Source organism: Lithobates pipiens, unplaced genomic scaffold (genome assembly GCF_037356315.1).
Source record: "Lithobates pipiens isolate NorthernLeopardFrog02 unplaced genomic scaffold, aLitPip1_a1.2 Scaffold_28, whole genome shotgun sequence".
In the NCBI taxonomy this organism is placed as follows: domain Eukaryota; kingdom Metazoa; phylum Chordata; class Amphibia; order Anura; family Ranidae; genus Lithobates; species Lithobates pipiens.
Genome location: NW_027507789.1, coordinates 197,536,745 through 198,113,460, shown reverse-complemented (window position 1 = coordinate 198,113,460; position 576,716 = coordinate 197,536,745). Strand labels below are relative to the sequence as shown.

The 576,716-nt window shown below is 43.2% G+C and overlaps 2 protein-coding genes and 1 long non-coding RNA gene across 4 annotated transcripts; 1 reads left to right on the top strand and 2 right to left on the bottom strand.

Annotated features, from left to right (window-relative positions):
* The first annotated feature begins 105,115 nt into the window (after nt 1-105,115).
* On the top strand, nt 105,116-461,795 carry LOC143936005 (uncharacterized). The gene is made up of 4 exons (XR_013263600.1): nt 105,116-105,168; nt 235,322-235,449; nt 354,134-354,197; nt 461,660-461,795. It is a non-coding gene; the product is annotated as an uncharacterized LOC143936005 (long non-coding RNA).
* LOC143936003 (cadherin-like protein 26) lies at nt 159,571-317,125 on the bottom strand. Its single transcript, XM_077460265.1, has 20 exons — nt 316,976-317,125; nt 293,244-293,324; nt 246,468-246,575; nt 232,491-232,640; nt 227,905-228,049; nt 221,520-221,686; nt 219,205-219,336; nt 217,917-218,102; nt 212,171-212,484; nt 200,022-200,164; nt 197,168-197,398; nt 189,410-189,631; nt 187,138-187,253; nt 185,280-185,330; nt 177,368-177,415; nt 173,777-173,839; nt 173,606-173,689; nt 169,860-169,919; nt 168,439-168,525; nt 159,571-160,743 (listed from the first exon to the last, which is right to left on the bottom strand). The coding sequence occupies exons 1-20, from the start codon at nt 317,009-317,011 to the stop codon at nt 160,498-160,500; spliced, it is 2,670 nt and encodes an 889-aa protein (XP_077316391.1). The 5' UTR covers nt 317,012-317,125; the 3' UTR covers nt 159,571-160,497.
* Nucleotides 427,099-566,925, bottom strand: LOC143936004 (cadherin-like protein 26). Of its 2 annotated transcripts, none has more exons than XM_077460266.1 (20): nt 566,667-566,924; nt 502,704-502,760; nt 487,006-487,122; nt 483,301-483,459; nt 482,203-482,350; nt 481,035-481,201; nt 476,817-476,948; nt 474,016-474,201; nt 470,984-471,255; nt 469,966-470,108; nt 466,333-466,566; nt 461,783-462,004; nt 461,571-461,695; nt 460,107-460,163; nt 456,413-456,478; nt 456,253-456,309; nt 450,473-450,568; nt 447,857-447,901; nt 438,347-438,430; nt 427,099-428,113 (listed from the first exon to the last, which is right to left on the bottom strand). In XM_077460266.1, exons 1-20 carry the CDS (start codon nt 566,703-566,705, stop codon nt 427,925-427,927), a joined length of 2,595 nt encoding a protein of 864 aa, XP_077316392.1. In that variant the 5' UTR covers nt 566,706-566,924; the 3' UTR covers nt 427,099-427,924. The 2 variants fall into 2 exon arrangements, with proteins under 2 accessions (XP_077316392.1, XP_077316393.1); XM_077460267.1 differs by having other exon boundaries at nt 427,972-428,113; nt 447,857-447,896; nt 566,667-566,925.
* Nucleotides 566,926-576,716: the final 9,791 nt, after the last annotated feature.

Genomic DNA, 576,716 nt, shown 5'->3' with positions numbered 1-576,716 from the left:
GCACAGGATCTGGAAGCAAGTGAAAATCACTTAACCACTACAATACAGGGCACTTTCGCCCCCTTTCTTCCCAGCCCAATTTTCAGCTTTCAGCGCTCTCGCACCTTCAATGAGGATTGCGCGGTCATGCTACGCTGTACCCAAATGAAATTTTTGTCATTTTGTTCGCACAAATAGAGCTTTATTTTGGTGGTATTTATTCACGACTCCGTTTTTTATTTTTTGCGATATAAGCAAAGAAATAGCGTAAATTTGGAAAAAAAACTATATTTTCTTCTTTTTATTTTAAAAGAAATCCAATAAAATAGAATTTTGTCATAAATTTAAGCCAAAATGTATTCTGCTACATGTCTTTGGTAAAAAAAAATTCAGTTAAGTGTATAATAATTGGTTTGTGTGATCACGGACATATGTACGCAAATGATCATGTACAGATGTGTGCAGGTGATCACGGACATATGTGTGCAGATAATCACTGGGACATGTGATTTTAGTGGGACATATGTGGGGGACATGTATTTTTATTATTGGGGACAGATGTGTTTATTATTTGGGGACGTGTGTTTTGGGGACATGTGTGTTTTTGGGACATGTGTGTGTTTACACTAGGTTGGTGATCAGTGAGTAAAAGCTGTAAAAAACAGCTCATACTCACTGATCATCAGCTGGCTGCAGCGATCCGCTCTCCTCTCCTCAGCGACGACTTCTGTGTGAAGAGAGGAGAGCTGATTGTCTAGCAACCGGCTGTTTTGTTTACATCACATGACGGCCGTGATTGGACACGGCCGTCATGTGTTCAGGAGGGCCAATCACAAAGCCCTCCTGACGATCCAAGATGCGCTGTGTCCAGGTGACACGAGTGCATCGGGATCGTGCCGCTGCGCGGGCACGCGCGCGTGCGATCTCCCTACTTCTGAAGGACGTTCAGGAATGTCCAGTCAGAAGTAGAAGGCCAATGTACATATACGGCCGGGTGGGAAGTAGTTAAGTAACAGCACCTATTCCAGTGTTTTCCAGAGTTTTTCAGGAATATTGGCCAGGTATGGTGGTATATATATGCCTGGAACTAGCAGTCCAGAGGAGACTGCAGGAGTGGAGGATTTGGTACTGCTTTTCCAAGTGCCCTAGAACCATATGATCATTTAACCCTGCCAGTACGGGCACAGCTCCATTGCAAGATAGAATTTTTTATCTTTCTTAGAGTTCAGCTTTAACCTTATTATTAAGACACCAACTACTGCAGAGACATCTCACCATTGTAGTCTCCAAAAAATAAGAGGTTGACAGGTAATTAGATTTACAAGGAGGACAGGGGAAATAACGATTCTTTCAGCTTTTAGTCTTTTAAACATAAGAGCACATCATGGTTTGTGTTATACACATTACTCAATTCATTGACTGCCAAATAGCGATTGAGAGGGCCAGAGAGGCATTCATGTGCTTCTATACTATTGGCATAACCAGAGGACAAAACGGCTTCCTCAATTCTTCTTGCTAGGAACACACACTGGTTACTTTTATGGAACAGTGGTAGATATCATGTAAATTACAATACTTGCCTCTATGACACATCAGAAATGAACCATAGAGCAGAGACAAGGTCGAGAACACAACAATGTTTTCAGAAATACCTGCCTGCTGCTAGATTTATGCCATAAAGGAATCCTTTTCTTTGTCAGTTTCTTTTCCTGTTTACAGGATCCGCTGCCAAATATGAACTGTTTAGAAGATAAAGAAATTATCATTGCATAATCACTGAACAAAAACTCAAGCTCAAGTTTTACACTAGAGACTTAGTCCGCTGTTGAGCACCGCCATCTTGCTTCTTGCATAGCATAGAGAAGACAAAGCCAGACTGTCAACTATAGCCCACATATCTAAGCCCTTGTACACACGGTCGGACATTCCGACAACAAAATCCGTCAGATTTTTTCCGTCTGATTTTTTCCGAAACTGGTGTTGCATATACACGGTAGGACAAAGTTGTCGGAAAATCCGATCGCTCAGAACATGATGACGTTCATTCGTTAGGACGGGACTACGTTCAGGCTAGTAGCCAATAGCTTTCGTCTCGTAATTTGATCTGAGCATGCGTGGCACTTTGTCCGATCGATATTCTCTACAAACGATCGGACAAGGTTCGATCGGATCATGTCGGAAAATTTTATAGCCAAGCTCTCAAACTTTGTCCGTCGGATATTCTGACTGAAACAGTCCGATGGAGCCCACACACTGTCGGATTATCGGACAACACGGTCCGATCTGACATTTTCCGTCGGAATGTCCGACCATGTGTACAAGGGCTAAGACACTTTTGCAATTTCTGTGACACTTGAGTGTCACTGCTGCCTGCATACATCACCATACATCAGCGGTCAAGATGAGTGGTTGGATACCCCCAAGAGTGGTTGGATACCCCATTAGAAGAATATAGAAATTCATTGATGATACATTTGATTAACGCCACAAAGAGCCTGATCCGGAAAAATGGAAGGAAGTGGATAGTCCCAAAATAGGCGAATGGTTCGGTAAAATAGACGAAACATATGGTATGGAAGGCCTTAGATATTGTGAAGAAGGGGGAAGAGAGAGATTTAACAAGAGGTGGGAAAAGTGGAAAATGTGTAAACTAACCAAGGAGTATAGCGAGGTGTTTAGGTTGTAGGGAATGGGGGGGAGGTATAGGGGGTGGGAGGTGAGGAAGGGAAGACTATGGGAGGATTTTGGAAGGAAGAGGGAATGTAACTAATTTGTATATTTTTACCCCCGCTTTGATGTTAGGGGTAAAATATGTTTTCCTTTCTTTTCTCCCATTGTATACGATAAAAGTTTTGCATAAATAAAGAATAAAAAAATAAAAAAATGATGAGTGGTTGGAGATGGGGGCTTAGCAGTTGACTTTTGACAAAAATTCGAATTTGCATATTATTAAAAGTACTATTTCATTTGATCCAGCTGCATGTTTTCGGGAATGAAAGATTATATTTTAAACAGCTGATGGAGCAGAAAGTACCACTATGTTTACATGAATGGTAGAGTTCACTTTTATTAGGCCTTTTTTAGATTGTTACTGTGTGTTTGGGAGATTTGGGAATATTTACTGTTTGATTGTAGGTTCAATTTAAAAAGAAATCCTTTTTTTTTTAAAGATGAAATTGAATCAGTTAATTCATTATGGCAGTTGTCCCAAGGTGCTTCTCGACAGTCACAAAGGCCCTAATAACAAGAAGAAAATGTTTCCCTTGTAAAATGGTTATAAAATCAGTGGGTATTTCATTCACATCTGTGTGATAGCAGCAGTCACAGAGACAATGGTTACTGGCGGAGATGTGCACAGATGAAAAATCATGCATAGTATGCTATCATTTTCAGCATTTCTCTGATCATAACCCTCTGATATTTCTAAGCTGCCTTGATAAAATAAAGCAGTGTTCTAGCAAAAGCTACCTAAAAAAACTTTTTTTTTTTTTTTGTTTTTGTATCAAGTGAAATTAATCATATTGGGGTGCTGCTGCTTTATTTTAAGCCAAAATAAATGTTAAAAAATTATTTACACATTCAAAATATATGATGCCAGAATACAGCATCGTTGCTGCTGTTTGTGAAAATCATACTGTTCCGTAAAACACTACATACAGTTTAAAAGCATCTCCCAAGCAGATGATTGCAAGCATTGGTGGTTTTACTATGTCATCCTCAAAAAGAGAGAACCGTCTTTCCACTGAAAGATATTTAAAAATGTTTTTCTTTATTTAATGTCCCTTATGGCAGTGCCTAGCACCTGACCCTTTTTGACAATAGCCTGCATATTATTCCTGAAAATGGGTAGAATGTGGTATCAAAATGCACCCCCTATAGAATTCATGGGGGTTTTGCTAGTTTTAAGCAAGATTTGACCAACCTCCGATGGATCAAACCTGTGGCGATCCACTAATCTCTAGTCCCTAGCTGACATAGGAACAAAATTGGGGGCTAAGGCAGAAATTGGTAGTAAATGTGAAACTATATAGGATTTTTTTCTACAGCTAACCTGTAAAGTCCTTTTCTTGGAGTACATCACAGCACACAGAGCCAGTTATTATAATAATAACTACTTGGGTTATATGCCACCTATAGGTGAATGGACGCTGGTAGATCAATCTGAACAATCAAACAGGAATTCCTCCCCTATATACAGGTAACTCCTACACAGGAAGCAGATCAGTTTTGTAGCAAGCAATAAATTCCCGAAATAGGGGAGGGACCTCTGTCTCCTGTAATGTACTCCAAGAAAAGGATTTTAGAGGTAAGCTGTAGAAAAAAAATGCTATTTTCTTGATTGTACATCACAGGACACAGAGCCGTTATTATAACTACTTGGAACGTCCCAAAGCAATATCCTTTAGGGGAGCAAGACACCATCATAGAAACTGCCACCAGAGAAGGACCTACTCTTATATTTGTAATACACCGAGGCCCAAGGTTGTATCTTCTACATGATTGACATCCACCTGGTAAAAATCTTGTACAGTAGCTGTATAAACCAATGACCAAACAGTGATCTTGCACACCTGGGCCACTGACACCCGATGACAGATGTCCCAAGATACTCCCCCAAACCTTGTAGAGAACCTCTTCCCAGAAAAAATGTTTTTTTTGCCATTTAGACCATAGGCATCATTAATAAACTGGCAGATCCACTGCTAATTATTCGATCTGGATGCCGCCTGCCCTTCCTGGGCTCTTCTGGCAGCACAACCCAGAATTCCTGACCTGTGCCAACAACTCAAGTAGATCCTCAGCGCCTGAACAACCTCTAGAGTATGTAGCGATCTTTCTCCTGCCGACTTTGGATTAGGAAAAAAATAAAAGGGAAGACACTGTCCTGATTCAAGTGAAAACTAGAAACCACTTTAGGCAATAAAAGTGGATGAGGACGCAACATCACCTTCTGATATGAGACCAAGAATGTCTCCTTACATGAAAGAGCCGCCAACTCAGTGAAGTGATAGCAACCAAAGAAACCACCTTCTGAGATAAAAGGACCAACAGAATCCCCCGATTGGTTCAAAAAGTGGCCTCTGCAAGAACAATCAAGATCAAATTCAAGTCCCAAGGACACAAGAATTGCCTGACAGGTGGGACTGTCAAAATTACATGCTGTATGAGGTATAAAACAAGTAGGGGGAAACAACAGCCTCTGGAAAAGAATGGATAAGGACAAACTTTGACTCTTAATGGTACTTAAAGTGGTTGTATACCCAAATTTTTAACTTTTACCTACAGGAAAGCCTATAATAAGGCTTACCTGTAGGTAAAAAAAATATCTCCTAAACCTGTACGGTTTAGGAGATATTCCCCTCGGTATGCGCCGCTGACTGCAGCGGCGCATGCGCACAAGGGGATTCTCGGCCTGAAAATCTGGCAGTGGCCGGCCGGCCGGGAATGAAATCTCCCGTGCGCATGCGCGGGAGTGACAATATCGCGTCTCCAGCCACTCACAGCGCCGGAGCCGCGATACCCGGAAGAAACGCCGAGGGAGCATGTCAGCTCCCTTGGCGTGGATCGGGCCAGATGTCTGGGCCTCGTTCTAAGGTAAGTATTTCATAATGAGCTAGTATGCGGTGCATACTAGCTCATTATGCATTTTGCTTTGCAGGTTTAAAAAAATAAAAATAAAAATTGCGGGTTTACTACCGCTTTAAGACCAATCTCCTTTCCCCTACTGATTGGAGATAGAAAAAGAAAATCTCCCACTCACTTTTTTCTGCGGGTGCCACTTCCTGGCTTCACCCCAGGCAAAAAATGTTAGTCAAATCCTGTAATTGAAGTTCCCCAAAGCTGGCTTCCAGGGGCTCAACAGTGCTGACATACAGTATTCAAGGCCATTAGGTCCCACTGGACTGGGAGTGTCCAAGGAGCAACCTCCGCAAGACTCGCTATGTCAGTGTACCAAGCCCTCTTGGGCTAATTCGGCCAACACTAATATCAGTGTTACCACCTCACGGATTCTTCGCAAAAGATGTGGCAAAAGCTGAAACAGGCGAAAAAATGTCAAATAAGGGAGAACCGATCCTTAAGGTGTTAGCAGTACATCTAGCCCTATTGGTAGTGGGTCTCTCGTCCTGGACATACCTGCCCCAACCTGTCGTAGAACTCGGAATCTAGTTGATTCCCCTGCAGAGTTCCCCCTGCCACTATTCTATCCCTGGAATATGTATTGGCGCTAGAGACAACACTTGTACGGTTTCAGACAGAATGTGGTACCCCTCCCTGAGTTGCATGGCCTCTGGTGCCGCCCTGGTTGTTTATATATATGCCTACAGAGGCATTTCTGGACTGAACCTACAACTGGTTTGTCCTATATTCCAGAGCAAGGCGTACTGGCCAAAAATTCCAAGATATTGATGGACAGTATTCTCTCATGTGGAGACCAAGCCCCCTGAACTGTAGCCAGCCTTAAAATCAACTTAGAGAGACTGGCATCAGGGGTTATTATTCCTTCAATTCCTGAAAAGGAAGAATATCAACCGCCAATTTTTGCTCTGCAACACCCTGGAAACAGAGCCTTCCGGCAATTCACTGCCTGGATCTTAATGTTCCAGACACAGAATGATCCTCTACCAAGACCTGGAGTAGGACAGTATGTAGGGAACGTGCTTTAACCTAAACACAGCTTCCTCCTGTAGAAATATATCGAAGGAACCCCTGGAATCGACTGCTTTCTGAGCAAATATTATTTAGGTGTCTTCAGCAAGCCCAGCACAGGGGCTAGACGCTTTGTGAACTCTATGGAGCTGTGGCCAACCCAAAGGGAAGATTCGCAAAAAAAAAAAAAAAAAACAGCTTTCCACTGCAAATACAGAAATCCTTGATGAGCCTGGAAACAAACTGCCACATGAAGACATGCGTTTACAGAGGATTATGGACCCCGAAATCTACCTCTTGCAGAGACGTTATCACTGAACAGATCTAGCCAATCTGAAAACAGAAGGATGTTCAGCGGCTTGAGATCTTAAGATAGACCTCATGTCCCTAATTGGTTTTGCAACTGCTACCATTTAATTGTCTCACAATAATGAGTCCATCACTTCTGCTCCAAGAGCAAATGCAAGGCAAAAGACTGACAACTCTGTGGCAGACCCAAACAGTCCCAAGGGGTGCACTTAACCTACCAGGTTTCTGCTGGCTAAAGATGGAACAAACCACCTCAGAGACAGCCCTAAGATACTCCCAAAATACAGCCGCCTCAGATGCCTCCCTCATGCAGGTGCAGAAAAGCTTACAGCATCTGGTATTCCCGGGCAGTCTCCCATCCATATACTAACCAGGCTTGATCCTGCTTAGGCTTCGATCAACCAAGATCAAACATGATCAAGGTGATGCGGCCACTGTCTATCTGACGAAAAATTAATGCGTCAAGAAACATTGCAATGCCAAACAACACAGTGGTTTAGATGCATCTGACACCACTGTCCATCGGGAGATGTGGACACCGCCAGATACCTGAATCCGAGAGCGGTGCACCTGCCTCCCCCAGCTGCCTCTCTTTTCTGGAACCAGTTAACTGGTATAACAGGTAAATAATGCAACGACTATATTAACCAGCCTAATATACAGTTCTCCACGAATGCAGGCCTAAAACAATGTTGGTTTACTGCTATGCAAGCCCTAAGGTTTTAAGTATGCAGGTACCCAGGTATGCCATTATGTCAGTACCTAGGTATGCAAACATGCAGGTATACAAGTATTCTTGCTATTCCTGCATTTATGTATGCAGTTTAAGTCCAATAAGCATATATGTATGTATCTCAAGGTAAATAAGCACATATATATGTACTCCTAGGCAAATAAGCACATACATATGTACCCTCAGGCAAACGAGCACACATGTATGTAGTCCCAGGCAAATAAGCACATATGCATGTAGTCCTAGGAAAATAAGCACATATGCAATAAGCAAGCATGCATTTATGAAATGTGTGTATGTAACATTATACAACATGCATCTATGCAGACATGTATAAACATTTATCTATATGCAGACATGTATAATTATGCGACCATATATCTTTATGCGACCATGTATCTTTATGTAATCATGTATCTTTATGCGGCCATGTATCTTTATGCAAACATGTATAACCATGTATATTTATGTGAACATGTATAAACATGCATCTTTGTGCAACCATGTATATTTATGCAGTCATGTATAACCATGTATTTGCATGCAAACATGTATAAACATGCATCTTTGTGCAGACATGTATCTTTATGCAGACATGTATCTAAATTCGACCATGTATCTTTATGCAAACATGTATAGCATGTATCTTTAACAACTGTGCATTTCAGCAACTGTGCGTTCCATCAATCATGCATTTCAGCAACTGTGCATTTCAGATAGCTTGCAAGCATGCACCTATTAAACTGCAGTTGGCCCCATACAAGTCTTGCAGGATTTAGCCAAGCACATATGCATCCAATGCAGCCTCTATCCTGTTTCAGAACCACAAAAAAACACCAAATACACACTATACTGGAGACAGTATAAAGTGCTCCCATGGCCAAGTTTTTCCAAACAAGTTTGCAAGCATGTATACTACGCTGCACCTGCCTTCCGAACAGTAAAAAAAAAACACTTTAAAGTGAACTGCTATCTGTGCAGGGGTGATTCGACTTACAGTTCAACAGTCCCCCCGGATTAAGCAGTCAATATGCAGCATATAATCATGACTTGTCCACACAGTTCTCCCATAGTAAGTACTCACACTTTGTTTTTATCCATGGGCTGCTGTCATGTCTTCAGAGGCCCTACTGACCTGTTGACCACATGGCAACATGGCCACCCTTCCACTTCCTGCTTATAAAAATAGGCCATACAGAGCAAGCATGCACCCTCTAGTGGCTGGAGGAGAAACCACAGCCCACACGACTAAGAAGGACACAGCATGATTAAACAGCACACTGCCCCCAGTGGCCACCGGGAGAACAGACAGTCAGATATCTCTTTTATATTCTTTATTTTTTTTTAAAGAGAAACTGCAAACAAATGCAGACTTACCATTCCTGCTGCAAGACTCTGAACATAACATGAATCCACCCATCACGGCAAGCTTTGTCATTAAAGACCTTCAGAGACTGGGTCCCCCTTAATGTTGGGTCCTCTCCCCTAGACCTGTATAGCACCCTGTAGGAATGTACCTTGGTCAGAACAAACACTGCACAGGGCTCCATTAAGCAGGGTCCAGCGCCATAAGGCTGCATTACAGGCAAACCTCGAGGAATCTTTTCTCCTTCCAGTGAGGCTCGGATATATCCATTTTGGCTGATAGCTTTTTCGAATGGATCCGATTGAAGTCCATGATTCTTAATAGAACTGTCCAGACCTCCAAGTATGCTCCAAGATCACATGTATCAGTGACCACCATCTTATAGACACTGGCGAAAAAACTGATGTGCTTCCTGTGTGGGAGGGGTTATATAGGGGAGGACTTCCTGTTTGATTGTTCTGATTGACCTACCAGTGTCCATTCAACTATAGGTGGCATATAACCCAAGTATTTATTATTATAGTAAGCGGCTTTGTGTCCTGTGATGCAAGATAAAGAAAAACCTGTGGAGAGCCACTAATCTCTAGTCCCTAGCTGACATAGGAACAAAATTGGGGGCTAAAGCAGCCACCTAGTTTGCTGAAATCGGTAGTAAATGTGAAACTATAAAAAAAAAGGAAAAATAAAAATACCTTTTCCCATAAAAAGCAATGTTTTAATGTTCTAGTAGGCATCGCAAACTAGAACAATATGTGAACCTACCTTAAAACAAGGCCCTCCAGCTGGCCGCTGTCACTGTTGACAGGGCTTCCGTTTTCATTCGGTCTTCCTTCCGGGTTCCCTGGCCTTGGAATGGACGAGCCACAATGAAGTCACTCCCACAAATGTGAGCAAATGCGTCACTGTTTATGGCACAGGGCTCTGAAGGAACAGCATGGGTATTCCAAGCCTTTAGAGTGCAAGTGTCGGCTACACAAGTAAATATCTCCTAAACGAAGCACGTGTAGCACTGACCCCCAAAGGAGCTGCTGATTTTATTTGGGCTTACCGTTGCCTTACTTGTTTGCTTCTCCGTCTTGGGGTTCCCGTTTTAGATGGTACAAAGAATGTGGAAACTGACACTGAATCCTCTTTTGGGTTATTTATTTAGAACAAAACAGAGTCTCTCAATAAAGGATAGAGGGTTAGGAGTGAGTTCAGGTACTTGGATTGCAAAAATGGAAGCCTTTAAAGAAAATCCAGAGAATATAAACCATTTCACAACTGGATTTAACAACCCTCGGATAGACCTCTCTCAATAGGCCTAGCAGCCGGTGGGGTGCTCGACAAAGTCTCTGCCACAGACTTGTGAGATACACTTGAGCGTTACTGAGGGATGTGGATAAATTTAAAGAACTGACATATGGTACCAGGTTCTCAGCCGATTCGGCAATACAGTATGAATGTTGCTCCAGGTTGCGTCCTTCAACTAAGCCTCCAGGCTCCTTCAGAGAACCAGCCTCGCGCACGGTCTTCTCCCAAAAGTGTCCTCCCCTGGGGTTCTTCAGTTGCTGGGCCTCTCCCTTCAGATAAGATGGCACCGGACCACCTTTGGATCAGTAGGCCCCGAAATCCACTCGGGCCTGTCCCTGCAGTTGCGTTGCCTCGGGCCAGTCAGCCCCGAGACTCAGGATGCATGGTTCCGTACCCTAGGCCAGGAGGGCCATGGGGCTGGGTCAGGAGGACCACCAGAACCGAATAGGCAGAAAATAAAAAGACCCCGCCAATGTGGCGTCGGTACCTTAAATACCACCCCCCAGAATGCACAGCAGGAAAACACTCCCTGCGGTCAAGGAGAACCCAGTGCAACCCAGCTGGACTGGTACTGAAACCAGAAATTGAGAAATTGTCCGGAAACCCAACTGTGACTTCAGGTAAATTAACTTTTCAAAAACCACAGCGCCTGCTCGCCAGGAGCCAGCGCTACACACGTTTGGGAGTTATTTACAGTACCAACAGGTAAACCTTACTATAGGCTTACCTGTAGGTAAAATATCAATATACGGCCTTTTTTACCACTTTAAAGACACCCCCATCACATATGTTAGACAATGGCTTCTACACATATATGTAGCTGTAAAATTGTTCCTGATTTTATAACTTATCCTAGCTACACTATCAAAATAGAGAATAAAAATTGAATAACATATATCCCAAATCCCATCAAACATATAAAAAAAAGTAAACTATTTCAAAATACTTCAGACCAGGAATGTCATCTCAAAATTATTTTTCAGAGGCAGCTTTATTTTCTAATGCTCAGATGAGGTATGGAATGGGAGTCCATGAGTACTTACCCGATCCATACAGGGATCAACACTCTTAACTCAAGCTTGTTGTCATTAATGTACGGAACAAACTCAATGAAAGCTCACCCTGTCTTTGTTCATAAATCAACTTGTAACTCAGAAGAAACCCATTAGCCGAGCATCAGCTTATAAACAGACTGCACACTTTGAAAAGCACCAGGAAGATTTGGAATCACTGTCTGAAGCCTTTCTTTTCACAAAGAAGCCATTATACAGCACAGTGAAACCTTAACTCATGCTTAAATGGTTTAAGTCGCATAAACATACCTGTACCAAGGCAGAGTGGATAGTAATGACCAATGAGGTATGCCCTACTGTGTCTTTGTCTGAATTACAAGGACACAAAGCAGATACTGAAGGCTTTTAATGGCCTCTTAATATGGCCCAGTGGCATCACACTTCTTTCAAATTAGCACTTAACCTTGACAATTCATATGTGATACGTAAAATAGTAGAACTGTCTGCACTGTTAATTAAACTCATAGCTGGGTACATTCTTGCACACCTGCTCCTGACAAGGGGATTGAGCTATAACTGAATTATCTTTTGCAAATTCATCTTCATTCAGAACAGATTTACTATAATATAAGCCTGTGATAAGTATTTTGACAGTATTTATCAGATAAATGACAGTTACATTATATTGGTACAGAATTACTGTTAACAAAATACTATGGATAGAGAAAAAAAGAAGGAATAATTTAAGTATATTACGTTAAGCTGTATTGTTCTCTGTATATCTATTTCATTTGGGAATATATAAAATATTACTTCACATTAAAATGCTTGGTGGAGCTATGAATTCATTGAATTTGTTTTAATAAAATAACCATCAAGTGTTTGACCTGTTTATTAAAGGCCAACTCCACCAACATCTAAGAATTCGGGGATTTTTGGGCATTGATCATTTGCACTGTTGAATACAGAGTGTATATATATATATATATATATATATATATATATATATATATATATATATATATATAGTATATACTGTATATGTATTTATTTGGTGCATAAACTAAATGTTACTATCTTTTCAATCATGTAAGTATTTGGTTTCCATATATATATATATATATAGTGTAATGGAAATTTGTAGGTTCTGTATATAATTGTATTCTATTTTATATGTATTGCACGATGCCCTCACTGTGCATACGGCACTAACAATGTTTTCAGTACATGTTTTGCATTCTTTCAAGTCCTGATTAGAATTAGCCTGCCTATGTAACGCCCCTTGTTACCATAAACGTACAATTATAATATTAATGTGATACCTACGTAATCATGTGTATAAAAACCTTCAAATGCGTCATAATAAAGTAGAACGGTTATTTGGAAAGATGCTGAGCGTATCTTTTGTGTCTGTTCCCTACTGCAGTGGTTATTCATTTGGAACCACTAATCAATATGAGGATAGGAGTTGCCTATCATCAAAATATAAATTTCAATAGATATATATATCTATATATATTTATATATCTATATAGATCTATCTATCTATCTAAATATATATATATATATATATATCTATATCTATCTATCTATCTATCTATCTATCTATCTATCTATCTATCTATCTATCTATCTATCTATCTATATATATATATATATATATATATATATATATATATATATATATATATAGATATATATATATATATATATAAAGATAAGATAGATATAGATATTTATTCAGTACTTACAGCAAGCAAAGGCTTTTCCATAGGTTCCTTTGGCAACTACGGTCAAAAAAACTCAGCTGAATGATTCGTAGGAGAGACACACCCTCTCCCCTAGAAAAAATTTAATAATTGTTCCACGGAGGTGTCTGATCAAACATCGAAACCAGTGGGTCAGTTTTTCAGCCAGGCAACTAGTATTTACAGAAAAGGGTCACCAGCTTGTGTCTTTACCATATGTCAGGTTACCTTACAGAAATGCTGTTACCTTACCGATTCAGGGCACAATGCCTTTGTAATATTAGTTCTTCCCTGACGCTTCTGTCTCCGCAGCAAACAGAAACAATAATTGGCACTTTCAGGGTACGGTGAAGTATGTAAACTCCTCCCATGTGAGGGTGTTTGGGTCTAGCAACCATTTGATTGGCCTGACCACTGTTACAAGAAGGCAGCCTTATGTGTCGGAGAAAACAAAGATTAATACCTTAATCTCCAACTTTCAGACTTGTACCCGATAGATATCTATTAGGAAAACATTTTGGGGAAATGATTGTATGATAACTAAGGCCGCGTACACACGGGCGGACTGTTCGCCCAACTTTGTTCGTCAAACAATCCGACAAACAGTCCGCTCACAATTTGCATGAACGGACTTGACCACACACGATGAATGAACAGTCCGCTGAAAGCGTGCGCGATGACGTGAACGGCACGTACGACGGGACGAGAAATTCGACGTCCAATACACTGCAATGCAACCTTCGCCGTGTAAATCCTTTCTGAGCATGCGCGAAACTTAGTTTGTCGAACAAGCCTACACACGAGCGGACTGTCCGCTGAAACCAAGTTTCAGCGGACTGTCTTACGGAAATTCCGAAAAACTTTGTTCGTCAGACTGTCCGCTGAAACTGTCCGCTGAAGCCCACACACGAGCGGACTGTCCGCTGAAACACTGTCCAGCGGACAAAGTTGGGCGAACAGTCCGCCCGTGTGTACGCGGCCTAAGTATATTGCAATTGAATTATTTAAAGCAGATCCTCAAAAATATAGGAAATGTGTATTAATAAGATATTCAAATGTAAGTGATGTAGAGGGTATAGTTTTAGTTTGAAAGAAGATTTACAGTTTCAGGAGAGAACCTTTAGTTTTGCTTTCATGTTTGTACTCAAATAAAAAATTGTTTTTAAAACTCAATTGATAATAGGATACGGTATATCTTAAAATACTACAAAAGTCCCCCTTTTTGTATAAATGAGAGATAATATACTGTAATGCCTTCAGGGTTCTAAGTAGTAGTAGAAAGCCCAACATTCTTTGCAGAATAGTTATGGGTACACACTGCAGTAAACGTCCCCCCTTGAAATATAAAATAGCTATGTTCTCTGTAGAACTTGAAGGTTTGATGGGAAAGATACTATGCCAAGGTAATAAATGTCAACAAGGGTGAGTTGTGTGTTGTAAATGTGTAAGCTTACGTTTGCACCTCAAGCTGACTAAGCGCTTTCAAAATATGCTTAATTTCCAAAATATTTTACAACTTTCTTCGATCCAGTTGTCAGGGTAGGTTTAACGTAGGATAATATTATCTTCTCTGCATGCATCACTTCTTTCCTGAGGTTGCTGTCGCTTAAGCTGTGGTGTGAAAAGCATGATACAACTTATTTCAGTTTAAGGAGAATATAGCAGCCCTTTTTTTGCCAACCTTTACAGGGTAGACCTCTGTGTAAGGGCCTATCTTGGCAACCAGCAAAGTGAGAAAACATGATGCAGAACTTATTTGAGTGACACGGACCTGCTGACCACAGCCGGACAGAGCCTACCCTGACCATGGCTGGAGTGGAGTCTAAGGAACGGGCAGCCTTTTTCAGAGCTCCTGATGGTGGAGATGGGTTGACTGCTTTTAGCTCCCAGGTCGCTAACCCAGTTATTACTACCTGCCAAGGCAAGGTAAGTGAGAGGCTCTGGTGGGGTGCCGGCCACTGGAATGATGAGCTGTAGATCAATACCGTACACAGGCAATGAGGGACTGAGTAAATTGCAGAGTACAGGGGTCTAAGGGGACTGGAGGTTGTTCAGCACACATGATTTTCAAGAATGGATAATTACTCATCGTCTAGGGACAGGTAGACAGAATGCACAGTGGAATTCCAGGGGCAGGATACTTCTCAGTGTGCAGGATTTCTAGGGAAAAATTAGCAGATTGCAGAGAGGAATTACCAAGGCCAGGAATTTCTTGGAACAGATGAGTAGAAGCCTAGTGGAACTTCCACTGAAAGGGTACTGCTCAGCGTGCAGGATTTCTAGAGATAGGTGAGCAGAGTTCTCAGTGAATCTTCCAGGGAAAAGCGTTTACATAGAACAGGACCCACGTTGCTTGGGGATGTATGACTGATCTGCTGAGCTTAAACAGAGCCACTGATTGCCAGACTGGGTGGAGATTGGTCCTATTTCAGATAGCAGGTGGAAGGCTGCAGTGACCAAGGCTGCCAGACCAGTGTAAGAGTCAGGTGCGAATAACCATCAGTCAATAGGACAACAGGTAATATCAGAGTAACATCAGAAAGTCAAAATAACTCTTTTTCAGTGTTTGGGGGACATACAATTCAGAAATCGGATTATACTGTTGCCTACAGGATGATTTGGACTCAGACAAGTAAAACATCAGTGCAAAGCCTGGCAAAAATCCTCCCACTCTCAACAGTCTTGTTTTTTGCTAGTGTCCTAGGAGAAATCAAGGTCTTTTTTTCTATCTCGAAAAATTCTACCATGCGCGCTGCTTGAGCTAGTCTCTGTGCAGCTAACTGAATAATCACCCGGATCTCCCTGGGCTGGACAGCTGTGGGGCCTGTCTGGAATTGCAGCAAGCATACATGCATTTTCACAAATGTCAAAACACACAGTTGAAAAACGTAATGCCAGTTGAAACTTAAACTAATTAAGGATTCCATAGATAAACTCTCCACAACCTTGTATTCTCTAGCAGTCACTGCATTGCAGCCTGCTATGAACGTGGTTGTTGACCGTGGTCAAACATTAGGGGAATGGACAAAACTCATGGCAGGGGATCCAGCTTTTCTCCACACTAAATTTATATTTGTGTAGCCCAGTTTCACTGCAAACCCTGGTCCCCTAATTTCCCCAAATCTGCAGACAATGCCTCTTTGATATAAAGAGCATTCGCATTTACCAAAGTGGGAGGATGTCTCTTTAGTCGGGTACACACTGATTGAAGTTGGCCGGTTCAGAAAAAAACTGTATGAATTTTTAGATTTTTGTGTGGTCCTCCCTGTTTGATAGAAGCCAATTGTTAGATTTCGAATGGCCCTGCTCAAAAACTTTATTTGATCAGTGGTCTGCAGCCAATGGTCAGTTGCACAGCTAATGACATCTCACATGTGTGGATGCAGGAATCTATAATATAGTGTACCCAGCTTTAGCCTTTACAGACACTTGGATAGACAGCATCTTGGATGCCTGGGCACAGGGGTTGGTTTCAGTGGGCTACAATCTAAAAGTTCTACTCTTAACTTCCTCACTGCATTATGTCTTTCAACCTTCTAGTATCACAGCATAGAGTAGCAGACCTCCATGTAGACCCTGTGGGTCTTCTGGAGATAGGATTATCACTCCTGTTCCTGTGATGGAAAAGGTTTCAGAGATTTTATTTCAATCTACTCAGAGTTCCAAAACCAAATGGGAATATCTGCCTGACTGCCCCATCTTCAATCTCAAGGACCAGAATGGTTTTTATTCAGTCCCAAAGATTCCACATAAAATCCATCAGGTCTGTCATAGCCTTCCTCCATCAGGGAGACTTTCCAATCTTTGCAGATATTAAGGACTTGCATGTTTCAAGTTTTCCAGTACATCAGAGATTTCTTCTCAATGCAGCAGTTCCCTGGCACTTCCAGTATGGCCTTGCCATTCAACCAGTCTTCCACACCCCATGAATTTACCAAGGTTCTAACCCTGATGCTTGCCTTATTACACTCACAGATAATCATCGTTTTGGAATATATAGACAACCTCCTGTTGAGGGAGCAGTTAGCACAAATTCTAACCGACAATGTGGCGCAGACAATTAGACCCTAAAAAGGGTTTGGTTGGATTTTTACATTCAGAAGCCTGCATTGGCACTGGCACATTGATTGGAGTATCTGGGACTTATCCTAGGAACAGTTCAAACCAGAGTGTTAAGGGTCCGGGTCTGAACCTGAGAGCTCTGTGGTGTCTGGCTGTGACTCTTCTCACTGTGCCAGCTATCTTTGCTCCTTCCATGAACCTCCTGATTCCATTCATGTCTCTGCACTTCCTGTTTGCCATAATCTGTCCTTATCGCCACTACTATTCATTATTGACCTTTAGCTGCTACTGGACCCTGGCTTGCTTACCTCATGATTGGGCAATCCTGAGAACAGCCACCTGGTATTAACAGGCAGGAAAACCCATCTCCACCATTGGGAGCTCTGGTGAATACCGGTTAGTGCTTATACCCCACACCTTCGGTAAGCCCACTTAATTTGCCTGGGTGACCTGCTGTCAGGACCTGGACTTGAACCCAGGACCTCAGCTGTGTCTGGCAATGAATCTTCTCTCTGAGCTATCTGAGATGCTGAACAGTGCTTTGTCAGATCCTTTAGACAACCCTGCCTTGTACCTTGATTTCAGCTGAACCTTGAACTCTTTGCTCCTCCCATGAACTTCCTGATATAAGCCACGTCTCTGCACTTCCTCCTTGCCAGAATATTGTGCTATCTCCAGCCTGTATCTCGTGCCTGTCTTCCCTGCTGCCGTTTATTTTTGCTACTGCTCGTTATCCCTTGGCTTGTTCCACGACTACACTTCTGCCTGATCCCAACCTGCAACAACTCGTTACTGACCTTTTGGCTTGCTTACTGACCACGCTTTTGTTTGATCCTTACCTGCTCATCCGCTACTGAAACCCGGCTTGCTCACCTCCTGGTGGGGCGATCCTGAGGACCGCGACCTGGTATTAACATGCAGCTAAATCCATCTCCACCATCTGGAGCTCTGGTGAAAAACGGTTAGTACTTAGACTCCGCACCTCAGGTGAGCCTGTCTCATCTGCCAGGGTGACTTCCTGTGTTCCTATCCTGCTGGTTAGTGGTAGTCCTGCAACTGATATAGCAATTGGTCTTCGAGCCTGACCCCTGATCGTGACACCTGCTTATGTACTCATCCTGCTAGTTGGTGGGAGCCTGCTATACTACTGCTAGTTCCTGGTCTCCGAGCCTGAACCCTGACCGTGATATTGTTTTTCTTCCACAAGAAAAACTTCTAACTCTCTACTCAGACTCTGACTCTTCCACCTAGGAAACGGCAAACTCTTTTTCTAAATGCAAGTCCCGGGGCTTGATGGTAGCGTCTTTCATTCCATTTGACCAGTTTCACTTCAGCCCCGTACAACTAAACATCCTTTTGTCACCGGACAAACTGAGTTGGCAGACATCAAAACAGTTTCTCTTGCCTGGCAGCTTAGGAATTCTGCTCTAGAGTTAGAGAAAACTCTTTATCTCCAATCTCTTAGTTGATCATTACAATGACAAACTGTCTCCAGGTGCAGATATCCTCTGGTGGAAGCAAGAGATGTTCTGATGGCTTTGTGGATTCAGTATACCTGGATCTAGGCCTTTCCTCCCCTGCTCCTCCTTGCTCGTTTGCTTCGCAGGATCGAGATAAAAGGGCATTCCAATGATACTCATAGCTCCAGACTGGCCCATACTGTGGGTTCTTCCACATCGATTGGATCTTCTACTATCACAAGAACCAGTTTACCTCCCTGCTTCAAGGTCACTGGCCTTAATGACATGGTTGTTGGAAGTCCAGGGGCTTCTCTGACTCTAAGATCGCCACAATGTTAAAAGCAATATATATATAAAACTGTAAAAATGGTATAGTTCCCTTTTCAATGCAAAATATTCACATTTGATAGAGTATACCCTTGAAGCCTACTGATTTTTATCATACATTGAGACCACTTGCTGTAACAATGACAATTACTTCAGAATTAATGTCAGCTGCTTTTGGCCTTGAACAATTTCTTCCGCTGTTGCTTGTATGTTAAACCGGTCAAGAAAACAAAGTTTTGTAGCCTGCTGTGTTTTGTGATTGCCAACTGGCAAGCCCTCTTTATATCTCCGTATGACACACATTTTCATGTTTTACATCTTCAAATCAGGGCGTGCAAGGGAGTCTGTGATACTGCTGATATTTAAATATTTACCAACATTAAAAACACTAAGGGGTGTACTGAATTTCCACAGGGATCGCACATTTCCGAGCTAATATTCTTTGTATAATATTATGCAAATAGCAAGAAGTATGTGTTTTTTTTTTTCCTCTCTCTTTGCTTCAAGCTGTGTATCCCAAGGCATTCACTCACTAAGTTGAGACAGATCAAGTTTTAATAATAAATAGTACAGACAAACAAGTTGGAATGTTTATGCTATGTTAATAACGCTACTAGATAGACCACTGGCAGTTTATTAGATAAACAAATATACTGCTGCTAAAAAAAGTGGCCTTGTTTTCTCCACTTTGAATTATTGCGTTTCATTTAGAGTCCTGCTAATTAGCGAGGAGCAAATTGGTTTTCAAATGAGGCAAATCTGCGAACGCCTTTTTTTTTTTTCATTGCCTGAATGCATGCATGTATATCATGTATTTCTTGAATTGCAATTACCTGGATTGTGTAATCTTTACCAGATTTATATGTAAATATTCAGGTTAATCATAAATTAGCAACTTTGTGATTCTAATCATTAGATAATCACTAATAGTAATTAAAAGAACATTACTGACCCCTTTAATGTGAAATACAATTACACTTTTTAATTAATTACGCTTTTGTTACTTTTTATGAGAAATGGCAGACTTGCATGTGCAGCTGGTTAATTAAAAATGTATATGTAGTCAAAACCTTTCATTTTGAATACTGTTGTTGATACTTAATACCCTTGACAGTTTTTTTTTCTTTGTCTCTTTGAGGAGATTTCACTTCGTTTCCTGTCCTATAGACACAACAGGAAGTAAGTGGTAATCCCCATCTTATATAGTCGTTACTGGAACCCTTCTTTTCCTGCAGCGTGTTTCGGATAAGGGTCTAGTATGGATTTTGGGGGAGCCCCTATGCCATTTTTTTAAAATTTTGGTGCAGGGTTCCCCTTAATTTCCATATCAGACCCAAAGCACCTGGTATGGATTTTAGGGGGACCCCCTTTCAATTTTGGGAGGAGTAAAAAGAATAAACTACTGGCGCACAAACAAAAAGTAGAGTTAGCGCAACCCATACTTCACATATATCCCATTTAATTTTTGTTTACATTTTGATTCGGGGTTCCCTTTAATATTCATACCAGACCCAAAGGTCCTGGTAATGGAGGGGGGGGTCCCATGCTCTTTTTTCAATTATATGTATCTATATTGCCGAGACCTAACAATTCATTACAACCGCGATCAGTTTTAAATGAAATTTTTTCCTAGAAATTTAATTTTGCTGTGGTACTGTTCTAAACATGGGGAAAATGCACCACTTTACAGGCATACTATAGACAGGCATGATATTTAAAGGAATATTTCATTTTTATTGTTTCACTTTAAGCATTAAAAAAAACACTGCTCCCGAAAAAACTGGTGTTTTTAAAACTTCTTATGCATTGACATATGTCCCCTGGGGCAGGACCCGGGTCCCCTAACACTTGCATATAAGCTTTTGAAATTAGCATTTTTGATTTTTCATGTTATGCCGCATACACACGATCGGACTTTCCAGCAGAATTTAGTCAAGCAGACAATCCGCTGGACTTTGCAGCGGAGATCCTCCGGACTTTCCAAACTAGCGGTCTTACACACACAAACGGACTTTCTGGTGGACTAAGTCCGACAGACTTCCCGACGGACTTTTGGCGGAGGTCTGACGGACTTTTGAAATGAACGGACTTGCCCACACAAGGACTAAAGTGCGTTCATTTTGGACGTGACTCCAGGTACGACGGGACCAGAGAAGGAAGTCAATCTCGGCGCTTTCATTGGCAAGATTGACACCTTGCGAGCCCCATCGCCTGGTATGGATTTTTAAGGGTAAACCCCTACTCCGAAAAAACGGTGTGGGGTCCCCCCAAAGTCCATACCAGACCCTTGTCTGAGCATGCAGCCCAGCCGGTCAGGAAAGGGGGTGGGGACGAGCGAGTGCCCCCCTCCTGAACCGTACCAGGCCGCATGCCCTCAACATGGGGGGTGGGTGCTTCGGGGAAGGGGGCTGCCCTGTGGCCTCCCCACCCCAAAGCACCTTGTCCCCATGTTGATGAGGACAAGGGCCTCTTCCCGACAACCCTGGCCATTGGTTGCGGGGTCTGTGGATGGGGGGGCTTATCGGAATCTGGGAGCCCCCTTTAATAAGGGGGCCCCCAGATCCTGGCCCCCCACCCTATGTGAATGAGTATGGGGTACTGAAACTCGGGTGATCAAAGATCCGAGTCCCAGCCCCTTACCACGTGATCAGCTGTCAGCCAAAAGCTCGGTAATAATTTTTTTTCTTCTCTATGTTCTGGCTTATCTGCAAGGAACATCGGTCCCAGTACCCCCTGCCAGTGACACCTGCCATTGCCACCTGCCAATGCCCACAGTACCCACCAGTGCCACGTATCAGTGCCCATGAGTGCCACCTATCAATGCCCACAAGTGCCACCTATCAATGCCCACCAGTGGTGCCAATCAGTGCCACTTAGCAGTGCTGCCTATCAGTGTAACTGATCAGTGCCCATCACTGCCACCTATCGATGCCTATCACTGCCACCTATCAGTGCCCATTAGTGCGCTTCATCAGCGTACATCAATGAAGGAGAAAAATTACCCGTTTGCAAAATTTTATAACAAAATATTTTTTAAAAAATGATATTTTTAAAAAATTCTGTCTTTAATTTTTTTTAACAAAAAATTAAAAACCGCAGAGGTGAACAAATACCACCAAAAGAAAGCTTTATTTGTGGGGAAAAAAAATGATGAAAATGTCATTAGAGTACCATGGCCTGACCATGCAATTGTCATTTAAAGTGCATCAGCGCTAAATGCTGAAAATTGGTCTGGACAGGAGAGGGGTTTAAGTGCCCTGTAAGCAAGTGGTTAAATAGATGTTAAAGTGTGTGTACTTATGTACCGGACGTGTCTGTTATTTACAGGACAGAGGTCATGCACAGCGTGTGTCTATGTGAATTTGTGTTCTATAGAATCATTTTTAAAGTTAAGCATGTTCTTTATCTCCTTCATCCACACGCACGTTACCATCCTCGCCAGGGGCACCTCAGCAACTGCCGCACAGATGTGCGCTTCCTGAGCGTACCTGGGTCTCCTCATGGGGAAGTAAGTCAGAGGAGCACTCTTGGCAAAAATTAGCCAATCTGTCGGTGACTGGTCGAATGCTGACTAATCGTTTTGTCAGGATTTACAGGCAAGCCCAGAGCAAGAACAGCAGGACATTCGGAAAACATGAACTGAGTGGAGTCATTTAGAGGAAATTTCTCCCTTTCAAATACCAAAAAGAAATGTTGTGTGTAAAGGAAACAGGGAGAATTAGTATTTCCCTTGTGTTTTCTCCGAGCAATGAATGCTATAAGTCCTGCTGAAAGGGCAGCTCTTCAAGTGTCCTAATGCCCATTAGGGAGCTAGCTGCAGAAACCTTCATCTTATGCCCGTGAGAGGTCATGTAGGCAATTTAGTGTCAAATCATGATAGTCAAGCCTCCTAAAAGCATCTGCCAGACCTCATTGTCCAAAGCTAGTGCAAGACAGCACATAGAACATGAATTAACACAGTTTCCCAATTGTGGTTCGTAATGTGGTGCAGGAAAACAGCAAAACTCAAAAAAAAAATGAAAAGAAATGGTGATTTATTTTTGTGCTGTTTATGTAGGGGTGTCTATACCAGCTGAATCTGTAAGACATAGGGGTTCATTTACTAAAGGTGAATAATCGGTTCACTTTGCAAGTGGAATTTGTCCCTGAGATTAGTAAATGTGGAAAGGTTTCACTTTGCAAAGAATACCTAGTGACATGCAAAAAAAACAGCATTTCTGCTGGCACTTGATTGGATGATGGAGGTCAGCAGAGCTTCATTTCATTAAAGTGGTTCTAAAGGCAGAAGGTTATTTACCTTAGTGAATTCTATGCATTAAACCTCCCTGGCGGTATTTCCGAGTCTGGCTCGAGGTAAGATTTCATTACCATAAGCGGTATTCCTGAGCCAGACTCGGGATTGCATCGCTGGATCCATGGAGGGGGTTACTTACCTTGTCCCCTGGATCCAGCGATGTCTCCCCGCTGTGATCAGCAAACCGCCGTGTCTCGCTCAATCTGTCACAGTGTCAAGCTCCGTTCCCTGCGAGCGTAGCGACATATGGGGATGGAGTTTGGCGCCAAATTCAAAAAGTAAAAAAACACAGTATAGATACATCATACATATATTATATTTATATATATATATATATATATATATATATATATATATATATATATATATATATATATATATATATATATATATATATACACACATACACATATATACACACAGTGCCTTGCGAAAGTATTCGGCCCCCTTGAACTTTTCAACCTTTTGCCACATTTCAGGCTTCAAAAATAAAGATATAACATTTTAATTTTTTGTGAAGAATCACCAACAAGTGGGACACAATTGTTAAGTGGAACGAAATCTATTGGATAATTTAAATTTATTTTTTAAATAAAAAACGGAAAAGTGGTGCGTGCAAAATTATTCGACCCCTTTACTTTCAGTGCAGCAAACTCACTCCAGAAGTTCAGCGAGGATCTCTGAATGATCCAATGTTGTCCTAAATGACTGGTGGTGATAAATAGAATCCACCTGTGTGTAATCAAGTCTCTGTATAAATACACCTGCTCTGTGATAGTCTCAGGGTTCTGTTGAAAGCGCAGAGAGCATCATGAAGACCAAGGAACACACCAGGCAGGTCCGTAATACTGTTGTGGAGAAGTTTAAAGCCGGATTTGGATACAAAAAGATTTCCCAAGCTTTAAACATCCCAAGGAGCACTGTGCAAGCAATCATTTTGAAATGGGAGTATCAGACCACTGCAAATCTACCAAGACCTGGCCGTCCCTCTAAACTTTCAGCTCAGACAAGGAGAAGACTGATCAGAGATGCAGCCAAGAGGCCCATGATCACTCTGGATGAACTGCAGAGAACTACAGCTGAGGTGGGAGAGTCTGTCCATAGGACAACAATCAGTCGTACACTGCACAAATCTGGCCTTTATGGAAGAGTGGCAAGAAGAAAGCCATTTCTCAAAGATATCCATAAAAAGCCTCGTCTAAAGTTTGCCACAAGCCACCTGGGAGACACACCAAACATGTGGAAGAAGGTGCTCTGGTCAGATGAAACCAAAATCCAACTTTTTGCCCACAAAGCAATACTATATGTTTGACGTAAAAGCAACACAGCTCATCACCCTCAACACACCATCCCCACTGTCAAACATGGTGGTGGCAGCATCATGGTTTGGGCCTGCTTTTCTTCAGCAGGGACAGGGAAGATGGTTAAAATTGAGGGGAAGATGGATGCAGCCAAATACAGGACCATTCTGGATGAAAACCTGTTGGAGTCTGCAAAAGACCTGAAACTGGGACGGAGATTTATCTTCCAACAAGACAATGATCCCAAACATACAGCAAAATCTACAAAGGAATGGTTCACAAATAAACATATCCAGGTGTTAGAATGGCCAAGTCAAAGTCCAGACCTGAATCCAATCGAGAATCTGTGGAAAGAGCTGAAAACTGCTGTTCACAAACGCTCTCCATCCAACCTCACTGAGCTCGAGCTGTTTTGCAAGGAAGAATGGGCAAGAATTTCAGTCTCTCGATGTGCAAAACTGATAGAGACATACCCCAAGCGACTTGCAGCTGTAATCGCAGCAAAGGTGGCTCTACAAAGTATTAACGCAAGGGGGCCGAATAATTTTGCACGCCCCACTTTTCATTTTTTTTTATTAGTTAAAAAAGTTTCAATAGATTTCATTCCACTTCACAATTGTGTCCCACTTGTTGGTGATTCTTCACAAAAAATAAAAATGTTATATCTTTATGTTTGAAGCCTGAAATGTGGCAAAAGGTTGAAAAGTTCAAGGGGGCCGAATACTTTCGCAAGGCACTATATATATATATATATATATATATATATATATATATAATATATATATATATATATTTTACTACACTAAAAGTAATGACAGCAACAATTCTGCAACTAAAACTTTGATTTGATTACATTATTGAATAATTTTTATTATTAAATTATTATGTGTTATAATTATTTATAGTTATTTATTTTAATATATATATATATATATATATATATATATATATATATATATATATATATATATATATATATATATTTATTAATAATAATAATAATAATAATTTATGATTTAATATTTCAAATTGTATCATACCCGTGATGTCTATTAGACTCTTGTTTGGATGGATTATTTCTAAGAATTACAGGCCTACAATATAAAACGCCAAATTTCCATGCAAAATAATGGTAACGCTTTCAGCACCTAAAATCTGAAATAATCATACCGCCAGGGAGGTTAAGATGAAAAAAAAAAGTCTGTGTGCAGCAGCCCCTCCTAATACTCACCCATCTCGATCCAGCGATGTGCACAAGAGCCTCAGCTCTCCAGAGAGTCTCCCTCCTCATTGGCTGAGACAGTAGCAGGGGACTTTAGCTCCTGCTGCTGTCAGTTACAGCCAGTGAGAGAAGGAGGAGAGAGGAGGGACAGGTTTGAGCTGCAGCTCTGTGTGTGAATGGACACACAGAGCAGCAGCTCGGGAGCGAGCCTACTCTGGTGCCCCCAGAGCAAGCTGCTTGCTTTGGGGACACTCAGCAGAAGGGGAAAGACCAGGAGAGCCAGGGGGGACCCGAGAAAAGGAGGATCAATGCTGCTCTGCGCAAAACCACTGCACAAAGCAGGCAAGTGTAACATGTTTATTATTACAAAAAAAAGCCACGCCTTTAATATCACTTCAAAAAACTCTGGAGCAATATTCCTGGCAAAGTGCAGCTTTCCTTGCAAAGTAAACAGCTTATTTGCTTACTTATTTAGTTATCAACTCCATAGGGATTGCTTTACTAAAGGAAAACAGACTTTTCACTTTGCAATGGAATCGTCGTCACATTGCAAGAGAAATTTCCCTTAGTTTAGTGAATGTGGTGAAAATGACCTTTGCAAAGAACAACCAATCGTATACAAGGAAAAAAAAAACGTGTATTTTTGCTTGCATGTGATTGGATGATGGAAGTCCACCTCTCCTCATTCACTACCCTAATGCCGCATACAGATGGCCGGACTTTCCGGCAGAAAAGGTCAGGCAGAATCATTTCATCTGATATTCCGATCGTGCGTGGGGTTCATCTGACTTTTTTTTTTCAAATGTTCTGACGGAACTAGAAATAGAACATGTTTTAAATCTTTCTGACGGAATCAATTCCTATCGGAAAAAACGTTTGTCTGTATGCTATTCCGACGGACCAAAAACAACGCAAGGGCAGCTATTGGCTACTGGCTATTGAACTTCCTTTTCTAGTCCCGTCGTACATCATCGCGTTCTAATCTAAACTAACAGACTTTGGTGTGATCGTGTGTAGGCAAGTGTGTTTCAGCGGAACTCCGTCGGAAAGACCGTCGGAGTTTATTCAGACAAAAAGTCCAGTCGTGTGTACGCGGCATAAGAGAAAATTCCCTTGCAAAGTGAACAGCCTATTTGCCTGTACTAAATTAACCCATTCATGTTTAGGTCAGTTTGAGGAAAATGTTAGCTGATTGTAACTACTTTTAGTTCTGCATATCTTAGTGGCACATTAGCACGCTTAGCACTGCTGTTTATTCCATTCCTTGGCTTTGTAATGCCCATGGTGCCAAAGCCAGACAGTCAAAATAAAGGAAATCTATTTTCCATTTACAGTATGCTTCATGTACTGTGTGGTTTTGACAAAGCACTTTGATAGTGTGAAACGCGCCAACCTTACCTTTTCTTCCCCTGCCTGTACCCATCCATTGATTTTATGAATTTTCAATAAAGGAATCTCATGTTCATTTTTGTGTGGGTACGCAGCCGATCTGAATTCTTCCGCTGCATACTTTGACCGTAGGCCATGGGAAAATGCAAAACGTGGCAAAATCGAATTTGCAGCGGTTCGCGTTTTCCAGCAGCCAGCGTGACGTGATTCTTCTGCGTTCAGGAGAAGGGAGGTTGAAGCTCCCCTAACTGCAGCAGATCCTTAACTTAACTTAACTTGGCAAAAAAATGCCAAATGCTCCTAAACTCAAGTTTAAGAGCTGTAGTGTAGATGAAGCCTTAGGCCCCTTTCACATGGGATGGATCCGTAATGATCTGCCCCGTGATGATCGGCTTGCTTAGCGGGGATCGCTCCGTTTATCCCCGCTGAGCCGGTGGATGACAGGGTGGTCCCTGCACACTGTGCAGAGGCCGCCCTGTCAGCTCTCCGCTCTCCTCTATGGGAGATCGGATGAACACGGGCCGTCTGTCCGTGTTCATCTGATCTGCTCTGCAGTCGGATAGAAAAATAGGATTTTCCTCCGTCTGCAGAATCGGACCTTCATCCGCAGACACACGCTATCCCATAGGAATGCATGTATGTCCGTATTTCATCCACAAACGGATGGATGAAATATGGACATAGCCTTAGGAGTGGGACTGCTTTGTAATCTTTTTTTTAACTGTTAACCTGTGTTTGCTATAAACAGGGGTGGACTGACCATTCGGGCACTCGGGCAGTGCCTGAGGACCACATGCCACTAAGGTGCCCCATCAGGGTTGCCAGCCTCAATAAAACCAGGGACAGTATGTAAAAATCTGTGTTTTTAAAAAAATCTCAAGATTCTAGCTGCCCCGCCTCTCCAGTACCTTTTCAGTGTGTGTATGTGTATTCTGTCCCCATAATCTCCTATTGCCCGGGGGTCCCATAATCTCCTATTGCCGGAGGGGCCCCATGAGTTGTCAGTCTGCCCCTGGCTATAAAGGTCTTTGTTATAGTATTCTAGTCCGTAATGAGATTTGATCTGGCTTTTCCTTTGCCTGACCCACACGCCATTTACCTGCCGCCAAAATCAGTTTGTGGCATTGGGTTGGAATTAAATATTGTATTAAAGATGGATTAAATGAGATGTAAACTTAAAATAGTTGCACAAAATACATTGTGACTGCACAATTTTCATTTGGATCTACAAAAAACGACATTATGTAGTGGGAAGGTTTATTTTGATTGTACTCTCCACATATACAGATTGTACAATTACTTTGTATTTCACGTTGCCAGCCTGATAATGACCTTGTCTCAGTCTGTGGAACCCAAATTTCCCCTTCATCTATTTCTGTATTTTAGTTACCTAAGCACGCTTTGGATGTTTGTTTGTTTTCTGAAATAATGGTCCCTATACTTTGTTACGTGATTTTTATCTTCAAACACTGTAGAAGGCTATGTATGTTTTCTTACTTTGGCAGTTTTAGGGAAAATTGTACTTGAGAAATATTGTCGTTTTTTATTATAATTTTGCAACCTTCAGAAATGCCCAAGTCCCCCCTTCACTAGGTTTACTTACACTCTGTCTTAGTCTTAGCCCTTGTACACACGGTCGGAGATTCCGTCGGAATGTGTCCTATCGGACCGTGTTGTAGGATAATCCGACTGTGTGTGGTATGCATCGGACTGTTTCCGTCGGAATATCCGTCGGACCAAATTTTCCAACTTGCTGGAAATATTTTCCGACAAACTGCTCCGATCGGACATACTCCGATGATGTGTAGAGAATTCCGATCGGACAAAGTGCCACGCATGCTCAGATCAAATTCCTACATCAAAGCTATTGGCTACTAGCCTGAACGTAGTCCCATCGTAACAAAATTACGTCATCACGTTCTGAAAGATCGGATTTTCCAACAACTTTGTCCGACCGTGTGTATGCAACTGTTTCAGACAAGATCCGTCGGACAAAACCGTCGGACAAAATACAACGGATTTGGTTGTCAGAATGTCCGACCGTGTGTACAAGGGCTAATACTTCGGCTTGAGTGTCAAGAGACACAGGTTATGTGAAGTCTGACAGGAGCTGCCTTTTGAAATACTATAACTTCTGAGTGCATAAAATGATAATTCTCCTGCTCTACAAGACTCTGGTCCGGTCGCACCTGGAGTATGCTGTCCAGTTCAGGGCACCAGTCCTCAGAAAGGATGTGCTGGAAATGGAGAGAGTACAAAGAAGGGCAATAAAGCTAATGAAGGGTCTGGAGGATATTAGTTATGAGCAAAGGTTGCGAGCACTGAACTTATTCTCTCTGGAGAAGAGACTCTTGAGAGGGGATAGGATTTCAATATACAAATACCGTACTGGTGACCCCACAATAGAGATAAAACTTTTTTGTGAAAGGGAGTTTAACAAGACTCGTGGACACTCATTAAAATTAGAAGAAAAGAGGTTTTACCTTAAACTACATAGAGGGTTCTTTACTGTCAGTGCGGCAAGGATGTGGAATTCTCTATCCACAGGCGGTGGTCTCAGCGGAGAACATCGATAGTTTAAAAAAACGATTAGATAAGCACCTGAACGACCACAACATACAGGGATATACAATATAATACTGACACATAATCACACACATAGGTTGGACTTGATGGACTTGTGTCTTTTTTTCAACCTCACTTACTATGTAACTATATGTATATGCATCAAATACAGACCCTTGTAGTTGTGTACATCACTCTTATCTATGGAGCATTCTTAGTTGGTGATTCATGCCCTTAGTCATTGGAAAAACGTATGTATTGAGCATTTGACAAGCAGACTTCAGGTGACCTCTGACCCCTGACACCGATATGGAAGTGTCAGGGGTAGACAAATTAAGTAAAGATAAATAAGGGGACCCCTTATAATATGTTAAAAATAAGGCCACCACCACCTGTGTCCAACCCCCTTATGGATGTGATTAAGGGTGATCCTGCCTTGGCATATTGGATTAAGCCACGTTGGGAGGCTGAGGTTGTGGATATGGATGATGAGAGCTGGAGTGAAGTTCTAAATACTTGAAAACTAGTATTGTCTAAGTTAACAGACAACCTTATACAACTTCTGTATATATTCTCCATTGAGCCTATATCACCCCAGTTCAACTTGGCTGTTATCGATAGGATCAGAATTGCTTTCTGTCCTATGTGCACTCTTAGTCCGGGCACTTTTTTATCATCTGCTATGGGCATGTCCTTTTATTTAGGGGTTCTGGACAAAACTGGTGACCTTTTTGCATGACACCATTGGGCTCCCCACCACTGACCCTGCACCCCAAGTTGTGTCTTCTAGGACTTTATCCTAATCCGGACATGGAGAAGTTCACTAAACTCTTTATACATGAAACTCTATTCATAGCTATAAAAGCTATAAAACTAATTGCGAGAAGTTGGATGCAGGCTGAAGCCCCTACATTAAACTCCTGAATTTGTGAAATCAATAATACGTTACCCTATAACAGTCGTGGCCAACCTTGGCACCCCAGATGTTTTGGAACTATCATGGGAAATGTAGTTCCAAAACATCTGGGGTGCCAAGGTACACCATCACTGGTCTATAAGAAATGTATTTACAGTATGTCCATAGAGGCTGTCCGTCCAAATATATCAAAATTTGGGATAGATGGTGGCAGTCCTCTGCGACATGTGGGGGACGGTGTGGAAACCGTGCTTATATGCCACTTAGAGAACAGTGGACCAATTTGTATACCACTTTGTCAAACATTGTGTTATGCTGACGTTGTTCAAAAATAGGGTTCTTTATTAATGGGCTATACACCGTCTATTAGTAAACTTCCACTGAACACTTATTAGACCCCATCATAGCTATGGTTCCTTTCCACTCACTGTCATGGGTACTCGGTTGACTTGGATAAATTATTTAGGAGTAAACAGTAGACATGTTCGTTTCGTTTCGTACGAATCTCAAATTCGTATGAATTTCCCTAAATTTGTAAGTTCGGGAGGATCCGAAATACGAATTGCCATGCATCCGAATTTTGTACGAAATACGAACATTTGTTTACGAATCCCCAGGAGGAAGTCAGCACAGCACAGGGATGGTGGGAGCCCCTCATCTAATGAAAATTCATATTTCGGATAGGAAATTCTTCAACGGAATTTCGTATTTCGGATAAAAACCAAACTTCCATCAGCATCGACTGTCATATTGAGGTATATTTTTGCCTTTAAATTCGTTGTAACGAACGTTCGTACAAGTTAACGAACCTAACGACAATTTGTATTTCGTACGAATTGAAATTGAATTTGGGACACGAAATACGAAGTATGAATTAATTTTAATACCAACAGTAACGGAACAGAACAAAACTAATTTATTGACGGCGCCCATGTCTAGTAAACAGCTTTGTCAGTATTTGTAATATTATATTACACTGTCCATTGTACTATAACACGTATTATTTCTGGATTCCTCCCTTTTATGTGCTTGTATTCCCCCTCCTATAATCAGCGTGTTCTATGTAATTTCCCTATGTGTCATGTTTTAATCAAGATCACATTTTTCAAAAAAAAAAAAGAAAGTAAGGCCATAATTTTTAAATAATTTCGGGCTAAATATTCACATTCTTGCATAAGCCTAGGCATTTACAGTACAACCTTGCATTGCAAGCATAATTCATTCCAGAAACATGCTTGTAATCCAAAACACTCTTATATCAAAGCATATTTTCCCATAAGAAATAATGGAAACTCAAATGATTCGTTCCACAACCATTTATTCATAAGTCCTTCAGTTTATAGTCCATATAAAAAGATTATAGCAATCTGAGGTTGTGTAACCATAAAAAGGCCATCCACAAATGGAAGCCTCCACAAGGGGATTAGAAGCACAATCCAGCAAGAGCTACAGAGTATAAAAGAGAAGAGAGGCGCCTCTAAGTGTAGCATTATGGTTACATTTAATGAAGGTACAACATTTAGCAACTCACATGGTTGATGACTAAAAGAGGCACATCTAAGTATGCACGCATCTGGGGTAAAGCTGTCCACATAGACCGTCCTCCTCACCACCAGGTCTCACCGCTGTCAGTCTACAATTGTGACTGGAAAGACTACCCTGCAGTAGAGTGATCTTAAACCGAGGTTTGAACTGCTCTTGGAGTGCAGAGTGGAAGAGATGATGCTGATGGTGGTGCGGAGGATGGTCTATGTGGACAGCTTTACCCCGGATGCCTGCATACTTAGAGGTGCCTCTTTTAATCATCAACCATGTTGGTTGCTAAATGTTGTACCTTCATTAAATGTAACCATATTGCTACACTTAGAGGCGCCTCTCTTCTTTTTTATACTCGGTTGTGACATGATGCTACTTATATATCAAGACATCGCTTATTATATTATTTAAAACTTTTACTTGTCTTGCAAAACGTTCTCAAACCAAGTTACTCTCAAACCAAGGTTTTACTGTACTGTTCTTTTTACAGTTAACAAAGTAGTTATTTGCAGACAACAGTGACATATTATTAAAGAATATGCCTCTTGATTGCGCATCCACTGAGACAGTACTGGGAAGAAATATTGTGATGCGCACTTCCTGACATCGTGTTTTTACAATAGTATTTTAAAGATGCAGAGAACACAGCGCATATATCATATGAAGAAAAATATCCCACGGTAAGCTTCTCCTATCCCAGCACTATAAATATTTCACGTTAATGAGGCTTCCCTCAATGTTCGCGGCTGTTCATTCTGCAAATCCATGCACAATTGACTATCTTTACAGCCAATAAGAAAGCACGTTAAAAAGAGAGGATTTTACTTAGCAACATGACCTGCAGCCGTGCAGCATGCGCAAAGCCTAGTGGCAAAATGCTTTATTGACCAATATATCTTTATTGCTGCTTAACAGTGAAAGAATATGGAGAGATAAAAGCCAGTGAAGTACTAAAACAAGCTACATGTGGGTTTTACTGCTCATGTGAAATTTACCTTCACAATTTTCTTTCCCAGTTAAACTGCAATAAAGAACAAAATAGTTGGTAAAATATTTCTTTTTTGCCATTGTTCAGTGGATATATTTGTTCTCCCTCCACCTGCTCTGTGCAGGAAGATGCCTAAATTATTATGAGTTCTACAAGCCAAAGATAATTTAGGAGCATTTTCATGGTAGTGTTGTACTGGGTGTTTGAGTAGCAATAAAACATTTTATATTTTGTATGTATTATTATTGTTATTATTATGTATATCTGCAGTTTTAAAAAAAACAAAAAAACACCCCAGGCCTTCATACTCTTCCCCATAGTTTATGTATATATTTTTTCCATACTTTCTGGATGGTCTGGTGGTGTCACAAGTCCTTCCTGTTCACCTCTGGTCCGTCCTTACTCTGGCACTGAGTGATGCTCACATAATGATGTATATACAGCAGGGGCGGATTGACCATTTGGCAACTCGGGCACTGCCCGAGGGCCCCGAGCCACTAGGGGGCCCCATCAGGGTTGCCAGCCTCACTAAAACCAGGGACAATATGTAAAAATTTGTGTTTTTTTTTACATCTGTCTCTGAAATGTCCCTTACCGACATCCTTTTGGTCTAAAAATCCAGTACCGTCTCAACCAATAGAAACATGTCTGTGTATACTGTGTGCTTGTATACTGTGTGTGTGTGTGTTTGTGTATACTGTGGGGCCCCATAACCTCCTATTGCCCGGGGGCCTCATAATCTCCTATTGCCCGGGGGCCCAATGAGTTGACAGTCCGCCCCTGATATACAGTGTTCACTGATTTAGTACTCTGAACCCAGGCTAGCATAATGACCTACCACCCAGAGTATTTGTTCATGTCAGCCTGGGCTCAGAGGATGCGAATTAAAAAACACTGGCCATCATGCTAACCAGAAGAGGTCTGGGCTATGGTTCATCTGACTTCTGCTTTAAGGTTAAAGAGCAGGACAGGATGTTAGGGCCCTTTGACACTGATGAACTTTTGATGTGTTCCCGTTGACTTACAATGGAAGTTGCCTTTTTTGGTGTGCTTTTGAACAACTGTTCACTAGTGTGAAAGGGGCCTTAAGATAACTGGCTGATAACAGCAGCAGTTGACCCCCCACCACCCAATGTAGGCTACTTGGTTTGAATAAGTGCACGTGGAGTCCTTATCATACCTTACTTTTATACTAAAGACTTCCCTTAGGTATAGCTGTCTATCCATCGCACTAGGAAGTTGGAAGGCTTTTGGACCTTGAACAGAGGGATGCTACACTTCACTTTTCCTACAATATACATAGCGGAATATAATCAAATATTTTGACGAGGACTTTTTTTGGCTTCTTCCATTTATCTGCTCCAAACCTGCTTTTTAATAAAATACTAAATATACTAATACTATACTGAATACTAAGTAATACTAAATACTGTTTTTCCTCATGTACACTGCACCCGCTAAACTGATGTTTAGGAGCAGCTGGGAATTTTTTTCTGAAGACCCTGAACTCAACTCTATGTTTTTCTATGTGTCCATGTACATTAGTAGAGTTTACAGGGAGCTGGGTTTGCTGGCATTTCTCTGAAAGCACAAAAATCCCATTCAGGGCAATTGTTTCAGATCCGTCATGACAGTGCCTGTTACCGGGCATCCACTCACCTGCTGGCGCCATGTCCCTCACCTTGTTTTGTCACTGCCACATCACCAGCTGTCCCATTAACCACGTACCCACTGGGCACTTAAACCCCCTTCCTATCCAGATCGATTTTCAGCTTTTGGTGCTCTCACACTTTGAATGACAATTACTCAGTCATGCAACACTGTACCCATCTGAAATGTTTGTCCTTTTTTTTCACACAAATAGAGATTTCTTTTGGTGGTATTTAATCTCTGTTGGGTTTTTTATTTTTTGCGTTATGAATCAAAAAAGACTAAAAATTTGGTGAAAAAAAATAAAAAAATAATTTGTTTCTGTTAAAATTTATTGGCAGAGTATTGGCGAGTATTGGCATAGTACTGGCAGAGTATTGCATAGTGTTGGCAGCAGGGCAGGACTTAGGGTGGTGGGGGCCCCTGGGCTTGGGTCACTTCCGGGTCCTACCTTCTATACATTACTGTATTTATTGGCGTATAACACACCCCAAGTTTAGGAGGGAATTTTAAGGAAAAAAACTTTTAGGAGGGAAGTTTAAGGAAAAAACTTACATTTAAATGCCCCTCAATGCAGCCTTATCAGTGGCAATCTTCAGCCTTGCCCATCCATCTGCAGCCTTGTCCAGTGTCATTGCAGCCTTGTCAGTGTAGCCTTGTCATTTGCAGCCTTGTCATTGCAGTCTTGAAGTTGATGGAGCTGCCGAGATACATACTCTTCTTTATCTTGGCGGCTCTCGGGTCCTCTCAGCGGCTCTTGGCGGTTAAGGGTCCTCTCGCAGTCCCGAGCGGAGCCGAGAGTAGCCGAGTGTACTTGGCTCGGCTCAGTCATGCCCAGTCCCCGTGTTATGTCCATCATAGGGCGGGACTGGGCGTGACTGTGAGAGGAGCGGAGCCGAGTACACTCGGCTATGTATCTCAGTGGGGCCCCCTATTGGATACAACCGCTCAATTGTCAGTTAAAGCGTTGCAGTGCCATAACACAAAAAATAGCCTGGTCATAAAAGAGGAAGTAAACCCTGATGAGTTTACTTCCTCTTTCATTCCCTGCAAAGGCAAAGCATAATGGACTACTATGCATCGCATAGTAGTCCATTATGTGTCACTTACCTGACACAGGAGCCAGCGAAGTCACCGCTGTCCCCTGTAGTCCGGGGCATCCATCTACTCGGTGGGGTCTCGCAGCTCCGCCGCTGTCATTCGGCGAAGCCGCGATGACATCACTCGCGCACGGGACCCGACACGCGCGGCATCTTCGTCGTTGACGATGCCGCTCTCAGTGCGCCTGCGCGCCGCTGTCTACGGCGCATGCAACGTAGACAGCGGTGCCTGTCTTCGGGCAAATATCTCCTAAACCGTGTAGGTTTAGGAGATATTTCTTGGACCTACAGGTAAGCCTTAATATCGGCTTACCTGTAGGTCAAAGTGTGTTGTAAGGGTTTACAACCACTTTAAGGGGGAAAATCTTCCAGGGCTGAAGTGGTTAAAAAAAATATTTGTACGTTGTATGATAAACTACTTTAATTTACAGTATATTTTTGTTTCAACAAACAAACATGTACAGTACAGTTAATTAAAACTGTATCCAATAATTCTGTTCAAGGAACAGAAACATTTTTAATAGTTTTAGTATAAATCCCTTCATGACCTTTCTGATCTGCACTTATCACATATTAGCGAATGCGGCACTGCTTACATTACTTAAACTGCCATGTAAAAAATTCTTATAAGAGTTTAAAGTAGCTGTACATAATTAGATAGTGGGTGAAACAGATTCAGCGTATAATGAAGGCTTCTGCTAAAGTACAGTTACCTTTTTTTGTATGCTAGCCCCCCCCCCTCCGATTCATAGTGAGCAGAAGATTTTTTTAAATATCCTTATTAAAAAAACATAAACAAGTGCTTTAAATTTTTGTTCCAGCACCATTTTGAAACAGTACTCTGGACTTTGTTGGTTCTCTTGGCAGCTTTTAGGTCTTGTGTGCCCACACGGGGATGTACATCTGCACAGACACAGTCCCTGCTCCCAATTTAACAGCCGTGCAAGTGCGGGTATGTGGCCCCGAATTCAGACAGTTTATTCCCAAGAATAAGCAAGGAAAAAAATGAGACATGCGCAATTTGTTTAGTTCCGAATTTGTTTCCTAATGAATTTTGACAAATTAGTTCATTCCGAAATTTCCGAATTTCAGAATTTTTCAATTCAGAAATTTGAAATTCAAAATTTCAGAAATTGGGAAGTTCAGAAATTCGAAAATAAGAATGAAAATCTGAAAATTAAAAAGAACGAAAATCCGAAAATCTGAAAAATTCGAAAACTTGAAAATCTGAAATAACTAACTAATAATAACTATTAAATTATAGGTATTGGAATTTCCTTGCAAATTTAGTGAACGTAACGAGTACCAATTTATCTGAAGTTACGAATTATCTGAAATAACGAATGGTGTATCTAAAAGAAATGAACGTAACAATCTAATAATAATAATAATAATAATAAATAGTTATTTTCGAATTTTCATTTCATTCATTTCATTCATTTCATTCATTTCATTCATTCATTCGGATTTTCATTCTTTTTAATTGTATAATAGTTATTATTAGCTAGTTATAACTCAAGTGGTTAAAATCCTAATTAAAATGTCACTTTGCTTAAATAACACTGCTTCACACCAGATGAGATTGCTTGAGACGGGTAGGCTGTTCTGTTCTTTTGCCAACCATCAAGGTTTCTGTTTCTACCTGTTCTGTCTGTCCATTGTTGGCAAAATTTCCCTTCATTTCCTTCTCAATCAACACTAGGTTGAAAAAAGACACTAGTCCATCAAGTCCAACATATGTGTGTGATTATATGCCAGTATTACATTGTATATCCCTGTATGTTGCGGTCGTTCAAGTGCTTTTCTGATCGTTTTTTGAAACTATCAATGCCCCCCGCTGAGACAACCGCCTGTGTAAGGGAATTCCACATCCTTGCCGCTCTTACAGTAAAGAACCCTCTACGTAGTTTAACCACTTAAGCCCCAGATGAATTTGCAGCCAAAGGACAAGGCCCCTTTCTGCGATTCGGCACTGCGTCGCTTTAACTGACAATTGCACGGTCGTGCGACGTGGCTCCCACACAAAATTTGCGTCCTTTTTTCCCACAAATAGAGCTTTCTTTTGGTGGTATTTGATCATCTCTGCAGTTTTTATTTTTTGCGCTATAAACCAAAAAAGAGCGACAATTTTGAAAAAAATGCATTATTTTTACTTTTTGCTATAATAAATATCTCCCAAAAATATATAAAAAAGTATTTTTTTCCCTCAGTTTAGGCCGATATTTATTCTTCTACATATTTTTGGTAAAAAAAATTGCAATAAGCGCTTATTGATTGGTTTGCGCAAAAGTTACAGCGACTACAATATAGGGGATAGTTTTATGGCATTTTTATAAATTTTTTTTTTTTTTTTTTTTACTAGTAATGGCGGCGATCAGTGATTTTTATCGTGACTGCGACATTTTGGCAGCCCAGTCTCCAGCCCTTAATTTTATAGAAAATGTATGGAGGGAGCTGAAACTTCCAGGTGGCAGGCGAAAGACAATAAACCTTAAGGCCCCTTTCACACTGAGGCGCTTTGCAGGCGCTAGAGTGCTAAAAATAGCGCCTGCAAAGCGCCTTCAAACAGCCGCTGCTGTATCTCCAGTGTAAAACCCAGAGGGCTTTCACACTGGAGCAGTGCACCTGCAGGACGCTGAAAAATGTCCTGCAAGCCGCATCTTTGGAGCGCTGTAGGAGCGGTATATTTACCGCTCCTAAAACACCCCTTCCCATTGAAAGCAATGGGGTAGCGCTCCAAACCCGCCTGCAAAGCGCCGCTGCAGTGCCGCTTTGCGGGTGGTTTTAACCCTTTTTCGGCCCCGCTAGCGGCCGAAAAGCGCCGCTAAAATTACGGTAAAGCGCCGCTAAATATAGCGCCGCTTTACCGCCAGCGCGCCCAGCGCCTCAGTGTGAAAGTAGCCTAAAGCATAACTCCACTTTTGCTGAGAAAAAAACATTAACCCCGGGCGATCTATGTACTTTGCAAGGATTATAACAACCTTTTTTGCAGATTCCTCCCTTTTGTAATTGTGAGGAAATCCCTGTGTGTTTGTCTGTGCCTCTAGTGCAGGGATATGCAATTAGTGGACCTCCAGCTGTTGCAGAACTACAATTCCCATGAGGCATAGCAAGACCCTGACAGCCACAAGCATGACACCCAGAGGCAGAGGCATGATGGGACTTGTAGTTTTGCAACAGCTGGAGGTCCTCTAATTGCATATCCCTGCTCTAGAGGGTTCAATAGGAGTGGTTTCATAATTATCAGTCAGCTGTGGCAGCTGCAGAGCACTAATGAGGAAAGCTCCCTTTAGATGTGTTCCTATTGGAAATATCTCACCAAAAATGACATTATTGTTGCAGGGGATGCCTGAAATCTAATCTAATTTGTATCCTAGACAGACTTCTGGGAAAATTGGTGAGCCAATCACACAAGCAGGAAATGATGTTTCTGGGGAGTGGTCAGTACAGAACTCCTCCATGTAGCCATATCGCATTGCATTTATAGAAAATTACAGTGGCTGCAGATTGAAAAGAAAAGGTCATTTTTAATAACATTCAATTACAATATAAATCAAAAAAATATTACAGCGCTATAAAATGTAATCCAATGTGTGACTGATATCAAAAATTAATGTGACCGTGTAAGCTGCAATTTTCATGTAAGATATACATACCATGAACAATGAATCAAAAATAAACTGTGCTAAATAAAATTGTAAAATTGTAAGTAAATGATGAAGAAAGTCTATATGCATAAAAGACAAGTAAGTCTATATAGTGACATGATATCTGGAGGGTCCCTTAAGGCTGGATTTACACCTATGCAGTTTTAGTGCTTTTTGCATTTTGCAGATTTGCACTACAGTCCGTTTAACATGTTTTCCTATGCAACTCATTCAGTAGTGCAAATCTGCAAAATGCAAAAAGCACTAAAACTGCATAGGTGTGAATCCAGCCTAATCGTCCAATGAACTCGATCACGGAGGGGTTCCAAAAAAAAAAAATATATATATATATATATATATATATATATAGCCTCCATAGTGTAAAATCTTTGAGGTTTAATTAAGTAAAAAAAATGTTGCACTTACATCAATAGAAGATAAAACTGGTGCAAACGCAGTGACATCAGCAAAAAATCAAATCTCATTAAAATGAATCACGGTTAGAATTACGGGCACCTGGCTATTGAAAAAAAATGGCGTGGGGTCCCCCCTCATTCCAAAACAAACCCTTTGGGACTGGTATGGATTTGGAGGAGAACCCCACACCAAAATATAAAACAGAACGGTGTGGGGTCCCCCCCAAAATTCCATACCAGACCCTTATCCGGGCATGTAGCCTATAGGTTAGGAAAGGGGGGTGAGCGAGCATCCCCCCTCCTGAACCATACCAGGCCACATGCCCTCAACATGGGGGGTGTGTGCTTTGGGTGGGCGGGCTCTGCCCCCCCACTCTAAAGCTCCTTTTCCCCATGTTGATGGGGACAAGGGCCTCTTCCTGACAACCCTGGGCTGTGGTTGTCGTGGTCTGCAGGTGGGAGCCACCTAGCTACGTCACCTGGTGGCACTGCCCATTCTGGCGTTACATACTGGTGCGTGCTGGGTACAAAGGGGGCTGGACTACCGGGTGATGTAGCTAGGTGGCCCCACCCCTTATCTATATAAGAAATGTCAAGGCGGAGAGGAGGCAGTCGGCGGGAGGCCCCCCAGGAGGCAGGAGCATTTTTATTTATTTTTATTTTTCAGGTCCAGCGGGCGATGATTGACGATGGATTTACATAGAGGGACGCTATAGATATATTTTTTTTAATAAAAGATTTGTCAAAAACTGTCTCGTGTTTATTACTTTTTGCCACTTTTTTGGTGAATGGGTATGTATCAGATACTCATTCACATGGGGGGGGGCTTCCAGATTACGATAAGCCCCCTGCCCGCAGACTCTGACATCCACAGTCCAGGGTTGTCCGGTAGAGGCCCGCCCCCATGTAGAGGGCATGTGGCCTGGTATGGTTACTGAGCAGATCACCAGGTGGAAACTGACGGAAAAAAAGCTAAAGAAAAGAAAACTGATGCAGCCACCATATCTACAATAATTATTGGTAATCTGCAATATACAGTATTACTGTACATGTTTGATTTTGGGTTTAATAGTGCTTTAAAGACTGACTATCTTGATTCTCAAATAAGCCTTATTGTGACTTGTGTTTAACCACTTGCCGACCAACTGCCGTCATTATACTGGGGCAGGTCAGCATGTTCCCACGAATCGCCGTAGGTGTATGTCGGCACCTTTAAGATAGATAGCAGGCTCACGTACACCTGCTGAAGGGCAGGGGACCCGATGTGCGTGGTCGGCAGCCACGATGTCCGCCGGCCACCCACGATCATGGACACGAGAGCCAGGACGGGAATTTGTGAGTGTAAATAAACACACAAATCTCTGTTCTGACAGGAGAGAAGAGACAGATTGTCTGTTCCGAGTAATTGGAAACAGCGATCTGTCTCCTCCTCTAGTCAGTCCCATCCCCCCACAGATAGAAACACACATTTAGCCCTTTTATCGCCCCCTGGTTTTAACCCCTTGCCTTCTAGTGACATTTACACAGTAATCATTGCATTTTACGATTTTTTATATCTATTATAGCAAAAAGCATATAATATTATTTTAAAAATTGAAGCTCTTTTTTTTTTATTTATAGCGCACAAAATAAAAAGCACAGAGGTGATCAAATACCTCCAAAAGAAAGCTCTATTTGTGGAGAAAAAGGAACATGAATTTTGTTTGGGTACAACATCGCACAACCGCGCAATTGTCAGTTAAAACGATGCAGTGCCATATCGCAAAAAATAGCCTGGTCATTAAGGGGGAAAATCTTCCGGGGCTGAAGTGGTTAAAAAATAAAATAAGTACGTTGTATGATTAACTACTTTAATTTACAGTATATTTTTGTTTCAACAAATAAACATGTACAGTACAGTTAATTAAAACTGTATCCAATAATTCTGTTCAAGGAACAGAAACATTTTTAATAGTTTTAGTATAAATCCATTCATGACCTTTCTGATCTGCACTTATCACATATTAGCGAATGCGGCACTGCTTACATTACTTAAACTGCTATATAAAAAATTCTTATAAGAGTTTAAAGTAGCTGTACATAATTAGATAGTGGGTGAAACAGATTCAGCATATAATGAAGGCTTCTGCTAAAAGTACAGTTACCTTTTTTTGTATGCTAGCCCCCCCCCTCCGATTAATAGTGAGCAGAAGATTTTTTTAAATATCCTTATTAAAAAACATAAACAAGTGCTTTAAATTTTTGTTCCAGCACCGTTTTGAAACAGTACTCTGGACTTTGTTGGTTCTCTTGGGTCCTGGCAGCTTTTAGGTCTTGTGTGCCCACACGGGGATGTACATCTGCACAGACACAGTCCCTGCTCCCAATTTAACAGCCGTGCAAGTGCGGATATGTGGCCCCGAATTCAGACAGTTTATTCCCAAGGATAACCAAGGAAAAAATTAGACATGCGCAATTTGTTTAGTTCCGAATTCGTTTTCTAATGAATTTTGACAAATTAGTTCATTCTGAAATTTCCGAATTTCTGAATTTTTTCTAATGAATTTTGACAAATTAGTTCATTCCGAAATTTCCGAATTTCAGAATTTCAGAATTTTTCAATTCAGAAATTCAAAATTCAAAATTTCGGAAATTGGGAAGTTCAGAAATTCAAAATTTCGGAAATTGGGAAGTTCAGAAATTCAAAATTTCGGAAATTGGGAAAATAAGAATGAAAATCTGAAAATTAAAAAGAACGAAAATATGAAAATATGAAAATTCGAAAACTTGAAAATCTGAAATAACTAACTAATAATAACTATTAAATTATAGGTATTGCGAACTGGACGAAGTCCCAGTTACTGGCTATTGACCCTGAGGCAAAACGACTAGCCCCGCCAGACCTCCAACTGCAATGGGTAGATGACATGGTGTACCTGGGAGTGAGGGTCTCGAGAGATGTGTCCAGCTTTATCCCCCTCAACCTAGATCCGGTGGTCCAAAATGTCAAGGCCAGGTTGAAAGCCTGGGAAAACCTTCCCCTATCCCTATTAGGCCGCATTAACCTAATTAAGATGAAGATAATCCCTAAATTTACCTACCTATTCCGTAACTCCCCACAATGCTGATGCGTCCGGTGCTGCGGGGGGGGTTGGCGTTTCCTGACTGCCAGAAATATTTTCTGGCAGCGCAGCTAGTTACGGTAGTCTGGTGGATGGCACCGGACATGTCCAACCCTGCGGCGGTTCTGGAGGCTGCGGTGGTCCGCTCCGTGGAGGCCCTGACACACTTACCCCTGCGGGGTCCCAAAGCCCCCTATGACCTGACACCCTCCATGCACACAACTCTAAGGGCCTGGAGGGCGGGACTGGGACTGGAGGGGTTTCCAGGGACTGCGATCTCCCCACACACCCCCCTATGGAACAATCTTACCTTACCTCACCTCTACTCACTACCAGACCCCAAAATTTGTGCCAGATGTGGCATAAAACTCATATCTGACCTCACATCCGGTACAACTATACACCCCTTTAATCACCTGGTATCTCGCAATAATGTACCCCCCTCGCATGTATTCCGCTATATGCAGCTATCCCATGCTTTCAAGGCCCAAGTGGTACCCAATACCACGCAAATTGTGCAGTCCGCCCTGGAAAAGGTTACAAGATCTGAATGTACTAGGAAGCCGACTTCGGTCCTCTATGTGCACCTTCTTAGGGTCTCTTTTCCAGATCTGTCAAAGCTCCGACAGAGATGGACTCAAGACATACCGGACCTGGATTCCGAGGACTGGGAGGACATATGGGACTTTCCCTTCACCATCCTGGTCTCCCTTCGAGACCGTCTCATACAATACAAAATACTACACCGGGCATATATTACCCCGTATAGATTACATAAAATGAGAACCTCCCTGTCCTCGGAATGCTGGAGATCCACTGGGGATCCGGGTGACTTCATACACATCTTCTGGTCCTGCCCGGTAATTCAGCGTTACTGGTCGCAGGTACTATTCATAATTCATGAAGTGGTGGGAATAGATGTAGCCCAGACCCCACGGATATGCCTTCTGGGATTGGTGGAGGGGGTGGCCCCCAGGATAGCGGACAGAACTCTGATAGGACTCCTACTCTTTTATGCCAGGAAAATGATCACTTTATGCTGGAAAAAGCAGGCCCCGCCGTCAATACTGTTGTGGAAATCCCATGTCAATAAAGTCTTACTACATTATAAGGAAACATACCATAATAGGAGTTGCCCCAAAAAATACACGAGAGTGTGGTCTAAGTGGCTGGCTGACGCCTCCACAGTGACTACAGATTAACATGTTCGGGTTGCCATTCTGAGGGAAGATGGGAGTGTGGTTGTTGTGGGTCCCTAGTATTGCTTTACTTCATTGTTTAATATTATTCAGTGTAGCCACTATTATGAGTCTAGTTCACTTCTTCTATTGTCCCTTGCGGCCCGACTGAAGAATTTGGTCCCAAGTTGTTTATATGGAGTGGGAGCCAACCTAGCACTAAGTTAGTTGTTGTTGTTTGTGGATGTGCTACAGTTGTTGATTTATACTGTTGAAATAACTTGAAGGCCCCTGCATGGGTCTAACCATAATACTGTGGCATGTCACTGTTACGTGTTGAATGTTTGTTTGTCTGTCTAAAACTCAATAAAAATATTTTCAAAAAAAAAATAAAAAATTATAGGTATTGGAATTTCCTTTCAAATTTGGCTGTTAGTGAACGTAACGAGTACCAATTTATCTGAAGTTACGAATGATCTGAAATAACGAATGGTGTATCTAAAAGAAATGAACGTAACAATCTAATAATAATAATAATAATAATATTAAATAGTAATAAAAGTTTTCAAATTTTCATTCTTTCAAATTTTCGAATTTTCATTCTTTTTAATTGTATAATAGTTATTATTAGCTAGTTATAACTCAAGTATTTAAAATCCTAATTAAAATGTCACTTTGCTTAAATAACACTGCTTCACACCAGATGAGATTGCTTGAGACGGGTAGGCTGTTCTGTTCTTTTGCCAACCATCAAGGTTTCTGTTTCTACCTGTTCTGTCTGTCCATTGTTGGCAAAATTTCCCTTAATTTCCTTCTCAATCAACACTACAGGACATAAGAGAAAATCTCTCAAAAGTGAGGGGGACTGTTGTCACTGGAAAAAAATGTCCCTATTGGAAGATTTCAACAGGATAATGAGATTGGCGTCAAGAATCCTTACTTCACTCCTTAACAACCAAGGTACATTTATAAATGTAAATGTTCTGGGATTCTGGGGTAAAAACAAACACATGACAGCTGTATCGATTTTTAAAGCTGTTGAAGGGCTTTCTAGTAAAAGTGATCTTACATAGTTACATAATTGCATAGTAGGTGAGGTTGAAAAAAGACACAAGTCCATCAAGTCCAACCTATGTGTGTGATTATATGTCAGTATTACATTGTATATCCCTGTATGTTGTGGTCGTTCAAGTGCTTTTCTAATAGTTTTTTGAAACTATCAATGCCCCCTCGCTGAAACCACCGCCTGTGTAAGGGAATTCACATCCTTGCCGCTCTTACAGTAAAGATCCCTCTACGTAGTTTAACCACTTAAGCCCCGGACGAATTTGCAGCCAAAGGACCAGGCCCCTTTTTGCGATTTGGCACTGCGTCGCTTTAACTGACAATTGCACGGTCAGTGCCATTCTGCTGACGTATATCGGTGTGAGGCGGTCCTTAAGTGGTTAAAGCAAAGTTCCCACTGATTTTTTTTTTTTTTTTTTAGGGACCGTATCATCTTTATTTAATAAGGCTTATTTAGAGCACTCACATTTCTGTGCTCAAGCAGCCCTCGATTGCCGATTTTGTAGAGGAATATAATTTATGTTCCTTTTTCCTGGCAGTTTCCTTGGTGCTTGTGGGCTTGTGAAGCGACGCAGTGCTGAATCGCAAAAAGTGCTGTGGTCTTCGGCCAGCCAAATGGTCTGGGCTTAAGTGGGTAATCCCTTTGCCCCCCGTAGAAGAATGCATGTTCAATATTTCAATCTGTTCCTTAGGGAGACCGAGGACAGGTTCACCACCTCGAGACCTAGTGCATTTGTGGATGAAGTAGTGAGGGTGGGTGTGATTTGGGTTCCGGGGTCTGAACTAAAAAAATAGGTGCGATAGGAGGATCTGTGGATTGTGAATGGGGTGGAAACATGGAGGGGAGTGTCGGTTCACTCACTCTCCTAACTGAGGATCCAAGGTGAGTGTTAGAAGGGTGTGAAATCGGTGCTGGAGTGTTAAGTGCAGGGTAAGTAGAAGGGTCTAAGGAAGTGCTGGGGCGTGACTGAATTATAGGCATGGGAGTAGAAACCTGTGTGCGGTGTGTTTTGGATGGAGCCGCGGTGAGTTGGTGTACCGTTCCCGTGGATCTGGGTGAGGAGGTTGCGGACGTATCCAAACGGTCTCCCTTTCTTTTCTTAGGAATCCTGTCTTGGGTTAAATCTCTGTAAGATGTAGAAGTACTAGAAGAAAAAGAAACAACATTAGGAATAATAGTATCTGTTTGAGGAGCATTCGGAGTGTATGATCTTCTTTTAGAGGTAGTGTGATTGGGGTTTTGCCATTTATAGGCAAAATGATTTTCATAAGCTAATTTGTCCCGAAGGAATTTACCTTCCTTGACATTAATAATGTCCCGTGTATATTGTTCAAGATAAGAGCGTAAGTTATTCTCGCGCTGTGTGAAACGAATGGGGTTTTCTACTAAGCTGTTATCCTCAAGCTGTTCCAACTCTGATTCATATTGATCAATTAAGAGTGAAATCATTTGAAAGGAGCAAGATTGAAGATTGCTCTCCCAAGAATTTTTGAGTGAATCACTAGTTTTATTCATATTGGGGAAAATTTGGATTCTCAGACCCCAAGGAACAACTTGATGTTCTACATATTTTTCAAAATAGATTTTATGCCAATAAATCCTGGCTTTACATTCTAAAAGGCGTTGTAATCTCAAGAAAGATCGATCCAGTTCCGCATCTGTGATATTTGCGTCTTTTCTAGAGGCCTGAACCTTTGTCATAAGACCATCCCATGCATTTCCACAAAAAGCTGCCATACCTTGACAAGACAAACAACACCTACAGAGACGCAACAACACAATAGAAAGGAAGAAAAAAAAAAGGGAGGGAAGGGAAAGGGACGTATGGTGCACCAACAATCTTATTCGTATAATTTATAATGTTTTCCCATATATTCTAAAAGGTCATATATATAGCCTTAAGTAGCAAAGAAGGGGGGAAAAAAAGTGAAGAGAAACAAAAATGTCTTCTTGTTCCTCCTCTCCCCGTCCCACCCCTCCCTCAGTGTTTTTAGAGTAAGAAATATATTCCAGATCTAGCAAATATGAAGATTCGAAAAAATTTGTTTTAAGCCTCGTCTGTTTAGGAGGTGTGTTTTAGACACCAAAGATTTATGGAAAAGGAGAGAGAGCCAGGTCGGGCAAAAATTTATCAGCGCACCTCATCCCAATTATGTCAAATGAAGAGAAAGAGAGGGGCTAGGTGGGATTATTGCGGTGCTATAGAAGTAGAAAAACTGTATAGTATAAAAAATAGAAAAAAACGTTATTAAATATAATAGTAAAAAACAATAATAAAAGGTAAATTCAAAATTTTGAAATCACAAATATCAATACCAGTACAGTAATAGAGACTACAATGACCACAATCCGTCAATTAATTCAAATAAAAAATTCTTGGCTATTCTGATGGAGTCCCGACATGTTTCGCCTACACAAAGGCTTCTTCAGGGGAGCCAATAATTGACATGAGGTAGTTATAAAACAAGAAAAGAGATTCACTGTAAACAAAATACAACAAATTTAGTGAATTAGGTCTTAAGAATGAAATGCAGCCCAGACTCTGAATACGCTCACAAATTTCAAGAAATATTGTTAGGCTGAAAGAGCCAGTTATACATTAAAATGAGTAACTGTGCCTACCTATCTCAAAACAAGAGCCCCGCCCACACGATGCAATAGGGACACCTATATATATATATATATATATATATATATATATATATATATATATATATATATATATATATATATGTTTGGGGGCTCTAAGTAATTTTCTGCCCAAAAAAAGTTGATTTTTACATGTAGGAGCGAAGTGTCAGAATTGGCCCCCAAGGGGAAGTGGTTAAAGCGGTATTTCCACAAAAATAAATAAAGTCAGCAGCTACATACACTGCAGCTGCTCACTTTTAATAATCGGAGGTTCCAGCAATGTGGAAGATCGAAGCCCCACTCATCTCCCCCTCCGCTCGGCCGCACCAGCATTTTAACCGTGGGCGCCTGGCTGTGGCTTCACAGCCGGGCACCCACTGCGCATGCATGAGCCGCGTAATCATCTGGGACCTGTCACGTGTCCCAGATGATCGCCTAGAGGGAGGAGGAAGAGGTGATCGCCCTTCCTGCGCTGAGGGAAGTGACGTCAGGAGCCCAGGCGCTGAAAGGAGGCTAAGGGACCCCCTAGCAACAGGTATTTAGAAGTGAGTAAAAAAATAATATATTTCTCCAAATGTTTTTATTTTTGTTTTTGTAAGCATTTTTTTGGGGGGTGGAACTCCACTTTAAATGAGGTGTGACAAGACGACACTGTGCCTGAGGACCTTTGAGTTCTCCTATGTTGTTCAGGTAGACCTCCTCCTCTAGAAGGTTGCCTACCCCTGATGTAGAGTTTACTCGTGTTCCTTTTTACAGTACAGTACAGTATGTAAAGTAGCATTGTGTGGACTCTCACTCACCTCCATCGCCTAATTTTGTTAAGCAGTCAAGTTACATTTCTACATTGTGCACATCTTGGAACTTTTTTGGCCTACAGCTCTTTATTAGGGCTTTGGAGATTTCCATTAAACACCTTTTAGGATGACAAGTTAGACAACAGAATTCAACAATTTGTAAATGCAAAGCTACAGAGCAGTCTTTTTGCATTGCGCTAGTGATTTGTTTTTCTGTCTGAACAGTTTAGCTATTTCAGGACCAAGGATAGCTCCCAGTACTGCAACTTACAGAGTTTGTTTTCTATCCTATGTCCAGCATGTTGATTCAGTATAATTTATGATTTGTGGCTTGGCTGTCATATTCATTTATTTGCGATTGCCAATGTTCTAGACCATGGGTCTCCAAACCACGACCCTCCAGTTGTTCAAGAACTACAATTCCCGTCATGTCTGTGAATGTCAGAGTTTTACAATGCCTCATGGGACGTGTCGTTTCACAACAGCTGGAGGACCGTAGTTTGGAGATCCCTGTTCTAGAGAATCTATATCAGGTTGGATACAGTAAATTGGTACCTTTACGTAAATGCAGTAGGATTGCCCTGCTAAAGACAGATAGGCTGCCCCAGAGCTTAGTGAATGTGGTGACACCAAAAAAAAAGCTGCATTCTTGCTTGCAAATGGTTGTTAAGCCCCGTACACACGAGCGGATTTTCCGTCGGAAAAATCTTGGATGTTTTTTCTGATGGAATTCCGCTCAAGCTCGGCTTGCATACACATGGTCACACAAAAGTTCTCTGAACTTTCAACCGCCAAGAACCCAGTGATGTACAACACTACGTCGAGCTGAGAAAATTAAGTTCAATGCTTCTGAGCATGCGTTGAATTGTTTCCGCGCATGCGTGATTTTTTGCACATCCGAATTGCATACAGACTAACGCATTTTCGGATAGGAACTTTTTCCGACGAAAAAATAGAGAACCTGCTCTCAATCATTTGCAGGCTGGAATTCTGCCAGCAAAAGTCCGATGGAGCATACACACGGTCGGAATATCCGACCAAAAGCTCTCATCCGCGGAATTTCTGATTGTGTGTATGGGGCTTTAGAAGTCAGCAAAGCTTCACCTTTTTCACTAAGCTTTGCAGAAAATTCCCTTGGAAAGTGAACAGCTTATTTACCTTCAGTAACTCAACCCTATTGTGTTAGGTTTGTGTTATTGCTCGCCATGTATTCTCCAGTGCTTTTTTTTTCCCTTCACTTTAGCAGCAGCTCTATGGATAAAATGTTTTTAGTACAGAAAGCATTACAGTGATTTGTTGTATGGCAACCAAGACAAATAGCTCTGCATATCTACATAATACACATCAAAAAGATACAAAAGCTAAATTTTAAGTAAAAAACAGTTTTAGACCTATATATTTCTTTAAGGCTGTATGTGGGTTTCTCCGCATCCTATTCGTAAGACAGGAGATTGTGACCGACTCTCTGTGGAGCCGGGTTACATATCTCCCTGGCGGCTGCAGAGCGGCTTGCATAGGTGTGCTGTGCATCTTTGGCTCAGTTTGAGGGCCAAATTCAGGCAAAAATCTGGCCCTGATTCGTCCCTGAAACGGAGAACAGGGACGCACCGGACCCCTGCTGTGAGCCGCATCCATCTTAGATGTGAACCCAGCCTGAGTGGAGTCTTTATTAGTTTAAGCCCCTAATTTCGGACTTTCCGCCAACAAATGTTTGATAGCAGGTTCTCAAATTTTCCACCCGCAAATGTTCGTTGTCAAACTTTCCGATGGTGTGTACACAAGTCCATGGATAGCAAGAGTGGATTACCACCGCTGGAATCTTTTTTTAATTTTTTTAATTTTTAATAAAGGAATTTTTCAAAGGTGTGTTTGTCTTATCTAACCATTTTTACACTTTCTTTGTGAAATGGTAGGGGTACTTTTGTATCCCCTTACCATTTCAAACGGGGGGGGCGGGATCTGGGGGTCCCCTTGTTAAAGGGGGCTTCTAGATTCTGATAAGCCCCCTGCCCGCAGACCCCCGCAACCACCGGCCAGGGTTGTGGGGATGAGGCCCTTGTCCCCACCAACATGGGAACATGGTGCTTTGAGGGGTCACAGACCCCCAAAGAATCCTCCCAATGTGGAGGGCATGTGGCCTGGTACAGGTCAGGAGGGGGGGGGGCGCTCTCTCACCCCCCCTCTTTTCCTTCGGCCTGCCAGGTTGCGTGCTCGGATAAAGGGTCTGGTATGGATATTTAGGGGGGCCCCCACGTCGATTTTATTTTTTTGACGCGGGGTTCCCTTTAATATCCATACCAGACCTGAAGAGCCTGGTAATTGAATTTAGGGGAACCTAGAAAAGGTTTGCTGTGGTTAGTCTGGTTGAAAAAAGACACAAGTCCATCCAGTTCAGCAAACAGAGCAAAAAAAAAGAAAAAAAAAGCCACAACACACACACAAATAAACCTCCATTTACACTATACAATACTCACAGTTGATCCAGAGGATCTTCAATCCAATTGAGCATCTGTGGGATGTGTTGGAAAAACAAGTCTGATCCATAGATCCATCACAACTTACAGGACTTACAGTAACTATAATAGAATATATAGAGAATGAGGAACAAAGATTACAGGGTACATTGGAGATGAAAGGAAGGAGGGAACCAGGACTGGAATCAGCAACAAAAGGATAAGGTAGAAGGCAGCTTCGTGCCGTCTTTTTATTGGAGCTTGGTAGTTAGGTGGAGCAGGTGTGAATTCTTGATTTAAGTTGGAGCAGTGACGTTTTTTGCGGATTCTTCACTGGAACATTTAGGCTCCATTTCCACTAGTGTAGCTCGTCATGCAGCTTTGGACACAAAGTCCCACGACAAGTCACGGCCCATTTGATTTCAATCTATGCAACTTAAAGTTGCAGCGACTTTGAAAAGGTTCCTGCACTACTTTGATGCGACTTTTGATGCAACTTTGATCCAGGGACTGTAAAGTTGGATCAAAGTTGCACTCTAAATCGCGAGACATTGGGGTCGCAATAGTAGAAACATAGCCCTAATTGGAGACTGGTCTAAGTGGTTTAATTGATTTTTCCAAATATAAATTTCATATGAGAGAATTTTTATTTACTCTTGGACTATATCTAAATATGTGTACACGGTATAAAGGAATGTATTGATTTTGACACGCAGTTTGATGTGTACTCATAAGCCCGCAACCAAAACCTCCTGGTCTCCACCAACTGTCTTTGGGCAGACTATCTCCCCAAAGACCAAAGCGAAGAGTCTCGGGGTTATTTTAGACGCACAAATGTCAATGGATGCGCAAATAGGATCTGTAGTCAGTCGATCTCACCATCTGCTGCGCATGCTTCGCAGACTCATCCCTTTTATCCCAAAGAATGACAAAGCAGTGGTAGTTGGAACAATCATTAATTCACGACTGGACTACGCAAACTCGCTTTACATAGGATTACCACAATATCAACTTGCGCGATTACAACTGATCCAAAACACGGCGGCACGGCTGATAACAGGAAAAAAACCCTGGGAATCCATCTCTCCTTCACTGAGGAGCTTACATTGGCTAACCGTGAAAAATCAGATCACGTTCAAAACCCTGTGCCTCACCCACAAATGCGTGCATAGAGAAGCTCCGCAATACCTAATGGAGAAAATAAATCATTACACACCAAACCGCAGTCTTTGATCAGCCAACAAAAACCTCCTCCTCGTGCCCAAAGCCCGGTATAAATCCAAGGGTGATCGGAGATTCGCTGTCCAAGGGCCTCGGCTATGGAATGCTCTACCAATCAACATCCGCCTGGAAGAAAATCACCTGGCTTTTAGGAAAAAACTCAAGACCTTCCTCTTTTAGCAAAGCTCGCCACAGCGCCTAGAGGCGATTCTGTTCGCATTGTGCGCTATACAAGTATTTCATTAATTCATTCATTCATTCACTGTTTGCGTAATTGTTTTTGCACATTGATTTAGAGGGAAAGCAGCGCGGGCACTTATTAATACTTTAAAGCCTCGTACACCAAATCGGATTTTCCAACAGGAAATGTTCGATGACAGGCTGTTGGCGGAAAATTTGACCGTTTGAATGCTCCATCGGAAAATTGTTGGAAGGTAGATGAAGTTACCCATTCGTTACCTCATATAAAGTCCCACTAACACCGCCCCTTCTTTTCTTGGAAAATTTTTGTCGTTTTTTTCCGCAGACTGTGTTGGATGGCAGGTTTTACACTGGAGCGGTGCGCTTGCAGGACAGTCAAAAAAGTCCTGCAAGCCACATTTTTGGAGCGCTGTATGAGTGGTGTATTTACCGCTCCTAAAGCGCCCTTTCCCATAGAAAACAATGGGGCAGAGCTGCAAAAAACTGTGCTTTGTGGGTGGTTTTAACCCTTTTTCAGCCACTGGTGGGGGTTAAAACTGCCCCGCTAGCGGCCGCATAGCTCTGCTAAAATTATGGTAAAGCGCCGCTAAATATAGCGCTGCTTTACCGCCAGCGCCCGCAACACCCCAGTGTGAAAGTAGCATAAGGCTTGGTTTACGTATGATCCGCATGCAGCTCGCAGCAGGGATCTGGTACATCCTGGTTCACTGTCTGAGGCCCGATTTGAGCCCGAATTTTGGGCTGAATGTATTTTTTCCACCACAGGAGTATATAGTTTATTATTGGAAAAATTGTGAAAATGGGGCTCTAATGATGTGTTCAAACATATTGCTTAGTAAAAAGAAAAACGTAAACAGAAAATCTTGTACTTGCAGTCATGACAAGCTTAGTGCTTGTTAGGAGCGCGATAAAGAAGCATTTATATTAATATGTTAGCATTCCCGTGAGGAGTGTGTGTTGCACATGGACAGAAGGTGTCCTGATAAATACTGCAAATTAACAAACCTGAAGATAATTTGTGGAGACCTGCAGCTTACTAACAAACACGAGAGACTGTATTTTTACGGGACGGAGCAGTATGCCTTCATCTTGGCTGCCTCTATTTACTTAAACGCATTTGCCAGTCTCCCAAGGCAACTCTTAAAAGTATATATATATATTTTTTTTTTGATGGCTGCTTTCGTTTGAAGCCAATTTCTCAGCTGGAAACATATTTTTTTTATTTTTTTTATTTTTTCAGAACTGTCTGATTTTCTTCTCTGGTGTTTTGGCCAGTCTCCGCAGGCTGGTAGACTGAGGAGGGAGTATTTTGTACCGTAACCAAGAGATTATTCAATCAAGATCACAGTGAGGACTGTCATTTGTGGTGGGAAAAAGCTTTTCCAGAAGACCCTAAAACATAGTCCACCTCCCCAGGACTTATAACATCAAACAGGCCATTTTGAACAAAATATATTTACTTGTAAAGCCATTTTAGTTTCTCCTTGTAGTCTTAACCCTTTAAGTGACATCAACTTTCCAAAAGCTCTAGTGGTTTTGGTGGAATACCCATCCTTGATGTAGCAGGTGAGTTAATCAAAGACACGGAAAAGCAATTATTTCTTATTTGAACCAGCAGCCGTTCTTAGTAAAGCTTACACAATGGAGGGAGGCAGCACAGGATGCAGTATGATGGACAGAAAAGGTTGAAGAGAATTTTTGGCAGCTTTTTAAAATACCTTCAAACAATATTGCTGGAGGATACTGAGAGGCTTCTTTGTAAGGGCTGTTTCAATTTTATTTTCACAGACTGATTTTTATGTCGTCTGACCCATGCAACAGGCAGGGGTATATTTGTAAAGCCGCATGATCCTTCCACTTCACATTCGCTCCTTCTTTTGCCTGTTGGAAGATTTGAAGCATTTATAAAACATATTCCCTTTTTTTTGTGAAGAAGCCACAGAGGCCTTTGTTTTTTCCATTATTCATTGAGAATCAAAATTTTGGTAATATTTCACGTATGCCTATGAAAGTCCTCATTTATCTTAGTCATAGTTTAGTCCTATACTGTGCTTATAGGCTCCATTCAAACTTGTGCGACTTCAAAATCGTGCAATTTCCAGTGTGAATATGATGAGACTTCTGGCCGCTTTGATGCAACTTCAGATGGGTGTGACTTGGATGTGACATATGGTTCAGGAGTGGGCGGCCATGACATTCTTAACACCAGTTTATGTTATCTATCTCAACCCCCCCCCCCCACGATCCATACCAGATCCTTAGGTCCAGTATGGATTTTGAGGGGAACCCAGCACCAGAATTCAAAAAAAATATGGCTTTGGGTTACCCTCCAAAATCCATACCAGATCCTTATCTAAGCCTGCATCCCAGCAAGGGGGGTGTTTGGTGGTAGGGGGGCTCCCCCTCAAAGCACCTTGCCCCCAAGTTGATAAGGACAAGAGCCTCTTCCCCATAACCCTAACCTAGTGGTTGTGGGGGTGCAGAGAGTGACTTATCGGAATATGGAACCCACAAATCCTGGCCCTCCCCTATGTGAATGAGTATGGCGTGCACAGTATCCCTACTCATTCACAAAAAAAAAAGAAGAGTAGTGTAAAGACAAAAAAAATTGCCCCCCCCCGGTGTAGATCCATTGTCAATCACGATGAACGCCTCTCCGCCGTCCCACCCGTTTATTTAGTGGCAGCTTCGAAGCGGAACTGTCAGTCAACCGGAGCGGCGTTGGGTACAGGCCTTTATTTTTAATTTTTTTTTGGAGGTGGCAGCCAGTGTTCATCATGATTGACACTGGATCGACTTTGGAAGACATTTAATTTATTTTTGGGGTTTTTTGAATAAAGGATTTGTCAAAAATATGGCTGTGTGTTTTTATTTGCTTTGAACTTTTTTTTGTGAATGAGCACCATGTACCCCATACTCATTCACATGATGGGGGATCTGGGGGCCCCTTTTTAAAGAGGCCTTCCAGATTCTGATAAGTCACCCCACACCCCCACAAACGAAGGGAGTGCTGTTGTCTTGTATGGTCTTTGGGGGAGACCCCACACCATTCTTTTTAATTTTGGCATAGGGTTTCCCTTAAAATCCGGGGGGGGAGTCATGCAGTTTTTGTTTTTCGTTTTTTTGTGCCGGCATTCTTTATTCTTTTGTTTACATTCAGCTGTCAGAGGGGAATCCTGCTGACAGCTGATAAATTATCGGTTGTTAAGGGCAAAGCAGCTGCCCGCTCCGTTTCAACCCAGTATTGACTGGTTGTTAAGGATGCCAAATGCCAGCTCCATAACAACCAGGGTGTGCCTTCAAAGTCGGAGAAAACGGTCTTGATGAAAACCATTCCTGTGCAACTTTTAAGTGTTAACATTGTCTATGGCCCTCAAGTCGCATGAAAGTCAGACCAAAGTAGTGAATAAACTACTTTAAAGTGATTGTAAAGTCAAATAAAGATTACTGCCAGCCCCTCTGTTTTACTAAACCATCCTACACTGTGTACATGTTTGTATAAAAGTGTCTGTAACTATCGTATTATAGATAGTTTCTGGCCGGTCATGTGACCTCCAGCCGGCTTTCCTTCCCCAAGGGCTTCAGGATGACGGAGGCAGGTAACCTGACCACAGTAATCATGGATCAGCATTCATCATTACTGTGGCCAGCACACTAAGGGGGGCACAAGAACAGGCAAGATAAAACAGGTTATTTACATCATAGAGTGGAACAGATTAAATAGCACAAGCACCGTGCAATTTAACCTGCTATAAAGGGAACATGATCTTCCCCTAGGTGTATGACACAATGTCCTCGGGGATGCCTCCTGGGATGCATGATGTGCAGTCCCATTCGGCATGGAGGCGGGAGGAGGGCCTGGCGGCACCTGCACCCGGAAGAGCCGGCAGCTGTCACAGACAACATGATGGCGCCGGATCAGTTCAGCAGCAGCAGAGATGAGGATCCCAGCAGCTCAATGCTGGACCTGATGCTAGGTGAGTATTCTTAGCCCTTGTACACACGATCGGAGATTCCGACGGACTGTGTCCGATCAGAGCATTTTGTCGGATATTTTCCGACTGTGTGTGGTCTCCATCGGACTGTTTCCGTCGGAATATCCGTCGGACCAAATTTTCCAACTTGCCGGAAATATTTTCCGACAAAATGCTCCGATCAGACATACTCCGATCATGTGTAGAGAATTCCGATCGGACAAAGTGCCACGCATGCTCAGATCAAATTCCTACATCAAAGCTATTGGCTACTAGTCTGAACATAGTCCCATCGTAACGAAATAACATCATCACGTTCTGAACCATCGGATTTTCCGACAACTTTGTCCGACCGTGTGTATACAACAGTTTCGGACAAAATCCGTCGGACAAAATCCAACGGATTTGGTTGTCGGAATCTCCGATCGTGTGTACAAGGGCTTACTGTGCTGAGGAATGTATAAGATAAGCAGAGAAATAAATGGAGAGGGGGAGGGAAAAGGCTGTATTTACTTTTTAAGGACATTGAGGAGCCAATTTTTGACAAAGAGGTCAACTGGCTTGTAAGTAGGGATGAGCTTCGTGTTCGACTCGAACATCGGCTGTTCGTCCGTTCGGCGAAGTCCGAACATTTTGGTCCGTTCGCACCAAATTCGTGTGGTGCTCACGGCCCACAATGCACTGCGATGGCGCAGTGCATTGCTGGCTCATGATTGGCCAAGCATACACTGTGACCCCGCATGCTTGGCCAATCCCAGCGCCAGCAGCGAGGAGAGCCATGATTGGCCACAGGCAGGATGCCTGTGGCCAATCATAGCTCAGGCTGTGTAGTGCACGCCCCACACTATATAAGGCCGCCATCGCGGCGGCCTCGTGTAGTGTGTTGGCGTCTGAAGCAGTGGGTGTTCTGTGTACCTTCAACACAGTACACACCAATCGTTTTCGTCCGATTTTCTATCTTGCTGTTGTGTAGTGGTAGTTGTCTGCGTGCCCTGACCGCAGTATACACAGCTATATTCACCTCACCTATATAGCTAGTGATCTATCATTTATAATAGAGCTTGCAGTCAGTAGTGTTAGGAGCTTGTGCGTGCTGTCTGCGTGCTCTGTACCCAGTATATACCGCTATATCCACCTACATTGCTGTTCTCTATTTGAACCCACTTGCCATCTGAGTTATTGGAAGTTGTGTGTGCCTCCAGCACAGCACAGTATACATCTGTATATGCCCCTTTATCTCTGGTGTTCTATAATAAAGGCATCTGCAGGAGTTAGTGGGTGTTCTGTGTACCTTCAACACAGTACACACCAATCGTTTTCGGACGATTTTCGATCTTGCTGTTGTGTAGTGGTTGTTGTCTGTGTGCCCTGACCGCAGTATACACCGCTATATTCAACTCACCTATATAGCTAGTGTATTGCTCTGTCGAAATTTAGCTGTCCGAATTTCCACCAGCCAAAAATTGATAGCAGGTTCTCAATTTTCCCAATGTAATAACTTTCTATCGGTTATTCCGATCGTGTGTATGCAATTCCGACATGCCAAAAATCACGCTTGCTCAGATTCAACTACGAGACAGAAGCTGTTGGCTACTGGCTATTGAACTTCCTTTTTCTAGTCACGTTGTACGTGTTGTACGTTGCAGGTTGCAGTGTCGTGGCACCAGCACCAGTGCCTAAAGCCCAATTTTTCTGCCCATGTTTAACAGGGGCGTTTAATAAAATTTTTTGATGCAATGCTTTGCAGCAGGGCTAATTCCTGCAATAAAACAAGAGTATACGGCAGAGGTTGCAGTGTGGTGGCACCAGCACCAGTGCCTAAGGCCAAATTTTTCTGCCCCTGTTTAACAGGGACATGCAATTACAATTCTTGATATAATATTTCACAGGAGGGCCCCTTCCTGTGCCCACCCAGAGTAACGGTGAGGACTTATAGTGTTGTGGCACCAGCACCACAACCACCAAAGGTCAATTTTTCTACCACTGTTCAACAATGGCATGTAATTACAATTCTTGATATAATCGTTCACAGCAGGACGCTCCAGCGCCCACCAAGAGTCACTTTGAGGGCTTACAATGTTGTGGCAAAACCAACACCTTGTTCCGCCATTTCTGCAGAGCATATAGGGCAGGCCCCTACTTTCAAAAATCCAACTTACAAACATCTCCTACTTGCAAACGGAAGGAGACAACAGCAAGTGAGATGAAAAAAGATGGACGACAAAACAAATTATATAGGGGTGATAACCCTTCCCTATGTTTTCCAAAAAGCTTAAAAAATTTTTTTTTGACTTTTTAGCTACACTTTAAAAATGTACCGCCTGTATACTGCTGTTCTGAGTATATAGGGCCTGGGGGCCACACGCATTTCCTTTTTTTAAATATGGGTACAGGGTTCCCCTTAATATGCGTACAAGACCCAAATAGGCTGGTAATGGGCAGGGAGGGCTACCCATGCCATTTTTCTCAATGATTTTCAATCATATTGCAGGAACCAGATATAACATTAAAACCGCAAGCAGTTTTAAATGGTGATATTTCCGTTTAATGTCATTTTGTGCAGGGACTGTTCTAAACACGGGAAACACGTGGCACTTCACAGGCATCCTACAGACACCCCCAGGCACCATATTTAAAGGAATATTGCACTTTTTTTTTCACTTTAATCGTCATTGAAATCAGTGCTCCCGCCAAAACGGCCATTTTTAAAAACATTTTAGGCATTTTAGGCATTGACCCATGTCCCCTGGGGCAGGAGCCAGGTCCCCAAACCCTTTTTAGGACAGTATCTTGCATATTAGCCGTTAAAATTAGCACTTTTCATTTCGAACTTCGAGTCCCATAGACTTCAATGGGGTTCTAACGTTTGTATGAATTTGGGGTCCGTTCGAAAGTTCTGGTGCGAACCGAACCGGGGGGTGTTCGGCTCATCCCTACTTGTAAGGGATGTGGAAGAGGCCATCTATGTCAGATTGGAACAGCCATCGCTTAACACTATATGTCGCCCACATATGTTGACATTTTGTATCTCTTCCACAGCAATTTGGAAGCAATTCATACCTGAAAAAGCCCTAGTGTGCATGGACACATTGGCTAACATGGAGGGGAGTTTCTAAGCAGGAAAAAATAAGAGCTCAAAAGCCTGTAGGAGCCGCTTCTTTGAGCTCCTTTATTCTGCACTGTGCATGAGCAACTAGGGCTGGCCATACATTATACAATTTTCATGTACAACTTTCCTTTAGATTTACCAAAACCATAGAATATGAGGTCAAACCCAAACATTTTAAATGTGTATGCAATCAGGCAGGCCCTTGCACTACATAGCTGAAGGTAAATCTAAATAAAATTGAATAAGAAAATTGAATGGTGTATGGCCAGCTTAAATCTTGGTTTGTGCATGTTTACAAGTTCACCTGTTCTAAATTCACCTGCGACCATTATGGAAATTATATTGGGATTGGGGTTGCCACCTTATCCCTTTAGGCCGGGTTCACACCGCTGCGATGCGGGAACGCCGCGAATCCGTGGCGTTTTCCCGCATCGCATTACTCCCGCCGGCAGTTCACACTGCCCTATGCGGACGGCTGGGAGTGTCAATGATATGTTAATGACACCCCCAGATCCGTCCGCATATCGCAGTGCGATCTGCCGACTCGCACAGGAATCGGATAGCATGGTGTGAACCCCCATGCGATCCGATTCTGTTGCGGACCAAAAAAAGGGTCCCGTGCGAGTTTGCTGCGGGAGCGATGCGAATTCAGCCATACTATCTGTATGGCTGAACTCGCATCGCTACGGAGATCGGATGTGATTTGCGGTGCGAATCACATCCGGATCTCCCCCCGCAGCAGTGTGAACCCAGCCTTAAGCCCAAACACATATTAATTACACGGGTTCTGTGGCTAAGTAAAGTGGTAGTTAAACTCACTTGGTGCCTTATCTGCATTCAATTAGCCTCAGAACCTGTGTAATTTATATGTGTTTGGGTTTAAAGGGATAAGGTGGTACCCCTAACTGGGACTGAACTCTGAAGTGGTTGCTTCAGTTGTTCCCTCCCACTTAACAAAATTTTATTAAAATGATTAACCACTCGTTATACGTCGCTACGTTGAAGAAGAATAGCGTTGTTATGGCAGCAGCTAGCTCCTCTTCTTCAGCGGGTGGTCCGCTTTCAGATAAAAGTGGTCTCTGGGGCAGATTCGCCATAAGATCACTTTTATCGGCAGTGAGAGAGGGCCACCCCCTTCCGCCACACTCCGGTGCCATCAGTAGCAGTGGAGGCGACCGGGTTCTTCTTCCTGTTATGTATGGAGACGAGTGAGGAGAAGATGGTCTCCAACCGTCTGCATACCACTGCAGGACGGAAGCGACGTCAAAACGTAACTTCCTCCCATAGCTCTTAAAGGGAATTTTTTTTTTTAAATGGCATTTAATTTTCTTTTTGTTTTTATTGCATTTTAGTGTAAATATGAGATTTGAGGTCTTTTTGAACCCAGATCTCATATTTAACCACTTTCAGACCGGACCAATTTGCTGGTCAAAGACCAGACCACTTTTTGCGATTCGGCACTGCGTCGCTTTAACTGACAATTGCGCGGTCGTGCAACGTGGCTCCCAAACAAAATTAACGTCCTTTTTTTCTCACAAATAGAGCTTTCTTTTGGTGGTATTTGATCACCCCTGCGGTTTTTATTTTTGCGCTATAAACAAAAATAGAGCGATAATTTTGAAAAAAACACATTATTTTTTACTTTTTGTAATAATAAATATCCCCCAAAAATATATAAAAAAACATTTTTTTCCCTCAGTTTAGGCCGATACGTATTCTTCTACATATTTTTGGTAAAAAAAAAAATCGCAATAAGCGATTATTGATTGGTTTGCGCAAAAGTTATAGCGTTTACAAAATAGGGATAGTTTTATAGCATTTTTATTAATAATTTTTTATTATTTTTTTTTTACTAGTAATGGCGGCGATCTGCGATTTTTATTGTGACTGCAACATTGTGGGGGACCCATCGGACATTTTTGACACATTTTTGGGACCATTGTCATTTATACAGTAATCACTGCTATATAAATGCAGTGATTCCTGTGTAAATGACACTGGCAGTGAAAGGGTTAACCAGTGGGTGGCAGTGTAGGGGTTAAGTGTTCCTAGGGGTGTGTTACTAACTGTGGGGGGGTTGGGCTTTCATTTAGTGTACACTGATCTCTGCTCCAATCACATGGAGCAGAGATCAGCGTCACTAGTTGCTAGGCAGAATGGAAAAATGTTGTTTATACAGCATTTCCTCCATTTGGCCGCTCCGTGAGACGGTCGCGGAGATGCCCGCGGCGATCGAGTCCGCGGGTCCCGCGACCGGACTCACGGGGGTCCCGACCAGCGCGGGAGCGCGCCGCCGGCGGCGCGCTCCCGATGGCACGGCGGCAACGAATATTGGACGTACATGTACGCCAATATGCCTGCCCGTGCCATTCTGTCGACGTACATCGTCGTGCGCTGGTCGGGAAGTGGTTAAGAGGTCCTGTCATGTTTTTTTTATTACAAGGGATGTTTATATGCCTTGTAATAGGAATAAAAGTGAAAACATTTATTTTTCTTAAACAGTGTAAAAATAGAAAATAAAAAGGTAAAAGTTCCCACCGAGCTCACATGCAGAAGCGAACGCATACATGAGTAGCGCCTGCATATGAAAACCGTGTTTAAACCACAAATGTAAGCTTTGCCGCGATTATTAGAGCAAGAGCAATAATTCTAGCCCTAGACCTCCTCTGCAACTCAAAACATGCAACCTATAGAATTTAAAAGTTTGTCGCCATTCCACGAGTGGGCGCAATTTTGAAGCGTGACATGTTGGGTATCAATTTACTATGCATAACATTATCTTTCACAATATAAAAAAAAAAAATTGGGCTAACTTTACTGTTTTTTTTTTTTTTTAAATAAAAAATAAGACAAGTATATTTTTTACAAAAAAAGTGCGCTTGTAAGACCACTGCGCAAATACGGTGTGACAGAAAGTATGGCAACGACCGCCATTTTGTTCTCAAGGGTGTTAGGAAAAAAAATGTATAATGTTTGGGGGTTCTAAGTAATTTTCTAGGAAAAAAAAACAGTTTTCAACTTGTGAACAACAATTTTAAAAAGAGGCTCGGTCCTTAAGTGGTTAAAACTGTTGTGGATGACAGATGGAGACATGTAATTGGATGCACTGTTCTTGTTATGGGGGCCTCTGTACACAGTGATCACAGATATTGTTCTGAATGAGCTGTCAACAGCAGAAACTTCGGGTGATTTGAAATACAGAGCCATGGAACACACTGTTTTTAACTTGTAAACACCAAAGAAGCTCAGTCCTTAAGTGGCTAAATTAAGCCTGTTTTCATTATATACCCTATTTTACCCAATGGCATCAACGGTAAGTCGTTGTGCTTCTTTATGCATTGCAGGGAGATCATAGCTGGTGAGAGGGTTTGGCAAGGCCCATAGGCGTGTGCACAGGGTGTGCCAGGTGTGCCCAGACACACCCTAATCCCCCTATTCAGCACAAATTCGCCCTACTGCCCTGCCCCCCCCCCCCCATGCGAGTGGGGAAAGGGGCCGGTAAAAATGTAACTTACTGGCCCCTTCCCTTTTATCATGAGTGCTTAAAAAAAAAAAAAAGGGAAAGTTGTGGTAATGCCCATATGAGATGCTGAACTTCCATGATTGAAAACTAATAAATGAAATGGCAGGGCCTGGGACAGTAAAGCTGGAGAAGAAAGAGCTAGATAATGCTGGAAGTTCTTCACCCTGGCAATGAGGCATGTCCTATCTGACTTACAGCTTCTAATGGCCACTGTAAGAAGCTTCTAGTGTGCAGTGATATCAAAGGAAGCCATTTCAGTCCTGGAGAGAGGTGCCAGTATAACTGTGCAAGAAGGTTACGCTGGAGTTCAGCTTGAAGAAAAGCAACCTTGAAATGAAATAGTTGCCAGTGCATTTGACACAAACTGATGAAAATAAACAGAGAGATAATTGTTTTCTATGTCTTGTTCAATTTATCATTTTGACTTGATCTTAGGCTGGTGCATGCACAGGGACCCAGAAGGAAATTAAATTAAAAAGACAGACTGCAAAATGAAAAGACATACAGTATGTTGGGGAATCCCTGTGTAGCAATTGGAAGAACAAAAGGTTTTCTGAGCAAAATCCCATGGTGGCAATCAGTGACGTTGGCGGGGGGGGGGGGGGGGCTGACAGTGCTGAAGCCCCTGACTGGGACCCAAAAAAGCCTTCGGGTCTTGGGTGGGCACTGTTCTATTAATAGCCCTGAGCGCCGCTCCCTGCTGCTGAGTGGGGACCAATCTGATCCCGACCACCGCAGAGTGCAGCCGAGTCACATAACAGGTTCTGGAGCCTGCAGCGCCTATGATGGATGTTCTACTGGTCCAATGGCAGGACCACGGGACGCGTGACATCCATCATAGGCGCTGCAGGCTCCAGAAGGCGTAAATTACAATGCGGCGGCCGCACAACATCGCTCCCCGTTCCGCGGGCGGCTCTCCTCCTCTTCTCCGGCTGCCTCACACACCATGGCTGAGCTGAGCTGCTGCTGCAGGGCATTTGAAGTCTGTCTTCTGGTCAGGTAGGTCAGTGCATTTCAGGTAGTTAGGTTAGTGGATGTCAGTTAGGTAGGTCAGTGTATGTAAGGTAGGTAGGTCAGTATATGTCAGGTAGGTAAGCCAGTGCATGTCAGGTAGGTAAGCCAGTGCATGTCAGGTAGGTAAGCCAGTGCATGTCAGGTAGGTAAGCCAGTGCATGTCAGGTAGGTAGGTCAGTGCATGGTAGGTAGGTAGATCAGTGTATGTGTCGGGTAGGTAGGTATGTCTGTGTATGGTAGGTAGGTCAGTGTGTGTAAGGGCACTGGTAAGCCAGGCAGCAAGTGAGCTTACCCCAGCAACACAACCATGCAACCCCACCACCCAGCCAAAAAACCCTGCACCATTACCCCCCCCCCCCCCCCTCACGCGAGCGCATGCTGGCCTTGGAGTTCGGGCTAAAGCCCTGGTCTTTTGGCTAGCTAGCAACTCCCCTGGTGGCCATCTTGAGAACCTTGTAGCCTTAGGCAGGCCATACACCGTGCAAATTTCTTGCAAGAAAGATTTCACGGTTCCCCCATCAACACAGACAGTGCTGACATGGGGAATCCCTCCTGCCAAGCAATTATCTGCTTCCCCCACCAGGAGAAGACAGTGATTATTGCTAGTGGTTACAACAGCCGCTAGCAATAATCGTGGGTGATCTGGTAGGCTTGTTATACTGATCAACTTGTATGGAAAAAACAAGGTATCCCCCATTGGGAATGGGACTTTGAGGGCGACAAGATTACCAAATTGGATTGTGTAAAATAGCATAATTTGAATTGATACAAAATGAACATATGAAGATACACATGTAAAATAGTTTCTGTGTAAAGAAACATAAAAAGTATACCTTTCACTGTATAACTGTGTTGGAAATACATATACGTTGTTGTCTCCAATGTACTTTTTACGTGTCTTTGCACAGACACTATTTTACACGTGTATTTTCATATGTTCCTTTTGTATCAATAAAAATTATGCTTTTTTAAAACAATCCTATATGGTAATCTTGTCGCCCTCAAAGTCCCATTCCCAATGGGGGATACCTTGTTTTATTCCTTACAGTATTGGGATGTTGGCGACAGGATACTAGGTCCTGTTCAAGGTGGAACCCCCTTTTTACTAATCAGCTGGGTACATTCAGCCTGCCCACACACGGTTCGAATCTTGGACGGTTCCTGCTGACTATGGCTGGCCTTAAAATTCCTCCCCCTATTGCCATACTGCCATACTTAATATAAGAAACCGACTAGTACTTACTCAAAAATGACAGTTAACTATCTAATGTAAAACATCAGTTATTGGTGAACATTAGATAGCTGGATTTTACATTTCTATGGAAATTAAGTTGTGAGATCGATCTGCACAGTGAAGCTTCTAGCTCTGCTGCCTCAGCCATCAAAAATGAGGCTCAGTGATGGTACAGTATGCACAAATTTCCCCCCTGTCCTGGTCATCAAGTTGAATGTAGTCCATGTTTACCCCACCCCTCTCGCCCACTCCCTCATTTGTGGGCTTCTCCTTTGAATCTAATCTGGAAAAAAAATATGCGCCATGGGGCATTGTTGGTGTCTGACCAAGTTATTGAGAACTTTATTATTGCCACTTTCAAAGTGGAGGTATAGGATGTCCTTATGTTGGGGTTTCATAAAATTTTAGAGTGTGCCGGAGCAGGATTAATGGGCATATTGGGCAGGCCTGGACATATTCAAGTTGAACGTAGGAGCCAGTCTATTCAATCTTGGAATTACCAGAACATTTTATTGAAAACTGTTCCACTGACAACAGAAGTCTTCACAAAGAAAAGATGTTAGGTGACAGACATGTTGGCTGCTATACTCAACTTCTATAATTAGCAGAATTTGTTATTTGGGCACCTGCCTTTTATAGATATGTGCACTTACTAGAATTGCATGAATTTTGGCAGGTTACCTTTGTAGCATGCGACATGCACAACATGCGACATGCTGTGCTTTAAACCTTGTCCTAAACATGTGGGATTTAAAAACATCTACATTATATAGTCCTGCTAAAGACTGTCTCACTAAAAGCTTGGTTAGTTAACAGCAAGAACCAGGGACCATGCTTTTTAGGCTGATTTTAATTTCCTTTTTTTTCTTACAAGTTGGCAACAGACGCTTTTTGATCTTTACAAAACACACAGTCGTTAGGCTGGGTCTTACATCTCCACTTTGTCTAATTATCCCTGACATCTCGCAAATGTTTGTAAAGTTCTTCAGGGTAGGAAATACACAAAGCTTTGTCTCTCTGACAACAAAGAAGAAAGGAACGAGATGTGGTATTTGCATGGTGGGAGACATCTGTTTACTTCTTCGGGGAAAAAAAATTGTGTTTTTCCTTTCTCATAATAGATTATTTGAAAACCTGATAGCTGTTAGTTTTCCTAGTTATTTGTCATTCCTGGTAAATGTTAGATATATGGTAACCAAATGACAGACAGCTCATAGGTCTCTCTGATGTGTTGCTCTGAGGATCTTTACAATCAAATATTCAGACAAGGGAAAGAGAGAAGATGTACTCCCCTGTTTGGTTCATAGAAGACTTTCTTTTCATTACATCTGCTTTGTTCTACATCACAGAACAAAATACCCCTTTCTGGATGTGCCATTTGATGACTGGGTGTTCCTTTTTCTTTGGCAGGGCCGATGAAAGTTCTGTAAAGCAATTCCTCAAAGCCATGTCATAAACCATAGTTGTCATAGTGATATTGTTTCCATACATATGTCATTTTCAAAAGTGAGTCATCTGAGTATTGATTCCAACGGTTTACCTCTTGGAAAACAAAATGTATTTTGTCTTTATCATGAGGGGTATAATAAAATCAGGTAAGTGCTAGCTTTCCAGGGCCTTGGAATAAGTGGTTTTGCAGGCGGCATCACCAAATGGATTTGCAACATCCCATTATCATTAACCACTTTTTAATGGCTTTGTTCTCATTATCACCAGAACATTACGATTTTGGAGATGTAGAGATGATACGTTGATGATGTATTATTTTTTTTTTCTAGTTGCCTTACTAAATTTGAGAGTATTTTAAGTAGGACAAAGCATTATGACAAAAATGATTTTTCTTGGACCTGTTATTATGTGCTAGAACTTACTTATTCTTGCTAACAAGAATATATTTTTAGAAAGCTTTTCTCTAGCATTGTATAGTTCTATTTTGTGTTTGTATGCGTCACGAGCGCAACCTTTTTCAAACCAATTAGAGCTTCATCATGTCCTTGAAAAAAGAAAAAGACAGACCTCATAGAAAGGCATTAGTCCGTCACCCTGCGTGCAAACTAGGGGGGCGGTGCGCCCCTTATGAACCGGCCACTACCTGTGTGCCTAATCAAACTTTTACTATCTACAGGTATCATGCCCTTGTTTCTTTTATATTTCTTTGTTTACAAACTTTTATTGTAAAAATTCAAAATGACAGTACATGAGGTTATGAGAACAGACAAATGCCAAATGATGACGGATAGATAGATATAAAACAATACCGTAGAATTGTAATAAGGTGACGTAAATATACTAGATGCTCATTATTCCTGTCGCTAAGTCTGGATCCCCAGGTGAGGGTTGTCCAATAGCAAAACAATCTGAAATCAGAGGGGTATACCCAAGTTTACGAAGTAACGAGGAATGTGCATCATATAGAAACTGTATATCATCTTAAAAGAAAACAAAAAAAAAACAAATAATTGTCTGCAAGAGGACAAAAACGAATAGATCTAAACATAAATCCATTAAATGAAAACCCACTGTTATGACGCCCATAATTGTTAGAATTAACTTGGCGGTAAATGAACCATGGACCCCATTTTGCATCAAAAAAAGGTTTTGGAATCATGTTGTGTATGGAAAATCTTTTCATTAACATAATTTGGTCAATACGTGAGATTTCTTGAGAAAAAGGTACCATACAGTGTTGCCAACCTACCAGATTGAAATTTACTGACATCACACCCAACATTTACTGCCACAACCAAGTTATTATTACTGGCATTTCCAAAGATTGCAAAATTACAGTTTTAAGTGCAAATTTCAGTATTTTGGTTACATACAAGTACAATATGCAATTAGCAATGTGATTTAGGGTACAAATGAGGGCAAAAAAATGTATTTCTTATTTCATTTTCAATATGATAAATAAGTTGCTCAGGAACAGGGCAGTCTTTCTCCATGCCAGGTGGTCCCTTCAAGCGGGAGTCCGCCGGGACTCCGCGTTTTTTTTTTTTTTTTTTTTTTTTTTTTAAGTCAGCAGCTACAAATACTGCAGCTGCTGACTTTTAAAATAGTGACACTTACCTGTCCAGCGCGCCCGCGATGTCGGCACCCGAAGCCGATCTCTAGATCGACACTCGAGTGCTGCCGCCGCCATCTTGGGTATGGGAATCAGGAAATGGAGCCTTTCGGCTTCATTTCCCGGTTCCCTACTGCGCATGCGCGAGCCACGCTGCGCAATGAGGACGGTCCCCGCTGCCTCTGGGATCTGTGTGTTTCCCAGCAGGCAGCGGGGCACTTGCAGAAGGGGGCGGGCACTTGCGGAAAGGGGCGTAATATACGCCCCTTTCCGCAGAGAGCTAGCCCGGAAGTGGGTGCAGTTACCTGGATTATCCAGGTAACTGCACCCCCCTCCCCCCTGAAAGGTGCCAATCGTGGCGCCGGAGGGGGGGAGGAAACCGATGAGCGGAAGGTCCATTTTAGGGTGCACCTCTGCTTTCAGTTCAGTCCCCTCCAGTCCAAACAGCACTCACAGTCCCGCTCCCGGCCTGCCTTGCTCCCGTCCCACACAAGAGGCTGAAGGCAGATGAGCAGCTCGGCTCATCTCCCTTGCACTATGACATCACCCCCTGCCGCCCCACCCTAACTCACTGTAGCAGGCACTCGGATTGTTTGGTTGGCTCCATGCCAGAACTGCAGAGCCGAGCATACCAGCCATATTTTTTACTTGCAACCTTTTGTTGTCACAGCCATTTACTGCCAGGAGAAAAGTGCCCGTATTTACTGGCTGCCAGTAAAATACTGACAGTTGTCAACACTAGTACCATAGTAGATTTCCAGTTTAAGACAATTGCCCATTGCATAGCTATGCAGGTAGTGTGTATGAGTCTCAACAAATATTTGGGGACATTTATTTTATATTTCTAAAGAGCTGCACAGGACAGTCACTGCCATGAATGACAGGCTAGATCAATAATAATGTTGTTCTCATTTTTTCACAATAAATAAAAAGAGAAACAAGAAACAGACTGCAAAAGACAGGCAAAAGCAGCTTTTTCTTTAGATACAGCCATGCATTTTTTTTCTGAACTGGTTAAAGCTGTCTGTTGGCAGCCCAACTGACGGTATATCTGGCGCCCAGCTATGCTGGAAAATGTATTAAATACTCGTGTGTTCCATGGCTCCATATTTCAAATCACCCAAAGTTTCTGCTGATTTTGGAGATCCAAGACTTGACATTTAAAGTGGCTGTAACCTCTTATGCCGCGTACACACGGTCAGATTTTCCAAAGAGAAATGTTGGATGTGAGCTCCTTGGTGGTAAGTCCGACCATTTGTATGCTCCATCGGACATTTGTTGTCAAACTTTCCACCAACAAATGTTGGCTTGCAGGTTCTCAAATTTTCTGCCAACAAATATGTGCTGTCTTCTTTTTCTGATCGTGTGTTTTTTGCTATTTTTAGCGGCGTTTTACCGCCGGATTTGCGGCGGATTTGCGGCGCATTTCGGCCCCTAGCAGGGCGCTTTTACCCCCGCTAGCAGCCGCGAAAGGGTTAAAACCACCGGCAATACGCTGCAATAGCTGCGTTTTGCCAGCGGCATTACAGCGCTGCCCCATTGATTTCAATGGGGAGCAGCGGTGGAGGAGCGGTAAACACACCGCCCCTTCACTGCTCCAAAGAAGCTGCTGGCAGGACTTTTTTCTGACGCCCTGCCAGCGCACTGCTGTAGTGTGAAAGCCCTCGTTTGATTGACAGCAGCGGGAGCCAATGGCTGCGCTGCTATAAATCATCCAATGAAGAGCCCACGAGAGCTGGGGGAAAGCAATGCGGCATCGTGCCCATGGAGATTCAGGACTCAGGTAAGTAAAACGGGGGCTCAGGGGGGGCGGAGAGTGCAAGGTGTTTTTTGCATCCTATGCAGTAAGGTGAAAAGACACGAAGCTTTACAACCCCTTTAAGCTCACCAAAGCATGCCTAACATAACATTATAAAGCATTCGCAGGTGGACTGTATTTCCCACATCCCATAGATCTTTGGGCTCCTTCATTCTTTTTCTGCATCCTTCAGTGTTGGGAATCTCTGCACCAAAGTTCGCAGAGTAGTGTATGTATACTAACACACTAGTCTCAACATTTCATGACCACAAAGCGGAAATAAGTCAGTTCTAACTTTTCGGCTCCATGCACACTGGACGTTAAAATATAAATATAAATGTAAAAACGGCAGTAGCTTTGCAGCGAGTCTTCCAACGTTTTTTAAAGTTTTTGCAATAGTGTTTATTAGCGTTTTTCCACATTTTTTTTTTTCCAATAGATCAAAAACAATAAAGAACACTGGTGAGACACCTTTTTGAGCATTTATCAACGTTTATAAGCGTTTATGAGTGTTTGCCGTTTTTTGTGGTCAGAAAAACGACGTCTGAACGTGATTTTATGGCGTTCAGAAAACAGCCCATAAACTCCACTGCTGATAAACATCCAAAAATGTCCATGTGTGCATGGACACATAGGATAACTGAGGGGAGTTTATGGGCTGTTAAAAAAAAACGTCCAAACTCCCAAAACCTTCCGTTTATGATCTTCAGTGTGCATGGAGCCTTCTGATTCCAAATTCAATGCAACAATAATAACACTGTGAGGTTGTGCCTACTTGTCCATGTTCATCCTAGGTATTCCATTGCAGTTCCTAGAGTTTGGGTAGGAATGTATCATTAACCACTTCAATACCGGGCACGTTTCTCTTTGTTTCTGTTAATTTTTGTAAATAAGTAAGTTTTCTTCTTCAATGACGGGCACTGATATGGCTGCATTGATGGGCACTGATGGGCACCAATGAGGTGATACTAATGAGGGGGCACTGGTATCCGGTACTGATAGGCACTCATAGGTGGCACTGATGGGCACTCATAGGCGGCACTGATGGGTATTTATGGGTGGCACAGGTAGGCACTGATGGGCATGGATGGGCACTGATAGGTGGCACTGTTGGACACTGATGGGTGGCATTGCTTGGCATCACTGAGTTCATTTGTTATATGATTGTGCCAGTCAGTGCCAATTTGTGGGCACTGATTGGCACAGATTGGGCTGTCATTTGCACATGTGGATGGCCATGGTGTACATAACTGGCCATCCACATGTTGTCCCCCTTCCTGGTGGTCTTGGGGGCTTCCCTGGTGGTCTAGTGTGGGCATCCGAGGGGAGGCTGCGCTGATAAGCAATCAGCGCAGACCCCCCCCGTCAGGAGAGCCGCCGATCGGCTCTCCTCTACTCGCGTCTATCAGACGTGAGTGAGGAAAAGCCGATCAATGGCTTTTCCTGTTTACATCATGATCAGCCGTGATTAGACACAGCTGATCACGTGATGCAAGATCGCATGTGATTCGCACCGCACTGCAAATCACATGCGATGTCCGTTGCGATAGTATGGCTGAATTTGCATCACATTCTGACCAAACTCACACAGGACCCTTTTTTGGTCTGCAGCAGAATCGGATCGTATGGATTTTCACACCCGTGCGATCCAATTCCTGTCCAAATTTGAAAATCGCACTGTGATATATGAACTGCTTTGGGGGTGTCATTATCTTTTAATTGACACTCCCAGCAGTTCACATAGAACAGTGCGAACTGCCACCGGAAGACATGCAATGCGGAACCCTGCAGTAGATTCGCAGTGTTCCCACATTGCACCAGTCTGAACCAGCTTTAAGACAAAAAAAAAAAAAACGTTATATATATCTGTAAAAAGGATGTTGCTTAGGAAACTAAAGGGATTTGGGAAAAAAAATTATTGTAAAGAACAGGTTTACTAAAGGTGGGTGATGAACGCTTTCACATCAATCATGGAGACTGTAATTACACATTCTGCCAGTAAATTTAGTATGTAGGGAAGATCCCTTCCCTGCTAGTTAGATCAACTGTAGCATGCAGAAAAGCATTACATAAATGTACAGGGTGTACATAAATTGCAGGAAAGTTAGCTTTTTCTCAACTTTAACTACAGTGAATTAAAAAAAAAAAATGGCCCAAATGTATTCCTTGTTCTTATGGTTTATCTAAGGCAGAGTTTCTCACCCAGGGTTCCATGGAGCCCAAGGGTTCCTCCACAGGTTACTAGGGGTTCCTTGAGTAATGAGCAATTTCTGCCTCTCAGATAAGTTCCCACTGACACCATTGATCTTTTTAGCTATCTGTAAGGAGCTAAATTTGTCTCATTGTCCACAAGTGTAAGGAACATTCTTCCCACTGACCATCACACTAATGTCTGCTTATCTATGACTTGTAGCTATAGTCATTTTTAGCAGGGGTTCCCTGAGACCAGAAAAATATTTCAAGGGTTCCTCTGTGCAGAAAAGGTTGAGAAAGGTTGATCTAAGGCAAAGGTTTTACAAAGTCCACTGGACTCAGATGAATGTTTTTTTGGGTCATGGCTGAGCCAAATCATAATAGACATACACCTCTGCCCCCCCCCCCCCCCCCCATATCAAAAAAAATAAAAAAATCTTATGCAGTTTGTTAGATCAACCGTTGTTTACGTTAGATTTCACACAGAAGAAGCAATATTAACAGTTATTTGCTGGGGGGGCTAACATGTCATCAGCCTCCCTTATCAAAAAATTGACCAAACAGTTAGCTATTTTGGAAGCTATTGGTTAGATCCGGTAAGATCACGTGGTTTTAACGTTAGATCTCACATAATTTCAGAGATATTCCACATCAAAATAGAGATATTAGGCGGTACATAAGGACGGGTTAGCCCCCCACATGCAATTTTCTGACCAAAAATAATTCAGGCCAAGAGATATTCGTTAGATCCGGTAAGATCACGTGGTTTTAACGTTAGATCTCACATCATTTCAGAGATATTCCACATAAAAATAGAGCTATTAGGTGGTACATAAGGATGGGTTAGCCCCCCACATGCAATTTTCTGGTCAAAAAATCATTCAGGCCAAGAGATATTCGTTAGATCCGGTAAGATCACGTGGTTTTAACATTAGATCTCACATAATTTCTGAGATATTCCACATCAAATTAGAGATATTAGGTTGTACATATCTCTGAAATTATGTGAGATCTAACGTTTAAAACCACTTTATCTTCCCTATGTACTCTCTATAAGATCCTCTACTTTTGGTACCAGATCCCAGCAGTACTCCGTAACATATACCCCTCCACCTCTGAACGGTGCTGGCGATGCCAGTGAGACAGAGGCTCTCTCTTTCACATCTATTGGTCATGCCCCCTTATAGCCCCCTTCCGGAATTCCACCCAACAATTACTGACCCACCTCTTTGAGGCCCCTATACCCTTTACACCTACATTTTTCCCATTTGGCCTCTCTCAACCAAAGATAGCCAAACTGTGCAAGAAATTGCTTAGATATATACTCACAGCAGCCCGATGCCTGATAGCCCTTAATTGGAAAAAAAACAAACCCCCATCCCAAGAGGCCCTGTACACCACAATTAAGGATGTAGAACTCATGGAAAAAAAATGACAGCTAGAATTCGGGATAGGTTGGACGAACAACGCAGTCTGGAAGCGGTGGGATCTACAGGAGGACACGCGGTGAGCGGGTATGGGAGCCGAGGCAGCAATCTACTACCCTATCTAACCCTCATTCCTCCACTCCTCCCTTGCCCCCCCCCTTCTCTCTTTCTTTTTCACTTTCCTCAACCCACAGCCTATCTCTGCAAGGTTATATGTGATATCATTTTCAGATACTGTACATCAAGAAATTGCTATAAGAAACAGAATATAAGTGATAAAGATTACATGCACAGTTTACCACCATATTCATACGGCCTTGTTTTCAAACCTGATATTGTTGATTTCTGCACATATGTGTATTGTTATTCTTTTGAGATTACCAATAAAAATTGTTAATTGAAAAAAAAAAAACACTTGATCTTACCGGAACTAACGAATATCTATTAGCCTGAATAATTTTTTGGCAGAAAATTTGATAGGGGGAGGGGGGCAGCCCCGCCTCATTAATCACTTAATAAGTCTCTAATTATGTGAGATCTAACGTTAAAAACACTTGATCTTACCGGATCTAACAAATTGCTTCCAAAATAGCTAACTGTTTGGTCAATTTTTTGATGGGGGGGCGGCTGATGACGTGGCCCCCCCCATCAAATAACTGTTAATATTGCTTCTTCTGTGTGAGATCTAACGTAAACAATAGTTGATCTAACCAAGATCTAACAAACTGCATAAGATTTTCTCAAAGAATTTGGTATGGGGGGACTGACCCGGCAGAGGATAGACATACAGGTATTGTTGAGCTTACCACTTTATTTTCTACAGTATACAGGAAATCGTTCATCACATTTGACTTGTGAAACAAGGCAGAGGACCTCTTGACCAAAAGAAAGCTTGCTGGGTAGGGCCTGGAGAAGTTTGAATCTACCAAACACAAAGATTATTCTTTAGAATACATCTGTCATGATTATGCAATAGTTTGTCTGCTTATCTGTTCCCATGTGTTCACCTAGAGACCAGCCGAACCTCACCTGTCTGCTTTTGTAATCAATCCTCTGGCATGGCTCCACCCTAGCTCCTATTAGGGAGCTCTATATTAACCTGTGCACTGCAGGCCATCCCTGCTGATCAACCTTTGTGTGTTTAGCTTCCTGTTACCTACCGTGTGCTCTTCTGTTGTTCCGTTACCGACTTTGGCGTGTCCTTGACTATCCCTGTTTGCCTGTGATCCTGACCTTTTGGCGTGTCCCTGACTATTCCTGTCTGCTTGTGGCTTGACCTTGGCTTTGTCCCTCACTATCCCTATCCTCCTGTTGCCTACTGCGGGTGTGAGCTGGGGGACCCTGGGGGTCGCGACCTGGAGCCAGTTGCAGCCAAGTCCATCCTCACCACTCGAGGCTCTGGTGAACACCTGCTGGCTTTTAAACTCCGCGCCCCAGGGAATCTTACGCTCTAACCCCAGTAGGATCTGTCTCCCGTCCGCAGCAGTCAGCCGTAGGGTCCACAACCTTGCGGTGCACTCCTGATCCCTACGGTGTGCATCTGTCACCTCACCTCAAGGTGACCTGACAACATCAGTGCTACAGAGATACGTTTAAAAAAAAAAAAAAATAAATAAATAAAGGTTTGTGTTTTGCATCTATTCTGTAATGTATTAAAATATCTCATTACTAATGTATTTAGGTTTTGGAAATATTTAAGGTAATTGTTTGCCCTGGGCACCTGCCCTTCTTCTAGAGTTGAATTCTATAAAATCCAAGCATTAGTTCACAGGCCTGCTGCAGGCTCCGCATGACTGTCGGATCTCCTTTCATATTTAGAAGACACAGCATGATTAGAACGCTTGCAACAAAATAATGAGGCTGAAAAATTCTTTTAGACAGTATCAGAATATTATACCTGCATTTCTTATGGCGTGAGTAGTCTGGCCTGGGTATTCACTCTTGGCATACACAGCAGGGTGAGCCAGCAGCAAAATAGATGAATTAAACAAATTAAATAAATGTAGAGAGCGCTAACTGTGCCAAAACTACAGAAATTCTAAAACTTTTTGTTCCCATACAGTTCTCCATGTTGTTTCTTCTAAAGCCAATGATACTGTATTTCACGCGTTTCAAGTACTGCATTTCCATTACAAAGTCCAAGTCCAGCCAGAACTTTTATTTTAGTATAGACCAGTGAAGGGTTACAGCTTCTGTTGCCTGTGTTCCTATCGTGCTGACTAGCTGAAAAATGTGCTGGGGAAATTTGTCTCTTTATCCACTAGTCGACCAGCGCACGACCATGTACACAGTGGGCATACAGGCACGCCTGGGCAAATGGGCGTACAGGCACGTCCCCTTTAAATCGTGCCATTGTGGGCCCGCCACATGCTAGACATGTGCAATCCCTTTTGTAACTAATCGAAATTCGGCCGCATTTTGCAATTTTTTGAATTTTGCATTTTTTGGACATTCGATGCATCTGAATGTCCGAATAAAAAAAATAACTAATTTCAACTAACACGAAAGAAATTATAGCGGATATAACGAATGAATTTGACTTGATTCGGTAATTTGTTAAAGATCTAATGAAACAAAAAGTCAACTCAAAATAAATCTTACAGTCCAATCAGCTGATTAATTTTGTGCTGGAGGTTGGATTACTGACAAAGTGCATTCCTGAGAACTGTGCGAGAAGGGTGTTGTGTTGTATTTAAACCGAGGAGAAGAGATATTGTCATTGTGTGTGTTAAAAGATTCAATAAACAAACGACTTTCCAAACTACGAATCATTATCACGAATATATATATATATATATATATATATACACATACCGTATATACTCGAGTATAAGCCGAGATTTTCAGCCTCTTTTTTGAGGCTGAAAGTGCCCCCCTCGGCTTATACTCGAGTCATCGCTGTCTGCCTGCTCGATCAGCGTGTCGAGCAGACAGACAGCGGCCATTCTATAATTCAAAAGCCGCGCCTCCGGCTCCGCCTTCGCCTGTGATAGGCGGAACACTGAATTTCCCAGCAGCCTGTGTTCCGCCTATCACGGACATCGTCTCATCCTCGTACTACGGACGAGGATGAGACGATGTCCGTGATAGGCGGAACACAGGCTGCTGGGAAATTCAGTGTTCCGCCTATCACAGGCGAAGGCGGAGGCGCGGCTTTTGAATTTTACAATGGCCGCCGAGGCGCCGACGAAGAGCGGCGATCCTGGCAAGGCACGGGACGGAGGCAAGGCAAGGCACGGCACGGCACAGCATGGGACGGGACGGAGGCAAGGCACGACACGGGATGGAGGCAAGGCACGGCACGGGACGGAGGCAAGGAGGCAAGGCACGGGACGGAGGCTCGGGACACAGGCTCGGGACACAGGTAGGCTGGACACACACACACACACACACACATGGACACACACACACAGGGATGGATGGATGGAGACACACACACACAGGGATGGATGGATACACACACACACAGGGATGGATGGATGGATGGAGACACACACACACAGGGATGGATGGATGGATGGAGACACACACACACAGGGATGGATGGATGGATGGAGACACACACACACAGGGATGGATGGATGGATGGACACACACACACACAGGGATGGATGGATGGATGGACACACACACACACAGGGATGGATGGATGGATGGACACACACACACACACACAGGGATGGATGGACGGACACACAGGGATGGACGGACACACAGGGATGGACGGACACACACACAGGGATGGACAGGCATGTCTCACCCTCGGCTTATACACGAGTCAATAAGTTTGCCAGTTTTTTTGGGGGTAAATTGGGGGCCTCGGCTTATATTCGGGTCGGCCTATACTCGAGTATATACGGTACATTAATATAAAATTTCAACTAATACGAAAGAAATTATAGCGGATATAACAAATGAATTTCGATATTATTTCATAGTTTCATAGTTGCTAAGGTTGAATAAAGACACCAGTCCATCCAGTTCAACCTGAGTGTGTGTCTACAATTGTCCCCATCCCTGTACATTGCACACTCACATCAGTCCCTACCCCCAAGGAGCCCACAATCCAAGGTCCCCATTCATATACTAGGGCCAATTTTGGTCAGAAGCCAATTAACCTACCAGCATGTCTTTGGATTGAATTTGAGATTCAGTATAATGAATATCAACACTCTACAGAAATAATGAATTATCCGAAAACAAATTAACGTAACATAAAGGATATAACAGAACGAAATGATGTATTTTCCGTGACCGTGCCCGTGGGTCCCGATGTCCGCCTGGGGCCCGCGATCGTGTCACAGAGCGGAAGAACTGGGAGATGCCTTTGTAAACAAGGCATTTCCCCGTTCTGCCTAGTGACATGACAGTGATCTACTGCTCCCTGTCATTGGGAGCAGTGATCACTGTCATGTCAGTGGAAGCCCATCCCCCCCCACAGTTAGAACACCTGCCTAGGACACACTTAACCCCTTGATCGTCCCCTAGTGTTTAACCCCTTCCCTGCCAGTGTAATTTACACAGTAATTAGTGCATTTTTATAGCACTGCTCGCTGTATAAATGTCAGTGGTCCTAAAAAATGTGTCAAAAGTGTCCGATCTGTCTGCTGCAATGTCGCAGATCGCCACCATTACTAGTAAATAAAAAAAATAATAAAAATAACATAAATCTATTCCCTATTTTGTAGATGCTATAACTTTTATGTAAACCAATCAATATACGCTTATGGCGATTTATTTTTATATTGGCCTAAACTGATGTAGAAATTTCTTTTTTTTTACGATTTTTTTATATCTATTTTTTCAAAATTGGAGCTCTTTTTTTGAGGTGATCAAATACCACCAAAAGAAAGCTCTATTTGTGGAAAAAAAAGGAACATGAATTTTGTTTGGGTACAACCACGCAATTGTCAGTTAAAGCGATGCTGTATAAATGACAATGGTCCCAAAATTGTGTCAAAAGTTTCTGAGGTATCTGCCATAATGTCACAGTCATGATAAAAATCTCAGATCGCCGCCATTACTAATAAAAAAAAAACGATTAATAAAAATACTATAAATCTATCCCCTATTTTGTAGATGCTATAACTTTTGCACAAATCAATCAATATACGCTTATTGCAATTTTTTTTTTTTTACCAAAAATATGTAGAAGAATACATATCAGCCTAAACTGAGAAAAAAAATGTGTTTTTTATATATTGTTTATCGATGTTTATTATAGCAAAAAGTAAAAAATATTGCTTTTTTTTTCAAAATGTACGCTCTTTTTTTTGTTTATAGCGCAAAAAATAAAAACCGCAGAGGTGATCAAATACTACCAAAAGAAAGCTCTATTTGTGGAAAAAAAAAAGAAGAAGGACATCAATTTTGTTTGGGTGCAAATGATCCTTTCACAGCCGATCACTAAATGTAAACATAGAGCGGTAAAAAGATGTTACCGGGTTCGCCTTCTCACACACACCGATCGTGTGTGAGAAGGAGATTGCGGTAACATCTCGTTACCACTTACAGTGTACACCAACACACACTGATTGCCCCCCCCCCCAATAAAGAGGACCTGTCATCACCCATCAAAGTACCTGTCACAGTTCATCTGAGCTCCCAAGTTATTGTCACAGTCCATCTGTGTACTCGAGTACCTGTCACAGTTCATCTGAGTACCCGAGTACCTGAGTACCTGTCACAGTCCATATGAGTACCTGAGTGCTTATCACAGTCCATATGAATATCTGTCACAGTTCATATGAGTACCAGAATACCTGAGTACCTGTCACAGTTTGAGTACCTGTCACCAGCCCATCCAGTTACCCGAGTACCTATCTGCAGCCCATGCCTCATAGAATATATACGTTGGGGTGTTTGCTTTCCAATTTTGTGGATAATTCCACTGTCCTGGTGCTCAAGGACCTTCAAAAGTGTGATAGGTAGGAATCAAATGAGATGTGTAATGTATGCTCCTAGAACGCCTGAAGGTAGTACTTCAAAGTTGGGCCTCTGTATGTGGTCAGGCTGTGTAAAAGCCTCACACATGTGGTATTGCCATACTCAGGAAGAGTTGCAGAATGTATTTTGGGGTGTAATTTTTGATATATAAATGCTATAGGTTAGAAATATCTTATAAATTGACAAATTTGTGTAAAAAAAAAAAAAGTTTATTTATTTTTTTCACAATTTCCAAAAACTTCTGGAAAAAAATGAACCATTCAAAAGACTCATTATGCCTCATAGATTATACGTTGGGGTGTTTTCTTTTCAAAATGGGGTCATTTTGTGGGCAATTCCATTGTCCTGGTGCTCCAGTGCCTTCAAAAGTGTAATAGGTGGTTGAGAAATGAGATGTGTAATTTATGTTCGTAGAACGCCTGAAGGTGCTACTTCAATGTTGGGCCTTTGTATGTTGCCAGGCTGTGTAAAAGTCTCACACATGTGGTATCTCCATACTCGGGAGGAGTAGCAGAATGTATTTTGGGGTGTAATTTGTTGTATGCATATGCTGTGTGTGAGAAATAACCTGATAATATTACAATATTGTAAAAAATTAAATAAAATAATCTTCATTTTGAAAAGAATTGTAGGAAAAAATTATAACTTAAAAAAACTCACCATGCTACTTACTTAATACCTTGGAATGTCTACTTTCTAAAAAGGGGTCATTTGGGGGATATTTGTACTTTCCTGACTTGTTAGTGTCTCAAGAATTGAGATACACCTGAAGGCCTGATCAGAAGTGACCAATTTTCAGTGATTGGCACATTGTTTATAGACTTTCACAAAGACCAAATAATATACAAATAATATACACTAATTGGATTATATTTACCAAAACTATGTAGCAGTATAAATTTTGGCCAAAATTTATGAAGAAAGATTAGTAATTTGTAAAATTTTATGACAGAAACCAAGAAAAGAACATTTTTTTCCACAAAATTTACAGTCTTTTTTTATTTATAGCACAAAAAAAAAAAAAAAAAAAAAAAAAACACTAGCGATTAAATACCAAAAGAAAGATCTATTTGTGGGGGAAAAAAGGACGAAAATTTCATTTGGGTACAGTGTTGCATGACTGAATAATTGTCATTCAAAGTGTGAGAGCGCTGAAAGCTGAAAATTGGTCTGGGCGGGAAGGTGCCCTGTATCAAGGTGGTTAAAGACTGTGCAGGGAAGATCAGCAACTGAACCCAGAGAAGGTTGTGGCCGATAGATGGGAGGTAATAGAAGGCATTACAATTACATTTTAAGTAAACTTTTACCAGTATTGTGCATTCAATTTAAAATGATCCTATCCATGAAAAAAAGCCTCAGCTTTTTTTAGTACTACATTTAATGTAAAAGATTTATATCTTCCTTATACCCTTCCTATAGCTTCATGTCTGATTCCTAGTTAAAATTCCAATATATCCTACTTCTGGGTTTATTATTGTATATGATTCCTACTGTATTAAAGTGGTTGTAAACCCTTACAGACCACTTTTACCTACAGGTATGCCTAGATGCATTGTAGACAGCGGCACACAGGCGCACGGAGCATGCCGCTGCTATCGGCAATTATGCCATTAGAGGCGGCTCCTGCACGCGTGCGCGGGAGTGATGTCATCGCAGCTCCGGCCAGTCACAGCACTGGAGCTGCGATACCCGGAAGTCACTGGCGGCATCGGAGGAGGAGAACAAGGGTCGCTTCGGGGGCTTCCGTCTCAGGTAAGTTATTCATAATGAGCTAGTATGCTATGCATATAGTAGCTCATTTTACCTTTTCCTTGCAGGGGGAACTTTTTTTTTTATGGCTTTACTTCCTCTTTAAAGTATATTGTATTTGTACTGTCTACCTTCAAATAGTAAAGAGCTACGTAAACTGTTGGCACTATATAATTCCTGTATAATAATAATAATAATGATATAATATATATTATTACTTTCACAGTCTGATGATATTTACCAGATTTAACCTCTAATAGTATATACAGTGTATATCTCTTCTGTCTGTTATTCTCAGGGTGGATTTGAGATTTTGCTTCCTAACCATATAGTTGGTTATTTATATTTACCACTGCTTAGAGATATTAAAGGAAAAATTGTCTTTTTCCAGCTTTACATATTATTGTTTTTAAGGTTATTATCCGATTATTCTATTAATAGGCCCACTAATCGATTATGAAAATAAACGTTAGTTGCAGCCCTACTAACAACTGTGGGCAACAGAAACATCTTTTTGGAAAAGGGCATTGTTAGAAGTGGGTTTCAACTTTGCTCACAGAGGCTGATGCACAATGCAATAAGGCCTCGCGTTCCGTAATTGCCTTAGGTCCTACATTTTGTTCATATGATTTACCCTAAACTAGAATTATAGGAATCCTCAGATTAGATTATCCTCAGTATGATATACGGTAAACCAAGAACAGACAGAACCCCTGTATGATTTGTGTGGATCTTCGCCTCATACTTTCCTGCCAGTCCCAGCATGGCTCAGCAACACACTCTTGAGCTTGCCTAGTCAGATCTCTAAGGCACTTGAAGCTGAGTGGCAGGCCAAATGTGCACAAAAGCAGCACAGAGGCTGATACATTTTTTAAATGTGTCTTTTGATAAATTTAGGTCATGGTGCTGAAGAGAAGCTTTCATACCATGTCCTCTGTCTCAAAATGTGTACTTCTACTTCTTCAGTTTTAGTCTATAAAAGGACATGCTCTTTAATATTCTGAAAATAAATATATATTCACAATAAAATGATTGTTTAGCTAGTGAACTTTGACAGTGTTTATCTTTAAATTCTCCAAAAGCTGCACAGCAGCGGTTATTTAATAAAAAAAAAAAATAGATTTAGTATTATACGGTTTCCAGTTTGAGCCACTATATTAAGCTCTAGTGATGGTGTGGTTTAATGCAGCTATTGATTGCAATATTTGTTGGTTGGTAGGGCCCGAGGGGCCAGAAGAAAATTTGGATTGCTATAAAAGTGAGCCTTAAAAAACCTTCATTATTCTAAATATGATGTGTTCTTCAATAAAAAGCTTGCAACTATTTTACAAAATAACAGGACGTTCAACTTAATGTATAATTTACTTAAAATTCAATAACAAGTGAATTTAACTAAAAAGCTAACAAATATCATCATTTATCTTTTTGATGCATTCTTTTGGTTCACATTCTCCCTTAAAGTAAAACTGGAGCCATATGTTTTCTTTCAGTTTTGAAAAATGTAGGTACGGTAATGGCGCGTACGCAAGATCGGACTTTCCGACAACAAAACCGTGGATTTTTGTTCGAAGGTTGTTGGCTCCAAATTGTCTTGTATACACACGGTCACACAAATGTTGGCCAACAATTACGAACGTGGGAACTTGGTGACGTACAACGAGCTGAGAAAAAGGAAGTTCAATAGCCAGTGTGGCTCCTTCTGTTTGATTCCGAGCATGCGTGAACTTGTGTGCATTGGACTTGTGTACACACGATCTGAAATTCTGACAACAAAGTTTTGTTGGTGGAAAATTTGAGAACCTGCTAGCCAAAATTTGTTGGCAGAAAGTCCGACAACAAATGTTCAATGGAGCATACACATGGTCGGACTTTCAGCCAACAAGCTCACATCCAACATTTGGAGTCAGAAAATTTGATTGTGTGTATGGGGTATAAGTGTTAGAACCTATCCTATCAGATTTTTATTGCTGTCTGTTGTCCTATTTGGGAGGTTTCCTTGATGCCTAGTTCACTATTTTTAAAGCTATATGAGCCTTGTTTAAAACTCACTGTACTTTCCCACCACTACTCTGATGAATGGATACAGGCCCTGAAACATGTAAGCTTAGTGAAGGTACTGTATCATCACAAAGATGTGGTTCCCCCTATAGTTCCATCTCTGGAAGCTTCTGCAGTTTCTCCTCCATTACTTCTGCAGCATCCATCACAGAATGTTTATTTCAATGGTCACCTCTCTTATTGCTGGCTTCCAGTGAGAGCACTTTGTACATCTGTTGGCAGGTCCTGGAATTCTTCAGGATGAGGTGATATGCACTGATCAGACAATTATTACAGAGCTGCATTAATTTGTGTACTTTACTGTATAGTACTATATTCATGTGTTCAGCGTTAAAGTACAACTCCAGCTAACATACATTTTTGTTTCCAAAGATCCACAGTCCAACGCTGTCCCTGGCTTCCTCCCCGGCCCAGGCACACCCTAATTACCCTTTGCAGCACAGATTCTCTCTACTGTCCTGCCCCATCCCTTCCCCTGCTGTGGGCACACACAGGGGGATGTTGTACAATAAGTGGTGGAAGGGGACGGTAAATATGTCATTTGACGGCCCCTTCCCTTTCTGAATGAGTACAGTGAGTGATCGGTAGCATGTGTCTGAGCTTTGGGGTTCACACCCTAATGCAGTAGTGGCTGGCAGTCCCCTTTGGGCAGGTTATTCTCTGGGCATTGCTATTCTGCCCATTTCCTGTAAGCACAGCCTGTTATTCACAAGCCCCCCACCAAATGGCACATCATTGTGCAAACTCACAGTACTCCAGGACTGAGCGGTGGGTGGATGAGCGTATGGGCAGTTGGGGTGGTAAATCCTAGATTTCCACTTTAAAGTACAGTAAAACCTTGGTTTGAGAGTAACTTGGTTTGAGAGCATTTTGCAAGAAAAGCTAAATTTCATGTCACAACCGAGTATAAAAGAGAAGAGAGGCACCTCCAAGTGTAGCAATACGATTACATTTAGGCCGAGTTCACACTATAACCCGCTGCGGATCGAACAGGAGCGCTGTGCGTCCCTGTTCCACATTTCAGGGACAAATCAGGGCCGATTATTTGCCTGAATTCGGCCCTGAAATGAGCCAGAGACACACAGCGGTTTGTGCAGTGTGCTCGCAGCCGCAATGGAGATATGAGAATCGGCTCCATAGGGAGCCAGTCACATTCTACTGCTATACGAACTGGATGCGGGGAAACCCGCATAGGTGGGAACTCAGCCTTAATGGAGGTACAACATTTAGCAACATCTTGCTACACATATGCCACGTACACACGACCGTTTTTTCCATCAGAATAAACTTTTTCCGACGGAGTTCTGCTGAAATGGGCTTGCCTACACATAATCACACCAAAGTCCGATCGTTTAGAATGCAGTGACGTACAACACGTACGACGGGACTAGAAAAAGGAAGTTCAATAGCCAGTAATGAATAAGGCACCTGTTAGTGTGTGAAACGCGTCTACCATTTGAACTGCCTGTAAACACTTGGGATGTTCGTTATTAAATAAGAATTTTGATGGATCTTGGAGTGCAGCCATTTCTTCAATAGCCAGTAGCCAATAGCTGCCCTTTTGTGTCATTTTTGGTCCGTCGGAACAGCATACAGACGAACGGTTTTCCCAATAGAAATTGATTCCATCGGAAAGATTTAAAACATGTTCTATTTCTAGGTCCATCAGAATAAAAAAAAAAAAAAAAAAAAAAAAAAAGAGTCTGCTGAAGCCCACACACGATCAGAATATACGATTAAATGATTCCGTCTGACCGTGTGTACGCGGCATTAGAGGCTCCTCTCTTCTCTTTTATACTCTGTAGCTCCTGCTGGATTTTGCTTCTAATCCCCTTGTGGAGGCGTCCATTTGTGGATGGACATTTTATGCTTACACAATCACATTGCTATAATCTTTTTATATGGACTATAAACTGAAGGACTTATGAATAAATGGTTGTGGAACGAATCATTTGAGTTTCCATTATTTCTTATGGGGAAATTCGCTTTGATATACATGTGTTTTGGATTACAAGCATGTTTCTGGAACGAATTATGCTCACAATCCAAGTTTTTACAGTACATCCCTTGTCTTAGAAAAAAGTGGACAATTAACAGGCAACTCGATGTAACAAATGATTTCAGTAAATTGTTGCAGCCGTACTGCATCCTAGGTCCACCGATTACCTTCTAGACTGAGGAAATAACACTAAAGAAATGTTTGTGTAAGGTTCTCTGTCATTATATTTTTAGATTTCCATTTAAAAAAAAACATTTACAAGGTTCAGAAGGTTACTATAACCTAATTCTGGCAGAATTTATGTCACAAAGAAGCGATTATGGAGCTTATCTCATTATCTGTTATTATTCTGACACATTCAGGTACAATAAATGGCAGGACTGAACTGCATTGGATAACGTCTGCATATACATATTAGAGTTTTGATGTAAATCTCTTTCTGTTTTATCCTCCGGCTGTCAAAATATCCCTGATTGGCAATCTGTAGATATCTTTTTTTTTTTTTTTTTTTGGTTTTTATATGCTGTAGCTTTGAGCAAATCTAACAATATATATTCCTGCCTCTGTTTCATTATATTGTATACATCACTTCCATTTATTTTCATACTTGTCAGCTTATGAATATGTTGTTTTTCTTAGTACTAACTAGTTTTAGTTGTGTTTTGTTTTTTCTTTTTTTTTTTTATTGTTGTATACGATCTTACTTGTGTTCTCACCTCTCATTTGTTCATTATCCTGGGAGCTCAGTAGTGGTAATGAGCCTCTGACAATTCCGATATTCTTCACTGCCTCACTGGTTACTTCTTTTAATTGGTCATTTAGAGGACATTTCTTTTGTACTGGTGTGTTTGAAATGTATTTATGTCTTTGTCACTGTCCCGTCCCCTCATGTTTTGTAAATTTGGCTGCAGTCCTAGTCCATGGTGATTACACGTCTTTAAAAAGATAGAACAATATCCAATAAACAAACAATTTAAAGTATATGCAAACCTGATGTCATTTAGCTTGCTAAAACATCCTGTAGCTTAAAGGATTGTTATTTTTCTTTCAGAGATTACCATTAACTTTTGTAAGCATTTTTTTATCTCAGTGTAATAAGGGAAAAGCACAAAGGAAGCGCCACCTAAGTGCAGTATTAAAGCTGGTTTTTAATGGCACAATATACATGAACACTCACAAGAAGTAGACAGGGTACAGGCTCATCTGTGTGTATTATCCTGGAGTCTCCTCAGATTCCGGAAATGGTTCCTGGTGCGTGATGTTGCCGTAGCAGGTTCTCAGCACGTCCTGTGGCCATGGGAAAAGAGCCGGAACCAGCGTGGAGCACACGTAAGTGACGTCACAGGTCACGGGGACACATCCAGAGGAGCTTATCACAGGAAGGAAGTGATTTTAACAGGCTACGTGCGCGGAGCTTCAGCTCTTTCTGTTGATCTGTTCATGTATGTAGCACTTACCCCCGAAGGAGCTGCTGGTTATTTTTGGGCTTACCGTTACCTTTTGTTCTCCTTGTGACACGTCTAGGGGATGTCCCATGGTAAATAGCCCAGTAACTTGAGACTGACAATAGATCCAGTTGAATGGCTTTTATTTGCAAACGTCAACCATTGAACAGTCTTAACTTAGTATCAGAGGGTTGGAAAGGAAAGTTCAGGTACTCTCAATGTCAAAGTCTATAAACGTTAAGGAATTTGCTTACTTTGACTGCATCCAGAGAATAGCTATTCGCAGCTGGATGAGCACTCAGGTTGGACAGTCCCTCTCTCACAAGGCCTAGCAGCCAACAAGGTGCTTACTCAGGAACAAAGTCTTTATCAGCGACGTTGTAGCAGAACACGTAGGGAAACGAAGCTGTAGAACACTTGTAGGATACCTGGGTCTTTCAGCCCACTTGGCGATATCCCCAAGACCGGATTCTCTCGGTTACTTCAGCCCTTCCAGGCTCTTGTTAAGAAACCAACCTCAGGCGTGGTATTCTTCTAAAGAAACCTCCCCTGGAATGCTCGAAGTATACTGGGTCTCTCCCGGACCGGAGACAGCACCCATCCACCTCAGAATCCTTCTTCAGTTCCATTGCCTTGGGCTAGCCAGTCAGGTGGAACCACACCCCAGGCCATAGCCTTCCTGGGGGCTGGTCAGGAGGACCAGGACCATATACTGAGCACAGCATACTGGACCGGAACCCAGTACCACGTGACATTCGTGTCTTAAATACCCTCTCCCAGAGGGCACAGCGGGAGGGCCACTCCCACTGACTTGACTCCGAGAGGGAATAATTCAAGCGCCTAACCAGACCATAGTTCCACGCCTGCCACCAGAGATAGCGCCCCCCTGTGGCCAGGCTGAACATCCCACAGTCCAGTCAGACTGACGCAGAGCCAAATTTAGTCAAATAGGCCCAAACCAAACTGTAGTTTGGGTAAAGTTTTTAACTTTGAAAAACAGAGCGTGCTCTTCAGGAGCCCGCCGCTACATGTATATTCAGGGCCGGATTTCCCACTAGGCCACCGAGGCCAGGCCTCAGGGCGGCAGTGGTGCAGGGGCGGCTCCGCTCTCGCGGCGACTTCTCGGCTTTCGTGGCCGCCCCCACCCTAAACCTTTTTCGGGCTGCCCGTTAAAGTCCGTTACAGGCATTGGTGCCCATAAAAAAGACAGCCGTGAGCCGACTGTGCATGCACCATTCTGAAGCTGATCGGGAAAGCTCATACGCGTTCGGCTGGCGCATGCGCAGTAACGCCATTACGTCGCCCGGCGGCAGCGCCATTTTTTGAATAGATGGAGAGAGGCGGAAGGACGGCTGCTGGCTGGACCATAGGCAAATCAACTTAGCAAGGCAGAGCTACGCATCTCTCCAGGGATGGAGCCCAGTCACCGGGGCAACCAGGGACACAGAGGAAACAGAGGGGCCACCAGTCCTGCATCTGGGTCACCTTACAGAAGATCTCCTGGGCAGAGTTGGATCCCCTGATCTCTCATCTGGACCAGCTGAAGCCTACAGCATTCCTGTGATCTGCACCCAGCCTTCTCAGCAGAACCCTCAGCCTGCTTTGTTGCATGGTAAGTCCTCCCATTTGAATTTATTGTGTACTTTAATTCATTGACTAGGTTAGTAAAGTGTCTAGTAAATAGTCTGATGTTTGTACTACTACTACTTAATTGTTAATGTCAGTGAAAAGTCTCAGGATGCTTGATCTTTTGTAGCAGTCTTCGATAAAGGACAAGAATGGTGGTGTGTGTGTGTGGGGGGGGGCGGCGTTAAAGGATCCGGCCTTGGGGAGGCAAAGGGAATAAATCTGGGCCTGTGTATATTGTGCCATGTATATTGTGCCACCTGTACTTTTGGACTACCACTGTCGTGCTTTTGAACCCTTGACTCCCCATCCAATACATATCAAGTACTGGTGATCTTAGCACTACTGCTTTAATTTATTTTATACTACACTGTATCCTGTGCTGACAGTTATTGTTACTATTGTCTTTTTATCTCAGTGTTGCTATTCTTCTGCAGTCACTTTCTGTTCACCCCAGTGCCATCTGCACATCCTTTCTTAGGGCAGGCTTCTTGATGATGACAATGGAAGCTTATTCTCCACTGGAAGCATATGTGACAGGGTGACAACACAGGAAAATAATTGGAAGACCGAGACAGAGAATGGTCACCCTGTGACAGGAAGTTCCTCAATAAGGACCTTCATGGCAGGGTCATTGGTGTAATTTTAACGAAAGCTGCAGCTTTTAAAATATGAAATTGGTTATTAAAATTACATCAACTTGTGATAATTTAGTGATTGGATTTACCAGGGTATTGTATTCCGAGATGCATTTTTTTTTTTAAAGTTCTTTTGGTGCGACCTACGTACATCAAATTACATGGGCACTGTAAAACATAGACCACATGTGCAGTGCCACAAGTGATAAACTCTAAGCCCTTGTACACACGGTCGGAGATTCTGACGGAATGTGTCCGATCGGACCGTTTTGTCGGATATTCCGACTGTGTGTGGTCTCCATCGGACTGTTTCCGACGGACCAAGTTTTCCAACTTGTTGGTAAAATTTTCAGACAAAATGCTTAGATCATGTGTAGAGAATTACGATCGGACAAAGTGCCACGCATGCTCAGATCAAATTCCTACATTAAAGCTATTGGCTACTAGCCTGAACGTAGTCCTGTCCTAACGAAATAACGTCATCACGTTCTGAACAATCGGATTTTCTGACAACTTTGTCCGACCGTGGGTATGCAACAGTTTCGGACAAAATCCGACGGATTTGGTTGTCGGAATGTCCGACCGTGTGTACAAGGGCTAAGATGTTAAAAATGTTGTTATTACCAGTGGAAGTGAATTCAGTTAGGCCCCGAATTGGGTTATTAACCTTGGAGCAAGTTTGACATCTCCTACATGCAAAAAAAAAAAAAAAAAAAACACAGGAGATCCCAAAACATAACTGGTCTAGAACTTTTTTTAACCACTTGCCAACCAGCCACCGTCATTATACAGTGGCAGGTCGGCACGATCCCTCAAGCCGTCATAGCTATACGTCGGCTACATTAAACAGGATAGCAGGCGTGCGCGCCACCAGAGGCACACTCACTGCACTCGGGCGATGCTGATGCTCATGACCACGAGCGATTGCGGGCACAAGAGGCAGAACAGGGACGTGTCTGTGTGTGTGTGTGTGTGTGTGTGTGTATGTGTGTGTGTGTGTGTATAAACACACAAATCCCTATTCTCTTCTGAGAGGTCATCTCCTATAGTCAGTCCCCTCCCCCTACAGTTAGAACACACAGTCAGGGAACATAGTTAACCCCTTGATCATCCCCTAGTTTTAACCCCTTCCCTGCCAGTGACACATACAGTAATCAGTGCATTTTTATAGCACTGATCGCTGTATGAATGTCAATCGTCAAAAATGTGTCAAAAGTGTCCAATGTGTCCGCCATAATGTTGCAGTCATGATAAAAATAATCGCAGATCGCCGTCATTACTAGTAAAGAAAAAATAATAATAAAAATGCCATAAATCTATTTTGTAGACGCTATAACTTTTGCGCAAACCAATCAATATACGCTTATTATGATTTTTATTGCCAAAAATATGTAGAATACAGATCGGTCTAAACTGAGAAAAAAAAATATCTTTTTAAAAAAAATTGGGGATATTTATTATAGCAAAAAGTACAAAATATTGTGGTTTTTTTGCAAAATTGTCGCTCTTTTTTTGTTTATAGCCCATGTAGTGCCAGCTCCTGAAGAGCATGTGCTATGTTTTTTTAAATATAATGTTACACCTGAACTGCAGTTTGGTTTGGGTATAATTCCAAATTTGGACCTCAGCATCAGTCTGACTGGACTATAGGGTGTTCAGCCTGGCCATAGGGGGTGCTGTCTCTTCTGGAAGGCATGGAACCACAGTCTGGTTTGGTGCTTTAAGGTTATTTTCTCTCTGAGCCAGCCCAGTGGAAGTGTCACTCTTGCTGTGCTTTCTGGGAGAGGGTATTTAGGATGCAGATGTCACGTGGTTCGGGGTTCCGGTCCTGAAGTATGTTCTGACTCCATGGTCCTGGTCCTCCTGACCAGCCCACAGGAAGGCTATGGCCTGGGATGCGGATCCACCCGACTATGTCTCTGGGCTGGCTAGCCCGAGGCAAGGAAACTAAAGAAAGGATTCCGAGGTGGTTGGGTGCCATCTCCAGTTATGGAGAGGCCCAGCAACTTCGTAGCTATCCAGGGGAGGACTCTTCAGAAGAAGGCCACGTACAGGTTGGCTTCTTAGCAAGAGCCTGGTGTGGCTGGGAACCTAAATGAATCCAATCTCGTGGGTATCGCCGAACCGGCTGAAAGATACTGGTACCACACGAATGTTCTACAAGTTGTAGAACATGTAGGAAACTAAAACAACGTCTGTGGCAGAGACTTATTCGTACATGTTCTACAACAATGTCTGTGGCAGAGACTTATTCGTACATGTTCTACAACAATGTCTGTGGCAGAGACTTGTTCCTGATTTAAGCACCTTGTTGGCTGCTAGTGAGAGAGGGACTATCCAACTAGAGTGAACATCCAGCTGTGATTGGCTATTCTCTGGATTTAGTCAAAGTAAGAGTTCTTTATTATTGACTTTGACACTAAGAGTACCTGAACTTTGCTCCTAACCCTCTGATCCTATACTAAGAGACTGTTTGTTAACTACGTTTTTTGCAAATAAAAATCCCTTTAAGCGGATCTGTCGTCAGTCTCTAAAGTTTCTGGGCCATCTACCACGGGAAATCCTAGGCACAAATCGAGGTGAAGAAGGTAACGATAAGCCCAATCAAACCAGCAGCTCCTTCAGGGATTAGTGCTACACACAAAAATTAAAACTGCAGAGATGATCAAATACCCCCAAAAGAAAGCTCTATTTGTGGGGAAAAAAAAGGACATCAATTTTGTTTGGGTACGGCATCGCACGACCCCGCAACTGTCAGTTAAAGCGTCACAGTGCCGTATCGCAAAAAGTGCTCTGGTCATTGAGCAGCCCAATGATCTATACATTACCTAAGGTGCATAAAGACCCTGAGAATCCACCAGCACGCCCGATTGTGAACAGTATAGGATCTGTCATAACAAGACTGGGAGAGTATCTTGATATGTTTTTACAGACAAGTGTCTTACTGATGAAAGGATACAAAAAATCTCTTACAGTTCATTAATGAAATTAATTTATCTGGTAAACAGGATGTTTTTCTAGTCACAGCTGATGTGTCTTCATTGAACACCATCATCCAGCATGATGATGCTCTTTTGGCATTGAATTGGGCTTTAAGCCAAAAGGATGATATTCCATTTGAACAGAAGGTATTTTTGAGACAGGCATTAGATTTTTGCCTGTCTCATACTACTTTTGGTATAACCACCACTTTTACTTACAGAAAAGGGGAGTGGCAATGGGGGCAAAGTTTGGCCCCAGCTTAGCAAACATCTTTATGAGGGAGTGGGAAGATAAATCTGTGTTTGCCAAAAAGAGAGATTGTTTGCGCTTCTACAAAAGGTATATTGACGACATATTCTTCATTTCGAAAGGAAATGAGAGTTCACTGCAATAATTTATGCTAGAACTCAACTCCAATAATAACAATATCAAATTGGATTATGAATGCAATAAGGAAAAAAAATCTATTTTTTGGATGTTGATATTTTGACTCAAGGGGATACACGGATCACTACTGTGTATTTTAAACCTACTGACAGGAACAGTTAACTACCGATAAGTAGTGGCCATCACCCACATTGGCTGAGAAATATCCTGATGGCACAGATAATGCAGGTGAGGAGAAACTGTACCACAGATAATGATTTCTAAATACAATCCAAAGGTTTTAAAGAGCAGGATCTAAACCAAATTATACATACGTTAGGTTGTACCCCATGAGAATCCTGCCTAAGAGATAAAGAACGCTTGGGAGTTTCTAGGCAGGAATTGGGATTTATTTCCAATTTCCATGTACAGTATAGAGAGATTTAGAATATATTCAAACGTATATTCTGTGCATGGATAAAGTCCTCAATCAAGCTCTCCTGCCAAACCCTTCCTTCGTTTACAGAAAGGCACCCAATTTTGGGGAGAGGGTGGTTAAAAGAGTTCTAGAGCCACCGGTGAGACCAGTTATGTTTTGTGATTACAGTTTTTGAAAATATAGTAAATTACCTTAAAAACAATATATAATAATTTGTATATTACTTACTTATGGTAATTAACCCTTTGCCATCCAGGCCAAATCTGACAGTTCTCTTTTACATGTAAAAATCATTTTTTTTGCTAGAAAATTACTCAGGACCTCCAAAAACATATATATTGTTTTAGCAGACCTAGGGAATACAATGGTGGTCATTGCAACTTTTTATATCACACAGTATTTTCCCAGCAATTTCTTTAAACACATTTTTTTGTTGGGGGGGGGGGGGGGGGGGGACTGTTTCATGGATAAAAAAATAAAAACAAAACACTAACATTAGCCCTATTTTTTTGTATAATGTGAAATAGGTTCCTAATTGCGCACACTTGTGGAATGGCACCAAACTTCAGTACTGATAAACCTCCATAGGTGACGCTTTTTTATAGGTTACATGTTTTGAGTTAGAGAGGAGTTCTAGTGCTAGAATTATTGCTCTCACTCTAACGACCGTGGCGTATGTAAACTGTGTGTATCTGGATCTGTTACTAGCCAGTGCCTCACCAGCCACTGACCTCACCGCACATACCCGTGTACAACATATTTCCCCAATATTAAACGTATGCATCCATGAAATATGTGGTACACGAATGTGCAGGTAAGCGCTGATGCACAAGAGCATATGTATACAAATGTAGTGCTGTGTACAGCCAATCACTTGTATGGCAGGCTGCATGTTGTTCCTACAGCTCCTCAGGCAAAAGAAAATGCAAAGAATGTTTACCCTGGGCATATTTTCAGCCTCTCGCTGTTCTTGTACATGAGGCGGCCTAAAGAGTCAGCTTTTTTGTTAAAATGAATGGGAACTGGCTGAATGAGGCTGACAATGCTCTCATCCCTGCCAGCTTCTGTCACTTGGGAAAATGCTAGACAACAAAACCTTTTTTACAAATCCGCTTGATGTTCTTTTGTACCCGGGTCCTGTGTGGACAAAGGCAATTGACGCTTCCAAAAGTAACCACTTTGGAGTATATTGTGCAAATTTTATTATTCTGGTCATATTGTATAAAATGATCAGCAACAAAAACAAGTGTAGCAAGCTTGTGTCAGGGTATTTAAAGCAGAACTACACTGCATCTGAGCACCACAAATCTAAAACTGCTATTTATTCAATTTTTTAACATTCAAAGCAAACTCACCCACCCATCCATCCATGTCTCCGTGCTTTATTTTGCTGAGAAAAATCACTTTAACCACTTCCACTACCACTGGCCGTCAAATGAGGGCGCTGCTCTTATTCTGGGTGGATGTCATATGACGGCCCTCCAGAGCGACCACTCCCTGCCCACACTCCAATCCCCGGCGTTGTGCCTCAGAAAAGGAAAGTTGGGTCTGGAAATTTGAAGTTCAGCAGCCTCCGATACATCTGGATGAGAGGTGCTGACTTCCAAGGGGTGAGTAAGTAAATAAATCTGGGTGAACAAATATCTGCGCTAACTCAAACAAAAAGCAACAGCAGCTGGAACAGTTTGCTGATTCAGCAAACATAAACAATAGAAGGTCCAAAGTGCAGCGCTCTAATAAATCAATTGTTATCACTAAATGTGATTGTCTATATAAAAATCAAAATAAAGATGACGTAGATCCTCCACCAAGTTTCAATGTGCATATGAAAAGCACACCACACCCACGTGCTCTCGATCTGCTTACCAGAACGATATGAAAACAAGCATGTAATCATATGATGCAAGAGGTCAATAATGGACTTGAATGACACTCCAAACTTGATAGACAGGTCATAAAGATATCCAGATTCATCAATATCGGAAAGAACATCAGGACTCACGCCAGAGAATGGATATATTGTGCAATCATCGCCAGAATGTAAACCCCAATGAGGAAAAAAGCGACAATAGTCAAGCCTATAAAAGTAAAACACATATACAGTTCCTTGCGAAAGTATTGGGCCCCCTTGAACTTTTCAACCTTTTGCCACATTTCAGGCTTCAAACATAAAGATATAACATTTTTATTTTTTGTGAAGAATCACCAACAAGTGGGACACAATTGTGAAGTGGAACGAAATCTATTGGATAATTTAAACTTTTTTAGCAAATAAAAAACTGAAAAGTGGTGCGTGCAAAATTATTCGGCCCCTTTACTTTCAGTGCAGCAAACTCACTCCAGAAGTTCAGCGAGGATCTCTGAATGATCCAATGTTGTCCTAAATGACTGATGGTGATAAATAGAATCCACCTGTGTGTAATCAAGTCTCTGTATAAATGCACCTGCTCTGTGATAGTCTCAGGGTTCTGTTGAAAGCGCAGAGAGCATCATGAAGACCAAGGAACACACCAGGCAGGTCCGTAATACTGTTGTGGAGAAGTTTAAAGCTGGATTTGGATACAAAAAGATTTCCCAAGCTTTAAACATCCCAAGGAGCACTGTGCAAGCGATCATTTTGAAATGGGAGTATCAGACCACTGCAAATCTACCAAGACCTGGCCGTCCCTCTAAACTTTCAGCTCAGACAAGAAGAAGACTGATCAGAGATGCAGCCAAGAGGCCCATGATCACTCTGGATGAACTGCAGAGAACTACAGCTGAGGTGGGAGAGTCTGTCCATAGGACAACAATCAGTCGTACACTGCACAAATCTGGCCTTTATGGAAGAATGGCAAGAAGAAAGCCATTTCTCAAAGATATCCATAAAAAGTCTCGTCTAAAGTTTGCCACAAGCCACCTGGGAGACACACCAAACATGTGGAAGAAGGTGCTCTGGTCAGATGAAACCAAAATCAAACTTTTTGCCCACAATGCAAAACGATATGTTTGGCGTAAAAGCAACACAGCTCATCACCCTCAACACACCATCCCCACTGTCAAACATGGTGGTGGCAGCATCATGGTTTGGGCCTGCTTTTCTTCAGCAGGGACAGGGAAGATGGTTAAAATTGAGGGGAAGATGGATGCAGCCAAATACAGGACCATTCTGGATGAAAACCTGTTGGAGTCTGCAAAAGACCTGAAACTGGGACGGAGATTTATCTTCCAACAAGACAATGATCCCAAACATACAGCAAAATCTACACAGGAATGGTTCACAAATAAACGTATCCAGGGGTTAGAATGGCCAAGTCAAAGTCCAGACCTGAATCCAATCGAGAATCTGTGGAAAGAGCTGAAAACTGCTGTCCACAAACGCTCTCCATCCAACCTCACTGAGCTCAAGCTGTTTTGCAAGGAAGAATGGGCAAGAATTTCAGTCTCTCGATGTGCAAAACTGATAGACATACCCCAAGCAACTTGCAGCTGTAATCGCAGCAAAAGGTGGCTCTACAAAGTATTAACGCAAGGGGGCTGAATAATTTTGCACACCCCACTTTTCATTTTTTTATTAGTTAAAAAAGTTTAAAAAATCCAATAGATTTCGTTCCACTTCACAATTGTGTCCCACTTGTTGGTGATTCTTCACAAAAAATTAAAAATGTTATATCTTTATGTTTGAAGCCTGAAATGTGGCAAAAGGTTGAAAAGTTCAAGGGGGCCGAATACTTTCGCAAGGCACTGTATATTTATTGTAGCCTACTTACAGGACAGAAGAAACATCATGACATCTAAAAACTCTGCGGTTCACAGCGTGCTTGCATCAGGCAGCTTGACATGTTTCATCCTATGTGGATATCATCAGAGGCGCCACTGATGATATCCACATAGGATGAAACATGTCAGGCTGGCTGATGCAAGCATGCTGTGAACCGCAGAGTTTTTAGATGTCATGATGTTTCTTCTGTCCTGTAAGTAGGCTACAATAAATATATATGTGTTTTACTTTTACGGGCTTCACTATCGTTGCTTTTTTCCTCATTGAAGTTTACATTCTGGTGACGATTGCACAATATATCCATTCTCTGCTCTGAGTAAGTACACTAAGTAAGTACGCTCCTTACATCAGAGTTCCCCTTTACACCAGAGGCTACAGTGTTTCCCCTTACATCAGAGACTTCTCTATATATCAGAGTTCTCAGTGTACACCCTTAAATCAGGGTTCCCAGAGCACATGGGCTTCCGCAGGTAGGGGCAAGGGGGGTCAAGTGCCCCCCCATCCCTGGAATCAGGGATCGGATCTTAAATTCAGCACAGTTGCGTCGCTATCAGGGTACGTGCTCCGTTCCTTCCCTATTGGCCATAACCGAGGGCCAATCAAAGGAGATTAGGAGAGGAAAGCATCATGGGACATGAGACATTACTTATCCTAGGGACTGTACTACGTCTGTATTCTCTGACCATGATAATGTGATAATGACATTGTCAAAAAGGGGTCGTGCATGGGTGACCCTAAAATTATGTCCCCCCGAAAAAAGTTCTGTCCCCCCATGCCAGAGCATCCCTTATGTTAGAGTCCCCAGAGTTCTCCCTTACATCAGAGTCTGCAGCGTTCCTTTTTACAGTGAAAGAGTTCAGATGTAAAAGGAGAACTCTTGTTATTAACTTCATATGATTAGAAATGTTATTTAACCACTTGCCGCCCGCCCTATAACAAAATGACGGTGGAAAAGTGGTTTCATAATCCTGATCGGATGTCATATGACGTGATCAGGATTATGAGCCGCTGCGCGCCCCCGGGGGCGGCATTGCGGCGATCGTTGTTGCGGGGTGTCAGTCTGACACCCGGCAACTACGATCTTGGTAAAGAGTCTCCAACGGAGACTCTTTACCACGTGATCAGCCATGTCCAATCATGGCTGATCATAGTGTAAATAGGAACAGCCGGTGATCGGGTTTTCCTCACTCGCGTCTGTTAGACGCGAGTAGAGGAAAGCTGATCGGCTGCTCCTCTGACAGGGGGGTCTGTGCTGATCGATTATCAGCGCAGCCCCCCCCCCCCAGGATGCCCACACCAGACATGCCCAGGACAAGGTATGCCACCCTAGACCACCAGGGATTCCAGTCAGTGCCACAATGGATGCCAATCAGTGCCCACAATGGGCATCACTGATTGGCATGCATTATTGTTTGGCACTGATTGGCATCCATTAGTACAGTATATTATAATACAATGCTGCCTATCAGATCCCATCTGTGCCGCCTATCAGTGCCCATCCATGCCACCTATCAGTGCCCATCCATGCCCATCTGTGCCGCCTAACCATGCCCATCTGTGCCGCTTAACCATGCCCACCTGTGCCGCCTAACCATGTCCATCCGTGCCGCCCATCCATGACAATCCGTGCCAGCTATCAGTGCCAATTTGTGCCACCTATCAGTGCCACCTATCAGTGCCCATCAGGGCCGCCTATCAGTGCCATATATCAGTGTCCATCAATGCCACCTCATCGGTGCCCATCAGTGCCACCTTATCATTGCCCATCAGTGTAACCCCATCAGTGCCCATCAATGAAAGAGAAAACTTACTTATTTACAAAGTTTTGAAACTGAAACAAAAAAAAACTTTTTTTCTTCAAAATTTGGGGTATTTTTTTTATTTGTTTAGCAAAAAAAAAAACGCAGAGGTGATCAAATACCACCAAAAGAAAGCTCTATTTGTGGGAAAAAAAATGATAAAAATGTCATTTGGGTATGGTGCAGCATGACCGCGCAATTGTCATTCAAAGTGCGACAGCGCTGAAAGCTCAAAATTGGTCTGGGCAGGAAGGTGTTTAAATGCCCGGTATTGAAGTGGTTAATAACAAAATATATGTATAGTTGATACAATAAAAAAAATAGTCACAAAAAAAAAAAAAAAAAATTGCTGTGCACCGCTAAAGTGTTCGGGTTTGACTTTAAGAAAAGGTGACAACCGTAAGTGGGGCGCATTGTATAAAACATGAGTGCTCAACTTGTGGCTAGGGTTGCCACCTCATCCCTTTAAACCCAAACACATATGAATAACACAGTATCTGAGGCTAGTTTAAGGCTAGGTTCACATTGCTGCGATGCGGGAACGCCGCGAATCCGCGGCGTTTTCCCGCATCGCATACCTCCCGCCGGCAGTTCACACTGCCCTATGCGGACGGCTGGGGGTGTCAATGTTATGTTAATGACACCCCCAGATCCGTCGGCATATCGCAGTGCGATCTGCCGACTCGCACAGGAATCGGATCGCATGGTGTGAACCCCCATGCGATCCGATTCCGTTGCGGACCCAAAAAAGGGTCCCGTGCGAGTTTGCTGCGGGACCGCTGCGAGTTCAGCCATACTATCTGTATGGCTGAACTCGCAGCGCTACGGAGATCGGATGTGATTTGCTGTGCGAATCACATCCGGTTCTCCCCCCGCAGCGGTGTGAACCCAGCCTAATACAGATAAGGCACCAAGTGAGTTTAATTACCACCTTAATCAGCCACAGAACCTGTGTAATCAACCACTTCAGCCCCAGCAGATTTGGCTGCTAAATGACCAGGCCATTTTTTTTTGCGATTTGGCACCGCCTCGCTTTAACTGACAATTGCACGGTCGTGTGACGCTGCACCCAAACAAAATTGACATCCCTTTTTCCCACAAATAGAGCTTTCTTTTGGGGGTATTTGCGCTATAAACAAAAAAACAGTGACAATTTAAAAAAAAAACACAATGGGGGTTATTTACTAAAGGAAAATCACTTTGCACTGTAAGTGCACTTGGAAGTGCAGGTGCTGTAGATCCGAGGGGGACATACAAGGAAAATAAAAACAGCATTTTAGCTTGCACATGATTGGATGATAAAATCAGCAGCGCTTCCCCTCATTTCAGATCTACCCCTTAGATTTACAGTGACTGCACTTCCAAGTGCACCTGCAGTGCAAAGTGGACTTGCCTTTCATAAATAACCCCCAATATTTTGTACTTTTTGCTATAATATATATCCCCATTTTTTATTTATTTATTTTTACAAAAAGCTAATTTTTTCTCAGTTTAGGCCAGGCCGATATGTATTCTTCTTCATATTTTTGGTAAAAAAAAAAAAAAAAAAAAATCACAGTTGATTGGTTTGTGCAAAAGTTATAGCGTCTACAAAATAGGGGATAGATTTTTTTTTTTTTTTTTTACTAGTAATGCGGCTAGCTGCGATTTTTATCGGGACTGCGACATTATGGCGGACATATCTGACACTTTTTTGACACATTTTGGGACCATTGGCATTTATACAGCGATCAGTGCTATAAAAATGCACTGATTACTGTAAAAATGTCCCTGGCAGGGACAGGGTTAACACTAGGAGGCGATCAAGGAGTTAACTGTGTTCCCTAGTATGTGTTTCTAACTGTAGGAGGAGGGGACTGACTCAAGGGGATGACAGATCGTGGTTCCTAGCTATTGGGAACTCACGATCGGTCATTCCTCACAGAACAGAACAGGGATTTGTGTGTTTACACACACTCCTCCCTGTTCTGCTTCTCGTGCCCGCGATCGCTCGTGGCCCGGCGGTCATCGTGACCAAGCGCCACGAGCATCGGCACTCCCGCAGTGCAACGGACGCGCGCCTGCTATTCTGATCCCGCGAGTAGACGTACAGTCACGGTGATTCATGGGATCGTGCCGACATGCCATAGTATAATGATGGCGGCTGGTCGGCAAGCGGTTAATATGTGTTCAGGTTTAACCCCTTGACATCTGCGCTATAGCCGAACAACGGCCACAGCGTGGATCTGAACTCCCGGGAGGCCGCCATACGACAACCTCCCCTGCGCACGCTCCCTGCTGATCACATGATCAAAACAAAAGCTCGTGATCGTTTTTTTTTCTCCTCATGCTGACAGCGGGGGAGAAAAAAAAAAGTAGATCACCGGCTCATCTTAAAAGGGACATCGGCCCTGAAGAGGCAATTATGCCTCATTTAGGCCATCTGACAGTGCCCACAAGTGCCACCTATCAATGCTCACCAGTGGTGCCAATCAGTGCCACCTAGAAGTGCTGCCCATCAGTGTAACCGATCAGTGCCCATCACTGCCACCCATCAGTGCCCATCACTGCCTCCCATCAGTGCCTATCAGTGCCGCCTCATCAGCGTACATCAATGACGGACAAAAATTAACCGTTTTAACATTTTATAACAAAATAAACAAAAAATTAAAATCACAGAGGTGATCAAATACCACTAAAAGAAAGATCCATTTGTGGGAAAAAAGGATAAAAATGTATTTTGGGTGCAGTGTAGATGACCGCGCAATTGTCATTCAACGTGCATCAGCGCTGAAAGCTGAAAATTGGTCTGGATAGGAGGGGGGTTTAAGTGCCCAGTAAGCAAGTGGTTAAAGGGATGAGGTGCCAACCCTACTTTTAACACCAACCCCTACACTAATGAAATCCCACACAACCATACAAGCCAAACCCCATCCCATACCCACAGCTGCATTCCACGAGGCTAATTAACTTTATGGGAATTTTCACACAATAAATGTGTGAAGTCACTTATTATCCATTCACATGAAAAGAAAATTCTTGTTTACTTATTTTGCACTCTCTTGTATAACTGAAGTTATTCAAAAAATAAATTGTGAACATCTCAGACTGTTCAGTAAACCAGCCTCATTTTGTGCACGGTCTCTCTTAGGAGATTAGGTTGAATGTCGCTGTCAAATTTTGAAATGCTGAATAAAGTTTTAAGGCCAATCCACAATATATGCATTGACAGACTCTTTACTACTCTGTCACTGCAGGGACAACACGGGAAACAATTGTTTCCCATGTGCCGGGCCAAATCGCAATGCAATGTCGGGCAGTGCAGAGCATCGCGCTGCCTGACATTGCCGTGAATGAAGTGTACATTTTGTACACTTCAAATAAAGCTGATACACAAAAAAATTAAAAGGGAGCCATGTGATGTGCTGAATCGCACTGCAGTGTATTTCTAAAAGTGGAGTATGGCCACTTTTGGTGTGGTGTGATTTCAGCCCATTCAAAATGAATGGGGCTCAAATTGCACCGCACAGAACCCCATGTGAATGGCACAGGAACGCACAGCGTATTCCTGACCAGAAATAGTGTGAACCGGCCCTAAGACAAGAGTTGTTGTTTACTTAAACCTTCATTACTTGGAGAATCATGAAAATATGTGCGTCCCCAACTTTCCTCATTAAGAAAATTGGTCGCTTTAGTGAGGAGCTTTGCTTTAGACTAGATTCACATCTATGCAGCTGCGTTTGATGCCGTTTTTCAGGCACGTTTTGCAATTTGCGCTTTTTAAAGCAGCGTTTTTTATGCATTTTTTGCATGTAGTTTTCATGCATTTTACGTTTAACTTTCTTTTTTCTCTTTAACTGCACTGTAAACACACTGTATATAGCTGGTTGCTAAGAAGGAGTCCAGGATGGCGCATCCTTAACAACCGATGAGTCATCAGCTGTCAGTGGGCTTCCACGCTGAATGTAAAAACAACAAAATTTGTGGAAAAAAAACAACGTGGGGTCCCCTCCCCCAGGTCCATCCCAGGCCAATTTTTTTTTTTTTAAATTGCATGGGGTCCCCCCCAAATTCCATACCAGACCCTCAACTGAGCATGCTGCCGGTAAGTCAGGAAAAGGAGGGGACGAGCGAGAGCCCACCCGCTCCTGAACCATACCAGGTTGCATGCCCTCAACATGGGGGGGTGGGCGCTTTTTTGCAGGGGGCTCTGCGCCCCCCACCCCAAAGCACCTTGCCCCATGTTGATGAAGACAAGGGCCTTTTCCCAACAACCTTGGCATGTGGTTGTCGGGGTCTGCAGGCGGGGGGCACCCACCCCATGTTGAGGGCACTGGTATGGTTCAGGAGAGGGGCCGCTCGCTCGTCCTCTCCCTTTCCTGATCTACCTGGTGGCATGCTCGGATAAGGGTCTGGTATGGATTTTGGGGGGACCCCAGGCCATTTTTTTTACCTTTTGCCGTGGGCCCTCCGAAACCATACTAGACCCAAAGGGCCTGGTATGGACCTGGGGGGGGCATGCTGGGTTTTTTTGCAATTTTTTTTGCCGGAAATTTTTCTTTTTTTTTTTTACATTCAGCTTTCCCTGCTGACAGCTCATGACTCATCAGTTGTCAAGGACGCGGCAGACGGCTTCCCGGACCCCTCAGCAACCAGCTATATATAGTGCTTTAAACGGAAAAACAAAAACCGCAAAACACATCAAAAATCACACCACAAACACAACACTTGCATTTCTGGTGCAACTCCATTGAAGTCTATTACCCGCAAATCGCGGGAAAAAAGTCCCCCACCTTTTCCAAAAATGCACCAGCTGCAAACCGCATAGATGTTAAATGCATACCTCCCAATTTTCTGAAATGGGAATGAGGGACACCTATTAGCAAAAGTATATAGGCATAGGATACACCCCCATGACACGCCCCCCTTAAAGGAGAATTGTACAACAAAAAAAAGAATTGGTTAAACCCATAAGTGCTTTTTACCACTACTATTCCTTTATATTGGCTTTTAGTATTTACAAATGCAGCAATTTCGAGATTGGATGAAAGGTTTAGCACCGGGAAACACTTTTTGATAGCTAAATAGTACTTTTTATATACAACTATATAGATCAGACCAAAATGAGGCACACATGAGGAAGAAAGAGGGACAGAGGGACATTGCTCCAAATTAGGGACTGCCCCTCGAAATCAGGGACAGTTGGGAGCTATGCTAAATGGACTGTAGTGCGTTTTTGCAAACTGCACAAAAAATGCATACGTGTAAACCTAGGGTTACTGCTGTGAGAAAGGGTGATATCCTTGATCCTGAGACACTGTGCAGCATGTATACAATTCAGTGTTGGGCACCAGTTCTCAAAAAGGATATTGGGGAACTGGAGAAAGTGCAGAGAAGAGCAACTAAACTGATAAGAGGCCTGGATGAGCTCAGCTATGAGGAAAGATTAGAGGAACTGAATTTATTCTCTCTTGAGAGGAGGAGATTAAGGGGGGATATGACCACCGTGTATAAATATATAAGGGGGGATATGATCAACATGTTCAGATATATAAGGGGTCCATATAATGAACTTGGTGTTATTCACTTTACGATCAAAACAGAGGACAAGGGGGCACTCTACATCTGGAGGAAAAGAGATTTCATCTCCAAATACGGAAAGGTTTCTTCACAGTAAGAGCTGTGAAAATGTGGAATAGACTCCCTCCAGAGGTGGTTCTGGCCAGCTCAGTAGATTGCTTTAAGAAAGGCCTGGATTATTTCCTAAATCTACATAATGTAACTGGGTACTGACATTTATAGGTAATGTTCATCCAGGGAAAATCCTCTTGGGGGATCAGGAAGGAATTTTTTCCCCCTGCTGTAGCACATTGGAGCATGCTCTGCTGGTTTTTTTTTCCTTCCATATTGGATTGTATAATATTTTTTATTATATATATATTTTTTTTATGGTTGAACTGGATTGGACTTGTCTTTTTTTCAACCTGACTATGTAACTATATGTCTGCATGCCCCTAAAATGCCATGCTGCTGGTTGGAGACCTGGCCTGCTTGAGACCAGGGATGAGCATATTCGGCGCAACACTGCGCTGATCACAGGCAGTGAGACATTGCCCCGATGCGCGGCTGCAGAGATCGGGAAATGTCCCACTGCCTGTGATTAGTGCAGAGTTGCGCCGACTTCCTGGCGTGCTCTGCACGTGGAGTATGCGAACACGTCGGAGCTTATCCCTACTTGAAACGTTGCGCCGCTGGATGGGGAGCTGGTCGTAAGCCTGCAGAGCCATTGAACAGGTAGGTTGTGAGCAATGGCTGTATTTTTATGCTATGCTGTATATGAGGCAGGGCACTTTAAATATTCTAAAAGGCTTTCTGATGAACACCTGAGGCTGGACACTACACAGGAAGGCTGTTCCTCACACTACAGACATGAGGTCTCAAGGTACTTGGACATACACCAGTAATGCTTGCTAGCAAACTCCATGTGTTCTTGTTTTATTGCACTGTCCTCCCAATCATTGCTTGTTGCACTGCCTTATTATATTGGCCATAAGTGGATGTTCTTGTTAGTAACAATCCTCCTTTTCTAGGCTGGCAGAATGTGCTGATTCTTGTGCTGACTAGCCCTCTGCATTATCAGTGTGGGGATGTAATAGGGATTACTGCACCTATTTATTCCATTTCTTGGCAATGCTCTGTATATTTTAATCCTGTAAAGTTATTTCGAATGCAAAGTAACTCTTTGAGCCGGGAGGCGCTGTGCGTTGTCTAGGGTTAACCATGTATAAATCGCCTTGTAGGAAGGCATGCTGTGCTACATGATATAAAAGAACTACATCCATCCACTCTATGCTATTGAATGTATGCAGCATTAACCACGTAAGGACCGAGCCTCCTTTATGAGATTTGTTGTTTTACAAGTAGGGATGAGCTCCGGTGTGTCGCATACTCCACGTGCAGAGCCCGCCAGGAAGTCGGTACTGCGCTGCGCTAATCACAGGCAGTGAGACTTTTTTTCCTGATGCGCGGCTGCAGAGATCGGGACAGCATCTCACTACCTGTGATTAGCGCAGCGCAGCGCAGTGCTGACTTCCTAGCAGCCTCTGCACGTGGGCTGTGCGAACACACCGGAGCTCATCCTTATTTACAAGTTAAAAACAGGTTTTTGTTTACTTAGAACCCCCAAACATTATACTTTATTTTTCTAATACCCTAGATAATAAAATGGCGGTCATTGCAATATTTTCTGTCACACCGTATTTGCGCAGCAGTCTAATGCCGCCTACACACGACCCAACTTTTTTTTTTTTTCAAGAATATTAATGGAATTTTTTATTTTAGGGTGGCCCTCTGCTTTAACTACCTGTGCGTTTTTTGTGCAGTTTGCAGAAACACACTACAGTCCATAAAACGTGGTTTCCTAAGATACAAGTTCACAACTATGCATTTTGTGGTCGGTGCATTTTTCGAAAAGATCATGGACTTTTTTCCCGCGATTTGTGGGTAATAGAGTTTAATGGAATCGCACTAGAAATGCAAGTATTGTGTTTGTGGTATCATTTTTTTCTTTTTTATGTGTTTTGCATTTTTTTAATTTTCCATTTTAAAATGCTGTATAGCTGGTTGCTAAGGAGGGGGTGGGAAGCCATCTGCCGCGTCCTTAACCACATCAATACTGGGCACTTTCACCCCCAACATTTTGAAAAAACACTTTTTTTTTTATTTCTTTTTTTTCGTTTCTATGATAACATTTTTCAAATAAGTCATTTTTGTTCATAAATTTGGGCCAAAATTCATACTGCTACATATCTTCGGTAAAAATAACCCAAATCAGTGTAAATTATTTGGTCTTTGTGACAGTTATAGAGTCTACAAGCTATGGTGCCAGTCATTGAAAATTGATCACACCTGATCATACTTGATATAGTGACGGCCTATCTCATTTCTTGAGACACTAATGCCCCGTACACACGATACGAAAATCGTACGGAAAATACCGCTTTCGATGCGATCGTACGATAATCGGATCGTTAGTACAGAGCTTTCGAGAGCCGATTCGAACAGTACATCCGATATTATTCTATCGGACGTGCACGGAAATTTTTTTCGTACGATGCTAGATCGTACGATTTTCGTGTAATCAGTACAGCTATCGTTCGAAAATGCAATACAAATGCATTACAACACATGACATCACGTACGAATTTTTTTTATGTCGTGCGGGAATTTTCGTGACTTTAGTAAACTCATCAGATTCGATCTGAGATTAGCATGCAATAAAAAACGGACGTTCATTCGTCCGATAATCTCATCGTGTGTATGGGGCATTAGGCTGGGTTCACACTGCTGCGGTGATGAGATCGGATGTGATTCGCACTGCACTGCAGTGCAAATCACATCCGATCTCTGTGCGATGTGAGTTCAGCCATACAGATAGTATGGCTGAATTCGCATCGCATCCGGGCCAAACTCGCACAGGACCCTTTTTTTGGTCCGCAGCAGAATCGGATCGCATGGGTGTTCACACCATGCGATACGATTCCTGTCCGAGTTTGCAGATCGCACTGCGATATGCGAACTGATCTGGGGGTGTCATTAACGTTTCACTGACACTCCCAGCAGTTCGTATAGGGCAGTGTGAACTGCCGCCGGGAGGCATGCGATGCGGGAACCCGCAGCAGATTCGCAGCGTTCCCGCATCGCTGCAGTGTGAACCCAGCCTAAGGCTGGATTCACACCTATGCATTTTTAGTACTTTTTGCATTTTGCAGATTTGTACTATAGTCCATGCACCGTGGTTTCCTATGGCACACGTTCTGCAATATGCAAAAGGCACTAAAAATGCATAGGTGTGAATCCAGCCTTATGCCGGGTTTACACTGATGCAACACGACACTCATCCTACTTTGGATCAGATTTTGCCATGCGACTTGAAGTCAGAGACTTGTCTGACTTCAATGAAGGGGGATCCAACTTGGATCCCCGCCAATACCAGACACTGTGCTTGGTATGAATCTTGAGGGGGAACTCCAAATAAATTTATTTATTTTTTTTAAAACGGCATAGGTTCCCCATCCAAGAGCAAACCAGGCCCTTTGGTCTAATATGGATTTTAAGGGGAACCTCTACGTGAAAAAACGGCGTGGGGGTCCGCCCAAAATCCATACCAGACCCTTATCCGAGCACACAGCCCAGCCGGCCAGGAAAGGGGGTGGGGATGAGGGAGCGCACACCTCCTGAACCGTACCAGGTCGCATGCCCTCAACATGGGGGGGTGGGTGCTTTGGGGGGCCCACCCACCCCAAAGCACCTTGTCCACATGTTGATGAGGGCAAGGGCCTCTCCCCGACAAACAGCGGCCAGGGGGCTTATCAGAATCCAGGGGCTCCCAGATCCCAGCCCCCTGCAATATGTGAATGAGTATGGGGTACATCGATAAGCCCGCAGACCCCAACAACCAATGGCCAGGGTTGTCGGGAAGAGGCCCTTGTCCTCATCAATATGGGGACAAATGCTTTGGGGTGGGGGGGCCGCAGGTCATGCGGCCATGTTGAGGGCATGTGGCCTGGTACAGTTCAGGAGGGGCGCTTGCCCATACCCACCCCCTTTCCTGACCGGCCGGGCTGCGTGCTTGGATAAGGGTCTGGTATCGATTTTGGGGGGAACACCCATGCTGTTTTTTGACGTAGGGGGTTTCCCCTTAACATTCATGTCAGACCGAAGAGCCTGGTATGCTCTTGGAGGGGGAACCCATGGCATTTTTTTATTTACAATTTGGCATGGAGTTCCCCCTCAAGATCATCAGAGCACAAGTCACATGCCAAAGTTGGATCAGGCAAGACGGCGATCTGACTTTGATCTGACTTCAATGCTATTCAATGGGCTGAAGCATGAATGTACCATGGATGGGGACGGATGAACCATGAATGAGCCATGGGTGGGGATGGATGAACCATTAATGAGGGTGGAGGAGCCATGGGTGGGGATGGATGAAACATTAATGAGGGTGGAGGAGCCATGGATGGGGATGGATGAACCATTAATGAGGGGGGGTGAGCATGAATGAGCCATGGATGGGGGTGGATGAGCCATTAATGAGGGTGAATGAGCCATGGATGGGGATGGATGTAGCATGAATGAGCCATGGATGGAACATGGATGAGTCCGAATGAGGGTGGATGAGCACTGTAGGCACTTCAGATACAGCCCACAGCGCTGCTGCACCCGACTCCCTACCTCTCCTCACACGCTGTACCGATTGACGTGAGCAGAGGGGAGTCGCTGAACTGGACATGCTCCGGTTGGTTTACAAGTGATCGCGTCATCAATGTGGTAAAGAGCCACTGTCATTGGCTCTTTACCCTGATCTATGTCACGATGTTCACAGACATAGTTGGGTGGGCGCTCTGGAGCGCAATTCTGGGAGGCCGCCATATGATGGCCTCCCAGAGTTATCTGACCTCGCTGTAGTCATCATTCGGCTATGGCTAAGAGATTCATCGACATCTGTTTTCTTTGTAAACCTTCACCATAGAGGTTACAATGCTAGTATCACATTGTTATACAAGTGAAAACTTACTAAAATTGTCTTTCTGGACTAGGGATGAGCTTCGAGTTCGAGTCAAACTCATGTTCGACTCGAACATTGCCTGCTCACCTGTTCGCTGAACAGCGTACAATTTGGGGTGTTCGCGGCAAATTCGAAAAGCCACGGAACACCCTTTGAAAGTCTATGGGAGAAATCTAAAGTGCTAATTTTAAAGGCTTATATGCAAGTTATTGTCATAAAAAGTGTTTGGGGACCTTTTTTCGGGAGTAGTGATTGCAATAATGCTTGAAGTGATAAAACAATAAAACTGTTATATTCCTTTAAATTTTGTACCTGGGGGTGTCTGTAGTATACCTGTGAAGGGGCGCATGTTTCCCGAGCTAAGAACTGTTCCTGCACAAAGTGTCATTTCGGCAGGAAAAAAAGTCATTTAAAAGCACTTGCGGCTATAATGAGTTGTCAGCTCCCGGTAATACAGAGAACAGTCATTGATTAAAAAAAGCGTGGGGTTCCCCCCCAAATTCAATTACCAGGCCCTTCAGGTCTGGTATGGATATTAAGGGGAACCCCGTGTCAAATTTAAAAAAAAATGATGTGGGGTTCCCCCCAAAAATCCATACCAGACCCTTTATCCGAGCACGCAACCTGGCAGGCCGCAGGAAATGAGGGGGGGGGCGAGAGAGCACCCCCCCAAACCGTACCAGGCCACATGCCCTCAACATTGGGAGGATGCTTTTGGGTGTCTGTGACCCCTCAAAGCACTATGTCCCCATGTTGATGGGGACAAGGGTCTCATCCCCACAACCCTGGCCGGCGGTTGTGTGGGTCTGCAGGACTTTTCCCAACGGTGTGTGTGCTTTTTAACAATTTTTTACACTTTCTTTGTGAAATGGTAGGGGTACTCTTGTACCACCTTACCATTTAAAACGGGGGGGCGGGATCTGGGGATCCCCTTGTTAAAGGGGGCTTTCAGATTCTGAGAAGCCCCCCTCCCGCAGACCCTCGCAACCACCGGCCAGGGTTGTGGGGATGAGGCCTTGTCCCCATCAACATATTTTTATCAATGACTTTCAATGACTGTTCTCTGTATTACGGGGAGCCAACAATTCATTATACTGTAGCTGTGAGTGCTTTTTAAACTTGACTTTTTTTTTTCCTGCAGAAATTACACTTTGTGCAGGGACAGTTCTAAGCATGGGAAACATGCACCCCCCAGGTACGAAATTTAAAGGAATATTACACTTTTATTGTTTCACTTTAAGCATTATTAAAATCACTGCTCCCGAAAAAACTGCAGTTTTTAAAAATTTTTTTTTTTTTTTTTGCATTGATAAATGTCCCCTGGGGCAGGACCCAGGTCCCCAAACACTTTTTTTATGACAATAACTTGCATATAAGCCTTTAAAATTAGCACTTTTGATTTTGAACGTTCGAGTCCTATAGACTTTTTAATAGGGTTCTAAAGTTCACACGAAGTTTAGGTCTGTTCGCGGGGGGTGTTTGGCTCATCCTTATTCTGGACATCAGATGTCTTATAAACTCCTTTTTGGGCGTGGAAGTAACATCACTAACTGACGTTCTTTTTGTGCTGTAGCGGTGCTTGCAGCCAATATTCTGACAGCGGAGGTGGAGAGTTTATTTTATTTTTAATTTTTTTTTATATGGCTTTGCTAGGCTATACTTCTCAAAGCATTACCCAAACAAACATATCATTTTTTTTGTTTGTTTTTTCTTTTCTAACCCATATTTCTATTGTATACAGTGTGCAAGGTTGGTGGATTTTTATTGCTGCTTGTGAATCGGTGAGTTTTTTTTTTTGCCTTACTTCCTGGGTGGTCACCAATGTTGGAAATGTCTCCATTATGGACATGGTAGCAAACCACACACAGTAAGTGGAGTTAGAACCTCTGTCTTGTTGTTTATTGCTATCTCTATCTGTTGGAGGTTTGCATTTACTTTTTATACTATCACTAGGACAGGAAGTAAAAGAAACAAATGGCATAAAAAAAAAAAAAAAAAAACAATTTCTATACCTTCCCAACACTCTCAAAACTAGAAACAAACAAACAATACTATGGCCATTGGTGTGCACAGCCTATTGCATTAGAGTGTGCGCTCCAGAGCACAAACGTGTGTGTGTGTGTGTGTGTGTGTGTGTATAGCAACAGAGCAGTGGATGGTGTCAGTAGGGCAGTGGACAGTATTAGCAGTATTTTTTTTTTTTTTTTTTTTTTTACAGTATTTTTTTAAATTACTTTTTATTTCTATTTTTAAGGGGCTTTGGTGAAATATCAAGGGTCTAAACAGACCCCGGATGTCTCACATTTGAGACAGAGAAAGAAACTAAGGACAGAGATTCCCCAGTCCCTTTCTCTGCAGCTTGCAGTAAACATAGTTCACTATGTTTCAGTTAAGAATGAAAACAGAAGCGATCGGTACAGATCACTCACTGTGTTCATTCAGAAAAGGAAGGGGCCAGGTAATTAAATATTTACCAGCCCCTTCCCTGCTCGTGAGAGGAGGGAAGCTGGCAGCACTGCACGGGGGTGGGAGACAGGAAGTAGGGGGAATTGGCACCGCACAGGGTTATTAGGGTGTGCCCAGACACACCCAGCAAACCCTGTGTGCACGCCTATGACTATGGCTGATTCTTGGCTTGGGCTTTAAGTTAAAATTTTCAGAGGAGTGTATCTCTAAGCTAACATTATGCATGATCTGATCACTATACTTTGTGGTCCAGCATTTGGCTTCTCCATAGTCTCTTAATTTGTCCTCTTGCTCTTTAAGACCCCAGGCTACACACAAATAATCAGTTTTTGCATTTCCAAACAAGGCTCTGTGCAGGATTGGCTGTGCCAACATGTTTTAGAGAATGTGTAGAGAAAATTAACTGAAAAAATATACCTTGCTTGAAAGTTCTTTTGTTCTTTAAACTTCACAAAGCAGACAAAAAGATATTTGAAATGCTATCCTGGAGTTTTCCAATTTGAAAATTTCTCACGCGTAACATGGATTACTTTCTACTGGTGGTATAATTCCAGTCTGACCCACTTACTAGTCAAACTCTTCATGTAGTCAGGAACATATATATATATTTCAACATTTTCTCCTACTTGGAAATGAAAAATTTACTTTCTGCTTGGAATTAAAAGGGTTCAGATTCTAACAGATGCTGAAAGTTTCCATTTACTTAATTGTTCATTGATCCGGAGAAGTTCCTGCCAATCAGAGAGTAACGTTTTCGGCCCTTTTGGGTTATTGCCTCATTTATTTAGGTTTAGATTCCCTGCATCGCATTCTGTCACATGATTTATTTTTTTATCTATGCCCAATGCAGAAAAGGAACATTCTGTTAAAGCAGTATTGCATTTAATTGTAAATGTTCAGATGTGTGTGGCAGGCTAAAGTCTGCTGTCAACTGACGTCACTCAGCTGGTCCAGGATCTGGGTGCATCCCAACTTTAATGTTGGGATGCACCCAGATGCCTGAGAAGACAGCTAACTCAGCCTGAGCCAACTGTGCCGACCTCCTTCACAGCCCAGCGCTATAGTGAGCACTGGAGGGGCAGAACAGGGTCGGTTGATGACTGGCATTCACCGGCTCACTGAGAAATGAGCAATTGGCGGTCTTTGATCGCTCCACTTTTGGTCTAGAGGTGGAGGGATCATCCACTTAGGCGAGTATAAATTTTGTTGTAAAATCCCATACTTCGCTTTTAAAGGCCACAAGTTTTTTTTTAATAGGGCCCCTAGGACGTTTATGCTATAATGTGCTAGTATGCTTCTATCTTCACCAGTGCCATCGGCGGATGGGGTGGATGGGGTGGATGGGGGCTGATGGTGGCTGTAGCCCTGAGTGGGTCCCCAAAATCCCCCGGGTCTCAAGCATGCACAGTTTTGTTATTAGCCCTGGGCCAGAGCTCCGCTGCCGAGTGGAGACTGATCTGACCCGAGCGCGGCCGAGTGACAAAACAGGTCCCGCCTTCTGGAGCCTGCAGCGCCTATGATAATTGGTCCAATACGGGGACCACGGGACATGTGACTTCCATCATAGGTGCTGCAGGCTCCAGAAGGCTGGAATCACAATGCGGCTGCCGTGCCACTGTGAGAAGATCCCCACTCAGCGCTCGGGTGGACGGCTCTCCTCTCCCATTGTGTGTCATGGCTCTGGCTGCCTGGAGTTCCTGGCCCTGCTGTTTACTCTACGGGCGCGCCACACACACTACAGCTGAGCTGCAGGAAGAGGTCACGTCACCTGAAGTCTGGTGGTCGGGTAGGTGAGTGTAATGGTCAGTGTATGCTCCAGAACTGTAAAGTTGCCATGTTGCAATTTTTCTGCAGCTGGACATCAGCTATCCAATGTCAAATGTTTGCTGTAGGGTAAATCCTGCATAGCACCTCAAAGCTTGCAGTTACAGTGCTCTGACACTGTAAAATTGCTTCACAAGTGTTCCATACCTGCCAGTCTTTTGTCTGCTGCTGGGAAAATCCTGCTTTGCATCCTCAGTTGCAGTCTATTCCAGTCCTCTGGCACTGTAAAGGTGCAACATAAATTTTCTGCAGCTGGACTTCACCTGCCATATTATCGCCCAAATCGTCCCCTCCGTTCTTCTCAAGACCTCCTACTCTCAAGCTCTCTCGTCTCCTCCTCCCACACTCGTCTCCAGGAATTCTCCAGAGCCTCTCCCATCCTCTGGAACTCACTACCTCCACTGGTCCGGCTATCCCCTACTCTTGCTACCTTCAGGCAATCCCTAAAAACTCACTATTCAGGGAAGCCTATCACGTCTCAAACTAATCTCCTACCACTTCCATCAGCTCATTCCCCACAATTATAACTTTTTGTACCACCTGCCCCACCCTATTAGATTGTAAGCTCTTCTGAGCAGGGCCCTCTTAATCCTCTTGTATTTTATTGTACTGTAACTGTATTGTCTCCTTTTTATATTGTAAAGCGCTGCGTAAATTGCTGGCACCATATAAATCCTGAATAATAATAATAATTTCTGCTGTTTGCTGTAGGGAAAACCCCTTGCCCTTGAGTGCTTCGACACTCCCATTTTACGAACAAATGAAAATGCATATGCAAGTCCTGCATGCATATGTGAACGAATGGTGATCGCACTACACACGTGGGCTTTCACCGCAAAAGAGTGAGAGCAACAATTTTAGCACCAGGCCTCCTGTTGAAACTGATAACCTGCATAATTTTTTAAAGCACAACCTAAATTCACAAAAAAAACAAACATGGCTGTCAACATCACTGGATTCTATGCGGAGTCAATCTCTGTAATAATATTGGACTATTTTCAAGACCAATACGCAGGCCGTTGTCAAAAAGGAACTGAAAACATACAAAGTGAGAGGGCACACCAGCCTAGTACATTATTTCTAAAACCATTTATTTAGAAAAAAGCGTAAATTAATCTATTCAAATGTCCGGACTAGCAAAGCATATAGAATATTAGCAAACGGTTTGTCCTTGTCCACGCCACTTGCTACAGAGGCTAATGGTCGACGCTTTTTAAGGACCATACGCTTTTCAAGGACCATACCCTCTTCCTCAGAGCCAACCCTCCTTTTAGTAGTACTACAGATGAAAATACTATTTCCAAATACTTCTTCCCACCCCCAATATATACTAGTCACAAGATGACTCTTCACTTCCTCCCAGTCTGCACCATTTGATTGGTGGGTGGTGCAAGTCTTTTGCGTTTTCCCATCAGGCAGTGATCAAAACATTCCTATCCTGAATACGATTCATCTGCGTTCAGGAGAGGGAGATTTAAGCTCGCATAAAAGTGGGCAGCTCCTAAACCCTGCTAAAAAGCCTATATGTACGTGGGCACAGGCTTTTCTGGAGTTGAGTTTAGGAATGCCGAAAGCTCCAACTCAAGTTTAGGAGCTGCACATGAAGCCCAAGAGTCAATGGAGGAAAAAATAGTAGGCTTGTGTAATTAGTTTCTTACGAATCGAAATTTGGCGGAATTTTGCATGTTTCAGTCATTTAGACACAACCGAATAAAAATAAAAATAAAACGAATATGAAAGAGAAATTATAGCGGATATAACTAATGAATTCGTCATGATTCGGTAATTCGTTAAAAATCTAATGAAACAAAAGGTCAACTCAAAGTAAATCTTTACAGTCCAATCAGCTGATTAATTTTGTGCTGGAGGTTGGATTACTGGCAAAGTGCATTCCTGAGAACTGAGTGAGAAGGGTGTTGTATTGTATTTGAGGAGAAGAGATATTGTCATTGTGTGTGTTAAGATTCAATAAACAAACGACTTTCCATACTACAAATCATTGTCACGAATATATATACATACATGAATATCAAATTTTAACGAATACGAACAAAATTATAGCGCATATAACAAATGAATTTGACATGATTCGAGATTCAGTATAACGAATATCGATACTCTACAGAAATAACGAATTATCTGAAAACGTATTAACTAGGGCTGGGAAAATTGAAGATTAATTCCTCGATTAATTGTTAATTTTTTTTGATTGATCAAAATTCTTCTGTGTCTTCAGGGAGTTCAATCGGAGATCCGGTGACGTCACGGACATTGACATCACCGGACTCCTCCCCCCCCCTTTCCCAAGTGCCTGCTAACGAAGGGAAGGGGGGAGGAGTCCGGTGACGTCGATTTCCGTGACGTCACCGGGCAGCCTGGACAGTGATGGTAAATATGGATGTGGTTAACTGGCATCATTCAGTGAGCTAAGTGTAGGCAAATTTGATAACCTCCGTTTTTAGCATTGTTGTAAAAAAAAAAAAAAACAACAAAATGTAAACACTCTGGTATGTCTGCGTGACTGGCTAAAGTGATGCCTACTATAAAGTGACTGACAGTCAAAATATACTAGATCATTTTTATAATTAAAGTTAAACTAACTTTCTACGTTTTTCTTAAAGTTTAATTAAAAAAATTACTTCAGTGCTACAGTTTGAATTTAAAACATATTTGTGTGAACTGTGAAGTTAAGTCATGGATTGTGGAAACTAACTAGTGTCGGGTGATTGTATATAGTGTATACCACATTTGCCACTGACTAATGCAGAGCTGCAATGCAAGGAGATCAGCTAAAAGTAGTTGGATCTTTATGTTATAATTAATCGAAATGAATCGATTAAAAAAATCGATTAATCGATCACGAAAATTTTAATCAGTAACAGTCCTAGTATTAACGTAAAATAACGAATATAACAGAACAAAATTATGTATTTTACAAATGACAACAAACTGAAAATTTTCTGTTGTGCACAAATCTAAAAAATAGGCAAAACAAAGTTCCATCTTTTTGTTAATTGAGACAAGTTTCTAAATAGTCATATGCTAGAGATGCTATGTTGGAAAAAACGTAAAAATCGGAACTGATCGCATAAAAATCTGAATCTTTATTAAACTGGACAGCTATTCCCTTTGCTATAGAGTAGTTTAAAAAGGGATCTGAGCAATCTCATATACAAACTAAAAAAAAGTTTCGCCTAGTTTTTCAGCTTTTCTTTTTTTTCTCCTAGCACATTCAAACAGGCATAATTCCAATTACATTCACAATTACACCTGCTTTACACATTACAGGCAATTTACATCTGGTAAAAGAATCCCTTGCTCAGAAGGACTTTTATCTCTTTAACCCTGTGCGCCCCTGCCAATGAATGTGTGCCGCGAGGAATAAATAGCTGGCAGAGAGGTGCAAATATGTGATAAGCGGAGATAGGGAAATATTTACAGACAAGCTTTCCATTTAATCAGAGGGAAGATTTCATATCATCTGTGTTCTCAAATAACTCCACAGAAAGAAGAATCACTGCACACTTGCCGCAGACAAATAAAGCAAAATGACAGGCTGCCAGGTTCTGCAGAGAAGATATTTAAGGCCCCATGCACACAGTTTGCCCAGCTCGCCTAGACACCTTTCTTCCTGGCAGCAGCGTTTGGCAGAAAAAAGATTGACGAGTGTAAACTCATTTAGGCGCGTCAAGCACTTGGGCGTCAATAAACTTAATTTAATCTGGACATTAAAAACACTGCTGCTTCTGGACCTGCTGGTAGTGGGGTTTTTTTTCTGCCCCTAACTGTCTGTGTAGATTCACTAAGAATAATGAGAAAAAGTATTCACTCTACATCTATTTACTCCCAATTAAGCCAAGTAAGACCTCAACTAGGTGAACATGCGAACGGAAAAGTGAGTAAGTGAGCATTAGTAAATTCCAATTAAGCATAGTCACGGTTCCATAACTGACATATGCCAATGAGTTTCCTACTGTATATGGAACTGCACTGCAGTATTTAGCTATGATCATGTGTGTACATGTATGTCAATAAACCATTCTAATATGGGATATGCTCCTACCTCGTGTGTGGCTATTTATTTATATTACAATTATTGTCCATAGTTTTGTTTTCTTCTTTTGCTAATGAATGCTGTTCTGAATGATCATTACAGAGTAATGTCTGTTATAGTGTAAGGTTACATGTATTTATCATTACAGTTACATATGTTATGTTTTTTTTTTTTTTTTTTGTTTTTTTTTTTCATGTTCCATTTCTTTTTTAGGAGACTGGAGTTCTAATTATCTATGTTCATTCTTTAATCATACTATGCAAGTCTAATCGCACCCAGCACATTGGCCTAGTGGTCTGCAAAAAGCACTTAGGTCATGAGTTCAAATCCCAACCATGCTAACACCCTGTGTCTTCACTAGTGTTTGATTATTTTATTGCCACACAACAATATTTTTGCAAATTAACATACCATTGCATACAATTGAGCATGCAAATTATGGAAACAACCTTGCTGATGTGGCAGTGGCAATTGGGCATTCGCCTATTTTCAGTTTACACTGCTGTTTAAAATTGAATTTGATACCATGTACAATTATCCATAAAGTATACAGTAGTACAATGAATAAGGAATGAACATAGCTCAAAAGAATCTATACTCTCCTATAATACAAATGCAAGATCATTGCTAAATTGTCTAAAATTAGTAGATGTGACTTGTTTCGCTTCTTTTGTCGATTATTTATATTGTTATCATTGATGTAAGATGTAGATCTCTATTCTATACATGTAAAAAAAAAAAAATTATGTCTGATTCGTATTTTATGAAAATGTTGAGTTCTAGTGATATATATGTTCATTCTCTAATAATGGTAATTCATTATATTCTAGGTATAATTTGTACTCAGCGAAGTGGCTTAATTTTTAGCACTCTTAGCTAGCAGCATTTAGGTCAAGAGTTCAAATTCCACTCAGGTTACCACCTCCCTAGAATTGCAATGGTAAATGCATAAGTGCCATCAGCGAGAGATAAATTGCATCACAGTGATGGCAAATATGCTTTTGCCTACACACATATCCATTCACCATTGAAACTTTAGGGATTTGTATATATTGTATCAGAAAACCGTGTACCTAGCTGGTGGTGGTTGGGATCTGCTGGAAGGAGGGAACGCAGCCACAGGTGTGTGCTAAGGAGGTCAGCTGATGAATTGCTGTGTCTTACTGGCTTCTGTCTAATATCTACATACCAGCAAGAGATGAAATGTTCTAAGGAAATATAGCAAAAGTCAGCCTTGCGAGGAATGGGGAGGAAAATCAGCATCGGAGCTGTTTAAAAGCTTGCGCTTTTTAGTTTTGGATTTACACTTTTTTTCTCTACAGTATTTAATGACTTGCATGTGTGCAGAATAAAATGATTTGTAGCAGGAGCATGGAGAGAGGGGGGTGGAGCACCATGACGTAGGCGCGCGGTGAGGACGATCCCCTTCACCCGCCTCCCTCCTCCTACCGACCCACAGGATCCCCGCGTGAAGACGCAGCCCATGACGAGTGCTGATGTATGAGGCGAGCGCCGACGCCGGGCCCGAGAGCGAGGCTGAGACGCGCGGAAGAACCGAAGGGCTGCACGGCAAACACTACGGAGAGAGCCGTGACCCAGCAATCCTGTCCCCCGACCGACCAGGGTGGAGGGGAGGAGCAATCCGGCAACTTGGTGGATGGGAAAAGGAGTAAAAAGGTCTAGGGATCAGCCGGTCGGACCCCAAACGGTAACCCTCTACAGACGGGAGTGCCAAACAAGGACCCGGCGGCCGGAAGCAACACGGGACGGAGCCTCAGAGGAAAGGTACCGGACGGGGAGGGGGGGAATGACCAGGAACTTGATATGAAGTGAGTAGATTGTTTTACAAAGAGCTCACTAAATAAGGACTGTTACAGAGACGATTGCTAGTGATTTGAAGAGATATGACTCAAATTGGCTGATCATGGTTGACTAACAAGAAGGGAAAAGGTCTTAGCCTCCCCACAAACTGTTTTATACTCAGTATATGACGGCCCTCTAGATGTCAAGGTGCACCAGGTATATCATGCACGAAGCAAGTAAGACAAGGAATGTGACTAGCCCTGAAATTTTATAGGCCATCCCGGAAACATATGGGTGGATGGTGAACACTTCTAGAAGGTTTACATACGATTTCCTGACCAGACCCCCTCCCAAGAATGAAGGTACCCCCCCCTGCCTGAATGGTGAGAGAAAGGACAGAGGAAACTGCAAGGAAGTGACTTCCCAGGAATTGTGATAGTGTGGAGTTAGAGTGTCTGTATCCTTCCTAGTAATCGGTGGATTAGAGGGCCTCTCTCCAAGTGTATGGACAAGCTTTGACTGGGATACTCATACCCCCTTGCCCCCTCCCTGGAAGTAGCAGGACGTCAGCCGTGACCATCTTGTCTATCAACCCCCAAGTTCCAACCTATCCTAGTATAGACTATCTACATGTGCCCTTTGACCCCTCCAGGAGATAATTTCGTCAGCACAGTTTGATTGTCTGGAAAGAACATTACCCCCATATTTCCGTACTCTCCCTTTGGGTACACTGAAGGTTTATACTGACATTTCCATATATTTTTGTGTAAGCAAAGGGAGCATAGGTGGACCCCAAAAAGGGCCAACCTGGGGCTGGACGAGTCCACTTGAAAGGATTGCAGGAAATAGAGGATTAGATTGTCTGTCTGTATCCTTCCTAGTAATCGGTGGATTAGAGTGCCCCTCTCCAAGTGTATGGACAAGCTTTGACGGGGATACTCATACCCCCTTGCCCCCTTTTGTGTTTCCCTCCCCAAAACCTCGCTTCAGAAGAGTAAGAAGGTATTAACCCTCCCCCTGGAAGTAGTGGGACGTCAGTCGCGACCATCTTGTCTATCAACCTGTAGGGAGAGGCACAGAGATAGTGATATGAAATACCTACCTGTCTAAGAAGAGGAAACCGTGCAAGAGATAGGAGAGTATACGTTGGATTGGAGAAACTTTAGAAGACCCCCAAGTTCCAACATATGCTAGTATAGACTATCTATCTGTGCCCTTTGACCCCTCCAGGAGATAATTTCGTCAGTCCAGTTTGATTGACTGGAAAGAACACTACCCCCATATTTCCGTATTCTCCCTTTGGGTACACTGAAGGTTTATATTGACATTTCTGTATATTTTTGTGTAAGCAAAGGGGGCATAGGTGGACCCCAAAAAGGGCCAACCTTGGGCTGGACGAGTCCACTTGAAAGGATCTCAGGAAATAGAGGGGCGGGAGAATTGAAGGAACAGATTAGGAAAGGAAGTAGGGAGGAGGTTAGAAAAGAAAAAAAAATAATAATAAGGGAAAATGAGGGGGAAAACAAAATCAGGTAAAAGCGCCCCCCCCCCATATCCAGTCCCGGAGGGATACAGAGATATATGGCATGTAACAATGTGAATACCAGTACGCTGGAGGAGGGGCAGGAAAGTCCAAAACAAGGAGGGGGAAGGAAGTCAGGGCCGAGTAGACAGAAGTTAGGAGAGGAAGGTAAAGGTGCAAAAGCAGACGGGGCTAGAAGTGGGGGGACGAAAGAGATAAGTACAAGCACTACAAGTACCATAACTCAAAGTTCGAACAGAGGCCAAGGAGAGAAAGGGGGGGAGAGAGCAATGGGAGAACCTATCCCCGAGGAAGAGACCCTGCGACCCAGCCCCCAAGTGGATCCCACCCCGATAAAAGATGCTGGGAGAAATGTTCGCAAAAATGGAGGCAGCCCTAAGGACAGAAATAGCGGGAGTGCGTGCAGATATAGGTAGAGTTCTGGGGAGGGTAGAGGAGATTGAAGAGAGAATGGACAACCAGGAGTCGAGGATAGAGGAGATAGCAGAACAGGTTCAGAACCTACGGAGAACAAATAGGTCCCTCCTCTATAAATTAGAAGATCAGGAGAACAGGAGTAGGAGGAAGAATGTACGCATTAAAGGCATCCCTGAAAAATATGGTGCCGCAGAGCTGGGTAAAATAGTGCAGCAGGTTTTCAATCCATTATTACAAAGGGAGCCAACTGAAAACATAGATAGGGTTCATAGGATCGCAGCCAGGGGAGGAGTAAGTAGGGAAGCAATATGGGATGTGATAGTTAGGTTTCACTACGTAGAGGAGAAGGGGCAAATAATGGAGAAACTAAAGGCAGTGTCAGAGATCCCCTTCGAGGGTACAGAACTGCGAGTATTTTCAGATTTAGCCCCAGAAACGTTGAGGAGAAGAAGACTCCTAAAACCCCTAACGGAAGTTATGAACGCGGCGGGCATCTCATATCAGTGGGGTTTCCCAGCGTGTTTGTGGGGGCGAAAGAGATGGCCGCTCGGCGGTGCTCCGTTTTCCGGAGGACTTAAGAGGGTTTTGTGAGAGCCTAGAGATCACCCCCCCTCCGTTACCTGGTTGGCAGGAAGAAATAGATACGCACTCTCCCCAAAGAAAGCTAAGATGGCAGAGAAGGAGAATTAAAGAGAGGAGTGATGGAGAGGGAGACAACAGATACAGGGGGCAGCAATGTTGAGGGTTAGAGGGGTCCGGTGGGAAGGGGGGGGGAGGTGGGAGGGGGGGGGAGTTGTCGTCGCTGGGTAGGTACTACCAGGTATGAACCCCCGGGTAGACATGAAGTATAGACGCTGTCAGAGAGACAGGGTCGGGTTCATGTACACACAAAAGGGGGGAGAGACCCCCTACCAACGGCTGCAGTTGCAGAGTTGGGGGAGAGGGAGGGAGGTGGGAGGGGGGCATGGGGTTTTATGTAGCGGGGGGGTTTGTCTTTCTTTTTTTTTTTTTTTTTTGTCCTTCGCGTCCTCCTGGTCCGCTGGAATGGGGAAGCCCACTCTGGGTCAGCGCTCGGGAAGCGATAGAATAACACAATAGAGGCCAATGGTTTTTATTAACGTGATAACATACAATGTGAGGGGATTAAACACAAGGGAAAAAAGGTTCAAAATCAATAAAGAACTCCAATTTATGGGGGGAAAAGTTATGTCTCCAAGAAACATATATTACTAGCAGCTCAGGGATAAATTTATCATCGCACCAATTCCCAATGTGGTTCTATGGAGACTCCACATCAACGCACTCCAGAGGAGTAGCTATTGGCTTTGAAAAATCAGTAAGATTTGAAATCGAGGACCGACTGACTGACCCAGAGGGGAGATACCTATTTTTAAAGGGCAAATTGGGAATTATGCAATGTACGATTGTCAATGTGTATGCACCAAATAGTAACCAAGAGAAATTTCTGTTGAGAGTATTAAGTAAATTAGAAGAATTTAGAATGGGTATGGTAATTTTAGCTGGTGATTTAAACTGGTGCTTGGATCCTAAGCTGGACTCCTCAGGGGGTGGTTTACGGGGGGCAGAACACCGGTATAGAAAAATAAATAAAGCATTTACCAACGCTCAGCTACATGACGGTTGGAGGATTACTCATCAGAAAGATCGGGACTATACCCACTTCTCCTCAGTACATAAAACCTTTACAAGACTAGACTATATTTTTGTAGGACAACAATTGGTAGCCAATTTAAAAAAAGCAGAAATTAAGTCAATCACTCTGTCCGACCATGCCCCGGTAAAAATCCAACTAGAAATACAGGGTCAGATGGGGACAGGAAGTGCATGGAAATTAAATGACTCACTTATCCTAGAACAAGACGTAAGTATAAAAATCCTGCAGGAATTAAGTGATTTCTATGAGACAAATGACACAGGAGAATGTTCGAAGGCTACTATTTGGGAGACTCATAAGGCGGTTATTAGGGGGATTTTGATTGGAATTGGTGCAGGGAAAAAGAAAGACAGGGAGAAGGCGAAGGGACAGCTATACAAGAAGATTGAGGAATTAGAACAAACGACCAGACCCAGAGGGCCCCAGGAATCCCAGGAACTACAAAAAAAAAAAAAGAGAGCTAGAAGAATTTCTAGAACAAGAGAGGAGGACAGCTTTCCATAAAATAAATAGGGAGAGACATCTGTGGGGCAATAAGTCAAGTAAGTGGCTAGCCAGAAGAGTAAAAGAACAGAAAAATAGGACCTATATACCGAAGATTAGAGATAAGGAGGGGGAGATGAAGTTCGCAACACCGGATATTGCAGAGAACTTCCAGTCATACTATAGCGCCATATATAACATAGGCAGGAGAAGGGAGGCAAAGGAGAAAAGGAAAGAAACGATCAGGGATTACCTAGAGAAGCTTAAATGCTTAAAAGTGACATGTGATGATCTACAGGAATTAGAGACCCCTATCTCAGTTACGGAAGTGGAAAGGGCAATTAAGGAAACAGCTATGGGGGGAAGCCCCGGACCGGATGGCTACTCTTATATTATAAAAAATTTCAAAATTTTCTAGCACCCAAGCTCTGTGATTATTTCAATGAGGTGGGGGGATGGGGGGACTTTCCGTGAAGAGGCCCTGCTCGCCCACATCACATTGATTTTGAAAGAAGGAAAGGACCCAGCAGCGATGGAGAGTTACAGGCCGATTTCATTATTGAATACAGATGTAAAGCTCTATGCGAAAATTTTGGCTGAGCGATTGAAAACACTCCTCCCCGAGTGGATCCATACCGACCAGGTGGGATTTGTCAGGGGACGAGAGGGGAGGGATAACTCTCTGAAGTCAATAATGCTGATACAGGAAGCAATTAGAAGAGAGACTCCCACGCTGCTCTTGTCGGTGGATGCCGAGAAGGCATTTGACAGAGCAGATTGGGAGTTTATAAATGAGACCCTAGAACATTTGGGGCTGGGTGAGAGAATGATGCAGAGGGTAAAAGCATTGTATAATAAACCGACAGCCAGGATCAAGGTGAATGGCTCCCTGTCTCGCCCCCTTGAATTATTCAACGGGACGAGACAGGGATGCCCCCTGTCCCCGATCCTCTTCGTGATTGCCTTGGAGCCGTTATTGGCAGCAATCCGGGGCAGTCAGGACATACGGGGAATAGCAGTGGGAGGTAGAGAGTATAAGGTCTCTGCATTCGCGGACGACCTGCTTTTGTATGTGACACACCCCAGAATATCAATACCAGCGATAGTGAAGGAAATGGAACAATATGGTCGAATATCGTGGATAGGCAGAGTGAACGTAATAAAAATGTTCATACTGCCGACGATATTATATACATTTCAAATGCTCCCCATCGCCCTCCCGAGTAGTTTTTTCAGAAAATTAAAATCTATTGTCCTTGTATTCATATGGCACCCCAAAAAACCGCGCATTGCACACAAGGTCCTTGTAAAGGAGAAGGAAAAAGGAGGAGTGGGTCTCCCAGATTTTAAAAAATATTATGAAGCCATAATATTATCTAGGATAGTAGATTGGATACACAACTTAGAGGGGAAGAGCTGGGCAGAGCTGGAAACAAGATTAAGTGGGACAGACTTAGCAAAAATGATTTGGATACCAGCCCAAGTAAGGAACCTAGGAACAGGTACTAGTACAGTCACAAGGCACATATTGAGAACATGGGACAAAATAAATAAGTCACATAACTGGACATGTAACTCTCCCTTAATGTCACTACTAGACACAAAATATTTTTTGCCAGGAATGGAAGAGCGGATGTATTATAGTAGATGGGCACAGAAAGTAGAAGTAACACTGGGAGAGGTGATGAAAGGGGATAAGATCCTAACATATAGGGAAATCACTCAACAATGGGGACACAGACCTTTAGACAAATGGAGATACAATCAACTAGCACACTTCACACAAGGGCTTCCACATCCCCTACAAGGAATGAATGAGTTAAGGCCACTAGAAAAATTATTTAAGGATCCACATAGCATAGTGAAAAGGATATCTAAATTATACAAAATACTAAGAGGTGAGGGAGAAGGGGAATTACCTGTATATTTAGGGAAATGGGAAGGGGAACTGGGGACACTTAGAAATGATGAACACAGAAGAAAAATCTTAAAAATGACATATGCACTAGCGAAAGATTCACGAACATATGAAATGGCATATAAATTGATAGCGAGGTGGTATATGACACCCATAAGAATGCAGAAATTAAGAAGGGGTGAGGATTTGATGTGTTGGAGGGAATGTAAAGAACAAGGCACGTTTAAACACATATGGTGGGATTGCCCAAAAATAAGACCCTTTTGGGATAAGATAATTGAAAATATATATTTGATAACTGGAAAGAGGATTAGGAAATGTCCATGGACTTGCCTGTTCCACGATACAGACATGGGAGTAAGGCAGTACAAAGCCACCCTCATCCCTCATCTCTTGAATGCAGCCAAAGCCGTAATACCAAACCATTGGGGAGATCCCCAGGGGCCGACAATCCTAGAGTGGGTGAAGAGGGTGGAGCAGAGCAGAGTAGATTGATTGAAGATTCGATCAATAAAACCCAGGAGCCAGAAAGTGAAATCCAAGGGAAATGGCAACAATGGCTGACATTCATAGAGAGTGGGAACTGTCATGTCTGATTAATAGGAGCAGGGAACAGGGGAGGAGGGCGAAGGACACGGGCGGAGAATGGGGGGCACAGCTCCGTCCGTTTTTTTTTTTTTTTGCCCGCGGGGGGAGGGAGGAGGGTTTTTTTTTTTGTTTTGTTTTTTTAGTGTACTATGTAAGATGAGAGGTGTAAGGAGTTTGTAGCTCTGTAATACACTGTACGACTCCACTCCCAAGATTTGTAAAATGATGTGTGAATAATGTACGAAAAATAAAAATAAAGAATATATAAAAAAAAAATGATTTGTAGCAAGTAGATTTAATTGAGTTTGGAAGTTAATGTGTGTTAATACATTCCACTTAAAATATTGTATTAATCCTCCAAAAAAAAAATTCAAAACCGACTTTACATTTTATTTGGACAATAGGAACACTATTTTGTACATTTTAGTTACTTTGCCCAAAAAATTTACTGCCATTGGCATGCAACATTTTTCACAGCAATTTACAATATGGTTAGAAGGACCCTGCTCTAAAGAGCTTACAATCTAAAAGAGAAACACTTAAATTGGACACACCTTAAATTTCATAGTGTACAGCAGGGACAAAAATAAGGTGGGTACTAACAATGTCAAACATTTTAGGTTATAACAACTCTCACCACCCCACCCCCATCAAAAATTTAAGTGCAGGATTAAACAAACAAAACAAGATAAAACATTTTACAAAACAAAAGGCAGCGCTATAACTACACCCAGATACATTTCTGGTTAGAGTTAGCCCTACACCCACCCAGCAAAGGACACGCCAACCAGTGTAATTAATTCTGTCTCTTCATGTATGCCTCAAGTACTCACACCTGTTGATCAGGAACACACACTCTTGGCAAATGAAAGAATGCATCAGCTGTATAAGCATATGTATCTGTGCAGTGTATAATGGAAAAGATCAAATGTCCAAGTCTCTGGCCATGATCAGTGATACCAAAAACCAAAACAATTCAAGTTGTAAGTTGTTGGGCATGTGAAGGGTACAAAACAGAAAATTAAAATTTTGCGAGAGCTGCTTCACACAAATTGTTGACAAGCACATTTGTCATCGGCATCCAACATTTAAATATGGATGCAGGATCACTTACTTATAAATCCATATCTGACCAAAAAAAAATGTTGTTATAGGTGTAAAACCTACACTCGCTTTATTTATAATATAATTTCTTTTGTTTCCATTATATGAAACCCATCAGAAATATAATACCATGTGAAAAAGTAGCTATACACCACAACAGAGGTAAATCAAACTTCTAACCACATAGTGGCATGTTTGAGATTCAAACCAACAACCCCAGTGCAGCAAGGCAGAAGTGCTAACCAGTTAGCCACTGTGCTGCCACATGCATGGTGCCTCCCATCTTGGTGGTATTACCCAGCCCTAAGTCCCTGGTGTGCAAAAAGTTAATCAATGCAGATGTACCCTGGAAGTCCTGAGTGCCATTGACCAACCTGTTTCTGTGATATTCCATCTGGTTCTGAGGCTGGTTATGGCCCATTACTGTCAGCATAGGACCATTTCTAATTTGGGGGCTTTTTGCTTGGTAAGAGGCTGCAATTGGTGCTGGTATGGAATTCACAAGGCTGCTTCTTGTCCTTCCCCGTGGAACACATATGGCAAGATTTGCAATGGTGATGGAACCCTCCTACACCTAAATACAACATTTCTTTAGGCATTTACCTATAGGTGGTGGAATTACATCAGGCAGAAGTTCTGTTTCTTGATTTATTCTGTGATATTTGCTGTTTATTGGTGTGTGAGCATAGAATAGTGGTGTTACTCTCTGGATTTTGGCAATGACATTTTGATTTGGATTAATGATGATGGTACACTTATTACATTTTAGTGGTGAACATTATGATCATTTGGAAATACTAAACACACAAAAGTGTTACTCATTTTAAATTTGCATCAGCAATGGTATTGTGTGTGGTTTGTGAAGACGGCTGTATGGAGTTTTGTATTAGATGTGTAGCACTAACCCCTGAAGGAGCTGCTGGTTATTTTTGGGCTTACCGTTACTTTCCGTTCTCCTTGTTGCACGTCTAGGGGATGTCCCGTGGTAGATGGCCCAGTAACTTGAGACTGACAATAGATCCACTTGAATGGATTTTATTTGCAAAACTCAAACCATTGAACAGTCTCTCAACTTGGGATCAGAGGGTTGGAAAAGGTAGTTCAGGTACTCTCAATGTCAAAGTCCAAAAACTTTAAAGAACTTGCTTACTTTGACTGCATCCAGAGAATAGCCATTTGCAGCTGGATGATCACTCAGGTTGACAGTCCCTCTCTCACAAGGCCCAGCAGCCAACAAAGTGCTTACTCAGGAACAAAGTCTTTGTAACAGACGTTGTAGAACATGTAGAGGAAACTAAGCTGTAGAACACTTGTAGGATACCTGGATCTTTCAGCCTGCTTTGCGATATCCACAAGACCGGATTCTCTTGGTTACTTCAGCCCTTCCAGGCTCTTGTTAAGAAAACCAACCCGTACATGGTGCTCTTCTAAAGAGCCCTCCCCTGAAATGCTTGAAGTACAATGGGTCTCTCCCGAACCGGAGACAGCACCCAACCACCTCAGAATCCTCCTTTTAGTTTCCTTGACCAGGGCTAGCCAGCCCCGAGGCGTTAAAGTCGGGTGGATCCACACCCCAGGCCATAGCCTTCCTGGGGGCTGGTCAGGAGGACCAGGACCATGTAATCAGCATCTCATACTGGACCGGAACCCCGAACCACGTGACGTCCCCATTTTAAATACCCTCTTACAGAGGGCACAGCGAGAGGACCACTCCCACTGATCTGGCTCCGAAAAAGAGTAACTTGAGCACCTGACCAAACTAACGTTCCACGCCTGCCACCAGAGGCAGTGCCCCCTGTAGCCAGGCTGAACATCTCAGGCCGCGTACACACGCGCGGACTGTTTGCCCAACCTTGTTCGTCAAACAGTTTCGGCAAACAGTCCGCTCAAAATTTGCATGAGCGGACTTGCCCACACACGAGCGGACTGTTTCAGCGAACTGTTTGCCAAACAGTTCGCTCAACTTTTGAAATGAACGGACTCACCCACGTAAGGCGGAGCCAAGTCCGCCCATTTCGAGCGCGTGTACAGGTAGGCGGGGCCCGCGAAGGAGACGTCGCGGGCTCCGCCGCCTGGAATGGGCTTAAAGGGGAACCCCAACGCCGAAAAAAATCGGCGTGGGGGTTCCCCCAAAGTCCACACCAGACCCTTGTCCAAGCACGCTACCCGGCCGGCCAGGAAAGGGGGGCGAGCGAGCGCGCCCCCCCTCCTGAGCTGTACCAGGCCGCGTGCCCTCAACATGGGGGGTGCCTTGGGGAAGGGGGGGCCGCGCGGCCCCCCCACCCCAAAGCACCTTGTCCCCATGTTGATGAGGACAAGGGCCTCTTCCCGACAACCCTGGCCGTTGGTTGTCAGGGTCTGCGGGCGGGGGGCTTATCGGAATCCGGGAGCCCCCTTTAATAAGGGGGCCCCCGGATACCGGCCCCCCACCCTATGTGAATGAGTATGGGGTACAATGTACCCCTACCCATTCACCTGTGAAATAAAGTACAAAAAAAAACACAACACAGGGAAAAAATATTTTATTGCACAGCTCCGGGGGTCTTCCGTCTTCGGGGGTCTTCTCGCCGGACTCCTCCGCTATCTTCGTGTAGCTCTTTTACTAGCGGAGGAGCCCAGCTTTCTTCCTCCCCGCCGCCGGCCTCTTCTCCCGACTTCGGGGGTCTTGTCCCCCTCTTCGGTTCTTCTGCCGGGCCACCGCGCCTTCTTATAGCTCTTTTACAGGCGGTGGCCCGGTCTTCTGTCGCCGCTGCCTTCCGTTCTTCTGTCGCCGCCTTCGGTTCTTCTGTCGCCGCCTTCGGTTCTTCTGCCGGGCCACCGCGCCTTCTTGTAGCTCTTTTACAGGCGGTGGCCCGGTCTTCTGTCGCCGCTGCCTTCCGTTCTTCTGTCGCCGCCTTCGGTTCTTCTGTCGCCGCCTTCGGTTCTTCTGCCGGGCCACCGCGCCTTCTTGTAGCTCTTTTACAGGCGGTGGCCCGGTCTTCTGTCGCCGCCGCCGCCGCCGCCTTCCGTTCTTGTTCTTCTTCTTCTTCTTCTTCTTCTCCTGGAGATGTTGACTCGACGAGCTCTCCGGCCGGAATGCCAGGGACACGCTCCGCTGCCACTTATATAGTGACAATGGGGCGGTGTCACATGGTATATGTCACATGGGTTGGTCACATGGGTTGATGTCACATGGGGACTATGACATCGTAAGGGGGCGGGGTCACCATGTGACCAACCCATGTGACATATACCATGTGACACCGCCCCATTGTCACTATATAAGTGGCAGCGGAGCGTGTCCCTGGCATTCCGGCCGGAGAGCTCGTCGAGTCAACATCTCCAGGAGAAGAAGAAGAAGAAGAAGAAGAAGAAGAACAAGAACGGAAGGCGGCGGCGGCGGCGGCGGCGGCGACAGAAGACCGGGCCACCGCTCGCTCGCCCCCCTTTCCTGGCCGGCCGGGTAGCGTGCTCGGACAAGGGTCTGGTGTGGACTTTGGGGGAACCCCCACGCCGATTTTTTTCGGCGTTGGGGTTCCCCTTTAAGCCCATTCCAGGCGGCGGAGCCCGCGACGTCTCCTTCGCGGGCCCCGCCTACCTGTACACGCGCTCGAAATGGGCGGACTTTCCGAGCGGGAACAGTTTGCTCATTTCGAAAGTGGCCTACACACGGGCGGACTGTTCGCTCAAACACAGTTTCAGCGGACAGTTTTTCGGAATTTCCGAAAGACTTTGTCCGTCCAACTGTCCGCTGAAACTGTCCGCTGAAAGCCCACACACGGGCGGACTGTCCGCCCAAACACTGTTCAGCGGACAAGGTTGGGCGAACAGTCCGCCCGTGTGTACGCGGCCTCACAGTCAGACTGATGCAGAGGTCCAATTTCAGACAAATAAACCCAAACCAAACTGCAGTTTAGGTAAAGTTTAATTTTTGAAAAACACATAGCACGTGCTCTTCAGGAGCCTTCCGCTACAGATGTATGTGAGATGGAGAGCAAAAAGTGCATTATCTACCATTTACATATCAGATGTCAAACAGCTAAGTCTGAGCATACTCCGTGTATCCAGAGATATGGAAAAGTGGCTGAGCATGCTCAGTGTAACAAGATATTTCACAAGTCCCTGGGCATACACAATGCACATGGCTAATAAATAAATATATATAATAAATTGTCCTTGCTGGGTTTTTATGCTGCTTCTTATCCCTTTTTTTTTTTTTTTTTTTTTTTTTTTTTTACAATACTAGTAATCTCTCTCGCTCTGCTCGCAATTGAAGGTTTTTGCTGTACATGAAAGGTCCCTGCTTTAATTTCTCCCTACCTGCATTCTTCTAGGGTTATTACGTTTTTGTTATGATTTAAAAATGAGTCCCTTCCCACAGCCTGTCCTCTAGCTTTATCAAAATGCCCTAAAGAGTGAGTAGAATGGTGTTGCACATCACCCCCTCCTTGCAGCTTGGCATTTTGAAAGCATGCCAGCTTTCAGACATACTTGAAAATTTCATGTGAAAACAGTAATGAATCCTTTCAGCAGTTGAGCTAAAACAATCTCTGAGCTCAGTAAAGTAATCTGACAAACTGTGCTATTTAAAATGTATAAAACCCACTAAAAGCGGTGTGCTATCGCTACCCACAATCCCTTGCAACACTAAGAACTGTGTGAGATAAAAGTGCCTGCTGTATACAATGCATGTTGATGTTTCGAGCTATCACATATAGTATGTAGGGGGTAGACAAAGACCGTCTCACTGTAGAGTTAGCTGTGTCTTTATGTCGGCTTCCAAAGACAATAGTAGTAGTTATGCCATAAATGGAGATTTATGTTTGTTTTATCGCAAATTAGCTTTTTCTGTGACCATGTTTTCAAAGTACCTAAATGTAAATGCCAAGACTGTATATGTTTCATTGTTGCCAACGTTCTATAAATAAAAAATCCAGGGGCACCTCCCTCCGTATAAAATGGACGTTATTCCCTCTACTTGCCTCCAATAAGCTATGGGCAAGTATCAAGTTACTTGTGCCTAGCAAATTTGCCACTCGGGCACTACACACATGGGGGGGATAAGGGAACAATTCACATGACCCTCTATCCATAAGTACTTGGCTCAAGCGGGGGATCTGTATTAACACACAGTGGGCTATCAGGTGAAGCTGTAATTTTATTCCTAAATGGGCGAAATGTAGGATTTACTTTAAAGTGGATGTAAACCCAATGTCATACTTTCTAAACTACTGCCATAGGGGTTATCTATAAGGATATGCATGACTCCTGCATGTATCTTTACCTGTCAAATGATTCCCCTCGGTTATGAGACCTGAAAGACTGCAGATTCTGTGGGTGGGTCGAGTTGTGATGTCAGTAGACTCCCCGCCCACCTCTACACTCCCCTTGTCAATATGCATTTTCTCCTGTGTATTTCTTACACTGAACTTCTGCTTTGATCTCTAGCATCCAGTGAAAGCAAAGTAACCACATGACTTCAGCATGCCCAATTATGCTGAGGTGGGGAACATCCAATCCTGGCAGAGCAGCAGAAGAAAGGAGTGGGAAGGAATTAAAAACGAATGCATGTCTCTTTTATGCCTTGTACACACGGTCATAAATTCAGACGGAAAAGGTCCGATCGGATTATTTTGTCGGAAAATCCGATCGTGTGTGGGCTGACTTTTTCCATCGGAAATTCAGACGAAAAAAATTTGAGAGCAGGATCTCAAATTTTCAGACAAAAAAAATCCGATTGGACTTTTTCTGATCGTTTGTAGAGAATTCTGATCTGACAAAGTGCCAGGCATGCTCAGATCAAATTACGAGACCAAAGCTGTTGGGTAATAGCCCCAACGTAGTCCCGTCATAACGAACGTCATCACGTTGCCAATGATTGGATTTTCCGACAACTTTGTCCGACTGTGTGTATGCAACGCCAGTTTAGGACAAAATCCGTCAGAAAAAATACGACCGATTTTGGTCGGAATGTCCCACTGTGTGTACAGGGCATTAAGCTAGTGCACGAGATATGTAAATCACCTGTCACTCACAGCAACAGGGAGGATTTGACAAAGTTTTTCTCTGTTTGTCAAGATTTATCTCACTGAACAATAAGAGGATTGCTCAGAGCTGGATTAACTCTGTGGCCAGACTGGGCTCAAATGATAGGAAATCATTATTCTCTACATTATGACATCAAAAAAAAATAATAATAATTTCAGGTTTACATCCACTTTAATTTCCATTTTTAGAATTGCATATATACTAAATATTTTCAGATCTAGGAAGCCTAATACGGTTCAATAAGATCTGGGGATTCTGTCTAGCTACCCTTGGCTTGGCTTCATTAGACCTAATTCTCGATAGGCTATTGACTTAATGTGGGAACTCAACCGCTCAATGGGGTTGATTTACTAAAGCCAACTGGACTGTGCACTTTGCAAAGTGCAATTGCACTCTGCAAGAGCAGTTGCTCCACAGCTTAGTAAATGAGCAGTAGCTCTGCAGACTTCTATCATCCAATTATGTTCAAGCAAAAATGCAGGTTTTTTTTTTTTTTTTTTTTTTCTTGCACGTGATTGGGTACTCTTTGCAAAATTAATCTTTACCTCATTTACTCAGCTCTGGAGCAACTGCACTTTGCAAAGTGCACACTCTGTTTAGCTTTAGTAAATCAACTGTTGTGTCCTTGCCCTTGGATTGAGTTTAATTGAAAGTACTGGGGAAGAGATATGAAGAGAATGTCTTCCTAACCCCTATCTAGGGATGCATAATACTCCTGAGATATAACAACTAATGACATCTCAGGTTCAATTTCTTTTATAAACCTGCTTTGGATATGTACAAGAACATTATTCCACTTTGTATGCTGTGTAGGTATTGTATAAATGTAATACTTCAGAATGTGCATTGTTTATTGCGCTGTTCAAAGTTATTAATAAATGTTATTCTGATTTAAAAAAAGAAAAAAATATTTTCATAGCTGACCACTCAAATGTCATACATACTTTTTTTTTTTTTTCCTTCAAATAAAAACAGTAAATTTATGTAAACCCTTACTTCCTGCCTGCCCAATGTACATAAACCTCTGGGTGCTCTCTAGTTACAGGAGGACATAAGTCCTCCCGGAATTGTGCACCCCCAGGGGAGCACAGCGGCACGATCTGTAACTGGGACTGTGTCCACTGGTAAACAGTTGATATCGATCGCAGTATCGGACTGCTATGACCAATCACAGTAATCATAGTTACAGTAGTAAGGTTGTCATTCGTAATGCCTTGCTTACTACTGTGTTATCTGTGATTGGTCACAGCAATCACATGGTACCAGGGCCAATCACAGTAGCTCTGTACAATGTGATAGCTGTGACCAATCACAGTAGAAAGCAAGGTTTCATGCTGTGAGTTGGTGTCCCTAATCACCGCCACACCAGTCATATAATCCCTGATCACCTGTCAGAAACCATGAATCAGACCGAGACAGAAGTACAATTAAAACACACTTGTTTATTAAATAAAAAGGTAAATAGAAAAAGCATAGTCAAAGCATAGCCAGAGTCCAGTAACCGGATAGAGTAGTCAGCCAGGCCAGAGTTCAATAACTAGATCGGGTAATCAGCCAGGCCAGAAGTCAGGGATCCAAGTAAGCAAGCCAAGTCAGCAAGCCAGTCTTTAACAGAACCGCAGGAGATGGTTTCTTGTGATGTGACCAAGGCAGAGGTGAAGTGAGCTGGACAGCTTTAAGTAGGCAGGTCAGACAAGCATGATCAGGGACAGCTGGGTAACTGTGGAGAGAGATGAGATCTGGCAATTTGCAGACAGCTGAGCAGCCAGCCCAGAGAAGGAAGAGCTAAGCCAGCCCTGACATCACCACTACACCAATGCAGTGTTGCCTCATCCTGCCACCTGTACTAATCCTGGCTTGTTTATTGACCACGTTTCTAACTTTGCCTATTTTGCTGACCTGTTTCTGCCTGTGGTTTGAACTGACCCATTTGCACATCCCTGCACATTCATATTTGGGAGGAGTAGCAGATTCAGAATGTGTTTTGGATTGTAATTCCAAGTATGCCCATGCTGCATGTGTGAAATATCTTATTAAATTGACATCTTTGTGTAAAATAGTTTTTTAATTTTCTTTCTGCATTTTCCAAAAACGTGTGGCAATATGAAGTCTTCAAAAGACTCTTACAAAAATACTCTCAAAAATGGGGGCATTTTGTGGATGTTTCTACTGTCCTGGTGCTCCAGGGCCTCCAAACATGTCATGGGTAGTCAGAAAATGAAATGTGTAATTTACCCTAGCACCCCTGAAGGTGCTTCCTTGGATTTTGGCCAGGCTGTGATAGTCTCACACGTGTGGGTAGGTGCAGCATGATTTGCCAGGCAGAAAACAGAGTCCAAGTGCAGTAGTAAGTCCAGCAATACGCAACAGACCTGGCGGGAATGCAACTTTACAAGTTATGACAGCAATGCGACAGCAGGTTGGTGACTCGGTTGTCAACAGCATCTGTCTCAAGGTGCGGAATACGGCCTGGCCAGTCTAAACTCAGTTGGGGAGGCTTTCAGAAAGGATGACGCGGCCTTGTACTCTAAGTACTCCTCTGCAGCTATTCCCTAAGCACTGTTTCTGACAGATGGGTAACCTTTCATACTCTAGAGCTTGCAAAAGAAAAAGAAAAATGCCTAGGAGCCAGGGTCTTAAATGGACTCTGCCTGACCCAAGATGGCCACCAAAGTCGCATGGGATGGCAGCATCCAATTGGATAGCTGGCTCCCTATGACTGAGGACACCATAGAGCAACTAGGTTTCTCTCCCATCTGCATTACCACTGCGGATGAGTGCAACCTGCAATGGAGAAAATAGACTACACCTGCCTACACATGATATTGCCATAGGAGTAGCAAAATGTGTTTTGGAGTGTAATTCTAAGTGTGCCCATGATGTGCATTAAAAACATCTTTTCATATATACATTTTCATTTCCTTGCCTTCATTTGACATTTTCGAAAGACTCGCTATGCCTTTCAGAAAATACCTTTAAAGTGCTTGATTTCCAAAATGGGATAATTTTGTGGGTGTTTCCACTGTCCTGGTGCACCAGGACCTCCAGCAATGTGATGAGTAGGCAGCAAATTGGATGCATAACGTGTGTTTTGTTTGTTTTTTTTTGTTTTTTTTTTATCATTTTTTTTTTTTTTTTTTTATTTAAAGAGGAAGTAAACCCCGATGGGTTTAACTTCCTCTTTTGCTCCCCGCAAGGCCTGCAAATGAAAAGCATAATATATTATATGACACTTACCTGCAAACAAAGCCCGTGCTGTCCCCTGAGCAGGCCACATCCATCTTCGGCCCTCTTCCTTCCGGGGCCACGGACTCTGGCTCTGTGACTGGCCAGAGTCGCGTGACGTCACTCCCATGCATGCGCACGGGAGCCATTCAGTCAAGGCACACGCTGGAGGAAAAAATGGCACAGTGATCCGTTTCTTCACAGTGCATGCGCTGATGACAACATCGGTGCACAAGTGAAATATTTCCTAAATGGCGCACGTTTAGGAGATATGTTCACTACTCATAGGTAAGCCTTATTCTAGGCTAACCTAAAGGTAAAAGTCAACAAAAAGGGTTTACAACCACTCTAAGCTTCTTTGAAAGCTCAAAGGTGCTCCTTGGATTTTGGACCCCTCACACATGTAGAATCCCCATACTTGGAAGCCATAGCAGAATGTGTTTTGGTGTGTAATTCTAAGTATGCCTATGCTGTGTGTGAGAAATAACTTGTTAAATTGGCAACTTTGTGAAAACCTTTTTATTTTTATAAAAAAATAACTTTAAAAAAAACTTGACATTCCTCTAAATACCGTGTACTGCCTACTCTCCATTTTTGGGTATTTGCACTGTCCAGAATACATTTAGGCCTAAATTTTATGAAGAAAGATTTGCAAAAATGTTTTTTGTTTTTTTTCAAAATTTTCAGTATTTTAATTGAATATAGCAAAAAAAATAACTCCAGTTTTTTGATTCAATACCACTTGTTTCAAAAAATTATAAAGAAAATCTCATTTCGGCACAGTGTTGCATGACTGAATAATTGTCATTCAGAATGTGACAGTACTGAAATCTGAAAATTGGCAGGAAAAGGAGTGAATTGCCTGGTATTGAGGTGGTTAATGAAGCCAGAGTTATGCCCTGTACACACAGTTGGACTTTCCGACGGAAAATGTGCGATTAGGATTAGTGATGGACGAACTTCCGACGGGACGTTTCGCGAACGCGGACCGCGAACGAGGCCGATAGTTTGCGAACCGGAACGTTCGCGGCGGGCCCCATTGACTTCAATGGGAGGCGAACTTCGCAAACCTACAGGTCAAATTTGCAGCCACAAAATAATTAATAGCTGTGCAAACATAGTCCCACCACATGGCCAATGACATAACGCATGTATGAGGTGAATCTGGGATCAACAACTACAAGCATTCTTTTTTTATATGGGAAATTGTTGTGACAATTCAGGACTGTGGAGCGCATGAAGGCAATGGAGGAGAGGGAAGGTCAGGGACCAGGGTAGGCAAAGAAGAGGGTGCAGGAGATGATCACCAGCAGCGTGACCTACAACGACACCTGCACCGTGATAGAGTCATCTGACACCAGCACCTTGATAGAGAGCACTGACATTAGCAGCGTGACATAAAGCACTAACACCAGCACCGTGATATACAGCACTGACAGCAGCACCGTGATAGAGAGCACTGACATCAGCAGCGTGACATACAGCAATGACACCTGCACCTTGATAGTCATCTGACACCTGCACCTTGATAGTCATCTGACACCAGCACCGTGATAGAGAGCACTGACATCAGCAGCGTGATATACAGCACTGACATCAGCACCGTGATATACAGCACTGACAGCAGCACCATAAGCAGCCCCAGGAGGAAGTCAGCATAGCACAGGGATGGTGGGAGTCCCTCATAATGAGCATAGCACAGGGATGGTGGGAGCCCCTCATAATGAGCATAGCACAGGGATGGTGGGAGCCCCTCATAATATGCACAGCAGAGGTACAGCCCCAGGAGGAAGTCAGCACGGCACAGGGATGGTGGGAGCCCCTCATAATAAGCAGCCCCAGGAGGATGTCAGCATAGCACATGGATGGTGGGAGCCCCTCATAATAAGCAGCCCCAGGAGGAAGTCAGCACAGCACAGGGATGGTGGGAGCCCCTCATAATATGCACAGCAGAGGTACAGCCCCAGGAGGATGTCAGCACAGCACAGGGACCTATGTACTGTAGTACCCTATACCTTACCAGTCCTTATAAGGACCTTTGTGGAACAAGTAGGTTGTGTGTGACTGATTAGCAGACTGTATGTCAGTCCCTATACTGATGAAGGACTGCTGCAGTATAGGGCAGTGGTAAGCAGTAGTGCACCTCAACCCTATGTATTGTGGACCTATACCAGTCCTTATAGAATAGCAGACTGTACCTCACTCAACCCTATGTACTATAGCACCCTACACCAGGTTATTACCTTACCAGTCCTTATAAGGACCATTGTGGAACAAGTAGGTTGTGAATGATTAGCAGACTGCAGCAGAAGGGCAGCAGTCAAGTATAATATTATTTCTATATTTGGAAGAAAGAATATTATACGTGTACAAGCCTATTACCATACCACTGATACCAGTCCTGAAAAGAACCTTTGTGGACCTAATATAGTAACAGCTACTGATTAAACTGACCCTCACTGCCTCACACACTGCTTCCTGCCTGTCCCTATATAAACTGACAAAAAAGAGGCTACTGGAACAATAACTGGAATAGCACTTTTGTGGACCTGATAGTAACAGCTAATGACTAAACTGACTGTCCCTACAGCAGACACACCGTCCTGTCCCTTTCTCTAAACTGACAAAAGACGCTCAGGCTGCTGCAACAATCACTAGCACAGCAAACCTATATACACCTAACACCTATACCAGTCCTGAAAAGAACTTTTGTGTACCAAATAGCTAGCGATTTGGGTCACTGCAATCTCTCCCTGTGCCACACAGCAACCTCTCCCTATAGTGACAGAAGAAAGAATGTAAAATGGCCGCCGGATCGGGTGTATTTATAAGTTAGGGGGAATGTCCAAGTGTCCATGTGCTGTAATGTCTCAATTGGCTGTCCTGTACCCCATGATGGATGTGTCATCATAGGTCAAAGTTCTTTTACACAGAAAACACAGAAGTCCGCCGGGAGAACGGCGGCAATAGTCTGCCGATTGGGCGAATCGTGAACAGCCGAAATTCGCCGCGAAACGACCGCCGGGCGAGCCGTTCGGCCATCACTAATTAGGATCTTATTGTCGGAAAATCCGATCATCTGTAGGCTCCATTGGACTTTTTCCGTCGGAATTTCCAACACACAAAGTTTGAGAGCTGGATATAAAATTTTCCAACAACAAAATCGGATCGTTTAAATTCCAATTTGTGTGTAGACAATTCTGACGGACAAAGTGGCATCAGAATAAATTACGAGACGAAAGCTATTGGCTACTGCCCTCTTTATAGTCCCGTTGTACGTGCTCTATGCAGGGGCGGACTGACGACTCATGGGGCCCCCGGGCAATCAGAGATTATGGGGCCACACAGTATACACAAACACACACACACAGTATACAATCACACAGTATACACAGACATGTTTCTATTGGCTGAGAAGATACTGGAGCGGTGGGGCAGCTATAATCTCTGGATTTTTAGACCAAAAGGATGTCGGTAAGTGACATTTCAGAGACACATATAAAAAAACAGATTTTTACATACTGTCCCTGGTTTTACTGAGGCTGGCAACCCTGATGGGGGCCCCTTAGTGGCCCGGGGCCCTTGGGCAGTGGCCGAGTAGCCAAATGGTCAGTCCGCCACTGGCTCTACGTCACCTCGTTCTGAACAATCAAATTTTCCGACCTGATATATAGATCCCGTGTATCTAAATAATCAATTCCAAAGTACTCCACAGTAGAAAGAGGCAAACGTTTTAACATTAGAATCCTGTTTTTGCTGTTTGCCAAAAAAAAAAAAAACTGAAACTGCTCTCAACATTTAAACAATATCACAAACTTTAATTAGGATAATCTGTATGATTTGATTTAATGTTTTAACATACTGTAAGTAACAATCCGATACAATGGAATATACTTCTCTTTTTATATACTCCCATTTACCATGAATATATATTCCGCAGTCTCTTCAGGGATGTCGCAGTGATAGACAGAACTGTATGTAATGACATAGGGGACTTAATGGAGTGCTTATGATCTAGATTCTTGCATTCTTCAGCTCAGTTGTCATGTTGATGCATTCATTCTCTAGAATAATCTATTGGACTTGCATTACATATTGCTTCTTTCTAAGTTGACCCAACATATACTGATAATTGGTCTATTTATTTATTTATTTATTTTGAAAGGACCCACTAGCTAAAAAAAAGCTCATGCCTGCCATCTGCTGGCTTCATAGAGATTTGCAAGGATTAGTCCCTTCATAAATGCAAGTTAAAGGCACTAAAATTAAAGTTTTTAAACCTTGAAATGCATGAAGGGAACACGAATCTGCTCAGCATTTGAAACCCAGCTTAGGTTTTACACAAAAAAATAAAAATAAAAATAAAGCAGCTGTGACTCAGCTGTCCCACTTGACTGGTGCCCTAGTGTCACTCAACTTGAAAAGCTGAAGAGACTCTAAGGGCAGGTCACCATGGCCTAACTTCATGAGCATTACACCCTGCACCTGCTCTGTATTGATACTTCAAGTGGCACTAAAGTAATTATGCTGGCACTTTTCTGCATCATCGAGGGGGAAAAATGTCAACTACTGTTTAGGAGAGAAGAGGATCTAGCATGGTACGTGACTGGTCAAAAAGCATTAGCTTAAGCCAAGTAAAAAAAACTAAAGGGGCTTAGAATGGAGCCCTTAGGTTGACCTTAAACTTTTCCTCCATGCATATCTATAGTGTACCAGTCAATTATTTTTCTTGGTAATATGGAACCTCCTTGTTATGTAGGAAAGATATTTCCAAAGACGTCTAATGCAGGCTTCTAGCTGTCTCCCCTACAGAAAGTATCTTGCCAAAAACATTGGTGCTAGGAAGTAGCTCCCAGCTAACAATCGGACTAATGCCCCGTACACACGATCGGACTTTCCGACAACAAAACCGTAAAATTTTGTTCGAAGGTTGTTGGCTCCAACTTGTCTTGCATACATACGATCACACAAATGTTGGCCAACAATTACGAACCTGGTGACGTACGACAAGCCGAGAAAAAAGTTCAATAGCCAGTGTGGCTCCTTCTGCTTGATTCTGAACATGCGTGGACTTTTATGCGTCGGACTTGTGTACACATACGATTGGAAATTCCGACAACAATGTTTTGTTGGCGGAAAATTTTGAGAGCCTGCTAGCCAACATTTGTCAGTGGAAATTTCGACAACAAATGTTGGATGGAGCGTACACACTGTCAGACTTTCAGCCAACAAGCTCACATCCAACATTTGTTGTCGGAGACTCAGATCGTGTGTACGGGGCATTAGGCTCACTATACACACTACAATCTTTTAACTCTACCAGAAAATATGTAGCACAAGGGTCTCCCTTGTTGGATGCAGATTGCTTGTATAAATGAGGTTGGTCCTCATACTGCATAGTTTTGGTAAGTCTAAAGTTGATTGTATGGTCATTGTAATAATGCCTAGTACACATGGGCTGAAAGTCAGGAGACATCAGCCAGATCAATAAAAAAACAGCCAACATTTAGGACATTGTATGTCAGCTGGTCCAACAGAAGCCAGATGGTTGGCTGGCTTCTGTCAGACGAGCATGCTGGAAAACCAGCAGCCAACAGGCAACCGATCAGCGCTCTCAGCCAATGGAACACAAGAGCTCAACAGGGGTGGAGATTGCTGTACTAATGTCGGATTGTTAGTACAGTGGCTCCCATCAGAGCTGTCAGTTTTTTTTCTTTCAACCCAGTGTGCTCCAGGCTTAAAGCGGTTGTAAAGGTAATTTTTTTTTATTTTTTTTTTATTATTTGCTAACCATCTTCCTTTTAAGCTAATGCAGTACTAGTTCACTTACCTGTTCCTTCGATTTCTCTTCTAAATGTCACTAACCCTTGTTTGAAATCCTCACTTCTTGTTTGTTTTCATGGAGCTTGTCACCGTCAGTCAAGCCGTTTTGCCCGGTGGTGAGTGATCGTGCTCGCCCCCTCCCTAGGACTACAGCCCTGCGTGGAGACGCTCTCTACGTATCACAGAGAAACAGGGGCTGGTGGTTAGTGGGCGTGTCTAGCGCCACCTCCTGTGCCTTATTTGTAATTTGCACTAATCTTCACTGCCCCGCCTTGACTCCGCCCCTAATGTGGGCGGCGTGTGAATGAGAACGTTGCTCGTTCTCATTGGATGAAATATAGAAAAAATGGCACTGCACATGCGCGATGCCGCTAAGCATAATGGGAAATGTAGTTCTGTGGTTGCTGTGACATCGCTTTAATGCACGCGCACGTCAAACCCGGAAGTAGAGGAAAGAATCGCTGGAGGATAGCAGGAGGACGATTATTACATACAAATTTAACAGGTAATACAATATTTTTAGAGGAAATCATATAATTATTAGAAATCAGTATATAACAGAGAGTGGTAATGGCTTAAAATTTTTTTACCTTTTACAGCTCCTTTAAGGGGCTGTGTCAGTGGGTTTATGTTCGAATTGGGTAGCTTTTGCATTCTTTACAAGTCTATGGCAATGCAAAACTGGCTTGAAGCAGATTAAAGGTCAGTCAAACTAACGTAAACTGATGCCACCCACACAAACCCAAAGCCTGTCAACAATGGCCCTTAAAGCCTTTCCTGGAATCTTGAATGTAATTTGTGATATAAGGAGCAGATAAAGTTACCCAGCACAGGCTTCAGAAGGTAATGTCCCAATGGCCCTTCGAGCAGCTTTTTTTTTTCCTATGTATTAAGGTTTAAAGAGCACTGTGATCCAGTTACACTGAGTGAACTTTTAGATTATAGTATTGCTGCAGTGCTTGCTGCATAGCATTTAGTGGCTCAGTGTATGCTTTCACTGATCGCCTGAAATGCACTTTTGGGTACTCAAGTCCTGCCTGCTCACTCAGCCTTTCTATAGGGGTTGGACTGGAGTTACTAAGCCCCCTTAGGCTGTAACCCACACACACACTTGCAATGTCTGGGCAGCACCCCAGCATGAATGGCACTGGCATTAGTAATGGAAACAAATGAGGACTGAAGTATCAGTGGCAACAAATGGCGCAGGCAACTAGGTGTGAAGAAAAGCAAATACTTGGCCTATTGCGCTTCTGAGCCATCTGGCTCAATTGCAAGCTTCTGGAACGCATACCCCAATAGAGCTGCTGTATACAAAGTCTAAGCCCTTGTACACATGGTCGGAAAATGTCCGATCAGACCTTGTCGGATAATCCGACCGCGTGTAGAAACCTGCGTTACATCAGAGGGGGGCGGGGTCACCCATACGTCACTGGGGAACCCCATGGCTTCCCTCACCAGTGTCAGAGGGGGCGGGGGTCAGGTGATGGGTGGCCCCGCCCTCCTAATATAAGAAACGTCGGCGCTGGGATCCCCACAGTGTATCCGCGGTGGAGACAGAAGATGGATGCATGTATGGACAGCGCTGGACTGAAAATCGCCCTTCGCTGGATCAGATCAGCCATCGCTGGACCCCGGAGAGATGATCATCCGTTGCTGGATAGCAAGAGTGGATTACCGCTGAAATCTATTTTTTTTTATTTTATTTTTTTAATAAAGGATTTTTTCTAAAGTGTGTTTGTCTTATTTAACCATTTTTACACATTCTTTGTGAAATGGTAGGGGTACTTTTGTACCCCCTTACCATTTCAAACGGGGGGGGCGGGATCTGGGGGTCCCCTTGTTAAAGGGGGCTTCCAGATTCTGATCAGCCCTCCGCCCGCAGACCCCCACAACCACCGACCAGGGTTGTGGGGATGAGGCCCTTGTCCCCATCAACATTGGGACATGGTGCTTTGAGGGGTCACAGACCCCCAAAGCATCCTCCCAATGTTGAGGGCATGTGGCCTGGTACGGTTCGGGGGGGGCACTTTCTCATCCCCCCCTCTTTTCCTGCGGCCTGCCAGGTTGCGTGCTCGGATAAAGAGTCTGGTATGGATTTTTAGGTGGACCCCCACATCAAACTTTTGTTTAAATTTGATGCGGGGTTCCCCTTAATATCCATACCAGATCTGAAGGGCCTGGTAATTGAATTTAGGGGAACCCCCACGCTTTATTTTTTTTTATTTTTTTTTTATATCAATGAATGAATTGTGCTCCGTAATACAGAGATCACTCATTGAGTATTCTCTGGGAGTCGACAATTGAAAGTGATTTTAAAAGACTTTTTTTTTCCTTGCGAAATGACACTTTGTGCAGGGACAGTTCTAAGCACGGGAAACATGCGCCCCTTCACAGGCATACTATAGACACCCCCCAGGTACAAAATTTAAAGGAATATTACACTTTTATTGTTTCACTTTAATCATTATTAAAATCACTGCTCCTGAAAAAACGGCCGTTTTTTAAAACTTTTTTTTTGCATTGATCCATGTCCCCTGGGGCAGGACCCAGGTCCCCAAACACTTTTTAGGACAGTAACTTGCATATTAGCCTTTAAAATTAGCACGTTTGTGAATGTTCAAGTCCCATAGACTTTAATAGGGTTCTAAAGTTCACACAAAGTTTAGGTCTGTTCGCAGGTTCTGGTGCGAACCGAACAGGGGGGTGTTCGGCTCATCCTTAATGGTGAATATGAGTCACAGATTTCAAGGAAGTACATGTGTAGGGACAGTGGTGTATTTAGGTTTTGTGCTGCCCTAGGCCTGACTAAACTTAAACCCCCTAATTTAAATATCACCCACCCCCTCCTGTCAAGGCCACACCCCTTTCTGTTTAAGACCCACCCGGTCATCTCTCAACCACACCTCTTCCTCTTTTATGCTCCACCTCTTCCTCCTAGAGCTCCACCTATTCCTCTCTGTACATTAAAAGTGGGTATCAAGTGCCTACTTGTAAGGTCCTTGAGGGCGGGGGCCGATGTGAATGTACAATGCAAGCCTTTAAAATTTCAAGTTATGAGTTACTCACCACCAGTTTCCCCACCCAACCCCTACCCTGCCCCTAAACACGTTCTCATATATTATCTCATGAGATGACGCTGTAAGGCCCCTTTCACATGGGGTCGATACGACTGACACCGCTAGCTCAGCAGGGGTCGCTCCGTTGATCCCCTCTGAGCAGGCAGGTGACAGGTCCGTCTCCGCTTACTGTGCTGAGACGGACCTGTCAGAGCCCCACTGTTCTCTTTGGGGAGATCGACTGTCACCTGGTGCGGTAAAACATGGTGTTACCCCTCCCCACCTCAGTCCCTGGGATCAGTAATGCATAATGGCCGACAGGCCCTCTTCCCAGACCCAGCAAAACAGCAGCAGTAATCCCTCTCCGGCTGGATGTTTACTCACCCTATGTTGTGTAGTGCTCTCTTTGGTGGTGATGGTCAGTGTAGCACTCTCTTCGGTGGTGATGGGGAGGGTGGCACGCTCTCTGGTGGCGATGGGCAGTGTTGTGCTCTCTGGTGGTGATGGTCAGCATGGCTCTGTCTCTGCTGCAGCGTGGCGTTCTCTCTGGCTTCACCCAGCACAGTCCCTTTTCGTTTTCCTGTCTTTTGTAACTGGCTGCTACAGTGTAGCAATCATTCCCTCAACTTGTTCCCGGGATCTCTCTCTCTCTCTTCACCCAGCAGAGTGCATGCTGGGGGGGTGTAGCCGGATCCCTTTGAAGAACAATGGGACCGCCAATCTTCTGGGACTACATGTCCCATGATGCTCCCCTAGTCTCTTTTTATTGGAGAGTGGCCAATGGTGAGGGGGAAAAAACCAAGCAGGAAGCTGGGTGGGGAATATGAAAAGAGCCCTCCCTCTTATCCTGTCCGGCAATACAACTGCTTCCTGGAGGGTGTCACTGGGTGCATTCCGCCCCCCCACCCCCATAGTGTGCCACTGCCTGGGGTTCCCCATGTCTTCCTCGCTCTCCTCCTCTGGACACAGACTGACTCTGCCCCAGGGAGGAGTTTTTAAATGTGTAAGGATGCCAGTGGAGTGTAGGCAGACAATTAGGCTCTGCCTATGCCAGTTGCATAGCCAGTCACCGGCTGCTCTTTGGGAGCACTAACCCCCCACCTGGTCAACTACAGCAAAGCCAGGGACTGTATATGTGCGGGAGGCAGCCGTGAGAGGACGGGTCGGGTGGGTAACATAACATAGTATATAGTACGTGGGTGTGTGTATATGTGTATACATTTATTTTTTTTCTTTCGGGTGTCAGTTACCACTGCTGTTGCAGTGATTCTGGTGATGATTGGTTATATTTGGGAAGTTTAATGCCTTCTTCATTAACAGAAAATTTAAATGACAAATAATTATTCGCTTACACAATCAAGCACGTTTTACATTTGTATCGATTTTCATAAGGTGAACCTGTCAGGAAGGTTTTGTACATTAAAAATGACTAAAAGCATTTTCTCTTGGTTTCACATTTTGCTTAGACCTTGTCTTTTCCAACTTTGAGGCTAGGCTTGACCTCTGAGGCTTATGATGGGGAAGCGTACCTAAAATAGAGGGCTGAAGAGTGGGTAGAACAAGTGTTCCCCCAATCCTTGCCCGAGTTTAATTTGATCCGGGGATGTTCACGATGGCCTCGGCTGTCCCTGGACCTGGGGAGGGGATCCGATCAGAGCCACGGCTTTGTGTCTTATGGATGCATAGAGCAGAAGTTTAGAAGCATAAATGCAACGGTGGCTCCAGGACAAGCTGCTTTCTCTGGGGCACTGCTAGAGGGGGAGTAGCCAGGAGCACGGGCGGGGGACCTGAAAAGAGGATCAGAGTTGCTCTGTGCAAAACCACTGCATAGAGCAGGTAAGTATAACAGGTTTGTTAAAAAAAATAAGCTTTTAATACCACTTTAACCATAACAGAATTTTATCAAAAGCTTTTATAACCGATAAGTCCAATTAGCCCTGTAAACAGCATCAGAAGACATTGCACAACTGAAGTTCCTATTCTAGATTGATCCTATGGAATCTCCTCTGGTATTTCTGGAAGGAGGGCTTGCTATATCTGTGACGGCCATGGGCGTCCGCAGCAGGGGGCAAGGGGGGTCAAGTGCCCCCCCCTGGAATCCCCAAGGTGTTGCAGCCGCCGCCATGCTGCATTTTTTTTGCTGAGTCCGCCGGCGGCTGCATCCTCCGCTCTCTCCTCTGGATCACAGAGCAGGCTGCCTCTGTGTTCGGCGGCTGCTCTGTAACATGGCCCCGCCCCCCCCCCCCCAGACCTGCTTGTGTGATAGTAGAGAGAATCAACATTCTACCTATCACACGAGCCGATCTGGGGGGCGGGGCCATGTTACAGAGCGACCGCCGCCGTACACAGCCAGCCAGCAGTTTTATCCATAGGAGGAGATGCTACAGGTACAGCCCGCCCTGTGTGCCACAGTGCCTGGATAGGAGGATGGGGGGGGGCTGCAGGGGGTCTCCTATCCAACTTATTTTACTGTCCCCAGTTCACCTTGTGCTCCCTGCCCCCCCCCCCCCCAGTGCTCTCCTCCACCATACTCTCCTGCCCCCCCAGTGCTCTCCTCCACCACACTCTCCTGCCCCCCCAGTGCTCTCCTCCACCACACTCTCCTGCCCCCCCAGTGCTCTCCTCCACCACACTCTCCTCCACCACACTCTCCTGCCCCCCACCCAGTGCTCTCCTCCACCACACTCTCCTGCCCCCCACCCAGTGCTCTCCTCCACCAAACTCTCCTGCCCCCCCCCAGTGCTCTCCTCCACACTCTCCTGCCCCCCCCCAGTGCTCTCCTCCACCACCACATTCTCCTGTCCCCCCCCCCCCCCCAGTGCTCTCCTCCACCACCGCACTCTCCTGCCCCCCCAGTGCTCTTCTCCACCACCACACTCTCCTGCCCCCCCCCCAGTTCTCTCCTCCCCTGTTCTTGCTGCCCCCCCTGCTCTCCCCCTCCTTCTCTAGCCACCATCCCAGTGCTCTCCACTCCCCCCGTTTACCCCCCAGTGCCCCCTCCCACAGTGCTGTGCTCTCCCCCTTGTCCCCCCCCCAGTACTCTCCTCCACCACACTCTCCTGCCCCCTCCAGTTTTCTCCTCCCCTGTTCTTGCTGCACCCCCCTGCTCTCCCCATCCTTCTCTAGCCACCATCCCAGTGCTCTCCCCCCCCTGTTCTTCCTCTGTCCCCCCCAGTTCTCTCCCCCCCTGTTCCCCCCAGTGCTCTCCACTCCGCCCAGTACTCCCCCCGTTCCCCCCCCACAGTACTCTCCACTCCCCCCAGTCCTCTCCACTCCGTGCTCTCCCCCTGCTCTCCTCCCCAGTGCTCTCCCCCCTGCTCTCCCCCAGTGCTCTTCCCCCCCCCCAGTGCTCTTCCCCCCCCCCAGTGCTCTTCCCCCCCCCCCAGTGCTCTCTTCCAGTGCTCTCTTCCCCCCCCCCCCCAGTGCTCTCTTCCCCCCCAGTGCTCTCCTCTTCCCCCCCCCCCCCCAGTGCTCTCCCCCTGTTCTTTTCCACCCAGTGCTCTCCACCCAGTGCTCTCCACTCCCCCAGTGATCTGCCCCCCATTCTCCCCACCCCTGTTCTTTCTGCCCCCCTGGTGTTCTCCAGCCCCCCCCAGTGCTCTCTACCCTCCGTGCTCTCCACCCCTGTTCTTTTTGGCTCCCCCCAGCACTCTCCACTCCCCACCCCTGTACTCACCACTCCCCCTGCATTTTGCCCCCACCCATGTGCTCTCCAACCCTACCAGTGCTCTCCACCCCCCATAGTGCTTTCCACCCCTGTTCTTTCTGGCCCCCACTGGTGCTCTCAAGCTCTCCCCCCTGCTCTTTGTACCCCCCCAGTACTCTCCAGCCCCCGTGCTCTCCACCCCTGTTTTTCTCCCCCCCCCCCCAGTGCTCTTCACCACCCCACACTCTTAGCCCCCCCAGTGCTCTCAGCCTACCGTGCTCTCTACCCCTGTTCTTATTGCCCCCCCCCCCCAGTGCTCTCAAGTTCCCCCCAGCACTCTCTGCTCCCAACCCCTGTGATCTCCACTCCCCCTCGCTCTTTGCCCCCACCCATGTGTTCTCCAACCAAGCCAGTACTCTTTGCTCCCCCTTCTCTCCAACTCCCACCCAGTGCTCTCCACTTCCCCAGGACCAGAGGACAGGCTGACTGGGGCTGGAAAATGAGGACAGCTGAAGGTCCAGGTGGCCAGGGACCACTCCATCTCACAGCAGACAGATCCTCTGGAAGGAGCACAGTCCCCATCCAAAACGAGAACAGACCCTGCCTGCTGCTGGCCATCATGGATATCCTGCTGGCATGCAAGGTACCATACCAAGCATCAACAACACACCTTCCCACAGACAGGGACTGCAGACTGGGACAAGGGGCACAGGAGGGGCTTCAATGATGGACACAGTGAGGCTGCATTCACGGCACAGTAAAGCTGCATTTGATGGACACAGTGAGGCTGCATTTGATGGACACAGTGAGGCTGCATTTGGTGGGCACAGTGAGGCTGCATTTGATGGGCACTGGTGAGGCTGCATTGAGCTCTTGCATCAAGTCTGCAGTCTCTGACCATCTCCTGTAACATGTCTGCAGTCTCTGAGGGAGTCTGGAGAGGAGTCAAGAGTGGGAGCACCGCCGGGATGGGGGTCATGGGAGAAGTCAGAATTTTGTGGACTGTGGACAGGAGACTATAGGATAAAACCAGAGCCACCAAGCTGGAGCCGACTGACTGAGCCCTGCACAGTGCACCTGAGAGGAGGTCAGTGAAAGCACTGCCAGGCCAGTCGGGGGGGGGGGGGGGGGGGGTCACTGATGTAAGGGGGGAGTGATTACGATAATGTAAGGGGCACTGATATAAAGGGTTTCCTCCTTATATTAGTAACCCACCCCCCTTACCTTCGAGTATTCTTTCTGCAGAAGGTGCCCCCCCCCCCACGTTCTGAGTTCCTGGGGTCCCCCTTGATGATTGATCATTTACCACTATTAACTGGTAAAATGTATGGTTTTCCCTTTCATGAACAAGAAAATAATGACGTTATGCTGTTTGGCTGGTATAAATTTTTTTCCAGGGCTGGTTTTTGAAAGCATGGGCGTCCGCAAGGTTACTCAGGTGGCTGCGTACCATGCCCATATAGCCTAGAGAATGTACATCTTTTTACATTGCAATACATCTGTTATTGCCATATTTTTCTTTATGAAAACAGCCTATACAGTGACAGTATGAGATCAAAATATGGCCACAACAGATGTATTGCAATGTAAAAAGATGTACATTCTTTAGGCTATATGGGCATGGTACGCAGCCACCAGAGTAACTTCCAATACAAAGTGAAGATGAATTGTTTGTTATATAACACATATGTATTACCAGTGGAAAGATTTTCATGATATTGTCGAAAAGGGGCGGAGCATGAGTGGCCTTAAAATGATGCCCCCCCTTGGAAAAAGTTCTGCGGACGCCCATGGTGACGGCTATTGCCATAGGTAAGCGCAGGATTTACAGCACCTTGCAAAATATTCACCCCCTTGGTTTTTTACCCATTTTGTTTGCTTTTTACCCATTTTGTTATGTACAAAACTATTTTTCAGAAATAAAAAACTGATAATTGGCATGTGCGTATGTATTCGTCCTCTTTGTTATGAAGCCCATAAAAAGCTCTGGTGCAACCAATTACCTTCAGAAGTCACATAATTAGTGAAATGATGTCCACAAGTGTGCAATCTAAGTGTCACATGATCTGTCATTACATATACACACCTTTTTGAAAGGCCCCAGAGGCTGCAACATCTAAGCAAAAGGCACCACTATCCAAACACTGCCATGAAGACCAAGTAAGGGACAATGTTGTTAAGTACAAGTCAGGGTTAGGTTATAAAAAAATTATCCAAATCTTTGATACCTAGGAGCACCATCAAATCTATCATAACCAAATGGAAAGAACATGGCACAACCGCAAAGCTGCCAAGAGACGGCCGCACACCAAAACTCACGGACCAGGCAAGGAGGGCATTAATCAGAGAGGCAGCACAGAGACCTAAGGTAACCCTGCAAGAGCTGCAGAATTCCACAGCAGAGACTGAAGTATCTGTACATAGGACGACTATAAGCTCCATAGAGTTGGGCTTTATGGCAGAGTGGCCAGAAGAAAGCCATTACTTTCAGCAAAAAACAAAATGGTATTTTTTGAGTTTGCGAAAAGGCATGTGGGAGACTCCCAAAATGTATGGAGGAAGGTGCTCTGGTCTGATGAGACTAAAATTGAACTTTTTGGCCATCAAAGAAATCGGTATGTCTGGTGCAAACCCAACACATCACATCACCCAAAGCAGGCCCGGACTGGGACAAAAAAATAGGCCCAGGCATTTGAGCAGCCCATGACATGTTAACCGGCCCCTTCCCCACTCTCCACTCTGACAGATCCCCTGTGAGAGGTGAAGGAGAACCCAGCAGAGGTGTGGGGGGGGGGGGGCGAGGTGAGACCAGTAAAGAGCATGGGGGGATGGAGAACACAGGAAAGAACCTTGAGAGCATAGGGAGGAAGAGAAGAGCACAAGAGGCAGAAGAGAGCACAGGGGGCAGCAGAGAGCATGGGGGGAGATGGAGCACAGGGAGGGTGGTGGAGAGCATAGGGGGAGGTGTAGAGCACAGGAAGAGCATAGGGGAGATGGAGAGCAGTGGAGAGCATGGGGCTGGTGGAGAGCATGAGGGGGAAGTGGAGAGCACAGGGAGGGGGGCGGAGAGCATGGGGGAAGTGGAGAGCGGGGGGGGCTGGTGGAGAGCATGGGGGATGTGAAGAACGCATGGAGGGTGGTGAACACAGGGAGGACAGAGAGCACGGAGAGGGTGGTAGAGCGCACGGGGGGGTGGCAGGGGGAGGTGGAAAGTGCTGGGGGTGGGTGAGAGCAGGGGGGAGGTGGAAAGCACTGGGGGTGGCAGAGAGCATGGGGGAGGTGGAAAGCACTGGGGGTTGGCGGAGAGCATGGGGGTTGGCAGAGAGCACGGGGAGGGTGGCAGAGAGCAGGGGGGAGGTGGAAAGTGCGGGGGGTGGCGGAGAGCATGGGGGTGGCGGCAGAGAACATGGGGGAGATGGAGCCGGGGGGGCAGCAGAAATAAGCAGGATAGGAGGAGCGGTGGGGGCGGCTGCATATAGAACAATCATTCTCTCCATCTTCCTCCTGCAGTCTCCTCTACCTCTCGAAGGCATTCCGATACTGCAGGAGGAAGATGGAGAGAATGATTGTTCTATATGCAGCCACCCCTACCGCTCCTCATATCCAGGTTACAGGGGGTGAGCACAGAGCACGGGGCTGCACTCACATTTTCTGGCTTCAAGTTTTCAGGAACTAGCAGCAGGTGTCTGATCTGGCTCCTCCCCCTTTGCAGTCACGCCCCCTGGTACCGATGGCTGACCTATATGGGCAGCCGCGGAGAGGCCGAAGGCTTGTCATCTAGCTCCACCCCCCTTATGTGTACGTCCCCCCGGCGCCGATGGGCTGAGCCGAGCTGCCGCGGAGAGGCTGCATGAGCGGCGCGGGCTCAAAGAGCCTTGTGCCCTGCATGGACTTGCATCCCGACGGCCGCGGCCCTCCGGGCAATTGCCCGGTGTGTCCTATGGCCAATCCGGGCTTGACCCAAAGAACACCATCCCCACAGTGAAAAGTGATGGTGGCAGCATCATGCTGTGGGGATGTTTTTCAGCAGTCGGGACTGGGAAACTGATCAGAGTTGAGGGAAAGATGGATGGTGCTACATACAGTGATATTCTTGAGCAAAACCTGTACCACTCTGTGTGATTTGAGGGTAGGACGGAGGTTCACCTTCCAGCAGGACAATGACCAAAAAAACACTGCTAAAGCAACACTTGAGTGGTTTAAGAGGAAACGTGTAAATGTTTTGGAATGGCCTAGTCCAGGGATGGCGAACCTTGGCACTCCAGATGTTTTGTAACTACATTTCCCATGATGCTCCACTACACTGCAGAGTGCATGAGCATCATGGGAAATGTAGTTCCAAATCATCTGGGGTGCCAAGGTTCGCCATCACTGGCCTAGTCAAAGCCTAGACCTCAACCCAATAGAAAACCTGTGATCAGACTTAAAGATTGCAAACCATCCAACTTGAAGGAGCTGGAGCAGTTTTGCAAGGAGGAATGGGCAAAAATCCCAATGGTAAGATGTGGCAAGCTCATAGAGACTTATCCAAAGTGACTTGGAGCTGTAATAGCTGCAAAAGGTGGCTCTAAAAAGTATTGACTTTAGGGGGGTGAATAGTTATGCACATTGATTTATTTATTTTTTTCTGTTATTTTGTCCTATTTGTTGTTTGCTTCACAATAAAAAAAAAAAATTGTCAAAGTTGTGGGCATGTTCAGTAAATTAAATGATTCAAATCCTCAATCGATTTTAATTCCAGGTTGTGAGGCAACAAAACATGAAAAATGCCAAGGGGGTGAATACTTTTGCAAGGCACTGTATACAAAAAAACGCCTACAATACAAAATTCCCACTGAATGTAAAAGATGAAATTCATGGAGCGATAAGCACTTGCATCTCTCACGTTTGCAAAGTGAGAAACATTTTGCAAAATGCCGTTAAAAGTTGAAAGTAAACCTGTGTTAGGATTGAAAATGAACACGGCTCAAAGTGAATGGTGCCTTGGCTTGTCTGACATAAACTTCCCACCTACACCTCTGAACCCTAAAAAATCTACAATTTCCTAAATCATGACTTTCCAAAGAAAAAGCATCTCCATAGCCTTAGGGACGTCATTTTCTAACTTTCCACGTTGGAAATTTCACTTAACCTTTAGGTGCTCTCATTTCTTGAAACATTCATCCCATCCAGAAGCATTAATCAACATTTAATAGGATGCAGATTTTAAAATGATTTTATGCTGCTATATGTATAACAGTCTCTCCATATTTATTAACCTCTTGCTTACTGGGCACTTAAACACCCTTCCTGCCCAGACCAATTTTCAGCTTTCGGTGCTCTCACACTTTGAATGACAGTTACTCAGTCATGCAACACTGTACCCAAATTAAATTTTGTCCTTTTTTCCCACAAATAGAGCTTTCTTTTGGTGGTATTTGATCACCTCTGGGGTTTTTATTTTTTGCGCTATAAATGAAAAAAAGACCAAAAATGTTGAAAAAAAACGCATATTTCTTTGTTTCTGTGACAAAATTATGCAAATTATTAATTTTTCGGCATAAATTTTGGCCACTATTTATACTGCTACATATCTTTGGTAAAAATAACCCAAATTAGTGGATATTATTTGGTCTTTGAGAAAGTTAGAGAGTCTACAAGTTGTGGTGCGAATCGCACAAAATTGATCACATCTGATGTACTGGTGGCCTATCTCACTTCTTGCGACCTGAACAAGTCAAGAAAGTATAAATACCCCCCCAAATGACCCCTTTTTGGAAAGTAGACATTCCAAGGTATTTAGTAAGAGGCATGGTGAGCTTTTTGATGTTGTCATATTTTTTCCCACAATTCTTTGCAAAATTTAAGATTTTTTCATTTTTTTTTTTTTTCTCCACAAAATTGTCATTGTAATAGGTTATTTCTCTCACATGGCATGTGTATACCACAAATGACACCCCCCAAAAAATTCTGCTACTCCTCCTGAGTATTACAATACCACATGTGTGGGACTTTTTCACAGCCTGGCCACATAGAGAGGCCCAACATGCAGGGAGCGCCATCACGTGTTCTAGGAGCATAAATTACACATCTAACTTGTTGACTACCTATTACACTTTTGAAGGCCCTGGAGCACCAGGACAATGACACGTGGCACTTATACATGGCACTGATGACAGATGGTACTTATACGTGGCACTGATGACAGATGGCACTAATACGTGACACAGATGACAGATGGCACTAATACATGGCACCGATGACGCGTGACACTGACAGATGGCACTGATAAGTGGCATTGATGACACGTGACACTGACAACAGATGGCACGTGACACTGACAGGTGGCACTGATGACAAATGGCACTGATGAGAGATGGTACTAATATGTGGCACTGATGACAGATGGCATTTATACGTGGCACTGATGACAGATGGCACTGTGGACAAATGGCACTGACAACAGGTGGCACTGAGGACAGATAGCACTAACAGGTGGCACTGGGGGCAGGTGGCACTGGGGGAGGATGGCACTGGGGGAGGATGGCACTGGAGCGGATGACACTTTTTTTTTTTTCTTACGGCCGCTGCAGCCGTTGATCTCTCCCTTCTCACACGCTGTCTGTGTGAGGAGGGAGAGCGACGCTGAGAGATGATCTCATATGAGATCATCTCACATTGGACACGCCGATCGCTCTGTAAACGGCCGCTGTGATTGGCCGTTTACAGCGATCTGTGACTGACTGTGTCCAGGGGACACGGCCAGCACAGAATGAATGAATGAAATACTTGTATAGCGCACAATGCGAACTGAATCGCCTCTAGGCGACAGAACTTCCCTGATGCGCGCACGCGGGAGCGCGCATTGTGGAAGTAAACAGAAGGCCGTTCAGGAACGGCCTTCCGGCAGTTAGCGTCCGCTCTGCAGCGGTATTTTGGCTATAGGGCGGGCGCGAAGCGGTTAAGCTAAGATGCAGGATTGACATTGAAGCTCTGAAATGATGATAAACAAACCATTTCAATTATTCCCCAAAAATATCTGTACCATTTCTTTGACTAAGCCCTACACTGGTGCGATTTGACATGTCAAATCGGCGGCATTTGCCGGCACTGGCATCCTTCCTAATCGGTGCGACGCCGCACTGATTTCAAAAAGTAGTTTTTGTACTACTTTTTGCAATTTCAGGTTACAATTTCCATTGCTGTGTGCAGAAACATGCACAGATGTCTGTGAAATCGGGACTGGCATGCGGAAGCGAGATTATACAAGTTCAGCTGAACTCTCAAGGCTTCAGTGTGAACCTGGGCTTGGTCTACCTTTTGACTCACTTCTGGCGAAGAATTACATGATTTCTCGGCTAACATTAGCTGATGATCTTTATAAGATTAGCATATGCTGTTAGTTTATGCTTATTACTGTCTTTATTGGAATAATTTACATGAGCCCCCGAGGAGCTTTAAAGTGGTGTTGCCACCAAAATATTAAAAAATAGTTTAAAATTCTTAAAAAAAAATAAAAAAATAGATAAATAATTGGGCAAAAATTTTTTTTTTTCACTCACCTCTAAATGCCTGTTGCTAGGGGGTCCCTCGGAGTCTGCCTTCTTCATTGCCCGGTCTGGTGACATCACTTCCCCTCACGCCGCACAGTCATCTGGGACCTGTCACGTGTCCCAAATGACTGCGCAGTGTAACACGACACCATGCGCAGTGGGTGCCCGGCTGTGAAGCCACAGCCGGGTGCCCACAGTAAGAGAGGAGCGGGGAACGAGGGGGGGCTTCGTTCCCCTGCATCGCTAGACCCTGGGACAGTTAAGTGTCCGATTATTAAAAGTCAGAAGCTGCAGTATTTGTAGCTGCTGACTTTTTTAGTTTTTTTTTTTTTTTTTTTTTTTTTAGGGGCACCCCACTTTAAGTGGACTTTTCCCCTCTTTTTTTTTTATTTTATTTTATTATTTTTTTTATTTTATTTTTACCAAGGATGACATCAGCATGCAGCTCCACATGCTGATCTGGAATCGGCTTACATTCGTTTAACGTTTTTTGGTTTTATTTGAAATGACTGTTTCACTTCTGGTTTAGTGAGGCACTGGTAACCACTTCAGCCCCGGAAGGCTTTACCCACTTCCTGACCAGGCCATTTTTTTGCAATATGGCACTGCGTTGTGTTAACTGATAATTGCGTGATCATGCGACACTGTACCCAAATAAAATTTATTTTTTTCACAAAAATAGAGCTTTCGTTTGGTATTTGATCCCCTCTGCGGTTTTTATTATTTTTGCTAGAAACAAAAAAAGACAGACAATTTTGAAAAAAAAGTAATATTTTTTACTTTCTGCTATAAAACATACCCAATAATATTTTTTTTTTAAATCGAATTTCTTCATAAATTTAGGCCAATATGTATTCTGCTACATATTTTTGGTAAAAAAAAAATCCCAATAAGCGTATATCGATTGGTTTGTACAAAAGTTACAGCGCATACAAAATAGGGGGAAGATTTATGGCATTTTATGACTTATTTTTTACTAGTAATGGCGGTGATCAGCAATTTTTAGCGGGGCTGCGACATTGCGGCAGACAGATTGGACACCTAGCTGACATTTTTGACATTTTTTTTTTTTTTTTTTTGTCGAACCAGTGACATTATTACAGTGATCAGTGCTAAAAATATGCATATATAAGAATATCGTCAAAAATTTAATTTATTTCAGTAATTCAATTCAAAAAGTGAAACTCCTATGGTGATTATGGCTTACAGCTAGTGAAGACCAAAAATTCAGTATCTCAGAAAGTTAGAATATTACAAAAGACCAATAAAAAAATATTTTTAATACGGAACTGTTGGCTTACAGAAAAGTCTGTCCATGTACAATATAGTATGCACTCAATACTTGGTCTGGGCCCGTTTTGCATGAATTGCTGCATTAATGTGGCGTGGCAGGGAGGCATTTAGCTTGTGGCACTGCTGGGGTGTTACGGAAGCCCAGGTTGCTTTGATAGCAGCCTTCAGCTCGTCTGCATTGCGACGATGATATGGTTCCCCAAATCATCACTGACTGTGGAAAATTCACACGGGACCTCGTACAACTTGGATTCTGTGCCTCCCCACTCTTCCTCCAGACTTTGGAACCTTGATTTCCAAATGAAATGCAAAATTGTACAGTCATTGATGATTTGAGGAGCCATGTCCTCTGCTGGTGTTGGTCCACTGTGTTTTATCAAGTCCAAAGTCAACGCAGCCCTCTACCAGGAAATTCTAGAGCACTTCATGCTTCCCTCTGTTGACCAGCTTTATGGAGATGCTGATTTTCCCAGCAGGGCTTGGCACCTGCCCACACTACCAAAAGTACCAATACTTGATTTAATGATCATGGTATCACTGTGCTTGATTGGCCAGCAAACTCGCCTGACCTTAAACCCATAGAGAATTTGTGGGGTATTGTCAAGAGAAAGATGAGACACCAGACCCAACAATGCAGATAAGCTGAAGGCTGCTATCAAAGAAACCCGTGATTCCATAACACCTTAGCAGTGCCACAGGCTGATCTCCTCCATACCATGCTGCATCCATGCAGTACTGAATGCAAAAAGAGCCCCGACCAAATATTGAGCGCATACTATACTGTACATGGACATACTTTTCAGTAAGCCAACATCTCTGTATTAAAAATCGTTTTTTTTATTGGTCTTAGATATAGAATTTGGGGTTTTCACTAGCTGCAAGTCAAAATCCTCAACATTTAAAAGAAAGAAATGCTTGAAATATATCACTCTGTGGGTAATGCATCTATTTAAAATAGGAGTTCCACTTTTTTTAATTGAATTACTGAAATAAATTAACTTTTTGATGATATTCGAATTTTATGACCTGCATCTGTAGTGTAGTTTTGAGGAAATGTACATAGATGCTGAACTGACTGAAAACCAACACTTACTTTTAAAGTGGTTGTAAACCCTTACAAACCACTTTGACCTACATGTAAGCCTAGATTAAGGCTTATCTGTAGGCCCAAGAAATATCTCCTAAGCCTACATGGTTTAGGAGATATTTACAAAAAGACAGGCACCACTGTCTACGGAGATTGCGCCGTAGACAGGGGTGCGAGGGCGTACTGAGTATGCCGCTGTTAACAGTGATATGCCATCAGTGGCGGCTCCCATGCGCATGCGCAGGAGTGATGTCGTCGCTGCTCCGGCACTGTGAGTGGCCAGAGCAGCGATACCCGGAAGAAGATGGACGCTCCGTACTACAGGGGACAGTGGTGACATCGCTGACTCCTGTGTCAGTTAAGTAACACATAATGGGCTACTATGCAATACATAGTAGCCCATTATGCTTTACCTTTGCAGGCAAAGCAGAAGTAAAACCCATTAGAGTCTTTAATGGCCCTTGTATGCCAGTGATCGCGGTTTCAGTACTGGGGGGGGGGGGTTTAAATATGTGTAAGGGTCTAAATTGTGTAGGGGTGTAAATTGCAAAAAGCAGTTGCCAATGGCGGCTGATCATAATGGAGGGATGGGACTTTGGTTACCTGTAAAAAGTGATCAGTTGTTGGGTTATTGTACTTTTTGCACCGGTCCGCTAATTGCATATCTCTGCTTTATAGGATTTGTAAATTTAGCCTAAAAAAAGTAACCATTGCACATCTTAAATATTTGCTTTTTATAGGCTTTTCAATGACATACTGATTGTTTGAAATGCATATACAGTATTTGTAGAGCATGTACATACAAAGTAAACATGTAAATTACAAATTTGGAAACCCCCTTTTTAAAATCTTGCTTTAACCCCATTGCCAAGTTCAATATAAGCCAATCACCTTTTCATTGTTCCCTGAGAATACATAATGCATGCTATTTATAGAAGTATACACTAATGTTTGTGCAAACTGAGATTCCATCTGTGTAAATCCATGAAACGCTCCATTTTCCTTACATGTGGAGGATGTTGCTTGTCAAAGTTTTCAAAGTATATCTTGAAGATAGTTTTGAGTCCATTAGTTAGGCTACTCCACCCACGTTAGAGTACAGAAGTTTCAATATGCAGCCACTTACACCAGAGAGTTTGAAAAGAACTGAGCACTTGTTCATTCATCTTTCCAGAAGAAATTTGGGTAACTGTACAATCCTGAAGATTTGTTTAAATGTAATTACCTGTTCCAGTTATATTGTTCCCATGGCTGACATTTCAAAGGCTGTCAGTGGATGGGATGATGAAACGGATTGAATATTCAGAATAGGTTTTAAAGTCAATACATTTCTAAAGTCCTTTTTGTATGTGTACATATGGTAGTGTCTCATTCCATGTGCTGGATTTTGAACGAGACAGGTTCTTAGAAGGGCAGCCAGAATTCAGAACTGTATTAGGAGACTCTTGATATTGCATGAAGGGCATTAATAGAACCGAGAACTGGCTGCATAGAAAAAGCAAACATTTTATAGGCCCGGATAGGTCATTTCAACTGCCTAGAGAGCGTTTCCTTTCTTGGATTAACTCTTTTTTTTTTTGTTTTGTTTTTTCAGAGTTTATATACATGCTGCCTTATAATATCTTCTGGCACACAAACTATACTTGCTGACTCTGAAGACTAAAATCTTCTGTTTTAGGGTCAGTTTTTGGGAGGTTCATATGGTCTTCACAAATGCTCTGCAGAACGTTGAACTTGGATCCAAAATTTTGAAGGCTTGACAGGTGGACACTACTTCCCGAGATGCTAATGGAGTCCAAAGAGCATACCCTAGAAAGTTGCCCTTCCTCTGCATACACCCGAGGCTTGTACAGTTCTGTATCATTCATATTAGTGTTGAGCTTCTGTAAATGACAATACAACATGTCAGTTTTGTAATGGGACAATTCACTACAATTACAGTTCCAATGATCTTTCAAGAAGCAAAAACATTGTTCTGTTTTGTTCATTTAAGGTTCATTTTTGTTCATTAAGGATCTTTCAAGAAGCAAAAAATTGTTCTTGGACTATTTTACCATCAGAGTGATTGCTGTTCATGTAGACTGATTAATTACAGAGCTGTAAGCAATTCAGTGGGAAGTACTGTGGCTTTATCGGACATACGGGTCTTTTTGAATTTTTTTTTTTAAAGTTTTCTTTGTTTAAATAATGCCATGCATGAAACCAAAGACTCAAACTCTTTCATCTGATTCAATTCAAAGCTATGTTATTTTTAACTGACAATTGAAAAAAATGCCTCTTAGTGCTTTAGCAGCTTTTGAAGAATTCATGTAGCATGTGTCTAGTTGAATAATACCTGGGCTTGACCACACAAAGATGAACGGAATCACCACTTAATATAGTTGGACTGATTTGCTGCTCCCTTTCAAAGTGCCCAGGAACAAATACAAATGACCAGGGACTCTGCATGAAGTTTCCTACACAGAGTCAGAGTAGGGCACAGTGCACCCCTAGGGAATGTAGCAGATTTTGACCACAGCTGCACGCCCACATAAGGATTGCAATAGTCACAGGGACACTGACCCCTTTTCTTTACCTTGTACTGGCACTGACTTCAGAAACCAGCTGCTTACAGGTACGTTTTCTCTTGTGATGTGTTAGGAAGGTGCATGGTTGGGCCCCTGCACATTCACTAAACCATAGAGTTCAGGGTAGTTCGCCTTGTGGATGATCTGGCCCTGCCCTGAACACCATTGGCAACATGAGTTTAACAAGGCACATATTTTTAGGTAGTGCTTTTTCATGCTCACTTTTTGAACAGAGAGGATTCCTCTATTCACCTTGCTTTTAGTGTGTATTTTTTATTGTTTGTGTTTTTAAACTATCGTATATGCCGACCCGAATATAAGCCGAAGCACCTAATTTTACCCCAAAATACTTATTGACTCGAGTATAAGCCTAGGGTGGGAAATGCAGCAGCTACCAGTAAATATTATGCTTCATAAAGCTTATGGGAAATTAAAAGCTTTATTCTATTTTTTTTTTTTTTTCCGTTGTACACAGTAAATGGCAAAAGAGGTATAGTAAATATAGTGAAGCCATGCTCATTTAGAATGCCCAGTTATGTGCAAATGAAAATAAATAGAAAGATCACACGTTCATGTTATTCGCTAGGTGAGTATTCACATTGCTGAGTGAACAGTCTCTACATCTTTAGTAAGTCAAGCTCCCTGTTTTGTGGCTCTAAACGTTCCCCGTGGAAGCATCTACACAGAATCACTTCATCCCGTACTCCCAATTTGGTACACATTTGACAAGTTACCCCAAATATCCAGTGGTTGCTGCAATGGTGGACAGTTCTCTGTGCATTGCATGTTTTAGGGATTGAAAAAAGTGATCCTCTGTTTTTTACATCCTATATTGGCCACTGGCTGTGCCCTTTATGCAGTAGGGAAGAGATCTGCTGGCATAAGTTAGGTGGTGGGGAGCATTCAGAAGCATGGTGCAAAAGCTTTATTCTAGTTTCATACCAAGAACTGTGTATGTGAGATCGCACCTCCTATGACACACGGCACAGTGATTCCTAGCATTGGCTCACTGTGCCATCTGTCACAAGAGGAGACGGGACATCGTTATGCGGCTGGCTGCATGGAGATCTGACACAGCATGGGATGGAGGGGAAACTCAAAGGGACACCGGGCCAATTCACGAGCGTCACCCAGCAGCAAGGCCCCGCCCCTTTTTCTCCTCCATTTCGGAAATTTTTTTACTCATTGGAGTATAAGCCGAGGTGGGTTTTTTCAGCCAAAAAAATGGGCTGGAAAACTCTGCTTATACTCGAGTATATACGGTACATATGATTATTAAGTTATTCACAGAGTGAAGTAGGCATTCTTCCTCCTACCACCAACCTACCTACCTAGCACTTGACCGCCAAGTTAAGGGGGATTTTTCTGCTCTCTGACCACTGCTGTAAGCCCTTGTACACACGATCGGAGATTCCGACGGAATGTGTCCGATCGGAGTGTTTTGTCGGATATTCCGACTGTGTGTGGTATGCATTGGACTGTTTCCATCGGACCAAATTTTCCAACTTGCCGGAAATATTTTCCGACAAGATTCCCCCGATCGGACATACTCCGATCATGTGTAGAGAATTCCGATCGTACAAAGTGCCGCACATGCTCAGATCAAATTCCTACATCAAAGCTATTGGCTACTAGCCTGAACGTAGTCCCGTCGTAACAAAATAACGTCATCACATTCTGAATGATCAGATTTTCCGACAACTTTGTCCGACCGTGTGTATGCAACAGTTTCGGACAAAATCCGTCGGACAAAATCCGACGGATTTGGTTGTTGGAATCTCCGACCGTGTGTACAAGGGTTTAGAGGGATTTATCCCTCTACTAAACACCAACATAAGAGAGCATGTTGTTTTCTATTGACCACCAATGTAAAGGGGATTAGAGGGCATTTTTTTCTGCCATACATATAAGGGAGAAGTCTTCCTTTTACTGACCACCTACATTAAGGGAGAATTCTTCTCACTGACCAGCAGTATAAGAGATTTAGGAGTCCACCCTTTTTTGAAGCATAATGGAGCCTTTGGCTCTAATCACGTGCTTAACAAAAACAACTTTGGAATCCATGTGTCCGGCGCCCAACATGTAGATTAGGAGGCCGGATGCATGGGTAGGGTGGTGGTGCCTTTGCGCCCTGCATTTAGGGCCACCACTGGCAGTGACCCAGGCCACTGACTTTCAATAGGATGACCACTTTATAGAACCCTGTGCCCATCGAATGCATAAGCACTTATCCTCTTGCTGATGACCAACATAAGGGGGCATTCTTCCTCCTACTGACCACCAATGTAAGGGGACACCCTTCCTTCTACTGAATACCAACCTAAAGGTGCTTTATTTCTTCCCACTGGCCACATAAGGGTGGTTTTTTTTTTTTTTTTGTGTTTTTGTTTATTTTTTCTAAATCCTTGCTTCAAGTTTTTGGTTCAAAATGTATTAAAGCAGAGAAACATAGATAACCAACATATTTATAGAAGGAAATGGCAGCATTTTTTCTTTCTCTGTGCAGGTTATGTATAAAAACAGCCATGAACTGCCACCCTCTATAACAAAAGTCTTGATTTAAAAAGTAAGAAGTGTTAGCATGCAATCAACAACGTCAAATTTGTAAACCTAAAGGGCCGTTTCATTGGCAGACTTGATGAAGTGTTACTTTACTGTCCCTTTTTTTTTTTTTTTTTTTATTCAGGACACATTTTGTATGTATTATATTTTTAGACTCTGTAATGCAGTATAATGGAATGGAGCATAACACTTGAGGACTGGAGTGTTTTTGAGTAAAGACTGTAATTTCTTAGTACAGAATCATTATTTTTTCCTGTGTGCTGATTTGTGTTAGATCTGGAAGCAATCATTAAGTGTCTAAAATAGAATATAGTCTCTCCTTTACAGAGAAACCTATAGTATTAAATCTCATATCTTGGAGCATTATTACAGTGTAAAGATTCTATAATAATTATGTCATGGAAGATACCCCAGGAAAATAGACTGTGAATTGGATATTTTGAAATGTTTCGCTATATATGAGAAGTTGTGAGGAATCGATGAATATTAACATTACAAAATTGCAGGAAATGTAGCTAGAATGTGGTAGAACTCCGAAAGAAAAATACAGTCCCTTATGGAATTGGTAGACGTGAAGGTCACTGTACATTGGGACTGCTTCACCTGTGATATATACATTTTCTCCCCATCCAGTTTTGTGATACAGATGTCACTTCAGATTGCACAACCAGGTAGGTGGCACCATTTCCTGGTTTAGCTTTCAGCTTCACATGTCGACTCTCACTTGACTCCTGCCTGCTTATAGGACAAGAAGTTCATACCTCCAGAACACTTGTTCACTGGCAGAAAGGAAAGTGAGATGGGCAGGGAAAAGGATGGTAGTTGCAGGGAGACTAATCCTCCATTCCTCCTGCATGTTTGTACCTGGATGCTGGACCAGGCACCTGTGTGCCACCAAAAAGCAAGAAGGAAGGGGATAAAAGCTATAATTTCTAAGAGGCTTCTTCTCTCCCTGTTTTATGTTCCAATTCTTTCTGCATGTGTGTGAGCCCTTGTACACACGGTCGGACATTCCGACAACCAAATCCTTCGGATTTTGTCAGACGGATTTTTTCCGAAACTGTTGCATACACACGGTCGGACAAAGTTGTCGGAATGTTCGATCGTTTAGAACGTGATGGCGTTATTTCGTTACGACGGGCCTACGTTCAGGCTAGTAGCCAATAGCTTTGGTGTAGGAATTTTATCGGAGTATGCGTGGCACTTTGTCCGATCGGAATTCTCTACACATGATCGGACAAGGTCCGATCGGATCATGTTGTCGGAAAAGCTTACCGACAAGTTGGAAAACTTGGTCCGTCGGATACTCCAACGGAAACAGTCCGATGAAGACCACACACAGTCGGATTATCCGACAAAACAGTCCGATCGGACACATTCCGTCGGAATCTCCGACCCTGTGTACAAGGGCTAAGTCTACCACTCACTGTGCACTTTTTATCAAAGCTATGCACTTTCTTGGGAATTCTTCCCCCTGACTGCGGACACTGGGGCAATTCTGCCTCCTGATCCCCAGGGCTTTTTTTTTTTTCTTCGACTGCCTTCCACTGACCCTAATTCAAAATTTAATTCTGAAGTAATTTGTGAATGTAATGCTGCGTACACACAAGCAGACTTTTCAACGGACTCGGTCCGACGGTCTTTCCGACGGACTTTCGACAGAGTTCTGACAGACTTTGCGAATGAATGAACTTGGCCACACACAATCACACTAAAGTCCAACGGATTTGAACGTGATGACGTGTGACCGGACTAGAATAAGGAAGTTTGAAGCCAGTAGCCAATAGTTTCCCTAGCGTCGCTGTTTGTCTGCCGGACTAGCATACAGACAAGCGGATTTTTCGATAGGAACTGGATCCGGCGAATGAAACATGTTCCATTTCTAAAGTCTGTCGGATTTTTGCAAATCAAAAGTCCGCTGCAGCCCACACACGATCGAATAGTCCGCCGGAATCGTTCCGTCAGACCTTTGATGCCGAAAAGTCCGCTCGTGTGTACGGGGCATTAGGGGTATAACAAATGTGTGTACTGTGTACTGTGAATAGGTTTAGGCTCTATTTAACCATGCCTCTTAAAGTCATGCCCGGTGTTCAGCATCATTTGGCCAAGCCCACATTTGTCAGTTTGCATAGTCCCTCCAGGTGTCCCCTTTTTCTCAAGTTGGTTAAAAAAATTGCAAAGCGAAACCAGGAAAGATCATGCAATCTATAAATTGTGTGGATCACAAGACTGGCTAAACTATATTACAAATTCTCTGAAAAGTAAATCCGTACATATTCAGTGTTCTAATGGAGTTTTTTGTACTTTGCATCTCTAGACAGTCTGCTAGTACCGTATTTCAGATGTAAAAGGTCAGCAAAATTAGCTTGTGTGTTTCATGACCGGTTTCTTTGAACCTGTGTCTTTTTAATACGTCAATACTACGCATCAAGTCAACTAAACTCCTGGGATATTGATCTGGTCAGTGAAGTAGCAGAGGAGGTTGCTAATCAATTTCATGAACACCAAAGCAGCTAAAACTAAGGCCGCGTACACACGCGGGGACTGTTCGCTCAACTTTGTCCGCTGAACAGTGTTTCGGCGGACAGTCCGCTCGTGTGTGGGCTTTCAGCGGACAGTTTCAGCGGACAGTCTGCTGAACAAAGTTTTTCGGAAATTCCGAAAAACTGTCCGCTGAAACTTTGTTTCAGCGAACAGTCCCCTCGTGTGTAGGCTTGTTCGTCAAACTAAGTTCCGCGCATGCTCAGAAAGGATTTACATGCCGAAGTTTGCATTGCAGTGTATAGGACGTCGTTTTCTAGTCCCGTCGTACGTGCCGTTCACGTCATTGCGCACGGTTTCAGCGGACTGTTCGTTCGTCGTGTGTGGGCAAGTCCGTCCATGCTAATTTTGAGCGGACTGTCCGCTGAAACTGTTTGACGGACAAAGTTGGGCGAACAGTCCCCGCGTGTGTACGCGGCCTAACAGGTGCACTAGATGGGCAACAATGAGATGACCTCATTGACCTCATTGAATTGTTTTACGGGTGGAGGCCACTGACATTCTTTTTTCCCTACTCCTTTTTTCTGACTGTTTTTTTACTAGCTTTGCATTTGGCTAGGGTCAGTGTCACTGTTGGTAGTATGAGGCAATACCTGACCCCTATAAAGGTTGCACAGGCAGTCCAACTCCTCCTTGATCGCAGATCAATACATGCCATTGCCAGAAGGTTTGCTGTGTCTCCCAGCACAGTCTTAAGAGCATGGAGGAGAATTTAGGAGACATGCAGTCACTCTAGGAGCGCTGGACTGGCCATAAAAGGCCCTTAACCCATCAACAGGACCAGTATCTGCTCCTTTGTGCAAGGAAGAACAGGATGAGCACTGCCAGAGCCCAACAAAATGACCTCCAGCAGGCCACTGGTGTGTCTGTCTCTGACCAAACAATCAGAAACAGACTTCATGAGGGTGGCCTGAGGGCCCGACATCCTCTAGTGGGCGCTGTGCTCACTGCCCAGCACTGTGGAGTTTGGAGTTTGTATGGCATTTGCCATTGAACACCAGAATTGCCAGGTCCGCCACTGGCACCTTGTGCTTTTCACAGATAAAGAAGAGAAGCCAAGGAGAACGTTATGCTGTCTGTAACATTGTTCAGCATGACCAGTTTGGTGGTGGGTTAGTTATGGTCTGAGGTGGCATATCCATGGAGGGACGCACAGGCTAGACAATGACACCATGACTGCCATTTATGTATCGGGATGAAATTCTTGGTCCCATTGTCAGACTCTATGCTGGTGCAGTGGGTCCTGGGTTCCTGCTGGTGCACAACAAAGCCCAGCCTCTCATGGCGAGCATATTCAGCTAGTTTGTGGAGGATCAAGGAATTGATACCACGCTTGCCTGACCTAAATCCAATAGAACCTCTGGGACATTATTTTGTTCCATGCAATGCCGCCAGGTTGCACCTAAGTCTGTTTAGGAGCTCAGTGATGCCCTGATCCAGATCTGGGAGGAAATGCCCCAGGGCACCATGCGTGGTCTCGTTAGGAGTATGCCCTGACATTTTCAGGTATGCATACAAGCACGTGGGGGCCATACGAAGGACCATTTTGAGTTGTTGCAATGAAATTTCAGCTAAAATGGACTAGCCTTCTGCAAAAAAATGTCACTTTGCTTTTTGGGCTTCTTTGAATTTAGCCCTCTTTAGGTTGAGCATTTTCATCAAATGATGTGGCATCCTTTCATTCCTAACACAGTACCCAGTTCATATCAGCATACATATCCAGCATGATATTTTCCCCCATTGAGATCTGATGTGTTTTCAAAGTGTTCCTTTAATTTTTTTTGAGCAGTGTTTTTTGCACACAGACCTGTTCAGTTGCCCCATAGTGTTTGACTGGATTTTTCAACAGTGTGTGCAGCTGTTTGTCTGCTTTAAGGTCTATGGAGGTTTTTTGGGGTTTTTATTTACCTGTAGTAAAGCGGACTCCAGGGTTTTTAGCGGTTTTCTTTGCAGGGAAAGGCTACTGGCAGTCACAGAAGAATATTGTCTAATTGCCTGCAGAAAGAGGTTCAAACAAGAATATAAATATTCATATAATGGCTAAAAGGTGCAAGTTAATCCAGAACTCCAATGGTTTTTGTAAGTGACCCAAAAATAAACATAAAAATACCATCAATTTGTGTAGGTGATTCAAAGAAAATAAAATATACAATAGAAGTCCTCTCCGTGTCGTCACAGTAAGCAGCATAGAGGCTTACCAGAAAGCAATGATCCCCTGCATTAGGGTGGTCAAAATATACCTGCATAAAAACTCTACGGCTTGCATCCTCCTTAATCTGTAATCAACCTCATGTAGTCCAGTGTAAATACTGTATATAAAAGGAAGAGTCAAATGATGTGACTCCACAAATACTTTAATAAAAAAAAAAAAACATTTTTGGGTTTTGACAGTTACCCACTTTGGCCCCTCCTCCTTCCCCCCGCAGCCGGCCCATTGACAAAGCGCATCACATTTGCGCAGTAGGAAACCAGCTGTGAAGCCTTGCGGCTTCACAGCCAGTTTCCCTTAGCCAAGATGGCGGCGCCAGCACCCGAGAGCCGATTTAAGAATCTGTTCGGGTGAGGACACCGCTTGATGTCTGGATAGGTAAGTGCCCTAATAGTAAATGGCAGCAGCTACAGTATTTGTGGCTCCAGACTTATAATTGTTTTTTCTACTCCAACATAAAATGGTAGTAACAGCTCTGTATGGAAAACCCCATTTCGGGGACATGGTGATGCACTTCTGGTTGCGTATGGTGGTTGGAGATAGCTTTCTGGTAAGCCCCCATGTTCACCGTGGTGAAGTAAAGAGCACTGGCGAAGATTTTGGAGTCAGTGTTTCACACTGTAACTTTGTGGACTTTCTACATACAGACTTGTGTTGTATAATTTCTATCACCTACACTATTTGACGCGTCTCACTTTTTATGATTGCTTATTTTTTTTGGGTCACATACAAAAACCATTGGCGTTCTTGATGAAGGTGGTTGTAAACCCTTGCCTATACCCAGTCAAGTGACTGGCCTTGGGTAATACAGAGGTGAAACAAATCCTCCTACATAAGTTTAACACTACACATACTTTACTCAAAACACTATATAAATATGCTTTTAATAGATTACATATTGGGAGAGACTTACTAAAACTGGAGTTTGCAAATCCTTTGCAGCTCTGCATAGCTTCCAGGTTTTATTATGAAAGATTAATTTAACAAGCTAAAGTTAGAAGCTGATTGGCTACCATACACAGCTGTACCAGATTGAGTGCTCCGGTTTTAGTAAATCTCCCCCATTGTGTGAGGAGCATTTCAATATATGATCACTATATTGTGTGTGTGATTAACTTACAGTATGCCTTAAGGAATGGGTGCGATTGACGTGGCCATATCTTTTCTGCATGTGATAGCTCTGAAAAATAAAACATTTTATTGAATGGACTGCTATAGAATATAGATAACTATAAAGCCGCATAATTGGAAATACATTCATTATTTCATTGCAAAAAATACTATTAAAAGAGTAATGTCACACTTCAATTAAATAATAAGATAAAGGAAGGTGGGACTTTAAATGAGGCTATTGATTTGTGGGGGTGAGATAATTAGAAAATATATGTAATTGGCTTATTGAGTCAGACCAGTATGATCAAACGTTATACCCCTCAACGGGGTGGAGTATCTCCGTTGAGGGGTATAACATTTGATCATACTGGTCTACTTGCGTTTTTGTTGTTGTAGCGGCCACAACTCTTACTGTGCAGCCTTGACTTGTTGGGCTTACCGGTTACCTTCTCTTGGCCTGCTCCTCCACTTCTAGGGGTTCCCAGGGTTGACACCCAACGACTTGCACACTGACACAGATGAGGTCCTTTCAAGAAGGTTTATTTTGCAGTAGAACTTTCACAACACTGTCTCTTAGGGAACAGAGGGCACGGGTGAAGAACTCGGGTACCTTGAACTGCAGGTTTAACAAAGTCTTTAAATCCACCCAGAGAGTAGCCACTCGCAGCTGGGTACTTCAAGGCTGAACAGATCTCTAGCCAGAGATCATGGCAGTCAGCACGTTGACTCAAAACTTGAACAATCAACTGAACAAGAACCTTTTTCCACCGTACCTGGAACGTTTTCCGCTTCCTCAATGGTACTGGAAAAGTGTCCTTCCCAACTCGGTAACCAGGCATTTCTGATGCCACTTGCCGTCCCTCCTCCCAAGAGTCCTCCCCCGGTCACTTCCACGAGCTGCGGTGTCCCTCCAAGCTGAGAGCACACCCGGACACTTTGAATCCTCCCTCAGTTACACTGCCTCAGACCAGCCGGCTCCGAGACTCGGGAACAGACGGATCCCTACCCTAGACCAGGCGGGTCTATCAGGGGCCACTAACAGGAACATGTTGCGGTGTGTCGAAATGCCCCGTGATCGGGACCCTTCACGGGGCTACCCCGGTCCTGGAACCAGAACAGACCACATGGGTCTCGCGAACAACTCCGGAACCCTGAACATGTGACCCACACCTGTTTAAGTACCCCCTCCCAGACTCCTCAGCAGGCCCCGGCACTCCCGCTGATTGGCTCCAAAAGGGCCATACGCAAACATCCAACCAGACTTAGTTCTAGCCTGTCATGTGCACCTCACCATTCACATGACCAGGCAGAACCCCAAAATATAGCCTGGCCAGACTGGTGTTAAGGCCTACCTACACAATTAACCCTCAGAACCTTAGTGTCCTAAAGCAAAAATTTAATTTACAATGCGTGTGACGTTTGATCCCCAATGTCATCCGCTACATTGTCTTTTATAGAGTTGCATGCATCTGCCCCTGAAGAGTGGTATTATCCACGAAACACGTCAGCCTTATAGAATGCATTCTCATGCCTACTGATAGGAACCTACTTGGACTCAATATCCACAACCAAATGATTATACCGTGTTTCTTACCATTGATTACACTGCAGAGTGACATTTAGATGGTGTGTACACCTATGAATTTGCAATAATTCATTTTATCTATATTAAATCTCTTGTCCATTTTATAAGCCGTCCCCTTGATATGTATATGTAATGTATTCATTAGGTCAACACCATGTGTGTGTGTGTATACATATTAAACCTTTCTACTATGTGCATCATTGTTATATATTGTCAGACTCAATGTGCCAATTAAATATATTTTCTAATTATCTCACCCCCACACATCAATAGCCTCATTTAAAGTCCCACCTTCCTTTTTCTTATAACTGAACCAGGGATGGAGGCACACACCATATGCTTAATTTAAAGTTCCAAACTCCCCCCCTATTATTCCACTTCAATTAAATGAGTCAATAAATTATACAGTATATTGCAAAAAAGGTGCTTACATGAGAAATTTCACACAATTTACCCAAAAGCTAAATTCCAGTCAGCCTTTTTTTTTCCCCCAGCCACCCCTCTTTGCTGGTTGTGTGGATATTAAGGGGCCACATTCTAAAAACAGAGCAAGGAATAGGGTGTGTATTCTTATACGACCCCCTAGACCAGGGATCTCCAAACTATGACCAGTATTTGTCTCTCTGCAAGATTTATTCTGGCCCTTTGATGTAACAGGGGTCCTCATGGGTGGGGCTCTGATATACAGCAGGGACAGTGATAGGCTCAAGGGTATTTAGAATTTCAATGCTTTTGTTTTACTAAGGTTTTCCCTGTTCCAAATAGCATTATGCTGATTATTTGTAAAATCTATACGATGTGGCCCCCATACGGAAAAGTTTGGATAGCCCTGCCCTAGACTAAACAAGCTTTTAAACATTAGTGAGGGGAGGGGTGGCAAGATATAATATATTTACAATTGTAGTGCTTTCCCTGTAGGAGCCGCTTAGTAGTTTTGCCCAGATCTTTTTCCCAGTAGTTTCCTCACAGCACAACACACTGTTCAATCACTCTTCAGGCTCATTCACCAGTCCAGGGGTATGCTTTATTGTAGAACTTGGATAGGTAATGGTAGGATACTCCAGTAACCCTTAGCAATGATTTGAGGACACTGAACTTTCTCTTGCAGAACTATGAGCCAAGCTCTTGCATTTGGCTCTCTTACATTTCCCCATTCTGCCGTGTGACACAACAGAGATTGCTGCTCCCTGTCATAAAGGAGCAGTGATCTCTGTCATGTGAGTGGAAGCCCATTCCCCCACCATTTGAATCACTCTCGAACACTTAGCCCCTTGATTGTCCCCTAGTGTTTATAGCACTGATCGCTGTATAAATGCCAATGGCCCCAAAATAGTGTCAAAAGTGTCCGATGTGTCTGCCATAATGTCGCAGTCACAATACAAATCGCAGATCGCCATTACTAATAATATATTTTTTTTTAAATGCTATAAAACTATCCCCTATTTTGTAGACACTATAACTTTTGCACAAACCAATCAATATACACGTATTGCATATATTTTATTTATTTTTTACCAAAAATATCGGCCTAAACTGTGGAAACCTTTTTTTAAATATTCGTGTGGGATATTTATTATAGCAAAAAGTAAAAAATATTGCTTTTTTTTTTTTTTTTTTTGTCGCCTTTTTTTTGTTTATAGTGCAAAAAATAAAGACCACAGAGGTGATCAAATACCACCAAAAGAAAGCTCTATTTGTGGGGAAAAAAGGGATGTCAACTTTTGTTTGGGTATAACGTCGCACAACCTTGCAATTGTCAGCTAAAGCGACGCACTGCTGAATCGCAAAAAAATGCTCTGGTCAGGAAGGGGGTAAAATCTTCCGGGGGTGAAGTGGTTAAAGCAACTTGTGTTAGGGCAGCTAGAATGCTCATTTGTATGGTCCCTTTTTGTTTCAGATCTGATTTTTTTTTTTTTTTGATTTTTTTTTTTCCCTTCCGCACATAGAGCTTTCTGTCAGTGTTAACATTTTATTTCATTATATATTTTATTTTTTTATTTTTTACATAAAAATTTGGATAACATAAAAAGCAAATTGCAATGTTGATCTTCGGGGGGATTAATATAGGTGGCTGCTGGGAATGCCCAGGTAGCCAGAAATGTATTGTTCATGAAAATGACATGCAGAACACAGATGCATGGGATATTCTTATGTTGACTGCGGCTTACCGAATGTCGTCGTCTGTTAGCTCGATCAAAGGACGCCGCCCCTGCTGCTATTCGGTTTCCGGCATGACCATTAAAGCCTTGCACCTAGGAGCACAGAGATTTATTTGAGCTACGTGTTTATACATCAAAACGTAAGACAGCGCTACATACATCGCCACTGGATTTACATACCTGTATACTGTTTGAGCGTGCAACTCTAACTTTATTTTGCCCCGCCCCCGATATAGCAGATGCCTGCAATGCAATATGAACAAATCTGTTTTTAGATATTTCATTCATTAGCTATGGATGCTTACATGTGTTTTGCTAATAACCTAATAGTTCTTAACCAATATCTTTTATCAACGTGAAAATATATAATTTTTTTTTTTTTTGCAAGTTTTTCACAATTTGACGTAAACTTTTCACCATTTTGGTGACTGAATGAATGTTAGATTACAACCCCACGGGTCCTAGGTTTGATTGCCACCAAGGGAAAAATCCAGTATATGGGATTTGAATATTCTGCCTGTGTTTATGCTCCAGCTTGCATACATGATCCAGAAACCTACCTGTTAAGCTACTTGGTGACAGGCGGTTCATTGTTCTGTGTAATGACTGTTGAAATGTCATGTGCAGGGCCGCCATCAGGGGGGTATAGCCGTCACAACTGTAAGGGGCCCCGGAGAAGAAGGCAGGACAGGTGAAGGGGAGCTGTGCTGTGCAGTACAGAAATGATTTCACAGCTTCTGCTGTTCTTGTGTCATTGAGCTCAGACATCAAGCTCTTTAATGCCACCTCTGGCTACTATGTGTATGTGCACCCATCATGTGATTTGTACTGTGCTTCTCAGCAACATGTTGTCAGCTTTGTGAAAATGGGCTGGGACCAGGTAGGAAGACCTTTTTTACAAGTAGGGGCTGTGAGGGAAAGGAAGGGGGGCGGTTTGTGTATAGGGAGGGGCCAGAGCCCTGTGTGTTTACAGGTTTGTGTATGTGAGGGGCTGCCATATACAGGTGTGGGGCTCTGACCTATATACAGGTATGAGGGGGGCTGATGTATATACAGGTGTGTGTGGGGGGCCAACATATATACAGGTTTGAGGGGGCTGACATATATACAGGTGAGGGGGCTGATATATATACATGTAGCCCCGGCTCCCGACGAGCACGTGCTATATGTTTTTTTCAATTTAATATTCCTAAAACCACAGTTGGGTTTTGGGGTTAATTATGCCAAATTATGGTTTCAGTACCAGTCTTGCTGGGTTGCACTGGGTTCTCCTTGGCCACAGGTGTCACTGTCACCACTGGCAAGTGTGAGAACGCGGTTTAGCTAGGCGTATTGAATGCCATTCTTTCACGGAACCAGCCCAGTGGGAGTGTTATCCTGCTATGCATTCTGGGAGAGGGTATTTAAGGTACTGACATCATGTGCTTTGGGTTCTGGTCCAGAAGATTCTTCTGTTTGTTTGGTCCTGGCCCTCCTGACCAGCCACCATGGCCCTCATGGCCTGGGGTGCAGATCCATCCAATTCCAAGTCTCGGGCTGGATAGCCTGAGGCGAAGTAACTGAAAGGAGGATTCAAAGGTGGTCCAGTGCCGTCTCACCTGAGGAGAGGCCAAGCAACTGGAGAAGCACCCAGGGAAGGACTCTTCAGGAGGAGGCTATGCATAAGGCTGGCTCTTCTGAAGGAGCCTGGAGGCTCAGTTGAAGGACACTAAATGGATTTACACTCATACGGTATCGCCGGACCGGCTGCAAGATACTGCTACTGCATGATAGCTCTTTAAATTTACCTATGCTCCTCAGTTACATTCAAGTCTGTGGCAGAGACTTTGTTCTACTTAAACACTCTATCGGCTGCTAGGCCTGGTGAGAGGGGGTCTATCCGGTAGCTGTGAGAATCCAGTTGTGAAGTGGTAATTCTCTGGATTTCTATAGTGAGAAACTTCCTATTTCTGCAGTTCCAAAAAAGTACCTGAACTTCCTTCCTAACCTTCTACCCTTCATTTAAGAGACTGTGTTATCCTTTAAATAAATATCCCAAAAAGAGGATCCAGTGTCAGTCTCTGCAGTTCTTTGGGCCATCTACCACGGAATACCCATAGACACATACGAGGTCAAGACGGTAACGGTAAGTCCAATAAAACCAGCAGCTCCTTCGGGGGTTAGTGCTACATACAGGTGTAAGGGGGCTGACATATATACAGGTGCGGGGGGGGGCTGACATATATACAGGTGTGAGGGGGGCCGACATATATACAGGTGTGAGGGGGGCCATAATATATACAGGTGTGAAGGGGGGCCGACATATATACAGGTGTGAAGGGGGGGCTGACATATATATACAGGTGCGAGGGGGGGGCTGACATATATACAGGAGCGGGGGGGGCTGACATATATACAGGTGTGAGGGGGGCCGACATATATACAGGTGTGAGGGGGGGCCGACATATATACAGGTGTGAGGGGGGGCCGACATATATACAGGTGTGAGGGGGGCCGACATATATACAGGTGTGAGGGGGGGCCGACATATATACAGGTGCGAGGGGGGCCGACATATATACAGGTGTGAGGGGGGCCGACATATATACAGGTGTGAGGGGGGGGCGACATATATACAGGTGCGAGGGGGGGCCGACATATATACAGGTGCGAGGGGGGCTGACATATATACAGGATTGCTGAGGGGGGCTAAGTGTGTACAGGTGAGGTGGCGGGTGTGCGAATTCAGTGTGGGCAAGCCCTGGGGAATGTTGGTATTCAGGCTCGGGGGGGGGGGGGGGGACAAAGCTGTGTAAGGGGCCCAAAAATTTCTGATGGCTGCCCTGGTCATGTGTAACAGAAAGTACAGAAGATTAGCTGCAGGCTCGGAGCAGAAACATTAAGGAAATATTGCCAAGCCATTGCAGTAAAGGCAATCCTGCCCATTTGCGGTGGACTGATTTGTAATTGTTCATATAGGCATTTCTGTAGCTGCTAATTAAAAAAAAAAAAAATAATAATGATAATTTAGAGTTACTGATATTTATTTGGATTAGCGGTATTTAAAAATGTTTATTTTGTGCATCCTTCCTACATACCTTTTGTGCTATATTAGTCCTTTATCGGGACTGATTCTGAGTTAACCAGGCTGCATATTTCTTTTGCATAGAGCTACAGTCGTTTTTTGACAAGGAAAAAATTTGATTCAATTGTGTTTGGATTGATCTAATGTAATATATTTTGAAAGTGACAGATCTTTTTTTTTTTTTTTCTTTTTTTGCTAGACGTTTTAATCTAGCAGCTTTTTGTCATAATTCATGTCATGATCTATTCTAGGTCATTGGCTATGGCCGACACGAGGATTTGCAGAACTGACAATTGTTTATTTTTACCTTGTCACTGCTGTTATCCCATTTTATATTCCCTTCCTTTGCCTTTCAGCACTAAGATGTCTTAACAAAAAACCCTCTTCCTTTTTCTCCTTCCCTGGGGTATCTGGCTAAAAAAGTTTAGCTTGCTGATCTGCTTAGAATAAGAAAAATATGCAAACTGTTATCCTTTCTAATTAGTCAGCTGTTACCGGTGTCTATTTCTACCTTTTACTTATAAGTATGTAAATTTATTCTTACTGCCTTTGCTACAATCTTGCAGATATTTCACAGGTTTGCTGATTTGTGGTTTTCATTGAAAATTGTGAAACTACTCGCATCCGGAGTTCAGATAAGCATCACCCCCCCCCCCACCCCCACCCCTTCCAAAATGCTGAACCTTCCAAACTGGAAACTTCCTTACCGAGACCCTTCTGGTGCTGGATCTGTGAAAATTGCCATCTATTTCCTCCTATAAATAAAAAAAATAAATAAAAAATAGATGCATCTTTAGTGTGAAATAAGCCATAAGTAGAATTCTACTACTACGAAACGTAGTTCACTATCCTCTGCAATAAGAGGAAACGCCTTATTTAAATGGAAAGTGTATTTTCCATAAGCAATCCTGAGATAGCGTTGCACAAAAAAAAGAAAGTTGCCAACTGCAACCTAGCTGGCGGTGGTGCTAAAGGGGTGCATGAGTGTATAATCCCCACAATTTTCCTAAGATCACCAATAGCACTTGTAAAAATGGTTCTTCTCTTGGACCTCTGTCAGTACAGACCCACACATAATTTAGCATCTCGTTGCTTGCTTCTGTGGGTCTTCCACTACTTGCCCTGCAAGAGCCTTAGGGATGACATCTACTGCAAAGCCCAGAAGAGAAAGGGAGTACAGGAAGACCTCCTCTGCCAACAAAGTGCTCAACAGTTGAGAAGTGACATTAGAGTAGCGAGTGGTGAGCTGCCGTATTTGCTGACCCTCACTGCCTGAAGTCTGGGGGGGGGGGGGGGGGCATACAAGGATAGGGGGTTGGGGAAACCTTTAGAGTGTGTGTGTGTGTGTGTGTGTGAAAAAAATAAAATATATAGATACCTGGTATAAGAGGTCCCTTTCCATGGTAGAAGTATGGGGTGGGTAACTAATTCTACTTTCACCACATTCTCCCGGACCGTTAATAGAATGGGGTCCTTCACTTGTTCAGTGGTAAAATTGTCTCTGTACTTCCCAATCAGCAGACATGGGGTTGTTCCTCTTCTGAGGATGCAGGCTCCACCCTCGGCCATGTTTCCCTGGCTAGCACTGACAAAGGAAACTCAGGGGAATCCTCACAACAATCAGAGGATTCCCTAGGAGTACCTTCATGTTGTGAATAACGATGAGATGGGGTCTGGGCAATGTCAAAGTTCACAGAATATTAAATATCCCTTCCTACAATGGAATCATGTGATAGTTGGGAAACCGGACCCACCTGATGACTGCTCCCCCAGGATGACAGGGACAGAGAACTGGTTCCAAGCATCCTCCCTAAGTAGACTCAGAGTTCTATAGAGACCCTCAGCCAGCTCACTACATGGCAAAAAGTCTGTAAGTGCCTGAACTTAGGGAAAATATATCTCCCATCCTGGATACAACCAGCAGTGTGTGTGTGTGTGTGTGTATATGTATGTATGTGATATATATATATATATATATATATATATATATATTAATTTTATATGTATGTAGTACTGTCCCTGTAGGGCTTGCTGAGGGTTGACTTCATAGGCCTGTAGCTGGTTGCCAATAGGTCTCATTTAGTTGCTGAGGGTCCTCACTTGGTTACTGAGGGTTTCCCACTTGGTTGCTAGGGGTTCCTGCTTGTTTGCTAGGAGTTCCCACTTGCCCCATCCTTACTCCTGCTTGCTCGTTACTCAACGACCAGTCCAGGGTATTTGTGTTTTTGTATTTCATGTGGAACTTGAATGGGAGAAGGGATGAGTGAGTCAAATGCAACTATTTACAATGGGTAAGGACAACTCTCACTTGGCGTCACCGAATTATCTGTGGAAGCAGACACTCTGCTTTAACCATACAGCCACATGTATGAAAAAGTTAAATCTTCTTGCTCTCACTAGCAGCAGGCTTGATGCACTAAATTATCTTCAGGATGCTCTCTAGCATCCCCTTTACTGACACCCATCCACTGACTCTTTTAGCTGAAGGAGGTGTCCCTCACTCGACAGGCCCCAAAGACACAGATCTGTACTCGCGGTAGGCAGAATCGGATACTTCTTGGTGTCTCCCTTTCAGTCAGCTCTGCAGCTCTCTAGGTTCAGCTTCTCTCTAGGCCCCTGGGACGACAACCCCCACAGGGGAGAGGGCAGCCACCCTTCTCCCTCCTGGGCTCTTTTTCTATACACGGTAACCCAGCACTTTCTGCCAATTGCCAGGGCTATAGCAAAACCTGCGCACTCACTTGTCAGGTCCCCACCTACTGTCCAATATGCCTCCCTATTGGACCAGTCGGGGATAGTCAGAACAAGCTGAGCTGCACCTGAGTACAATGAGTAGACCTAACCAATAGATCCTGGTCCCTGGTAGGCAGAGCGCACTCTGTTTTGTCACGTTTTACCTGACCATCTCCCTGGTAAGCAGAAAGACCAAAAACTATACTCTTCTAGCACCTAACTAGGAGGGTGCTACATCTATATAGAGAAAGAGATGGATATAATTAATTTATTTATTTTTTGTTGTTTTTTTATTTATTTTTTTATTTAGGGAGGTGTTGAGGCATTAATGCAGATGTTATGCATGCAATCCTGTCAACACAGGTGGCACCAACACTGACTGGATTAGCAAGTTGTCACTGCCAAAAAACAAAACAAAAAAAACACACTATACAATATTGCTTGCAAGGGAATGCCACCTCTTTGAGCCAGCCAAAGTGCACTGTGCGAATGGGGGGGGGGGGGGGGGGGGGAGTTTCTTTATCCTGCATATCAAGCAAGCTAGTGCAATGCCATTTGTTCAATGAATAGGGGAAAAAAACTGGGAGTGGGTGGTCATGTGCAACACCAGTAGTTTTGAAGTGGAGCACTGATGGAAGATGTAAGGGGCACTGCAGAGGGTAGTGCAGCAGCAATAAAACACTTCTCAACAAAACCACACATATTAATTTGGTTTGTTACTTCTTATATAAGTCTGTACTCCCTCTGATCGAAAGGGAATGCACATAAATGTATATAATATTGTTGTTGCTGAACCATTGTCTTGTGTCTTTGGGAGGAATTTGTTTGCTGAGTTGGCACTGTTATCTCAGCTCAGCAGATTTTATACCTCTCTCTTTGAAATAACTTTCCTTATTTGGTTCAAGTAAAATATTTCAGAACCTCATTATACTGAGTTGTTTTGATTATTGCCACACAGTGCTACAAGGATGCCTGAACCCAGAGTGTCAGGTGGGTTGCTGGGTTCACTTGGTCATGGCCTTGGAGAGGAGCAGGTAATGCTCAGCAGTCCCCAAAGGGGGCATGTTACATATATAAATCCTGTATAATAATAATAATAATATAAAATGTTTTACATTGCATTTCTCATTTCTGCTTTTATTATAACATAGTATTCAGGACTGAGGAACTTAACTTTCCTTTTTATACACCCAGCACAGCACCAGCAAAAAAATAAAAGGCTGGGAAAACAGCTGCTGGCTAGAGCAGATGCATTGTTGCAGTACAAAGCCTGTGAAGTTTTTATAATGACCGCTGACCCCATAAGTAATGTTAATTTGTGGCTGCAAGCTAAAAGTGGGTATGGTGTGGCTCAGAACAGGTTTTGCTCTCTGAGCCATGCTTAGACAGACCTTGCCTCACCCACTTTTTTCAGCTTGGACATAGTGATGAGCTTGGAAGCGTTTTTGAACTAGAATCCAAACTCACATGTGTGAGCTCGCCAGGAACATGTCACCTGTACTGGGTTAACAATCTGTGGCCAGGAGATTCCTTGCCCACAGCTTCATAAGCTATATGTAAAAAGTAGGACTGTGGTAATTAGACTAATTCCTCGATTAATCGATTCATTTTTTTCATCAATCATAATTCTTTTGATCGGTACTCACCTCTCCGCTGGCTTCCAGGTCTTCAGGGAGTTCCGTCGTAGATCCGGTGACGTCATGGACATCGACATCACTGGACTCCTCCCCCTTCCCCAAGTGCCTCCGTCTGCTAACAAAGGGAAGGGGGGAGGAGTCCGGTGACGTTGAAGTTCTGATTGAACGCAATGCGTACAGGGGAGGAGCTACACGTGACGTCACCCGCTGCTGCCCTATGGAACTAATACGATTGTCGGCTTTACATGCTGTGTTTTTATCATCTTTATGTGAGTAGTTTGTGTTTGAACACAAAAATTAAATCTTATGCTTAAGTGGTGAGCACTTAGATCTTTTCTTTCTACCCAAGACCTGACGTCCTTGCTGAGATCTAAGGAGACGTGAGAGAAGTTTATGGTCTGTGTTAACCCTTTTGATACCCGCTTGCATGACCACCTGTTTGCACAGGGGTCCATGCCATAAGGTGAGAGTGATTAGTTAGACCGGAGGTGGAGGGATTGTCACGCTACTGTGGAAAAAAAATTACTTACGTCAGTGCTACAGTTTGAATTTAAAACATATTTGTGTGAACTGTGAAGTTAAGTCATGGATTGTGGAAACTAGTGTCGGGTGTATATAGTGTATACCACATTTATCCCTGACTAATGCAGAGTTGCACTGCAAGGAGATGAGCTAAAAGTAGTTGGGTTATAATTAATCAAAATTAGTTTTTAGATTAATCGATTTAAAAAAAATCGATGAATCGAACATTATAATTTTAATCAGTAACAGCCCTAGTAAAAAGGTGTGGTGGGGGTAAATGCCCTGGCTGCAGATGACAGGCCAGTATAGGGGACAGCTTCCTGGCGGGTATGCACATGTGGATTCCGATCCTGGTCCAAACACACCAAAGCTCCTCACGGCTTGTGTATACAACCTGATACTGTCTGTGGAATCAGCAATGCTAGAGGATATGAATACGGATTTGAGGTTTTACCATTACATATTCATACTCTTTCTTGCTTTTGTATATAAAACGGAACTTGGCTTATACTCAGTTATACAGATGACCACTGAAGAACCATTCTGTTTATGAAATATAGTAAAATGGCAAGCAGGTAAAAATATGAAAGTCAAAACGATTTTCAGGGACTTGACAGTATAATAACGAAGAATGTGTACTCACATTGAAAATGCAAGTATAAATAACATTATATTATAAAGGAAGAGGAGTAGACATCCCAATCAAAAATGAGATACAACTTTTCTACCTATGTATTAGGGAGATGAAATATTAGCTTTTTTTACTTCATTAGGCTCCATTACTAAAGTGAATGGGGTTTTTTGCAGTATGGGGCAAATGCTTCTTAGGTTTTAAACGGGCCCTCCAGGCAGCCACTCATATACCTAGACGTAATGCCTGGGCCGTCTTTAATATTGATTGGACCCCATGCAATTTCGCTCTCCACCTTCTCTGAGACATACAATAAATAGCAGCTAGACTTAAAATCAGTTTACTGTATCAGATCAGGCAGCAATTGTGATTGGTTCCCAGAGGTTACAGCTATCATTACTACTTACTGACTGGTTGCTAGAGGTTACAGCACTCCTTAAGGCTCACAGATTAGTTGCTAGAGGTTACAGCACATTTCTGCTTGTTGATTGGCTGATAGAGATTGCTGTACAGTAATACTGCTCAGTGGTTGCTATAGGTTACAACACATCTTCTCTTCACTGCAGGGGGGCATGATATACCTATGAATGCTGCCTTTATTTACATATCAATGTAGTTGACCTCAGCTATTTACATATGCATGTCACTGCTATTTACATATGAATGCCAGTATTTACATGTAAACACAGGTATGCAGGTGAGTCATGTGTACACAACAATAGGGCAGAGCTGGGCAGCATTAGTAGCAGCACAGGACTAAAACTTCAAGGGACAAGGGAATGTAAACTGGGATAGTTGGCAAGTATGAGGCAGCTGCTTTGGGCCCCACAACAATAACAGGGCCCAGGACAGCTGCCCCTTTTACCCTGCCTTAAAGACGGCCCTGCGAAATGCCCTTGCTATAGATCTATTTACATACCTCACGAAGCCTGTCCTGAAAACTCCCAGGACATTGCTAAGCAAGATGTAGTCATTACTGCTCACCTTCACCTTCATAGGCATGAGCTCTCCAACTCTAAGCTCCTGCAGGGGTTTGAAATGGAGAAAGAGCCAACTCCTATGATGATGGAGGTAAGTAGTAATGACTGGGCCTCGCTTATGCAGACCATACATGGGTTGAATTCCCAATGATTTGTTAAAAAATCCTGACATTTTTTGCGTTTTGTAATCAGACGGTGCCACCATTGCACTAGACCAACCAAGCCTTCAATTTCACCTCATGTTGCTACAGAAAATACATTTGATGGCCAGAAACCTTTGTTTCCTTCCAGGTCACAGCTCATGTGCATTTCTTTTCTAATTTATATTTCTTGCACGATCTTTGATTAGAAACGCCTTCATTTTTCATAAAATTTCCAACATGGCCGATCACTCAAATTCAATTACCGCACAAAATTCAACCATTGCTGTGGCCCACTAATGGTGCGAAATTGGAACAAAAATGAATAGCTCTGAATTTTGGAAGGAAATTAGTTTGGAATTGGGCCCATGTTTGCCCGGCTTTAGCAACGTCCTGGGACTTTTTGGGCCAGGCTTTGAGGCTTTATGAGGTATGAAAATGGCCTACACATGTAGCAAGGGCATTATTCAACTTTGATCAAAGCTGCACTGTTTTTATCCGCAGATGCCCCTTATCTGCATAGGCACTTTTTTGGTAAAGGTGGACTAACCCTTTAAACGAAGGCTTTGTTGAAACAAGTGTATTCCACTGCTGGGAGGAGAAATTCTTAAAGGAGGATGAAAGGTTGAAAGATGAAAAAAAAGAGCTGAAGTCTAAGTTGAATAGGATCAAAGTTAAATAAGAAAAAAATTGATATATAAATTACCATCACTCTACCTATCATCTGAAATATCATGACTTCTGACTGTATTCATGTATTTCATGTAATCTTTTGTAGATGAAACCTTATGAGCATTTTATCTCTTTAGTCTAGAAACCGAAAAGAATTCCTACGTTGGCCGACTCTTCTCTTATGATGATGTATACAGAACCTTCTCCTCTCTTACGCCAGCATAAGATTGCTTGTGGTAGTTGAAACCCGAATTAAAGCGGAGTTCCCACAAAATTTTTTTTTTGGGGGATCCTAGCATTATTGCTAATGAAATTCAAAAAGCAGTATACAATTATCATGATCAATTGTTCAAAAATATAAATTTCTTACTGTAATAATGTATTAATCCGTTTGTGGCCATTTCCATCATGAATGTGGACATGTGAAGGCCAATCGAGATCATCGCTTCCTGGAATAGCTTTTGAGGGGTGTGTGCTGGGTAACCAGCATGCACCTCTTGATCTCGCGGATGCGCAAATCAACGGCGGCCATAGTGGCAATTGTTTCTAACGTTGCCATAACAACAGATGGCGACGTATGAAGGTCCCGCCCTGTTGTTATGACAACTTGGATAACAACACTCTGAACAAATATGGAGCTGTGATTATATATATATATATATATATATATATAATATAATATAAATTTTTTTTTTTTTTTTTTTTTAGCAGAGTACTGCCCACAGACTCCTGGCAAATGACGTGTTCTCATTTCCCAGGAGCATAAGCAAGGGAGGAAGTCACGAGGAGCTCCGCGGAACAGGAAGTGGCAGATTACGAGGATTACATAGCAACAGGAACTTTCTGGTAAGTATCAAAAAAAAAATTTTCCTCCAAATTTTTTTTCCTACGTTAACAGTCATTTAATGCAAATTTTTTTTTAGGGTGGAACTCCACTTATTTATGAAATATGCTTCATAAAGTAGGGTAAAAAAATCATGGCAGAATTTGAGGTTAGTTTTAGGTTCTCGTACTTGTGCCGATAAGCTTCCATTCACTTTGAGTGCACTAAGGCAATGCACCTGTATTGTAGCATACTGCAACGCATGGCAATGAACAGGACTGCCCTGTATTTGAAAAAAAATAGGCTAACTTTTTTTTACACCATCTTACAACTGTATTGGGGTTAATTGTCAATACGTTCTGAGTCACTGATCAGAATTGCAGAGCAGTTCACTAGCTGTATACTTAAATCTGTCAGTGACATTTTTGCATAATAAATAAAACCAGATAATCAAAGGAAACAAAACAATTGAAATTGTTACCTTGCTTGCAAAGTCAGCCATGTTTCCTACATCAGGAATGATGGCGGAAGCCTAAAGTAAAAAGAGCAGACATAACACAATTCCGTCAGTTTTAACTGCACAGTAACATTTGCCACATATGTAATGATGACATTGAAAAGTACTGCTGTGTGTAGCTCCAGAATAGAATGTAGTAGGGTTATAATGTAGCCAATAGTGGATCTTTTGGCACATTTTATGTTAAAGTGGTTTTAACCACTTGCATACCGCGCAAATTCCAGCACTCCTCTCCTACATAAATCATATTTTGTTTGCTAGAAAATTACTCTGAACCCCCTAACATATTTTATATATTTTTTTTTTATTATACACACATTTTTTTTATTTTTTTTTAGCAGAGACCCTATGGAATAAATAACGGTCATTGCAACTTTTTATGTCGCACAGTATTTATGCAGCAATTTTTAAAACGCGATTTTTTGGGGGGGGAAAAAAATAACACTTTCATGAATAACAAATAAAACAGTAAAGTTAGCCCAATTTTTGTTTATAATGTGACAGATGATGTTATGCCGAGTAAATAGATACCTCACATGTCATGCTTTGAAATTGCGAACACTGGTGGAATGGTGCCAAACTTCGGTATTTAAAAATCTCCAAAGGCGATGCTTTACTTTTTTTTTTTTTGACAGGTTACCTGTTTAACCACTTCCTGACCACCTCACGCACATATACTGTGGCAGAAGGGCACCTACAGGCAGATTAACGTAACTGTACGTTGCCCTTTGAGGCGGCTTGCAGGCAAACGCCTGCTGGGAGCTCCGTGAGCGTGATCGCGGCGGGGGCTGCGGACTCCATGTCCGCGGGGATACCAGTGATCGTCTCACAGAGAGGAAGAACAGGGAAATGCTAATGTAAACAAAAAAATTTGTTTTTTTTGTTTTTTTTTTATATATTTTTGGGGGATATTTGTTATAGCAAAAAGCGGCAGCGTCCTCTTGCTGCTTCAGTATGGAGCAGCAAGAGGGAGCATCTCCATACAATTGCTGGGCGGAAGTGACGTCTAAATTTATTTTTTTTATTGCATTTTAGTCTAAATCTGAGATCCGAGGTCTCATATATAAGAGGTCTTGTCATGCTTTTTTTCTATTACAAGGGATGTTTACATTCCTTGTAATAGAAATAAAAGTGAATTTTTTTTTTAAACCGTATAAAAATAATAGGTAAAATAAATAAGAAACATTTTTTTTTCTTTTAAAACCTGACGAGTTCGCATGTAGAAGCAAACGCATACGTGACTAGCGCCAGCATATCAAACCGGTATTCAAACCACACATGTGAGGTATTACCGCAATCAGTAGAGCAAGAGCAATAATTCTAGCCCTAGACCTCCTCTGTAACTCAAAACATGCAACCTGTAGAATTTTTTAAACGTCGCCTATGGAGATTTTTAAGGGTAAAAGTTTGACGCCATTCTACAAGCTTTGAATTTTGAAGAGTGACATGTTGGGTATCAATTTACTCGGTGTAACATTATCTTTCATAATATAAAAAAAAAATTGGGCTAACTTTACTGTTGTCTTATTTTTTTAATTTAAAAAAGTGTATTTTTTCCCTCGAAAAAAGTGCGCTTGTAAGACCCCTACACAAATATGGTGTGACAGAAAGTATTCCAACGACCGCCATTTTATTCTATAGGGTGTTCGAAAAAATATATAATGTTTGGGGGTTCTAAGTAATTTTCTAGCAAGAAAAAAAGTTTTTAACTTAAACAACAAATCTCAGATATAAGCTTGGTCCTCAAGTGGTTAATACCATGATTTCAGCTCTGTGAGTAGCTGCACAGTCATTGCAGAATGGTGAAAATGTGGAGTCATACCTCACAGTCCTTGTTTCCTCCTTCTTCATTGTACACCATCATTGAATTCAGAGGCTCGTTTTCAACTGGGATCATGACTTTACCAGATTGTATTTTGCACAGCAGGAAACAAAGCACTATAGTAAAAAAAACAAAAAACTAAAAAAATGACCACATGAATACTTCCTCAAGACACATAACCAGGGGTTCCTGGCACAAGAAAAGAGGGGCAACAGGAGTAGGCAGAAGAGTTACTGCAGAAAATGCCCTGTAGCAGGAAGTCCAGTATACAAGGTGTAAACAATGATGATGCCCACAGTGTGCTGTAAACTTTCAGCTGCTGTTGGTAAGACCACCTGGAGTGGTAGAGAAACCTATACCATAATCCAAACCACTAATCCAAAAGTGCTCTGGAAGCACCTGAGTTCAAATAAATACGAATATCAATGTCTATGCAAGTTAGAAGTGGACCCAAAACTCAATTGGACCCCTAAGGACTTGAAGAAAGGGGGCCACATCCCGAAACACATTGTTATGGAAACGGCGGGTTACTGACATTGTTTATGTTCCAGCCTGTAGATTTTTTGATTGTTCCGGTCAGCAGTTCTTGTCCTCAGCGGCCATGGGATGTCACTTCCAGTGTGTCACTTCCGGTGACATGCATCCTTTATGATCGGTGGTTTATCTCCTCATGCATGCTTGGATGTCTCTATACAGCTTGTTGCTTACCATTGCCACTGACTGCTTTTGACTATATATGTTATCCTACGAAAGCAAGTACACTTGGAATGGCGCATGTGGTTTCTTGCTGCCATTGATTGTTTTGATGGCATTTGAATCCCTTTTTGAATCAATAAATAAACTCTTTGGACTTTTACAAAACTTGTCCAATTCTAACTTGCATAGACATCGATATACAGTATGCCCCAAAAGTGAGTACACCCCTCACCTTTATGTAAATATGTTATATCTTTTTATGTGACAACACTGAAGAAATGACACTTTGTTACAATGTAAAGTAGTGAGTGTACAGCTTGTATAACAATGTAAATTTGCTGTCCCCTCAAAATAACTCAACTCACAGCCATTAATGTCTAAACCACTGGCAACAAAAGTGAATACACCCCTAAGTGAAAATGTCCAAATTGGGCCCAAAGTGTCAATATTTTGTGTGGCCACCATTATTTTCCACCATGGCCTTAAAGAGGAAGTAAACTCTCCTACTCTGATGCTTCTTTTCATTAAGTCTATTATTTTAAGTAATTGATTATTAAACTATAGCCACTGTAATCCAGCCCAAATTGCATTTTACTTTTTAAAGAAACTTTAAAAAAATCTTGTTTCCAGGGTTAAGGCAGTGCCATCTTGGGTATTGTAATCCACAGTAGAGTTAATTTCTGCCCCTTCCTGTACTGTTAACCAAGCCTCCTTCTTGATCCAACGTTTCTATGGCAACCCTGCTTCCCTGCTCATAGCCGACTTGTTTTATTTCATAGTATTCACTTGTGCCGATTATCTAGTGTTTGCCTATGTCAGTCTTATCCGCTTCAGTTGATGCCCAGGTTTACACCCCATGTGATGTCACATGGTCACATGTGGTATAGGAGGAAGCTCTGAATGATTCTGCAGTCTCGTGGGATTTGAGTGTTGTGCCGCAGGGACAACCCATAGGGGTCCTATGGATATCGTATTGATGGATGAGCAGCTCACAATCCCAGACCAATGAAAGTACACGAGGTACCAGGTACGTCACTGCCTAGAAGGAAGACGAAGAAGGTGGCTTCTAGGCAGTGACGTACCTGGCTGGTGTTCCTGCGGTCCTTTGTGTACCTTCATTGGTTGGGGATTGTGAGCTGCTCGTCCGTCCACTCCAGGCGATACCCATAGGAGAATTACAGGCCCAGTTGTCTCACTGCCATTTGGTATGTGTGTCCACCACATCTGGTAAGCCTACCCTACCGTGTGTGTGTATTGCCTTTGGGATCCTATTGATCCACCTACCTCTCTACCAAGGCTTCTAATAAGGGAGACTATCAAGGACTCCTCCACTGGCCTATGTACTGTTATTTTTCATTACAACGCCTACGGGGTCCCTTTTAAGGGACTTCGGATTTTGTACATAATTTTTCATTGTATGTTCCTGCATATGGTAATAACCTTAGCGCTACACATATTTTGTTTCACATGTTTGCTTGACTTTGAGTGTTGGCAGCTTTTGCACTATATTTGGATTTAGCGCAGCATTTTCCCTTTTCTTCTTCATTTAAAACAATACCAAAAAAGCAATACTTACAAAGAAAAAATACAGGAGCCAGTAGTAGCAGTGCGATTGCTCCCCCACTAAGAGTCGGAGGGGCTTTCATTTTTTCAACGCAGGCATCGCCACCCAAGCAGTCACACACGTACACTGTCAGGTTCTGGTGGGAGATTTTTCCTTGCAGGTCATAGATCTCAAGGTGTAAAGTGTGATTTCCTTGGTATGCATCTTTCTCCTTCTTAACTTTGATTATATCATCTAAAACACAAACAAGGAAAGTAAAAAAAAAAAAGAAAATCATTACTGACTAATATATTATTGGATAAATACGAGAATCTGGTAGCAATCAGCCACATTTAAATCTGTGTGTTGTAGTAATGTGTGGTAAAGCACTATTTTTACCTTGCGTTTTAGCATAGTGCACAATAACACATGATACAAAGTGCATTGCTTTGTGGTGTCATTCATTGTGAATGGTTCCCACAACACCCCACAAAATACATGTATTTTGACACTCTGCAGAACGCCAATATAAAACCTCCTTATGTCTGTTTGTAATATTGGCACCCTACTAAAAGGCTTCTTTTATAGCTGCAGTTGCCCTGGGGGGGGGTGGTTTGAAACCATGTGGTTGAGCCAAGTTTTTAATGCCCCCACCCCTTCCCCAACTACTCTCCTTTTAGCCACAAAAGGCAGCAGCCAGGGGATATACATAAGTCACGGATGTAATGCTCTGGTTTGTGGCCACGACAGGAATTATAACGTGTGTCGCACTTTGTGACCACTATCTCCCACTGAACGCGACCCATTCAAGTAAATGCCCCCGGCGGACTATCTTAGGGCAGCTGAGCCCAGAGACTCAGCACTATTAACACCGAAAAATGCCAGAACAAACTTGCAATTGCGTGCAGTCTTTCTGGCTTACCGTTACCATTTTTTTTGGGGGGGGGAGGGGGTTGATTTTGCAGTAAGAGGTGTGACCAATATTCTGGCCCAGCCAATAGTTTCAGTCCTGCCAGGACTGCCCACACCAAGCTTCCTAAGCTGGCATCTGGGAGAAAGAGAGTGTTAGAAGTGCAGGTAGATATGCCCCTTGTACCCATGTATAGTTTTCTTTATAGTTTATATATCCATAGCTCCCAACTGTCCCTGATTTGGAGCAATGTCCCTCTGTCCCTCATTCCTCCTCGTTTTTCCCTCATTTTGGTCTGATCTGTACAGATGTATATAAAATGCACTTTTTATCTATCAAAAAGTGTTTCCCAGTGCTAAACCTTTCATCTAAATTGCTACTTTTTGTAACTCGGAGAAGCCAATATAGAGGAATAGTAGTGGTACAAAAAAAAACACTTGTGGGTTTAACCAAACTTGTTTTTTTTTGTACAATTCTCCTTTAAGGGGGTGTGGCAAGGGGTGTGTCCTATGCCTGTAAACTTTTGTGTCTGCTCCCGTGCGCATGCGCGGGAGTGACATCATCGCGGCTCTGGCGAATGACAGCGCCGGAGCAGCGAGACCCGGAAGTCACTCTGGGATACATGGCAGCGGTGAAGATGAAAAAGGAGGACCGCTTCGGGGGCTTCGTTCTCAGGTAAGTTATTCATAATGAGCTAGTATGCTATGCATACTAGCTCATTATGCCTTTGCCTTGCAGGTTGCTTTAAAAAAAGTGCCTTTACTTCCTCTTTAAGAACCAAGTGTCGAAAGAGCTAATATATGTTCTTTGAAAACTTGTAGTTTCAGCTTAACTGCTTGCCGACCAGCCGCCACAGTTTTACTGCAGCAGAATGGCACAGCTGGGCGAAACACCGTTGCCTTACGTCGCTTCGCCTTTTGACCACTAAGGATGGGCACACGCCCGAAGCGTGTGTTAGTGCCTGTCGGGCGCAATGTCTGCCAGGCTCCCGTGATCGCTCGTGACAGAGTGAGAACTAGGGATGCCACCTGTCCAGGTTTCACCCGGACAGTCCGGCTTTTGAAAATTGTGTCCGGGTTTCAGTCCAGCTGAAACCCAGACACATTATTCAGACAGGAATGTGGCTTGGAACAGGGCCTGATTTAGTAAAGTAAAAGATATAGGGGGTTATTTACGAAGGTCAAATCCACTTTGCACTACAAGTGCACTTGAAATTTCACTGAAATGTGCAGTCGCTGTAAATCTAAAGGGGTAGATCTGCAATGAGGGGAAGCTCTGCTGATTTTATCATCCAATCATGTGCAAGCTAAAATGCTGTTTTTTATTTTCCTTACATGTCCCCCTCGGATCTACAGTGACTGCACTTCCAGGTGCACTTTGCACCTGTAGTTTGCACTTGTAGTGCAAAGTGGATTTGCCTTTAGTAAATAACCCCCATTGTGTTTTTTTTTTTTTTTTTTTTTTCAAAATTATCGCTCTTTTGTTTATAGCGCAAAAAATAAAATGTGCAGAGGCGATCAAATACCACCAAAAGAAAGCTCTATTTGTGAGAAAAGATGTCAATTTTGTTTGGATACAACGTCGCACGACTGCGCAATTTCCAGTTAAAGCGACGCAGTGCCGTATCGCAAAAAATGGCCTGGTCATTGAGCAGCCAAATCTTCCGGGGCTGAAGTGGTTAAAGGCAGGTAAGAAATGAAGAGCTCTGTGGCTTGTTATTGAGAAATGAATATAGCAGTAATAGGGAAAAGTGGTAAACAGACTCCCCTCGTTCATTCCGGTGACTCTTTCCCCAGCGTGGGCCTCACAATGTCGCCTGCCTGCGGGGTATAACGCAGAGTTTGCAGGTGCGTCTCATTCTTCTAACAACCTGATCTTCAGGTTTGTTAGCCGGTATCCTGCTGTTTATTAGCTCCAGTAATGTGACGGGTCACTTATGTGGAGAGTTGAGGACACTCTGCAATGTGTCAAGCATGTCAGGAGAAATTAATTACTGTAATTCTTTCAGCTCACGCTTTTGTTGTATCTTAGAAACACACATGCTGCTGCAAACTGACTTGTAAAGCATTAAATATTCGTATAGCGCTAACAATTTGCCCAGTGTAAATAAAGGGAGACCGTTCATTTCAGTACTATTTGGTAGATGAGGGTCAACAGGGTCCGGTTTGATGAGCCTGCTATCCAAAGGAAAGGGCAAGTAAAAAAGGTGATCAAAAGGATATTAAAAGTAGAATTTTCGAGTAAGAGATTTTATGATGGGATGAGTTTTCAGGGATCGCTTAAACGCAGACAGTAGAAGCCAGGCAGACAGAATGGAGTAGGGAGTTCCAGAGGAAGAGCGGGGCTCTGAAGAAATCCTGTTGTCACAAAAGTAAAAAGGAAGGAGGTAACGAGCAGAGAGAATAATGGTTTGAGTGAAATTTTGAGACAAAATTGGTTATGTAGCTTGGGGCAGAGCGGTGGATGTGTTAGCATTTTGATTTTGTATTTTTTATATATTTTTTATATTTAGGCTGCGTCCACACTGGAGAATTCAGCGGCTTATAGCAGTGCGTCTCCATTCAATGTTTCCAAAAGGGGGGGGGTAGGGGTGGACGGGCCGACCGTGGCGGAAGTCCCGAGTGGGTCCCCAAAAAGCTCTGGGTCTCGGGTGTGCACTGTTCTATTATTAGCCCTGAGCGCCGCCGCCGAGCGGGGACCGATCTGATTCCGAGAGCAGCCAAGTCGCATAACAAGGTCCCGCCTTCTGGAGCCTGCAGCGCCTATGATGGATGTCCCACTGGTCCAATGGCGGGACCGCAGGACGTGTGACATCCATCATAGGTGCTGCAGGCTCCAGAAGGCAGCAATTACAATGCGGCCGCCTCGCCAAATCGGCGCTCGGGCAGCTCTCCTCCTCTCCTCTGGCTACACATTAAGTCTGTCTCCTGGTCAGTGTGTGTGTGTGTCAGGTAGGCAGGTCAGTGTGTGTGTGTGTCGGGTAGGTAGGTCAGTGTGTGTCAGGTAGGTAGGTCAGTGTGTGTCAGGTAGGTAGGTCAGTGTGTGTGTGTGTGTGTGTGTCAGGTAGGTAGGTCAGTGTGTGTGTGTCAGTGTGTGTGTGTCAGGTAGGTAGGTCAGTGTGTGTCAGGTAGGTAGGTCAGTGTGTGTCAGGTAGGTAGGTCAGTGTGTGTGTGTGTGTGTGTGTGTGTGTCAGGTAGGTAGGTCAGTGTGTGTGTGTGTCAGGTAGGTAGGTCAGTGTGTGTGCCAGGTAGGTGAGTTTAGTGGTTAGCATTGATGGGCAGTGGTAAGCCAGGCAGCAACCAGCAAGTGAGCTTACCTCCCTGCCACACAACCCCACCGCCCAGCCAAAAAACCTTGTGCCACTACTGACGACCACCCCCACCATAGTGGCCTTGGACTTCAGGCTGAAGCTCCTGGTCTTTTTGCCACCTAGCAACTCCCCTGGGGAAAACCTTCATCCATTCGTAATAGTGTGAGCCCAGCCTTAATGTTTTGTTTTGCACACCAGCAAAACAATACAAATTCCTGCATCACATTTGTGTATAATATTCAAAACTGAACTAAAAAAATGTTCAAAACTGAACTAAAAAAACAACATAGGTATTAAGTACAAAACATGAAGGTTAATGTCCGATCGGCAACTAAGAAAGTCAAAACTCTGTAAAGCCCCATACACACTATCAGATTTTCTGCTGATTTTTTTCCTTTAGATTTACCAAAATCATATAATATGAGGTCAAACCTTAGGAGTTTCAATTTGTATGCAATCAGACAGACCCTTCCACTACATGGTTTTGGTAAATCTGAAGACAAAAATCAGCAGAAAATCTGATGGTGTGTATGGGTCTTCAGGCACGGTTCACACTGGTGCGATAAAAGAAACCCTCCTAATCCAGGGCAGGTTCTCGCATCGCATCTGACTTGCAGGCAGCTCACACTGCCCTCTGAGGACTGCTGTGGGAGTCAATACAAAGTTAATGACTCCCCCCCCCAGATTGGTGCGAACTGTGAATTCGGAAAGCAATCAGATCACCTGGGTTGATCCAATTCTGGTGCAGACAAAAAAATGGTCCTGCACAAGTCTGATCCGAATGCGAGGCAAATTTAGCCATGTGCTTTGTATGGCTGAATTTGCATCGCACAGACATTACATATGATCTGCACCGCAATGCAGTGCAAATCACATGCAATGTCTGGCATTGCACCAGTGTGAACCAGCCCTTAATAAGTGCAACGCATGTAACAATAGGCAAACCCAAAGGCCAGTGTGCAAGTGCACTTTTTCAGAAAAGGGGTATAGGGAACAGTGTGTAATCATGAAGGATAGATGGCAAGCAAGCCAGAGTGAGCTGAAAGAGAGTAAAAAAACTATAGGAAGCAACAGATAAAGAACAGAAGGCTTTGGAAAAAGGGAAAGAAGGGTAAAAGAAGAAAAAATGATGGAGGGGTTGGGTATGCATGCGCAGTCAGTTGCTTATCCAAGGAGGCCAGAAGGGAGTTGTAGGGTTGCTAGAACCGGAAATTGTGCCAATAAAAATAGGTTTTATTGAACGGTTCCTCTTGTCGTTTTAACATGGCTGTTAACTATTTTGAATTGTATTTGTCAGACGCTAGTAGAGGGACTGGAAGACCACAGAACAGTTGTTAAGCTGGATAAATCTGGCAGCAGCATTCCTGATAGACTGTAAAAGTATGCTAATGATCAGAGATTTTCAGTAGTCTAGGCGAGAGATAACAGGGGAGTGAATAAAAAAAGCCATAGACTATGCAATTTTCTTTCCTTCAGCCAGTGGTTAAAGGAAAGAATATCACTTGATTCTCTCATCAACAGTCAGCGTTGATGAGGGGATCTCTCCCACTGCGCGATTTTATGACAGCGGGAGGTTTCCCTGCCATCAGCATACAATGATCACTGCTAGCGGCGATCACACCCTACAGGCTGCTTGAAGTTGATTGGTAAAGGCAGGGGGGGGAGACACACCCCCCCCCACCTTCTGCCGCCTGTAAAAATAATCCAGCAGCTCTATAGCCGCTAGGATTACTTTACAGCAAAGAGAATCGCGGGCTGAAAATCTCGGTCATCGCTGCAGTTGCCCTTTCACTCTTTCCCATTCAGTGACCCATCCAATGACTTGCTGACAGTGGTAAAAATTCAGTCTTGACTGTTGGAATGTAATGAATGTTCATATTGAGGTTTATATTTTAGTTATTATGGGCTAAGAACAAGTATATTGTTTGGAGTGCTCAATAGCTTGAGGTTTAAATTATACTCACACACAAACAAGTGAGAACCGGCTTCTTGCCATATGGCCCTGTTCCGACAAAGTGTGCCTTAAGGCAGGCAGCTTCTGTTGAACTCTCTATCTAGATAACCTGAATCGCTCTGGGCATCCTTTGTCATCTAATAAATGCTATTTTCAAAGCAAAGATTGTGCATGTGACATCATGGAATATATGACAGCAAGCATGTGAAAGTCAAAAAAGGCAAATGAATGCAATCTAAAGCCAAACATTGATTTTGGTGTATGCTACATTTTTTGGAGTTCTCCCTTTGCTCTTTCCCAAAAGGTAAACGACGGTGGGATTAACTCCACTCTTCTATACACAGAAACGTGTGCCCCAATTCAATGATTTCTCTGTTCTCCTTCTAGTGGCAAATAAAATTAGGCATGCACTTTTAACTTTCAGTGCCGTGACAATGGTCGTCAGACCACTAAGCCCCTGTACACACGGTCGGAGATTTCCACAACCAAATCCGTCGGATTTTGTCCGTCGGATCTTGTCCGAAACTGTTGCATACACACGGTCGGACAAAGTTGGCGAAAAATCCGATCTTTCAGAATGTAATGACGTAATTTAGTTACGATGGGACTACATTCAGGCTAGTAGCCAATAGCTTTGATGTAGGAATTTGATCTGAGCATGCGTGGCACTTTGTCCAATCAAAATTCTCTACACATGATCGGAGTATGTCCGATCGGCCCAGTTGGTCAGGAAATATTTCCAACAAGTTGGAAAATTGGGTCCGACGGATATTCCGACTGAATCAGTCCGATGCAGACCACACACAGTCGGATTATCCAACGACACGGTCCGATAGGACACATTCCGATGGATTCTCCGACCGTGTGTACAAGGGCTTAGAAAGGGTGAATCACCCAAGCAGGGACACAGATGGCAATAAAAGCTTACAAGGGGTTCTAACACTTCCCCACTCTGCTCATAAGCAAAATGAAAGGGTTTTTTTTTGCTTTAGAGTCCATTCACACAGGGGCAACATGACTTCCAGCGAGACTTTTGGAGGCATCTTGGACACGACTTGACTATGAATCATAGCACGACTTGAGGAAACTTGCAAGGCAACTTGAATTGCCTCCAGGACAGGGGACTTTGCCAGTGGCCAATCACATAATAATCAGCTCTGTGGGAGGGAGGGGTTTGCCTAGAAAACAATTTTTACTTCCTGGAAAGTTGCTTCAGTTAAGACAGGGGATCAGACTTGGAGGCAACTTCCATTGAAATCAATGGGTACAAGTTGTCTAGATGTAGGATTGAGGTAGTACAGGAACCTTTTCTGAAGTCGAAGCGACTTCAGTAGTGTACATTAAGATGGCTCTCATTCACTTACATTGATTTTATCATGTTGCGTGAGGCAACTTGGGATGACTTCAATTTGGATCCAAAGTTGCCCCTGTGTGAATGGACTCTTAGGTGTAAACGAAGGACAACATTGCCACGTTAACGCAAAATATGGACTTGCTGAAAATTCTACTAGTTAGTTTTTCGATACCCAGGCTCTTTGACTTCCAGTGGTAGACTATGGTGTGTCATTGGTAAACTGGTGTGATATTAACTTATACAGCTACATATTCTCTTCTTACTATCATAGTTTATAAGTTTGAGTGGCTTCTTGTCATGGTCTTTGTCCAACACGTTCACATAGAATGGGCCGGCATAGGGTTCCAAGTCCTTGTCAATGATGGGTGTTACAAGAAAAGCCTCCTCTTCATTCTCGCATGTTGTTAGATAAGCACTTTCTAGATGCGGGGAATTGTCATTAATGTCCTTCAGGTTTATAAGCAGAGTTGCTGTACCCGTCATTGAGGGGGCCCCTAGACACAGAAAGAAATGCATATTTAAAATATCTTTAAAGATCCTATATTTAGAAAATAAACAAATAAAAGCCCAATATGCATCTAAATTGACCAACTTAAATTAACAGAGCAACTGTGGAAAAATACATTTTATGGCAGTAATAGTCTTATCATATAGCAGATTTAGAAAATGGGGCACTTATCCACAGTAAGTCCGAGCCAGGCAGCTCTATCATTGAGAAGCAGAAAAAAGGATGTGTTAATAGGAGTAAACCAATTATTTGGTATTAATAGTTATCAAAGGTAAGTTGACTACTTGTTCCTCACAAAATGCTTTGGCATTCTGGAAGGCTTTGTGACAATTACTGTTTGTTACAGGAAATGGTCCCAAATCCCAACCCAGAGGCCCTGAGTATCCTTTTTCTCTCAATAATCCCTGATGACCTTCCCAGCATGGGTGGCCCAGATAGCTGTGCTAGCGTTTGGTGTGGCTATCAAGATTCCCAATGTAAAGTAGGGATGCATTCAGCAGGCCCATATTTGTATATAAGTTGTATATATTTCATAGAGCTTTACAGGATACATAAAACCATTTTACATTGGACGCTGGCAGATATCGAACTATAATCTGTGTCAGAGTAAATTGTGCACAGTCACATTATAGAGCCAGCTAAACTACCAGAATGTTTTTGGAATATAAGTGGTAAAAGGATCGCTTGGAGCAGGGGTCTCCAAACTTTCTAAACAAAGGGCCAGTGGGCCCCGGAATGTGGCCAGTGAAGGTAGAAATTGTTCTGATGCCCCATCTTTGACATTAGGGGGAGGAATAGTGCCCCATTTTTGGTTAGCAGTATGGTCAGTGTTTATCTGGCGCTCCAGATGGCGTAATCCTTAGGGTTATAGTCTGTGGCTGTAATAGCTGGATGGTGATGTGTCCTTCTGAGTGCGTCCAGAACTCTGAAAGACATGTAAGGAAAAAACTGGGAGGGGAGGTGCCAACCTGAGTGTAGTATTTAAATTACGACTTTAATAGGATAATATTAAAAACACAAGATGATAGAAGATGCATGCTCGTCAAAGTAAAGTGCAGTCCTGGTATTGCACGTGGCTCTGTGGGTCCCACTGCTGTTCCGGATAGCTGGAAAGGATTGAGCAGCTGGCTGGAATGGATCACAGTGTTTCTCCAGGAGCAAAGGAACCAAGCAGCTCCGCACAGACCAGCATGGACCGTGGAACAGGAAGTGATGTCACTGGCGTCTGATTGGACCTAGGCAGGGCTGGAATCTTGTCAATCAGATGCCGGTGACATCACTTCCCGTTCTACGGTCCATGCTGGTTTGTGTGGAGCTGCTTGGTTCCTTTGCTCCATGAGAAACAATGTGATCCATTCCAGCCAGCTGCTCAATCCTTTCCAGCTATCCGGAACAACGGTGGGACCCACAAAGCCATGTGGAATGCCAGGACTGCACTTTGACGAGCATGCATCTTCTATCATCATGTAAGGGTTTTTAATCTTATCCTATTAAAGTCATCATTTTAATACTACACTCAGGTCGGCGCCTCCCCTCCCTCTTTTTTCCTTCCATTTTTGGTGTCAGTGGTAGGAATAATGGCCATTGTTGGTGCCAGTGGGGGGAATAGTGTTCCAAGAGCCAGATAAAAAGGCAAGCAAAAGGCCGCAACTTGGAGACCACGGACTTAGAGCAGGGGTCTCCAAACTGCGGCCCTTTGCTAGCCTTTATCTGGCCCTTGGGGCACTATTCCTCCCGCTGACACAAACAATGGGCCACTGTTTCTTCCACTGATACCAATGATGGGATACCATTCCTCTTACTAATAGAGGCACTACTACTCCTCCTACCGAGTGACCACCAATCTTGAGGCCATATTTATTCTTACTGATGCTGGGCCCAGGCATTTTCTGCCCCCTCTTCCCACAATCTGGCCCTCTTAAAAGTCTGAAGGACAATAAACTGGCCCTTGGTTTGAAAAGTATGGAGACCCCTGACTTGGAGGATACCCAAACAAACACAGGGAACCCTCAGCTGGCCTTGCTGGGACCTGAATTCCAGATCTTAGTACTGCAATAGAATAGTGCTAACCACTTAGCCAGAATGCTGCCCTCTTTTATGTAAATTTTATGAACCTACTGGTGACACAACACCCATTTTTTTTTTTTTTTTTGATGGGTCACACATTGAGAAGCTTAATAATTAAAGCACTGCAAAATCCAGTGAAAATGCATGGTAAGCAGTCATAATGCAACTTAATCCGCATCAAGATAATAAAAGCTAAATTCTGATTAGTTGCAATAGGTGGCTGCACTTGCCTGTGGGATGTTTGATGCAAGAAACACGACCTAACTCTTTCAATTTCTTCTCTCCTATTTATCCTGATTAGAGAGCCTTTCTTACACAGAAAGTGTTATAGTCTGTATTTTAAGTGTAAAGTGTTCCATCCATATATTAGTTCACAAATCCATTGTTATCCAGAACTGCGCATATTTCAGCACTCGCTAATAAGTGCTGACGAATCCACCGATCGGCTTTAATCATCTGGTTAAAATAGATGCTTTTATAGTTTCAGTAAACGAAATTGCAGTGCCTGTAGATGAAATTTTGACCTTTTTATGCAAACTCACCATCATCCACGGCCAGAACTTTCACAATATATTTGCTCTTGATTACATGGTGTGACTCCCGGTCCAGTTCTTTCTTGGTTGTGATGACGCCAGTGTCTTCGTTAATAGACAGCCAGTCTCCAGTGTCATTTAGTAAACGGTACCTTAGAAATGAGTAGAACATTATGAGTTATTTCAGGCAGGTTGCACAAACCTGCCAGGTCACAGTGCTGCTTTTACTTTATAGAAACAGGGCATACATAACGAGATCAGGTCATTACTGAAGATGAGGTTGCTTTCACAATTATTATTTTTTTCTATGTAGACTGTTAAAATGAATTTCTCCTCTGCTATATCTCGGGGTTGGACAAATCCTATATTGAATACAGAAACCAGGCATTCTATTCTAGAGTGGGCTTTTTACAGATGTACAGATTACATTGGCCATTCAGCTTTCGTATACCACACTCGGACGCCTTTTTTTTTGTTGAATCAACAGTCTTTTTAACAGATTGATGCAGGCTTATCTTATTAAGGATGAGCTCCGGCGTGTTCGTATGCTCCATGTGCAGAGCCCGCCAGGAAGTCGGCGCAGTGCTGCGCTAATCACAAGCAGCGAATGTTTCGCTGCTTGTGATTAGTGCAGCTCTGTGCCGACTTCCTGGCGGGCTCTGCACGTGGAGCATGCGAACACGCCAGAGCTCATCCTTAATTCTTTTTACAAATTAAAGCAGATCTCAGCCTAAGGTTTAAGTTCTACACTAACCAGGTATGCAATAGGGATGGTAAACAGAGGTGTTAGACAGAGTGATAAAAAGTACTTAAAGAGGAAGTAAACCCTGATGAGTTTACTTCCTCTTTCATTCCCTGCAAAGGTAAAGCATAATGGACTACTATGCATTACATAGTAGTCCATTATGTGTCACTTACCTGACACAGGAGCTAGCGAAGTCACTGCTGTCCCTTGTAGTACGGCGCATCCATCTTCTCGGTGGGTCTCGCTGCTCCGCCGCTGTCATTCGGCGAAGCCGCAATGACGTCACTCCCGCGCATGCGCTTGGGAGCCGCCACTCACGGCATCTTTGTCGTTGGCGGTGCCGCGCTCAGTGCGCCTCCCACCGCTGTCTACGGCGCATGCGCCGTAGACAGTGGTGCCTGTCTTTCGGCAAGTATCTCCTAAACCATGTAGGTTTAGGAGATATTTCTTGGACATACGGGTAAATGTTAATCTAGGCTTACCTGTAGGTCAAAGTGTGTTGTAAGGGTTTACAACCACTTTAAAGTGGACCTGAACTCTAAGACTGGATTCACACCTATGCTTTTTTGGTGCATTTTGCAGATTTGCACTACAATCCCTTTAACGTGGTTTCCTATGGAACTTGTTCTGTAGTGCAAATCTGCAAAATGCAAAAAACACTAAAAATGAATAGGTGTGAATCCAGCCTAAGGGGTTTATTTACTAAAGGCAAATGGGCCTTTCACTTTGCAAAGGAGTCTTCTACAGCAGTGGTCATCAACCCTGTCCTCAGAACCAGGGGCGGACTGACAACTCATGGGGCCCCCGGGCAATAGGAGATTATGGGGCCCCCAGGCAATCAGAGATTATGGGGCCACACAGTATACAAAAGCACACACACACACAGTATACAATCACACAGTATACACATAGTATACACAGACGTTCTATTGGCTGAGAAGGTACTGGAGAGGATTTTTACATACTGTCACTGGTTTTACTGAGGCTGGCAACCCTGATGGGGTGCCCTAGTGGCCCGGGCCCTTGGGCAGTGCCTGAGTGGCTAAATGGTCAGTCCGCCCTTGCTCAGGACCCACTAACAGGCCAGGTTTTATGTATTACCTTGAGAGATGCAGACTAGAATACTACAATCTCTGAGCAGCAAATGAGATCACATGTCATGCATTTCAGTTATCTTGCAAACCTGGCCTGTTAGTGGGCCCTGAGGACAGGGTTGATGACCACTGATCTACAGAGCTTATTGAACGTGGTGCATTTTCACTTTACAAAGAATATTTTGTGCAAGGAAAAATAAATACATTTTTCCATGCACATGATTGGATGATGGAAGTCAGCAGAGCTTCAGCTCATTTATTAACCGCTTCAGCCCGGAAGATTTGGCTGCTGAATGACAAGGGCATTTTTTGAGATTCGCCACTGCGTCGCTTTAACTGACAATTGCGCAGTCGTGCGACATTGCACCCATACAAAATTGACGTCCTTCCCCCCCCCCCCCCCACAAATAGAGCTTTCTTTTGGTGGCATTTGATCATCTCTGCGGTTTTTATTGTTTGCGCTATAAATAAAAAAAGAGCGACAATTTTGAAAAAAACACAATGGGGGTTATTTACTAAAGGCAAATCCACTTTGCACTGAAAGTGCACTTGGAAGTAAAGTTGCTGCAGATCCAAAGGGGACATGCAAGGAAAATAAAAAAAACGATTTTTAGCTTGCACATGATTGGATTATAAAATTAGCAGAGCTTCCCCTAATTAGATTTAGAGTGACTGCACTTCCAAGTACACTTTTAGTGCACCCCCAATATTTTGTACTTTTTGCTTTAATATCCCCATTTTATTTAATTGTTTTCTTTAAAAGGCGAATTTTTCTTAGTTCAGGCTGCTTCTTCTACACATTTTTGGTAATAAAAATCGCAATAAGCGTATATTGATTGGTTTGCGCAAAAGTTAAACCGTCTACAAAATGGGAGAGATATATTTATATCGTTTTTTTTATTTTTTACTAGTAATGGTGACAATCTGCAATTTTTATTCCGGACTGCGACATTATGGTGGACACATTGGACACTTTTGATACATTTTGGGACGATTGGTATTTATACAGCGATGAGTACTATAAAAATGCACTGATTACTAGAGCGCGATCAAGGGGTTAACTGTGTTCCCTAGTGTGTGTTCTAACTCAAGTGGGGATGGAACTGACATGGGGAGATGACAGATCGCTGTTCGTACGTTGTATGAATGGACGATCTGTCTCTTCTCGCTGTGTCACGAGCGATCGCTTCAGGCGAGAGCAGCGGGTGTGCACCCCTAGTAGCCATAGGGCGAAGGGACGTAAGGTAACATCGTTTCACCTAGCCACGTCATTCTGCCGCAGTAAAACTGCAGTGGCTGGTCGGCAAGTGGTTAAAGTGGTTGTAAACCCTTTTGTCTTACCTTTATCTATAGGTAAGCCTAGAATAAGGATAAGCATAAGGAAATATCTCCTAAATGTGCACCGAGATATTTCACTTGTAATGCACCAATGTCATCATTGGTGCATGCGCTGTGAAGAAATGGACCACCGTGCCGTTTCTTCCCCCAGCATGTGTGGGAGCGACGTCACATGGCTTCGGCCAGTCACAGAGCCGGAGCCGTGCCCCCAGAAGGAAGACAGGCGAAGATGGAGGTGACCTGCACAGGGGACAGCGCGGGTTTCGTTTGCAGGTAAGTGTCATATAATTGGCTAGTATGCAATGCATACTAGCCCATTATGCTTTTAATTTGCAGGCCTTGCAGGGAGCAAAAGAGGACATAAAACCCATCGGGTTTACTTCCTTTTTAAGTTCTAGAGAATATTCCCTTGCAAAATGAAGTCTATTTGCCTTTAGTAACTCAAGTCAAAATTTACTTCCCTAGAGGGAGCATCTACAAATGTTACTACAAACTGTACCTAACCAGAAATATTTATCTTTTTGTCTTGAATTCCCCCTGAATAATATTAATGTACTTCCTGTGGCTGTTCTCCTGTTCTGTAAACTAATAGCTGCATATCTGCTGTGTTAGATCAGAGGTACTGGGACACAATTCGGGTTCACTTTAAGAGTCCTATGACAAAGATGTCTTGTGATCTTGGTGTTAGGGTCGCACTTTTTATCAGTAAGTACGAGTAGCGACACTTTCGGTCAAGTACTCGCCCATACCGATTACCAATACTTTGCAGTACGATTTCCATCAATACAGAAAAAAATTGGCAAAAAATCGTGCTGCAAAGAACCGCAAGTGATTTCCCCCACTGCTCGTGTGTGTGTGTGTGTGTGTGTGTGTGTGTGTGTGTGTGTGTGTGTGTGTGTGTGTGTGTGTAAAGGGAAAAGCACCATCTAATGGGCAGTTTATTTAAAGTGCTGTAACCCACAGTACATATCTGGCCAAATGCAAAATCTTCATGGTTGTTCCGATTCCGCTGATGATGGCAAATCCTGGCCGCTGGAGGTGCTCACAGGGCTGGAGGAGAAGTCCTGGGACTCTGTGGGTATAGGGCGGAAGTGATGTCACTTAGGGGCAGACCACCTCTACATCTCCTCCAGCCCTGTGAGCACCTCCAGCGGTCGTGATTTGCTATCATCGGCGGGACCGGGACAACTATGAAGATTTTGCATTTGGCAAGATATGTGCTATGAGTTCTAACATTTTTAATAAACTGATCACTTGATGGCGCTTTTTGCTTTTTTATACACACACACAAGCAGTGGGGGAAATCACATGTGATTCGGACAGGAATTGCGCCACATTTCTGTTCAAATCGCACCTGATTCTTTACAGTATGATTTGCGCCAATTAATTTTGTATTGACGCAAAAGTATTGGTTTCCATGTCGGCAGCATTTATGAGAGTACTGATACTTGTGCAAATGTTTGGTATCGGTGCATCCTTTTCTACGTGTAATGGTTTTCGAGAGCTTTGCTTTGTAGTTGCTGACATCAGCAGAGTATACATTCACTTTGACTGAAGTCTCTTCAGATGTCAAAGTTTCAGAGGATAATGCTGAGTAGCTTTGCAGGAATGTTTTCTGCCAAGGGCTGGTAGGTCTGTGTACTTCTTTATCCACTTAAGGACCTTAACACATAAGAGATACTTAAAAAAACAAAAAACAAAAAAAACATAATAATGTCCTACATCCTAATCCTGTCCCCCTGCCGCTACTCCCTTGGCAACTACCAGCTGTCAAAATGACATCTGGGAATTGCTACATATTGCATAGCAGGAGTGCTTGTCAAAATACAAGCCACTGATGTGTAAAAAGACAATTTGCAAATCATCTGCAAGTGTTGAGTAAAAAAGTCAAACAATTTGTTAAGCAGTGTTTACTGTTTTTTTATTCACAGGTGGATCATAGGTGTAACCCTCAATCTGTATAAGACATCACTTAAAGAAACATTTAAGTAAATAAATTCATATTTGTAACCAAATGTATTTCTAATTAAGGCCCCTTTCACACATGCGGATGGTATGTCCGTATTTCATCCATCCGTTTGCAGATGAAATACGGACATACATTCATCCCTATGGGATAGTGGGTGTCTGCGGATGAGCATCCGCAGACACCCGTTATTGTCCGCCTCCGCAACTGTCCGATTCTGCAGAAGGAGGAAAATCCTATTTTTCTGTCCGTCTGCAGAGCGGATCGGACGAACACGGACAGACGGTCCGTGCTCATCCGATCCCCATAGAGGAGAGCGGAGAGCTGACAGGGCGGTCCCTGTACAGTGTGCGGAGACCGCCCTGTCCGCCGCCGGCTCAGCGGGGACAACGGAGCGATCCCCGCTGAGCGAGCGGATCATTACTGATCCGCCCCGTGTGAAAGAGGCCTTACCCAAATTAGCCCTAATGAAATCGTTCCTCCCCTTAGTATTTTTTTTTTTTTTTTCTGCATAGTTTCTGCACTTGGTTTTTTATGCTGCTTTTATGCTGTTTTTCTTTTTTCTCAAAAAAAATGTGCAAAAATAACCATTCTTTCTACTAGAAACAACCATTTTAGTGCCATTTTAAAGAGGTCAATTTATAGAATAGAAAGAATGCTTTTTAGTCATAGTAAAACTATGCATACTTTGTTTTCTTCGGAGGCATACATTGTGTCTATGGTAAATATTCCAGTGTCTAGAACAGCTTGCCGCGTGACCTTATATTTTCGAAAAAAAAAAAACCTTGAATGTTCGGGCTCCTGACATACTTGTATCAACTATTGACATCATTGGTTATTACAATGCTGGTGGCTGGATGGTTGTAATGGGGCACAGAGAAAACCTGTGATTTTGTGTAACTGAAAGGTTACTCCAGGTACCTGGGCACCTAGGTTGAAAGGCTGTTAAGAAAGAGGGCCGAGGGGGGGCGTGGCTACCGAGCTACTGCATGGACGTGTGAGCAGATAGCTCCGTGCTGGAGACCGGGGAACGACGCTTAACGGAGAGGACTTTAACTCTATCTAACCACTACCTGCGTGGGAACTATCCCTCATTCCCTCAGCATGGCCAAAAAGAGGAAAGGAGTCTCACAGCTCCATAAACTTCAACACTTCTTCCCGCAGAAAGACCGCGGCCTACTCCAAGATGGCGCCGGAGACGCCTCGCCGCCTACCTCCAGCGAATCTGCGACATCCTCTCCGAGCCCGAGGCACAGCACCAGCGTGTCCAGAGACCCTCCGGATGTCTCCTCTCCGCTGTCCCGGAGCCCGGCGAAATCTAAACCCCGTCTGACGGAAGACGTGACCGCCGACAAGGTGAGCGGGGACCACGAGGGCCTGGATGATACTAGGGAACTAGCTGAAACGCTCCATTCGTTCCCCACCACCAACCAGCCGGTGTCTGACACTACGTTGAAAGACATGCTAGTGTCCCTTCGCAGCTCCCTCCACGCGGACCTAATGGACTGCATGCAGAGTTTTAAGGCAGACATGGGGGAGCTGGGAGACAGAGTATCTCATGTGGAGGAAAAAATGGGCGATTATGCCACCTCTTATAACTCATTAGTTGATGCCCACAATGAGCAGGCTGACGAGGTGTCCTGGCTTAGGTCAAAGGTCGCTGACCTTGAGGATAGATCCCGCCGCAACAACCTCAAAATCAGGGGGATCCCCGAAGTGATCACCCCAGGCCAACTATTGCAATATGCTCAAGCTATGATGAGATCCTTCCTGCCGGACGCTACTGACTCGGATTTAGTGATTGACAGGATCCATCGAATCCCCAAACCGTCCCATCTACCAGACAACATCCCTAGGGATGTTCTTATGCGGGTACATTTTTACCACATTAAGGAAAATTTCATGTCTGCTCATCGCAAAAATAAACAACCACCTGAATGCTATGCACATATTCAGCTTTTTGCGGATTTGTCCCAGTACACCATGCAGAAACGTAAAGCCCTGTTATCCATTACTAAAGCTCTGCGTAACCACGCCATCTCATACCGCTGGGGATACCCGGCTAAGTTACATATCACTAAAGATGAGCAGGTGTCTGTGGTTAATTCCCTGGAAGAAGGACTAAAGCTGCTTAGAGCATGGGACATCCTTCCAGCTCAATCAGAACCTCCCACTTCTCCACCAGCTTCAATGGATGTCGGTGACACCTGGCAGGTTGTATCCAGGAAACACAAAAATGCCTCCTCCAAGAGACGCACTTGATCTCTCCGTTACACACTACCAACCTATTTGACAATACCCGGCTCCCCTAGCACGTATGCCACTGAGTGTTTTCTACACCCCATGACATTTAGTGCAGAAATTCTGCCACGGACTCCTGGAAAGGGCCCTTTTCTTAGTCTGGAGCAGGATAAAGCTCCGAGTTTATTTATTTTTTACTGCTTCTCTTTCTCTACGTGCAACCATGTTGGTTTTGCTTTCCCCTGTTTGCTGTTTTTTTTTTTCTCTCTCCCTTCTGTTCTATTCCCCCCTCACTTTTTCACAGGATGGACTCGTTCAATTTCTCAGATTCCCAGTCTTACTGCTGAAGATCGTTTCCACAACAGGATACTCGAGGACCTTTATCTGACCAGGACCGCTTGGGTATGCCTACTACACTCTCTTCCCTATAATGGTTGCCAATGGTAAAGTTTGTTTCTTTTAATACACATGGGCTTAACCACCCGGCTAAAAGAGCTGCCCTCTGGAAGGAGGCCGGTAAGCTGAAGGCCGATGTCCTTTGCATACAAGAGTCGCATCTCACACTACAGGACCAACATAGACTCCATCATAAAAAATTCCCCCATATTTTCCAAGCCTCGGTGTCACGTAAACATAAAGGAGTTGCTATTCTCATCAGTGCTTCTGTAACCTTCACTCTCAAGTCTTTTACTACTGACCCGGGAGGTCGCTATGTCATTGTTATTGGAGAAATCAACAACAAACTCTATACGGTAGTTAGCCTCTACGCTCCAAACTCTCATCAGCTGAGATTTTTGAAACGGCTACTGAAAAAAATTAATGAAGTTAAACAGGGTGCTTTTATTATTGGTGGCGATTTTAACATCACTATGGACTACAATATTGACACTACATCTAAGTCCAAGAGGCTTTTACCCACACTCCAATCCACTTTGCACTCCGCAGAACTTTATGACATCTGGAGATGTAGGCATCCTGGTGAAAAGGATTTTACATTCCACTCAGCTAGGCATAATACTTATTCCCGTATAGATATGATTGTTGGGGATAGAGGCTTATTGCGGGCAACATCCTCCTCCGCTATCCATGACATAACTTGGTCAGATCTTGGTGGCGGAGAGGGATGTCCCTTTGGGAGATTTTGTATGGAGGGCTGACTCAAGTCTGCTTCGGATACCCGGATATGTGACCTCCTTAACAAAAACACTACAGGAATTTTTTGACATCAACAAAAACTCTGTCTCCGACCCTATGACCCTATGGTGCGCCCACAAGGCGTATATGAGGGGTATTTTGCTACAACTCAGCTCCAAGCTTAAGAAACAGAGATCGAGCAAATTAGATTCTCTGCTTCAAGAAATTAAAACCATTGAGGCTCAAAATAAGGTCACTCCTGGGGCTCCCTTGGCAGACAAGTTGACAGCCCTCCGTTATGAGCTGAGGGGTTTACTTTTGGACTCTCATCATAAATATATCAAGGCTTTGCAAATCAACCACTATGCCCACGGTAATAGGGCTGGGAAACTTCTCGCTAACAAATTAAAAGACCATAAAACCCGTAACAGAATCCCCTTTATTAGGCGAGCTTCTGATGGTGCTAAAATCTCAGATCCTAGGGGTATAGCGGACGCTTTTGCCGAATACTACTCCTCTCTCTATAACATAGATAAAGACCCTGACACAGTCCAACCCTTAGAAGAGGATATCCAGACTTTCTTGCAGTCCCTTAATCTCCCAACCTTGTCTCATTCACAGTTAACATCCCTCAATGCCCCTATATCTGTGAAAGAAATACAAACAGCCATACATACATTACCCCTAGGCAAGTCTCCCGGTCCTGACGGCCTCCCAAATGATTATTATAAAGTATTTAAAACGGTGTTATCCCCGACATTACAAGACGTTTTTTCTAAAGCAATTTTAAACGCCTCTTTCCCCCCAGAAATGCTTAGAGCTTATGTAGTTACTATTCCCAAGCCTGGTAAAACTCCTGATGCCCCGTCAAATTTCCGCCCTATATCTCTCCTAAATACTGATGTCAAACTGTATGCAAAAATACTAGCCTTAAGACTTTTGGACACCCTGCCTTCCCTGATCAACCCTGACCAGTCGGGATTCACAACTGGGAGACAGCCCTCGGATGCGACCCGAAGAGTTGTCGACCTGCTCCAACACGCGAAGTCCTGTCGGACGCCTTCTCTGCTCCTCTCTTTGGATGCGGAGAAGGCGTTCGACAGGATACACTGGGGGTATATGGTTCAGGTTCTTAAAAAGTTTGGGTTCACTGGGCCCATACTATCTGCTATTCTTGCCCTCTACTCATCTCCATCTGCGCAGGTATACACGTCAAGTACATTATCTCAGATTTTTAAAATTACAAATGGCACGAGGCAGGGGTGCCCCCTCTCTCCTTCCATCTTTAATTTACTTATTGAACCCCTTGCGGAAAAAATCAGAACACACCCGGACATAATTGGCTTCACTTTCCAAAACACCTCCCATGAGATCAACTTGTTTGCAGACGATGTCATCTTATTTTTAAATGCCCCCGCGAAATCCTTACCCGCTGCTCACTCTATTCTACAAAATTTTAGCCAAATTTCATATTATAAAATAAATTTTTCCAAGTCCTTAATTTTACCAATCAATGTCCCTACCAATCTTAGCAATACCTTACAAGCCTTGTTTTCCTACACCTGGAGTGAAGTGGGCATAACTTATTTGGGTCTCCGGATAGTTGCTGACCCAACTGAGCTAGCTGACATCAATTACCGCCAGCTCTCTGACCATTTGATTACAGAGACTGCCCGATTATCCAAAGTAGAACTCTCTTGGTCGGGGAGACTGGCTTCATTCAAAATGCTCCTCCTACCACAGATCCTATGTTTTTCGTACACTACCTGTACCTCTCTCCCCTGCACATTTCAAAAGACTAGATGCCATAGTTACTAAATATGTCTGGCAATCCAAAAGACCCAGATGCTCAAGAACTTACTTATTGAAACATAGGAATGCTGGTGGGGTAGGATATCCAATACTCATAGATTACTATAGGGCTTCGCTTCTTGTCCAACTTCGACACTGGTTTCGAAATACGAAGTCCTCGCCTTGGGGATCTATCGAGCAAGCGATATGCCCTACTAGTACGCTGTCAGCTATGCTTTTAATAGACAGGTGGAAACCGTTTCCACTCAAGCAGCTCCCTCTGACCATACAGGCCTCTTTGCTGGCTTGGCGGGCTCTCTGTGCAGCCCCGTCACCTGGCGATAACTTAATTAATATCCCCGTCCCCATAGATACACTGGCAGACATTATTCCCAACATTCCCACTAAAAGATGGCGGGATAAGGGAATTGAGACGATTGCTGACCTTTTCCATGATAACTCTTTAAAATCCTTTGATGATCTTGTCCAACAATATGAGTTCCAAGTCCAGGATAACTATCCTTATAATCAAATCTCCCACTTTTTTAAGTCACTTCCATCCCACAAGTTATATCTCCACGAATCAGCGTGGAATTACCTCACATCCACACAAACTCAAAAGAAGGGAATATCTATATTTTACCTGCTTTTTCAACAAAAAACAGTATTTGTTAAAACCACATCTCATATAAAATGGGAAAGGGACTTGGCAACTACTTATACCATTCAACAGTGGCAGGTAGCATTTAGAACCCTGTATAAGGCCACTAGATGTATCAACCACTGGGAACTCCACCAGAAGATTACCATGAGATGGTATCTGACGCCTTATCGCTTGAGCAAGTTTTCCTGCGATCACTCACAACATTGTTGGAGAGGTTGTGGCGAGATAGGTAATCTTAAGCACATCCTATGGTCTTGCAAAAATCTGAGCAGTTACTGGAATTCAGTGTTTCGTCTGATCTCCTCAACCACTGGGATGCTCACCCCCCCTAATATGAGTCTTGCTCTTCTAAACTTAGGTATAGAGCTTTTCCCTCCCGATCTCCGCACCGTGGTTATCCATATACTCCTAGCTGCTAAATCACTTATAACCAAACAATGGAAAAGCGCCGTAGCGCCAAATATATCTGATTTATACCGTGTCCTCCAAACTACTTCCACATATGAAATCCTCCTCGCCCGGAAGCGGGGATCGGGGGGAAAGGCCATGCGGCTCTGGAAGGTTTGGCTAGATCAGTTTCCTGCCTAAGCTCCATCTACCACTAACTTGGAGATTATATTATTATAATTTAATAATTATCCCCTTTGATGACATGTCTATTTCGACAATGGGCCCCCCGATACCTTTCTGATACTTACCTACACAACTCTCTTCCACTCTTCTCCATCCTCTTTTGCTTAACCTTCTTCTCCTCCTTCTGCTTCCCCTTTTTCTTTTCTTTCCTTCACTACATATGTCGGAATCTCTACGGTCCTGAGTATATTTTGTTGTAATCTATCAACATTAGATAATGTTCTATACTATCTTAATACTATTGTTAACAACATTGATGTGGAGTTACTTGTCTAATACCACAACCGATTGTTACATGCTATATGTTTCTCCTTTTATTCTCTGGTGTATGTATTACTTTTGTTCTGTTAACCAAAAATCTTTTCAAGAAAAATTATTGTGAAAAAAAAAAGAAAGAGGGCCGAGAATGATTGTCTAATGTGGGATTGGACAGTTGATTTGTACACACAACTTTACACTCTCGTTGTGCAAATGGTAATAGACCTCTGAGAGAGACTACGATATGCCTTTTTTTAGAAGTCTTTTTTTTTTTTGTACCCGTTTTTTACTTACTTGATTTTATTTGGTGCTGCTATGTCTGGGTCCTTAGCTTCCACTTTTGTCAGTGTAGTGCCTGGTGTAATGGAATGCTCTACCAGACTGACTAGGATTGTCTGTGGCTTAAATACTGGAGCATCATTCACATCCTGGATATCTACTTTTATTGAACCAGTCACCGACACGGAGTTTCCTGTCCGAGCCTTGACAGTTTCTAGGACCCACAGGCCTTTGCTAGGCTTCTGCTTGACTTCGCAGCTATACAATGGCTCCTCGTTTGAAACCGATATGGAAAGGATGTCTTTGGTTCTTTCTTCATAATCCACGGGCTGTCAATAAATAAAATGGGTTTAATGTTCCATATATTATATGGTGATATAACGTTCTGAAGAAAAGTGCAGTAAGGCTGGTTTCAGATATACAGTATAAGAATTGGATGTGTTTTCTTGTTTTTTTATCAAGTATTGATAAAGCAACCAGCCTGGATTGAGTTAATTTAGGACCATAAAAGATATTTTATGTTGACTGGTGGCTTTGGACAACAGTATTCTGACAGTTAAGCCCCATAAACACTATTGGTTTTTCTGCTGGGTTTTTCCTTCAGATTTACCAAAAACATATGAGGTCAGAACTTGGGAGTTTCAATATGTATGCAATCAGACAGACCCATTCTCTTCATGGTTTTGGTAAACCTGATGGAAAAACTCACCAGAAAAAAACTGATAGTGTGTATGGGGCTTTACTGTTGCCTAAATCTAACTAACTATACAAGGCTTGAATTTTGGCTGAATCAGCTGATAGTTGACCACCCAAACCCAAATCCATGTAGCTGGGTGGAAAAATATTTGCTGAACATTGATCCCTTCATACGTGCTGTCTTAGTAATTGTAAATAGCTGACACAATAAATACGATAGCAGCCAATTCAACATTAAAGTAAAAGGAGGGCTCTTACATTTTTCTTCTACCTTCTGGCATGTGCTGCTAAGTATAATGTGTAATATTCATGCATCCTAATTAGTTATGCATGTATTTGCATGTGGGGCAGGAGGTCCTTTATTTTTCCTAATTTTTCCTGATTTATGCTATATTTCATAATACTTTCCTATTTTTATGTATTTTTCCTTTTTTTTTTCTCTCTATTTACGTCTATCTCAAAGGAGCCGAAAATAATTTCTTTATGAATAAATCGGGGGTCCATTAGACACCCTCATGTCTCACTTGCCACTGATCCAAGCAGTAAAGGGACAGAGGTTGATTGTTATTTTGTTTTTTTCTTTCTGTATCTGTTCCATTAAGATTTCTTATTATTTTCTTTTCCAAAGATACAGAATTTAAGAGGCATTCTCTCTCTCAAAAAAAAAAAGGTTATTACCCTCCTCGACAGTTGTCACCAGAACATGTGTCCCCACTTGAATATTTCCCCTCTTGCCTTTAACCTGTAACCTTTAACCTTTAACCTTCAACCTGAAAACTTTAACCTGTATATATTTATAGTCTTTATATTTAACATAGCTTCTGTCATGGAGACAATGGACAAACAGAACAAATAGAGGATGATTCCACTGGGACACAGACAGCAATAAAAAGGTTAACAGGAGTTCTAATCATGGCTGGCCCTACCATGGGTTCTGCTGGGACCCAGGCGGAACTTTGAGAGGGACATTAAATTGATGCCCAAGATTTTTTTCCCAGCAGTTTTGTGTATCATTCAGGGGCAGACTGGGTCAAGGGGCAAGGTGACAAATGCCCCTTGGGCCACTCCGCTGCCCTGTAAAAGCGGCACCCTCAACACACACGCATACTCATAGTTGCCAGGTGCGAGGGTGCTCACACACAGTCTTACACCGACTGTTAAACACCCAAGCACACATGAAGAGCTCAGGTGTGTGTGCTACCAGAGGTGGGGTACCCACAGGAGACGGAGGGCAATGAAAGATTTTCGGGCGCAGCTTGCGAGGCTTGCATTTCTATTGGATGGAACTTGAGAGGGTGCGGCTGGCCTCATGCCTGGCCCATCTTCTTATGCTCTGGTGCATGCGTAAGGCTAGGCACTGAAGACTCTGAGAGCACTGGGAGAGAGCAATAGAGCGGTAATACAAATGAGTTCTGTGTGACAGGACTCAAAGGGTGTCCATCATTTTTTCTAGTAGTGGTTGTTGATCTGCTGGATGGCCAAATGTTGCATAACCTGTCATGCTCAAAAATCACTTTACAGCCCTATACTGCCCTAGCCTGACCCTGTACTGCCCTAGCCCGCCCCTATACCATTGCTCAAAATTTCCAGTCCTGAGCTACTATCCAGGCCTTAAGGGTTACTCTCCACCATTTACTCCACCCAACCCCTACCCTTCCCCTAAACACACCCTTATAAATTATCTCATGACATGACACTTAAATGTTTTATGCAGAATTAAGTTTAAGTTCAAAAATAAATATTAACAACTTTATCAGTGTCCATCAATGCATTCTACCTGTGCCAATCAATGCAGCCTACCTGTGCCCATCAATTCAACCCACGTAGGCCATAGCACGCTTACTCGACGATAGTCGTGGAGTGTTTTTTTTCTTTTTTGTTTAGCAATTGGCTGCTTTAGTATTGGGGAATAGTGAGTGACGGACTTTACCTCCATCCTTCACGCCTCTTCTTTTTAAAAAAAATTTATTTGACACCTTTTTCCCTTTTTTCTGTCTATAACGCTCATATATTCTTTGTCCTTCTACACTTTGGCCTAGGGGACACTATCATTAACTGGATCACAAGACTTTGTTCCAGCCCTACAGCTCAAGTTGAGACCAATGGCGTACTGTCCAAACCTTTCCCCATTACGAATGGGACCAGACAGGGGTGCCTGCTTTCCCCCATGTTATTTGCTCTGTCACTTGAACCATTTCTCTGTAGAATCCGTATGAACCTAAATATTCAGGGTTTATCTATTGGGAATACCCAATATAAAATCTCGGCATATGTGGACAACTTATGCCGCGTACACACAACCGGACTTTTCGACAGAAAAGGTCCGATGGAACTAATCGGACAATTCGATTGTGTGTGGGCTCCATCGGACCTTTGCTGTCCAAAAATCTGACGGACTTTAGAAATAGAACATGTTTGAAATTTTTTGGCCGGAACTCCGCCGGACCCAGTTCCTATGGAGAAATCTGTTCATGTGTATGCTAGTCCGACGGACAAAAAAACTACGCTAGGGCAGCTATTGGCTACTGGCTATGAACTTCCTTATTCTAGTCCGGTAGTATGTCATCACGTTCAAATTCATTGGACGTTGGTGTGATTGTATGTGGCCAAGTCCGTTCATTTGGAAAGTCCGTCGGAACTCCACCGAAAGCCCGTCGGGAAGACCGCTGGACCTAGTCCATCAAAGTCCAATAGTGTGTACGCAGCATAATTGTTTTCTCTGTTGAGCCCTACCATATCACTCCCAAATTTACTCCAGGAATTCTAACTCTATGGATCTCTTTCCAACCAAAAAATAAACTTTAATAAATTGGAAGCAATAGGAATCTGAATACCAGCATTGAGGTAGAGCTTCAGTTTTAAATGGACACAGCTTTAAAGTATTTGGGTACTTATATTCCTATAAATATTGACCGCACATTTGCACTCAACTTTCCCCCCCTACTGGGCAGAACCCGTTGTTTATTAGACTCCTGGCATAAGGGCCTACATTCTTGGTTTGGCAGATGCAACCTACTAAAGATGTGCATCCTACCAAAATTACTCTACTTATTCCAAGCCTTGCCAGTTAAAATACCTCTTCATTAAGTTTGTATGGGCATATAAAAAAACTCACCTCCCTCGCCATTTGCTGTCCTTACCCAAACAATATGGTGGCCTAGCCTTACCTGATATATGGCAATACTATCAAGCGGTTCACCTTGGTAGGATTATTGATTGGCGCCGTCACCGCTGCTCTAAGTTATGGGTACAGATAGAGCAGGCTCAAACTAACATCCCACTGAAGAGAGCTCTATATATTGTTTCGACCATATAAATCCCTTTGTGAAATCTCACCCTTTTACTGGGTATGACACTCCAGATAAGCTTACAGGTTAGCACACAGAATTCCCTCTCTTCTCCAGACTCCCCATTACTCCTTATTATGAGAAACCCACAGTTCCTCCCTGGTCTTGACCCCCATACACTTCAAACTATACAACAATTATATAGAGTTCAGGCATCCCATTTTTTTTAACGGGATGATGATGGCCTTCCATAGAAGTGTTTGTGAACACTACTGGCCCCTTTCAACTGCCCTTCTGGACAGCACTCCAATTGTGGCATTTCCTCCATACCTTGCCTAACCCACAAGGCTTTGATCTTCCACTGACGATCTTTGAGTATTGCTCCAAGGAGGGCATACTCACAGGTCCTATCCAAAACATACGCCCTCCTGAATTGTCCGACCACACAACCACACTTAACGTTTGTAGACAAATGGCAAATAGAACTGCAACGTAAATTTTCACCTGCCCAGCTACAACATATTCTCAGATTCTCGCTAAAATCTCAATGTGTACAAAAATTCAAGAGACCAACTATAAACTTTTAACAAGGTTGTATCTAACTCCTCACCTCTTACATAAATACTAACCTGCTACTAGTGAGATAGAGGGACGTTGCTCCATGTATTCTGGTCATGTCCTAAATTGACCCATTTTTGGGTGACAGAGACGTTAGATTCCTGGTGATCTGGCCTTTTTTCTGTTACACGTCTCTACCATTTCAGCCAAACTATATAAAAAAAATCCATCGTGCACCATCTCTTGAATGCTGCGAAGTCCTGTATTCCACTCCATTGGAAGAAACAATTTCCACTACTGCTGAATGGCTCCATAAAGTGGAGGATATTAATAGAATGGAGGATCCGCTTCTCACCTCGCAACATCAACAAGAAAAATACTCCAATACTGGGGGCTTTGGAATCAGTTTGTCCTCTCTACAGAGGGTACAGCCCTCTTTGGAAAATAATGTCATGAATGAGTTTCATGACCTGTTTTCCTTGGTTGTCCAGGGCGAATGTAACCCCAACCCCCCCCTTTCCTTTCCCTTCCTGTCATTCGTGCTCCCCCTCTCATTTCCCCATGTAATTGTTCCTTGTTTTATTAAATAAGAGAAAATAGATAAGAAGTGAATTTGGATCCTACCTCGCTATTCATTTTTCACTTTTTATATATATATATATATATATATATATATATATATATATATATATATATATATATATATATATTTTACTGACAAAGAATACATTTGCATTAACCATCTTGCCAATCGTTCTATGACCTTTATGTCAATGCATTGTCTGATGTTATACCTGATTTCACATAATGCCTGTTTTCGCCTGTTGTAGGCTTCAATAAATATTATATTTGAGAAAAAAATATATAGATCTGATCTACAGTATTTCAATATGCCACTAAAGAAGACTCCTTTTGAGTAACTTTTTTCCACAAAACAACGTTTTTTCACACTTAGTACATTTCTGCCACACTTTTTTATTTTTTTTATTTGAGGCTGGGTTCTCACTGCTGCCGGATGTGGCTTGCAGCAGGGGTCCAGTCCATCCCCATTCTCCATATAAATATTAGTATCCAGTTATATTATGTACATTTAAGAAAGAAGTCAGCCTTTTTTTAAAGCAATCTACTGAGCTAGACAGAACCAGCTCTCGAGGGAGTCTATTCCACATTTTCACAGCTTACTTTTAAGTCCACATAGAATTTTCTAGTTTTAAACTTACCTTAATCACAGTAAGAATGCCTTCGTTTGTTTGCGGGTCAGTTGTTATCTGATAGTTATCATCATTGTTTCCTCCAATAATGGAGTACACGGCTCTCCACCCTGAAGTAAATGGTGTATCGTTGTCAGTTACTCCAAATCTCAAGATGGTCAAATTGGCTGCATGTTCCGGTATGGAGGTCTGTAGCTGTTGGGAAGAAAGACTCTTTACAAACTGGAAATGCTAAGTAGAGTCATGCGTTACCTGGACTAAATGGAGGAACAGATATTTGGGTTGTTCAAACAAAATACAGTCAATCACTCTGGCAATAATACATTTTATCTGGAAACAAGTGACCATGGTGGCAACTCTACATCACGTGCAAATAGGGTATCTTTGCTTTTTGGTGCAGATACTTTGCAGCCCTAAAACTGTGAGATCTATCCTTAAATGAAACATCGAAATGATGTGCAAAACAAATGTGCTCAGCATAAAGGGATTAGATAAATATGCAGAATATTTTTCTAGTGTTATGTGAAAGTGTCTCCTCTCTTTAGATTCATATGCTTCTTGTTCTTATTTCTCCAGTTCTAAGGCAAGATAGCTAAGCGAGCATGCACATCTGACACGGTATGAATGTGTTTTTGCTAATTATAAGTCCATGGATATTTGTAACCAAAAAAAAAGTTACTTTTGTGGTGACTGTGAGGCTGATGTTATAAAATTGGAGAAAACTAAATTTAGCAAAAGAGAAAAACTCTTCATCAACAACTTATCAACTATTCATTATATGGGGAAAAGTATACAAGAATTTTGAATGGTTGCTTTCTCCAGTTTTACGGTATTAGACCCAATATATACAAACCTTATGGCTTTGATCAGAATAAAAATAGATTGACTTTTAATCTCTACATACAGAGTAGCATCCCAAATCTACAGGTATTTGTTTTTAGATCCTCATTTTTACGCACCTTTTTTTAATGCAGTCAGTTTGCACATAAATAACATAAAGTAGGGCTTACGCTAATCACTAAGAAGGGTGGATAAAAACAGAACCGGGTTATAATGGCCTTTGTTTAACTGCTCACTGCCCAAAGTGAAAATAAAATAAAAAATCAATGTAACGTCGGAGGAACCAAAATGACTATTCTGTTGTTCGTTAATAAAATGACTGTGTTAGTCTACAGTCATGCTGAGAAACATGTTGTAAATGCAATCAACATTGATTAATCAGACACACAGGTTGATTCTAGCACAGCGATCCACATCTTTGTTTTAAAAAAACGTTATTTATTTTTTAAGTACGTACAGATGGCGAGGAAAATGTTGGAGCGTTGGTGTTTCTATCTAACACAGTCACATGGACCTCGCAGGTGCTGCTCATCTGTCTCTGCACACCGTTGTCTTTTCCTTCAATTATCAGCCTGTACCTCCTATTAGTCTGAAAGATTTTATGAAAGAAATCGATTACTGCATGGTAACATTTATTTTAAGCCTTTTAGCCTCTGCTGTGAAGCTAGCTTCATTTTGTTTTCAAAATCTGGACCTTCCCCTGCTGTGGGCTAGGCTACACCCAACAACCCCTCAATGAGGGTAAGGTTTTTGGTGGCTGAGACACTCTCGTGGCACACAGGTTATCTCCTAGGAGCATGGGCGTCCGCAGGTAGGGGCAAGGGGGGTCAAGTGCCCCCTCCTGGAATTGAGGATCAGATCTTAAATTCAGCACAGTTGCATTGCTATAGGGGCTCCGTTCCTTCCCTATTGCCCATAACTGAGGGTCAATCAAAGGAGACTAGGAGAGGAGAACATCAAGGGACATGTAGTCCCAAACATTGGTAGCCCCATTTTCCACAGGGAGGAGGCCACAGCTCGATCAAGAGAGAGATTGAGAGACTGCAGCCTAGAACAAAATCTGAGGGAGAGAGAGTGCTACAGGACAAAGAATGAGGAGTGTGCCGGGCGGAAGCCAGAGAGACCAGGATACAGACATGCTACACTACTGACCAGAGTCACCCCCGGGGGACCCAGAGTGATCGATCATCCAGCCGGAGGGATCACTGCTGTGGTTTCTCTGGGTCTGGTAAGAGGGCCTGTTATCATTAGTCATTATCCATTATTTATCCTAGGGACTGTACTACATCTGCAGTCTCTGACCATGATAATGTGATAATGATATTGTCGAAAAGGGGTGGTGCATGGGTGACCCTAAAATGATACCCCCCCCCTGAAAAAAGTTCTGCAGACACCTATGTCTAGGAGGGGACTTGGCTATAAAATAAAAAATATAGTTAAAAAGTCAAACCTGGATCAGAGGTATTTCTAGCTGTCAAAGGTAACGTGAGCTGACGTGTGGTGGCTGCTCTTATTTCACCTTAGAGCGGTATACAGCCATCTGATTGTTGAGGCCATTAGTCTCCAAACTGCGGCCCATGGGCCAGATGTGGCCTTTTGATTGCCTTTATCCGGCCCTTGGGGCATATTCCTCCCATTGATATGAGACCCTATTCTGCCAACTGACACCAACAATGCTGCACCATTTCTCCCACTGACACCAATAATGGGACACTATCCCTCCCAATGATACCAACAATGGGGTACTATAACTCCCACTGATGCCTAATGTGAAAATGTTTACTCTCATTGATGCCAGGAAAATTTCCACTTCTGCTGGCCACAGTCCGGCTGCCCAAAAGTCTGGAGACCCCTGGTCTAGGCTGCCAATACTTTGGGCTTAAGAGCCCTTTCACACCGAGGGCGTTTTGCAGGCGCTATAGCATTAGAAATAGCATTATAGCATATAGCATTAGAAATAGTGCCTTCAATCTGCCCTCAAACTGCTGCACCATTGTCTCCAGTGTGAAAGCCTGAGGGCTTTCACACCGGAGCGGTGCGCTGGCAGGGCACCAGGAAAAGTCTTGCCTACAGCTTCTTTGGAGCGGTGAAGGAGCTGTGTGTTTACCGCTTCTCCACCGCTGCTCCCCATTGAAATCAATGGGGCAGCGCTGCAATACCGCCGGCAAAACGCCATTATTGCGGCATATTGTGGGTGGTTTTAACCCCTTCTCGGCCGCTAGCGGGGGTAAAAGCGCCCCGCTAGTGGCGGAAATGCACTGCAAATCCAACGGTAAAACACCGCTAAAAATAGCGCGTTTTACTGCCAACGCTATGGGCGCGGCAGTGTGAAAGTGGTCTAAAAAAGCAAGTAATGCTGCTAAATTAAACTTTTGCTTCAAAGGTCAGCCTGTAGGGAGGTGTTTGTGACTTTTTTTTTTCACTATAAAGGCACAGAAAGGACCCCTCCTCTCACAGAATGTATGCCAGAGTTTCTCTGCTGTGCCACTTGTCGGAGCAAATTGGTTCTGCAAACTCTCTAAAAAATACTATATATGAAAAACCATGTAATTTCAGTTTTCCAAGTTTTGCAAACAAGGGGCAGGGATCTAGCATCAAGTGACTCTGAAAGATGAAGATCCTCCCATGTTACTAAATAGGAGACCCATGCACACTGTGGTTTTCTTAATACTATTTCATTTTACATTGAATTCTAGTTCTACTTATTAAAGGTATTATAATAAACTGTTTGGCAGTGCTGTGAAATGGTAATCTGCATCTGTGGTGCCTTACCTCATAACTTAGGCAACCCTTGAATGAGATGAACCCCTTGTCCTTCTCTACGGTGAACTCCACATTCGGGTCGGCGGGCGTCTGAGACAGTATAAAATAGCTAACCTTTGAGTTGGGGCTGTTTTCATCATCCTTGTCATAAGCCAGCAATGTGAAGACTGTAGTACCTAAAACAGACACATCCCTTTGTTATTAAGGGAAACATACCAGTCCTCGGGCCCCAAAACCAGCAGACACACAAGGCCATCAGTGTCACTAATGACTATTCATTCTGCTGCCTTTTTTTGCCTAGCTGTGAAATTCCACAGCCATGCTCGGTATGAGAAAAAAAGATTAATATTAAAATGGCCACTGGATATTTTCTGAACATAAATATATTCTATATGCAGATGAAAGAATGAATATTTAGCCCCCTAGTTGTACTTTTTAAACACCAGATTTTCTTCAAGACTTGATGAATTTAAAAAGAATCTGAAAAGAGTTTGTTTGGTAAATAGTTACTTTATACATGTTGTTTAAGTGGGTACAGCAATTCTGCTTTTACTTTTGGGTTCTTTATCTTCATATTGCAGTTAATACTGTCAGATCGTAGTGGTTAATTATTTCTTCAACCTACTATTATGGTAACTAGAATTTTTGGCTATTCCAGAGTTTTACAGATAACTAGAGACAAATTGCCAAAGGAACTAGAAGTCAATGTATGTGTTTTTATTGCTCTTTGCTTTCTTTAATTGCTTGGTCGTTGTATTGTAAATAAGAGTGGCAACCTATGATTATTATTTTTATGTTTTTGTTGGCTCCTAGAATTTCTTACAAGGTTATAGAAACAGAAATAGAACAATCCATACACTTTAAGCCCTTGTACACACGGTCGGAGAATCTGTCGGAATGAGTCTTATCGGACTGTGTTGTCGGATAACCCGACTGTGTGTGGTATGCATCGGACTGATTCCGTCGGAATATCCGTCGGACCCAATTTTCCAACATGTTGGAAATATTTCCCTACCAACTGGGCCGATCGGACATACTCCGATCATGTGTAGAGAATTTTGATCGGACCAAGTGCCACACATGCTCAGATCAAATTCCTACATCAAAGCTATTGGCTACTAGCCTGAATGTAGTCCCATCGTAACGAAATTACGTCATCGCGTTCTGAAAGATCGGATTTTTCGTCAACTTTGTCCGACCATGTGTATGCAACAGTTTCGGACGATCCGACGAGCAAAATCTGACGGATTTGGTTGTGGAGATCTCCGACCGTGTGTACAGGGGCTAACTTGAACAATGCTCATTCTGTTATTGACAATAGTTTTGCCTAAAATTGTCAATGGGAAAATACATTTTACAGCTTTTGGAATTGGTCACTTGCTATCATGTTCTAAATCATAATATCTATCTGTTCTATTGCTTCTACCTAGTGGTATGGCTGAAAACCCCAAGACAATCTCTGGATCTTGAGTCCTTACTGTCAAACTTGCCAGATCCTAAGATCGCCAATAAAAAGAGTGCCAAGCTTTACGGCACCCCTTTACCCAACTCTTCCCCCCACCCCCCCTTCTCAGGACAGTTATTACACATAAAAAAATCTAGAGTGCCAGAGATGTGTAGGGAAATTATTCAATTTATGGACAGGTGCTTCCCCATGCACACCCTTGTTTGGTCATGTATCATGATCATCAATTTACATAATCAAACACACAAATAGTTATACAATGCATCTGGAAAGTATTCACAGCGCTTAACTTTTTCATTTTTACAAAAAGGATTAAATTAATGAAAATTCTACAAAATATTCCATATTGACAACAAGAAGTTTGTTTGAAATCTGCAAATGTATTAAACTTAAAAAGCTAAAAAAAAAAAAATTCCCATGTACATGTAGTGCTTACCCCCGAAGGAGCAGCTGAAATGTTCCTGGGCTTACCGATTACCTACTCCAGCTCGTACACGTTGTCCTTGTCTAGGGGTTCCCAGGGTTGATAACCCAGTAATTGTAGAGACCGACACTTGAATTCCTTGTTAGAATTTTTATTTTGCATAAAATGGTCAAACAAACTCAGTCTCTGAGTTGGGAATAGAGGGTATCGGGGTAGAGTTTAGCTTGGGTGCTTGGAACTGCTGACTTCAATAAAAGTCTCTCTCTATCTACACAATCCAGGGAACAGTCACTCGCAACTGGACTCTTTAACTGTTGGATAAATCCTTAGGTTCTGGGTTTAGCAGCCAACAGGTAATTCTAGCATTCAAAGTCTCTCACACAGACTTGGTTGAAAACTTGGAAACTTAGTTGCAACTGAAAGGGTAGAAGTAGGAACTTTTCTTACTGTACCAGAATCTTTCAGCCGGTCCAGCGATACCATAAGAATTGTGGATTCAATCAATGTCCATGGCAGCTCAGCTTCCAGGCTCTTACTGAGCAGCCAGCCTTGTGCATGGCTCTCACTGAAGAGTCCTCCCCTGGTCGCATGTAGAGTTGCTGGGCCTCTCCAAAACCTGAGATGGCACCGGAACAGCTTAGAATCCTCCTTCCAGTTACTGCGCCTCGACTAACCAGTTTCGAGGCTCGGAAATGGATGGATCTGCACCCCAGGCCATGAGGGCCCCCGGGGGCTGGTCAGGAGGACCAGGACCACGGAGTCGCCAATAACCACTGGACCAGAACGCCGAACCACGTGACTTTGGCACCTTAAGTACCCCTTCCCGGATTATGCAGTGAGACAAACTCCCACTGATTGGTTCCGAGACAGAGATTGGTACCCAATGCGTCCAACCAGACTGCGTTATAAAGCCTCCCACAGGTGTACAACCCCACATATGCCCAGGCAGAACTCCTATACAGCCCAACCAAACTGATGCCAAAGTACAATTGAGCACAATTGGTCCCAAAACTCATTACAGTTTTTGGCAAACTAAATTTAACAAATAGCGGGTATTTGTTAGGAATACCGGCACTACATACATAAGTAGTTGTTTCTACAACTTGATTGATGTCCACCTGTGGTAAATTCAGTTGATTGGACCTGATTTGGAAAGACACATATCTGTCTATATAAGATCCCACAGTTAACATTAAATGTCAGAGCACAAACCAAGCCATGAAGTCCAAGGAATTGTCTGTAGACCTCAAAGATAGGATTGTATTGAGGCACAGATCTAGTGAAGGGTACAGAAACATTTCTGCAGCATTAAAGGTCTCAATGAGCACAGTGGCCTCCATCATCTGTAAATGGGAAAAAGTTTGGAACCACCAGGACTCTTCCTAGGGAGGACCGCTCGGCCAAACTGAGCAATCAGGGGAGGGCCTTAGTCAGGGAGGTGACCAAGAACCCGATGGTCACTCTAACAAAGCCCCAGTGTTTCTCTGTGGAGAGAGGAGAACCTTCCAGAAGGACAACCATCTCTGCAGCACTCCACCAATCAGGTCTGTATGGTAGAGTGGCCAGACGCAAAGGCAAATGACAGCCTGCCTGCAAATTGCCAAAAGCCAACTGAAGGACTCTAAGGCCATGAGAAACAATCTTTGGTCCGATGAAACAATGAGTGAGCTCTTTGGCCTGAATGGGAAGCATCATTTCTCAAGGAAACCAGACACCGCTCATCACCTGGCCAAAACCATCTCTACAGTGAAGCATGGTGGTGGCAGCTTCATGCAGTGGAGATGTTTTTCAGGGGCAGAACCTGGGTGACTAGTCGGGATCAAGGGAAAAATGAATGCACCAATGTACAGAGAAATCCTTGATGAAAACCTGCTCCAGAGTGTTCTGAACCTCAGACTGGGGCGAAGGTTCATCTTCCAACAGGACAATGACGCTAAGCACACAGCCAAGATAACAAAGGAGTGGCTACTGAACAACTCTGTGAATGTCTTTGAGTGGCCCACTACAGCCCAGACTTGAACCCGATTGAACATCTCTGGAGAGATTTGAAAATTGGCTTTGCACCGACACTCCCCATCCAACCTGATGGAGCTTGAGAGTTCCTGCAAACTGCCAAAAATAGATAAAGCAAGCTTGTAGCATCATTGAGGCTGTAATTGGTGCCAAAGGTGCTTTAAGAAAGTATTGAGTACAGTATTAACACTCATGTACATTGGATTTATTTTTATTTTTTTAATATAAATTTGCAAAGATTTCAAACAAACTAATTTCACATTGTCATTATGGGGTATTGTTTGTAGAATTTTGAAGATAATCATTAATTTAATCCATTTTAGAGTAAGGCTGTGACATAACAAATTGTGGAAAAAGTGAAGCGCTGTGAATACTTTCCGGATGCACTGTATGTCCTGGACATGCAACTTGATTGCTAGCTTTGCAGGTTCATCAGGCTATATGAATCCTGTATGCTGTTCAGTAAGTGCCTTTTCACATGTGTGTTCAAATACACATTGATTGGCACATTTTTGTGTATAAGTGTGTTATGTTGAGCAAACCATACAATTGAAATGGTCCCACAATGCATATCCACGGGCCAAAAAGTATCTTGGCCCTCTTAATTATTTTTAGCACGTTGCAAAGCAATCAGTGTGTTTTTGTTGCACGCGTTGCAGAGAGGTCTGTCAGCTGCTAGCGGGCTTCTAACAAGCTTCACATAGTGCTGAAGCTTACTACCTGCTCCATTTAAATTGACAGCACTCTCTTTAAAGTATAACTAAAAGGATGTTTTTTTTTTTTTTTGGTAAAATGGGGATGGATTACAATACCTATTAGGTTTTTATTGCGGTCTGTGTCTCAGAGAGATTCATCCTCTCTATTGGTCCTGTTTACCACCATCATTGAAAGCAGAGTAAAAAAAATCCCAAATTTTGGGTTGTTCCCGGAAAAATAATGGAGGGGAAACCTTCTAATGGGGACACTAGTTCTGGTGGGGGTTCCCTTTGCAGGGACTTATTCTCACTTCCTGTTTTGGCTATGGGACAGGAAGTGAAGGTAAATTTCCCCAATGGAACACAGATGGTCAAAAAAAAAATTGGCAGGGGTTATAATCCTCCCTTACTCTGTCTAAAATGGGGGGGGGGGGACCACCTAAAGTTCTACTTTAAGATATGTATTCAACAGTCCTTTTACTGGCGCTATACCACCTCCTAGGCTGCATTTTGAATTGTGAAATAGAAAGTAAAACAAGCACATCAGCTGACCTGTTTTTAGAAGATGTGATTTGTGTTGTACTTTCATGTTATCCTATTTTCTACTAAACTCCATTTTGTCTACTAGAAATGTCTAGTAGGAAAATATAAACCGATTGACCAGCCATCGGCATTATACTGCGGCAGGTCAGCTTGTTCCCGCAAATCACTTTAGCTGTATGTCAGCCCTTTAAAACCGCTATAGCAGGCACGCACACGCTGCACAGCTGGGGACTAGATGCACGTGGCCAGTGGCCGTAGTGTCCTCTGGCCACCTGCAATTGTGGGAAAGAGAGCCAGAACGGGGAACTGTCAATTTGTAAACAGACAGATCCCCATTCTGACGGCTAAGTAGAGAAAGATCTGCTGTTACTAGTAATCAGGGACATCAATCTCTCTCTACTCCCAGTCAGTTCAGTTAGAAACACCTCCCTAGGGAACACTTGACCCCTTGATCGTCCCCTAGTGTTAACCCCTTCCCTGCCAGTGTCATTTATACAGTAATCAGTGCATTTTTACAGCACTGATCGCTGTATAAATGTCACTGGTCCCCAAAAAGTGTCAAAAGTGTCTGATCTGTACGCCGCAATCTCGCAGTCGTGCTAAAAATCGCTGATCATCGCCATTACTAGCAAAAAAAAATAATAATAAAAATGCCATAAATCTATAAACCCCATTTTGTAGACGCTATAACTTTTGCGCAAAAAAAACAATCAATATGTAGAACAATGCATATTGGCCTAAACTGAAGACCTTTTTTATTTTTTGGGGGATATTTATTATAGCAAAAGGTAAAAAAAATATTGTTTTTCTTCTTCTTTTATTTTATTTTTAATTTTTTTTTGTTTATAGCTAAAAAATAAACCGTAGAGGTGATCAAATGCCTACAAAAGAAAGCTCTATTTGTAGGGAAAAAAACAATGCTGTACCCAATTATCAGTTAAATTGACGCAGTGCCATATCGCAAAAAATGGCCTGGTCATTAAGGGGGAAAATCTTCCAGTCAATAAATAAATATGCCTCATGCAGTTGAAAAATGGGGGTTTCCTTCTAATATTTAGACTAGGTGTTTACTCATTGCTCTTTTTCCAAGAGCAAATAAGCTGATGTATAGTCCTGACAGGCACAGTTTATTACCATTACATCAGATAGCAATTTGTGCCTAGCTGTGCAATTAGCAGCAAGCCGAGGAGAGCAAATGAGCTGACCTGACAGCAGCGAGCAGATGGCACATCGGGTCTTCTATCCATACTGTACCTTGCACAGCGCTTTCATTAACGGAGACATAAAAAGTCTTGTTTTTGAACTCTGGGGCATTATCATTGATGTCCAAGATCTTCAGATGAATGCCGAGTCTTGTACCCACTTCCCTGGAAGTTTTGTTGATGGCGTTGAACTTCCACTGCATGTAAACAAAAAAAGAAAAAGTTGCTGAGAACTTTGGCAGGCAGCACAGTTTTAAGCAAGCTTGTCAAAGGCAGTAGCAGTGCTGAGGTATAACGTAGCAGCTGTCGAGAACAGAGACTACACCAGATGGAAAGTTGCGAGCAATTATCTGTTAGAAAGACGATCGTTTTTAATTGGGGCGTTAAAACTTAAATCCGCGCGATATTTTCTTCATACGAAGCAAAAAAAAAAAGTACAGTCGGTGCTTAGCGTGGCAGAAAACAGAAACGCTGGTACTAACTCCTGTGCACAGGTTTATAAAAACTATTCTCCACCTGTGGTTTTATCCAACCTCTTCCTGAATCTTTTGATAACAAGATAAAGGTTCCACGTTTTTGTTTTCAAGATTCGTGTTTTCGTGCTGTCTTTCTCCATAGCATAAACAAGCACGCTCTGCCAACTGGAGCGTGTGTATTTATAGACCCATCAGTTGAGAGGTAATACAGGTGGATGTTGGATCAGTTGTGTCTGCAGGTACAACTGCCTGACTTTCTGCACTGTGCTACAGCGTTCAAAGTGATTCTTACTTTCGTAGCAATGGGAGAAAGGATCTAGTTAAAGCTAGGCATGTCCAAAGTCTGGCCCGCGGGCCAATCGCAGCCCACGTTCCGGTTTTGAATGGCCCGTCTGGTTATTTGGACATATATACCTTTCATGGCCCCCCAACAATCTCCCAGCATCGGGGCCACAAAAGATATATAAATGCTGGCTGCCTTGGAGGGGACAGGGAGGTGGCGGGTTGAGTGCCGTACATACAGGAGAATTTCCTGTTTACACGGCAGGCTCTGTAATAGAAAGTCAGTCTCCTGCGCTGCCATTGGACGACTGTACATCAAAGGAGGCGGGACTTTGTATTAAAGAGGTCGCCAAGAAAACAGGAGTTTTTCCTGTAAATAATCTTTTTGGCGCTTGTCTCCACCCCTTTCCCTGTACCCTCCAAGGCTGCAGATGGATGGGCATTAATCGGGCTGAACTCCTGGCAATGGTGGGTGCTGCACTCCTGGCAATGGTGGGTGCTGCACTCCTGGCAATGGTGGGTGCTGCACTCCTGGCAATGGTGGGTGCTGCACTCCTGGCAATGGTGGGTGCTGCACTCCTGGCAATAGGGGGGTCCTGCATTCATGGCTATGGGGGGTCCTGCATTCATGGCTATGGGGGGTCCTGCATTCATGGCTATGGGGGGTCCTGCATTCATGGCTATGGGGGTCCTGCATTCATGGCTATGGGGGTCCTGCATTCATGGCTATGGGGGTCCTGCATTCATGGCTATGGGGGGTCCTGCATTCATGGCTATGGGGGGTCCTGCATTCATGGCTATGGGGGGTCCTGCATTCATGGCTATGGGGGGTCCTGCATTCATGGCTATGGGGGGTGCTGCACTCATGGCAATGGAGGGTGCTGCACTCATAGCAATGGAGGGTGCTGCACTCATGTCAATAGAGGGTGCTGCACTCATGTCAATGGAGGGTGCTGCACTCATGTCAATGGGGGGGTGCTGCACTCATGTCAATGGGGGGGTGCTGCATTCATGTCAATGGGGGGGGTGCTGCACTCATGTCAATGGGGGGGGTGCTGCACTCATGTCAATGGGAGGTGTTGCACTCATGTCAATGAGGGTGCTGCATTCATAGCAATGAGGGTGCCGCATTCATAGCAATGGGGGGGGTGCTGCATTCATAGCAATGGGGGGGGGTGCTGCATTCATAGCAATGGGGGGTGCTGCACTCATAGGAATGGGGGTGTTGCATTCATGGCAATGGGGGTGCTGTATTCATGGCATTTGTGAGGCTGAAGGTGTTCACCGGCCCTTATTTTGCTTCACAGTTCTTTATTTAAAATTTAAATTTTCTACCTGAAACTTCCCTCTTAAAGTGAAGGTGCGTGTTATACACCAATAAATATCCAAATAACACGCGCAATCTTTTATTGGTTCAAAGAATGTTAGGCATAATGTTTGGCCCTCATGCATGTTCACTAAATCAAATCTGACCCTCTTTGAAAGAAGTTTGGACATCCCTGGGTTTAAGCAATCTTTTGGAATTTATGCTCCTTCTGCCTATCCTGGGTTAAGATCTATATTCTTATATTTATTTTTTTGTGGCTGCTCTGGTCTGGTCACATGATCCTACAGCTCGGGTCTCCTGTGTCAGTAAGCATCGGCTGTAGGGAATGGGCAGGAGCGCCAACAACGGCTGAGCCATGGGAGTCTATGGGTGATGGCACAACTCCTGGAATTCCCAGGCATTGCTGAGCGCTTCATGACGTAGGAGCTGGAGCTGCAGGATCACATAACTGGACCGGAATAAAAGAAAAGTAAGTATAGAGGTTTTTTTTTTTTATACAGGGTAGGCAGTATAGGTGGCAGGAGAGGGGAAGGAACATTTTTAGTGTTGGGAGATCATAAACAGAAAGTGAAATTCAAGCCCATCACCGAATAAGTTAACTCTTGTGTACAGAGTACATGCTGTAGTCTTACAGCTTATTTCTTCTTTTATGTATAAACTCGCCCACCCATAATTACAGTTGTATCACCAGGACAGGACGTGAGCGAAAATCTCTGATGGGGACGTAACACTTTTTTTTTACGTAGAGAGGGGAAAGTTTGAAACCCCTGTTACTACTGTCTCCGATACAAGAATTGGACCTCGTGAACGTTAGAAGCTGATTGGTTCCTATGCACAGCTGCACCAGATTTTGTGTGCACCAGTTTGTAAATAACTCGTTATGGCCGGGTTCACACTGCTCCAACACAAAAGTCGCGCGACTGACTTCCGACCTGACTTTGCCCTGCGACTTTGGTCCAGCATCGATCCAACTTTAATGAACAGAATCCAACTTGGGACAAGCGCGGCTTGGGTCTGGTATGGATTTCCACAACAAATTTACAAAAAAAAATGCCCCCCCCCCCAAATTCATACCAACCCCTTATCTGAGCATGCAGCCTGGCAGGCTAGAAAGGGGTGGAGACGAGCTATACTCCTTCTGAACTATACCAGGCCACATGCCCTCAACATGGGGGGGGGCTTTGTGCCCCCCACCACCCCAAAGAACCATGTTGATGGTGACAAGGGTCTCTTCCCCAAAACCCTGGTCTGTGGTTTTTAGGGTCCATGTGCAGGGGGCTTATCAGAATCTGGAAGCCCCAGATCCCACCCCCCATTACATAGTACCCCTAACCCATTCACCTAAAAAAAAACAACAAAAAAAACGTGTAGTATAACAATTAAAAAAAATTAGGCAGTTTTTGACAAGTATTTACTGAAAATTTAATATTGTCCCCCGATGTAGATCATCAATCACAATGTCATCCTCCGCTGACCCGATAAAGAAAAAAAAATAAAGAAAAAGCTCCTCCCCCAACAAATTCTCCTGACATTCTGGCAGTAGATCCAACATCAATCACGAAGTCTTCCTTTGCTGGACTAAAAAAAAGATACATTCCTCCTTCGACGAATGCTCCCGCCATTCTGTCAGCTCCCATGTCTGACATTTCTTATATAGCTATGGGACATGGCCATGCAGTGACATAACTTGGAGCCCGCCCCTTGTGATGTCACAGACCCATCATCACTGCATGGCCACGCCCCATAGCTATATAAGAACTGTCAGACACGGGAGCCGCCAGAAAGGCGGAAGCATTTGTCGAGGGATGAATTTTTTTTTCTTTTTTTTTATTCCGGCAGAGGAAGACCTCGTGATTGATGTTGGATCTACATCAGAGGACACTAATAATTTTTAATAAAGGACTTGTTAAAAACTGCCTCATGTTTTTTGTTACACTACTCTGTTTTTTTTTGTTTGTTTTTTTGGGTGAATGGTTAGGGTTGTGAGGAAGAGACCCTTCTCCCCATCAACAAGGTGCTTCTAGGGTTGGGGGGCCCTGCCGCAAAGCACTTCCCCCAGCCATGTTGAGGGCATGTGGCCTAGTATGGTTCGGGGAGCTCGCTTGTCATTGTCCCTTTCCTGGCCTGCCAGGCTGCATGCTCAGATAAGGGTCTGTTATGGATTTGGGGGGGGGGGGGCATGCTGGGTTTTTTTTTTTCCCCAATACATTTTGCAATGCTAACATTGCCTCTGAGCACAATTTGCATGTCACAGGTTGGATCAGGTAAGTTGCTAATCCGACTTGGATGCGACTTTCATTCAATTTTATGGGCTGAAATCAGACCCAAGTACAAGTTGGACAAGTTAAAACAGCTCTCAAAGGGAATCATTGATTTTTGCATGCCATTCGACTCTTGCTCTCAGTTGAAAGCGCAGGTCGCACCAGTGTGAACCGGCCATGTGTACATGAGGCCTGCTTAAAGGGAAACCCTTCACTATGAAATCCAAAAAAAAAAAAAAAAAAAAACTATTATAACATTCTTTTCCCCACCTTATAAAAACAAATGACTTACCTGAAACAGAGGGGTTTTTTCATAGTCAATTTTCTGATGAACGTAAATTGATCCAGTGTCTTCGTTGATGTGGAAAAGTCCTTTGGGATCCTCGTCTACTCCTTTCCCCTGCAGCTTGTACTGCAGCTGAAATTCTTCCTCCAACTTCACCTGCCAGATACCAGTCACAAGATTTAAGCAAAGGCAGACGTAAAATACTTTAATTAATCTGCACTTGCCAAGCTTGCCTACAAGGCATATGCACCTCTCCAGTACAGCCTGGGGGCAGCATGGCCCATTAACCAAAATCCAAGTCAAGCAAGATTATATTCATAATGTCATTACTCGATGTACTACTATGTATTTTTTTTCTTCTCTATAATAGATTTGAGACAAAGGTGTAACATTTATTCGCCAGATATCCTACTACTATTTTTAAGTTCGATTAACCTTTTGGTTAAATATTAAATCGGTTTTTCAGCTTTTTTTAGAGACCTTTCACACTTGTGCATAGTGGCAATGCATTGATTAAAGTGCATTAACACAGTACACCTCTGTGTGATGCCATTCATTGTGAATGGCACCCCAATGCTTTGTACAGTGGCACAGAATGCACCCATCACAAAGCATGTACGGTTTAAAAAAAACCTGCATGACCCTTAACCAACTCGGCACAGTACAACATTGTGGTACGTTAGAATTGATAATTAATGAGCTTCCTTAAGGCAACGCACGTAATGCGTACCAAAACACCTGTTAACTTAGCATGTGTATCAACATACTGAAAAAAAACACCCAAATCTGACTCTTCCCTTAGAATTTATCCCCGCAGTTCTTTTTAAATACGAATTCATATCACCCAGAATTTTTTTTTGATTTTTAGGTGTACTACGTAGGTGGGTATGAGCAACATACTATAAATAACAGTGTTCTTTATTGCACTACAAGCAACATCCGCGTATTTTTGACCCAGCCCCTTCATGTCAAAATGCAGAAATATATAAATAATAATTTTGCCTGTACAATAAAAAACATAATATGGTATACTTGCCAAAATGCAAGGGGTACTCTTTCATTCCCATCAAAAAAGACATTAAAGAAAACTCTAACGTTTTTTTCCTTAAAAATAACAAATATGTTCTACTTACCTCCTCTGTGCAGGTGGTTTTGCACAGAGCAGCCCGGATCCTCTTCTTCTCGGGTCCCTCTTCGGTGCTCTTGGCCCCTCCCTCCTGTCGAGTGCCCCCACAGCTAGCAGCTTGCTATAGTGGCACTCGAGCCGAGCCGCAGCTCCCTGTGTCCATTCAGACATGGAGTATTGGCCCGCCCCCTTTCTCTCCTCATTGGCTCACTGAGTAGGACAGCAGTGAGAGCCAATGGCGCCACGCTGCCGTCTCAGCCAATGAGGAGCAGCCATCCATCGCTGGAAAGTAAGTATGAGGGAGGCTGTTGCACACAGAAGGTTTTTTATCCTAATGCATAGAATGCATTAAGATAAGAAAAAACTTCTGACTTTACAATCACTTTAACCACTTCAGCCCTGGAAGGATTTACCCACATCCTGACCAGGCCATTTTTTGCGATATGACACTGTGTCACTTTAACTGACAATTGGACGCAGCCGCGACCTGGGAGTCTGGGCAGCGGGCACGTGACATCACCACGGGGCTCCCTCCTCCTCTCCCTGTCACCAGGCCAGTAGGAGAGAGGATTGGGGCCTTGCGCATGCCCAGTAGGGTTCCCGGTGTGAAGCCTTAAGGCTACACTGACTGGTACCCTTACCCGCAATGGTGGCAGCAGCACCTGACAGCTGATGGAAACATCAGCTACGGTGCCGACATTTCGGGACTCCAGGACAGGTAAGTGTCCTATTGTTAAAAGCCAGAAGCTCCAGTATGTGTAGCTGCTGGCTTTTAATTTATTTTTTTTATTTTTTTTGGGGGGGGGGGGGGGACACTGCTTTAAAATGTGCAATGACTTCTATTGGCACTGGCAGAGAAAGGGTTAACATCAGGGACGATCCAGGGGTTAAATGTGCTCCCTCAGTGTGTTTACGAACTGTATGGGGGATGGGCTGCCTGGGACAACAGACAGATCCCTCTTCCTGCATGGCAGAAAGACAGAATCTGTGTGTCATCCCCTGACAGAGCAGAGATCTGCCTTGTTTACTATGGCAGATCCCTGTTCAGTCACTGCGGGGAACAATCGTGGGCGGCCGGCGAACATCGAGTTCTGTTAGACCCACTGATTGGCTTCCCCCGCTGGCCAATCGGTGTGCGTGCACGTCCACAGATCGCCATGTATGAGCCAGACCTACACCTACGCCGACTTGCACAGCTGAGCCAACCTATACTGCGGCAGCTGGTAGGCACGTGGTCAAATACCCACTGCCTGTGCTGAAGGTCTCAACGGTAGTGAATTGAGCCCAAACCACAGGCCATATTTGCTTTACACCAGCTCACAGAATAGCTTATTACTAACATAGCCAATGAGCTTTCAGTGACATGCCTGTAAACTGGTCATCCAGCAAATGTCTGCAGTTTTGTTTCATCTGTAAGAACATTCTTTCTTTTTGTATATATTTTTATATTGCAGAACAGGTATGTGTATATGTATGTGTGTACTTTTTTTATTGTCTTTTTTGCAGCTACTGACAAATTTCGTACATTGTTAGCATAACTGGAATTTGTCAACTGTAAAAATAATTAGTGAGCGAAGTTTGCACACACACAAAAGCAGCAATCAGAATTTTAAATGCATAAAGATAAGAGTGGAATTAGCTTCAAACTTAAGAGATATGTAACAAGGTAGTAACATTTTTGCATGTTTCGTTCTTTCTTTCTTTCTTTTAGATTTAGGATCAAGTGAAACCGCCTGAAAGGTGATTTACAACAAGCAGCAGGCGTTCTCTACAAAGCTGTAGGCTGTTTTGAGGTGTGTCAGCACAGAATATGAATATCCATCATACCATCTGTTAACTGTAAGTATAGGTTTGTTGAGTACCAGTAATCTGTACCCAAGGATCATGGCACATGGCTGTAATCAGGTGTTAGTGTGCACATGACAGTATTTGTGTCTAACTTCCAGGGGCATTTAGCTACAAAGTATGTATGTCATTTTATAACATTGCTTGTTAATGTCCCATCCCTAATTAACTTGACCCATTCATAGTGTGGGAATCTACAGCAGTGCATGTTCAGAACAAGTTTACTATCGAAAAATCCCATAAACCCCCTATCGATGCCAAAGGCTCTTTGTATGCATTCTTTCGTTTTAAGATGCTAACTCTTGTCAGAAATATTTCTATTTTTCACAGATTATGAGGGGTGGCCGGATGTGATGCATTACATGTTGGAACTTAGAGTACGCAAACCCTAGAAATAAACGTTTCCTTTGCTTTAAGTTGCTCTCATAATCCCAGTCAGTGGCATATCAACGGGGAAGGGGAGGGGGGGTCCGCCCCAGGTACCACACATTGAAGGGTGTCGGGTAGGCCCCAAATGGTCATAGGGCACCCCAGGCACTTGCCCGGTGGGCCGGGGTTTGCCGGGCTACAACAGGCTCCTGGTTTAGTATCTGCAGGTGAAGCAGCAGTCACCCTTAAAAAATATGGCAGGATGTCAACTTTGGAACTGCAGGCTGGGCTTGGGCAGGCATGTCGGGCAGGACTCGGAGTTGAACAGGCTTAACAAAGACTTGGACAGGGTGTGGGGTGCGCGGTGACATTACAGAGCTCCATGACTCTGGAGTCACAGCGTGGGCTGCTCTACCACTGGACTAACTGGCCTTCCTACATCCTGTATCCTGTACTGGGTAAGCCACGAATGATACACCAGAGTGTTCAGTAGCTTTACCCTGGGCTCTGTCGTACTGATCTTGAAAACCAACATCTGTGACACGGACTGGGTTGGGGCCAGGAAAATAACACATGTATATGTACACAAAAAAACTTCTAAATCACAATTGATCTACATGTGTTCTCTTCCCTTTTGAGTTGAAACCTAATAATCCAGCATAAGATTAGAGTGATCTTTTGTGAGAGGCAGCCTGGAACGGTAATCTCTTCACAGTCTCTGACAACTTCCTGTATCATGTCTGCAGTCTCTGACCATCTCTTTTATCATGTCTGCAGTCTCTGACCATCTCTTTTATCATGTCTGCAGTCTCTGACCATCTCTTGTATCATGTCTGCAGTCTCTGACCATTTCTTGTATCATATCTGCAGTCTCTGACCATCTCTTGTATCATATCTGCAGTCTCTGACCATCCCTTGTATCATATCTGCAGTCTCTGACCATCTCTGCCAGGTATAGGATCTGGCAGGTGCCAAATGCTCTAGGTATGCCCCTGCTCCCATTTGGTGTAATTACTATGTAATTGAAAGCATTTTATTATATCTGTTTGAGAAGTGCAAAAAAAATACCTGTTGCCAGACATTTAGTAAAATCTGAACTACCTGCAGTAAGCTGCCAACACAATGCTTCTGCCAAGGATGTCAGAAACCATGAAATCGGACCGAGACAGAAGTACAGTTAAATCGCACTTGTTTAATAATAAAAGTAAAAAGAACAAAAGTAGTCACAACATAGCCAGTATAGTTCAGTAACCAGAACGGATAGTTGGCCAAGCAAAAAGTCAGGGATCAAGATAGAGGTACAGCAAGCAGGATCTGGAGTCAAAAGGGGTGTCGGCAAAGCCAGTCTTTAAACAGGAACGCAGGAGAATAGTTTCTTGTGATGTGACCAAGGCGAAGGCAGAGCTCCTTGGACTTCGATGGCTTAAGTAGTTAGGACTGACGAGTAGGATCATCTGAGTAACTGTGGAGAGAGATGGGAGCTGGAAATTAGCCGACAGCTGAGCCCAGCCCTCACAAAGCAGTCTTGCCAACCTTGCTTGGATTACCTCTAGGTCTAGGAGCTAAAGAACATCTCCTGCTATGTTATGGAGATTTGGAGAGGGAAAGGTGTTGCAGTCCAAAGCATACAGGAAGTATGTTATTAGCAGGATCGCCAGGAATAAAGGGTGGGAAAGCCCCAAAAAAAATTATTGCAGCTACCACATCTGAGGACTGGAAAGCTTCAAAACATAACCTTTTTGTTCATGGATTTAGTCACAAACTTGGAATGTAAGGAACAAAATGTTAGCGGTTTGTTGGAAACTCCGTTCAAAGGGGTATAGCGCAGCACACAAGCACTTGGTGATGCTTCAGTTTGATTTGTGATCGTATGCTTTATAGTAAACCTGTACTGTGCATAACAGAGTTATTTTTGCGGGAATGGTTGAAACTCATAACAAGAAGAAGACTGGACCATCAGGAATCTTGTATTCCTGTGAATTTGAATAATTTTTTCGGACTTCTGCCCAAAAGTGTGTCAGCTTAGGGCAGGACCAAAATATGTGGAGCAGTATTCCTCTTCCTTCCTGGCATCTCCAGCAACGGTCCGTTGTATTGGGATAACATTTGTGTAACATATGAGCAGCATGATGCCACCTTGTCAAAACTTTAAAGTTGGCTTCTTATATTTTTGTGCAGAATTTTAGGGAAAATCTAATAAAATCGAATAATGTGTTGTTGTTGGCCCGATGTAAACGTACGATTTTTAACTCAGTTTGCCATTTTCTCATACAAGATAGGGGTGGTTGTACAGAGGGAGTGCTCAGTAAATTATAAGTTGTATTATAAAACTTGCGACAGAGTTCCATAATCCGAACCGTATTCATCAAAAGTTGTCAAGTAACGATTAAAATGGTTGTAAACCCTTTACAACCACTTTAACCTGCAGGTAAGCCTAGATTAAGGCTTACCTGTAGGTGCAAGAAATATCTCCCAGACCTGCACGGTCTAGGAGATATTTGCAAATCATCGTACAGCAATTTCTTCTGCGCATGCGTCGGAGTTAGAATGGGCACGTTGTGCCGTTTCTAGCTCGAGTCATGCCGTTAAAGGCAGCTCCCGCGCGCATGCCCGGGAGTGACGTCACGCGACTTCCGGCTAGTCACAGAGCCAGAGTTTGCGGCCCTGGAAGAAAGAGGGGTAAAGAATGGACGCTCGCTACTAGCGAGGAAGACGTGGACATCATGGGCTTCTCCTGCGGGTAAGTGTCACATAATGGGCTACTATGCAGTATATAGTAGCACACTATGCTTTACTTTTGCAGGGCAACAAAGAGGAAGTAACACCCATCAGGTTTACTTCCACTTTAAAACTGAGGATTTGGTATGGCGTGTAGAAAATGGTGCAATTGGAGGGCATTCCAAAAGGGGAGCTTGAAGGGACCTGTGTTGCTTGTCATTGAGTTAGAAAAGATGTAGCTGGATAGCCGCACTCCGAATTATTCAACTTTATTTCAAAAATGTAATTAAAATCATAGCATCTAGGCTGGTAAACAGACTAACTGCACAGCCGCTGACATGTTTCATACTGAACACAGTGCTTAGTCATAGTTGCTTGAAAATGAGGCTATAGAAGACCATTGTTCCACCACAAGAAAATGGGATGCTTCACCACGGCCCAATTGTGTATGCTGAACGTATGTCATCTAAGGCCTGGAGAAAATAGTGGGTTCCCTAAAATAGGGAATTCTTGGGTAGAGAGGGAAGCCTGTGTACAGACTAGTGAACATTTATGGAGTGTGGTACCTAGTAGAGGATGTGATTTAAATCTGGTGGTTATCGTAGCACCACAAAGCTCCTTTTAATGTGATGTCCATAAAGGCATGGTGCAAGTAGAAGAAGTTATTTATGAGGTTTGCTGTACTGCAGGACAGTTATTCATTCTTTGTCTTTGGTAAAGATTCACTAGCAAATAAATGGGTTCTTTATCTCAGCCCAGTGCTTTCCCACTGGTTTAGGTTAGAGCTGTAAACGTGATATTTAATAGTTCAATCCCCCTGCTAAAATCACTACCCGTTAATCGAGACGAGTAGCAATTGATCACTTAAACAGATGGAACAAATGTCTGTCTATTGAATAGACCACACAAATGGCAAAAGCTGAACCCTAAGCAGATGGAAAATACACAAATGAATGCAGCTTTGTAATCTTCATACATAATTACATGTATTTTGAAATGCAAGCGGTGTTCTTATAGCCTTGCCTGAATGTGGCTTGGTATCAGCACATTGCTGTCCCTGTATAGCAGAGCTGGCACGTGAGGGGAAGAAGCAGAAGAAGGCAATCGGTTCAGGTATGAAGAAGCATGCTGATGGGAGGAGAGCGCAGAGTGATCTACGGTAGATAGACCTACAAAAGGAGCTGATATGAAATGGGTAGATGTAGTGTCTCAGTCCCAAAGTAGTATGCACACAACAAAAAATATTTAGCCCATGGGACTTTTAAAGAGTCGCACCTCAAACAAAATATATAGAAAATATTAAACCTATTTACGTTCATTTAAAAAGCACATACAATATAACTTGTTAATGAACATCAATGCAAAAAATAGTGTATCACATGAAAAAACCTGTTTGATAGGACCTACAAATGCCATAGAGATACCACCATCAATCTGGAGCAACTGTGCAACTAATCTTGATGCGTTTCGCAAGACAACTCTCACTTCTTCAGGAGAGGCACAGGGGAGTATGGTTAATTGCAAGATGCTTGCCAACTCACACCATGGTGGTCAGGCTGCAAAGTATATGAAAAATAACTCGTATATAGCCATGTATACGGTACCCCAAAAGGGAAAAAGAAAAATCAATAGAGCCTACCAAGAAGTCCACTATTCTTCCCCCAGGAGCTGTGAACGGGCGGGGAGATGACAAAAAGGTGATGTGCTCACAAACAGGCCAATCTACAATAGAGATGATCTTATCATTGTGCTGCTTCTCATTTCACTGTCCAGTCACACACTTGGGCAGGTCCAGGATAATCTGGGCTCAGAGGAAATGGGTTGAATAGCTATCAGACTGAGGACATCTAGCAGCAGAAAAAAATACTATGGGGTTATCTCTGGATTAAAGGTGACAGCAGATGCTGCTTTTGTTTTTAATAGGATATTCATTTTTTTTGGCTGGAGTTCAGCTCTAGTCTCAGGATTGCACAATGCTCCAGTTGTTTGTGCAAGATTGCTACTACAAGCAAATAATCACGATTAATTTTAGTTGTGTGATAAAGCTGCTATGAATTGCTAATGCAGGTCTAGCCTAAGGGTCCTGTCAGGCTCAGACTGGGAACTTTGTAGTTGCGATCGTTCTCTGCTACAAATCCCTAATGCTGATTCCAAGCTAGTTCTGCCAGCTATATCACTAGCCTGGTCTCTAAATACCAACCTACTCGTTCTCTTAGTTCCTCTCAAGACCTCCTGCTCTCTAGCTCCCTTGTCACCTCCTCCCATGCTCGTCTCCAGGACTTTTCCAGAGCCTCTCCTATCCTATGGAACTCCTTACCCCAATCTGTCCGATTTATCTTCTAATCTATTAGCTTTTAGATGATCCCCGAAAAGCCTATCCTACCCACACCTAACAACTGTATTTTCATTTTCTCTAACAGCTCATCCCCCACAGTTATTACCTTTTTGCTTCACTTGACCCTCCCTTCTAGATTGTAAGCTCTAATGAGCAGGACCCTCTGATCCCTCTGTATTGATTTGTATTGTAACTGTACGGTCTGCCCTCATGTTGTGAAGCACTGCACAAACTGTTGGCGTTATATAAATCCTGTATAATAATAGTTCTAGTAATCACTATACTTTGTGGTGATTTGTTTGAAAAGTCCATATGCATCACAAATAAAAGGCAGTCCATAAGAGTTTAGTGAAAGGAAGAGATGAGATCCCAGCACCTGCTTCAGCGTGAGATTGCAGCACACCACACCATGGTGCAAATTCAATCTCCTTACCAAAAGAAGAGATAAAACCGGTATATACAGTGAGGGAAAAAAGTATTTGATCCCCTGCTGATTTTGTACGTTTGCCCACTGGCAAAGAAATGATCAGTCCATGATTTTAATGGTAGGTTTATTTTAACAGAGGGAGACAGAATAACCACAAAAAAAATCCAGAAAAACGCATTTCAAAAAACGTATAAATTGATTTGCATTTTAATGAGTGAAATAAGTATTTGACCCCTTCGCAATCGGCAAGATTTCTGTCTCCCAGGTGCTTTTTTATTTCCCTCACTATAACCAGGATCTGTAAAGCAGAACCAGCATCAAGCACCAGGTGGATGGCTCCAGGCCGTGGTAACACTGATGGGTAAACGTGCCTCTATCCCTTTTCACCAAACAGAACTCCAATGCGCATGTGTGCGGGAGCCGCCGGTAAGGGCACACTCACTGGAGCAACGACACGTGCCGTTGCTTCAGTGCGCATGTGCCGATGACGTCGGCACATGCAAATACAGAGGATATACCCTAAACCAGTGATTCTCAACTAGGGTTCCTCCAGAGGTTGCTAGGGGTTCCTTCAGCATTGGGCAATTTCTGCCTCTCAGATAAGTTCCCACCGACACCATTGATCTTTTTATCTATCTGTAGGGGGGTAATTCTTCCCAATGACCACAAGTGTAAGGACCATTCTTCCCACTGACCATCACACTAATGTATCATGAGTTGTAGACGTCTAATTTTTTAGCAGAGGTTCCCCCGAGACCGGAGAACTATTTCAAGGGTTCCTCTGTGTTGAAAAGGTTGAGAAAGGCTGCCCTAAACTATTCAGATTTAGGAGATATCCAAGGTAGCTACAGGTAAGCCTTATCTGTAGCAAAAAGTGTGTTGTAAGGGTTTACAACCACTTTAATCTCCCACTCATAAGGACGAGATCACTCTTTTAATGGCAGCAGCTCTATGCTTGGCTTTTTTTTTGCCTCAAACTGGGCCAGTGCAGAGCTGCTGCCATTGCAAAGGTGGCATCGTCCTTATGAGTGGGAGATTAAAGTGGTTGTAAACCCTTACAACACACTTTTTGCTATAATAAGGCTTACCTGTAGCTACCTTGGATATTTCCTAAACCTGAACGGTTTAGGGTATATCCCCTGTATTTGCATGTGACGGCGTCATTGGCACATGCGCACTGAAGCAACGGCACGTGCCATTGCTCCAGTGAGTGTGCCCTTACCGGCAGCTTCCGCACACATACGCGGGAGTGACGTCATCGCGGCTCCGGTCAATTACAGCGCCGGAGCCTGCGATACCCAGAAGTAAATCCGGGAGTGATGTCAGCCACCAGATCGGTGTACGGGGACCACTGCAGGGGCTTCGATCTCAGGTAAGTAATTCATAATCAACTAGTATGCTATGCATGCTATCTGATTATGCCTTTTGTCTTGCAGGTGTTTTTATTTTTTGTCCTAGGGTTTACAACCACTTTAACCGCATGCCAACCAGACGCCGCAGTTATACTGCGGCAACATCGCTCGGCTGCGCAAATCGCCGTCATTGTACATTGGTACCATAGACAGCCACTAAGGGGTGCGTGCGCTCGCCCCCTGAGCCGATGCGAGTGCCCAGCAGTCTCGATCAACCCCGGGCTCCCGCGATCGCTCAGAGCACACGGAGAACCCGGAAATGTGTGTGTAAGCACACAGTTTCTGGTTCTCTGAGGGGAGAACTGACAGATCGTCTGTTCATACAGAGTATGAACAGACAATCTGTTATCTTCCGTGCACAGTCCCCTCCCCCCCTTCTGTTAGAACACAAACTAGGACACACTTAACCCCTTCACTGTCCTCTAGTGTTAACCCCTTCACTGGCAGTGAAATGTTTGCAGTAATCAACGCATTTTTGATCACTGTATTAATGGCAATGATCCCAAAAATGTGTCAAAATTGCCTGACGTGTCCGCCATAATGTAGCAGTCACAATAAAAATCACTGATCGCCGCCATTACTAGTAAAAAAAATAAAAAAATGTATTAATAAAAATGCCAAAAAACTATCCCCTATTTTGTAGACGCTATAAATTTTGTGCAAACCAATCAATATGCGCTTATTGCGATTATTATTTTTTTACCAAAAATATGTAGAAGAATACATATCGGTCTAAAATGAGGGAAAAAAAAATTTTTGTATATTTTTTTCTGGATATTTATTATAGTAAAAAGTAAAAAACTATGCTTTTTTTCAAAATTGACGCTTTTTTTGTTGTTGTTTATAGTGCAAAAAATAAAAACCGCAGAGGTGATCAAATACCGCCAAAAGAAAGCTCTATTTGTGGGGGAAAAAAAAGATGTTGATTTTGTTTGGGAGCCACGTCGCACGACCGCGCAATTGTCAGTTAAAGCCACGCAGTGCCGAATCGCAAAAAGTGCTCTGGTCTTTGGCCAGCCAAATGGTTCGGGGTTTAAGTGGTTAAGCATAGTGAACCGGAAAACTGGATGTCCTTGACTAAAGTCCTGTTTGGTGAAAAGGCATAGAGGCAAGTTTCCCCATCAGCGTTGCCACGGTGTGAAGCCATCCACCTGGTGCGTGATGCTAAACAGATCCTGGTTATATACCTGCTTTATCTCTTTTGGTAAGGAGGTTGAATTTACATCATGGTGTGGTGCGCTGCAATCTCACACTGAAAAAGGTGTTGGGGGTCTCACCTCTTCCTTTCACTAAACTCTTATGGCCTTTTATTTGTTCTTTAGAGCTGCCTATGGACTTTTCATGCATTTTTATTTGCTAATCAAACAAATTGTGCTGGCTGCTTCATAATTTTCTATTATACCCTGTTTCCCTGAAAATAAGACCTAGCGTGCTTGTCGGTGATGGCTGCAATATAAGCCCTACCACCCAAATAAGCCCTAGTTAAAGTCCTTGTGGGTCTTATTTTCGAGGAAACGGGGTAGGGCTTATATTGCAGCCATCACCGTCAATTTTCGGGGGAAACGGGGTAGTATGTTGTAGCACGGATACCTTCACATATTCATGGTTAGCTAGTAAGGTTGAATAAAGACACCAGTTCATCCAGTTCAACCTGTCCATGGTGATTTGTTGCTAAGAAGTGGTAGACCATTACGTTTGTGTTTTTTTTATTTATTTTTTTGTCCCGCATAAAATTAGCTTTACTGACTGTGTGCAGAGATTTCTTTTAATTATTTTTAAGAGTTTTTACATTTTAGTACAAAAGCCCCTTTACCAGTTACCCAGGTCAGAAGCTGGACAGTGTGCCACCCCTTACCAGACTGGTATGCTTTTCAGAGCCGACCTTTCCAGGAACAAGAATTTTACAAGGACAACACCAGCCCTTCTTTTAAAGAAAAGCGTTGCTTCATTGGGCTGTATTAACAGCCTATTGTCTGCCCGAGAAAAGACTCTCTCGGAGGGGGTCTTCTGTATTATCCCACACAAACCTATAACTGTCCAGATGGTCTTGAACCATACTGAAACATTAGAGGCCTGTCAGCAACTGAAAAAAAATGCAAAGTACAGAAAAATTTTGTATTTTAAAGTCATACTTGGAGTGTTTGTCCTTTCTTTGAAGTGATAATAACTGCTTGTGACCATGGTTCGGCTGTGCGAATTGCCGTCATGTTACGTCACTTCTTTATGTGGGCACTAGGGGCGTGCACACACGCCTGCTGCTCGCCCCGGGAGCCGATGCAAAGGCCCGGTGGTCACGATGACCGCCGGGCTCCCACGATCGCTCGTGACACCGCGAGAACCAGGGTCTCTGTGTGTAAACACAGAGATCCCGGTTCTCTGAGGAGAGAAGAGACAGATCGTGTGTTCATATAAAGTATGAATACATACAAAGTATGAACACCGATCTATCTCTTCCCCTAGCAAGTACCATCTACCCTTTAGTTAGAACACATAGCAGGGAACACAGTTAACCCCTTGATCGCCCCCTAGTGTTATCCCCTTCACTGGCAGTTAAATTTTTACAGTAATCAATGCATTTTTATAGCACTGATCGCTGTATAAAAAACAGTGGTCCCAAAAATGTGTGGGAAATTTTAGCCCCTCCCACTGTAGTCCTCAGATTGGGGAAGCTAAAGTCTTGTGAGTGCACAGAGCTACTCTGAAATAAGGTATTTTGCTGCATAATTTATAAAAAAAAACACAGATACAGTATATCTTTTTGTTATAGAGGGGATTCTAGGATTTGTGATTTGTGACTTTACGACCACTTTAACAACTTGTGGTGTATGGAAGGAATCTTCCTTTTCCCGAAGTAGATTTTTTGTTTTTCTCAAACTCGAACCTTGTGTCAGGGCTGGGCTCAGCCCTCCCTTCTCGGTGCTCAGTTGTCAGTTAATTGCCAGCACTCATCATTCCACAGTGCCTCACCTGGTGAGCATTTCCTGCTTGTCAGCCAGCCCCTTCTGGCTATTTAAACTGCCTGGTTCATTTTCCTATGTCTTTGCCTTGGTCAACATATCTGAGGATTCTCTGCTGAGTTTCTGTTAAACACTTGCCTGGCTAACGTCCCTTCTGGTTCATAATCCTGTTTGCTGTCTCCGACTATGCTGATCTCTGGCTTCCTGATTTACTGGCTTGCACTGACTACCTGCTTTGATTACTGAACCCTGGCTATGTTTTGACTATGGTTACTATGTGTACCATTTTTACCACCATATTAAAGGGTGTGATTTTTACTGCATTTTCTGTCTCCGTCTGATTCATGGTTCCTCCTGACATCTTGGGAGTTTGAACTTTTATGGACATTTTGTATCTTTTCTTTATCCCTTTCTTTTTTTTTATATATTAACTGTGTAAACATTGTTTTTGGGATAATCCACTTTTTACCTAGTCATTGTTCCATTCACTGTCCCATTAAGTAATTGCTGAAATATGAGTACAAGTACATGAGCTGAAAATCGGCAGAAAGTGGCTGCTTCAGCATGAAATGGATACATTTTGGCCCATGTGTACAGATATCTGTTCTACGGGAAACAAAGAAAATCACACCATCTGTGGCCTGCCTTGGTATGGTGATCTTTGGTTTCTTTTTATTCAGCCCGGTGGGTTGAATGAAAAAAGACTTGGTGTGCACCAGGCTTAAGTACAGTGGTAGCTGCTTGTGTAATAACAACTTGGACTAATAAACATTCCAAAGTACACAAAGGCTTACCGTGCCAACTAGCATTGGATAGGGTCCAGGAAGCTCTTCTCGGAGTGTGAAGGTATCAATAATCCAGTCCCTCCTTTGGCGATGTAATGCTGTCCTTTTATTGAGTTCCTGAAGAATGATAAATAGTGTTGTGAAGATATGCATGGAGCAGCTGCCTTTTATTCTATTCAATGACAAAACTGAAAAAGTTTTAGGCTAAAGTGGAAGCTCAGTCAAAATCTAACGCTAAAACTACGCCCAGCACTATCTATCCAACCCTGTGTAAAAAAAAAAGATCTGAACACTTGCTTATTCTGAAGTCACTCTGGTCCGATTTCACGATCTGTTTTATTTAGAGGCAAGGTCACTGACAAGGGCTCCAAATGCCTGGGAGATGGCATCACCCATAGACTTACTATGGGGCGTCCATTGTCTGCTGTCCCTCCTCTACATTGAAGCTGCCACTGACAGCTGATCATGAAGCAAAACAGGAGTGTGAAATATAAATAGAAAAATATGCAGCGCTACCCCACTTTCTCAAAAAACTCAAATAACATAAAAAACAATAACCCTAATAAAAGGAATGTGCAAATCAGTAAAATAAAAATTAATACGATGCAATCAATGAAATACAAAAATGCAATAAATAGAAAATTCCTATAATACAAAATTAAGGTGCAATGTAGTCCATAATAACCACACGGATAATCAGTGCAGTGCAATATCAATGTAAGCAGCAGTGATCAAAAAAGTGCTAAACGTGCAAATAGTTCATAAACACACACACGGTCAGTGCAGTATAAATTCCAGGATGCTGTGATCTTATGATAAATCCATGCAGTGACATAAGAAATAAAGTTGTTCCAAAAAACGGCTCCAAAAAGCTGTTACAGTCCACCAATAGTTCAGTGCTAGACTTGTGCACCACCTATTTCCCCCAGCCTCTCACCTCCAATAAAGACCATTAATGGCCAAATCCAGCATAATCTGTGTGTCCCACTGGCTACTTTCTCGTCTCCTCGTAATATCAGCCCATCAATGTATTAGGTCCACCAGCCATGCACCGGATAATAAAGAAACAAGAGGGGGACTCCCATGTGTAGAACGTAATATGCAACACTTTATTAAAACAATATCCACACTTACAGTTAGGTAGAAACAATTGCGATATGGTAAACACAGGAACTTCCAGTTTCGGCCGCGGCCGGAAGTGACGATCGTGACACCTAGCTCCTCCCTGATGCGTTGCGTCAGACACGTGACTTTTTCAAATACATATCTTTTATTTACAGGGTTAAATAGAATAGGCTTAGAATGGGAGTAGGTTTAGATTTAGGTTTTGGCTAAACTTCCACTATGAAGCAAAGCCGTGACTGGAGTATGAAAATCAAAGTGCTTGTGATTTACAAACCTAAATGTACCTCTAAATATGCGGACACTGACTGTAGACTGTGCAGGCACTGAAATGTAATTCTGTCTGGCATTTCACAGCCAGAATCGCTTATCCTTAAGTTACTCTGTCTGACCTGTAATCAAGTTGTTGTGTCTGCCCAACTGACAAGCAGTGCGGTGTAACCAGCGGCTGGTCTGATCTGTCTGTTCGCCTACTTGACGCAGTGCCAGCCTTCAAGTGCACTCCTTAGTGCTGCACGGAGATCCTGTTACTCCGGGAGGCACTTTGTAAATGAGCAGGCATGAGATCAGGTAGAAATTGGCATCTGTAATCAACCCCTGGTTCTCATGGAGAAATCCAAGATGTTGGCACCAATTGTATTCCTGCAGCCATCTACAAAGTCCTGAGGTATAGATTTTGAGCAGTACAGTACTATCTGCAGTTTACTTATCCCCATTCATTGCCATTGGGTTCTCCGATCATCACCCCTGGTTATCTCAAAGATGGTAGTGCCCATGGCACTGTAACATCCCTATGCTGAGCTCTAAGAAAAAGATTTTGAACCATACACTATTATCTTCAGGGTAGGCATCTCCAATCGTTATCATTTGTTAATGATTGGTGTTCCCATGGCCTGGGTATAGGATTTATTTTAAAGGGGGATTCTTAGACACTTAGTTTACTGGACTAGCTTTTTGGCTCCACCATGCAGTTTTACTGTACCCTTTTTTCTGTACTTAAACTAGAAGCAACCAAAGAATATCATTCTGCTCCATCCAATACTGAACTGTACTCTATTAACTAAATGCTTAAGAAACTTGTTCTTAGCAAGCAGTAAAAGTTCTTTAATTTAAGGTTATTTGCAATGTTATCTTAACTGGAGATCTTGACTAAAAGAAGCAAGTCATTTCAGGTACAACATGCAAAGAGTCTGGGAAATTTTGACTACAAACTATCTCAGTTACTTATGGAAAAATAGTTTTCTTCTAAATGATACTCCTTAAGGCTTCTTTCAGACTTTCGGTACTGCTTACCGCCCTCTGAAAAGACCTGCTAATGCTGCCTCCTGAAAGCCTGTTTGTTTGTTTTTTGTTTGTTTATTTCAATTGCCAAGAGGCGATTTTACATTGTGGGACTGCACTGCAACTACGAGTTGAGCATTTGTGATGTGGCTGTATTGATCTCAATAGCCAAGTTTGACAGGTAATGCTACCTGTCTAACTCTGCACCCCGAGATATAAATGCGATGATGGCATGTGTAACAGACCTGTTTGGTCCCATTTTTACAATTCTGGGTGGGCGCCCATCTGAAACGGCATTGAAGCATACTGCAGACACAGAAATGGCTTTTTCCTTTTGCTCATTCTATGTCAACTTCTTGTGGAGTAGAACGTTTTGGAACACCTATCTGGTTTTTATGCCATATGACACTGATGGACATTCTCCCTAATTCCTGTCCTGGGAACATCATGTTTCTTCATCTCAGTATGGCATCTTTCCTATAGCAACAAAGGAGGGGTTCTTAAAGATCCCCAGTCTCAAAACTAGTTGTGGCACTACCCCGGTAGGAGCTGCTGATTAGGATGGATACTCTGTTTTTTGCCTTGCCCTTTTTTCAAAAACCTCAGCCACTCTAACCAACCAGGATAAGTGTATAAAGATACAATATCACAGGAAACCACTGAGGGTAGGTAATACTTAGTACCCAAGAGTAGTGCCATATGAAAGGAAATGGGCACCAAACCAGGTAATAAAGGCAAACTTGATATATAGTGACCCAATATGGTCAGTAACTAAGCAAGCATAAAACCGTTACAATAAAATGGTAACAACACAATTTAGCATACAAAATGATTAACCATAAAGACTAGGCATAAGGTGACTTTAGGCGTCTAGATCAGCATAAACAGTAGCAAGGCCAAATCAACTGCAGCAGTGAAGAATAATGAAGTTTACTTGGTACTGGAACTGTACTGCCAAAGTACATTTATGGTGGCGCTACCAGATTCCTAGACCAACTAGGTATGCACTGCCCAAAAGAAGAGAGGAAGGGGGGCAGGGCAACAAAGAGGACTTGGATAATAATTACGGAAGGGGCAGTCCTTTTGAGATGTTCTTTTGCCTGCTGTTATTGGGGCCTTGGTGCAACAGTCCCAGTTGACCTACATGCAGTATAGGTACAATTTAGGTGCGGTATAGTCTCTGGTAGATCTGGTTCAGATTCGGTAAAGTTTCAGTAAGGCGGTATAGCAGGGGGTGTCAAACTCAATTTCATCACGGGCCGCATCACCATTGTGATTGCCCTCAAAGAGCTGGTTGTAGCTGTAAGACTAGATGTCCAGAGAATGCCTCCGCTTAAATCAGATTTTAAGAGCCTCCCCCCTCACCGTCAAAAGTCCCAACCCTTACATCAGAATGCATTCCCTCTCCCTCCCTTACCTTGTGCTGCTGGGGGCAGGGCTGGGAAACAGTGCAGGGTCTGGAGGAGGGCTGCCAGAGTGTGCTGAATGCTGAGGCCAGGGAAAACAGAAACAAGAGGGGTGATGCGGCTGCACAGAGGAGCAGGATCTGTAGGAGGAGTTCTGTCGTTCACTCTGCTGCTGACTGCTGAGATCACGGGGCAGAGACTAGCCTCTCCATGGCTGCATAAGTGGGTACCGCAGCTGCAGGAGAGGTACAAGGGTCACATGAAATGGCCTAGAAGGCCTGGATTCGGCCCACAGGCCTTGTGTTTGACACGTGCGATATAGGGTTGGTATAGATGCAGTCTAGGTTTGGAATAAGTATGGATTGCGTACACTTGGTGTCCTGTTCTCAGTGGGCTCAGCCCCTTCTAGCAGTATAAGCAATTGGCGAATAGCCCTCTCACCAGTCCCTGGGATGCTGCGGTGACCCCTCATTGTAGAATAGGGGACCCCCCTTGGTCTCTCCCAGAAGGCCCCCAGTGATCAAGGGGAAGCAGGAATGAGTGAATGCTCCACTCTCCCTGCGACAGCAGTGCAGGTACTGTGAAATGGGCAGTGTTGTGCTGCCCCTGGGTGTCCTCGCTCTTAGGCACAAATCTCCACTGGTATCTTCTCCCGCTGGCAGGTGAATATTCAGACAGAATATTCCTCTCCTACTGCACAGGCTTCATTGATCCCTGTAGTGTAAGGAGTCGATTGGCATTATCATAAGGCTGCCATCTCCCCAAACTACAAATCCCAGGATTCTCCGCACTCTGCCAAGAAGTCTGTGAACTTTCATGGCTTTAGCACTCCCTTTGCTGGGTGAAGGAAAACGATGCATCATAACATCAGTATCTCAGAGGGAGAGAAGAATAAAGGCAATCTCTCCTTCTCCATATTGTAGCCTAGTACCTGGCTACATAGTAAAAAAGAGTTCAGGCTAGAGCTGGACTTTTAATGTATTTGGAGGTCTGAAAAATATGGTTGGAAGCAGACTTAAAAGTGGGTATTTTTAACTGCAATTTTCAAAACGGCTTGTATAGCAATTATGTTTTCTGTGCTTTAGCAGAACAATGGTACATTTAATTGCAAAGTACAAACCGTGAACTCATCCATCTGTTAAGGGAACAAATCAAATATGGCTTTTCTGTGGCCAGAATATACCACATAAGTTTCCCTGGGGTGTTTATTGGGCTCCTACTTTATATACTCATAGCTTTATTATAAAGTATACATCATGAGATTTTAAATAGAGATGAAAAGAAAACGTAAATCTTGCCAAATATTAAACTCAACATATGGAACATGTAGGACCAAGCTGGCACAGTATTTTTTCTTTTTTTTCACAAAGCAACTTGCGGTTCGTCAGCTGTTGAGGAACTACTATATGTGCTCAATCAACAGCTGGAGGGGGACAATTTTAAGCAAAATGCATCAAGGAAAAAAAAACTAGGAAGCCCCCATAACTTTTTATATTCTGACGCTGTTTCTTTGTTTTCTTTATTTTCTTGGTTTTTAGTTGTAGCAGGAGTAGCTAAGGGCAAGCTCCTTTTCAAAGCAAAGTAAGTGATATCATTTTGTGTATCCGAGAATTGGTTTGTGGGGACTAATGCCAATTAGTTTAAAGGGGTTGTAAACCCTCATGATTTTTCACTTTAATGCATTCCCTGGTTTGACTTGCCTGACCCCGGTCTTTAATGCAGCCCCTGATTTGACTTGCCTGACCCCGGTCTTTCTCCGGCCGGGAACAAGCACACCAGCACTAGCTGGTGTCTTGTGTCCTGATTGTATAGATTGATAGCAGTGCAGCCATTGTCTCCCACTGCCTTCAATCAAATATAATGACGCAATGCGCGGGGGGAGCGAGTTCTGCATTCTGTGTGAATGGACGCAGATGCGGGACTCTGGAGCGTGCCCGCACGGGTGTCCACCTTAGGAGAGCGCTTCTCCAACGTGGACACTGGAAGCGGGGAGGAGCTACCAGCATCGTTGAGGGACGCCAAAACAGGAGGATCGGGGCCAACTAACTGCACAGTGGGGGTAAGTATGATATGTTTGGTTTTTTTTTTGTTTTTAAACAATGGTTCACAACCCCTTTTAATTAGGTATTTACGCAGTGTTTTCTTTATTCAAAACCTTTTAATCACGATGTTACTTTGATGGTAGCAATTTTTGTTTTACTAGGACTTGGGTTCAAAATGGCCCTTTTAACTAGTAAAGAAGGTTAATATCCTTCCTGGATGATTTTCCTTTTTTTTTTTCTCTGAGTTGAGCATAAAATACTTTCTTTTTTTTATAATCCTTTTTAGGTTTTTACATACTGATACAAACGGGTATCACAAAGGAAATAATCCAACAATGTGCTGCTATAACTCGTCAACGGCATGGATTTTCAGTGAACTAATACAGTACAAATAGCAACCTGGTTGTAAGGAGCACCTTTCACAGGGTCGAAAAATAGGCAATCCGAGTCAAATCAAATCTATTATACAGTACAATGTGAAGAAGCTGCAGATAGAATTGGCATTCATTAAAAAGGGAAAAAAATAAGAGGGAAAAATAACTACACATTATTCAGTGACATTAAAGGAATGTCCATGCCTTGTGACAAATACCAAAGAAAATATGAAATAAAATTACACAGACTACACTCAAAGCAAAAAGTTATGAGCCAACATGAGAACATTAACCCGTACTGGACAGAGTATTATTTGTCTGGTATTTTGTATGAATAGCACATCCCAGATATCTTTGAATTTATCATGTTTATTTTTTAACAACATGGATCCAACATTCCGCCTCTATAATGTCATCCACCTCCCTTTTCCAAAGATCCACTTCTAATTTAAAGCATATATATGATCAAAATGTTAGATTGTATATTTCCACATTGTATTTCAATTTCTATTCTGCTCCTATTACTTTGAATGATCTTGAAGTTTGTATCGTTATTTGTGATGATCCCCACACATTTTACTTGGATTCTGAAACCTATTCACTGTGCCCTGTAAGCAATGCTGTGTCACAAAATTTCTAGAGCCTGCCTTCTAAACTGCAGAGGCTTTGAAAGGAGGACTTTTAAAGCGGGGTTCCACCCTAAAGTGGAACTTCCACTCATCTGAACCCTCCCCCCCTCCGGTGTCACAATTGGCCCCTTTCAGGGGGGAGGGGGGTGCAGATGCCTGTCTAAGACAGGTATTTGCACCCACTTCCGGGCATAGACTCCCACGGGAGTCTATGCCTCTTCCTGTCCCGCCGTGCTGTCTGCTGGGACACACACAGGTCCCAGAGACAGCGCGGACAATTCCTATTGCGCTGCGTGACTCGCGCATGCGCAGTAGGGAACTGGAAAGTGAAGCCGCAATGCTTCACTTCCTGATTCCCTTACCTAGAATGGCGGCGCCAGCAGCCAAGAGCCGAACGATCGATCGGCTGCCGACATCACTGGATCCTGGGACAGGTGATGGTTACAGGTGGGTACGTATCTTATTAATAATGGTCACATCACTACTTGTGGTATGCTATTCAATGTTTGATTAGTATTTACTGTAAAAAAAAGTAAATGAGAGTGAATTTAAATGGATAACTTATATTACTACATCGTTGTGTGTATGTGTATATATGTATATGTGTGTGTGTGTGTGTGTGTATATATATATATATATATATATATATATATATATATATATATATATATATATATATATTACTACATCTTTGTAATCATATATATCTGAATGAACCATGCGGTCACTGAGTTCCCCTGCCTTATAGAATAATTTCCAAAACCATACCTTTTGGAACTTAGAAAGTTCCCTTCGGAGACTGAGCCAAAAGGCAGTATTCCAACATGATAACCTCCAAACACACCTCCAAGACGACCACTGCCTTGCTAAAGAAGCTGAGGGTAAAGGTGATGGACTGGCCAAGCATGTCTCCAGACCTAAACCCTATTGAGCATCTGTGGGGCATCCTCAAACGGAAGATGGAGGAGCACAAGGTCTCCAACATCCACCAGCTCTGTGATGTCGTCATGGAGGAGTGGAAGAGGACTCCAGTGGCAACCTGTGAAGCTCTGGTGATCTCCATGCCCAAGAGGGTTAAGGCAGTGCTGGAAAATAATGGTGACCACACAAAATATTGACACTTTGGGCCCAATTTGGACATTTTCACTTAGGGATGTACTCACTTTTGTTGCCAGCGGTTTATATACTTTTTAAGCTGTCTAAACGCTAAAAATTTGTCTGACAAATTTCTACATAGAATCTACAATACCGCGCAAGTTTGGTTAACATACAGTATCTCACAAAAGTGAGTACACCCCTCACATTTTTGTAAAGATTGTATGTCTTTTCATGTGACAACACTGAAGAAATTACACTTTGCTACAATGTAAAGTAGTGAGTGTACAGCTTGTATAACAGTGTGAATTTGCTGTCCCCTCAAAATAACTCAACACACGGCCATTAATGTTTGTTGCAAGGTGGAAGCTGCTGCTCCTTGGCTCCTAGGCTGTGTACTACTTTCAGAGCAACAAACCTATGCTGCTTGAATACAATGAATAGATCCTGAATAGGATCACTTCTGTCTAAGGCTAGCCATAAATTATGCAATTTTCTTTCCTTCAACCAGGAAAGAAAATTGCTTGATTCCCCCATCAACACAGTCAGTGTTTGAGGAAATCCCTCCTGCTGATCCAACGTATCATGACAGCGGGAGGTCTTCCCACCATCAGAATACAATGATCACTTCTAGAGGCTATAGGGATCATAAGAAAAAAAACAGGCTGGTTGTATTAATGCCGATTTATATATTAAAGTGGAGGGCCACCCTGAAAAAAAAAATACATTAAAAATTAGAAAAAAATCTAAAAAAAAAAAAAAAATGAATTTTTTTTTATTTTTTTACTTACCAGAAATGCCTGTTGCTAGGCACATAATCCAAATCTGCCTCTTCCTCCTCCGCGGAGATATTCTCTCTTCTCTCCTCGTCGCGTTGTCTTCTGGGTAATGGGTCGCGCTGTGTTCTGGGAACTGTGTGTCCCAGAACACAGCGCGTCCCATTCACAAAGTGCTGCGCGACTCGCGCATGCGCAGTAGGAAGCGGGCAGTGAAGCCGCAAGGCTCCACTGCCTGTTTCCCTTAGAAAGAATGGCGGCGCCGGGATCCGAGGGACGGGTCGGCCTCGGGCGGCCGACATCGCGGGCGCCCTGGACAGGTAAGTCGGCTTATTAATTTTTTTTTTTTTTTTTAACGGCCCTCCCACTTCAGTACAACCAGGCTTTCCATAGATCAGTGTGTTCTGTGGCCACACTAGTGTGCCATGTGAGATTTTCAGGTGTGCCGTGGGAGTTTTAAAAAATATTTAAAATTGCTAGCATTTTGGAACCTTGAACATATCGAAAAATTTAAATGGTAAATCATTCATCGCAAAAGTAAAAAAAAAGTAACATATAAAAACGTTATCTTTGTCATGCATTGGTTCCTTTCGTAATGCGAGACTTGGGTGAATTTGATCGCTCTAATTGTATTGCAGTAATAGAGACCTTTCCATTCCAACTTTGATGCTTATAAATAAAGTTTGTTCATTGTTTAGTGATGGAGAAATACTTAATCAAATCTGGAACTCTAAAATAGAAACTGTTAAATGAAAAGCAAGGATGGAAACAAAAGTACAAAAAAAATTACAATCGCTTCAATCTGATTTGCTCTCGAAAGCAGGCACATCCTTCAAATTAAATTTAAAATGAAATATATATGTAAAAATAAGTTCACCACAAAAATTGGTAAATCTTTTCAAGGGTGCCATGAAAATTTTTAGATCTTTTTGGTGTGCCGCAAGACAAAAAAGTTCGAGAAACACTGGTATAGATCGAAATTTGTCTGATTTCTGTTGAATCGGCCAAGTTTTGTTCATCTGTGGCTAGCTTAAGGAATCTCACACCAAAGGAAATGTGCCTGGTTTAAATATTTTCTAAAGACTTGGTAATCACTGTAAAAGAATCCTCCAGGATTCTTGAAAACCTGACAAGTTCTAATTCAACTAAATTCTACACGCAACTTTGCAATTACAAAAGATTTGGCTAAAGTGCAGCTAGATTAAAACCTCCTGCCAGTATCTGCACACAATATACCTGTGTATCACCATTTATAGATGGTGGGTAATAATACCAGAGATTGTTGGTCTAGGGCAGTGATGGCGAACCTTGGCACTCCAGATGTTTTGGAACTACATTTCCCATGATGCTCCACTACACTGCGGTGTGCATGAGCATCGTGGGAAATGTAGTTCCAAAACATCTGGGGTGCCAAGGTTCGCCATCACTGGTCTAGGGAATACCTGATTGCCTTCTGGGCAATCAGGAAGGAATTTGTTTTTCCCCACTGGAGCACATTGGACCATGCTTTTATAGTAGGGGTCCAGTTTAATGTCCTTCAGACTATAGGTGGGTCAGACTGGCCAGTAGGAGTAGAAAATGCTTTGGGCTTGGTGATCAGTTTTTAAAAATGGCATACTGCATGTGGGTCAATAGGAGGCATAGTGCCCCATCATTTGTGTCAGTGGGGAAAATCGTACCCCACCATTGGTTTCAGTGGAATAAATAGTGCCCCATCATTGTCAGGAGGAGGAATAGTGCCCCATCATTGGTGTCAGTGGGAGGAATATTGCCCCATCATTGGTATCAGTTGGCGTAATAGTGCCCCATTATTGGTGACAGTAGAATTAATAGTGCACCAAGATCAGGATAAAGGCAGTTAAAGAGCCGCATCCAGCCCATAGGGCGCAGTTTGGAGACTTCTGCTTTATAGGATTTTTTACTTTCTCTGGATCAACTGTGAGTATAGGATTCTGTAGGATATGTTCTATTTTTCCATAGATATGTAGTGCTACCCCCATGAGGGCCACTAGTTGAATCAGTACCCCCACTGGTTGCGTGGACCCTGCAAGTCCTCCGAAAAAAATAATGACACACACAAATCAGACAAACCAATTAAGCTTTGTTTACTGATGTAACAAAGGCAATAAGGGTTAGGCTGGGCTTACACTATAACATGCAGCAGCTGCCAGCTGGAGTCCGGTGCATCTCTATTCACAGTTTCAGGTCCAAATTAAGCCTCAATTTTTGACTGAATTCAGACCTGAAATGGACCAAAAGACGCACAGGGTTCCTGTGCAAATCGCACTAGAGCTGGTGCGGAGATGTGTGAGCTGGCTCCATAGAGAGCCAGTCACAATCTCCTGCTATGCAAATTGGATGTGGTGAAATGCGCATCCAATTTGCATAGGTGTGTACCCAAACTAAGTGTCAAACAAGGCCTTTTTGGCACTGAAATGTAAATCTCCTGCAGAGATGGAGGAGGTTAGATGTAGTTCCTTTAAAGAAGTGGAGTCCTTAGGTCTTCAGCTAGTACTTAAGTTGTTTTATGTTAAAGGTTGTTCTGTGCACAGAATAATTTAAACCAGCTCAAACTGGTGTATTTTAGCAAACAATGGGTGAAGAGTATGCCTGGGATATTCTGAGACAAGATGAGTGCTGTAGCTGCTTTGCCACGTGTAATGTGACACAAAATGTTTCAGATGTAGGCCAAAATAGAGACAACGCTGCCTGCTTGCAGTGTCAATCAGAAGAAGATGGGCAAGTGCACCAATCCCTGCAACTGGTGGTGTTGGCAACAAGATGTGGATACTTACAGCAAATCTCTCAGGGGATGGCATCTGACCCTGCTTTGTGCCGCGGCCCAGGTGGATCTGATGTGTGTGGAGCAGGAGTGGCCTCCAGGCTGTCGCCGATCAACCAAATGATTCCTGCACTGGATGCCCCTTGAACATACACATGACTCTTCCTTGCACAGGCCAGGATGCGGCCACAACACCCTCAGACACAGATTCCTTGCTTTCAGATCCAGGTCAGGGTCCCAAGAGAGTGATCTGGGCCTAATACAGCCTTTTTATAAGCCCTCCCAACAGTCCGTCCTTCTTTGCCAGCCGCCTGGTAGTTGTACTTCAAGACAGTCCAGCTAGAAGTGAAATCCCAGTTTCCGGAACTACATGTCCCAAAATGCGTTTCCTTGCATTTAGAGCTCAGTCACTCTACATTCAGGAAGTGACAGCACAGAATCCAGACTAAACACTAGGGGAAAACCGCTCCATAACAGTAAAGCTGCATAAAGTCTCCTGAATGCAGGTTAAGATAGCTGGCTCCTAGCTACAGTTACATAGTATAGGATTCTGTAGGATACTTTATATGTATTCATTCTCAATTTTTCTTTCTATCAGTGGAACTTAATGGACTTTTTCAGCTTAACTATAACAATGTCAGTAAATGCAGTTTCTTTTTTTTTTGCAAACATTGAAGATGAACCTGCTGCTTTGTCCTGTTTGAACTAGCACACGTTTACAATAACATCAGACAAAGTGAGTAAAGGAAAGAAATACTGCTCCAGGATCCCCCAGCAATTTAATCAATTGATCCCAGCCAAGATCAAAGGATTAGGCCGAACTGCTCATTGGTTGATGCCTCCCTTTAGCAGGGATCAAGTGACCAGTGATGGTCATCATGTGATTTGATCATGTCAAATGAGCTTGTGGTTTATGCAGTCTAAAGAAGCAGGCATAGATCGTTTGTTCTTTTTTTATTTTATTTTTATTTTTTTTTGTATGTAGCGCCAGACTCCTGAAGAGCATGCGCTATGTTTTTCAAAGTTAAAACTTTACCCAAACTACAATTTAGTTTGGGTCTATTTGTCTAAATTTGGCTTCTGTGTCAGTCTGACTAGACTGTGAGATGTTCAGCCTAGCCACAGGGGTTGCTGTCTTTGGTGGCAGGCGTGGAACATGGTCTGGTCAAGCGCTTACGTTACTCTCTTTCGGAGCCAGGTCGGTGGGAGTGGCCCTCTCGCTGTGCCCTCTGGGTATTTAAGTTACGGACGTCATGTGGTTCGGGGTTCCGGTCCAGTATGAAGTGTTGATTACATGGTCCTGGTCTTCCTGACTAGCCTCCAGGAAGGCTATGGCCTGGGGTGCGGTTCCACCTGACTTTAATGCCCTGGGGCTGGCTGGTCCGAGGCATGGAAACTGGAGAGAGGTTCTGAGGTGGTTGGCTGCCGTCTCCAGTTCGGGAGAGACCCATTGAACTTCGAGCATTCCAGGGGAGGACTCTTTAGAACACCACATACGGGGGTTTTCTTAACAAGAGCCTGGAAGGGCCGAAGTAACCAAGAGAATCCGGTCTTGTTGTATCGCCAAGTAGGCTGAAAGATCCAGGTATCCTACAAGTGTTCTACAGCTTAGTTTCCTACGTGTTCTGCAACAATGTCGGTGTTAAAGACTTTGTTCCTGAGTAAGCACCTTGTTGGCTGCTAGGCCTTGTGAGAGAGGGACTGTCCAACCTGAGTGCTCATCCAGCTGCGAATGGCTATTCTCTGGATGCAGTCAAAGTAAGTAAATTCCTTAATGTTTATAGACTTTGACATTGAGAGTACCTGAGTTTTCCTTTCCAACCCTCTGATCCCAAATTAAAGACTGTTCAATGGTAGCAGTTTGCAAATAAAATCCATACAAGTGGATCTATTGTCAGTCTCAAGTTACTGGGTCATTTACCACGGGACATCCCCTAGACGTGCAACAAGGAGAAGCAGAAGGTAATGGTAAGCCCAAAAATAACCAGCAGCTCCTTCGGGGGTTAGTGCTACATGTATTTTGTATTCTGCCTAGCTTTCTCATTAACGGGCACACACATGCTCCTAAATCACTTTTTGCTGGTCACCTGCTCCTGCTATTGGCAGAGTGATTGAGAAGCTTGAAGGAAAAAAGACCAGGTCTTGTCATTCCTTGAGCTATGTGTGTCTAATATTTAATCTGGTGAGTGGCTGGGTAGGGGTGGAATACAGCTAACCCATCAGAGGAAGAGCCTCCTAATTAGAATTGATTCAGTGGCCATCATGAGGCTCTGTGCTTCTGATAAATATTGAATATAGATTAGCACTAGGAGGCTGAGGTATTACAGTTCACAATAGCAGCATATGATGTTGTGCTGGCTAATAAAGATTAATTATGATATTATTTTGGTGGAATGGAATTGACGTGAGCTCCTGGGAGCACTCAGCGGTTCAGTAAATAGTCATCTGAAGCAGTCGTCTTCTTTTAACTGTTAATTGAATTGGAGCGTTCTCTGAATATATCTCCTTGACGCTGCTACGGGTTCATCCCTTCTGATCAGCATATGTTCTGTTGCTCAGCTTACGTTGAACACCGCTTTCTGTTAATTTGCAGACAGAATAAAAACCTCACTGAACAATAGAAAAAATAGAGAAACAGAGGCTGAAAATGGGGGTCAGTGTTTTTTATTCCTATCAAGGACCTTCTGTTGAGTTATCATGTTCCCATGTTTCTGTAAGTTTGCTTCAGCTTTCTCTTACAATACAAAAACACATTTGGTAGCTTATTATATTCTGACTAAACTAGATGTAGAGAGGCTTAAAGTGGAAGTAAACCCATCGATTTAAACAGTTTAAAAAACCTGCATGCTGGGAATGCTAACTGCACATTGGCTGTGCTCTCAACCAAACCGTCAAACCACCCAATGGCTGGTGTCATAACGGATCACATGTGCAGCACCGTGGTAGCTGAAGATTAAACAGAGGCAAAGATGGCAGCTTCCGTGGATGAAAAGGATAGGGGAGTTTACTTCCACTTTAATCATGACTGTGGTAGTAAGATTTAGATTGTAAGCTCCTCTGGGACAAGTACTGCTACTAGTGGTTACTTTGCCATCCTTCACATTGGAACAAATTGGCCAATGTAGCCTAACTCCTGTTGGTTTACTCATTTCATTCCAGTACAATTTGCCTCACACATGTTTTATATCGGTTCACATGCTATAAAAAGCGAGCAATAACGTTAGCACCAGAGCTCCTGCGTAACGATAAACTGATGACCTGTAGGGGCTTATAAAGCATCTCTTTTGCAAAATATTGGCTAATGGCGTTTTTTCATCTCTTCAGACGAACACTGTTTTTACTCTGTTCAGTCTTATATTTTATATTTTACCAAAACATTGTGTCATTTGTTGCATTTACAGTGATTTGAAAAAGTATTTGCCCCTTCCTGATTTTTTTATTTTTGCATATTTGTCAAAATTAAATTATTCAGATCATCAAACAAATTGTAATATTACACAAACATAGCCCAAGTAAATACAAAATGCAGATTTGAAATGATGTAATTTATTAAGGGAATACAAGCTATCCAAATCTGCCTGGCCCTATGTGAAACAGTACTTGCATCAGCCCCCCCGATTAAAATCCATACCCCCCTGGCATGTTACAACGTGAATGAACTGTGATTGACCACTTTTTTTGAAAAGCGGAGTTAAACTTTGCTTGCCACGCCCAGGCCTGATTACTGCCAGACCTCTTGAATCAAGACATCACTTAAATCGAAGCTGTCTGACAAAGTGAAGCACACCAAAAGATCTAAAAAAGCAACACATCATGACGTGATCTACAGAAATTCAAGAACAGACGAGAAACAAAATAATTGACGTGTATCAGTCTGGAAAGGGTTACCAAACCATTTCTAAGGCTTCGGGACTCCAGCAAAACCACGGTGAGAGACATTATTCAGAAATGGAGAAAACTTGGAACAGTGGTGAACCTTCCCAGGAGTGGTCGGCTAACTAAAATTACTACAAGAGTATGACGACTCATCCAGGAGGTCATAAAAGAACCCAGAACAACATCTAAAGAATTGCAGGCCTCACTTAAGGTCGGTGTTCATGATTTAATAATAGGAAAGAGACTGGGCAAAAATGGCATCCATGGTAGAGTTCCAAGATGAAGGCCACTACTGACCAAAAGATACAAACGCCCATTTCACATTTGCCAAAAAACATCTTGATTATTTCCTAGACTTTTGGGCAAATATTCTGTGGATTGATGAGACAAAAGTTAAACTTTTTGGAAGGTGTGCATCCCATTACATCTGGCATCAAAAACCAACACAGCATTTCATAAAAAGATCATCATACCAGCAATCATGCATGGGGGTAGTGTGATGGTCTGGGGCTGCTTGGCAGCTTCAGGACCTGGACAATTTGCCATAATTGATGGAACCATGAATTCTGCGCTCTACCAGAAAATCCTGAAGGAGAATGTCTGGCCATCAGTCAATGACCTCAAGCTCAAGTGCACTTTGGTTATGCAGCAGGGGGTTTAGGGAGCAATTACTTTTTCACATAGGGCCAGGCAGGTTTGAACAGCTTTTCCCCCTTTTAATAAATGAAATCATCATTTAAATTAGCATTTTGTATTTATTTGTGTTATCTTTATGTAATTAAATTTGTTTGATGATCTGAATCATTTAAGTGTGAAAAATATGCGGAAATAAAAAATCAGCAAGGGGGCAAATACTTTCACAGCACTGTACAAAAAAAGTGTGAAAAAGTATTTGCCCCCTTTCTGATTTTTATTTTTATTTTTTGCATATTTGTCACACTTGACTCAGATCATCAAACTAATTTTATTATTGAAACGCAAGGAAAGAAGGTGGCACATCCAGTAAATTGAGATAAAGATGTTTATTGAAAATCCATGAAGATTAAAAACATGACATACAAACGATCCAGGGTGCTCAGTAGACGCATTTCACACAAGCGTGCTTACTTCTTACTAACTAGCCCCCCGTGTGCATGTTTATTTATAGCCAAGTGCATGCGGGTGGAACCAATCAAAGCCGAACAGGTAAATGAATCACCTGTCACGAAAGAAAACCACCACACACACAAAGGGTATGTATGATGTAATGAATAAAACACACCTGCACACAAGCACAAATACAGTGCACAAACCATAAATAAAATTAGATCAAAAAAAGAAATAGAGTATGTAAACTATAAATGAATATGTAAAAAAAATAGAAAAGGAAAATGAAAAATTGTTATCAAATACTTACCATCATTTTTCTTTCCTGGCTCATCCTCACGTCAGCACACAATGGGTTAACACCTCCTCTGGAGACCCACATGACCACTTGTACCTAGCTGAATAAAAGACAGCCCCCCCCCACTAAGATGTTTGATAACTTATTGGCCACTAGGGAAGGAGTCCTGTGTTGACGTGAGGATGGGCAGGAAAGGAAAATTATGGTAAGAATTTGATAAAAATGTTCCATTTTCCTGGCCCACCTTATGTCAGCACACAACGGGATATACCAAAGCTAATATAGGGCAGGAGAGAACAAAAGAAAAGCTAGATAGAATTGATCTCTCTTGTCCCAAACTTGCTGGTCACATATTTAGTTGATAAGGTTGAATAAAGGCCACATCAGAACTTCAAGCTAGTCCTTACCTATATCTTCCAAGTAATCCTGGCAAAACTGCCCCAAAGGCTGCCACCCCTCTAGTCAAATAGGCTTGCAATTGTTTCAGAGCAGAAAAGCCTACTTCATGCATGCCAATCTAATCACCCTGGTAACCCAAGAGTGGGTGACTCTTGAGGGCCTGTGCACTCAGTGACTTGTGTAAAAACTTGGAGGGGCTACTTCCCAGTTTTTCTGGAAACTGGAAACCACTTTAAAATTGAACTTTGGAGATAGACGTGGTATCACTATCTCTGGTAAAAAAAAGAAAAAAAGACACCAAAGGGCCCTTGCAGGAAAGTGTTGCAATCTTCAACATTTTTCTGACTGAAGTAGTTGCTGTCAGGAGAACTAGTTTTACCATGAGGTACTTCAATGGAAATGAAACCTATTGGAGCAACGGGTACTCTCAGATCCAAGCCCAAGACCCTCAGAGGGAACAAGGATTTCCCTCAAGGTCATATATAGATTATCATCTGGAAGAAGCATCTGGTCACTGGCTTTTGTACCCACCTGCAGCCTGTGAAAAGATAAAGTAGAGATCTGTTATTTAAATGGAGTTGTATGCCAGACCAACCTCTAGCGCTGACTGTAAAATGTCAAGGATAATTGCTAGAGCAGGGAACACGAGAGAGAAAGCTTTTGCTGAGTAGACAAAACAGACTTCTTTCATATCCTCTCCTATGTAGGGTTCATGGATGATCTTCTGGTCTGAACAACCTCAGATGAGAATCCCTGCACCTCTAGTGTAGCTTTATTCCATAGCCAGGATATTAAAAGTAGTCTTATCGGATTGGGGTGCTGTTACTGACCTTGTCATAAAAGATTTAATACGACCAGAGACAAAGATAAAACAGAAAATTCCATGGTGAACCTATCTTGTATGACGGAGTCTTTGCATTGGTATCCTGCAAATATTAGAAGCTGCATGTTCAGTGAAGTCTCCCTGAGAACTACTGCTGGAACGCCCCATAGGGCCAATATTTCTATGAGGCACTTGTTGAAAAAAATATTCTGCCTAACTGAACCAATAATTGGATTTGTTTCTCTGGCAAGAAGACCAACCTTAACTGACTGTAAGTGGTTCTCTGCCCAACAAAGAGTTTCTTTGCAAGTTATAACAAGAAAAGACTTTTGGCGTCCCCTTGTCAGATAATGTAGGCTACTGCTATTTTGTTGGCAACCTTACAAAGGCCTCCTTGAAGATCATGAAATGCTTGCAATGTTATAAAAAGGCTTCCTTCCATTCAAGATACTTGGGGTGCCTGCGTTTCACCGCGCTCCAATGTCCTTGCACTTGTTTCTTCAAATTGTGGATACCTCAGCCCCATAATCATCCCATCTCCTCAGCTGAGAGGCATGCCTCCGAAAGAAGCACAGTGGCATTGTCAAAAATTCCAGTTCTTGTTGAATTTGTATAGGCACAAAAATTTTCTGATCCATAGACAGCCCAGCTCATAGGCTAAAGAAGGCAAATTAAAACGCCCTCACGTACCACCTGGCAAATTGAAATGCCCTCACTTACCACCATTGCCAACAAGATCTTCAAAAAGATTCCAGGGGGTGTGCCAGTTCTGTAAAAGGCAGACACCTGAACTGGAAGTGACATCTGTCCATCGCAAATCTCACATGCCTCTGGTGCTCAGCATTGATCAGTACATGGAAGTATGATTCGGCCGGTTGATTGATACCAACTGGTCCTCCTGCTGAACTGTCCCTGTGACTGTGTGCATGGACTCCATCTTGAACCTCTTGATGTGTATGAACACATTTGATTCCTTCAAACTGAAACAGGCCAGAAGGCTCTTGCCTTAAGTACTAGAAAAACTGGGGAGAAGGGCCCCCAGATAATTCTATGTTCCTGGCATCACTGGCATGATGGCCTTGTATCAGTATAAAAATCTTGCAAATTGTTTCTCTGAGATCTGTTGAGCATAAATGCATGCTGTGGTCAACTTCGGAATCCTCCCTTGTACTCCCACGTATCTTCTGGACCCACTTTCCTTTGATTGTCCAAACCGTCCAGAAGGAGGCTACAATCATAAACTTCACTCAGGCTCCCTGGCCCCAACTTGGAGAGACTGGTTGGATGCACCTTCAAAAATACTCTCCAGCCATCTTAGCAGCTTGCTCTGGACTTGATTTCATGTCAAAAGTAACTTTGAGACACCTTCCACTGTGATCTGTTAAATCTGCAGCCTGTCCTATAAGATTTGGTCTCCTGCACCTTCTGAAGTTCAGTAGGCTTGAATGAAGGATTGCAGCTTCCTCTTACTAGCCTGTGGCCACAGTCCAGAATTTTCCTCCTGTCATTCGCTTATTTGCATTGTTCAGTGCTTGGTCAAACAATAACCTCCCATTATAGGTAATGTCAAAGGCTTGTGTCGAAGTTCCGCCTGCCCGCCAGTAGCATATCCACAGTGCTCTTATAGCCGTGACTGAGTGCCCTAGTGCTTATACTAGGTCTAGGAAAAGCATCAACCAAAAGTCAATAATAGAAGAAATGGCCTCACTCCGTACTCTATCAAAATTCTTATTTATTCAGAACATCCCAAGTGCTGACAAAAGACAGAAAGCTGGTAGATGCATTTCACACACTTCAAGTGCGCTTAATCATTACAGAGAAGGGGCAGCATAAATCTCCTTATAAATTTTCCACATTCCACATGCTGGTGGCTTGTATTTGGGCTCTCCCAGTCGGAGATGGCTGTCTATACAGCCGGTGTCCTCCTGTGGTTCCTGCACACCAGTCGATTTTTCACTGGGTGTTGCATGGTTTATAGTAATCGGGTAGGTGCAATTTGGTCCTGGGTTCACTTTGGTTGTCACGGTTTGCTGTTGCCCACCACTTTTACATATATTTTATATTTTTATCACTCTACACACGTATTCGTCTTATGTTTCATTCCTCCTACGACATTATCTAGCACTTTTCCTATCCAGGTTTACCTATCACACATCCCACACTTTCACCATACCTTTCATCTGCATCATACCTTTGTAGGCATACTGCAACCAACACAAACGTTTAACAGTTTTTCAGTTCACACTTACATCTTTTCCACACCCTTTTCGCACATCACTTCCACACAATATTTTTCATTATCATTACAATTTTGTAGATTCATTACATTTACCCTAAAAATTTACAACTATTTCTTAGTTTACCAATATTTCCCTATTACATGTTCACCTATGTTCACTTATATATCCGTTTTTAGACACGTCCATCTGATGACCCATATACCAGCACTGCCAGTACATGGAATTCATCTTCACACCCAGGCATTTTTTCACTATATCCGCTGCTGCCCAAACATGCCGCCTCAGCTCCCGGGGGGGTGATCTGTGCCTCAGACTGACCGTGGGCCAGTTGCCGTTTGCTGCCGGGGATGGTAGATATGCTTGGTTAATTTCCTTTAAAAGCACCTTTTGTTCTGTATCTATTCCCCTCTATACAGAGTGTGGTTTATTATATCTATACATTTTACAGGAATCTGTCGCATCTGCTCCTGATGAGTGGAGATGCATCCACGAAACGCGTCGAGCTACATTGGATGCTACAGTGATATCTATTACGCCCTGACGTTGATACCTACATTAATTCAGTACATTTACGTTTATATTATGCCATTATAGACATAGGTACCGGATATGTCGCCCTGAGGCACTTTTAGGCTATGCTGTTGCTCTACATACTACTTATTGGTTATATATGCTTCTTGATTTGATGTGTTTTTACATACACCTTGATGTTTTCAGAAACATATATTGTGCCAAATAATTGTACATGTATGTATGTATATATATGAATTTACTCTGTATTATACATTATTATGAATTCAATTAAATTATTATTTTTTACCTTGACCTCCACACTCCAGCCGCTTCATTCAAAGTCCCAACTTCCTTTCTATTTTACCATAAGACACACTTTTCTCCCCCAGAAATGTGGGGGGGAAAATGTCTGTGTTTTATGGAGCGAATTCATGTTAGGCCCCCCCCCCCCGCGCCGATGGCAATGCCACCACCGCCAGAAGAGAGGCAGGAGAGCGGAGGACAGACATCTGAAGCCCCTGTGAGCAGGGCTGGACTGTCCTACCTGTGACTGCAGCGCTCTCCTCCCTCTGTCCTACGGCGCTCGTATGTCACAGAGCCGTATGTCACGGAACTGGGTCTGTGTGCAAGGTCCCGCCCCCCTAGACCGGCTCGTGTGATAATAGATTGAATCAGTGTTCTGCCTATCACAAGAGCTGGTCTAGGGGGGCGGGACCTTTCACACAGACCAAGCTCCATGACATACAATCGCCGGAGGAGAGCGCTGTTATCCAGAGGATGACAGTGAGCACAGAGGCTGCAATGGGCACATAGGATGACCTTTTTGGGCACAGAGGCTGCAATGGGCACAGAGGCTGACATTTTTGAGCACAGAGGCTGACATTTTTGGGCACAGAGGCTGCAATTGGTGGGCACACAGACTGCAATTGGTGGGCAAAGATGCTGCAGTGGTGGGCACATAGAGGCTGCAATTGGTGGGCAGAGAGACTGCAATGGGCACAGAGGCTGCAATTGGTGGGAAAAGATGCTGCAGTGGTGGGCAAAGAGAGGTCGCATTTATATGCAATGGTCAGGTCGCATTTATGTGCAATGGTCAGGTTGCATTTATGTGCAATGGTCAGGTTGCATTTATGTGCAATGGTCAGGTTGCATTTATGTGCAATGGTCAGGTTGCATTTATGTGCAATGGTCAGGTCGCATTTATGTGCAATGGTCAGGTCGCATTTATGTGCAATGGTCAGGTTGCATTTATGGCAATGGTCAGGTCGAATTTATGTGCAATGGTCAGGTCGCATTTATGTGCAATGGTCAGGTTGCATTTATGGCAATGGTCAGGTCGAATTTATGTGCAATGGTCAGGTCGCATTTATGTGCAATGGTCAGGCTGGATTTTTATGGGCACTGGTAAATATTTTAGGACACCATTTGGTTCAGAATATTTTTTTTTCTTGTTTTTCTCCTCTAAAACCTAGGTGCGTTTTATGGTCAGGTGCGTCTTATGGACCGAAAAATATGGTAATTGTGTGGCAGGTGACACTAATTATTGATTTGCATATTTCCTGTTATATATTCTACACGTAGATACTAAAATAAAAGGAAACCTACAGCAACTTATAGTAAAACACACATACATTTGCACGTATCGCATATAGATTTTTCTGTAAAATAGAGCAATCTTGTGTAATAGAAAAATAAATATATACATATATTGATAAATGGAAATGTTACACTCAAGAACATAAACCATAAAATATATATATATAATTTTTTTTCTACTACACACGATTGCTCTGTTTTACACAAATCTATATGCGATACATGCAAATTGATGTGCTTTGCTATAGGTTGCTGTAGGTTTCCTTTTATTTTAGTTTCTACATGTATCATGTATAACAGGAAGTATACGAATCAATGATTAGTGTCACCTGACACACAATTAGGTGGAGCTTTATAAGGAGATTTATGCTGTCCTTTCTATATAATGATTAAGCGCACTTGGATTGTGTGAAATGCATCTACCAGCTTTCTGTCTTTTGTCAACACTTGGGATGTTCTGAATAAATAAGAATTTTGATCAAGTACAGAGTGCGGCCATTTCTTCTATTATTGACTGCATGCAGAGGCGAGCCGAGGTGGGCACCTGTCCAGATCATCAGGCACTCAATCTCACCTGGAGCAGCGAGTTTTCTTGTTTGGATATCAACCAAAAGTCAGTTGCCAGGTTCCACTCTTTCCAGATACTGTGCCAAATCTTGTAGTTTCCAGTGTTGAATATAATGCCATTTCTGAAGATTATATAGCAAAGTTAACTCTATTCCTGATTGGCAGGCAAAATCTGTCACTGTATAGATTCTGTGCAAGCCTGATGGCCAAACCACCACAATTTCTGCATTCCAGATGTTTATGCATGAGTGTTTTTGATGCATTGTCAGTGCGTTTTGCCACTTTCCAGATGTGTTCCATAAATAAACAATGCAACAGTCTACTTTTGTTGACTGCACTAGAATGCGTTGTACTGGTGTGAACTAAGTAATTGGAATCAAAGTTAGACACTGTCCATGCGTTCTTGATGTAGAATAAAAATGCACTGGACTGCATCTGGTGTGAACAAGTCCACTTTCTTATCCTTAGGATCTCTGAAGGCAACTGAGTTATAAGAAGGCAAAGACACTTGTTGCCCTAGACACTAGAGGGCAGCATCCACCCCTGGAAGTGTAGTGCATAAACATACATCAACCATCCTATTTGGATAAAGCTTAGAGAACCTGATACTGTAAATTGGTTTTCTGACAAGGTCTCTGTCGTCCTTTATCAACGAGCAATTTACACTCTGCCCTTATGGGAAAAGATCATCCTTCATGAATGTGCAATTTATGCTCTATCCTTATGGGTGTTGCTTGTGGCGTGGATATTTGCAGCATACTTTCTGCTATAGCCGCCTTAATAGGGCTTAGAATTTTGCACAGCCACATTTTTGTGAGGCAACCTGTGCAATTTAATTTCTCTGCCACTGCAGACTGTATGCAGGCCCAAATCGCACCCTGAGTTTGGCAAGGCATTTTCTATCAAGCTGGCATAAATGCATGTGCCAATTTCCTGGATCCTGTCCCTTCAATGGGTAAGTGGAAACAACTCCTTTTAGAGTATATTGACCACATGTTTAATAAATGTGACATCCTGTTAGGTGTCATCCTGATCAAGATAAGATGATCGTTGGCGGGTCTTATGTTTTTTTGGAGTGTTGCGTTCAGGGTTTCTGCTCCTAAAATAATGCAAAACACCTTAATTTGCATAATTTCCTCGAGCACTCTTTTAAAAACCATGTCCCACGTTGCCCCCTCCTACCTTTGCTAATCTTCTGTGTTGCTAGCAGCTCAAATTTGCACAAAATATATGGAAAAAAAAGCATATTACCTCTCGCCAAAAAACATGGTACCCTGTTCTCTTTAAGACCCATCTGCCTTCCTCTACTCAGTTCAGAAGCCGCAGCAGGTGAACTCAGACACCTTTCCAAAGGCAGACAGCAGACATTCAGAGTCCGAGACAAAAAACAGTCAGACTGTCAAACCCACAGAAGTGCACCACATAGCAAGGGAGCCAGGACAGCACATCCAGAGGCAGACAGGAGACTCAGAATCTGAGGTAAATCTGTTACCTGGCAGAACTGCAGAGAGAGGGAGAGTCCACTCGACTGCAGACCTCCAACATCATTTATTTTACACCATTGCATGGCAACTGGCCCATCCTGTGCTGCCCATCTCCCTGCACCCTGTGACCCGATTCACAGCCACTCTGACTGACAATAAAGCCAGGAGAGCAGTGCAGTGTTCTGTATATAAAAAGACAGGAAAAAACCCAAAGAGAGAGGCAATGATGACATTGCAGAGCTCTCAAAATACACAGCTGTTCAATGTCAATGCTGTTTAAGCATCATTTTGCCCACGGCCTTGGCACAAAAGGCACCCAGTTTTTAGATGGGTTTACCTTCAGCATTCAGGGTCTTCCAACTCCATGAGAGGCTGAACATGGAGGGGTAGGTTCAGTAGGCGGGGTGCAGCAAACAAATAATTTACAAACTGCAATCAACAGGTGGCCTGGAGCAGACCAAAAAAAGAACATCTTAGTTGGGGGAGGGGCAATCTATTATTCAGCTAGGCACAGGTGGTCTCCATATTATTCAGCTAGGCACAGGTGGTCTCCAGAGTAAGTCTTAGGTGTTAACCTATTTTGTGCTGACATGAGGTGGGCCAGGAAAGAACATTTTAGGGGCTAAAAGAAAAAAATATATACATATATTTTCAAATGACAAAAAATTATATATATATATATATTTATAGATGTACAGTATCTCACATAAGTGAGTACACCCCTCACATTTTTGCAAATATTTTATTATATCTTTTCACTGAAGAAATTACACTTTGCTACAAATTAGTGGGTGTACAGCTTGTATAACAATGTAAATTTGCTGTCCTCTCAAAATAACTCAACGCACAGCCATTCATGTCTAAACCACTGGCAACAAAAGTGAGTATACCCCTAAGTGAAAATGTCCAAATTGGGCACAATTAGCGCCCCCCCCCGGGTGTCATGTGACTTATTAGTGTTACAGAGCAGGTGTGTTAAATTTGGTGTTATCAATCTCACTCTCATACTGGTCACTAGAAGTTCAACATGGCACCCCATGGCAAAGAATTCTGAGGATCTAAAAAAAAAAAGGAATTGCTGCTCTACATATATAAGATGATAGCCAAGACCCTGAAACTGAGCTGCAGCATGGTGGCCAAGAACATACAGCGGTTTACCAGGACAGGTTCCACTCAGAACAGGCCTTAGCATGGTCAGCCAAAGAAGTTGAGTGCAGATGCTTAATCCAGTGGTTGTCTTTGGGAAATAGATGTATGAATGCTGCCAGTATTGCTACAGAGGTTGAAGGAGTGGGGGGGTCAGCCTGTCAGTGCTCAGAAAATAGGCCGAACACTGCATCAAATTGGTTTGCATGGCTGTCATCCCAGAAAGAAGCCTCTTCTAAAGATGATGCACAAGAAAGCCCGCAAACAGTTTGCTGAAGACAAGCAGCCTAAGGGCATGGATTACTGGAACCATGTCCTGTGGTCTGATGAGACCAAGATAAACTTCTTTGGTTCAGATGGTGTCAAGCGTGTGTGGCGGCAACCAGGTAAGGAGTACAAAGACAAGTGTGTCTTGCCTACAGTCAAGCATGGTGGTGGGAGTGTCATGGTCTGGGGCTGCATGAGGGCTGTTGGCACTGGGGAGCTACAGTTCATTGAGGGAACCATGAATGCCAACATGTACTGTGACATACTGCAGCAGAGCATGATCCTCTCCCTTCCGAGACTGGGCCACAGGGCAGGATTCCAACATAATGACCCCAAACACACCTCCAGAATGACCACTGTTTTGCTAAAGAAGCTGAGGGTAAAGGTGATGGACTGGCCAAGCATGTCTCCAGACCTAGACCCTATTCAGCATCTGTGGGGCATCCTCAAATGGAAGGTGGAGGAGCGCAAGGTCTCTAACATCCACCAGCTCCGTGATGTCGTCATGGAGGAGTGGAAGAGGACTCCAGTGGCAAACTGTGAAGCTCTGGTGATCTCCATGCCCAAGAGGGTTAAGGCAGTGCTGGAAAATAATGGTGGTCACACAAAATATTGACACTTTGGGCCCAATTTGGACATTTTCACTTAGGCTGTTTAGACATTAATGGGTGTGTGCTGATATTTTTAGGGGACAGCAAATTTACACTGTTATACAAGCTGTACACTCACTACTTTACATTTTAGCAAAGTGACATTTCTTTAGTGTTGTCACATGAAAAGATTAAATTAAACTTTAAAATGTTTGCAAAAAGGTGAGGGGTGTACTCACTTTGTGAGATACTGTATATGTGTAGGGCAATAATAATACAGATATACACAATTATACAATCACATGTGCCAGATATCAAATCTCAACACACATATACATATATATATGTCACATATCAAAAGTATATCCAAAAACAATAAAAACATCTATAAACAGAGCATAAACAGACCTTAGAATAATAAAGAAAGGCCCATAAAAGCCGCACTAACCCACACACATCCAATCAATATCCAAATGAGAGAGAAATGGAAAAAGAGCACAGAAGCCCCAGGAGAGCAAGAAGGAACAAAAACAAGAATGAAATACATATAGGCCAAGCAAGTGTAGATATTTTCCAATAGGATGGAACAGGGGTAGGGAGTAGTGCAATCAGTATAAAGAGCATATAAAAATGTGTGTATTATATTGCATAATGAATACACATAAATGTATTGTCTTTAAATGAACTGGAGTTATTCAAAATAGTGGGAGACATCCCATTCATAGTTCAACCCAGATGCAATACAAGTACATAAATGAAAAATCCGGGAAAAAAACTCCCTCTTACATAAGTCTAAATCTCCACCTCTTTCTAAAAGTTTAACCCTCTCTACAACCTGAACATGTACTAAATTGACATCCCCATCATGATGGTTCTTGAAATGACTCGCCACATTTGTGGATTTACCTAATCCAATATCACTCAAATGTTCACAGAAACGACGCCCCACATTGTCAGGCTAGGTGCAGATAACAAGTAACAGTTCAGGTGTGCTGATTATACAAAGAGTTCAAAGCACATACCATGAGCAGGTCTAAGCAGAGCAGGTCAGCTGGGACTTGTAGTACACCGCTGCAGACGAAGGTAGGTGATTGCTGGACCTTGTAGTTCACTGCTGTAGATGAGGGTAGATGAGTGCTGGACCTTGTAGTTCACTGTTGTAGATGAGGATAGATGATTGCTGGACCTTGTGGTTCACTGCTGCAGATGTGGGTACTAGTAGAATCAGGCAAAGCGTAGTCTAGGCAAGCTGGGTCATACACAGGTAGATCAGAATCCAAACGGTACAGAATCAGAAGCAAGCAAGGAAGGTCAAACAAGCCAGGTCAAACAAGAAAGTCACAGAGCAAATATCAGCTGGATCAAACACAAGTGAACTCTAACACGAGCGCTGACTGAATGCTGATACAGGTGATTTAAACGTGAGCTGGCCAATCACTGTTGTTTCCCAGACACAGGCTGTGTCAGGTGAGTTGTGCTGGGTCCTAAAGGGATTCTAGTACTGACAGTACCCCCCCTTTCTCGAGGGGTTGCTCCTGCACCCCCAGGCTTACTTGGATAACGGAGATGGAACTTCTTCTTAAGTCGATCAGCATGAAGATCACGAGCTGGTACCCAAGATCGATCCTCTGGGCCGAACCCTTTCCAATGAACAAGATATTGTAAGGAATTGCGCACTCGTCTGGAATCAAGAATAAATGCCACTTCATATTCTTGACTGTCCAACACATCCACAGGTTCTGGTTCATTTACTAGGAGGCTGGAATGAACAGGTTTCAACAATGAAACATGAAAGACATTTGGAATGCGCATGGATGGGGGCAGTTTTAATCTGTAGGACACAGGATTAACAATCTCCGAGATTTCATAAGGCCCGATGAATTTTGGGCCAAGCTTTTTAGATGGAACATGCAGGGACAGATTCCGAGATGATAACCACACTTTGTCACCAACTTTATATTCTGGTGCCTTTGAGTAGTGATGGCCGAACGGTTCGCCCGGCGGTCGTTTCGCGGCGAATTTCCGACTTTCGCCGTCCGCGGGTTCGAACGCCTTTTTCCGTCGTTCGCCCCGGCGGACTTACGTGTTTAATGTATACAAGAACTTTAACCTTTCGTGACACGTTTATCATGTGTTACAGGACAACCAATTGAGACATGACAGCTCATGGACACTTGGACATTCCCCCTAACCTATAAATACACCCGATCCGGTGGCCATTTTACATTCTTTCTTCTGTCACTGTAGGGAAAGGATCCTGTGTGGAGTAGGGACAGAGAAAACGCTAGCTATTTGGTACACAAAAGTTCTTTTCAGGACTGGTATAGGTGTTAGGTCAGCAGCCTGAGTTTCTTTTGTCAGTTTAGATAAAGGGACAGAGCGCTGTATGCTGCTATTTTAGGGACAGCTCAGCCAGATTAGTCTTTCTTCATCATCATCATCATCATCATCATTAGCTGTTACTATCAGGTCCACAAAAGAGCTGTTCCAGCTAATCGTTCCAGCCTACTCTTTTTTGCCAATTTGTATAGGGACAGGCAGGAAGCAGTGTGTCAGGCAGTGAGGATAATTTTAAAGACTTGCTGTTACTATTAGTTCCACAAAGGTTCTTTTCAGGACTGGTATCAGTGGTACGGTAATAGGCTTGTACACGTATAATATTCTTTCTTCCAAATATAGAAAGAATATTATACTTGACTGCTGCCCTTCTGCTGCAGTCTGCTAATCATTCACAACTCACTTGTTCCACAAAGCTCTTTATCAGGACTGGTAACTTGGTCTGTCTAGGGTGCTACGGTACATAGGCTTGGGTGCGGTACAGTCTGCTGTTCTGTAAGGACCGCTATCGGTCCACAATACATAGGGTTGCCGTGCACTACTGCTGACCGCTGCCCTATACTGCAGCAGTCCTTCATTGGTATAGGGACTGACGTACAGTCTGCTAATCACTAACACACAACCTGCTTGGTCCACAAAAGTTCTTATAAGGACTGGTAACTTGGTATAGGGTGCTACGGTACATAGGCTTGAGTGCGGTACAGTCTGCTGTTCTGTAAGGACCGCTATCGGTCCACAATACATAGGGTTGCCGTGCACTACTGCTGACCGCTGCCCTATACTGCAGCAGTCCTTCATTGGTATAGGGACTGACGTACAGTCTGCTAATCACTAACACACAACCTGCTTGGTCCACAAAAGTTCTTATAAGGACTGGTAACTTGGTATAGGGTGCTACGGTACATAGGCTTGAGTGCGGTACAGTCTGCTGTTCTGTAAGGACCGCTATCGGTCCACAATACATAGGGTTGCCGTGCACTACTGCTGACCGCTGCCCTATACTGCAGCAGTCCTTCATTGGTATAGGGACTGACGTACAGTCTGCTAATCACTAACACACAACCTGCTTGTTCCACAAAAGTTCTTATAAGGACTGGTAACTTGGTATAGGGTGCTACGGTACATAGGCTTGAGTGCGGTACAGTCTGCTGTTCTGTAAGGACCGCTATCGGTCCACAATAGATAGGGTTGACGTGCACCACTGCTGACCGCTGCCCTATACTGCAGCAGTCCTTCAGCGGTATAGGGACTGACGTACAGTCTGCTAAACACTAATACACAACCTGCTTGGTCCACAAAAGTTCTTATAAGGACTGGTAACTTGGTATAGGGTGCTACGGTACATAGGCTTGAGTGCGGTACAGTCTGCTGTTCTGTAAGGACCGCTATCGGTCCACAATAGATAGGGTTGACGTGCACCACTGCTGACCGCTGCCCTATACTGCAGCAGTCCTTCAGCGGTATAGGGACTGACGTACAGTCTGCTAAACACTAATACACAACCTGCTTGGTCCACAAAAGTTCTTATAAGGACTGGTAACTTGGTATAGGGTGCTACGGTACATAGGCTTGAGTGCGGTACAGTCTGCTGTTCTGTAAGGACCGCTATCGGTCCACAATAGATAGGGTTGACGTGCACCACTGCTGACCGCTGCCCTATACTGCAGCAGTCCTTCAGCGGTATAGGGACTGACGCACAGTCTGCTAAACACTAACACACAACCTGCTTGGTCCACAAAAGTTTTTATAAGGACTGGTAACTTGGTATAGGGTGCTACGGTACATAGGCCTGAGTGCGTTACAGTCTGCTGTTCTGTAAGGACCGCTATCGGTCCACAATACATAGGGTTGCCGTGCACTACTGCTGACCGCTGCCCTATACTGCAGCAGTCCTTCATTGGTATAGGGACTGACGTACAGTCTGCTAATCACTAACACACAACCTGCTTGGTCCACAAAAGTTCTTATAAGGACTGGTAACTTGGTATAGGGTGCTACGGTACATAGGCCTGAGTGCGTTACAGTCTGCTGTTCTGTAAGGACCGCTATCGGTCCACAATACATAGGGTTGACGTGCACCACTGCTGACCGCTGCCCTATACTGCAGCAGTCCTTCAGCGGTATAGGGACTGACGTACAGTCTGCTAAACACTAATACACAACCTGCTTGGTCCACAAAAGTTCTTATAAGGACTGGTAACTTGGTATAGGGTGCTACGGTACATAGGCTTGAGTGCGGTACAGTCTGCTGTTCTGTAAGGACCGCTATCGGTCCACAATACATAGGGTTGCCGTGCACTACTGCTGACCGCTGCCCTATACTGCAGCAGTCCTTCATTGGTATAGGGACTGACGTACAGTCTGCTAATCACTAACACACAACCTGCTTGTTCCACAAAAGTTCTTATAAGGACTGGTAACTTGGTATAGGGTGCTACGGTACATAGGCTTGAGTGCGGTACAGTCTGCTGTTCTGTAAGGACCGCTATCGGTCCACAATAGATAGGGTTGACGTGCACCACTGCTGACCGCTGCCCTATACTGCAGCAGTCCTTCAGCGGTATAGGGACTGACGTACAGTCTGCTAAACACTAATACACAACCTGCTTGGTCCACAAAAGTTCTTATAAGGACTGGTAACTTGGTATAGGGTGCTACGGTACATAGGCTTGAGTGCGGTACAGTCTGCTGTTCTGTAAGGACCGCTATCGGTCCACAATAGATAGGGTTGACGTGCACCACTGCTGACCGCTGCCCTATACTGCAGCAGTCCTTCAGCGGTATAGGGACTGACGTACAGTCTGCTAAACACTAATACACAACCTGCTTGGTCCACAAAAGTTCTTATAAGGACTGGTAACTTGGTATAGGGTGCTACGGTACATAGGCTTGAGTGCGGTACAGTCTGCTGTTCTGTAAGGACCGCTATCGGTCCACAATAGATAGGGTTGACGTGCACCACTGCTGACCGCTGCCCTATACTGCAGCAGTCCTTCAGCGGTATAGGGACTGACGTACAGTCTGCTAAACACTAATACACAACCTGCTTGGTCCACAAAAGTTCTTATAAGGACTGGTAACTTGGTATAGGGTGCTACGGTACATAGGCTTGAGTGCGGTACAGTCTGCTGTTCTGTAAGGACCGCTATCGGTCCACAATAGATAGGGTTGACGTGCACCACTGCTGACCGCTGCCCTATACTGCAGCAGTCCTTCAGCGGTATAGGGACTGACGTACAGTCTGCTAAACACTAATACACAACCTGCTTGGTCCACAAAAGTTCTTATAAGGACTGGTAACTTGGTATAGGGTGCTACGGTACATAGGCTTGAGTGCGGTACAGTCTGCTGTTCTGTAAGGACCGCTATAGGTCCACAATAGATAGGGTTGACGTGCACCACTGCTGACCGCTCACCTATACTGCAGCAGTCCTTCAGCGGTATAGGGACTAAGAGTTTTGTCACAGGGTCATTTAAAAAATGACATGCAGAGGAAGAGGCAGGCCCTTCCGCAGGGGTGGTAGGGGTAGGGCAGGAGCAACAGGCTTGAGCCAAAGTGGGAAGTTGCAGAAGGTGCGTTCAATTACTTTAAAGGATGCACCAGACTTGGTTGAGTGGCTCGCTCAGCCTTACTCTTCTGCACCCTCCTCATCCTCTCGATCTGCACCCTCTTCTTCACTCTCTGCTATGTGCACCCCCAAAGACACTACCACCAACAACACGACCACCACCACCACCACCACATACCTTCCGCTTGAGTCACTGGAATTATTTTCCGATCCATATCAAGAGGACATTTCTGATGCGCAGCCACTCTTGGTATTGGATCAGGAAGAGGAGGTAGCAACAAGCGCTACTCAGCAGTCTGACGCCAGTACCCAGATCAGCCCAAGGAGGAGGTTGGTCCCCGGTGTTGCTGCCTACTCTACTTATAGCGGTGGGGAAGGTGACGTTGATGATGACGTGTCTAGTGATGTCACGTGGGTGCCCACAAGAGAGGAAGAGGAGGGGAGTTCAGAGGGAGATATGGACCAGCAGATAGGGAGGAGAAGCAGCAATGACTTACATTGCACAGCAGGGACAAAGCAGACTGCAAATGTATCAGGAGCGAGTCATCGACCATGTACGGTCACATCTGGCGCTCCCAGGACACCGGCACATGGCTCCGCAGTGTGGGCTTTTTTTAACGTGTCCGCTGCTGACAATAGCGTTGCCATCTGCAATCTTTGCAGTCAACGCGTTAGTCGCGGTAAGCCCAATACTCACCTAGGGACGACCGCCTTAAGAAGGCACATGAGCAGCCATCACCGAGCCCAGTGGGAGCAACGGAACACACAAAGCCACACTGCAGGCTCTCACCGTCCAGCCTCGTCTTCTACTTCTCCTTCTCCTCTCTCCTCACAATTGTCCTCCACTCCACCTTCCATCACGCCAAGCTCACATTTTTCTGCAAAAAGGCAGGCTTCCGTGGGCCTAATGTTTGAGCGTAAAAAAATGATGACGCCGGATAACCCTCTTGCCCAACGGTTGGCGGCTGGCTTGTCAGAACTCATAGCCCGCCAACTACTGCCATATAAACTGGTGGACTCGGAGGCCTTTCGCAAATTTGTGGCCATTGGAACACCACAATGGAAGGTCCCAGGAAGGAAGTATTTCTCAGAGAAGGGCATCCCAGAGCTATATGGCCATGTTCAGCGGCAAGTGAATGTATCTCTGGCACACAGTGTCGGTGCCAAGATACATCTGACCACAGACACGTGGTCTAGCAAACACGGGCAGGGAAGGTATATCAGTTTTACTGCCCACTGGGTGAACCTTCTGACGGCCGTCAAGCATGTAACCCGTGGCACCCGTGTAGATTTGGTTTTACCGCCACGGATTGCATGCAGGCCTGACTCTTCTTCTCCTCCTCCTACTCCATCCTCCTCCCTCTCCTCCTCAGCTGCCTCCTCCTTTTCCGCTGCTAGCGTCTCTTCCACTGCACCGCCCAAGCTCCCCAGAACCTATTCCACATGCCAGGTGAGACGTTGCCATGCCGTGCTGCGTCTGTTGTGCCTGGAAGCAAAGAGCCACACTGGCCCGGCACTCCTTTCAGCTTTGCGTTCACAGGCAGATGAGTGGCTAACACCGCTCAATTTGACAGTTGGTAAAGTGGTGTGTGACAACGGTGCCAATCTGCTTAGCGCATTGAAACAGGGCAAAATCACGCACGTGCCGTGCATGGCACACGTCTTAAACTTGGTCGTGCAGCGATTCCTTGTCAAATACCCTGGGGTCCAGGACATCTTGCGGCAGGCAAGGAAAATCTCGGCCCATTTCAGAAGATCTTACACGGCCATGGCTCGCCTTGCTGACATTCAGCGGCGACACCATCTGCCGGTCAGACGTCTTATTTGCGATTGCCCGACGCGATGGAACTCAACCTTCTATATGCTTGATAGGCTGCTCCAGCAGAAACGTGCAGTTAACGTCTACCTGTATGAACTCTGCGAAAGAAACGGTTCTGGGGAGCTGGGTTTTTTTTCACCGCGCCAGTGGCTGCTCATGCGCGACACATGCAGACTTCTGCGGCCATTTGAGGAGATCACCAAACTGGTCAGTCGCAGCCATGGCGCCATCAGTGACATGGTACCTTATGCCTTCTTTCTGGAGCGTGCATTGCGTCGTGTCATTGATCAGGCTGTGGAGGAGCAGGAGCGGGAAGATGAGGAAGTCGCAATGCTGGATGAATTCCCAGGGGGGGCTACTCTATCTGAGACAAGTCAACAACAGGAGTCTGATGAGGAGTCAGAGGAGGATGGTGCCGGGGCGGATGAGCAGGAGCAAGAAGAGCATGCTTTAAACCTTTCTGGGATCCCTGTTGTGCGAGGATGGGGAGAGGAGAATGAAGAGGACGACATTATCCTGGATGATGAGCAGGAGCCAGGCCACCACACCGCTTCCACTTTAGTGCAAATGGGGGCCTTCATGCTCCAGTGTTTTAATAGGGACCCCCGTATAAAAAGCATGAGGGTCAAGGACCAGTACTGGGTGGCAACGTACTTAGACCCCCGGTACAAACACAAAATGGCGGAAATGTTACCGCCGTCGCAGAGGGCTGTCAGAATGCAGCACTTCCAGGCCTTGCTTCGAGAAATGCTGCATTCTGCTTTTGCGTGCGCTGGCAGAGGAGCAATTCCCACTCCCAGAGAAGGATTTGCGGGTACCAATCCAACAGCGCCTGCAAGAAGAGGCCGGTTTGAAGATGTGTTGGTGACTTCGGATATGAGGTCATTCTTTCAGCCGACCCATCGACAGGTGTCATCCGGATCCAGCATCAGGGAACGCCTAGACCGTCAGGTGTCCGACTACATTGGGTTAACGGCCGATGTGGACGCTCTGAGGAGTGATGAACCCCTAGACTACTGGGTGGGCAGGCTTGACCTCTGGCCAGAGCTTGCCCAATTTGCAATCGAACTGTTGGCTTGCCCCTCATCCAGTGTCCTGTCCGAAAGGACGTTCAGCGCAGCAGGGGGGATTGTGACCGATAAGCGTACTCGCCTAGCTCACCACAGTGTTAACTACCTCACATTTCTAAAAATGAATGAGGCATGGATCTCGGAGGAATTCAACACATGTGATCAGTAGACCATGTATATGTCTATAAACAATTTTTGGAATCAAGCACACAGACCTTCTTAATTCATTTGGCTCACTTCCCTGACCCAAAAAAGCACACCGTACTATATGCCCCTACCCTCCTCTTTGAAGAGGTTGAGCGGTGTCATATTTCTACTGGGGCTGCTTATTATGAGGGGTTCCCACCATCCCTGTGCTGTGCTGACTTCCTCCTGGGTGTTCTTATTATGAGGGGCTCCCACCATCCCTGTGCTGTGCTGACTTCCTCCTGGGGGTTCTTATTATGAGGGGATCACACCATCCCTGTGCTGTGCTGACTTCCTCCTGGGGCTGCTTACGGTGCTGCTGTCAGCGCTGTATGTCACGGAGCTGCTGTCAGCGCTGTATGTCACGGAGCTGCTGTCAGCGCTGTATGTCACGGAGCTGCTGTCAGCGCTGTATGTCACGGAGCTGCTGTCAGCGCTGTATGTCACGGAGCTGCTGTCAGCGCTGTATGTCACGGAGCTGCTGTCAGCGCTGTATGTCACGGAGCTGCTGTCAGCGCTGTATGTCACGGAGCTGCTGTCAGCGCTGTATGTCACGGAGCTGCTGTCAGCGCTGTATGTCACGGAGCTGCTGTCAGCGCTGTATGTCACGGAGCTGCTGTCAGCGCTGTATGTCACGGAGCTGCTGTCAGCGCTGTATGTCACGGAGCTGCTGTCAGCGCTGTATGTCACGGAGCTGCTGTCAGCGCTGTATGTCACGGTGCTGCTGTCAGCGCTGTATGTCACGGAGCTGCTGTCAGCGCTGTATGTCACGGAGCTGCTGTCAGCGCTGTATGTCACGGTGCTGCTGTCAGCGCTGTATGTCACGGAGCTGCTGTCAGCGCTGTATGTCACGGAGCTGCTGTCAGCGCTGTATGTCACGGAGCTGCTGTCAGCGCTGTATGTCACGGAGCTGCTGTCAGCGCTGTATGTCACGGAGCTGCTGTCAGCGCTGTATGTCACGGAGCTGCTGTCAGCGCTGTATGTCACGGAGCTGCTGTCAGCGCTGTATGTCACGGTGCTGCTGTCAGCGCTGTATGTCACGGAGCTGCTGTCAGCGCTGTATGTCACGGAGCTGCTGTCAGTGCTGTATGTCACGGAGCTGCTGTCAGCGCTGTATGTCACGGAGCTGCTGTCAGCGCTGTATGTCACGGTGCTGCTGTCAGCGCTGTATGTCACGGAGCTGCTGTCAGCGCTGTATGTCACGGAGCTGCTGTCAGTGCTGTATGTCACGGAGCTGCTGTCAGCGCTGTATGTCACGGAGCTGCTGTCAGCGCTGTATGTCACGGAGCTGCTGTCAGCGCTGTATGTCACGGTGCTGCTGTCAGCGCTGTATGTCACGGAGCTGCTGTCAGCGCTGTATGTCACGGAGCTGCTGTCAGCGCTGTATGTCACGGAGATGCTGTCAGCGCTGTATGTCACGGAGCTGCTGTCAGCGCTGTATGTCACGGAGCTGCTGTCAGCGCTGTATGTCACGGTGCTGATGTCAGTGCTCTGTATTACGGTGCTGCTGTCAGTGCTCTGTATCTCCTGCACCCTCTTGTTTGCCTACCCTGGTCCCTGACCTTCCCTCTCCTCCATTGCCTTCATTAGCTCCATAGTCCTGAATTGTCAGAACAATTTCCCAAATAAAAAAAAAATGCTTGTAGTTATCGATCCCAAATTCACCTCATACATGTATTATGCTATTGTCCAGGTGGTGGGACTACGTGCTACCCCCTAATAATTACCCCGTGGCCGCAAATTCGACCTAAAGGTTTGCGAAATTCGCCTCCCATTGAAGTCAATGGAGCCCGCGGCGAACGGTCGTTTTCGCGAACGTTTGTGTCCGTTCGCGTTTCGCGTTCGCGAAACGTCCCGTCGGAAGTTCGTCCATCACTACCTTTGAGCGCTTCTTGTCAGCAGTTTTCTTAAAAGCCTGCACAGAGCGGGAAATAGCATGATTTACATCGGACCAGATTTTGGAGAAATGTTCAATCGTGGTGTTGGCATCTGGAACATCAGAGGGCGGAAGATCAAAGGAGCACACACGAGGATGCAACCCGTAAACACAAAAGAAAGGAGAGGTCCCTGTAGATGTGCTGGCACAATTATTAAAGGCAAACTCTGCCCATGGAAGGATGTTGACCCACTCCACCTCATCTTTGGCCATCAGACAACGTACCATCTTCTCTAGAGTCTGATTAGTCCTTTCTGTTTGGCCATTAGTCTCAGGATGATATGCTGAAGAATATGATAATTTAATCCCCAGCTGAGAGCAAAGGGCCTTCCAAAACTGAGCTATAAACTGAGAGCCACGGTCAGAGACAATGTTAACTGGTGCCCCATGGAGCCTGAAAATGTGCTTAATGAATAAAGATGCCAGTTCTTTAGCAGATGGAAGCTTCGGAAGCGGAACAAAGTGGGCCATTTTACTGAACCTGTCTACCACCACCCAGATCGTGGAACATCCCTGGGACAGAGGCAAGTCTGTGATAAAGTCCATAGATAAATGGGTCCAGGGACAGGTAGGTATTGGTAGAGGACGAAGGAGACCGGGGGGCTTAGAGGTACTGCTCTTGCTTCTGGCGCAAACTTCACAGGCCTGGACGAAGGCTAACACATCCTGCCTAAGCGATGGCCACCAGAGGTTGCGAGAGACGATCTCAAAAGTTTGTCTAAACCCTGGATGTGCTGCAGGTTTTGATGCATGTACTTGTTGCAATACCTGCAAACGAAGAGCCAGGGGCACAAAGAGCATACCAGGGGGAGTGGAGGGAGGGGCTTCAGCCTGTGCTGGTAACAAGGCCTCAGAGATGTCAGTCTGGGTAAAAGCCAAAATCCTATCCTCAGAGATAATGGGTTGAGGAGGAAGCGGAGGAGGAGACTCTGATAAAAAACTGCGAGACAAGGCATCGGCCTTAATGTTTTTTGGACCTGGTAAATAAGAAATTGTAAAGTCAAATCTGGAGAAGAACAATGACCACCTGGCTTGACGCGAGTTCAGTCTTTTAGCAGAACGGATATATTCAAGGTTTTTGTGGTCAGTCAGAACTATGAATGGATAGCGAGCTCCCTCCAGCCAATGTCTCCATTCCTCTAAAGCTAGCTTTATGGCTAAAAGTTCTCTGTTGCCTATATCGTAATTGCGTTCTGCTGGGGAATATTTACGGGACAAGAAGGCACAAGGGTGGATGGCAGCACTTACAGGATCTTTTTGTGACAAAAGCGCCCCCACTCCTACTTCAGATGCATCTACCTCTACAATAAAAGGTAGCTCAGGAACAGGATGGCGTAGAATTGGTGCAGAGGTAAAGGCTTTCTTTAACTGGGTGAAGGCTGCCTGGGCTTCAGTAGTCCATTTAAATGTACTAGGAGTCTTCCTGGTGAGAGAGGTGATGGGATGTGCAATGGTGGCAAAGTTCTTAATGAATTTTCGATAGAAATTTGCAAAGCCCAGGAAGCGTAGAACTGCCTTCAGGTCTGAAGGTGGTGCCCAGTCTAGAATGGCTTGAACCTTGGCTGGGTCCATGGTGAGGCCTGTGTCAGAAACTAGATAACCCAGGAAAGGTACTTGTTTAACATGGAAAAGACATTTTTCAGGCTTTACAAAAAGGGAGTGAGTCTTTAGTCGGGCTAATACCGAGCAGACATGCTTCTGATGTGTTTCAAGATTGGGAGAGTAAATCAAAATATCGTCTAAATAAACAAGCATGAAGCGACCCATCATGTCACGGAAAATGTCATTCATGAAGTTCTGAAAGACGGCTGGTGCATTCCTGAGGCCGAAAGGCATGACAAGACATTCATAATGACCATCCTTGGTGTTAAAGGCCGTCTTCCATTCATCGCCTGCACGGATTCGCACCAGATTATAGGCTCCCCTTAAATCCAGTTTGGAGAAGATTTTGGCTCCCTGGATTTGAGAGAACAACTCTGTGATGAGAGGGAGAGGATACCGATTGGGAATGGTTATTTTATTTAGGCCTCTGTAATCAACACAAAGTCGCAGTCCTCCATCCTTCTTCGGGACAAAGAAGCATCCTGCTCCTGCGGGAGAAGTGGAGGGACGGATGAAACCCTTAGCTAGGTTTTCCTGGATGTATTCTTGCAAAGCAAGATTCTCTGGTTCAGACAGTGGAAAGACTCTCCCTCGAGGAGGTGTAGTGTCAGGCAAGAGGTCAATGGGACAATCATAACTGCGATGAGGAGGTAAAGTGTCAGCAATTCCTTTAGAAAACACATCCCGAAAGTCCTTATAACAAAGTGGAATCTGTTCTATTCCCACTTGACAGGTAGCAAGTGGAACAAGGTGCTGGATGCAGCTCTTTTTACACTGATTGGACCAAGCCAGAATATCTCTTGTTGGCCAGTCAATTACAGGATTGTGCTTCTGAAGCCAAGGAAGGCCTAGGATCAAAGGAGTGGATGGAGAGTCAATGACAAGACAAGAAATCTTCTCCCAATGCAAAGCCCCTAATTGTAACTGGAAAGGGTTGGTGGATTGGAGCACTAGGTCTTGTGAGAGAGGCCGATTATCCACAGAGATCAGGCGGACTGGACAATCTAGAGCATGAGTTTCCAGGGACAAAGAGGTGATCAGAGTTTTATCAATAAAATTCTCAGCTGCTCCAGAATCCACCAAGGCCAGCAGTTCATGAGCCCCTGTCCCAAAGTGAATGACAGCGGGTAAAAGTATACGATTGTCCCCCTGGGGAGATGAGAGTAGACCTAAGGTGACCTCCCCGCAATCACCTAGGTCCTGGCGTTTCCCGGACGTGTAGGGCACGAACGGAGCATATGACCCTTGAGGCCACAGTATAAGCAGAGTCCCATATTACGCCTGCGTTTGTGTTCCTGGGCCGATAACCGGGTGGAGCCTAACTGCATAGGTTCTTCCTCAGATTTGGCACTGGAGATGGAATAATCAGGTGATAAGGAAGGTATACAGTTTGCCACAGCCATCGTTTGTTCTCGCCTCCTCTCTCGCTGGCGGCGGTCAATTCTAATAGCTAGACACATAGCCTCCTCCAGTGAGGCTGGATAGGAGAAGTTGACCAGAGCGTCTTTAATCGCATCTGAAAGGCCAATTCTAAACTGGCTGCGGAGAGCTGCATCATTCCAGCCAGATTCCGGGGCCCACCTGCGAAACTCTGAGCAATACATTTCAGCTGTGGTAGTTCCTTGTTTTAAGTTACGCAGGGTCGATTCTGCAGTAGCAGCACGATCTGGATCATCATATAGCAACCCAAGGGCTTCAAAGAAGGCATCTACTGTTAGTAAGGCTGGATGGTTAGGTTCCAGGTTAAAGGCCCAAGCCTGGGGGTCACCCTGTAGTAGAGAGATAATGATTTGAACCCTCTGAGTTTCAGGGCCAGACGAGGATGGCCTCAACTTGAAATATAATTTGCAGCTGTTTTTAAAGTTGCAAAACGCTTTACGGTCACCAGAAAACCGGTCGGGCAAAGGAATTTTTGGTTCAGATGGAGTTTTAGTAATGGTGGTAGTAGAAGGAGATTGCACCTTGGTGAGCTCTGTGGCCATTTCCTGAACTTGATGCGATAAACGGCAAAGTTCTTGTGTAAACAACTGAGCCTGTTCAGGATTCATGATAGGTTTCCCTTTATGTATTGGCTCGTGTTAATGTCAGGCTAGGTGCAGATAACAAGTAACAGTTCAGGTGTGCTGATTATACAAAGAGTTCAAAGCACATACCATGAGCAGGTCTAAGCAGAGCAGGTCAGCTGGGACTTGTAGTACACCGCTGCAGACGAAGGTAGGTGATTGCTGGACCTTGTAGTTCACTGCTGTAGATGAGGGTAGATGAGTGCTGGACCTTGTAGTTCACTGTTGTAGATGAGGATAGATGATTGCTGGACCTTGTGGTTCACTGCTGCAGATGTGGGTACTAGTAGAATCAGGCAAAGCGTAGTCTAGGCAAGCTGGGTCATACACAGGTAGATCAGAATCCAAACGGTACAGAATCAGAAGCAAGCAAGGAAGGTCAAACAAGCCGGGTCAAACAAGAAAGTCACAGAGCAAATATCAGCTGGATCAAACACAAGTGAACTCTAACACGAGCGCTGACTGAATGCTGATACAGGTGATTTAAACGTGAGCTGGCCAATCACTGTTGTTTCCCAGACACAGGCTGTGTCAGGTGAGTTGTGCTGGGTCCTAAAGGGATTCTAGTACTGACACACATACTGAATTTTGCAGGACTTGCAAGTAATGACGTATACAACATGTTGTGTTACAATTAAGGAAATAAGAAACTATATAAGAGCGGTCTCAGAGAACCACAGCCGCGCTGGATGGTATGTGTAGGTAAAACAGTAGAACAGACAACACAGCTATCAACAGGTGTCGCCGCCCCTATGTCTCACAGTCCCAAAGGAATGTGAGATATGACAAATAAAAAATAAGAAAAGGAAGAGAGAGGCCCAGGCGCTACCTGACGTAGCTAAATGAAGTATGTAGATTATGAACTATATAAAACGTATGTATGTGAGCAAGCTAGTGCCCCCAACAAAAGGAGAAAAACTCCAGGTAAGTAATAGTTGTATTCCCTCAATCACTCTTAAATGACTAATCTTATTATTAATACTAGATACCAAATCATGACCTGCAAGAATGTGTGGACAACAAGGACAATCCTTCTCCCTACATCTAAAGTTGCCTCCAAAATGTAACCTTGTAGTAGATTGTTTAGGTGTAGAATGAAAGAAACTAGGAGAAAGAGTAGTCCCTAGAGACCGAGCAAGGGTAGGTTTATTATTGTATTTACATCAAGATCGTTGTATGGTTAATAAGAAGCTCCTCCATACTCTTACTATTGGCAATATTGTTTGCACGTTTCAGTGTCCAAATGGGATAACCCCGCTGTCTAAATCTATTATACAGTGCTCCAGCCTCTCTCTCAAAATCAATGTCCTCGCTACACATCCATCGTACAGAGATTAATTGTCCCACTGGAATCCCAGTGATGGTATGTTTGGCATGACTGGACTGTGCCATGAGAAGGCTGTTCCCAGCCAAAGGTTTCCTGTATATACATAGACATGTAATCACACAGTCCTGGGAGGCAACCAAAAGTACATCCACAAAACTAATTTCCCTCGATTCCATCTGTCCTATAAATGTCAAATTGCTCATATTAAAGTTCAAATATGTCAGAAAGGATTCTAGATCACCTATTTGCTTATCGGAAATGAACAGGTCACCTATGTAGCAAAAGAATGTATGAATATACGGTTTACATGGATTCCCATCCATGTAGATGTGGGACCGCTCCGACCAACCCATGAATAGGTTGGCGAGAGAGGGTGAACATTTCACCCCCATCGCGACCCCACTCCGCTGGAGATAGAAAATCCCTCCCGAAGATTAAGTAATTGTGCATTAATAAATACTCAAGGACCTTCAAAATAAACAACCGTTGGGACATTGGTAATTTAATATAGTATTCTAGGTAAAAGGATACAGCCTGTTTTGCTAGATGGTGTGGAATACTAGAGTACAAACTGGCAACACCACATGTCACCTAGATGTAGTCCTGCTTTCACACTGCCTCCTTCATAACATTCAAAAGATGGTTTGTATCCTTCAAATAACTCTGCAAGAACTTACTAAAGACTGTAACTGTCCATCCATCGCCTCAGATTCTCATTCAAGAAACCAGTGCTGGCAACAGTGGGCCTGCCATGTAAGAGATCCAAGCCCTTATGAGCCTTAGGAAGATGGAAGGTAGGTAGGATTGGACACTCCGGGATGAGGGACTACACTTCCCTAATGCTAAAGACACCGAGGTAGACCCCTTTTGAAGCAAGTTATACAAATATTTTGGTCAGATAGTTTTCGAATAGCCTCCTCCTGATAGGCACTGGCATTCATGTCAACTACCTGTCCACCCTTGTCAGAATTCCGTATCACTATAGAGGAGTAATTTTGTAAATCACGTAAGGCAGATCTGTCATCTACAGTGAAATTATCAATGCGAGTCCCAGTAGCATGTGTAGTTGTAGCCAAATGGGCTAGATCTCTTTCTACACATTTCTGGTTTCTGTCCACTCCAGTGGTGCGTATATTAATGGGATAAAAATCAGAATGAATTTTTATTTTTACCCTATTGAGACCCTCACTTGACCATGTCTCTAGACTGACCCGTATTATTGCCCTCTGCTGCCAAATCTATAAGATCCTTGATAGTTCTTCTTTTCAGGAACATTGTTCTATCGGATACATTATTATGCAGATATTAGTATCAACGCAATCTTGTATGTCTCCATCTGAAGCCAACTAATGTATTCTAATGGTGATATTTCTTATAAACCTATTAATGTCTAGCAACGTCCCAAAGATATCAAAATGCTATGATGGACAAAAATTTAGGCCCCTAGACAAGAGTGATGTTTTGGAAGGAGTCAAGACCTGCTGTGACACATTCATAACATCAATCAGTTCTTCCTTATCTGGGGTCTGAGGGAAGAAGACTCTTCCTTCCTCCTCTCCTGGTCTTTTTCCTGCATTTTGTATTTACTCGGGTTATCTTTGTGTAATAAAATTAGTTTGATCTGAATCATTTAAGTGTGACAAATATGCAAAAAAAAAAAAAAATCAGGAAGGGGGCAAATACTTTCACAGCACTGTACAGTATATGCCCTAAAAATAACCTTTTGTGTATTTTTTACTGAAATTTTGGGTTTCATTAACCGATGCACAAATTAGAACTACCACCATTTTACTCTCTAGGGCAGCCTTTCTCAACCTTTTCAACACAGAGGAACCCCTGCTAAAAATTTTAAATTTACAATTCATGATACGTTGGTGGGAAGTGGGAAGAATGGTCCTTACACTTGTGGTCATAGGGAAGAATTACCTCCTTACAGATGGCTAAAAAGATCAATGGTGTGAGTGGGAACTTATCTGAGAGGCAGAAATTGCCCAATGCTGAAGGAACCCCTAGCAACCTCTGGAGGAACCCTAGGGTTCCACGGAACCCTGGTTGAGAATCACTGCTCCAGGGTGTCAGCTTTAAAAAAATATATAATTTTTGGGGGTTTTAAGTAATCTTTAGGCAAAAACACCTGTGGCCATTCACGGTGCATCATTGGAAGATTGTGGTGATGTGGTGTCTCAATTTCACATGTGCACAAATGTATAAGTGAGCTCAGTTTCAAAAACATTGAGACAAATTACCTTTAATAAGAAATTTAAAAATGTGATGTTTTTGAAGGTTCTTGGTTATCCATGTCATGGTATGGCTTGTAGTAGCTAGTCACTTTCAACTGGATTGGTTCTGTAGTGTTGAAGCGGTTTTGCTGCTTATCCAAGCAGTTTTCAATAAAATTGAGGTATCTGCTTGGATGAGCAGGTGAATGTGACTGGGCAAACATTTGAAAGGTGTGTGTTTTAGAAAAGCTAAAACAATTTATATCATTGGTGACCTATTATATACCCTGTATATACCCGAAAATAAGGACTTTAACTAGGGCTTATTTGGGGGGTAGGGCTTATATTGCAGCCATCACCGACAATCACGCTAGGTCTTATTTTCGGGGAAACAGGGTAGTAATATCTATTTAATATTGTTATAAAACATAGTGGCTTCGCTGATTGTTATTTTGGATCCATGATATTGCCTTTTTCCCACAAACGACGTGTTTTTATTTTATTCAATATGGCCCCACCACCTTCCTACTGCACAAAAAACCCTGGGGGGGTTATAGAGTGGTTAGATATACTCACTTCTTCTTGACTTCTGTAGTGCAGAGAGTGACTTCATCTTCCTGGTGGTAAGATATATGGGAATGCTAAGTGGCCAAAATCTTGTGGAAAATTGCACAAGATCATATACTTGTGACATATGGGCTACTCCACATTCTCCAGAGTTCTGCTTGCACTGGGAGGGTGACATCACTTTTGTCTAAACGCTGTGGAAGGAAGTCTAGGGAAGGGTATGTTTATTACCTAATCCAGATGTTTCAGACTTTACTGCCTGCATGCCTGTTCCAGGTTAATGGCTCTTACAGTAGTAACGCTTGAATCAAGAATAAGGTGGAGTCTACACCTTTAAATAGGACATCACAGCTTGAGCACATAGAACCAGATTTCAAGATCGCTGTGGTAGTTGGACCAAGTGTAATGTTACACCTACAGGTTTTTTTTTTTAAGCTTATCACACAAATTTGACTTCTGAAAGGTGAGAAAATGGGTTACTTGTTAGTCTTTGAAACCTGGAGGATTTTTTTCCCCTCACATGGAATGTACATACTACTTAGGACTAATTGGTTGGCCCCGCTATTTTCAGTCACCCAATACAATCATGGCACATCAGCATTGTCAATACCTGACAGTGTAAGATCACCTAGGGGATTAGTTGCTGACCCTGCAGGCATCTATCTTTAAACTGTTCAAATACCGCAGATCATAAACTTGTACTAGGAAAGGAAAATATCAAGTGGAAAGATGGAATTGGCTACTGTGTGGTAGCTAATTGGCAGATGGTCGACTGAAACACTAATGTTATTAATGTAGTCTGCTAACGAGTTGACAAGCAAGATTCATTTAGTTCGAAGATCCCTTTAACCTCATGAAAGATTATCATTTCCAACTGTAACAGTCATCACTGATGACAGGCACTAACAACCTAAGCAATGCCCATTTTTTTAATACTATAATGCGTGCAATGACTGTGTGCTAAAATGTTGTTGCCTTCAATTATGCCTTTTGTGGCTAATAGCCGAACAGGTATAGGGCAGGTTATTTTTTGGCCTTTACATTTACTCATGTGGAATGAAGAACTATACAACTTATTAATTTTTTTTTAGATCTAGCATGCACAAATAAGCAGCCATTAAATAAGAATTCCTGACTTGAATTCTTATCCCTGGTCAGTGACTCCATAAGTCTTCAAGGCAGAGGATTAACATGACAGCCAAGGAACGAGTACTTCTAAGCCCTTGTACACACGGTCGGAGATTCCGACAACCAAATCCGTCGGATTTTGTCCGAAACTGTTGTATACATACGGTCGGACGAAGTTGTCGGAAAATCTGATCGTTCAGAACGTGATGACGTTATTTCATTATGACGGGACTACTTTCAGGCTAGTAGCCAATAGCTTTGGTGTAGGAATTTGATCTGAGCATGCGTGGCACTTTGTCCGATCGGAACTCTCTATGCATGATTGAAATATTTCCGGCAAGTTGGAAAATTTGGTCCGACGGATATTCAGACGGAAACAGTCCGATGCAGACCATACACAGTCGGAATATCCGACAAAACGCTCCAATCGGACACATTTCGTCGCAATCTCTGATCGTGTGTACAAGGGATAAAAGTGGTCAGGAATGATAAACATGCATTTGTCTAGGTATAGCTTCCATCCATACAATGATCAGTGCTTCCCTACGTTGTAAAAGTCCATTTGCTTACCTGAATTTTGTTGGTCACATCACTTCTTCTTCTACGTAATAAAGCATGGCTCTGGTGGTGGTCCAACAGTGCAACCAACACCTAAAATAAAAATGAGACGTTATGTTAAACTCCTTTTTATAGTATGCAGAAGTTACATGGAAATGCTTTTATGTACAACAGCACAAAGGCTTCTGTGTTGGGACAATCCTTATATACTGTATTCTAAGCCTTATAGTTGGCATCAGGGGCAGTAACAGGTTTTAATCATTTGGTCCTCAGTAAGGCCCCAGAGACTTCTCGAATTTCAGCCAATTTCTGCTAAATTGGCTAAACGTTGAGCTGTTTAAAAAGAATCAAATTAGAAAATTGACAGGACAGTCAGTGATGCCATCATATTACTTCTTTGTTTTCCATTTTTTATTTCTCCTGTAGAATAAGGGATGCAGGCGTTCAAAGCCTAGCCGGGGAACCTTTTCTTACTCTACCCAAAGCAATAAAAAAAAATTCTAACTGGAGCAAAGTTTTAATGTTGACAAAGTAACTGAACAGCATGTATAGCCAGCTTTAAAAGATGCTTACAAGAGTGTAGGCTGTCATCAATGACTTCCTTTTGAAAACCTGTTACCAAGTCCTTATGCTGATCCAATTTTAAGCCATTAACAGTCTCGGTAAGTATGTAAATCGGTTCTGGTTTCACTTTCTGCATATTTGTCCTGTCAGCGACCCAGTACTGAAGCCAGAGGCAGACAGGAGATCTGAGTTTTATAGAAATATTTTCACTTCTGACCACTAGATCGTTACTACGACTTATTGTAGATTAGTCTCATGGGTCCATGCATTTAATTTTCCCATAAGTGGCATAATACCAAAAAAAGCCAGTAAACCAGGTAAAGCAGGGTTCCAGCCAAAAAATGGAACCTCCGCTTTAAGTGATGGTGACCCCCTGACATGCCACATTTGGCATGTCTTTTTTTTTTCGTGGGGGGTACCCAGTTCTTAGACACCCAGCTCCCGCTTCCTCCTCTGGCTCTGCAGCGCCGGAAGTTCACCTCTCCCCCCCTCCCTCCCAACAACCTTCTGAGACACGTCCCAGAAGATTGCCCCCCGGCCAGTCACAGTGCGCAGCGCGGCTCACGCATGCGCAGAGCACGCCGGCTGTGAAGCCAAAGTTGGGCACCCACATTTAGAATGTCGATGCCGAGGAGAGGGAGAGGAGTGGGGCTTCATGCGCCCGCATGGCTGGACCATGGGACAGATGAGTGTCTGATTATTAAAAGTCAGCAGCTACACTTTTTGTAGCTGCTGACTTTTTAATGGGTGGAACTCCACTTTAAAGAATAATTTGTATTCAGTCCATGCTTCAGAAAAAAAAAAATCTAATTTCTCTAGCTTTCCTCATCACCAGAGTTGAAAACTAAAGCCAGCCAAAGACTGGTCGAAATTCTGTCAGTTTAGCAGAAACCAGCCGAGTTATGATGCGGCTGGTTGTACTGAAGTTGTTCCATCGGTTGGCTTCATTACAACCAGCCTATCTCCTCTTCTTCTTTTTCTTTTTTTTTTTTTCTGCCCAATCACGAGGGCGGCTATAGCTACCAGCTTTAAATATTGTATTCTGCCGGTGGGGAAGGCCTCCCATTGGAAGAACACAATAGTTCTGTGGGAGGGATACCCTCAACACTAACTGTGTTGCTGGGGGAATCCAGCCATTTTCTTTCCTTCCACCCATGGTGGAAGGAAAGAAAATTGCATAATCTATGGCCTACAGTTGCCTACACATTTCTCTCATGACATTCTCCTTCTTACACTTCTTTGAAAAAGGAGAATGATTTTTATCATCAATGTCATGCTTTGATTTTGGCTTACTAGTCATACCAGGCATACAGTCAGTTAATGGCCCCTTTAAGATGACCGTCTTTGACCTGCTTTCCAGAAATGTAAATGGACTATGCTCTCTTTGTATAAAGTATAAAACTTATGTGATATGCAGTTTTGAATATGGGGTGATTGGGGGTAAAAAAGCTCTCCTGGGTTCTGTACTTTGCTTAATGATTACTGCTATATTCTGATATAGTTATAAAATAACAGGCATGCAAGCAGGTGCAGCCTCACAATACCGGAGTCAAGTTTCTTTCCAACCACTGTCATTAATCTGAAGGTTCGTGAAATTATTTTGCGACATTTACCCAGGTTCAGTTCCTTCCCGCTCAACTTTAAACAGGATATTAATGTAAAAGTTCAGCGCCTGAACATAAAACTAGGTTTTGAAGATCTGTTACTAGGCGAAACCAGAAAATGAATACCTGCCATTGGCTGTGGTTTCTGAAAATTATAGTGGTTTCTTATGCCAAACAATACTTCAGTTCTTTCATTTAGAGTTCGCTACCCAGTGCACCATTTAATTTGGAAGAAAGCGTTGAGTTTTTCAATGCACCTTCTGTCGAAACCCACTTTCACATGTACTTTATAGAATAAGCTGGGTTCAGATAAAATTGATGTGAAATGCTACCCTATTTTATATCAAGTAATGGAAACATCTTGTGGAAAAGCAGAATATTGTGAAAAAAAAGACTTGTACTGAAATGTTACCCAACATGGACCTAGAGTCAGATGCAGTATTTTTCATGTACAGTACATGCATGCTAACCAATGTGTTAGTGTAACACAGGCATATACTACCATTCAGATACCAGTACTCCCCCCTCCACAGGAGTAAAGTGAAATACCCAGAACTTCCGGTATGGGAGAGTATGTGACCTATTCCTCCTCCTTCCACATAAAAGCAATCCGTGCCCCCTGATTGGCCCAGCGCTGTCCATGGGGCCTCATACCAATATGTAAGCTCTAGTAATCTGGTTTGGAGTGTACAAAAGGATTATTTTCCTCTTTACTGACTGCTGAATGGAGCAGTGGGGGGATGAGGAAGGATGATTTAATGCTGCAAAGTGAACTTTCATGGGCAAAGGTTCACTGGGTTAGGAACTTAGAAAATAGGAGGGAATGGAGCCAAGATATACGCTTTTTCAAGAATTCAGCTACTTATATCACTGGTCTGATATTTCGATATGGAAGATACAGTTGCTCATTATTTTTAAGCATTTAAATTGCTTGCCTCTGTGACACTTTCTTTTTTTTTTTTTTTTTATAATTCCTTTTTGTTTTGTGTTTTTTTTTTTTTGCAGTTTCTTTTTAACCTCCTACATATATTAACAGATTCTTAGAATTCTAGAAGAAGAATTATGAGTAGCAATTACCCTAACTGCATAGCTGCAAAATGTTTCTGTTCTAGAATAATAATGGACAAGTTCAAAACGGCCAAGGAAATATCATTAGAATGTGTACTGTGGTTTTTGTAATAGCCCAGTTTACTTTCGTTGGTTTATGGCTTTGTCATTACTATAAAAAGTGTATCCGTTTCTAAATTGCAATCACATGATTCACACCTTTCTCGAAAATCTGTGAAATATAGTTGACATAAAAGATTATTAACATGTTTTTGCAGCTTAACTGAAGGCTGATCGGTAAACAACCGGTTTCTCTCTGCAGATGGGAGCTACTATAAGATCACATGACTTTTGGAACATCGGTGATAACAATAGGGTACGTGGCTTTATCCACTTAAGGGCCGCCTCGCGCCGATATATGTCAGCAGAATGGCACGGCTGGGCACAAGCACGTACAGGCACTTTGCCCTTCAAGAGCCCAGCCGCGGGTCACGCACGCGCAGACGGCGGCACGCTTGTGACCCAGTCCTGAGCTCCGTGACCGTGGCCGCGGAACCCGCGGACCCGATCCCCGCTGGTGTCCTGCGATCGGTTCACAGAGCTGAAGAATAGGGAGAGGTAAGTGTAAACAAACCTCTCCCCCATGCTTTCTAGTTGCCTGTCACTGATCGTCTGTTCCCTTAGGGAACGACGATCAGTGATGTCACACGCCAAGCCTTGCCCCCCCTACAGTAAAAAAACGCACATTAGGTCACACTATACCCCTTCACTGCCAGTGACATTTTTACAGTAATCAATGCATTTTTAATCACACTGATTGCTGTATTAATGCCAGTGGTCCCAAAAATGTGTCAAAATTGTCCGACGTGTCCGCCATAATGTCGCAGTCACAATAAAAATCGCTGATCGCCGCCATTACTAGTAAAAAAAAAAATTATTAATAAAAATGCCATAAAACTATCCCCTATTTTGTAGACTCTATAACTTTTGCGCAAACCAATCAAACGCTTACTGCGATTTTTTTATTTTTATTTTTTTTATTTTACCAAAAATATGTAGAAGAATACATATCACCCGAAACTGAGGAAAAAATGTTTTTTTTATATATATTTTTGAGGTATATTTATTATAGCAAAAAGTATTGCATTTTTTTCAAAATTGTCGCTCTATTTTTGTTTATAGCGCAAAAAATAAAAACCGCAGAGGTGATCAAATACCACCAAAAGAAAGCTCTATTTAGGGGGAAAAAAAAGGTTGCCAATTTTGTTTGGGAGCCACATCGCACAACTGCGCAATTGTCAGTTAAAGCGACGCAGTGCCGAATCGCAAAAAGGAGCTTGGTCCTTTAGCTGCAAAATGGTCCGGGGCTTAAGTGGTTAAAGAGAGAGGAACTAACTTGGCAGACATGTATTCTTGTCATGCCATTCAAAAAGTATTGTCTTCTAATGGATGGAATTGTGCCAACTGTGTTTTTAAAGTGGTTGTAAACTCTCCCCCACAACTTTGTCCCATGTAAACCAGCATAAAAAAAACCTAATGAACACTGCTTGTAGATATCTCCTTACTTGCTTAGTATTGTAATCCTTTTTGTTCTTTAGAATGATGTTACTGAGCATGCCCAGATCTCCCATGATTTACGCACACTCTGTGTATTTGTCTGTCTATTATCAGGACTTCCTGCAGCACAACACTGAAATCCCAGGAGACTCCATGATCACTCGGAGCTTCCTCCTACACCCCCATGTGACCATGTTAAATCACATGCAGTGTAAACCTGGCCATCAGACAGCATTACTGCAGTCTCATCAGCTGAAGCTGATAAGACTCACACAGGTAAACACTAGATAATCGGCACAAGTAAATACTATGAAATAAAACAAGTCAGCTAGGAACAGGGAAGCAGGGTTGTCATAGAAACATTGGATTGAGAAGGAGGCTTGGTTAACAGTACAGGAAATGCTCAATGTAAGGGTGGAAATACACTCTACTATGAACTCAGAAAACAATACTTAAGATGGCGCTGCCTTACCCCTGGAAACAAGTTTTTTAAAGTTTCTTTAAACAGTAAGTAATATGTGATTTGGGCTGAATTACAGTGTCCATAGTTTGATAATTACTTAATATAATGGACTAAATGAAAAAAGCATCGGAGTGGGAGAGTTTACTTCCTCTTTAACAGTATAACAAAAATGTGATGTTTAAAAAAAATCTATGTATACATGTAAATGGGAAGGGAATTCTTTTGTTGTGTCCCTTTTTTTTTTTGTTTAGATCATGTGTTTAGTGAGCACACGTATTTTGAGCATTTCTTGCAGATTTAACCCTAAACGTGGTCCACTTTGTCTTTTTTTGTTTTTTGTATTGCAGTTTCTAGATTAGCCACCAAAAGCAGATTAAAGTGACCAATACCATTATTCTTTTGCTTAACAGCAACTGACTGACTTGAAACAATTTTTTGTATGCTCTTTTGTTTATGGGGGGACGTATGGGGCATGTTGGAGTTCAGTTATACCAAGGCATAGGCATGTACCATTAGTTTGAAACCTCCTAATATTTAGAGACTGGGTTGAACCAATTAGGTCAGAGCCGCTGTGCTAACTATCCAATGGTAATCCCCTAGTGTGCTATTGTGTTCTGACAGAGGGATGAGCCTCCACCAGAACACTCCGGTCAGCAATCTCAGGAGCCGGCTCGGCTGCTGGGTTTTCCAATATGCTTGTCTAACACAAGAGCCAAATTTCGGACATTTTTTATTGAACCGGTCAATGTCGCCCGACATTCGGTGCATGTGAACTAGGCTTAAAGGCTGCCGTACACTTCGAACTTTAGGTGCTCCTGTTGGCCACTTGGTATTACATGGTTCGAAAAAAAAGTTGATTGCTCAATCAACTTTTGCCAAATAAACCAAGTGAAAAGTTTTTTGACTGTTTAGCCAACAAGCAAAGTGACTGAGTGTAGTGAGTGGTGTGTACATTTTTTATTACAGGAAGACTATTGACAACTCACGCGAAGTAAAACGAATTATGCTCATCACAGTTCTCAAAATTATAATGGTCTTTCTTTTAATTGTTTGCACACCAACTACAGTTAGTCTGCACACTTTGCTCTTTGTCTATTGGCTGCCTAGAAATCTCTTCAGTCTCTCAGAAGTGTTGGGTTAAGTTTGCTGGATTGGAATAAAGGCTCCCCAAGGCCACAGGATTTGTCCCGAGGAATTTGACCACACTATGCTTTCTATCCATGTGCCCAAGCTGCACCCATTGCACCATATTAACTTTTTTTTCTTCTGTTGGCTAAACAGCGACTGCATCCAAATTAACAAATTACAGAGCTCACAAAAGTGCAAGTGACATATCAAAAAATAAAGTGAAAACAATCCATAAGTAAGTGAATGTCCATATATTGGTGAATGATGTGCTCTAATTCATAAAGTGCCATTGTGCTCCAAATTCAAGGTGCACCACACTGCCTCCTGTGTCCCCACTCACCGGATGGAATGGACCCCCAGCTTTTCAGTCTAGGGGTCATTTCAGACTTAGAGCGTTGGCCAGGGTTGGCTATTCACATCAGGTTACCAGGGAAATCCCCACTGACAATCAAGCGGTGATCATAGTACCCAAAACGACATAAAGGAAGGGGACTATAGTGAAGTACTCCTTTCATAAAGGTATTTATTGCGCAGATAAAAAAAAGGTACTTACAAAATGTAGGTTAAAACAGGCATAGATTTAGCAAAGGATTGCAATGAGAAACGCCGCTGCTGGCGTGCGTTCCACCGAAAACCGGAAGTGAAGTTGTGTGGATTTAAAACCGGAAATTGCATCAATGCATTTCGCCCATCAAGGACCTGGATGTGAATTGGAGCACATCATTCACCAATATATGGACATTTACGTTGCAAAAGTATTCACCCCCCCCCAACCTATTTTGTTACAGTACAGCCTTTAGTTCAATGTTTTTTAATCTGAATTATATGTGATGGATCAGAACACAATAGTCTAAGTTGGTGAATTAAAATTAGAAAAATATATACATAAAACTATTTTTCAGCAATAAAAAACTGATAATTGGCTTGTGCGCATGTATTCACCCCCTTTGTTATGAAGCCCATAAAAGAATCTGGTGCAGCCAAATACCTTCAGAAGTCACATACTTAGTGAAATGATGTCCACCTGTGTGCAATCTAAGTGTCACATGATCTGTCATTACATATACACACCTTTTTAAAAGGCCTCAGAGGCTGCAACACCTAAGCAAGAGGCACCACAAAGCAAACACTGCCAGGAAGACCAAGGAACTCTCCAAACAAGTAAGGGACAATGCTGTTGAGAAGTACAAGTCAGGGTTAGGGTATAAAAATATCCAAATCTTTGATCTCTAGGAGCACAATCAAATCTATCATAACCAAATGGAAAGAACATGGCACAACAGCACACCTGCCAAAAGACGGTCGCACACCAAAACTCACAGACCGGCCAAGGAGGGCATTAATCAGAGAGGCAGCACAGAGACCTAAGGTAACACTGGAGGAGCTTCAGAGTTCCACAGCAGAGACTGGAGTATCTGTACATAGGATGACAATAAGCCGCACGCTCCATAGAGTTGGACTTTATGGCAGAGAGGCCAGAAGAAAGACATTACTTTCAGCAAAAAACTAAATGGCACATTTTGAGTTTGCGAAAAGGCATGTGGGAGACTCCCAAAATGAATGAGGAAGGTGCTCTGGTCTGATGAGACTAAAATTGAACTTTTTGGCCATCAAAGAAAACTCTATGTCTGGCGCAAACCCAACACTGCACATCACCCAAAGAACACCATCCCCACAGTGAAACTTGGTGGCGGCAGCATCATGTTGTTGGGATGTTTTTCAGCAGTCGGGACTGGGAAACTGGTCACAGTTGAGGAAAAGCTGGATGGTGCTAAATACAGGGATATTCTTGAGCAAAACCTGTACCACGCTGTGTGTGATTTAAGGCTAGGACGGAGGGTCACCTTCCAGCAGGACAATGACCCCAAACACACTGCTAAAGCAACACTTGAGTGGTTTAAGGGGAAACATGTAAATGTGTCTGAATGACCTAGTCAAAGCCCAGACCTCAATACAATAGAAAATCTGTGGCCAGACTTGAAGATTGCTGTTCCCAAGTGCAAACCAATCAATTTTGAAGGAGCTCGAGCAGTTTTGCGAAGACGAAAGGGCAAAAATCCCAGTGGTAAGATGTGGCAAACTCATAGAGACTTATCTAAAGTGACGTGGAGCTGTGATAGCCGAAAAAGGTTGCTCTACAAAGTATTGACTTTAGGGGGGTGTATAGTTATGCACATTGACTTTTTCTGTTATTTTGTCCTATGTGTTTGCTTCACAATAAAAAAATAAAAAAAAATCTTCAAAGTTGTGGGTGTCACGTCACATTTGGCTACCCATCACATTTTGCTACCCGCTGGAGTGCGGATTCGTGCCGCCGCCATATGCGTTCCAACACAGGGCCCTTTGCGGGCTCACTACGCTACCCATGCTTCGGGCACAGCCTCGATTCGCTCGGCATAATTATAATTTGACTCTATGTCCACTTGGATGGTGGAGCTTGAACCTGGACTCAGGGGTGTGGACAAAAAATTCAGATCGCCACAGTGTTGGAACGTATATGGCGGCGTCACGCATGCGGGTAGCCAAATGTGAAGGGTCGCCATATGTGACGAAACATGGGCATGTTCTGTAAAATAAAATTATGCAAATCCTCAAACAATCCATGTTAATTCCAGGTTGTGAGGCAACAAAACATGAAAAATGCCAACGGGATAGTGAATACTTTTGCAAGGCACTGTGCTTATGAATTGTTTTCACGTTATTTTTTGATACATTATTTGCAGTGAGCACTATTGTTCATATTTTTATTTGGTTTAACATATTCATATTTTTTACTTCTAGCGTGAGTGTATATATATATATATTTAGAATATATTCCTTTCAGTGACTGCATCCAGTCCGATGCAGCCATTGTTTTTCGTATTCTGACAGCCATTGGTACCTGCTGTCAGAATTTAGTAGCTGGCAAAAGCCATTTGTCCATCTGGTGTGGATGGAGGAATCTGCTAGATGTTCATGCATGGCCAGCTTTAGTCAGCCTAGACTGAGCAAATACAAATGTGAATTTTGGCTGGACTGACCCTCTTTAGGAGCAAATTATTGTGTTTGTGAAATAGTTATAAAAAAAAAAAGAAGCAGAAACTGTAGTCTGACAATGACCTTGAATAGATCTTTGCATACGCCCTGGGCTGTATTCTAGGCCCAGCATAACATGAACCAACACAACTCAACGAAAAAGCCTGCGGTGAAAACTGAGCCGTTCGCGTCATCTCTAAACAGGTCTGAGCAAGAAGACACCTCACAAAATGGCCAGTGTCCAGCTCCAGGGGTTCATTTCATGCCTTTTTTGAGGTGTTGGTCTCTATCTCCCCTTAATTAAATATAGAAAAACACTTAACACAGTGTAGTGTTCAGCTTCTGCAATATTGCCTTGTTTTCTCTTCTTTCGTTGTTTTGTGTGATTCCGTCAGTAGTAGCCCCGCTGCTAGTTTTATTACCATTGCCATATACATTGATTTGTATGTGTTTGTTTTTCTTTATTTTTTTTCCTTTTTTTTTTTTTTTTTTTTGTTTTAACATGTTAACAATTTACTAAAACTTTTTACTGCTAAAACAATACTGCTTGGACTTTGGAGAAGGGGACATAACCCGAAAAAAATTGGTGCAAATAAAAAAAGTATAAAAGTATCACGGACGCTACTCATTTTTCTCTGTCACAATTGCAGTAATACGGCTACAATAATCCTAATTAGTCAGTAGTAAAGAAAGGGTTGGGTCATATGCTTTTGAGTAAATCTGTTAGTGTTGCATTTCTAAGTACTACCGAGGACATTTTCAGGTAATTAGGTCACATTTTTCTAGTGCTTGCTGTGAACTCGGGGATATGGATCCCTCCCAGATTAATGATTCTTAAGAGAATTTATCAAAAACCAGATGGAAAAAAAAAAAATATACATGCACTTTTCATTACGGGGAGTAGAATACTAAACTGTTTTATAGGCAGAGTAGATCCCAGATTAAAATGACTAAGTAAAAAAATAAAAAAAAGCTATTAATGTCTGAACTATTAGTGAACTAAAGTGCTGTTAAAGTGGGTTGCCCATTTAAAAAAAAAAAAAAAAAGAAAAGTCAGCAGCTACAAATACTGCAGCTGCTGACTTTTAATAATCAGACACTTCCCAGGGTCCAGCGATGCAGGGGGTCGAAGCCCCGCTCATCCCCCCCCCCTCCGTTTGGCAGCGCCGGCATTGTAACTGTAGGCGCCTGGCTGTGGCTTCACAGCCAGGCACCCACTGTGCATGCACAAGCAGCGCGGCGCGTGGTGAGTGGCAGCGCAATCATTTGGTACCTGTCACGTGTCCTAGATGATTGACAAGAGGGGGGCAGGGCTGAGCCTTTCCTGCGCTGAGGGGAAGTGATGTTACCAGCCCAGGCACTGAAGGAGGCATATTACGAGGGACCCCCTAGCAATAGCCATTTAGATGCGAGTAAAAAATCATTTTTTTACAAATTTTTTTTTTTTTTTTTTTTAGGAATATTAATTATTTTATTTTTATTTTTTGTGTGTGTGCAACCCCACTTTAAGGTGCCCACATTTTTACATTTTTCTCTGTCTGTTCATTTTTTTTATTTTATTTTTTTTCCGTTTTACTGTGGCAGGTTGGCTTGGCTGGGCAAATCGACGTTGCCTTATGTCGCTTCCCATTGTGGCCGCTAGGGGTGAGCACACGCCGCCTGAGGCACGCACACGAGTGCCCGGCAGGGAACAATGACCGCCAGCCACCCGCGATCGCTCCTGACAGAGTGGGAACCGGGATCTGTGTGTGCTCTCTCAAGGGAGATGAGACTGATCGTGTGTTCATAAAAAAGTATGAACACCGGTCTCTCTCTTCCTCTAGTAAGTCCCATCTCCCCCTTCAGCTAGAACACGGTGAGGGAACACAGTTGACCCCTTGATCGCCCCCTAGTGTTAACCCCTACCCTGCCAGTGACATGTATGCAGTAATCAGTGCATTTTTATAGCACTGATCACTGTATAATTGTCAATGGTCCCAAAAATGTGTCAAAAGTGTCCGATGTGTCCATGGCAGTATCGCAGTCCTGATAAAAATCGCAGATCGCTGCCATTACTAGTAAAAAAAAGAAATTATAATAAAAATGCCATTAATCTATCCCCTATTTTGTAGACGCTATAACTTTTGTGCAAACCAATCAATATACGCTCATTGCAATTTTTTTTTTAACCAAAAGTATGTAGAAGAATACATATCGGCCTAAACTGGGGAAAAAATAATTTTTTTGAAAAAAAATGTGGGATAGTAGTTATAGCAAAAAGTAAAAGATATTGTGTGTTTTTTCAAAATTGTTGCTCTTCTTTTGTTTATAATGCAAAAAATAAAAATCGCAGAGGTGATCAAATACCACCAAAAGAAAGCTCTATTTGTAGGAAAAAAAGGACCTCAATTTTGTTTGGATATAGTGTTGCACGTCCACGCAATTGCCAGTTAAAGTGACGCAGTGCCATATCGCAGAAAATGGCCTGGTCATGGAGCAGCCAAATCTTCCAGGGGTTAGGTGGTTAAGATAATGTTAATTAAATTCAAAAGTCATTTTTAATGTTTATATATGTGGCTTACATCAAAACACTTGATTATTCTGCCGTGAAGATACTTCCTGTCTTATGATGACAACTTTTTGTCCCTGTCTGACAATTTTGCCCCGTGTTCTCACCTTGTCAGACAGGTTTCATTGCATTGGCGTGGTAACTCTATTTAACCACTTGTCATCCACCCACAGTACACTTATTGTGGGCAGACGGCAGCTCCAGGCTACTCTTACTTCCTGGTTTTCAAGAGTGGTGGGCGTGCCTCCTGCTGGTCTATGCTGTGATTGGCCAAAGCACGAGTCCCTCAGCAGGTTACAGTTAATCATTTTGGCTGCATACCTGCTGATCGGCTATGGCCAATCACAGCACTAGTCTCTCAGCAGGTTATAGCCAATGATTTTGGCTGTAAACCTGCTGATTGGCTATGGCCAATCACAATTCGGACCTCCGTGTGTTTGTAAACAGAACACACAGGATCTGGCTGGTATCTTTGTCCCTGAGCTCTTTTTGTTCAGACAAGCCAGCCAGATTCTTTAAGTACAAGCAGCACATGTACAATTGTTAGGCATATTGACCCCCCTGATTGCCCTCCACAGTTAACTTTTGCCCTATCACCCAACCAGTGTCATTAGTAAAGTGACAGTGTACAGTATTATCACTGTATTAGTGTCACTAGCGACATTGGTGTCAGTCGGTGTCCCTCTCAGCCAGCGTCATTTGGCACCAGATTGCCACACTAAGGCAGGCCATACATGGGTCGAATTTCGAAAGAATTTTCTTTTTCGCAAATCTTTTATAAGAATTATCTTTCATATTGTGCACCATTAGTGGGCTGCAGCAACAGCCGATTTTCGTGCTGCCATCGAATTTTAGCAATCGGACATGACATTTTTTTAGAAACTCAAACTAACGATTTTCTAATCAATGATGTGAGAATCATGCAAGAAATGTAACTGAAAAAGAAATAAGCATGTACAAGAAAATTTCCGGTATGAAAAGGAGATTCCCAGCCACAAAAATTATTTTCTGTAGCAACATGAGGTGAAATTGAAGGCTTGGTTGGTCGAATTTCGAAATCAATGATGGCACCATCGGATCGCAAAACGCACATTTTCTGATTTTCAAAAGAAAATTCTTTCGAAATTCGACCATATCTTATGCCGCGTACACACAATCGGAATTCCGGACAGAAAAAGACTGATGAGAGCTTTTCATTGGAAAATGTGACCGTGTGTATGCTCCATCGGACTTTAGCTGTCCGAATTGCCACCAGCAAAAAAGTGATGGCATGTTCTCAATTTTCCCGGTGGAAAAACTTTCTATCAGAAATTCCGATTGTGTGTATTCAATTCCGATGCGCAAAAACTCACGCATGCTCAGATTCAACTAGGAAATGGAAGCTATTGGCTACTGGGTATTGAACTTCCTTTTTTTAGTCCCGTCGTACGTGCTGTACGTCACCGCATTCTTGACAGTTGGAATTTGGTGTGACCGTGTGTAGGCAAGACAGCTTGAGCGAAATCCCATCGGAATTCCGTTGGGAAAACCATCAGAGCTTTTTCTGACCAAAATTCTGATGGTGTCTATGCGGCATTAGTCACACTATAAGTCACTGATCACTGCCATTACTAGTATAGTGCCACAGATCAGCATCTTGACCACGATCAGAACTATACAAGTGTCCCCAAAAATGCAGTTTGTTGTCACCAAAGACATGTAGCTGAATACATTTTAGGCTAAATGTATAAATAAATGAGATTTTACTGGATATGTTTTATAACAGAAATTATTAAATTATAGTTTTTTTCATTTCTATGATAAAAAATAAAAAACCCAAGAAAGCACTATTTATGTGAATTTTTTTTTTTATAAATTGAATTTGCGTACAGCGTTACATGACTGAGCAATTGGCAGTTAAAATAGCACAATGCTGAATAGCAAAAAAATGGCCTGATCATGTAGGGGACAAAACCTTCAAGTGGTTTAAACTTGTCACCATAAAGCCGCGTACGCACGGGCGGACTGTATGGCCTACTTAGTCCGTCATACAATCCGACGGACAGTCCGTCCTACTTTCGAATGAACGGACTTGACCACACACGGATGCACAAACAGTCCGTCGAAAGCTTGCGCGATGACGTGTACAGCACGTACGACGGGACTAGAAATAGGAAGTCCAATACACAGCAATGCAACCTTTCGCCGTGTAAATCCTTTCTGAGCATGCGCCATTCTTAGTCCGTCGAACTAGCCTACTGACGAGCGGATTGTCCTCTGAAACCAAAGTATGACGGACAGAATTTCAAATAATCCGAAATACTTAGTACGCCAGACTGCACGCTGAAAAAGTCCGCTGAAGCCCACACACGAGCGGACTGTCCGCTGAAATGTGTTTCGACGGACTAAGTAGGCCATACAGTCCACCCGTGTGTACGCGGCCTTAGAAAACCCACCCCGAGTAAAGCCATGCAACCATCACTTTAGTCTATGTGCACAGGAGGTGGCCACAAAAAGCCTACAGGAGCTCAGCAAAGCTGGGATGCAACAAAAGAATTAAAAAAGTGAAAAACCTCATGTTGTATAAAAAGGAAAACTGTTTTATTTCATAATAATTTTAGCAATCGAAATGTCATTCACGTAGGGTTTACATTTATGTTAAACTGTTTTTCTAAGAGCACAGAGTAATTGGGCTTGGCCAGATGTTCCTTTCAGCACAGAGGGGAAGGGAGTTGACGTTAGCTAAGATTCTGTGTTTTGCTGCTGGCACTGCTTATTTTAAGGGGAGGGGGGATGCGAATTGCATCACAGCAGCTTTTTCCACCCTGCCAGATAGAAAGTTCCTGTAGATAGCAGGTGGCTGGCCATGTCAGGTGCTTTTCATAGGCCTTAAATTGTTGCCAATCTGGCTGAAGATGGCAGAATTAGGAGACCTACCATATCGGTGAAAAGCATCATTGATGGAGTTACGCCATATTTCTAATGCCCCGTACACACGATCGGACTTTCCGACAACAGAACGGTGGAATTTTGTTTGGAGGTTGTTGGCTCCAACTTGTCTTGCATACACACTGTCACACAAAACGTTGGGCACCAATTACGAATGTGGGCACGTGATGACGTAAAAGACGTATGAAGAGCCGAGAAAAAGGAAGTTCAATAGCCAGTGCGGCTCCTTCTGCTTGATTCCGAGCATGTGTGAACTTGTGTATACATGATCAGAAACTTTCCAAAAGTTTTGTTGGTGGAAAATTTGAGAGCCTGCTAGCCAACATTTGTTGGCAGAAAGTCCAACAACAAAAGATCGATGGAGGATATACACGGTTGGGTTTTCAGCCAACAAGTTCATATCCAACATTTGTTGTCGGAAAATCCGGTCGTGTGTACAGGGCATTAGAGAAAGGTAAAGCAAAACTTTTCCCAGCATATACCTTCAACGTATTTATTTGTTACAGAGGGGCCCATATTCTAACCGATGCCGCTCACTGTTGTATGGCATGACGAGAATATAAAGAACTCTACAGCTGAGGTTTCTTGTGTTAATTATACGTGACAGTATCTATACAATGCATCTCGGTTTGTATTGTTAAGTTAGATTCCACATTCAGACATTTTATTCTGACTGATTTTCTCCTTCTGAAATGGTTTTCCCCCGCCTGGAAACTCTGGCATGGTTTCAAAATTGACTATGCATACAGCTGAAGACCATTGCCAAACAAAACTTGAGTACAGCGCAGTTACTATAAATATTTCATTGTTTTTTGCCTGTTAATTGGCCAGCTGAGTAGATGTTTATGTGGGATTTCTGTTTTCAGGGAGAATATAAGTAACAAATTGGTTCATTTTGCAGCTAGACTAGATTGATAAGGAAGAAACTGTTGAATATTTTTTTCAATAATAAGCCATCTTCTCAGATTTATGGGAGCACTGCAAGTTTTACAGAAAATCCCTGCTGTTTCCAAAATACTTGCACTCTGTTTTCATTTACATGTACGCGTCTCACATAGACAAGCGAAAGCCATCGCTAGGAGCCATTTTACCCTGTTGAAGTCATAGTTTACTAGTTGCTTTTGAGGCACTGAACCCTGTAGTAGAGATTAATTAATTCCAACACTTTCTGACACTCGTCTATGGCATGCTTGCTCCCCACCTGTTACTAATTAAGTCAGATACAGCCAGGAAACTAGTATTTTCTGCAGGGGACCAACAATGATGGTGACTAGGGATGAGCCGAACACCCCCCAGTTCGATTTGCACCAGAACATTCGAACGGACTAAAAATTTGTTCAAAATTTGTAGAACCCTATTAAAGTCTATGGGACTCGAACGTTTGAAATAAAAAGTGCTAATTTTAAAAGCTAATATGCAAGCTATACAACAGACAACACCAGCAATAAGGGATATCTTCAGGTGTATACTGTGCTGGAGGCACACAACACCCACTAACTCCTGAAGATGCCTGTATTAGAGAACACCAGCAATAAAGGGTAGATACAGGTGTATACTGCGCTGGAGGCACACAACACCCACTAACTCCTGCAGATGGCTGAGAAAAGAACACACTGTCCCTGCCTATCTAGCTCTTTCCCTGCATGCCAACACACTACACAAGGCCACCATGCTGGTGGCCTTATATAGTGTGGGGCGTGTACTAAACCCCCTGAGCTATAATTGGCCACAGGCATCCTGCCTGTGGCCAATTATGGCTCTCCTCGCTGCCAGCGCTGTGATTGGCCAAGCATGCGGGGTCACAGTGCATGCTTGGCCAATCATGAGCCAGCAATGCACTGCCATGGCGTAGTGCATTGTGGGCCGTTCGTGCCATAACAATTTGGTGAAAACGGTCCACAAACTTCTGAATCCGCCAAACAGACGAACGGCCGATGTTCGAGTCGAACATGCATTCGAATCAAACACCGAGCTCATCCCTAATGGTGACCATACTCCTGACAGTGTCATGTGGGGAACGAGCCTCGCGTTGAGAACAGTTCATTGACCTAAGCAACATTGAAAAATGTGCCCTTTCCTGTGGAAAAATCAATCTAGGTGCTTGGGTGTGATGATTAAACATATTTTTTGCTAGTTGTTACTACAGTGGAACCTTGCATTACGAGCATAAGCCGTTCCAGGAGAATGCTTGTAATCCAAAGCACTTGCATATCAAAGCAAGTTTCCCTATAGGAGTCAATGGAAACGAGGATAATTAGTTCCATGTTGACTTCTATTGCATGCAATACCGCATGTGGCTAGAGATGGGGGGGGGGGGGGCCAGAGAGCCTCGTAAATACTTGGGAACAGCTTGGCTGAATGCAGAAAGGCTCAGAAACGCTTGGGAATGGCGTATTTCCGAGTGGTTACGAGTATTTCCGAACAGCTCCAAACCGTTCCGTGTGTCAATTGCGCCCCGCACCTCTGGCCAAATTCGGTACTGCACACCCCATTAGCTTGAATTCTGCTCGTTTTGCGAGACAACACTTGAAAGTTGCAGTCTTTCAAAACGCTGGTCAACCACGTTACTCGTTTCCACTGTAACTTTTTATAGGTAAAGTTGATCCAGGGGAAAATCTGATTGCCTCTCGGGGGATCAGGAAGGAATTTTTTCCCCTGCTGTAGCAAATTGGATCATGCTCTGCTGGGGTTTTTCATCTTCCTCTGGATCAACTGTAGGTATAGAATTGGGTATATGTGATTGTATGATATTATTATTTTTTTTTTTTTGAGGTTGAACCGGATGGACTTGTCTTTTTTCAACCTAACTATGTAACTATGTAACCACATTGTCCACTTTGCATCAGTGGCGAATATCAAGCTGGAAACAGCTTTCATCTATTTGAGAGTGTACTCACACTGGCACTTTGAACCAGTCTTGGGCACGGTTCAGCCCCATGGGCCAGTTCATTGTGTAGTGCAAGTGCTCCGAGCTGTGCCCAGTGATTGGTTAAGCATATTCTGGCTCAGGACCACTTGGAAGAGTTGCTTGTGGGAGTGGTTTGCTGCAATGAGTGCAAACCGTGCTGGAGCAAACAGCCCTCCACTAAAGACTGTACAGAAGCAGGGGTCACTGTTCTGGGTAGCAGGCTTGAAGATGCAAGTGGGCTTACAGTCTAGCATGAGTGAAGACTGGCAGGGGACTAGGGAGTGGCAATAAATGAACCAGTTCCAGTGTAAGCGCACCCGAAAACTCCCTTCACATGGGCTGAAAAACTAACAGGCTGACGGTGGTCCTATTCTTGATCAGACACACACATATCCGCTGACGTCCCCTGTCATCTGATCTGATCCTGTCTGCCAAAAACAGGTGGACGGTGGTCCTATTCCCCATCCATCTGGTGGATCAGATGGAAATGGACAGGCAGTCCGTTTCCATCCGATTTCCCCATAGAGTAGAACGGGACTGTGCGGGACTCTACATAGCAGAGCGGACACTGACCTGTCATCGACCTACTCAGTGGGGATCAGCGGACAGATCCCCGCTAGGCGGAGGCTCCCATGTGAAAGGGGCCTAATTATAGAACAGAACAAAATATTACAGTACATACACACAAAAAATGACATTTAACTCCTGCAGTGCTATTTAAAACACCTGAAAGGTTTAAAAAAATATGGGGATTTGGTCACACCATATTGCTATATGGTGCTTAAGCCCACTTACTGCGACAAAAGTACTCCATTATTAGTCGGTCCTGCGCTATCCATGGAATGGGAGATCCTGCTTCTCTGAACCATCGAATCTATATTCCTCTATATGGGCGAACTAAAGGACTCCTCCTATAACACAGTTGGACACTAATGAGAGGCAAGGATGAGGGAGTGGGGTACTCCGGCCCAAAGGGATTTGGTCAGAATCCATACAATAGAAAAACTAAAAGATGCATTAAAGATGGTGCAGGAATAAGTCCATAAAACAGTCTTATGGCTGCACCATCTTTAATGCACCTTTTAGGGGGCTACTTATAGACTCCATAGTCCTAATACTAAAGCGACGTTAAATTTGTCCAAGTGGTTGTCAACTCCAGTCCTCAGTCGGTGCCAGGAGCGCATACATTTTTCAGATATAACAATCGTGTTAATGTGGGCCTATTAACAAAATTAGACGCTTCTTCTGCCCACCCTTCTGTATTCCCATAAAGTCAGCCGGTAGCAGAAGCTTTGCATTACCTTGGCATCACATTTCTATTGCCGCTACCCTGAGCTCTGATCCTCCCAGAAAGGATCAGATGACTAGATGCCTAGGCATTTGCGGAAATGTTCTCCATGGGCTTCTGAAACAGTGGCGCTGATTTACTAAAAGTAGTGCACTCAGAATGTGGTGCAGCTGTGCATGGTAGCCAATCGGCTTCTAACTTCAGCTTGTTTATGCTTTGACAATAAAACCTGGAAGCTGATTGGCTGGTATCCGGAGCCGCACCTGATTTTTCACACTCGAGTTTTAGTAAATCTCTCCCAGTGGTTTCTGCAGAGAAAGTTTAGGACTTGTGCGTTCTTTGGTGACTATAGGGGAGGGGGGATACCAGGGCTATCTTACTGATTGGGTGATTAGGCTGCTTCAGTAACAATTTACTTTAATGCATATTGATTCTCTCACCTGTGGTATAACGTGAAAAACAGTCGCTGTACAGAGGAAGGGGGTTGAGAAATACTACTGTACAACACATGCTTGTTTATGCATTATTAATGAATATGGGGAGGTTTTTGTGGACCTGTCACAGTGGGCCCCCTTACCGCCTGGAGTGTGATATGCTGTAAATGCTGACTGCCATTGATTACTGTACACTGTTATGTAGGCAACAACTTCATTTAAATGAAGGTAAAGAAGGTATTTTTCTAGTCCTAATTAGGCCTAAAAAAAAAGTTGAAAAGGATGGGGGAAGGGTGTATTTACGTGTGTGTGTGTGTGTGTGTATATATAATGTATAATATATATGTGTGTGTGTGTGTGTGTGTGTGTGTATGTATAGTATGTCACAAAAGTGAGTACGCCCCTCACTTTTTTTGTAAATATTTTATCATATCTTTTCATGTGACAACACTGAAGACATGACACTTTGCTACAATGTAAAGTAGTGAGTGTACAGCTTGTATACCTAAACCCTATTGAGCATCTGTGGGGCGTCCTCAAACGGAAGATGGAGGAGCGCAAGGTCTCCAACATCCACCAGCTCTGTGACGTCGTCATGGAGGAGTGGAAGAGGACTCCAGTGGCAACCTGTGAAGCTCTGGTGAACTCCATGCCCAGGGAGGGTTAAGGCAGTGCTGGAAAACAATGGTGGCCACACAAAATATTGACACTTTTGGGCCCAATTTGGAAATTTTCACTTAGGGGTGTACTCACTTTTGTTGCCAGTGGTTTAGACATTAATGGCTGTGTGTTGAGTTATTTTGAGGGGGCAGCAAATTTACCCTGTTATATAAGCTGCACACTCACTACTTTACATTGTAGTAAATTGTAATTTTTTCAGTGTTGTCACATGAAAATATAAAATAAAATATTTACAAATATGTGAGGGATGCACTTACTTTTGTGAGATAATGTATGTGTATGTGTCTGTGTATATTAATATATATATATATTATTTACCTTGTTTGCTTATGGAATCTTGTGGCTGGTATAGCTAGTAATTGAATAGGTTACTATTATACAGTAATTGAATAGGTTACTATTATACCTTTTGCCTTCCTGTCTCATTTTTTACCAGGGGCATGACTTTGCCTTTAATTGATGGCCGTGTTTCACTAATTGCCATCTCTCATAGAGAGTGCCTCTATAGGCCATTGGGATAGTTGAATTGGCCACTAGAATGGACACTTGGCTTGGCTTAGCTGTAAAGTCAGAAGAAGTCAGGTCCCAGTGACAAATTCAAACTAAAACATTGGCACAAAAATATTTTCTGGGCAAGAGAAGTAATTTTGTGGTACCTGGTTTTTAGGCGATGCTTTACTGTAAGGCCTTGTTCACACAGGGAGTAGTACAGTGTACTCCTCTGCAAGGCCATGTTTACCCGCACGGGATGCACAGGTGTTTGTGCATACCCTATTTCCCGGAAAATAAGACCTATCGTGATTGTCGGTGATGGCTGCAATATAAGCCCTACCCCCCAAATAAGCCCTTGCAGTCATCACCGACAATCACGCTAGGTCTTATTTTTGGGGAAAGTCCTATTAATGGCAATTGTAAGGTAGCAGCTGCACAGACCCGGATGATGCTCCCAATTTGACGAGTGGGTGTGTGGCCCCAAAGGCAAAACAATTTGAGTTCAGGGACACACATCAACACAGATGTCTAATTGGGAGCAGCGGCTGTGTCTATGTAGCTGCTGCTTCCCAATAGACATCAATGGGACTGCCTTTATTGGGATGCCTGGAACACTTGGGTAAACACCACCTTGTACAGGCATACGCAGTAGTACAGACCGTATAAGGAGGCCTAAAACTTGGGCTCATGTTCCCTTGAGTTAGGTAAATTTCTTAGCCAGTGAATGTTACAGAACCCCAAAATGCCGGAGGGGCTGGAAGGGTTGGGGATCATGTTACCACTGTCCCAGTGATCACATATTCGGAAGCCAGTCCCACTGGCTACTGATCTTTCCCCAGACCAAGTACCATCTTTTACAGCTTGGTGAGAGCATACAATAAATGCGCTTGCAGCATATGAACATGGGCTGCCATGCAACGGATATGTGCAGGGTGTGGACATTAAAGCCCACACTTGTGCCATCGAACATATGTATTGTGTAGTCAGAAGGGGGTTTAAAAGTTGATTTTCATTAGCAGCTAGACCATTGTGGTCATTTCCAGTAAATGCAAATTATTAAAGCGGAGTTCCACTCATTTTTTTCACTTGCTCTTACTCCAATCCCCATCCTCCATTTGCTTTTAAATGTTTTTTTTTTCTAAATACAGAATACCTGTAATTTTAATATTTTTCTGGAGCACTTCCTGGTCCCTCCGCCTAGGTCAGTGATGGCGAACCTTGGCACTCCAGATGTTTTGGAACTACATTTCCCATGATGCTCAACCACACTGCAGAGTCCTTGAGCATCATGGGAAATGTAGTTCCAAAACATCTGGAGTGCCAAGGTTCGCCATCACTGGCCTAGGTGATTACGTCATTAGGACACCTGGAATATCGGCGTCATGTATCCCAGGAGTCCTTGGGAGTCGTCTAATACCGAAATCTCATGCTATTTCCCATCAGGAAATGAGTAGAACAAGCTCCATGCGCTGGCATTACTGCACAGGCGCTAGATCGGGAGGTGCATGCTGGGCAACCAGCTGCACCGACTCCCGGAAATGGATACAGAGGGCTTCAAGCCCACAGTGGAGATGGATCCTACCAGCTTTCGAGATCCAGGTACTTTTATTGAATTTAAACAAAAATAAAAAGGACTACAGTGATAACACTATCAAAGACTGCATATAAGTGAAGTGGAGTCTTAAAAAAAAAAATTTATTGGGGGAATGAAACTTCTCTTTAATATATTAAAAATATTGATGTACTGTATTTTCCATCAGTTATTTTTCTTTTTTAAAGCTGGCCATAGATGGAAAGAATTTCAAATAAAATTCTTAGGAAAAGTCTTTGGAACAACATTCAAAAGTTGAAAGAAGCTTCTAAGATTTGAATTTGCTTTTAACATTTGATTTCGGAATGAATGAACATTACGGAATGAAAACCACATACGTTGTTAGAAATTTGTTCACAAACAATATTCCATCTTGTGCCTTCAAATTTTCTCATCGCTGCAGTCAAACAACCGTCCTTTTGACCCACTAATGATTAGACAAGCAAACTTTCTTCGAATATTCTTTTCCTAAGAATTTTTTTTAGAAATTCTACCCTTTTATGGCCAGCTTTAGGGACACCATTTTATTGCCAAAAAAAAAAACTGATTGATCTATTCATTGTCTTTGCAGCAGAGGTTTTTTTTTCGTTTTTTTTTATTGCGGTCGGACATAAGAGTAGTGGACTCCAGTTTGTAAAACACAAATTTATAACAGCCAGGTGTTACATTCATAATATAACCTTTTGCGCCAAGTGAAATTGGAGTAAGTTGCTCCCACCCTAAGATGAGATTCACAAGAAAAAAAAAAAAAAGCACATTGTCTTTTGGAAGGTAAACATTCCATAGTATTCTGCTTTTGAACTTGTGTGATTTGATACATACTTACTGCATTACCTGTCACTAATGAGTTTAAAAACTGTGATGATTCATCTCTTTAATAGTACAAAAGACATTAGTGGCATATGTCGCAACAAACACAAATATGTTACCACTAAGAAATCGTCTTGTTCAAATGAAGAAATTTAAAATAATAAAAAAAAAATGTTGGTAAAATATTTTGTCAAAAACGTAACAATGGAACGCTCTGGCACCCTTGATTTCAACCCAATACAGCGGCCGATTGCAGCCAAACCAACAACCCTTCCCTACGTAAAACACATTGCTATAGAAATGAATTGCAAGCATCCACCAAACTGCATTTAACAATCCAGGAATAGCTAAACTTGTTAAATTGGGTCCACCCAATTCATAATGGAAGGAGAAAAAAAATTGCAGGCAGCTGTAATTGAGCTTCTTTACCTGGTCAACAAACAATTATTGTTTAAATTTGTAAATCCAACCAAAAATGTGTTCAATCCAACAAGCCATGTGACCTGGCTTCTCGACACCAAACTGTTCGTTATCTCTGATAACTGTAATCCATAAATCCTATTAATATACATTAGCTGAGGAGTGTATATCACCTCTAGGGTATGAAGAAACAAACGAATACGTTCGAAATAACATAACGAATACGTAATAAAAAAAAAAAAGACATAGTAGTGTTTTTTTCTTACCAAGGCACCAAGAAGTCTCCTTAGAAGTTCCTTCATGGTCAAGGGAAAGCCAGCAAAGTCAAGGGGGGAAAGTATCCGTACTTACAGCAAGTTTGTTCTGCAATCTTACACCTCTGCTAACATTCCTTTCATCTGTTTGCAAGTCTCTGTCTCCATCTCCCCAGGATGATCCCCCCCCCCCTTCCCCTTCCCCAAAGGAGAGTAGCCGGTTATGCAAATTGGGAGGTGTTTTTTTTTTTTGTTTTGTTTTTTCAGGCTGTAATTTTCTAGAAAACTGACCTATCCTCTTCGACTGTCATGTAAACTGAGACGTGTGTCACTTTAGGAGTTTCAGGAGAATTTCACAAGTACTTTGACCAGCAAGGGTAGGAGGGTGTTTTTAGGCTGTCTATCTTCTTGATTGATATTAATACCTTTTTCACTCAACATTGACAACCATTTTCTTTTTCAGGGCTCACGTTTTAAGCTGTGGCTGCCTATGGATATAGAATCAATACTAGTTTAAGGTGTATACTCTTGACATTACTCACCAGGTTGAAAGAATGCTTCTGTACTTAAAGTACTTATACATGAAGGCTAAAGGTCACTGGTCAGCCAGTCGTGTAACTTTTCTATTTGACTTTTATACCCATATACTGTTACCGTGGGATGCATTTTTGACTGCATTCCAACTGCAAAGACCGTCCAAAATCGAGGTACTTATGAGCATAGTTTACACTAGTGCAGTGAAAAAAAAAAGTACAGTAAGCTGCATTTTTCTGCGCTGTAATGTACGTAAATGCACGAAAATGCAGAGCACATAAAAGCCCAAAGATAAAAGAAAATGAAAGTGACTTCAAAGGAAATGCAACCTTATGAAATATAAGCCACAAATGCATGAAAAAGTGTGTAAAAGATACATTTCAAATGCACATCACTGTGCATGAAAAAAATGCACCTTTTATTATTACTCATTATTATTTCAGGTACTTAAATAGCACTGTAAATTCACGCAGCACTTTACATATATATTATACATTCACATCAAGGAGCTTACAATCTAAGGTCCCTAACTCACATTAATACATATACATACTAGGGTACATTTTTATATCCAGTTAACATAACAGCATGTCTTTGGAATGTGGGAGGAAACCGGAGTACCTGGAAGAAACCCACACAGGCACAGGGAGAACATGCAAACTCCAGGCAGGTAGTGTCGTGGTTGGTATTCGAAGCAACAACCCACTGCTATGCACACATAATTTTTTTCTTTTTCAATCCATTTTTATTGGTTTACCAAATACATGTATACAATAATTCTCTTGGAACTAAGTAATAGCCACCATACACATTTATCCACAATAATATAAAAAGCCATAAACCCTTTTTGTGGTCATACCCTTGACTTGGCCTCAGCTTCTTCCCCTCCCCCTCCCCTGGAATGTACACCACGAGTACCAATTTTTCCCAGTCGAGTTTCTACTCCACGGGAAGGGGGAGATGGAACAGAGCGCTGGTGAAGCTGGGGGGGGGGGGGGGCAGGAGTCCTCAACTCGTTCTCCTGATATACCCAAATATGCAGTCCACTATTTCCTAGAATTGGGGAGAGGTTCCTTCCTCTCCTTCCGCCCCTCCCCCCGTCAACGTACCAGGAGTTAATGGGGCGGTAGCACAAGCTACCGCTCCGACATCCCCCACAACGAACAGCCCATCTCATTCAGCCAACGGCTCCATAGGCCCTCAAATTTCTTTAAGTTATTTTGCTTAACCACTTAACGACCACCGCACGCCGATGTACGTCCTATTTTTGAAGAGGGATATCTCGGTAACGGCAGCAGTTGCTGCTACAACCGAGATATCCATCTCTTCAGGCGCCGGTCGTCTGTATGATAACGGTGGTCTCCGGGGGATTCGCCGTGAGATCACCGCTATCGGCGGCGGGAGAGGTGCCACCCCCCCTCCCGCCGCCCTCCCGCACCTTCCGCCGCTTCCGGAGCCGTCGGTAGCGGCGGAGGCGATCGGGTCCTTTTGCTAGCTGGGTATGGAGAGGAGTGAGGCTAAGATGGCCCCCACTCGTCTCTATACCATAGGAGGGCGGAAGCGACGTCAAAACGTCACTTCAGCCCATACCTCTTAAAGGTATATTTTTTTAAATGTCATTTTTTCTTTTATTTTCTATTTTTTTTTTTGGTGCATTTTAGTCCAAATATGAGATCTGAGGACTTTTTGACCCCAGATTTCATATTTAAGAGGTCCTGTCATGCTTATTTCTATTACAAGGGATGTTTACATTCCTTGTAATAGGAATAAAAGTGATCCATTTTTTTTTTTAAAACAGTGTAAAAATAAATAAAATCCATTAAAATAAATAAGAAAAAAAAAAGGTTTTTAAAGACACACCGTCATGACGAGCTTGCGCACAGAAGCGAGTGCATACGGGAGTAGCGCCCGCATATGAAAACGGTGGTCAAACCACACATGTGAGATATCGCCGCGATCGGTAGAGCGAGAGCAATAATTCTAGCCCTAGATCTCTTCTGTAACGCAAAAAATGCAACCTGTAGAATTTTTTAAATGTCGCTTATGGAGATTTTTCCATGAGCGGGCGCAATTTTGAAGCGTGACATGTTGGGTATCAATTTACTCGGCGTAACATTATCTTTCACAATATAAAAAAAAAATTGGGCTAATTTTACTGTTGTCTTATTTTTTTGTTCAAAAAAGTGAATTTTTTCCCAAAAAAGTGAGCTTGTAAGACCTCTGCGCAAATACGGTGTGAAAAAAAGTCTTTCAATGACCGCCATTTTATTCTCTAGGGTGTTAGAAAAAAAACAATATAAAATGTTTGGAGGTTCTAATTAATTTTCTAGCAAAAAAAACTGTTTTAAACATGTAAACACCAAATCTGTAAAAGAGGCCTGGTCCTTAAGTGGTTAATATACCACACCCTCTCGCACCAGATCATAGAGCTAATGACTTTAATCCATTCTACCGAGGAGGGGGGTATTTTAGATTGCCAGTTCAATGTTATTAATCACCTAGCCTGGTATAGACATCTTAACACTGCTATTTTTATTGGGGTTTGAATCCTGCCCACCTCAAAACTTCCCAGAAGACAAAGCTTTGCCTCTGACTTCAATATAGTACCAAAGGTTCTATTTATCCTCTCAACTATTTCCACCCAGTATCTGAACAGTTTTGGGCATTTCCATACCATATATAGCAAATACCCTGGTGCTCCACACCTAGGGCATTTATCTTTAGGTATCACTCCAAATGTACACATTCTTTGGGGAGTGTAATAAACTCTATACATAAAATATAAATGAGACACACTTTGTGAGGGGGATAAGCACACATTATTAGAAAAATGTTAATGAACAATATTATCCGGTCTTTTACCCCAATTATCATCCATATGTCCTAAAAATAAAAAAAAAGCAGTGGCTTCTAAGTGTACAATTAGTCCACTAATGTGCATCTCTCAACTCTGCTCTGATGTGTAGGTGGTGATACAAAATTAGCCACATAAACAATTATTTGCACCCATACATGTGGAATTTAAAGTGGTTGTAAACCCTTACAGACCACTTTTACCTACAGGTAAGTCTAGATTAAGGCTTACTTGTAGGTGCAAGAAATATTTGCAAAAGACGGGCACCGTTGTCTACGGCGAATGCGCCATAGACAGCGGCGTGCAGGCACACTGAGCGTGCCACTGCTAATGGTGATCATGCCGTTAGTGGTGGCTCCCGCACGCATGCGTGGGAGTGATGTCATTGCGGCTCCGGCCAATCACATCGCCGGAGCCACGATACCCGGAAGGAAGATGAGCGCTCCGTGGAAGAGGGGACAGCGATGACTTCGCTGGCTCCTGTGTCAGGTAAGTGACACATAATGGGCTATTATGCGATGCTTAGTAGTCCATTATGCTTTACCTTTGCAGGTAAACAAATAGGAAATAAAACCCATCAGGGTTTACTTCCTCTTTAAAGCCTAGTACACATGATGACATTATCAGACGAATTATCTTTTTTTTTTTTTTTCATGGTAGTCTCCATATCGAATGCAAATGGGTTACTAAAGTACGAAAATTCTTATGCGATTAGAACAAAAATTTGGGAGTTATGTAATGTATTTGTATTGTATTTTCGGATGTAAACTGTACTGATTAAACAAAAATCATATGATCTGGAACACCCATGCGATCCGATTATGGTGCAGACAAAAAAAAGCGTATTGCACGAGTTTGGTCCGAATGCGATGCAAATCCAGCCATACAGTTTGTAAGGCAGAATTTGCATTGCACACATTGTATGTGATCTACACAGCAACGCGGTACAAATCACATGCGATGTCTGGTATCACAGCAGTGTGAACAGCCCTTCAAGTCCAGACATTTTCCCCCCTTCCAGCCGGGGGCCATTTTTCAGTTTTCACTGCTGTCACACTTGAATGACAATTACTCAGTCACGCAACATTGTACCCAAATTAAATTCTTATTTATGAGACAGATTTATTTTGCTGATATTTAATCACCACTGGGTTTTTTTATTTTTTGTTGCTATTTACAGTACTGTGCCATAATTTTTCTTTTTCTTTTTTACGAGTGTGAAGAAATGCAAAAATATATATTTTAGTTGTTTGTTTTAATCAATTTATAAAATGCACAATGAGCGAAGAGAAGAAACATCTTTGGTGTGACTGACTACCCTTTGGCTTCAAACCGGCCCAATTTCTTACAATTACACACTTTGTACACTTGCACAAAGTCAGGGATTTTTGTAGGATTAGTCAGGCGTATGATTAACCGATAATACCAAGCAGGTGCTAATGATCATCAATTTCACATGTAGGTTGAAACAGTCAAAAATAGCTGTGTAGTAAGCTTAAAACTGGGTAAGGAACAGCCAAATTCTGCTTCTAAGGTGAGGTTGTGGATGACCATTTCATGTCACAGGTCATACACCATGTCAAGACTAAGCACAGCAAGACACAAGGTAGTTATACTGCATCAGCAAGATCTCTCCCAGGCAAAGATTTCAAAGCAGACTGGGGTTTCAAGATGTGCTGAAGAACAAAGAAACTAAAGTTGAAGACTGTAGATGCAGTGGTTGGCCAAACTAACTTAAAGAGGAAGTAAACCCTGATGGGTTTTACTTCCTCTTTGTCTCCCTGCATCGCATAGTAGCCCATTATGTGTCACTTACCTGACACAGGAGCTAGCGATGTCACCACCGTCCCCTCTTCCACGGAGCATCCATCTTCATTCCAGGTATCGTGGCTCTGGCGCTGTGATTTGCTGGAGCCGCCATGACGTCACTCCCGTACACGGGAGCCCCCACTAACGGCATATCGCCATTAGCAGCAGCATGCTCAGTGCGCCTGCGCACCACTTTAAAGATGGCCCTGGCAAGTGTACTTAGAAGAATGTATGCTATTTTGAAGGCAAATCGTGGTCACACCAAATTTTGATTTGTCTTCTGTTGATTTACTTCCCATTTTGTTTATTCAGAAATAATAAAACTATTAACGCTTCTGCTATTTCTAAAAGCATTCTTTACTCCATTTTTTCACGCCTGCCTAAAACTTTTGCACAGTAGTATAAATGAAAAAATACCAAAACAGTTTGTTAGGAAAACCTTTTTTTTTTAGGCACCTAGGTAAGTATGATTATTAAAAATAAATCCTGAACTTCTCTTATTCACACAACTTTCTTCAGTTGCTTCCTGGTTTCTGGCCTAGACCAAAATGATGTCATACATCCCGGGAGTCTTTATGAACATTTTTTGTTCCTTCATCTGGAGGAGGGGAGGAAGGGCTTTCTCAGCTAAGCACACCCTCCTGCCTGCATGCCTGAGCTAAAGGCAGATCATTTCCAGGAATGGAATTGGATTTCTTACTCAAGATGGAAACGGCTAGAATTGCTAGGTAGTGACTTTTCTACAAAACAAAACATGGAGATGTGGATGGATAGGTGAGTTTCTGGTGCTTAGTTCCGCTTTAATGAGACGGGGTCAAATTTTCTCAGTTTCAAGTGCACGATGATATTTCATCATCAATCAATCTAGCCATTCAGATCCTATACGAGCCAATCAGCTCCCACCCTAGAGTTCCAGAGAAATAGAGGATTACTAGACTACATGCCATAGTGACATTTTGGTTGCACAATAAATGACAATAGTTATTTCTTCGTTCAGCCTGAGTAGAGAAATGATGTGCCACACAAAAAAGAACCATCCTCTGCTATTTGAATGAAATGGGTATGTTTTTGTGAAACCCAATACAGCTCTTTTCTACTGTGCCACCTTCAAGACCATGGCATGCTTTCTACTAATTCTCTTACTTCACCCAAGATTTGTCTTCACACAAACAGTGATTTGAAAAATGTACAGTCAACCCATCTAAGCACAACTCTAAACTCTGCTTTAATCCAATCTTTGTAGACACAGAATCAGGTAGCCATCCAAACTGATTTTGAACCATTTGCTCCTGTACATGTAGAATTTGACAAGATGGGGTCAAAATGTTCTGAAAATGGTGTACATTTTAAATGTTTTATTTTTTTATAAACCGTCAGTCTAGCCGACTGTCTCCTATCCTGAGGTCCTGTAACATGAAGAAATCACTGGAATACCTGCCACAGTGACACAATACAGGCAGTCCCCAGGTTACAAACAAGTTAGGTTCTGTAGATTTGTTCTTAATTTTAATTTTTTTGTAAGTCGGAACAGGTCCATTTTTTTAAGTGTAGCTCCAGGCAAAAACAAAAAATTACGTGTTTTTGGATAGCCTAGGGAAGGGTTAACACCCCTGTAACATTTGTTTTGCTGTCTGTGCCCCTGTTCAGGTTTCTCCTCGCTTTCTGTCCTTATGACAATTGGATTTTGAAAATGTTGGGTTGTTGTAGAAACAAGAAACAGTGCAGACACCTTTTTCCCAGGATAACTCGAATGCCCCTTACACACGATCGGACTTTCAGACCACAAATGTTGGGTGTGAACTTGTTGTCAGAAAGTCTGTCCGTGTGTATGCTCCATAGAACATTTGCTGTCTGACTTTCTGCCAACAAATGTTTGAGAGCAGGTTCTCAAATTTTCCGACAACAAAACTTGTCGGAAATTCCGAGCATGTGTATACGCCCAAATTCCATGCGTGCTCGGAATCAAGCAGAAGAGCCACAATGACTATTGAACTTCATTTTTCTCGGCTCATCGTACGTCTTGTACGTCACCGCGTTCTTGATGTCTGCAATTTCTGACATTTGTGTGACCCCGTGTATGCAAGACAAGTTTGAGTCAACATCCTTCGGAAAAAAAATCCATGGTTTTATTGTCGGAAAGTCTGATTGCGTGTACGGGGCATAACAGAAGTGAATTTCCCTTCCTAGGCCTCTCACTTCCTGTTGTCTCTCCCTGTGAGTAGGAGTCATTTGTAAGTGTTGGTAACCCGGGGACTGCCTGTACATGACAGTGAAATTGTTGTATTGTAACATGGTTGATTCATAATTGAGGAAGCCATTTGTTGCACAAAATAACTTCCCTGTACTCTCTGAATGACGTGGGTAGGGTACAGTAATGCCACGTACACACGATCAGACTTTCCAGCAGACTAGGTCTTCCCGACTGACTTTTGGCGGAGGTCTGATGGACTTTCCGAGCGAGCAACACCACCAACACCACAGCCATCCAACCCACCAGAGCAGCATGGAAGGAAGCGTGGAAGGAAGTGTTGATAATGATAGTCTGAGTTTGGTGTGGTCTGGCAAAAAACTCAGGTTGTTGTAAGACCACAGCCTCCAGACATATATGTCACCTGCTGCTGCTCCCGATCTCTGAGTCCTGGACCATATTGTGCTCCCTATTAAATGGACTCCTCAGGTTACTAATTTTGACAGTCAAATAATTGATGTCTGCCCTGGGGTACAAAGGCTTCACCAATTCCAACTGTTTCTCTAGCATTGCCTTCCTCTTTATTTTGTTATGACTCCTATTCAATTTCTAATTTTTTTTAATACTTGGCTTTGAATATTTGTCTATGTGTTTTAGTTAAAAAAAGAAAGTTTGTTTGTGAGTAGGAAGGTACATTTCAAAAATACAATGTCAAATTAACAAGGGACAACAACATAGTTATATCTTTGAGGTTAAAAAATACAAGATAATAATGGTGTTGTGGTAGCATGACACAAAAAAACTAGCAAAAAAAATTATGGAGATCACTAGAAAAAAAAAAAAAAGATTATTCTGGAGATCACGGGATAAAAAAAAGAAAAGAAAAAAAAGATTATTCTGGAGATCACAAGGAAAAAACAACAACAAAAAGAAAGATTCAGGAGATATCCATTTGTCAGAACTCTGTGCATTATAAAGAAGAGAATGCGCTGCATTGACAGAATGTGCTATCTCCATTACGAATGCTAGTTTTACAAGACCGAGCGCTTCTGGCTCGTACTTGATTCTGAGCACGTGTGAACTTTTGTGCGATGGACTTGTGTACACACGATCCAAAAGTCCGACAACAAAGTTTTGTTGTCGGAAAATTTGAGAACCTGCTAGCCAACATTTGTTGGTGGAAAGTCTGACAACAAATGTCCGATGGAGCATACACACGGTCAGACTTTCAGACAGCAAGCTCACATCCAACATTTCCAGTTGTAAAATCCAACCATGTACAGGCAGCATAAGAGTGAAATGTGTTCTGTGCATGAGATGAAACGGAGTCAGCAGAGTGCCTGAGGCAGTAGGGGCGACCACTAAAGTATATGTGATTTTGCGCCTAGGCGACCTGCCAGGAGCTTGTGGTGTCTGAGCTTAAGGCTTCCTAAGACAGCTGTGTAGCCACCCTGATGGGGGAGAGTGTTACTTTTAAGATGGAAAATAATGTGCTAAATGGCCCACAGGCTCAAGTTGGTAATGGGCTAAGACAGCCTGTAAAAGTCTGACAGATTACCCGATGGACTTTCGGCGGCGTTCCGATGGACTTTCAGAGTGAACGGACTTGCCCACACACAGACTAAAGCCTGTTCATTTTGAACGTGACTCCAGGTACGACGGGACTAGAAAGGGAAGTCAATCTCGCAGCTTTCATCGGCGAGATTGACACCTTGCGAGCCCCGTCGCCTGGTATGGATTTTAAGGGGAACCCCCTACACCGAAAAAACTGTGTGGGAGTCCCCCTAGAGTCCATACCAGACCCTTATCCGAGCACGGAGCCTGGCCGGTCAGGAAAGGGGGTGGTACGGACTTTGGGGGGACCCCCACGCTGTTTTCTCGGCATAGAGGTTTCCCCTTAAAATCCATACCAGACCTAAGGGACATTGCCGCCTATCTCTCGCGCTCCCTGCAATAGGAAAATATGTTTTTCCTATTGCAGCAAGCGTGAGATGTACAGTATCCTGCAGCCGAGAACCGGTGCAATAGAATCGCGCTGAAAACATTCTTGCGGACAGGAGCTGTAGCTGCCCTTGCGTCGTATTTGGTCCGTCGGAACAGCATGCAGACGAATGGGCTTCCTGATATGAACGGAGTCCGGTGGGAAGATTTAAAACATGTTCTATTTTTCTATTTTTGGGAAGAAAAAGTCAGACGGAGCCCACACACGATCGAATTGTCCGGATTCCGGTCCGCCAGACCAAGTCTGCCAGAAAGTCTGATCGTGTGTATGGGGCATAAAACTCAACCTTACTGTTATCTACTGTGCCACCAGTGGGACCATACCGTAGCATGCATGACCAGGGTAGTCTAAAGGCCCCCACTATAACCTGTTACCCATTCCACTCCAACCTCTACCCCCCATGTTTTACCCATAAGTAAGAGACCACACCTTGCTTTGGAGTAAAATGGCCATAACAGCCTTTATTACAAACCTCAAATACTCCAACCAAAAATATATAAATATATATCTCCATAAATATATATATAACCGAAAGAATGTACAATATAAAATATACTTAATAAACATAAACATATAACCAATAACACAAATCTGGTAACGAAATAGCATATAGCTAACATGCCCGGTCTGGTGATCTCTGACGGTGACCCATAACTTTACCAACCCAACAAGTCACTGCGGTACCCACTTCCCACTTCTCCAGGCTTCCAGCTGTGACCGCTCGGAGACAACCTCCGCAGTGACAACCATACCGGTATTCCCTCCAACGTTCAGGAATACATCGGAGGGACCCATCTTAGCAATGGGCCCCCCACCCCATAGCAGATGACTTCTGATTTTACCGCCAACCGTCAAAGACCACCAGACACACACCGCCAACGTCCAACTCCGACTGCACAGCTGTTATTACATCCGATCCACGGCACCTGGAAGAAAAACACAACAACAACCAAACACCGCAAACTCAGAAAAGTAGGGAGGGTGGGTGGGACAACTGCCTCCTCTCTGGTTCTCCTCCGTCAGACTGAATATCAGCTCCGCCCCCTCCACCTTTTATACGGCTCCGCCCCCCCCATACAGCAGACTCTCACAGCTCCTCCTACCGGCCTCTGCCTACCTCCCAATTAACCCCCTGCTGCCCTTATACATCCCTGTCATGCCCGGCCCTCCGTTAGTTTCCTTGCAGTCATGCACTCCGGGCCTCACTTTCTCCTATTCTTTTTCACTCAAGGTTTGTGAGTTATCTGCCAAGCACCAAATAGAAATCAGACAAATAGACTGAAAATGTCAATAAGAACCAGTTCCCCCCACTAAACACCAGTACTTTTCCAGTGCTCTTAAAATGACAGACACTTAGGGTTTGATTTACTAAAGGTAAATAGATGGTGCACTTAGTTGCATCTGCAAGAGCAGTTGCTCCAGAGCAAAGTAAACTAGGGAGCACTTTGCAAAAGAATACCCAATCACGTGCAAGGAAAATAAAAAAACTAAAAAAACTATTTTTGCTCGCATATGATTGGATGATGGAATTTAGGTGAGCTTCTGCTCATTTACTAAGCTCTGGAGCAACTGCTCATGCAGAGTGTAACTGCAAAGTGCAATGTATTTGCCTTTAGTAAACCAATCCCTTAACTTCAGATAACATTAGGCCCCGGTGACTCACAATGCAGGAATTCCTTCATGTCTTTCAGTTTTTGATGGAGTTGTGTTTTTTTTTTTCCAGTAAAAATGGTGATAAAAACAGTACATTTTATCCCTTCAATTTTGGGTTTGCTCTCCTGACAGTATTTTTTGTTTCCTACTTATTAATACTTCTCTGTAAATCCCTTGCAAAGCTTGCAATTATAAAAAAAAAATACAATCAGTTTTTAACAGACTACTTAGAAAAGTTCTCCCCTCTCCAAACAGGATTTGCCCTAAGCGCTGGTTCACACTAGAATGCGATGCGGGAAATCTGCGATCTATCTGTCTCCCGCACAACGTTCAATCTGCAGCGGGTATCACTGCAATTTTAACGACACCCAAAAATGCAGGTTGCAAAAGCAGTGCATTTGCCTGCACCGGATCGCATGGGAGAAAACGGCCATGCAATACGGTTGCAGTGCGTTTTTAAAATTTGCTGCATGCACTACTTTGGTGTGATAAGATTCAAATTGAGCCCATTCAAACTGAATGGGTTCAAATCAGAGCGGAATGGAATCGTACTGTACGTGAAGAGCTTAAAGGGTATCCAAACCCAAGAGAAAAAATGTTAATATAATGCAACTTACCAGTCTTTAGATGTAGAGTCTACACTTGTTTTCTTTTTCAGGTTTTCATATTTCATTTCTCTGGATGATCTTTCCAGTAACATAGTTCCTGTCCTGGGGGGACAGCACCCACTCACTGAACTGCATTTTTTTTCTTTTTTTTTGGTTCCTTTGGAATTTTTGAATCATGAAATAGGCATGTCTGCAGACGATTGACTATCTTTTCTCTAGTTATATTTTCTATATAGTCCTGGATTTCCTGCCAATAGTCCTTGATTTTTCGACACTCCCACCAGATGTGTATCATTGTAGCCCTCTGTTTGCATTCCCTCCAGCACAGTGGGGATCTTTCTGGTTGGCATTTATGGATTCTTTCTGGAGTCCGATACCATCTTGCCAGGAGTTTATAATTAAAGAGGAAGTAAACCCTGATGAGTTTACTTCCTCTTTCATTCCCTGCAAAGTTAAAGTATAATGGACTACTATGCATCGCATAGTAGTCCATTATGTGTCACTTACGAAGTCACCGCTGTCCCCTGTCGTCCGGAGCCTCCATCTTCTCGGTGGGTCTCGCTGCTCCGCCGCTGTCATTCGGCGAAGCCGTGATGATGTCACTCCCGCACATGCGCACGGGAGCCGCCACTCGCGGCATATGGCCGTTGACAGCTCGCGCTCAGTGCGCCTGCGCGCCGCTGTCTACTGCACATGCACCGTAGACAGCGGTGCCTGTCTTTCGGCAAATATCTCCTAAACCATGTAGGTTTAGGAGATATTTCTTGGACCTACAGGTAAGCCTTAATCTAGGCTTACCTGTAGGTCAAAGTGGTTTGTAAGGGTTTACAACCACTTTAATTTCAAGTCTGCCGTAAAGTCTGATCGTGTGTATGGGGCATAATTATTTACTACTCCTATCATCCTCTCAACACTGAACTACGTCTGAGCGACCAATGTTATCAACCTAGGACAGGTGTGTTAGGACTACAAAAGCCCTTGCCTCACCTTCATAACTAAGGGGGGCTTGTTCTATAGATCTAAGATACTGGGCAGGTCTGATCACTTGGCAGGGAGCAAATCACTTCACAAATTTTCCCACGTGTTAAACAGGGTTTTTGTTTTCTTGTTTTTGCACAAATCATGCATTGCTAACAAAATCATTTAGTGGTATAGACCATTACATAGTTACATAGTAGGTGAGGTTGAAAAAAGGTCCATCAAGTCCATCCTATATGTGTGATTATATGTCAGTATTACATTGTATATCCCTGTATGTTGCGGTCGTTCAGGTGCTTATCTAATAGTTTCTTGAAACTATTGATGCAGCCCACTGAGACCACCGCCTGTGGAAGGGAATACCACATCCTTGCCGCTCTTACAGTAAAGAACCCTCTACGTAGTTTAATGTTAAACCTCTTTTCTTCTCATTTTAACGAGTGGCCACGTGTCATGTTAAACTCCCTTCTGTGAAAGTTTTATCCCTATTATGGTATTTGTATATTGAAATCATTTCCCCTCTCAAGTGTCTCTTCTCCAGAGAGAATAAGTTCAGTGCTCCCAACCTTTCCTCATAGCTAATATCCAGACCCTTCATTAGCTTTGTTGCCTTTCTCTGTACTCGCTCCAATTCCAGTACATCCTTCCTGAGGACTGGTGCCCAGAACTGGACAGCATACTCTATGTGCGGCTGGACCAGAGTCTTATAGAGTAGGAGAATTATCGTTTTATCTCCATTGGTCTCCAGACTCCATGATTTGGCCCTTTTTGCTTTACTTTATCTGTCCCTTAAGGCACTGTTCTCTAACTGATATGAGGCACTTTCTACTGACACAAATAGTGGGGCCTGATTCCCTCTACTGACACCGAGGATGGGCATGATTCCTCCGACTGACACCCACAATGTCTCTTCCTACTGACAGGTGCTATGGAAAAAAAATATATCATATGAATTGTCATGATCGGCTCTCGAAAGCTCTGTACTAATGATCCAATTATCGTACGATCGATTCAAAGCGGTATTTTCCTTACGATTTACTGATCGTGTGTACGGGACTTAAGTGACACTTTATTAGGACCAGTGATGCCAATACAGTGATCAGGGCTAAAAAAAAATGCACTGATTACTGTATAAATGGCACTGGCAGGGACGTGGTTAACACTAGGGGGCGAACAAAGGAATAACTGTGTTCCCCTCAGTGTGTGTTCTAACTGTGTCGGGGATGGGCTTACTGGGACAACATAGAGATCGCTGTTCCTGATTACTAGTGATAGGAACAGGCGATCTCAGTGTTGTCCCCTGTTAGAATGGATGCTTTGTTTACATCTCCGTTCTGCCTCTCTGTGAAGCGATCGATCGCGGGTGGCCGGCGAACATCGAGCCCGCAGGACCCGCGCGCACGCTCCAACAGCGTGCAGCCGTCACATGCGCGCGCCCACACTATCTATTGCATGAAACATCGTACAGGTACGTTGTTTCGTGCAATAGAGCCGCCCTGCCACAGCATATATGCGATGGGCGGTCTTTAAATGGTTAATTCTAACACTATTTACTGAATAAAAAATGTTAGAAGAAAAAATGATTGTGTCACTTTGAAATGTACACACCTTATGTCCTTAAATAATTTTGCCTTTTAAACATAAATCTAAATTTAAGCTGCTGCAGGGACAATTATTGGAGTGTATGTAAAATGTTATCTCTGCATCTTCACATTTCCTGGTAAAAGATGTGTTGTGGTGTAGGATTGAACCTCATTATGTCAGATATATGATATTAAGCCTTTTAATTTGATTCCTATGATTTTCTGGCACATGCATACTCTTCTGGGTGTCTTATTTGCTTTAGTTTCCCAAGATTCCTCTTGCAGGCGTGTAGAGGCGATCTTATCTTCTACTCCGTCACCCCAAGGCTATTTGGTCTTGACATTTGGGCAAGGCAAGTGCAAACACATCCCTGTAGTAATTATCCAACCTGCTGGATTAACATAACTGCTTGATTGACATAACCTTGAACAAGCTCAATGACCACTGCCCTGACAATAGCATACGTCCAACCTATGCTAAAATGATCTAGATTGTTTGTTGAATAGACATTGCAGTTGACTTTTTAGCAGATGTGATCATTAATGTCTTTACCCCCTCACATCCTGCATACTCTACATCAGGGGTGCCCAACCAGTGGCCCGGGGGCCACTTGTGGCCCGCGGAGCCCTCTGATGTGGCCCGCGACCCCCTGCTCTAGGATAGAATAGAAAGAATACTGTTATTAAAGGTCAGTTTATTACTAAAATCACAGTGTATATATGGGCATACCTGTTCTGCAGTGGTTACTGGGCTGCTTTCAAACTGATCCGCAAGTGCAGAGCAGTTTACCTGCAGGTTACCTGAACCGAGCCATTGACTATTGCAAACGGCAGAAAAGCCAAAGGTACACGGCGTTGCACACGTGGTGCGGGTAAACCACAGCGCATCAGTGTGAAAGCAGCCTTGGACCCCTTTCACACGGTCAGTCCAACAGTTCAACCATTTGGACCCTCCATTCACCTCTAAGTAGTGGCAGACATAAAATGACTTGTGTTCTACCTCCAATACGATCTGCCAAAATATCTTGGACTGCGTCTGTGTCCGCTCTGCAAATGCAGAGTAGACACGGGCATGCCACCCACCTGCTCCACTCATTGTGGCCCGCAACCAGGTACCAAGTCGCTTAAGTGGCCCTCACTCTTCAAAAGGTTGGGCACCCCTGCTCTACATGAATGCTCCCCAGTAGGGCTAATGCTAATGCTCCATGGTGGAGAAGGGTTATACAGCATGTTATTGACAGCTCTGGTCCCCCTTGAAGTTTAAAGGACTAATCTGAGTGGTTCCTGTTAATGTGATCGCTGGCAGCTATGATAGAGGAATTAGTGGCGTCACTAGGGTTGATGTCACCCGGTGACGAAAAAATTTGTGTCTGCACAAACTATAGTCCACCCTCCACTAACTACAGACCCCCCTCTGTCAGTATAGAGCCTCCTCCCACAGTATAGATCCCCCTCACCAAGTACAGACCCCCCTTCCTCAGTATAAACCCCCCCACTAATTACAGATCCTCTCCATCAATATAGATCCCCCTCTCAGTATAGACCTCCCCCTCAGTACAGACCACTCTCTCTCTCAGTATTGACCTCCCCCTCAGTTCAGACTCCCCTCCGTCAGTATAGACACCTCCCCTCAGTGCAGACCCCCCTATCAGTATAGACACTCCCCCCTCCTCAGTGCAGACCCTCCTCCATCAGTATAGACACTCCCTCCTCCTCAGTGCAGACCCTCCATCAGTATAGACACCCTCCATCAGTATAGACACCCTCCATCAGTATAGACACCCTCCATCAGTATAGACACCCTCCATCAGTATAGACACCCTCCATCAGTATAGACGCCCCCATCAGTATAGACACCCCCCCAGTGCAGACCCTCCATCAGTATAGACACCCCCATCAGTATAGACACCTCCCCTCAGTGCAGACCCCCCATCAGTATAGACACTCCCCCCTCCTCAGTGCAGACCCTCCATCAGTGCAGACCCTCCATCAGTATAGACACCCCCATCAGTATAGACACCCCCCCCCCAGTGCAGACCCTCCATCAGTATAGACACCCCCCCTCAGTGCTGACCCTCTATCAGTATAGACACCCCCCTCAGTTTAGACACTCCCCCCCTCCTCAGTGGAGAAAAGAAAAGCCAAAACTTCTCCTGCGCTCTGGTGTCAAGGTCCTCAATATGTGGTGCAACCAGCTTCACATGGTAGTGTCTATCATTTTGCAGCCCTCATCAGAATGATGGGTATTCAGAGACTAAAGGAAACAAAAAAGAAAAGGAGGGCGCACCGACCTAGTGCATTACCACTGATAGAGCTTTATTCATATAGAACACATAGAAAAATGAATACTCACAAACGAGTATTGATAAAAGGAATAATACAGCAGGGTCCACTTCTTTGAACATCAAAAAGCCTGGACCTGATGTCAAGTAGATCGAGCGATACCCCAACAAAATGGCTGATGCGTTTCAGGGGAGAACCCCTTTTTTCTCAGAGCCTAGACGGGCAATGGTTTCTCACAAGAGGACAGAGCTATATATGTGTGTGTGTCTCTGAGGAAAGGGGTTCCCCCTTGAAATGCGTCAGCCATTTTGTTGGGGTATCGCTCAATCTACTTGACATCAGGTCCAGGCTTGTTGATGTTCGGAGAAGTGGACCCTGCTATATTGGTTATTCCTTTTATCAATACTCATTTGTGAGTATTCATTTTGCTATGTGTTCTATTTGAATAAAGCTCTATCAGTGGTAATTCACTAGGTCGGTGCGCCCTCCTTTTTCTTTTTTTTCCTTTTTTGTTTCTTTTTTGCCTCCATCATTATTGACACCTCCATCAGTATAGACACCCCTCCTCAGTGCAGACCCCCCATCAGTATAGACACCCCCCCCAAGTGCAGACCCCTCATCAGTATAGATACCCCTCTCCCCTCCCATAGATAGCTCCCCCCCCCCTGCACATGTCCATCTTTATATATGGTAGTAAAGTGTACAGACTTCAGAACAGCATGGACTGATATACACAAGCAGTGTGTGTCCCTTGGTCTCCCCCCTCTACCGTGTGGATATAAACAGAGGAGGAGGAGGCGGCTTCAGTCCACTTCGCTGAGGGACATCACGAGAACCAAGAGGCAGATCATGGCAGGGGCGGTGTTAGCAGTGCCGCTACCCACGGGTGTCACCCGAGTGTGGCCCGCACCCCCCTCCGCCTCCCCCTAGCGATGCCATTGCATGCAGGCTAGAGGATTTACTGATAATATACAGTGCATCTGGAAAGTATTCACAGCGCTTAATTTTTTCCACATTTTGTTATGTTACAGCCTTAATCCAAAATGGATTGAATTCGTTATTTTCCTGAAAATTCTACAAATAATACCAAATAATGGCGACATGAAAGAAGTTTGTTTGAAATCTTTGCAAATTATTTAAAAATAAAAATGAAAAAAATCTCATGTACAGTATTTCACAAAAGTGAGTACACCCCTCGCATATTTGTAAATATTTTATTCTATCTTTTCATGTGACAACACTGAAGAAATGACACTTTGCTACAATGTAAAGTAGTGAGTGTACAGCTTGTATAACAGTGTAGATTTGCTGTCCCCTCAAAATAACTCAACACACATCCATTAATGTCTTAACCTCTGGCAACTAAAGTGAGTACACCCCTAAGTGAAAATGTCCAAATTGGGCCCAATTAGCCATTTTCCCTCCCCAGTTTCATGTCAGTCGTTTGTGTTAACAAGGTCTCAGGTGTGAATGGGGAGCAGGTGTGTTACATTTTGGTGTTATCGCTCTCACCCTCTCATACTGGTCAATGGAAGTTCAACATGGCACCTCATGGCAAAGGACTCTCTGAGAAAAAGAATTGTTGCTCTACATAAAGATGGCTTAGGCTATAAGAAGATTGCCAAGACCCTGAAACTGATCTGCAGCACGGTGGCCAAGACCGTACAGTGGTTTAACAGGACAACTTCCACTCAGAGGTTGTCTTTGGGAAATAGACGTATGAGTGCTGCCAGCATTGCTGCAGAGGTTGAAGGGGTGGGGGGGTCAGACTGTCAGTGCTCAGACCATATACCGCACACTGCATCAAATTGGTCTGCATGGCTGTTATCTCAGAAGGAAGCCTCTTTTAAAGATGCACAAGAAAGCCCTCAAACAGTTTGCTGAAGACAAGCAGACTAAGGACATGGATTACTGGAACCATGTCCTATGGTCTAATGAGACCAAGATAAAGTTATTTGGTTGAGATGGTGTCAAGCGTGTGTGGCGGCAACCAGGGGAGGAGTACAAAGACAAGTGTGTCTTGCCTACAGTCAAGCATGGTGATGGGAGTGTCATGGTCTGGGGCAGCATGAGTGCTGCCAGCACTGGGGAGCTACAGTTCATTGAGGGAATCATGAATGCCAACATGTACTGTGACATACTGAAACAGAGCATGATCCCCTCCCTTCAGAGACTGGGCGCAAGGCAGTCTTCCAATATGATAACGATCCCAAACACACCTCCAAGATGACCTCTGCCTTGCTAAAGACCTCTGCCTTGCTGAGAGTAAAGGTGATGGACTGGCCAAGCATGTCTCCAGACCTAAACCCTATTGAGCATCCGTGGGGCATCCTCAAATGGAAGGTGGAGGGGCGCAAGGTCTCTAACATTCACCAGCTCCGTGATGTCATCATAGAGGAGGGGAAGAGGACTCCAGTGGCAACCTATGAAGCTCTGGTGAACTCCATGCCCAAGAGGGTTAAGGAAGTGCTGGAAAATAATGGTGGCCACACAAAATATTGACACTTTGGGCCCAATTTGGACATTTTCACTTAGGGGTGTACTCACTTTAGTTGCCAGTGGTTTAGACATTAATGGCTGTGTGTTGAGTTATTTTGAGCGGACCGCAAATTTACACTGTTATATTATTATACAGGATTTATATAGCGCCAGTTTGCGCAGTGCTTTACAACACGAGGGCAGACAGTACACTTACAATACAAATTTATACAGGAGGGATCAAGCTGTACACTCACTACTTTACATTGTAGCAAAGTGTCATTTCTTCAGTGTTGTCACATGAAAAGATATAATAAAATATTTACAAAAATGTGTACTTTTGTGAGACACTATGTGAATTTTCAAAGGAAAATGAGGCCACCAACACATTCCAACACGCTAAGAGGCATCTCTTTTTATAATTGACATACTGCTGTCACTGAAATTGGGACCTATACTTCATTATTAAATGCTTTCAGATTCTTGAAGATGGCTCCACCTTGTTAAAACCTTTAAATATCGAGATCTCAAAGAGCATCTATAGAATGTTCCTGTTAGCGCAGTGGCTTGCTTTGCCACATGTAATATAGCAATAGCAAATCGCTCTCTCTCCCAGATTACATTGGATGGTGCACTGCCGTTTCATCCACTGTGAATGGCACACCAAAGCGCCTCCAAAACCCATGTGCTCTGCTCAACATACAGCTTCCCATAGGTTCCAACGAGATAAAATGAAAAAAATTCATCCTGCCCTATTTTTGTGTGGATTGCTGTGTAATTCAGCCTGTTTTTGAATGACTGTTTAATGCACCACAGTGTGCATCAAGGTGTGACAATGTGTGTGATGCAGAACACAGCACTGTGGTGTGAATAGGCGGTGTGCAAAGAGCGTTTGTAAAGTCCTAATAGTTGGCTTCCTACAAAAAGGTGCGGATGTTTAACCGAAAAGGTCAATCAACCATCCAGATTACTATCACAGATGGGCCTCCTATGCAAAGTATGTCTTGTATATTTTACAGATTTTTCAGTGTAAGAATGTAAACAGTTCAGATGACAAGTAAAAATACTGACTGTCCTGACTCTTCTTCCGGAGGACGACTGGGTGTAAATATTACTCCATAAATCTTTCAGCTTTGTTTTACATTTAAGCCCTATTTGGTCCTTAAGGCATACTGTTCAAACAGTCTAAAACAATGTTTGTTCTGAAGACGTATGTATGCCTTCCCATAAAGAAAAAAAGTAGATCGTTGTTGTTGTTCCTCATGTCAGAGCTCAAGGTTCTTAAATTCCTTGGGTTGAAACCAGAACTCCAAGCATATTGCTAGATAGATAAAACACATACTTTTACCTGCCAAAGGACTTTTTTGCTTTCCAGTCTGATGTCTGTCTGGAGGGACAGGAGCCCTGAACTTTTTTTAGTTGCAGTTGAGGAGGACCTACAGGTCTTGTCCCCAGCCTTTGGACAGTAAAAGAAGCAGCAGCAGACTGATAAGCTAATCCCTGTCTTTCGGCTATTGCCTCGTATTAGTATGTTCCCCAAGGGACCACTCTAGATTCAACAAGTTCTTTCCCAAAACCTTGTAGAGGCAGCCAGATACACGACAACAGTCTGGTCTAGTGATGGCGTACCTTGGCACCCCAGATGTTTTGGAACTACATTTCCCACAATACTCAACTACACTGCAAAGTGCATGAGCATCATGGGAAATGTAGTTTCAAAACATCTGGAGTGCCAAGGTTCGCCATCACTGGTCTAGTCACTCTGGCTCAGTAAACAGTCTAGGGGATGTCTTTTCAGTATTTATTGCAGAAAAAACTTTTAATGGGAGGGGGACCATGGGGAATGGGATAATTTTAAACACTGGAGCACAGTTCTGCAGAGAACACTTCCCTCTCAAAGCAGCAGTAACCGTCTTTCACTTACAGCTAGGGACCATGAGACAAAGTTCAGCAAAGACAATAAGACTGTACCCATCTGACACATTACAGCTCTAGGTCACAAGGTAAATTGTCAGCACAAATAAGCAGACTAGTAAAGTCCAAGTTCTTACAGTTGGGGACCATGAGGTTGATTTGTAGCATGATTATATACAAACTGGAACAGTCCACATAATTACAACTGAAGACCATGAATAGCCTGTGGCACAGGGATTAGACCCTTTTTAGATCACAGAGCAGGACAAGTCTATAGGCCCTCTCTGTAGGAGAGCAGTCCAGCAGCACTCCAGGGGCAAATGGCCCCCTGAAGCTCGCAGATCAGCTCCCTGACATCTGACCAGAGCTGTAGCCACGTTGCTATCTACTGGGCACACCTCCCCAGGGATTGACCAAAGCATGGTAAATATCCAGCTTAGGCATTAGAATTTTCTGGAAGGTTCTTCACCTGTGGAGCTATGAGCAGAATCAATCTCAACTCCTCTAATTAGAGAGTAACTGAGCAACTAAATTTGCTTAGCATCATCTCCTAGGAGGGTGCTACACACAAGCTCTGCAACTCCTCCACTCGTTGGCTTAATTGAACAAGCTGAAGTCATAAGCTGGTTGGTTACCATGTAAAGCTTCACCATATTCTGTATGCTTCAGTTTTACTAAATCTACCCCAATGGTCGATGGGTGGGCCTGGAAGATGGGGTGGTCTGCCTCTGGGGTGTGTCGCGACCTAGTCGAACACGACAACCACTTTTAGGAAAAGCGCTTCAAAAACTAAAACTAGCGGCACTTTACTGCCAACGCCCCACTGCCCCAGTGTGAAAGTGCCCTTATAGTTGGACTCGCTTGGTGGGTGACGGCCCATTGACTGTCTTGAGGACTCTAACATCTGTGTTTGTACCCTGGTGGGGTCCTGTTTTAGTATTATGTTAGGTTTGGTGTTTCCATTTTTGTACTCCTGTTCTAATAATAATATTACGGAACAAAGAATTTCCCCCAATGAGTTTTCCCGTACCAACATACAATGTATAAGCCGGGCTTCTAGATCTTTAACACTTTGTTAGGGCAGACGGTGTCCAAATCTAGTTTGCATCCAATGATATTCCAGTGCAGTACAAAACCGGATTAATTTTGGTAATTGGCCCCTTCTTAACATTATATTATGAGAAAAGAGCAAGTAAAACTTTAGCAGAAATGTAAAAATATATATTTTTTTATGTTATGCATGGTGGATGAGAACATGTAATAAACCTAAAAAGGTGTTATCCCAATTTGGCTGCAAAAGTGTAGATACACTTTAAGACAACTTTTTCAGAAAACAATTAAATTAAACTTTCCGGTTGTAGGCATGAACATCTTTTTGATTGGGACAGACCTGATCAATGCTACTGCGGCTCAGGCTCGCTCATTAACTGCTAAAGGATTGGCTTGTACACTTTGATAATCAAAACTACGTATGTAAAACAATATGCTTTTTTGGGCTCCTGACAAAATGACATTTGTATTGGTAATTGGTACACAGAAAGTCCCCATACAGATATTCCTGCTAATGGGCCACTGTGCCCTGCAGGAGGGATTTTGTACTAGTTAATGCTATTTATGAACAGCATACTGTATATACTGTAGGTGGCAAAGGCTGCTTTTGAAGAATGTCTGTCTGTAAAATTGCTAATGCAAACTAACTGTTAAAAAAAAAAAAAAAAAAGTCATGGGAAGCTCTGTCTAAACTTGTATGTGACTGGTGCAATATAAGTTATAGATATGTTAACCCTTTCATGCTTAATCCGTATTTTTTGCTAGAAAATTATTTAGAACCCCAGAACATTGTATAGTTTTTTTTTAGCAGAGACTCTAGAAAATAAAATGGCGATTGTTGCAAAATTTTATGTCACATTGAATTTGCGCAGCGGTCTTTCAAATGCAATTTTTTTAGGAAAAAAAAAAACTAAAATGTAAAATTAGCCCAATTTTTTTGTATAATGTGAAAGATGATGTTACACCGAGTAAATAGATACCTAACATGTCATGCTTTGAAACACTGCTTTGGTGACAAACTATGGTACCTAAAAATCTCAATAGGCGGATATTTAAAAATAAATAACGATTACCAGGTTAGAGTTAGAGAGGAGGTCTAATTCTAGAATTATTTCCCTCACTCTGACAATCACGGCTATACCTCACATGTTTTATATGAACACCGTTTACATATGTGGGCGTGATTTAAGCGCGTGTTCTCTTTGCTGCGTGAGCTTGCGGGGCCTGGGGCGCTTTAAAAAAAAATTTCTTATTTTTATTTATTTTTTTATATTGTCACTTTAAAAAAAAAATTGATCACTTTTATTGCAAGGAATGCAAACATCCTATGTGACAGTAATAGGTGGTGACAGATACTCTTTATGGATCCCTCCTTTGTACTTCAAAGTATTCAGATCTCCAAAAACTGTGCCATTGGCAGCCGAGTAAACTGGAAGTGACGTTGTAATGTCGCTTCTGTGTTTACACAAAGCAGACTGGAACAAAGCCATTTCTGGCTTCTTTCTAGTCTCACTTTAACCGGCGGAAGAGCGGGATCATGCATCGCGTCTCCCGGTGGGACAGCAGGCCCTGTAAGAGCGGGGGGAGGGGGGACGTCCCCTCCCGCTCCTCCGGGATAACAGCCAAGTGGATTTTAGCCACATCGGCTGTTATCCCTGAAGAGCCGACCTCCCGCTCTAAAAAACGGTACCGAGATGATGCCTGCAGCTATAGGCATCATCCCAGTATAGCCTATTAAATTTGAGGCCCATATGTGCGTATGGTCGGCACCAAGGAGTTAAAACTTTCTTCTGGCATTCATCCTGTTCACCTAACTACCCTGCTAGCTAAATTCCTTCCATACTGTCAGTTTGCTACTGGCAGTATGGTCTTCTGAGTAATCCTTAATCCTAGGCTTGAAAATGTAGGCAAAGGGTTAACATTGATTTATGTAGCAAAAGTACAGTATACTTTATACATACAATTATAGTGGTTGTAAACCCTTAGTGCCGGTTCACACTGAGGCAGCTTCAAAGCCTCGCGACTCTGAAGCCGCCCTGTACAGCGCGACTTTGAAAGAACTTCTGTAATAGAAGCCAATGCAAGCCGCTCCGAAGTCGCCCCCAAGTAGTACAGGAACCTTTTTCTAAGTTGCTCTGATTAGAATGGTTCCTTTGCACTGCATGGAGTGCGACTTTTCAGACGACTAAGTCGCCTGACAGGTGCCTTGTAGGGATGAGCTGAACACCCCAAATTCGTACGAACGTTAGAACCCCATTAAAGTCTATGGGACTCGAACGTTCGAAATGAAAAGTGTTAATTTTAACGGCTAATATGCAAGATACTGTCCTAAAAAGGGTTTGGTGACCTGCCTCCTGCCCCAGGGGACATGGGTCAATGCAAAAAAAACTTTTAAAAACGGCCGTTTTTGGCGGGAGCACTGATTTTAATGACGATTAAAGTGAAAAAAAAGTGAAATATTCCTTTAAATATCGTGCCTGGGGGGTGTCTGTAGTATGCCTGTGAAGTGCCACGTGTTTCCCGTGTTTAGAACAGTCCCTGCACAAAATGACATTAAACAGAAATAACGTCATTTAAAGCTGCTTGCGGTTTTAATGTTATATCTGGTTCCTGCAATATGGTTGGAAATCATTGAGAAAAATGGCATGGGTAGCCCTCCCTGCCCATTACCAGCCCCTTTGGGTCTTGTAGGCATATTAAGGGGAACCCCGTACCCATATTAAAAAAAGGAAATACGTGTGGCCCCCAGGCCCTATATACTCAGAACAGCAGTATACAGGCGGTGCAAACAAGACAGGGACTGTGTAGGTTTGTTGTGTTAAGTTGAATCTGTTTGTAATTTTCAACCGGTACATTTTTAAAGTGTAGCTCCATTCAAAAAAACTATTTTTAAGCTTTTTGGAAAACATAGGGAAGGGTTATCACCCCTGTATAATTTGTTTTGCCGTCCATCTTTTTCAGAGCACGCAGACAGCACGCACAATCCCCTACCGCTGACTGCAAGCTCTATTTAAAACGAGCAAGATATTTAGCTATATAGGTGGATATAGCGGTGGATATAGCGGTGTATACTGCGTTCAGAGCACGCAGACAGCACGCACAATCTCCTAACACTGACTGACAGCTCTATTATAAAAGATAGATATATTGCTAGATATATAGGTGAATATAGCGGTGTATACTGCGGTCAGGGCACGCAGACAACAACCACTACAGAAGAGCAAGAACGAAAAATCGGCCGATAACGATCGGTGTATACTCTGTTGAAGGTACACAGAACACCCACTAACTGCTACAGATGCCAACACACTACACAAGGCCGCCGCGCTGGTGGCCTTATATAGTGTGGGGCGTGTGATTGGCCACAGGCATCCTGCCTGTGGCCAATCATGGCTCTCCTCGCTGCCGGCGCTGTGATTGGCCAAGCATGTGGGGTCACAGTGCATGCTTGGCCAATCATGAGCCAGCAATGCACTGCGCCATCGCAGTGCATTGTGGGCCATGGGCACCACACGAATTTGGTGCGAACGGCCCATGACGTTCGGAATTCGCCGAACGGGCGAACAGCCGATGTTCGAGTCGAACGTATGTTCGACTCGAACACGAAGCTCATCCCTAGTGCCTTGGTATGAACCGGGACTTGCACATACCCAGTGAAGTGACTGGCCTCAGCTGATACAGAGATTAAACAAATCCTCCTACTTAAAGGGTTACTAAATCCAGGATCCTGCATTCACTATATCTGATCTCCCGCAGTGCATAGAACATTAAAATGCAATTATTTTAGTAAATATAAACTGCTAAATACCTTTTCTCATCAGCAGTATATAGCAGTCTTGTGACTTCTATCTGTGACATGCAACGGATAGAGAAAAAAATCTGTAGATCGAGATGGTGGTGGTTGATGTCATCCATATATAGCTCCTTCCCTTGTATGCATCCAATAGGCCTTCAGCAGCCTGGTCAAATTGGATGTAACGCGCCCAGGGGTAGGAGCTATGTTCGGATGACGTCACCTGCTGCCAACTCGATCGACAGACTCTTTTTTTTTTTTTCTCCGTTGCATGTCTCAGAGCTGGACTTTCTTTTAATGCGAGTCAATACTTTTAATAAAGCCTTGGAAAGTTCAAGCAGAGAGCACTTGGATCCTTCTTTTATTTCATGTGCCTGTTCGGAATTCCTGGAAGATTGTTGCTGACTGCACTGGCCACAATTTACCCGACACGTGCTACAGACTCCTTGTTAATTCAGGACTCCTGGTTATAAGGCGAGCAAGCTAGCATATAGTGGTGAAGTGATTGTCACTCATACCGTATCTTCAGATTTCCACTTTGACTAAATCAACCCTGGCAATATGGGACTCCCTATATACTCGGTATGGCTGGGAATATAATCCCCCACTAATACCCTTGCTGAAACATGAATATTTCATGGAAGGAGTACTTGATAAGGGTTTTGAATCATGGTTCCCAGAGGTAACACCACTATTACACCAAGCATTAAAAGACTCAAAAATTAAACCAATTAAGTCCCTATGTGGAGTAGGTCAGCCAACATTTATGGACCAATGGAGATACATACAGTTGTCTCAATTTATTTGGAATCTCTCGCAGCCCATTCATTCACTAAAAGATCTGAATCCTATTGAAGCAATTATGCAATATAGAAATCAACCACAACATTGTATTTCTCTTTTTCTCAAAGCTTTGATGAATCTGCAAAACCCTGGGTACCCAGATTATATAGGTCGGTGGGAATAAGATTTGCAAATTACACTTACAGATAAACAAAAAGATAAGATTATACAATTTTGTTATATACCCACCACCATGAGTAGAATGACGGAGGTAAACTTTAAATCTCAATGGCATTATACAGCAGTAAAATTACATGCAATGTTCGACTTGACCTCGCCCCTGTGTTGGAGAGAGTGTGGAGAGCGAGCTACACACGGGCACATATGGTGATTTTTCCCTAAAATCTTGCAATTTTGGGAAGCATTGGCAAAGGTGATCTCTCTGATACTGGGCCGAGTAAAAACTAAACCAAGTTTACTTCATTGCACAAACGTACAACAGAGCAACCACATATTTGTTAAATGCTTGTAAATCTTTGATTCCACTATACTGGGGAAAAAGTTTAATACCTACTATCTCCCGGTGGCTACGAAGGGTTGACAAGCTCCGTCTAATGGAAGAAATAACCTGTAGAAATAAAGGGCTGACCAGGAAATATATTAGGACATGGGCAAACTGGTTTGAATTTAAGGAAACTAAACTATATTATGAAATAATATCAGACACCGATGATAAATCAGAGTATGACTTATTAATTAATATTGATTAACCTTAAAGTTTCTGCACCTCCCTGATAGTTCTATGTATTTACATTTGTCGTGGGTCCCCCTTCTTTTTCTTCCTTTGGATTATTTTTTCTTTTTTTTCTCTTTTTCATTTTGTGTGGTTCCTGCCCCCCTCCCTCCATTTCACTATTGGAGGGGAGAGGATGGGAACTGATCAGATGAATTGCATTGTATATGTTTCAAGATAATGTTTGGAATTTTCTAAAATGCTGAAAAAATTAACAAAAAAAATAAAACATTTCCACTTTTCCCACATGTGGATCTCGCTTTCTTCGGCCTGGGCTTTGTGGTTCATAGGATAAACTTTTGTGGACTTTCATCTTTTTTTTTATGTAAATTGAAATTGGACTGTTTTGCGCTGCACTATTCTGTTTATTTCTATTGTATATGAGGTTTTGTGATTGCTTCCTAGTGCTCAGCTGGCAAATAATTAACAATTTATTTCGGTGTTTGCGCTGATTGTTGTACCTTTTTTTAATTGTTCATATTTCATGTCTGAGGTTTAAAACCACTTTAAAGATGAATTCCAGGTATGGATGTTTTATACATAGTTACTATGGTCCAGCTTGGACCAATAATAACTATGTGTATACCATACTTTGCCAATGCCCTTGGAAGCTGGAAATCACTCAAGTAGATATTGCTACTCCAGTGAATATTAGGGGTGACCCGTTCGGATCGGCACACGCCGCGATCTGCAGAGCACTCCGCGGTCTCGGCCTTGGGAAAGGCAGCGGCTTCGGCCTAGTTCCGGAGCAGCGGCCATCTTGGTACACCCGTCTGCGTTTACAATGTGATTGCTCCGTGACGGAGCGATCACCTGTAAACAAACCCGGTTCCTCTCTCCCCTCTCTGTACTGATCTGTACAGTGGAGGGGAGAAATCAGATGGCAGCCACAGCCATCCCAGCAATACCCTGCCAATACTCTGCAATACATACCCTGCCAATACTCTGCAATACATACCCTGCCAATACTCTGCAATACATACCCTGCCAATACTCTGCAATACATACCCTGCCAATATTCTGCAATATGTACCCTGCCAATACTCTGCAATACGTACCCTGCCAATACTCTGCAATACGTACCCTGCCAATACTCTGCAATACATACCCTGCCAATACTCTGCAATACGTACCCTGCCAATACTCTGCAATACGTACCCTGCCAATACTCTGCAATATGTACCCTGCCAATACTCTGCAATACGTACCCTGCAATACGTACCCTGCCAATACTCTGCAATATTTACCCTGCCAATACTCTGCAATACCCTGCCAATACTTATCCTGACAATATTCTGCAATACCCTGCCAATACTTATCCTGACAATATTCTGCAATACCCTGCCAATACTTACCCTGTCAATACCCAGCCATAGCCATCCATGCTCAGCCAATATTACATTGGGGGAGATGACGTGGATATTACAGTGGGGGAGATGTATATTGCAGTGGGGACTATATGGTGGTGGCATTTTCACAGGTTTTTGCAAATTCAATTATTATTTGCTAATCTGAAAAATGATCCGATCCGTGACTCTGATCCGAGGAACGATCCGATCCGTGAGTTTTTTGATCCGTTGCACCCCTAGTGAATATCCTCTTGCTTACAGGTCCCATGCAGCAGAACACCTTTACTTTCATGGTTGATATCTTTATCATGGAACAGGAAAAGAACAACAAACAAGTGCACATATAGGAAGGCAAACACTTCCTCTTAATACATTACCATAGAATACACATTGTAACACTGCAGTGCCACCTGCTAGATAGAAAGGTATAATGCACACAGTACATAGTTCACAGTATAAAGCAGATTGCTGCTGTTCTTCCAACAACCCTTCTTAACAGCATGTGCTTTATCAAATTATATTCTGCTTCTTCTGGAAACAACTATGATGTTCCTTCAACAAAGGCTTGGTGAGTGCATGGGCAGTATTGAATGTCAATAACACCTTGCTCTTGATTGTCCTTCAGTAGGTGATACTTGACATCGATGTGTTTGGTCCTAGGATTGACCCTTTCTGATTGTGAAAGTTTTATGCAACCCTTGATGTCTGCAAAAATGGGAATTGGTTTTGACATGTCTATCCCAATGTCCTCAAAAATTTGATGAATCCATATTGTTTCTTGACATGCATGTGCTGCTGTAATGTACTCTGCTTCAGTTGAAGATGGAGAAACAGTTGTTTGCTTCTGACTATACCAACTCATGGTTCCTTACCCATACTGGAAGATGAATGCACTTGTAGATTTGTGGTCTGTGTGTCCCCAGCCCAATCAGCATCCACATATCCGACCAGTTTTGGATGTGATGTTGCTGGTAACCGTAATTTCATCTGAATTGTACCTTTGAGGTAGTGCATTACTCTCTTCGCTGCTTTACAGTCAAGCTGACAGGGAGCTGGGACTTTCCTGCCTAGTATGCCCACTACTGCGGCTATGTCTGATCTTGTCACAATGGCAACATATAGCTGTTTACCGATTGCTCTGCAATACGTGTCATTGTTGGGTAGCAAGTTTTCTGCTTCATTTCTCTTTTGATAGCCTGGTTCCATAGGAGGTTTCACTTCCTTTGCACCTTTCATATTTTCTGAGATTTGTTCACGTTCTCATTCCACATCCTCGCAGATTGCTTAAGACCGTAGATGCTCTTCTGAAGTTTACACACAAGGTTGTCTCCCTGTTTAAACCCTGATGGTTGCTCTATGTAGAGATCTTCCTTAATGTCTCCATTTAGGAAAGCAGTTTGAAAGTCTAGGTGTTTCACTTGCATGCCCTTCCCGGCTGCAGCTCTTAGCCCTTGTACACACGGTCGGAAATTCCTACCACAAAATCCGTCTGATTTTTTTTCCGACGGATTTTGTCTGAAACTGGTGTTGCACACACACGGTCGGACAAAGTTGTCGGAAAATCTGATTGTTCGGAACGTGATGATGTTCGTTTGTTCCGATGGGACCACGTTCAGCCTAGTAGCCAATAGCTCTGCTCTCGTACTTTGATCTGAGCATGCGTGGCACTTTGCCCGATCGGAATTCTCTACAAACGATCGGACAAAGTCAGATCGGATCAGGTATGTCGGAAAATTTTATATCCAGCTCTCAAACTTTGTTGGTCGCACATTCTGATGGAAAAAGTCAGATGGAGCCCACACACGGTCGGATTATCCGACAACATGATCCGATCGGACATTTTCCATCGGAATGTCCGACCGTGTGTACAAGAGCTAAGAAGCACACTGATGGTGGAGTGTTTTACGACGGGAGTAAATGTTTCATTGCAATCTTCGCCGAATTTCCAGGAGTAACCCTTGACAACTAGTTTGGTGTTGTATTTGTGGATATTGCTTTCTGCGTTTTTGACTTTACTTTGAAAGTCCACTTACTTCCTGTAGTTTGCGGTTAGCAGGGAGCTCTGTTAGTGTCTCAGTTTTATTTTCTTGAAGTGACTTAATTTTTCTTCTGCTGCTTTTCTCCATTTATTGGCTCCATGTTTTGGCAGTTTTTCTATGTCTTCCCAGGATGTTGGTTCAAGTATGTTGTGTGTTTTGACAGTGTATGACAGCTTGTGGGGTGATATCCCATTTGTAGTCCACGTGGATCTTCTGACTTCAGACAGTTCAGCAGGATCTGGTGGAGAACTTGATTTAGGAAGTGTGAGTTCCACCTCTTGTTCTGATTCCTGCACAGGTTCGCTTTGGTTGACCTTTTCTTCTGGTTTGCCTGGCATATTCACTTCACAGCTTTCAGAGATCTCTGTTTCTGGTGATTGCCTCTCATCAAAATAAACACTGTTGCTTATTGTCACTTTGCTGAACCAGAGCTAAAAGTGGGACTTTATATGAGGCGATATACGCTATATATATACACACCTCCATCCCTGATATCTTGAAAAATAAATAAATGAAAAAATAAAAAATAAAACAGAGTGGGACTTTATATGAAGCACATCACTAGACCGAATGAGCCAATCAATATACACATTGTTTAATATCAAAAGTCATACACATGTATATCACCATAAATAATAAATTGATATAACAATAAAATGATGGATCTCAATTGATAAGTATAAACATAATATAGTATTACATGATTAGTTCAATATAGAAACATTGTTAAAAAGATTAATTCATAAATGTCAATAAATAGAGTCTAAACATTTCATGATAATACACAATTCATTCAATACAGTGTACACATATAGTAATAGACTTTTAGTATGTAGACCGAGGTATACATAATAGTAACATTTAAAACGTTAGCAATAATGGTAGATTGGTTCATTAAAGTAGGATATAGTCCAAATATGTATACATAAATACTGTGACAACGCATCATAAAAAAGCTCTACGCGTTTCGTGGTTACAATACCACTCGTCAGGAGCAGATGCAGGATTTTTTGGGGGGTATCTATAATGAAATAAAATTACCAAGTAAATATAATAATCCAGAATATAGCAATATAGAAGGGAGAGGGGAGCCACACAGGTCCCAAGCAATCTCACCTATCTGTAGTATGTAGGTACAAATATTGATGATGGCGTCGGAAGGTAAAAAACATTTTTGATTTTAGATTTTTGAGAGACGTTCCTCCCGGGAGCTGAGAAGGAGAACCCCAAGACATGGGCATAGCCACACTGCTCAATGGTAGACGTAGACAGGAAGTGAATAAATTCCAGCCATGGTATATATACTTAATGGTATGCATAATTCATCTTAGAATTGGTTCCCACACATATCTGTAGGGATCAAGATAATAAAATAAAAATTAATAATAAAAATAAAGAAATAAAGAAATAAAAACTAATTCCACAGCTGAAAAAAAGAAAAAACTTCCCATAGTGAAAAAGGTGCCAAGAAGAAGTAAAGAGCCAAATAGTAAAGGAAAAAGGTCAGGTGTAATTTAGGTAGAACAAGAATATTAAGTAGAGAAAAAACATGTGAAATGTCGCCAAGATACCTTCACAGGCACATGAAAAAGTTGCAAAACGTGCAGTGGTGACTTGTAGATAAGGTCAGCCAGTGTGTCAGCATTGAGACCAATGTGGTTTAAATAGTAGTCGTGTATGAAGGACATCCCTCAACGTCACGCGGCGTGATGACGGGGAGGCGGCGTCATCGCCCAGGCAGCAATGTGTACCCGGCGTTTGGCGCCTAAACACCCCACGTGTGCAACGCCGATAGACAAACATGCCCGTAAGGCGGCGTCACAAGTGACGCCGCTCACTCGGCATATGGGCGTGGCGTCGACCCGCAGCAGACACCTGACCCGCTCCCCATAGGAGGAGGAGGGGGGAAGGCCATGGTGCGGGTCGCAGCTCCCGGAAGTAACGAGGCAAAACCTAACCCCAACTCTCGAAGCTAGTGTCTAGATCTAAGAGAGACATAATAACAAATCTGTGTCACAGTATAAATATGGATAATATAATAAATATAGTGATGTGCTTCCATCCCTGATTAGATACAAAAATGCTGAACCAGAGCTAAAAAACAATGTGTATATTGATTGGCTCATTCGGTCTAGTGATGTGCTTCATATAAAGTCCCACTCTGTTTTATTTTTTATTTTTTCATTTATTTATTGTCACTTTGTCAGTCTTAGGGTGTAGGATTCTGTAACCCTTAGTTTGCTCACTGTAGCCTAATAGAATGCCCTCTATGGCTCTGTTCTCCAGCTTGGATCGTTTTTCACTTGGAATATAGGTATATGCTTTACATCCAAACATTCTGATGTGCCCTATGCTAGGCATTGATCCATGCCACATTTCAAATGGAGTACTTTTAATGGCTCTTACGGGTAGTTTGTTCTGTAGGAAGGTTGCAGCCATGTGCTTCTCCCCAGTGCTTGGCATCTGGCAACATGCACCTGGCCTTTTCTATAAGAGTGTGATTTTTTTTTTTTTTCTTTCTGCTACACCATTTTGTTCAGGATTGTATGGTGCAGTTGTCTGGTTTGTACTATTCCTTGTCTCTTGAGTTACGAGGCCACTTCTTTGCTTATGTATTCTCCACCATTGTCGGTGCATATTATTATTCCTGGTTTGAATTATTCCTGGTGCATATTATTCCTGGTTTGAATTTGTTGCTAGACATGGCAACAAACTCCTGAAGTTTCTCTGATGTTGCATTCTTGTGTTTCGTCAGATAAGTAATTGTGTACCTGGAATAATCGTCTATGAAAGTCAGTAGATCTCTTTTCCCGCCTGACGTGGGAGTTTCCATTGGACCGCATACATCTTTTTTGTCAAAGACAGGTATCCAGTCCGTCCCCCCCCCCCACTTTTGGGTGAACTTCGCTTTAACACTGGCAGGGTGATTACAATTTTATTTTATTTATTAAAAAAAAATCTTTTATTCATGCAAAATCCCAAAAGGAAAAAAGTTAGCTAATACATTTACCCCCCCCCAAACTGATGATGGTGCTGTGCCTCCTGTACTCATTCCTTTAGCATTGTGTCTCCTACAGGAGAGGTGTTACTGGCCAGATCAGCAGGTGAAAACAGGGGAAAAGCCAAAGAAAAGAAAACTGATGAGGCCACCACATCTAATGATTGATAAGCTGTAATATCTTACATTTTTGATTTAACACCGCTTTAATGACTAAAGTATTTAGAAAATACCAGATTTAGAAAATATTTAGAACTACAAACGAAAAACCAGTCAGGTCACATACATGGATGTATGGATTTTGTTGGCTTTGCGTCACTTCAGGCGCCTTGGGCTTTTGGGGACAGATCATCACTTCTGGCCCTGTAAATAAAATGTCAATTATTGTAAGAATGTTTACAATGCAACTCCATGTGAAGTTCAGAGAGTAAGGGTATGGAGTTAAAATTTAACCTCTTAAACTTTGATTCAAAGGGATTTCGCTAAGCACGCTTATCACATGGGTAACACTCGTGTCTCTTATTCCCAAAAAGTCATCCCACACAGTTGCTGGGATTTAACAACATGCTGACGGCATGGAGACGGGGTTGTAGGTAACTTTGGTAATGCATCTTGTATTCCCTTAAGCTGCTTATCACAACTTCTCTAAAATATTGTTTGCATTTCTACAAGCACTGACATTTTTTTCTTGAGGGAATAAAATAATTACCCTGTGACCTTTTTAAACCCATTGTTTCTTTTTTGCAAGTTATTACTGTTTACTTCTTGCTGAACAGAACATATTAATTGAGGGCATAGTGCATTATTTAAAACAAGCCTTTTTTTCCGCGCTAGAGGGCTAACAGTATACATACCCTGGCCATCACATATGGCACATCTTACTAGCAAATTATAGATTACCTGCAGGAGCTTAGTCATTGAATTTTTAGTAGTATAGACCTAGTTTTGAAGATGGGACAGGTGGAGCTATGTCAGATATTCTTGACAGGATCTAATTTTAATTGGAACCTGCGAAAACGCATAGCATGTTATTGCTGACCTTTCCTTTTTAAACATGTGAGTTGCCTGGCTGTCATGCTGATCCAATGACTTTAGTACATTTAAGTCACTGACGCAACACGTTGAGAGCAGAAGAATCCAGGCAGATAATGTTTAATATAGTATATAAAATGTGCAGCGCTAAAAAATAAGAAATCAAATATGCAGCATGTAGGACACAATGGCCAGGATAGATTGTGCCCCAGATAATGTCTTAGCAGACGAAACGTGCCAGGTTCACAATCTATCCTGGCCATTGTGTCCTACATCTGAGTGAGTGGCTACCCTGTACCAGCATGAGGCGTTGACGTGGGATTTTCTAAACTACTTCCATACCCATTATTTGGCGTTTACATGCTTTGCTGTCATAACACTCTGGTAAGCGCATATTCAGTTTTAGTGGGGGATACTCACAGATGAGGAGTCGGGAACCATGAATCAGACAGAAAAAAGAAAATGCAGTAAAAATCACACCTTTTAATATAATGGTAAAAATGGTACAAATAGTAAACATAGTCAAAACAGTTTAGTACCCAAAGCGGGTAGTCAGAGCAAACCAGTAAATCAGGAAGTCAGAGATCAGCGTAGTCGGAAGCGGCAAACAGGATCAGGAACCAGAAGGGATATCAGCCAGCGAGTCTTAACAGGAACACAGCAGAGAATTTCCAGATGGGTTTGACCAAGGCAAAGGCACGGAATGAATGAACCAGGCAGTTTAAATAGCCAGAAGGGGCTGGCTGACGAGAAGAGTCAATCCCGCTGTGTCCAATCACAATCAATAGTTCATTAATTTAGCCAATCAGTGGGTCCAGAGGCCATGATGGCCGCCGTCGATTCACAGGAGACATGGATTAGCTGTCTGCCTGTGTAAACAAGGCGAACGGTGGATCTGTCAGGAAGGGAAAGAGAGATCTTGTGATTCAGCTAAGCTGAATCACGCCTTTCTTTTCCTTCAGTGTGACACTGCCCCACATAGTAAGCACCTCCCTAGGGTACATTTAACCCTTTGATCTCCCCTGATGTTCACCCCTTCCCTGCAAGTGCCATTTATACAGTAATCGGTGCCAATTTTACCACTGATCACTGTATTCGTGCCCCAAAAATTGTCACTCATTGTCAGATTTGTCTGCCGCAATTTTGCAGTCCCACTAAAAATCGCAGATCGCCACCATTACCAGTAAAAAAAAATGAAATGCATAAAAGTCCCTAAATCTATCCCGTAGTTTGTAGATGCTATAACTTTTGCGCAAACCAAGGTAAAACCGAAGCTGAAGTTAGTCACTTCTGTTGCACCAGAATTTTTTCACTTTGGTCTTTTGATATTTATGATTTAATGCAATATATGTTATGAAGTTGCACTGTATTGATTTCAATTCCTATATTTACTCTTTTGGTACACGTTATTCATATTATTTTGGTACTTTATTGGCCCATTTATGATTTTGGGAGGCAGTTCACATTTCTTATTTAATTTATTTTTTAGAGCTGCACTTTTTTATATACTATATTTGTTCAGAATTGTTTGTTGATAGTGCTGGCAGCTACATTTAAATTTTGTTTCTAATCAGTTAGCTCAGTATTCTCCAAAAAGCTAATGTTTAATGTTTGCAGAAGGTGGTCTGTATTGGCTGCCTCCATATTTTTTCCCAACAGAGTGTGAGGGGGGGGGGGGGGTGGGGGCGGACACAATAAAGCTGCTTTTCTGATGGTAATTGCTTTTGTTTGGTTTTGGTTCTGACAGCAACTCGTGAGCCAAATTCAGGTAGTTATAATATTATATAGACAGATTTTGCAAAAGTGTCTCGCGTGCTTTCTAAAAGTAAAGCAGTATGCGCCAAATTCAGGTAGAAGTTCTACACGGGTACAGGAATGTGGGGCACGCTAGTGCCACTTTTAGAATGCTTGTGAGACACTTGTGCAGAATCTATTTGCGCCAGTCTTTTATGAATTCCAAGGAATATTCCCTTAAAGAGGAACTTCCTATTTCTTACAGTCAACAAAGCTTCCATCTTAAATTGTTTGATCTGAATTTGCCATGGTGTTGCACAGTTACATCAGTTAGGCTAGTATTGGTATTGGTGGCGATACCGAGTATTTGCACAAGTATACCCGAAACCAATATTTTAAGGCTTGGTCCTTTAAGTTGTCAGCGGGTCTCCCCTGTTGAAAAAAGCATCCGGTAATGTTTATTAACAACATTGCTCATCCACTAAACTAAAAAGAAACATTGTTTCTTTTTGTATCTTTCTGTCTCTTCATCTGCAGATCAAAGTGATGAACAAATGTTACTCTGTTTAACCCCTTATTAAAGCATAATTTACTCTAATCAGCCTTAATTAAATCCCTATTCTCCTCCATTTAATAATTATTTCCTGCCTTTTTTTTGTTCATGTCTATTTTATAAACGATAAACAATTAAAACCTTTTTTTTTTGCCTTGTTAGTGAATATTTTTACAGAACTGGAAAGGATCTGCAAGGAGGAATGGCAGAGGATCCCCAAATCCAGGTATGAAAAACTTGTTGCATCTTTCCCAAAAAGACTCATGGCTGTATTAGATCAAAAGGGTAAAAAAAAACCAATAGCAGTGCTCAAATAAAACCAATATAAAAATAGTTCAAGTTAATAAATTCAAGCAAGTTCATTGAATGCTCTAAAAAGCTAAGTCTAAAAACACACGACTGTCAGCATAACAAATATTGTCGTGATGACACACAAATCATTGTGTGAATTGATGCACTTTAACATAAATTGTATCCGATACCACCAGATGACAAGGGGGTAACATCATGAGTTGACTTCAAGTTCTAATCTCGAATATGTGATCCAACAGCCCGAGGTATAAGGCAGGATATGGTGATCAAGAAGGGCTAAGCTCCTGGTAATGGGTTTGCTTGCAATGTATTCTGTCCGCTATATGCTGCGAGATGTGGGTATGTGTAACTCACTGTGGCCGGCTGGGCAGGTTGGCTACTGGAGCTGTGGTGGCGTCCCGCAAAGAGTCCTCGATGGTACAGGTCCAGCCGCTGGGCATGCTAAGCCCTCATGCCGAAAGCCGAGATCAATCGGAACCAGGGAACCCGGAAGAACGGAGGTTATCTCAGATGTGGCTGGATCGTAAAGCTTCTTGTTGTCGTAGCGACCGTGGCTGACATGTTTTGCGTGCATGCGCCTTCTCAAAGTCACTGATGCTCAGGGCAACACAGGCTATAAAGGCACCTCTATAACCGTGGGAAGGGAACAGCACAAGACTATGATGTTAACATAGTCTTGTGCTGACTTGTGCTGATGTTAGCATCATAGTCTTGTGCTGTTCCCAAAGTATTGATACTCGTACTCAATGGAAAAAAAATGGTATCGGTGCATCCCTAAGTTAGGCATTTGATTAGACAGTTCAGTTGTGAGCTCAAGCAAATGTGATAGCTAACAATTGCGGTATTACTTGAATGTAACTTTCTTGAGGAACCGTTGAATTGATGGGTTTCGTTTCGCTTTAATGAGTGCCACACGACTGCCAACCTGTTCGCCCCGCTTTGTCTCTGTAGAAAAAAATCACTCAATGCTTACATATCACATAAAACTTAAAAAAAAAATATATATTTTCTGTGACCGAAAGGAATATGTTCATGTAAAGGAAAAATGAATAAGTAAGAGGAAATTATAGATTTAGCTGAGCACTTTCCTAATTTCATGTTGAACATGTCGTTCTTTGCCATGAAAGGTGAAAGCCATTTATATTGAGCAATAATATAATATTTTTGCCTAAAGCAGCCTTTGTCCTGAATATGAATTGCGGCAAAGATTCATTAACATGTTCCCACTGGATAGATTAAATTAACAGTTATGCGCTAATCACCAGGTCTCATAACCGCTTTTTTTTTCCCAGGGTAAACATCACAAAGGGTTTGAGGTCATAGAAAACGCTAAGTTGCACTAAATTCGTTTTTTTTATGCAGTGGTGAAGCATAACTATGACCAAAGAGATAAACACACATAAGAACTATTTTTTTATTGCAAATCCTTTATAAAGTAATGTACATAGTACTTTTCCACAAATACTGTAGCTGCTGACTTTTAATATTAGAACACTTACCTGTCTAGAGAGTCTGCAATGTCGGCACTCCAGCAGATTTTTCTATCTGCTCTTGGGGGTGGGGGCTGTGAATGGCCTGGCAGTGGGGGAAGGAAGAGGGGTGACGAACAGGTACCTGGCAAAAACAGGTACCCGCTCCCCCCCAATGGGGCCAAATGTGGCACCAGAGGGAGTGAGGAGGCCACTTTTAAATCTGCTTTAAGCCTGATACACACAATGAGATTATCAGACAAATAATAGTCTGAGTTTTTTTTTGAGGGGTGGGGGTTTGCATGCTAGTCTACATATCAAAAAACAAAAGGTTACTAAAGTATTAAAATTCTCGTATGACAGAATACAATTTCGGAAGTGATATAATGTATCGTATTTTTGGATGAAAAGTGTACTGTTTAAACGAAAATTATAAGATCTGATATCGTATGAGAAAAGTTTGTGTCTTAGGATATTTTCGGACGAAAGCTGTACACTAACGATCAGAATAACGTACAATCGTTTCAATAGCGGCATTTTCCATCTGATTTTCTGATAATGTTTGATGCCCTTTAGCCCGGCCATAGACTAAGCAAAAATTGACAGGCAAACTCCTCCCACTGAGCCATTGTGTTCTCCCTGCCGGGGGGTGGGGGGGGGGACACACAACACAGTGATTATTGCTAGCGGCTGTAACAGCACGTAAAATCTGGCAGGTTAGTTGTGCCCAAGTTGATCGATCAACTTTGGCGCATTAAGCCTGTCCATACATGGTTCAAATTTCGGCCGATTCCTGCTGATGCGAACAGTCTGGCCAGCTATATTTCAGTCTGCAGATTTTTAGACTCCATATTACTGCTTTACCTTCTTTATGCTATTTGGACTACTAATAAATATAACATTGGCGACACCCATCCTGGGATCTTTACCACTCTTAGAAGGAACCCTTTCAAGGTAAACAATAGTGCAGCCGCTGCTCACTTGTTTTTGAGGTTGGGTTCATGACAATGCAGCGGCTCACAGCAGTCTCTATTCACCGTTTTCAGATCTGATTTCAGATGCAAACGGCTCCTCTGCAATTCTCACCAGAGCAGCAGCGGACATGTGTGAGCCGGGTCCATAGAGAGACCTGTATAATCCAGGTATCTGCACCCACTTCTGGGAATAGCTAGCCGCAGATGCCTGCTCCCCCCCCCCCCCCCCCCGCCGTTGTGTTTTGGGAAGCACACAGTTCCCAGAACACAACGGGGACCAGTGAAGACGCACAAAGCGCATGCGCAGTAGGGAATCGGGCAGTGAAGCCGCAATGCTTCACTTCCTGATTCCCAGACATAGGATGGCGGTGGGGGCAGCCGAGAGATGAGCGATTACTCGTCATCTGCTGCCAACATCGCGGGCACCCTAGGACAGGTAAGTGTCCATTTATTAAAAGTCAGCAGCTGCAGTATTTGTATATATATATATATTTTTTTTTTTAAGGTGGCCCTCCTCTTTAAGCTCTACCAACCTACAGAATGGGAAGTAGAGGCCTGCATAGATTTTTGTTACCTGTGGGTTTGAGCCACAGCAAGGGGCAAGTGTTGAGTATGAGGCTATTCTGCTTTTAGTTTAGATCTGTGCAGGCACAGAAACCTATAATACTTGCAAATGCAAGACTTAATTTTGCTTCAAAGCGACAGGTGATTACTTTTAAATCCTGATCCTGGACCAAGATTGTCGCTGGAAGCTACTGCATACAGAAATTATTGGCTTTTCAAAACTGTTTATACCATATGTTACTAACTTTTCCAGCAGAGTAACAAGGAAAGTGTGTAGCCAGTGGCCAATACAGACACTATTCCATATAATCCTGTACAGGGTCACATGGCGGTCACATGACCATACAACGTGAATGGAAAAGCAAAAAAAAAAAAACAGGTTTCAGTGACCATTTCTACTCCAGTATGTATAGCATGAGTATAACCATTAAAGGGGTTGTAAAGCTTTGTTTTTTATTTGCTACATAGGTTCCTTTAAGCTAGTGCATTGTTGGTTCACTTACCCTTTCCTTCGATTTCCCTTCTAATTTTTTTTTTCTTTGTCTGAATTTCTCACTTCCTGTTTCTCCTCAGTAAACTTCACACCATCATCCGAGCGGTGTTTAGTCAGCCAGAACAGCTTACTGAACAGTTTACTGAGGAGGAACAGAAAGTGAGAAATTCAGACAAAGAAAACAAAGAAAAAAAACATTTAGAAGGGAAATCGAAGGAAAGGGTAAGTGAACCAACAATGCACTAGCTTAAAGGAAGCTATTTAGAAAATAAAAACAAATCTTTACAACCCCTTTAAAGACCTCAGAATGTTAGCATAGAGCAAATGTAGTACTGATGTCAAAAAAAGTGTTGAGATGTTTACCAGGAAACTACAGAGCAGTGAGCCTAACTCCAATAGTATGTAAAGTTTTTGAGGGAATGATGAACTACTGTATCTTCAAGAATTTGTCAGTGATAAGCCTAGGTTCACATATATGCAGTGCGGGAGACGCAGCAATCCCTGCACATTGAAATTGCACTGTGTTTTTGATACGCTGCGGTTGTCAATACAGAGTTAACAACACCCCAAAAGGATTGCAAAATGCATGGTACAAAATGACCATTCTATGCAGTTTCAAAAAAGATGCCTGCACTTCTTTGGTGCGATTTGATCCCATTCAAAATGCATGGGTTTAAATCGCACCACACTGAATCACATTTGAATTGCACAAGAATGCTGTGTGGTTCCTGTGCGATTCACATGCAATTTATAGTGTGAACCAGGGCAAAAGGTATCCAAAGGAAGAATCCGCATGGATCTAAGAGCGTTCTTTTCAGATCAACCTTTTAATGTTGTAAGTTGAAGTTTACAAGAAGGCCAGTAGACCTAGACTGACTGGAATTTGCTAAAGCATTCAACACCGTACCCTCATAAAAGTTTAATTTGTAACCTATTGCAAAGTCTATTGGTACATGGGTGGGAAACTGGTTATGTAAAGAGAGAGCAGAGATAAATTACTCATTCCCCAGATGGTCTGAGGTTGTGAGTGGTGTGCCCCAGGGTTCTGTCCTCAGGCAAATACTTTTTAAAGCTTTTTGATATTGAAGCTGAAATGTAAGAATTCAGTTTCGGTGCTTCTTGATGATACTAGATTATGCAGGGAAACAAATTCAGGACACAATATGAAAACGCTCATTTGGAGAATTTGTGATTTTTGGGGTTCCTTTTAGACCAGACTTAGCAATGCCAAGCCTCAGCTAACAAATCTAGCAGCATAGGCGTGCGCACTAATGTGTGTCCCGAGATCGGCTGTAAAATGCTGCAAGAGACTGTATAGGGAGCTGCCTGTGAGACCGTTTCCAATTGCGCAGTAATGGAGGCATGTAAGAGCCGCTCAGTGCGTGAAACTGTAATGTAATGTCACTGCTTGCAGAGACCAGCTGTCATAACTCGACGCTGAGGGGCCAAGCCCAACTCCTGAGAAACAACCCCACACCACCATCCCTCCTCCAACAAATGATTTGGACCAGTGCTCAAAGCAAGGTCCATAAAGACATGGATGAGCGAGTTTGGGGTGGAGGAACTTGACTGACCTTCATATTAGAGTGGAGACTGCGAGCCAAGCCTTTTCACCCAACATCAGTACCTGACCTCACAAATGCGCTTCTGGAAGAATGGTCAAACATTCCCATAGACACACAACTATACCTTGTGGACATCCTTCCCAGAAGAGTTGAAGCTGTTATAGCTGCAAAGGGTCTCAATATTGAACCCTAGAGACTAAGATTGGGATGTCATTAAAGTTCATGTGTGCGTAAAGGCAGGTGTCCCAATACTTCTGATAATTTAGTATGTATATGTATATATGTGTGTGTGTGTGTGTGTGTGTGTGTGTGTGTGTGTATGTGTATGGGGTGCTCGTTACAAAAAAAAATGCATTGATTACTGTGTAAATGTCACTGGCAGTGAAGAGGTTAACCACTAGGTGGCGCTGTAGGGGTTAAGTGTGTCCCAGGGAGTGATTCTAACTGTGGGGGTGTGTGTGACATAACACTGATCATCACTCCTGATTACAGGGAGCTGTGATCGGTGTCCTGTCACTAGGCAGAACGGGGAGATGCTTGTTTACATTAGCATTTCCCCATCCTTCCTCTCCGTGAGACGATCGCGGGTATCCCCGCAGACATAGAGTTTGCAGGACCCGCGATCACGGTCACAAAGCTCCCGGTGGGCGCACGCCCACAACCCGCCTCTTGAAGGGCAACGTACAGGTACATGATTCTGCCTATACGTGCCCTTCTGCCGCAGTATATCTGGCCAGGAAGCGGTTAAATACCAGCAGATTATAAGATGGTCCTCTATTTGATTGTTTTTCATTTTTTATTTTTATTTTTTTTACTTTACAGCATAAGTACACTTTAATTATTGCAGAGGATAACTTGTGCTTTAGGCTATCAGGATACGTATAGGGTTTTGTACCCTATCCTTTGTAAATGTTTGACAGTAAAAGACTAAAGCCTCGTACACATGATTGGATTTTCGTCAGGGAACTGTGTGATGACAGACTGTTTGCCTAAAATCCAACCGTTAGTAAGCTCCTTCAGACAATTGTTGTCCAACTTTCGGCCAACAAATGTTGGATGGCAGGCTAGTAAGTTTTTGGCGGAGAACGGTCTGTTGTCAGATTTTCGTATCATGTGTCTACAAATCCGTCACAGAAAAGTCCAAAGTACAAACACGCATGCTCGGAATCAGTGCTCACCAAACACGACATTAGCAAAAGGTGCCCAATGGGTGGCGCTCAAGAGCTGAATTTCGACGTAGTACGTCACTACGTTCGTGTTTGTTGGCCCACAATTGTGTTCCATTAGTATGCAAGACAAGTTCCTGGCACACGCCCTTGGGACAAAAGTCTGACGCTCAGTTGGCCAACAATCGATCGTGTGTACGAGGGTTCAGTGTCATTGGTATGGTTCTGAGAAAAGAGTTGCTGGAGAAATGTTTATATATCTCCCTAGACTCCAAATGTGCTGTAAGCTGTAAAACGTCTTAGACGTTCAGGGAAGTTTATGATCAATCATATAAGTTACAAGCAACTTCCTGCCGCGGTATTTACAGGTGACCCAGCTGTCACTTTTTCTGCATCCAGGGACAGTAGATGGGCAGTAAATCTGGAGGAACCAACAATGAAAAATATCGTTTTGTGGTTTTGAATCCTATTCATATAGTTTAGATTGAATTGACATTCGTCTATGAAATCACAGTATCCACTGGTAAAGTAGATAGCTCACGTTGATCTTTTGAAAGGGCAGAAAGGGGGCGGATTTGATCACACATCAGGTTTTACTGCTCAAGGTATCTTAGGCTGTTATTCCTTAATCTCAGACATCTTGCACATGGACGTAATTATTATTATTATTATACAGGATTTATAGAACGCCAACAGGTTGCGCAGCAATATACAATGTTAGGGCAAGTAGTACAGTTACAATACAAGAGGAATACTTTTACTAATGCTTAAAAACAGGATATTGCTGGCAGAATAATTCTGAGTAAAAACGTTATGTTCCGTAAAGACCTTGCATACACGTGCGTACAATCGCATAAATGTGCATATGGGTATAGTTGTGTATACAAGCATATACAGTGCCTTGCAAAAGTATTCACCCCCTTGGCATTTTTCATGTTTTGTTGCCTCTCAACCTGGAATTAACATGGATTGTTTGAGGATTTGCATCTTTTAATTTACAGAACATGCCCACAACTTTCAAGATTTTTATTTTTTTGATTGTGAAGCAAACAACAAATAGGAAACAAATAACAGAACACGTCAATGTGCATAACTATTCACCCCCTAAAGTCAGTACTTTGTAGAGCCACCTTTTGCGGCTATCGCAGCTCCAAGTCTTTCGATAAGTCTCTATGAGCGTGCCACATCTTACCACTGGGATATTTGCCAATTCCTCCTTGCAGAACTGCTCTAGCTCCTTCAAGTTGGATTGTTTACGCTTGTGAACAGCAATCGTTAAGTCTGACCAAAGATTTTCTATTGGGTTGAGGTCTGGGCTTTGACTAGGCCATTCCAACACATTTACATGTTTCCCCTTAAATCACTCAAGTGCTGCTTTAGCAGTGTGTTTGGGGTCATTGTCCTGCTGGAAGGTGAACCTCCGTCCTAGCCTTAAATCACACACAGAGTGGTACAGGTTTTGCTCAAGAATATCCCGGTATTTAGCACCATCCATCTTTCCCTCAACTCTGACCAGTTTCCCAGTCCCGACTGCTGACAAACATCCCCACAGCATGATGCTGCCACCACCATGTTTCACTGTGGGGATGTTGTACTTTGGGTGATGTGATGTGTTGGGGTTGCACCAGATATAGCGTTTTCTTTGGCCAAAAAGTTACATTTTAGTCTCCTCAGACCAGAGCACCTTCCTCCATACAGTGGGAGTCTCCCACATGACTTTTCGCAAACTCAAAACATGCCATTTTGTTTTTTGCTGAAAGTAATGGCTTTCTTCTGGCCACTCTGCCATAAAGCCCAACTCTATGGAGCCTATTGTCTTCCTATGTACAGATAAATATAAAGTGAAAAGTTATCCACATTTTAAAAGTCCACACTGAAAACAATGTTTTGAAGTCCACACTTAAAGAAGTGGTTATAAACCATAAACTATAGTCCAAAACAATAAAAAAAGTTTTAGTGACAGAAACGTGTTAATAAAGTGTTTCGATGAACTGGATATCACCATCCAGGTTCAAGCATAATAATGCGTGAAGAGTGAAAAAGGGGTCCACCACCGATAAAACTGAGGCTTACCAGAATGTATGGACTCAATATGGCATATGCCTAATGAGTCATCAGAGCTTTGCGGTGACAATGCACCAAGAGTTGGAACGTCAACGTGTGTGTATTTTTGGACACCGAAAGTTAGTAATCCCAATTTTCTTCAGAGAGACACAGGTCTCAAGAATCGGAACTTCAGAGATATAGTCCATAGCATGGATTCACAGTTGTATGGCCATAAATTAAATAAAAATCACACATAGTGTGAATCAACTTAACAGGAAATTTATTTAGAAAAGGTAAATGGAAACACTCACATTTAGGTAGAACAAGTAGTGCTTGTGTAACAGAAATAGTAACGCAATGGAAACAACAGGCTCGATCCGACGTGTTTCTGGGGTCTAATCAGAGGAAGATTGATAGAATACTTCACTTTCTCTGATTGGCTGAGCGCTGATCAGATGGACTCTAGTGTGTTAACAGGTAAGGTTGAGCTCAGGCGTGTTCGTAAACGGCACGTGTAGAGCCCGCCAGAAAGTCGGCACTGCACAGCGCTAATCACAGGCAGTGAGACATTTCTTGATCTCTGCAGCCGTGCATCAGGACAATGTCTCGCTGCTTGTGAAGTTGTGATTAGCACTCCATAGTGCCGACTTCCTGGCGGGCTCTGCACGTGCTGTTTGCGAACACACCTGAGCTCATCCTTATTAACAGGTATGAGACAGGAAGTCTCGGCTTGAACACAGTATGGTATGCTATATGTAACCTCAGCTACATACAGTTTATACCCAGTGGCCTCACATGTTAGTGAGGGACATAGTTAGTTTGAGCCAAGCTGGCCCAAACTATGTAAAGTGTTGCAAAAGTTGGAGTTCAGCTTTAAGTACACAAGGCAATAGCTACTGTGTACTCCATGGATTAGTAGAAAACTTACAAGTAGCATGTTCTCTTTAAGCATAAAAATAATACATAATTTACAGACGAGATTGCAACTGATCTATGGATTCAGTTGCGGAGTTTTCGGTGTTTGATAACTGTGTATTCCTTCCTGACCAAAAAAAAAAAAAAACACAATAATACCTGATTTACACATTTTGACCTTAGCGAGGGGGCTCGGGAGGAAAGAAGTTACATTGAGAATTCAGATCAGGCATATCGCAAGACTTTTCTACAGCCCTGGCCAGGAGCCATACACCATGCTTGAACAGTGCCAGGGTTTTCTTTGCAATACATAATATATTTGTTTAGATAAACTTTTCATTAAAAAAAATTAACTTTTAATGAAGAATGGTCCTGCATTGCAGACATCGGCTTGTTCTGCTGCTGGGATTATTGCCAGGTAGTTTCGGTCCATAGGATTCTTGCTTAGGATGAGGTGAGCATGCAAAGTAGAGGTTATATTTGGGCTTAGGTAAGGTCTGTTGCTTGGAGGTTGTTGAAGCCTAAATACAGACAAATTTGTTTTAATTTTGAGATAGAGGGATAAGGGTTAGAACCCCTATCAACTTTTCACTGCTGTCTGTGTTCTCATTTTTCCTTACTTTTTAATTATTGTACAGATGTCCCTATTTCTGGTCTATTTGGTGGGTGCCACAGTCTCAGGTAGTGAGACTTTCTCTATCATCTTTTTTGAATAGTTTGAAGAATAGTTAGAACCCCTTCACTCTTTGTTCTGGGGACAACCTGACACAGGGAAACGGACAAGAAAAAGCTGGCAGATTGTTTAGCATTTCGCCTACTTGACCTAAATCGTAAATTTTTACTTTGCTTTGCCATTTCTTTAACTTCCTGTGTAGTAATAGGATTGTCCCAGGGACAGAACATGAGGGCAAATATCTCTAACAGGGTCCTGGACAGCAGTAATACCTAATGCCCCGTACACCCAATTGGAAATTCCGCCAGCAAAGGTCCGATGAGAGCTTTTGGTCGGAAAATGCGATCGTGTGCATGCTCCATCTGACTTTTGCTGGCAGAATTTCGGCCAGCAAAAGATTGAAAGCATGTTCTCAATTTTTCGTTCGTAAAAAGTTCAGATTGGAAATTCTGATTGTCTGTACAAATACCGACGCGCAAAATTCCTATGCATGCTCTGAAACAATTTCACGCATTCTCGGAATCATTGAACGTTTTCTTGGCTCGTCGTAGTGTTGTATGTCACCACGTTCTTGATGGTCGAAATTTCCGAGAACTTGTGTGACCGTGTGTATGCAAGACAAGCTTGAGCGGAATTCCGTCGGAAAAAAACATCCACGTTTTTCAGACGGAAAATCCTCTCGTGTGCACGGGGCGTAACAGTTTCTCATCCTTCCTCACACTTCTCAAAACTTCAAATATTCTTTTAGTCATTTTTTTTTTCCAGCTAAGGAAGGACTGATTGTGCTGAAGATCCTTTCGTGTAGATGATATTTTTTAATGAAGCCAGGGAAACTAGTATTTTCACTGTTTCAGGAACTACCAGGCTTCCAGTGCCAGGAGCAATGTACCTTGTAGTTTGTGTCCTAGTAGCAGATCATTAACCCCCCATGTTCCCAGTCTGAATGGAGGCAGGATAGATGTCCCTTTTACTGATTTACTACTTTCCTTATTAGTTTGAAGCTCTGATGTCACCGCTACACCCACACCTTCAAATAAATCGGGGTGTATCAGGTGTGCTCAGCTTGGAATTGCATTTGGGTTTGGACCTATATCCTTTATCTGATAGCATCATCTCAAATACTTTCATCATCCCATCTTACCATCATCTGACACAATGCATGTTTTCAAGACCTCTTGCTGTCTAGCTCCCTCATCACCTCCTCCCATGCTCGCCTCCAGGACTTTTCCAAAGCCTCTCCAATCCTATGGAACTCCTTACCCCAATCTGTCCGATTATCTCCTACTTTATTAGCTTTTGGACGATCCCTGACAACCCTACTCTTCAGAGAAGCCTATCCTACCCACACCTAACAACTGTATTTTCATATTCTCCATCTGATCACCCCCCACAGTTATTACCTTTTGTTCTACTTGACTCTCCCTTCTAGATTACTAGATTGTAAACTCTAATGAACAGGGCCCTCTGATCCCTCCTGTATTGATTTGTACTGTATTGTCTGCCCCCCCCCCCCATATGTTGTAACGCGAGGCGCAAACTGCTGGCTCTATATAAATCCTGTATACTACTAATAATAATAATTTGTGGGTTATTCAAGGTCCAAGTGGCAAATGGCTGACATAAATTTGCTCTACCCTAGTTTTCTGTTATCATTTTTAGACTGGTGCGGTTTATCTGGCAGTGTGTAAACATAAATGACCAGCTATGATGGCAGGCTTGCATTACTTTCTCTTTTCTGCAGGTGCAAAAATACAGGTTGTTGGTGTGACTTTCACACTCTGTGCAGAGATTTTTAAGCTCCCGGACAACAATCTACCAGTGACAGTCAGTGGCGGAACTACCGCCATAGCAACACATGCGGGAGGTCCGCGGGTGGTCCGCGGGCGGCTCCGCGGGTAGTCCGCGGCTCCGCGGGTGGTCCGCGGGCGGCTCCGCGGGTAGTCCGCGGCTCCGCGGGTGGTCCGCGGGCGGCTCCGCGGGTGGTCCGCGGGCGGCTCCGCGGGTAGTCCGCGGCTCCGCGGGTGGTCCACAGGCGGCTCAGTGAGTGAGAGCGGGCGGTCAGAGGATCCGTGGGAGGCGGATGAGAGTGGCCAGTTCGCTGGTGAGAGAGTGGGCTGGCCAATCAGGGAGCTGACAGGCGGGGAGCATAGAGATGACATCATCTCTGGCCGCCCTGCATCCCTGCAGTGCAGTTCCTCCCTGACTGGGCAGGCAGCCAGGAAGCAGAGAGCTGACATTATCTCTCTGCTGTCTGACTGATAATCTGCTGCCTGACTCAGTGACACAGCAGGAAAGTGGCAGAGCAAATGACAATCCATAATGTGTGGCAAGTGACAATACGTAACGTGTGGCAGGTGACGTGGCAAGTGAAAATCCATGACGTGGCAAATGACAATCCATAATGTGTGGCAGGCGACGTGGCAAGTGACAACCCGGGACGTGGCAAGTGACAATCCATAACGTGTGGCAGGTGACATGGCAAGTGACAACCTGGATGTGGCAAGTGACAATCCATAACATGTGGCAGGTGACGTGGCAAGTGAAAATCCGTGACGTGACAAGTGTCAATCCGTAATGTGTGGCAGGTGACGTGGCAAGTGACAACCCGGGACGTGCAAGTGACAATCCATAATGTATGGCAAGTGACAATCTAGGATGTGGCAAGTGACAATCTGTAATGACATGGCAAGTGACAATCCGTAATGTGTGGCAGGTGACGTGGCAAGTGACAACCTGGATGTGGCAAGTGACAATCCGTAACATGTGGCAGGGGACGTAGCAAGTGAAAATCCGTGACGTGGCAAGTGACATTCCGTAATGTGTGGCAGGTGATGTGGCAAGTGACAATCCGTAATGTGTGGCAGGTGACGTGGCAAGTGACAACCCGGGACGTGGCAAGTGACAATCTAGGACGTGGCAAGTGACAACCCGGGACGTGTCAAGTGACAATCTAGGACGTGGCAAGTGACAATCCGTAATGTGTGGCAGGTAACGTGGCAAGTGACAATCCGGGATGTGGCAAGTGGACAATCCACAACATGTGGCAGGTGACATTCTGCAACGTGTGACAAGTGACAATCTGCATCTGGTGGCAGGCGATGTGGCAAGTGGACAATCCGCAACATGTAGCAGGTGATGTGACAAGTGACAATCCAGGACGTGGCAAGTGACAATCCATAATGTGTGGCAAGTGATGTGGCAAGTGACAATCCAGGACGTGGCAAGTGACAATCCATAATGTGTGGCAAGTGACGTGGCAAGTGACAATCCAGGACGTGGCAAGTGACAATCCATAATGTGTGGCAAGTGATGTGGCAAGTGACAATCCAGGACGTGGCAAGTGACAATCCATAATGTTTAGCAAGTGACGTGGCAAGTGACAATCCAGGACGTGGCAAGTGACAATCCATAATGTGTGGCATAATGTGTGACTTATCTATCTTGGCAAGTGACAATCTGGGATGTGGCAAGTGGACAATCTGCAACATGTGGTAGGTGACATTCCGCAACCTGTGACAAGTTACAATCTGCATCTGGTGGCAGGCAATGATGGCAAGTGACACGCTCAGGGATCCCACTGATTTTGCATTATGGTGAGTTGAACTATTTCATTTTATATAACAGAACAGAAATTGGTTAGAAGGCCTGGAGGTCTGCAATGTGTTCCCTTCAGGGGCTGCATACAGTATAGTGCATACTTTGTTGTTCAAAATTAATATAAGCTGTTGCCTGGGTACTGTGCCACATGGGTGTGGTAGTCTGTTGTTCAATGGCATTAGTTCATTTTTTTTTTTTTTTTTCGATGGGGGGGGGGGGCCCATACAACATTTTGCTATGGGGCCCTGTGATTTCTAGTTACGCCCCTGGTGACAGTTATTTTTTTTTTTTTTTGCAAATCTTTTTATTAACGTTTATGCAGTAAACAACAGCAAGCAAACTAACAAACAAAAAAGAACACATACATTGGTCACGACTACAGTTACCAGCGTGATGTATACAGATTTGTAATACAAGACAGTTAGGTACATACAGAATATGACGGAGAGTCTAGGGCACCTCAATGGCCACAGATAGCTGACTTCATGTGCAGCAGGACAACTTGGAGTTACAACACGCTACTCAGACATATGACATTTCCACTGGTGCAGTTACCTGTGTACTAGCAAAGGGTAACTTTTTAAGTAGGCTGCGGGTCAGAGGCTGTGGAGGCGTCAGCCAGCCAGCTGGACCAGACCTTGTCATATTTTTGCGGGCAACCCCTATTAGCATAGCAGTCTTTGTAAAGAGGCAGGCTGCCGTTGACCAATTTTTTCCACAGGGAGAGAGGAGGGGGAGTTGGCTTACGCCAGCTGAGGGCTATGGCCTTGCGGGCGTAGAAAAGGAGAAGCCCAACCAGGGTGCGTCGCGCCACAGTGGGAATAATATGATCTATCAGGCCCAGTATGCAAATTTCTATGGAGGGCTGGAGCGATATGGAGGTGACCTGTGTAATGACCCTCAGTATCTCCTTCCAATAGTCGACAATGGCCGGGCAGGTCAAGTCGAGTGAAGTCCCCCGGTATTGTCCCACAACGCCAACACCCCGGGGGGGAGGCGGGGTTCATTTTGTGCAATCTATATGGGGTGAAATATGCTCGGTGGACCATTTTAAATTGTATTAGCCGGTCTCTCAGGGAGACCAGGGATCTGAAAGGGAAGTCCCACATGTCATCCCAATCATCATTATCGAAGGTGGGAATGTCGCACACCCATTTGTCCCTGAGCTTTCCCAAGGTAGGGAGGGAGGTCGTCATCAAATGGGAGTAAAGTTTCGAGGTGGGCTTATTTTCACATCTGGACATGAGGAGGTCCTCCAATGCGGACTGGACGACCTTGGGGGGAGACCCGGAGAACTGGCATCTGAAGGCATGGGAGAGTTGTAGATATCTAAAAAAAAATAGCTCTGCGGGATGTTGAAGTCAGAAATCAACTTGGGGAATGGGGCCAGCGATTGGTCGGAGATTATTTGGTCCGCTGTTTTAACGTTAAACTTAGTCCAAGCATGGGGTTCAGGTAGTTTGTAAAACTGCTTCAGGGAGGGGTTCAACCACAAGGGGGCAGCTGGAGAAAGGGCATTGGCAGGGTATTTTTCAAGTTTAAGTCCTGCCCCCCATGCCCGCAACGTGGTTCGCATGGAGGGGGTCAACGGGTATGGGGCTTTTGGGCCACGATGCAGTAAAAATTTCAGCGCTTCCAGTGACTTCACCACCGCCGCCTCAATCAAGGTGGCAGGGTTCGTCCTATCAGGAGTGAGCCACCAAGCCGCAGTAACCAGCTGGGTGGCTAAAAAATATTTGTACAGGTCGGGGCACGCCAGTCCTCCCTGGGAGGACGGACGTGTAAGCGTTGACCATCCATACCTGGGGGACTGGCCCCCCCAGATAAAGGAGGTAAAAAGGCTATGCAGTCGGGAGAAAAATGATTTAGGGATCCATTGTGGGGATTGGCGAAGTAGGTAAAGAAATTTGGGCAGGATTTTCATTTTGATCAGGTTTATCCGCCCTAGCAATGATAGGGGTAGAGATTCCAATGCCTTCAGTCGCAGCCGCGTCTCCTGAACCACTGGGGATAAATTCAGGGGTAAGAAGTCCGAAGCCTGCCTCGAGACCACCACCCCAAGGTACCTGAAGCTCTCCACCCACTGTATATCGGGGGGGGGGGCGGTGTCGCGGGCCGCTGGGTCTATAGGGAACAGAAGTGACTTTGACCAATTAACCTTAAGGCCCGTGATCGTGGAGAAGGAGTTCAGAATTTGTAATGCCCCTCTGAGAGAGGAGTCCGCGTCGTTAAGGAAAAGAAGGAGGTCGTCCGCATACAGGGCAACCCTCTCCTCCAGCCAGCCAACACGCAGGCCCCTAATGTGCAGGGAGGTACGTAAGGCCTCCGCCAGGGGTTCCATTGCGATGGCGAACAGGGCCGGAGAAAGAGGGCAGCCCTGTCTCGTGCCCCTGGACAGAGGGAAGGACCGGGAGAGACCCCCCCCCCAGCTTAAAGGCTGACGTGGGGTGCTGGTAGAGCGTCTGTAACCATGTAATAAATACCAAGGGGAACCCCATCCTGCGGAGGACCTCCCACAGAAAAGGCCACTCCACAGTGTCGAAGGCCTTCTCTATGTCCAGGGAGGCCACCACCCGGGAACCCTTATTGAGGTGTTGTGCATGGATGTAGGTAAACAGGCGTCTTAAGTTGATGTCAGTGGCTCTATTGGGCATAAAACCAGTCTGGTCCTTCTCTATCACAGATGGCAGAAGGGGTTGTAGTCTCGTAGTGAGCAATTTGGTAAGGATTTTGAAGTCTGCATTTAGGAGGGCGATAGGCCTATAGGAGGCGCAGGATGTGGGGTCCTTAGGGGCTTTGTGGATTAGTATTATGTGTGCATGACTCATGGAGGTGGGAAGGGTGCCCTCTGCCAGACAGTGAGTATAGAGCTGGGCCAGCTGGGGGGCAAGAAGGGCCCCGTGGGTTTTGTAGAACTCCATAGGGAGACCATCTGGACCCGGGGATTTTCCTGCAGGAAAGGAGCAAATTGCCCTCTGTACCTCCTCTGGGGTAATGGGCTTCACCAAATTTTCTCTCTCTGCGTCCGAGAGCCAGCCGAGTGCCAGGGGGTCCAGCCAAGGCGCCAGGTCCTGTGGCATGAGATCCGAGGGAAGCACAGAGGTATAAAGGGAACCATAGTATTGCCGAAATGCGTCCAATATGTCTGGGAGAGACGAGACCGATTCACCCGAAGGGGACACCACACTAGGTATCACCGTCAGGGGCAGGTCGTGTTGAGCTAACATTGCCAGGAGGCGACCGTTCCGGTCCCCCTGCTCGAAAAATCTTTGCTTGTTGCGGTAAAGATGCAGTCTGGTAAGCTCTGTGAGGTGGAGGTGTAATTCACGTTTCGCCGCATTAAGGGCTTCAAAACTAGAGTCGGTGGGGGTCAGCTGTGTAGGCCTCAGTCTGGGTATCTACCTTGCTCTGTAGCTCAGTCGTGGTGGCGGCTTGCTCTCTACGGATCCCAGCTATGGAGGAAATATACTGACCTCTACTGAAGGCCTTGAATGCGTCCCAAGCAACCCCTGGGGAGGAGGACCCTGCATTAATTTGCCAGTATTCGGCAAGGCGGGGCGGGATAGTGTTGGTCAAGTCGGCGTGGGAGAGCCAGTGGGTTCCCAGGCGCCAAAGGGCCAAGGTCCGGGAAGAGGGGGAGCGGACATTAAGGAGGAGGGGGCAGTGGTCCGACAGCCCGCTGGGCAAATACGTGGCGTCTAGCACGTCTGATAGCATGGCTGGATTGGCAAAAGCTAAGTCGATGCGTGAGGACGTTTTATAGGTGGTGGAAAAGCAGGAGTAGGCCCTATTCGAGGGGTGTTTCCACCTCCAGACCTCCGTCACTCCCATGGCCTGCGCCCAATTGGGTAGGTCTGAGGAGCATTGTTTGGGGGGGACCGGCCTGTCTAAGTCTGGAGCTAGAATAGCGTTAAAATCGCCCATAAGCAGCAGCCTAGCGGGGCAGTATGGGGTAACCTTTTCCAGGATAGTGTATAAGGTGGATGCTGAAAAGGGAGGAGGCAGGTATACATTAACCACAATATATCTCGTACCCCAAACTGTGAAAACTACTATCACGTATTTGCCCTGAGGGTCGGTGTGAATCTGCTCCACTGCACAGGGAAATGATTTGCTGATCAGCACCGAGACCCCCCTGGCATAGGTAGAATAGGAGGCATGAAAGGCTCTCTGGATCCACGGCTTCTTCAGTGCCAACAGTTTGCTGCCCATGAGGTGTGTCTTCTGGAGCAGTATCATATGGGGGGAGTGCAATTTAAGATATTTAAACAGAACTGCTCTTTTAAATTTAGAATTGAGCCCCCGGACATTCCAGGATAGGATATTAAAAGAGGACATGTCACGTGTGGCCATCAGATGGTTCCGTTAATATTGCAAGGAGACGCCCATGGGTGCCAATATCATGTACCAAGAGCCGCCTAGACCCAGAGAGCCCACTGTAGAAAGAGTCATGACCAAACATTAACCATACAAACAAAAAAGTAAATACATAGACAAAAAACAAAAATACCCTTGGTGACCTCCAGGGGTCAACCCTGCCCGTATCTGGTGGCATCCCTGGAAACTGGGGAGCGACCAGATCGGGCCTATACCCAAAAAATAACAATTTAACCCCCTAAACCGTGCACGGCAACAGTGCAATGCCGCGTGTAAGAACGTGTAAAAGTCCTCTAGGGGGAAGTCCGCTGCAGGTTAGCAGCAACACTCCGCGCTAACCCGAGTACCTCGAGCGCGACTTAAAAAAAAAAAGGTGGGGGGAGAAGAAGGGGAACAGAAAACAAAAAACATCACCCCCCCAAAACAAGGGGGAAATATAGCTTCCACGGTGTATTTCAGCCGGGATGGAGAGGTATATCCCAGGCTCAGCTACAATCGTCACCGAGATAAGCCAGAAGGGGGGGGGGGAGCAACAACTTAGCTTGTAAAGTTCCGTGTGGATAGCTCACTCAATCATAGGAGGTCACAGACATGTAAGGATGTTGGGCCGATACTTGGGCCTGAAATAACATAGGAGTTCAGTGTGTCCGTTCATGTTCATTGCCTTCCCCCAGTGAGCCCCAGACGACCCCCGGGCCCCCATGACGGAGCAATGCACGCCACCTCAGCGCAGCCCAGTAAGCCAGGCATCCGCCTCGGCCGGCGTGTCGAAAAATTTGACAGTGCCCTCGTGCTGGACCTGCAGGCGACTAGGATAGAGCATTCCATATTTAATGTTGCGGTCTCGTAGTCTGCGTCGAACATCAGTGAAGGTCTGTCGTTTTCTCTGTAGATCCGGGGAGAAATCGGGGAACAGCATGATGTGTGCATTACCATATTGCAGATTCGGGTGCTTCCTGGCCTCTGCGAGTATGCGATCTCGATCGCGGTAGTTGAGGAAACGCACCAGGAAGGCACGTGGGGGTGCACCCGAGATAGGTCGACCCATCGGAACCCGATGAGCACGTTCTGCCACATACGTAGGGAGGAGATCGGTCAGACCAAGTAGATCTTTGAAGAAGGTTTCCGCAAAGGCTGCCGGGTGGTTTCCCTCCGATCCTTCAGGAAGGCCCAGGACCCGAACATTGTTACGACGCATCCGGTTTTCGGCGTTATCTGACTTCGCCACTAAAGCTTTAACCGTGTTGCGTAGGTCGGTGAGTTGGTCGGCATGTTGTCCCGTTCGATCCTCCACCTCCGAGATCCGGTGTTCAGATTCCGAGAGACGCCCCCGAATTTTATCCAGATCGTTGCGGATAAGGTTGCACTCCTCTGCCAGGTGATCGATTCGTACCAATAGAGATGTCCTGCTGCTTTCAATCGCTGCTAAGATCATGTTGGTGTCACCCGTGGGAGGCTGGGGTCCGCTCGCAGTTAAGGTCAACTGAGTGGCCCCTTTCACACTACCACAACTTCAAAGTTTTCCACGATTTTGCAGGTGTGATTTTAACAAAACAGTCTTACCCTGCTACTTAAAGCCCCGATTTCAGTTAATAGGGATCCAACTTTGATCCCCGACAATACCAGGCACTGTCTGTCTGGTATGAATCTTTAGGGGGAACTCCACGCTCCATGCATGTAAAAAAAAAATAAGGGTTCCCCCTCCAAGAGCATACCAGGCCCTTCGGTTTGACATGGATTTTAAGGGGACCCTTATCCAAGCACACAGCCCAGCAGGTTAGGAAAGGGAGTAGGGACAAGCAAGTGCCCCTCCCCTCCTGAACCATACCAGGCCGTATGCCCTCAACATGGGGGGTTGCTTTGAAGCAGGGGGGGCTCTTTACCCCCTCACCCCAAAGCACCTTGTCCCCATGTTGATGAGGACAAGGGCCTCTTCCTGACAACCCTGGCCATTAGTTGTCGGGGTCTGCAGGCAGGGAGCTTATCGGAATCCGGAAGCCCCCTTTAACAAGGGGGCTCCTAGATCCCGGGCCCCAAACCCTATGGGAATGAGTATGGGGTACATTGTAACCCTACCTATTCACATAAAAAAGTGTCAAAAATACAACACAGTACACATGTTTTTAAAGTAATTTATGAGGCAGCTCTGACTACTTCTCCCTTCTCCGGCTCTTCTGCCTCCTCCACTGATGTCTTCTGCCTCTGCCGGTTCTCCTCCCTTCTCCGGGTCTTCTTCACTGATGTCTTCTAGCCCTCTCTGGTTCTTCTCCAACTGTCCGCTGTCTTCTGCCTCTGCTGGGTCTTCTCTGCCATCTTCTCACTTTTTTGCTAGGTCTTCTTCGCTGTCTTCTCCCTCTGCTCTTCTTCCGATGTTGACACGACTTTCTCCCACCCTAGTGCCGGGTGCATGGTGTGCACTTATATTGGCATGGGGTGGGGTCACCGGAGGCCTGCCCCTTATGTCACCGCCCACCATGCCCCCGACGGTGACGTCATGAGGGGAAGGGCCTCCAGGTAGTAGTAGCACACCGCCTACCTGGCATTGGAGCCGGAGAGAGCATCGAGCCAACATCGGAAGAACAGAGGGAGAAGACAGCAGAGAAGACCCAGCAAAGAGCAAGAAGATAGTGAAGAAGACCCAGCAGAAGCAGAAGACAGAGGGAGAAGAACCAGAGAGGGCTAGAAGACATCAGCAGAGAAGAACCGGCAGAGGCAGAAGACATCAGCGGAGGAGACAGAAGAGCCAGAGGGGAGAAGAAGTCGGAAGACCCCAAGCTGCCTAATTACTTTAAAAACGTGTACTGTGTTTTATTGTTGACACTTTTTTTTAGGTGAATGGGTAATGGTACAATGTACCCCATACTCATTCACATAGGGTGGGGGGCTGGGATCTGGGAGCCCCCTTGTTAAAGGGGGCTTCCGGATTCCGATAAGCTCCCTGCCTGCAGACCATGACAACCAACAGCCAGGGTTGTCGGGAAGAGGCCCTTGTCCTCATCAATATGGGGACAAGGTGCTTTGTGGTGGGGGGGTGCAGGGCCCCCCTGCCTCAAAGCACCCACCCCCCCATGTTGAGGGCATGCAGCCTGGGATGGTTCAGGAGGGGGGGTGCTCGCCCGTCCCCACCCCCTTTCCTGACCTGTCAGGCTGTGTGCTCGCATAAGGGTCTGGGATCGATTTTGGGGGGACCCCCATGCTGTTTCTTCGGTGTGGGGTTTCCCCTTAAAATCCATACCAGACTGAAGGGCCTGGTATACTCTTGGAGGGGGAAACCATGGCATGCTAAAGTCAGATCAGTTAATACAGCAAATCTTGTATTCTGTTTTTTCCAAGACCTTCGCCTCAACCCTCCATGCTGTACCAGGTCAGCTGTAGTCTGCACGGGTGCAGTCTCTGAGCACCCACCATCCAGCATGCAGGCAGCATGGAGAGTCTATGATCCCAACCATACATTACAACCCCACAGGTTATTTTCTTGGTAAAAACATGCATAAAATACATTAAATGCAAATAAAATGTTATAAGAAGATGGCAGTTTCAAATTAATAGCCTGATGACAGGCTTTAAACAAGCCAAGAAGCTTCTCACTTGTAGTTTTGGGCACTAAAATAATTTTCTTTTAAAGCATTTTAGTGTGATGCATGCCAGTTTTATTTTGAAACTGCTTAAAATGATGGATGTTTATAATGCCCTTTTTATCGTTTTTTTTTTAGTTTAAGCTATTCACTCAGTGTAAGCTAACTTTTGATAAGATCCAGCAAACTTTGTCAATCAGATTTCTACTTTTTGGTCTTTAAAAGGCTTATCTGTTACCTTGACCAGTGCTTTGCTGTTGCGGGGTATAATGCCTTCTAAGTCTAATGCCGTGTACACACAATCGGACTTTCCAGCAGACTTGGTCCAGCGGACAATTCGTTCGCGTGTGGGCTCCAGCGGACTTTTTCTTCCCAAAAGTCCGGCGGACCTAGAAATAAGACTGGCTTCAAATTTGTCCTCCGGACTCTGCTTTTAGCGGACAATCCGTTCATCTGTGTGCTACTAAAACCGACGCTAGGGCAGCTATTGGCTGCTGGTTATGAACTTCCTTATTCTGCATCATGACGTTCAAATCCATCGGACTTTTGGAGTGATCGTGTGTGGCCAAGTCCGTATGAAAGTCCGGCGGACCTCCGCTGCAAAGGCCGTCGGATTGTCAGCCAGACCAAGTCCGTCAAAGTCCGGTCGTGTGTATGCGGCATAAGTCTGAGCTTGAAGAAGGCTGCCATGACTATATCAACAAACTTTATTACGCTGGCAAATATTGTTTCTCAAGAGTCCATAAAGGGGTGTTCCAGCCCCCCCCCCCCCCCCCACGAAAAATATAAAGTCAGCATCTACAAATACTGTAGCTGCTGACTTTTATTATTAGGACACTTACCTGTCCTGGGTTCCCACGATATCGTCACCCCAGTTGATTTTCGGATCGATTTTTGCCCCCACCTCCCAAGCCTCAGCCCACAAACAATTACATGATGGCAGATTTCGTTCCTAATGAAGGGGTTACCCAGGCTATTAGCGCATTTAGCAGCCTGAGCGCTGGGACTCTGCACTGGGAGAGGCTGAACCCAGACAGCTACTGCACTGAGGCAGAGGTGGGGACATAGAACTGCTTAATCTTCACTGGTGCGTGGGGGTATGAGGAAAAAAAATAAGAATGGGGGGGGGGGGGGGCGGCTAACTAGTAATTTTTTTATGCTATTCACTGGTCCTGAGGGAGTGGTCAAGAGGCGGAGCTTTATTACTAGTATACTGCCATGTTGGCATCAGGAAATACACTTAAACAGCAGGAGATCAAATTGCACAGGCTAGTCACAACATTGCCATCATATTAGTCCAAAACAGAAAAGCAGCCATGATCTTTCCAATTGTTGGCTGTGAGAGATGACCCTTAAATATTTGCATGTTCTTCATATTTACCTGATTATAAGGAAGTAGAAAATGACTTTTTTTTTGTCCTTGACTCAGGTATATCCAAAAAAATCACTATGCGTTACCCAATAGCTCTACTGGCTGGCTTACCTGTCTTTTTTTAGCAGGAATATAAAAAAAAAAAACAGATGGAAAGAGTATTATTCTGCAGTGTGATCTGATCTGTATACATCTGTTACCGTACCTGCTGTATCACACCGACTGCGTGTCCCACCGTTCTCAAGATTTTCACACCTATCGCCCACGCTGTCTGGGAGAGCGGACACTATGCATGTGCAATTTCACACCTACTAATTAGCAGCAAGATTTCTTAATTAAAATCATTTAAAAAAAATTTAGATTTGAGCTGAGAATAACGTATGCATTGGACAGATGTGTAGATAAACCAGATTTTTAGAAAATATCCATCCTGTTGTGCTTATGCCCCTATCTTTCTGTGTTTTACATATAAAAAAAGTGACATTCATAATGACCTTCTAGTTTTTGGACTGTGATAAGAAGATCAGTGTATATTAGAAGCATCTTTGACAGGTTTGTTGCCGTAAGCATTTAAAGCGTTAGTAAAAAGCCAAAATCCCCGTCCCCCTTGCCTACCTTACTTACCTCCCCCCGTCCCCCTTACCTACCTTACTTACCTCCCCCCGTCCCCCTTGCCTACCTTACTGACCTCCCCTCTCCCCCTTACCTACCTTACTTACCTCCCCCCGTCCCCCTTACCTACCTTACCTACCTCCCCTGTCCTCCTTACCTACCTTACTTACCTCCCTCGTCCTCCTTACCTACCCTACTTACCTCCCCCCGTCCCCCTTACCTACCTTACTTACCCCCCCCTTACCTACCTTACTCATCTTAGAACGAAGCTCCCAGAGCTCGCCTGGTCGCCACCGAGGGGGCTGATATGTTCCCTCTGGATTTCTTCTGGGATCACAGGCTCCGGCACTGTGAGTGGCTGGAAGCGCGATGACATCACTCCCGCACATGCTCACGGGAGTGTTCCATTCCGGCACGAGCCGCCAGACTTCAACGTGCATTCGCCGCTGACATCAGCAGCTGCATGAAGGGTGAATATCTCCTAATCCGTGTAGGTTTATGAGATATTCATTTTACTTACAGGTAAGCCTTTATTATACCAAGCGGGCAATACAACCGCTTTAACCGCATGCTGACCAGCCGCCACAGCTATACTGCAGCAGTATGGCTCAGCTGCACGAATCGCCATCATGATACGTTGGTACCATAGACGACCACTAGGGGGCTCCCGTGCACGTCCCCCGCTCGCACCCCCCCCCCAAACCGTTGCGAGTGCCTGGCGGTCTCGATCACTGCCAGTAAAAGCAAGGGGGTTTAGGTCGCGCTATGGATTGTGGTACAGGTAAGAGCAGCCCCTATTTTAATTCCAACCCAATAAGGGTAGGAACAGAGAGATAAAATGGGGGGGGGGGGGAAATAGGCTTGGCGCTATACCCTTTAAAAATTGAAATTTGAAACTTAGATATACAATTAGCAAAGAATTTCCAGCGTGCTGGGTAGTGAAGTAAAATGAGAATGTGTGTTGCCGACTGATATAAATGTGCCTGTCAGCAAGTGTCAACAAACAATTATTGTGTCTTTGGAAACCATAAGTGTCATAAAACTCATAAAAATCAATTAGAACAGTATGCAGTATCCAGATGTAAAAAATATAAATATAAAGTGCAAGGTGCTGGTGAACAAGTTACAATCACTGGTGTTGTGACAGAAGTAGAGCTCAATAGTATAAGAAAAAATATGTGGATATAAAAATAAAAATATAAATATATATATATGTATATAAATAAATAAATAATCCGTTTATCTATTATACATGCCAGGTCTTCACATAATGCCACTGTGATAAATTGAAATGAAAAATGTGATAAAATCTTCTAGAAAAAATGGCGATATAAGAATATGCAAGTAGAAAAAGTAAAAAATAAAATGTAAATTAGAATAAAAATAAAAATAGAGATAAACCGTGGGAGTAGAAATTAAGATAAAAATAGTAAATAATGTCCCGCAGAGTTTGGAGTCCAAAAAGAAAAAAAGGAATAAAAGGATGATAAATTGGTGTCCTCTGTGGGTGAAAGTGGAGGAAAGGGGGAGGGTGGTTTTGACTGTTGCTCCCGGTGCTCTGTAACTAATTATGCAATTGCTCTCACCAGAGATTATCCCCTTCCAGGGTGGATCAGCCTTCACAGTATCAGCCACTGTGTTGCTCTCTGGCTTGCCTCTATTGCGATTCTGGGAGACCCTCGTTCCTCCGTTCATATGCCGTGCTCGGTTATATGTAATAAGTAAGAGGCATATCCATGGTGTAGTACGTTTTATAAAGATTCGTATTTATTGTATAGACAAAAGGTTACTCACAAACATCCGTTCGTATATGTGTTAAAAGGGAAGATCCCGTTCGGCTGTCACGCCGTCTAAGTTAGCGGTGTATGCTGTCTGGCCACGCCCTACGCGTTTCGTCATCAAAGACGTCCAGATGATGACGAAGCGCGTAGTGCGTGGCCAGACAGCATACACCGCTAACTTAGACGGCGTGACAGCCGAACGGGATCTTCCCTTTTAACACATATACGAACGGATGTTTGTGAGTAACCTTTTGTCTATACAATAAATACGAATCTTTATAAAACGTACTACACCATGGATATGCCTCTTACTTATTACATATAACCGAGCACGGCATATGAACGGAGGAACGAGGGTCTCCCAGAATCGCAATAGAGGCAAGCCAGAGAGCAACACAGTGGCTGATACTGTGAAGGCTGATCCACCCTGGAAGGGGATAATCTCTGGTGAGAGCAATTGCATAATTAGTTACAGAGCACCGGGAGCAACAGTCAAAACCACCCTCCCCCTTTCCTCCACTTTCACCCACAGAGGACACTAATTTATCATCCTTTTTTTCCTTTTTTTCTTTTTGGACTCCAAACTCTGCGGGACATTTACTATTTTTATCTTAATTTCTACTCCCACGGTTTATCTCTATTTTTATTTTTATTTTTATTCTAATTTACATTTTATTTTTTACTTTTTCTACTTGCATATTCTTATATCGCCATTTTTTCTAGAAGATTTTATCACATTTTTCATTTCAATTTATCACAGTGGCATTATGTGAAGACCTGGCATGTATAATAGATAAACGGATTATTTATTTATTTATATATATATTTTTATTTTTATTTTTATATCCACATATTTTTTCTTATACTATTGAGCTCTACTTCTGTCACAACACCAGTGATTGTAACTTGTTCACCAGCACCTTGCACTTTATATTTATATTTTTTACATCTGGATACTGCATACTGTTCTAATTGATTTTTATGAGTTTTATGACACTTATGGTTTCCAAAGACACAATAATTGTTTGTTGACACTTGCTGACAGGCACATTTATATCAGTCGGCAACACACATTCTCATTTTACTTCACTACCCAGCACGCTAGAAATTCTTTGCTAATTGTATATCTAAGTCTCAAATTTCAATTTTTAAAGGGTATAGCGCCGAAGCCTATTTCTCCCCCCCCCCCCCCATTTTATCGATCACTGCCAGGCTCTCGCGATCACTCGGGGCACACGGAGAACCCGGAACTGTGTGTGTAAACGCGCGGTTTCCGGTTCTTTGAGGGGAGAACTGACAGATTCTGTTCATACAGAGTAAGGATGAGCTCAGGCGTGTTTGCACAGCCCAAGTGCAGAGCCCGCCAGGAAGTCGGCACTGCACTCCGCTAATCACATGCGGTGAGTCCCAATGCGCGGCTGCAGAGATCGGGAAATGTCTCACCGCCTGTGATTAGCGCAGCGCAGTGCCGACTTCCTGGCAGACTCTGCACATGGGCTGTGCGAACACACCGGAGCTCATCCTTAATACAGAGTATAAACAGACGATCTGTTATCTTCCCTGCACAGTCCCCATCCCCCTTCAGTTAGAACACAAACTAGGACACACTTAACCCCTTCCCTGCCCTCTAGTGTTAACCCCTTCACTGCCAGTGATATTTTTACAGTAATCCAGTGCATTTTTTAATCGCACTGATTTCTATATTAATGCCAATGGTCAGAAAAATGTGTTAAAATTGTCAGATGTGACCGCCATAAGTTGCAGTCACGATAAAAATTGCTGATCGCCGCCATTACTAGTAAAAAAAAATATTAATAAAAATGCCATAAATCTATTCCCTATTTTGTAGACGCTATAACTTTTGCGCAAACCATTGCGATTTTTCTTTTTACCAAAAATATGTAGAAGAATATGTATCGGCCTAAACTGATGGTAAAAAAAAATTTTTTTTATATATATTTTTTGGGGATATTTATTATAGCAAAAAGTAAAAAATATTGTTTTTTTTTTTCAAAATTGTCGCTCCTTTTTTGTTTATATCGCAAAAAATAAAAACCACAGAGGTGATCAAATGCCACCAAAATAAAGCTCTATTTGTGGGGGGGAAAAAAAGGACGCCAATTTTGTTTGGGTGCAACGTCGCTTGACCCACGCCATTGTCAGTTAAAGCGACACAGTGCCGTATCGCAAAAAAGTGCTCTGGTCAGGAAGGGGGCAAATTCTTCCCGGGGCTGAAGTGGTTAATTGATGCACTGCCTAGATGCATTGAGTGCCATTCAGATTGAAAGGAACCGCAATACACTGCACCCATGTTTTACCACAATGAACAGACGTTAATATCCTTAAAATTTAAAAGTGGCTGGTGATCCATTCATTTTAAAGTTATATTAGCATTCCAAATATTAGCATTCCAAATGGAAAGTTAGTGTAGGTTCAGCAAATGAAGCCTTGTATAGGGTGAAACCTGTCGGAAAGCGGCATCAGTTTTCCGTGGAAATGTTGTTCAATAAACAAAATAGCAAAGAGCTTCGGGAATGCCAACTAATTGCTTTTTTCTGCATATAGCAGGTTGGACAGTGTCCTTAAACACACCTGTAACAGATTTTTTTTTTTTTTTTACAAGCTGTGAGAATATCTGAGTTGAGAAATGGGTATTTTTTGGCATATTGGCCTTTGTTTACCGGGGGGAAAAAAAAATCATAATTTTTTTTATCATCTCATCTGCTTTATATATCCATGTAAGCCTACAGTTGAAAATAAAGATTGCATCGCATTAAGATGTTATATGATTTCAGCAGCAAAACTGATACATGAGAAATAGGTACGGTGTATTGTTTGGCACTGTTACATTTTCTTCTCTGATTTAGATATAAATCTCCTTGTCCTGACATAATTGGTTAAGGGACTTCACATCATCAGTCCTGTAGCGCCAGGCAGGATCTTGCCCTATAAAATATTTTGTTCACGGTTACATTTATTTTGCAGCCATATGTTGATCTATCGCTTACTGTAGCACCAGTGTGGAGTGTAAAATGAATTCAGCAGGTCCCAGAGATGTAGCATATGTTATGTCAGATACATTTGGCTTCGTGGTACTGTAAAAAATGAACTTTTCTGATGCACAATCAAGTATTTTATGAAGGCACGGCAGGAAAGTCATTTAGAACGGTACATGACGACCTTTGAACATGATCTTTTTCATACGAGGTGAGGTGTCTTGTTCATTGATTTCCCCACCTATTTCTCCGATGTGGTTTCCTGGTCCACATTATTAATCTTGGGGTAAAATACCTCTCTCGTACATTAAATCAATCATCATCATGTGGGGTATTTTTCCTCAAGGAAAATGGGTAATAATTGATGATGATCGGCGAACTAGCTTGTACTGACATAAATGCCTCGGGTTTAAATGTAGTTAATGCGCTAGGTTCAGGTCCAGAATTGTACAAAAGACAACCTAGTTCCATCCTTATGGCAATATATTTTGGAGCCATTTAGCTGCTACATTTTGAGTTTTTTCTTTATTGAAACTAAGTGTAGCACTAACCCCCGAAGGAGCTGCTGGTTAGATTTGGGCTTACCGTTACCTTCTGTTTTCCTCGTTGCACGTCTAGGGGTGTCCCGTGGTAAATAGCCCAGTAACTTGAGAGACCGATGACAGATACACTTGAATGGATTTTATTTGCAGAATGTAGACAATGAACAGTCTCTTAAATTGGTATCAGAGGGTTGGAAAGGAAGTTCAGGTACTCTTAGCCCTTGTACACACGGTCGGAGATCAACTCCGTCTGAGTAATTCCGACGGATTAATTCCGGAAGTGATGTTGCATACACACAGTCGGACTAAGTTGTCGGAAAATCAGATTGTACATAACGTGATGACGTTATTTCGTTAAGGCGGGACTACATTCAGGCTAGTAGCCAATAGCTTTGGTCTAGGAATTTGATATGAGCATGCGTGGCACTTTGTCCATCGGAGTAGGCTACACATGATCGGAGTATGTCCGATAGGAGTATTTTGTCTGAAAATTTTACCGGCAAGTTGGAAAAGTTGGTCCGTTGGATATTTTCCGACGGAAACAGTCTGATGCAGACCACACACAGTCAGAATATCCGACAAAACGGTCCGATAGTAAACATTCCGACGGAAGAACTTGCTTACTTTGACTGCATCCAGAGAATAGCCATTCGCAACTGGATGATCACTCAGGTTGGACAGTCCTTCTCTCACAAGGCCTAGCAGCCAACAAGGTGCTTACTCAGGAACAAAGTCTCTGCCACAGAAGTTGTTGTAGAAACGTACAAGATGATGATAAAACCGCAGAGCACGTGCTCTTCAGGAGCCGCCGCTAAATGTATATTGATCTATACTATATAGATATATACAAGATATATATCTATATAGTATATATATTGTATCTAAAAAAAACACACACATCTGTATATATTGTATCCTTTCCCTTATTTCAAGTCCTAAGCTCCTAGCCAGGCCTCAAGTGTTACGCACTACCAGTTGCCCCAACCAGCCCCTACCCTGCCCCCCCCCCCCCAAACATGCCTTCACAAATTATGAAATTGAAATTACCCTTAAATGTTTTATGCAGAATTAAGCAACTTTAACCATGCTCATCAATGTAGCCTCGCAGAACGCCCCATAAGCACCGCAGAACGCCCCATAATGCACTGCGAGATCACAGTGCATTGCTGTATGATAATTGGCCAAAGCATGCACGTGACCTGCATGCTTTGGCCAATCACAGCGCGCTTTGCTGAGGGAGCCATAATTGGTCAAAGGCAGGGTGTCTTTGGCCAAACATGGCTCAGGGGGACTAAGTCCACGCCCCACACTATATAAAGCTGCTCACCTAGAGGCCGTGTGTAGTAGTGTTGGCATGGACAGAGAAATTGCTTGAGTTGGATTAAGCAGGCAGTTTCTTGAGTTAGTGGCAGTGTATTTGAATATATATATATATATATATATATATATATATATATATATATATATATATATATATATATATATATTCTGCATTTAGCATAGACTATACATTCAGTGTTTACTCTATATTCAGGCAGTGTATTAATGTGTGTATTAAAATATATTATTTTAAGAGACCACAAGGATGGTGAGCAGTGACAATGCATGCATCAGTGACACTGTGGAGCACCCACTTCTTGGAATCATGGACAGGGCACTTAAGGCAGAACAGCGGGAGGAAAAGGAGGACTTCCTTTCCTCCCAAGGCCCCCTTTATTTGATAGCATTCCTCGTGGGACCGACAAACACACAGGAAGAAGAGGAGGAGGATTGTGTCAGCATGGATGTAGAGGATAACGCTCAGCAGCAGTCTTCAAGGGATGATTTTCAGTCCTCAGAAACCCAAGGAGTTGTACGTGGCTGGGAGGAGGTAGTTACGGATAATGTGATCCTTAGTTACCCAGAGGACTCGAAGAATCAAATGCCCCTGCAAACCTACGCTGCATTGACTCCCTGATGCTGCAAAGCCTGTGAAAGGACCCTAGGATTTGTGGCATCAAGGAGAGGGATCATTACTGGTTGGCAACCCTTCTTGATCCACGGTACAAGGGTAAAGTTGCAGAACTCATCCTGCCTTTGCAGAGGGAGCAGAGGATAAAACAGCTTCAGGAGGCCTTGAAGAAAAGTTTGTGCAACGCATTTCCAGACCCAGGGAAGTTACCATTTCCTGGTGTTGGACAACGTGTTGCTAAGGCTTCGTTCAATTAAAGGAAGAGTGGTGGAGAAGGTGGCCAGCTGACCGATTCCTTTAAACAATTTTTCAGCACCAAGGTCTGATTGATTCAAGCAACCATCACCAGCGCCTGCATTATATGGTGCAGGAATATCTAGGGGCAAGAGCAGACTTGGAGACCTTTCCAACAGAGCATCCACTGGGTTACTGGGTCTTGAGGATGGACCACTGGACAGAACTTGCTCAATATGCAATTGAGCTACTGGCCTGCCCTGCATCCAGTGTGCTTTCTGAACACACATTCAGTGATTATGGAGGGTTTGTAATGTATCAAAGAGTGCGCTTGTCTACAGACTCCGTTGATAGGCTTACATTCATAAAAATGAATGAGTCTTGGATCAGCAGCCATAAAGCCCCCAATGCTGATGTAACTGATTGAACTTGCTATGGATCTGGGATCCCTTGAAGACTGCCTATGCTGCCCATCCTATTCCTCCTCAGTCTTGATGATGCTAGCTTCCAACAATATTTTTGGTTTAGGGCACCACCACCACCCAAGGCCCAATTTTTCTGCCCCTGTTTAGCAGGGGCATGTAAATACATTTTTGATATAATATTTGACAGCAGGGCCCATTCCTGCGCCCAACAAAAGTCCAATTTTTTTTCTGCCCCTGTTTAACAGGGGCATGTAATTACAATTTTTGAAATAGTTAAGCAGGGCCTGTTCCCACGCCCAATAAGAGTATCTGTGAGAGGTTACAGTAGTGTGGCACCACCACCACCCAAAATTCCCAATTTTTTGTCCCTGTTTAACAGGGGCATGTAATTAAAAAATTTTTATATAATATTTCACAGCAGGGTGCCTTCCTGCACTCAACAAGTGTAACTATGAGGGGTTACAGTGTTCTGTTACCACCAACACCTAAGGCCCAATTTTTCTGCAGAGTATGTAGTGCAGGACGTATAGTGTATATATACTGCTGTTCAGAGTATTTAGTGCCTGGGGACGCCCACGGCGTTCTTTTTTAAATTTTGGTGCGGGGTTACCCTTAATATCCATACAAGACCTGAAGGGCCCGGTATGGATTTTGGGGGAGGGGAGGGACATCCACGCCATTTTTTATTTAGTGCAGGGTTCCCCTTAATATTCATACCAGACCCAAAGGGCCTGGTAATGGACAGGGGGGGAACCCATGCGTTTTTTTTTCAATGATTTTTAACTATATTGTCGGGATCCGACAATACATTACAGCCGCAAGCAGTTTTTTAAAGAACACTTTTTATGGTAATAACATGCATATAAGCCTTAAAAATTAGCACTTTTAATTTTTCATGTTTGTGTCCCATAGACTTTAACAGTTTTCGCACTCATTTTTCGTCTGTTCGCATGATCTGGTGCAAACCGAACCAGGGGATGGTTTGGCTTATCCCTATGTAGTAGCCAACAGTAAGGTATCAAGGGTGGATAAAAATCAATGATTTTTTTATTTTTTTTTTGGATTTTTTATTTAAATCTGATTTTCTTGATTTTTATTACATTTATTTTAATAACATGCTTTTGGAGTTGGGCCTCATGCACACTGGACGTTTTTGGACATTTTTACACCAGCTGTTTTTGGCAGTAGAAGTTTTTTTTTATACAGTCAATAAACTCTCCATCATGTTATCCTATGTGTCCATGCAAATATAGGCTGTTATCAGCAGTTTTGGGCAGTGGCGTTTTTGAGCAGTAAAAAACCCCCCATAACTAGTGGGTTCTGAGAGACGTTTTTCAGCTGTAAAAATGTTTTAACGCTGATAAACGTCGGGAAACGCTCAAAACTTCGCTCACCAGCATTTTTTTTAGGGTTTTGATCAATTATAGAAAATAAAAAATAAAAACAAAATCTCTTTTTTTTTCTTAAAAAAAAAAAAAAAAAAAACTCTAACGCGGAAAAACGTTAAAAAAAACTCTATTGCAAAAACTTTGAAAAAAGTTGAAAAAAAAACTGCAAAGCTACTGCCATTTTTATAACGTTATTTTAACGTCCAGTGTGCATGGAGCCTACAATCTATCTAAAGATAGTTTTCTATTTAAGATACATTAATAATTTACTTTATTCAGCATGAAATGGAGCTTAGTTATGTAGCATGAGGCTGTATATTCTACAATATTTACATTTTTGGTAAATTCATTCAATGAATCCAAACTCTGCAAAAGCTGAGATAACATGTGTTACCGGCCTCAAAATGTGAATTAAGAGAGCCGATCATTGTAGACGCGATGAGATAAAGTGATCAGCTTGGCGTGAACTGCAAAGAATCACACAAACAGCATGAGATATGACCACTGACTTTATGGCTGGAAGTAGTTTAATTTTTACATAACAATACATCTTTTACATTTTTATAGTCACATGTTTATAACCATTAACAATATATATAATACCGATTTTAACTAAAGTATTTTAAAACGTAGTTATAACAATGAACATTACTAAATTTAATAACATATATATCCCTGTTATTCAGTGTTATAGATAATTATCTTTATCTCTCTGGTACACTTTAAGTGTGCAATAATCATACTGGCAATGCATTGCTTTAATACAAATATTTTCATGGTAGTACTCTTTGGCAATGCATTGCTTTAATACAAATATTTTCATGGTAGTACTCTTTTTTTAACCACTAGATGGTGCACATTGCATGTCTGTATGATGCAATACATAAGCTTTACATACAATAGGTTTTTTTCTATATTAAATAACAGAAAACATGTGCTTCTATAAATCTATGCAATTTCCAATAAATCAGGTTTAAATATACCTATTTAGAAAGGTTTAGTGTTTATCATAGACATTTGTTCTGACTAATGCAGTATTTTCATGTTCTTATGCACTTTTCACTTGTTTCTGACACATGCTGTTCTAAACTTCTAATTACAGCAAAACTATAGCATAAAATCTGCTAAGACTTTTTCTGCATCTGCTCAAGATGTTTAGGAATCTTTCTATCACAGGTTAATACAGATTAGGAACGATTTAGAGTACATACCTGCAAAGAATCACACAAACAGCATGAGATATGACCACTGACTTTATGGCTGGAAGTAGTTTAATTTCCAGTCACATGGTGTGTGGCCTTATATAGACTCTGTTTGTGTACCTTCTCTGCCATCTACTGGTTATTAATAGAATAGAAGGGAGATGTTTAGAAATATAAAATAAAAATGAATATGTACTTTGCTTTGGGGTGTCTGTTTTGTGACCATATAAAACCCAGTCCGTCACACTTGCACTGCATTGATGCATTCACACAATATCACAGTAACCATGGGATAAAACAAAGTTCAGGAATATTTTTTTATCCCGCTGTTTTGCGAATCTATGTACACTACAAACTGTATGATTGATACGGTTCTGATATCGCTGTTTTACTAACTACTATTGGATGCATGTACTGCTAGCATTGGCTATATACCAGGCCCATTTTCACACTTTGTGCTTGTTTCTTGGATCTGTTCATGTTTATGTAATAAGCTTGGTCCTGTATATTGGCCACCTTATCTGTACCCGAGGACAGCTTTAACTTTGCTGGGACTTCAATAATTTCTTTGCATCCCAGATTTTTCAAAGTTGTTTGGAAATTGGCAACTATGTGTGTGAATCCTTTGCTAATCCAAGCCACCTGGCTTGCTGTTGTCATGTCCATGAAATGCAGAGCAAGCGGTGTCTACTGGCACCAATACTTCCTCTCCCACGAGGGAGAGGATATCCTATAGTTTTATTGAGCAGTACCAGGCCACAACAACCCTTGTCCAGACAGAAGTAGATCGATCTTGCTTGGAAATTACCGTACATGCTCAAATTTTTAAGTGTATCTAAACAATATATATTGTAATATATTGCAGTTAACCTGTCAGGACCATTGTTGGAAATTCCGATGGTGTGTACACAATTCCGACGCACAAAGTTCCACGCATGCTCGGAATCAAGCAGAAGAGCCGCACTGGCTATTGAACTTCAATTTTCTCAGCTCGTCGTACGTCACCGCGTTCTTGAGGTTCGGAATTTCCAACAACATTGTGTGACCGTGTGTATGCAAGACAAGTTTGAGCCAACATCCGTCTGAAAAAAAAATTGTTGGCGGAATGTGCGATCGTGTGTATGCGGCATAAGGAGGTGGGAGCGGGTACCTGGCAAAATCAGGTACCTACTCCTCCCCTTCCTCCCCAATAGCTCCATTTCACAAACGGGTGCGGCAAACGAAGCCTTAAAGTGAAACCTCCCCTTTCTTTTGGGTAGAGCTCCGCTTTAACACACGCATATAATATATATATATATATATATATATATATATATATATATATATATATATATATATATATATAATGTGTATGTGTGTATATGTATATATGTGTATATATATATACATATGTATGTGTGTATATATACACACACACACACACATATATATATATATATATATATATATATATATATATTTATATATAATGTGTATGTGTGTGTATATATATATATATATATATATATATATACATATATATATATGTGTGTGTATATACATACATACACACATATATATATATATATGTATATGTCTGTGTATGTATACACACACACACACACATATATATATATATATATATGTGTGTGTGTGTTTCTAATCTATGTTAACCTATCTACATTTTTCTGGAATGCCAAGTCAATTCCGAATGCAGGCGTTTAGCAAAAAACAGATTTTATAATAGAAAGAAAATGGCTTCAAGTAACAATTCCATGACACTACATTGCAGGGAGGAAGGCAGTACCTGCATGGGCGCAAAACTGACTCTGAAATGGTTGATAAGCAGGCGCAATAACCTCACCTACTCTATGGAAGCTTGTTGGAGGCAGAAAAGGTTGTTGCCATCAGTGATTGTAATTGAAAAAATCCTTTGTCAGCATAATTTGTGCCAAATTACTGTGATTGCCGTACAGTGAAATAAAAAGAGGGTTAAAGCTCAATTCACTATGCAATTGCCAGAACAATTTTTTAGACTTTTTTTTTTTTCACTCATTGGAGCTTATTGCTAAAAAAAAAGATTTTTATGGCACATACAGTAGGTATAATTGTAGGTTAGTGAATTTGAGTTCTTAAAGCGTACCTTCAGTCATGTTTTCAACTTTCCATCTATTAACCGCTTCTGGACCGCCCCATGTACATTTACTGCGGCAGGGCATGCAAAAGCACGTACCTGTACATGATTCCATGCGTGCGGTTTAGGGTGGCGCACCGCTCCCTCAGTGATTGGACACAGCAGGAGCCAATCAGCGGGTCTGGCAGCTGCGATGGGTGCTGTGACTCGCCAATCATTCAGAAGAGACACGGCGCAGCTGTGTGCCGATGTAAACAAAGCACACTGCTGATCTGTCAGGAAGGAAAAGTGACCGTGAATCCACTCCAACCACAGTTAAGTCCCATACACACGATCAGACTTTTTGGCAACAAACATGCAAATTAGCCGTTTTGGAGCAACATCCGACCGTGTGCCGTGTGTACGCTCCATCCGACAAACTTTTTCAGTTTTCATCTGACTTTTGTTGGCTGTGCGAACAGACAAACTTTTTGACAACATAAGTCCGATGGAGCAAAGCCCAATTGTGTGTACGCAAAACCATCGGACCTTTGTACAAGGTACAAACACGCATGCTCAGAACCAATGCAAAAGATCAGACAACAATACAGAAGTTGACCAAAGGTGGCGCTGGAGTAATTTAACGCCCTTTTTTGAAGTGTCATCAGTACGTTGAAACGTCACTACGTTCGTGTTTGTTGCCTAAAAAGTCCGATCCTGTGTATGCAATACAAACTTACGCCCAGCGCCCTTTGTATAAAAGTCCACAGTAAGGTTTGTACAAAGTCCGATCGTGTGTATGAGGCTTTAGAAACACCTCCCAGGGAACACATTTAACCCCTTGATCACCCCCTAGTGTTAAACCCCTTCCCTGACAGTGTCAGTTATACAGGGATCAGTGCATTTTTTTTAGCTCTGATTACTGTAATAATGTCACTGGTCTCCAAAAACTGGCGCTTAGGGTCAGATTTGTCTGCCGCAATGTCGCAGTCCCGCTAGAAAATTGCAGATTGCTGCCATTACTAGTAAGAAATAAATAAAGTCCCTAAATCTATCTCCTAGTTTGTAGACGCTAGAACTTTTGCTCAAACCAATCGATATACGCTTATTGGGATTTGTTTACCAAAAATTTGTAGCAGAATACATATTGGCCTAAATTGATGAAGAAATGTTGTTGTTTTTACATTTTTTTATTTTTTTTTTTTATAGCAGAATGTAGAAAATATTGTGTTGTTTTTTTTCTTTTCTAAATTGTCAGTCTTTTTTTTTTTGTTATAGCCCAAAAAATAAAAAAAATAAAAAGGTGAACCAATCAATATACGCTTATTGTGTTTTTGTTTTGTTTTTTTGTTTTGTTTTACCAAAAATATGTAGAAGAATACATATCGGCTTAAACTGAGGTAAAAAAAACTTTTTTTATATATTTTTGGGGGATATTTATTATATCAAAAAGTAAAAAATGTACAATTTTTATTTATTTATATAGTGCAAAAAAGAAAAAACGCAGAGGTGATCAAATACCACCAAAAGAAAGCTCTATTTGTGGGGGGAAAAGGGACATCAATTTTATATGGGTACAGCATTGCATGACCGCGCAATTGTCAGTTAAATCAATGCAGTGCCATATCGCAAAAATTAACCTGGTCAGGAAGGGGGTAAATCCTTCTGGGGCTGAAGTGGTTAAATTCTCTGCCCTTGTTGTTTTAACTTTAGATAGTAAAACATTTTTCTTCTGCCAATAAATACCTTATACAGCCCACTTCCTGTTTCTTGTCCGGTCATTAGCTTATGACATGATGCACAGCGCGCTCTCTCACTTGCCTGAGAGTTTGCCAGGAATGGAGGGGGATGAGTCGTAAGAGGGCCAATGAAAGCTGCAGATCTGGAGGCGTGCTGCTTCTGCTGCCAGTGAGCTCTCCCACACAGTGATTGGTGCAAAGTCTCCTGCTGTCACAGTAAGCACAGATCACTTTGTGGCTAAATAAGTTTTACCCAATATATGCTGAAAATTAAGGTTTCAAGTAAAACAGGAGAGGCTTACAGGAATCCCTTTTTTTTTTTTATTTGGTACTTTTTAAAACATTCTTCTTAAGTTGGGAAACCAGTTTACGGCAAATGGATGAATATGATTTCATGAGCACAGACATTTTCAACCAGTAGCAGTAAATGTTTAGCATTTGCATGTCATTTACAAATACAGTATATGTGGAAACCTCATACCATTATCAATGTTACCCTTTTACCTGTGATTCCTACTCGAATGTGTGAGAGTGTCAACAATGAGAGATGTGGGTCCACAGGTAACAATCCAGGACAGAATGGGGAACACAGCAGGGTCAGGGCCATCTTTAATATTGATTGGACCCTGGACAAAAAAATTCTTGCCCCCACCCCCCTTCATGCAGTTTCACTCTCCACCTGCTCTCTGCTCTGAGACATACAATAAGTAGCAGCTAGACTCAAAATCCGTTTACGGAATCGGATCAGGTAGCGATTGCGATTCGTTGCCAGAGGCTACAGCGTATCATTACCTCTCACTGACTGGTTGATAGAGGTTACAGCACACATTACGGCTTACTAATTGTTTGCTAGAGGTTACAGCACATGATTTCTGCTTGTTGATTGTTGCTGGAGATTACTGTACATCAATACTGCTCGCTGATTGGTTGCTAGAGGTTACAGCACATCATCTCCTCATTGCCTGCACACCATGGACTGGGGAGGTGAGGGGACCCATTAATAGATCCTAGGACTCCTGGGATCAGTGGCAGTGCTTGGGGGGGAGAGGGGTGTGATCAATGGCAATGCAGATTTTTCCCAAGTTTGTCTTTCAGGACAGCCACCTTAGAGAGACACTGGCTCCTCCCCTCTTAGGAAACACTGCCTTCAATTTCACAATTTAAGCCTCCTCCTCCCTCCGTCCCTCAGTTATAGTGTTTCCTCCGGTGGGGAGACACCGCTAAGGAACCTTAGCTAAATCAGTTGGCGAGACTGAGGCTGCGTATCTGGAGTGGAGCTCTGACTCCGCTCGGCAGTCCGATCATCTATCGGACCACTTCGGCAGTCCGGTCGGCCGGGGAGCTGGATTTTCGTACTGACCATTTTACATGCACTCTAAACTTCGCTTGGGGAAAGCAGGAAGTTTGTGAGGTTCATCCGTTCGTTCGCCCAGTTGGGTGTTACAACAGGATCGGCAGTCTGGTCGGCTGGGGAGCTGGACTTTCATACTGACCGTCTTACACGCACTCTAAACTTCGCTTGGGGAAAGCAGGAAGTTTGGGGAGGTCCATCCTTTCGTTTCGCCCAGTGGGGCGCTGCAGCAGGACGTCCTAGGTCCCCCTGTGTTTGCAGTCCGCTTGGAGCTGGAGGCTGGACCAGATGACAGGCGACGTCAGTTCTGGTGGGGGCGGACATCTTCGTTGGACCCACGTCTTCCGGTTCCGGACGCGGTCGTGAAGGGGGACCAAGCGTTCGGCTGGTGCAGCCTCTCTTTCTAAGTTGTACAGGCAGCTGTTGGAGGCACGTTCGTACCACTCTTCCTCAACAGAAGAATGTCCGAAGCAGAGGCTTCAAGAGCTCCTGGAGTTAACGGCACCAGCCACTCAAAGGTAAGGAGAACCCTGGGGAGGTATTCCCTTACTTTATAACCAGTAGCTCCACTGGTGTTTTTTCCCCTTAGGTGTTCGGGGGGAAGGGCAGTGCGTCTGGGATCCAGGTGGTGATTGATCCTAGGGGGGGGGGCACTCCCGGTGGTCCTCTAAGTAGTGCTGGTGTTTCTTTTCTTTTTAAATTTTATGCTGCTCTCTTTTTTATTTCTGTGTCTCAGAAAGACACGAGTAAGTCCCCCCTTGGTTCTAGGAAGGAGTGTCCTTCATGTAGAGCCTCTTTGGGGAATTCCTGGTTCAAGGCACTTTGTAAGGAGTGTATTGAAGGGTTGGTTAGGGAGCAGGCAGCAGAACAGGGTGCAGATCTGGCGGCTTCTGTGAAGGTTCCCTCAGCCCCAGAGCACTCTTTCACCAGCGCAGCAGAGTGTTCCACCTAGCCCAGTGGATGTTCCTCCCGCAGGATAGGGAGAATACAGAGGGTTCCAGAGAGGAAGTTGAGGAAGAAATTGACAGTGCCGTATCAGACTCCCAAGGGGAATCTGATGGTGAGGGCTTGGATGGGGAACCCAAAAGAACCTCATGGTATAAACTTCCCCTGGATGAAGTGGATAAGCTCTTGGGAGCTATTCATACCACTGTAGGCATACAAGAGAAAAAGAAGGCATTGTCATTCCACGATCAGATGTACTAGGGCCTGGGGGAAGCGGGTGTTCCCGGTTCATGACGTCTTGATCGATGCCATCAGGAATGGCAGGATCCCGAAAGGAAAACCTTTCTTTTCTGGTGCATTAAAACAAAGGTTTCCTTGGGCGGAAGAGGAGGCTCTTGTCTGGAATAAAATCTCCCAGGTTAGATGCTGCCTTTTCTCAGATGTCCAGGCACACTGATCTGTCCTTGGGGACATGGGGGTACTTTCAGACCCTATGGTTTGGAGGATGGATTCACTTCTGAATGCCTGGGATTTATCATAAGAAAATCTTAAGCCTGTCATAGCAGCCACAGTGGTGGCTCGTAATATGAAGTATTGGCTTACCCAGATTAATGTGCGGCAGAGGAGACTTTTTCTATCCTCCTGCTTAAGGAGTTAGCATACACTGCGGATGCTTCAGCTCAATCCATGCGAATGTATGCAAAGTCCTCGGCTCTGACCAACTCAGCCTGGAGGGCCTTAAGGCTGAAGACATGACAGGGGGACAATGCGTCCAAAGCAAAGCTCTGTGGAATCCTTTTTACAGGAGACCTGCTGTTTGGGCCAGGTCTTGAAGCAGTGCTAGATCGCACGGCTGATAAGGAAAAGGCCTTTCCCGTTAAGAAGAAATATGGGGAGCAGTCAAAAAGGGGCCTTCCTCCCACAGTGGGAGATGATCACCTCCAATCAGTTTGTATTGGGGATCATCAGAAGAGGTTACCGTTTGTAGTTTTCAGAGCTCCCCCTTTTGAGACTCCTTGTCACCGAGCTGCCAAAATGTGCCCTTCTTTCCTCTTCAGGAATTAGAGGAACAGGAAGTGGTAGTACGGGTCCCAGCAGGATAAACAGGCAAGGCTTCTATTCTCACATTTTTGTGATTCACAAGCCTTCGGGAAAGTTCAGGCTCATCCTGAACCTGAAGCTTCTGTGTGTCTTAGTCACCTACAGAAGGTTTTGGATGGTTTTAGTTACTTGGTGAGGGCACCTCTTCCACCAAACTGTTTCAGGGCATTGATAGTTTTAAGGATGCATACCTGCATATTCCCATCGCAGAGAGCCACCAGCGTTTCCTCAGGGTGGCAGTGATAACCTCTGTAGGGGTGTTCAAAGCACTTCCCTTTGGGCTATCCCCTCCCCCCCCCCCCCGTATCTTCACCAAAGTGATGGTAGAAGTTCTGGCATTCCCGCGTCTCAGGGGAGTCTCGGTGATCATGTATCCTGACGATCTTCTCCTGTTTGCCCCTTCTCCGGCGCAGTTGATTCGGGATCCACAGGTAACAAAAGACCTGTTAGTGAGCCTGGGTTGGCCTCTGAACCTAGAGAAACCCAACTTAATTCCTTCCCAAGGGGTCACTTTCCTGGGGTAGGTGTTGGACTCAACAGAACAAAAGGTCTTCCCTCCTTGGAGAAAATCCAGAAGGTGGACAAAGCACTGTTGTTTCTCCAGGGCAACCGTCAGAACTCAATGAGGAAGGTTAGGTTGGGCTTACTGACATCCACGCTCCCAGCAGTTCAGTGGGCGGGGTTACATTACCGTCCTCTGCAAACTACTCATTTTGAAGGTTTGGGACCACAGCCAGGGGTCTTGGGACTCTTTGGTTTCGGTTCCAACTCAGGTAAAGAGGTCCCTTTGGTCGGGAAAGGGAGCAAGTTTGTCACAAGGCTAGAATGGATTTTGCCAATATCCAGGGTGGTTACAACCGATGCGAATGGCTCAGGTTGGGGTGCACACCTAGACTCCCGTTTGGTACAGGGTACCTGGGAGAGGAAGGAGTCAAAGAGATCCTCGAATTGGAGGGAGCTGAGAGCAGTAGATCTGGTTCTCAGGACCTTTTCAGAGAGTGCTCCGGGGACATCATGTAAGAGTCAGGTCAGACAATTCCTTGGCAGTGGCTTACGTCAACAAGACGGGGGCTCCTGGAGCGGATCCTTATGGGCCCTAGCGAAAGCCTTCCTCAGATGGCCCGAAGTTAAATTCCTGTCCTTTCCAGTGATCCATTTGAAAGGAGAGCAAATTCAGGTATTAGATTTCCTCAGCAGGAGAACACTGAGAGAAGGCAACCAGGTTCTCAAGCAGGAAGTTTTCGAAATGATCACCCAAAGGTGGGGGATTCCTTCGATAGACCTCTTTTGCCTCAAGGGAAAATGCGAAAAAGAAGCCATCTTCTGTTCCATAAACAGGGGAGATGGTACGTTGGGGGTGGAAGCACTAGCACAGAGTTAGGGATTCTGTAGGTGCTATGCTTTCCCCCCTCCCGTTCTGATTCCTGCAGGGTTAAGGAAGTTTCAGGTGGAGATTACTACCCTTATTCTAATCGCACCTCATTGGCCCAGGAGGCCGTGGTTCTCCATTCTGAATGGCCTGTCTGTGGAACCCCCCTGGATTTTCCCAGTCTAGGAGTGTCTCCTTTCCCAGGGTCCAATCTGCTGTCCCCAGGTGGAACCTTGCAGCTTGGCTACTGAGGAGGAATTGCCGAAGGGCAAAGGGGTCTCAGATCGTTTAGTGTAGCCACTCTCCTGAATTGCAGGTAAATGGAAACTCAGACCATTTTCTTGAAGGTATGGAGGCGGTTCAATAGCTGGTGCTCAGAGAACTCCTTCAATGTGCACAGCTCGGTAGCCATTCTAGAGTTCCTGCAGTCAGGGGCAGATAAAGGTTTAGCCCCTGAAACATTGAAGAGTCAGGTATCCGCTTTAAGCGTATTTCTGGAAAGGCATCTAATATCAGACCCTTGGATAGTAAGGTTCTTTAGAGCCTTAAGTAGGCAAAGACCAAGCCTTTGGTCGCCCCCTTCCCAGTCGGGATCTTTCATTAGTTTTACAGGTTCTCACAAGAGAACCTTTTGAGCCATTGGAATCTTGCTCGTTAAGTTTGATCACTCTCAAAACTGTTTTTTGTGGCGATCACTACGGCAAGGAGAGTGAGTGAACTCGAAACCCTTTCCGTTAGGGCACCCCTTTTCCGGACCATTCTGTTTTTAAGACGGATCCGGCCTTTTTACCTAAGGTAGCCTCTAGTCTTCATAGAGTCCAGGAGATTGTGCTACCTACCTTTTGTTCAAATCCAGTGAGAGAACAGGAACACATCTTTCATAAATTGGATGTTAGAAGATGTGTCCTTCATTATTTATTTAGATTGCACAAGTCAGTTCAGGAAGTCTGATTCACTTTTTGTGTTATTTTCAGGGGCTAGGAAGGGTTCCAAAGCCTTTAGACGTATGATAGCCAGATGGTTAAGGTCAGCCATTGGGCAGGCTTACGTGGTAGGGGTGTTAGAGCCCCCAGTTAGAATTAGAGCACACTCAACCAGGGCAGTGGCAACTTCTCAGGCAAAGTGGGCTGGTGCGTCTCCTGAACAGATCTATAGAGCTGCAACGTGGTCCAGTTTTTCTACGTTCGTGAAGCACTATAGATTGGATCTTCTGTCAGCCAAAGACCAAGCCTTTGGTCGTAAAGTGCTGCAAGCAGTGGTCCCACCCTAAGACAAGGTACTCGCTTATCTTCTCTAAGGTGGCTGTCCTGAAAGACGAACTTGGGAAAAATGGAGTTACGTACAGGTAACATCCTTTTCCGGGAGTCTTTCAGGACAGCACCGGTTCCCACCCAGGTTTTTGGAGATCTTCGTGAAATCACATGAGACCGTCAGGTAAGATTAAAAGTTTGGTTGTTTGTTTGACGTGTTCTTGTGTCTCCCCAGTTGGCCAGAGGTACTCTGGAAGAACTGAGGGACGGAGGGAGGAGGAGGCTTAAATTGTGAAATTGAAGGTGGTGTTTCCTAAGAGGGGAGGAGCCGGTGTCTCTCTAAGGTGGCTGTCCTGAAAGACTCCCGGAAAAGGATGTTACCGGTACGTAACTCCATTTTTTTTTTTTTTTTTTTACCGACTACCAATATAGAGAGGAGTTTCAAAACTGGCCACCAATCTAATAGGGGTTTACACTGACCACTAATGTAATAGGGGTTTACACTGACTTGTAATAGGGGGTTTACACTGACCACTAATGCAATAGGGGTTTACACTGACCACTAATGTAATAGGGGTTTACACTGACCACTAATGTAATAGGGGTTTACAATGACCACTAATGTAATAGGGGTTTACACTGACCACTAATGTAATAGAAGCATTCACAGTAACCACCAATGTAAGGAGGGATTTACACTGACCACCAATGTAAGGGGGACATTCACACTGGCCACAAGTGTGAATGAAAGAATTCTACACCAAGCACCAATGTAATGAGAAGATTTACACTGACCACCAATGTAACTGAGACCCATAACCTGCGTTCGCATTTGTGTGTGTTGGAACACATGCAAAATCCCTTTCCTGACACCACAGAAATGTGCTCCTCTTTAGCAGATACATAGCAGTGCTATTAATTGCTAATGACACCCTCAGCAATCTGCTGACCTGTGGCTTGGCACCGTGTGATTTTGAAAAAGGGTTTGGGACTTTCGTCCGCATTTGTAGCGCATAGAGCAGCCCATTGAAATTAATGGGCTGCCCTAAATGTGACCTACAACTTAATCCACTCTGTCAGTACTGTCAGTACACCTTTGCACCCCAAACCTCCCCTATCCTCTCCACTCCAATCCCTCTCCCCTTTAACTCTACCTGCCCACAAGTTCTGGCAGTAAGGGGCAGGTTCAGGATACAGTGACGTCCTGCTAGCTGCAGAGAAGAGCCTGATCTCATACCCCCTTTGTGTGCACAGGGACTTATAGATCAATCATGCAGATGAGCTGACTTCTTTACACATTGTTACAAGTTATTGATTTGACAAAAACCTATGTTACAGATGTGTAGAAATTTAAAACTACGCACACTTTGAGGTGCATAGCAATTTGTAAAAGGCAACAACGTTAACTGGCAATACACTAGTAGAATTTTGGTTGAAATCCTTTAGTTTAAGGATTTTTTATTTGACTTTCCAATCGATAGTGAGGTTAAATCACAGCTTGTTTTCGACCGCAGTAATGAGAAGATTCAAAGGATCAGGATGAAGTACTTTTTGAAGCACTTTTGAATGGCATCCAAGCTATCGAATGTTCTGAGAATTTTTGTAAGAAGCTTTGTTCAAAAAATCTTTTATGCCCGTACACACAATCGAACTTTCCGCCAACAAAACCGTGGATTTTTTTTTTTTTCTACTTTAAAGTTTATTTTTTAAAAAGTACAAATCTTAACATACTGAGTAAGATGTTGCATTCTCAAAACATGGTATGTATACAAATTGATTTGTACATATAACAGTCAGATGTAAATTTCACATAAATACATTTCTGTGAGCTGCATTTTGCACGTATATTGGCTTATATATGTAGTAAAACGTTATAAAACTTAAAATTAAGTCTAAATTTGCAATCTTCGGGGTTTGGAACTTGCAGGCAGACACACGTTGGTTAAATCTATTCTGTGGTGTCATTAACCACTTCAATACCGGGCACTTAAACACCTTCCTGCCCAGACCAATTTTGAGCTTTCAGCGCTGTCGCACTTTGAATGACAATTGCGCGGTCATGCTACACTGTACCCAAATGAAATTTGTATCATTTTTTTCCCACAAATAGAGCTTTATTTTGGTGGTATTTGATCACCTCTACGGTTTTTATTTTTTGCTAAACAAATAAAAAAATTCCCGAAAATTTTGAAAAAAAATGTTTTTTTTTTGTTTCAGTTTCAAAACTTTGCAAATAAGTACGTTTTCTCCTTCACTGATGGGCACTGATGGGGTTACACTGATGGGCAATGATAAGGCGGCACTGATGGGCACTGATGAGGTGGCACCAATGAAGTGGCACTGATGAGGTGGCATTGATGGACACCGATATGTGGCACTGATAGGCGGCACTGATGGGTGGCACTGATGGGCGACACGGATGGGCACTGATAGGTGGCACAAATTGGCACGGATTGGCATGGATGGGCATGGATAAGTGGCACAGGTGGGCATGGGTAGGCGGCACAGGTGGGCATGGGTAGGCGGCACAGGTGGGCATGGGTAGGCACTGATAGGCGGCACAGATGGGAACTGATAGGCGGCATTGTATTATAATATATTGCACTAATGGATGCCAATCAGTGCCAATCAATAATGCATGCCAATCAGTGATGCCCATTGTGGGCACTGATTGGCATCCATTATGGGCACTGATTGGCATCCATTGTGGCACTGACTAGAATCCCTGGTGGTCTAGGGTGGCATACCTTGTCCTTGGCATCCCTGGTGGTCTGGTGGTGTCCCTGGTGGTCCAGTGTGGGCATCCTCGGGGGGGCTGTGCTGATAATCGATCAGCACAGACCCCCCCTGTCAGAGGAGCAGCCGATCGGCTCTCCTCTACTCGCGTCTGACAGACGCGAGTGAGGAAAAGCCGATCACCGGCTTTTCCTATTTACACTGTGATCAGCCGTGATTGGACACGGCTGATCACGTGGTAAAGAGTCTCCGTCGGAGACTCTTTACCAAGATCGTAGTTGCCGGGTGTCAGACTGACACCCCGCAACAACGATCGCCGCGGTGCGCGCCCCCGGGGGCGCGCAGCGGCTCATAATCCTGATCACGTCATATGACGTCCGGTCAGGATTATGAAACCACTTTGCCGCCGTCCATTTGCTATAGGGCAGGCGGCAAGTGGTTAAACGCACGGTGCAGGGTTAAGTGTGTTGCAGGCATAACTTTGAAAAGTAAGAAAGAGGTACACAGAGTGTTATGGATCCTTAATGAGTAGGAGATCATTCCAGCTGTGAACTTCTGGGGTCTCTGATCCAGGGTTCCCATACTTTGTAGAATTTCTCAGTAGCGAGTTTGGCTTTGGAGAAGCCATATTCCAGTTTGAAGTTGTTATTTAACATAGTGATGACGTCCTGAGTGTTTGGAGGTTGTATGCATTTCCATCTCCTTGCCAATGCCAGCCTTGCGGCAATAAGGATATGAGTGCCTACGGTTTGAAGTTGTTTGGGCCAAGTGGGGATCCTCAGACAAAGAAGGAAGTCTAGTGAAGATAATTAAGGTTAATGGCTGCGGGGGCAATTGATTGGAGCAGAGTTAGTGTTTGGTTCCAAAAGTCTTAGTTCCTAGGAGGCCACAATTTCTCCAGCATAAGGGAGATGTGTTGGGATAGATCTTGGCAATTCTCGTAGGGGTGTAATACCATTGTTGGAAGAGTTTTTGTAAAGATTCCCAGTGTGTGGTACAGTGAGAAAGTTTTGCTGGTAGTATTAGTGCTTTATACCATTGGTTAGGTGGTGGGGCTGAGGGTATATGCTTGGACCAATGTAGGAGTTGGTTCTGGATGGATTCCTTTATTGATTGGGAAAGTAGACCATAAATGTGTGAGATACCCTTAAGTGGTTATTTGTCCGAATTGTAAAATTTTAGTATTGGAGATAAAATCTTATCCCGTGTTATCCCTCGTGTTTTACTTCGCAGAGATCTGATCCTGAGGTATATATAGAATGTTCTGGAGGAGAGGCCATATTTGGCTCGGAGGTTTTCAAATGTCATAAGACAAGACTCAGCGAAGAGGCTTCCTATGGTGGGTATACCTGCTTCAATCCAAGAGCGCAGTTGGAGGTCTGGGATTATAAATTGAATGGCTTGTATGGGTAGGTGTGACAGTATTGCATGAGGCAGACCTTTCAACAATGGATAGATGTCCATACTCTTAAAGAGGCCGTTATTGTGTCCAGCGGAAAGTGGTTAGGAAGAGGGGCTAGGAGAGAGGCACTAAGGCATAATTTAGAGTCATTGGACAGTTTTGTCGATTCTATTTGTTTCCAATTGGAAGGAGTAGACGGGGTTCACCAGAGCTTAAAGCGGTTGTATAGTCATTTTAATAAGTTTAACCTGTACAGTTTAGAAGATATTACCCTCGCAATGTGCCGCTGACTGCAGCGGCGCATGCGCACAGGGTATTCTCAGCTGCAAGTCCAGCAGACGCTGGACCCTGCCGGAAAGAAATGTCCCGCGCGCATGCGCAGGAGTGACGATATTGTGACTCCCGCCACTCACAGCGCCGGAGCCGCGATACCCGGAAGACACGCAGAGGGAACATGTCAGCTCCCTCAGCATGGATCGGGCCAGATGTCGGGGCCTCGTTCTAAGGTAAGTACTTCATAATGAGCTAGTATGCGGTGCATACTAGCTCATTATGCCTTTTCCTTTGCAGGTCAAAAAAAAAAGTCAGCGGGTTTACTTTTACGGCTTTAAGTTGATCCAATATGACTGCCTTGTAATATAAGTTTACGTTGGGAGCCCCTAGTCCTCCCATTTGTGATGGGGTCATTAGATTGTGTTTTTTTTTTTTATCCTGGGACATTTTTGTTGTCAGATAAAATAGTTAATAAGAGATTGTAGAGTCCGCAGCTGTGTTGAAAAAAAATGCGTAGAAGCATAAACATTTTAGCTAAAGCAATTCTACCGGCCCATGATATAAAAGGATGATGCAGGTCATTGGATATTAGTTGAAGCCTCTCTACAAGGTCTGCTAAGTTGGAACGTAAAAGATGCTTGCTGGGTGAGATTAGGCGAATTCCTAGGTATGTTAGTTAGGGACGAGTCTTGTGACCAGAAGAATGGGGAATTATTCGAAATGTATTGTGTGGTCATTTTATCTAGACCTATTGCTAACATAAACGATTTTCTGTGGTTTACTTTATAGAACGATAAAGCACTGAATTTGTCAAGAATGCATTGTATTTTGGTTAGGAATTGCTTTGGATCTGTAAGGGCGATTATCACATCATCTGCGTAAATACAAATTTTATGTTCAACGGTACCAATTTTTATTTCTTTGATTTGGGGCGTGGATCGAATTAGTTGGGCCAGGGGTTCCATAACCATGGAAAAGATTAGAGGCAACAGAGGACAGCCTTGTCTTGTGCCGTTTGTGATGTTGAAAGAATTCAATATTACACCCAATGTCCAAATTTTATGGCGTTCAGGAGTGTGTCCGATATGCCAAATTTGTGTAAAACAGCTCCCAGGTAAGTCCATTGTACTCTATTGAACACCTTCTCTGCATCCAAAGAAAGGAGCAGAGAAGGCGTTTGATTGCATTCCACCCATTGAATGATGTTAATGAAACGCCTCGTCCCATCTGAGGCTTGTCTACCTGGTATGAAGCCGACTTGATCTAAATGTATGAGTTGGTTCATAATCGAGGTGAGTCGGAGCGCTAGTAGTTTGGCGTCTGTATTTAATAAGGAGATGGGTCTGTAATTTGCTGGGGAGTCTGTTGGTTTGCCTGGTTTGGGGAGGGTCACTATCAGTGCTTCTCAACATTCTTTAGGGATCTTACCATTGGAAGCATATCGATTAAATGTAGTGCATAGGTAGGGTGATAGGATGCTGCTAAAATGTTTATAATATTCATTGGAAAACCCGTCTGGTCCTCGGGCTTTGTGCAATGGGAGAGATTTGATAAATTTACCTACCTCATTGTTAGTAAACGGGGTAGATAACGTTGCTATTTGTGTGGGGGACAATGAGGGAAGTTGTATGGATGTGAGAAAGGCTTCTATTTTTTTCGTGACTCGGTGGGGCGGTGTTTTCTGAATCTTGCAGATTATATAGTTCGGTGTAAAATGACGCAAATTTGTTAGCTATGTCCAATGGGTTGGTTAGGAGGTAGGGAATTTTTGTGTGATTTTGTTGCCTTTTGACTTGTCTAGCTTGAAAGACTCCAGATTTGTTGCTTAACGAGTAAAACCGTAGATTTTTGTCCGAAGGTTGTTGGTTCAAACTTGTCTTGCATACACATGGTCACACAAATGTAGGCCAACAATTCCGAGCGTGAGAACGCGGTGGTGTACAACACGTATGAAGAGACGATAAAAAGGACTTTGAATAGTCATGTGATATCTCCATTATGAACACTAGTTTTACAAGACTGAGCGCTTCCGGCTCGTACTTGATTCCGAACATGCGGGAACTTTTGTGCGCAGACTTGTGTACACATGATCAGACTTTCCGAAAACAAATGTTTTTTTTGGCGGAGAATTTGAAAACCTGCTATCAAACATTTGTGGGTGGAAAATCCGACAGCAAATGTCCGATGGAGCATACACACGGTCAGACTTTCCGACAACAAGCTCACATCGAACATTTCCCGTCGGATAATCTAACCGCGTGTGCGCGGCATTACAGTAGGACCAGCTTTAAGTAAAACCGAATGCTGGATTCTTTGTTTTATGCTCCTTTGTACACCTCTTCTCATCAGGGCTGTCTTTAATATTGATTGGACCCTGGCAAAACTTTTCTTGCCCCCCCCCATGCAGTTTTGCTCTCCACCTGCTCTGAGACATACAATAAATAGCAGCTAGATTCAAAATCAGTTTACTGAATCAGATCAGGCAGCTATTGCGATTGCCAGAGGTTACAGTGTATCATCACCGCTCACTGACTGGTTGCTAGAGGTTACAGCACATATTACGGCTCACTGATTAGTTACTAGAGGTTACAGTGCATGATTTCTGCTTGTTGATTGATTGCTAGAGATTACTGTAGACATGGCCTCGGGGGGGCATGATATACATATCAATGCCAACGGCTGTTGCTATTTGCATAAGAATTCCACCGCTATTTACATATGAATTCCGGTAATTTACATGTAAACACAGGGTCTGCAGGGGAGTCATCTGTACATAATAGGGCAGAGTCGGGCAGCATTAGTAGCAGCACTTCACACTGAGATATCGGAACACAGCACAGGACGAAAACCTCAAGGGACAAGGTCATTTAAAACAGGATAGTTGGCAAGTATGAGGCAGCTGCTTTGGGCCCCACAAGAATGACAGGGCCCAGGGCAGCTGCCTCTTTTGCCTTGCCTTAAAAACTGCTTCTCATGAAGCCACTATACTCTTTTTCTGTTTTATTCTATACAGTGATGTCTAAACAATACAGGACGGCAATGTTCCTCATTATATCGAGCCCAAGCAAGTTTAAACCCATCAGGTTAAACTGTTCAAATTCATGAAGTTTAAACAAACAACCTGACATTTTAATGGATAATATTGTACTGAAACAATAACGTTTAGTTGTGTTCTTAATGAGCTCAGGAAAAGGGCACTAGATCTCCACAGACCTGATACAGAAGCTAATAATGCAAGTGCAAACAATCGGCATTTATCACTGGGATTAGTGCAAGTTTTACACTCTAGATTCTAGAAGAAGAAATTGGACTGTCTGAAAGGGTTATTGTGTTCTGAGATCTCGTTTCAGTCTTCTGGGTTGGAGAATCTGTTGTGTCAGTGATATAAGAGAGCTGGTGTTATTCAATATTTACCCAAGTATCAGATCTGGGTTCTCTGTACCTTGGCTAATATATAAATACAATTTTTATTTTTTTAAATGGCGCAACATCAACACACTGCTGTCACTCAGATAAGGTAACTGCATTTAATAAAGGGCTGGCAATTACCATATTGCATGTATAGAGCATCCGCAGATTACATTGTTGAAGTTTAGCCAAGGAATCCCCCTGAAGGAAAGCACGTACACTGTCATATTTCGTAACCGTATGGTACTGTGCGATTTGTTGTCCCATTACCTTCTGTAATCTCCTTCTAGTTAAATAATGTACACGTGACCACCGTGTCCTCTTATTCTCATTCTTTTGAATATATAAAAAAAAAATGATAAAGTCTTGAGTGATGCGAATTTCAGCAAGATTGACAAACAAGATATTTGGGATGCACACCCTAAAAGATGCATTCAAGATGGTGCACCCATAAGATCATACAACAGAAAATATTACAGCGCACACATGCAAAATATACATTTACCTCCTGCAAGGCTTATTTAAAACACCTAGACATTTTCAAAAAACATTATCAAAAAATACGGGGATTTGCTCACACCATGTTGTTGTTTTTTGGTGCTTTAGCCCACTTACTGCGACAAAGTACCCCTTTATTAGTGGGTCCTACACTATCCATAGACTGGGAGATCCTGCTTCTCTGAACCATGGGAGCAATACACTCCTCTATATGGGAGAACTAGAGGTCTTCACCCATGACACAAGTGGGCACTAATGAGAGGCACTGATGAGGGAGTGGAGTGCTCCGCGCCCAAAAGGATTTGGTCAAAATCCATACAATAGACAAACAAGGTATTTGGGGGGCACACCCTAAACAATGCATTCAAGATGGTGCAGCCATAAGACCATACAACAGAACAAAATATTACAGCACACATGCAAAAAAGACATCCCAAATCCCCATATTTTTTGATAATGTTTTTAGAAAATGTCTAGGTGTTTTAAATAAGCCTTGCAGGAGGTAAATGTCTTTTTTGCATGTGTGCGCCGTAATATTTTGTTCTACAGCAAGATTGGGTTCATAATTGAGAAATATTTGCAAAATGTATGATTGTTTGGAGTGGGGTAAATGAGGTAAAGCTTCATTTAGCAAAGAAAACCCAGCCACATGCAAGGAAAAAACAAAACAAAAAAACAGCATTTTACTTGCACATGATTGGATGATGGCATTCAGCAGAGCTCTCCCTCATGTACTAAGCTCTAGAGCAATTGCATTTGCAAAGTGCACAGTCGATAAATAAACCCCTATACATCAGTTACAAATGTGCGTGCATGCAACGCTGTATCCTGGCCTAGGCCGACAAGGCCCAGGCCTAGGGCAGCACTTTTCAGGGGACAGCAGGGAAAGAGTACCCACCAGTCTTATGGGGTGGACTGGGCTGAGAGGCAAATTAGTCTATCTCCCCCATAAAGTGTCCGCACTGCTTACAGTATGCTGGTGGCTGCCATTCTGCATCTGTGTGTGTGGGGGGGGGGGGGGGGGGTGGGGGGGGTCGCTTCTGATTTTGACTGCCCTATCATCCTGGACCACAAACCTTCCTCACTGTGCTATATTTTCTGCTGCACCATTGGCATGGTTATATCTTCTTAGTCCTCTCCATAAAATTATTAACCATTTGTGCTTAAAGTAGAACTATAGGTAACACCTTTTTTTTTTTCATTTTGGATAGAGTAAGGGATGGTTATAGCCCCTGTCAGTTTATTTTTTACCATCCCTGTCCCATTGAAGAGATTTCCCCCTTCACTTCCTGCCCCATAGCCAAACAGGAAGTGAGAGGAAATCTATGCAAATTAAGGGAATCCATTGCCCCCCCCCCCCAACCTGGGGTGTCCCCACTCAAAAATTTCAGGGCAGGTCTTAAACAGCAAGGGGTGTGGCCTTGACAGGAAGGGGTGGGTCATATTTAAATTTGGGAGTGCACACGTTTAGTCAGGCCTAGGGCAGCACAAAACCTAAGTACTCTACAGCGTGCATATCTGGTCATTGGGATGCTACGCAGTTGTTGCATATTTGTGGAGGGAAAGCGTATGGATTTGTAATATGCATGGACAGAAATGATGATTAAAGTGGGTGTGTAAATATGTCGGCACACCGGGAAATACTAGTCGCCATGTCACCAACTGTAGTTTGCTGGCTCTCAACTTTTTCAAGTTGGCTGCTAGATTCCGGTGAGATGTGTCCTGCCTGCCAAAATATTGTCACTACACATTATTGGAAGCTTCAAATAGGTTCTTGCATAGAATAATCTTTGTTTCAACATTATGCAGCCTTCCATTTCTTTTCCGTGTTTCAGCTACTTTAGAAAAACAACATAGGACCATAGCAAGTCTGAACAAGCTCTTGGGGGCTATTGGGAGTGGAATGCTGTGTACTGGGTGAATCAGAACATGAGACTGTACATTATTTACTGTATATATAGATTCTTGATCTAGAGCAGGGGTCTCAAAACTTCGGCCCACTGTAACCCTTTTGTAGGCTCCAGCACAGGCCCCCTCCCCCCGTCTTTGCTATCATCATTCCTGTCATTGGTTGCTAGGATCGTCAGTGTCCTAGCAACCAAAAATGTACTTGCCCCAGCATTCAGAGGAGGATCTCCTGCCTTGCAGTGGTAAAGGGGACCCTTGTGTAGAGAGGAACTATATCTGGCCCTTGTACTTAAAAGTGCAGAGACCCCTGGTCTAGAGAGACTGGCTTTCCTCAGGTCACTGATAACCCTCTGTGGTCAGTATTACTCCGAAGAGAGTACAATTTATTCTTTCCCTCACCTAAAGCAACCCTTACAGGAATTTTTGCATTTCAAAGTCTTTGGAGCAGATGCTGAACCACTTAGATCTCATAGCTCAAATACTGTTCTATTCAGTGGCATATCCTCAAAAGGGTGCAATGTATGCCGGACACACTGGCCCCATGGGGGATGGGGCCTGAAGTGCTATCACACACTTTCTGCCCCACCACCTTCTTTGCTGTCATTGGCTGCGAGGACCGATGTGCAGACCATTTCCGCCCTGCCCCCCCCCCCCCCCCCACACTTCCTGACTCTCGGATCCAGCCCTGTAAGATATGGAGACTCTGATCTGAGGGTGAAATCTAATCTAAGGGGGGCATTCATCTACGGGGGAATTCAGATCTAAAGAGACTCTTATGTAAGTGGGCACTCCTTACAGAGAGGTGCTGAGGGGGGGGGGGGGGGATTCCAGATTTCAGGGAGAACTCGTGTCCAAGGGAAGATCAACAGGGGGACACCTGATTTAGGGACTCCTCATCTAGGAAGGAATTCTAATGAAAGGTGGGACTCTTGATGTACAATGAGGAAAAATATAATTGATCCCCTACTAATTTTGCCCACTAACAAAGAAACAATCAGTCTATAATTTTAATGTCCAAAATCAGCACGGGTTCAAATACTTTTTTCCCATATGCCCCGTACACATGATCGGAAATTGGGCCAGCAAAAGACCGATGCAAGCTTTTGGTCGGAAAATGTGACCGTGTGTATGCTCCATCAGACTTTTGCTGGCTGAATTCCCACCAGCAAAAGCTTGAGAGCAGGTTCTCAATTTTGCGGTCGGAAAAAGTTCCGAACGGAAATTCTGATCGTCTGTACAAATTCCAATGCGCAAAATTCCTATGCATGCTCGGAAACAATTTGACACATGCTTGGAAGTATTGAACTTAATTTTCTTGGCTCGTCATAGTGTTGTACGTCACCGCGTTCTTGACGGTCGAAAGTTCAGCGAACTTTTGTGTGACCGTGCGTATGCAAGCCAAGCTTGAGTGGAATTCCATCAGAAAAACCATGGATTTTCCAATGGAAAATCCGCTTGTGTGTAACTGTAGGAGGGGACTGATCCAAGGCAGACTCTGATGTAAGAGGAGACTAATATAAGAGGGAACTGTGATGTAATGATACATTCCTGACCTGATCCTGATGTAAACCTGACCTGATCCTGATGTAAACCTGACCTGATCCTAATGCATTCCTGACCTGATCCTGATGCATTCCTGACCTGATCCTGATGTAAACCTGACCTGATGCATTCCTGACCTGGTCCTGATGCATTCCTGACCTGGTCCTGATGCATTCCTGACCTGGTCCTGATGCATTCCTGACCTGGTCCTGATGCGTTCCTGACCTGATCCTGATGCATTCCTGACCTGATCCTGATGTAAACCTGACCTGATCCTAATGCATTCCTGACCTGATCCTGATCAAAAACTGATGTGAAACGCTGAACTACTATGTCAATTAGCTGTGGAAATGGAGCTTCAATTCGTACCGCACATGTGTGAACCACCCAGCCTTAGGCAACTGCTCCACTTCTCTTCTATTTTTTTTGTGTCTTAACCACTTGCCGCCCGCCCTATAGGCAATTGACGGCTGCAAAGTGGTTGCAGAATCCTGACCGGACGTCATATGACGTGATCAGGATTATGAGCCGCTGCGCGCCCCCGGGGGCGCGCATCGCAGCGATCGTCGTTGCAGGGTGTCACTCTGACACCCGGCAACTCTGACACCCGCCTATGAGTGCCCACCTGTGCCGCCTATGAGTGCCCACCTGTGCCGCCTATGAGTGCCCACCTGTGCCGCCTATGAGTGCCCACCTGTGCCGCCTATCAGTGCCCACCCGTGCCGCCTATCCATGCCCATCTGTGCCGCCCATCTGTGCTGCCCATCCATGCCAATCCGTGCCAGCTATCAGTGCCAATTTGTGCCACCTATCAGTGTCCGTCCGTGTCGCCCATCCGTGTCGCCCATCCGTGTCGCCCATCAGTGCCGCCTATCAGTGCCACATATCAGTGTCCATCAATGCCACCTCATCAGTGCCACTTCATTGGTGCCCATCAGTGCCGCCTTATCAGTGCCCATCAGTGTAGCCCCATCAGTGCCCATCAGTGAAGGAGAAAACGTACTTTTACAAAGTTTTGAAACTGAAACAAAAAAACATTTTTTTTTTCAAAATTTTCGGTATTTTTTTATTTCTAGCGCAAAAAATAAAAACCATAGAGGTGATCAAATACCACCAAAAGAAAGCTCTATTTGTGGGAAAAAAATGATAAAAATTTCATTTGGTTACAGTGTAGCATGACCGCACAATTGTCATTCAAAGTGCGACAGCGCTGAAAGCTCAAAATTGGTCTGGGCAGGAAGGTGTTTAAGTGCCCTGTATTGAAGTGGTTAAAATGTTAAAAGAAACAGAACGCGTAACCACTCCCATTAAGACTTAATTTTAAGAGTGCTAAAACCTGTTTTCCCACTGTCACCCATCAGATTCCACTGTATTTTACTGCAAGAACCTGCCGTGACAATTTCAAAGTGGACATGTGACCTATACTGTACAGAGAGCAACCTTGACTCGGAAACTCTTGCAAAAACTTGTACTTTCTGATTACTGTATATGTTTACGACAGACAACTCTTGTGTATCAAAGTTCATGAACTTACCCAGCCAACCTGGCTGGACGTGGAATTTACTGCTGGTGACCCTGGGAGGCCACTAGCAGCAAATAATGCTGTTCAATTAATCAAATATAATAAGCTGACAGATTCCCTGAAGCTAGTCACTGTAAAGCAAGGTCAATAAATCAACGTGACTAATAATATCTCATTAGTGTGTAGAAATTCCTTTTTTTTTTTTTTTTTTAGCAATCTGTACTTACTGGTATACCTATAATATATACTCACAAACCACCATCACAACCTCATTCCTAACCTTTGTGTCTGTGGTGTATTTCTCCTGTTAGCCCCCATTCTAGACATGTGCACTGAAAAGAAATTTGTTCATTTTAGTTTTCGTTTCATTTGTTTTGTTTTTTTTGTTTTTCCGAAAATTCCAAAATCCAAAAGAAAATCAGTAAAATTCTAAATAACTACCAGAATTATTTGTAGTGGCGGGCTACTGAAGAGCACGCGCTATGCGTTTTTCAAAGTTAAACTCTACCTAAACTGCAGTTACGTTTATTTGTCTAAATTTGACTTTGTCATCAGTCTGACTGGACTGTGAGATGTTTAGCCTGGCCACAGGGGGCACTGTCTCTGGTGGCAGGAGTGGAACCATCGTCTGGTCAGGTGCTTAAATTACTCTCTCTCGGAGCCAGGTCAGTGGGAGTGGCCCTCTCGCTGTGCCCTCTGGGAGAGGGTATTTAAGATGCGGACATCACGTGGTTCGGGGTTCCGGTCCTGTATGATGTGCTGATTACATGGTCCTGGTCCTCCTGACCAGCCCCCAGGAAGGCTATGGCCTGGGGTGCGGATCCACCAGACTTTAATGCCTTGGGGCTGGCTACACCTGCTAAGTGAAAGCCCAAATGCTTTAAGAGCCCCTTCACAATGTCAGCTTAAACTAGCAGCGCTTTACCAGCGTTTTTCAAGCGCTATTGGGGTGCTTTTAACCCCTGCTAGTGGCCAAGTAAAGGGTTAAAAGCGCCCACAAAAAGCTGCTGGCAAAAGTGCTTTTCAGGCGTTTCGTAGGCGCTTCCCATTGATTTCAATGGGAAGGGGCACTTTAGGAACGGTGTATTCACCTCTCCAAAAGCACTGCAAAGAAGCTGCTTGCAGGACTTTTTTTGACGCCCTGCTAGTGCAATGCCTCAATGTGAAAGCACTTGGGCTCTTACATTGGGATTGCAGTTGTGGCTTATTTCAGGCGCTTTACAGGCGCTTTTTTTAAAGCCAAAGCACCTGAAAAACGCCACAGTGTGAAAGGGATCTCCGTGTGAAAGCACTCAAGCTTTTACATTGGGATTGCAGTTGCGGCTTCTTTCAAATGCTTTACAGGAGCTTTTTTTTTTAACGCTAAAGCGTCTGAAAATGCATGAAAAATGCCTCAGTGTGAAAGGGGTCTAAGACAGGAGGTACTGGAAGATCACCAGGTGAAAACAAAGGGGGGGGGGGTGCGCTAAAAAAAGAAAAGTAATGCAGTCACCACATCTAATGATTGGTAAGCTGTATTATAAGAAGTTTTTCTTTTGTAGGATTAATACGGCTTACATTATGCTTGTCAAATGTCTGTTTACTCTAAGGGACAGTCTTGTAAATATTGTCTAATAATATTTACCGTCTTGGCTGTAAATATTTGTTCTTGGAATCACATTTCTGGAAATTTTCCTTCCTTTTCATTTTTAATGCTTTGTAGACATTGCTGCGGCAGAAACGAATGATCTTCTCCTAGGCTTTCACTATCCCCATCAAACACATAAAGTCATATAGATACAGAATACGTCTATTGCATAAAATTCCAATGTATTGAATGGGGGTGAGTGGGGCCTTTGTGTTTTTTGTTTGTTTTTTTTATGCCTGTTTTCATTCAGGTAAATCTGCATATTATATAGATCATTATAATGAGGATTACAGTAGCAATGATCTGGGGGATATAAAGGGATTTGTCGGTGGATCGTTGGCTCCCTCTGCTGTCCGTTATTTTACCTCCTATTTTTGTTAATACAGTAAAACCTTGGCTTGCGAGCGTAATTCTTTCCAGAAACATGCTTGTAATCCAAAGCACTTGTATATCAAAGCGAATTTCCGCATAAAAAATAATGAAAACCTCAGATGATTCGTTCCACCACCATTTATTCATAGGTCCTTCAGTTTATAGTCCGTATAAAAAGATTATAGCAATGTGATAGGTTGCGTAACCATAAAATATCCATCCGCAAATGGAAGCCTCCACAAGGGGATTAGAAGCAATATCCAGCAGGAGCTCCAGAGTAGAGCTGCACCATTCTGGCTAAAATGAGGATCACAATTTTTTTTGCTTAGAATATAGATCACGATTCTCACGGCGTAACATCATCTTTAACATTAAAACAAAAAAATTGGGCTAACTTTACTGTTTCGTTTTTTTTTTTTTTTTTTTTTTATTCATTGAAGTGTATTTTTCCCCAAAAAATTGCATTTGAAAGACAGCTGGGCAAATAGTGTGACATAAAATATTGCAGCAATTGCCATTTTATTCCCCAGGGTCTCTGCTAAAATATATATAATGTTTGGGGGTTCCAAGTAATTTTCTAGCAAAAAAATATTGATTTTAACTTAAGAAAGAAGTGTCAGAAAAAGATGTAGACCTTAATAGGTTAAACTTCCTGCATTTACACATTCTTAAAAACTTGGCAGACTGCCTGGATTTTTTCTTTACACACAGTTTATCCCTTTGATCTAAGAAGGAAGGGTTAGTTACAATGTTTCATGTTAAAAATTTGGCAGACTGCTCAGATGTTTTCTTTTGACAGCTGTGAGTGAGTAGACAAGTCTCTCCGCTTGTTATATGAAAGAATCGGCAAACTCTGCAATAGAGATCATCAGGGGGGTTGAATCGAGATCACGATTTTTTAACGATTAATTGTGCAGCTCTACTACAGAGTATAAAAGAGAAGAGAGACGCCCGTAAGGGTCCTTTCACACTGACGTTCCGTATGTCCGTTTTTCATCCTTCCGTTTTCGGAAGAAAAACGGACATACATGTATCTCTATGGAATTGCGGATGTCAGCGGATGAATGTCCGCTGACATCCGCTGACATCCGTCGCCGCTATGTTCCGTTTATTATAACGGAGGGAAAACCTATTTGTTCATCCGTATGAAAAACGGAACGAACGTAAAACGGATCTCAGCGTACGATCCGATTTACATCCGATCCGCGGACGTCCGTTTTTTACCAAAAATATGTGTTTTATTAATATTTCAAGAAGATAACCTATGACCCAGGTAGTGGTCTAACCAGGAAGTCACATGCAGCCCAGTGTGTGGAGAGAGAGAAGAGAGAGAAGAGAAGAAGAGAGAGAGAGAAGAGAAGAAGAGAGAGAGAGAAGAGAAGAGAATAGAAGAGAAGAGAGACATGGCTAAAGATGTGTCCCATGAGCGCCTTATCAACCTGGTGCATGCCAGGCCAGCTATCTGGGACAAGAAATGCAGTGAATACAGTGACCGTATTACCAAATCCATCATCTGGGAAGAAATATTCAAAGAGGTCACACCACATTGGACCACAATGAATCAAAAGCAGCGCAAGATACGAGGTAAGCAGTTTGGGGTGGCTTGTGAGACTTGTAGCACATCCATATGTCACCCATCTGTCATCAGTGTCACCTGTCAGTGTCATGTGCCATCTGTCATCAGTGCCACCTGTCAGTGTACATTCCAGTGTCATCAGTGCCACGTCTTAGTGCCACGTTTTTGTGCCACATATTAGTGCCATGTGCCACTTATTGATGCCATGTGCCAACGTGGCACATGGCACTAATACGTGGCACCAAAACGTGGCACATGGCACAAAAATGTGGCACCAAAACGTGGCATGTGGCACAAAAACGTGGCATGTGGCACTAATACGTGGCACAAAAACGTGGCACAGGGCACTAATACGTGGCACATGGCACAAAAATGTGGCAGAAAAACGTGGCATGTGGCACTAATACGTGGCACAAAAACGTAAAACGTCTTTGTGTCACGTGCCACGTTTTTGTGCCACGTATTAGTGCCACATGCCACGTTTTTGTGCCACGTATTAGTGCCACATGCCGCATTTTGGTGCCACGTATTAGTGCCACATGCCACGTTTTGGTGCCACGTATTAGTGCCATGTGCCACATGCCACGTTTTTGTGCCACGTATTAGTGCCACATGCCACGTTTTTGTGCCACGTATTAGTGCCACATGCCACGTTTTTGTGCCACGTATTAGTGCCACATGCCACGTTTTGGTGCCACGTATTAGTGCCATGTGCCACATGTCACGTTTTGGTGCCACGTATTAGTGCCATATGGCACTAATACATGGCACCAAAACGTGGCACGTGGCACTAATACGTGGCACCAAAACGTGGCATGTGGCACTAATACGTGGCACAAAAACGTGGCACGTGGCACAAAGACATGGAGCATGGCTTCAATACGTGGCACCAAGACGTGACATGTGGCACTAATACGTGGCACAAAAACATGGCATGTGGCACTTTTTTTGCCACGTATTAGTGCCACGTGCCACGTTTTGGTGCCACGTATTGATGCCATGTGCCACGTGCCACGTTTTGGTGTCACGTTCCATGTATATTAGTGCCATGTATTAGTACCACATGTCATCGAGGGGGGTTTAAGTGCCCAGGTGTCAAGTGGTTAAGCTTTTTACAGCTGCATGCATGTGTTTTACAGATAACTAATAATTAATTTTCTGTTAATTTTGTCTACTTTTCATATGCAGGAAAAAAAATTGTGACACGTTGGACATCAATCAGGGACCGTTTTCGACGTGAATTAAATGATGAAGCAGAACAAAATAGAAGTGGTGCAGGAACGCAACAAAAAAGAAGAAGCCCCTTCTATGAAATGTTGGGGTTTTTAAGAACAGTTATGGACTTAAGAAAGCAAGTACTAATTCCATACCTTTTTGCTCTCCAAAATTACATAAAAACATCGTGACTACCGGGAGTTTCCCAGTGGGCCGATGGCTCAGTGGCCCTGGTTCGGCCGCCTCCTATTGCCTATGAGGTCCGTATTGATCTACCCATCATTTGCCGACAGCTTGTACCTGACAGGTAGATCGAGATTTAGCCAGCATGCAGAGTAGCGCAAGAAGCGTCTGTGTGTAGTAAGTTCTCTCTCACGTCACGCAGCGCTGCTTGTTTCCTGGCAGCCCCTCCTCTGTTCTCGTCTATCCCAGATGATGTCACAAGCCAATGGGGATAGACAAGAAGAGAGGAGGGGCTGCCAGGGAGCGAGCGTGACATGAGAGAGAACTTACTACACACAGACGCTTCCTGCGCTACTCTGAATGCTGGCCAGGCTAGAAAACAAACACATAATGTGCCCTGATGATGTGCCCATGCCCTGATGTGCTGTATTCTGATGTGTTGTGCCCTGGGCTGGTTTGGATGAATTCCAGGGCCACATTTTTTGTCCCAGTCCAGCTCTGCATGGATTATGTATTGTAATAAATCGTCTGTGCTGTCCTGTAATCCATTGATCAACATATCTTTTTACAGTACAAGCACCAACATTTCAGCAACGGAAGAGGAGGGGGATTCGGACTCTGCTAATATATCCCAAGCCACAGAGATTGGAGCCGAAGAGATACCAGCTGAGCATGGTGCCGAACAACCCCGGTCATCCGAACCCTCTACAATTTCTGCGTCATCAAGAGCAATCGCCCAGGAAAGACGTGTGCCTGTAAGAATCCCATACAAAATGACCCATTGTAAAATGTTTACATTGATAAATGTTCTAAAAACGTTCTCCCTCAACAGAATCGTTCTGTTCGTGTCACAAGGACAAGACAACGCGGAGGACAAAACAGGCCAGATTTGGAAGGAGCAATGCTTCAATTCATGGAAGACATGAAGGAAAGGAGGAGGGCTGACCCAAGGGATCCTTTTGCAGACCCCTCAGATCAAGATGCAGCTTTCCTAAGGAGCCTGTACCACCAATTGGCACAGGTCCCCATGCATCGAAAACTGGAGGTGCAAATGTCGATTTTTAGTTACACAGGTGCGTGTGTAAGGTCTGCAATTTCTAATGACCCCATGCTACCACTCATAAATGAGCAACAACGCCCCTACCAGGGTTATACATTGGACCCTGCTCCAGCTACCTTTTCTCATCAGATGTATCATTACCCTCAAAGTATTACCCCCCATCACCAAAATCAACCAACCACCGGTGTCCGCAATGTACTGACCCAACCTCAAGTGGCACCTCTTAGTAGTAATCCCCATCAGCAACATCAAGCAACCACCAGTGTCCACAATGTATTGACCCCACCTACCCAGCCTATCTCTAGTTCATATGAGGCATCAAGGTCTCAGATGCACTCCTTTCCTAGTTCCTCCCAATCGACCAATATATACTCTAATTCCCCCAAAGAGCCTTTTTACCAGGATCTTTAAAGTCATTGCAGTAGTGTGACCCGGCACGTAAGGTCTGGAGACTGATTAGGTCAATCTTAGATCGTCTTGAGCAACTTTTTTGTTGGCTTAAAATGTGAGTTTCAGCTGTGAGATGACCTGAGTTTGAGGATGCACCACAGATGATCAATATTGTTTAGGTTTGAAGACATGCTTGGCCAATCTATCACCTTTTTAACCTCAGCTTCTTTAGCAAGGTAGTGGTTGTCTTGGAGGTATGTTTGGGGTTATCATGTTGGAATAATGCCCTGCGGCCAAGTCTCTGAAGGGGAGGGATCATGCTGTGCTGCTTCAGTATGTCACAGTACATGTTGGAATTCATGGTTCCCTCAATGATCTGTAGCCCCCCAGTGCCGGCAGCACTCATGCAGCCCCAGACCATGACACCCCCACCACCATGCCTGACTGTAGACAAGACACACTTGTCTTTCTACTCCTCACCTGGTTGCCACCACACACACTTGAACCAAATATGTTGATCTTGGTCACATCAGACAACAGGACATGGTTGCAGTTATCCATGTCCCTAGTTTTTTGGTTTTTATAAAATGTGAGGGGTTTACTCACTTTTTTGTTTGCAAAATATGTTTATATACATGTTATTTTTTATGGTTACACAATACATGTTTGCATATAATATATTTTGAGATATATACTGTGGTCACTTATTTTATATGACATGAATAAAAAATATTTGACTGCATGGAAAACTGCATTTTATTTTTGTACTCTCAATACACTAGATAAAAATTTTAAGACAAAGTAGATGATGGATTACATAGGCAATGCATAGCAATGTTAACACTACTTAAACATGAGCATACTGCCATGGAACCTCTCCATCAGGGGACATAAAATGGTCTGCAAACTGGTCACGCAGAGCAAGGATAGAATAGCTTGGGCGCAGTCCACAAAGATTGACAGAGGGCAAATGGATTTCATCTTCATCTTCCATGCTGATGCCTTCCTTCTCACGAATTAAGTTGTGCAGCACACAGCATGCTTGAATAACACCTTCAGCATTGGCCAGTTTCAGTTGCAAGGCTCTGTGGAATATGCGCCATTTGCTACTGAGTATGTCAAATGTGCATTCGATGTACCTCCTTGCTCTACTGAGTCGGTAGTTGAAGATTCTCTTTTTGTTGTTTAAATTATGTTTTGCATATGGCCTTAAAATGTGCCTTGAGAGCGCAAAAGCCTCATCAGCCACGAGGACATGAGGCATATCAGGTCCAGATGTTCCAGGAAGTGGTTTGTCAGACGGTAAGTTCATCCTGCCCTCTAGAAGCCTTCTCCCCATCCTGGATGCCCTAAACACTCGGGAGTCAGCAGTGCTGCCATACGCGCCAATATCCACTGCAACAAATTTATAGTTGCTATCACAGATTGCCATCAGAACCACTGAAAAATATTTTTTGTAGTTGTAATAGCTGGAGCCAGATCCAGGAGGCATTGTAATCCGAATGTGTTTGCCATCCAAGGCTCCAAAGCAGTTTGGAAATTGTGTGTTCTTCAGGAATCCATCTGCGATTTCCAACCACATTTGTACATCAGGAACTGGCATTACAAGCGGTCTTAACTCCTCCCATATAGCCTTGCAGGTGTCATGTACAATTTCTGATATTGTTGATATACCCAGCAGAAAATAGTGGCTTAAACTGGTGAAAGTTTGTCCCGTGGCAAGAAACCTAAGATGAATATAAATGAATGTTACTAGACTATAAACGATAGTATATGTGCATAAGCTCTATACATCCAATACCAGAGGAGGGGGAGAGGAGCGAGGTGTTAGGCGGATGCTTCGCTGGACCATGGGACGGGTAAGTGGCTGTTTATTAAAAGTCAGCAGCTACACTTTTTTGTAGCCAATTACTTTTAATAGGGTGGAAGTCCGCTTTAAGTGGGTTTTAGGTGGCAGTTGAGAGGGGTCTAGGTGAGTGGCGGGGAGAGGGAGTTATGTACATGCCTTGGCAAATATCAAGGGCTTTGACTATTGGCTCAGGGAAGTAGGGGGCTCATAATCTAAAATAAACAACAGCAAGGCTGGTGTACCTGAGAGTAAGTATGAGGCGATCTTCGGGGGGCACACAACGTCTCATGTTTGTGTCCAAACGCTGCAGACGTGGTTGAAGTTTTTCAAAGACGAAATCAAATGTGGGGATAGTCAACCTGGTAAAATTGTAGAATTTTGTTGGGTATCTTCGCAAATCGCCATAATGCAGAGAAATGAAACCCTCATAGGGCCTCTTCAGCAGCATGGGATGTGTCCAATAGGTACGACATTTTTGCTGCAATCTTCCCCTCCTCCGACTCTCCACTCTCCTCACATACTCCATAAGGACAACACATGTCACGTCGTCCCAAAATCGGGTAGAAATCATAGCTAAAAATACTACAAACGCACAGAGACAGGTAACAGGACAAAAAAAAAATGTCTGCACACAATCACTGGGACCACAAAGCAGCATGGGAAACACAATGCATGCTGGGGAAGAGCAAAATCTCATGGGAGATTATATAAAAAAAAGGATGTAAAACGGATGAGAAACTGAAGAAAAAGCAATGAAAAACAGATGTCAATTTAAAAAACGGATGAAAACGGATGTAAAACGGATGTAAAAACGGATGAAAAACGGATGTAGACGGATGTAAAACGGACGTTTACGGATGTAAAAACGGGTGTCAAAACTTACATCTGCATCCGTTTTTCAACCCCCCAAAAAAAAACTGAACTGAACTGAACGGACTGAAAAAAGGAACGTCAGTGTGAAAGGACCCTAAGTGTAGCAATATGGTTACATTTAATGAAGGTACAACATTTAGCCACATATGGCTACACTTAGAGGCGACCTCTCTTCTCTTTTATAGTCTGTAGTAGAGCTGCACAATTAATCATTAAAAAAATTGTGATCTCAATTGCAATAGAGATCGTCAGAGGGGTTGAATCGAGATCACGATTTTTTTAACGATTAATTGTGCAGCTCTACTACAATCGTTAAAAAAATTGTGATCTCGATTCAACCCCTCTGATGATCTCTATTGCAATCGAGATCACAATTTTTTTAACGACTAATTGTGCAGCTCTACTACAGAGTATAAAAAAAGAGAGGCACCTCTAAGTGTAGCCATATGTTGCTCCCCAGAGAGCCTCCCCCTTAAATCAGGGTCCCCGGAGAGCCTCCCCCTTAAATGAGGGTCCCCAGAGAGCCTCCCCTCTGGGAGCCCTGCAGAAATTCGTGGCTATAGCCCCAAAAGCCACCCCCCTAGCAACGCCACTGGCTACAACCCAATGACGTGAGTGCATGTGGATTCATTAAACACATTTTACCACCTGTTTTGCATGGTTTCAAAATAAAGAAGGTATGATAGATGTAATTACTGAAAACTGAGCTGCCCTTGGAAAAACAGCACAACATCTCAAATATACATCGCGGGGGGTTAATAAATTGTCAGTTTCCAGAATAAGTAGCTGTGTAACGCTACAATTAAATTGGCATAATTGTTGTGCAGCTCTATAGGAAAAGCTTATGTAGCTAATAGTTGGCACATTTATATATCCTTCACGTATACGTAGATCTATAATACACCTGGGTAAATGAGATGGTTGACAGTTTAGTAACTCCGTCAGTGATCACTCGGCTTTACCTCCCCACTCAGATTCTCTTTATGGCAGCAGAAGAATGAATTTCCCATTGCTCTGATGTAATTGTATCTGCTCATTATTTTCCCTGTTTGCACATTACGGTAGAGGGAAGACAGAATAAACGTTGTTTGTGTGTTGAGTAGAGCAATGATGAGCTGCATTTGGGAGGTGTAATGTACGGGAGGCTTGTAACCGAATGAGCACTGCTTTAGAGAATTTATGAACAAGAAAATGAAAGATTTTCTATTGCAGGTAAACAAAAATAATGCATTGCTTTGGTCACGTCTTCATCTTTTTATTTGCAGAAAAAAAAAAAAAAATTTTAAATAATTTTTTTCTCTGCTTTCAAACCCCGGTTTGTTTTCTGTGCATTTTCAACTTTTACCATAAATAAGCAAAATGGTAAATCCTGGTAAAGATCCATCTGAATATTCAGGTAAAACATATCAATAATTAGGTGTAATCACTAACTAAATGACATTCAGCACTGTGTCAAATTATTATTTATTTTTTTTCTAGAATTTTAACCACTTCCATACCAGGCCTATTATGGCACTCCTCTTCTACATGTAAAAATCATATTTTTTTTGCTAGAAAATTACTCAGAATCCCCAAACATTATAATATATATATATATCTATATATCTCTCTCTCTATCTATCTCTCTCTCTCTCTCTCTCTCTCTCTCTCTATATATATATATATCTATATATCTATTTATTATATGTGTGTGTACATTTTATCAGACACCCTAGCGAATAAAATGGTGTACATTGCAACTTTTTATCTTACACGATATTTGCGCAACAATTTTTCAAACGCGTTTCTTTTTGGAAAAACGGATTTAAAAATAACAAAACAAAAAAAGTTAGCCCATTTTTTTTTTGTATAATGTGAAAGATGATGTTATGCCGAGTAAATAGTTACCTAACATGTCACGCTTTAAAATTGCGCACACTCGTGGAATGATGCCAAACTTCAGTACTTAAAAATCTCCATAGGCGGCGCTTTACATTTTTTTATACAGGTTACATGTTTAGAGTTACAGAGGAGGTCTAGAGCTAGATTTGTTGCTCGCGCTCTAACCCACATGGCGATACCTCACATGTGTAGTTTGAATGGCGTTTACATATGCGGGCGGGACTAACACTTCTGAGAGCAAGTTACAGGGGACAGGGGAGTTTTAAAAAAAAATTTTCACAAGAAATCACAGCCGGATGCCCACAGTAAACATTCTGGGACCAGGTACCTGAAAACTGGTGAAGAAGCAGTTCAGGTGAGCACAGCGCTGGACCCCGTGGTCAGTGAGTGTCCTTTTAAGTCAGTTGCTGACTTTAATTTATTTTTTTTTTTATTTTTTTTAGGACTGGGTGAAGAACTGCTTTAACCAGTTGCTTACTGGGCACCTAAACCCCCCTCCTGCCCAGACCAATTTTCAGCTTTTAGCGCTGTCACACAACACTGTACCGAAACAAAATTCTTATCATTTTTTTCCCACAAATAGAGCTTTCTTTTGGTGGTATTTGATCACCTCAATTTATTTTTGACAAATAAATAAAAAAAAGCCAAACTAGTCCAAATAAAAAAAAAAAAATACAAAACCGTTTTCTATTTTGTTAATAAATTTTTCAAAACTGTAATTTTTCTCCTTCATTAATGTACGCTGATGAGGCTGCACTGATGGACACTAATAGACGGCATTGGTGAGTACTGACAGGGGGAACTGGAGGGCACTAATAGGTGGCAGTGATGGGCATTGATAGGTGGCACTGATTGCTGGCACTTGTGTACCGGTGGGCACTGATCCATGGCACTGGCAGATGGAATTGGTGGGCATATGAGGCGGCTTCGCCTCTTCCTCTTCGGGTCCGATGTCCCTTCAACAGAAGCCGGTTTTTCGCTTTTCCCTCATACTGTTAGCGTGCACGCAAAGGGGAGGACGTCTATTGACGGCCTCCCGGCAAAGCAGATCCGCGCTGTAGCCGTCATTCAGCTATAGCGCGGATCTGAAGGGGTTAGGGGGTTAGGAGTTGGGTTTAGGGTTAGGGTTTACCCTAGAAGAAGGTTAGGACTCGGGGGATTGGAATAGGGACCTCCCCCAGGTCGGGGCAAGCAATGAGATTTTCACAATTCACGTTTTTCACATATTTATAAACGTAGAGAGTTTAAGAACTCTAGTAGCAACATTTAATTTCGCTAAACGAATCCTTGTCATTAATTTGACTAATACACCCCATAACGTGTATGTAACAATTAGACTAAGAGTCAGACTGAGTTAAACCTTTTTTATTAAACCAAAAATGTAATTTACGAAACTTAAAAACATGGCGTACAGATATACACATAGCAAAACATTGGACTCCCTTTAAACAATGCATTAAAAAAATTGTTATAAAAAAATATACATTACTCTTTTCACTGAGTTCCTACTTTTGAGTGGCTATTCAAACCATATTATCTCAAAATTCTTTGAGTCTTTATTGGGGTCTATTAGCCCCACTTATTGGGCACTCTTGTTTTTGCAAATCTGATGTATTGAAACTGGAGAAAATAAAAAGTAGCTGAAATCTACTGAAACTGTGCGTATAAATATATAATATGAAAGAATAATGGATAGACACTGGACCCTTGTAGGCAGACCGCCTTTCTTTTCTATGTTACCAGTACCAGTGATCTATTGTTTGATGAGGTAGACGTTTTCACTGAAAAAGCTCCTGATTCCGCATGTACATAGAAACATTTAGTTAAAAGAACACATTTTAGGGCTTGTTTTAAAAAGTACGGCTGTCATTGCATCACCTCTGAAAAAGATCCGTGGTGTATTGTTTTCAGAAAGCATTTGAGAGGCACTATGTTGCCTCCTCAATGCCCGTTTTTACCTATGCATCCAGACACAATTGCATGCGTTGCGGACTGGTTGTGGCACATCCCTGTCCACTTGAATGGGTCTAGTTTGGCAGCGGCACAGCTGGCTGAACGTAGGATGTGGTATAAAACTTGCTGTAGGAAAGAATCAAATGTGCATCATCGCTACCACCCACTCCGTCCGCCATTTTAAAATGGGAGGTTGGGTCAACTGTAGCTCAACTGTAAATTTTTACAATCTTTCCCCAGCTGCAAGTGTAAACAAGATCTTAACCACTTTGGCCTCTTTTGCATGAATGATCCGTTCAGGTCCACCTGTCAGTTTTTTAGGTGGGCCTGAACGGATGCCCAATAGAGGTTTATGGAGGGACGGATGTCAGCGGCGACATGTCTGCTGACATCCAACCCACTCCGATCCAAAAAAATGTGACGGAGGAAAAACCTACTTTTCCATCCGTCATCGGATTGGTTGATGACAGACTCTGCAGTCCGTCGTCATCCGATCTCGCATAGGGGAGAGCGGCGCTCTGACAGGTCCGTCCCTGTGCAGAGACAGACCTGTCATCTTCCTGCTCAGCGGGGATCGCTCCATCGTGCGGATGTCCCCGGGCGGATCAGCACGGATCCGTCCCGTGTGAAAGAGGCCTTAAGGACCGAGCCTCTTTCTGAGATTTGTTGTTAACAAGTTAAAAACAGGTTTGTTTTTTTTGCTAGAAAAATTAAGAACCCCCAAACATTATATATATATATATATATATATATATATATATATATATATTTTTTTTTTTTCTAACATCTTAGAGAATAAAATGGCGGTCATTGCAATACTTTCTGTCCCACCGTATTTGTGCAGCGGTCTTACAAGTGCACATTTTTTGGAAAAAATACACTCTTTTTTAATTAAAAACTCAGACATCAGTAAAATTAGCCCAATTTTTTTTTTTATATTGTGAATGAAAATGTTACACCGAGTAAATTGATACTCAACATGTTACGCTTCAAAATTGAGCCTGCTTGTGGAATGGGCGACAAACTTTTACCCGTAAAAATCTCCATAGGCGACGTTTAAAAAATTCTACAGGTTCAATGTTTTGAGTTACAGAGGAGATCTAGGGCTAGAATTATTGCTTTCGCTCTACTGATCGCGGTGATATCTCACATGTGTGGCTTGTACCCAGTTTTCATATGCGGACACTACTCAAGTATGCGTTCGCTTCTGCATGCAAGCTCAGGAGGATGGGGCGTGTTTACATTTTTTTTGTTTTCTTATTTATTTTACCTTTTATTTTTACACAGTTTTTTTTTTTTTTTAAATATAAAAAATGGTGTCACTTTTATTCCTATTACAATATAAACACCCCTGGTAATAGGAAAAAAAAGCATGACAAGACTTCTTAAATGTGAGATCTGTGGTCAAAAAGACTTCAGATCTCATATTTACACTAAAATGCAAAAAATAAAATAAAAAAAAACCCTTTAAGAGCTATGGGCGGAAGTGACATTAGGACGACGTTTCTGCCTTGCAATGATATGGAGATATGTGGGGGCCATCTTCCCCTCACTCGTCTCCATGTCAGGCCAGAAGAAGGAAAGCAGTAAAGAGGTAAGCGGCGGAGGGCACCGGAGTGCGGCGGGAGGCCTTCTATTCCGCCGCTGATAAAAGTGATCTCACTGCGAATCCACCAGAGAGACCACTTTTATCTGAAACCGGACTGCTCACTGAAGAAGAGGATACTGAGGTTATGGCAGCTAGCTGCTGACATAACAGCAATATTCCTCTTCAAAGTACCGACATATAACGACAGGCGGCCCAGAAGTGGTTAAATCACTTTTATAATGCAGTGGTGTACAGAGCAAGAAATCATCTAATTTATGACAATTGAATCAAATGAAGAGTTTATCCTATACTTCAGACAATACCTATCAACAGCTGCATGGCTGCTTTAGTTCAGTACCATAGTGCACAACCAGTTAATAAAGCTGGCCATACATTGGTGCAATGTTGGCCAGTTCTGCAGTGGCCCTGTTGGCACTACCCGGCTTGATTTCCCATTCCACTTTGATCAAAGAAGCCGGTGAAAATTTCAGATACAATTCCAATCAGCTGCAGTCACTATTGGTATTTGGCAGGCATGGGTTGCTGAATACAATAGCGATCCATTTACGCTGCCAGGAATTATAAAAGGTGCATTGCTAGTTTTGTTTTTATGTTTTTGGTATTGTCAAGCTGGCAAAGTCCGATTTCTAAGGCTTTCACACCGAGGTGCTTCTAAACTGCCAGTATAACACTGAGCGCTTTTGAAGAGCTTTTCATTCATTTTAATGGAGAGGAGGGACGTTTTTTCCACCGCCCTGCCAGGGCTCTGCCCCAGTGTGAAAGCATTCATTGATTTTAATGGAAATAGGTTTTTGTGAGATTTTTCAGGCGCTTTTTTATTTTATTTTATTTTTTTTTAGTGTGAAAGCCCCTGAAAAGCATCTCAGTGTGAAAGGGGTCTAAAGGCAAAGCTCAGTTAGCCACAGTAACTTCCCGCAGATCTGACCACATAAAGCAGTGATGGTGAACCTTGGTACCCCAGATGTTTTGGAACTACATTTTCCATGATGCTCAACTACAATGCAGAGTGCACGAGCATCATGGGAAATGTAGTTCCAAAACATCTGAGGTACCAAGGTTCACCATCACTGACATAAATCTGGTTTCTGCACTCTGAACCACGTTCCTGAATATCAGACGTCTGATTAGGAGTTGTTGTTACAAAGTAAAGATATTAAAAAAGCAATTTTCAATTCAGTAGAGTAGCGATGTCCATATTTTAGGAAAAAAAACAACCCGTCAGGACTACCGGTAAACAAATTTGACTTTTGCACGGATACAACCGTTGTCTGCTCTGTGCTTGCTGTTTAGGCATTTCTTTAAACTTAAATCTGATGTGGAGAGCTTGGGCTGCAGACAGTCCTGGGCATCCAGCCAAAGGTGACCTAAACAGGAGCTTGACGTGGGAAAGGTATGGGGCTGGCCCATAACCCTTTCTATACTGTCACAATTGTATGGCCTAAAAGACATTGTTGGGTGGAGTGGCTGTGCCAGCTAGGAGAAAACCATACCTGAATATATTTGCAGTAGCCATCAGTTTGTTTTTCCTTGTGGTCTTTCATGGACTGATCCATAAAGGTTTTTGTGGTGCAGATGGTCAAGCATTCGTCCCATAAATCAGTGCTAGTGTTTTTGTTTTAGTGATTTACATTAATTGTATCCGGTTTCGTTGCGTTGTTCTTGAGAAGCTCTCTGCCAGTAATCCTGGAGGTCTGGCACACTGTTCCAGGGACAGACTTGGTAGTGTTACAAGCTCTCATCTGATCCAACATAATTTATTTCAAATTAAAAGAGCAGAACAAAAAAAAAAAAAAAAAGAGAGGCACATACAGTACAATACCCAGCACATAACATATAAGCTGCAGCGTAGCGATAATTCCCCTCAGTCCCAGCCCGTGTAAGCTTGTTTGAGACAATGCCTCAGTCCTTTAAGATGCATTTTCAAGAGCTGCTCAGGGCAAAGCCAGGCAGAGGTGCCAGTGGATTCAGTCTGCAATTTAAAAAAAAAAATGATGCATCTTTTACTTCTTGCAGATTTCTTCTAATTTGGCAAACTTTGGGTCAAACTGATCCAGGAAACTAAAGTCCATGGTGTCATCTGAGCAGTTGATAGATTCCATTGAGGCGATTCGATCAAGTGCCCCTTCGAATGCATATACCCGGGGCTTGTACATGCCTTGGTCATCGTCATCAGGAAGTCCATGCAACCGCTAAAAGGATAGAAAGCAACGATTAGGAACCGGTTATTGAAAAAAAGTTCTCTTTACTGTAATGTTGTAAAGTGGAAAGACTTGTTTATTTTGTAGATGTGTTATTTGGAAATTGCATGTTAAGCACAAGTAGTGGGTGGATGGTAGTGGACCTCAGTGCCCACCCATAAGTCCCCATTGGTGCCACCCATAAGTCCCCATCAGTGCTGCATACCAGTGCCACCTCATTGGTGCCCATCAGTGCCCATCATTGAAGAAGAAAACTTATTTACCAAAAAATTTAACAGAAGCGAAGAAAAACTTTTTTTTTTTTTTCAAGCCTTTCTGTATTTTTTTAATTGTGCAAAAAACAAAAATCGCAGAGGTGATCAAATACCACCAAAATAAAGCTGTGTTTGTGGGAACAAAATGATAAAAAATGTGTTTGGGTACAGTGTTGTATGACCGTGCAATTGTCATTCAAAGTGCTACAGCACTGAAAGCTGAAAATTTGCTTGGGCAGGAGGGTGTCTAAGTGCCCGGTATTGAAATAGTTAAAGTAACGCAGTGCCGTATCGCAAAAAATGGCCTGGTCAGGAAGGGGGTAAAACATTTGGGAGCTGAAGTGGTTAAGAGCTATAATTAATAAATGTAAATAACCAGAATCCAGACTGCCTTACTGAAAAGAATTACATTGCATTTATACTTGGCACTACTGAGCGTCTGTCATTGGATTTTTGGCAGCTCCAGCTAAGCTGATGTGGGTGGGTTGTCTGCATGCAAATTCCAAGAGCAGCCAACTTCCTACTTTGCTGGTGCAGCGAGTTGGATGTTTTCCTGGTGAGACTTTGCTGGAACAGACTGGAGATGTATGGCTGTGTTCCTAATACTTTATATATCTAATCACAGTCTAGCTAAGCAAGGACTGACGACAATTCCTCAGCTGCTTATAATATATTAAAGTTTAAAATTTAAAACTACCCTTGCAGTGCGCCCCACCCCCAACACCAGGGTTAAATGTTCGTTTTCATCTAGAGTAGCAGTAAAAAGCTTTTTTATTTAACATATTCCTCTGTCCCGCAGCCTTCCTTTTCTTTGTTCGATCTGCCCCCCAAAGCCAAGCTTTCTTTTGTTACTGGCACAATGAAGTGATCACATATAGGGCATACATTGTAAGTGAGGATACCGAGAGCCCCCGACAGCTCAGAGCATCGCATGGAAGAGGACCGAGAAATAAGGAAAAAAAAAATCCTTTTTTAAATGGTATCCTACATAAAAAAATTAAAAAAAAAAGCATTTTACCCTTGCAGTCTGCAGAATAGTTTTGACAGTCAGCCAAAGTTCAGCTTAACTATATATATATATATATATATATATATATATATATATATAATACACACACACAGTATCTCACAAAAGTGAGTACACCCCTCACATTTTTGTAAATATTTTATTCTATCTTTTCATGTGACAACACTGAAGAAAGACACTTTGCTACAATGTAAAGTAGTGAGTACAGTTGATTACTGGAACCATGTCCTGTGGTCTGAGACCAAATATGTGAGGGGTGTACTCACTTTTGTGAGATACTGTGAATATATATAAAAGAGAGAGAGAGAGAGAGAGGTTTAGTATATCAGACATGATTTTCAATGACTATGATGAAAAATCAAAACTCCCTGCAATAGATAATAGTTTTGACCTATAAACCAAGTATCCATTTCAATGTTGAAATGCTGACTTCAGCAATCCTTATTGTGCACCTGGGGAATCTCGCACAACAAAGCACTGTATGAAAAGTGACAAGCCATGACTGATCGCAGCACGCCCAGGTACGCGTACACGTTACTATTGTAAGCATGTATGTGTCCAGTTATAATTACATGATATTGGATTTGAAAGGTTTATTGCAGTTATCAGCTGTGAGAGGTGTGCATTCCATTCCCCAGGATTGGAAGCAGTCCAAAAACAATGACAGAGCTTTCCAAAGATCATGATGGACCTTGCATAGCAATTGCAAAGCCACATAAATAGCAACACAAAACAATTTGAAATAGAAGGCCAAAGCGGTGACATCCTGGCATTTTCACTCTGATTTGCCTGCACACATCTAAACAGATTCCATCGTTCAGATATACATGTGCTAGTAAATACATTAAACAGTCAATGTCTAATGCCCCGTACGCACAATCAGATTTTCCCGACAACAAATGTTCGATGTGAGCTTGTTGGAAAAGTCCGAACGTGTATATGCTCGATAGAACAATTGCTGTTAGAATTTCTGCCCAGGAATGTTTGAGAGCAGGTTCTCAAATTTTCCACCAACAAAACTTGTTGTCGGAATTTCCGATCGTGTGTCCACAAGTCCGTCGCACAAAAGTTTGCGCATGCTCAGAATCGAGAAGAAGGAGCCGCACTGGCTATTGAACTTCCTTTTTCTCGGCTCCTCGTACGTCTTGTACATCACCGCGTTCTCACGTTCGGAATTTTGGGGCAACATTTGTGTAACCTTGTGTATGGAAGACAAATTTGAGCCAACATCCTTTGGAAAAAAAAATCCACTTTTTTTTGTCAGAAAATCCGATCGTGTGTACGCGGCCTTGAACTTCTATGTAGTGGTGGGATAGATGTAGTTCAAGACATTTGGGCATTTGTACCATCTGGTTATCATTTTGAAGTTTTTCTTGTGTTTTATTGGCTACTGCGAGCTTGTGTGTCAGACAAAAACATTTGTACCATTCCTCTGGGGTCCTGGTAGTTTGAAGTTCCTTTTCCTAAATGGTCTTGTAGGGCAGGAGGGTAGTATGTGTCTGGAATGAGAACTGAGTATTTTAGGGAAATTTAGATGAATATGAGGGAAGTCTTGAAGAAAAGGGCCTCAAAAGTCGGTCAGGTTTGAATTTTGGAGAGACGGGGGATCGGGTCTACTGAAAATGGGTCTGAATAGGTGAAATGGGGTCTGTTCATATTGCTGAGGTTGGTCCATGATGGGTAACTTTATTCCAAGGGCTAAAAGTAGAACATTGAAGTGCTGGTGGAAAAGAAGGATTAGTGAAAAGGGGTGTCATAGGGCCAATATAGTTAGAAACCCCAAGACTGTATGGTCTGATCCCATATACAGATGGTTTGTTTGTGAGGCCAGGAAATGGTTTAATGCCTTTACCAAGATCAGGAAAGGTCCATGGCAATGCCAGAAAGGTTAGGTGCCAACATGGTTTGGAAGGCGAATGATAGAACCAGTCAAATATTCTAGTAAGAAGTGCTGATTTGCAATAGTGACATGTGGAGCCCCTTCTTTTATCTTAGGCAGGGGTCTCAAACTGCCGGCCCTCCAGCTGTTGCAGAACTACAAGTCCCATGAGCCATTGCAAGGCTAACAGCTACAAGCATGACTCCCACAGGCAGAAGCATGATTGGACTTGTAGTTCTGCAACAGCTGGAAGGCCGCCAGTTTGAGATCCCTGATCTTGGGCATTGATAAGGTTCTATGACATATACTGGGGGGGGGTTATTGTTCCAGGTGAAAATAAACAATTGTTGGAAGTGTTTAGAAAAAAAAAAAAAAAGGACATGGTGGCACTGTTTGGTAGAATTAATATCCTTAAAATAGATGTTCTCCCACTGTTTCTTTACATTTTCCAAACCACAAGAAACCTTTGGAAGTATATGTGTTCAGGTAAATGTCTCATTTTTCCAGCAGTGGTAAATAATTTACAGGAGAAAGTGGTCAAGTTTAAGGGGAGATGTATTCCCAGACAGTGCAAGGAGGAGGCGAATATCTTAAATGGAAAATTATCTCCCAGATGTTGTAGGGAGACAGTTAAGATCTCTACTTTAGTGAAGTTCCCTTTAAAGTTACAGTTAAGAACTCACGCTTTGGAACTCTTGAATGACTGCAGGCATGGATAGATGAGAATTTGTCACATACATGAGATAGTCTACGAATAAGGCTAATTTTGGATGATAAGGGCCTATTTGGAATCCTGAAATGTTGGTGTTTTGATGCAATGTAATTCAAGATGCTCTCTTATTAAAGGATAAGTTCACTCTTTGTAACAGGTTACACCCATATTCAGGGTGTAACATGTTACAAATCCACCAGCCCTCGAACCTCCCCAGCTCCCTCATGTGACGGGTGGCCTGCGATCTTCTTTCTTCCCCAACTCTGTGTCATTCTTTGCAAAGAACATGGCCCCGCCCACCTGGCCAGCCACGTCGCTCATTCACAGAGCTCTGTAAATAGAAAACTACAAGGTCCAGCAGCCTTTGCGCCTGTCAGCTTGTAGTTCCCAATGAACTACCATGGGGCTGTTTAGCGCTATGGTACTTCATTGATGCTTCAAGTTAGGCCGCGTACACACGCGCGGACTGTTTGCCCAACCTTGTTCGTCAAACAGTTTCGGCAAACAGTCCGCTCAAAATTTGCATGAGCGGACTTGCCCACACACGAGCGGACTGTTTCAGCAAACTGTTTGCCAAACAGTTCGCTCAACTTTTGAAATGAACGGACTCGCCCACGTAAGGAGGAGGCAAATCCGCCCATTTCGAGCGCGTGTACAGGTAGGCGGGGCCCGCGAAGGAGACGTCGCGGGCTCCGCCGCCTGGAATGGGCTTAAAGGGGAACCCCAACGCCGAAAAAAATCGGCGTGGGGGTTCCCCCAAAGTCCACACCAGACCCTTGTCCGAGCACGCTACCCAGCCGGCCAGGAAAGGGGGGCGGGCGCGCCCCCCCTCCTGAGCCGTACCAGGCCGCGTGCCCTCAACATGGGGGGGTGCCTTGGGGAAGGGGGGGCCGCGCGGCCCCCCCACCCCAAAGCACCTTGTCCCCATGTTGATGAGGACAAGGGCCTCTTCCCGACAACCCTGGCCGTTGGTTGTCGGGGTCTGCGGGCGGGGGGCTTATCGGAATCCGGGAGCCCCCTTTAAGAAGGGGGCCCCGGATACCGGCCCCCCCACCCTATGTGAATGAGTATGGGGTACAATGTACCCCTACCCATTCACCTGTGAAATAAAGTACAAAAAAAAACACAACACAGGGAAAAAATATTTTATTGCACAGCTCCGGGGGTCTTCCGTCTTCGGGGGTCTTCTCGCCGGACTCCTCCGCTATCTGTGTGTAGCTCTTTTACTAGCGGAGGAGTCCGGCTTTCTTCCTCCCCACCGCCGGCCTCTTCTCCCGACTTCGGGGGTCTTGTCCCCCTCTTCGGTTCTTCTGCCGGGCCACCGCGCCTTCTTGTAGCTCTTTTACAGGCGGTGGCCCGGTCTTCTGTCGCCGCTGTCGTCGCCGCCGCCTTCCGTTCTTGTTCTTCTTCTTGTTGTTCTTCTTCTTCTCCTGGAGATGTTGACTTGACGAGCTCTCCGGCCGGAATGCCAGAGCCGCGCTGTGCGGTCACTTATATAGTGACAATGGGCGGTGTCACATGGTATATGTCACATGGGTTGGTCACATGGGTTGATGTCACATGGGGACTATGACATCGTAAGGGGGCGTGGTCACCATGTGACCAACCCATGTGACATATACCATGTGACACCGCCCCATTGTCACTATATAAGTGGCAGCGGAGCGTGTCCCTGGCATTCCGGCCGGAGAGCTCGTCGAGTCAACATCTCCAGGAGAAGAAGAAGAAGAACAAGAAGAAGAACAAGAACGGAAGGCGGCGGCGACAGCGGCAACAGAAGACCGGGCCACCGCCTGTAAAAGAGCTACAAGAAGGCGCGGTGGCCCGGCAGAAGAACCGAAGGCGGCGACAGAAGAACGGAAGGCAGCGGCGACAGAAGACCGGGCCACCGCCTGCAAAAGAGCTACAAGAAGGCGCGGTGGCCCGGCAGAAGAACCGAAGAGGGGGACAAGACCCCCGAAGTCGGGAGAAGAGGCCGGCGGCGGGGAGGAAGAAAGCCGGACTCCTCCGCTAGTAAAAGAGCTACACACAGATAGCGGAGGAGTCCGGCGAGAAGACCCCCGAAGACGGAAGACCCCCGGAGCTGTGCAATAAAATATTTTTTCCCTGTGTTGTGTTTTTTTTTGTACTTTATTTCACAGGTGAATGGGTAGGGGTACATTGTACCCCATACTCATTCACATAGGGTGGGGGGCCGGTATCCAGGGGCCCCCTTCTTAAAGGGGGCTCCCGGATTCCGATAAGCCCCCCGCCCGCAGACCCCGACAACCAACGGCCAGGGTTGTCGGGAAGAGGCCCTTGTCCTCATCAACATGGGGACAAGGTGCTTTGGGGTGGGGGGGCCGCGCGGCCCCCCCCTTCCCCAAGGCACCCCCCCATGTTGAGGGCACGCGGCCGGTTACGGCTCAGGAGGGGGGCGCGCTCGCTCGCCCCCCTTTCCTGGCCGGCCGGGTAGCGTGCTCGGACAAGGGTCTGGTGTGGACTTTGGGGGAACCCCCACGCCGATTTTTTTCGGCGTTGGGGTTCCCCTTTAAGCCCATTCCAGGCGGCGGAGCCCGCGACGTCTCCTTCGCGGGCCCCGCCTACCTGTACACGCGCTCGAAATGGGCGGACTTTCCGAGCGGGAACAGTCCGCTCATTTCGAAAGTACAGAGGACAGGCCCACACACGGGCGGACTGTTCGCTCAAACACAGTTTCAGCGGACAGTTTTACGGAATTTCCGAAAGACTTTGTCCGTCCGCTGAAAGCCCACACACGAGCGGACTGTCCGCCCAAACACTGTTCAGCGGACAAGGTTGGGCGAACAGTCCGCCCGTGTGTACGCGGCCTCAGTGTGTAACTGCATGATGTACAGCCAAATAGCTTTCACGGAGTCTGCGAGAGCCCTGCATTGCACCCATGATCTGTTGTATTTGCTATATAAACCTGCCACACTGTCCTCATATGTCCTTAAGTGGGAGCATTGCCCTGGAATATTATACAATGCTTGATTGAAGTCCCTAAACATTTGTAGAATTGTGGATATCAGTTTGGCGTTAGAACGCTTAAGGTGGGAGATGAAGGTATGTTGGGTTCTGGAATAAAGGGGCCTGTCTAGTGATCTGCATTTATTACTAAATTTATATAGAGCTAGTTTGTTTTTAAAAGTGACCAAAGAATAACTTCTTGCTGTTTAGTTCGGGTAGTTCAAGAACCAATGCAAAGGGAGAATTGTTACAACCGGTAGTCACTTCACAAAGTTTGGTCAATGTGGATCTGATGGCAGCTGCATTTTCTTTTTTTTAGCCTTGATCCTTGTTGAAGGAAAATCCCTCGGAGGACTGCTTTGAGGGCTTAAGGTAAAGGAGTATGGTCTTTAGAATGATCTTGTACAAAGTTCTTAATTTCTTCAGCAATTTTATGTTGACAATTCCAATACATTATTCAAGAGAGTCTTTGAGGCACCAGATACACTACTTCATTTTTGAGTTTGGTACTGTTAGCCCTTGTACACACAATCGGACATTCCGACAACCAAATCCGTCGGATTTTATCTGAAACTGTTGCATACACCCAGTCGGACAGAGTTGTCAGAAAATCCGATCGTACTTAACGTGATGACGTTATTTCGTTAGGACGGGCCTACGTTCAGGCTAGTATCCAATAGCTTTGGTCAAGGAATTTGATCTGAGCATGCGTGGCACTTTGTCCGATCAGAATTCTCTACACATGATTGGACATGTCGGAAAATTTTATAGCCCAGTTGGAAAACTTGGCCCGTCGGATACTTTGACGGAAACAGTCCGATGGAGCCCACACACTGTCGGATCATCCGAACCACACGGTCCTATTGGACATTGTCCATCGGAAAGTCCGACCGTGTGTACAAGGGCTAAGAGTCTCTCCACAGGCTACTTAATGTTCACAAAAGTGCTTGCCCCCACTACTTGTCCTTTTGTGGACCCAGGGAACTTCTGGTACAGGGTATTTGGATGACCTTCTGCTGAAAGGACACCTAAGCCACAACCCTAGCTGCAAATGTCTGAAGAGAGTTTCAATTCCTTCAAACCTTTGACTGCTTAATCAAATTTCCAAAGCCTGCCTTCCAGCCCTCACACCATCTGAAATACCTGGGTCTAATCTTGGCACAGCCCAAGCCAGAAATGTCCTTCCTCCAGGAAACATTGCTTCCTTAAATTCCCACGTGCAGACTCTCAGATCCAAGAAGCACCTCTCCATTTGCATCTGCATGAGGATTCTGGGCCTAATGGTATGGTAGCCTCCTTTTCAAGCAGTTCCCTTTTCCCAGTTTCACTCCACTATGTGAATCATGCAGATCCATGCTGTGGATTGTCCTATGAATCTATCCACCCAGACCAAAATAACCCTGGCATAGTGCAAATACAACTCCTCCCTGGAGTCAAAAAAATAATTCCTTCCCATGCCCTGGAAGGTGGTGACAAAGGACACCAGTGTTACTCATCTCTGACTGTCCAGGTGACCCGGTTTTCAGAGGACCCAAGACTCCCAACAGCATTCAGGATCTGGGAGCAATTTAAGGTACCTCTGCAAGACTATACCCTCCCTCTGCAAGATCACCTAGTTTTTAATTTGTGTTGTAGCCAGTAGACACTCCATTCAGGCTGATATACCTTCCCTCTGATAAAAAATTGACTGTTATTACGCAAGATACATGCGGAAAAGGGTTTTAGTATATGCCACCAAAATGAGCTCTGAAGAATGTGATACACAGACCTTTAGCCTCTTCCAAACGGACCACACGTGCTGGTCTGCTTTTCAGTCGCTGGCTTCGACAGCATGGCTGTTTAAACCCAAGTTATGAAGGATGAAAGGTATCTCTGACATTTTCTCACACGAAGAACGAGATAATATACCTCCTGCCAGATATACCATAGCTCATAGAAGGTCTTCTTTGCCTGGTGCGAGGATAGGAAGCTGAATTCCAGGGGAATACTCTGTTCCTATTTTGGCCATATCTTTAATCTGGTCTTACCAGCCTTTGGCCCTGTGTACCCTCAAGGCACAGGTTGCAGCCTTATCTATTCTCTTCCAGAAACCTCTTGTTTTGGGATTCTTAATCAGTACTTTTCTTAAGAAGTTGCTAACCTAAATCCCCCAATTTGGCCCTCCTGTGTTGCATTGGGATGCGCATCTGGTGCCCACAAAGACCTCCATTTTAAGCTGACTAGAGAGATCCCCCTGGATAACCTCATCTGTAGGGTTGCCTTCCTGGTGCCCATTTTGTCTGTTAGGTACAGTTCTGAAATGACAGCTCTTATTTTAAAGGGCCTTTTCTTGTTTTGCTCAGTGACAAAGACCTTCTTTTCTACCCAAAAACTACAAAAGGTTTTGCAAGTGGCAATTTAATGTCCTTGGTTTTATTTTGCTGGCCAATTTGTTGGAGTGTTTTTGTCCCTCGGTTTGGACAGCTTTTGTAAATTCCTAGTTACTTTATTACTAAGCTATGTCGCTCAATATACAACAAGAAAAATGATCCTTATTGATGCATGTATATGTGACATCCTCAGCCAGCGCTGCTCTATGACTAGGACTATGACCACACCCCTCTATGATTAGGCCCCGATGTGCTGGGCAAAATGCGTCAGCATGGTCTGCGGAGCAGCGCTGACTAAGGCTGCCACATATACATGCTAGGATTGGGTCGGGTGAGCAGCAGTTTTCCTGCTTTATCATTTATCCTTGGCCTTGTTTGTACCTGTTGTTAGCCATCCAATGCTTCTTACTGCGATAGCCAGCTATAGTTGGGAGCAAGTGGCGTCTTTTTTTTGTATCTAGCTTTATCATTTACACTACTGGATGAGTGATATTCCTTGCCGGCACCTCTACTCCTGAGTACCAGTGGGACAGTGCATCTTCCCTTGGAGCAGCACCATAAGGTTCATACGGGTCACAGAAAATGACCCATTGCAGCACACAGCTTTCTCATATGATATTTTTCTCTTTAGAATACTTGCTACATCTAAGCGGATACCCTCTGTGGGCTGTGTAAGTGATTGGGCAGCTGTATAACTTTCACATGAAAGTCCACTGCCTGCTTTGCAAATGCAAAGTTTAAATAGTTTGTATGGACTGAGGCTGGCTGATGTCACAGTCTCTGGCTCAGCCTTTCGCAGGGAGCTTTGTATTCTGCAAATGAATACAAAGCTCCCTCTGATTGGCTGAGTACTGCTCAACCGACACAATTTTGTTCTAGGAATGGCACAAGGAGGTCTCGTCCCACTGCCGGAACACAGCGCTGTATACTGTATGTAGCCAAGGCTACAAACCAATTATACGCGCTGCATCTTTGTGAAGTTCATTTGGACCAACAAACTATTTAACGCAACTTACCTTGCTCAAAATATCTCCAATTTTCTCTACAAATGCATTGTCAGACCTGGCTTTGAAGGTGCCGTTTTTCATATACTTGCTGCTCTGTAAATCATAAAAGAACAATGGGGGTCATTAAAAAATATATACCTTACACCCATATATTATCATATATATTTTTTTAAAACTAAAGACAGACCAAAGCAATTTGAACAGATAAAAATATACCTAACAGAAGCATTTTAAAAAGGAACAAATATTTATCAACCCGCTCATGCTATTTACGCCTCCTCAAAAAAGCCTTCTAGTGAATTGGAAGATAAAATGGTTGCTTAACATACTGTATATACAGAAAGATAATAGATGTGAACAAGGAAAATGTGTCCACAAAACAGGTGGGACCTGAGGCCAGTCTGGAGAAACACTACATTAGAGAAACACGTCATGTTGGTACTCTGCTTTATTACAGGGAACAAAAGGAACAGGGAACAGGCAACGCTTTTACAAAGCAAATCAATACTTAATAGCATGGAGCCCTTCAGACCAGGATATGTAAAAAGTACTGGGGCCTAGGGAGGGAACATAGAAGGCTTGAAAGAATTTTCCTTGCTTATTTTTTATTTTTTAATCTGGCTTGTTTCAGTCCTAAAGTGAACATGTTGTTTTGTCCAAAATGGGAAAAACACAGGTTGACTTTTAGCCCTTGTACACACGGTCGGAGATTCCGACGGAATGTTTCCTATCGGATCGTTTTGTCGGATATTCCAACTGTGTGTGGTCTGCATCGGACTGTTTCCGTCGGAATATCAGACGGACCAACTTTTCCAACAAAATGCTCTGATCGGACATACTCCGATCATGTGTAGCCTACTCCGACGGACAAAATGCCACGCATGCGCAGATCAAATTCCTAGACCAAAGCTATTGGCTACTATCCTGAACGTAGTCCCATTGTAACGAAATAACGTCATCACGTTATGTACAATCGGATTTTCCGACAACTTCTTCAGGACACTTCCGGACCTCTTCCGGAATTAATCCGTCTGAATTAATCCGACGGATTTGGTTGCCGGAATCTCCGACCCTGTGTATGGGGGCTAAGACTTACACAAGCCATCTGCTGCCCTCCCCAGCTGCCCATACTCCTCCTCCATTTATTCCCTTACTACTTTGTGCACCTGCCAGGAAGCAGAATACCTGCTACTTCAGAGTATGAGGGAGACAGTGTTGGTGCTTGGTGACAGGTTGCCAACTCAGCACTGTCACATGGAGGCATGAAGAGAATCCTTAGCTTAGAAGATCCAGGTCAAGACTCGAGGCTTACTCAAGATATTGTTTTTGTTCCCAGTAGCCAAATAGAGCTGTGGTGGTGAATGTGAGCAAAAAAACGCCCCTAATTGAACCCGTTGCATAGCCTGGCCTTGAGGAAAGTACAGTAAAACCTTGGATTGAAAGTAACTTGGTCTGAGAATGTTTTGCAAGATAAGCAAAATTTTTTTTAAAATACATTTTGTCTTTATATACCAGCGATGTCTTGATATACAAGTAGTGTTATGTCACAACTGAGTATAAAAAAAGAAAAGAAGCGCCTAACCTAACAATATGGTTCCATTTAAAGAGGAAGTAAACCCTAATGGGTTTACTTCCTCTTTCATTGCCTGCAAAGGTAAAGCATAACGGACTACTATGCATCGCATAGTAGTCCATTATGTGTCACTTACCTGACACAGGAGCCAGCGAAGTCACCGCTGTCCCCTGTAGTCCGGCGCATCCATCTTCTCGGTGGGTCTCGCCGCTCCGCAGCTGTCATTCGGTGAGGCCGTGATGATGTCACTCCTGCGCATGCGCACAGGAGCCGCCGCATGCGCCGTAGACAGCGGTGCCTGTCTTTCGGTAAATATCTCCTAAACCGTGTAGGTTTACGAGATATTTCTTGGACCTACAGGTAAGCCTTAATCTAGGCTTACCTGTAGGTCAAAGTGTGTTGTAAGGGTTTACAACCACTTTAATGAAGGTACAACATCTAGCAACTCACATGGTTGATGATTAAAACAGGCACATTTAAGTATGCAGGCATCCGGGGGAAAAGCTGTCCACATAGACCAGGGGTGCCCAACCATTGGCCATATATGGCCCCCGGAGCCCTCTAATGTGGCCCGCGACCTCCTGTTCTGGGATAGCGGGTTGCCAGGCACAGAACGCAGGTTTCCATACCAGAGCATCAGAGTTATACCGGTGGTAGATGAAGCCGGCAGTAGATGAAGCAAGTGGCTGCGGAGAACAGCTGCATAACCCGATGCTTCCTGTAAAGCGCTGCCTCCCATCACAGGCGGAGTGATACCAAATACACGCTGCCTGGGAGAGCAACAGCTGGCGATACTTGAATGTAATACTGCTATTAATGGTAAGTTTATTACTAAAATCAGTGTGTATATTTGGCCATATTTGTTCTGCAGTGGTTACTGGGCTGGTACTGTGCTGTTTACCTGCACTCAGCCATAGAGCTCTGTTATTACCACTTTCATAAAGTGCACCACACCTGCAGGATATAATAGAAATCTATGGCAAACTGCAGCTAACTCAGGAAAGTCACAGGTGCACAGCGCTGCATCCGCAGTGCGGGTAAACTGCAGTGCATCAGTGTGAAAGCAGCCTTAGGCCCCTTTCACACAATCAGTCCGGACCCTCCATTCACCTCTGTGGAGCGGCAGATGTAAACGGGCTTATGTCCACTCCACTCATTGTGGCCCGCGACTGGTTACCAAGTCGCTTAAGTGGCCCGCGCTCTTCAAAAGGTTGGGCACCCCCGACATAGACCATCCTCCGGATTGCAGGCTCTCACTGCTGTCAGTCTGCAATCGTGACCGGGAAGACTTCCCTGCAGTAGAGCGTTCTAAAAGCGAGGCTTGAAGCTCTTATGGCGCACAGCCTGGAAGGGATGATGTAGATGGCGGTGCGGAGGATGGTCTATGTCAGGGATATGCAATTAGTGGACCTCCAGCTGTTGCAAAACTACAAGTCCCATCATGCTTCTGCCTCTGGGTGTTATGGTTGTGGCTGTAAGTCTTGCTAAGCATCATGGGACTCGTAGTTCTGCAGCAGCTGGAGGTCCGCTAATTGCATATCCCTGGTCTATGTGGGCATCTTTCACCGGATATTTGCATACTTTGATGATTAAAACAGGCACATCTAAGTATGTAGGCATCCAGGATAAAGCTGTCCACATAGACCATCCTCCACACCACCATCTAAGTCATCCCGTCCACGCTGCGCTCCATGAGCATCACTTTTAGATCGCTCTACTGCAGAGTAGTCTTCCCGGTTACAATTTCAGACTGACAGCAGTGAGAGCCGGCGGTGTGGAGGATGGTCTATGTGGACTGCTTTACCCTGGATGCCTGCATACATAATGTAGATGTGTCTCTTTTAATCATCAACCATGTGAGTTGCTAAACTTTGTACCTTCATTAAATGTAACCATATCGCTACACTTAGAGGTGCCTCTCTTCTCCTTTATACTCTGGAGCTCCTGCTGAATTTTGCTTCTAAACCCCTTGTGGAGGCTTCCATTTGTGGATTGAAGTTTTATGGTTACACAACCTGGTCACATTGCTATAATCTTTTTATATGGACTATAAACTGAAAGACCTATGAATAAATGGTTGTGGAACAAATCATCTGAGTTTCCATTATTTCTTATGGGGAATTCGCTTTGTTATACGAGTGCTTTGGATTACAAGCATGTTTTCGAATTATGCTCGCAATCCAAGGTTTTACTGTAATGAGTATTTCAGCACAAGTACTTTGAAGTGGAAAGAGCCAGCTACAAAGGCAAAAGAAAAAAAACAGTGCCAAGTAGAAGACCTAATTGAAATCTGGTCCTATAGACTGTTACTAGGAAATATTCAATTACCTTATCAATTTTGGGTCACATGTTGCTAAAAAAAACTAAAATGTATTATGAGCAGACAGTCAGTCCCCACTTGTAATGTCATTGAAAGTTGTATACATTGTCATAGCAAGCTTTGCAGCTTATTAATCATTATCATAAGTAGGAGTGCTCTCTTAGTCCTTGTACACACGGTCAGACATTGTGCGATCGGACTGTGTTGTCGGATAATCCGACTGTGTGTGGGCTCCATCGGACTGTTTCTGTCGGAATATCTGACGGACAAGGTTTTAGAGCTGGGCTATTAAACTTTCCAACAACATGATCCGATCTGACTTTGTCTGATCGGAATTCTCTACACACGATCAGACAAAGTGCCACGCATGCTCAGATCAAATTCCTAGACCAAAGCTATTGGCTACTAACCTGAACGTAGTCCCATCGTAACGAAATAACGTCATCGCGTTACGTACGATCGGATTTTCCGACAACTTTGTCCGACCGTGTGTGTATACAACACAAGTTTCGGACAGGGGTGACTTAGGGGTGAGGTTTGGATAGAACAATGAACACAGTGCTGCCTGTGTACCATGCAACTACTCAGACTAGCCTGGTCTCTAAATAGGAACCTACTCGTTCTCTTCGTTCCTCTCAAGACAGTTCCCTCGTCACCTCCTTCTATGCTCACCTCCAGGACTTTTCTTGAGCCTCTCCCATCCTATGGAATGCCCTACCCCAATATGTCCACTTATCTCCTACGATCCCTGAAAACCCTTCTCTTCGAAGAAGCCTACCCTACCTCCCACCTAACAACCCTATTTTCATTTTCTCCATCAGCTCACAGTTATTACCTTTTGTTCCACTTGACTCTCCCTTCTAGATTGTAAGCTCTGAGCAGGGCCCTCTGCTCCCTCTATATAAATCCTGTATAAATAATATTAATACAGATTCCTGTTAAAGAATAAACTATTGTGGCAGATGGACTTGCAGTTTCAATGGGCTGTGGGGGGGCGCTGTTGAGCGCTCTTGTATTAGGCTTCTTGCACACTGCAGATTGAAAAAGCTCAGTACAGCTTTTTTTTTTTATTATTTTTTTTTTTTTACTAAGCTAAAAATACAGGCCATTAAAGTGGTTGTAAACCCTTACAACACACTTTGACCTACAGGTAAGCCTAGATTAAGGCTTACATGTAGGTCCAAGAAATATCTCCTAAACCTACCCGGTTTAGGAGATATTTGCTGAAAGACAGGCACCGCTGTCTACGGCGCATGCGCACTGAGCGCTGCACCGTCAACAACAAGATGCCGTGCGTGGCGGCTCCCGTGCGCATGCGCAGGAGTGACGTCATCGCGGCTTCGCTGAATGACAGCGGCGGAGCAGCGAGACCCACCGAGAAGATGGATGCGCCGGACTACAGGGGACAGCGGTGACTTTGCTGGCTCCTGTGTCAGGTAAGTGACACATAATGGACTACTATACGATGCCTAGTAGTCCATTATGCTTTACCTTTGCAGGGAATGAAAGAGGAAGTAAACTCATCAGGGTTTACTTCATCTTTAATTGTAATGTGCCTATGCACACAGGCACGTAAGCAAGCGGCGTGTGTTCTGCAGTAAAAAAAAATTAATAAATAGAAAAATCTGCTTTTGTGGTCGGTAATTTACGCCTAATACCCGCAAATACGCACAAGTGTGCGCAAATGCCCATTTACATATTGTGCAGAATGGGAACGCGAGAATAAGTTTTCGTGCATTTGGCTGACCACATATACGCGTAAATGCATGTAAATACATACAAGAGAAAAAAAAAGTCTGAAAACGTAGATGCTCAAACCTTTCAAACAGAAAGAAAAGAAAGCTCATAGAGAGGTTCTGGCTGGAAGCCGATAGATATGTCTGCAGGAGCAGTGCAAAGCTTTCCACGCCGCTGCAGAAAAAAAAAATGCATTTTTTTCTGCAAAAATAAGAGCATTTATTATTTCTAGAGAGGCGAACTTATCCTTTAAGCTAAAAGGGAAAGCTCTGATTTTGGGCTTCTATTGGAAGAATAGAGGGTCTTCTGTCCTGCCGACGCGATACACGCGCTTCTCCGTGCCTTACTGCAATGTCAGCGTCTGTCTTCCATGTTCTGGAAAGCTCTCATATTCTTCTGAAAACCTATCCATGACATATTTGTACATTCTAAATTTTTGTTAAGTGTCCCCTGTGAGAAAATAGGAATAGGACAGACAGCTCCTCCAAAGGCGGCTCAACTGGATTAAGAGCTTAACCAGAGAGTGGCCTGCAGGTTTAAGTGGATAAATCGATTATTGTTGCTTTAAGTGAAACAGTTGTTGTTGGTCCATGGCATCTTGATTTTGTACGCTTCTAGGCTTAGGAGAGCTTTTAATTTCCTATGTTCTTGTGACATCTTGTGGTAACGCTAAGAACTACATGCTCATTATTCACGCGATATCCCCATATTGTGTATTTTAATAATAATAATAATAAATAATATTATTAACCACTTTAAGACTGGGCCTCTTTTTTTAGATGTGGTGTTTACAAGTTAAAAACTTTTATTTTTTTGGGCTAGAAAATTACTTGGAACCCCCAAACATTATACATTTTTTTTCTAACATCCTAGAGAATAAAATGGCTGTCGTCGCAATGCTTTCTGTCACACTGTATTTGCACAGCGGTCTTACAAGCGCACTTTAAAAAAAAATACACTTTTTTGAATTAAAAAAATAAGACAACAGTAAAGTTAGCCCAATTTTTTTTTATATTGTGAAAGATAATGTTACGCCGAGTAAATTCATCCCCAACATGTCACGCTCGTTGAATGGCGACAAACTTTTACCCTTAAAAAATCTCCATAGGCGACATTTAAAAAATTCTATCGGTTGCATGTTTTGCATTACAGAGAAGTTCTAGGGCTAGTATTATTGCTCTCGCTCTACCGATTGCGGCGATACCTCACATGTGTGGTTTGAACACAGTTTTCATATGCGGGAGCTAATCACGTAGGTGTTCGATTCTGCACACAAGCTCAGCAGGACGGGCGCGTTTAAAAAAAAAAAAAAAATTTCTTATTTATTTTAGCTTTTATTTTTACAATGTTTTAAAAAAATAAAATAAAATCTGTCACTTTTATTCCTATTACAAGGCATGTAAACATGCCTTGTAACAGAAAAAAAGCATGACAGGACCTCTTAAATATGAGATCTGGAGTCAAAAAGACCTCACGTCTTATGTTTACACTAGAATGCAAAAAAAAATAAAAAAATAAAAAATTGTCATTTAAAAAACATTTTTACAAAAAAAATGCCCCTTTAAAAGCTATGGGCGGAAGGGACGTTATGACGTCCCTTCTGCCCTGTAGTGTCATGGCCGTCTTCCCCTCACTGGTCTCCATGTCAGATCAGCTCTGAATGGAGCAGCTCTCTGCTAATCTATTTATAGCAACCTCCCACAACACAAACTTCAGGCTGCTTTTATCTCCTGTGTTGGAGAACTTCTTAAAAGTTATCAGGCTGATAACAGAGCTTTGGAGCAGCACAAACACACAGGACTCAGTGCTTTGAAAAGAGATTAAAAACAAAAAACAGTACAGATATATGTGGCCAGCTCACATTTCATGAATTGGGTTTATTATATCCACTTTAAAACATGCGATGTGGCACGTGAGTGAACACCAAGACCCTCAACCTCATGGTGAGTTTCTGATGCCATTTAACCAACACATGGTGGTAAAGAATAGAAAATGCTCCAGCAAGGTCTAATATCTCTATATGGGTGACATTTTGTGTATGTATGTATATATATATATACACACACACACACATATATACACAGTGCCTTGCGAAAGTATTCGGCCCCCTTGAACTTTTCAACCTTTTGCCACATTTCAGGCTTCAAACATAAAGATATAAAATTTAAATTTTTTGTGAAGAATCACCAACAAGTGGGACACAATTGTGAAGTGGAATGAAATCTGTTGGATATTTTAAACTTTTTTAGCAAATAAAAAACTGAAAAGTGGTGCGTGCAAAATTATTTGGCCCCTTTACTTTCAGTGCAGCAAACTCACTCCAGAAGTTCAGCGAGGATCTCTGAATGATCCAATGTTGTCCTAAATGACTGATGGTGATAAATAGAATCCACCTGTGTGTAATCAAGTCTCTGTATAAATGCACCTGCTCTGTGATAGTCTCAGGGTTCTGTTGAAAGCGCAGAGAGCATCATGAAGACCAAGGAACACACCAGGCAGGTCCGTAATACTGTTGTGGAGAAGTTTAAAGCCGGATTTGGATACAAAAAGATTTCCCAAGCTTTAAACATCCCAAGGAGCACTGTGCAAGCGATCATTTTGAAATGGAAGGAGTATCAGACCACTGCAAATCTACCAAGACCTGGCCGTCCCTCTAAACTTTCAGCTCAGACAAGGAGAAGACTGATCAGAGATGCAGCCAAGAGGCCCATGATCACTCTGGATGAACTGCAGAGAACTACAGCTGAGGTGGGAGAGTCTGTCCATAGGACAACAATCAGTCGTACACTGCACAAATCTGGCCTTTATGGAAGAGTGGCAAGAAGAAAGCCATTTCTCAAAGATATCCATAAAAAGTCTCGTCTAAAGTTTGCCACAAGCCACCTGGGAGACACACCAAGAATGTGGAAGAAGGTGCTCTGGTCAGATGAAACCAAAATCGAACTTTTTGCCCACAATGCAAATGATATGTTTGGCGTAAAAGCAACACAGCTCGTCACCCTCAACACACCATCCCCACTGTCAAACATGGTGGTGGCAGCATCATGGTTTGGGCCTGCTTTTCTTCAGCAGGGACAGGGAAGATGGTTAAAATTGAGGGGAAGATGGATGCAGCCAAATACAGGACCATTCTGGATGAAAACCTGTTGGGGTCTGCAAAAGACCTGAAACTGGGACGGAGATTTATCTTCCAACAAGACAATGATCCCAAACATACAGCAAAATCTACAAAGGAATGGTTCACAAATAAACGTATCCAGGTGTTAGAATGGCCAAGTCAAAGTCCAGACCTGAATCCAATCGAGAATCTGTGGAAAGAGCTGAAAACTGCTGTTCACAAACGCTCTCCATCCAACCTCACTGAGCTCGAGCTGTTTTACAAGGAAGAATGGGCAAGAATTTCAGTCTCTCGATGTGCAAAACTGATAGAGACATACCCCAAGCGACTTGCAGCTGTAATCGCAGCAAAAGGTGGCTCTACAAAGTATTAACGCAAGGGGGCCGAATAATTTTGCACGCCCCACTTTTCATTTTTTTTATTAGTTAAAGTTTCAAAAATCCAATAGATTTCGTTCCACTTCACAATTGTGTCCCACTTGTTGGTGTTTCTTCACAAAAAATAAAAATGTTATATCTTTATGTTTGAAGCCTGAAATGTGGCAAAAGGTTGAAAAGTTCAAGGGGGCCGAATACTTTCGCAAGGCACTATATATATATATATATATATATGTATATGTGTGTGTGTGTGTTTGTGTGTATATATATATATATATAAAATATTCAGCATGGGATTTTTTTTTTCCGGCGCTTTGGCAGTTCTTTAGTTGATATGGTAAAGTCTGTATTACACAAGCAATAGCATATATTTTGCTGAAAGTTTGATACTCACTGATGTGTAGCTGGTGTCCAAGGCTCCTTGGTTTCCTTGACTGTGCTGAAAAGTACAACCATCATTATATTATCTGTGCAATGTAATCAATAAACAGCTTCCTATCCATGTGTTTGGCCTGGATTCCGACTTTCCTATAATAGTACGAACAGCTAAAACTTCATAAAACGCTCTTGTTAAACTTCAAACCCTTAATTTGCAGCAACCTATACCCCAAGGACCAGCAACTTATCATTGCCTCTATGATGTACTTGGTGACCCTTGCTTATTCCTCTTGCTCTCCTATCTAACAGTACTTGTGCACAGAGGCTTTTAAAAGCTTTTTTATTGTTTCCCCCTCCCCTGTCACAGCTCTCTACACAGGCTTTCACATTTTCTATCTAGGGATTGCTAAAGTTCAGCTCTACCTACAAAATTCTGATCTGCAAGTCTGTGTTATTGTATCTAGGCAGACTTAAAGTGGCTGTAAACCCTTACAGACCACTTTGACCTACAGGTAAGCCTAGATTAAGGCTTACCTGTTAGGTCCAAGAAACATCTCCTAAACCTACATGGTTTAGGAGATATTTGCAAAAACACAGCACCGCTGTCTACAGCGTACGGGCGCACTGAGCATGCCGCTGCGAACGATAGCAGCGGCATGCAGATAGTCGACCCCGCAGCAGCTAAACTGTCTGCAACTAAATGCTGCTAATTATTATGCATAAATAACATAATTACTTTGCATTAGAGATGCACCCAAATTTCAGCTGCCGAAACATATCAGCCGAAAATGGGGCTTTCGGCATTTTGGTGTGTGCTTTTTATAGATAGTAGTGCGACTCAAAAAGCGCATCAAAAATGTAACAAGTGCTCTCGATTGCTTTCTTGCTGTGTTTTTAATGCATTTTAATGGGGAGGGATTTTTTTTTTTTTTTAGCTGACCAAAAATGCAGCAAGCAGAATTAACGCCACAACGGAAGCACAACAGACCGGTAAGAAGACATACATAGAAAAGGGATGCATTTTCCTTGAGCTTCTCTTGTGCTTCCAATAATGGCCAGCAATAGATTCATTCAAATTCATGATATTATCATGAATTTAAAGTCGAATATAATACAATAATTTATACATTTATTGAGATATATATATAAAATTATATATATAATATAATTTCGGTTTCATCCAAGAGCATCCTAAGTTTTCGGTTTCGGCACCAAAACTTCCAATTAGTGCACCTCTACTTTGCATTGTGAGTCTAGCTGCTTAAAAAAAAGTACCGTATTCTAAATGCTGAAATTTTTAGATGTCCATGTGAATGTAGCTTTAGGCCTCATGCACAGTGGGCATGAAAAATGCTGTTTTTATAAGCGTTTGACATTTTTTCCATCAGTTTGTCAAAGTCATTCTGTTGAGCCAGTGTTTCCATGCACATTGGAGCATTTGGAGGCATATTTGAAGAAGCATGTTGGGGAAAAAAGGCTGGAAAAAATAATATATTACAAGCGTGCCATTTCTGCCTGGTGTGGATAGATCCTTAAGCTGGGTTCACATATATGTGGCCGCGGTTTCAACGTGGGAGTCCGGTACGGTTCTGTTCACCAGTTCAGTTGCATATTCTTACCTGAAATTGCACCTGAATCGGACTAAAAAACGCACAGGGCTGTTTTTAAAACTGTACCGCGGCCGACCCCGGCTGACTTAAGAAGGCTGGCGCTTCACATGTTATGCAAATCGGATGTGGTTCAAAACGCATCCTATTCGCATATACAGTATGTGCACGGAGCCTTACCATGCTCATGCTGGTTTTTTGCACCTGCTCTCTTTAATTATGGTCTGTGACAAAAATGTTTTGATTTCCACACCATTGTTCCTTCGTGTGACTAATTCATTGAAAGAAACTTGTACCGAGATGAATAATGTGGCCAATAGTGACTTCTAAAAATGTTGATCCAATGGCTTCAACACTTGTCACTGAACCCAGAACAGAATGAGCAGATCAGTTCCTGGCTTTATTATCAACATGCTTGTTCTAAGTCAGTGTCCCAGAAAACACTGAAGTCAGACAGCAGGCATCTAAACACTTTTTAAAAGGTCATCAATGCCAGCTAGGTTTCCTGAAATAATCATGGAATAAGAGAAAAATTAGAGAATACCTTTTATTAAGCATATGGGTACTTTTTGTGCTCTGCCTTTCTCAGACTAAGATTACCAAGACAAGTATAATGCTCATTAGCACCCTCCCTGATAACTGTATATGCGCAGTTAGACTTGATTATAATTTATTTAATGAACAGTGGAGATTTTTGTGTCTTAAATTAGAATGGTCTCCAGAGCAAAGTTCAAATGCCAGTTGGCATACAAAAGCATGAATCTGATGACTGATTGCGAGCAACGCAAACTTCTTGTTTTCAAGAAGAGAGCAAGCTAAAGAACCCAACTTCCTTTTTTATAAAGACCTCTAGTGAGTAGAAGACATTAGCACCGATAAGCATTTTAGTATTGCATGCTAAATTCTATTCACCAATGAAGAGTCGTGTGGTTTATCTGGTCTGAATGGTAAATTCACAATTTGAACAATATTTTCTAGCTGCCCTAAAAAGCTAGAACAAGTACAGCCGCATAACAGTCCCTTACCTGTGTCCATGTTCCATTTTGTACGATTCGCCTTCCTCCTGCTCCTGCGCCTGCTCCAGCTCCAGCTCCTGCTCCCAACCCCACACCAACACCATCCTGTTAACAAAATCTCTCATTAGATTACGTTTCCTTCAGGTATATGGTAAACTCAACCACTAAAATCTCATAGAAGGTTTAACATGATAATGTTATTTTGAAAAGTACTTTTTAATATTTTTAAGTTTACAGCTTTCATTAACCCTTTTCCCATCAGGCCCTGCACTTCACTTTTAAAATCAGGTGGCCAGACCATTTGTGCCATTTCTCCCATTGTTTTTGTATTTCACTTACAACTTTCAGAGTTTGTAAAGACCCCCACCAAAAAAAAAAAAAAATACATTATGTAAAATTATAGGACCAGTAGAATAAAAGATAGGATTTTTTTCATCATACCTGTAAAATCCTCTTCTTTGAGTACATCTTGGGGCACAGAATTAGGCTAATATTCATTACCTACTTGATTATACTTCATCTGAAGGTAAATGGACACTGGTAGACCAAAGATCTTTAGATGGGAAGTGATCACCTATTTAACTCCTCCCATACAGGAAGTACTTTAGTTTTGTAGCAAGCACTGAATTTTCAAAAAAAGAGGGGAGGGACCTCTGTGTCCCATGATGTACTCAAAGAAAAGGATTTTACAGGTAAGTATGATGAAAAAAAAATCCTATTTTCTTTTTCATACATCATGGGACACCGAGTTAGGCTAATATTCATTACCTACTGGGACATCCCAGAGCAATAGCCTTGAGGGGAGGGAGACACCCTGCCAAACAATAGCCATTAGACCTTATACGGCAGCCCACAGTACACTGCGGCTGAAAGCCGAATCCTCGGCTGCTCGAACATCCACTTGATATAATTTTGTTAGCGTATGCACTGAAGACCATGTAGCAGCCTTACAAATCTGAGCCACAGATACCTGATGGCAAAAAGCCCAGAAGGTAACCACACCCCTGGTAGAATGAGCTCTCACCCTAAAGGGAGGAACTTTACGTTTCAGACCATAGGTCTGAATGACCAATTGACTGACCCAATTGGCAATGGAAGCCTTGGAAGCTGCCTGCCCCTTCTTGGGTCCTTTTGGTAAAACAAAAAAGGAGTCTGATCCTCGGATCTCCGCAGATCTAGACAAATAAGCCTTGACTGCCCGGACAACGTTCAAGGAATGCAATCATCTCTCTTCCACCGAATGAGGCTGAGAGAAAAAAAGAAGGCAAAATAATGAATTAAATGAAAGGCTGACACCACCTTTGGCAAAAAGGATGGAACAGGTCGTAAGACAACCCTGTCATGGTGAAGGATCAAGTATGATTCCCTGCACAAAAGGTTTGCCAACTCCAACACCCTTCTAGCCGAGGTGATTGCCATCAGGAAGGCTAGCTTGCATGACAGCAAGTTTAATGGTTCAAATGTTTTTTTCTGTAACACAGACAACACCAAATTCAAGTCCCAAGGACACATAGGTGACCTAATGGGGGGAAACAAATGAGTTGCCCCCTGCATAAAGGTTCAGACCAGCGAATGAGAGGCTAAAGGCCTATGGAACAATACTGACAGGGCCGAAATCTGACCTCTGATAGTACTCAAAGCCAATCTGTTTTCCACCGCTGACTGTAGAAAAGAGAATTCTCCCAATCATTTATTTCCAAAAATGCCATTTTCTGGCTTCACAACAAGTAATACAAGTCTTCCAGACCTTATGATAGATCTTCCTAGTAACAGCTTTTCTAGCATTCACTAGGGTAGACACCACTGGTCCCAAGATGTCACGGTCCTTTAACACCCTGGCTTCAATAGCTATGCTGTCAAATTTAGAGACTGTAAATTGGGGTGGAATATAGGACCTTGAGACTATAGATCGGGGTGACATGGAATCGTCCATGGCCCGTCTATTGTCAGTCTCACAATCTCTGGGAACCAGGGCCTTCTGGGCCAGGCTGGTGCCACCAGAATCCCCTCTCTCCGAATCCTGCATAAAAAATGTAGAAGGAGAGGAATCTGAGGGAAAGAATAAATCAGGGAGTACTGGCTCCATGGAACTACCAGAGCATCTGCTCCGATTGCCAGTGGTTCCTTTGTTCAGGACACAAACTGCTGTAGCTGGTTGTTGAACCTGGATGCCAATATGTTGACCTCTGGATATCCCCATTGCTGGCAAATTTCCCTGAACACCCCTGGGTGTAGGGACCATTCCCCTTGCAGATCTGCTGGTGGCTGAGATAGACTACCTTCCAGTTCTCTACTCCCAGGATATGGACTGCCGATAAAATCGGCACATGTGCCTCTGCCCAGGCTAGTATGTCGTTCACCTCCTTCAGAGCTGAACGACTCCTGGTACCACCTTGGTGGTTTATATAGGCCACTGCAGTGCCATTGTCGGACAGAACTCTGATAAGACAATGCTGAAGCTTCACCGTCCAGGACCATAGGGCTAGACTAATTCCAGGACGTTGATGGGCAGAATCTGTTCTGTCCTTGACCATTTCCCCTGAGCTGTGAGCCCCTCGAGGGCCCAGCTTGAGAGACTGGCATCTGTAGTCAATGGAGGGTTGTCTGATGCGCCTTATCTGATGCACCTGATCCTTCAGGGCACCGATCCTTAAAGGTGGCAAGGATCTAGGATCAGACCTAAATACTTTAGACTTATATACTTATTAAATACTTTAGCTGGTCTCAAGGTTGACTTTTCAGTATTTAGGATCCAGCCTAAGCTTCCCAAATACCGCACTATGCATGTTATGCTCTGTTCTAGAGCCTGTAGTGAGTGATCTCTGAGCAGGAGGTTGTCCAGATACCCAAGCACCAAGATCCGTTAGGCCCTTAAAAGATCTAGTACTGGTGCTAGGACCTCTGTGGAAAACCGGGGAGCTGTACCAAGCCCGAAGGGTAGAGCCACAAACTGAAAATTATGTAAGGAATGCCTTAGCGCTGTGGTGTACAGGATTCGACTTTGCAGGGTCCAGTACCCAGAGGCTGCATTACAGGCAAAACCTTGCAGGATCTGCAAGGCTTGGGTACCATTTATCTAAGCGTATAGAGCCTGTGTCAAATGGATCTGATCAGTCAACCCCTTGATCCATTTAAGAACCGTTTATGGGACTAGAGACCTGGAGCTCAGAGAGCTCAAACAACCGTGCCAGCCACCTTGCAGACACTGGTAAAAAAAACTGAAGTACTTGCTGTATGGGAGGGGTTATATAGGGGATTACTTCCTGTCTAAAGACCTTTTGTCTACCAGTGTCCATTCACTTGGAGATGAAGTATAACCCAGTAGTAATGAATATTAGCCTGCCTCTGTGTCCCATGATGTATGAAAAAGAAAGCCACTACTGCTTTTTTTCTAGGCCCCAGTTTATTTGCGCAAATGTTTTCTCAAAACAATATTTTTGCTAAAAATACACTAAAATCAGCTGACACAAATACGGAAAAATTTACAAAATTCCTACTAAGCATAAAAGCTAAAAATGTAATTTCACATTTACAAATATGTATGTGAATCAATTCATCTATTTTTCAAATCTGAAAATCAGCAATTTAGTCTAAAAATCTAGGTGTTATGATTTTTCCCTTACAGTTTTCAATGTTTGTAAAATATCCCCCAAACTATACATTTTCTGAAAGCACGTGACCTGTTGAATAAAAATGTGCTACTCAATCTTTAGGCCTTGCAATAGTTGCGCAAATGTTTAGGAAATCACTATTTTCAATAAAAATACACTAAAATCGTCATTAGCACAAACACAACAAAGACAACACAACTTCCAAAATTCCTGCTAAATTTCTACTAAGCCTTTGTTCACATGTGGTGTATTTAAGTGCATGGAGGGTCTTGTTTATGTGCATGGGGATGCAAAGATGGTCTGTGCATCCCAGTGTGGGCAGTCCCATTCATGTAATTTGGGATGCAGTGGCTGCTCAAACAGTCACGGTTGCCAATCTGACATCCGTGAGGGTGTTGGTGCATGTCCCCATAGGGCAGACAATATGGTTTCAGGCACATGGACTCTCATCAATTTGGCAGCAGCAGCTGTGTCATCCCAATTGACATCAATGGGATGCCCGCACGGGAATGTATGGAACACCTGTGCATTCACATGCAGATAAGTACGGCCTTGTATAAGTGTATGCTGTAGTATGCCCAGGGTTTTTTTTCAGCAGGAACGTGGGGGAACGCAGTTCCGACACCTCCAGCAATGAATGTATGCAAGGAGTGCTGGGGTGTGCTGGAGGGTTTATTGATGCTTGCTGCTTGGGGATCTATTGTCACTGGGGATATATTTTTGCATGGAGATCTATTGTTGCTAGTCTGTGGGTTTATGTTTCTGAGGGGGGGGGGGGTCTATTGACACAGTCTGCTGGGACATCTGTTGATGAAGGGGTTCTATTGTTGCTGGAGTGGCATTTTGTTGCGGGGCTCTATTTTTGCTGGGGTGAGGTCTATCATTACTGGGGGGGGTCTACTGTTGCTGGGGTAAGGTCTATTTTTGCTCTATGGGATCTATTTTACTGTCTCATTGTTATCAATGAATTCCCAGCATATCACTTAGTAGCAAAAATTATACTTGGTTCTGTATTTTCTAAAATGGGTGGTAGTAGAAGGTGGAACCAAGGAATAGAGCTTAGGTACAGGTAGGGAGCAGAAACGAAGGGTGAAGGTCGGAGTTCCTGCACCTATTCTCTGAGAAAAAAAGCCCTGAGTATGCCCCATGTGAATCAGATTTTTTTTTTTGTATATGTTTGTTTATTTTACCCGATTCCTTAATGCCTCCTTTTTTGAGACAGAGAAAGGGTCTGAGGACATAGAATCCTTATTCTAATTCTCTGCAGCCTCAGCTGCACTGCAGATGATTGAACAGGAAGCGCTCTATACAGAGGATTCTATTTATTCACAAACTGAAGCATACAGCTGAGCTCCATGACGACTGCTGCTGTCAGCCATGGTGAAGCTAATAGAGTAATTTATTCAAAAACAAATGATTACATTTTGTAAATGTGCTGAAAACTTCCATGTCTAAGGCCTGATTCACACCTATGCAGTTTTAGTGCATTTTTGCATTTTCCAGATTTTCACTACAGTCCATTTAACATGGTTTCCTACGGAACACGTTCTGTAGTGCAAATTTGCAAAATGCAAAAAGAACTAAAAATGCATAGGTGTGAATCCAGCCTTAATCCCTTCTGAACCTGTCCTGTGTCCTTTTAACTTTTTACTTATAAAAGTATCTTAATCATACAGTAACCTGCTCTAATTTTTTTCCAATCTGTACCTCACTGAGATTTCCCCTTACATCCTGTCCTGGAGATTCTCAACAGGAGATCTTTCCAAAAATGATGGAAATCAATTCCTACAGTTGTAAAGGGAACAAGTGTCCCCATTGGAAGGTTCCTATGTCTGTTCTGGTGGCAACAATTTTAGATCTACCCTCGCTTTCATTCCCAGGGACATTGGTGATCAGAACAATGAGAGCGAATCTCCCCAACAAGGGCACAAACCGCAATAAAGATATGACCCATTCCAAGCGCTTTCCACTTTAACAATGCAAAATCTTTTTTTAATACATATTTAGATATAGTTTAACTAGGAAAGCATTAAAAATTGCGTGGACATCTAAGTAGGCGGTAAATGTACTGGCTTGCGTTAGAGGAGAGAGGCGCACCAGTTCATACGTATGCTGAGTTGGTGTATGCAGTGTATGAGATGTATGAATTAACATATCAGGTAAAAGGTTAATACTCACAGTCTCCCAGGATTGATACTGTGCCCGTGGCATCATTCGTCCGACACTATCTCTCTCCTGAATAAAAAGGTAGACATTTTAACTCTGTACTAGATCCCCTTAATCTAGCTGGCAGTGTTTTAATTAGAAGTCTTGTTAGATTGCTATGAACAATACTCACTCCTTCCCACTGTTGAAACTGTGACCGAGGAAAGCTATTAGACACTCTCCCAACGGATTCTTTTTCCTAAAACAAAAATAAAATAAAGGTTTTAATTATCTAGAATGACCAGCCTCACTCCAAACCAACATTTTTGTGATATATGGGCACTTGTGGGTTAAATCACCTGGCAACTTACACCGAATCTCTTGAATAACCTAGTGGTAAAATTGATTGTTTTTTTCGATACTCAAAGCCATGGTGACGGTTTCACTCCATCACCCGGATTTACTCATTTTATTCTTCATTGTGGGGGATTTGAGGAAAGGTGACCCCATAATTTGAATTGTCCTGACACTGGTGGCCCAGACAGATAAGGTCAGCAAGTAACTCTAGTTGTCCGGAACCCTGCAAAACTGTGCTGTGTGTTGTCTAGGGTTGCCAATTATTATATAAAGTTACACATACTTGTAGTTTTGAATGAGGGGTTGCTTTTATGTAGACATATTAGGTTTGAAATTTGCAGCTTCCAAACTTGCTGTATGACTGCATTTTATGTTGTGGAATTACATACTATGACAGATATACAGACGCAGAAGGCATAACTGGAGAACACTAAATTGGAAAGCACTAGTACAAGTATACTTTGGATGCATATTTACATGTGTCACAGGGTGACCTGCCGCCTTCCAGCCGTTGTAGAAGTAGAAGCCTTGTCTTGACAGAGAAGCTGCTTCTTGCGGCTCTGTGACAGCTGGAAGATCATCATTAGCTTAAGCAGCATCTGATGAACACAGCGTATCTCAGCTGGACCATTTGTAGCTCTTCAGATGCTATTGGACAACAAGTTTCAAGCTATTGAAGCATTAGGAGAATCTGCTCCATTGTGATGCTTAGTTTCCTCTAATAGAGCCAGTAGAAAGATAGGTGCATGGCAGGTTTCTAGTAGTTATGGTAATGGTGACAAACTGGCCAACTTGGCCTAGATGTGGACTCCAGGTGGTCCGTTTTTCAACTAAACATATTTAAAAATGAACTCCTGTAAAATAAATTTGACCCTTGGGCCCCTTTCACACGGGGCTGTCCGTTTTTACTACTCCGCTTTGCTTAGCAGGGATCACTGTGTTGATCTCCACTGAGCCGGCAGATGACAAGTCCATCTCTGCACTCTGTGCAGGGACGAACCTGTCAGAGAGACCACTCTCCCCTATTGGGGGGATCGAATGATTACGGACCGCCTGTCCATTTTCATCCGATCAGCCAGACGGGTGGATAATAGGACATCCATCCGTCTGGATTTTGCGGATCGGGGGGGGAAGAGATCCAATGTCAGTGGACATGTTAGCGCTGACATCCGACGCTCCATAGAGTTGTCCGTTTAGATCCGCCTGAAAAAACTGACAGGTGGATCTGAATGGTCCGCATGTGTGAAAGGGGTCTTTCCCACACTACAAGGAATGCTCGCTTCTGTCTAGGGCACATGTAAACACAAGGCACGTGGGCCGAATATAGTGCTCCAGGCCATTTCATGTGCCACACTCCTCTCATCTCCACATTCACTTCATCTCAGCAGTTGGCAGCAAAGAGGAGCACATTACTCCTCCACCAGATCCTGTACTTCTCCTTGAAGCTGCAGAGAGACTTGTCTCTGCAATAAACCACCACCCCCCCCCCCCCCCCTTCTCAGTTAGTGGCAACGGAAAGGACTAGGGAACACCTCTTACAGATCCTTCAACTCTCTGCGCAGCCGTAGCACCCCCTCATATCTGCCTCTCTTGGTCTTACCATTTAGCAGACTGTCCTCCTCTAGACCCTACATGTTGTAATTCCCAGAACTGCCTCCAGCTTCTTCCCATCAGCAGCTCAAGGTGAGAGGGTGCACTGTAATGCAAAGGAGGGTTCGCGACTCTGGACTTCTGATGGGGGTGGCTCTTGAAATCTGATGTAAGTGGAGGAGGACATCTAGTCTTACAGATACAACTGGCTCTTTTTAGGGCAACAATAATGCTGATGCGGCGCATGATGAAATTAAGTTTGACACCCCAGGTCTAGGACAACAGAAAATGCAATTATTCTTGTCTTTATCAATTGCTGTATCAAGAAAGATGGCCATTTTTCTAAGCATAGTGAGCAGACCCTTGGTGTTCCTTACTTACAATGCTGGATAACGGTTTTAGAGTACCTGCAACCAACGGAAGAGGAGGGAATCTGCTTTGGTCATGCAGCTAGGAGGAAGCATGCAGGAGCTTTTTGAACATTTAATCCTTGCAGCATGGGGAAGCCCCACAGCAGGAATCAGTATTATTTTCCCAAAGTTCAGATTTAATAAGGTCAGATAATACAGCTAAATGACTGTATAAACAAAACTTTGATATTGACTAGGGGTGCTGGCATAAAGGTCTTCCTTAAAGCTTAATTTATAAAATTTTCAAACATGAATAACCAAACAGCCATGCTGCTATGACTATCTGTATATTAACTTTTAAAGATTTAATAAATTAAGCTAATGTGACAATTTGGGGCTGTAAAGCTGGCTAAAAAGAGATCATTGAAAAATAAATTGCAGGCAACCTAATCATTGATAACGCTTTATTAGCGCTCCTAAATTTGTGTTTTACAAACTAGGGAACAAAATATATTTTGTGTAAGCCAACTGCACTAACAGTAATAGCAGGCACTTCTGGGAAAAGATAGGGATAGAGACAAATCAACTGCTTCAGATCCACGCTATAGCCGAATGACAGCTACGGACCTACTTTACCGGGACGACGTCAATAGACGTCCTCCCGTGACCAAGTGGCCTGCACAGCACTCTCTGTGATCAGCGAGTCTATGACACTCGGCTGATCACAGATCGGGGTAAGGGGTCGATCCCGACCCCTTATCACATGATCAGCTGTCAGCCAATGACAGCTGATCATGTGATGTAAACAGAGCCGATAATCAGCTGGCAGCTCAAGGAGAAAAAAAAAAGCGCCGATCACCGGCTGCTCTCAGAGGGATATCGGTCCCGATAAAGTAGAGCTTCCGCCAGATCATCTGTGCCACCTACCAGTGCCTCATCAACAGTGTTGCCCATCAGTGTCACCTACCAGTGCCCATTAGTACCGCCATATCTGTCTCCATCAGTGCCCACCAGTGCAACCTCATCAGCACATGTCAATGAAGAAGAAAAATTACCTGTTTGCTAAATGTTATTACAAACTATAACATGATTTTTTTTTTTTTTAATTCTCCATTTTTTTTTTGTTTAGCAAAAAATAAAAATCCCACCTGTGATTAAATACCACCAAAAGAAAGCTCTATTTGTGGAAAACAATGATAAAAATTTCATTTGGGTACAGTGTTGTATGACCGCACAATTGCCATTCAAAATGCGTCAGCGCTGAAAGCTTAAAATTGATCTGGGCAGGAGGGGGAGGGGGTTTAAGTGCCCAGTAAGCAAGTGGTTAAGAAATAAATGTCTTAGGAGGTAAAGCTACACTATTAAAACAATTTTGGAGTGGAAATTCTGTTAATTACAGATGCCATGGCTGATTGGTGCTCTTTAATCGTGCATTGCACTATGCAGTAACTTGTCAATCATCTCTCTTTACAGTAGTTGAGTCACTTTAGATTTCTGATTGGCTGCTGTCGGCTCCTGAGGTTTGCACTAGAACACCCTCTTCTGTTTTTTGTTTTTAAGATAAATTTCAGCAAGGAGAGATACATTTACCTTTATGCCGTAATCCATGGTACCATTTCCAGCAGCAATCAGGGTAACTGGGCTGGCCTGTTGCATTAAAGAGAAACTCAGTTAAAAATAAAGAACACGTTCAGTACATCATTAATTACACAGAAGATGGAGACTAGGCATAAGCAAAGAATTGTGGGGGGGGGGGGGGGTGCTGGAGGAATGAGTCTGTGTTGCCTGAAGCACCCAGACTGCAGCTGATATTCATTAGAAAATGATTAGCTGTCACAGACAACAGAATCTTTTCTTCCCTCCAGGTTTTTTGAATTCAAGGTAATTTTTTTATCATAATAGAGCTGTGTGTGAAGAGTTGGAAAATGTACAGTCAATCGGAGCTGCATTATTTTGTGATGTGTAGAGACGTGTAAAATCTATGCAAGATGCAGTCCATCCCCTCTCATTGATTGTGTAGTCCTTCCCCACAATCACAAAGTCTCTGCAACTACTCTTAAGCCTCGTACGCATGATCGGATTTTCCGCAGACAAATTGTCAGGCTTTTGTCCGAAGGGCGTTTGTATGCAAGACAAGTTCATGGCTAACGGCACACAATTGTCGGCCAACAAACACGAGCATAGTGACGTACTACATGGCTTTTCAGCTCTTTCGTGCCACCCTTTGGGCGCCTTCTGCTAATGTTGTGTTTGGTGAGCATCGATTCCGAGCATGCGTGTTGGTACTTTATAAGCCTGCCATCCAACATTTTGTCCACGGAAAAAATCGACAACAATTGTCCGATGGGGCATAAAAACGGTCGGCTTTTAGGCCAAAAGTCTGTCATCACACAATTCCCGGCGGAAAATCCAATCATGTGTACGAGGCTTTAGGCAACGTTGACATCTCAGCGTAGCCACATGCCTTTAGACAAGTTTTTTCACTCAACGGTCCATTGGCTCAAGTACCAGATTTTGGCACTGAGCCAAGCACATTTTTCTCACATTTTGCAAAGCAGAAAATGCTGGACTGACACCGGTGTTTGGGGTGCCATTAAAAAATAGTAGCACTGCAAGCACGTCACGTATTTTAGCTCACGAAAACGTGAGCACAACCACAAATTTCTGCTCACATTTCCACTATTCCAAGATGAGAAGGAGGCCTAAAATCGAATGCAAAGGAAGGACCCTTGTATCAAGAGACAAGGGTAAGACGGTAGCTATTCCAATGATAAAAAGTACTGCGGTTGGTTTATCATAGGTCTATTTTATTAGTTATATTTATTGTATAGCAAAAATTCTTTCAGAATAAAAAAGGATGTATAAACCCTCCAGATTCAAAGAACACGCACAAAACCAGATTCATCTGGAAGAATTTTAGATTTGACCTATTTTGACGAATAGAATTCTATGATAACCCAACCACGGTACTTTTGATCATTGGAATAGCTACTGTTACCCTTGTCTCTTGATACCTTTGTGCTTTGGTTTAATAGCCTATAAACTATGACTTACCTGAGATAGTACACTTCCACCCTCCTCATTATACTTGATAAGAGTTTGATTTCCTTCATCATTTGGTAACATGTGCTTCTTCTTCGCAGAGCCACAGAGGAAGCACATGAGCAAACATAGTGCCACTAGCAAAGAAAACAAGAAGAGAGAGTCAGAAGATAAACACCCGAGCGGTCAACAATCTCCAAGACACAAACCTTCATCATACTTACACAAGAACAGGAGCAGAGCAACAAAGATGGCTCCGATCGCCCCACCTCCCAGCTGATACGACGCTGGTGCCATCTTCTCACAGTTTATCTGGTCTGGGCAGGAGCACACTCTGATATTTAGGTTTTGGGTTTTGTAAGTGCCCTGCCTGTCGTAAATGTCAAAGGGAATAGTATAGTTGCCCTTTGAAAGGCTTTTCAGCATTACGATTTCGGCAGTATTATCTGCAAAATAAACAGATGTGACAATTATACATTATTGTATGCCCTTTTCCCAATGAAGAGACACACACTGGGCAACAGTAGATCTGAACAAAGCTAGCCACTACCAATTTATATCTAAAAACGGGAGCGATGCTAAACCAACCTTTCCATTATCCAAACACTTTATAGTCGGGTTTCCTAAACCGCTCTCGTTGCCACCTCCCAGCCCTTAAAGAAGATGTGATAAATGCTGGGAGGCCAGCATTCCAATCATGTGACTGATGTCATTGGCAGTCAGTGGTCACATGCTTGGAAAGCTCCCAATAGCAAGTGTGCATTGGGAGCTTTCCAGTACCCATGGGCATCGGTGCTAGAAGCATGCTTTCAGCACAAAGGTTTACATGGGAATGCATATATGTGGCCTATTAAAAGAAGAACATCATTTATTAAGTGTTTATGGATAAAGTTTTGCCTAATGCACTTTTTTCTTTTTTAATAAAATATATTGCTATTTAACTCCTTATTCTCCTTCTTCCTTTAGCTATAAATTTTCTGGTGATTTTTTGTTTTTTGTTTTGTGTTGGTAGAGTTAATATTATCCTTTTTATTGTTTTTGTACACTGTACTCTGAAGCTACATAATATCTCCTGAAGATGCCTAGAGGGTGAAACATGTAGATCAGGGATATGTAATTAACAGACCTCCAGCTGTTGCAAAACTACAAGTCCCATCATGCCTCTGCCTCTGGGTGTCATGCTTGTGGCTGTCAGAGTCTTGCTATGCCTCATGGGACTTGTAGTTCTGCAACAGCTGGAGGTCCGCTAATTGCATATCCCTGATGTAGAGAGTAGCTCTAAGGAATTTTGAGAAGAGCAATACTTGAAGCATGCTAGAATCTGGGTTGTTTTACTCTCATTTATTAATACATATTTAAAAACACATTGAAACAAATTTTTTAACTCTATGGTGGTTGTTAATATTCAAACTTTACATTTTTTTTTGCATTTGTTCAGGTCACATTAAAAAAGAAAAAGATGCCACACTGAAAAAAACAAAAAAACAAAAAAAAAAAAAAAAAAAAATATATATATATATATATATATATATATATATATATATATATATATATATATATATATATATATATATATATATATATATATATATATATATATATATATATATATATATATATATATATATATAATAATAATATGCAATGCTGTGTACTAGACTTTTATAAATGTCTTTTTTTTTTTTTTCAACAAAACCAATTTTAGAATAAAACGTATACTTTTTATCTACAGAATCGTCTTTTTCCATTTCAAATATTTTATTAACATAAAAAAAAAAGGGAGGATAACAGTACACAAGTACAGAAGGTCGCATAGTAAAGAGGTACTATAACATCAAGATGCAGGCAACACTTACAGTACAAGGTTAACAATTGAGTCATAATTACCGAATATAAACACCTAGGATCCATTAGAACCCCATCCGAACGTTTTGGCTAGAAATAGTCACATTGGATCCAGGGTAAACCTTAATGGGGATCCCACTAGCAGGAGGTCCCCAAGTAGGGTTAATCACCCCCAAAACTGGGGAGCAGGAATCTTACCATATAGAAATACCCTACCACAGTGTAATCATAAAAGAAAACACAAAAAGACTGGTAAGGTCAACCAGCCATAGAGAAAGAGAAGAACAGAAAAGAGAACAGGGGTAAGTACAGGAGAGATATAGAAAAAATGCAAGAGAGCACAGGGGAGAAACAGGACAGAAAAGGACAGACAAAGAGCGGCGGACAGCCCGAGGCCCCCACGGGTCACGGTAAGGGATCAGAGATTACTATACGGGTTACAGTACTAAAAGCTGGGGGTCAAAATTTGGGGGTAAAAAGTGGTCTACCCATGGTTGCCAGATCTTACAATGGAGCGGGAGTCTATCTAAAATAATTGCTTCAATTTTACTATGAATCATGGCCTGGGTAACCCGGTTTTTAACTTCAGTGATGCTAAGGGTTGTGGATTAGAATCGTCTTTTTCTAACTGATCAAAGTAGAAAAAAATTTTAGTTTTTTTTCTTTGGATTGCATAAAAATGTATTTTTTTTTCTAAGACACTACCATCCTCATCTGGTTTTCATCCGTCTTCAAGAACACTTCCCCACACAGGGATTGGGCCAAAGCTGTAAGCTGAGCTGCATATGAGCAGCTCTGTTTACATTGCGGAGAATGCTGTGAACAGGCACATGTATGTGATTCATTGCAAAAGAGACATTGCATTTCTCTTCTGCAAGGAGGAGCCTGACTGGTACTTTAGTTCAATTTAAAGAGATTTCCTTGAACTTCCTGTTATATCTCCAGAAAAGGAGGTGAAAGTTGTATTAAGCCCAAAAACTAAAATGTGTTCTATTGCAGCTTACCAATTCTTAGATGTGGTGGCTGCATTGGTTTTCTCCCCCCGCCCCTTTTATTTTCACCTGGTAATCCAGCCAGCGAGTCTGTTCTTTCATCTTTCTTTAACAGACCAAGCTGTCCAGACACAGCAGCAGTTAGAGGGTTGGGGCAAACCATTTACCTCTGACAAGGGTACTTGACAATGGTCAGCTTCTTATTCATTTATGTAAAATAACTGAATAAAAAGATAGTAATTGCAATTTTTTATGTCACACAATATTTGCGCATCTCTTTATCAAACACACTTTGGGGGAAAAAATATACAAAATTAATTTTAGTGCAAGCACGGACAATATATTACCCAATTTTTGGCTTGAATATAAAAGATGAGTTTGTCCCAAGTAAATGGATACCAAACATGTCTAGTCTTAAAATTGTGTGCGCTTATGATACCTAAAAAAATATGGTACTCCAAAAGCTCCATAGACACCGCTTAACAAGTAAACCTTGAATTATGGTATAGAATTATTACTCTCACTCTGGCGTTCACAGAAATATCTCACGTGGTGCAATCCCAAGTTACATATCTCCTGTGTGTGCATTTTCAGGTGAGTGCAAGGGAAAATATATTTTATTGATTATGTTTTTTAACTTTTCTTTTTATTTAACAAAACCCCCTTGTCACAGCATTGGACAGGAGACAGGGTCTTCTTTTTAGGTATGTTAGGGGTCTATCTGACCTCAATGTCTCCCCTGCCCTACAAAGCAACTAACCACGCACAGATTGTGCTTGTTTTAAATGTTTCTCTGGCTGCATCAAAGAGAGAGAGACTGAAAGTGATGAAATCATCATCACTGTCGGCTTCATTCACTGCAAAGGATATTGAGGAATGTTACTTGGTCTCATTTCACTTGGTATCCTGAAGCTGGTTAATGTTGCCCCAGGCTCCTGGTAAGAGTGGGAGAGTACAGGATCCACATAACGGAGGGGACTGTGGTGACCCGCTGTCAGGGCTCTGCTCAACCCTTCCTTCTCTGAGCTGGCCGCTCAGCTGTTGGCTAATTGCCAGCTCCCATCTCTCTCCACATTTACTCTGTTGATGATCCTGCTCGTCAGTCCTGCCTACTTAAGCCATCCAGTCCATAGGAGCTCTGCCTTTGCCTTGGTCAACATCACAGAAACGTTCTCCTGCGATCCTGTTCAAGACTTGCTTTGCTTACATCCCTTCTGACTCCAGATCCTACTTGCCGCTCCACTACATTGAACCCTGACTTCTGGCTTGGCTGACTATCCGTTCCAGTTATGGCTATGTTTTGACTACATTTTGTTTATTTTTACTTTTATTATTAAACAAGTGTGATTTAACTGTACTTCTGTCTCAGCCTGATTCATGGTTTCTGACACCCGCACTGTAAAGTGTTTGGCAACTACACGGCTACCTGGATTAGTTTTACTGTGCATTCAGGAGCTTGCTGAGGAAAATAGGCACAAGCAGATGGCTGCTCCTGTCTTGCCTTTTTGCAAATTTTGTAGGTGTGTGTTATTATACAGTTCTACCTAATGGCATATTTTACAACTTGGTCATACAATCTCTATTTACAATTATATTTACCAATAACTACGTACTGCAGGCCATGACACCACATAGTTCTTGGTATTCCTAAAAGGGGTTGTGGAATTGCACCATTTGCGATCATCTTTAGATTTGAAAACCACCATTTAGTGCAAGGGCCGATCTAAATGTAGGTGGAAAAGAGGAGTTGAGTTTGTTCCCACCACTAACTACATACTAAACCACAACGCAAAAATGTTCTGACAAGTTTGTTTTTTCCACCTAAACTTGTGTCTATTGTGTTTATGTAAAACTTCAGACTAGAAAGTTTGGTCATAAAAAATTGTTTGTGCGTGCGTCATGGGATTTCTTGGTGCACTATAAATAAATATACTAACCAGAGAGTTGCTTGACTTGCCACGTTTGAGTCATACTTTTGGAATGGTCAGCCAGATCAAACTTAAACGGCCCAGCAAACGGGTCTATATCTTTGTCTGTAGCCTCAACCGTGAAAGGAACGTCAAGTTGATGATCACATCTATACATGTAGGGTGTAGTCAGCTCCGGTGTGTTGTCGTTTACATCAGAGAGATAGAGGGATATTGTACCAGTTCCTGTAGCTGGAGGTTCACCTGTACAGAAGTGAATGATGAATAGAGATTTTGTCTTTTTTACCATTGCAATTTAAGATCACGTTTGAAAATAAACTCAATAAAACTGTATTTGTTTTAGTACGGTAACTAGTAGCACACAATGAGCTGAACGCAGAACATTTCTTACCTTATGCTGACCTATCCTGCTGTCTATGCCACCAAAATCCTCTGACTTAAGGGGAATAGCATTGCTGAAAAGTCTTTCACATTCCACACATATGAGATGCTGGTGTCACCTGCTGCTGTGTGGTTTCAACTGCTGACCCCTATGTCAATGCAGGACACAGAGGCTGCTGGAAGGAACCACTGAAAGCAGTGGGAGACCAGGCGACCAACACATCTGGAAGTGTGGCGGATGCTGAAGATCTTTCTCTGCTCTTGGCCATGCGGGCAAGAAGAACAGTGTTTACTTTGCAGGCAATGGCGGTATTCAGCTTTAGAAAAATCCCAACATATTTCCTTTAAATTACCGTATTTATTGGCATATAACATGCACCTTTTCCCTCTTAAAATCAGGAGGAAATCGTGGGTGCGTGTAAGCCCTTGTACACACGGTCAGAGATTCCGACGGAATGTTTCCTATCGGACCGTTTTGTCGGATATTCCGACTGTGTGTGGTCTCCATCGGACTGTTTCCGTCGGAATATCCGACGGACCAACTTTTCCAACTTGCCGGTAAAATTTTCAGACAAAATGCTCCGATCGGACATACTCCGATCATGTGTAGCCTACTCCGATGGACAAAGTGCCATGCATGCTCAGATCAAAATTCCTAGACCAAAGCTATTGGCTACTAGCCTGAACGTAGTCCTGTCGTAACAAAATAACGTCATCACGTTATGTACAATCGGATTTTCCGACAACTTAATCCGACCGTGTGTATGCAACATCACTTTCGGACCTCTTCCAGAATTAATCGGTCGGAATTACTCAGACGGATTTGGTTGTTGGAATCTCCGACCGTGTGTACAAGGGCTTATACGCTGAACCGATGCCTTGGAGGGGAAGGAGGGAATGAGCGCCACCGAAATAGACAGAGCCGAGTGTACTGTGTACTCTGCTGGGCTCGGCTCCGTACGCAGTCGCACCCAGTCCAGCCTCCTAGCATTTACGTCCCGCCATTGGACCGGTGTTGTGTCAATCATAGGAGCCGTGCCAATGGGCGGGACTGCGAGACGAGCCGAGTACAGAGGATATCCGGTTCTGTCTATATCGGTGGCGCAATTTAAAAAAACGATCATGCTGCAATTTTGGGCAAGGCTGCAGATGGACACTGATAAGGCTGCACTGATGGGCATTTAAAATGTACTTTTTTTTCCTTAAACTTCCCACCTAAACTTGGGGTGCGCGTTATATGCCAATAAATATGGTACATCTCCTTTACAGAAATGTTAGTCTTGAACACACAAATTGCAGTGTAAATGGTATCCCATACATGTTCCATTAGCTGTCTGTGCTCTAATCTGACAAAGTTAAAATTTTAGAATTGACTAAAATATGCATGCATGGAGACTGAGGGGAGTTATGTGAATATTTGATTAATGAATGTTGCGGAAACCAAATGTAACGTTACTTAAAGTGGAACTACACTGCATCTGTGCACCATAAACATGCTATTTAACCACTTGCTAACCAGGCCAATTCTGACACTTCGATCCTACATGTAAAAAAAATTTTGATAGAAAACTACTCAGAACTCCAAAACATTATATATGTGTTTTTTTTTTTTTAGCAGAGACCCTAGAGAATAAAATGGTGGATGTTGCAACTTTTTATCTTGCACAGTAATTTTTCAAAAATTTTTTTTTTTTGAAATTTTCATGCATTAACCACTTTCAGACCGGACCAATTTGCTGGTCAAAGACCAGACCACTTTTTGCGATTCGGCACTGCGTCGCTTTAACTGACAATTGCACGGTCGTGCGACGTGGCTCCCAAACAAAATTAACGTCCTTTTTTTCCCACAAATAGAGCTTTCTTTTGGTGGTATTTGATCACCCCTGCGGTTTTTATTTTTTGCGCTATAAACAAAAATAGAGCGATAATTTTGAAAAAAACGCATTATTTTTTACTTTTTGTAATAATAAATATCCCCCAAAAATATATAAAAAAACATTTTTTTCCCTCAGTTTAGGCCGATACGTATTCTTCTACATATTTTTGGTAAAAAAAAATCGCAATAAGCGATTATTGATTGGTTTGTGCAAAAGTTATAGTGTTTACAAAATAGGGATAGTTTTATAGCATTTTTATTAATAATTTTTTATTATTTTTTTTTTACTAGTAATGGCGGCGATCTGCGATTTTTATTGTGACTGCGACATTGTGGGGGACCCATCTGACATTTTTGACACATTTTTGGGACCATTGTCATTTATACAGTAATCACTGCTATATAAATGCAGTGATTCCTGTGTAAATGACACTGGCAGTGAAGGGGTTAACCAGTGGGTGGCAGTGTAGGGGTTAAGTGTTCCTAGGGGTGTGTTACTAACTGTGGGGGGGTTGGGCTTTCATTTAGTGTACACTGATCTCTGCTCCAATCACATGGAGCAGAGATCAGCGTCACTAGTTGCTAGGCAGAATGGAAAAATGTTGTTTATACAGCATTTCCTCCATTCGGCCACTCCGTGAGACGATCGCGGGGATGCCCGCGTCGATCGAGTCCGCGGGCCCCGCGACCGGACTCACGGGGGTGCCCACCCAGCGCGGGAGCGCGCCGCCGGCGGCGCGCTCCCGATGGCACGGCGACAACGAATATTGGACGTACATGTACGCCAATATGCCTGCCCGTGCCATTCTGTCGACGTACATCGTCGTGCGCTGGTCGGGAAGTGGTTAAAGAAAAAAAAAACACAGTAAAGTTAGCCCTATTTTTTTTGCATAATGTGTAAGATGATGTTACGCCAAGTGGATACCCAACATGTCATGCTTTGAAATTGCACTAAACTTCGGTACTTAATAATCCCCAAGGGCGACACTTTAAAAATGTTCCCTACTTTGCATGCGCGACTCAAGCTGCGCAATCTCACTGCTGTCTTCTAGGACCTGTGTCTCCCCCATAAGACAGCAGGGGGGGGGGGGTTGAGAAGGTGCTGGAAGTGACGTAGATACCCACGGGTGGCTCAGCTATCTATGCCCAGAAGTGGGAGCAAAATACCTGTATTAGACCAGTATCTGCTCCCCTCTCCCCCCTGAAAGGTGGGGGGAGGATTCCGAAAAGTGGAAGTTCCATTTTTGGGTGTAACTCCGCTTTAATATTTGCTGAATAAAAATAGTTAATGTTGCTTGAGAGCTTGAAGTTACGCTTTAACTATTCTCTCTGAAGGGTGAACAGATAAAAAGACTAGTGAAAAAAAATTCCAAGGCCTTGCTTACCATCATCTATAGCATAGACCAATGCTGTGTATCTACTTCCATTAACAAAAGGCGATTCTCTGTCCAGTTCTTGTGCTGTTGAAACAACTCCAGTATTTTCATCCACCTTCATCCAGCCTGCGGGATCTTGTGCTATTTTATACCTATCAAAACACATGGAAGAGTTGAATTTATACTCGGAACTAGAATTTGATTTCCATCACTCCATTTACCCCCTCGGTGCCCAAAGCAACACCCTTCTGCTACCACAACTTTTTTTTTTTTTTTAAATGGTAATTTGATTAAAGCATCAACCCAGCTCAGAAATGAGTGCCAATGAAATAATCTTTAAGCCCTTGTACACACGGTCGGAGATTCTGACAACCAAATCTGTCGGATTTTGTCCGAAACTGTTGCATACACACGGTCGGACAAAGTTGACGGAAAATCCGTCATGATTACGTTATTTCGTTACAACGGGACTACGTTCAGGCTAGTAGCCAATAGCTTTGGTGTAGGAATTTGTTTGTCCGATCAGAATTCTCTACACATGATCGGAGTATGTCTGATCGGAGCATTTTGTCGGAAAATTTTACCAACAAGTCAGATACTCAGACGGAAACAGTCCGATGTAGACCACACACGGAATATCCGACAAAACGGTCTGATCGGACACATTCCGTCGGAATCTCCGACCGTGTGTACAAGGGCTTAGAGGATTGTGTTTCCACACAATGGAGCCTTTTGATTTATAGGCACAGGACTGCCATATTTAAAATGGTACCTCTGGCCTTGCATGGCACAATAAAAAAAAATATGATAAATATACGGCCTTTTATAAAAAATAAAAAGCATTTAAGAGGCCAGAGTTAATTTCAGTGTGAAATGGCTGGAAGTAAGAATTTATGTTTTCAGCTGCTTATTCAAGTAGAGCCCCTGAGGTCTCAACTGCCACCAAGAACTGTAATAGTACCCCGGGTTGAACACTACTACCTTGGACGAGATCTTTTTAGGGGCATTAGTAATTCGGATACTGTACCTGATTTTGTTTGGCACCCTGTCTGGGTCTGTTGCAGTGAAAGTCCCAAGGACCGTCCCCACCATCGCACCTTCTTTTTCTCGAATGACCCGAACTTTAGGGGTGAAAACGGGAGCATCATTTGAGTCCAACACAGTGATTAAGACCGTTACATTGGCCGGTGCGACTGTCTTGTCCATTCTGAGTTTTTTATTCTCGCATGAAAAGTATGGTTCTTCATTCTCAACTGTTATAATAACCGTTTTTGTAGGTGTACCTTCAAAATCCAAAGGCTGCAAAAAAAAAAAAAAAAAAAAAAAAAGTTATTTGGTCTTTAACACAGACAAGGAAATAAAAGCATCTTCTTGGAAGTATTTGTTCAAACCATATAATTGCATCTATATAATGTTCTAATTCAAATAACTTGGTGATGAATTTGTCATAGTCAATTGCACCGATGTTATTTAATGAGAACATAGTAGGGCGGGATCCTTCTATTTGCTCATTTTTATTATGTTAATGTAAATAAACTATTATACATTATCAATGTTTTATGTGCCTCGAAAAGTTGTCTGACTGCTAGAAGCAAAGTCTCATTGTGTGAAATGAATATAAATGTGCGATTACTTTTTTTTTTTGCATCCTATAAAAGTAAAGTTAGGAAATTACACCTTAAGGGCGCTTTCACGCAGGCGGCTGTTCTGTCGCTGTTAAAAGCATGTTTTGTTATTTTGAAAATTCCAAGACTCCAGGCACGGCGACCACTTGCAGTTATACATTGCGATTAGCAGCGATTTAGTGCGTTCACATGCAGCTGCGTTTAGCTGCGATGGAACATTCTTGCCATTTCTGACGTGCTTCCTGTTATTCTTTCCTTGTTGCCGCTGCTATCCGCAGGTGAAATGGTACACTGCGATTATGTAAAGATAAGCAAAAACAGAAAAAAAGCCGCCTCTAAGTGCAGTATATCAAACTATTAAAGTGGTTGTAAACCCATACAAACCACTTTGACCTACAGGTACGCCTAGATTAAGGCTTACCTGTAGGTCCAAGAAATATCTCCTAAACCTACACGGTTTGGGAGATATTTGCAAAAAGACAGGCACTGAGCATGCCGCTAACGGCAATATGCTGGTAGTGGTGGCTCCCATGCGCGGGATTGACGTCATTGCGGCTCTGGCCAATCACAGCGCAAAAGCCACGATACCCGGAAAGAAGATGGACGCACTGTGGAAGTGGGGACAAAGGTGACATCGCTGGCTCCTATGGCAGGTAAGTGACACATAATGGGCTACTATGCGAAGTACAGTAGCCCGTTATGCTTTACCTTTGCAAGGAAACAGAGAGGAAGTAAACCCATTAGGGTTTACTTCCTCTTTAAAAAAAACACTTACAAGATTGATAGTGAAAAGAAATGCATCATGAGCGTGGAAGGTGATTCGGCATTGGCTTGAAGAAGGAACCAATCAGTAGTTCCGAAACGTGTCTCTTTCTGATTACCTCACTTCCGGGTGGAGGTCCACGCTGGTTGCTGGTCCCCTCCTGTTGACGTCACTTCCGGTTTTGCGCTCCATGCCGAATCTAACAGCGCGGCTGAGCCAATTGTGCCTTTAGAGCTGTGTCCTCACCCTGCTGACCCTCTTGGGATGTTCTGCTGCTTAAAGAGGAAGTAAATCCTAATGGGTTTACTTCCTCTTTTATTCCCTGCAAAGGTAAAGCATAATGGACTACTATGCATCGCATAGTAGTCCATTATGTGTCACTTACCTGACACAGGAGCCAGCGAAGTCACCGCTGTCCCCTGTAGTTCCGAGCGTCCATCTTCTTGGTGGGTCTCCGTGGGTCTCGCGGGCTCCAGCGCTGTGATTCGCCAGAGCAGCGATGACATCACTCCTGCGCATGGGAGCCAACACTCGCGGCTTACCCAGTGCGCATGGGCCGTAGACAGCGGTGGCTGTTTTCAGGTAAATATCTCCTAAACCGTATAGGTTTAGGAGATATTTCTTGGACCTACAGGTAAGCCTTAATCTAGGCTTACCTGTAGGTCAAAGTGGTTTGTAAGGGTTTACAACCACTTTAATAGTGATAAACACTGGCGCCACCTTTATGCCAGATCACCTTCCACACACTCATGATGCATTTCTTTTCACCATCAATCTTGTGTTCTCAATCCCTTTGGGGGTATTTTAATAGCTTTATATAATGCACTTTTTTCTGTCCACTAGAGCCTTCTCTCCTCCTTGAGTGCTGCCCTAAGTGTTTGAAGATACTCCATCGTTTTTAAATTCCTCCACTTCCAATAAAGACAATAATCTTCTCAGTCCTGTTACTCAGAGCGCCCTTAAGCATATTTTTCTGGTTGTGCACGGATAGCGACGCCAAAATCGGTCCTGGACGCAGTCAAATTTATTTTTTCTAACCGCACAAAACCTCATGCAATGAAACCTTCGCTAAATGCAGTGCGTGAATGGGGCCACAGGAAAGCATTGTTTGAGTTTAGGTGCGGTAGATAACGTCATCTATCCACAGCTAAAAGCTGAATTCTATGCACCCGTGTGAACGGGGCCTTACTATATCCTGCCCATCTCAAAAATCTGAGCATTTTGTAAAAATGTTTAACATTGCAGAGCTAAGTTGGTGTGTCTGTCACAGATGTTCTGTGGGGACGGTGGAAGGAGAAAGAGGGATAAGGTGAGAAAACTTTCCTTCAAAAGATACAATAACTATATCTCCCCTTGTTTTTGCTGCCTTTGTTTAACAGCTCCCTATTTCTTCTGAGCAGTCAGAAGATCAGTATCATTCACAAATGAAACCCTTTATCACAATACCAGTACTGAGAATTAATTACTGAAAGTTAACGTTTTCACAATATAGATCAGCCATATTAATCTTGTGGATCCTTTTTTTTTTTGGACTAATGTATATTGATGGGCCACTTGTGCCACTATTCTGTAATGTACTTCTTAAAAGATCCTCCTTTTCAGCAATTGAAGTGAACCTGTCCTTACCAAAGATTAAACTGACTTGGTATTGAAGAAATCATTCGTCCTTACCTTTACAATGTTTAGGATTCCATCATTGTTTTCTGGATCTGTGGTCAGGTTATAATTTTCATTCTCATTTCCAGTTAATATTTTATACTTGGCTCTCCAGGCTGGAGTTTGCGGTGTATCCTTATCTTCTACTTTTAATCTCAGAAACTCATGCTTCACTTCTCCCTCCCCCACCGTGAGTTCATACTGCAAAAGGAAGGTCCATTATTGGCATGAACAGATTAAGCTCCATTGACACAGCAGACCACACATTGGCAAATCTCCCACCCAGACTCAAGCAAAATAATTTGGTGCCCAACTTATTAGCTAATTTTTTTGCCTCCATGGAGAAGAAATTGCTGCTGGGTTTATCAACATGCTGAATAATTTGTGTGCTAGGACCACTTCCCCCAATCAGAAGTAGGCTTACATTGTTATTCACTACTTATCAGGGCTGCAAAACGTCCTTTAAAAGGGTGACATTTAAAGAAAAAAAGGAAACCAGTACTGTCAGTGTTTACACTAATGCCCCATACACACGATCGAACTTTCAGACAACAAAACCATGGATTTTTGTTCAAAGGTTGTTGGCTCCAACTTGTCTTGCATACACACGGTCACACAAATGTTGGCCAACAATTACTAATGTGGGAACGTGGTGACGTACAAGACTTACGATGAGCCAATAAAAAGGAAGTTCAATAGCCAGTGCACCACCCTTTGGGCTCCTTCTGCTTGATTCCAAGCATGCGTGAACGTGTGTGCGTCGGAATTACGTACACACGATCGGAAATTCCAACAAAGTTTTGTTGGCGGAAAATTTGAGAACCTGCTAGCCAACATTTGCTGGCAGAAAGTCCGGCAACAAATGTTCGATGGAGCATACACGCGGTCAGACTTTCAGCCAACAAGCTCACATCCAACATTTGTTGTGGGAAAATCTGACCGTGTGTACGTGGCATTACTATAAGCCCTTGTACACACCGTCGGACATTCCAACAACAAAATCCATCGGATTTTGTGCGAAACTGGTGTTGCATACACATGGCAGGACAAAGTTGTCGGAAAATCCGATCGGTCAGAATGTGATGACGTTCGTTCATTACGCCGGGACTACGTTCAGGCTAGTAGCCAATAGCTTTGGCCTCGTAATTTGATCTGAGCATGCGTGGCACTTTGATCGGAAATTCTATGCAAACGATCGGACAAAGTCCGATCGGATCATGTTGTCGGAAAATTTTTATATCCAACTCTCAAACTTTGTTGGTCAGACATTCCGACGGAAAAAGTCAGATGAAGCCCACACACGGTCGGATTATCCGACAACACAGTCCAATCGGACATTTTCTGTTGGAATGTCCGACCGTGTGTACAAGGGCTAACAGAGAAAGCCCCGCTTTCCACCTGGCTGTGTGGTGAGGCCTTATAAGCACTGAATGGACAGAAATGCAAATCCATATGCTTCCATCTGTGTATTTAGTTGTTAGCCTGGTTCTTAGCTTTAAATCTCTTTCCAACAGGGCATTTTTTGGCTGCATAATCACTAAAGCCATCATTACCTATATAAATTGAAAAGGCATAACAGTGCCCAAAACACTTCTATGATGAAAGGAGGCTACAATAAACCCATGGGTAACACTTCAGTGGTCACAGGCACATATCTCTATCACTGCACCCACTGAAGTATGCTGCTGTTGTGTTCCTGTGATCTATGATGCATATTATTGCCTGTAATCTCCATATCTCTGGTAAAGGGCTACGCACAAATGAAGTGCTGGGTGCTGTCAGAAGCAATCTGGTGGCTGCACAGCTTTATTACAAACGGTGGCAGCTAAAGGGTTAGGGCCTACCCCGATACCGTATGGCTCCATCCTGATTATATATCAACATGGTATCACACAAATATTAGACAGAAGAGTTAGGTGTGATGAGCTTCATAATCACTGAACCCTTTGAAAAGCTTCACAAGTTATATTTATTGTCTCACTGCCTAAACTCATAGGAGTTGCTTTACTAAAGGCAATTAGGCTGTTCTATTTGCAAGGGAATTTGCCCCAGAGCTTAGTAAATATTTCAGTAAAGTGAATGTTTTCTGAAGTTTCACATTGCAAAGAATACGCAAACACGTGCAAGGAAAATGAAAACATTTTTGTTTGCACATAATTGGATGATGGAAGTCAGCAGAGCTTCACCTCAATCGCTAAGCTCTGGGGCAAATTCCCTTGCAAAGGGCAACGTCTATTGCAAAGTGAACAGCCGATTTGTCTTGATTAAATCAACACTATAGAGATGCCAATATAAAAATGAAAGCATGGCATTAATGACAAAGGGATGTAGCTTAGTTATTAGAGGAAAATACTGAGGGCTGAGTCACACCAGATGTGCGGTGACTGCATTGGGTGGCTTTTCCAGCGTAGTCCTACTGCATGGACAAGGCAAAATGCCTTGTCTGCTATGTGCCTGGTTCACACCACTGCGTTGTAGTGGTGTGCAGGTATCATGTTCTAAAAAATGAGTAATGCATGCAGTACTTTTTTGCAGCACAGTGCGAGGCAATCCACTGCCTTGCACCATGTGGCTGGCAAGTGAACTTTAGGAGATGTCTGTGTGGCATCCCAATAAAGTTTGTTTAAAGGAAAAAAATATATAATTAGATTGTGGGATCTGCTGAGCTCAGTGCATCATCACTTCACTGATCTCAGCCAGATCGTACTGCACACCAGTCGTGAAACCTTAGCTGCAAGAAAAAAAATGGCTACAGATACACTTTATCACTGGTTAAATGCCCCACCCCAAAAAAAAAAATAAAAAAAAATACTCACTTTATCCCCACTAGTGAACACCGGCATATTGTTATTCCCATCCTGAATACGTATGTTAATAGTAGTTGAAGTGGATAAAGGCACAGGTCCATTGTCTTTCGCTCCCACAATTAGTCGGATGAAGTTTGAAGCCTGGAAAAGAAAGGTCATTAGACTACAGCTGGAACTTTTGCCACACACCTATATTCTTTTTTTTAATGGCACTATAAAATCTGGGCTGTTACATTGACCATTTCCTGAACTGGTGATAATTACCTTCTTGTGTAAGAAATTCTATTCATATGTTGGACATATCATCCAATTACAAATGGAGAGCAGGCTACAGATGGATATCATCGGATGTGTCATCTCTATACAGCTATTCAACATGCATCTGGTCTCAAGGTTGTACAGTATTTTCACATCGAGTTTTTATTTTTTTGCATCATGGACACATTATTTCCCTTTTGGATAATATTGAGTTTAACTTTGCCATATTTGTTTTTTTTGGGCGAGTTTTTAGACAGATCAGGGGGACAGTGATGGGAGCCAGGTTCACTCAGAGTTACACCAACTACTTCATGGGCTCCTGGGAACATTTTATATTTGGAATAACAGGATGAACATGGTTCTATAGGCAAGATATACAGTACGACAATATACTAATCATCTGGGAGGGGGCTGAGAAGACTTTACAAAAGTTCATTGATCATTGTCACAGTAACTCCTTTAGGTTACTATGGCAGATGTCCATAGTCTCAGACTTAGAATTCGCATTTGATGCTGAAGAGACAATTTTATTTATAATACGCATTAAGCTCTCTTCAGGTAACTCGTACCTACCATCCTCAATGGATTTGCAATGACCTTTAGATCCATTTTGCCTGGTTAAAGCATACAAGCACTAAAGAAGACTATGGAAAACCAAGCATTATTCTGAAGAAGAAATAGGATATGAAGCCAGCTGGGCCTTGTCATAAATGTAGACTTAAATTGGAAATAAATTTGACTAATAAACTGAGCAGGCAGCTTTTGTTTGCAGGAGAGACGTGCTATGTGTCTTCTGCAATAACAAACACTTACCTGCCTGCTTGTAGCCTATTGGTTGCAAGCTCCAGCTGTCCTAGAATGACAGACTGCCATGTTCATGCATAAGAGGACATCATTCCCCAACTGGCCAATCAAGAGGCAAAAAACCCGAGACCCAGAAGTAGCCGGTGATTTATTTAATCGCTGCATCGCTAGAATGAGGTCAGCAGTTCCTTTTAAAAGGAGGATCCTCTTTTTAGCAAATGTTTGCCAGAAAAACCTAGAGCAATAAAGAGAATACCACAAGACCTGAGGAATTTAGTAGCCCTAGGTAAAAATAAGGAAACCATTGATTAAAAAATAATAATATGTGGCACCAAAAGAGGACCAAGGTGAGATCAGATGTTAGGTCACCTGACATTAAACATGTCATCAATTGCAGGACACAATTTGAGTGCAAATATATGGAGGCTGCACCTTGCACTCTTTGAGGGTCCAGTTTGGTGAACATAAAAAAAGACGTACTTCAAGGACCCTCAATTATTCCGCTCCTCAACATTTTACAGACGCCTATAAGAATGACTGAAAAACTATTTGGGATTGAGGCTATATTGAGAGCTTTAGATACCAATTGGTCTTTTGGCGAGAGACTTATTGATTTATAATATTAAATTTGTAATTCCTTTGTTTAGCCAAAAGACCACAATGCAAAAAAATAGGATAGCATACATAAAAGTAGATGACAAAGATAAAAAACAAAAACAAATGTGTTATCCCACGCTACCTAAAAATTATGTATAACTGGGCTAATAGTGGGTGAAATATGAATGTTATACTTAGCGCTGCGCCAATAAACTATAAACAGTATATGGTAAAGTGCCTACATAAATATAATCAATATCATAGTATTAATTAACAATGTAAAGTGCTCAGTGCAAAACAAATAACGTGCAATCATATAAAGTCTATAATATATATATATATATATATATATATATATATATATATATATTAGTCATACGGTGTGTTGAACTTGTGCAACTTATACAGTTGGTGTAGATCTTGGCGACACTGCTGGGTCCCTCACCAACAATATTCTTTTATCACCTTTCTTCCACCAAAATGTTATAGACGTTAGTCATATCTGAATATAGGATATACCTATCACCTTCCAGATACCAGAAAGAACATGAGAAACAAACAGCCCTGTCTTCAAAACAGGAAAAGGCCACGCATACTGGGAAAGCGTTAAGGATAGCTGCAATTTTTCAAAGAGAATGGCTACTCCTAAATGAGTTGGGAAGGTGAAAGTCATCTCTGAATATAGGATATACCTGACGTCTATAACATATCGGTGGAAGAAAGGTGATATTTTCAACCATACACAGAATATATCCAGCAGTCCTAGTCATTGATGGGAGGCGATATTCCAACCTAAATACCAGGCGCATTTAAAGATTATTGTTGGTAAGTGGGGACCCAGGAAGGGAGCACGGAGTGTCACCAAGATCTACACCAACTGTATAAATTGCACAAGTTCAACACAACATATGACTATATGGATGGACTTTATATGATTGCACTTTGTTTTGCACTAAAATTGCACTGAGAACAATTTTTGATTATATTTATGTAGGCACTTTACCAAATACCGTTTGGTTTTTTTGAGCAATGCAGAGTATAACATTCATATTTCACCCACTTGTTTTTTTTTTGTTTTTTTTACCTTGCACTATAGCAGCAGCCCAAAGTACACATTTGCTTTGTTATTTCGTTTTATTTACAATTGTCTCTATAGCTCAGGTTTTTCCAAATTTATTCCAATGCAGCGTGCACACGATCGGAATTTCCGACAACAAATGTTCGACAGGAGCTTGTTGTCTGTCGGAAATTCCGACCGTGTGTAGGCTCCATCAGATGTTTTCCTTCGGAATTTCCGACAAACAAAATTTGAGATCTGGATCTCAAATTTTCCGACAATAAATTCCGATTGTGTGTGCATAATTCCGACGCATAAAATTCCACGCATACTCGGAATCAAGCAGAAGAGCCGCACTGGCTACTGAACTTAATTTTTCTTGGCACGGCGTACGTTCTTGACGTTAGGAATTTCCGACAACTTTTGTGTGACCATGCGCATGTAAGACAAGTTTGAGCCAACATCTATCGGAAAAAAAACATGGATTTAGTTGTCGGAATCATGTGTACGCGGCATAATAGCGTGTGGCCGCATCTAATCACTGAAGCACCAGCACTTTTTATTTCGATCCTATTGCTGGTGAGTAACTTAATGCAAGCACTGGCACCTGTCCTCTAGATCACATTGTTGAGAGCCACTAAATTAACTGCACTATATGATTTTAAACGTTTAAGGACTTATTTGAAGGACGATACTTTGTTTTGCAATGAACATTTTGTTTGGAGGAAGTTATACATGCAAAAGTACTTTAATGATATAGATGAAGATCGCTCACATAGCAACAGATCATACAAGAATCAAAACAAAAAGAAAAGCGGTATATAAAGTGGTTTGGCATATCAAAAGGTTTGCGATATGTAAAACAGCAAAACGGTTCAAAAAAGAAAGTAACAAGAATTACCCCAGAAATCAGGTAAGTATCAACAGTAGAGCACAAACACAAAAGAGTGCACTTGATCCCCGGATATCAGAAACTATACCAGATATAACATGGCATAGCGGGCTGGGTCAAACATAAAATATCAACAGGAGGTAACTGGGCTGGATAAACCATCAGGCATAATTTAAGGGGGGAGAGGGGGAGCAGGATAAAGCAAAAGAGAAAAGAAAGGAAGATGATTTGCTCAGGGAGCAGGTCAGGCACACCACCCTTCACTCAGTATATATGAAATATTGACAAGGTCTTCATGTCAACCGAAAGGCTTCTTCCATGTTATGCAGGGTTGCTGTAAAGTCTTCCATGCTCCTGAGTTCATTTACTTTAGCAAATCACATGGATTTAGTCGGCAGGTGCATGTCCTTCCACCGAAGTGGAATGCAGGCTTTCGCCACGCTCATTAGTTGAATGATCAGAGAGGACTCTTATTTCCAGATATAAATCAAGAGAGATCCTTCTACTTTTTGTTCATGTTGATTCCTGTGTGGCTATTTCGTGACTTTCCCAGGTTATGCAGAACTAATATTAATGGTAGTAATAATAGTAAGAAGAATAAGTCCTGTGAATAACCCACCTCATAACTCAAGCATCCTTCCCCACGAATCAGACCATTTTTAGGATCAACATTTAATTTGACATTTGGAAGATCAGGTATCTGTTTGATTAAGAAATAAGTAACGGCAGAATTCGGGCTGTCTTCTTTGTCATCGTCTGTTGCTGTGACATGGAATATTGGACTATCTGAAATGAAAAGGGAATTCTATCTTAAACGATGGTGTTTAACCAGTTCAGTAATGTATATTTAAAGAGGAAGTAAACCCTGATGAGTTTACTTCCTCTTTCATTCCCTGCAAAGGTAAAGCATAATGGACTACTATGCATCGCATAGTAGTCCATTATGTGTCACTTACCTGACACAGGAGCCATCGAAGTCACCGCTGTCCCCTGTAGTCCGGCGCATACATCTTCTCGGTGGGTCTCGCTGCTCCGCGGCTGTCATTTGGCGAAGCCGTCACTCCCACGCATGCGCAAGGGAGCCGCCACTCGCGGCATATCGCTGTTGACCGCGGTGCGCTTAGTGCGCCTGCGTGCCGCTGTCTATGGCGCATGCGCCGTAGACAGCGGTGCCTGTCTTTCGGCAGATATCTCCTAAACCGTGTAGGTTTAGGAGATATTTCTTGGACCTACAGGTAAGCCTTAATCTAGGCTTACCTGTAGGTCAAAGTGTGTTGCAAGAGTAGTTTACAACCACTTTAATTTATTTAAAGGTAAGCTGAATTACACAAGGACCAATTTGGTATAGATAGCTTCACCTTTGAAGTTAAACCTGGTCTCCATCTGGCACCAAAGCTATAAAAATGAATTGTGAATGATTAAACTGAGGCTGCAATGAGCTACCAATATGTAGGTTCCAGTACTTTCATTGACATCCTAACATCACAGCCTAGGGAGTCACTGACTTTGGAAAATCATTCAACCAATGAAGTGTTACAATTCCAATGCCTATCCTGCACACTCGTCCCAACACAAAGACTCACTAGGTTGCAAAGCCAGAATCAAAATGAAAGTTTACGTCTCTTTAAGGAGAAATATAAGTATAATTTTGCAGAAATTTTTCGAAAATGTTTGGGTGGTCTTTGCAAAAAACTACAAATTTTTCAAATCCTAAAAAATTTAGGTCTAAAAGAGTCAGCCCACAAAGCAAAAAAAATATTTAATTATGGTAATATTGGCATACTCACCAAGGTTGGTGGTCTCTTTCAGTGTGAGATTATACACAGTTTGAGAAAATCTGGGGGTATTGTCATTTTTATCCCTCACTTCCACATTAAAAATTAGAGATTTGTCCAAAATCAGTCCAGTTAATCTATCAGCAGCATCAAAACGCACCTGTACAGAAAATAATGAGGGTAATAGACGGGAAATACATGGGAAACAGACTTGGTTAACATATGGCCACAAACATTTATAAACGTTGAACAAGCAGAATGTCAGGGTTGGGCTCAGCCCTTCCTTCTCTGAGCTGGCCGCTCAGCTGTCGGCTAATGGCCAGCTCCTATCTCTCCAGGGGTACTCAGCTGTTGATGATATCCTGCTCTTCAGTGCTGCCTACTTAAGCCGTCCAGCCCAGATGATCGCTGCCTTCGCCTTAGTCAACAGCACAGAGACTGCGATCTCCTGCATTCCTGTTAAAAGACTTGCCTGGCTGGCATCCCTTCTGGCTCCAGATCCTGCTTGTTTTTTTTACTATGCTCATCTCCAGCTCCCTGACGTTTGGCTTGTCTGACTATACGTTTTGGGTCCTGAACCCTGGCTATGTTTTGACTATGTTTGTTCTATTTACTTTTTATTATTAAACAGGTCTGATTTAATTGTACTTCTGTTTCCGTCTGATTTCATGGTTTCTGACACAGAATGAGGACAGATGATGATTGCCTCATTGTATTTGCTGAATCTAAACTTGTCACATTTGAAGCAAGATCACTGAACTGTATTACAATATGATAACATTAGTCATTGATTTAATTTTAATGGTCAAGTGTTAAGGTTTGGAAGTTAAAGCTAGATCATACACTAAATAATTGATAATGGCAAATATCGTGTGTGGTATTATGTCACATAATCTATATATAAAAAAAAAAGCTCAATTTGACAAATTTATACAGAAATCACAAGATTTGCAGTTCGACGAAACCTGAGCATGTTACTGCCAGATGCCTGGCAGCAATCCTATAAAACATGTTTTATGGGCTGAAATTGGAATTGTCCTATATTTAGAGAGTCTCATTGCCTAAGGGCAGTTTATTTTGATATATATGCCTTGTGGTAATCATACTCACAACAAACAGGGGTGTCTTCTCTCTGTCGATAGCTCGGTTCACATACACCGCCCCACTGAGATCGTTGATATGGAACAAGCCTATCTCTGGGGCTTCGTCCACTCCAGGACCACTGATCAGATACTTGATGGAGTGGTTTTCTGCCCTGTCATTGAAGAGCTAAAAACAATGCACAGTTGTGAGCACAGCGCATAAAACACAGCCAAAAATGTTGAATGAGGATTCTGGTTCCATCACCCTCTACCTTTACAAGAAGTTTCTCCAAAAGGTCACATACAGATTAGATAAACCCCAAGAATTAATGTCTATTTGCTACCCATTAGTATGTTAAAGGGGAAGTAAACTCCCCTATCGTTTTCAGCCAAGGAAGCTGCCATCTTTGCCTCTGTTTAATCTTCAACTGCTATGGTGCTGCACATGTGATTCGTTATGACCCCAGCCATTGGATGGTTTGATAGTCTGGCTGAGAGCACAGCCAATGTGCAGTTAGCATTCCCGGCATGCCTTTTTTTTTTTTTTTTTTTAACTGTTTAAATCGATGGGTTTACTTTCACTTTAAATATACCAACAGAAGTGCTTTGTTATCTTAATACTGCAAATAAAAAACATGTTGTTCCTGCCAGAAATCTTGTAAGGTGGCAGCTTCTTGGATTCTTGGTATTCAAGATACTTTAAAGACTAAGGCTGGCCATACTTAGATCAGTTTTTTGGATTATCAGCAGGCTGATCAAAAAAAAATACTGAATAGACTGCCCCATCCACACAAGTGAGTTGGATGGTGGAACCCTCACCGCTATGTTATTGCATTCTGACAATGGGGATTCTTCTACTGTCAGAATACACTGCATGCAATTGAATGAAACTCTAATTGAATAAAAAAAAAAATTCCAACAAGCTGGTTTGTGAGAAGACAATAATTAGATCAACTGCTCTGGAATGGAAATTCAGCTGGTCCTTCCTGAATTTTGATCAAACTATGACCAGCTCAACTCCAGGTTTAAGTAAATAGTTTGGTCGGAACAAGTTGGTTCAAACAAACTTTTTCCTTCTCTAAAGACTGTGTGGACTATATAAACTATATGCAGCATCTGCTACATACAGTATAAAGCCCTGTGTTCTGACAGCAGTGCATAGACTTCCTCTTCTGTTACAGAACAAAACTGAGTTGTGATGATCCATTCAGGGGAAGCCTTGTATTTTATGAATAAATACAAAGTACCCTCTGGATGAGGTGGAAATAATGACGTCATCCATCTGATAAACAATAAACTCCATTTGGTTTCCATAGAATTAGGGTTATAAAAATATATTAGCAGTCCAGTTATAACAAAAGGGACAACAAAAGATCCTGTAGTTTCATGTGTACAATATCAGGAGAAAGATGCAACAGATTGGGTTCATCATTTACTGTCTGTGGGACACAGCTATAGGATGTTCCCACTACTGGTAAAACCTAGGAAAGGAATATTAATAGGTACACAACAATTTGCTTAGTCGCATACAGTAACAGCAAAAATAAAAATATATAGAGGGGGCGCTCTGCTCTGATCCTAAATCCCCAATGAAGAAATTAGTAAGTACTACTTCTAAAAATATCAAAAGAACATTTAAAGTGCTTCTTATTAAAATCTGTACCAAAAATTATGTGTAAAAAGTGCAATGTATAAAAATTGCAATGTGCAAACTTAGTGCATAACAGTAAAGTGCATGTTTAAAAAAAAAAAAAAAATGATTTATATATATATATATCTCAAAGCATCACACAATAGACATTCATAGATATCTAATAAATACTAATAAATGATATATTAAAAATAGATGGTAGCCCGTGATGAAAAATTATAAATGCAAAAACAAGTAAAATGCAGGATAAAAATAAAAATAAAACTTAAAATAAACGAAAAATTAAAAAATATAAGACACCACCGTTGTATTTAAAATAACAAGGGCATAATGCTAAATTACACAAACAAGTGATGCAAAGGCTATAAGACCAATGTCCATAACTGGCAGTGCTATAAATGTGAAAAGAGGTCCAAAAGTGAACCCTCGGTCGCCATATTTAGTAGGGGAACCTCTCCTGCATATAGCAGAAATACCTGGATCAGTGCATAGCAACACAGTGGCTGATACTGTGGAGGCGCTTAAACCCCTGCAGGGGCAGGGAAGTCGGTGAGTGCAAGATTCACCTGTTGCACGGATATCGCACTGGGTTTTTACCCCCCCCAAGGAAAATTTGCACTTAGCACTTTTGGACCTCTTTTATGTGTCTATTGTGTGACGCATTGGTTTATAATTTTGTTTTTTTTACACATGCACTTTACTGTTATGCACCAAGTTTGCACATTGCACTTTTTACACATAATTTTTGACACAGATTTTAATAAGAAGCACTTTAAATGTTCTTTTGATTTTTAGCAGTAGTACTTACTAATTTCCTCATTGGGGGATTTAGGATCAGAGCAGAGCGCCCCTACTATCTATATATTTTTATTTTTGCATTTTTGTTCCAATCTATGGTTGCGAACCTTGGATAGTGGCAGCCCTCTTTCTTTTATGGTATTTTTCTGTTGCTTATCCATAGCGCAAACCCATTATTTTTTGTCTTTTGGCATACAGTAACAGGTCAGTAAAATTAGTAAATACCTACTCCTCGCATGACATCTTCATTTGCTTCCCGTTTTCCATATTAAAAACGTTTTTTTTGTAACTATGTATGAGGAGTCTCAAATGACGTAAAAGAGGAACAGGAAGGCGCAATCACAAAGTAGGTAGCACAACATGTATTGTCTAATTTATATAGAAATCACAAGATTTACAGTTTGATGCCTAACAAACATCTTACTAGAATGTTTAAACCCAAAAGAGGCATACGCTCTATGAGTCAAATGGGCTTTTGGTGGCATACACCAAAGATGGAGGCTTCAGATCTGGCAACCTTTGACAGATAAATCAGGTAATCTAACGAGTCCTCAAACGGCTCTCAAGGGTAGTGACCTCCAAGGTAGGTATTCATGAAGCAAGATGGATAAATTCTCCCATGCATTTGTATATATAGTTGGAGAGGAGAACAAAATGCTCCTGCTGCAGTTTCAGCAATGTCTCCTCTCTGCTGCGTCCTCTCAGTCGGGAAGTTCTGGGTGAGAGGGGAGATTTTGGACGCAGTAGAGAGGAGAGGTTTTGTTCTTCTCTCCAACTACTGTATTTATACGAATACATGAGCAAATCTATCCATCTTGCTTCATGAATACCTACCTTAGAGGTCCACTACCCTTGAGAACAGTTTGAGGACTCATGGGATTACCTAATATATTTGTCAAAAGGTTGCCAAATCTGAAGCCTCCATCTTTGGTGTACGCCACCAAAAGCCTGTTTGACTCATAGGACGTATGCCCTTTTGGTTCAAACATTCTGGAAAGCCTTCATCTAATTGGTGGTGGATCTACTTGTAAAACCCTCTTCACAAGTTATTTTTACTTTCGATGTCAAATGGACGTTATGAACATTCGGTTTCTATCAATTAAAATTTTTTGGACTCACTTCGCATTGGGCTTCTATAACTTATGGATTTCATGTTTATTTGCTATTCATTATTGATGCATTATCACTGTGAACAATCCTGCTTGTTAGTTCTTCTTTAACATATACAGCTACATGTTTGTTAGACTACATTCTAAAAAATGTTAATAGCAGTCTTTTCCTTACATCTCCAGCTTTCTTTGGGAAGGGTCCAGGCTCATTTTCCTCCAAGACTATCGTAGTGAGGACCCATCTCCTCTTGGAACGACGCAGTACAACGGAGCTTCCTGCTGAATCCACATGCTATTTGCGAAGGCAAAATAAATGTAAATTATCAGTGATGTTTCCTTGCATTATCTGATGAATTATAAAATATATCAACAGATGCTGGTTACTTAAGAAATAAAATGTTCTCAACCTTCTTAGAACTCTTATTGTCAGAATGCACACACCTAGGCTTCAAAGTCCTCTAGCATGATATCCCTGGCGCTTTCCTATGCCTGAGGAGCTGCAGGTAAAGCTGCCTATACAAGTGAATAGCTGTTTGCAGTTACATTCATGTGCAGCAATGGCTTCTGCATCAGTGTTTACAGTGTAGTTTGCCCAAAAGCAAAAGTGGTGCATGCGGGAAAATATATTGTACGTGCATGCTCAGGTAAATGCACATTCAGGAGCCATCGACACTTACTCAAGTATGGCTGCATGTACCCTTTCACTTACAGTATCTCACAAAAGTGAGTACACCCCTCGCATTTTTGTAAATATTTTATTATATCTTTTCATGTGACAACACTGAAGAAACACTTTGCTACAATGTAAAGTAGTGAGTGTACAGCTTATAAAGCCATGTACATTTTCTGTCCCCTCAAAATAACTCAACACAGCCATTAATGTCCAAACCGCTGGCAACAAAAAGTGAAAATTTCCAAAATTGGTCCCAAAGTGTCAATATTTTGTGTGGCCACCATTATTTTCTAGCACTGCCTTAACCCTCTTGGGCATGGAGTTCACCAGATCTTCACAGATTGCCACTGGAGTCCTCTTCCACTCCTCCATGATGACATCACAGAGCTGGTGGATGTTCGAGACCTTTCACTCCTCCACCTTCCATTTGAGTTTGCCCCACAGATGCTCAATAGGGTTTAGGTCTGGAGACATGCTTGGCCAGATCATCACCTTTACCCTCAGCTTCTTTGGCAAGGCAGTGGTCATCTTGGAGGCGTGTTTGGGGTTATTATGTTGGAATACTGACCTGCGGCCCAGTCTCCGAAGGGAGGGGATCATGCTCTGCTTCAGTATGTCACAGTACATGTTGGCATTCATGGTTCCCTCAATGAACTGCAACTCCCCAGTACCGGCAGCACTCATGCAGCCGCAGACCATGACACTCCCACCACCATGCTTCACTGTAAGCAAGACACACTTGTCTTTGTACTCCTCACACACGCTTCACACCATCTGAATCAAATAATTTTATCTTGGTCTCATCAGACCACAGGACATGGTTCCAGTAATCCATGTCCTTAGTCTGCTCATCTTCAGCAAACTGTTTGCAGGCTTTCTTGTGCATCATCTTTATAAGAGGCTTCCTTCTGGGACGACAGCAATGCAGACCTATTTGATGCAGTGTGCGGCGTATGGTCTGAGCACTGACAGGCTGACCCCCCCACCCCTTCAAGCTCTGCAGCAATACTGGCAGCACTCATACGTCCCTTTCCCAAAGACAACCTCTGGATATGACACTGAGCAAATGCACTCAACTTCTTTGTCAACCTTGGCAAGGCCTGTTTTGAGTGGATCCTGTCCTGTTAAACCTCTGTATGGTCTTGGCCACCATGCTACAGCTCAGTTTCAGAGTCTTGGCATTCTTCTTATAGCCTAGGCCATCTTTATGTAGAGCAACAATTCTTTTTTTTTTCAGATCCTCAGAGAGTTCTTTGCCATGAGGTGCCATGTTGAACTTCCAGTGACCAGTATGAGAGAGTGAGAGCGATAACATCAAATTTAACACACCTGCTCCCCATTCACACCTGAGAACTTGTAACACTAATGGGTCACATGACATTGGTGAGGGAAAATGGCTAATTGGGCCCAATTTGGACATTTTTATTTAGGGGTGTACTCACTTTTGAGTTGTGTTATTTTGAGGGGACAGCAAATTTACACTGTTATACAAGCTGTACACTCACTACTTTATATTGTAGCAAAGTGTCATTTCTTCAGTGTTGTCACATTAAAATATATAATAAAATATTTACAAAAATGTGAAGGGTATATGAGTGCCTGTACATATTACTCATTAGGGTTATACTTCATTTTATCAACATTTAGTACAGTGATGGTCAAGTTTCTTGGTCGGTGGTACTCAACTCCTGTCCTCAGGACCCACTAACAGGCCAGGTTTTATGTATTACCTTGGGGAGATGCAAACTAGAATCCTGCAATCATTAAACAGCAAATGATATCACCTTTCATGTATTTCAGTTATCTTGCAAACCTGACCCGATAGTCCCGTTAGAACCACTGGTCTATGGGGTCTCGAGCGCAGCCTCTCATCACAAAATGGCCCCCCACAAAATAATTTAGTGAATGTAAGGCTACATAAAGCAGACACATACAGGAGATGGTAAAAGGCAATAGAAATGCCACAAGAGATAGTCAAAGACTAAAAAAAACTGCTGTTGGAGACTGGGGGCAGGTGTATAGGAGCCTGGTCATAGACCCCTGAAATGTTGCATGAGACTTCTAGAAAATCACTATTATTCTAGCCCAAGGCATACGATACTGCTACATTATACACTTTTACCAATTATAATCCAGTGCTTTTTACATCCTTAATATGTCACTTAGCAATATCTAATAAAAAATATCAAAACATAAAAGCTAAAAAGGACAACACCAAAAAGTAACACGGTGTGAACAATAAAACAAAACATGACATAAAGCACCTGAAATGCACCCGGAAACACATCAAAAAAATTCACCAGGGGGGGCGTGGCCTGGACGGTGACCAAGATGGCTGCCTAACTTGTGAGCTCCCGCGTTTTGGGGATACATTACCTGCTCATACGGGAGCCTACCACCTTTTCCTGCTATGCACAGGTCCACCAGGAGCTCGTCCACCTCCCGCACCCCTAAGGAGTCCAGGACCTTGCAGGGGAGGCATATCCCGGAGATATTTCGATCGCAGAAACACCAGGCCCATGAGCCTCCGCAGGCCCAATCCCCGGCCTCGCCTGACGGACCGCCACCGGTCCACGTGCCTGGTGCCTCCTCGCCCAGCCCTGGGGGGGCCCATCCCCCGAGCCTCTTCGACCTGGAGAAAGTCGCCCAGGACATCAAATGCACGGTGACCGCAGCTATCGCGGATCTCAAGGCGGATTTGCTGGCTGTGGCCCACCGCATGGACATCGTGGAACAAACCACCCAGACCCACGCCGCGGCCATTCGTCAGGTGCAATCTGCCTATGACTCCCAGCTCTCCCAGGTGTTCGAGCTCCACAGGCACGTCAAGGACCTGGACAACCGCGGACGACGGCATAATATCAGGGTGCGGGGTATCCCCGAAACCGTTGAGCCAGATGCCATCCAATCTACCCTGTGTGCCATATTCAACGACCTCATAGAGCGCCCGGCAGACTCCCCCATAGACATGGAAAGAGCTCATCGCGCCCTCCGCCCCCCACCTAGGGACTCTGAACCACCCAGGGACATTATTTGCGCTATTGTGAACTTTCCCCTCAAGGAAGAAATTCTTCGTAAAGCACGCATAAGGGGTCGTATTTCGTTTAATGGGGCAGAGGTGAAACTCTTCCAAGATCTATCGCAAATCACTCTTCAGAATAGGAAGGTGCTCCGACCGTTGCTGGAGACCCTACGTTCTAGAAATATTCAGTACCGCTGGAGGTTTCCCTTTGGCCTATCTGCCTCCGCCAGAGGGCGCTCTGCCCTCCTCCGCACTCCAGAGGATCTTCCGGCCTTCTGTGACCAACTCGACCTTCTGCACATCGAGCTCCCAGACTGGTATGCGATCTTCTTTCCGACGGAACCCTGGCGTCCTGTCTCTCTCAATCCATCGCCGAAAGCCGTTCATCAGACATCTCGCCACCGCCGACCTGGACCGATGTCTCCCAACGCCCGCTCGCTGCGCCGAGATCTGCGCCAACGAAGCCCCTCGCCTCCGCTAGTACGGGGCGAGGCCCTGGAGGACTAAGGGACGTAGCTGCCGACGGGGTCCTGGTGAGTGTGAGTACCTCTCCCCACTTTCAAACCCCTCCTGGCCCCTGTTCCTGAGACTTTCCTTGTTTGCTCTGCCATTCCCCTCCATCCCTTTACCGTTGGCTCCGGTTGACCATCCTAAGTCGCCATTTACCATGCTCCCCTGTGACATCCGAGACTGCCATATGTCACTCCTTGTAGCCTTGTGACACACAGTGTCTGCACATCTCGCCCCCGGACCATGGTGAACCCACGATACCAGGAGTCACTCCAGCCCAGCTGATGCCCGGAAAGGTGTCTGATATAGCCTAGGATTCACCGGACTGTATTTGCTGGACTACCCCCGCACCCCAGGCGGGTATCTATATCCATGCTGTTCCCTTCATCCCATCTTGGCCCTACACCCAGATTTCCTCCTTTTTCCTCCCAGTGTTTTCTCCATCGATATGGGCTGCAATCCCCCGGTGATTACCATTCCCTTTGCTGGTTTTTATTTTTCTTTTTGCTCCTAGGTCCCGGGGGGTTTTGGAACTCGGTTTATCCCATGATCCCTGTGGGGTAAGGCTTTTTCTTCCCCTCCCTCCTGCAGCCGAAATACCCACCTATATGCCCCCTCTTCACTTGGACGGCTATTGGGAAGACACAAATTTATGATCTTGCTACTCACCCCTGTAATTATATGTCATTTTCTCTCAGGTTGACTCCATAAGCTATGCATTTGCCCTCGAGGCTCCCCCTACCCCCACCCGCTGCCCTTCCTCCCCCTTTCCATGTCCCTTCCTCCCCTTCCCTCCCTCTCCCCCTTCCTTCCCTCCCCCCCTTCCCCCCCCCCTTCCCCCTTTCTCCTACCCTCTCCCCCTCCCTCCCGATCCTTCTCCAAGGAGGCTGGGGTACTCGACCAGGACTCCTCATAGGCCTCCTCCCCCTAGGCCAATTTTCATCTGTGGAAGATGTTATGTTAATTTGCAATACTGTTTATATACTTTGGTTGTACTGTATAGGCCCTGTGACATATGGCTCGTTTTATTATGTTTGGTCACGGTGCTCTATTGTTTTACGGTTTCGCTAACATTGTCTAACAGCATGTTCTCTTTCCAGGTTCCTTTCCATTGGTAGGCTCCCCTATACGCCTGGTCCCACCTCAGAGTAGGTGAGGCCCCTCCTATCTCCATCTAGCCCCCCCTGGACCGCGGCCATCCCGTGGTCCCCGTCTGTTCTATAGTCCCCACACAGCAGTCTCTTCGAGACAAGGCTGACACACCAGAATTCTCCACCCGTCCTCCTAGGTAGGCAGCTGGACTAGTCCTACCTCTGGTATTCCGTTCCCCCAGTCCCCTACCCTTACCCTCACCCACCCTTTCTTCCCCAATACGTTTCCTCTTCTTCCATTCCCTTGCCTTTTTTCTCTCTCTCTCCCTATCCCCCCTTTCCCCCCCCCCTGACCTGCCCCCATACCCTTCCCCCCTTATCCTCCTCTCTACTATTTCCACCCCGCTCTCCACCCCCCTCCCTGCTCTCCCTTAGGGGTGTAGCCCCCGCCTCTTCTTCCCCTGTGTAGACTTCTGCATCTGCGCTCCCGGTGAATAGCTTCTCCACCTGCCTAGTCCCTTACGATGCAGCCTACTCCCTCAATTAGTACCCCTCTGAAACTGAAATGTGTCTCCCTCAACGTGAAGGGGCTTAACCTGCCTGAAAAAAGGTCTCAGGTGCTCTCCTCTTTAACCAAATTCAAAGCGCATTTCATTTTCTTGCAGGAGACGCACTTTCGTTCTGACGCCATCCCTACACTGTCGAACCACATTTACAAGACTGCCTTCCATGCCACCAATCCTGTAGCAAAAACGAAGGGCGTGTCCGTCCTTATCTCCAAGCATGCTAATTTCTGTCTGACCGACTCCTTGATAGACCCGGAGGGCAGGTATGTCTTCCTTAAGGGCACTTACGCGTCTACACCAATCACGTTGGCCAACATCTATTGCCCAAATGAACACCAGGTAACTTTTTTCCGTACAACCTGTGCCCTCCTAACTTCCTTTCAGAGCGTAATGCTCCTCCTTGCTGGGGACTTCAATGTACCCCTGAACCCCCTATTGGATACGTCCACCGGGACGTCCTCGCTGACGTACAAAGCCCTACGCCAGATCAAATCCCAACTCCAGGCCTTATCACTTCACGACGCTTGGCGCACTCTCTATCCCTCCTCCAAAGACTATACATTCTTCTCGGCCCCCCACCAAAAATACTCCAGAATAGATTTCTTTTTTATATCTCAGAAAGACCTCCCCCTCCTCCAGCACTCCTCCATTGAACCTTTGTTCCTCTCTGATCACCACCCTATCACACTCACGCTCTCTTTCCCCGAGTCCTGCCCCAAAACAAAAATATGGCGCTTTAACCCATCTCTGCTTAAAGACCCCCTCGCCCTGGAACGTATACGCTCGAGTATTCGGCTGTACTTCCAGGAGAACTCAGAGTCCGTCGCCTCCCCGGTCTCTCTCTCAAGTGTGTGATTAGGGGGGAACTGATGGCTATCTCCTCACAAGACAAAAAACTGCATCAGGAACGTGTGTCTACCCTCCTGACACAGCTAAAGTCGTTGGAACTGTCCCACAAACAATCACAAGCTCAGACTACTCTCCAGGACCTGGTCCACACCCGTGCTCTGCTCGCGGAAGAGTTGGGCAAACGCACTAAAAGGCGACATATCCTTGGCCAAAGGATCTTTTATGAGCATGGCAACAAGTGTGGCCGCCTCCTGGCACGCTCGGTTCAATCTGCCAAACTATCACCCACTGTCCACAACTTACGCAGCCCTACGGGCTCTTTACTTACCAAAAACGAGGACATTGCGAAAGAATTAGAAAATTTTTATACCAAACTCTATAACCTTCAGCCACTCCGTCACTCCCAATCCGCGCGAGAGGCCCACAATACCATTATCGCGGACTTTATCTCACTGCACAGCCCCAAGCCCATCTCCCCCCTGTGTACTCAATCCCTGGAAGCACGGTTTTCTCCCCTTAAGCTAGACATCGCATTGAAACAGATGAAGGTCGGCAAAAGCCCGGGGCCCGACGGATTTTCCCTCCAATATTATAAAACTTTCCTAGACATTCTCTCCCCTAACCTTTTACACACGTTTAACGCCTTAGCTGATCCCCAAGTCCGACCAGACCAGATGTTAAAAGCCCATATCGCCGTAATACCCAAGGATGGCAAGGATCCGCTCCTGGTAGCGAACTATAGGCCAATATCACTATTGAATGTAGACATAAAAATCTATGCCAAGATCCTAGCCAACAGATTGCTACCCCTGATCTCTAGTCTGATTCCCAACGACCAGGTGGGTTTTGTCCCGGGCAGGGAGGCCCGGGACAACACCACCCGTGCCTTGAACCTACACCATTGGCTCACTTCTTCCAAAACTCACGGCTTTTTTCTCTCACTAGACGCCGAGAAGGCGTTCGATAGAGTGGCCTGGGACTACATGCGAGCAGTCTTGGCTGCGGTGGGCTTAGGTGACCGCCTCTATAATGGCCCTGTACGCCGGCCCCACCGCGGCGGTGAGAGTCAATGGCCACCTATCGAACGCCTTCCCCATTAACAACGGCACTCACCAGGGCTGCCCCCTCTCCCCACTGATATATATTCTCACTTTAGAGCCCCTTTTAAACAAACTCAGAGCGAACCCTGATATCAGGGGAGTCCTGGTGAAGGGTAGGGAGTTTAAGGTCTCAGCTTTTGCGGACGACATTTTGCTTTCCCTGACCTCACCGCGCACTTCTCTCCCATCACTTCTCCGTGATTTGGAGGCTTTTGGGAAGATTTCCAACCTCAGAATTAATTACTCCAAGTCTCATGCCCTAAATGTCACCCTGCCCTTCCAGGAAGTAGCCCATTGCCAAGCAGCCTTTCCCTTTCAATGGGAACGCACCGCTATCTCGTATCTAGGTATTAAAATCCCGCATCACCTCTCAGACCTCTACCCCCTCAACTTTCACGCTGCCTTGGCCCACACTCAAACCTATCTTAAGGAGTGGAATCACCTCAATGTGTCATGGTTCGGCCGGGCAGCCCTGCTTAAAATGATTATCTTACCTCGCTTCCTATACCTGATCCAAACTATCCCCATGGCCTTACCTGGCAGCTTTTTCTCCTCCTACCGGAGGATCTGCTCGGCCTTTCTGTGGAAAGACTCCCCCCCCCCCCCCCCCGAGGATCAAATACTCTCGACTTACGCTGCCCAAACCTAAAGGAGGTATTGCCCTCCCGGACCTACACAAATACTATGTAGCCTGCCACCTCACCAGGATTGCAGACTGGAATATCCACCCCCTCGAAAAATTATGGGTATCTCTGGAAAACGCCCTCTCCCCTGTTCCCATCCATCTTCTTCCCTGGCTACTCCCGAAACAATGGCCACATTCGCTGGTCACACACCCATTTATCTACACTTCCTTGACGTTATGCAAGAAAATCTCCGCCAACGTACCTATTGCACCGTCCCCAGGCCCCTTAACCACACTGCGATGCAACCCTGACTTTCCCCCTGGAAATTCACCTAACTTTCTTCGGCAGGACTGGCCCTTTGAGGACGTCCTTGCCTCGCACTTCTACCCGGGGGACAGGATCGCCTCTTTTGACACTCTTAGAAACCTCTCGAAATCCTCCTCCTTCTCGTTCTGGATGTACCGTCAAATTTGCCACTTCCTCTCCACCCAGGCCTCCCCGGACAACTGGACGATACCACTCACCCCATTTGAGGACTTGTGTAACCGTAAGGCGCCCCAAAAGCACCTCATCTCCCTCCTATATGCCCTTATCTCCGACCCGGGCGTTTCGACCCTATCCCCGTCGCAATCCTCTTGGCACAGAGACCTGGCGACCCCCTTAACACCGGAAGAATGGACTAGAGTCCATGAATACGCACACGGTGGTTCACTGAATGTCGCCATTCAGGAGAACGGATATAAAATCCTCACTAGGTGGTACAGGACCCCATCCCGCCTCCATAAATTCTCCCCTGCTATCCCGAATGTCTGCTGGAGATGTAACGCCGATGTAGGGACGATGGTACACATATGGTGGGCCTGTCCAGGCATCCAACCTTTCTGGAGGGAAGTTCACAGACTCATCTTAGCAGTTACCACTTTTGACTTAGACTTCTCACCGGCACAATTTCTCCTCCACCACACGTCCCTATCCCGGAGGGCTTATTTTAAATCCCTGGCCATGCACATGGTCAACGCTGCAAGATTGTGTATCCCTAGACACTGGCGGACTACCCACGCCCCAACTTTGGGTGAATGGTTTGCGACCATCTCCAGGATTGGTGACATGGAAGAGTTGATCCACATATCCCAAGAGAGAATGGAGAAATTCTCCTTTACCTGGGCCTGTTGGTCTCACTTTACAACTACCCCTGAATTTAAACAACATGTTCCCCCAGATTGAGCATTGACTCTCACCTAGGGTCTTGCAACTCATTCCTTTTGCCCCTCAGAGACTTGGGGCGAGGGGCTACACCCCCTTTTCTTTCTCTCTTTTCCCTTTCTCTCCCCTCCTTGATCCCCCCCCCCCCCATTCCCCATTGCCCTTCCCCCTCCCCTGTTTTCTTGCCTGTTTCCCGGTTTCGCTGTGCGATTTGAGCCCATACAAAATAAATAGTCTAAAATCGCACTGCAAAGAAAAGCATGCAATTTGAACAGGAATGCTGGGCGATTCCTATCAGAATGACATGCGTTTTCCTGCACCACTCCTGAGACGCGCCGCATCATGACTGGCCACGCAATCATCTGGGACCTGTGACATGTCCCAGATGATTGCCTAGAGGGAGGGGGGAGAGGTGATCTTCCTTCCTGCGCTGAGGGTGCGCCAGAAGGAAGTGGGAGCTGGAACCCTCTGAAAATGACATGCCAAATGTGGCATGTCAGGGGGGTCACCTTCTCTTAAAGAGGAAGTTCCATTTTTGGGTGGATCACCACTTTAAATTCGGGGATTTCATTCCTTTTCATTTGACTTTCCTGATAGAATGAGAAACTCAGCGCATGTTAATAACAAAATGAACACTAGAAGGCGCTCTTATACATACTCCCAAACCAGTATTTTCAAAGTGAACTGTGAATCGTCAGACAAGTAATTATTATTCAAAACAGAACTTGGAATTGTACAAAAGTTTCAAGGTCAGTCAACGCATCAAGACCTGCTTGACAACGCTGTCAGTTTTACTAATGTTTTGTGTGTACACATTCCTGGTGTCATACAACCTCAGGACTTCAAGCGGGACTTGGGTGCCAATTTACAAGAAGGAAACCTTTGCTGAGAGAAATTGACAGCCTGCTTTTTCTGCACACCTTCTGAGAAATGCTGGTTCTCTCACCAGGATGATCGCTCATTTCTGATTTTGCTAATCTGGAACAGGCTGGCATTAGGCAAAATCAGGACTCTTTATCTGCATATTTGACTTCATTGCATTCCAAGGCACTGACCCTGAACAGAGGCTGCTTGCATTTTCAGTATGAGATCAAGCACAGACGTTTTATATTTTCCTCTTAGGAACGTTTTTCTAAATGTCCTGGTTGAACTAGCATAAGATTGAATTGTGGTGGACACGGTCATTTGTGTAGATGCTGGCCAGGGCTGGACTTACCATTGGGCTTGACTGGGCTCAAGCCCATGGGCCCTGCCCAATAGGGGGCCCGCGGGCCCCACAGAGATACATTGCCGAGTGTACTCGGCTCGGCTCCACTCACAATCACGCCCAGTCCCCTCCTATGATGGACATAACACAGGGATTGGGTGTGACTGTGAGCTGGGCTGAGTACACTCGGCTACTCTCGGCTCCGCTCGGGACTGCGAGAGTACCCATGAGCCGCCAAGAGGACCCCAGAGCCATTTTTAAATGTCAAGACTGCAATAACAAGGCTGCAAATGACAAGACTGCAAATGACACTGGGGCAAGGCTGCAAATGAGAAGGCTACACTGACAAGGCTACAATGACACTGGACAAGGCTGCAGATGGATGAGCAAGGCTGCAGATGGACACTGATAAGGCTGCATTGATGGGCATTTAAATGTAATTTTTTTCCTTAAACTTCCCTCCTACACTTGGGGTGCGTGTTATACGCCGATAAGGTAGGGCCTGAAAGTGACTCAAGCCCAGGGGCCCCCACCACCCTAAGTCCTGCCCTGATGCTGGCGACCCCCCAGGGTGGCTAATGGTGCAGCCAAAATAATATGTCTGGGTTAGATGTTGGCATCCAATCTCTACTGTTCTCTTGATAAGGTTGGCTCTAGTGGTGTTGCTGCTTGTGCAATCATACCTGATCGACTGATATCAGTATGCATACAAATTCAGAGATTACGCTCCTATGTGTGACACTGTTATAACACAGAGGCAGATCTCTTCAAAATAACTTATCTGGAACCTGATGAAAATGGTGCTCCCCAAGAGTCAGGTACCATAAACATAAATGTCTCACTGATCAGAAAAGTCTCTTATAGCTTAAAGAGGAAGTAAACGCTGATTGGTTTTACTTCCTCTTTGTTTCCCTGCAAAAGGTAAAGCATAATGGGCTACTATGCATCGCATAGTAGCCCATTATGTGTCACTTACCTGCAGGAGAAGCCCTCGATGTCCCTGTCTTCCTCGCTAGTAGCGAGCGTCCATTCTTCACCCCTCTTCCGGGTCCATTAACTCAAGCTCTGTGACTGGCCGGAGTTACACAACAGATATCAGAGCCCCCATCTCAACCCAGCAATGTTGCATGCGCACAGTGGCCGCCAGTCACGGCATGTCCCGAGCTAGAAACGGCACAGCGTGCCCTAACTCCGGTGCATGCGCAGAAGAAATCGCTGTACGGTGATTTGCAAATATCTCCTAGACCGTGTATAAGATCAGTGTATCATTTTTTGTTTCAATATGTTTATTGAGTTTTTGGGTAAACAAGAGAGATTCATAAACAAGCTCGTTGATCGCCCACGCAGGGGGTCAATATGATCAATATTGTTCACAATTATCCTATGACATGTGAAAATAGGGGATGGTATCAAAAAATGAATACTGCATAAAATGAAAAATCACCAAAATTGTTGCCGAAGGGGAGGCTCTTCTCCAGCAACCCCCCTCCATAGGGGGCAATGGCAGGAACCAGGATAGTGAGAAACCAGAAAGAAAGCGAGAAGAGCGAAAAGGCAGAGAGACAGAGAGGGAGTCATAGATAGGAGAGGGGGGAAAGGGAGAACTTGGACTCCGAAGCCCGACAGAAGGGAGTCAAACAAGGCCCAAACAGGATGCTTGAAGTGTGGGGAACGCATAAGCGATCCATGGTTCCCAAATTTTGAGAAAATTGGCATGTGAGTCATTCACAATACTGAACAATTTGTTCCTAAAGCAACATAGCAGTCATGCGTGTCCTTACCCCTTGAAAAGCTACGCACTGGGTCTTCTAGGCTTGAGCTATAGTCCATTTAGCAGCTATAAAGAGGTAAGTGGCCAGCTTCTGCTGTGGCGCGAACAAACCAGGTATTGGACAATGTACTAGGGCTAGCTTAGCGTCTCTTCAGACTGTTAGATGGAAGAGGGTCTGCAGTAAGTCAAAAACCCTAGACCAGAACCCCACCAGTCTTGGGCAGGACCATGTGGTATGTATGACATCACCTTGCTGTCCACAGTTGCGGAAACATCCATCAGTACTTCCCAGGAAAGCATGAGCTGTGCGGGCAGGGACCCAGTACCATCGGAATAGGACCTTATATGCTGCTTCCAGGGGGTTTGTGTTAAACAAGCATTTGGCCACCATTTTGCAGGTCTTACTCCAGTCTTCTAGGTCTATGGGGGCCCGGAGGTCCCTTTCCCATAGGGGCATATAAGAGAGGGGTGCTGATGACGAACGTCCATTCAAAGATGCATAGATAGCCGAAATGAGGCCGGGGGACCCAGGGTGATGCTGACATGCTGCATGTTCAAAAAAGATATTTTGAAATGGGTAAGTGGATGTGCGGCGCAAGGCAGTAATCTAGTGTTTCAAATGAAGGAAGCCATAATGTTCTCTAGCCAGTGTATCGTGTGTTTCTCGGGTGGTCTCCCAAGAAAGAAAGGAGCAAGAGTAAAGAAAGTTTTGAACCGATGGGTAGCCATGAGAGAGCCACCAAGAGAATGCCTGAGGCTCCTCAAGGCCTGGGGGGAAAAGAGAATTGTGAGTGATTTGGAGTAGTGGTAAAAAGGAGGACATCAAATTACCAGAGTAGCGAACTGAGTCCCAAATCTGCAGACCATGCAGCAGCACGGGGCTCAGAGAAGGGGGGGGGGTGCAATTTATGAGGGAGCCAGAGCAAAGCTTGGAGCGATGACGAGTTGCAGTTGGGAAATTCAAGTAACACCCAAAGAGGAACATCCGTGGTCATATGGAGCATGGTCAACGGGGAAATTTGCACCTCTGTATGGTACTTGGAGACATTGGGGACCCCCAGGCCTCCTTGTAGTATACGGGTTTAAAGAGTAAATCTAGGGACTCTAGGTTGTTTATGCACCCAGATAAATTGGAGAATCATTTTGCAAAAGTCAAAGAAAGAAATAGGGCACTCTAACTGGCAGAGTGCGAAAGTAATAGAGAACTTTGGGAAGGATCGTCATTTTAACTGCAGCGATCCTTCCTATCCATGAAAGGGTGAGAAATTGCCATGAATGCATGAGGGTGGTCAAAACACGCAACAAGGGGTAGTAGTTGGTGAAAAACAAAGAAGAGTAGGAAGGCGTTAGTTTGATGCCTAAATATTCAATTGAGTGAGATGCCCAACGATACTGGAAATGTTCTTGAAGACGCTGCACCACATCAGTAGGGAGGTTGACGTTCAACGTTGTGGTTTTGGAGGAGTTCATTTGAAGGCCGGAGATGGCTGAAAATCAGTCTAACACAAGTTGCAGGTTGGGAAGGGAGATGAGTGGGTTTGACAGTATCAGAAGTGTGTCATCTGCAAAACAATTGGCTTTATACTGGGCTCCAGCATAAGGCACTCCCGAAATATCAACATTAGCCCTGATCGCTGCCGCCGATGGCTCCAGTGGCAAAAATAAAAGCGCTGGTGACAGGTACCCCGAAAGATAGGAAATAAGTCTGCATATTTTACGGATGCCGACTGAGAGGAATAGACTTTTTATCTCGCACGTTTCATGTTTTAAAAAAAAAAAAAAAAATGTAAGTTAGCCCAATTTTTTTACATGTGAAAGATGAAGTTATGGTTACAGTAAATAGATACCTAATATGTCATGCTTCAAAATTGCACATGCTCTTGGAATGGTGCCGAACTTTGTGACATAAAAATCCCCATAGGTGATGTTTTAAGTTTTTTTTACAGAGGAGGTCTAGGTCTAGAATTATTGCTCTCGCTCTAACATTCGTGGCGATATCTCACGTGTGGTTTGAACACCGTTTTCATATGGTTAACAGTGAGAGAAAGAACAACAACAAAAATATCCAGAAAAAAGCTTTAAAAAAAAAAAAAAAATGTATGAATTGATTTGCATTTTAATGAGTGAAATAAGTATTTTATCCCCTATCAATCACAAAGATTTCTGGCTCCCCGGTGTCTTCTATACAGTCAACGAGCTGAGGTTAGGAGCATTCTCTTAAAGGGAGTGCTCCTAATCTCAGCTTGTTACCTGTTTAAAAGACACCTGTCCACAGAAGCAATCAGATTCCAACCTCTCCACCAAGACCAAAGATCTGTCCAAGGATGTCAGGGTCAAGATTGTAGACCTACACAAGGCTGGAATGGGCTACAAGACCATCGCCAAGCAGATTGGTGAGAGTGTGACAACAGTTGGCACGATTATTCACAAATGGAAGAAACACAAAATAACTGTCAATCTCCCTCAGTCTGGTGCTCCATGCAAGATCTCACCTGGTGGAGTTTCAATGATGGTGAAGAATCAGCCCAGAACTACACGGGAGAATCTGCACAATGATCTCAAAGCAGCTGAGACCATAATCACCAACAATTGGTAACCCACTACGCCATGAAGAACTGAAATCCTGCAGTGCCTGCAAGATCCCCCTGCTTAAGAAAGCACATGTACAGGCCCGTCTGAAGTTTGCTAATGAACATCTGAATGATTCAGAGGAGAACTGGGTGAAAATGTTGTGGTCAGATGAAACCAAAATCAAGCTCTTTGGCATCAACTCAACTCACCGTGTTTGGAGGAGGAAGAATGCTGCCTATGACCCCAAGAACACCACCCCCACCATCAAACATGGCGGTGGAAACTTTATGCTTTGAGGGTGTTTTTCTGCTAAGGGGACAGGACAACTTCACTGCATCAAAGGGACGATGGATGGGGCCATGTACCGTCAAATCTTGGGCGAGAACCTCCTTCCCTCAGCCAGGTTATTGAAAATGGGTTGTGGATGAATATTCCAAGATGACAATGACCCAAAACATTTGGATATTAGTGAATGTCTGACGCAGCTGAGATCGTCCGGATTAGGGCAAAGATTATGTCACAGCTATAACCACGTTATACAATACAGAATGCAGGTTTGCTGATGTAAACCTGCACTTTGCATTTGTACAGTAATTCCATATGGGTGTGCCTGTCATAGTCATTAACCTTGCAGTTACGCTTAGCCCTATATGTTACTTATTCACAGGGCTGTAATGTACATACGCGCTTGTTTCGTGCTTGGACCCCTCCTTGTTCCTGCTGTGCATGGACTCTTACCACCTGAAAAATGAAAAAATAAAATATGCACATTACTTAAAAATAAATTTTTATACATTCTTGTTTTAGCACAAAATATTCCACTCCAAATAAAACTGACATGGCAAATTATGGTGTGGTTGAATTCCTCACTGCCTGTTTATATCTCTTGCTGATCCAATAGCACGGGATATTTATAAATCATTTTTATTTATTTTTTTCTTGTCAAAAAGAGACATTTTGAAGGTGTAACGCTCTTGAAGCTGAACACCAAAATTACTTGTTTCATCTAAATTCTGAAGAATTCATTGTAGACAGCGGTTGGCGCCACTAGCTGAACTTGTAAAAGCAACTAGGAATTTGTATTATCATCACACCTTTAATGGAGTTTTTCAAACAAAGTATACATGTATACATACACACACACACTATATATATATATATATAAAAAAAATGTCAGATTACTAGATAAAGCTAAAAATGTTAGCAGGAAGCACAGTTGAGTCGTAAATTTTATAGATAGGCAACTCCTATCCTCATAATGATTAGTGGTTCCAAATTAATATTAACTACTGCAGTAGGGAACAGACACAAAAGATACGCTCAGCATCTCTCCAAATAACAGTTTTTTATTATTATGCAAGTGAAGGTTTTTATACACCTGAATACGTGGGTATCACATTTATATTACAATTGTACGTTTATGGTAACAAGGGGCGTAACATAGGCAGACTAATTCTATTTAGGACTCAAAAGAATGCAAACATGTACTGAAAACATTATTAGTGCCGTGTGCACAGTGAGTGCAGTGTGCAATACATACAAAATAGAATACAATTATATACAGAACTTACGAATTTCCATTACACAGTAAATCTGTACTAAAATAAATGTTTATGCATATATCCCCCTGCAGTGTTGCCAACCTCCCATAACATTGCTTACTGACAAAACATGTAAAATTTACTGGCAGAGCTCATTTTTTACTGACAACCGGGAAAAAAAAATCACAGAGCTCCTATTAAAAACGAAGACAACTGATATGTAAACATATAAAACACAATATGGAAACATTGACAATATACATAACAAATAATTAGTCTTGTTTACACTTAAAAAGCCAAAACAGCATGACAAAATTATCAGCTCCTGATATTTACAGACAGTTGTAAATAATGTGTGATTTTCACAAGCTGTCAGTAAATTTACTGACTGTTGGCAACCCTGATCCCCTGCATTTACATATAATCTGCTCTCTACAGGTTGGTTAATATACTGATTAACCACTAGAGATTCGGCTATAGCGCGGACCTGCTTTGCCGGGACTATGGGACTTCGTCCCATGCGCGCGCTGCGCGCTCTGTGATCAGCGAGTCTATGGGAGACTCACCTGATCACGGATCGGAGCAAGGGGTCGATCCCGACCCCTTACCACGTGATCAGCTGTCAGCCAATGACAGCTGATCATGTGACACAACAGAGCCGGTAATCAGCTATTTTTCCTCCTCACGCTGACAGCGCGAGGAGAAAAAAAAAAGCCGATCACCGGCGTCCGTGATCGGGACATCAGTCCCGATCACGGCCAGCTTATCAGTGCCCACCTGCCCCCTGCCAGTGCCACCTAAATATTAAAATCAGTGCCCACAGTGCCATCCATCAGTGCCACCCATCAGTACTCACAGTGCCACCCAGTGCCCACAGTGCCACCTATCAGTGCCCACAATCTGCCTCAACAGTACTGCACCCCAGTGCCACATATCCGTGCCCATCAGTGTCATCTACCAGTGCCCATCAGTGCAAATCAGTGCCGCCCATCAGTGCCACCTATCAGTGCCCATCAGTCCCATCTATCAGTGGTACCTATCAGTGCCCCTTAGTGCCACCCATCTTTGCCCATCAGTGCCGCCTTATCTGTGCCCATCAGTACTGCCTTATCTGTGCCCATCAGTACTGCCTTATCTGTGCCCATCAGTACTGCCTTATCTGTGCCTACTAGTGCCGCCTTAACTGTGCCTATCAGTGCAGCCTATCAGTGCCCACCAGTGCCGCCTCATCAGCGCATTTCAATGAAGGAGAAAAATTACCTGTTTGCTAAATTTTATAACAAACTATGAAACGTGATTTTTTATTTTTTTTTATTTTGCATCTTTTTTTGTTTGTTTATCAAAAAATAAAACTCCCAGCTGTAATTAAATACCACCAAAAGAAAGCTCTATTTGTGGGAAAAAAATGCTAAAAATTTCATTTGGGTACAGTGTTGTATGACCGCGCAATTGTCATTCAAAATGCATCAGCGTTGAAAGCTGAAAATTGGTCTGGGCAGGAGGGGGTTTAAGTGCCCAGTAAGCAAGTGGTTAAACTTGTGGAGATTAAAAACGCCACGTTGAAAAAATTTAGAAAAAAAAAAAAGTGATTTGCCCTGTTTGTATTCATATACTGTATTTTGCCAAAAAATTAAAATAAAGAATAAAAAATAAAATAAAAAATAAAAACAACTAATTCAGGAGAAAGAAATTCTACAGTATTCGGACCAGGTTTCCTTTCCTTTGTTTAAAATGAAATAAATGTGAAATAATTTTAAGCAAACAAAAACATTTTAATAGCGTTATGCTGACAATATTGCCTGAATTTACCATATATTTTTTACAAGAACCTGCCCAGATGTATGTCTTTCCATAATTAGATTCACACTCAGTCACAGTCAGTGGTGCAGTGTAACATTTGGAGTCTGAGATGCTCTTTACTAGCTGACAAATTGGAGTAAAATTAAATAATGTATTTTTATTTCAGCATAAGAGATGAGACAACACCAAGTAGTTACAGAGACTGAATTTGAATTGCAATTTACATATATACATAATGTATTTGTTTTCTTTACAGCGGAGCTAAAACCATCAATGTATCTACACTCACAATTAAAAACTCCATTAAACCTCTGGAAGATAATTAAAAGCTATAGATATTAAAGCAGAAGATGTGATCACCTGTTATCATATAATGGATACTATGTTAATCAGAATTGCAAATGATGTACCTACAGGGGCTGGTTATGCCTGTATTTATCACTTTTGTATCACAATTCATATGTTCCAAATAGGTAGAACACAGTTATCAAATATTACTCAACCACTTATGGACCGCCACATGCTGATATATGTCAGTACTTTGAAGATTAATATCGTAGTTCTGGCAGCAGCTGGCTGCCATAACCCCAGTATCCTCTTCTTCGGCCGGCGGTCCGCTTTCCGATAATAGTGGTCTCTGCAGCAGATGCGCTGCGAGATCACTTTTATCAGTGGTGGGAGCCGTTGGCAGCGATGGAGACGATCGGATATTCTCCCTTGCTGGGTATGGAGACGAGTGAGAGAAAGATGGCCTCCACCCGTCTCCATACCATTGCAGGGAGGAAGCAATGTCAAAACGTCTTCCGCCCATAGCTCTTAAAAGGGCCTTTTTTTGTGTTCTTTTTTTTTTCATTTTTATTTTATTGCATTTTAGTGTAAATATGAGGTCTTTTTGACTCCAGATCTCATATTTAAGAGGTCCTGTCATGCTTTTTTTTTCCTATTACAAGGGATGTTTACAATTTTTTAACCGAGCCCCATCCCGCCGAGCTCACGTGACGAAGCGACGCATATGCGAGTAGCACCCACATATGAAAATGGTGTTCAAACCACACATTAGTATTGCTGCAATCGGTAGAGCGAGAGCAAGAATTCTAGCCCTAGACCACTGTAACTCGAAACATTCAACCTGTAGAACTTTTTAAAGGTCACCTATGGAGATTTTTAAGTGTAAATGTTTTTGTGGGCACACAGGGAAGGAGGAGGGCACTGGTGTGGGACCCCAGAAGAGGAGAGGCTTTTCTGTGCAATATCCTTGCACACAGCAGGTAAGTATAACTTTTTTTTATCTTAGATAAAAAAAAAAAAAAGAAAAAAAAAAAAACAACAACACTTTTATTTTACTTCAAGACAGGCATATAAATGTAATAAATTACAGTAAAACCTTGGTTTGAGAGTAACTTGGTTTGAGAGTGTTTTGCAAGACAGGCTAAATTTTTTCATAAATTTTGACTTGATATACAAGTGATGTCTTAAAATATACAAGTAGCATCATATTACATCATATTACATCATATTACAACTGAGTGTAAAAGAGAAGAGAGGCGCCTCAAAGTGTGGTAATATGGTTACATTTAATAAAAAGGTACAACATTTAGCAACTCACATCCTCCCAACTCACCATCCTCCACACCGCATCAATCTCATCCCATCCACGCTGTGCTCCATGAGGTCTTCGAGCCTCGCTTTCAGATCGCTCTACTGCAGGGTAGTCTTCCCGGTCACAATTGCAGATTGACAGCGGTGAGTGCCGGTGATGGTCTATGAGGACCGCTTTACCCCAGACATACTTAGAGGTGCCTGTTTTAATCATCAACCATGCAAGTTGCTAAATGTTGTACCTTCATTCAATGTAACCATATTGCCAGACTTAAAGGCGCCTCTCTTCTCTTTTATCCTCTGTAGCTCCTGCTGGATTTTGCTTCTAATCCCCTTGTGGAGGCTTCCATTTGTGGATGGACATTTTATGGTTACACAACCTGGTCACATTGCTATAATCTTCTTACATGGACTATAAACTGAAAGACTTATGAATAAATGGTTGTAGAACGAATCATCTGAGTTTCCATTATTTCTTCTATGGGTAAATTTGCTTTGATCTACAAGTGCTTTGGATTACAAACATGTTTCTGGAATGAATTATGCTCCCAACCCAACATTTTACTGTATACATTTTTTTCAAGCATTCTTTCAGTTGAACCAACACAGAATAAGATTAGAGGTCGACCGATATGGGTTTTTCTCTGGCCGATGCCGATATTTAGAAATCATGGCGGCCGATAGCCGATATATGATGCCGATTTTTTTGGGCCGATATGTTAGGCCGATTTTATTTTATTTATTTATTCCTTTTTTTTTTTTTTTTTTTTAAATCCCCCTTGATCTAACACACCTTTCCCACTGGGGCGTTTTTCAGGCGCTTTTGGGCTAAAAATAGCGCCTGTAAAGTGCCTGCAAAATGGCTCCCCTGCAGTCTGTGTGAAAGACAGAGTGCTTTCACACTGAGGCGATGCGCTGGCAGGATCTTAAAAAAAAAAAAAAAGTCCTGTAAGCAGCACGTTTGGAGTGGTGTATACCGCTCCTCCACCACTCCTGCCCATTGATATGAATGGGCACCACTGCCGAAGCGCATGCAATGCGATTTGGCAGCGGTGCTTCACGGGCGCATTTAACCTCTTCCTTGGCCGCTAGCTGGGTTATATGTGCCCCACTAGCAGCCAAATAGCACCGCTAAAATGATGGTAAAGAGCCGCTAAAACTTGCGTTTTACCATCAACGCCTGCCCACTCCAGTGTGAAAGCAGCCTTCATAAGTGATACAGAAAATTTCTTACATTTAAACATTTATTAAACAAAACAAACCTCCAATCAGTTTTCTTGAATGTATGATTTAGATAAAAAAAAAAAAAAAAAACTATATATTAAATAAAAACAGGTAGTCAAAAAAAAAAAAAATGGGCTAACTTTACTGTTTTTATTTTATTTTTATTTTTTAAATAGTGTATTTTTTTCCCAAAAAAATGCATTTGAAAGACCTCTGTGCAAATGCCGTGTGACATAAAATATTGCAACAACCGCCATTTTATTCCCTAGGATCGCTGCTAAAAAAATATACATAATTTTTGGGGGGGGGTCTAAGTGATTTTCTGGCAGAAAATACAGGATTTTTACTTGTAAGCAACAAGTGTCAGAAAAGATTTAGTCTTTAAATGGTGAACTTCTACACACAGAGATGATTTCATTCATGCAAGTGTAAACATTGTATCTTTCTGTTCTTTTCTTGGCAGCCTGGCCAGAAAGGAGGAAAGAAGTATGAGGACTCAGGCAACTTACACTGACTTCTATTACAGAAGTCATTTCAAAGTCCCGCTGTAGTTCTAAATCGGCTTTTTATCAGCACAATTGGCCGATGCCGATTAATTAAAAAACTGCAAATATCAGCCGATATATCGGCCGACCTCTAAATAAGATCCAGTTTGATCTGCAACATCAGCCTTCATATGCAGGAAGATGGTATAAACCTTTCCACCCGACATCAACAGGGAGTGGGGACAACCGGAGAAAGGATGTCAAAAGAAAGCTCTTGGAAAAGAGTCAGGCAAGATGCTGCTGCACAATACAATAAGGCTCAACCTTTCTTCAGAAGTGGGGACTGAGAAAACCTTTGTAATACTAGTTGCCAACAGCATTTCCTAGTATCATTGTAATATGTCAAAAATATTGGTTGTAGGGTTTTCTTATTTTCTAAGTGAAAAGGCCACAGCAAAAAAACTCTTACTCAAGGCCATAGTCTCGGATAATAAATCTTCCTCCAAGTATGATGAAAGTCCTGACTCAAAAGGGCCAAGGTCAGGCCACATAACAAAAACAAAAAATCCAGAAAATCTGAACTTTTGTATAAACATTTACTTTTTCACTTAAGGAACCTGTAATGGCAGAAACCTGGAGTGTGCCGAGCTTCCCTTCTGAAAATACAAGATTTATAATATCAAAATTTCTGAAAGAGAATCTGACATCGAAAAGATTCATGCACTTGAGAGCAAACATGACATTTTTTTTATACCTGTGTGCTCACCACATTTAATACAGTCATAGAATGTGTTTCCCACAATGGTGTACAGTATGTACTACTTGCACTAAAGTACATCAACATTTTAATACTCATGGTGGTCATATTATCAGAATCCATGCTGACTGGTTTCTGATTATTAGTATAGACCAGGGGTCTTGAATTAAAATTTACAGAGGTCCAGTCTGTAAAACTTTTTTGGCAGAGGTCCGAACCGAATCTCATGTTTGCACTATAACACGTCACAGCCCCCCCACATCAGAGTCTTTAGCCTATCATTTACATCAGAGCCCCCTCTTTCCATAAGTTTCCCCCTTTACATCAGTGTCCATAATCCCCCTTCACATTGGAGTGCCCGTTTACATGCCAGTGCACTTCACATTACAGTGCACTTCAGATCACAGAGTTCCTTTCAATGTAAGCCTCCCCTGCACTGTTCTACCTTTGGCAGGGTAGAGGCACAGTCAGTTGTGTGAGCTCTCCCGAGTCTCTCGCCCAGCCATTGCTGTCATACTCACATCAGAGTAGGGGGTGAGAGGAGCTGCAGATCTGAATGCAGGGTGGGAGCTGTGCTGCCTACTACATTAACAAGCGGGGGGGAGATTACCCGCTTGTTAATTTGAAAATTCGGCCCGATTTGCAGCACCTCCCCCCGCCGACTGAGAATGACAGCGGCAGTTGGGGGGGAGACACAGGAGAGCTTACACAGCTGACAAGCGGCGGCTATGGTCCAGACAGGACTGTCGCTTGGTCAGAGTCTGGACCGCGGTCCGCATTTTAGTGATCCATGGTATAGACCAACGGCTGGTCATTTGGTTTTTAAGCACTGAACATTGTAGAAGAGAATGAATGAAGAATGGCACCTGTTCCCCCATACCAAGACGTACCAGGGGATTAAACTGAGCAGCAGTGGGAATCAGTGAATGTTAGGGCACCAGAGGGTCCCTAGAACACAAAACAGTGGACATATTGTTGTTTATAGGTTGCCTTTAATGCATTTAAACACTTAAATGCACACCTGTCCTAGGACCCCCCCCCCCCCCAGCCTCTTTCCAATACCAGGGGTGCAATCTAGTTTTTCTAGATTTTAAACAAAGACTTGACTCTCATTGGGGGCAATTCACTAAATCAGAACATTTTTCCCTAAACCAAGTGAACTTTCACTTTTATCACCCAGTGCAGAGCAGAAAAAATAAAATAAAATGGATCGATGACTCAAATAATAGCTAGTAGGGGCTAAGTGAAAAAAAGCATTTTTTAGTAAATCAACCCCACTGAATCGAACATAAATCATGCCTAACAAGTTGTTCTAGAGTTCCTGTACATAGGTATGTATATATGTATGGGTGTAACTGTTCCTCTGTCTTGCCTGCACATAACTGAAGTAAAGAACGGAGCAATATTTATAACTAGGAAGACTATATTTCTTTCTTGTCAACATGGGAAGTGTGCTTAAGGCTTGCAGACACAATGGAGTTTAAGTGGCCATGCATTCATTAGAGAAGACATATGGGAGTCTTCTCCCACACAGACAGTCAATGATTCCATTGTGCTAAGGGTCATACCTGTATTACATAACTTCTTTCTATTTAACCCTCTGGCCTATATGCTCTCCATCATTTCTGTTTCTCACAAGTCATACAGATACATCACCAGTGAGGTAGTGAATGCTCCACTCACGGTACAGTGTCTTCTCTGCCAAGTGGTTTGCAATATCTGAACCCTACACACAAAATATATCAGAATGTTCTACAAGTTAATAGTATAACTTTCCCCTCACCTTATGATGCCAGGAGAAGATACACATTTTAGTTACTACCAGGGACCTCATCTACACAGTGTTGTAGATTTGTGCGAGTATTCTCCCACAGTCCAAAGTTACTGGCGTACGTCTGTGGTAGAGACAATATATAATGGTGGCAAAGATCAATGGGAATAATTTTGTGTCCCCTGCAGAGTTTGCTGGTGCTATATAAATTAGCAAAAAAAAAAGTAGTAATACTGCTAGCAGTAAAATATAATAAAGTAAACAGCTTGGACAAATATGGCCTGACGCATGCAAACGAAGAAACGATGATTGAGGAGTATTATATCATACAAGTATCAGCTCATGTAGTGTTCCTCCAGTCAAGAGACACCATTCCTTCTCTTATGTAGAGAATATGGAACAAGTGTATCCATCTACAGTATGTGTACTGCTACGTTCAATGATAGGCCATAGTTTTATTGTACTGATGTACAGTAGACTGCAAGGAAAGAAAAAAACTCTAGTATTTACACTGCTTGCATGTTTGCACTTACAAAATACATTTAATGATGCATTAATGGTTGTAGACCTGCTTTTATTTGTAGCTTTCATTCTTGCCTGGTGTCCAGCTTTAAAATATAAAGACCTACACATTCCCTTTGCTGCTCTTCTATTTTAAACCTATTCTAAATAGTAAGAAAAATAAACCCCGGGGACCGAATTGATGCCCATTACTAAACAGGATAGGCCTGGTATCTGCAAGGAGAGCAGGAAGCATTTTTGAATCCCGGTTCTTGTATTTATCCATGATGTGGTGGATCTATGTTGTGCTCATTATAGTAAATGAACATGGAACCCTAGGGTTCCTCCAGTGTTTGCTAGGGGTTCCTTGAGAAATGGTCAATTTCTGCCTATCAGATAAGTTCCCACTGCCGCTATTGATCTTTTGAGCTATTTGTAAGGGGGTATTTCTCCCCAATGTCTACAAACTTAAGGAACATTCTTCCCACTGACCATCACACTAATGTATCACGAGTTCTAGATATAGTAATTTTTAGCAGGGCTTCCCTGAGACCACAAAATTATATCAAGGGTTCCTCTATGTTGAAAAGGTTGAGAATGGCTGCTCTATTGTATTGTAAGGTTTCATCGCTTTGGGATCTGAAGATGCTCAATTGCCCTTCTGTCCGATTTCCAGTTTAGTTTTGTCAAACAAGGCGCTTGTTCCCAGAAAATTGAAGTAACACTTGGCAACAAAACATCCAGCTCTGAAGGACAAACCAAATACTTTGAAAATCTTGTGGCACAACAAAATAAACAAGGAACAAGGAGCTTACAAACTACAATGTAGTGGTGAGCCGTGAAGATTTTTAGATCTGTTTGGAGCGCCGCAAGTTTGAAAAACACTGGCCTAGAGCAATGGCTGCATGCTTCTATCTACGGGATTTGAATGTCATTCTGTATGATGCCTACGTCACTGCCTTACTCAGTCACTGTCAATGACTTGTAATTACATATTTAATCCTGAAAATCCACTGTCAGAACCAGCTTTGCCAGGACAGTTGTATTTTAAAAGAAAACAAAAAAACTGACTTTACAAAAGTTGCTCTAAAGCAATACCTGCAATTCCCAAATAGCTTGTACCTACAAGTATACCTGAAGTTTGCTTTTATAAATATATTGTAAGAAACCATCATGTTACTACAGAGGCGTCAGACTACAACACATGTTGTAAGACTGTTGCATGGTAGAAGTGACAATCTTATGTGAGAAATCAGGATCAAATGGCAAGAAAAAGAGAGACAGGGTTCTTGGCAAACTGAGCAAGAGAGATGTGAAGGAGGAAGTGTTATCCACTTCCTTATTCACATTTGTACATAAAAAAAATAGTAACACAAAAGTGTTCTTTTGCAAGGGTACAGCAAACAAAATATATTTCGGGCTTCTGGCCAACAGCTCCAAAATGCCTTTTTCTTCCTCTTACTAGCAGGCAGGGGAGCAGTCCCTCAGAAATTGCCACAGTCTGGGCATGATATGAACTTGATCCAGGACTAGAACCTGAAGCCGTATGTACACCAGGGGCTTGGAAGTATAAAATCACTCCCTTCTATGGATCACAGCCCTTTAGTAGTGGCTGGTGCTTTACATTTTTGAGGGGGGCGCAAACAAACTAAAAATGTCAGAAAAAAAACAAACACAGCCACCGGGCCCATCAAAACACAGCTCAGGTGGGAGAATCTATCCACAGGACAACTATTATGCCGCGTACAAACGGTCGGAGAATCCGTCGGAATGAGTCTTATCGGACCGTGTCGTCAGATAATCCGACTGTGTGTGGTATGCATCAGACTGATTCCGTCCGAATCTTCGTCGGACCCAATTTTCCAACATGTTGGAAATATTTCCCGACCAACTGGGCCGGTCGGACGTAATCCGATCATGTGTAGAGAATTTTGATCGGACCAAGTGCCACGCATGCTCAGATCAAATTCCTACATCAAAGCTATTGGCTACTAGCCTGAATCTAGTCCCATCGTAACGAAATTACGTCATCACGTTCTGAAAGATCGGATTTTTCGACAACTTAGTCCGACCGTGTGTATGCAACAGTTTCGGACACAATCCGTCAGACTAAAGCCACGTACACACTGGCGGACTGTCTGGCCAACTTAGTCCGTCAGACAATCCGATGGACAGTCCGTCATACTTTGGAATGAACGGACTTGACCACACACACTACTTTTTGAGCGGACTAATACGGCGTACTAAGTCCGCCATACTATCCACCCTACTTTTGAAATGAACGGACTCGCCCACACACGCGGAGGAAAGTCCGCTCATTTCGAGCGCGTCTCCATGTAGGCGGGGCCCGCGAAGGAGACGTCGCTGACCCCGCCGCCTGGTATGGACTTAAAGGGGAACTCCAACGCCGAAAAAAATCGGCGTGGGGGTCCCCCCCAAGTCCACAACAGACCCTTGTCCGAGCACGCTACCCGGCCGGAAATGAAAGGGGGGCGAGCGAGCGCCCCCCCTCCTAAACCGTACCAGGCCGCATGCCCTCAACATGGGGGGGTGCCCCAAAGCACCTTGTCCCCATGTTGATGAGGACAAGGGCCTCTTCCCGACAACCCTGGCCGTTGGTTGTCGGGGTCTGCGGGTGGGGGGCTTATCGGAATCCGGGAGCCCCCTTTAATAAGGGGGCCCCCGGATACCGGCCCCCCACCCTATGTGAATGAGTATGGGGTACAATGGGTTGGTGTCAATGGGCCCATCAAAACACAGCCAACGTTCCCATTAGATGCCACCACTGTGTCCATCAAAAGTCTTAAATACTGGATGAATAGAACTTTAAAAAAATAAAATAAAATTGAGAAATAAATTAATCTTTTTATTAACTGGCTAAAGCAGATAGGTTAGGGAACACAATACTTCAATAATTAAAGCTAATCATGTGAATTTGTTTGGGTCGGAGACATGAAGATGTCAAGGCACATCGTCATTCATAAATCTGCAGTGCTTAATATTAACCAAACCTATAATTATTCTTCTTGAAAAACATCTTAGGTAACCACTAACATGGGTTTCCTATGTTCATATTTCCTTCAGGTGCATGGTTTCTTGAAATGTCTCCTCTCCACTGAAGGATTAGCGAAAGAGGGAGGGTGTTGCATGCTTGTAAAAAAATATCACCATAGATGGATCAAGAACTCCACCTCACTTAAAACTGTAATCTGTCTCTCAATGACAATCACTGTTCATATAAACCCAATGCCCTCTCCAGTATGATAGAAAGGAGTTTATGAGAGATAGGCCATCCCCTGAAGCATCTTTTAATGGTAATTATGGAAAAACTATACACCAAATATAAACATTGCTGGGAGACAGATCTAATCCTCTAAGTAGCATCCGCCTTTCTCTGCATTCACAATAGAGTTAGGGGAGTACTAAGGAACTTGCGGCAATGTAAATCTTCTCTATAAAGACATGTTTATGACATGATGGCGCTACAAACCTAAATGAGGGATGGGCAATACGTTTACTCTATTCGACAAAGTCATTCAACACAGAATAAAAGAAATCTAAAAACGACAAAAGCTAGATTGTAGTGTATACATAATAAACACAGCCTCGGCACAAAGAATTTGCAATGACCAGCCTCATTTATACCTATATTATACATTATTATTATAGAATTATACATATAATTATATAGCGCTTATAATGCAAAACATTAGGTTGTTGATTATATTTAGCAAACCATGAAATTACACTTCCAGTAAGTTATCATATATGGAAAATAATACTGTCAGTTATGTCAGATAAAATCAGGCAAGAAAGTCAAAGCCAGACTAGTGCAGGAGCTAATATTCAACTACTTATCTCGTAAGACCCCGCACATAATGGCAATTACACTGCCTTGAAAAAGTATTCATAGCCCTTGACATTTTCCACATTTTGTCATGTTGCAACCGAAAAACGTAAATGTATTTTAATTGGGATTTTATGTGATGTACCAACTCAAAGTGGCACATAATTGTGAAGTGGAAGGAAAATAAATGGTTTTCCAATTTTTTTTACAAATAAATATCTGAAGAGTGTGGCATGCATTTGTATTCAGCCCCTTTACTCTGATTACCCTAAATAAAATCTAGTGGAACCAATTGCCTTCAGAAGTCACCTAATTAGTAAATAAAGTCCATCTGTGTGTAATTTATTTCAGTATAAATACAGCTATTCTGTGAAGCCCTCAGAGGTTTCTTAGAGAACCTTAGTGAACAAACAGCATGTGGTGGCGATTTTGAAATATAATATTTATATCAACGAGCTTAAAAGAAACCATTCTGAAGACCTTCTAATTAAATCTCCATGCCCCGTTATATATGTATGAATATGTGTATATATGTGGATGTATATATGGGGATATAGGATGGTATATATATATATATATATATATATATATATATATATATATATATATATATATATATATATATATATATATATATATATATATATATTTGGGAAGGAACTGGAAGTTTTCAGGGTTATATGCAAGATGGACAGCTCATGGGGTCCATTGAATGACCCCCAGGTGTTCAGCATATTTCCTTTTGTTCTGTCTTACCTGTGTAGACAGTGAGGCACCATCCCAGCAGGGGACATTAACATGCTAATGTCGAAACTGTTTGGGATTTAACAATAAAAGCAAACGGTTAGACATGCTGGCACCGGCGGTCGTTCAGGTCTGACCTACGGATGGTCCTGGGAGCTTGAGAATTAACCAGAGTGTGAGCCATCCTGAACCAATCAGCATGTAGACTTGAGAATCGGCCAGTCAGAGGTTGATGCAAACTCAGGGCCAATGGGTGTGTTCCATCTTCTGATTGGCCGAGAATGCATATAAAATAGGGAAAGAATTAGCTTATATCTCTCTTGAGTTCCAGACCACCGGAAGTCCATGTAACGTATACTTGTATCTCTTTCTTTCTCTCCCTCTCTCCCTCTTCATCAGGTCTCTTTGCCATTTCTAATTATTTCTTTCTTAGGACTTATCTTGAAATATTGATAAATATATTGAAAGTGTATGTCTGTTGTAACCATATGACCTAAATTATCTTGGCAGCCTAAGCAACACTGTATTTGTAACATCACTTGAGTTATATGATAAGTTCAAATTATTCTAAAGTTTCTTTTCTGTATAAATAAATGTAATTGTTTATCTTTTCGCCTTGTTATCGTTCGTTGTTATTCTTATGTAGACAAAGGTTTAATCGCTTATTTCTTGTATCGTTAGTCATTTAAGTGAGATATAAAAGTAGCCATAACAAGCATCACAAAGGCCAAGGAACACAACCGACAGGTCAAGGATAAAGTTGTGGAGAAGTTTGAAGCAGGGTTAGGTTCTAAAAAATATACCAAGCTTTGAACATCTTACGGAGCACTGTTCAATCCATCATCCGAAAATGGAAAGAGTATGTTACAACTGTAAACCTACCAAGACATGGCTGTTCACCTAAACTGACAGGTCGGGCAAGGAGAGCGTTCATCAGAGAAGTAGCCAAGAGGCCCATGGCAACTCTGGAGGAGCTGCAGAGATCCACAACTCAGGTGGGAGAATCTGTCCACAGGACAACTATTAGTTGTGCCCTCCACAAATCTGGCCTTTGTGGAAGAGTAGCAAGAAGAAAGCAATTGTTGAAAGAAAGCCATAAGAAGTCCTGTTTGCAGTTTGTGAGAAGCCATGTGGGGGACACAGCAAACATGTGGAAGAAGGTGCTCTGGTCAGGTGAGACTAAAGGTGAACTTTTTGGCATAAAAGCAAAAACGCCATGTGTGGCGGAAAACTAATGCTGCACATCACCCCATAAAACATGGTGGTGGCAGCATCATATTATGGGGATGCTTTGTTCAGTAGGGACAGGAAAGCCGGTCAGAGTTGATGGGAAGATGGATGGAGCCAAATACAGGGCAAGATTAGAAGAAAATCTGTTAAGAGTCTGCAAAAGACTTGAGATTGGGGCGGAGGTTCACCTTCCAGCAGGACAATGACCTGAAGCATACAGCCAGTGCTACCATGGAATGGATTAGATCAAAGCATATTCATGTGTGAGAATGGCCCAGTCAAAATCCAGACCTAAATCCAATTGAGAATCTGTGGCAAGACTTGAAAATTGCTGTTCATAGACGCTCTATATATAATCTGACAGAGCTTGAGCTATTTTGCAAAGAAGAATGGGCAAAAATGTCACTCTCTAGATGTGCGAAGCTGGTAGAGACATACCCAAAAGGACTTGTGGTGATTGTACAAAGTATTGGCTCAGGGGGGCTGAATACAAAATGTATTCCACAATTTTCACATATTTGTACAAAATGTTGAAAACCATTTATCATTTTCCTTCCATTTCACAATTATGTGACACCTTTTTCTTAGTCTATCACATAAAATCCCCGAAAAACCATTTACCTTTTTGGTTGTAACATGAAGAAATGTGGAAAATTTGGCTTGGGGTAGGGGGGAGCTGTGATGTGAATGGGGGGTTTGGGATATGCAGGTGGGACTGAAGACACTCATGTAAGATTGGGATTGTGATACAAGAGGTGGGTTGGCTGTGATGTAAAGGATTGCACAAATATGCAAAATTGATTGACCTGAATTTTCATTAAAAAAAACTAACTGCTTCTTTGTTGTGGCTATACTTATGTTATAGTGGGCCCAACCCTACCAGTCTTATACTCATCTGTTCTGTAGGATATCACTGACTAGATGAAACGATGGCTTGTCAAAATGTTCCTGGTCAAGCTTGCACTCGGAAGTGACATAGGAATGCATAGAATGCAGAGCACATGTGCAGGCCCAGCTGGAGGATTTGATAAGTGGCTTTGCGTTCTTGTCAGCAATATCTTATTGGATTGGGGACAAGTGAGCATGAAACTTGGAGGCAGTCCTCCCTCAGTCCATAGCCCCCTTCTCAGTCTTGATGCATTAAATAATATGCATCTGTCCCTATGCAGTGAGATATTGCCAACCAGCTCACACAGCCACATGTCTAAATCTTCCTGCCCAAGCTCTCCCTTGAATGTTCTACCGGAATGGAGAGTAGAAAGTGCATTCTAATCAGTGGTATACTGCTTGTTTGAAGTGAGCATGAGTCTAGTAGGGGAGCTAAGGGTGGGAACTATCACAAGTGTATTTGCACCGAAGATGCAATTATAGTAAAGTTTTGGCAGGTCTTAACCGACTTTGGGTGGTATTTAGCTACTTTTACCAGTGCTAAAAAAAGATTTAGCACTTACATTAACATCTATAATAAAGACACCTAGACTAAACATGCAATGAGAAAATACAGGCGATTAGCAAGATTAACAATATCTTGATAAAAATGCCAACTGCCATGGTCAGCCTCTGGCTTCAATAGTTCTAAGTCACTGAACAAATATAAAAGTAGGCAGACCAGATACCTTTTTTTTTTTAAATAAATTATTTAAAGCGGGCATCAGGGGTCATAGCAAAAAAGACTGACATGTCACTACACTGCACCAAGCTTAGTACACTGTCATCTTTCCCATGGGATTGAGCAGCACGGATTTTTAAGCTTTTTTTTTAAGCTGACTCCCATCTCTCTCCACAGTTACCCAGCTGTTGTTGATTCTGCTCCTCAGTCCTGACTACTTAAAGCCATCCAGCTCACTTGATCTCTGCCTTCACCTTGGTCACATCACTAGAAACCATCTCCTGCATTCCTGTTTAAAGACTGGCTTTACTGACATCCCTTCTGCTTCTTATCCTGCTTGCTATTCCTCTATTTGGATCCCTGACTTCTGGCTTGGCCGATTACCCGATCCGGTTACTGGACTCTGGCTTGGCCGACTACCCGATCCGGTTACTGGACTCTGGCTTGGCCGACTACCCGATCCGGTTACTGGACTCTGGCTTGGCCGACTACCCGATCCGGTTACTGGACTCTGGCTTGGCCGACTACCCGATCCGGTTACTGGACTCTGGCTTGGCCGACTACCCGATCCGGTTACTGGACTCTGGCTTGGCCGACTACCCGATCCGGTTACTGGACTCTGGCTTGGCCGACTACCCGATCCGGTTACTGGACTCTGGCTTGGCCGACTACCCGATCCGGTTACTGGACTCTGGCTTGGCCGACTACCCGATCCGGTTACTGGACTCTGGCTTGGCCGACTACCCGATCCGGTTACTGGACTCTGGCTTGGCCGACTACCCGATCCGGTTACTGGACTCTGGCTTGGCCGACTACCCGATCCGGTTACTGGACTCTGGCTATGCTTTGACTACGCTTACTCTATTTACCTTTTTATTTTTATTAATAAACAAGTGTGATTTTACTGTACTTCTGTCTCAGTCTGGTTCATGGTTTCTGACACATGTCTACAGTGTTATGCTACATGGCTTGTTCTTTCCCTCCTTACGGTCCTTGTTATATATCTATACTGAAGTAACCATTGACATCTTCATTCAATGGCAAATTCAGTCACTTTGTAAAAGCTGAACGCACAATATCAGAGTCAGAGACTGGAGGTACACAACCCCTCTGTAGTCTCAATAACTGAATGGAATAGAATGGAAAGCAATAGTGGGGGAGCAAAAGGGAAAAAAAGAGCGAAGCTGCAGAAGGAAGGTATGAAAGTGAACCTATTGCTTTTCCCTGCAAAGGGAAACCCACAGGTTTACTTTGATAAGCATTAGAAACCATCAAGGGCCACAGAACAGACACTTTTCCTCAGCCTGTGGTATCTGGAGTAGCAATCAATAGTGAAAACTCAGCAGATGAACTTACTTGACCTGTGGCTTGCTTTGTTCAGCTTTGTTTGTGTACTTTTGTATAGCTATACAGCTTAGAAAATAGTATGGAGTAAAAAAAAAGGCTGTGTGGGCGATTAAACACATTGGCCTTTGTTCAATAGCATAATACCAGGAGTGATTGTGTGCATTAACTCACAACAGTCATATTTAGGAAGATCACTATATGCTAATGAACAATGAACTTCGACTATCAGTTACTTATCATACCGTTGTTTGCCTTCTCATTTGCAGGGTTCATTTTATTTATTCATATTAAAGAACTGAAATCCAATAAAACAGTGGAAGGCTGCCGATGGCATTAAGCAAGCTACTAGTTACTGGCAAGCTAGTGGCAGTTTATAAACATAAGCTGAATTCTGTGCCAATATTGACTTATGGATGGGCAAACTCAACAGGAATCCAATCCTAACTTGCAGAAATCAGCACAACACAAATTATTTATGAGATCCTGATCAGAAAGACTGAAAATTCCCTTCAAAACGCTAATGTGAAACGAAAAAAAGCGACAAAAAAAAAAAAAAAAAAACACAAATCTGTTATATCGGCTATAAATGACATTACTTTCCAAATAATTTAAGAACTTTCAGAAGAGATCTGTTAGTAATTATTACACAGAGCTGCCAATTGATGCAATACATATTGCAATAATAATAATAATAATAATAATAATAATAATGATGAATAAAGGCCTCATGTACACTGGTTTATTGTATATGCTGTTTATCCCGACAGGAGCAAATCATTATTAAAAACTCACCTAAGCTGCATTTTTCAAGCCAGTTTTGCAGCCTTTGGTTTTTGGCCGTTTATTTCATTGGCCAGAATTTTACATTTATTCTAGCTATTGAAATTAATAAAACGCTGAAGTGCTAAATGCACCTAGCGCTTAGGCGCCTTTAGCAGCGCCAAGTGTTTTTTTTTTTTCTAACCAAAACTCTGCTGCTCCTGGATGCATTGGCAGTGCATTTTTTTCTTTTGCCACCTCTAAAAAGTACAGAAGGGTTTCTTCAGCCTTGCTAACAATGGAACACAATAGAGAAAACAAGAAAGGTCCCTTTCACACCAGCGGACCGATCAGGTCCAGCAGTCCGTTACAACTTGCCCGCCCCATAGAGATCAGCACTCTGCATAGTGGAGCGGACATGGACCTGTCATCCACTTCATTCAGCGGAGATTAGCGGAGAGATCCCCCGCTGAACAGGCAGCTCCGCTTGAACAAATATGACGAAAAGCCAGCCATTTTAAAACGTTTCCCCTAAATCCCACCTAACTATAAGTATTGTAATGTGTAATCTATTATACCTCTAATTTTCAGAGGTAGAGGTTTGACTTTGGTGATGAGCCCTACACACCTGTCTAAAACGTGTGCCCTTAATAACCACCATCACCAGAAGTGTTCTTATTGGACAGATGCAGTCACTGTTCATATATTCAAGCAGCGGCAAAGGTCATGGCCGCTTCAATACAACAGCCTACAGGGGAAATTAAATCTCTCTCTGAGCCCGCCCAGTGGGAGTGTCACTCTTGCTGTGCTTTCTGGGAGAGGGTACTTAAGATGTGGATGTCACGTGGTTCGGGGATTCCGGTCCAGAAGTATGTTCTGACTCCATGGTCCTGGTCCTCCTGACCAGCCCCCAGGAAGGCTATGGCCTGGGGTGTGGATCCACCCAACTTATTGTCTCGGGGCTGGCTAGCCCGAGCCTAGGAAACTATAGAGAGGATTCTGAGGTGTTTGGGTGTCGTCTCCAGTCTGGGAGAGGCCCAGTAACTTCGTAGCTATCCAGGGGAGGACTCTTTGGAAGAAGGCCACATACAGGTTGGCTTCTTAGCAAGAGCCTGGTGGGGCTGGATTACCTAAGTGAATCCAGTCTAGTGGGTATCGCCAAACTGGCTGAAAGATCCAGGTATCACACGAGTGTTCTACAAGTTTTATTTTCCTGCATGTTCTATAACAACATCTGCGGCAGAGACATATTCCTGTATGTTCTACAACAACGTCTGTGGCAGAGACTTGTTCCTGAGTTAAGCACCTTGTTGGTTGCTGAGAGAGGGACTATCCAACTTGAGTGAACATCCAGTTGTGAATGGCTATTCTCTGGATTTAATCAAAGTAAACAAGTCCTTCATTATTCACTTTGACACTAAGAGTACCTGAACTTCCTTCCTAACCCTCTGTCATCAGTCTCTGAGTTTACTGGGCCATCTACCACGGGAACCCCTAGACGCAAATCGAGGAGAAGGTGGTAACGGTAAGCCCAATCAAACCAGCAGCTCCTTCGGGGGTCAGTGCTACATATGTATTATTATTCTGTTTTTATTTTTGTCAATAGAAAAAAAACAGCATATTTCAACCTTTGAAGAAGGAATTAAATACTATACTATATTTTTCTGAAACATGTCGGGTATATTGTAAAACACACCTTGGTCGACTATATACATAGACCATGTGTATATATCAGTAATTTTTTGCTGTTTACCAATTGTGTCATATATTGTTTTTATAGGTATTCTTATACATCAAGTTTATGACTATTTGTACTGTATTTATTGGCATATAACACTCACTTTTTCACAATAAAAATCTGGTGCAAATAGCAAGTGCGTGTTATACGCCAATATTTCAATTTTAGCTGCCTCAGAGGGGACAGGTAGAGGGGCGGGACGAGCGCCGTCAGATTACATACAGTGAGAATCTCCCGTTTACTTGGCGCCCTCTGTAATAGGAAGTTCGGTGTCCTGGGCCGCCATTGGACCACTGTTCTGTCTATCATAGGAGATTCTCACTGTATGTAATCTGTCGGCGCTCGTCCCCCTCCCTATTCCCTCTAGGCTGCAGATGGGCATCGATCAGGCTGCACTGATGGCAATGGTGAGGCTGCTGCATTGATGGCAATGGTGAGGCTGCTGCATTGATGGCAATGGTGAGGCTGCTGCATTGATGGCAATGGTGAAGCTGCTGCATTGATGGCAATGGTGAGGCTGCATTTATGTGGACTGATGAGGCTGCATTGATGGCACTTGTGAGGCTGCAGATGGGCATTGATCAGGCTGCATTGATGGCAATGGTGAGGCTGCAGATGGCACTGACCCTTATTTTTCTTCAAAGTTCCTTATTTAAAATTACATTTTTTTTCCTGAAACTTCCCTCTTAAAATGAATGTGCGTGTTATACGCCGATAAATAAGGGTACTTTCAAATAAATGTTGTACTTTTTTACTCTACTCCACTCTCTGTATGTTCTGGTTTACTTCCCATGCCCGTAAAATCCCGGGGGCATCTCCCTTTTGCAAATTTCTATTTACGGAATGTGCATTTTTTTCCAGCTCGGATTCTCAATAGAGGTTTTTCCTAAATAATTATTTAGCCTAGCAAAGTCAGGACTTTTACCAGGAAAAAAAATGGCTGACAGATGCGCTATAAGCTGTCGTTTGAGATCCCAGGCTTACTTGCTAGATATTAACAAGACAAACGAAGGATCTACTCACCTACATGAAATTTTATAGGAGATTCTCACTGTATGTAATCTGTCGGCGCTCGTCCCGCCCCCCTCCCTATTCCCTCTAGGCTGCAGATGGCCATCGATCAAGCTGCACTGGTCGATGCCCATCACCAGCTCGGATTCTCAATAGAGGTTTCTCCTAAATAATTATTTAGCTCTTACTCTTAATAACAAGACAAACAAAGGATCTACTCACCTACATGAAATTTTATAAAATATATGTCTATGTGCAACACAATATAAAAAAATAACACAATATCAAACTAAAATAACCCAAGAGCATAGGTCTGCATTATTACGTGTTCATGGATTCAGATATACATTGCACAATGTTTTAGAAAGTGTAAGAACTTGGGGAAGGGCCACAGCTGGTTGAAAGGTTATACAGTGCATCTAAACTTACATGAACACATAATATATACTATAAGGCAGGCCCCAAACTTTTTATTCTAATAGAGCACACAATGGTTCACCAAAGGATTTATTTCATTGAGTTCATTCCATCTTGAATCGTTGATTCTGCTGCATCAGATGCTTACAAGTTCCCTCAAACCAGCAAAAGCACCAACCAGCGCTCCAGATCTCAACAGAAAAAAACTGCTGTATATATTTTCCTCTCTGTTCATTTCACCGTGACATCAAACCCCGATAGGTTTACAAATATTTTCTTCTACTTCCTTCCTGCAACTCAAAGAACTATAAAGAAAACAGTTTTGAGGCTTTGGAGGTTATAATTTGTTGCATCTGCTAAAAAAAGACTGCTATTGTATAGATCATTGGTCCCCAAACTGTGGCCCAGGGGCCAGACGCAGCCCTTTGCTTGCTGTTATCTGGCCGGGGGGGGGGGGCACTATTTCATCCACAGATACCAACAATGGGGCATAAATGCCACCATTGACACCAGCAGTGGGACTAATGATACCAATGATGGGGCACTGTTCCTCCCACCAACAATGGGCCACAATTTCTCCCAATGAAACTAATGATTGGGCACAATCCCTTCCACCGACACCAACAATGGGGCATTGTTTTGGCCCCCTAAAGTTTGAAGGGCAGTAAACTAGCCCTTTGGTTATAAAGTTTGGAGACCCATGGTATAGATAATATAAAATGATTCCTGGACTTTTAGTACATTCGAACAGCTGTCAAAATATGTCAATATTTATCAAAGGTTTATTATTTATGGACTCTTGTAAAGCCTAGTAAAAAGTACACAGTCATGTTTCATATAACAATTTATTATGTGCTTACGGGTAGTATGAAAGCATTGAATTACATTTTATGACTCCTCTGTGCCAAAATGACAGCAACTTTGGCCCTTGAAGCCTGCTAACAGAGCCAGTTTTCTGGTTCCTATCTTGGACTTGCAGGTAAAGCAAGACTTTGGAAATACCAACACAACAATGTAAATGGTAGAAAAGACTTGTTACTACTGCCTAGCTTTTTTGAGTCTCTTTTTACATCATGGGCATGTATGCCAACTGGCCCCTCTCTGTACCCAGAGGTGCTTCTCCACTTCTTTGAGCCATGACAATCGATTTCAATACGTTTTTACATTGAGTTAGAAAGTGGAGACAAACGAATAGTTGGGAGATTGGAAGAAAGTGGGTAACCATGGGGGGTGTTTTTTATGCTCATACATAAAAACCGAGAATACATAACCAATTCCAAGTAGTAAAATCGGTGCAGGAGACCACTCATCAGACCAGGAGGTAACACATCTCTGCTAGCATGCACAAATTCACAGAGGCTCCTAGGAGTCAGACACAAAGCCTGCACTAAAGGGCAATAAAGTTCTCTAGAACAACAAGAACTTTTTTTTTTATATAGTTTAGTGAGTCCTCATTGTGATAACTCAAATCTTTTTAAAACTATAGGTAAAATTTCATTAGGAAAAAAAAATACTTTCAAGGCCCATTGCCGCTGTGTTGTGTTGCAAGGATTTTAACAAACTTTTTTTTTATTCTGAAGAAATATCTGTTTGTTTCTCTGTGAATGTGAAAGGGAGTGACTTTACAATAATTAACCAGCTGCGGCAATTGCAGGGTTTTTGAGGAAAGTGGTAGAGTCTGAATCCCTTTAACCACCTCCCACCCGCCGTATTGACAATTGACAGGCGCAAGGTGGCCCTCTTATTCTGGGACAACGTCATATAACATCCTCCCGCTCTCAGCACAGCCATCGGGGGTGCGTTGTGTTCCTGGGACGCGGCGCATTACCGATCTTGGTAAAGATGACGAGGCTGTTCAACCATGTGATCAGCTGTGTCCAATTACAGCTGATCACATGTAAACAAGGAAATTAAGATTAATCGGTGTTCCTATCCTCACACTGACAGCGCCATTTCCTTACAGGGGAGATGTGCAAAGTGCCCTGATTTTCAGTGCAGCCCCAGCAGTGATGCCAGGCAGTGCCCAGCAGGTATGCCAATCAGTGCTGCATTTTAGCGCCCATCAGTGCCACTAACTAGTGCCCATCAGTGACCCTTATCAGTGCCGCCTATCAGTGCTGCATATTAGTGCCTCTTCATCAATGCTGCCTCATCATTGCCCATCAGTGCAGCCTCATCAGCGCACATCAGTGAAGGAGAAAAATTACCGATTTACAAAATGTTAGAACAGAAACTCAGAATTTTTTTTTTATATTATATATATTATATAAAAAAAAAACACTGATAATTAAATGCCACCAAAAGAAAGCTCTGTCTCAAAAAATGTTGTTTGGGTACAGCTTTGCATGATGTATCGGGCTGTCATGCTCGGCACTGGTACCATGTGATCACTGTAACCAAAAGAGCTCTGAGGAAGAGGGTTCTCCCTCGAAATGCGTCAGCATAGCCATCACGGACGTCGTCTGGTCTCCTTGCACCTTTGGAGCATTCCAGCAGTCCTAGAGGCGATTGGTTGCATTGTGTTTTGACATGTGTTTTTACAACACACATTTCTGAGTATTCTGTGTATAATTTTTTAACCTTGAATAACTGTTTTTTAATGGAATTGCACTAGGTCTGTGCGACCTTCTCTTGCTTTCGTACATTTCTACAAGGGTCTGGACTTTGAAAAAGACCTTGCAGGAAACAAAAATTGCACCATCTATGGCCGGCTTAAAGGACTTGATACTCTTCACACAACAAATTATGTAAATATTTGCATCATTTATCCAGTTATGTGCAGATGAAATAAGTAAACAAGAGAGAGTTTATTTTTCACATGGTTGGATAACTGAAGTGAATATTCTTAAAGTGGTTGTAAACCCCTCTGTGCAACTTGTACCCATAGTTAAGCCTATAATAAGGATTACCTATAGGTACTGTAAATATCTCCCAAATGTGCCCTGTTCAGGAAATACTTACCATGTAGTGCGCCGATGAAGTCATCGCGCATGAGCTATGAAAAAACGTCCCTCTGTGCCATTTCTTCACTAGCAAGTGCTGTGACTGATGACTCCCGCATGCATGCGTGTGAGTGAAGTCATGCAACTCTGGCCGGTCACGAAGCCAGAGTCTGTGGCCCTGGAAGGAAGAGGTAAGGCAAAGATGGATGCGGCCATCAGCAGGGATGGTGCAGCCTTCGTTTTGCAGACAAGTGCCACATAATGGGGCTCGTATGTGATGCATACTAGCCCATTATGCTTTTACTTTGCAGGGGGGAAAAAAAAAAAGAGGAAGTAAAACCCATAAGGGTTTACTCCTTCTTTAACTCCTTTAGTAATTCAGCCTTGTTATCTTTTTTGAGATCAGATTCAAGTGATCAACAGAAGAGAATACAGTACAGTAGAATACATTTATAAACATGGAGATTGTATTTAGTATTGTATTTAGTACTGTAGTTTCAACTAGAAACAGGTTTTGTTCCTACACTTAGATAAAAAGGAGACTTTTGTTTCTATTTTCACACATTGGACAAAGCCTATCCCTAACTGCTTGGGCAACCAAATAGTTCTCAGTACATGTGTATCCTCAAGCATTTTCTCCGAGACACAGATATATCTTCTGAGCACCTGGAAAGCAGATACTGAAATACATGACTGAGATAAGTGTTGGCTAAATGCATACTATGCCCCTGCAGCGGGGGACAGGCGTGCCCAATATTTAAAAGAAAAGGTTTTCTTTGTCTAGGAGTGGGAACAAAACCTGTCTCATTAAGATTCTTGAGAATGTCAGTCATTAGGCAATCAGAGGCACCTTCACAGGAGAAGCTTAAGGGCATGGCGGGTCTGGGGTTCTAGTACAATGTTTGTACTGGGACAACTAAATTTGTCAAAAAAACAAGTCTAAATGTTCCCATGTTAAGCAATTTAATTACACACACACACACACACACAGAAATACTTTCAAAACTTGAGCTCCGTGGGCAATTCCTAAAGCAGTGCCTGATGCTCTTCAGTGGGTGAGCGAGAAGATTTCCACAAGGTTATCTAGTTCCTGGACTTAAATTTTAGTGATTTAGGAATAAGGCAGCCTGTGAGGGCAGAAGTGAACATCAGGATTGATTAGATTCCAGTCCAGAACGTCATTTCCGGTTTTGAGTCACGTCCAGAACATCACTCCTGGTCCCGTCATTTCTGGTTTTGAGTCGGGTCCAGAACGTCACACCTGGCCCCGTCATTTCTGGTTTTGAGTCGGGTCCAGAACGTCACTCCTGCTCCCGTCATTTCTGGTTTTGAGTCGGGTCCGGAACGTCACTCCTGGTACCATCATTTCCGGTTTTGAGTCACGTCCAGAACATCACTCCTGGTCCCGTCATTTCTGGTTTTGAGTCGGGTCCAGAACGTCACACCTGGCCCCGTCATTTCTGGTTTTGAGTCGGGTCCAGAACGTCACTCCTGCTCCCGTCATTTCTGGTTTTGAGTCGGGTCCGGAACGTCACTCCTGGTACCATCATTTCCGGTTTTGAGTCACGTCCGGAACGTCACTCCTGGTTCCATTATTTCTGGTTTTGAATCGGGTCCGGAACGTCACTCCTGGTCCCGTCATTTCCGGTTTTGAGTTGGGTCCGGAACGTCACTCCTGGTCCCATTATTTCTGGTTTTGAGTTGGGTCCGGAACATCACTCCTGGTCCCGTCATTTCCGGTTTTGAGTTGGGTCCGGAACGTCACTCCTGGTCCCATTATTTCTGGTTTTGAGTTGGGTCCGGAACGTCACTCCTGGTCCCATCATTTCCGGTTTTCTCTTAGCCCTGAGTGATAGATTCACATCTTAGATATGCCACTTCCTCTTAAGCAGTAGGGCAGAAGTACCCACAGAGTAGACCAAGCAGGGAGGAAGAGGATAGGAGATCACGTGTGGGTGGAAGTGCCCACACGTTAGACACCTAGAAGGAAGAGGCTATGATGTCATGTGACAACTTCCAGTGTCACCCATGATGACCCCCCTCAGCTGAGTATACAGGTGTGTGTAATTGTGTGATGATTGATGATAAAGGTAGAAGTTTATTATTCCTCTAATTTCTGACGGCTCCTCACCTGCTGAAGAAGCTCGTTAGAGAGCATAACGCATACAGGTGCGAGGTGCCACCATTCAGCACATTTTCCTCAGTTTTCATTAATTTTGATGTTATGCATGTTTTTCACATTAGTATGCAAGTATTTTATCACAGAGTTAAGTTTTATTAAATGTTATTTAGCAGAGAGCACTATGGTTTGCCTTCGTTTTATATGGCTACACATGACTGAATGAGATCCCGGGAGCAGGTCTGTGCGGTCTAGGTGCACTGTTAACCACTTCAGCCCCGGACCATTTTGCTGGTCAAAGACCAGACCACTTTTTGCAATTCAGCACTGCGTCACTGTAACTGACAATTGCGCGGTCATGCGACGTGGCTCCCAAACAAAATTGGCGTCCTTTTTTCCCACAAATAGAGCTCTCTTTTGGTGGTATTTGATCACCACTGCGGTTTTTATTTTTTGCGTTATGAACAAAATTACAGCGACAATTTTGAAAAAAAACGCATTATTTTTTACTTTTTGCTATAATAAATATCCCCCAAAAATATATAAAAAAAAAACATTTTTTCCCTCAGTTTAGGCCAATACGTATTCTTCTACATATTTTTGGTAAAAAAAAAATAATAATAATAAGCGATTATTGATTGGTTTGCGCAAAAGTTATAGCGTTTACAAAATAGGGGATAGTTTTATGGCATTTTTATTAATCATTTTTTTTTACTAGTAATGGCGGCGATCAGCGATTTTTATTGTGGCTGCGACATTATGGCGGACACATCTGACATTTTTGACACCTTTTTGGGACCATTGTCATTTATACAGCAATCACTGCTATAGAAATGCAGTGATTCCTGTGTAAATGACACTGGCAGTGAAGGCGTTAACCAGTGGGTGGCAGTGTAGGGGTTAAGTGTTCATAGGGGTGGGTTACTAACTGTGGGGGGCTGGGCTTTCATTTAGTGAACACTAATCTCTGCTCCAATCACATGGAGCAGAGATCAGCGTCACTAGTTGCTAGGCAGAACGGGGAAATGCTGTTTACAACGGCATTTCTCCGTTCAGCCGCCCCTTGAGACGATCGTGGGTATGCCCGTGGCGATCGAGTTCATGGGACCCGCGACCAGACTCACGGGGGTCCTGACCGGCGTGCTTGCAATGGCAGGGCGGCATTAAAGATTGGACGTACCTGTACGCCAATATGCCTGCCCGTGCCATTCTGCCAACGTACATTGGCGTGTACCGGTGGGGAACCGGTTAAGAGAATTAGTGTTCCCGAGGTACCCCGAGAGATCTCTCACCAGGCGTGGGGTCCAGAACCCGGGGAGGAGGTCTGTCTTGTCCAGGAACACCAGGAGGAGGAAGGGTTTGTCCGAGGCATCCTGAGAGACATTACTACAGGCGTGTGTGACTGTAGTGAGGTCAACATTGGGAGTCTTAATAAATTGTACTAAATGTTTTTATAAATTTGTATGTATAAAGAGGAAAAATAAAAATAAAGAATATATAAAAAACATTGGGAGGTGAGCAGGCATTCCAGCTAGAGGTGGTGGTCACTGAAGTCACTGGATATCAATGAACGGTCACTAAAAGTTGCATTATGGTGGAATTTTGTCAATATTTGGACTGAGACTATGAGTTTTTGGTTGCACTACACTAGATTTATCATATTTTTGTTTATTACCTATTGAGAGTCACAAGTGGATGCACTCAAAGTGGTCTAGACAGCAATCACATCAAGCCTATTAGTAGGCGATTATATTATTTTATTTTTATTTTCACAATCACATTGTTTATTGCGCTGATTATATTTTTTCACTAATTCCTAAAGCAGACCTAATAATAATAATAATAATAATAATAATAATAATACTACATTATACAGTGCCTTGCGAAAGTATTCGGCCTCCTTGAACTTTTCAACCTTTTGCCACATTTCAGGCTTCAAACATAAAGATATAAAATTTAAATTTTTTGTGAAGAATCACCAACAAGTGGGACACAATTGTGAAGTGGAACGAAATCTATTAGATAATTTAAACTTTTTTAGCAAATAAAAAACTGAAAAGTGGTGCGTGCAAAATTATTCGGCCCCTTTACTTTCAGTGCAGCAAACTCACTCCAGAAGTTCAGCGAGGATCTCTGAATGATCCAATGTTGTCCTAAATGACTGGTGGTGATAAATAGAATCCACCTGTGTGTAAGCAAGTCTCTGTATAAATGCACCTGCTCTGTGATAGACTCAGGGTTCTGTTGAAAGCGCAGAGAGCATCATGAAGACCAAGGAACACACCAGGCAGGTCCGTAATACTGTTGTGGAGAAGTTTAAAGCCGGATTTGGATACAAAAAGAATTCCCAAGCTTTAAACATCCCAAGGAGCACTGTGCAAGCGATCATTTTGAAATGGAAGGAGTATCAGACCACTGCAAATCTACCAAGACCTGGCCGTCCCTCTAAACTTTCAGCTCAGACAAGGAGAAGACTGATCAAAGATGCAGCCAAGAGGCCCATTATCACTCTGGATGAACTGCAGAGAACTACAGCTGAGGTGGGAGAGTCTGTCCATAGGACAACAATCAGTCGTACACTGCACAAATCTGGCCTTTATGGAAGAGTGGCAAGAAGAAAGCCATTTCTCAAAGATATCCATAAAAAGTCTTGTCTAAAGTTTGCCACAAGCCACCTGGGAGACACACCAAACATGTGGAAGAAGGTGCTCTGGTCAGATGAAACCAAAATCCAACTTTTTGCCCACAATGCAAAACGATATGTTTGGCGTAAAAGCAACACAGCTCATCACCCTCAACACACCATCCCCACTGTCAAACATGGTGGTGGCAGCATCATGGTTTGGGCCTGCTTTTCTTCAGCAGGGACAGGGAAGATGGTTAAAATTGAGGAGAAGATGGATGCAGCCAAATACAGGACCATTCTGGATGAAAACCTGTTGGGAGTCTGCAAAAGACCTGAAACTGGGATGGAGATTTATCTTCCAACAAGACAATGATCCCAAACATACAGCAAAATCTACAAAGGAATGGTTCACAAATAAACGTATCCAGGTGTTAGAATGGCAAAGTCAAAGTCCAGACCTGCATCCAATCGAGAATCTGTGGAAAGAGCTGAAAACTGCTGTTCACAAGCGCTCTCCATCCAACCTCACTGAGCTCGAGCTGTTTTGCAAGGAAGAATGGGCAAGAATTTCAGTCTCTCGATGTGCAAAACTGATAGAGACATACCCCAAGCGACTGTCAGCTGTAATCGCAGCAAAAGGTGGCTCTACAAAGTATTAACTCAAGGGGGCCGAATAATTTTGCACGCCCCACTTTTCATTTTTTTATTAGTTAAAAAAGTTTCAAAAATCCAATAGATTTCGTTCCACTTCACAATTGTGTCCCACTTGTTGGTGATTCTTCACAAAAAATAAAAATTTTATATCTTTATGTTTGAAGCCTGAAATGTGGCAAAAGGTTGAAAAGTTCAAGGGGGCCGAATACTTTCGCAAGGCACTGTATGAATCAGTATGGCAAACAATCAGCATTACATATAATAAAAAATAAAAATAAAAACTGTATCTGAGCTTAGGTGACCACAGAAGTCACAAGCTATGGCTCTCAGGGGCACTGTAAAGGTTTCACATAATTAGGGACTTTAAAAAGTCTCCTGTTGGAAAAGACACTATATTTGATAGGATAACCAAGGCACAACCAGAATACAAACACAATACTGTTATTACAATTATTGGAAATGACTGTGTGTAATAAGTACTAATTTGATGCCAATAAAATTAAACAAACTAATTGAACTGAAACTTTAGCATGGATAACTTTAACAAGCAAAGGTAAAACATAAAAAAAAAAAAAAAAAGGGGGGGGGGGGTCATAGTTCCCCTTTAATTGGGCAGTTAGCCACATTTGTCTTGGGTGAGCTGTCAGTTGTGTTTCTGCTATATAATTTACAGATTCCACACTCCCATCCATGTTAAGGATCAAAATTCAGCTGTTTTAGCATGTATGGGCAAGCTGGTTGTACACAAGTCTATCTATTCATGGGCTCGTGTACAACTAGACGGTTGGGTTTTTCCCAAACGATCAGTGCTGCCAGCTACAGCCGGCAACACTGATCATTCATTGTGTTCTGATGATGGGGAGGGCTCCCCCAGAAAAAAAAAAAAATTACCACAGCAGGAGGTATTCCCTCATCCACACATTCAGTGGTTGGCAGAAAAAAAACAAATGGCGGAAGAGGAAGAGCTCCCCCAGTTTCCATTGAACCGGTCGATGCCGCCTGACATTCAGCCCGTGTGTACTAGGCTTTACTAATCACGAAAAATAACCCCTTGTTTTCATCGCAACGAGTTGTAAATTAGGCACCTAAACAAGAGGATAATCACAAATCGGAATTATTTAACTCCCCTGGGTAGATTAGCTCATATGGAATGGAGGTAGAATAATAGACAATACAGAATATGCACACTAGAAAAGAGAACAGCTACAAACCAGAATTTCCAGATCGGTGGGTGCGCTAAAAGGAGGAGAGGGGGGGGTAACAGAAATGAAAAACAGCTTGTTGCAGATGCATTTAGACTTTGGGAGCAATTCTATAACTATCCTTTTGAAAAAATGTTTGGTGCTTCTAGGGCACCTTGAAAAAGTATTCATACCCCATGAAATTTTCCACATTTTGTCATCTTACAACCAAAAACAAATATATTTTATTGGGATTTTATGTGATAGATCAACACAAAGTGGCAAATAGTTGTGAAGTGGAAGTAAAATGATAAATGGTTTTCAATTTTTTTTACAAATAAAATGTGAAAAGTGTGGTGTGTATTTGTATTCAGCCCCCTTTACTCTGATGCCCCTAATTAAAACCTAGTGGAACCAATTGCCTTAAGAAGTCACCTAATTAGTAAATAGAGTCCATTTGTGTGTAACTAAACCTCAGTTCTGTGAAGCCCTCAGAGGTTTGTTAGAGAACCTCGGTGAACAAACAGCATAATGAAGGCCAAGGAACACACCAGACAGGTCAGGGATAAAGTTGTTTAAAGCAGGGTTAGGTTATAAAAAAATATCCCAAGCTTTGAACATCTCATGGAGCACTGTTCAATCCATAATCCAAAAAGGGAAAGAGTATGGCACAACTGCAAACCTACCAAGAGATGGCCATCCACCTAAACTGACAGGCCGGGCAAGGAGAGAATTAATCAGAGAAGCAGCCAAGAGGGAACTCTGGAGGAGCTGCAGAGATCCACAGCTCAGGTGGGAGAATCTGTCCACAGGACAACTATTAGTTGTGCTCTCCACAAATCTGACCTTTATGGAAAAGTGGCAAGAAGAAAGAAAGACATTGTTAAATAATGACCAGTTACACTTACCGGTAACGTCTTTTCTAGGAAATCTTCCAGGACGGCAGGCTTGAGAGATGACTGGTCCACCTGACAGGAAACACAATCAACAACGAGTTTAAAAGTCCCCACCCCTCCCTCAGACCCTCAGTTATGGTAAAGAAAATCCCACACCAGTGTCAGAGGGAACATTCTGTGAAGAATTAATATATCACCAATAAAACAAGGGTAGGGAGTAGGCCTGCCGTCCTGGAAGATTTCCTAGAAAAGACGTTACCGGTAAGTGTAACTGGTCATTTTCTCCAGTCATCTTCCAGGACGGCACACCTGAGAGGATAAGCAAGAAGTTCAGGCCTACCTTTAGGGCGGGACAACCGCTTGTAGGACCTTCCTGCCAAATGCCAAATCCTGAGGGGACAACAGCTCCACTCTGTAGTGCCTCAGAAATGTTCTATGGCTCGTCCATGTTGCTGCCTTGCAGATCTGGTCAATTGAGGCGCCTGCCCTCTCTGCCCAGGAGGTCGCTAGGGATCTAGCTGAATGCGCCTTAAGGCGGGTTGGTACTGGTTTACCTGCCTGTCTATAAGCGATGGATATGGTCTGTCTAACCCATCTAGCTATCGTAGACTTAGATGCTTGAAGACCCTTTTTCTTCCCTGAAAAAGTGACCAATAAATGACTGGATCTCCTAAAGTCCTTCACCCTTTCTAAATAGACTAGGAGACAACGCCTGACATCTAAGAAATGAAATCTTTCCTCTTCCTTATTCTTAGGATTCTGGCAAAAGGACGGGAGAATAATCTCCTGTGTTCTGTGAAATAATGAAGCTACCTTTGGCAAATAAAGAGGATCCTGAGTGAGGATTACCCTATCCTCTAGGATGCGCAAAAACGGCTCTTTAATCGACAGAGCCTGTATATCACTCACCCTCCTGGCCGTAGTGATAGCCAGGAGGAAGGCCAACTTAAATGATAAAAGCTTAACCGAAATTTGAGCCACCGGCTCAAAAGGCCCCCTTGTTAGGGCATCTAATACCAGGGACAGATCCCATGGAGGGCAACTGACCGACCTAACTGGAACTACCCTTTCCCTGGCCGACAAAAATCTTTTTATTAGCGGCTCCTGTCCTAGCTTCCTATCAAAAAACACGGACAGGGCTGCCACCTGGACCTTTAGGGTGCTAACTGCCAAACCCTGGTCCACCCCCTCCTGAAGAAAGTCTAGGATGGTGGGTATCATCTGGAGAGCCCCCTCCTTAGACTGTAGCCAGTGGGAGAAGACTTTCCAGACCTTTGCATAAATCTTTCTGGTGACGCCTTTCCTACTGAGGAGAAGAGTATCTATCACTTTTTCCGAACAGCCCCTGTCTCGGAGTATTTCCCTTTCAATAGCCATGCTGTCAGAGAGAGACGACCCGGGTCGGGGTGAAAGACTGGACCCTGACTGAGTAGGTCTCGTTGCACCGGCAGACGCAGCGGGGGAGCTATCGCGAGACTCTGAATGGTGGGAAACCAAACTCTCTTGGGCCACCAGGGTGCTATCAGTATCAGGACTGACCTTGAGTAGGTTAATTTTTGTAGGACTCTGGGAAGGAGCACCAATGGGGGAAAGGCATAAGCCAGTCTGAAATCCCACACTTGTACAAGAGCGTCTATCCCTTCTGCTTCTTGATCCTTGTAAAGGGAGAAAAACCTGAGAACCTTCGCATTCTCCCGGGAAGCGAACAAATCTATTTCTGGCTTGCCAAAATGTTTGCACACCAGGAAGAAGATTTCTTTGCTCAATCCCCATTCCCCTTGAAGGATGGGCTGTCTGCTTAGAAAATCTGCTTGCAGATTGAGTGAGCCCTTTATATGAATCGCTGACAGTGAAAGGACCCTCTTTTCTGCCTTCACAAGGATCTGTTGCGCTAACCGTCTTAGTTTGTCCGACCTTGTCCCTCCTTGGTGGTTTAGGTATGCCACCGTGACCAGGTTGTCCGAGAGGACCTGAACCTCCCTGTCCTGCAGTTCCTCTCGGAAATAGTCTAGGGCTTTGCCTACTGCCAGAAGCTCCCTGAAATTGGAAGACTCCCTGGCTTGGCTGTGGTTCCAGGACCCCTGGGTATATCGGTCTCCCAGATGAGCCCCCCAACCCCAGGCGCTGGCGTCCGTGGTTAAGACCAAAGGGTTTACCTGAGACCAGGGGCGACCATTCAACAAATTCTGTGGGTCGAGCCACCACCGCAGAGAACGAGATACCTCCTCTGTGATGGGTACTCTGTTCTCTAATGTTTCTCTTTTTCCTCCCCATGAGGCAAGTAGAAAAGACTGAAGCTCCCGAGAATGGAGTTGTGCCCAGGTTACTGCCACTTTTTTCTTTTCCTTTCCCCAAGTTCCATTTCCTCCTTGGTTCAGTTTTCCCCTTATGATGGGTCTTTGAATAGGGGCCTCGAAAAAATTTCTTACCCCTTTCTTTCTTGGGCCTTACAGGAAATTTCTTGCCCTTCTCCGTAGATCGGGACAAAACCTGATCTAGGCCTGAACCAAACAGCAAGGAACCCTCAAAGGGGATGCCGCATAGGCGAGACTTGGAAGTAAAATCCCCATCCCAGGTCTTGACCCATAGAGCTCTCCTGGAAGAGTTCAAAAGTGCTGCTGCTTTAGCTGTGGTCCTAACAGTTTCTACAGCTGCATCTGCCACATATGCTACTGCTCGACTGATTACTTCCAGCGAGTCTACAATCTCTTTAGCCTCCCTACTGCGGGAAACATGATCCATTAATTTGCCCAGCCAGGTGTCAGCATTTCTGGCTACACAGGCGGAAGCTAGGGCAGGCGCCATTGCTGCCGCATTCGCCTCCCAGGCTCTTTTGAGTAAAGTTTCCGACTTTCTATCCATCTGATCCTGGATATTTCCGGAATCTTCAAAGGATAAATCGGACCTCTTAGATACTTGCGCTAAGGCTGCATCCAAGCGAGGAGCTTTAAAAAATTTTTCCTCCTCCTCATCTTTAAAGGGACACCTCCTTTTCCAAGCTTTCAGTTTGAGAAGCTTGCGTTCAGGTTCCTTCCATTCTCTAAGGATTATCTCCTTCAGAGACTGGTGGATGGGAAAGGTCTTGGTCTGTAACCTTCCTAAACCTCTGTATACTCTATCTTGAGCTGAGACTTGAGCAGAGGGAACCTGAATATCTTCTGAGGCGTAAATGGCTTTTAATAAACCCTCCATGTCCTCACTCGGGAACAAAAATCCCCCAAGCTTAGCCTCCCCCTGGCTATCTTGGTCTGAATCTTCCTCTCCAGAACTACAATCTGGTACTTGGCCTTCCTCCACTTCAGATAATAGGGAGACTTGGCCCTGGGAACTTTCCGCATAAGATGTGGAAAGGTTTTCCTGTAACTGAGGAGTCTCTCTCTCTGACGGTACTTCCTGCAAACCCTTCACAAGGGTGGACTGAAAAGTTTGAAGGGTAGCCAACATTTCTGCTTCTAAGGCCCTACATTCCTTCACGACCTGAGCGGTCTCCCTGCCTGCGAGCTTGATGATACATCGATCGCAGAAAGGTTTGGAGTGGTCTTGTGCTAACTTAGCGTTACAGTAACCACAACGCCTGGACTTTGAAGTAACCTTCCCCTTAGACCTAGCAGCTGACCCCTGGGCAGAGCTTTCGGTCCCTGGGAATAGTCAAAAAATAGACAATTTAGCTACACAAGTCCTAAAAGGGGCACAGGAGCTCTACCCCGAGAACCCTGCCCCTAAATAAAGTTGGATCACTCACCCCCAGTGGCGACCTCAACGACTGTCTGCTCAGACGGACCTTCCTCTTCCATGGCGATTTGCTGCCCTGCAGGATCGCTGGATCAGGTCTCGAGCATCCCCTTGTTGTCTTTTCCAAGTGTCAGGAAAGCGTCTTGCAGGACGAGGAGACTGGGTGTATTACAGCACACCCGTTCTGTTTGAAAAAACGCGCCGATCGGCGCCATCTTTAAGGAGGTCCGTCGCCCGGAAATGACGTACGGCCTCTTCCGGTCCTGCGCACTGAGGCTGGAACGCACGCCGGTGCGTCCAGCCATCTCAACTTCCGGAACTCGATACCCGGAAGTGACGCCCTTGGACTTCCGGACATGCGCTGTGGCGTTGGAACGCACGCCATCCGCGTCCGCATAAGGAAAGGCATCACCTCACCACTCCACCAACGAATGTGCAGGTAGGCCAATACAACAGGGGAATAGCCTACTGGGACAACTCCCCTGTCCCACGAGGCTCATACAAGGCTCCCTAAGGAGACCTTGAGTGAGGAATACCCCCCCAAGATTTCTCCTGGGGGTATACAAGGGAGCACCACAGACCCTGTCTGTTCAAGTCCCTAAAAAAAAAAGAACCTCACGAGAAAAACACGGGGTCCCAGACCCCAAGGAAAAAACTTTTAGAAAGAAACTTGGTTTCGCTGTCATCCTGTGGGAAACACAATCAAGAACTGAGGGTCTGAGGGAGGGGTGGGGACTTTTAAACTCGTTGTTGATTGTGTTTCCTGTCAGGTGGACCAGTCATCTCTCAGGCCTGCCGTCCTGGAAGATGACTGGAGAAAAAGCCATAATGCCGTGTACATACAACTGGACTTTGACAGCAAAGGTCCGACGGAACGAATCCGCTGGACAATTCCATCGTGTGTGGCTTTTGCTGTTGAAAAGACGGACGGACTTTAGAACATGCTTCAAATCTTTCTGGAGGACTCGAGTCCGGTCGAAAAATCAGTTAGTCTGTATGCTAGTCCAACAGATGAAAACCGACACTAGGGCAGCCATTGGCTACTGGCTATGAACTTCCTAGTCTTATGTCATCAAGTTCGAATCCGTTGGACTTGGATGTGATAGTGTGTGGCCAAGTTTGTGCATTCGGAAAGTCTGTCGGAACTCCGCTAAAAAGTCAGTCGGGAAGACCGTCGGTCCTAGTCTGCCAGAAAGTACGGTCGCGTGTGCGCGGCATAAGACGTCCAACTTTTTGGCCTATAAGCAAAAGGCTATGTGTGGTGGAAAACTGAACACACCATTCCCACCGTGAAACATGGTGGTGGCAGTATCATGTTGTGGCGATGCTTTTGTTCAGCAGGGACAGGGAAGCTGGTTGGAGTTGATGGGAAGATGGATGGAGCCAAATACAGGGCAATCTTAGAAGAAAACCTGTAATGCTGCGTACACACGACCGGACTTTGTCGGACTAGGTCCAATGGTCTTCCCGACTGACTTTCGGCGGCATTCCAAATGAACGGACTTGGCAACACACAAGCACACCAAAGTCCAACGTATTCAAGCGTGATGACGTACGAGCACACTAGAATAAGGAAGTTCATAGCCAGTAGCAAATAGCTGCTCTAGCGTAATTTTTTGTCCGTCGGACTAGCATACACACGAACGGATTTCTTGAAAGGAACTGGGTCTGGTGGAGTTCCAGCCGAAAAATTTGAAACAGGTTCTATTTCTAAAGTCTGTCAGATTTTTGGACAGCAAAGGTCCGATGGAGCCCACACACACGATCAAATTGTCCGACGGATTTGTTCTGTCGGACCTTTGCTGTCGAAAAGTCCAGTCATGTGTACATGGCATTACAGTCTCCAAAAGACTTGAGACTGGGGCAGAGATTCACCTTCCAGCAGAACAACGACCCTAAACATACAGCCAGAGCTACAATGGAATGGTTTAGATCAGGGGTCTTCAAACTACGGCCCTCCAGTTGTTCAGGAACTACAATTCCCATCATGCCTAGTCATATCTGTGAATGTCAGAGTTTTACAATGCCTCATGGGATGTGTAGTTCTGCAACAGCTGGAGGGCCGTGGTTTGGAGATCCCTGGTTTAGATCAAAGCATATTCATGTGTTAGAATGGCCCAGTCAAAGTCCAGACCTAAATTCAATTGAGAATCTGTGGCAAGATTTGAAAATTGCTGTTCAGACGCTCTCCATCCAATCTGACAGAGCTTGAGCTATTTTGCGAAGAAGACTGGTCAAAAATGTCACTCTAGATGTGCAAAGTTGGTAGAGACATCCCCAAAAAGACTCGCAGCTGCAATTGCAGAGAAAGGAGGTTCTACAAAGTATTGAGTCGGGGGGGGCTGAATACAAACACACGCCACACTTTTGTGTGCCACTTTGTGTTGATCTATCACATAAAATACATTTACTTTTTTTTGTTGTTCTAACATGACAAAATGTGGAAAATTTCAAGGGGTATGAATACTTTTTCAAGGTACTGTATGTCCATGTCCATTGCTCTTAGCCTTTGTTACACTGATTTCCATGCAGGGCTGGACTGGGACAAAAATTTGGCCCTGGACTTCATCCAGACCAGCCCACTTTAATTTAGTTAAACACGCAAAAAAACAGTATATAAACTATACGCAATTGCGCAAAAAAAGCCCCTAGAGAGCCCCCCTTACATCAGGGTCCCCAGAGAGCCCCCCCACTTACATCAGGGTCCCCATATAGCCTTCCCCTTACATCAGGGTCCCCAGAGAGCCCCTCTTACATCAGAGTCCCAAGAGATCATCCGCCTTACATCAGGGTCCCTAGAGAGCCAACCCCTTACATCTGGGTCCCCACAGAGCCCCCCCTTACATCCGGGTCCACAGAGAGCCCCCCTTACATCAGGGTCACCAGAAAGAGGGCAGGTAGTGGGCCGGGACCATGTGGTTGGGGACTCCTGGACTGACTCGGGGCTATGGGCCCCAGATTCAGGGCTATAGCCCCAAAAGTCCTCCCCAGCGATGCCACTGGCTGTCACTGAAACCGGTCCACTGAGCCATCGGCCCACCGGGAAACTCCCTATGGCCAGTACATGCCTGTTGCCATGTTACCACCCGTTGTAAATTATTAATAAACAATATATGAAGTTATAGTGGAAACAGGAAGCAGGTATAGAATTCAAGCTCCAGGCAACCTTGCTTTTTTTTTTCTCTCCAGAAAGCGTAGCGTTTATTGGATCCAAGCAACAGATGATATGTTCAACAAAGTATATACAAAATAATACGATAATAAGCCCTATAAGTCCCCTTCAGGAGTAATAAATAATACATTCTATTCATATTTTAGCAAGGATACAGACACACCACAAATCCAGCATATGTGTCCAATTACTTTAACACGCTGGGCATCTATTTACTCGGCGCAACCTCATCTTTTATATTTAATACAAAACTGGGTAGCTTGTGTTTTGTATATTTGAGTGCCCCAAAGTTGACTGTCTATTTTTTACAAAAATGTTGCATTAACATCAAAAATTAAAAAACTACCCCTATTATCTAGCGGGTCTCCTTTCAGAAAATATTTTTTGTGGTTTTATGTAGTCTTCAGGCCTAAAATGTTGGGGTTTTTTTTCCCAACATGTGTGAAAAAAGAAAAAAAGAAGGGCAAAAACAGCTCTGGCAGCAAAAGGGTTAAGGGCAGTTGTAGCCAGTAGTTGATTGGAAGTTTAGAGCTGCTTTTCTTTTTATTCACATTGTGGTCTCGGACACCACAGGTTATGACAACGGTGTCTATTAATAAGCCATCTACATATCCCACATTCCATGAACGTGCTTCATCAGTTGTGTGAATGCTGGAGGCGCTAAATATGGTATTTCTGTACAGAATACAATGTACAGTTCCCCTGTACATAATCTACCAGCAGCGTTTCACAAAAATACAGCAGAAAGACAGTTCTAGGTAGAAGCCCTCATGTATGAAAGTGTAAGCTTTTTGCCTCTAAAGCCTCGTAGACACGATCGGATTTTCCGCAGACATAACCTCGGACTTTTGTCCGAAGGCGTGTGCCTGGATTTTGTCTTGCATACAAATGGCAAGGAATTGTCAGCCAACCAACACGAAGGTAGTGATGTTGTACTACGTGGTTTTTCAGCTCTTTAGCGCCACGTGTGTGTGTGTGTGTGTGTGTGTGTGTGTGTGTGTGACTGTTGAGTGAGAGCCAAGTAAATAGGAGATGACGGCTCTGCGATTTCCTGCACTGTTCAGGCTGCATTGATAAAAGATAGTGAGGCTGCAGGTGAGCATTGAGGCTAAAAGTGGGCATTAATCAGGCTGCATTGATGAGATGGGCTGCAGGTGGGCCATTGATGAGATGGGCTGCAGGTGGGCCATTGACGAGATGGGCCATTGACGAGATGGGCTGCAGATGGGCCATTGACGAGATGGGCTGCAGATGGGCCATTGACGAGATGGGCTGCAGATGGGCCATTGACGAGATGGGCTGCAGATGGGCCATTGACGAGATGGGCTGCAGATGGGCCATTGACGAGATGGGCTGCAGATGGGCCATTGACGAGATGGGCTGCAGATGGGCCATTGACGAGATGGGCTGCAGATGGGCCATTGACGAGATGGGCTGCAGATGGGCCATTGACGAGATGGGCTGCAGATGGGCATTGACGAGATGGGCTGCAGATGGGCATTGACGAGATGGGCTGCATTTATGGGAGATGAGGAGGCTGCAGATGGGCACTAATCGGGCTGCATTGATGGGCACTGACTCTTATTTTAATTCAAAGTTGTTTATTTAAAAGGATACCTTTTTTCCCCTGAATCTTCCCTCTTAAAATGAAGGTGCACGTTATACGTTGATAAATACGGTATATAATAAGGCTTACCTATAGGTACAGTAAATACCTCCTAAGCATTTGCTGTATTCCGATTCGCATATATGTGAACTGAGCCTTACACCTTATTCCTCATCAACTACAGTTAACGAGCATTTAACCCTTGCAGTGTGGGGGGACCTTTTTTATTGGAATTTCATGCCAGCGCCTTCTCCATTAATAAACAGAATGGAGACACAGACAGGCAAAATGGCCTTGAAGAGCTAACACAGTGAGAAGGAATGTCTACATGCAAATATTTGCCTTTACCATGCATCCTTTATGCGGCGTCTATTTGTTTTTTATACAGTCAAAACGGAAACGTTTTCTCGGTAGCTGACAAATGCACACATATATATCTTTGTTATGCCAAAAAGACATACATGATTGGGACACAGATTTGCATGTATATCACATATACAAAGTTTTTTTTCCTGTACAAGTTCAACAATATGCAATTAAATTCATTATTGAATATTTGATTCTGCTGAAATTCTCAGACCTGAAAAAAAAAAAAAAAAAAAAAAAAAAAAAAAAAAAAAAAAAAAAAAATCGCTAAAATGTGGAATGTCACGCTATTAGAAAGTTTAACACCTCCTAAGGTTCTGAGTATTATGAGAGGAAAATAAAAATCAGGTTCACAGCCTGTATTGATATTATACAATATGTGCACATCTGTGTGGAGAATATGAATAATAATCAAAAGTGGAAGATTGTAGAAAACTGCGGTGCCAACTGGAGAACAAAAATCAATTGTTTAAAAAAAAAAGTTCTTCCAACAATCTGGAGGTGATCTGTACTGTCATCTAGAGAGGCGCCCAAAACAGCTGGAGCCTCATCCACATGTCACAGCAGGCTGCTGGATCTAGCAAATTATTATGATGTTTATATAGCTGCACATCTGCAATTTAGAAAAAGAATTTTTAAATGACCAAGTAAAACACTACAATGATCATTTTAGATAAAGCTTCAACCTTTAGGCCTCTTTCACACTGCTGCGATGTAAAAGTCACGGAATTTGACCGCAATTTCAGGGAACGCCTGTGTAAACTTGGTCTATGGACCGCAACTCGCAACAAAGTCAGACCAAAGTAGTACAGGGACTGCTTTGAAGTTGGTGCAACTTGAAGTTGCACAGATATGAATGGTTATCATTGGGAATCATGGGGTACGACTTGTCATGCAAATTCTCTCTGAAGACGAAAAGAAAGAGGGGAAAACCAACAAAAAAAAAAAAAACGGGCAGTCTGCCAAGAATCACAACATTCTTTAACAGTGGAACTTAAGTATAAACATTGTCAGATTTGTCCTTTAGATCAAAGGAATGAACTTTGGTGTGTAAATGAGAAAAGTTTAACCACTTAAACACTAAACCGTTACTGTGATCAGTATTCTGTCTGTTAAAATTAAATAAACTTTATGTTAAAAAAAAAACCAATAAAACCGTTTTCAGACATTTGTTGGTTTCAGGTCAAAAATCTTTTTTTGCTAGAAAATAACTTAGAACCCCCAAAGATTATATAGATAGATAGAGACCCTAGAGAATAAAATGGTGGTTGTTGCAATATTTTATGTCATGCTGTATTTGCGCAGAAGTCGTTCAAATGTCATTTTTTTGAGAAACAAATTACAGTTTAATGAATAAATTTAAAAAAAAAGTCAGCCCAATTTTTTGTTGTATAATGTGAAAGATTTTACGCCGCAAGAATCGTGATCTTTTTATTCTAAGCAAAAAATAATAATAATAATAATCTTATTTTGGCCAGAATTGTGCAGCTCTAATATATATATATATATATATATATATATATATATTTTTTTTTTTTTTTTTTTCCTCATTTCTTTATTTTCAGGGTATTCTAACATATCAGTTTACTCTCAGAGCCCATGTAATCATAGGTGGTCACTCCGATGTCTTTTCTTGCCTAGTGAAGTGTATAGTGCCTGAAGGAATTCAATGTTGATGCTCCACATATAAGCAGACTGAGCTGTCTGTCAATTGGGATTAAAAAGAGAAGAAGTTTGGGAGTAGCAAAAATAAATAAATAATAATCATACCCACCCAGGTGGCATTTTTTTTTTAAAAAATGGCTTAATGAATAAAAAAAATAAAATAAAAAAAAATAAAAACCACTAACCAGAAAAGTTAGCCTTTTTTGTATAATGTGAATGATTTTACATCACGAGAATCGTGATCTTTTTATTCTAAGCAAAAAAAAAAATATTGTGATTCTCATTTTGGCCAGAAAATCATGCAGCTCTAATATAATATACACACATATACATATACACACACACACCCCCATCAAGTAATGCAAGTTGTGTATTGTACAGAATAATTGTCTGATGAGGGGAATATCACATGGTATATCAAGCTTGCATAAGGTGATAATTGAGTTTTTGGTGTGTTAGCATTTTCCAGGCTCAAAAGTAATAAATAAAATGTTTCCCTTTAAAAGCTCTACTAGATGAAAATTCACCTAAACGCCGGTAGCCGCCTTTGGTTGCGTTTGAAATGCCTCTAAACTCAGCTTCTAAATGCATTCTTTTGTGTTACAAAAAAGCCTCTAAACACAACTGCCTAGAAACGACTATAAGCGACCCCGTGTACATGTACTGATAAGATAACAGAGTTCAGGGGCAGTTGGGCATTTTTTTGGTCCATTTACCAGCAGCAGTGTACACGAGGCCTTAGCCCTTGTACACAGTCAGACATTCCGACAAAAAAAATCAGTCAGATTTTTTCCGAAGGATTGTGTCCGAAACTTGTGTTGCATACACCCGGTCGGACAAAGTTGTCAGAAAATCCAATCGTTCCTAAAGTGATGATGGGACTACGTTCAGGTTAGTAGCCAATAGCTTTGATCTAGGAATTTGATCTGAGCATGCGTGGCACTTTGTCCGATCGTTTGTAGAGAATTCCGATCGGACAAAGTCCGATCAGATCATGTTGTCGGAAATTTTTTTATATCCAGATCTCAAACTTTGTTGGTCGGACATTCTGACGGAAAAAGTCAGATGAAGCCCACACATGGTCGGATTATCCGACAACACGGTCCGATCGGACAGTTTCCGTCGGAATGTCTGACCGTATGTACAAGGGGCTATGAGCGAGACATCTTTTGTCTGCAGCAACTCATGAACAGACTATGTAGAAATGGTCGTTATATTAATCTGTATAAGGGCTGCCTTAAGGCTCTCTTCATCTGAAAAAGAAAGGACTATTGATGCCACTATATAAGTCACATAAGTTTCTAAGACTCATATTTTATTTGTTTTTCTTTCCTAGGAATGATAACTTATTCTCAGAAGCTTAAGGCTACTTTTTGTCATTAGATAGTACTGCTTGGTATTACCATTAGGTGTGGCTTGCTTAGGGCTAGAGACAAGTTCCTACAAATTTACTTCTACCTGGTGGTATAAAATGATGGCCGTCCCGAATGCCATTATAATGACACAAAATGTTTACAAATCTAGAAAATGCAAAAAAAAAAAAAATTTTTTTTAATATATATATATATATATATATATATATATATATATATATATATATATATATATATGAAAAGTAAAAGTAATATATATATATATATATATATATATATATATATATATATATATATATATATATATATATATATATATATATATATATATATATATATATATATATATATATATATATATATATATATATACACACATACACACAAACATAAAAAAAAATTAGAACAGTAAAAGTAATAGACGTGTATACATACTATATTATATATAGAGATTATATATATATATATATATATATATATATATACACACACACACACACACATACACACACACACATATATACACTCTAGTTATATTACGTAACGTTTCTGTGTTCATTTGGCAGATACTATTAAAAAGATAGAAACGTTATTGACAAAGCAATGGATATCTATTTGGTAGGTGCAGCACTATGCCTTGCATTATGTACACTACATTGTATCAGTATTTAGAAATCTACAAATAATGTACGAATAAGCTGGACATACATGGATCGAAATTCACCAAAATTTGTCAGGGTTCGGCTGATTTTCGATCTATGTATGGCTGCTGACAATCATTGGAAATTGATCGATAGAACTAGCTTGTTGGCACTTTTTGCTCAATAAGCCAATCTGCAGCAACACTTATCACTGTATTGTGATGGTATCGGGGGACCACTGTCAGGACACCGTGACACACTAGGGGGAGGGGGGACTAACGCATTTCTATCGAATGTGTGGATGAGGAAATTGGTTTTGTTTTAATGTGTGAGGATGTCAACAAAGACCGTCAAGAGGAATGGTAGTGGGGGAGGGGTGACAAGCCTGTGAGGGGATTTTTTTTCCCTGTTTGTATCTGATCTCTCTGAAAGAAAAGCAATAAAAAGGAATTTGGGGAGTGGAGGCCTGAAACAATAATGGTGCCATGCACACTTAGCAAATTAGCCTGTCCTTTTAAGCACTTAAGGACCGAGACTCTTTTTGAGATGTGTTGTTTACAAGTTAAAACATTTTTTTTGCTAGAACAGTGGTCATCAGCCCTGTCCTCAGGGCCCACTAACAGGCCAGGTTTTATGTATTACCTTGGGGAGATGTAGACCAGAATACTGCAATCACTGAGCAGCAAATTATACCATCTGTGATGGATTTCAAGTATCTTGCAAACCTGGCCTGTTAGTGGCTCCTGAGGACAGGAGTTGATGACCACTGTGCTAGAAAATTACTTAGAACCCCCAAACATACATACATATATATATATATATATATATATATATATATATATATATATATATATATATATACATATACACACACATATATATATATATATATATATATATATATATATATATATATATATATATAAATAAAATACCCTAGAGAATAAAATGGCGGCCGTTGCAATACATTTCTGTCACACTGCATTTGCGCAGCGGTCTTACAAGCAAGCTGTTTTTTGGAAAAAATACACTTTTTTTTTAAATAAAAAAAAAAAATAAAAAAAACAGTAAACTTAGCCCAATTTTTTTTTATATTGTGAAAGATAATGTTACGCAAAGTAAATTGATACCAAACATGTCATGCTTCAAAATTGCACCCGCTCGTGGAATGGCGACAAACTTTTACCCTTAAAAATCTCCATAGGCAACATTTAAAAAAAAAAATTCTACAGGATGAATGTTTTAAGTTACAGAGGAGGTCTAGGGCTAGAATTATTGCTTTTGCTCTACTGATCGCGGAGATACCTCACATGTGTGGTTTGAACACAGTTTTCATATGCAGGCGCTACTCACATATGCATTCGCTTCTGCACGGGAGCTCGGCGGGACAAGGCGTGTTGAAATATATATATATAATTTTTTTTTTTTTAAACCGTATAAAAATAAATAAGTGTCACTTTTATTCCTATTACAAGGAATGTAAACATCCCTTGTAATAGAAAAAAAAAAGTACAACAGGACCTCTTAAATATGAGATTTGGGGTCAAAAAGAACTCAGATCTCATATTTCATATCTCAGATCTCAGATCTCATAACTGTTGCATACACACGGTCGGACAAAGTTCGAAAATCCGATCATACTTAACGTGATGACGTTATTTCGTTAGGACGGGACTACGTTCAGGCTAGTAGCCAATAGCTGTGGTCTAGGAATTTGATCTGAGCATGCGTGGCACTTTGTCCAATCGGAATTCTCTACATATGATCGGACAAAGTCCGATTGGATCAGGTTGTCAGAAAATTTTATAGACAAGTTGGAAAACTTGGTCCGTCGGATACTCCGATGGAAACAGTCCGATGGAGCCCACACACTGTCGGATTATCCGACAACACGGTCCGATCGGACATTGTCCATCGGAATATACGACCGTGTGTACAAGGGCTTAGACCAATAAACTGTTCGGGTTTTGCTTGAAGAAAAAAGGTGGAAACCCTATTTATATGTGAAGTGCTGAGCAAACTGTTGGCGTTATATAAAGCCTGTACAATATGAATAATATTCTGACAATTGTTTTTTTGTAGTTTGTTTTGGAAAATGCAAGCGGAAGTACATGATTAAAAAACAAAGTAAAAAAATAAATAAATGTAACTATAGCCACATCATTTTGTTTTGGCTTTCTTTTTAGCAGGGACTATGAGGAAAACCATACCAGTGTTAACAAGCCCCGATACTTTTCTTGGAAAAACACCATAGGAGCCCTAATAAAAACAAACAACAACTAAAAGCACAGGTACAAGCTGAACCATGTCACACTGAAATATAACAAAGCCTAAAAAGTCACTCTTCTGTTTTTTTTACCTGTAACAGCTTGCCTTCACTGGAAGAAATTTAAAACAGCAACAAAATGTTTTACATTTTTAAAAGGCCTCCATTTATCTGTATAGGGAAGGCATAACTTTTCTTTTCCAAGACTGTATATCGCAACACATTGGTAGAAACAGGTCTCCCTAAATACATAAATACAATTGCAACAGAGCAAGATAATACAACAACAAAAAAAACAAAAAAACACACACACACACACATTTCACAAAAAACATACCGTTTCACTGCAGCGCGAGTTATTTAAAAGAAGCAGCTCGTTTTTAAAAAAGTAGCATGTTGCTGATATAAAAAATAAATAAAAAATTGCACACATACACTAATATATATATATATATATATATATATATATATATATATATATATATATATATTTATAGCCCTGTGTGCGTGTTTTGCGATGATAAAATTATTGCAAAAGTTTGCAACAGCGTTACAGTCAGCTGTCCAGGATTGCAGATGCACAACGTATGAAACAAATGTGATATGCTATTCCTCCTATACAAAATCAATAATCTACACCAGTGGTCATCAACTCCTGTCCTCAGGGCCCACTAACAGGCAGGCCAGGTTTGCAAGATAACCAAAATACATGACAGGTGATATAATTAGCTCCTCAGTGATTGCAGTATTCTAGTCTGCATCTCCCTCAAGGCAATACATAAAACCTGGCCTGTTCGTGGGCCCTGAGGACAGGGTTGATGATCACTGATCTACACTAAGGTCCATGTGCAATAATACTGCACATGGACCTTGGTGTATATTATATTATTGATGTTGCACAGGTGGCTTAGAGCATCATATTTGTTTCACGTTTAGGTTTTATCTTGTATCAAGATTGTGTACAGGCAGTCCCATCCCGATTCTATAAAAACCTTCCATTACCATGAGGAGGAGGTCAGGTTTGACAAAGAAGGAATTACCTTAGAAACATGTTGCCACCACCCTGTAGCTGGACATATAGCTAAGCCAGGTTTGAACTGTGGTGGCGGACGATGGTATTAGCGTTTTTTTTTAGGATTAAGCATAGCAGGTCTCTTGTAGCCACCTTTGGGATCATGAGGTGCGTACAGGCTGGGTAATGTTACATCTCGGTTTCTACACCTCTTGCTTATGTACAATTGCCTTGGAAGTGTGATTTTATTATAGTATCAAATGTTACTTTGGTTTTTAAATGGGATCCCATGCTCCTGATTTCTTGTCTTTGAGCTTTGGTTGGATCAGGAAGCTGCAGGATATCCCCCCCCCGCCCCGCCTTGCTGGGACATCTTTTTGCTGTCAGTTTAATATATTGGAGATCGGAAGCTGGGACTACTTGTTGCATTTTGTTTTTGTGATAACCTGAGCGCAGATCATCCAACTATTTAGAGGCACAATATGCACAAAACTATTCTAAACCCTTTGTTAAATGAAAGTCGCTGGATTACTGGAAATGTGCTTCAATATCGCATCCAATATATGAGAAGGACGAGGATGAGGAGGAGGACGAGGAGGAGTTCTTTGGGGCAGATTACAGGCATTTTTCTGCTTTTTACATTGCTGACCTGTGCAAAATCACGGCAAAAACATTTACACACACATATACATTTTACATTGGTGACCTCAAGAAAAACGCATGTAATAGGCCCCAAAGAAGCTCATTTTGTTTTGTTTTTAGCCGTTTTTCATGCGTTTTGCTTCAGGTGACAAAACGCTAAGATTTGAACAGGTCCAATTAAAATTAATGGGATTTTGCTTGTTGGGTGTTTTTCATGCATTTTTACGAGCATTTTATGAGCTAAAAATACTCAGGTGTAAATGCAGCCTAGAAAATATATTGGATGCGATAGCAAACAAGATAGGACATTGAAGCAAAGAAGCTCATGCTCTTTCCCCTTTCACACTTTTGCGGCTTTAAAGTCTCGTGATTTTTGCCGCAATTTCAGGGAATGCCTGTGTAACTCACATTAAACTCGGACCAAAGTAATGCAGGGACTCCTTTGAAGTCAGCACAACTTTAAGTCGTACTAATAGTAATGGTAGTCATTGGAAATCATGGAGAACGACTTCGTCATAGGACAAATGTGTGTGTAAGTGGCCTAAGGCATTTTTCTTCAGTTGATAAAAACACTCAGAGGTGAATAGGTGCCATTGAAATGAATAGGATTTTGCTTGTTGGGCATTGTTAGGGCGTTTTAAGAGGTGAAAACACAGGTGTGAATGCAGCCTTATACACCATACGCATGAGCGGATTTTCCGTCGGAAAAAACTTGTATGGTTTTTCAGACGGAATTGAACTCAAGCTTGGCTTGCATACACATGGTCACTCAAAAGTTCTCTGAACTTTCGACCACCAAGAACGCGGTGACGTACAACACTACGACGAGCCGAGAAAATTAAGTTCAAGGCTTCCGAGCATGCGTCGAATTGTTTCCGAGCATGCGTAGGAACTTTTCGTGTCGGAATTTGCACAGACGAACGGTATTTCTGATTGGAATTTTTTCTGACCGAAAATTAGAGAACCTGCTCTCAATGTTTTGCTGGCTGGAATTCTACTAGAAAAAGTCCGAAGGAGCTTACACACGGTCGCATTTTCTGGCCAAAACTTCACATCGGACTTTTGCTGGCAGGATTTCCGATCGTGTGTACATGACATTAGGCTCTGTTCACACCTGAGCGTATTGTTTTCAGGCAGAAAGTGGTGCAATTTTGTACAAGTCAAACAGTCACCAATGTAAAAAGAATGAAAAACGCCTGCAATCTGCCAAGAAAGAAGCACCTGTATTTTTTTGAGTTTTGCCTTTTGCTTTAGGCGACAGAACTCTCAGATGTGAACAGGGGCCATTGAAATGAATGGGATTTGTCTTGTTTGGCGTTTTTAGAGCTGAGGCTTAGAGCAGAAAAGAAACCGCCCAAAAACACCTAGATGTGAACGGAAACCTTAATCCTTTCACACCAAAATTTGTATCAATTAACAGATCTGAGGGGAAAAAAAAGCACAGAGATCATACAAATGTGCCCTGGTTGTCTGTGCCATCTTAACACTTCACCACTTCCGCAATTGTGGTTAGAACTCTCCTGCTTCTGACAGAATGTGGGCACAGAGGATGCATCAATGTGGATTTACCCTAAAGCACCTAATAAAACAGCATTTGTGGGTATAATTACAGTTACATCTCGGTTACAGCTTGTTATTAGTAGAACAAGAACATTTGGCTGTTATAACAAGTTTTGGTCTCGATTAGTGTGCCAATCTAATCCTCTAAATCATTTTTTAATCCAAGCAACTGTCATAGTTGGGATGACTCTCTATAGTAAATTTTAATGATTTATAAAGTAAGAGAGTTATAAAGAACCAAGGCACTGCAACCCGCTATCATACTGTACAGTGCTCTGCAGATCACATGAAAGCACCTGTTACACACTAAAATATTTTTGATATACAGTTGTGCTCATAAGTTTACATACCCTGGCAGAATTTATGATTTCTTGGCCATTTTTCAGAGAATATGAATGATAAACTTTTCTTTCACTCATGGTTAGTTAAAAGAAAAGGGGGAAAATAGGGGACATTGGGACTTTATATGAAATACATCACATCACTCGGGTAGGCTAAGACAATTATAGTATATACAATGTTCAGTAGTGACACTCATGGTTAGTGTTTGACTGAAGCCATTTATTATCAATCAACTATGTTTACTCTTTTTAATTCATAATGACAACAGAAAATACCCAAATTACCCTGATCAAAAGGTTACATACCCCAGTTCTTAATACCGTGTATTGCCCCCTTTAATATCATTGACAGCTTGAAGTCTTTTGTGGCATTTGTGGATGAGGCTCTTTATCCTCTCAGATGGTAAAGCTGCCCATTCCTCTTGGCAAAAAGCCTCCAGTTACTATAAATTCTTGGTCTGTCTTGTATGAACTGCATGTTTGAGATCTCCCCAGAGTGGCTCAATGACATTGAGGTCAAGAGACTGAGATGGCCACTCCAGAACCTTGACTTTATTCTGCTGCAGCCAATGACAGGTCGACGTGGCCTTGTGTTTTGGATCGCTGTCGTTGGAATGTCCAAGTAAGTCCCATGTGCAGCTTCCTGGCTGATGAATGCAAATGTTCCTCCAGTATTTTTTGATCACATACTGCATTCATCTTGCCATCAATTTTGACCAAATTTCCTGTGCCTTTGTAGCTCACACATCCCCAAAACATCAGCAATTCTCCTTCGTGTTTCACAGTAGGAATGGTGTACCTTTCATCATAGGCCTTGTTGACTCCTCTCCAAATGTAGTGTTTATGGTTGTGACCAAAAAGCTACATTTTGGTCTCATCACTCCAAATGACTTTGTGCCAGAAGGTTTGAGGCTTGTCTCTGTGCTGTGTGGCGTAAAGCGGGATACTTTGTGGCATTTGTGTAGTAATGGCTTTCTTCTGGCGACTCGACCATGCAGCCCATCTTTCTTCAAGTGCCTCTTTATTGTGCATCTTGAAACAGCCACATTACCTGCTGAACCAGCCAAATTTTGATCCATGCATGTATGGCCAGCTTAACACTACGTTTCATTAGGTTTCTGGTTCTAAGCTAGGTGGTTGTGTAAATTGGGCATTTTACCCGACTGCTTCCACTGTTTACTACCAAGGTAAATGTTAACTTTGAAGTCAGGCGCCATCAGTCAATGCCTGAGAACTGCATATGCCCTAGCTCAGGTGAGAGGTGTACTGTATGCACGATTGTCCATGACATCTCTGATTAACAAGATTTTGTATCAGGGCCACCTGCATGGATTTAACATTAATTTGTATTCCTTATGCTGTTAGCATTAGCAAATAGATAGGAAGGTATTATATAAAGTAAGTAAAACCAAGGATTGAGAGAGTTTTGCAAGACAAGCCAATTTTTTTTAAATAAATTTTGGACTTGATATACGAGTCGCATCAATACAGAGTATAAAAGAGAAGAAAGGCGCCTCTAAGTGTAGCAATATGGTTACATTTAACGAAGGTACAACATTTAGCAACTCACATGGTTGATAATTAAAAGAGACACATCTAAGTATGCAGGCATCCAGTGTAAAAGCTGTCCACATATGTAACTTGCCTATGCACATGTTGTCTATCAAGCTACATCAACTGGCAACTGCAGTGCCATGTACAGGATCTCTCAGAGACTAGGGATGCACTGAAATTTCGGCCGCCGAAACAAATCGGCTGAAAATGGCCCTTTCGGCAAAAAGCCGAAAGAGAATTTTCACCGATACTGGGGCAGAAAATGGGACGGGGCCTTCTGGGTTGGCCCTGCCCCCGGTGCCGCCCATCACCGGGGTGTCATTCCATCTTTACTCTCTCCTCCTCACCCATGCTGCAGTCAGCCTGTGGGGTCTCGCTGTAAAGTCCCGCTCTCCACAGCAGTGGCTGCATATGGCTCCTCTGCCCATGTGTAAATCGGCTGTGCAGGAGCTCGGGCACGCTGTTTACTGTGAAAGTGAAAGCAAAGGAGAGGCATCTAGCAGTGTGTGCTGCTCTGAGCCTCCCCCTAGAGTGCAGTACCCAGCATGGAGAATAAGGTACAGAGCTGCAGCTGACAAGTTTTAAAAAGGCTGTATATTATATATATATATATATATATATATATATATATATATATATATATATATATATATATATATATATATATATATATATATACACACATATATACACATCTCTGTGTGTGCATGTGTGTGTGTGTGCAGAGAGAGTGCAGAGACAGACTTGTCATCCGCTGGCTCACCGAGGATCAACAGAGCGATCCCCACTGAGCAAGCGGAGGAGTAAAAAACGGACAGCCCCATGTGAAAGGAGCCTTAAAGACATGAGGTTGATTTATTAAAGGCAAATAGACTGTGTACTCGCTCTGCGAGGGAATTTGCGCCGGGGCTTAGAAAATGAGAGGAAGCTTTGCTGACTTCCATCATCCAATCATCTGTCAGCAAAAATGCTGAATGGGTATTGTTTTCAAAGTGAAGTTTCAACTCATTTACTAAGTTCTAGAGCAAATGCCCTTGCATCTACACTTGCAAAATGCACAGTCTATTTGCCTTTAGTAAACTTACCTCAATGCCAAACTGAAAAAAAAAAAAAAAAAAAATCTCTCAAAAGGGACTCTAATGCCGCGTACACACGAGCGGACTTTTCAACATCCAAAGTCCGACGGACTGAGTCCGTCAGACTATTCGATCGTGTGTGGGCTGCAACGGACTTTTGACTCGCCAAAGTCCGAAGGACTTTAGAATATGGAACATGCTTCAAATTTTTCCGAAGGAACTCCGCCGGACCCGGTCCCTTCGAAAAATTCGCTCGTGTGTATGCTACTCCGACGACTAAAACCGACGCTAGGCCAGCTATTGGCTACTGGCTATGAACTTCCTTATTCGAATCCAGTCGTACGTCATCACGTTTGAATCCGTCGGAGTTTAGTGTGATCGTGTGTGGCCAAGTCCGCTCAGCCGAAAAGTCTGTCAGAACTCCGTCGGAATTCCAGCAGAACTCCGACGGAACTCCTTCGGAAGTCTGTCGGACATAAGTCCTCTCGTGTGTACGGGGCTTAATGGATTTAGGATGTGAAAAGGCCTGGGGACTAAAGTAGATTGGGGCTGTGTGCCCCAAAATGCACACAATCTAAAGCCCATCACACTCAATATATTCATTTCAATGACTCTAAAGGAGATTGTACAGTAGGATTATAACATGTTGAGCTTGATGTAACATGAGCTTGATCTAACATGATGTACCAATCACGGACATACGACAACAAAAAGTCTAGTTAAAAAAAATAAAAAATGATTATATATTTTTTTTAATAATAATAATAATGCTCAAAAAAATAAATAAAAATCAATGTAACAATATATTTTGCAGTCACAAATAGTTTTGGGTGTCTGTTCTTCCTATAAAACACAAGAAGAGCCTGGAGCACAGAAAATGTCCCTTAAAATAGGATGATTTTACTGTCACCGTCATTAGACGCAGCAAATCATTCATTTACTTTGATGTCGTACATGTCAAGCCCTTACCTGACATAGGGCGAGTTACTGAACTCTTTAGCGTAATGCTTCTCTTGTCGCCAACAATGATGTCAGAATATATATCCTCTGTCAATCTGTGGTAATTCAACTGCCATTTAACCTTTATACATGTAACAGACAAAAAGATGACACGCACTGACAACCTGTCAAAAGAAGACATCCCTTGTCCTGAGAACAGTGAACAAAGCAAGCTAGTCTGCACTGTTGCGGGTTTCTGCTCTCAGCAACAATGGGACCTGCCATTATTTCACTTATAATAAGTAAAATCCGGGAATTGTAATCCATGGTCTTTGATTATTACAGTATGCCGCTGGTAAAAGCCAAAAATTGAGCCTAATTTTGCCAATACTAGGTAAAGTATTATGCCACGTACACACGATCGGAAATTCCGCCAGCAAAAGTCTGATGAGAGCTTTTGTTCAGAAAATATGACCCTGTGTATGCTCCATCGGACTTTTGCTTGCGGAATAGAGCAGGTCCTCTATTTTTCGGTCGTAAAAAGTTCCGATTAGAAATTCCGATGCACAAAATTCCTACGCATGCTCGGAAGCATTGAACTTAATTTTCTCGGCTCGTAGTAGTGTTGTACGTCACCGCGTTCTTGACGGTTGAAAGTTCAGAGAACTTGTGTGACCCTGTGTATGCAAGCCAAGCTTGAGCGGAATTCCGTTGGAAAAATTATCCAAGATTTTTCCAATGGATATTCCTCTCGTGTTTACGGGGCATTAGGCTCTTTCCCTGTGCTCCTCTACTGTACCCATCTTTCCTACTAGCCCACCTGAGATTCCTGGGTACACTGAGCAAATGGAAGTCTCTGTACACTCCCTGCACCCCCTATGTGACGCCGCTCTATTAGCTGTTGCATATGCAATAAACACCACATAGAGGGGAATGTCGTGTTCTTCCACATATTGATGTACCGGATTATTCTCCTGCAGCCTTGTTATGGACCAAGTGTTCAGTTACTCGGTAAGGTACAGTCATGCTCAAAAGTTTGTATACCCTGGCAGAAATTGTGAAATTTTGGCATTAATATTGAAAATATGACTGATCATTCCAAAAAACAAAACAAAAAAAAAAAAAACACTGTCTTAAGGATAGCAATCACATGAAGCCATTTATTATCACATCGTTTTTTGGATCCTTTTTAAATCATAACAGAAATCAACCAAATGACTCTGATAAAATGTTTACATACCCTGGAATGTTTGGTTTCGGTACAGACACAGAAGGTGGCGCGCGCGCACACACACACACACACACACACACACACACACACACACACACACACACACGTTAAAATGGCAATTAAAAAGGTTAATTTCCCACATTTGTGGATTTTAAAATCACAAGTTTGTTAGCTCTCACATGGATGAGCCAAGCAGGCTAGACACTGAGCCACGAGGAGGTAGAAAAGAAGACAAAAGACCTGCGTAACAAGGTAATGAAACTTTACAAAGATGGAAAAAGGGATATAAAAAGATATCCAAATTCTTGACTATGCCAGTCAGTACTGTTCAATCGCTTAAGAAGAAGTGGAAAATTCAAGGCGCTTTTGATACCAAGCCAAGGTCAGTTAGACCAAGAAAGATTGCAGCCACAACTGGTGGAAGAATTGCCCAGAATACAAAGAAAAACCCACAAGTAACCACAGCAGAAACACAGGCTGCTCTCCAAAAGGACAGTGTGGTTGTTTAACCACTTTCAGACCGGACCAATTTGCTGGTCAAAGACCAGACCACTTTTTGTGATTCGGCACTGCGTCGCTTTAACTGACAATTGCGCGGTCGTGCGACGTGGCTCCCAAACAAAATTGACGTCCTTTTTTTCCCACAAATAGAGCTTTCTTTCGGTGGTATTTGATCACCCCTGTGGTTTTTATTTTTTGCGCTATAAACAAAAATAGAGCGACAATTTTGAAAAAAAACGCATTATTTTTTACTTTTTGTTATAATAAATATCCCCCAAAAATATATAAAAAAAACATTTTTTTCCCTCAGTTTAGGCCGATACGTATTCTTCTACATATTTTTGGTAAAAAAAAAAAAAATAAAAAAAAAATCGCAATTAGCGATTGATTGGTCTGCGCAAAAGTTATAGCGTTTACAAAATAGGAAATAGGGATAGTTTTATAGCATTTTTATTAATATTTTTTTTTTTTTTTTTACTAGTAATGGCGGCGATCAGCGATTTTTATTGTGACTGCAACATTGTGGGGGACCCATCGGACATTTTTGACACATTTTTGGGACCATTGTCATTTATACAGTAATCACTGCTATATAAATGCAGTGATTCCTGTGTAAATGACACTGGCAGTGAAGGGGTTAACCAGTGGGTGGCAGTGTAGGGGTTAAGTGTTCCTAGGGGTGTGTTACTAACTGTGGGGGGGTTGGGCTTTCATTTAGTGAACACTGATCTTTGCTCCAATCACATGGAGCAGAGATCAGCGTCACTAGTTGCTAGGCAGAATGGAGAAATGTTGTTTACAACGGCACTTCTCCATTCGGCCGCTCCGTGAGACGATCGTGGGGATGCCCGCGGCGATCGAGTCCGCGGGTCCCGCGAGCGGACTCACGGGGGTCCCGACCAGCGCAGGAGCGCGCCGCCGGTGGCGCGCTCCCGATGGCAGGGCGGCAAATTTAAAGGGATGTACATGTACGCCCATTTGCCTGCCCGTGCCATTCTGTCGACGTACATCGTCGTGCGCTGGTCGGCAACTGGTTAATGCCTCGTACACACGACCGGACTTTCCAACAGACTAGGTCCAATGGTTTTCCCGACTGACTTTCCGAACGAAAAGACTTGGCCACACACGAACGACCAAGTCTGTTCGTAAGTCCGTTCGTTTTGAACATGATGACGTAAACGGGACTAAACAAGGAAGTTCAATAGCCAGTAGCCAATAGCTTCCCTTGTGTCATATTTGGTCCCGACGGACCAGCATACAGACGAGCGGTTTTCCAGATTTTAGTCCGTCGGAATTGAGTCCATCGGATAGATTTGAAACATGTTCTATTTCTAGGTCCATCTGATTTTTTTTTCCCCCATAAACGATCGGACTAACCCACACATGATTGGATTGTCCGACGGACTAATCCCTTCGGGTCCAGTCTGCCGGAAACTCTGGTTGTGTGTACGCGGCATTAGGAGAACAATTCAACGATACTTGAACAAAATTTTACATTGTATTTTTTGTAAATGTAACTACCTACTCCCAAACTGTCATTTGAAGTAAAACACATAGCCAAGTATTATTCTCCACAATTTTTTCATTGTGCATTAAAAAAAAAGAAAAAACAAATAAAATTAGACATGCTATCTGCCAATAGAACTTAACCAAAAAGTGCATTCTATGCATCCAAAAATATAGTAAATATACCAAATCAAATCATTATTCAACCAAAAAAATTATGTCAAAGCAATAACTCCAAGGCCAATGATAAATAATGCGTTATCGCCTCTGATTCCACAATATGTCTGGTTGACGAACGGCCGTTCAGAAACGAACTGAAAAGCACACAATGAAAAGCGCGAATCAACACTCACCAAACTTCTAACACGAAATTAGCAGAAGGAGCCCAAATGGTGATGCTAAAGAGCTGAAAAACAACATAGTACACCACTACATTCGTATTTGTTGGCCAACAATTCATTGCCGTTTGTATGCAAGACAAGTTTGAGCCAACACCCTTCAGACAAAAGTCCACGGTTTTGTTGGGCAACAATCCGATCGTACGTACAAGGCTCAAAGCTCAGTGCAGCCAAGCCGTAGATAAGCAGTTGGTGCACTGTGCTACAACCGCGGTCCAGGTAAAACGCAGCACATCAGTGTAAAGGCAGCCTTATGGGGGGGCTCAGGACAGTAAGGGCTTGTTTACATTTGAGGTTTGGATGGTGATAAAAGTCCATAGCTCATTGTGGCCTGTGACTGGTTACCAAAACACCAAAATGTTGAGCACCCCTCGCTTAACGTCTACAACAAAAAATGATGATTAGCTAGTTGCACCAACCTTGAAAAATTAATATAAACATATTCCTGTTTTATCATTTGTGTATTTATTTTATTTTTTTCTATAAAAGGATCTGAAAAGAACGCTTTATTCTTAGATCAGGATAAAATAAGAACAATTGGTTATGAAGTGAAACAAACAGGTTTTCAAACACCATGGAAAAAAAGAAATAAGTAACAATGAATATCTATCACCCTCATTTCTCATTTTGTTGAATAAAACACATATATTTACAGTATATTTACAGTATAAGAATGTCATACGTGTTATTACTACTTTGTCCTAAAGGAGAAAGTTATCCTTTTTTAATTGAAACGTGTGATAAGCTTTTATTTCGGCCATATCAAAAATCGAATTACAACATGTCAGAACATAACAAGTCACTTTAATCTGCTATGTATGTCATCGGCTCCAGAGGCTATTCTTTAAAGCCAAGAGTTGCAGGTGGTAATTACCTAAATGGGATTCCCTGGAAAACTGCAGTAAAGACAGCTATACATGAAGCATTCTTTATTACCAGAATATGCCTGACCGATTAAAAGTAGGTAGCTATTTGAATTAATTCAAATCATACACTCCATTTAGTATAATAGCATAACTACAGTATGAAAATACCCAATAGGAGTGATTATTTGCTATCCGTTTCTGATAACTATTGAATATCTTCAGGATATTAAGGTTGGCCATACATTATACAATTTTCTTGCACAACTTTTCTTTAGATTTACCAAAACCATATAATATGAGGTCAAACCTAAACACTTTGAATTTGTATACAATCAGGCAGGCCCTTGTACTACATAGGTGAAGGTAGATCTAAAGAAAATTGAATAAGAACATTTTATGGTGTATGGCCAGATTAAAGAGGAAGTAAACCCTCTAAAAAAAAAAAATAATAAATAAGAAAAAAAAAATAAAAAAAATAAAAAATAAAAAAAACACACCCCGCAAGACAAAGGCATAATGAGCTAGTATGCATGCAAACCAATATGGTTTGCGAATAAAACAATCAAGAAATACATAAAAAAAAAAAAATAGCAGGTGAGTCAATAAGCTGACATCTATCCAATACTGAAATACCAGTTTTAGGACACACGGTTACCTTAAAAAACCCTTACAAACCACTTTGACCTACAGGTAAGCCTAGATTAAGGCTTACCTGTAGGTCCAAGAAATATCTCCTAAACCTATACAGTTTAGGAGATATTGACCTGAAGACAGCCACCGCTGTCTACGGCGCATGCGCAGGCGCACTGGGTAAGCCGCAGATCGCAGCGATATACCGCGAGTGTCGGCTCCAGTGCGCATGCGCGGGAGTGACGTCATCGCTGCTCCGGCGAATGGCAGCGGTGGAGCAGCGAGACCCACCAAGAAGATGGACGCTCGGAACTATAGGGGACAGCGGTGACTTCGCTGGCTCCTGTGTCAGGTAACTGACACATAATGGACTACCGTACTATTATAGTAGTCCATTATGCTTTACCTTTGCAGGGAATGAAAGAGATAGTAAACCCATCAGGTTTACTTCCTCTTTAAAGGAGGAGGTTATTCAGTTTATAAAAACTATACAAATACTGTAGCTGCTGACCTTTAATAAAAAGGACCCATACCTGTCCGGGGGTCCAGCAGTGTCCTCACCTGGGCCGGCTCTTTGCCAGCTCTCCGTTTTCTCAACGCCAGCATGTTTACTGAGGGCAGCAGGTGGTGCCTACATCTGGCACCCCACTGCGCATGCCCGAAACCTGCTGTGCAATCCGAATAGTACTGCAGCCTCCTTGAACTGTGATGTGTCCCAAGAAGTTGTGGTCAGGGCGGGACCCCAAACATGATGGGGGGGGTCAGAACTTCCCCTTTTGGATGAAATTACCCTTTAAACAGTCACTGATTACAATTGTTTAGCCTCCAAAAAGTTAAAGAGGCGCCCCAAAAAAATGAAAGGTCAACAGCTACAAAAACTGTAGCTGCGGACTTTTAATATAAGGACATTTACCTGTCCGGTTATCCAGCAAAGTCCTCACCCAAGCCGACTCGTAAATCTGCTTTGAGTGTAGGCATTGACATCTTAAGTAAGGGAAACTGGCAGTGAAGCCTTGTGGGACCAGTGATGTGCCCCAGAAGGCTGAAGGGAAAAGGGCAGAAACTCCGGTTCAGATCGCTACGGCACATCTGACTAGAAGAGGGAGCGGGTACTTGTGAAAAACCAAGTACCTACTCCCTCCCCGAAAAAGTGCCAAAATCTGGCAGTGGAGGGGGGATGCAAACAAGTGGAACATACCCCTTTTGGTGAAGTTCTGCTTTAGAGTTGGCTGTAAAAAAAAAATGTATTTTTTTTTTTTTGTTTTTTTTTAGTCGCATGGGTTTCCTGACATTTGTCCATGTACGCAACCCAAGACAAAATATACAAAATCTTTGTTTCTTGTTACACTTGCTTACTGAAGTCTACTACATTGGAGCCATAGTTTCCATACACGGCACATATGATGGCAAAAGAAGCCTGAAACAGCTGTATGCCAGTTGAAATAAATGGCTATATGATTTCAGGCCATCTATACACCAGGGCTGGGTTCTGGATGTGCATTTGGCCACTGGGGTATAAAGGAATGATTGGGAATAATCCCCTTTCTGGGAAATGTAGGAAATTAGATATGAGAATACTTTCTGTTTGAATGGTCTACTGTGCAAAAGCTTCCTTGTATGATATACAGATTTCTCCATGTATGCTAAACTGTGTGGATGGAGGAATCTCCCACTGGGCCAAGCTTCAGTATCTTGCTAGTCGGCCCCGCTGGCTCTCAACTTAAAAAATGCCTGCACCCAATCAAAATTTTAAAGAGGGATTCCACCAAAAAAAAATATATTAAAAGCCAGCAGCTATAAATACTACAGCTGCTGACTTTTAATAAATGAACACTCACCTGTCCCGGGTTCCAGCGATGCCGGCAGCCGAGGCCGATCGATCGCTCGGCTCTCGGCTGCTGTAGTCACCATTCTAGGTGAGGGAATCAGGAATCGAAGCGAATCGGCTTCACTTCCCGGTTCCCTACTGCGCATGCACGAGCCGCGCCGCGCAATAGGAAATCTCTGCGCTGTCACTGGGACCCGTGTGTGTCTCAGCAGACAGCGCGGCAGGGCAGGAAATGGCGTAGACTCCCGTGGGAGTCTATGCCCGGAAGTGGGTGAAAATACCTGTCTTTGACAGGTATCTCCACCCCCCTCCCCCCTGAAAGGTGCCAATTGTGACACCGGAGGGGGGGAGGGATCCGATCAGCGGAGGTTCCACTTTAGGGTGGAATCCCGCTTTAAGGTAGTGTGAGAGCCAGCGAGGCCAACTAGCTAGATATGGAAGCTCGGGCCAGTGGGAGATTCCTCCATCCACACAGTTAAGCATAGATGGAGGAATTTGTTCCACTTTTTCCATCTGACCATAGAAAATCTGCAGATAATCTATAGGTGTATGGCCAGTCTTAGTGCTTACTAAGCTTGATTACCATGTGACCTGGAACAGAAGAAGAAAAAGGACTCCTGCGATTCTTTCTCTATGGCTTCTGGGAATGCCTCGCCTCATTCTGCATTCCATGCTAATAGGGAGGTCAAAGAACATGCTTCCTCTAATACCATACACACACTATGAGAACTGCCACACAGTACTACAGTACCACTTCACCTGCATTGAACTAGGACTCGGGAAAGGAAAAATTGATTAAACTGTGTGTGTATTATTTTTTCTGTACTGCCAATTCACTATTCTCTTTTGGATTAGCTTATTATTATTTAATCTTTTATCTGATCCATTTCTGAAAGTTTTGAGTTTAAGCCATACCCTTGTATAACTGTATAAAGCCCGACGAAAGTATCTACGTTATCTCAAAAGTTTGCATCATTAATATCTTAAAGTGTAACTAGAGGCAAAACTTTCAGATAGGAGTAGGGGTATAACCCCCGTCATTTTTCTGCCATCTGTGTCCCATTGGGGAAATTTCCCTTCACTTCCTGTCTCATAACTAAAACAGGAAGTGAAAGCAAATACATCCAAAGTGTGAAAATCCCAGGATCATTACAACTGGTGTCCCCATTGAAATATTTCCCCGCTATTAGTGTTCTGATGTCAATCCAAAACATGGGATCCTCTTTTAGGTTCACTTGCAATGGATAATGCTAAACATGACAAATAGAGAGGCTAATTCTCCCGAACGGAGACACAGACAACAATAAAAACCTGGCAGGGGTTCTAATCGCTCTTCACTCCAACCAGAAGGGGAAAAAAAAAAAAAAAACGTTTGCTTTTACACACTTGCTGCCCGCCATATAGCAAAATTAAGTTGGCAAAGTGGTAAACCGGACGTCATACAAAGACACATCGCAACTCTATCTGACGGAGACTCTTTACCACGTGATCAGCCGTGTCCAATCACAGCTGATCACAGTGTAAACAGGAAAAGCCATTGATCGGCTTTTCCTCACTTGTGTCTGTCAGAGTCTTCTGACAGGGGGTGATTGATGCCCACACTGGACAACCAGGACCATCAGGGATGCCACCCATGTCCACCAGGGATGCCAATCAGTGCCCCGCAATGGATGCCAGTGCCCACAACAGATGCCAAACAATAATGCCTGCCAGTGATGCTCATCAGTACCATTCATTAGTGTACATCAGTGCCCATCCATCCTGTGCATCAGTGCCGCCTTTCAGTGCCACCTATGTGTATCCATCAATGCTGCATATCAGTGCCACCTCATTGGTAGGAATGAGCTCCGCATGTTCGCACACTCCAAGTGCTAATCACAGGCAGTGAGACATTTCCCGATCTCTGCAGCCGCACATCGGGGCAATGTCTCACTGCCTGTTATTAGCGCCGCACCAATTTCCTGGGGGGGGCGCTGCACGTGGAGTGTGCGAACACGCCAGAGCTCATCCTTATTCATCGGTGCCCATCAGTGTCGCCTTATCAGTGCCCATCAGTGAAAGAAAAAAAACGTACTTATTTACAAAATTTTGTTACAGAAACAATTTAGAAAAAAATAACGTAGTGTCTTTTTTTTAAATTTGTTTAGCAGAAAATAAAAACCGCAAAGGTGATCAAATACCACCAAAAGAAAGCTCTATTTGTGGGAAAAAAAAAAAAAAAAACAACGCCAATTTTGTTTGGGAGCCACGTCACACAACCGTGCAATTGTCAGTGCCGAAACGCAAAAAGTGGTCTGGTCCGGAAGGGGGGTAAATCCTCCTGGGGCTGTAGTGGTTAAACAACTGGAACTGATAATACTAACCGTGCCATGTAACATTAGAAGCAGTTACTGCACGCACCACTGACACCAACCTTAGCTCGCTATAGCGTATTGACTTTCTGAAATCCATGAACACAAACAGACAGATTGTCAACAATACACACGTCTCGTTCAGAGTAGGTGCAGAGACTAGAAATGACCATTTACTTTAAACAATAGGCAATTGATTTTACATAATCACAAGATAATAGTCGTTGATATTTAAAATATTCAATATCTGCTCCGTAACATAAAGGTGCCCATCCTGAACACTGAACGTTACAATAACACGCAGCTCCTACATGCTACACAAAGGGGGTTCATTACTAAAAGCAAATCCACTTTGCACTACAAGTGCAGTTGGAAGTGAAGTCGCTGTAGATCCGAGGGGGACATGCAAGGAAAATAAAAAACTGCTTTTTTGCTTGCACGTGATTGGACGATAAAATCAGCAGAGCTTCCCCTCGTTTCAGATCTTCCCCTCAGATCTACAGCGATTGCACTTGTAGCGCAAAGCGGATTTGCCTTTAGTAAATAACCCCCCTACCGTGAACCGTGAAGGAAAAACGTTGCTCGCTACTCACCACAAGCAGCACGACCAGCAGCAAAGGAAAAGTCTTCATTGTTACGTTCCTCTTGGTGACAATAGTCAATGCTTTATGTAGCCTGGTGTTGAGTTGCTAGTAGAAAAAAAAAAATGCTCAGCTTAGGAACAGCCTGGAGCTCCTCTTTCAGACAAGTCAGACTTGATTTGAGACCCTCCCTTTGGTTCCTCCCTTCTGCCCAGCTATAGAATCCCCTCACCACATCACAAAACACAGCCCAAGTGCTAAACTGGATCCTCGGTGACAACCAGACACACCTTCCCAGCTGCACACTTTGTGTAGTGGTATGAGGAAAGCTTCCAGGCAATGAGAAAGCCCTTCAACTCTCTCTATGACTCACACCACATCTTTTCTTTGTAATTTAAAAAATTGTCTCCAGGTTTCCATCATTACTGCAAATGTGTTGACTCAGTCGAAACTTAAAGTGGATTTACAGGTAAAAGTTTTTTGTATCTAAGGTTGGCCATACATGTTCAATTTTCTCGTACAAATTTCCTTTAGATTTACCGAAAATATGAGGACAAAACTTTCAATTGTATCCAAGTAGCCAGGCCCTCGCGCTACATAGTTGAAGGTAAATCTAAAGAACGTTGTTCGGAAAATTGTATAATGTATGGCCAGCCTAATGCTGGCCATACAAGGTTAGAATATCGTTCGGAAAAAACGTCCGCTACGCTCGATCGTTTCGACATTCGAAACGTTCGTGGTTACATTTCGATTCTCGAAAATGCAAATTTTGTGCTGAAAAAAAAAAAAAAAAACCCCAACGTGTTTTTTTTCCCCGCAAAAACGATTGATTTACGAACGATTAGTAGTGTAATCGAACGAAAATTGTTTGAAAAATCGACAGCGCATGCGCATGTTAAAATCGAATCTAGAATATAGTTCGGAAAAATGTCCGCTACACTCGATCGTTCGACATTCGAAACGTTAGTGGTTACATTTCGATTCTCGAAATGCAAATTTTGTGGCGAAAAAAATAAATAAAACCCAACGTGTTGGGTTTTTTCCGCAAAAACGATTGATTTTCGAACGGTTAGTAGTGTAATCGAAGGAAAATAGTTCGAAAAATCGGCAGCGCATGTTAAAATCTAACCCCGGAAGTAATTTCAACCAGGAAACAAACAGATCTTTTTTATTTTTTGACTTTTTGTTCACAATGGCAAAAAGAAAATATTAGATTGAAGTTCAGGGTAAGTAATTAGGGGGTGATGGGGAGGCTACAATCCACGACTATTGCAACACCTCCAACGACAGATGTATCGTGCACGGCAAAAATACCTAACGGGTTTCCGTAGGAGGATTCTCAAAGGTCAAATCCTTGTTACATAATTTTCGCTGCTTATATAATCGATCGAGGACAATTGTACTATTTATGTTGTTAATGATCGCTAATATGTTGAATATTGGGCGACATCTATTGATACAATGTTGGCGTTCTCGCATGCACGTTCGACAAATTTTACAATTTGCAAACGTTTTTTTCTGAACAATATTCTAACCGTGTATGGCCAGCATTAGAGGGGTTGGAAACCCTCGCGTTTTTTTTTCCACCTTAACCGCTTGAGGACCAGCCGCCGCAGTTTTACTGCGGCAGGCTGGCTCCGCTGCACGAAATCACGTTATTGTACGTGATCTCGCAAAGGCTTGGCTAGCGGGGGGGGGGTGCGCGTGCCCGCCGTGAGTCAGACAGCGGGGTCTACCCGCGAGAGGAAAAATGGGGAGATGCTAATGTAAACAAGCATCTCCCTGTTCTGCCTAGTGACACTGTCACTGATCAGCTCTCCATGTAATTGGGGGCGCTGATCAGTGACGTGTAAGGATCAGCTCCGGCGTGCTCGCGCACTCCACGTGCAGAGGCCGCTAGGAAGTTGGCGCAGCGCTGCGCTAATCACAGGGAGTGAAAAATTGCCCGATCTCTGCAGCCGCGCATCGGAACAATGTCTCACTGCCTGTGATTAGCGCAGCGATGCGCCGACTTCCTATCGGCCTCTGCACGTGGAGTGTGCAAACACGCTGGAGCTCATCCTCCCCACAGTTAGAATCGCTCCCTAGGACACACTTAACCCCTGCAGCACCGCCTAGTGTTAACCCCTTCACTGCCAGTCACATTTACACAGTAATCAATGCATTTTTAATCGCACTGATCGCTGTATAAATGTGACTGGTCCCAAAATAGCAGCAAAAGTGTCCGATGTGTCCGCCACAATGTCGCAGTCACAATAAAAATTGCTGATCGCCGCCATTACTAGTAAGAACAAAAAAAATTATAAAAATTACATAAAACTATCCCTTATTTTGTAGACGCTATAACTTTTGCTTATTGTGATTTTTTTTAAATCAAGAATATGTAGAAGAATACATATCGGCCTAAACTGAGGGAAAAAAAAAATTATATATTTTTTTGGGGATATTTATTATAGCAAAAAGGTAAAAAATAATGTGTTTTTTTTTTCAAAATTGTCACTCTTTTTTTTTGTGTATAGTACAAAAAATTTAAACTGCAGAGGTAATCAAATACCACCAAAAGAAAGCTCTGTTTGTGGGAAAAAAAGGATATCAATTTTGTTTGGGAGACACGTCGCACAACCGCGCAATTGTCAGTTAAAGAGACGCAGTGCCGAATCACAAAAAGTGTTCTGGTCTTTGGCCAGCCACCTACCTCCCAACATTTTGAGATGGAAATGAGGGACACCTACTAGCAAACACATGTAGGCATAGGACACGCCCCCTTAAAGGGGAAATAACAAAAAAAAGGTTAATAAAAATCCACAATTGCGTTTTTTTTTTATCTCTACTATTTCATTATATTGGCTTTTAAAATTGAAAAATGCAGCAATTTAGAAATCAGATGAAAGGTTTAGCGCTGGGAAACACTTATTGAAAGATAAAAAGTGTATTTTATTTACAACTATATAGATCAGACCAAATGAGGGACAAATGAGGAGGAAAGAGGGACAGAGGCTCCAAATCAGGGACAGTCCCTCAAAATCAGGGACAATTAGGAGCTATGCACTCCCCCCCCCCCCCCCAACAAAAAAAAAGAGATACCAAATGTGGCATGTCAGGGAGTGAGGAGTACTTAAAGTGGAATTTCCACTTTTGGGTGGAACTCTCCTGGCTACTCATCCCTGAGTGCCCCTGAAAAAAATGGAGTATATACCACTTGCTATGGGGGCACTCAGAAGGGGGGGTAGCCAGGAGCGCCAGCAGACGACCCCAGAAGAGGAGGATTGGGGCTGCTCTGTACAAAATCATTGCACAGAACAGGTAAGTATGATATGTTTGTTATCAAACAAAATCCTGTAGAGTCACTTTAAAGTTGACCTTCATTCCAAAAAATGACTTTGTACTATTAAAACCTTTCCCTTTCCTGCAGTGTAAAAAAACTTTGTTTTTTTATGATTACTTCTGGAACAACTCTTGGTCTCTTTTTCTTTTAAATCTTTATACATATCTTATTTCCAGGTGCCCTCAAACCAGTTGGGTGCCACCACAGTCCTTCCTAAGGCAGTGGGTGGGTCTTGAATGCTGAAGAGAGGGGCACTAAGTAATGGCCACTCTGCAGCATTCTCCTGCATCCAAAAAGGTCTGATGTCTTGCCCCCAGGGGATAGCTTCTTGACCTGGGCTCACGGAAGTGGGTTAAATGACAATGAGTGTCATTTAAGGCCTCATGCACACTGGGCATTTGCAGGACCGTCTTTAATTTTGATTGGACCCTGGGCAAAACTTTTCTAAATAGCAGCTAGACTCAAAATCAGTATACTAAATCAGATCAGGCAGCAATTGGGATTGGTTGCCAGAGGTTACATTGTATCATTACCTCTCACTGACTGGTTGCTAGAGGTTACAGCACACATTACGGCTCACTGATTAGTTGCTAGAGGTTACAGCACATGATTTCTGCTTGCCGATTGGTTGCTAGAGATTAGTTTGGATATGACCTCAGGGGGTCATGATATACATATCAATGCTGCCAGCAGCCGCTATTTACATATAAATGCCGGTAATTTACATGTAAACACAGGGTCTGCAGGTGAGTCATCTTTACACAACAATAGGGCAGAGCTGGGCAGCATTAGTAGCAGCACTTCACACTGAGATATTGGGACACAGAACAGGACTAAAACCTCAGGGGACGAGGGAATTTAAACCAGGATATTTGGCAAGTATGAGGCAGCTGCTTTGGGCCCCACAACAATGACAGGGCCCAGGGCAGCTGCCCCTTTTGCCCTGCCTTAAAAACGGCCCTGGGCATTTGGCTCAGAGGCATGAGAGGCCGGCATTTTGGTACAAGCAGAAGGCACAGGAGCACCGTCCAGAGCCCGCCCTGCTGGCAGCCTGTAACACTCTATGAGAGGCTGACAGCTGCTACACCTGGATGGGGCTGGATGGTGCACCAAGCAGTACTAATATTTAGGGTATTATATGCTCAGGGGCGAATCCCCAGAATTTAAGCTCAGTGCATTGTCTTCTGCAGTGGATTTCACACTCCCATAGAGTTTTACAGGATGCCGGCAGCAGTGGTTGCAGACACTGCGGGAGACAAATGCAGTACCGGATCGATGCTGCACCCACCTAGGGGCGTATAAGGTTGTTTTTTGTAAACCTATTACTTCTCTTTTAAGATCGGTTGTTGGCTCAAACTGGTCTTGCATACACACGGTCACACAAATGTTGGCCAACAATTCTGAACGCGAGAACACGGTGGCGTACAACATGTAGGACGATCCGATAAAAAGGAAGTGCAATAGTCATGTGATATCTCCATTACGAGTGCTAGTTTTACAAGACCGAGAACTTCCAGCTTTTGTGCATGGACTTGTGTACACACGATCGGACTTTCCGACAACGCAGTTTTGTTGGCAGAAAACCTGAGAACCTGCAATCAAACATTTGTGGGCGGATAATCCGACAGCAAATTTCCGATGGAGCATACACACGGTCCGACTTTCCGACAACAAGCTCACATCGAATATTTCCCGTCGGAAAATCAGACGGTGTGTATGCGGCATAATATCGTGTATGGGGTCTTAATGTGGGGATCTGTCAGTTCATTTTTTTTCCAGTGCAACCCATTGGTTGAACAACAAAAAAACAAAAAAAAAAAAACTGTGTGTGTGTATCCAGCTTAAACCTTTGACACAAGGATACAGTGAATTGTTGGCTCTGGATTCCAAAGCATGTGCTGTCAGCCCTGGCTACCTATTGTCTGATGGATTACAAAGAACAAAGGCTTCTCCTTATCACCCTACCCCCTCCTCATCACCAAAACCCCTATGGCAAAGAGCAAAAGAGGTTATCAGCCCACAAGATTTATAACACAATACAGTGCCTTACATTTTGCCATGTTGCAACCAAAACGTAAAAGTATTTTATTGGGATTTTATGTGATAGACCAACACAAAGTGGCACATAATTGTGAAGGTGGAAGGAATATAATAAATAGTCTTAAAAATTTTTTACAAAATAAATCTAAAAAGTGTGTCGTGCATTTGTATTCAGTGGTAGACATGTGTACACTGAAATATTTTGTTTCGAAAATTAGTTTTCGTCTGAAAAATAAATTTATTTAGTTACTCCCAAAATTTGGTTTTATCTATTTTGTTTCATTAAAAAATGCATTTGTCCGAAAATCCGAAATAATTAAGGTCGAATCTGTCATTGAAGGCTTATGGTGTCTGTCGAATGTTATAAGAAGAATCGACGGAGCAGCTAAACTGTACGACGGACGCAATCGTACATTTCCGGTTGAATGTTCCGCCTACAAGCTATAGTAGAATTCTAATGTTGTATGACACTAGTAATAATTATATTTATTAATTATTATTACTAGTCAACCAACATTAGAATTCTTCTATAGCCTATGGGCGGAGCATTTGACCATAAATGTCCGCTCGCTGCGACTGCTTCGTCGAATCTTCATGTCGAATCTTTTCTCTCTATGTTGAATAATCTTGGACTAATAGTTAGGTGCATTCAACCTTTTTTATTATTGTGTCTATAATGTCGAATCTTTTCTCTCTATGTAGAATAATTTTGAACTAATAGAGCTAAGGTTAGGCACATTTGACCACAGGTTCGATAGACACAGATCACTATTGTCAGCGTCATGTTGAATCTCCTATCTATATCGAACTGTTACAATGAAAATGAAAATAAAGCATTTGTTTATGTCGGATCTTTTGGTTTTCAGATTCTGCACATTCGTCAAACGATAACGAAAATACCCGAAATTCGGACAAAAATGCATTCGGACGAAAACGAATGCACATGTCTATTCAGTGCCGTACTAAGGTTGGTGTCACCTGGGGTAGTAAAACACAGTGTGACCCCCCATCCCCCCACGTTTTACCGCATTGGAGCAGCTTTCCCCTGCAGCCTGCCACAGTGCTCTGTCCTGCTGCTGTGGAGTGACAGCATGAGCAGAACAGAGCAGTACACTTGGTGCACTTGATGGTGTCACCCAAGGCTCAATCATAACTGTTCACAGAACCTTCTCCATCCAATCTGACAGAGCTTGAGCTATTTTGCAAAGAAGAATAGGCAAACGTTTCACTCTCTAGATGTGCAAAGCTGGTAGAGACATCCCTAAAAAGGCTTGCAGCTGTAATTGCAGGGAAAGGCGGTTCTACAAAGTATTGGCTGAAAGGCTGAATACAAATGTACGCCATGCTTTTCACATATTTATTTGTAAAATATTTTGAAAACCATTTATCATTTTCCTTCCACTTCAGAATTCCGTATCACTTTGTGTTGGTCTATCACATAAAATCCCAATAAAATACACTAAATACCAAAAGGGAGCAAGTAAATTGTTAGGGTTTTATACACTTTATTTGACACCGTAGCTTACAAATGACATAATAGTAAAAGCTGCATCCATTACCTCGAGTTGTGTGAATTTCACAAAGTGCTTTTTCTACTGAAAAGGCTGTGGGATTCTGAAATTGCCCTGGAGTTAGACGTGGCTTCTGGAGCTCTCATTAAAATTATCAGAATGCTTCAGAAACACGAAGAATACGACAATGGATGAAGGGACACCTGGGAACAGTCCAGGCTAGTTTATCATGCACTTCTATTTAGCAAGGCAGCAAACAAACAGTTGCAATACAGGAGGGCTTTGTACAGCAAGGCCATAGCATAAAACAAAACAAAAAATAAATAAAGTAGTCACTAAATAAATCCAGGTCCCGAATAACAGGGTGCTCCCTAATGGGCTCCCCAAAACATACAGGCTGTACTTTTTTCAGCGTTTCTGTCAGCACTGAGCCTTTTCACATAGCAACAGGCTCCCGCAGCAAAAATAGAGAGCCATGAGCATTAGTCAGCTCACATATATGCTGTAAATGACTGGTCCGTTGTATAGCGCTACATATGCAAACTAAATTGCCTCAGGGCGCTTTTGCCGCCAGTGTCCATCTGGGTTTTCAGAAGAGATGGGTCTTGAGCTTCTTCTTGCAGGCCAGATAGTTTTCTTCCGAGCGGATGACCGCGGGTAGCGCATTCCATAGCCATGGTCCTTGGACTGCGAACCTTCGTTCGGCTTTTAATTTATAACGGGTCTTGTTGATGATGTGTTCCTAGGATTGTTTGGGGTGATTGTAGCTGTACTGGTGCACTTGCAACAAGAACAATTGAGTACTGTCCATGATACGTTTTTTGTTTGCCCTAACATCCAAATTTTCAGGAGAAACCTTTAGGTTGTGCCCCGTCTTCAAGGTCCAAGCAGTAGCAAGCATGTTCTGAAAATTCAGATGTTAATGCAAATAAATAAAGTATCATGGACAATACTCAATTGTTTATGTGACCTGGGATTTAAAAAGTGGTTGTAAACCCTTACAACACACTTTGACCTACAGGTAAGCCTAGATTAAGGCTTACCTGTAGGTCCAAAAAATATCTCCTAAACCTACACGGTTTAGGAGATATTTGCCGAAAGACAGGCACCGCTGTCTACAGCGCATGCACCGTAGACAGCGGCGCGCAGCCGCGCTGAGCGCGGCACCCGTCAACCGCAATATGCCGCGCGTGGCGGCTCCTGTGCGCATGTGCAGGAGTGACGTCATCGCGGCTTCGCTGAATGACAGCTGCGGAGCGGCGAGACCCACTGAGAAGATGGATGTGCCGGACTACAGGGGACAGCGGTGACTTCGCTGGCTCCTGTGTCAGGTAAGTTACACATAATGGGCTACTTTGCGATGCATAGTAGTCCATTATGCTTTACCTTTGCAGGGAATCAAAGAGGAAGTAAACCCATCAGGGTTTACTTCCTCTTTAAGACTTTATCCCACCCAAAGTTCTACAAAGCATCACCACACATTCCACACCATCAGCATTCCACACCAACCATAAACCGTGGATCCCCTTATCATGTGTTTTTTGAGAAACCTAGGTGACTGCTGTATACACACCTTTCACAATCCTGCCAGACAGTTCCTCACTACATATTACTTTTTAATTATTCTAGCTTGACATGCTTTGGCTGTTTCTTTTTTAAGTTTTTTTTTTTATATATACTTTTAGTTTTAGTTCTAAGACACATATGTACCATATTGTAGGATTATTTACTTGGTGTGATATAGCTATCCAACCATCTAAGGTCAGTTCAGTTATTCCGATTTTCTATGGTTGTATATTTTTATATAAATTGGCTTAATAAAAAAAACACAATGTACTTAAAGTGGAGGGCCACCCTGAAAAAAAAGAGCATTAATATTATTAAAAAAAAAAAAATTTTTTACCTGGTCAGAAAGACCAGTCTTCCTGCCTTCTTCCTGCTCTTCGGTGATCTTCGGTTTTCTGGGTAATGGGGCGCGCTGTTTTCCCTAACACAGCGCGTCCCATTCACAAAGCGCTGCACGACTCACGCATGAGCAGTAGGAAACGGGCAGTGAAGCCGCAAGGCTCCACTGCCTGTTTCCCTTATTACGAATGGCGGCGCTGGGACCCGAGAGCCGAGGGACATATGTCGGCCTCGGCGGCCGACATCGCAGGCGCCCTGGAAAGGTAAGTCTCCTTATTAGAAGTCAGCAGCTACTTTTTTTTTTAAGCTGCTGACTGTTAAAAAAATTTTTTTACAGCTGAAACACCGCTTTAACTACTTACAGACCGCCACACGCTGATATATACGTCCTAACTTTGAAGAGGAATATTGTTGTTATGGCAGAAGCTAGCTACCCTAACCCCAGTATCCTCTTCTTCAGCCGGCGGTCCGCATTCAGATAAAAGTGGCCTCTGCCATTCATTCACCACAAGATCACTTTTATCGGCGACAGGAGAGGGCCACCCCTTCCTGCCGCGCTCTGGTGCCCTCCGCCGCTTACCGGAGCCATCGGCAGAGGCGATCGGATACTTTCACATGCTGGGTATAGAGATGAGTGAGGGGAGGATGGCCCCCATCCATCTCCATACCATTGCAGGGTGGAAGCGACGTCAAAACATCACTTCCACCCAGGGGCAGACTGACAACTCATTGGGCCCCCGGGCAATAGGAGATTATGGGGCTCCCAGGCAATCAGAGATTATGGGCCCACACAGTATACACACACACACACACACACAGTATACAATCACACAGTATACACAGACATGTTTCTATTGGCTGAGAAGGTACTGGAGTGGTGGGGCAGTTATACTCTCGGGATTTTTAGACCAAAAGGATGTCGGTAAGGGACATTTCAGAGACAGATGTAAAAAAAACAACACACATTTTTACATACTGTCCCTGATTTTACTGAGGCTGGCAACCCCGATGGGGCCCCCTAGTGGCATAAGGCCCTCGGGCAGTGCCCAAGTGGCCCAATGGTCAGTCTGCCCCTGCTTCCACCCATAGCTCTTAAAGGGACATTTTTTTTTGGGAGTTTTGTTTACATGACAAAATTATTTTTTATTTTTTTTGTTTTTTATTGTTGCATTGTAAATATGAAATCTGAGATCTTTTTGAACCCAGATCTCATATTGAAGAGGTCCTGTCATGCTTTTTTTTATATTACAAGGGATGTTTACATTTCTTGTAATAGGAATA

Coding starts and splice junctions, on each gene's coding strand:
- LOC143936003 (XM_077460265.1), bottom strand. CDS start 317,011: ATGAAGGAACTTCTAAGGAGACTTCTTGGTGCCTTG. Junction 177,416..185,279: donor TGGCTGACTTTGCAAGCAAG/GTAACAATTTCA, acceptor TTTTATTTATAG/GAGGAAATAGATGGCAATTT. Junction 173,840..177,367: donor CCAGCACCAGAAGGGTCTCG/GTAAGGAAGTTT, acceptor ATTGCATTGCAG/GCATCTGCTATATCGGGGGC.
- LOC143936004 (XM_077460266.1), bottom strand. CDS start 566,705: ATGAAGACTTTTCCTTTGCTGCTGGTCGTGCTGCTTGTG. Junction 474,202..476,816: donor TGTTCACTAGTGGGGATAAA/GTGAGTATTTTT, acceptor TTCCTTTTGCAG/TATGAACTCACGGTGGGGGA. Junction 470,109..470,983: donor AGGGTGCCAAACAAAATCAG/GTACAGTATCCG, acceptor GTGTTTTGATAG/GTATAAAATAGCACAAGATC.